Source organism: Neodiprion lecontei, chromosome 3 (genome assembly GCF_021901455.1).
Source record: "Neodiprion lecontei isolate iyNeoLeco1 chromosome 3, iyNeoLeco1.1, whole genome shotgun sequence".
NCBI classification, from domain to species: domain Eukaryota; kingdom Metazoa; phylum Arthropoda; class Insecta; order Hymenoptera; family Diprionidae; genus Neodiprion; species Neodiprion lecontei.
The window spans coordinates 24,118,914-24,537,164 of record NC_060262.1 but is presented as its reverse complement, the minus strand read 5'-3'; the positions used below and the strand labels follow the sequence as shown (position 1 = coordinate 24,537,164).

Sequence of the window (418,251 nt, the reverse complement as noted above, 5' to 3'; positions counted from 1 at the left end):
TTCAATTTTCAACAGTCTTTACTCTAATGTTAGTGTAACTTGCATGGTTTGACGTAGCGAAATATTCAATTGAGTTTAACGTCAAATTGATACATTTATTACAGGTACGAGTAAAACTGATTAGTACCATACGATCCTCGTCTTGTACGAGGATGAGACGTATTCTACTTAACCGAACGGAGTAATTATAATTACTCGTTCTTAGGAATTGTGTTTTATCCGGTGCACCCGCGTCGTGTATGAGATATTTGCTTCAATAACGGTGACCTCATCACCCTGAGAGGTGAGCCAGAAGCTACGGTTAAATGAAACTAGATTTTTACCCGTACAACGTGTACGTAATGACTGCATAAAATTCTTTCAAACTTGTTATTAAACCAGGCTGCGGACTTTTAGTCGTTGAAAATTTTTTCCCTGATAGTTAAACGTCCAATACCAAAGCTGCTCGTTCAATTCCCGCGACAGGAAAAAGCGAGAAGAAACCAAGACTCCACGCTAGTCGTCAGCGTCTCTGTGAGTCGTTGGCTCATAGAACGGAATGAGGGTCGGATTTGTTATTGCTGGTTTGATTATCGCGGTGCTTATCGATAATTTGTTTTTCACCCAGAACCCTTGGCCGAATGCCTTGGGTGATACTGTCTTGCACAGTTTGACGAGCTAAGATCGGACGGAAGATAAACATTTGGAAGTTTCTTCATGCTACAGAAGTTTCTTCAACCTGTTTAGCAACAGTCTCCCATATTTTTATTTACCTTGTTCCAAGATTCTTGAAGGTCGAAATCAGTTTGTCAGCTTAAAGTAAGTGCGATTCAATTTACTGTTACGCATCAAATAACGTATCACCGTCAATTCACGAAAGTCTTCAGAATTCAATGTGCCGTGAATTCACCTTCGTCGTCTCGTTCTCAGACTGTTTCCATCCGATATTTATCTACTTGGACAATGACGCGTGTTTGTCTCGTCGGCAACGTAATAATTCCAGGGAAGAGAGATGGATTCGGTCGGCTCGGGCACCCTTGTTCCCTCAGAGTCCCTTTCTTTTTCCGAACTCTCCAGAAAACGGGACAGTTGTTAATTTTCAATTTTTTGCTTCCCGTTCTCAAATCCTTCGAAGAGAGGTACCGAAGGTCGTTTTCGGATGGGATTTAGCCGTCGCTGCGTATAGGGAAAGAAAAAGAGATAAGCGGTGAAAAAAAAAGAAAGGAAACGTCGGCGAAATCGATCACGTTACAGTCAACATGATCCGTTCTCGAAAATATTGAAATCCCAATATTAAACGTTGAGCTTGTATTTCGCCATTTGGGAATACCTTCGGGGTTTCAATTCGGAGCCCTTCAAATGCAGGAGTGTTTTTCTGCCCCGTCATGTTTGATCTCCTCGTCCCGCCAATTCGATTGCAATGTATTTCGAAGTCCCAGAAGCAAGCGTCAGGTCCAACCCCTCTTAGCTCGTCGTATTCGAAGTGGAGTTACGTCGCCCAATGATAATCGTAGAAAAGAAACGACACCGCGAACATAGGTGTACGCGACTACTACACGCAGTGGCGAGACGTTAAAGATATGGAGGGTAGAGGTAAGGAGGACTGTCTCCATGTGTATAAAGTGTCCGTAAAGTACAGGCAAATTAAGATGGCGTTGCAGCAGCAAAAGTTCCACAAAGCGCCAATCAGATTCGTCCCGATTGAACTCTGATTGTTAAGCGCCAATCAGATTGGTACCCTTATTGCTTATCAGCACCGTTGTGGTGACTTGTTGAACCACTATTTGCTGCTTTTGGCGGACACTTTTTCAGTTGAAAACGCATATGAGATACATCTCCTTACCTCTACCCTCCATAGTTGAAGAGGGATGTAAGACAAGGCGAAGGCGAGGCGGATGCCGAGGCATCAGCGAGCGATCTTCGACGCAGACAGGCATTCCGTGGCAACTTTATTCGTAAAACAGTCGTTTATTATCCCGTTCGGCGAGTCAGTGGCTGTCTGGAGATGTCTATCTCGGGAAAGCATTGGCCTTCTCACCCTGCACGCCGCAGACCTGTCCAATATTACGTCTCGAATCCATCACCTCGAAGCGTACCCACACCGACTTGTCGTCGCAAAAGCCTCGATAAATTCGGAATCGCCTGTTGTCGTTCTTCTTTCCCCCAAACATGGCGAGTCTGGTCTCGCGATGCTTCTCACTTATTCACTCGAGATTGAGATTTACAAAATTCAACCAAATCGGAGAAATGTGATGTGTAACAAGACAACCCGGAAACCGCAGCAGAGTCGGGTTATAATACTCGGGGTTAGATTTGATGAGGAAAGTTCGTTCAGCGAAGATACTCACTGGTTACAGTTTCATCCAGAGACTGAAATGAGCTACGAGGTAAAATCTCTCAAATTAAAATAATACAAGGGATTATTGTGCGATAATTAATATGCAATAGGAATAAGCACCAATTATCATCCTATCAAACTGTCTTATATTCGGACAATGTTTTTTCTTGGTTTACTGGTACAAGGTCTAATAAAACTTTGTTTTTACTGAATTAAAACTGCTCCTAAAGTATCATAGGATTTTTAGCTTACGTCCAAAAAATGCCTTATTTCATACTTTCCTCTACAAATAACTTACAGTGAAGTACACTCCCTCCATTTTCTTCATGGAATTTTCCAAAATACTCGTTTAATACGGTTTGGTAGTTGGACTTGTTTCGTTTCAATGTGAATATGATAACGCATTTGTTTACGCAGACCTTATTTCTGCAAAAATTTCAAGTCATTGCAGAGAAATTTAAAAAATTTACCTGTGAGATTTAAATTTAAGGGTAGTTCTTACTCTTGGAACTGCCGAATCAAGACATTACAAAAAATACGTCTAATGTTTTTTACGTACTAAAACATATCACGGAATGAAAAAAAATCAGGTACGTCTCGAGTACTTTTCTTGTTAGATTTGCGTTGAAATTTTTATGCTTCGAGAGAATTTTTTGTGCGACCAAAACTGATGTTCAGACATTGTTTCAACGACAAGAAAGTTAAACTAAAAAAAAAAAACAATGTGTTTCTCCAATTTGAAACGGTCTACCGCACTTTGTATAAACTTGCGGCGAACATCGTGTATATTTGTCTGGTAATGATCCTCTTCCGAGTTTACTCTGAGTATTTTTAAAATTTCATAGACTATTGCAGGGTAGTTTTTCTCGACTCTGCTCGACGGTCAACTCGATCTTCGGTCCTTGCGTTGCGGGAACGGAGCGTCTCCTCTGCCTCTTATTTACACGCTCTTCACTTGACAGCCTCATACGAATTTTAGGAAGACACGGACGGTGGTCTGAGCGCCGGTTCATCCCTCGCACTTATTCGCGAGCGGCGCGGCTCTCTGCCGCTGCCTTATTTATATACAAGGAGGGAAGCTGGAAGCCGCCGTGTGGCTGGCAGAGCAAACAGGCCCGTGAAGAGGCGGGCCCTGGTAATAACGGATGGGGTAATAATTGAAATTAGGGGCCATCGAGTCGGGAGGCAGAACGGCCTGGAGACGCGGCCAATAACTAGCCCGGTAATTAAGCGCGGCGATAATTTCACTCTGATTAACTTTGCGTCAACCGTCGGTTCGTCCGCAATGCAATCGGGAATATTTCCGCCTAACGCTGCAAAACCCCTTGTTTGATCGGGCGATTATTTAGGGGAAGAGACTTCGTGCCTCTGCGGGGGTGCAAATTGTACCGCAAAAGGGAAGCCGAACCGCTGCTTCTTATTCTTCTTCTTCATTACGTATTCCGATTCGTGAAATAATTCACAAGCAGCTGAATTTCGCCGGTTATTAGCCGCGTGATTGCGAGTTTCACGAGAGAGATTCAGAAGCTGAACAAGACGTTGGATTTCAAAGATGATGGTAAAAATTTGTGGTCTACCGACTCCCGATGAGACAGGGTGATCGGGGATTTAATCCGGGAGTGAACTGGTACGTGGAAAAAATAATCTCTTATCAGAATTTGGAATGTAGATTAAGATTAGAGGAGGAGACTGTCGGGGTGGCGAAACGAGTAATCTGAGGAATTTAAAAATGAGATCAACTTGATTGGAATTGCGGGAAGAAATAAATCTGAGGCGAATTAATAACGAGTGAGTTAATCAAAGGTGAAAGAGGGTGCGAATCCAAATGGCTGGGGAACCCGGGGGTCGAGGGTGGAGTTCTACGGGACTTGGCCGAACGCCGTGTCGAAGCGACGATTCGTTGAGATGAAGAGGATGATTCAAGATCCTCGGGAGTGGGTCGGGAGAGAACAAGCGGACGTCGATTACACGCGAAATTGGAAATCAAGTATTCAATTCCCTATTGAGCAAATTTGTACTGAGACAAAGTATTTCGTCGAGCTAAGGAAAGTCCTTTTGTTATTGGAGTTACTCGATTTTCAGTCAGTTCTGGTCATGGGAACTTGAGGAATTATTCAAGACGCTATACCGGGAAATTTAGGGCCTATACGTATGCGATTGGACGACTGAAAAGTGCGTCAATTTTAAGAATTTATATACTCAGAACCAATTATTTAATTTGTTTGACATGTTTCACGGTGCCCGCGATATCTCGGAAAAAACTACTGATTTAGTTCGAATTTGCAGACGATGTTTTTGAATAGTTTATTCCCTCTGTCAAAATCCCACTTTTGTGTGAGTAATTTTCATAGCTTTGCGTAATTTAAAGAAAGAGGGTGATAAATTTTCAACGAAAAATCGAATCAATTAAACTTCAGACGGTCGTCATTCGTTTCATGATTAATCTATAATCACTCTATTTTATCTCTCTAATCTTCTGGAGAAGTTTTGACCTTTTCTTATTGAATCAGAATCTTTTTTCCAATTTCTATCAGAACTATTCTCCCTAAATTCGAAGGTTCGACCTACTATTTATGTATTCTAAAACGTTGAATAGATATGAATGAAAAAGTTAGAGTTGTAGGTAAATCCGACAACACGGATAACAACCGAGCTTAATTTTAGGCGGATGGATTCCGATCGTTGATTCTTGTCAAAGGTCATTTCACCTTCACGGCGGACGATATACTAAATAGGTCGACGACTGGATGAACAATATCTCATCGGTCTGAGGTAAAAATATCAGCAAACAGTTCCTCAAACAAAATTTTCTCGAGAAAAAGACTGAATTTCGTCAGGCGTTGTAGACGTGTATAAATGTACTTTGTTGTTTGTTTTTTCGATTTTCCAGTCTCCTTGAGGGTCCAGCCTCCAATATTTTATGTAAGATTGAATTTTTTTCTGAGGCAGAAAAATCTGTTCGAACTGTGTCAAGTGCACGGTTGGAAATCGACGTGGGTGAAACCGAGTTGATGACCTTATTAAAGTCCTGCTCTTGTTTGCCACTGATTGACCGGCGCCACTAGAGAGAGAGAGAGAGAGAGAGAAAGAGAGAGAGAGAGAGAGAAAGAGAGAGAGAGAGAGGAGAGAGAGAATGACTGGTATATCGACAAGTGAAAATGACGGCAAATTACGCTCAGTCACGTAATCATCCGTATAATCCGTACGCGCTATCAGGATAATTATGTTCCCCTACCAAAATTATGGAAAATAATTTGTCTACGTGGGCAGGTATAACTAACAGTGGTAGGCTGATCATATCATAATCATGATATTATCACTGGGTGAATGCGTCGATGCATTAACGATTTTGCGTTATTGCATATTGAATATTGATCAATCTCTTTTTCTAATTATTCAAGATATCAAAATAGCGTATAATATTTGCAAAATTGATTGAGCATCAAAATAAGCTACAAAATAACAGTTATACTAACGAATTAACGTCTACGATTTAACGAATGAACAAGCAAGTAAATAATATTCATATCAAATAACAAACTTTGAGTAGCCACAACAAGCAATCTAAAAATATGTTATCATAATTATTCGTAGTAATTTTTATATTATCACTGATATCACGAATAATAGTAAATGTTGTTTATTTTCAGAAATAATTTCAAGAACGAGTTTCCGTTCGTTGGGTTTTCGCGATATCCTAACAGTTGCGTTGAATCGTTTGAGGCTATATTACCACGAAAGACAATATTGAATAATTGAAAATAACTTCACCCGTAACTTTGTCTAGTCATATTATAGAACTCTATTATCTCTTTAAAATTAAAATACGACTTTCAAAACCGAAGAGCCGTACTCTTCAGAGCAGTTTGAACTGATGGGCTACAAATTAATATAGCAAAATTAAAACATACTTAGGATACACTGATTTTTTTTGTCTCATCTTCAAAACTCAAACTTTAATACGAATAACTTAGGCATGAGCTGCAATTATTTCTTAGCAACTGACTCAAACCATGACGTGGCTGATTTATTTTAGAAGTAAAGATTCACTATCCGATATAGCATTGCAAGGTATCGGGTTTCGACGCACTAACTGAAAGCTAGACAAGAATTTATAACGTTATTCGGATAAAAAATTGTAGGGGTAAATTTTTCTGAGTATCCATGAATCGGTTGCTTGTCTTGATTTTCCACCGTATGTACACATTTCGTAAATCCGTGCCTTGCCGTTACCAAGAGAAATTGTTCCCGATCATACGAGAAACGGTATCTCGTTTATACTTGCTCAAATAGGAAAAAGAGGGGGATTTTATGGGCAGAGATTCTTTTTCGGGATCCTCGTAGTATTTTCTCAGTCAAAGCTGGGAAGTACGCGTATCGAATTTGGCGAAGGGTCGTTTGGCTGGCAGGTGTTAAGAGGAATGTAATTACGTGTCTAATGGGCAGAGGTGGAGTAAAGAGGATTGAGGTTAACCAGCGCGCATCCCATCCGGACGTGTCAGACTTAAGCCCACTCGCCTTCAGGAGAGAACTAAAATAGCTCAAGACGAGCCATTCCCGTCAGTTTTTTCCACCTCGGCCGGGAAGAATCGACAAGGGAATCGCAGGGTGCGCTGGGATACTAGAAATCGGAGAATAAACATCGGAGTAAGAGCGAAACTTGGCAAAGAAAGCTGCGGAGGGCAAAGTCTACGTTTGGCTAACGAGATTCAGGTTCGATTTTTGTTTGACAAACGGCTTAAATACGGACGACGGAGTCCCTTCAAAAATATATCAACAGCCCCCTTTCGTCCCGACCCGCAGGCTGTAGTTGCTTTCGCTGTGGCAAACGATATACGAACTTTTTAAACTTCCTCGGAAACTCGGGAAAAAGTTTTAAGGGGATCCTCTACACCTACACCCGACGTTACATGTACCTACCTACCTTTCGGTAATTCTCGAGCCGAAGGAAGGAAGGCTTCGCCGAAACAAACACGCAAGATGAATATTTATAATATACATAACGAATAAATGATTTGTACACCTGGTATAAAATTTATCGCCAGTGGTTAGTTCGCGGTCTCTTTAAAACGTCTCTTGGGAACACAACGCATAAATCACTCTCCGGGTAATTTCTTATTCCTAAGCTCCTACAATCATCCTACTTTCTCCGTTCCCCCTCTCCCGCACAACTCTCCCACTTTCCATCTCTTACTCGCACTCTTATCCTCGTATCTCCTGCATTCAGGATCAAATTATTTCGAACCAATGACGATTTCACAGCTCATTCGTGTCTTAACCGTGAACAAATTTCGTCAAGCTGCCCAACCGATGGACATCTATTCAAGAGTATGTGCATTGTCAACTTCCATATCCCAGACTCGAATGCCAAAAAAATTATACAATGACATAGATTTTATTTTTTATAGTTATTCAAAAATGGTATCAAAGTATGTAACATATAAATATTGAAACATTAAAACTGTTTCTTTGGTTTACTGCATTCATTCAGTGAAATAAGGCCTCAACACCAATTATTTATGGCTGCACCAAACTCAAATCGTCGCAGTAGTTACAAGAAAACATAGTACGATTTAATACAATCAAAAAGAATAATAACGCATGTTAGACCTTCTAGTTACGGCTACATGTCTCGTTTTTATTTGTGCTCAGAATTATTAAGCCGGGAGAAATTAGGGTTTGAGAAGAAAATTTAATATCGATCTTGTCGTACCGTTTTAGAAAACTTTCAAGTAATTCCCGCGTTTACGGTCAAAAATTGCGACAGTTTTCATCGATCTATGAATGTTATATTTCTCAATTTACGCGGATTCTTCTGCGAAACCGATCAGCCGAAAAAAGCTTAATTTTGTATTGCTAGATATTCCACATAAATTTTAAACAAAATAAATTTTCTACATAAATCATTCTTTGCAACGACATTTATCCAATATCAATTATAAAACCCGTTTCACCCTTTTTAATCCCTCCCCTTCCAAAAGACAATTCTAACACACATTTTTCCAGTATCCGCAGTTGTCATAACGCCACACGAACGCGGTCGACGATTTGTATACAGCGAGAGCAATCAGCGGCCACAGCTTTCGCATTTCTTATCATCCGTAAAATAACGGTATGGCAGAAAATCAGGTGAAAGGTATAAGAACTGGGTGGCGTTGGGTTGTAATCCGAGTTTTGTCCAGGGATACGAGGATAAGAACTCGTCATTTGTATGAAGGCTCCGCGGTGCGGAGGCTCGGGGGGGTTGGGTAATGTGAGATAATAGATCGTGAGTGAGAGAGAGAGAGAGAGAGAGAGAGAGAGAGAGAGAGAGAGAGAGAGAGAGAGAGGCACCGAGGGGAACAATATATTAAAGCAGTGTTCGTCGCATTATAATATTGTAAGGCTCAATTAAGCGAGAAATCCGCATAAAGGGTGTATCCGGCATATTCTAATGCTCCGTTTTCGGGGTAATTTATCGCTGGGTATTGTGCCTCCTCGAACACCCTGAATGGACGGAGCCCCTGGAACTCGAACCGTTTTCTCCGCAGGCAGTTACGTCCGCGGAACGGCGAAGTGAGCGGCAAAGCGGTGGCGGCTGATGCCCACGTTGCATATTGTTTCCTATTCAACTGTTTTACAGCCCCGAGTCGGGGATGCAATCCTCCTCACTCTTCCGCCCTCGTCACTCATCCCCGTCCGCTGATTCCCTCGTTATCTCCCTCTCCACTTTCTCTTCTCATCCCCGCGCCCCGTCCGATCCTTATTACTCCGGCCCCAGGCTTCATGCTCGCTTCCTTCATCCAGTTGGTATTTTCGTCTCCTTGGGCTGTTTTATTAAACGCAGGCTTCACGTTTCCGCTTCCTCTTTACTCTCCTTGCTTCCCTGCCCGAACCCACTGTCTCTCCGTTTTATTAATCGAGCCTCTCTACCCCTGATCAATAAACGTCATTCCAGCCGCGAAGCATCTACTTTCAGGTATCCCGACTTGCCTTGCATTTCAAGTACGCGGGGCGTGGTTTTATGCTTTTGGATTGCGAGAATCTACGCAGTTCATTTCCACCCGGGATGATCAATGGAAAATACCATTTTCGGGATAACGACCACCGCTAAAATCGAGTCGGTTGACAAAATCAATGGATAACTAATACCTGTTCTAACTCATGAAAAATACAGTGATCGGCTTATTTCACCGTCTGCTATGGATCGATGTACCGAGCTTCGAGTATCCCGTATATTGGTCGAGAGCTTGCAGGGATTAATCACTCTTGAAGTCCGGTGGACACAAGTGATGTATAATTTGAGTCCGACGAAATCCTCAAAGTCCTTGAAAACTTACTAACAAGGAAATATTCTCACATTTCCTACCCGGGTTTACCTGGAAATTGAGATTTTCAAGAGTTACAGATTTTTGAAGTCATTATTTTTATAAATTTTACCCGCTTGATCGCTTGAACGGCTGCACGGATTAAAATGATGTCAAGTCGAAAATTGTTCATACTGAAAATCTTGAAGCTAATTTAACCTAAACAGAAACAATAATTACCATTTTTCGAATGGAAACTTGTGTATTATTTTTCTAATTTTTTTGTGAGAACGATTTTCAGTCCGTCGAACAACGATCATTGTTAATTTAACCTGCGACACAGTAACTTCCTATGCTATGTTTATTCCATCAAATACTGATATCGCAATGATCGAAATAATACTAATATACTTTTTAGAGTTTGATCAAAAATATAAAAAATCGCGAACCAAATTCAAAAGGGTTAGGGTTAGACCCTGGCCGAATGGACGTGGAATGCCCTATATTTCAACGCATTATCTCACACGGCATGCATACGAGTAGGTACTTGCGTACGTGTGTATGTTTTCTCGGGCGATGAATCGAGGAAATTGAATTGCGAGAGAAAATTTGATTGCAAGGTAGTAAAAGGTTACGCCGTAAGCTCAATATGTGAATCTACACGTCAGCGTTTGTTTTGCGTGGGGTTTATTGTTGTTATTTACAAGTCAGGAACAGGATCATAAAGAGCGCATCCTGGCGTCAGATTTATACCTCGGGCATAATGCTTACAATCTCTCCTCCCTTGGAGAGTGATTTTCGAATCAAGGGTAACCCCTTCTCGCATACGAGATCGTGCATCGATGTTTGAATGAGGCGTCGAGTGGTACGGTATTAAAACCGCATCTGTTCGCACCAGGAACGCGATCCTTTTCCCCCTCAATTAACGCCGAGCAAACGAACATTACCGATCGCTACTGCCCAATTAAAATTGACGACTGGCCAAGGTTTTAGAGATAAAACGAATACCTCTCGCCCGCAAACCGAATCATATGGAAATTTTTTTAAATAATATTACCCGGATGAAAGAGAAATTCTTACCTCTTCGAAACGGTGAATATGAAGAATAATTTTGACAATTAGGCAGAAGGTTTGGTGATTTATTCTATTCGAATGGGCAACGGTAAATTATAATTAAATGAAAACGTGTGAATCATCATCATTTTGTAAGCGGAAGTCAAGTGAATACGAAAAAATTGTGTCATATATCGATCGAATAATTGTTTTTTCCCAAATTTCGTTTGAATCGATTTGACCGTTTGATTACCATTCAGGACACACATAATCGTAAGCAGTAAACGTTCCAAAAATTTCGTGACGTCGGTAGCAAATACTTGATGTGCCTACCGCTGAATTTTCGGCTAAATTGTTGGATCCATTCATCCGTGATTTAGGCTAGAGCAAATGAATATTGAAAAGTGTTTAATCTTTCGCACATTCAATAACTGGAAGTGGTGAGAAGTTTGAAGATTCAATAGTATGCAGGTTCAACATTTTCTGCGCAAGAAATGCTAGAAAGCAGTTGTGCTAGTGATAAAACGTGTTTCCGGCCGAAGAAAATACACATATGTATTTTTTATTCGAAGCGATGTTTTTCCCGATGGCAAGTACAACATAGGCACTCAATTTCGGGATCCCGCCTAAAAAAATAATCATCGGGGTCAGTGATACCCACCGGGCAATGTCAGGATTCCGGGCGAATTTCTCGAATCGAAATTAAAGCTCGGTCATATCGTTCAGGATCGCCGTCGAACCCACAGGCACTCAACCAATTTATTTTTTCCTTGCAGCTTCCGCCGGCGTTCCAAATCCCCGCCCTCGGTTGAGGGCAAAACAAATCAGTGACAGACGCTGCTCTGACTTACGGCTGCCTAATCATGCCCACGTTGCCATGACGTGCTTGCGTCGGGATACCTTGAGCGTGGGAGGACGAAGGGGATGAAAACGAAAAGTGGGTGCTTTTCATATTGGACTTTTTAGAATTTTGACTTGGCGGTTGCCCAAGGGCTAAGGGTTGAGATAAATACGGAGCGTGCTTTGGGGCAGTTTCTTATTTATTTATTTGGATTCGATCTGGGGGGTATCACGGTAAAGTTTCGGAAAATTCTAAAATAAAAACTACCCTAGTAAACACTCTATCGATACTATGCCACGCTAACATCGACCTTCATCTATTTATAAGGAAGGTATTCCAGGTCGATTTCTCCGATTTTATTTCTTTTGTAATATGTTACAGTAAATTAAAAACTAAGCGACACGTACTTTTTTATCTGCTTTTATACAGTTTAAGGGGGGGGGGGGGGGGGGGGGGGGTGAAACCACTCTCCAAAGTAAGGCACGCCAAAGAGTGACTTAGCAGTTTGACGCACAATCATACATAGTATTAGAGTTCGAAACCAAAGTTTGGATGTTCGGATGTTCGGATGTTCAGAAAGTGACGTCACCCAAAATTTTTTTTCTCTTGACGTCATCGATCTATAGTAATCGTCGACGACGAAAATCCCTCAGTCTGGAAACTACCGCGCTGTTGAGCGGACGTATAAAACTCGCGCTCCGTAGATTTCGAGTACCGGGTTCGCTACTTCCTGGATCTTGCGCTCCGGGTCCGCTTCCTGGTGCAACTCGGGTTCCAGGACAAGCACTCCGTGGTTCCTGCGCTCCAGGTACGCTACCTAGTGAAATTCGACTTTCAGGACAAGCGCTCCGTAGTTTCTGCGCTCAAGGTTTTGATTCAGGCTCAGATTCGGGTTGCGTCACATGCACAAAGACAGTGTTCATTCTGTATACTGTAAAGCAAATAGCAGAATTTTTTGGGGAGTAATCGTGCCCCAGTCTCCCCATCGACTATTTCATCTTGGAAAACACTGACAACGAGTAAGCGAGCGCACGAGCACAAAAACCAGTTACACTAGGCATCCAACCCCGAGCGAGCTTTAGCGAGCGAGTGTTTTAGAACTAGTAACATATTATTTAACCAATCAAGCTGGAAAAGTTTTCTCCTTATGATAAATGAAAAATGTACTTTTCTCAATGGAAAGGAAAAAAAGAAAATGATAAATCATCCCTTGTCATTCCTTACTTTAGTGCGTGGTTTCACCGGCCTTAAAGTGTTGATTATCAGATAAAAATTAGGTGTCACTTAGTCTTTAGTCTAATATAACATATCAGAAGCGAAATGAAATCGGAGAAATCAACCTGGTACATCTTCCTTGTTAGACGCAGAACCTGGGCAGATACTGCGTGACGCTTGACTCTGGCTCGTCTGCCTTGAAGAAGGAGAGACACCAAAGCGGTACGTGAGACTAATTACGCTGGGTTGGAGGTACAATTCGAGTTGCCATTCGCTTGTTTGGGACGCCGACTCCTGTGTTCAACCGGTAATTGTTGGTTCCTGCGTACTTGTCGATAATTGGTTGCGGACGGGGCTGAAATTTTCAGGAATAAACACGGCCTCGCCATCCGCGTTGCCCGGCTTGCCTATTATTTCAATGCCTGAGGGTTGGTACCTACGCAGGTTCGCAGAAATAGTGAATAGACCCCTATGTGAAAGTTGACCGCGCGTAAGCTTCCCGGAATACCCCGATGGCTTTTACCCTGAATTGTTTTTATCTTCTGTTAGGTGCAACGTGTGTGGAGTTACTAACTCAGTTTGCCGATAATACAACGTTCACCGAATCACGAATAAGCCGAAGGATTGTTCACTCTGGAAGTGACTCGAGAAATCTTTTAGAGGTAATTGAATGTCGGCAGAAAGTTATTCGGAAAGGAAGCTTTTTGATATATCCTTTAATTATTAAACGTAATATATTTTGGTTTTGAATACGTTTCTTTCGAGCTTATAGCCGTTCCCAAAATGCCACTTAGAAATCTTTGATCACTGTTGTGTGAATTTAGTAGGACTCTGTAGTAATTATGCTCAGGATTTAATAAAGTAGGACATTTGTAGTCAAAGTAGGGAGTCATTGGTAGTAGAAATATTTTCTTACGATTTTCAAATCAATCGCCTCCCAAGACGGCATGTTCCTTCGAACTTGAACTTCTTTTTTAGAATTAAACCGAGCGACTGGACAGTTCATTAAACGATGAATGTCTCGTACGTTTGCAGAACATGTTTCCCACCCTGATGCGGCACGTCATACTAGAAATGGTAGGTGACCAATAATATTAGAACGACGAATCGTTACATTTGTTCAAAAATATTTCTGGACACGTTACAACGTAACAAATTTCGCTGAGTGATCACGTAAGGCTCAGGGCGACAAAAAGAGGTGTCACTTCGGGTTGTCCGAAAGCATTTACTCCGTTTTAGAGTTTGATATTTGACATCTTTCCAATAAACACGAGGGGATTGAATTTGCGTTTATTCGACCAAAATGGAAGATACAAAAGTGATGTCAGCGGGGAAATCGAACGTGTTGTCATCGACCGTTTTTTTGTTTTCGTTTTTTTTTTCTCTCAGTATTACATGAGTTGCTTTTGCAATTCGATCGAACATTACGCGTATTGATTCTGTATAAAAAACTTTTTATCGAATGTAATGATAGGGGTTCAGAGAATGCAAACTGGTGTCTTATTCCACACGCTTAGCAAAGACGTGAAGTGTTTTTTATAATAGAGCCAACAATGTGAACTGAAAGAAGGCAGAAAACTCATTGACCTAAATAAAGCGTGTTTAATAAACATTTTTCATTGTATCGTTCAAAACATCAGAAAACATGTACCCGATTGATAGAAATAACTTGTTTTTTTTTTAAAGTGTTACAATTTTTGCCCGTTATTTTCCTCGATGAATCTAATTTTCAAAGTGTTACCTTTGACAATCTGTAACATTCGTTGAATGATTCGATAGTTTACAGGGTTTGATATTTCAAGCACTTTTGAAGAAACTTTCGTCTGCATGTTTCGTTCTGGCAATTAACGAGGAAAATTGACGAGAGCACTGAAAAAAAAAATTTACCTTTTCTAGCCATAATTGTTATTGTTCCAGCAATATTGTATTTGGAAATACTGCAGTGGGTCTGGGAACAGTGTGGCCCAAGCGTGTGCCCCGTACTGATTGGCTTCGCCATTTTTAGGAAAACGATCCCGCGAATTTCAAAATATTAGGTAAATTACTTACCAGCTTCAGAACGGTTTAGGTTGTAATAGTTGAAACTCACTAGGAAACTCGCAGAAGAAATTTAGTTTTTTAGTCAAGTATTTCATTTCAATTAATTTATTTCTGAACGATATTTATTCAATGTCACTGTGTCGACTATTTTACAATATTTTCTATAATTGCGATTTATACAAAAACAAGTTTGTATACACGTAAAGGATGGTATATTTGTGGTTTACATTTTTTATCATAATTTTACACAACTTTATTTCTATACATTTATCTACAGTTTACTGTACATAGTCTCCTGAAATTTTGAAATGAAATTCACACTGTGTATACATGTTATCCAATGTTTATGACGTATTTAATACAATTTTACACGTAAGTACATAAAAATAAGGCTCTTGATTGATATTAAAAAAGTTTATAGAGAAACATTCGCACGCAGATGGTTTCATATGGCGTTGACTAGAGATTATAAAGACGGATACCCCTGGATAAATTTTTGTGACCAATTTTTGTCGGGCAAGTGGGCCCAGGTGGGCTTGGGAGCGTAAGAGGGTTCTGCTCTATCGACTCTACGTAATAAATTTCTTCCAAAATTTGTGGCAAAACAGTGATTTAATTGAAGAATAGGTACCCCAAAGAAGAATGTATACATACAGCACTAATAATAATAGATCAGATGTGATAATGATGCAGAGGCCTAAAAGTATATACGTATATGCGGTCCATGTACGATATTAATATATATGATCCAATTACGATTAATACGTGATGCATACTATAAATTTTGTAATTTTCCAGGAGACAAACTAGATTATCTACAATAATACGGCTATAATACGAAGATAGGAGAATTATTCATTTCCAAATGGGATTCTATTCGACACGCGTTCGATGTATTCCATAACATTAATATTCATAAATATTCCAAAAACTTTTCATTTGCTCTCTCGATCTTGAACTTTCGTAGGCATAGAATCGTAACGCTGTTTTAGCTAGTCGCAAGTAGAGTATCTACGTTGGGTAGCGACGCAGAATTGTTTTCGAAAAGTGTTTAGATGGAAAAAAATTCAGAGTAACTGCAATACATAACGGATGCGCTAATTCTGAACGAGATGAAATGGATGCTTCGTATATGAGACAGTATTTAACACTGCGTAGTGATTTAAAGACCTAGAAAGGTGATAGGGAGAGAAAGAACGACGCTTCTCAACACTTCGAGTGTATTTTAACACACATTTGAAAGATACGAGCGAAATTTTTCATCATCCAACTGTCGCAGAACGGCAGCTTTATTAGCCGACCCGTTCACTGAAGAATACATCTTCAGTCAACGGCTGACCATCGAAGGGCCTGGCCGCTTGAGTCTGGAATCGGCAGGAGAGATGAAGTGTGTATTTCTTGTATGAAGTGTGAAAGCTAAAATCATTATACATCATATCATATCATCATACATCATACATCATACATCATCATACATAGTATGAAAGGTCGAAACCAAATTTTGGATGTCGGATGTTCAGAAAGTGACGTCACCAATTCAAAATCAGCTAGCCGAATTCCTCAGTCGGGAAACAACCGCGCAGTAGAGCGGACGGATGAGAGTCGCGCTCCGCAAATTTCGAGTACCGGGTTCTCAACCTCCCGGATCCCGCGCTTCGGGTCCGCTACGCGGTGAAACTCGACTTCCAGGATAAGCGCTCCGTGGTTCCTCGTTCATGTTTACAATAAATTATTTCAATTCGTTTTTCGCGCAACCCCAAATTCGGTAGCTGTCAGTCCGCTAATAAAATTTCTCGACTTCCAGGATAAGCGCTCCGTGGTTCCTGGTTCATGTTTACAATAAATTATTTCAATTCGTCTTTCGCGCAAGCCCAAATTCAGTAGCTGTCAGTACGGTAATAAAATTTCTATAACTTTACAATCTTCTCATAATCTTTTTGGTAAAATATGTCGATAAAAAAATTATATCAAACCTTACACATTATTTTTGATTTGTTCTCACGCTGAAAATATTTATTAGTATTCGAGGTATAACTCGAGGTGGTTGGCGGTTTTCGTTGGAGGTAGTTAGGGGTGGTTGCGGGTAATCTCGGTGATTCAGGACGAGGAGGACGAGGATTTGTGCTGGGTGAGTGAAACACTTTTATAATATTTGATGGCAATTGTAATTATATTTCATCTGAAATATTACAAACTTGTCACGTTTACAATAAATTATTTCAATTCATTTTTCGTGCAAGCACATATTCAGTAGCTATGAATAATCTTATACAATTTATTATATTATTAATTAATTATTTAATCAATTACTCAATTATATTAATCCTTACACAATATTTTCGATGTGTTCTTATACTGAAAATATTTATTACTATTCAAGGTATAACCTGAGGTGGTTGAAGGTGGTCGGAGGTGGACGAGGAGGAGGACGAGGAGGACGAGGATTTGTGCTGGGTGAGTAAAACACTTTTATAATATTTGATGGCAATTGTAATTATATTTCATCTGAAATATTACAAACTTGTCACGTTTACAATAAATTATTTCAATTCATTTTTCGTGCAAGCACATATTCAGTAGCTATGAATAATCTTATACAATTTATTATATTATTAATTAATTATTTAATCAATTACTCAATTATATTAATCCTTACACAATATTTTCGATGTGTTCTTATACTGAAAATATTTATTACTATTCAAGGTATAACCTGAGGTGGTTGAAGGTGGTCGGAGGTGGACGAGGAGGAGGACGAGGAGGACGAGGATTTGTGCTGGGTGAGTAAAACACTTTTATAATATTTGATGGCAATTGTAATTATATTTCATCTGAAATATTACAAACTTGTCACGTTTACAATGAATTATTTCAATTCATTCTTCGCGCAAGCACAAATTCAGTAGCTATAAATGCGCTAGTGAAATTTATTCTACTAATAATTAATTGATTAATTATATTGATTCTTACACAATATTTTTGATGTGTTCTTATACTGAAAATCTTTATTATTATGGCAGGTATAACCGTGGTGGTTATCGGTGGTTGTTGGGGGTGATTGGCGGTGGAAGGAAGACAAGGAGATGAAGGTGGACGAGGATTTGTGCTCGGTGAGTAAAACAATTTTATAATATTTCATGGCAATTGTAATTATATTTCATCTAATCTTTTTCAAACTTGTCATCTTTACAATAAATTATTTCAATTCATTCTTCGCGCAAGCACAAATTCAGTAGCTATAAATGCGCTAGTGAAATTTATTCTACTAATAATTAATTGATTAATTATATTGATTCTCACACAATATTTTTGATGTGTTCTTATACTGAAAATCTTTATTATTATGGCAGGTATAACCGTGGTGGTTATCGGTGGTTGTTGGGGGTGATTGGCGGTGGAAGGAAGACAAGGAGATGAAGGTGGACGAGGATTTGTGCTCGGTGAGTAAAACAATTTTATAATATTTCATGGCAATTGTAATTATATTTCATCTAATCTTTTTCAAACTTGTCATCTTTACAATAAATTATTTCAATTCATTCTTCGCGCAAGCACAAATTCAGTAGCTATAAATGCGCTAGTGAAATTTATTCTACTAATAATTAATTGATTAATTATATTGATTCTCACACAATATTTTTGATGTGTTCTTATACTGAAAATCTTTATTATTATGGCAGGTATAACCGTGGTGGTTATCGGTGGTTGTTGGGGGTGATTGGCGGTGGAAGGAAGACAAGGAGATGAAGGTGGACGAGGATTTGTGCTCGGTGAGTAAAACACTTTTATAATATTTCATGGCAATTGTAATTATATTTCATCTAAAATATTACAAACTCGTCACGTTTACAATAAATTATTTCAATTCATTTTCCGTGCAAGCACATATTCAGTAGCTATGAATAATTTTATACAATTTATTACATTATTCATTAATTAATTGATATTCTTATAATATATATTTAATGGCAATTGAAATTATATTTCATCTGAAATATTACAAACTTGTCACGTTTACAATAAATTATTTCAATTCATTTTTCGTGCAAGCACATATTCAGTAGCTATGAATAATCTTGTACAATTTATTATATTATCAATTAATTGATTAATTACATCAATCTTACGCAATATTTTTGATGTGTTCCTATACTAAAAATATTTATTACATTCCAGGTATTACCCGAGGTGGTCGGAGGTGGACGAGGAGGAGGACGAGCTGGACGAGGAGGAGGACGAGGTGGACGAGGAGGAGGTGGGGTGGGTCATGGGCGAGGCGCGGAGAGGGGGGGAGGGGCGGAGGGGCAGGGAAGGGGGAGAGGTGGGCGGGGAGGGGGAAGGGAAGGTAAGGGAAGGGAAGGGAAGGGACGGAGGGAGGGAGTGGAATGGGGTGGGTGGGCGGGCGAGGGGGTGTTCTGCTCTATTAACTCTAACGGGCTCGCATCGACATCCGTCCTCCACTCTCTCCCTCCCGCCCGCCCGCCCTCCCTCCCGCCCTCCCACCCGCCCCCCCTCCCTCCCGCCCCCCCCACCCTCCCCCCCCCACTCCCCGTAACCCTCCCCTCCCTCCCCTCCCTCCCCGCCCCTTCCCATCCCGTACCTTCCCCCACCCCGCCCACCTCTCCCCCTTTCCTGCCCCTCCCCCTCCCCTCCTCCAAGGAGAGGAGAGGTCCTCTCCCACGACCCACCCCGCCCGTACCTCGTACCTACGCCTCCTTGGCGTACCTTTTTCAAAATCCATTTCATTTCATTTCTTTAATTTCTTCAATGCACAGATATTATTTCATTAAAATCTCATATTCTAATAACGGCGAGTTCCACGTGGCAAAAGTCACGTAGAGACCAACAATGATCCCTAGTATTAGATTCCAAATTGTTTCTTATGACTGGTACCAAGAACTGAGATAGGAGACTGCTGAGCTAGTAACAGCGGAGCTCAGCCTAATAATACCTCTCTTTTTAAGGCAAAATTATCATTGATATTTAGCATAAACTATTCATCCATTGTGAACTAAATTAAAATAGATTACTTATCAGGATGTATGAATGAATGTGTGAATATTGTATGTAAATATCTCTTGTTCATATTTTTAATATGTCACCGACGAGATTGAGAATCGTCGGAACACCGTCAAAGAGCGTGGAGTAGCGCTGACCATATAGATTCGAGCACCAGGGGGTCGCCTTCGCACCTCATTGGCTAATTACCGTTGTAACTTATTACAACTGCAGCTCCTTGGACCCTCAGGCCCAAGAAGCCGCGTCTTTCTTCTGTTAAGTCGCGAGGTGCGTGAACGTCAACCCGTATTAGCCCATCTTGAGCAATAGTAGCGTTCGGAAAATCTTAGTTTTGACCGGCCTAAAGCCTCTTGCTAATCCGACAAATTCGAGCAATCATATTATCCTGTGATTTGAAGACTCACTATCTTCTACGTTCCATCTTTCCTGTTCTTTACTAAATCTATTTATTTCGAAAATAGACATTTTTATGATATTCGGTTTCCATAAAAAATAACCAAGTTCTGCCCAGATTCAATCCGGATCTGGTAATGTTAAGTGTTTATAATAATAACCAGTTACATTATCATCTTGAAATAATAATCGTTAGAATCACATTTCAATATATATCAAAACCGCGAGTGAATCAAGGTGACATTTTCAACCATAGCTTTCGATAGTAGAGTATGATTCTAAATTTACAAAGACTAAGTGCTCAACGTTAACAACGTTCGGACTCATCAACCCTTCCGATCTCGAGGTGAGGCCCTGATCCGGAAATTCTGCTGACGCAGACCGACACGATCCGACGGCTCTCAATCACGCCGTATTACATCTAAAGATAAGCCAATCCGAGTGCTAATCATCAACATTGAACGAATTCTAATGTCTTCACCTGTCTAATCAAAATTCACTAGCATAATATCTAGTCAAAGGTAAGACTAGAGTTGGTGGCTAGCTTTACTACCCCAATTGAGTCATACGTATTGTTTCCAAGATTTAACCAACAAGAAATAACAACTGGAAATATAATTAATTTAAGATAATCTACAAAGAGAGATACAATACAATAATCACGACCAGCTAGTTATAAGTATCGTTCAGGATAGATGTTCTTGGTATCTAATAATAATAACATTATAATAGAATAACACACGATTTGCTCAAATAGGCAAACGGTCAAATTTAGCGATTCTGCAGCTTCTCTGCATTTGAATATAAATTCGTCCGTCGGTGTTCATTGTTATATAAATTCAAACACTTCATAAATTGTTACGTCATTATCAACACTCATTGTTACCACACATTTTAATTACCATATCGTACCAAATATACTTTATCTTTTACCAGTTGAATCACGTCGAACCATTTATTTTGAACGACAACCTTTTCCCATTTTTATTACTATGAATTCGCCTCAATCATTTCAACAAACGTCACAGACCTGTACAGGACTATACCAACACGATCCTACAAATTACCGGCTTATCGAAAGGTAGGTCTTTCTTAGATTTGATTTTTGTTCATTGTGGCTACGTGGAAGCTTGATTATTCAATTAATCATTAACTACCACCGCTGAGTACATTCTCACCCCCACGTAACAAATGGTAAGGGGTTGGACTTACTTTTTCTTCATTTTTCGAGCCCAAAATTTTTGGTCTCAGATTCGATTTGAATGACCCTTACCTGACTGATTGGACACTTAGGAACTTCGAAAACGCAGCAGAACGAGCGTAGGACTAAGAGGAGAGAAACGGCGAGCAAAAAAGCACCTGCTGAAAAATGTCGAAATTTCAGGTTCTCGTTTTTTGGCTGTAACTTGTGATGCGTCGATCGCAGCGTATTGGGACTGCGCCCAATCGATTTGCCTCGCAAAATTACGTCGGAATAGTGCACGAAAGTATCAATTCCAGCACTTTTCAAAATCGCGAAAATTTTTGCAAAAAATGCACAGGGGTTAGCCTTACTTTTTCTTCATTTTTTGAGCGAAAAATTTTTTGTTTCGGATTCGATTCAAATGACCCGTACCTGACTTAGTGGATCCTCAGGAACTCAGAAAACGCAGCGAAAACAGCGTAATGATTTAAAGACCTAGAAAGGTGATAGGGAGAGAAAGAACGACGCTTCTTAACACTTCGAGTGTATTTTAACACACATTTGAAAGATACGAGCGAAATTTTTCATCATCCAACTGTCGCAGAACGGCAGCGTTATTAGCCGACCCGTTCACTGAAGAATACATCTTCAGTCAACGGCTGACCATCGAAGGGCCTGGCCGCTTGAGTCTGGAATCGGCAGGAGAGATGAGGTGTGTATTTCTTGTATGAAATGCGAAAGCTAAAATCATTATACATCATATCATATATACATATACATCATACATCATACATCGTACATCATACATCATACATCATCATACATAGTATCAAAGTTCGAAACCATAGTTTGGATGTCGGACGTTCAGAAAGTGACGTCACCAATTCAAAATCAGCTAGCCGGATTCCTCAGTCGGGAAACAACCGCGCAGTAGAGCGGACGGATGAGAGTCGCGCTCCGCAAATTTCGAGTACCGGGTTCTCAACCTCCCGGATCCCGCGCTTCGGGTCCGCTACGTATTTCGAGTACCGGGTTCTCAACCTTCCGGATCCCGCGCTTCGGGTCCGCTACGCGGTGAAACTCGACTTCCAGGATAAGCGCTCCGTGGTTCCTGGTTCATGTTTACAATCAATTATTTCAATTCGTTTTTCGCGCAACCCAAAATTCGGTAGCTGTCAGTCCGCTAATAAAATTTCTCGACTTCCAGGATAAGCGCTCCGTGGTTCCTGGTTCATGTTTACAATAAATTATTTCAATTCGTTTTTCGCGCAACCCAAAATTCGGTAGCTGTCAGTCCGCTAATAAAATTTCTCGACTTCCAGGATAAGCGCTCCGTGGTTCCTGGTTCATGTTTACAATAAATTATTTCAATTCGTTTTTCGCGCAACCCCAAATTCGGTAGCTGTCAGTCCGCTAATAAAATTTCTCGACTTCCAGGATAAGCGCTCCGTGGTTCCTGGTTGATGTTTACAATAAATTATTTCAATTCGTTTTTCGCGCAACCCAAAATTCGGTAGCTGTCAGTCCGCTAATAAAATTTCTCGACTTCCAGGATAAGCGCTCCGTGGTTCCTGGTTCATGTTTACAATAAATTATTTCAATTCGTTTTTCGCGCAACCCAAAATTCGGTAGCTGTCAGTCCGCTAATAAAATTTCTCGACTTCCAGGATAAGCGCTCCGTGGTTCCTGGTTCATGTTTACAATAAATTATTTCAATTCGTTTTTCGCGCAACCTAAAATTCGGTAGCTGTCAGTCCGCTAATAAAATTTCTCGACTTCCAGGATAAGCGCTCCGTGGTTCCTGGTTCATGTTTACAATAAATTATTTCAATTCGTTTTTCGCGCAACCCAAAATTCGGTAGCTGTCAGTCCGCTAATAAAATTTCTCGACTTCCAGGATAAGCGCTCCGTGGCTCCTCGTTCATGTTTACAATAAATTATTTCAATTCGTCTTTCGCGCAAGCCCAAATTCAGTAGCTGTCAGTACGGTAATAAAATTTCTATAACTTTACAATCTTCTTATAATCTTTTTGGTAAAATATGTCGATAAAAAAATTATGTTAAACCTTACACATTATTTTTGATTTGTTCTCATGCTGAAAATATTTATTAGTATTCGAGGTATAACTCGTGGTGGTTGGCGGTGGTCGTTGGGGGTGGTTAGGGGTGGTTGCGGGTAATCGAGGTGATTCAGGAAGGCGGACGAGGATTTGTGCTCGGTGAGTAAAACACTTTTATAATATTTGATGGCAATTATAATTATATTTTATTTAAAATATTTCAAACTAGTCATGTTTACATTGAATTATTTCAATTCATTTTTCGCGCAAGCACATATTCAGCAGCTATGAATAAGCTTATACAATTTATTATATTATTAATTAATTAATTAATCAATTACTCAATTATATTAATCCTTACACAATGTTTTCGATGTGTTCTTATACTGAAAATATTTATTACTATTCAAGGTATAACCTGAGGTGGTTGGAGGTGGTCGGAGGTGGACGAGGAGGAGGACGAGGAGGCCGAGGATTTGTGCTGGGTGAGTAAAACACTTTTATAATATTTGATGGCAATTGTAATTATATTTCATCCGAAATATTACAAACGTGTCACGTTTACAATAAATTATTTCAATTCATTTTTCGTGCGAGCACATATTCAGTAGCTATAAATAATCTTATACAATTTATTATATTATTAAATAATTAATTAATATTCTTGTAATATTTGATGGCAATTGTAATTATATTTCATCTGAAATATTACAAACTTGTCACGTTTACAATAAATTATTTCAATTCATTTTTCGTGCAAGCACATATTCAGTAGCTATGAATAATCTTGTACAATTCATTATATTATTAATTAATTGATTAATTACATTAATCCTTACACAATATTTTTGATGTCTTCCTATACTAAAAATATTCATTACTATTTCAGGTATTACCCGAGGTGGTCGGAGGTGGACGCGGAGGAGGACCAGGTGGACGAGGAGGAGGACGAGGTGGACGAGGAGGAGGCGGGGTGGGTCGTGGGAGAGGACCTCTCCTCTCCTCAGAGGCGGGGAGGGGGAGGGGGAGGGGCAGGGAAGGGGGAGAGGTGGGCGGGGTGGGAAGGGATGGGAAGGGAAGGGAAGGGAAGGGAAGGGGGGGTGGCGGGGAGGGTGGCGGGGTGGGAGGGTGGCGGGGTGGGAGGGGGGTGGTGGGGAGGGGGGGGAGGGAGGGAGGGAGGCGGGAGGGAGGGAGGGAGGGAGGGAGGGAGGGAGGGAGGGAGGGCGGGCGGGAGGGAGGGAGAGAGTGGAGGACGGATGTCGATGCGAGCCCGTTAGAGTTAATAGAGCAGTACACCCCCCCCCCCCTCCCGCACCCGCCCTCCCTCCCTCCCTCCCGCCCCGCCCTCCCTCCCTCCCTCCCTCCCTCCCTTCCTCCCTCCCTCCCACCACCCCTCCCCCTCCCCCTCTCCCCGCCACCCTCCCCACCCCTTCCCTTCCCTTCCCTTCCCTTCCCCCTCCCCGCCTACCTCTCCCCCTTCCCTGCCCCTCCCCCTCCCCTCCTCTGAGGAGAGGAGAGGTCCTCTCCCACGACCCACCCCGCCTCCTCCTCGTCCACCTCGTCCTCCTCCTCGTCCACCTGGTCTTCCTCCTCGTCCACCTCCGACCACCTCGGGTAATACCTGAAATAGTAATGAATATTTTTAGTATAGGAAAACATCAAAAATATTGTGTAAGGATTAATGTAATTAATCAATTAATTAATAATATAATGAATTGTACAAGATTATTCATAGCTACTGAATATGTGCTTGCACGAAAAATGAATTGAAATAATTTATTGTAAACGTGACAAGTTTGTAATATTTCAGATGAAATATAATTACAATTGCCATCAAATATTACAAGAATATTAATTAATTATTTAATAATATAATAAATTGTATAAGATTATTTATAGCTACTGAATATGTGCTCGCACGAAAAATGAATTGAAATAATTTATTGTAAACGTGACAAGTTTGTAATATTTCAGATGAAATATAATTACAATTGCCATCAAATATTATAAGAAAATTAATTAATTAATTAATAATGTAATAAATTGTATAAGATTATTCATAGCTACTGAATATGTGCTTGCAGGAAAAATGAATTGAAATAATTTATTGTAAACGTGACACGTTTGTAATATTTCGGATGAAATATAATTACAATTGCCATCAAATATTATGAAAGTGTTTTACTCACCCAGCACAAATCCTCGGCCTCCTCGTCCTCCTCCTCGTCCACCTCCGACCACCTCCAACCACCTCAGGTTATACCTTGAATAGTAATAAATATTTTCAGTATAAGAACACATCGAAAACATTGTGTAAGGATTAATATAATTGAGTAATTGATTAATTAATCAATTAATAATATAATAAATTGTATAAGCTTATTCATAGCTGCTGAATATGTGCTTGCGCGAAAAATGAATTGAAATAATTCAATGTAAACATGACTAGTTTGAAATATTTTAAATAAAATATAATTATAATTGCCATCAAATATTATAAAAGTGTTTTACTCACCGAGCACAAATCCTCGTCCGCCTTCCTGAATCACCTCGATTACCCGCAACCACCCCTAACCACCCCCAACGACCACCGCCAACCACCACGAGTTATACCTCGAATACTAATAAATATTTTCAGCATGAGAACAAATCAAAAATAATGTGTAAGGTTTAACATAATTTTTTTATCGACATATTTTACCAAAAAGATTATAAGAAGATTGTAAAGTTATAGAAATTTTATTACCGTACTGACAGCTACTGAATTTGGGCTTGCGCGAAAGACGAATTGAAATAATTTATTGTAAACATGAACCAGGAACCACGGAGCGCTTATCCTGGAAGTCGAGAAATTTTATTAGCGGACTGACAGCTACCGAATTTTGGGTTGCGCGAAAAACGAATTGAAATAATTTATTGTAAACATGAACCAGGAACCACGGAGCGCTTATCCTGGAAGTCGAGAAATTTTATTAGCGGACTGACAGCTACCGAATTTTGGGTTGCGCGAAAAACGAATTGAAATAATTTATTGTAAACATGAACCAGGAACCACGGAGCGCTTATCCTGGAAGTCGAGAAATTTTATTAGCGGACTGACAGCTACCGAATTTTGGGTTGCGCGAAAAACGAATTGAAATAATTTATTGTAAACATCAACCAGGAACCACGGAGCGCTTATCCTGGAAGTCGAGAAATTTTATTAGCGGACTGACAGCTACCGAATTTTGGGTTGCGCGAAAAACGAATTGAAATAATTTATTGTAAACATGAACCAGGAACCACGGAGCGCTTATCCTGGAAGTCGAGAAATTTTATTAGCGGACTGACAGCTACCGAATTTTGGGTTGCGCGAAAAACGAATTGAAATAATTTATTGTAAACATGAACCAGGAACCACGGAGCGCTTATCCTGGAAGTCGAGAAATTTTATTAGCGGACTGACAGCTACCGAATTTTGGGTTGCGCGAAAAACGAATTGAAATAATTTATTGTAAACATCAACCAGGAACCACGGAGCGCTTATCCTGGAAGTCGAGAAATTTTATTAGCGGACTGACAGCTACCGAATTTTGGGTTGCGCGAAAAACGAATTGAAATAATTTATTGTAAACATGAACCAGGAACCACGGAGCGCTTATCCTGGAAGTCGAGAAATTTTATTAGCGGACTGACAGCTACCGAATTTTGGGTTGCGCGAAAAACGAATTGAAATAATTTATTGTAAACATGAACCAGGAACCACGGAGCGCTTATCCTGGAAGTCGAGAAATTTTATTAGCGGACTGACAGCTACCGAATTTTGGGTTGCGCGAAAAACGAATTGAAATAATTTATTGTAAACATCAACCAGGAACCACGGAGCGCTTATCCTGGAAGTCGAGAAATTTTATTAGCGGACTGACAGCTACCGAATTTTGGGTTGCGCGAAAAACGAATTGAAATAATTTATTGTAAACATCAACCAGGAACCACGGAGCGCTTATCCTGGAAGTCGAGTTTCACCGCGTAGCGGACCCGAAGCGCGGGATCCGGGAGGTTGAGAACCCGGTACTCGAAATTTGCGGAGCGCGACTCTCATACGTCCGCTCTACTGCGCGGTTGTTTCCCGACTGAGGAATTCGGCTAGCTGATTTTGAATTGGTGACGTCACTTTCTGAACGTCCGACATCCAAACTATGGTTTCGAACTTTGATACTATGTATGATGATGTATGATGTATGATGTATGATGTATGATGTATGATGTATGATGTATGATGTATGATGTATGATGATATGATATGATGTATAATGATTTTAGCTTTCACACTTCATACAAGAAATACACACTTCATCTCTCCTGCCGATTCCAGACTCAAGCGGCCAGGCCCTTCGATGGTCAGCCGTTGACTGAAGATGTATTCTTCAGTGAACGGGTCGGCTAATAAAGCTGCCGTTCTGCGACAGTTGGATGATGAAAAATTTCGCTCGTATCTTTCAAATGTGTGTTAAAATACACTCGAAGTGTTGAGAAGCGTCGTTCTTTCTCTCCCTATCACCTTTCTAGGTCTTTAAATCACTACGCAGTGTTAAATACCGTCTCATATACGAAGCATCCATTTCATCTCGTTCAGAATTAGCGCATCCGTTATGTGTTGCAGTTACTCTGAATTTTTTTCCATCCGAATACTTTTCGAAAAACAATTCCGCTCCTCCACCCAACGCAGATGCTTCACTTGCGACCAGCTAAAAAGCGTTTCGATTCTATGCCTATGAAAATTCAAGATCGAGAGAGCAAATGAAAAGTTGTTGGAATAATTATGAATACTGATGTTATGGAATACATCGAGCGCGCGTCGAATAGAATCCCATTTCGAAATGAATAATTCTTCTCTTTTCATATCATAGCCAATCTAGTAATATAGGTAAATAGGATGGTTGGAAATGGCAGGAGGTGGTCGGCGCTGGCAGAAGGTGATAGGGGGTGGTCGAATGTGGCCATTGATGGTCGGAGGCGGCAGGGGGAGGTAGGAGGTGTTCGAAAATGGTAGGACATTTCGAAAGTTAAAGTCGACGATGATCCGGTGCATCAATTTTATCGTTACAGATTTTCTTTTCCCATGAGCCATAGAGCATTCAACAACGATAATGCAGTCCTTAAAATTCATCATTCATCCCTGTCTGGAAAGCTAATTCGCAAGGCGTGGTATTCTATTCTATTTGCATTATTAGAAAAATACCCGTACTCTACATACACTGTTTCTAATCTTTTGCTACATTTGGTTGAATCCCCATGCTTCTACAGCACGAATAGTCGGAAATGTTTTTGATTATCCATAATAAAATAAAAGAAGTAACAAAGCTTAAATTTATTGTCAAAGCTCTAATGAATACATCAAACTGCGGTCGAATCAATCCATTTATTATTTGCACATGACCTCTGTATATTTGATAAATTATTCCTAAATACATTGAAACATATGTATTTATAATGAAATATCATGCAATGGGCTGTGTAAACTATAAACTCTAATTTCTATCGAATAGCTGCTTTCATGTCAACAGGGCTTTGAGACTCAGTTCCGTTCGTCCTCCTCCTCGTCCACCTCCGACCACCTCCAACAATCGCCAACCACCTCGAACAACCACCGATAACCACCTCGGGTTGTACCTGGAATAGCGATAAATATTTTCAGTATGAGAACACATCAAAAACATTACGTAAGGATTCATATAATCACAGGTTTTGTTTTTTGGCTGTTACTTTTGATGCGTCGATCGCAGCGTGTTAGGACTGCGCCCGATCGATCTCTCTCGCAAAATTACGTCGGAATAGTGCATGAATGAATCCATTTCAGTATTATTCAAAATCGCGAAAATTTTTTCCAAAAATGCAAAGGGGTCAGCCCTACCATTGGATGAAGAATATAAAGACCGTTGCTCTTATGGGCTCTGATGTGATAATCGAAAATTGCTCCGTGAGATGTTCCAACGGTACAGTTGAGAACTCGTTGCAGAACATCAGAGAATTTCCGATTTCGACATGATGCTGGCTGCATTCATCTTCTGAGTAACACAGTCTTCGCAATGGTAAGCCCGAGCCAGTACTTGGTCTGAGTGTACTTACCGACTTGTCGGCGATACAAGAAATTCATAATGAGAATAAATATCTTTCAAAATTCGTCCGAAAACAGTGATTCAATTAAAGTATAGGTACCCGAGAGAAGAATGTATACATAGATCACGAATAAAAATGGATTAGATGTAATATTGATGCAGAGACCAAAAAGTATAAATGTATATGCGGTTCACGTACGACATTGATATATATGATTCATTTATGATTAATACGTGATGCATACTATAAGTCTTATAATTTTCTAGGAAACATACTAGATTATCTACTATAATCGGCTATATTATGACAATAAAAGAATTGTTGTCACAATAATGGTATTATTGTAAATCCCGAACTATTTTATTCAGTGTGATTGAAATACGACATCCTCACAAGATCTAATTCTTCTAGAAGTTTAGATGTTTGAACGAGTGTTGATGTTTGTCGGAGTTTGGGCAAGATACTTTTGTGACTATGAAAAAGAAATATATTGATCTGAACCGAATTTTTATCCAGCAAATTCGTCATTAAATACGAAAATAAATTTTTTTCATCAAGCAAACAAAATTCAACTGACATAAATTATCTGTCGTGCGCAGAGATATTCTAAAGCGCTAAATTGCTAACGGATTTCTACGATCAATGACTATTTCCGGTGAAGATCAGTTCGACGGCCAATAAATAATTGAGAAGACAATCGCGAAATGATTGTTCGATAAAGAAAGCATTTTTCTGTGCGATTAACCGTGAACAAATAACAAAAATTGAATTAACTACGTTCACGTATCAAATTGCGAAGAACTCAACAACCCACAAACTGAAGTACACCTAAAATGCAACGTCACGAACCCGTGTTCTGATCACGGAGCAGAATTCTGACAACGGGCCGTGATAAGAACGCAAGTCGACGAATATTAATTCGAATTTATTGCAATATACTGCGAGCTGGACTCAAACACGTCTGCGTGAGGCGATAACCGTTGACCCGAATCGCATTTCGTTTCCAGGGTTTCGTAGCGAATGGCGATACACAGCGATCTAGTCACTTTGCGAATAACTTCGGGGCAAAGGCACTTTGTAGTGACCCTCGGCTTTCAACCGTCCTGCGAGGTGATAACGGCGGCGAAAAGCTAGCGGATATCACAGATTGTTTCCATTTTAATCGCGACGCCTACTCGGGGCTCTTTGAAGGTGTCCTAGGCGCCGAGATAGAAATTGTATTTCGCACGTAACTGGCGGTGACCCTCTGGAAACATAGAAAGCTCTGCCAGCAGGGCACGCTGGCTATTGAAGTCACTTTCATGTAACGCGAGCCTGTTTTACGCGTTTTTCCATGCGTATTTTCCGTGCACAAAGTACCCGTTTCCTCACGACTCACGTTGCAAACTTACGCACAGTCCGAAAAGATCGAGTTTGCCTCTTTGTTACACAATTTACTATTCTTTTCGAAGTGACATGAGCAGAGTATGCAATATATTATGACAGGGGCGCTGTTACAGTTATACAAGGCGTAGTGTATAAGGTATTCTATTAGCTTTTGTAAATATTGCGTACAACGGGCGTGCAACTCCATGCTCTGGGCCTCTTGGTCCCTCAACAATTTATTTTTCAATTTTGCCAGCGCCGACGTAAGCCTAATAACGGCGCCGTCTCCCTCTTGGGCGCAACCTGCTTTGCCCTTCTTCTTCTGCCGTTGGTCCGTTCTTACCTTCGTTTATCTGTCCGTTCCTTTTTCGCCGGCCCCCTCTGCCGCGTTTTCTTCACAATTTGTGTACCATATGTTTACACTTCGTGAGTGGTTGCGGCAGAAACGGGTGGTTGGAACCATGAACCATATGGGACACCAGCTACACAAAAAGCGTAGTGTTGTTTTCACACACTTTCTTTTCTGGACCTGATTCTAGATTTGTACTTTTCTACCCCGATTTCTTACCATTGCGTGGTCGCTCTGGAATGTTAGTTCAAATACACGATTGAATGATTCCTGACTTGGAGCTGAACATGTCAGTGGTATACAGTGTTTATGTTACGAAATTCGAAAGGGATTTCAAAGATAAAGTGGAAATTGACGTGAGTGGATTTATCTAACCGAATCTAATGTCAATTAGAAATTGAATGTCAAATTGAATGTCGACTTGCTGTGTATTGTAAAAAGTGAACTGTGAACTACGAACTATTGTTTCAGGATGAATGGGACGTACAGTTGATTTGAAAATTGAAGAAAACGAAAGCGTAACCAAACACAGGTTTAAAGTGTGCATTTAAATCTCATCAAATTGAACACTGTAGTGGAATAAACTAACCAGATACTAGTATCAATAACGTCAGGAAAATCATATTATTTTACTATTTTTCACCGATAAATCCATATAGGTCATTCGATTTTGATGAACGTTTGCTTATTTGATCTGAACATAAATATACTGCAAATCTTTTGATGCAGATCTTTTTTCGAGCTCATCACTTGGTATATAAGATCTGATATTTACAATCGTTATATTTGACAGATCATGAGCTTCAAAATCTACGAATATATTATAGGGGCCCAAAATCTAATTAGTACGAGATCTATCTGGAGAACTACATCAGAAATAAAATAAGCTGTTAACAAGAACCGGACAAGCAACGTAGATTTTTCGAAAAGCTGGTAAAGCTTTCGTGATAATTCGTAAAAATTCCTTCGAACACTTTGTCGACCTGACTGTAGGTCTTAAAAATCCTTAACATTCAGAAATCACCGAGCTTTGATAAAAAAAAAAAAAAAACCCCATGTTTTCATTCTAATCGAGTTTGTTGTAAGGAAGAAAATTGAATTAGGCTCTGAAAATTCTATTTCTTCAAACACATAATTCACGGATTCGACTTCCAGTGATTGGATGAAGGGAAATCTGAGCGAGGAGGAAATAAAAAAGGTGTATTCTTAACACAGCAATCAGGAGTGATAAAAGAAGGAAAGGTCTAATGAAAGAAAGTGAAATTATGAAGGGTCCGCGTAAAAAAGACAATATCGCCCAATTCCCCGTAGCTGTCTCCACCTAGCGCGAGCGCGATCTCATCCGCCCACGTCTCGCATCCAACGGGGTAAACACCAAAATTTCCCGAACGCCACTGGCTGTTTTACTGCCCGAGGCGCAGTCTGTTCGGAAATTGCTCGTAGCCGTGGCTGAACCTGGTTGAACCGAGCTCAAACCTCGCACGCAGCTCGAGATGACAAAGGGTTCATTTTATTTGTCTTTCTCGGTGTTTGTCGTCGGGCTGAAGGGGCGACTTCACCTCGCCACCAACTATCCCCCTTGCCGTCTCCCTTTCTTGGTAAACATATACATGCATGTGTATACACGTACATATATTCATATACGATGAGAGGTATATACACATATACATATACATATATTATGAGAAATTGTCCTCTGGCTATTCTGTAGGACATCTAATGTTCTACGAAAATATACCTCTTGTAAAATTTTCGCAAATCTAATATTTATCACGTTATTAGCGAAAAAATGAAGACCGTTCCTCGCTGATAACGTGATAAATATTACATTCACGTTATAAATTTTAAAACAGATCTTTTTCGTAGAGTATTAAATTTTCTACAGAATAACCGGAGCAAATTTTTTTATGATACACAGTTTTACAGTGATAAACAGTTTTTTTTTTTTTTAAATTTTAATTGCATGCATTTTTCCGTGTAAAAATACGACTGCTCGGCGGGCGGTGTCAAAGTTATCGAAAAAATTCAGAGATTCAGCTAGATTTGTTTCTATATATATTAATTAATTTTTCAGGAATTTCCACATGACCAAAATAATAACCACCCTAATATATATATATATACATATATATATATATATATATAAATATATACAGGGTGTATCAGTATTCAGGGACCGCCGGGCACTCGGGGATTCTTTGCAAAAAAGTAAGAATAAAATTACTCTTGATGATTTTTGTTTTGCAAGGACTTCGTGAGCGCCCGGCGGTCCCCGAATACTGATACACCCTGTATATACATATTACGCGTATGTATACATGTACACACTTGAACACTCGAGGGTAGAAAAGACGAGGGGGAGAGACTCCTGACTTGGCCTGAGCCAGTTGTGACGACTGGCTGCTCCCAGGCGAAACTCCGAGGCCTTAGCTGTACTGTGTGCAAATAAACAGTTGCCAAATTAAACCTAGAACCAGACTCGAGGAGTCGCGCCATGGCGAGAAGAGGGTGCTTCTGTGTAGCTTTTCTGGGCGGTAAGCCAGCGAGAGGATAAAAGTAATACGTTTACCTATACATGGTGTGGCTTTGCTGTGTGTGGGGGTGAATTTCACGCGTGTGTTTGCACGTGCTGCGGCCGGGAGGTTTGGGAGAAATTAAAAAGCGAAAAAAGGAGCAAAAAATAACAACACCGGAACCCCTGAATTAAGCAGGGGAATGGATGTGTTACGGGAACAAACGAAAATTAACTTAAAAAAAAGACCGAGAGACTCTAGAGAGAGCGAGAGCGAGAGAGAGGAGGTTTGGAGGATAGAAAAAAAAAGAAGAAAAATACCTCCGGCAATGTTGCGTCGAAATTTTCTGCGGTTTACGCAGACCTGTCCGTGTTCTTCTCTTCATAAAAATAATACTTTCTCTGCGGGATAAATCCTTGACGATGATTACGTGTCACCAGAATTTCATTTTTTTTAAATAAATACACCTTTTTGTCACATTCTGAATTGCAGGTACTTTACTCTGTCTTTATACATCCAATCACTTGCAGCTTTGAGAAAATATACAAATTTAAACGATTCCCTACATCATTTCCAGGACAGTTACTCCGACTGTAATACGTATTGAAAATACGAAGGACGAAACTTTACATCTCAGCACATGATTTTGGTACGTCATTAGTTCAATTCCAGCATAGTGACGAATTTGTTGTCACGTAAAAGAGTACTGATCCAATGAATGGGTTGCCGCTGTTGCGATTCTGACACAGATTACTGATATATGCTCTGATACAACAAGGTCATTGCAGTTAGTGACTCAAACCGATTTCATTGACCTCAATCAATTACAGAATTATTCGAATATTGAAATTGCATGGCACTGCTGACCCAAGCTATTCATTGTAAACACTGACAACGTGTTGCACTACTGACCCATGTAAAGTGTGCAGTATCTAATTGAACGCTAGCAATGGAAATATGGTACACTGCTCATCTCAACCCCGGGTTGCACTCGATGCACTAAGCAATTGTTTCTGATACGGATTGTTTCACTCGGGTGATTGCAATTTCTGGCAATTATGGATGCTGTCATGCGGTCAACTAACACGACGTTCACTGTACGTGAGCAATATCGACTACGCATCTTACTTCTCGAATCGTCGACCGACCGACTCTGTAGCTGGCTCCATACTGACTGTAAAATTTGGGTAATTGTGAAGTATGAAATTTTCAGACAGAGGGCGTCGCAGTTTCAAATTCAAAATTTTCGACTGCTGACTTGGAATGACTACCGCCGCTGTCTGATACAGTGCCAATGCGTAGGTACGATTACAGATCCAAGAGCAACTGCGAACAATGATTTATACCATTGAAGATCAGACGTAATGAATGAGTATTCCTTTTTTACAGTTGAATCAGTCAGTAACACTTCTTCTCTGCTGCACTATATCTTACTCACTTACCCTGACAGAAGACCTACCAGCTTTTCTCACTTCTTGTTCTACGTGTAAGACAAGTTTTCAGACAAAAAAATGTACCGAGTATTCCAAAATTCAGTCCAAGGCTTGCCTAGAGTAGGATAATGGTTCTGAAGTGCGTAATTGAATGGATTAAAAGTTACACTGGTAGATACAGAATCTTACGAAAATGGCTAAAAATAGTACTGTGTCCATACTGTGAATTCATCCATCACGTTAGACAATCAAATTCACGTAAAATCACATTGACCTGTGTAATTTTCGAATTGGATATGTTAACTTCTCTGTAAGGTTTTGAATCATAATTCGGTATTTTTTCAGTACAACAATGCTTGAAAAATCACTGCATTCGTATACCGTGTACCCACGTCTACTCTTGTATAACACCGAACCTTATATTTAACAAATCTTGTACCGATCTTGCGTCTGCTTTGGAATGGTTTTCCAAGTGTAGTTGAACATGCGATTAATTGCCAGTATTCAAGACCAGACATCGCAACTATTTATGGGTTCTGAAAGCCTCAAGCTATAGACTCCATTCCTGACCCTCCTCTCAGTATACTAAAAACAAGTTCAGAGAATCCTTATTGTCTATGCTATCTTTGTACTTTTTTGCATGAAGAACTGTTTCCACATTTGGTGGGATAGCCCGTACAATAATTGTACTGTATCTCACGTTGTTCACTCGATGCTTTGTACACCTGGACATGAATAAATTTGTTTTCTATTAGTACCCGTTAACAGCCACTGAATCTTTTGGAATCGCAGAATAATGAAGGCAATATCAACTACCCTACTGTACAAAGATAAAAAAAAGTGCTTACGTAGTGCACGGTATTACCGACGATGGATACTCGTACCGAAGGTCGTCGCTCCAGATGAAACCCACATTTCTGTGGTCGACTGAAGACGTATAAAGACTGCTAGCCTATTGCAGCTTTCCGTGATAGTATTACCATCACGTGTAACCAGATGGATAATGCAGTATCGGATATTACTATGACCATGATGTGACCACCGATTGAAATTTTCACGTATCACCGTACAGATGCCGTATTCTCTCCACAACTGTAGAAATTCATATGGGGCAATTCGTTTCAGCCAAATTCAACAATGTTAATTTAACCGCATCTCAGTTACATCGAAAAAAATAATGTTATTTGATATGTTTAATGAATACGTGCACAACATAAATATACGCGATTGAATGTTAGGAAACAGTTCTTGATATAAATAATTGGAAAATAGTCCAAGGAGTTATTTAAAGCCAGTGCATTTTTAGCTGCGACTTTAAACTGAGATTTTTTCACATGAAAATGATATTCCAAAATATTTGCAGCTCCAAGTTGACTTTGTAGAAAACTTTGAAAAAATAAATCGAGCATCTTAGAAATGCTACTATCGACTGTAAAAGATTTGATTTATTCAGGTAAATATAAACGATACACGTTCATGTATCTTATTGACATTTGGTTTTCCGTTTCATAATTTCGGCGTACATATTTATTGCGCAAGATTTCCTCAACTTTTCGATTTCACAATGACGACGGTATGTTATCAACGTTTTGCACGCAATATTTGTTAGTTATGAAGAACTTTTACCGGCGTGGCCTGTAGCTTGGTTGATAATACGCGAAACTGATAATACCCCCAAATCAGCCCAAACTGTTACGAAAAATAAACCAGGGATGTGGGTCTTTATATTCTTTGTGGTCGATAGAAGCGAACTTCGACCCACTGGAAGGTCTCCATGGTCGAACGGGCTTGCTATCTGCTGAGAAAAGCTCTACCCTCGGTACTGCAGATTGTTACCACCATCTGAAATTACGAAGCAAAATTGACTATCGCGTACTATTTGTCGGTATAGTGCAAATTCCGCGGAATGCTTATATTGATACCGAGAAATACTTGCGTGTTGGTTTTGATTGAAATCGTATCGTTTAAATGATGCTGCTTATTTGCAGATAGTGCAATTCAGTTGAATCGACCAAATCTTGACACCCTTTCAGGTGTGTGGGAATACCGTACCAGTGGAAATTTTGAAAGGATTTGTCACGTAACACGTTTCAAAATCACTCTGAAGAATTTTAAAGTTCGATACTAACTGCGTCGGCTCCAAAGATGACGATTAACCCTTGGATTCCTGATTAAGCTTGGCACAAACAATAAAGCGTCCAAGTACAAACTTGTAAGCTGGAAATTTTATTACAGAAACATTACGAGCTATGATCACGGCGTATTCTCTTCGTGAGGAAATCCATGCTATACGTTGAATTTTTGGACACTCAACACCCTTTTATACGAACACAATACTTCCGTTCAACATGCTTCCGGGTGATCGATTGCATCTGAAACGCGCATTTCGTACAGGTGATACAATCTTCGTACTCGCTTTATCAGTCTTAATAATAACACCCTTTCGATCCTAGTTTCGATAAGTTATCCTAGTTATCAGGCCTCGTCCGGAAATGGAGAGTTATTGACGAACTGCCTGGAAGTGGTACCCACAGATACTCAACACCGTTGCAAATCTTGTTGGCCGGGTGCCCGTGTATGACAGGCTTTCTATAGTTAATCACCGATGCTTGTCACACGTCAATACAGGGGTCGTGGTTCCCGTCTCGTGAACTGTAGGATCCACGTGTAACACGATGGATTAGCGATCAAAGACTGATAATCTGGTTGAAAAGATCAAGACCGAAGGTCTGTAAAATCAATCGAAATAGATTTCAGGTCTCAATGATTAGAGTACCTCGCATTGTTTCGCGTATCGACTCGGATTAGCGGTTGCACATATCGCTGCTTGTGCATTAGCGTGGAACAATGGGTCTGATTGAAGCGTGGTTTGACGGGTCGGTAAGTGCTGAAAGTATTCAACACAGCTCAGATAACAAACGCACTTCCGGATTGCTTGTAACATTCGCGGGGATATTGGGAGATTAAAAACTGTCCAAACGAACGACGCGTTGCGTATACAGGGAATATACAACTGGATATGAATTATGTACATTTCTCCTCACTTTGTAAATGATGGATCGTCCCCCAGTCGGTGATTCAATATAAATGTAATAACCCGAGATCCTACATGTGCAAGCTATAGATGCCAATAAGTAAACAAACCGCGGTGGCTCGAAATGGAATCGAAATCGAGTCATAAATTGTCGATGTAACCAGGTGAAAATGTGGAGAAAGCGAAGATACATCGCTCGATCAGATCGACTTCTCTGCGAGTGTGTTGGGTGCGGAGGACGGTGGGCAGCCCCAATTCGACACAGATAAGCTGCCCACCCGAAGGGACTCGATTCCCTTTTCCTATTTTACCCCAGGCGGCCAGGGTATGACGGTTATGTAATTTTTCAACCAACACGTAATCCGGCTTCTATCTCGAGATCGTACTTATTCCAGAATCAAAATGGTCTTACGGATTATGCTCATGAATCAATTGTGAAAGTGGCGAAACGCGTAGTCCACAATGAAATTTGGATATAACATTTTTCGATTGTATACTGCTTTTAAAGTTTCCAGCACTGATCGAAATTCATTTTAATAATTACCATCCAATCCAATAATTTCGTAATTGTACTAATTAAATGAAGAGATTAACAATAACTTCGATCAGGATCGAAAACACGTGTAATATTAAGTTACACACGTTTTTTTATTTTTTTCAATTTTTAACTGTCATTTTGAATATTATCGTTTCAGGTGTACGCTGATTTTGAATTTTAAACTCGCAAGTAACGTAAACATATTCTGTTCAAAAGTTCATCGAAGAATTATTTTACACCGTGATTGAACAGAATTATTAACAAGCAGTTATTAGAATAAAACAAAAATGAAAGAAACATGTGATACGCGATCTCATTTTTGGTGTCCGTCACAATTTTATTATTAATGAGATTTAACGCTAATGTATTTCCAGTTCCTCCTATCAGGTACAACCACTGTTAAACATTCGAAGATTGTCCGATTTTACTACCTACAAAAGTCATTGTTCAAACTCGACTCGTAAATTATAGCAATATTGCATACAATTATTGGTCGCTCAACAAAGTTATTATATATACAGATTCTGTAGTGAAAACATTTTGTCAGCAGTTGAATTGATAAGTGAAATAGAGGCTTGCACGACGTGGTATTGAAAATATTCCCCCACATTCCTTACACATGGCTACTTCGTGCATGATTTTTTAATTTCTGCAGCTGCGTGAGAAGTCACTCAGATGGAATTCGGCCATAAAGCAAGGAAGAAAACGGAGAGTTATTCCGTATGGTTCGATTTATATCCAGGCCTAAAGCCATTGCATTATTGCATATTTGATGTCATTACCGAGCGTATGGGGCATGCCTGGAGAGATCAAAAGCATCGCGTAACGATGCCTTCAAACGCTTCGGAAGAGCATTATCTTGTTACATCCGGAATTCGGGTTATGCTTCTCGACTTGTTCCCGATAAGGCTTTCTCTGCATGGCTTGCCTTGAAATATTAGAATCGCGTGATCTCGACTGAAAGGAAATCCGCGTTCCCGTGCAAGTTTACGGCCCTGTTTGAATATAACGTGAGTTGTACGTACGGGTCCTTCTCTTGAGGCGAAACATTAATTTTTGTCTCCCATCATCGGCCCGGCATAAATTCTGACCGAGAAACGTAAATTGGCAAGATTTTTCTCTGCGCCTATATAATTTGCCTATGGGAAAGGCGCAATTGACGAACCATTTGAATTTTCCAAATTCACAAATTTCAATTTCTGTAATATTTTATTTCGTATTAATAAGATACATGTATAATTATGCTTGACAAATGATTACACAGACGTTCGATTATCCTTGGTGTATATTACAGTGCTTCTGGGTGGTAAATATGTACAAATATATCCGAATATAATATGTGTACAAGTTTTATTTATTTTTTTTCGAGTCTAACATCGATTGATTCCTATTCTTATTTATGTTTATTTATTTTTTCAATTTTACTATTAGTTTATTTTTTCTTCCATATGTATATATATATATACGATTATTATACACGTAGTTCGCAGTACACGGGGTGTGAATTTTAGATTCTCCGAGTCTCTGCACATATTGTTTTACCGGAGAAATGAGCTCACACCAAATTTCGACTCCCTTTCACTCCGCAACTTGTATAGTCGGCTGCACGTTTATCTGTTTTTCATTTAAATAATCGTCGATGCGTGGAGAAGGAGTAAGGAAAAATTGACAACATCTTTTCTTTCACCGCTGTCTGATGTATTGCATTCAATTCTCTACCCCAGTTAAGAACAAGGAGTTATACCTGGGTACGTCCATCGTTTATGGAGAAGTAAATATTCAAATGTCGCGCGAAATTCAATCAAATAATTATTCAATTAGGACTTTCAATCGATCAGGGTGAAGCTGCGGTGCCCATTTGCAATTAGATAGGAAAGTAAATTGGACGATGTATTCACGAGCTCTTCGCATTATTCAATCAAAAGAAGTATTTCATTCTGTGAATAAATCACCGAAGATTCAACCGAATAACTTCTGGTTTTGTATCCCTTTGGTTCACTCAATTTTATTACTCTGGCAATAATGAATGTCAAATTCTTGGGATCGGTGCAATTATTGGATAAGCGGAATTCCCCAAATCCTTTGAATTCTCTCGTTAACTGTGGTACCAAAAATCATTGAGGATTTAACGATATGTCACAGACAGCCACCCTATTTTACCTCCCTTAACATGAAAGTAATTACGTGACTGAAAATTCAATCTGTTTTTTTGATAAGCCTGTATAGCATCGTGTACCCATACACACTCTGTGATTATATAGACTGTGATTGAACGCGAGTTTGAACGTCAAAGTTTTGTACATAAGAAATAAATCTTCATGTCTTACGATCGAATCGACTATTTTCGTAGACATTAACTGAACTCAAGAAGACATATCGAGGAAACTACGTACTTTTCATGGAAATGGGAAATTTGATAATCTAATAATAATAAATTGATAATCATGTGATCAATCTTTTTAGAATCAAGTATTTTCCACTCTATTTGAAACAATTGTATTTTATATATTCCCAGATAATATTATGACTTGAATTTTAAATTTGATTCATTACAGAAAATGATTCTTAAAAACTTTAGGATTACACAGATTCCACGATTATCGTAGTGGTATAAAAAATTAAACTGTCGTACAAATTATCATTGTCATCATTCGATTGTGATCAAGTTTGTCTGAATTATTGATACAATTTTCCGTTATTACATTTGATAGAATACGTTCACAATCTTAAATGGAAAATTCTGTACTGAATTGTAACAGATGCAATTAGGCAGTGTTTGAAATAAATTATAATTTGATTGCATATTTGAAGAGGAAATACAAGATCTTAGAATGATCTTTATAATATAAGTATAAAGTTGCCAAACTCCTGTCCATACGAGTCAGAGACACAATTTAAAGAAATTCATATAGTTTTTTTCATAAGCTAACAATTGTTTCAAGTAACCTGAAATCTGAATGCAGACATTTATAACCAGTATTATAGTTGAAACAAATTTTTCCACTGGTTACAATTCACTGTAAGACATAATAAATCAATCAATTTTTGAACAGTTACGTTATCGTTCTTGCATTGCGTTAAAAATCAGACAAATAAGATTACTATTTTCCTACCACTGATGTCTCAAAATATGTTGAATAAGATCGATCAAAAATGGTTACAATTCACGATGAGAAAAAATTTCCTTCTAGATTGCTCAAATGAAATAAACTTCGATTGGCATGAAATAATTAACGTGGTACTGATAGGTGATCGATTTGATTGTCAGCTCGGCAGTGCTCGTAAAAATTGTAACACTATACAGATTGCTGTTCGATGTAAATGGGATCACGTTTTCCAATGAAACAGTTGTGCAGAATAAAATTTAAAATCCTATTGTCCATTTCCTTGTAGAGTGACCGAAAACAATCGACGCAAATTCGGGAGAAGACATGGAGAACGTTTTCGTAGACTGCGGGTGTAATTTTGGTGGGTGAAAAATGTCGCTGTACGGCAACGCGAAGCTGTCGAGCTTTTCTGGGCCCTCAGTTTGACTAACATGAAAAATAAGTCCCCCAGCGATGCAAGAGTTTTATTGGAATTTTTTACGTAAAATTGCCGAATAAACTTTCCAACTGACCGAAAAGTCTTGAGTCAGCGACTTCGTTATATTTCCCCCGGGATTCGCAACACGGCGAACGGGAAACCAGGAGACCAGAGAATCCTGAACAGGAAAGATTAAACAAAATTGACCACGCATTTTTCTCACCCAAGTAGAGAAAGATGAAAGTATATTACAATTTCGTCTTATTACATTTTTCGCGTGCTATTAATCGCATTTCGAACTCACAACTGTCTCGTGAAAAAATTCGTGAAAGTTTTTGATCACGAACTGTCGGCATTTTATTGTTCATCGTTCGCCTCTCAACGATACCTTCAAGTCGGTATAAATTTTTCGAGGTCAAGCCAATAGAAATTCAGACCACTGTATGTATATTCATAAATGCATTTGCATCCGGTGACACGAAACAGAAGGAACTAATTTATTATTGTTGAATTGAAATAATTCGCTTACGGTTTTTTTAACGACCGTTACTAACCGAAGATTAGAGATTGCAGCTATATAGATCTCAACGAACGATGTGTGGCTAATCGCAGCGATAGCTGCAAAATCTGTAGGATTTCCGGACCTGTGACAGGCGGCCGCCGATAGATTTTCAATTACATTTATCTATTTTCGAACGAGTTGAGTATGCAGATATTTACGACAGCCAAGGCGAGATATAATTATGTGAGAGCTGTTCAGAATATTTTATGTAGTGAAAATAATCAGCTCAGGCTATTCTATTTTTCCGCGGTCAAGTTTTGTCTCTTTGGTAAAACACTTGCGGAGTTTTTCTTTCATTTTTACAGTGTATAATAATATCGCGAACACTTTGTCCGTGCAACGTGTAATCGAATATTAATCGTATTATTTACAATATTTTACAAATTAATTTACTCCCGACCGCCCCACATTGTTTTCCAAATAATCATTAATCGATCGGTTGATTTACTCGTAGATCAGACAATTAATTATCATATTATCAATTGTCCATCTATGCGGGTAAATTTTTTCCCAATCGCAGGGAAAGAGAGAATTTTCTTTTTCTCATTATTCTCCCGCAGTTTTTATACACACACATTTACTCATCGCAGTCGAAGTGAAGATAAAATAAAAGAGAGTGTAAAATACTTTCACTTCTTCCTCTGCGTCTTATACCTTACATGATATGTTAAGAAACAAAATTTATTCGCTGTTCCTATATTTATGGTATAATTCATTATATAAATTTGCCTATCCTACAGTTTATTAATGTATTATGTGTATATTCCGTCATTTAAAATACGAATATTAGACAATGTGGATAGTCCTTCTAAACGCAACATTCTTCTTCTTATCCATATAATCATATCTTATTCCTATAACCTCATTATTCATACTGTTCTTGAGCACAAGATTTACATTAACCTCTATCGTTTGAGTACTATTTTACAGGCAAGAATGTCTGCACGTTATTTGGTTTCACTGAAAAACAGACAATTATTTGAAGGAGTAAGAAAAGATATATTAAAAGCCGATAGAAAATTACGAGTAAGTTATCAATCGCGTGCCAGCAGATTTTCACTTTACATCACTTTACATATTGAAGATAACTGGACGGTTTTTATTTTTCACAATCTGCATCAAGGGTTCGAAACTGTTATCAGACGTAGCATTTCGTCCAATGTTTCCTTATTTGCTTAACGAAACGAACAACGAAAAGATTTAACTGTTAATTGCTTGTATCACAGCTTTTTATAATTAAAAACTAAACAGTTTCGCTGTATAATTGATTCGTGATGGGCTTTATTGAGATAAATTATTATCAGACTAGGATTAACTTGTTTTACGTGACACAACTGCTGGCACAAATTACAGCGATTGCAATTTATATGTAAGATTACTTTGCAAATGAAAAATCACGTCGTCACGAAATGCCAAGTGCTTAATTAGCTTTCGTTCCGTATGATCAGCTCCAACAACGATCCGGTAAAATGAGACGAACTGAAGCAAACGCAGCATATCGATGCGAAGAGATTTCATAACAATAGTATAGTAATAATAATGACGACAGTAATAAATAACTGTGAGAAACGTTGGAGTGATTTTTAAATCTGACGGATTGTACAGATGTAGGTATTACAATTGTAATGCATGTCATAGGTATGAGTTTGAAATAGTATAGACAGTCGAAATCCAAGCCCCGTAACCTTGCTGGGGGGTTAAAATATCCGCCCTGCGTCACCCTTTACATTTCCGTGTTTTCTTCGGCCTCTTCGTCGACTTCCGGAAGGGTGTAAACAGCCGAAATAGGAATTAATTGTTCCTCCTTCTTCAGCCCCGGCTGACAGTCCCTTGTGACGTCGACCTGGTTGTAAGAGTCCTTCAAAATGTTCATCTCGTTCTCATGGGCGAATATGCTCGTCGGTGTGTCGCCGCAGAGAGTCTCCTCGGTGACGTTTCTGTGACAGATTGTACTGGCCGGAAATTGTCACGAGGTGAGGGAAAACGGGTCGGTTGCCAGTTCGTCCACGCTCTGAGACGCTTTGACAGGTTCCTGTTTCTCGATGTGATGATTCAGCCGATGCACGATCTCGTCGTGGAGGATGTTGAAGCACATCGCCGTCAGCGCCATTCCCGACATTATGTAACACGAGCAAAACCAAACTGTCACGTTTCGGGAATCGGCTGGGTTGTAGCGTGGGTAGGAACCTGGTACCATGTCTCCGAAGCCGATTGTGCTCAGGGTCATGAAGCAGAAGTAACAAGCGTCTGGAAACAAGGAAAGATTCATGCGTCAATTACTTGCTTACTATATTCGTCAAGGTTCTTATTGGTATACACTGTCGTTACTATTGGTCATCGTGAACTTAAACAACCGTACGAAAAATTGTTTACCATTACTGTGGTATCGATTCTTTTAATTTTGACTCAATCCCCTTCTGGTAAGTAGACTGTACAAAATATGGTCTCAACATTGGCCGGTATGCACTCTTGTAGACTAATTTTTTAGGACAATTCGGAAATTTAGCATCAGATGTTGTAAGACTGACTTCAGATTGTCTTACAATAACATCAGAAATTATTAGAATTGCATTGAATAATATCAGATTGACATCAAATACTCTGAGATTGATATCCGACAGTATTAAACTGTCAGATAACGTACAACTGACACCAGGTAGTCTTAGGTTGACATCAGATGGTGTTATATACAAGCTTCAGCTGTTATGGAAAGCTTAGTCTTCTTGAAAGTCGTCTGTAAGAACACTGTGACAAATAAGATTCGAAAGTTCCGTCTAAGTTTATACTATCGGTATACAGCTCAAGTAGAAGAGTTTGACGCTGTGAAATCTAATTTATCAAACATCGTGAATTCTGCCACCTTCTTCGTCTCTGAGTGAGCGTGGAAATGAATCACTACACCTACGCACAGTGTGTGCCATGTACGTCCCCTAACTTCACGAAATTTTTCATAGGTATTTATCAATCCGCTTTGTAGGATTTGACAGAGAACATATGGGACTCCGAAACGAGCACTTTTTTCTTCTTAATCCGAAAGTCAATCCTCGTGCCTTACAAATGACTCGAGAAAGCTTTTCTGCAATACAGGGTGAAAATCTTAGACATTTTTCATCCGGCATATGGAACAAAAGGAAAATCAAATTATACAAATGGAACTTGATCTTATTCCAGGTAAATCTTCTCTAAATGGAAGAAAATTAAGTGATCTGCAATGTAACTGTAAAATTAGTTCACGGAAAAGTTACCACCTTTATGACAACGAATGCTTCGGGACTGAGATTTTTTTGATACAAACAAAATCTAGCTTCTTAGCCAGTTGGCGAGTTCCAGAGTTGTTAAACACGAATACTAGATCAAAATTACGATATGATAATATTAACAAAAAGAAATTCGTTTGATTTTATAAACTCCATGGAGGATAGGGAAATATATTACAGGCCACCTGCGTGTTCAATCAGCTAGTTTGAACAGCTTAATTTTTGCAATAGATTCGTATTCAGTAACTTCAGATCTAGTTTTTCATCAAAATTGAACGCCTAAAACTTGATATCGGTTCATCGTTCAGCGACCCAAAAACCCCTTACAAACCTAATTTCGCGTTGTTCCGTCATGTGGTTGCGAAGATGCACGGCTCCCAAGTGATACTCAATACTTTCCGTCTCAAATGGTCACTTAGACCTCGTTTCTGTATCTAACCACCTCAACTTTATGTCATTCGGTAACTCATTATTACCTATGAAAGTCCATCCTTCCAGTTTATGCAGAGCTAAGCCTCCAGCAATGATGTAACACAGCATTGCTCCCAGGCAGATACTGATAGGGGCCAGGATGGTGACATTCGGCCTGTCTCCTGAGCCCAGGCTGGAAATTTCGTCCTTCGGGCTGGTCTTGACCTCGACGGCACTGGAAAAGGCAGACGCATTCGCCCTCACGTAAAACGGTTCCTGAAGTTGGAGTTGTTGCTGCTGCTGGGCGAGCTCCTCTTGTTGGCGCTTCTTTCTCATGCGTCTCTCTTTCTCCTGATCGACGAACAAACGCCTTGTGTTAATAGCAGGGGTCTGATGATACGTACTTAAAAATGGCACAGCTGATGAGATGAACAAATCAAGTAGCGAGAGGATCGATGAAAAGATCGGAATGATCGTACCTGCATTCTCCTTTCGTCGTAGCAGCAGTAGCCGCAGTTGGAGCAGAGGCAGCAGCAAAGTGCCCTGGTGAACACGCCACGGGCACACCTGGACAAGAGTCCCCCGGCGCTTGATAGATAGACGAGGGTCAAGGGGATTCCCAGAGTGGCGTAACCCATCGTTGCCGCCTTGCCCCAAGTCGACCGAGGCGCGATGCTTCCGTATCCTGATGATAAAAAATTACTCGGTTATGTTCAACTTTGACGATCAATTAGGGAGTGCTGCATTCATCTGTCAATTCACTGCTCGATACCATTATTGCATCTTCCGTCTCTCCATTGTTCAGTAAGATTTAAGTCTAGGTAGTATTTGGAGGGCAGATTAATACGGTGGAGGAAGTGATGTGAGCATGATGGTTTTCTAATTTGGAAACGTTTACAGCGAGAAAATAGATTGGACATCATTCTTCGATATGAAATGAAATACGGGCTAGATTGGCATCCTTGGTCCTGAAAACTGAACAAAATTTGATGTTTGAGTTCAGTGTGTCAAGTATGCTCGTAGATGTACTATTCTACCTCATGTACAATTCGATCTTGAACGTACGAGCATCGTCATTTCACGGCATCAAACGTTTATTAGCGTGGAGAATAATGCTGACCAAACACCACCACTTTAAGAGTAATTTATTCTCTAATTGATATTGTTTTCTTAATTGCTTGCGACATGTGGCACGCTATCTTCAATGACTTATAACTAATCTCCATTCTGTCAATGTTTTTTCCTTTAGCCTGTTGCAGAGGAGCAGATAAATACCTTAGTATATTCGCCATCGGATAATTGAATCAGAAAGCTGGGCTTGTTGCATTTTCATCAAGTTCGTGCTCGCCGAAACGATGAAAAATACCTTGCCAATTGTAAAATAGTAAAACGCTTATCAGTATAATCGAAATTGAATTGTAATTGAATGTCAGCTGTAGCATAACAAGTGCGACGTGATTTGTTGGGATCAAATTGCTCTCAACACGGATGGATAAATCACGGAACCCGGGTTTATGGGAATTCAATTCACTTGATCAGAAAGCCAATTATGGGTCATTCTGCATGTAACTAACAGTCACGCAATACATCAATGCTAGCTGCAAATCACCTTCAATTAATCAATGTTAGTATCTACGGCTGCAGCTAATCTCTTCCTATTCTCGAACTTGGTACCGGCTCACCCTGTATAGATATTATACCAAATGATGTTGAAAATTGGTGTTTTCCTGAAACCTCACTGTCTTAAGCGTTTCCTAGTGAATATTTTAATTAGTTCCACAACTGGCATGGAAGCATTCAGAGCAAAATTTTCCACCCAATTTACAATCCGATGATTGATTATCCAATTATGCCACTTACTTTCAAAAAGAAGTTTAAGTGATAAGAAAAAGTATAAAAAATTTGTTGCTACTCAATATCGAACGTGTTTTCCAATTAAACTTCTCTAGATCATCGAACAATTGTCAGTCAACAATTTGCGTGAATTGACAATAACTGAAATCATGATTGCAAACTTCGATCATTCTAAACAGGTTAATTCATTCTAAATTGGTTAAGCGACACTATGTGGATAGTTAAAATTTCTGTTAATCAGAAAATTTCGTCGGTTCACTGACGAGGCATCTTAAACTCCGTGTCAATGGAGCCTTTTGACTGCTGCTTTCGAATAAGCGACCATGCGGATAATTCGGAGAGCATTAAACTCGGTGTGACGCCTATTCAAAGGTGCGATTCCTGAATCGTACACGGTACTGTTAGGCACATGTGCATTGGGCGGGACTATCGAGTAGTAAAACTTAATTATTGGTTGGCAGTAACACGGCTATGCCGAGGCAGTTATCATCCGTCCTGCTCGTATACGTCGCTATTCAATTCTCAACATGTGATCCCGAGCCATTTAATGCCTAGGCTCCGGTGATTACCGACTCCTATAAAATCCAAGAGATGCTCGCTTATCGCCTCAGTCTGCGCTGGCGAATCTGCCTCCGCAGACTTGACTTGGTCACTCGAGGCGGCCACAGACGAACTGTTGTGCGAATCTGATCAACATCTGGCAGACATGTTCACCTACCGAACACCGTATTCTGGACTGGCCACGGTCCTGGCGATTTCTCTCATATTTATCAACAGCTCTTTTGCATCATTTTCGACTGCGTCTAATGGCCATTCGGTAAACGCGACCGTGAGTATCATCGATTAATTTGAGAATCAATTATGTCGTTACAGTGAGTTGTTGAAATCGAAGTGACTTACAGATGTGCGCACATCCGGTGGCTGCGAAGTTTTGTCGTTCCGCAATTCGAACTTGTGTCAGATCCTTAGATTGAGATTTGAAATAATTTTTGTTTCGCTTCGTGATTCGGTTACCCCGGATTTCAACTATTTACTGGATGAACAATGCTTTCCATGGCTCTTGATTATTTGGTAGTAATGTATGTCTCTCGACAATGAAACTTGACGGACTAGTACGTGTGAAAACTATATAGCAATCCTACAAATCTGCGTAGAGTTTGGACCACGAACTATTCAAGCTACCATCGATTACGTTTGTCGATTATCTGTAACCTGATGAAATTTTACGGTTTCTGCGGCACGTAGCAATTACTGTTTGAATTACCTCCGGTGATGATAAGTAGTTGCGAATTTCTGTCAGCTTGCAATGCAGTTTCGAGTCAATTGTCAATAAGTTTTTCACTGATCCTGGTATGCGGCACTGACTGTATAAAAGAACGAAAATAATGAAGAAAAGAAAGATACGAATTATGAGTTGATATTTCAGGTTCCTCTGAGATCATCCCACAAGTTGCCAAGTCTGACATTCCGCGGAATTGAAGGAAGTGAAAATGCCAGACACTTGACTATGAGAAGGCAGGCATTTCCTAATCAGAGAAGAAATCAACAAGTGCTCAATGGCACAAAATACGTTTCGCGACAAATGCCATTTTCCACCCGTCGAACAGATAATTACAAGGTGAAGCATGCGACAAACATAAACAATGAGCAGGCCAACAATGTGAACGCTTACAGTTACGTTGAGACCTCAATTACCCATCTAGATAACACGGGTTATCAAACACCTGGAATCTATAACCAACTGGTCCAGCCTTCATCTTCCATGGCCAACCTTGAGATAAAATTGTACGGCAGCGTTTTATTCCGAATCAACATGAACAGAGTATTTGGTCACATATTGGCAGTCGAAAAGAATCTACTAACAGTTAACCAGCACGCGTCGTTGGATCTGATTATGAAAACCTTGGCACTGAAGCAGGCTTACGTATTCGACGTTTTGAAAATTTTCAAGCAATTACAGCGCAGCGACAGAAAGGCTCAATTCAGAATGGTATTGGTGGCCTTGGCGTATAATGTATCGCCGTATGTTTACTGTGCTTGCAAATATTGGGTGGATGAAATCGACGGTGATCGAGTCGACATCTATCAGCTTACCGCTGGCATTAAGGAGCCTTCCATATTTTTGGCGGGTATAGAAGCGAGCGTTATTGAAACCTGCGCTTCTACGGACGCCATTGTAGAGCAGAATCCGTTCGGCAAAATGTCAGTGGATGTCAAACAGTCGCTCGGTCCGATATTCGTAAGTATTTTTCACAAACTGAAGACTCGCGAAGTGACATTGTCGCAGAGGATATTTGGGGCGATTCTGATGAATCTGCCACTGGGTTATTTGGATCCTGCCCTCGAAGAATACGTCGAATACATTTGGATCGCAGCGCAACAGAATTCGATTCAACATTGGAACGACGTTGCATCCAAAGTTCAATATGACAGCCCAGTCGAACTCGTACTTTCGGTCACCAAGTACTTGTTGCGCCACGGCGATACGTCAAGTGATCTTAAACGGCCTCTCAGATACTTGTTACTACATTTGAGGAGAGCCTCAACCACCTACCCGGAAGAATACTCCGCGGATATGCAAGTACTTTTCAACAATGACGGAGATTTGAGAAAACTTTTTTGGATGATTCAGGATGATGTGATCATTCCCGAACTGATCGAGCTGAGAGACCTCCTGATTGAATATACGAAGAACGTAAACATTTCCAATATGGTAGAGGGAATGAGCAAACACATTTATCGCAAACCTGTCGACTTGCTAATCGCTATCTTGGTGAGAATACAAGGACGAATTCAGAGAGAAGACATCAAGGACTTGATTACGAAGTTACTGTCAATTTTGACTGTTGAAAAAGAACTTTATCCGCTGTCGTTAACCGTACCAGCAAATGTTGACTTACTTATACTCCTCAATTTCCTATACGTACCGAACAACAGCCCCGAGATTTCTGCTCTGGGTAAAAAAATCCAAGATTATCTGGAACAAAATTTGGAACTTTTGGAGGATCTGTCTCGGCTCATTTCCAAGGTGGATAAAACGATGTGTCATCGTCCGGTACAATGCCTGGTGTATGTTCTTGTTGAGATCATTCACCCTAGTACGGTGCAGCGGCTTCGAGTACCTTCCACCTTGATATTGATGATCAAAAAGCTGCTGTTTGTAATCAGGGATACAGTTAGCAGCGACAACGAGAACAATGTCTATGACGTGTTGTCATTCGAAGTGTTTATAATTATACATATCCTGACTGGTGTTGACCTTGAATGGAACAGTGAGGAACCTGACCTCGAGAAACTAGGAATAAGTATCCCACCCGATTACGTAGACGAGTCAGAGAATTTTACGCAGCAGATTATACCATCTATTAGACCGCCAATCGAATTGGAGCTACCAGATTTTGGTCCAAAACCAGAATTTGATCCACATCCAGATTTTAGTCCAAAACCAGATTTTGATCCACATCCAGATTTTAGTCCAAAACCAGATTTTGATCCACATCCAGATTCTAGTCCAAAACCAGATTTTGATCCACATCCAGATACTGGTCCAAATCCAGATTTTGACCCATATCCAGATTCTGGTCCAAAACCAGATTTTGATCCAACGCTGAAACCTTTTGATGCAACGGACGAGTTGCCTGAAGAGCTTGCACACGTACCGATTCTTCCGCCGAACATCGACTTCGAAACACCGTTCTGCGTGATCTTTCCGAAAGGTGACGCACCGCCTTACATATCGCCCAACGAACCCAGTGACAAAAATGATACGGGAATTGTCCTAGAGTTTCCTCCGATAACCGTTCTTCTACAAAATTTCGATCCAAATACAAATTTCCACCCCAACGAGCTACCAGAAGTACCGAACATATCCAAGCCTCTGCAGCTTATGTTCGGAATCAATTACGTCAAGGCAATTTTAGGAAAAGTCGACAAGGCAAAGTACCCGACTGTGATATCGCTGTTGTATGATTTACTGAACCACGCATTGACCGACTGGAAGGTGATGACGAATCCAAAATTGGTTTCAACCATTAAGGCATATCTGAAAGCTATAGATTACCTTAGCGCCACGGCATTGTTAACCATTGTCGTAAAGTATCGAAAAATAACGTCAGATGTACTTTACATTACTTTCAATCCCGAAAATCCCAAGGACAATAACGTGGATTCTAGACCACCGCAGAAAACGCCGACTGGGTTTATGGTGCTTCCAGTTTACCATCCCAAATATTTGCTGCAGCACGTGGATCCAGTTGATCCCTATGGCACACTGATACCGAAATTTGAGAAAGGCGAAGATAATCCGATTGAGGAGCTGATAAATGATGGTTCGCTTCAAGAAATTTTGGGTCCCCAGTTCAATCCTCTTTCAAGTCCCAACAAGGCTACTCTGTTAGTGGTAGTTTTGCATAAACTGATAGAATCGAATCGCGTGAAGTTTAAGCCTCGGCTGTTAAAAAAACTGACTGCATATTTACTGAGTATCAAAACCGTGGCAATGTTTACGAAGATGTCAGATGATTACACTTATCATCTAGTCGAATTGCAACCGGATCCAGGAATCAACTGGCAGCCGGAGACAATCAGCCTAATTGTGGCTCTTCCACCAGGTCGTAATCAGGATGAACTTAACAAGTTGTGGATCATCAAAGCGTTTTTGGCGATACCGAATTTAATCGATCTCCTGGAAATTGGTACAGTACCATATTCAATCACTCGCGGTGAGCTATTGAAGATGATATTTAAAGCCGCAATTTGGGGCAACAAAATAAGTTTGGACGACGAGACTTTGGACGCACTTAAATACTACGAAAATAAAATCATGACGAATGGTTTCGGCGCGTTGCCAGTCGGTTGGGTCTGGATGGAAATGATCATCATCAGCGAGGAAATTCCTCTTGGAGAAATAATCGAGGCATTATTAGATTACAACAATTTGCCTTTCGACGTACCCCATGCTTATAATGATGTAATTAAATACTTGCTTGAGAATCCATATCTTCTTCAAAGTGACGATGATTTTGCTTTCGAACAATATCATACGAAAGGATCGTTTCTTAAAGGGTTGTTCACACACTTCTTGCGTGTGCCCGACTTGGACCCTAATTTCAAATCACAAGTGAGAAGATTAATTCCGTACATAAAGCAGACCGGTCCTGGATCAGAACGGATGAATTACGCCACGAATGATAGGTAACCAATTAGAACATCGATGGAAATTGATGTTCTGCAATGTTTTTAAACTGTTATCAAAGCCCTGTAGTGGTTAAGAAAAATACAATGTTTTGTACGATCGGCTGCTCATTGTACCTTTTGCACTGTAATAAAAATTGCGATTCAATTGATACGAGTATTTAGCTATAATATATACCGTATGATTTACCTCAATAAAAATTCTTTCACGATTCTAATTTTCATTTTGAAATTTATGAAACAAATTATCGATCATTAATCTATTCGAGATTACTAGAAAAATTCTTTAATCGCTCGTAAATTTGGTAAGCTTTTACAAGCTGTGCATTTATTACCATTGATATTTCGCCATTTTACAAAGTAGCGAGTGTTTTTTATTTGAATTGACGATTCAGGTTTTGTTTGGTTGACACTTACGACAATATTTTATCTCGCTTCATTCACCGCTCAGTTCGACGTTACTAGTATTATGTGGCTACGAACGCCACGAAATTATCGTTATTTGTAAAATTAATATTATTACTATCTGATATGTTAATTATCCAGTTAATCTGAAATTTAATGATTTTTTTCATGCGATCATAGAGACAGCGAAAATTAAATAAACGGATTGGATTTTTCTTCATCCAAGGTCAGCAGAAAATGAGAACAAAGTGAAAAGTCTTGAGCTTTGTACCTGCGTAAAAATAAAGTGTACAGATCCTCACAATTCTAACCGTTCTCCAAATCCATGTTGTTCAAGTTTTCAACAGTAGAGGTAAAAGTTATGGCCTTGAGCAATTACCATTAATATCTTCAGTTAGCGCGGTGCAAACTTTTAACGTTCCTTACTAGCTGCTCTAATCGTTAGCCTCGAAAGTTAAGAGTATAGCGGCCGTAAGCGGAAAAACTCTTTCACTTCAATCGCAAGCTCAAGAACGGAAAACTGATGATGTGAAAGCGTACGCGCTTCGCTGTTAGACTGCAAGATCTGAATATGAATTTGATCGCTGTGTTTACTAACGGTTTCAAGCTTCTCGTGTAATATTTCGTTTAATTGTTGGCTCTGCATATTAGTTTCCAAACTCGCTGTATGTGTCAGGCCCCATTTATGTGAGCGTGGATATTTCGCAGTAGATAGTCAGGGTGCACTTTGTCGCAGACACTTTCCACCAACTTCGGAGACTTGCACAATGCCAGCCACTCAGGTTAGAAACTCCATTCGCTAACTAGAGAGAGAGCGAGGAGAATAGGGCAAGCAGGATTAACTACAAGCTTATAGCCGTGGAGGTGAGAGTACGAGTTATGCTTTCACACAAATCGGATAGGATTAAACACGCATCACGTGTACACAGATTCTTTTCTAAATTCTTAAAACAATGGTTGCAATTTGATTCGAACTAATCGAAACATTCACCACGGCTAATCATTGGAATTTGATGTCATTTTGACCGCAGTTTGCAGGTCAGCATTTTCTCGATTGGCTTTGCTTACTTTTATACAGACTATTTATATATTAACCGTCGTGTCAAACTGTGGAAAATTATCACATCCGGGTCAGTTTAGAACAGCATACGAAGAGTTAAAGCGCAATGTAAATTATCCGAGTAACGAAAGCAAACTGCTGCCTGCAGTATTTAAAAAGCGGAAAAATAAGTTGAGCAAACTTTTGCGTATAATCAGCTTCGTCTGCGGTTGAAATAAATGCGGAAATGAAAATAGCGGTACGTAGGTTCGTCGAGCTGATTTCTGGTACGGTGGGATGGGAGGGTGGTTGAAACTACAAAGCCGGAAGATAAACATTGGCCAGTTATTCCCTGGTGTACGGTTCAGTTGCCGTGAAAAGAGGCAATGAAAAGAAATAGCGAGATGCCGACATTATTCGCGGCGGGTGACCACGGTCCATGTGCATTTCAGTGCGGAGGAAATCTTGCGGAAAACGAGGAAAAATTATCCGGAAAGCATCGTTAGCGTTCCTCAAGGAAACGCGATGCGCAGCGTGCTTGCACTATTCGGCAAGTGTAACGATACGAGGCTGCAGTAATCGTGAAACGGTGTTAGGCAGGCTTGAAAATAATAGAAATCGACAGTGGAAATGCAGAGCAAACAATTGCGGCGACGAGAATTGCGACAGACGCGCCGATGGCAATCAGGAAAGTGCTGCGCTTTTGTGTATATACGGTGCAGATGCCGTCCCGAGGCTGAAGAGCTTGCGGAGTGCCGGAGTTCTCGAACCTGGCTCAGGTCAAACGGAGAATTTCTAATTTCGGAGAAGCTCCGTGCCATGTGCGGAGGACTTGAACTTACTACACTCACACGCGCCGATCGTTTATCGATTTTGGCTGATCTGCAGCAGGGAAAGAATCGCTGCCGTTCATGATTAATATACGCAAACGTAGGAATGTTGTGTACCTAGTAGTGAGATCCGCTCGCTAGAAGAACACTTCGGAGATAATTAAACCTGGAGGTACTGGGCTGAAAGATTGCTTTGATAATGCTGGACCGTTTGTATAACCTGCAGGCACCTAATGAAAACGGCGGAATTATATTTTTAATAAATATAGATGATCCAATTACGGCACACGGCATGCATAAAATTATTCTACTGATTCAATAAAGCGCTGCAAGCAGTCGTAAGCCTAGCTTTGATCATCTCCCCTGCTGCATCTCTCCAGGCAGTAAACATCAAGGGCGCGCTTATTAGCCTCTCTGCGATTATTGTTCTGAGTTGCGATGCCGTATCATCCACCGCATGGATCTTTGAAATAGGGCTAGATTAATACGGAATATGAAAAGCAATCCATCGACTTCAAAATTCCATACTGTGTACACTGATAGAAATTTTTATTTCCGATTACCGCTCGGTCCTTAACTATTTTCATTTTTTACCACAATCGGAAAATATAGTTATAGGTACAAAATGAAAATTAATTTTCTAGCTGTTACCGGAAAGTCTAGTAATCCGTTACTATTTTTTTTCATTATCATCACTGTTACTATACTTTCTTGTAACTGTTGCGAAAATTTAATGCTTGTGCAACAATAAATTGACGTTAAGCCTTATTTAACTAAACAAGCAGAGTAAACCGAAGAAACTGATTTTGCGTTGCAATTACTAAAAAGGATCGACAATAGCGCAAAATGGTTATGCGTACCTCGTTTTCGTACTCCAACAATATTTAAACAGTTTTCTTTTAACGATACCCTTTTATTACATTTTTCTAGTTACTATAACAAATGAAATTCTTCTCAGTGTAATAATGAATACAGTGAGATATAATAATCGCGAGGTGTATGACTCGTCGTAAAGTTGAAGTATAACGATGCGCCCAGAGGCGATACGAGCAGACTCGAACGTTCAAACAACGCTCGGTTCAAGAAAGTATGCGAGCATGACCTGCAGGTATGTAGATTGTGTAAGATTCAGTTGCAGAATTTCTCGGCGGGAGTTTTGAAGCGTAAGTACGTTCTGTGGAAATAATATTCATGGGGAATTCCATGCAAGCTCAACCAACGTCTGACCCTCACCATTTCTGATATTATTTGAAAATTTTTCTGCAATTGTCCCCACTCTGAAACAGTACCCTGAATTTTTTCAGATCCTTTATTCAACTGCTCAATTATTTGCAAAAATATTTAAAACGATCTTGAAAAGGACCTTCTTTAAAATTCTCAAAAAATTCGAATCGCTGAAAAACTTTTGAAGAATATGAAAAATGGTGAGGGTCAGACGTTGGTTGGGTTTGCATGGAATTCCCCGTATAATAATGCATATACGTTAGTTTCTTTGGAAGCGAAACAGTTCTCTTGAACCACGATGATCACCTACATGTCAACTGTGGATATTATACGTCGCACGCCTTACCTGTTATGGGTTCGTGGTTCACTCTGATGAAAAACCGTCGGTTGGACGCAATTCTGAAGTTTCAATTTTTGTTCATAAATAATGAGTGAATTACGCGGTCACGTAAAGTGCCATGGACTCAGGGACCAAAAGAGCGATCGATCGGAAGCGGAGCGATTTAATATTTATTCCTGGGGGATGAGGGATCAAAGATTCCTCCCTAAAATTATCTAATTTTCGTCGCTGCTGCGTGGTTGTACATCATCAATCGGGCGCCCAGAACCTGGTTGAAAACTTAATTAATTAATTTTCGTTCCAATGTGTTCCAATTTCATCCTGCAGAGCAGCTTCGCCTATCCGGAAAAAATCTCGTTTCCGGCTTAATGCAGCGAAGGGAGGAAAATCTGTCGGAGCGTGAATCTTTCTGATGATCAGAAGGTATAACCATCTGCGTTAGCATTCCTGATATTCCTCGGGGACTTTGAAGGGTGATGAAAATTTACGGAAGAAATAGACTCGAGGGTAACGTAAAGGCGCGTGTTACTTGATAAAAAAATATTTCCCAGAATACTGTACAAAAGGAACCGCCGACCCTCGCAAACCTGTAAAGATCAATTCAAATACCTTCCGTATTTCCTCGCTATTTCGTGTTTTCCAGGCATGCAATAGTGATGATTTACTCTCCCTTCCCCCGATGTTCCAACCCTTCCTCAGACTCCGTTTCCTTCTCAATTTGTGCAGAAGACTTTCGAATGTTACCGTCGTTTGTACACTTCCAGTGAAATCATGTTGGACAGGAATTTCCATTTTTTTGCACTACCTCATGATTGGCAGAACCCATTCAATTCCAAATATCACACAACATCGACTTTCTTCAATTCGAAACCTCCTCAAATAAGCGTCCAATATTTCTCCTCACCTTCGGTGGCTTGAAAAATAGTAGATTTTATACCAAGGAGGCAAAGTGGATCTTTTTACTCAGTCTGAAAACTCGAAGAGCGTAGAACACAGGGTAATCGATGAGGGTGCGGGATACTTTCAATTAACGACGAGTGGCAGAAAATAGAGCCAAGCGAAGCATCCTGAGTCTTCAGAGCTGAGTCGTTAATGCTTCGTCAACCCTTATAATGCAGGCTTATCCTTGGCAGGCCTAACCAAACTTACAGCTGCCCTCCACTACGTATCCGAGATTCAGGATTTGGTATAGCCGAACATCCAGGTTCTATCCCGGCGGTCCTACATCCAACTATCAACAAGCCGCGGGAAAGAACCGGATTACCCCTTCGTGTAGGGCTGAGAGTTTCCCCGCGAAGGAATCAGCAGCGTGGGACGCAACCGGAAGAGCAGACGGTGATGATATTGGGCGTCGGGAATTTAGTTGGTAAAATTAAGAAATTTAGATACACGAGTTTGTGGTTTCATCGCGCTTAACGCTAAGAATAATGCTTGTCGTTATATGGCACGCATTTTTATCTCATTCATATATATATATATATATATATATTATATATGTAAATATGCTTGAACCCTTTTTCATTGTGGTCTTGAAGTGCAGTATTAAGGATGCATGGGACGTACGGTCAGATTAAAAACGTGTTGAAACAAAACCGGGATAAAAGACTGATTTATAAAATGTCACTCACGTTAAACTAGTTATATGTATCTAAAACTGTTCAAATATGCATGCAAAATTTTAAATCTCGAATTTCAAATGTAAAAACTTCAGGGAAACAATATTGCTGTATTACTTCCCACGGAAAATCCCACATTGCTTGTACAATTTTGACAGGAAATAGCTTTAATATAGAGGTTAGTTCGTAATAATATACTTATTGCTAAGTCACAAATCTATCATCTGTAAATTATGTTCATTTTTTACATGTTTGATGTTATTTACTGACTGACGAGCTTAATAAAAAATCTGTCTCAGACTATTAATATTATGATATTTATTTATGAATAAAATAAGCTTTATTGTTTATAAAAACATTTGAATTTAAAATCTCGCACATAAACATTGCTCTCTAGATCATAGATTACTTTTTACTGATATTTTGAGTTCACGATGTTCAATTACACTTTTTGAAACTCAACTTTGTCATGTTTTTGTTTCGAAACATATTTTACAGCTGATTCTGCGTCTCATACATCCTTCAAGAAAAGTTAAAGCGGATGAATCATTTTTGTAATCCATAATTCATTGAAATTATATTACAGTCGTGGTTACTGCAAAAGTACGGATGAATTTGAAGATATTGAAAATTTTCTAAAGTTTTGATGTCGGTCGTTTTCATTCGAGTTTTAACGTGTTCCAGGGGGAATTGAACATAAATCTTGGACAGTTCTGATTCACTGAAGCATAAATTAAGACAAGAATAGAATACTACCTAATATAAAAACGGTGAAGGATGACTGAAGGAGGTGAGAGATAACGCAACTCAGGAATCTTTCGTTTCGAACCCGCGTGAAAAACATATTGCGAATCTATGAAGTCGGCGCGTAAAAAGATGGCGCGACACGGGTGAAATTTGTCGAGTGGAGCATTATCGCCGCGTATCCAAAGTGATTTATAGCGAAGGGGGAGAGAAAATCGCGGGGGTCGTGCGATTACAGCGTTGTTTTGATCGAGAGGCATGAACCGTGATCTGTTTGCAAAGTCAACTTAGTTGCATTTCAGCTCACGGCTAGCGATCAAGCTGAAAGTGGGCATCTAGTTTGGTTCATTGTCAACGAAACGTTGGAAATTCTGGACGTGAAAGAATAAGTATTGCTCCAATCGACGTCCGTCGATCAGTGAAGATTTATCGAACGGGCTTTTGTTCGCCAAAAATCAATGCAGGTGACACAGTTCGCATCCTAATTCGCAGCTCAACTAGTGTTTTTTTGCCCTAGGTTGAAAAACAAGACGGGATTTCACTTACGATTAGCAAAAACGAGAACTTGAGCACCGTAAAATTTGCTGTTCAGTTTGTGTCCTGGTTTTTGATGTCTTGTGAAGGGTGATCAGAAAAGGCGTGCTCACAGAGACACCAAAATCATCAACGTGTCATCAATCATGACTTGTCGTTTCTGAAGAATTTAATCACGCTTTTTTATTATGTTTTTTTATTTTACTCATTCTTAGTAACACGCGCACTTGTCATAATACAGATACTCATAGATAAAATGAGAAAATTTTGCAATGGCAACGATTTCCATTGCAGCTTATGGGGTTCTACAAATATTGATAACGTACCATAATCTGTCAAACCAGGATGCTTTATTTCTGGTAAAAATCATGGGGTCGAATTTGAATTTGAAATTCAGAAATGCAAACTATTCGACTAGTTGGATTCACTGTTTTGAATTGCAACTTCAATCGCGTAATCAGTTCTCAAAAACCCCGATGGTACTGAATCGAGTAAGCGAATTTCTGATATTTCACCATTTTGGTTTCGCATTTTTTCTAAAAAATTCCCACCCTCGAGCGAACACGGCATGCTTTGTTGACCAGAATAATGCCTTGCGAAGTCAAATTGGATTAGCGGAGTCGCGGAAAATTCACGTCACGTAGATCGGTTCCTTAATTCCCCCTTTTCAATGACAACGTTCACCATACGTAGGTACGATCCGGCTGATCGGTTGTTCAGATTGCGGGTTCTAAAGGGACTATTTTCCGAGCGTGCACTGCGACCCGATGGGCCCTAAAGATTCGTTTCCGGTGTCGCGAAAGCTGTTCTTATTTTTATTTTTTCCCCCAATGCAGCGAGGCTCCATTCGTATCTACAGTTGAAGTGTGTCAGTTTCTACGTTTTTTTTTTCTTTCTTTCTCTGTTATTCAGCACGTCGAGAATACAGAAACCGACTGATCAGCGATTCGCAACACGGGTGGAAATATGAAACGACGAAGCCCGCGTGTTTGACGAATTAGTATCGAGTTGAAAACGGGATGAAAAATAGAAGGATGGAAACAGGAGGAGGAGAAAAAGTTGTGGGCGTAAAAAAATAAGCCTCTTTTTCTGCGGGTTTTGCGAATCTACATTATAGATAGATATATATTCGGTACTGGCGTGCGAGCGAAAAATGATGCGGAAAATTCGCGGTGAAAGCGTCGATTCGGAATACGAGATATGCACTGTCAGAATGAAAGCCTTCCTGTTTGCACCGCACAGATCGTGAACCGCGTGTAGATATAATATAACATAGGTTATACCCGAGAGATTCCTTTCTCGCTTCTGTGACAATTTGTCCAGAGCTGAGAGTAAATCGCGCGACTAACTCTTTGTCCTCGGTGGAGGCGCGAGAGGTAAAAAATCGCCGTGTTTTATGGAGCAGACGAAGCGTGGTTAGTCCAAGTGTCTTAGAAAGGAAAAAGAAAAGGAACTAGAAAAATAAAAATAACCAAAAAAAAAAAAAAACAAACCATAAGGATAAGGAAGAGGACACGGAGTGGTGTAAGGCTACAGGTCCTGAAGGTAAAGCGAAGGTATGAGAAATAAGGTGAGGAGGAGGTGAAACCTGATGTATGAGACACCCGGTGCTGTTGCTGCTTCCTTGTCGTCAGCGAAATGCTCCCATAAAGTACATCCGGATCGCAGTAGCTTACTTTGAGCACCTTCTGAGGCGCTTCTATTTTACATCCTGGTCGAGCTTCCGAAGCAGCCGTGTAAAACGATCACCCACTGGATCGGGAAAAGGGGATCGAGGCAAGTTGTCACGTGGTGAATTACTCGTAAAACGGAATAGCCAAAAGGTTATGGCGTGTACTTGGTTGTTGATCAACTGTACGCCGGTAGCTTCATAGAGTTTAAAGAAAAACGTTGAGGTTTTCCTACAAAATTCTCGAGCCTTCACCGCGAGTATTGAAATGTCCGTAAATTGCATTCAAAATTAATTTTTTCTCAGCGTTTCGTGCAGCGTTCCTGACAGTCATGATTGCCCGTAAAATGTTACGTGGTATACCGAACTTGTTTTTAATAGAAACATCTATGCCTCATTTTTTGTAAGGAGCCTCTGAATCTTTGATTTTTCCTTTACTTATGACCCTTTTTCTTTTTCTGATTTTCTTTTTTTCTTATGAAAACTCGCATCCGCATTCAGCGACCAAAACTGCAAGCCGACACTTGAAACTTTCTATTAGAATCTATAACTTTTCCTGAAAAGCTCAAAAATCTTCAGACTATTGCTTGGCTAGATTTTATTCTCGCTCAAAGAAGCTTCTCTCTATTATACTTGTCTTTTCCAAGAACCATAATATTTAAACGATTCTGACGCCAATCCCCGAGACTATTATTTCTCCGACCAGAACTTCCAGCCTTCAACTCAATTAATCCTGATATTTTAAACCAATAGTCCATTCCATTAACGCAACCAGTCACCAGAAGTTAACGATTTCCTACTTCTACTCAAAATCTCACTGCCGCCAGCAAACAAAATTTTACTCTGTTTTCAAGTCGGTCTCGTAAAAAGAACTCAACTCAAAACACGAACATCCAAACAAACAACAAGCAACAAACTTTCTTCAACATCAAGATTACAACAGTTTACAATTAAATCTAATTATTTTTCACATCTATTCGAACACATTTAAACGTTAATAATACTGTCGTGAATACATGAAAGCATTGTTCAGTCTTTAATATTTTTTCATTTTGCCTCGATAAATGTGTTGTATTTAGTTTCAAGTGTTATTAAAATGCATCGAGTCTTGTTAATACTAACCAACAGTGCAAAATCAAAACTTACCAACTTATTTTAACCTTTCGCAACATGTAGAACGCTCTGTTCCAACGAAATTTCCGGACTCTTTGATTCATTATCAGAAGTAAATTCCGGGATTTTCCTCGAAGTTCCCTTGAAAGCATTTTGAAAAATCTGTTAGTTGGAACTTCGTAGATTTATTCAGAAGGAAGGAAGAAGGAAGCAGAAAGCTTCAACGAAATTTCGCCAGTAATAAGGATTGCTCGGGAAGATCCAATATTCTTCAAGGCAAATCAGAGATTGGATAACTTTTTTGTGTAACGAAGAAATAAAAAAAAAAAAAATCCAGAGTTTTCCTGAAAGTCTCTCAAGTTATTTCTTGTCTTGTGTTGGATTTCTTCAAACAGCGTTACACCTTCTAATTATCTTCCAGAAAGTTTGGAAATTGTGACATCACAGTGATTCAACTGACCGTGTCATTGAATTTTCAAATTTAACTTATTTGAACAAATTGAAAAAAAATGTGGAGTTGAGTCTACAACTATTCTATACACAAAAGTAACCAAACGGACCTCAAACGGTTTTTAGTTGCATAACAACTATTTTGAATTAAGCAAACTAGAATTTTCGTTCATTTGATAAGTTGATAATTTTTTTCAATGTACGCACTGATACCTCGTCATCTCCACGATGCGATTTTATGACGTCCCGATGTTAACGAAGGTTTCTAAAAAACGGGATACCGAAATTTTTCACACTCATCCTTTGAATCCGAAGTTCTGTTAATTTCAAATTCTTCACGGATCCCGAAGACTCGTTTATAGAATGAGAAGTACTGAAATTTTTACCGAGATCAATACCATTCTCAAATCGTCGCAGATGCAGACTATGCGTAAAAATGGAAAAGAAAAGAGCTTAGGTGTAACACACGACAAGTCGAAGAGGCGTTGAAGCGCCGGAATGAAATATCCGCGAGTAAGAATAATGGCGGCAACCGGTAAGAGAACAATTAAAAATCCCCGGGTGAAATATATTATACGCCTTATACATGTATATACCGTAGGAACAAACGGGGTGGAATGTTTACCGATGCCGGGAATACGTACGGCCAAGTCGCCCGTCTTGAACTTGTTTGCCCTCGGCGCTCGAGAGAAGCACCTATTAGTAGTAATTACAGGTGCAATAAGTCTCTGCCCGATGCCCTCACCTTGGAGGACTGCAGGTTAGCTCCACCCCTCGAAACCGGAGAGTGATATAGAACCGACTCCGAATTAAACTCCCTCCTCCGCCAAATGAGACTCGAGTAACGGGAGAACGGAGTCGTGCAAAAAGTCGCGTGTTATTGCTCCTCCTGCGGTAATCACGTTGGTATACTATTTCATCTATTTCGTCTATTTTCCCGAGGATGCAACGCCGTGTGTGTGGAAAAGGTGCGGAGACTGATACTCGTACCTGGAAGTTTTCACACCAACGAAATTCAGGCAAAGAAATATACCGTTCTTGGACAAAAATACATTCGTGTGAAGCACGGAACGTACCAGCCGGAAGAGAGATTACGAACACGCAATATCGTGTACCGATTTTTACTGTCTATCAGCTGTCGGACATTTTGTATTCAAAGAAAATTCAAAGACGTAGTTCAGATTTCAAGAAGAAAAATTCTTATTCGTTATTAGCTAATTCTTCGGAGTCTCGGTAAAACCTGTAAGAGTACTTCGTTCTCATATCGATTCACTTTCGACGCAAGAAAAAAGGATAGGTAGCTGGTTCGCCGATTTTTACGTTCAACCAAAGCCGATTATCAAAGAAAAACAGAAAAACGAGAGATGAGAAGAAACATCCACGATCCTTTTCACGGGATAAAGCAGCCGTCTTTGGTCCTGCAGGGAGATCTTAGGAGGCGGTTTACGATTTCAAGGGAACTCGAAAAGTTAAAGGGGAGAGAAAGATAAGGCGAATAGTATAAATTCGGAGAGAGCTGGTGTTATTTCACTCCGGTATTACATCTCGACTGTTCGAAATAATGCGTAATGATCTGCCGGTCGGAATTGCCTGGAAGCTTTAAAAAAAATTAAATTTCTCGAAAACGTTTCGACGATAATACGTGATTTTTATAAAAGTGTAGCTAGTTCCTGCAGACCAAAGGTCGAATCGCGAGTTTCTTTGCCCCGTCGAAGGTGGGTGAAAAATCTTTTGGGGATTTGTGTGATTTGGCGTGCCGGAGCAGGGGAAATTTTCTACCCTCAACATAATTAACACGACCGTCAAGAGCGCCTCGTTCCACTCCCTGCCAGACGCAGCCATCCAATTGTCTTCATGAAATAATAAAACCAACCTCCCCCGCACGCCTCCGTTCCGCTTTCCTAATTTCACAATCCTCATTACACGAGGCTCCTCACGGACCCCGCTGCCTTTTGGGTTGTTAGATTAAATATTGACGACGGTATTCGACATCGCTTATTGCGGATGGTCCCATTCGGCGATTTCAATTAGGCGAAGATCTTTCCCGGAAATAAGAACATCCCTCTTGTCCTTAACGTCACCATTAGAAGCACTGATTTCACGATGAGACAGCTCTTAGATTTGAGTTGGAAATGCTACGCATACCCCGCGCATGAGGATGCCATAGCCCATAACAACAACGACAACAACAACAACAAAATAATTACCAGCGATCAACCTTGTTTTTTCTGAATATTTTTATAATGAATTTATATTGCGTGGCGTCTCGTTTCTTTTAAAAGCCCTCCTTTCAATTCGGCTGTGGGTCAATTATAAGATCTGATTGGAAAACCGTCAAGTTCATAATATTCTGCCTGGATTGTTATTTGATCATTTCTTTGCTCCCAGATTCGGCATTGTGTGTCTTACAATACACGTATAATGAGAATAGTACATCAGATCTGGCAAAGAACCATTAATCGCGTAAGTCCACCCTCTGCGGAACAAACGAACGATCAAGGCACATTCGTCCTGGTAAACGCGCAATTTTTTTTATGCCAAGCATCTGTAATTCTTACGTTGCGAGCATCTGGCTTTTGAGTATAACGTATATGAATTTCGAAAATAACGCAAAAGCCGTTTTTATAGTGTCAAAAGCTTCTGGTTTCAGCGTTAATTGATAGTGAAATTTAGTTTCCAATCAATAATAGAATTATAAACGTTCCTAAATTGAATTAAAACTATGGCTGAATTTACATCTTGTGCTAATGACAGGAAACATAATACGATTTCATAAAGTTTGAAGAGGCATTCGTTGTTCAACCTTTTTACAAAGAAGGCTTTGGCTCTCTATACCTTGTTGAAATTAGCCCAGAAAGCTCACGGGGACGTTTGTTCGTACTTGCAGAAGTGCCGTTTCAAAATGTTATACACCACAGCGGATGAAAACAATGATAAAAAGCGTTTCAGGCACACGTTTGAAAAAAGTTCATATCGAGTTTTCTCAACCCTATTTTCCACCGTCAGACCAGGTTAAAAAGAGAAATTAAGAAGAAACTGAAAAAAGGAAACGCCGCAGAAGGGAAGAATAAGAAAAATACACCGAATTAGTTATTCAATGGCGAGCAGGTTGCCTTACACACGTTGAAAACACCGTGCTCAAGAAGGGTTTGATTATTCATAATTTTGCAACGAACCGCAGAATTCCGAGAAGCAATGAGATTCGCAGATTGCAGAGCCCTTCGCCCCGATCGAAAGAAATTGCTTGCCAGGAGCTGGTAAAGCAATCAGGACAATTACAGATTGAGCTTTTGAGTGGGCTGGGGATTGTGGACAGTAGAGCTTAATGCGTTTTAATCCCCTTTTTCTCGCCGATCCGTGTACAAGCTCATGATCGTCCCTGGCCGACTGAAAGTACCCTCGGCGGCGCCTTTGTGTGCTTTCGATTTTTCATCGATGAGTATTGATGCCGGGGTAAAGAGCGCATTGTGCGAGGGCCGCGTTACTCAGGGGGGAAGCGCGAACAAAGGTGCGTGTGCTTTATGGGGGAGGAACGTTCGCACGTATGCAGATCCCCATGTGTGTGCAGGCATTGGTGCACATATTAATATTACCTTATACCTGAAAGCTGTCATCGCTTTGGCAAACTTCGCTTTGGTTCTATCGATCTACTCAAAAGTTTCGCCTAGCGTTGGTCCTGTGAGAGAGAAAGAGGAAAAAGAAAGAGAGAGAGAGAGAGGGAGATAGCTCACGTCGTTATATGGGTGTACCCAAACTTCCACTTAAGTACTTGGAACACCGGATTTTCAGTCGAATCATTCTTACGTGACAAGATATACGTTACGTTACATCACAGCATTTTCAGCTGCAATTCATCGTCGATAACAGTTTTTTGGACTAATTTTATCTCGCACAGTATTTGTGATTTTTAAGGTTCAATACTTGCGACATTTGTGATGCATGTAATTTATTGTAAATCATAACAATTTCAATTTTTTGTTTGAAATGATGAAAAATTTTCAACACAAACGCGAATAGTTTAGGCGAAGTCTGTCGGAGCCATCGTTTCTTTGATATTTTTTCCCTTTGATTTTTTTTTTTATTGGAAATGTAGTGCAAGTCAAGAAATTTTCGATATCGTTGAATCATTTTATAATCCTTTTATAGATGGTTGTTTTTCCAAAAGTTCGAGTTTTGAGCTTTGAAGATTTTATACGACGTTAACAAGTTACAGGCCAATCGAAAATACTCTTCGCAGCGAAAATCGTCCAAATTGAGAATCTTATATCGTCAAAACGGTGCAAGATCGTTCTAACAATAACAAAATGTAATAAAAAATTAGAAAAATAAACGGATGTAAAAGACCCGCCTAAGACATAGAACTTAACATAATCGAAAACTCTTCACATCACTTTGCACAGTTCTTCTATTTATTCTTGAAGCTCCGAATTTAATCTTGCGTCATCGATAAATTTCTGCCAATGTAATAAGTGAAAATTAGAAATCCACCCCAGGGATCGTGTAGATAGGTTATACTTACCCACAATTTTTTTACTTCTTCTCTCAGACTTGCAACGTATTATACACTGACGTAATTCTTTACTCGTATAGCATGTGCCTGTGCCTGTTGTACATATTTGGCTACGCAGACGAGAAATAGCTCCAGGCTTCGGCATTATTGCTGTTTACACAGATACTATATTTCGTCTAGACCAGTGCTTACAGGCTGCCGCGGTAAAAAGCTGCCGAGAGTGTTGTTGCTCGTTTGGTTGAATAATTAGGCATTAAAGCGTCGCAGTTTTGCTCATGCAAAGTTAAATGGATACCGATATTATCCTCTCTGCATGCTGGCCGAAATAAAGTTACGCCGTAATTTCGTCGCCACGGCATGGCATCGCCCGAAATTCATGAATGAAAAAAATAAAAAATACTTGCGGTAAATGAAAACTAAATATAACTATACACGTCAATTTAATTGGAGTATTTGAAATCATCGAATGGTTGTGTTGAGTACATGAAAATCAAATCCGACAGGGAATCCGTTTGCACGGGGCTTTTAACTCTTTTCAAAAACTTATTTGTAATGATTTGTAACGAACGTGACTGTAATCTTGCCGATAGGTTTGATCAATAGAAAAAACACTGTCAGTCAATTTCAGACTCGCGTATGCTTTACATGTATATTAGGTAAAACTAATTTGTAAGATAATGGTTGCAGAGTTGAAGTAAAGGTAAATGAAAATAGAAAGCGGTGAAAATTCCTGAAACTTGTCCGGACCGGAGTCAAATTTTTATTTAATATCGTTGTTTTAATAATTTGAATCAGACTTTCAATCGACATGAATGAAAAATGGATCAAAATTCATGAAATTGTAGAGTAGGTACATATAAACTTTATACACATAATAAAAGTGGTAAATTTTTTTACATTTCTTAAGCTAAATACTAAGAGAAATAATCATCTCGACATTTCTGCCCTGATTGCCTTTAATACATTCTGAATTTTAAAATTATTCTATAATAGTCAAATATTATCTCTGTTCCGGACAAGAATAATCAATTTATATAGATGTGAAGAAATGGACGCAATGAGATGTAATTCTGGATATTTTAATTTCTGTAAATTGTAATAATCGGTACTTGAAAAACATCATCGACAACTCTCATTGGCTCGCACAGTTCCGATTAATCATGGCACGTTTCATGCACTGGTTTTGGAAACAGGGGACGTGAAACGATGTTTTTTTTTTACCCTTTTGCTCATTAAAGGTGTAACTCACGACGCTTAGGGTTATGGAATTTAACGGTTGCGTGTACCTATAACAATAAAATATGACTATAAAACGCGGAATAGCGGCGATGATCACGTTCATTGTTATTTCGTTATTTCGTTGTTTCCCTCTTAATAATCCTGACGGCGACATTTTCAGCTAACGTGGATTATTTAGTGCGTTGATTGGATAGCCAGGACAGATCCGCTCGGGCTTTAGCTTCAACAACATGCAGCCAATTAATTGCAAGCATTGAAAATGGTTACCTGAACGTAGCTGCGGGTACAAGTTGTTTCATGAATCCAAAAAAACGAATTCGTTAAAACGGTCGTAGCGTTACTTTTTTCATTTTATTTTACTTTATTCATTTTATAACTCGCCAGTCTCTGATAAGGCTCGTGGCGAAGGATTACAGCTATGCAATGGGTTAGGTTAAATTGGTGAGAAAAAGGTGTGTCATTTCCATATATTTTCGTTACTTCTGTGCGTATAGGCTGAGTTAAATCGAGTTGAGTTTCCCGTTCGAATCAATGAACACTGCGATTCGTATGCCGTATTATAAGAATATAAAATAATGTCGGTCAAAGTTCCGCATTGGCGCTTTTTAAATGGCTGTTAGAGTTGGCGCCATCAACGGAAAACAGTAAAAGGTATTAAAAACAAATATCCTCTCTAATGATAGTAAACGAGTTTGGATAAGCGTTATGCCACAAATGAAACTGCTGCAGATATTTCGCGTTACATGTTTCTGTATCAAAATTCAATTGCACGTTACGCGTGCTGATTAAAAGCGAATTTAAGCTACGCATATTACACGCATATATTTCTGGATAAATGACGCGCACGCGTTACATGCGCATGCAAATATCTTGCAGGATAATGTCACCCGTCGCACTACGGCATTGTAGAGTTGAAAGCCTGAAGTGCTGCTATTTCACTTCAAGGTGACAGGATAGTATCCTTTAGCCATTTTAAGATTCTGAAATTTACGGGGCGATAAAGCTGCAGCCTCTTTTCTGTCGACCGTGGTTTCGAAGATAGATAGAAAGAAAGAAGGAAATAGTCATCATCGTAGAAAGTGATAAAAAATATAAAAAAGAGAAAGAATAGAAATAAATAAAAATTGAAAAAAAAAAACAGCAATAACAATAACGGCCAGAGACAACAAGGTTCGGTTATTGCTACTTCGTTGCAGATAGCTGACTTCACTCGGATACTGTAGGTATTATATTTTTCTTGCAAAAACGATGAAGGATCGCGTGATCCTGTGGCCAATATTCCGTCGCAGAGATTTCGTTGGACACAAGTTATTTTGTCTTATTCAGTTATACAATATATTTTTCTGCCCCCCACCGGTAAGATCTTTTGTCAATTTACGGAAAGAAAATAATTCTTCCGGAAGAATATCTCTTGGATCCAATTTTAACCTTCGAAGGGCCGGTCTGGCTCTTTTAGGAGTCAGCAGATAACTCGGAAACTCCAACGGACGTGTTGACTATTTATATACATAAATCATTCCTCTAAAAAATATCAAATATCAAATATCAAAAGAAAAACGCCGGTCCTTTAAAGGCTAAAAGATAGCTCGCGAAACTCGAAGTTATTCCATTTGCATGACCTGGGGAATATGTCATTTTTTTCAAATTTTTGTCATTCACCACACTTAGGGATATATTGTCTTGATCCTAGAAGCATTTTTTAGAGGATTAAATGCTGTGCGAAAACGTCGTTTTGCCAAAACGGTTTAAAAGTTATAAATCGATTGACTCGAAATTGATTTGACGTAAGAATTCACCTATTGATGGTTTTAGTGGTTAAACTATTGATTCTACAACAAAAAATCGAATGACAAATTTGTAGGCGATTTAAATCCTTGCAAAAAAAGTTTGTGATTTTAACGGTTCGCAAGTCATATGTTTTTATGTAAAAATTCACATGGAACTTTTGTTTAGAAAATTTATTTTTTCACGTCATTGTACCATTTATAAATGAACGATTGTCACGTCCAATTAGGTGATATATTTTACAGGGATCTATGAATCGCTTCGTTGCTGACGAACGTGATTAAAGTAATAAATATTCGCAAGCTCCACTTCAAAGCACACGTTCAAGCATCTCCAGAGCACGTGTTTACTACGGGAGGTGAAATGTATCGAACCACAAGCTGCAAGCAAATATACTCTTCTTCTAATATAATGATATTCGACTCAGCAATGCGCTGTGTGTTTCTGATACCATTTCATATATCATCGAGTTCTACCCAGAGTTTTATGGCTTGGCAATGATGCGCGTCGATACAAATTCCGGATCTTCGAATAAACAGCGTTACCTCACCGAAACCATCACTGCAAACTGCGGAAATTCAGCGTTCCGACGATTCTGATTAATCCATAAAAAAACTATTGTTTTATACGAAATTTTGAACAATTATGATGTCAAACTTTCTCGTGGAAATTACATTTTTATTTAACTCATATTGGCTACAAATGGAACGTTGAATAGACTGCATAACAGAAAATTTTATCTACATGATTGAAATTATTTTACGTCTGTTGATATATTTTGGTATCACGGAATTGATCGTTACGAAGAAAAAATAAAAAATTGAATTCGGTTGAGATCTTGAGATATTCACACTAAAAAATGGGAACAGCTCTCAAGAATTAAGGTCAAATAGTTAGATTATCAAGAGAAAAGTGAAGTTTTTTAGCTGGTACAATTAATTAATTTTTTTTTTTTTAATTCAACGAAAACTATTTGAAGTAACGTTTGTTGCGATTTTCAATTATTATAAGTTTGCTTTGGGGTTTCTCTGATCGAGTGTTATGTTTTCTCACAAGTTGGTTTTATTCGTCAGCGGAGAGATTCAAGCTTTATTTTCAGCATAAGTTGAGCTCACTCGATTCAAAGTACTGAAAACTCTCGATTTTTTCACTTTGAAGTTCGAATATCTAAAAATGTTCCTGACCAGGCTCAACCGTGGAAAAAAATTTCCCATCCCGCCGAGGCAAATTGAAAAATGATTTTGCAGCTCAGTTTACCGCGTTCCAGACGTTAACGCTGTTTCGATCGTCCGAATACTCATTGGGGAATTGAAAAAACGAGAAGGAGGATCGATTTTAATCTGTGGACAGACCGGCGTCAGGATCTGTAATGGGATATTCTGACGGCAAGGCGTAAACGTGACTCAAAAGAAAAAGCTCATGAAAATACTTGAGGGGGTTTAAGAATCTGATCGTAAGAAGACTTATAAAGTTATATTACCGTGATCACAACAGCTATTTCTAAGGAGTGTAGACGCTTCGAGCAGGGCCGGGGAACGTGGAAGGACGACGCTATTTTCAATTTTCTCTAATGGTTCGGAATTATATTCAGACCCCGCGGGAATATCCCTTATTTGACCCACGCATTTTTCAACCGGCTATTCCCAACGTGCTCTGGATCCCATCTGTTTGTTATTACTCGTAAAAAGGAAAGGCAATTCCTTCGCATTCCAATTAGTCTTCTAAACTGTCCCAAGTTTACAATATTGATATTTTGCAATAGTTAAAAAATTTACAATAACCAAAACTATATGAAATGTTTGAACAGTAAAGTTTTAAAATTCAGTTGTATAACCGCCCAAGATATTGCTTAATAACTTTTGACCGACTGCATAGAATGTTGAAAGCTCGTTGCAGTTCGAACGCGAGTTTTATTTAAATTTCTGAATATATTGTATTGTATATATTCCTGCTTTCGTCAAGTTTGATTATTTTTAATCATTTGTGAGTTTTTACCGCCACTCAACATGTTTTTCATCGTGTCAGTAAATGTGACCAAATTACATCTCGGAGAGATATTTATTGCTTATATTTGCATAACCTTGACAATATTCATTGATTTTACACGTTTCGAGCAAAATACCGATATTGCAAAAATGAAGTATGTTATATGTTCCAAAAGTTTAGTGTAGCGCACATTGAATAACATTCTAAGATTTCCGAACCTCACCTTTCTGTAAGAAGAAATAGAGAACGTCAATTATAACGGATGACTTCACCTGATCACCGTTGGGTACACAAGCATCCTTTATCCGCGCAGCCGAAGCCAAGTCTTGTTTGTTTTTTACCAGGGAGCTTTGAAACTTCGCCTCGATGGCAAAGTAACAGGTTGTGGATGGATGGCGCAGGAGCCCAGCATGCAGGGTGATAGATAAGCATTTTACGCTTCTTTTTATAAAAGCTTAAGTTGAGAAAATTGATTTGTTTGTAGAAGAAAGAAATCGTTGAAGATATTGACATTGGCTCTACGTGGCGATTTATATATATATATATATAAACGTCATTACGAGTAGTTATTTTTATTTTTTGAAAAATTATTAGCACCCCTTTTGTCAAAAACGTAAATCTACTGCGATGACGCTTAGGCGAAGGAATACGCATTTTATAACGGCGCATAGTGACACTAAACGCTTTCAATTTGAGCATCGGTTTGCGGATAAGGGTTCTTGAACTCGAATCCACACCAAATAACAATCGAATTTAAAACTTCCATTTTTCAAATCTGTATTTCGAGAGACTGAATTCCCGATTGTAAATAGCAGATTCATGGGGTCGTGGTTTGCTTGTGAAGCTGTCGAACGAATTTCCTCGTTCCTCTTTGTCAGTTGCCAAATAAGAGGGGGTGAAGAGCCATCAGCTTTTTGGAGTATATTTTAAGTGCTGATCAACGGGGACTCGAAAGCTCGACTGAAAGTTGTGGTTTTAAGGGTCGCTTTTTGGGGTGACCTGAGGCTGCGTCAAGCTTCGTGTTTCCCTTTCAACGGTAATGCTGCACCTTTGTGCCGGGGATTTTTCTTCGCTCTTGAAACAAATTCCTGCATTTTATTTTCCCTAAAAACGTGAGTAGTCGGTGTACTTGCCAAACGCGCCCAGTTTTGAAACTATCTTTGATTGGAACTCTCAGTAATTTTATCAATGATTTATCAAGCACCTGAACTTCCGGAAGAAGATCTTGCGAGGACTTCCTGATTTGATCATTTGCGATATTTCCTCATTGAGTCGACTCAACGAAACAGAGAAACATAAAATTTTGAAGAAAATGCTCAAAATGTCATTCCACGGACAGTGATAAAATGTTGAGGAAACTTCCGAAATCCGCGAACTTGTTACGACTTGGTAAACGGCCAAACCATTAAAACCCGGTTCCAATTCAATGCTCCGAATGTTTATCAAGGTTGTATACGATGCGTTTCTTTCTAAGCTATTGTTAACGTTGAAAAAAAAAACTGTTGAAAAGCTTGCAGTAAGTTCTTCGTGAAGTGAGATGCTCTCGAGGTCCTGAATAGTAACCGGAAATGCGATAAGCGGGAGAGAAGAAATATGAATATCGAAATGAAAAACAACGCGGAAGCAGAGCTCTTTTTAAAACGTTGATGAGAGACGGGGTTTCACTTGGCATGGAAATCTGGACAATGGAATCTCATTTTTACACGGCGCTGAAAGACAAAGGGCTGCGTGTCAGAACGCGGTTCCTTTCTTCTTATCACAACGATTACTTCTGTTATTGCCATTTTGACGACTGGAGTCTCATTTCCCGTTTACCTTCTAATATCGAGTCACTCGATTTTGGACTGAAATCGGTTGTGACGAACGGAAATTTGGCTTCAAATATTTCAAACTACCAAACTATAATCACAATGGCCACAATGGTCACAAATTCGTAACAGAATTCGATACGTAAGCGACATTATTATGAAACTTATAATACCGCCTGGTGAAATTAGGATTTACAGGTTGCCTGAAATTATTTTTTTGATCTAACCCGCGTTTTTTACGGTAGTGGTTGCTCGTATTTAAATATTACCTACAGTGTATTTTGGCGTTACAATTGCACCATGGCGGCTGAGGTCCGCCTGAAATATTGCCCGATGCCTCCGGCATTTTAAGGCATTTCATTATCCGAGTGATGCTCTTGGGTTCAGAAATCCCTCGGCGATGATATCGATTATCACTTAAGACTATAGGAGTACTATAACTAATTGCTCGCGCTCCGTTAACCCGGGGATTAAACTCCGATAAAATGTGCACGACTCGTTAGTCCTTTTGGTCTTGTTTCACCGAATCGAAAAAGATGGCGCCGAATCCAGCTGTGTCTCGTACATTCTTTCCGTACGTGGACATTTTGTATCTTACGACATGACGAAATTGTTTTCGATCAGGCGAGCGCAGCTAAACATGCATCATGCATATCTGCAATAGCCTACAATACCGATCGGCAAGAGACGAGTATTCACTTTTTATTATGAATCTTGAACAGCCAATCTACATTTATATTAAAAATGTATCAAAGTAGACGGATCGTTTTAGGAACGGATTACCTGTTGTGAAATTGCTACGTTGGGTCATCGTAGTTACGAAGGACGCGGAGACAGGCTAAACGATATCCGGGTAGTTTACCGGTCACAATTACTTCTAAATTGCTTCGTAATAAGCTTCTCCGAGTCGTTTCGAAACACAGACTTGTACGTCCGCATTTTTAACAGATTTTCATATTCGGGGTAAACTTTTATATTTACGATCGAATGAAATTATCATCGCACGGAGAAAAGTTACGTTTGGTTTCTATTGAAATGAATGTTCAAATTTATTTATGTATTTATATTTATTTATTTATTTGTCCACTTTTATATCATTCGAGTAGTTATGTAGCTTAAACTTCAAGGACTAAAATGTTAATTTTCAAGCTTTAATTCGAACAATGAAAAGCAGAGATAAGGACAAAATCAAATATTGAAAGAATGTCAGTTATTCGGATGTTTACCTTTTTTCCTCGATCACTTGACTACGTCTTTGACGATTCTGAAGCAGGGGGAAGTTTCCATCGTAAAAAGAAGTTAGGGACAAAGAAGAGAACCTTTAGAAGATATTTTCGACAAACGTTACCTTCTGTGACATAAAAGAGCATCACAGCGTTCGGAAATTCGGAAACAGCGAGTAGAGAGCTTGGTAATAAAAATATCTGGTGGAAAACCGAGGTTTTTATCCGTGCTCTTATGGCTGATAATTGTGATAATTTGTTAGGTCAGATTTTCTCCAGATTTAGGAGGATACTTGCATTGATATTAACGGCGACTACGGAACGAATTATGGTAGAAGCTGAAGTGTGTAGGGCTCCAATTTGCCGGAGGTATGCTAATTTGCAATTTTACATTTTATTTCGCAATATCAAATGAACGGAGAAGGAAATTTGCTTTACCGAAGCAGAAGCGCATCTGGCAGTCAAAGTTTGTACACTCAAACATTTAATCTGTACCGAATTTTCAAACGGTGAATTATAAGTTTTCGCAAAAGTAAATACAACTGCCACATCGTCCGTTCATATTCCGGTAGTAATTAAAAAAATCCAACTCTATAAAGTCAGGTTGTTTCGCTTTGCAGCCGGTAGTCGAATTTCAGCTTGGAACGGAAGTTGAGTTGGAAAATTGTAAGTTATAATCAAACAACAAGTCGGAAACTTTAAAGCAACGTGGAAGTAAATGATATTGTTTTCTGTTTTTTCCTGTAAAAATTTAAAATACGTGGCAAAATTTTTCGGATCGTTATCGCCGTTGGGGAGTTCAGAGATTCAAAAAGGACTGTATCAGCTGAGGAGATTCTTTAAATATTTCACTTTTTAGCGAGAGATCAGAAGCCGTAGATCAAAAGAGTAAACGGCGAAAAATTTACCCGTCTACGTGATCGTCTTGTCTCGTTAGCATCGCATCGAGTGAAAAAGTTTCCAAGATTTTCTCTCGGAAAATTGACGTGTACACCAGAAACCGTTTGCCAAGGTGCATAAAAAATTCACAACCTGGATAACAGAATCAAAAAGTTCGTTTTTCGCCGGCCCTTCAAGGTTTCTCCACGAATTAATAAGCGCTGTTAATGAGTGTTACGGAATATCGTTACCACTCCGAGAAGTCGAGAGTGAAAGGTGGAGGGGTCCGCGTCGAGTTTACTCTCTCAAGTTATAATTTGAATTCACGAAATATTGAAAAATTTCCCAATACTCGAGCACCAAAGAGCGACAGTGGGGCGAAATTGTGAGGCATAAAAGGGAAGAAAAAAACGCGTCGAGGGCACTTTTCCGGACAGTATCAACAGTCAGCACGTGCCGTTCGGATTTCGATTCGGATTCGGATTCGGATATTCAAAATACCGGATGTATCGTATCGAAGCGTACCTACTCAAGCACAATACCAGCAAAGGGAAACGATGATAGAAGGTTGAAATGCCGCACAGAGAATCGCGATGCATTATTCATAATTGAGCGCATGAGTTAGGAAAGCTTTGCTTGATACTCTGTATTTCACAGTCACCATATAATGTCAGAATTAATTTGAACGCGTAATTGTGAGAAACTGACATATCTGTTTTACAATCTTACGACGAACAGTTTGAGATTTTACCGAGTTCTCAATTGAACCTGAATTTATATCCTCTTCCTCATTTTCGAGGTCGTATAATTTATATAATCCAGGATAAAGAGTATTATATAGCTATATGTATAGAGATTTGCATCAAATCAATTCAGCAACTAGTTAAGTCCGTTTTTCCCGCTTGATGGTTCGATTATCCAATTCATGGGCGCCTGAATTATAAATTCAGAACTGGCAAAAAGCACTCGTCAAGTTCTATCTGATCACCACCATCGATATTCATAAATTGTTCGTTCCGTTATAATATAATTGTGGATAAAGTACCGCCACTCCATTCCGACAGAAATGACGGTTCGATGGTTCGGACGCGATGAATCCGTGAAAAATGTGCCAAAAATGTTTGATCACGGAAAATTACACTCGTAATACACAGTGTTTTGTCGTTAGTTGAATTATAAATTTTTTTTTTATCTTACATGCATAAGTATTGACAGAAAAATATTTTTAAACATTTCATTACATCGGAATATCTGGATACACGACAAAGTATACAACATTTCACATTATTATTGACGTTTCGTTACGTAAAAGTATCATATCTAGCATAAGTAACGATTACCGTAGATGACTAGACGACATACCTTAACATCTGTATACATTTTACACAACATCGACAGTACGTAGACTGTTTACTTTGAATTAATTGATGCTTAAAATTTGCTATGAAGTACGCATATCGAGAAAAATGGTAATCGAAAATGCTCGTAGATTTTTGTTGGACGTCAAAACGAGATAATCCATCATATATACATAACGAAAAAGCAAAACTTATCGAAAAGTTGTCAGAATAATTAGGGAAAAAAAAAGACAATTAAATGTCTAAAAAAGACAGATTTCAATAAGAAAATGGATGTTTCTTTTTTTCTACAGGCATATTTTAAACAATCTCACGCCAGGTTATGAAAATAAAAGTATTTTCCAAGCTCGGCAGTAAAAAAAAATTCTCCTCGATCCTTGTCGATCAGATCTCTATGTAAAAGCTATTTAATCGCTACGCTAATTCCCTTTTAAAGGTGAAATAAAGAATGTAAAAAAAACAAATTTTGGGTCAAGGCTGTACGAGCCAACAACAGGAGTGTCAGGAGCCGAACGGCGATCCGCGATGTCCGGGATGTTTTGTGCGTGTAGAACGACGAGCGGACAGGTCGGTTTGTCCATTGTCGAGCTAAAGTGTCATAAATGTAATGAACACGAGCGATATCTATCTTTGTCCCCGGTGGGCCTCGTGGGCGTCGAGAGGTTGACCACAACCAGTCGTACAAGAAACGCTGAATCTGATAAAAACGGCATATTGTCCGAAAATTGCCAGATATAATTCAGGGCGTCCCTGCCGGCCGTCCCAATCCGCAAGAGTCGACAAAAAGCTCCCTGCGTAAAAAAGCTCCTCTCCTGAACGTTCTAATTTTTCCTTCCTCCTTTCGCAGCGTCCGCGAACTAAGTATACGGGCATATCTCTAAAGCTCCGGGAAAACACCGTGGCAATTTATACGTTGCGTCGAGGCGGTCAGTTCGCGAAGCTGACTGTAAGGCTGAATAATGGTGGATGGCGTAAGTGTTATAAGTAAGTTTGAAAATAACGTGCTATTTTTTTCACCTTAAACGGTGAAAATCGAAATTTCATTCTGTCCGAACTCTTATGAAAATCAAATATCTTTTTCCCCCCGTAATGAACGGTCAGTGAAACGAATATTTATAGGTTTGCTTAGCGCTGAGTTGACTGTTATTCTTCTGAGAAATCTATACGAAGAAAGCTGGGATCCGAATTTTTTCGTGTCCTAATTGTCAAGGGAAGATTTATTCAGACTTCCGTTACGATGTTCCAGTGCTTCTAACGAATTTCGCGTGTTGTTTTATACATGCATATGTTATACCAAAATGCTTGCCGAAGTCGCGTAGCCACGTATAATCCAAAGTTGGTTCACCTGGATCGTTTCACAACGTCAGGATGCAAACATTATGGATTCGAGTCAGCGATTAACAGAGTTGCTTGCGCTTTGTAGCCATGATCAAGACTGGCTATTTGTAGACGGTGTGTAAGGTACGTAGAATGCGTTTCCGCTTCTGAATATTCATGCCGTTTACGCCGAACACCGAGACATTGTTATGCTAAGATCCTGCCGAGCTTTCCGTTAGCATATTTTGAAAATATTTTCGGCATATTTCATCCGGGATGGTTCTGGTCCCCGATTTGCATCGGTAGGCTCAATTACTTTGCTATAATTACGTTACTCCGTTTTACTCAGCTGCAGCTTAGAATTGGCGCTTCGTTTTTGTTTATGGCAAATGAAAGCACAGCTGGCTGGCAGTCGTCTCGAAGCGAAATTTCGCGCGTTTCGTTATCAGGCGTCGCTAAATTCCAGCAGGGTCTGGGACTTGAAATTCGACGTGCGTCACTCGAGTGTATAATTTATTTACCCGGCTTCTTTTATCGCGTGAAACGCTGAAACTTTCGCCAAGTCTCGAAGTTTGAATATCTCGAGGACGAACATTTCGTAGTCCCATTTCTTTCCATCCACATGTTGATGACATTTTGAAAGCCGATCGAGCGCCGCGGATGAGCGTAGTTTTGACAAGGGAAGTCTTGTTTTTCCTTGGGAATAACTTAACATAATCTTGTAAGCCTCGAGGCTCGATAAACTTGGAAGTTTATCGGTCGCGATACCGCAGTTTCACGTATATCACAGGTTATCAAAAAAGAATTTTTATCCCGTTTATATTTGAATAAATAAATTTTTATTCCATCCATCAAGTAATAACCAAAATTATCGTTTATTACTTACAAAGTTTGCTTTCGCCTTTTCTATGTTGATAATTAATCACCGGTCGACACAAATTTTGAGTCTGGGTTCTAAATGCCAAATCTTGATTTCTTCCACGTAACTAAACTAAAGAAAAAGTAACTAAGCTGAATGGAAGAAATAAAAATTTGACATCTAGAACCCAGACTTAAGATTTGTGTTGATCACAGTTTTCAACGCGTCTGGTAATCTTTTCAGAATTTACATAGCCGTACAACAATTACCCAGAAATTAAGTCTGTTATAATGTTACAATTATCTTCAGAATTCTAATCGCTCTACGCTGCAGAATTTAGTCTCGCAATGTTTCCTCGCGCACAGATGGTGCTTTTCTGCACATCGGATCCTATCCATTACCCGGCTTGTGTGACAATAAGTATAGTAATGAAGAAATACAAGCGGAGAATGAAAAGGGCGGAATTGACGTTAAATTTTCAAGTTTTATTGAACATCCGGATGAATCTCGTTTCACCGCGGTGGCAACATCTGTTGCTGAATTTTTAAATCGTTCGGGGCATTTCCATTATTCTGCACGGTGTGCGCGACGCTTTTATGTAGCTACAGATCGATTAAAAAACGGGTATCGCGAATCATATGACTACATAATTTACTCAGTTTCAATATTTGTATATTATTTCGTATTTGTGTTAATCAGAGTGTTCAAATCTCAATGATACTACAGATTGTTATTTTATATCATTTGAATCTGTCACGATATTAGACAAAAATCAGAGAATAGAACATGGTCAGGATCAAATAACTTAAAATTGCCACGGAATATCCTATACTTCTACTTCATGTAATATTATACGAATTAGAAAGTCGGAACCAAGGAGTATTTTCGTTTCGCGTGTTATTTTCATAACGATTCTTCAATTCGACGTTTATTGTTAGTCGATTTGAAAATATGTTGAGATTCGAACGGAGTAAAATTGACATAAAATGTACCATAGACGATGCTCATACATGTTTATGAAATATTTGCATAATAATGTCCACTAATTTCTTTGCATATTAAAATCAATGCTCACTGATTTCTCACAGTCGCAGATTTTCTTTCAAACAATTGTTCCTGCGACGAAATAAATATACTGAAACTGTAGTATAATTTCGCGTGTAATTTCAAATACCAAACTTCACGGTCCCTAAGCGAGGGTTTAGAATTGAGATAAAGATCTGTGTTTCGACTGAGATTTTTATTTGTTCATTTGGCTCCAATCTGGGAGGCGGGCAAGTCAAAATTCAAAAAAGTCCAAACCAAAAACCACCCCAGTATGAATCAATGTCTGACGGGTGTACGTGGAATAGCCACAAAGGTTGAAGCCCGAGACATTTCATAAGTTTTTCGATATCAGATGCAACGCCGGGTATTTACGGCTACAGAAATACAAGTGCACAGCTACAGGCACAGAAAACGTACGTCGAGAAGTATATCCGGCGATAATAATGCGAGGCACGTCTCGACAACGGCCTCGCATAGATATCACAAGCTGTAATTACCTGTCCGATACAAAATTGATGTAAAACGAAAGCGATTCGTGGCTGGCCATTGCGGTTACCTTCTTGGTCAAAATCCGACGTCGAAGTAGCGAAACCCAGTGTATGGTAGAACCTGCCTCTTACCTCTGGCAATACAAATGAGATATGAGAAGCTGTAGAAGAAGCATGTGAGCTACGACGTTTATGAAAATATGCAAACAAACAAACGTTACTTGGCTATACACGCTGGGTGAGAGTAAGAAATACAGAAGCACATTATGAATGCGATCGATGATCTACCAATTTTCGGACAAAATTTCAAGTTTGGAGTTTTAATCTAGCTGCAATTTAGATGTGCTATTTATTCAGTGTACACTGAAATATGTAACACATTGATCATTTTTATCATACTTTCGAAGTGATCCTTTGGCCATCAATTTTTAGTGTTTCTGTGAAACTTTTTTTGTGTAATCATAGTCCTTCTGAATCCTTTTGAATACGAAATTGGTTTGAAGGCAGATCCTCGTGAACTGTAAAAGTATGTTTTTGACATTTTCAGTCCTATACATGCAAAGGCCCAAAAAATGAATCGCCTAAATTTCTTTGCTTTATGAAAAAATCAATATTTTGCAGTGAAGTATCTCATCAAATTTTCAGACTGAGTTCAGAAGTGGGATCGTAATTGAATCTCGAATTTCCTGGATATATTCTATATTTGTGATATCGATTTAACCTCTCGAGTGCAGACTTATTTCAGGATCCATTTGACAGTAGAATACACGTTCGAGTGGTTCGAATTTGTACCGCAATGCACTTGAACGGTTAATCGTGATCCCAATTTCAACTCATCCTTAATATTTCAAAATATTCTACAAGACAGATATTTACTTATACAATATTTTTTTGGATCTTTGCATACACAGGACTTGAAATTCGAGGATCAATAATGTTCAATCCGTAAATGTGATAGAATTGAACATGTCTCTCGTAAATGGTGAGATCTATATTTCTCAGAATTTAAAGAACTTCCACCGTTTTACGTGTATCGAAACTCAACCCAATTTGCAACCAGATTGAAATCTTGACCCTAAAAATCTGATCTAAACTTACATATTTTGGTGACACTGTCTTCCATTTTTGTCAACGTTTTTTAGATTTTGCCTATCAACACGTTCAATGTTACGAAGTTGTCGAAATCCAAGACATAGAGTGTTCTTAAAAAATAAAAAAATTAAATACAAATTTCTTCACTACTTTCCAAGCAATCACCAGAATAATTTTCATACCCTACCATGCTAGAAAAGAACTCAATCCGCTGATGCGCTAGGTTGAATGGTGTCGAGATTAAAGCGGCGAGCGCCACGTCAAAGGCTTAGCTGGACTAGAACCAACGTAAGCATGAGAATGAATTATGGCTTCGAGCCATACATGCATTATGGAGTCCGGTAGTCCGCACACAGAGTCCTGAATTACACTGTAACTCCATCTACATACATACATATACCATCTGAAACACAGGGGATGTATGTAGTTATATAGGTACGTGAGCAAGGAGCGTGTGGACGTACAACCGCATAGTTCTGCGGGTAAACCGAGACAGAGGAACCATTTCCAGAGCGGATGGAAGAACGGGACTCGCGTCAATGGGAGCCAATTGTTTCCTCCGCTATCTTCCGACCAGAATTCCACCCTTTTAGCATGCATTTAAATCGTCATCAAGGATAAAAACGATAAACGTACCCACGCGTCCGAGGGAGTTGCGTCAACGTGTAACTCACGACTCGGTTTCTCCTGAAAAGACAGGCTTTGGTCACTCATGAGCTTTCACTCGGCCCCCAATAGCCACTTCACCTGCCGCCCGAGGTATTAAGTGCATTTGTCAACATCGCGTTAAGGAATGGCTCTTCGTCCTTTCAACTAAATTCATGGTTCGCTGGACCAAAGCCGGCCTGTTCAAACGGACGAAAGCTCAAGCTCGAACGCTATCTTACTCACGACATACTGAACAGCCAAAAAAATATCGGATGACCAGTCGATTTTGCTACGGAAGCAAACTCTTCCGTAGAATATGCGGGACGGGTAAGCGGGTTAAATTACGGCTGTCACTACGGACGCAAAGTTCGTTTGAATGGAGATATCAGTTTCGGATAATCCTAGTGGTATTTTGTACCGACTATGAACCATGCAAGTGGTTCGGCTAATCATTTTCGATTTGGTTACGTGTCGTAAGAATTATGAATTGTCGAAGTTCAGATTGACCATTTCGTCGAATGTCTTTAGTTCGAATAATTAAATTTCCCAGTGGTTAGTAATTAAAAAATGAGTCAAAACCTGTGGAGTATTCGAAACAAGTCATTTCGAATGGTCGAACTTTCACAGCATATGCATGTAAAGGCTGGTAACCTTTGGAGTTTTGACCACTTAGAATTTCGTGCATTCGGAGTTTCCGCCTTGTTTACTTATCAATTTGGTTGAAATTCCTGTACAGATTTTCGACTTCTCTGAATTTCAAATTTCGGAATGACCACCTGCTATCCGAGAGTTTTACCATTCGAAATAACGACTCGCGATGTGACGGTCAGTCTGACTATTGAAAATTCAAAACTGAATATCGGAAATCCGTAACGAGCGATGAATCGCCACGATAGGTATTGAAAATTATTATCATACGTAATTCAAACCGCTAGGATTCACCACGGTACGTGAACATAGCCAACCTCGGAGTTTTACGTTATAAAAACCGTCTCTCGGTTGAAACGTGAATATCTCTCACCCGGATCTGTGACAGTCCCCGCAGATGATGCTAAGCATTTTTTCACCACGGTCGTCAGACCTACATATTCCCGGGGGTTCTTGCAGATTAAACGACCGTTCAACCCCTGAAATATCTGTGTAGTTGCTTGAACGTAATTTATACGCGTGTGTGAATAAATGTATACGCCTCGCGTTAGGGTGGCGTGAAAATTTTTGTATCTCCTCAGATTCCTCCGCCTCTCCCCAAGAGCGAAACGACCGTAACCTTGCGCGGCGATGTAATCCAATATATCTGAGACCAGCGATCAGCGACAAAAAAATGATTGCGACTGGTACGCGACATGATCCTTCGGCAGGCCTTCGCGATGATTCAGATATCTCGGCTATGCCTCTCTTTCGCTTTCGATCCTTTTCACCGGCACTATCTTTTGCGAAGGAGTTATGGACCGCTTGCCAAAACTCTGGATCCGCCACCGCCTTCGAGGTATACAGTGACGATACAGTCGGCGGTGGAGAAGAATTTTATAACCACCCGATACCGATACCCGCTTAGAAATTACACTTGGAATACGAAGCGAGGAGATCCGTCTAACGACTATCTGGCTCAAAGATAAGCTTTTTGCAGCCAGACCCGACTTCGTAATCGGCTCAAAAAAAAAAAAAAAAGAAATAAAAAAAAAGTAAGGGAAAGACACAATCCAGAAGTTGGAAAGATACAGCCAGCCGGTGACCTTCGGTATTGTTGAACAATGGAAAAGACTATTTCGTCTACGCGCGAACAGACGCTGTAATCTTCGTTTGCACAAAGTAGGTACTCCTCGGCTACTTCGTATGAGTGTATATTATTTGCAGAGATGGTATCAAACCGGTGAGAATCACCAAGAACTTCGCTTCTCCTTCTTCTGCTTCTTCTTCTTTTGATTTGTTTCTTCGAGACCAGCTTCTGGCATTTACGACAGATAAGACAACCGCAACTCGTGTGTCCGACCTTATTTCAAAGGACAATGCGACATTGAAATCCTTAGCTGAGAATCTACTTCGAAACTTTGAAGAAAACCCCAATATAACGAACACAGCAAGTTGCACACCAAGTTCTTCTCAGAATGGTCTTTTTATTTGATATTTTGAAAAAGCGACATCGATATATTCCATCGTGAGAACGAACAAGCAAGTTGGGTCCACGACTATCAAGTTTTACTCTAAACAAAAAAGTTGCGCGGTAAGACGAGCCGATTTCCACCAAAAAAACATGGCAGACTCTTCGTCCGAGAGAAAGAGACTCGCGTTTCGGCGTTTAATCAGATGTTATGTAATAATGAGAATCCAGTTGCACTACCATATCATCTAAACGTCGCAACTCTTCAACTTTACAGACTTTCCTCCCACACCCAAGGCGAATGAAAATCTGATCTGACAGAAATGGTGAGACTAGAAGTCACGATCGATTGTTGCATGAACAAGCCAGCGTGGAAAAATCTACGTAGTGAACGACAGCTTGTGAACAACCCCAGGTTTCGACGGTTGATGGTTCGGTGAAGATAAAATCGGCGCGGCCTTTCAATTCATCCATTGTCTCATGAATATGCACACGAGCCCAAATGTCGAAAACCTCGACACGCGTAAATAACTCGCGGATTCGCGAGTCACTGATATATTATATTCCGCGTTACGAGGAGCAAGGCGGATGATGGATCCCTCCTCTGTTTATTAACCTGCGCCAGCGATATAAAGATTGATATAGGAGGCTTTTCTTCTCGGACCCGGGACTTTATCGACGCTTAACTGAGTGAGATTGCCGAATGAAACCGCGCCGCGCGGAAGCCAGGTAAGGGACCGGGGTGAAAATTATCGTTCATACCCAAACAGCGAGGGTGTCTATAGCCTCCGTGAATGAAGATATACCAGCGCGAAACCGGCACTGCGCGCCGAAGGTTTCGACCCCCTTTAAAGCTCCCGATGTTCTTTTGCTCCCTTCATTTCACCCCGGCTCAGCTGCGCGCTTTCGCGTGTTTCTATCCATTTTCGTAAACGTTCCAAGTACGTCCGGCCAATATCTCTCCAGTCTAGCTCCCCTTCTCGCGGAACAGAGGAAGCTTGAATAAGCGTTAATCGACGCGCCAGTCGACCGATCCTTCGTTCGTTCCCCCAGTTACACCATCCTTGTTGTCCCGGAATTCTCAAGCCGCGTTATTCGCGGCCTGATGACCCTTTTCGGATTCGCGCCAACTTCTTTTTTCCAACTGGAACTTTTGCTACGGGTTTTATCCCCTTTTGAAACGTTGCGACTTGGTCATACCGATTATTATTTAATGGTTGAAATATGGCCGTATGCCCTCTGGACGAAGAGGCTAGGAAAAGAAGAAAAATCCACTTGAGAATCTCCAGCGACGTTATTTGCACCGACGATAGCGATTACGAATGAAACAGCGTCCTGTTTTGAAGCTTGTATCGTTCGAATTTGCTCAAATTCATTTTTATTACATAGTAGATGAAATTGTTGAACTCAAATTGACTGTATCATTGGCGTGAATAACATCGCTGAATGACGAAGGAAGCAGAAAAAAAAGTGAAAAAATCGTATCAATCGGATGACTGAAAAAACCTAATAATGTGGAATATTTCGGCAATTATTAACGCGAACCCAAGTGTGAATTGCATAAACCTATGAATTGGCATTGCGTCAGCTTTGAAAATTTTACCTTTTTAAAATTTAAGTCCCATTGCCGAGGTCTCATTCAGAACGTATCCAAGATACATGACTGTGAGTAACGCAGAAAATGGATTGAAATTCAGAAGGATAAAATGACTGCGAGTAGAAGAAATAAGAAATAAAAATAGCAATTTAAGGGTGGATGGACAGGAGATGCTGGGGCGACGATGAGGATTAGGGTGGCAGCAGAGATGGCTGGTGACGTGCCGCAATTCCCGACAAGACAGTCGTGATTCGAATCCGGAGGAAAAGAAAAACAGCTGAGAGACCCTTCACCGCTCCGATCTCCTCGAAAAATTCTGTTGGCTCTCCGCCTCCGCGTCTTATATACCATGCAGCTCTGCGTATATCTATATACTCATTGAGGGTCGGTCGTCCCAATGCTCTTCTCTTTATCTTTCCAAGTTTTTTTTCTTCGCGACTGAAGTCGAGGCGAGAGTGATATATGTTTTCTACTTGCCTCACCTTCGTATTGAATTCACGGACAGGTGCTAATCGAATTGGGTTAGAAATTTCCCAAGCTTGCTAAGATTACATCCTGGCACCAAGGGAATTGGATTGATTTTACGATCTCACGGAGGAAATTTGGCGCGAAGTGCATGCGCGTGTATGCCGAGGACTCGGAAATGAAGGGAAAGGAAACAGGGAGAAGGGCAGGAATCAGCGGTCTTTAGATTTCCAACAATCTTGGTGACGTCGGGAAGTATCGTAAGATTCAATATGGTAGATCAAAAAGAAAAAAATTGAAAAATGTAAATCGCAGTCAGTTTCCGCTTGATGCTGGGGTGACCGAACGGCGTGTAATATAATTTATCTATTTTTTCTGGCTGCGCCCGTTTCAGAGCGAGTCTTTTCAAAGATCCTGTATTACGATCATTTCGCTTCGACCAACAATACGTTATATGATTTTTTCATAACTTTGAATGCTTGAAGTATAATTTCCGGAATGATTTTTCGCCGAGATGCTGCGACACATAACTGTTTTTAACAGCAGAAAATTCAATGACTACCAGCATTTCCTTGAGATACGAAGATTTCTTTAAAAATACGTAAGTCGAAAACATTAAAATTACAAACAGAACGGTTGGAAATTTATAGATTTTACTCTTCGATGGCTGATTTTATTCAGAAAAGTATTTTACTAAAATTTACTTAAATACCATTCTTATCAAGCTGAAATCGTGAGACATTTAATTTTACAACAAAACATAAAATCCGTTACGTTAAGTGACGTTGCAGAAAATTATAGTCTTCGGAATAGAACGAGGTATCGTATAGCGAAATGTAACGAATCTACCTGATTTTTAACAATTCCGCAATAATTTGCAACGAAGTATTGATACCCAACAATAAGCTTCTGTTTAAAGTCCCCGCATGTTCGGTTTTCGAATTTGTTAAGAGATTTTGTAGCTCAGGAATATAACAATTTGATAAATTATACTTAACGTACGACCTTGTTCCGTAATAAATTGAATAACAAGTATCTAAATTCCAACTAATCAACCTCCTCCAACGACTCGGAATCGATCAGCTGAAAAGCTTTGCAGTTCTTGCAAGCTTGAACCGGCTGAAAAAAACGTTTCAGAAATTCTCAATTCTCGAGCCTGAACCCCGTATCGAGACGTCCTCGTTAATCTTTCCCTGATGTTACTTCCACACGATGTACCATGTTGGAATCACTCGGAGCATGAAACGTGAAAAACCAAATATATGTACGATACGTGAAACGCTGGTTTCGACGGTAAAATATCGGCATAACGTTGTTTACAAATAGTTGCAGCGCAGCCTTCTATTCTCATTCCGCTAACGGAACCCGCCGTGTGATCTTCGGATGAAAATTTCTTTCGCCGAATCTAAGGACAGCGAAAACTTCGCATTTTCTGTTTTCTGCCGCGCGTCTTACGTTGCAGGGGGATAGATTTTAATCAGGTGGATATAAGAGTCCCCTAAACTAAGACGACCCCAAAGTCCCGCCTTCTTAATGGATTGCCACACGACGCTGCGTCCTGCTTGACTCGACACCATTTTCGTACCGAAATTTAGACCGAGAAAAATTTCATTTCTTATAGTAACTAGAAAAGTTCAGTAAAACAGGCATCGTTGAAAAAAATGTTTGAATATTGTTGGTATTACGAAAAACAAGGTACGCGTTACCATTTTGCGCTATTGTCGATCCTTTTTTGGTTATTACAACGCAAAATCATTTTCTTCGGTTTACTCGACTTTTTTAGTTAAACAAGGCTTTAACATCAATTTATCGTTGCACAAGCATTAAATTTTCGCAACAGTTACAAGAAAATATGGTAACAGTGATCGTAATGAGAAAGAAAAGTAACGGATACCAGACTTTCTGGTAACAGCTAGAAAACTAATTTTCATTTTGTACTTAAAACTATATTTTTTGATTGTGGTAAAACATGAAAATAGTTGAGGACCGAGCGTTAACCGGAACTAAAAATTTTACTCAGTATACCTCGAGATTGCGCGATTCTTGGCACGGCTGCAAGATTGGAACAGTTTTAACCAAGAATATAGCAATTGTATATTAGTGTGAAATAAACTGTTTTTTTTCTTCTCATTTTTCACCGAATTTCTGACATCCCTTACTGGCACGCTCATTTCGAACGGTGTTTTCTACTCATTAGTGGAAATGTCAGGCAGAAATTCATGCAATTAGTGCTGAGTGCAACGTCTGCTGTAACGAAATTGCAGCTGTAACGATTCAGCTTGAAACTTAAGTAATGGTGCAACTTCGTCTGCAGGCTAAAATACGGGTCTGTTAATAATTATCCGTAATAATATAATATGTGTTGTAGGTATTTATAATTCTTGTTCTGAGAGTTGCGACTTTGCGCTGCGTTGAAAAACTTCTTTACCCCGTTTTTCCACATTGGATTTCTGTAGTGGAATGAATACGCACACACATATAAATATATATGTATGTATTTATTCATGTTTGTAGGGAGAAGAAACGATCCGTTATTTGTAACGTCGTGACTATTACTCTGCAGAACCTGACCCAACTTCGAAGGAACGTTGTGCTTGGGAAGTCGGAGATTTTGCCGTCGGATTAAAAGTTGATAAATTATAATGCCATAAAGTGTATTCAGCCGGGCTAGACGTTCTCCGCCTGGCGTTCTGGCACGATAACTTTTTTCTTCTCCCCTTTCCCTTGTTCATTGGATTTTCTTCATCGGAATAACAAGTGTATATAATATAAGGAAAGTTTAATGCAGCGCACAAATATCGACTTTCATCAAGCGATAAGCGGTATGAAAACAGATTACAGTACATGTCCTCAACTTGCGCATCCGGTAATTTGAACCTTGGTTGTTTGTACTTTAAACGCACGTTTTCAAGCGTGAGAACTCGTTTATTATCCTTCATTCGTTGGATCAACCCCCCATTCCAGGTATCGCGATATTCAATCGCAGTTGAATTTGTTCCTTGAAAACGTTGTTGCGTACAATATCCTGTGTAGCCGAAAAAAAAAATGGATATACAAATTAAAAAAGGAAAAGAAAAATTTGTGAAAAACAAGCGGGAAAAGTGTTGTTTTTCATTTTTGGTGTTTGTCCAACTTTAGTTTACCGGTCATTTGACGTTTTGTGTGCACGGAACACATCGCAGCGGGAAGGCAAATAGCCAAATATTCACGCGCCCTCTGACCGGGCAGAGAGATAATATATGTAAATTCGAATGTTCGTCTTTTACGTGTAGCGTGAAAAGCATCGCATGTAGGTACATACAACATACGCGTATAACACACGTAGCCGGGTACGCGTGAACATCATCCCATGCCAGAAAGTTGTTCCACCCATGGCTGAAGTATTGCAGAAATTCGAAACTTTTATTACAATACCAGAAGCACACAAAGGAGAGAAGGGCACAATGCTTGCGGCGATAACGCGCTTCTATCAAACCTGGTGGTAAAAGCGTGGCGACGACGCCAACTTTCGAACGGAGACAGCCTGCAGCGATTGATGATAATAATCGCTGATAGTCGCAAGCCGAGCTTAGTTCGACAGCAAGTACGAGGCTTGCCCGAACATTTTGGAAAATTTTCATAACTCGTGTAATATTTGTGGGTAATTACGGTATTCGGATTTTTATCTTTCACAACGAAGAGACAAATTCACGCATTAGTTTGGACGAAAATTTTATAGCGACTAATTTGCGTTGGTTGGAACGTCGTAGCTTATTTACAGCGTATAAAACATTCGTGTTATACCGAGAGTTTGGCTTTAACTTCCACTTGGGTTGATCCCTTCAAAAAGTGTTGAAGCTTTACCTTTAATGTAATTACCCCCAAGTATATCGTATACTCAAAACAAACGGAAATTTTCAGCCGTTTCGTGATAAGGCTTGATAGTGCTATTATAGGCGCGCTTTTACACGAGAGAATTTCATCAAAATTTTAACTTCATAATACGATATGAGACTGTGTTTGTTATCACATGCATAAAAAAGTAATATCTAAATAAGTATTGCCGTTGGGTAATTGCAGAAATTATACTATAAGGACTAAATTTGCAGTGGCAAATAAAAATTGAATTTCTGAAAAGTGTAATTCAATGTATATGTTAATTTTGCTCAAGTTGAGCAAAGGAAAAAAAATTAACCGCTATGTGGAAACCGACTAATAATCATCTTTTCAACAATTTTGGGCGAGCTATATTAAATTTAGGTAAACATCACATGCATCGATGAAATTCCGTTTAGTCGGATTATTTTGTGAGAAAAAAGTTATGCTGCTATAAGCGATGTGTAAGAATGTAATCACCATTTTATACGTCTGACGTGTTTTGTATTTTGTGTTTTCTACGCTGTTACACGTTGCAATTTTCTTGCGAAGAAAAGTACCTAACATGTAATTGCCTAACAAGAAATTACTAGCGAGCTCGGCAGAGCCAATAAGTGAAATTTTTTGTAACCAGGTTATTTTCTGGCTTCCATATCGTTTCAGGGTCGAATACACTGCAGTAAAAAAAATATATATATATATATATACAGACCTGCATATATATATATATAATAAAATGCTTCCAAGTACCACGCGCCATATACGATACTAAATTGGCAGCTCTCGAATCAAGTGCAGGTCTGTTTCAAGTGAAACCAGGCTGCGTTTCATAGCGTAGAGATCAATTAAAAAAGCTTTTTAATTTTGTTCAGATTCATTCAAACAGAGCTGATGTAATAAAAGTATAAGAGATTTTCCCTAGTTGACTACAAACAGACTGAAATGTCCAAAGCAGCTTTTGTACCGTGATATTTTTCTACTTCGACGAACTGCTAAAAACAAGGTTAATACTTTTCGTAATCAACCGGGGTAAAAGATTACGTGGGCAAAGAGAAAGCAAAAAAAAAAAAAAATTCAGGGAAAAAGTTAAGTGCCTTTTCGTTGACGAGACGAAAATGTAGCGACTTTCACCGAATTCTGTATACACAGACTGACCAAATTTTCCATTGATAAAATCCCTACTTTTTTCACTGGAAACCAAAATCTAGCTCGATTCTATATACTTATACTGTATGGGTGGTGGAAGGAGATACAATTGTGTAATTCAATGCTCACAAGAGAAGAACCTTATTCCAGAAATATTGAAATAAAATTTTGTATTAATAATTAACGAGCTTTAAAACCCTCGCTTGCTAAAGCCTGCTCGGGGTCGGATGCCTAGTGTAACTAGTTTTTGTGCTCGTGCGCTCGCTTACTAGTTGTCAGTGTTTTACCATATGACATAGTTGTAGGGGAGACTGGGGCACGATGACTCCCCAAAAAATTCTGGTATTTACTTCACAGTATACAGAATAAACACTGTCTTTGTGCATGAGACGCAAACCGAATCTGTCCGTAAGATTTTTCCTATATAATGTTACAAGTCACGTTTACACGTGCATGTAAGTATGACGTATTGTGATTTTGTGACAATAAATTTCGTCAAAAAATACCACAGAACAATCAGCGAAGTGCTAACAGATTTGAAACACTACGCACAGCAATTTTAGCTCTAATTGAACGACGTTATTGTCATTTATTCCTACGTGTACTATGCCAACTACTCACCGATTGTAATTTGTTGATCCTAGTCGTTCGGTTTTTTTTCGGAATCAAAATGTTATCCGAAGAATGCATATTGGTTTGATAGTACGAGACATGACATTTTCAATAATCAAACTTGTAAACTTGAAAATTAGTCGTGAAAGTCAAAAGTCACCAGGTCAAGGACCTGGACAGCCAGAACTACGGAGCGCTTGTCCCTGAAGTCGAATTTCACCAGGTAGCGGATCTGGAGCGCAGGAACCACGGAGCCCTTGTCCTGGAAGTCGAATTGCACCAGGAAGCGGGCCGGAAGCGGAGGATTCAGGAGATAGAGAAACCGGCACTCGAAATCTGCGGCGCGCGATTCTCATCCGTCCGTTCTGCCGCGCGGTTGTTTCCAGACTGAGGAATTCGGCTAACTGATATTCGTCGTCGACGATTACTATAGATCGATTTTACTATAGTCACTTTCTGAACATCCGAACATCCAAACTTTGGTTTCGAACTTTAATACTATGTATGATGTATGATATGATGTACGATGTATATGATGTATGATGTATGATGATTGGTAGTCATAAGAAATCATTTAATATTACGGAAAGCTGGAACTTACAATAAAACACCTGTTGAAGAAACAAACTTCTCAATGCATAAGTGGATTCATTTTTTCATAGTGTTTCTTTGGATTACTGCCGATTCCTTCGATAAATTGTAATCTTGAGAAATTATATGAAATCACTTAGCCAAAGGTGAAATTTGCTTGCCAAGTAATATCCCGTAACCACTCTAAAATGAAAGCACCTAATCATGAAATATTGCAATCAAGCGTTGCTAGTTTTTTCCGGAATTGATGGCCCCTCGTATTTTGTTAATTCTGTCCATTCACCGCGCGATGTTTCGATTTGGTTGTGTAATCAAGTTCGTGTAATACCGGTATATGAAACATGCAAAATCAATATGTCGTCGATTAATTCCGAGCGCAAATAAGGCCCGACATTAGCGAATAATGACCTCACGGATCGTCGCTAAATTATTGTCACTCTACACGGGCAGTAAATAAAAAGCTCACGAGTTAGGAGGAGGACAATACTAACCAGATCTGGACAGCACACGATCAATCTAAAATTAGTTCCATTGTTCCCCTCGGTTATTGCATGAATAAATTGAAATCTACTTAACGAAGTTCACGCCCTTACTTTGTTGTTTAGCGAAAAAAATTACACTTTATAATAGAAAAGTTGAGTGAAGGTTTAATATTCAGATTCAACGAATAAAAAATATATGACAGAAAATCATTTATGTATTGAAAGCACAAGCACCAGTGAGTAAATGATGCGTGTATTTAGAGTGGACTTTTTTCGACATCCCAAATAGGCAATTAATTTGCAATTCAAGGCTTGGATCTTGAAGCAGTTTTATTTCACAACGCGAACAATATAGCGTGAAAAAAAAAAAAAAAAAATAGTAGCAGCCCGAGCTTCAAAGAATTCATAAATCTCAGAATTTTTCACAAATTTTTCTACAGTTTGGTAAACGAGTTTTCGTTCTCACTTCATTTTGCTTCACTGTTACTCATTTTAAATACAATTCAGTCCGACATCCTCCACTCGAGTGTTTAAATTAAATTTTCTTACGTATAACCGTTTCTTTCTCACACATTTCGTCACTTGGAATTTTTTCTCGCACGACAATTTTTCCTGACATATTTTATTACAACATCTAAGAAACTCAACTGAACGATTGAGGACTAGAAATTCGATTAAAAGCTAAGCTCGTATATCCACCAAGTTAGATTACTTCATCATGTTTAATGTAACGTTTGTTCGCGAATCGATGAAGTAAATTTCAGAAAAGAACGGAAAGGTATTTCAAGATTCATAGCAAGGCTGTATTAATATTCTCTAAGATATTAGGGAAGATTTCGGTCGATTAAACTTTATTGTAGTAAGGCTAAGCCAAATTTGTTTTGCCAGACAGACATTGGACTCGGAATTCCGGGCACTTTGATGTCGTTTTTACAAAAACCGTATAATTTTTCACCGTGGATGTATTTCAGGGTAGAAACATGACGGCTGGGAAGTATAACGGAAAGTTTTGATGGTCGTGACCGCTGTTGCGCTGTCGCAACATGAGTCGGTTCACCTAATGGGAGGAGAAGAAAGTGGCCATTAACAAGTTGGGAGTATCGGGCCGGCGATACTTGCGTATTTGCGCGCCCGGCATCCCCTCTGAAAAATCGCTGACCATACTTTCGTGAATTTTTCAAATATACATCTCATGATAATCCACGCTGGAATTTTCCCATCCCTCTCGCCCTTAACGTTTCGCATCCGTCTTCCCTCGGGGAGAAACTTTCCGCGTTCCATAAGCGTAAGACTTTTGTCAACTTGACAAGCTCTGCAGGCTGAACTAATGTTGCGAGAAATCGGCGTGTGCGGGATGATAATTAATGCCGGAAGCAGAACTGAGGCAATTCCACCGAATCGAGATTCCCTCTTGCGTTGCCTTCGGCCGTCGAACCTAACAAGGCAAACAACCGGCTGCACTGTACGACTGAAACGCATGTACCGCTGGTTTAACCCCTGTTTCTGTGTACTGTTACGTAGCCTGCCATCAATTAATTCATCATAAATTTACACGGACTGTCCGATGTTTAATTAATAGAACCGTAATTCCGTCGCGGAAACTGATTACTGTTGAACTTCAGATATCAATTTTTTTCCTCTCAAGTATTATGAATCCTGGAGGTTGTCGAACTTTGCTGTTTGAGCATAGAAAACCATATTTTACATGATCAAGTCATAGGCACTAGGAAAATTTTTTAGCAAAACCCGTTTTATGCTTCTTTTTTTTTTGGCTAAGTTAACTACGAAACTAATGCTATATTTTTTATATATTCTTCTCAGAGTCTAATAAATCGACGATATTTACTGTATTGATTTTTCATCTCATATATTCACAGTACATTCCAACGAAAATGGCACGTTTTGTAAAGACAAGAGTATTTCATAAAGTTAAATTGGATTAACGGTGTGCCTTCAACCTCATGACAATCAACCGGTTTTGCTGAAATATGCACCCCGCGATCCGTGATGTTTGATGTTTTAAACAGTAAACACAAACTATGAATTTTTCGAAACCGTCAGAATTTACAGTGGTTAGTAAAGAATTACTGCTGCACTCCGTCTCACATGAGCTAGAAGAGTTCTCAAGAATTTGTTGAGGTTCCAGAAACTGGAACCACGATGTAAAACTACTACAGACACTGACATGACCATGGTTATGCCAGCACGATGTTTCATGGCGGATTTCTTTCCAGAGTATATTTATAAGTAACGCAGCTGGCTGTTGGTATAGTACAAATTCTTAACTCACCGATCGTAGTCAGCACCGTAAGAGAATACAGGAATGCTTTTGCGAAATTCCATTCGTAGTCAGGCACCCTTCGCTCTGTGACGCCGTCATGTTTGTGCGCCGGAGCTGAAGAACCGGCGCTTTGGGAGGCCATCATGTCTTCCATTATCCTTTTCACAAGCTGATCCTGGAACCTTGCGATCTCTTGTGCTGCTAGTCGCGTCCAGTTTTCACGGTACAGGATGTTCAGGTTCTCCGTAATGTCCCACATGTTTTCCACCGTTCTCGAACGCGCCTCGTGACTGACCTGAAAACACACGGGAGGTGTAAACGAGGTGCATAAACTGTTTGTGTAAAAGAGAATTTGGAAAAGCTCGACCTTTTCACTCAATGTTACGATCAATTGCACGTTTAATCATCTGGTGAATGTTGTATTAGCAAAAGAAATAAATAAAAAGGATTTGCGATGTTGTGAAAACAATCTCGAGCTTGCACTGTACAGAGTATAAGAACCAGATTCTTGGGATTCATTTACGAAACATTGTACCCTGGTTTCGGCTCCGACACCTTCGCTGGGTTGGGTTGTTTTCGAACCCCAGTACTCAATTTGTCGTTCTATATTTATCCGCTGGATCGTCGTAAAGGAGATTTAGCACCGATCCAACGGATTTGGCAACCCCTTTTCTCCTTGAACTCGTCGACAATAGACACTAAAGTCTCTTCTCAAGCTTTGCCATTACGATTGAAAGACTCTCCTCGACAATCGTCGTACTCGACCACAATAGGCGGAACAAGATAGGACTGATCGTACGAAAATAGAGTCCAATAAGGAAATGGGTCTAGACGTAATCTCGTGTCCTTGATGAATTGATTTAGGCGTATTGTTATTTGAGATGTAAGGATCTTGTGCAGAGTGACAGGTGGAAAAACTGCTTTTTCTATGTTAATTATTTTCAATGTTGAACACGCGTCTCACGTCCTTCGATAAGGAATTTTCATTTCTCAAATTCACAGGGATACGCGAAATTAAGTGTCGTGCCGACGGCTTTACGGATTTAAAGTGCTGTTGAAAAACCCTATATCGGGCCAGTTAATTCAACTGAAATCCTTGTGACTTAAGCTGAGCGTAATCAAGATACACCGAATGATTTATAGGTCCGCTGGAATCCGCGGCGTCCACGTGCTTTAGCAGCGCGTTGAAGTTCACATCGGATTCCAGCGCAAGTTGATTGCTCAATTCAAGCTAATTTTAACGAAAATAACAAGCACTGAAGTGCGAGAAAGTTGATATGAGAATGAAAAATGATCAGTAGGACAAAAATCATTTTTTAACAAGAATGAACCCAAAATCTCCGCTTTTAACATGCATGCTTTTAGCATGGTGCTGTATTGCCCAAAAAAAGGAATTCTTTCTCTTGAAAACTTGATAGTTTATACCGAATTTCAAGCTCTGGTAGAATCCGATGGAATGTAACGTTTTTTTTTTTTAAGGGGACAAATTAAATACGACGAAAATCACTCGGTCTACACATTTCACCGCAAGTGCCTAAAAATTCTAACCACATTCAAAGCCTTTCCTGAGGTAATAAATACTTGTAACCCAAGTGCACGTGAAAAAACAGTCATCCGACTACAATAGAGAATTTCACGATGTGCGAGGTGCCCGAAATGTGACGAAGCGATAGATTCCAAGTATTCGTAAAAAAGTGAGATAACCAAGGAAAAGTGACTGACCTGCTTGAACCACACAGTGGTGTTTCGTCTCATGGGTTGGTTGTTGTTGGCGATAGTCGTGGCCAATGTTCGTTGGTGCAGACTTTCGCTGCCGCCCTCAATGGCGAGGAAAATGAAGCTGCCGAGAAGCGTGTAGGCGACGAGAAGTGCGCATATTCCAAGATTAATGACAAATCCCTTGAGAAATGAATGATGACTAGCCTTGTCCGGCACACCGCCAAAGCATAGACACTTTATCGGCCTCTGTTGGGATTGCGGAAGTTCGGCTTCCCTTTTTAACGACGAAGTGTTTCCGTTATTGGCAGCCTTGAACCCCTCGTACGCCCGGTAATGTCGGCTTGTATCTTTTTCCATTTTTATCAACCTCCGCTCTCACATTTGTCCCAAATGCTCCGCCGCCAGCCGACTGACGCAGATATTCCGCCTCCCTTTAACGTCTAGCATTTATCGCGGAGTAACTCTAATCTCTAGCCGCTTTTCTCTGACTCCGCGACACCGTTGCAATAAATTCCGCCATTTTCCACGTAAAATTGTTCGCGGAAAGCCGCTCTCTCCTCCGGCGAGATTGCAGACCACGGCATGTTTACCTTCCCACCAAATTTCGTAACCGCGATCATTCCTCGCTGTTCTCCAATCGCGCCCAGCAAGTATACGTTGTCGATACCTCCTCGGATGCACTCGAGATATTTTATGCCTGGTACCCGTTTATCTCCATCCGCCGAGGGTGTCGAGAGTCCAATTTTCCTTTACGGCCAATTTCACATCGCCCCGAATACAGGGTGGAATACAGGGGTGATTAGTATGGGCTGAGGCGAGCCAGTAATTTGCTTATATCTTCCTAAACCCTAAAATTGGTTCCCGCCTTGGGCCAGTGGTTCTTTTTTTTTACCCACTTTCCGGCCCTCTTCAAGAGTATCTAAGAAAGGCGGTCGGCACTCAGCGTCTTCCTGCTTCCGGCGCTCGGTGGTGTTCCAGTCTGTAAAAAAAAAAGAAGAGGAAAATGTAATTATTTTTAAGCAGGTTTACTTTCAATTATTTTTAATTCTTCACCCTCAAAAGCAGCGTTTCGCGTGTAACGTTAAATCGATACTACCTACTGCAGATATGCCCGCGTAACTACGTTCACAAACAAGAATCGTAATTGCGAGGGCTCTTTTTCTTTCGATAAACGAGACCAGTGTTGAGTTCCACGACGTGTCAGAAACTGGGTTACTATTTCCGATGCGTTAATTAATATTTGGAGGGTAGAAGTTGATCAACTGATCGCGTGCTCAACGGTAGCTTCGAAAGCAATAATTGCTTATCTTCTGGATCACTCGCCAGAGTCCATAGCTACTATTTCGGTGCCAATATTCCCGGGTTCGTTCAACCTTCCGTTAGCCAAAATTACGCTTTTGAAGGGCCGGCAATAATCATCTCGCTGCCCGATACGCTTCAATGCAATGCGGTGGTGTAATGAACTTTTTTTTTTTAATTTCACGTGGTCAACGCAGTTGTATCCAGTTCCTACATCTATTGGTTTTTCTATACATTTCTTTCACCACTCGTGTCGTGGCAATTTTTTTATAGTTATTCCAGCTGACACATTTCTCCGCTAAAATTTTAATACCATGCCAAATTTTTGTCATTTCTGAAGCAAGCGTTTAATCTCTGGCCAACTTCAATGGGGCCGGAAATCCTCAGTCGCAAGCAATTTTCGTTTTGTAAATATCCTCCGGGATACTTTGTGATAACCTAATGATTGTGTTGGCCACGAAGGATGGAATATATGATAAATTTTCGAAACTTCGACAAAGCGTTTCGTACCGCTAGTTTAGTTTTTCGTATTTATATGACGTATAAAAATCAACGGGGCAAACATAGGCGTTGGATTCTTTGTGCCAAATTATATGTATATTTCTGATTCATTACCTTAATTGATAGTTGTGATCCTCAAACATTCCGTTACTCTATATTGCCCTCGACACTGAACAAAGTGCAGGCTTTCCGCATTTGTGAAAATAAAAATATCCCAGTTGTAACGATTCTACGCCCCTCTGGGAACATTTTCTCGGATTAGTGTAAACCCGAAAATTATCCAACACTGAATGTCCGGTAAATATTTGCGCTCGAATTACATGAAATAGATTTTATTCAGGCGAGTGCAAAGGCGTAAGTCGAACGAGCAGGTAAATACAGATTTCAAATTGTGTCGACACATGGAAAATCGAATAAATATTTTTCTGCAAATACATGACACACTCGATAACAATTGGAATGAATTTCAAAAGCAGATTGTGTAAAGTGGAGAGTTTCATCGTCATTTTTTTAGTCATTTTTCACCTTCAGAGAATAGTATACATCGATAAAACGTAACTTTCTTAATACGAAAAACGTGTTTTTTCATCCAAACATTAATATGAATGAAAAAATGACTGAACCATTTCAAATATCGACTGTCGAACGGTCGCTGAAATTGAGGTCAGTTAATTAGAACTAGATTCATCTGTTCAAAGGTTGAAATTCACCGATAGACACGAAAACCAGCGAGTGAAATTTGTGAGCTTCGCCGCGAGCTTTCAGATTCCGGGAATTGCGATCATGCATGGTATGAAAACATAATTTCTTCCCGGCAGGGTGCGCTAGAATAATATGTCGTTAATTTTTCGAAATCACCAATTTTTCGAATTTACATTCTTTCAATAATATCACCGCATGAAAACTGTATACGTCCTTATCTGGGGTGCCTACACGAATTGGTGTTTTCTTTTCTTTTTTTTTTGTTTATTTTATTTCATTTTGTTTATGTTTTTCAGCGTGCCTGGAGATCGGGTTGTGCTTGACGCAGTTCACAGGTAGGTGAAGACTACTGCATGGGAAATAAACAGTGCAGGAGGAAAGAAAAATGCAATTGTTATTCCCAACGGGATAGTTGCATACTAGTATAAACAGGATGAAACATGCAAGTGGAGCTTCAGCTCTCCACGAATTTCAACTGAATTTATTTCCCGGCTCGCGACGATCGCAAAGCTTCATTTTACTTCTGTTGTTGTTTTTGCTGAAAAATTCACCCCTCGTAATCTCGTATTCTAATTCGCGCTCCACTCACTTCCACTTTAAGACCCTGACGAAGGTTCGAGTGGCTGCTCGCTACCCGCGTATGATGGACAAACAACGGAGTGTCCTCGGTGATTTCGTTTTTAGAATTTAAATTTCAGGCACAGTCTGCAACCAACGTTGCGTCGAGTTTCGAGAAATCGTTTGGTCAACCGAGTCGAGATGAATCAATGATTCGAAAGGTTTTCAGTCTGCACACAGGTTTATTTTGTCGAACATGTTTATTCAGTTCATGCAGCTAAAATAAATATATTTTTCTGAATTCGTTTGAAACAAAATGATTTTAGTTAAATATCAACTTATTGAATACTTCACGTGTCCTAAATGGGAAAGTTTTTCTTCCATATAATCGAAATTTACTTTAACCCAGTAAATTTTTTTTTTCGAGCAAGTAAATTTCCTCGTAAGCTTGTATTCAAATTTATCTTTCATTCCTGAGTATGGTCAATGATTGGTTGAAGAGTTACTAGGAGTTAGCAAATAGTGACAATGAGACATATGGTTAAAGTATATAACCTGAATTGCATAAATCCAGACGGATTTACCCTAACTCAGCAAAAAATTTCAATAACTTTTTCGAATTAGTTTGTCCAACAGCATGTTGCAGTATAAAAATATTTGGGTTACGCAAACATTCTGGGTTCAACTCCGTGTGAAAACTGTTCTGGAGTATAAGAAAATTAAAAATGATATCAAACATGGTGTCGGCTGATTGCAAGGTGAAGTAATAATTTCTTTGATTCGCGTAAGTCTTCTTCCTCTTCTAAGCAAAGCAAAAAATGTTGAAAATCTTTAACGTATATTTGTTCGACTGTGTAGCAATGCTAAAATTTGTTCGATTCAACCAAACGTCGTTTGAATAGATTGAACTTTCCTCTTGAGTGCACTGTTGAATTGCCTGCGTAAAATTTCTCGAAAATAACCGGATATACATCCCCTCTACGCATGATATCCCTCCCCCGAACGCCGCGACGCGATGTCAAAACATACGCATCATTCGAGCCAAGTTCCGCGGAGGCATCGTTCCATTTTTATTCGAACGCAGATCGAACAACTTTTTGGAATAGGGGCCGCCACCTGTCGCCCATAAATGCATAGCGTATGAGATGAGATCTCGTTTTACTCGTCAACCTCGCAGCCTCGCCGAGTGGATCAGCCACTCGAGTCGGCAGGGTTGCAGGCCGATTTCAAATCCGTATACATACAATCCGAATGATGTTTGAATTAGAATTTCGAAGACGTCATGCGCAGAGTGTCGCCAGAGTTCCGTTCGAAGTAGCCTAAGACTTTTCGCCGAAGGGGATGTGCGAGGGAAATCGATTAAGCGAACGAAGGGCTTCGAGACGGGGACCTTTTCTTTCTCATCTCGCTTCCTCCCCCCCCCATTCTGCCAACTTTTTTTCACCACACTGACCAGAAGTTGTTCGCGACTCGTATTGAGAAACTGGGGCAACCTAGACCGCAACAAACATCCCTCCAGTCCTCTTTCCTCGTTCCTCTTCGGCTCTTTTCCGTCCCTCCGGTCCCTTGTTCCACTCCTCTGTGTGCTTTTCTTTTTGTCTCTATCGCTCCGCTCGCTGGTCTCTGAAATGAACCTCAAACTGTGACTCGAGGGTGTGGGGTGGATATTCTTCCGTGGTGCGCAGACTGTATTAGCGAGATGTAAAACGAGGTAAAACGAATGAATTCGACTCTGAATGCGAATGTGAATGATAATAATAACCGTAATTAAACCTTCTGCCTCTTTCTGCCCACCTCTTCCTGAAGCTTCAACAGACGGTTGGACATTTTCCGAAATTATGTGTAATCCTCGGTGTATTACAGGACTTGGCTTACGTTATTATACCAGCTGTCTTTGAAATTATACTTTCGTCGTGCAGGCTTACCTACCCCTGTAAAACTGTCACAGTGGGATAATTATTAAAAGCTGTTTTTACTAGGCAAACGAGATGAATTCTGCCGAGATCCTCGGCTACTGGATTTCTTTCACCGTTTTCCCTTGTCTTTTTTCATTTGATCAAGCAAATTCTCTTGCATCAAAATTTTTACGAGTCGACTTGCGAATTTCCCAACATTTTTCTTTTCACTTCCACACACATTTTCTAGACGATTTTTTGCAAGAAAAAAAATACTTAATAATTCTCTCAAGCATGTTTCAATGTTCTTTCATCGCTTGTTGGTACATTTGCGATCTCTACTGTTCCTCGTCATAATTATCCTGATAAGCTTCGCAAACAATCGCAACTTCATAAAAAATTTACGTTGTAATGAACAATGAAGTCACGTTTGACGGTAAAATTTTGGATGACGCATTCGTAGAATGACAGGAGATAGCTAACGGAACAAACTCCCATAAGACTCAAACGGTCACTGCAGTCGTTCAGACGGATAATTAAATAGGAAATTCCTTGCATATCGGGTATAATTTGTAGAGAGCTAGCTGTTGAACAGAGGGGTGATAGAGAGAGAGAGAACGAGAGAAAGAGAGAGAGAGAGGGAGAGAGAGAAAGAGAGAGAGAGAGAGAGAGAGAGACAGATGAGGTCGAGGGGTGAAATCGGGGGTGCGCGCCCTCCCTCCCTCCCTTACTCACCTCGACCCAGCCATCGCTTCTAATAGTTATGTTACGTTACCGGTAACAAATCGAATTGCCCAAGCAGTTGAGATTCGAGTTAATTTTCGGCTAAACTGTGGCTGGGAAGTATTTCCTCCGCTGTGCGGGTATTTCGCATCTGTGTGCTGGCTGGCTGGCTGGCTGCCTGGGTGGATGGAACTACCGAAACAAATAATAGGCGATACATTCGCCACAGCTGTTCAACTAACTTCGCAGCTTTCTCTCTCTCTCTCTCTCTCTCTTTCTTTCTCTCTCTCTCTTTCTCTCTCTCTCTCTCTCTCTCTCTTTCTTTCTCTCTCTCTCTTTCTCTCTCTCTCTCTCTCTTTCCTTCTCTCCTTATGTGCTTGACGGCGTTTGCCGAACGAGTAGAGCTCAAAGCCTACGGCAAAATAATTCTCGCCTGCTTTGCTGCGCTCAAATGTGCGCACGCGTGTTTCTTCTGTGTATCCGTCTATTTACTCCACCCGTTTACCCATGTGCAGACGTGTATATTATACATAGACTTGTCGTATTCCTCGGCGCTAAGGACGATGATAAGATCAAGGGGGAGAGAATCTCTTCCACCTCGTCCTCCCCCAACATACACCCCGTGTGTTGAACAGGATTTTCTAGGCTCGTACGAGGTACCACAATGCCCCAAGAACCGTAAGTCACTCGTTTTGACTCCCTATCTTTTGAAATTAAAACCATTTAGCGGGTTATCTTCTTCACAGTCTTCCGCTGTGTTTCAATCTACGATTCATTGACTTTGTACTCGGTTCATCGATGCGCACGGTTTACGCAGTTACCAATTTTTTCACGCTACTTTTGACACCTTGTATCTGTGTTTTCCTTCTTTTTTTTTTTCAACTATCATTTCGCGATGCCTACTGCATTTGGAAATAAAAAATCCCAGGAGTCCATATTGAGAAAAGGCAATGCAACAACTTTGAAACCACTCAATTTCAAATTGGAGTATAATTTTGTTCCGAGTAGAACTTTTGGTGAAAAATATATAGTGTTTTTGGTTTTGGTCTGATACTTAACTGATTGTAAGAGATCTGTGCAGTATACTTTTTACATTGTACACGAAAATTTCACGAAAGAATGGTAATTGATCTGCAAATTCAAAATATACACTCTGTGAGCACAGAAGTCAATTTGAGAATGAAGAATATTGACGAAAGGAACGTTTTGTACTTTTTGTTTCGAGACTTGATTGGCATCCCGTTCAATTTCAGAGTAACATATGAGTGTTGAAAACACGACGAGATATTGAGGGAGGGAAAAAAATGACTCCGTAATAAATTCGTCAGGTGCTCTAAATTTCCGAGTCGTGGTTTTATATGCAGAGGAAAAACATGTGTGAATATTTTTACAGAATGGGTGCTTAATCAGATGTGCGTGGTTTGGAATAAATCGCATGCATTGTTAGTTCACGTGGAAAATGCGAACGAAAAAAAAATAAACAGTGTAAAACGATGCTAAATTCCGTCGGGGAGAAATATTTCGCCTACTTGGACGATTTTTGAAAATTTAAAAAAGAAACTTTGCGAAATTATTGATTTTTATCTACTAAAATCGAACAAATTTATTAGCCTCTTAATCATTTGGCACTGATTTGAAATGAAGTATCGACATCAGATTTTATGTTTCGAATTTGAGTTTAATCGATATTTCAATTTTTGTATGTTTTAGAAAGATGTTTTACTAAAAAAAAAAAGCTTTTCTAACGCGATCAATGATTCATTTGATTCAATAATCAGATAATTCAGGGGTTTGAATCCCCGAAATATTCACGTATCTCGAATGAAAGATTTTCAATTTTGGCGTTGGGTAAAATGGGCTTGGCTTGGTAGATTTTTCTAGCCCACGCCGAGAAAAGGAGATTAAAGAAGAAGCGTCAGGATGACCGTGGGTTTTATTCTCTGTGGGGTTGTATCTCGGAGTTTCACTTTTCAATAAATTACGCGACCCTTTCTGGCGAAATGGGAACGTTCGTTGACTTGTGGCATTAGACAGTTTGTTTAGCTCGGAGAAAAGGTGAAATTTGTTGAGTATCCCCTAAATCTGGTCCCCCTCGACCAACGCCAGCCACAGACTGCGATCTTTCCCTCGCTTTCTTCCTCTTCTCACATTTCTTTACTTTTCCACCCCGCTTCAACGATCCGCTTGTTCCGATCCGTGTATATTCACAGCTGCGTGAGTACTTTGAAATTTTTTTCTATTCCCGTAAACATAAAAAAATGTGATAATTAAAACGAGTGGAATCGTCGCAGAGAAATTGAACTATCCAAGAAAATACCATTTCTGAAGTAAAGCAGTTTCAGTCATTTTCCCCATATCTTTGAACATCGCAAGACATAACATGTATCACAGAGCGAAATGGTTATTAAGTAAATAACAATGATTTCTATTGCTCGATTCCGATTAAATAAAAAGAAAAATTGGAAAGCAAGCTCGATTTGCGTACTTTTGAAGATAGAAAAACTGCAGTCGAATTGAATAATTGGTTGTCGAGCTACAAATTTTTCAAATTCATCCACTTTTCAAGCCGTCTTCTCGCATGCGTACCTCCTTGAAATACCGAAAGGGTGGAACTGTGCGTACATACAAGTTCAGACGTGCCCAATTAGCGAATACTTCCAAAGTCAAGAGGCAAGACGAAGCTACGCAGACGGAGTCCGCGAGTGATCTTCCGACTTATTGCCCTGCGTTGTAATTTACAGAAGTCAACCAGCTGGGGATTCCTGCTTCCTCCAACACATTACAGCAGCCTTCCTCTTCCCGTCTGTCTTGGAGTTTTTTTCTTCTTTCGCGTAGATTTGAGAGGCTTGTCTCCCCCTAGTTCGACGTCTCTTTCTCTTTTCCTCCTTCCCCGTTTTTTTCCCCATTTTTTCTCGGTGTCTGCCACTCACTCTAATTCGCGAAATTGGATGAAGTATCACGAATCTCTCGAATAACTTTTCAACTAATCAACCAGTCGCTTTGTCAGAGCTTTGTGGCGCTTAAGAGATACGCAATCACTGTTCAGAATTACTATAATTACGAATCCCGTAGTAATTACAACTTGTCTAACGAGGTAATCAGGGGAACCTGAAACTTTATACCGGCTAGCAAAATTTTGGAATATGTGCCCTCCCAAGCACATCTACGTTTAATTCGGTATCAATTACCCTGAGTATGAATGGCGTTTTACTCGATGCAGGAATCGCAAAACTATGGTCGGTAATTTCAGGCTATGAAAAATCATCCAGACGATAGGAAAACTCATCATGTAATTCCTCCTTACTGACGGAGTAGCATTTTTAAATCCAGTCAGCGTTAAAAAATACCTCAAGCGGACAAAGCCGTGTCCTCGTTCTACTTCTCGGAGGGCACAGCTAATACTCTTTCTTCAGTTAGCAGTCGACCCTCGGAAAACTTTTTGCCCGTATACCGACGGGGCTATAAAGTAATTTGTGAAAAACGTCTCCGCCGAGAGGGAAATGTTGTTTGGCTAATGGAAAATTTCTGGTGCTCGAAATTGAGTCCATTCGTTTATGGTTACTTGAGAAAACTCCTCATAACTCCCACCCTCGAACCCACCGCGTGAGATTTAAACGATAATGGACAATGCCACGGAGCTGGATTAAATCGTGACTGGTCGAGCACCTAATGTCGGAAGTATAATTCGACCATATTTTGCCTCTCGAACGCCGCGAAAGTCTTTGGGAGTCTTGCGCTCCGACACTCTCTAAACGGCTACAGTTTTTGCGAAGCGACGTAACAAATCTAGAACGAAAGCTCACCGCTTACGGTTGTGATGCCGGAGGATCAATGGCTCGGATTTCCGATCGGTTTTGCGTACTGGCGCATAAATAAACAGGCAAGTGTTTTCCAAAAGAGCCTTTGCAGCCACCTTCGACGGCGCCCACTCCGTTCTACTTGCGGATCTTACCGCATCCACATTATCGGCTTGCGAATACGGTACACAGTGGGTATTAGATACATATTGCGGATTTTACTCGGTGGTGAACTGTGATTGATCGTCATCAATACCGAGTTACAAAAGCAAACTTGAGTTACGAGTTCACCGGGCTTGAGAGACAAAGATTATCCACATTCCGTTGAACCCAAACCGAGTAATATTTACCAACATTTGGGTGTTAGAAATGGGTCATTGCTTGGGGGAAAACCATGAACCAACAGTATTGTTGGCGTATCTAGGTGAAGGATCGATGGGTGATGAGAAAAATAAAAACTCATATAAAAAATCTACGGTAATATTACTTCTACCAATAATGGTGAACAAAACTAAAACGACGTTGGTAGATAAGAGTTCGAAATATTAGTAAGTTACAAAATTACAAGCTGCGAGTAGATTTACCACCGAAATTAGCTACCTCATTGTGGAGGATTCGAAATGAGAAACTTTCCGTCAAGTTTTCACGAATATATTAGTTTTCCAATAGTACGTTGTCAATTTACAAATGCTCAAGCCTTGAATACCCTTTCGTTGAATTAAGACCAACTCATATCACGTCAAAACACTTTCTCCAAGAATGAACCAGTGTACCACCAAAAAATAATTGATCCATTCTCAGTCGTGAATATTTCTGTATTATCACGAGGCTACGATTCATTTGGTGGTTGAGTTAATGATATTCGCCCACACGAGCGTGAGTGCAAAGTATCCTAATGCGGTATAGTATCCAATTTGTCTGGTCAAGTTTGACGTCTATTGCCATCCAGACGTAATAAACTGATGAATTGTTCTCTAACAACACGTTTCAACCCCTGCAGCAGGGTGAAACACACGGCTTGGGGTAACACCTACGCTTTTCACCTGTGGTAATGGCGCAGAACAATGTTTCACGCAGTATTGCTGGAACGACAAGATTTGGGATATAAATAAAAGCTGCGATGTAATTACGCGTTGATGAGGCGCTGTGTGTATACCACCCCCTCCCCCATCTTCATTTGCTAATGCCTTCCACCCTGCGCACAACCGCGAGGTATACCTCCGGGATCTTGTTCACGTTCTGGAATGTCACTCAGGAGTTTCATTCGGGGTAAAATACCTGGGCTCCGTTGCCTTGGCCGAGGTTATCAGCCGGAGGGTGATGATACTTCCTGTTGAATATGTGCTTCGTCGAGGAGGCCCCTCACCGTCCGCAACAACAATTAACAACCAACTATAACTGCAGCTACAACCACCCCGGAACGCTTCGTGAACGAAACCGAGAGAGAAAGATTTTTCAACCCTGAACCTTGAGTGTAATTCACGCATTTAAAAGGTTTGAACCAGCCGGATGAAGAAAAAAGTTCAGTTTTATAACTTCGCGTTTCTATGTTTTCAGAAAAAAAAAAGAAAAAAAAGTTCTTGTAAGCACCCCGAAAATGAAAAGTCGAGTTTTTACTAGTTCTCGACGTTTCAACGTACAGAGAATCATCTCGGATCATTTTCGGATGGAGGCCTGTGTGTATGTATGTATTTATATATGGGTCTCAATCGACGCGGCTTTCCGAAACTTAGAACTGATTAAATTTTGGTTTTGCTCGGTCGAGTACTTTTTGAATTATATGCAAAATCCAAAATAGCGAATACAATATGGTAGAAAAAATCTAAAACTATTTGGATTTTGGTAGAAATTAGTAGGCAGAGGTTGTTGGGTCACCGACGACGAATCCAAGGTTAGATTTCCCAAATTTGAAACGGTGGATCTATTAAGGGGATAGAAAATTTTTGAAATCAACGTATTTTCATATAATACATCTGGTATCTGAGGACTTTCAAACCGTTAATCACAAGTCTAAATTTTTTTTTCGAAATTCGAATTGGATATGAATATTTTTTTCTGCGCACTTTGAATCTGCAGTGCGAGTACGGGAAGTTCGAGGGCTGGCTTACGGTTAGCCTAAAGCCGCTTGTTCGTGACAAGCATCACCGGATGGTCGTATTCCAAGTCCTCGGTAGCTCAGATTGGTTCGATTACAGATATTCCAATTATCGTAGAAATGCAATATCATATAATCCGAGTTACTCTGGTCGTGCCTGAAAATGGGACACCAAACACATCGTTACGCTTGATGAAATAATTTGAAAATTTTCTAGGAAACTGTGTTCGCGGAAAATTGTATATAATATATTGAACGGGGCTGTCGAAAGTTGAGCTTTCGTTATACTCGGTTGTTGACAGCTGAGCGATTTTGCTCAACTCGATTGTCACCGCGTGGCATACATTATAGGTACACAGAACCAACGACACGTACTCTGACAGTAAAACGTATAGTGTAGTTCGATAACAAATTGCCAGCATCAGCAAAGCAGCGAAGTTACATGGCGTGTTTGATGGGTATGGAAAATTTTCCGGTGAATAGCGATTAATCAGAGTCTCTATAAATGCGTCAGGCCGTTAATCTGCGATTTCGTCCAACGATGATTATCGCACAATCGTTGAGCGCGTTTCACGCACCGCAGCCTTTATGCGGGACCAAAAGTTTGCGCCCGAGCTGTCGCGAGCTGACTTGACAATTTTAATTACAACTCTGATTAATTATTAGATAAAGGTTAATAGTATTATCGACTCGAGGGGAACTGACGTCGATATTAAAGGGGATCATTCCAAGAAAGCCGAAGCGACGTTGCGAGTCATGCCGACAAAGGGACTCGCCGATTTTGACAAAAAATTATTTAGACACTCTTGAGCCAAAATAGAGACACACGTGTTTCAGTGCTTTATCAAATGCGCATTTGCAGGCAAGAAAATTTTTTTTTCCCAAACTTATTTTCAAAACGATCTGGAAAAAATCTCATCTTTCAGAGAATTTTCCCTCAAAACATATTGGTTGTTTTTTCAACTCCTTGAACAACAACATTTCGTCTACTTCTATCATGTGGAAATCGATATTGGACAGAGTTACCTGAATAACAATAATATTCCATTTTCATTTCGAGTTACATTACTATGAAATGAAAATTTCTCAGTATATAGGTCAAGTTTTGTAGCTTGTAGTCATATTTCATTGAATAGCTAGGTTACCTTGGATGTAGAATATTTGAAAAACATCAGGTATATAAAAAAGAAAATACCAGAATTGTCTGAAAAATTTTCAGGAAAATGGCGTCTTTTTTACTACGATATATTGACAATAAACAAGATTTCAAAATTTTTTTCCTCTCCCGGAAATGTCCAATCAGTAAAACGCCTAAACACCAGTTTCATTATTTTGGCCCACGAATGTGCCAACATTTTTTTTGTTGAAATCGTACGACAAAGATGTTGAAGTGGCATGATCTCTCCTTGTGAGAAATACTGATTACTGTGGGAGTAAAGCATGGAATTTTCTCACTGCACCAGGTGTTCGTGAAGAAAAATACCTCTGGTTATAACTCTATGAAACAAGAGCGCTGTGCAATCGTACTGAACAATTCTCTCTAATCGACGTTGTTCCTTGAAGTAATTCAACGCTATTTCAGATCGAGAGAGGAAACACTGCTTTCGTATATAAAGCTCACAGCTTGGAGCCGGTATTGTGCAAAACCTACAAAGTCTGTTCGTAGAGAGGATGGCTCTACTGTCTATAGATGTGTGGGTAAGACTATTAGACGGACCGGTGAACTAGGAGCATGCTTCGGAGAGCGGAAGTTTCCTCAAAGTTTCCTCAGTCGGGTTGCAGGAATTTAGTGCGTTCATATGCAAAGCTTCTTAGCGAATAGTATTACATCATTATATTGTAATTTCGTTATACTCTCTATGGTCAGGTTGAACTTTCGAACTTGCCAATTGTCGGCCAACTTCTTTCCGCGCATGTGCAAAGTTGGAGAGCCGGAGTCCGACCGTTAATTGAGGTCACTCGAAAATCCGAGTCGAGTTTTTACTACCAGACTTTTTTCTCCGAATTACGTGAAAATCATAACCTCTCGAGGTTCACCCGAATCGATCGACCCTCGAATCAATAATCCCTCCAGTCATCCCTCGTATACTGCGGATAATTGTCTACTCGTTTGAGATTTGAACCGAGATAACTAACGATTATTCTTCAAGCACTCATTAGACCCACGTATACAGCTCAGTGATCATCTAGATCCGTTCCTTTATTGCGCCGGGAGTATTTTGAACGACTCTTCTTCGATTCCAAATCCTCGGATTTTGATCAACAGCTTGGCAATTTCTTACTTGGATTTGGCACGTTCATTTCATCGCATTCCTCGCTGCATCGTGCAATTTTATTAAACGTAAGACGTCACGAATCGCGAGTGCTCGTCAGTCTCACCGAAATCGAACCTCCTTCACAGAATGTTCAAAGTGTTTAAGCTCGGGTGTTTTTTTGTCCGGTTCTCATGTTGTTGTGCTCGTATTACTCGCTGAGAACAAAATCACTCGAAACCACCAAAAATAAAGAAGTGAAAATACTCCTACGCAATATGTAATCATAAGGCACAAATGTAATTATGGACGAATATCTGTTGTGCTGTATTTGCACAAATCTGTTAATATTTACTTTGGATATAACTGTTCGTATAAAATTTTCTGCTGATTTCTGGAGATCTATGTGATAAACGAAACGATCGCAAAGACATTCAAATCGGATATGAAATGCCAAGCTTAAAGATATTTTCCCATTCCGATCATAAAACTTTTTCCCAAATTGTTGATATCTCAGCTTGTGTCATGTTAAATTGTTCAAAATCCGTTGTTTCCTCCGTGTTCCTTATCACTGGCGTAAACAACATTCCTGAAAATTTTATAAACGGTTTTTGTCTGTGATTCAAGCTTCTGAAATCCAGATTCCTCCTCAATTCACCGATGAATGAGGTTTTTCGGGAACGGTTTCCAGCTTCTCTCAACTCCAGTGTTGTTTCCTCAGCTGTTGATATCTGCAAGGCACTCCCCAGGTCCACGGAACTTTCAGTTTCCAAACCAGCCTTTCCCAGCAGGCATGACGAACCACTCATTGTCAGACTGCTACCTCGGAACAAAGTCTCGATTGACACTTGAAAGAGGCATTGAATTCGTTGATTTATGGAGGCGTGACGCCAGTATTCGAACCCTGAATGCGTCGCTTAGCTCGATGCACCACGTCGGTCAACCGAATCGGAAGACAAATCTTCGGGTAGAAAAGGATTCCTGTAAGAGTACGTGTATATTTTTACGGCCAAAGCGTAGTCCTAATATTTTATTAAGACGGGTCAGAACACCAGGATTCAGCTCTCTTGAGAATTATCGTATACAGTAATACGCCAAAGTTACGCCTTGGGTCGTTCCGGCATTGACTGCGTAAGTCGAAGAAACGTAAGTCGGGGTACACGTTTTATACGACTGTATAATGTACATACATAGCGGGACAATCTCTCGAATCTTGAAAACCAACTATGGACTATGACGTAACTGCGAATTGGTGTAACTCGTGGAATATTTAACTCCGGCCAAACATTGGCTCGAGTCGCTTGCGAGCAGCGACAATAATTGATAATGAAGATCTTTGTGACCGGTCGCGAGGATGCGGACAAGTATGAAGTTTCTGACGCGGTCACGTTTCGCTGCTGAAATAACTGTATTAAGATGAATTATTTCAGAGTTTTTTCATGAAGAAGTAAGCGGAACGGTTCCTCGCTGAATGCGATATACGACTCTGATCTATAGGAGGAGGAGGAAATTCCGGCACACGAGAGGTGAATTTGCCCGGAATTAGATGTATGCGACACGTGGACCGGGAAATGTTGAGGATTTTGTTTCGGATGAATTTCAGTAAAATTCATTTCACCTGCGATTGATCGGATCGACGTCATGAATTTATATTGAAACGTTTTAAAACTTGTAAGACGTTGAAGGAAAGTTCTTCGCAGGTGCAAAAATTTGATATTCCAATACCATTAGACGTGGCACCTAATACGCCAGATTTATAAGTATTTGTTCTGTATAAAGTTGTGAAATTTTTCAAAAGTAATGTAATCGATTGACGCCAGCGATTATCTCATACATCTTTGCGGAGTTTAAATTGCGCGAAAAAATCACGTAGTGTTTCTAAAGCTTTTCTTCGCAGGATTTATGAATTTTTTTCATTCGATTTGCACCGACTTAGTCAGCGGTGGTACGTTAAGCCGAATCGTTATCATTGAATAACTGACCAAAACGAATTTATACATCGTTGTAACAGCATGCAAGACGAAAGCGATCGGTAGATCGAAATGTCGACGATTTCAGTAACCTACCAGCGGCAATTTCCATAAATCTTCTTTTCAAAGCAGCTTTCATGCCCACATATCAAGTTGGCTCGAACGGAACAAGGTTGAAACGTGACATTTTTGTACCAGTCAATTTTTCTCCCCCTTTACCGCGAGGAACTCAAGGCGAAAGTGCAGGCGAATGTGTGCCCTTCGATATTGACGCGGAAAACCCGAAGCAGCATAACGGAGGTCATGAAAGCGCCTTACCCTCATTCATCCTACGCAACACGCCTCTGCGGACCGTCAAATGCGTCAAGTAGAATCGCTAAAATGTCCCTCAAGGCTCAGGTGTGGTTGTGTCGACATCGCCCCGACTGGACCCACGAATGTGACAAGAGATCCGAATTTCCAATTTCGATTCTAAAGTTGACCACTCGAAGCCTCACGCTCTCGTTTCGATGCTGATGGAGTTGAAACCGTCGAGTTTACGGTAATAACACGCGGTTACGGCTTGGCTGGGGATCACAGTTGGATGGGAAGCATCTTAAACCAAGAGTTTTCTGTGAAGTTTGCCACTCAACGCCAGTAGATGAGCAAAAAGATCCGACTCTCAAAAATATTAATGATTATATGTTTCTGGTTGAATGTGACTCGTTTCGTTTTCGACGGATCTGAAACTCTGACTTGTCGATTACGAAATACGCATTGATTAAAGTTATGAAAAAGCTCACCAAATCACCGAATAAATATTTCAATCGTTGAAACAAATGTTTTTCCATTCATGCCATAAATGGAACTCATTTAATCACGTATAATTATGTTTTCGTGGAAAAGGTATACTTTCTTTTAATTAATTTCTCACAGGCTTCGACCGAAATAAATTTTGTCACTATTTAAAGAACACAGTTGGTCTTTTTTTTTTATTTTGGAAGATTTTTTTTTATTAATTGTCGCTACATTAATGAATTATCGTTTGTTCGTTGTGATAAAATATTTTTTGATATTTTGGAATAAATTCGACAAAATGAATTCTTCGGTATGTAAGTAACCCGTATTTCGAAATATAATACAATTCAATAAAGCAGATGTTCAAATCGAAATTCTGTCGATATTATGGTTGAACGTAATGACATTCGCAAAATTTGACGTAGAATTGACTGTTTGACATTTTGACCGTTGGAATAACACATACTATACAAATTTCAAGTTGATCCCAAAAGTGTGTGAATTTCAGTACATCATTATCAACGTAGAAGGGATTCCATGTATGTACAAAACATGATCTGTAAAGGATGTTTTGAAAGCAATCTCAATAGTTTTACTTGAAATCGTATGATTTGATTTTTGTTTTAAATTCAATTGACTCAAACATACTCGTATACGTAAAAAATTTCACATCCAAGTCAATATTCCAGTAAGTAATAATATTGTGCATGAATTTTTTTTCACAAAGCAGTATACACAATGGAAGAACATAAAGGGGCTTCATTTACCGTCTACTACGCAATGTGCTCGATAACAATGCTTGTCTCAAATACATAGTACGGCGATTAATGAATATACAAGACTGTAATATTTCCATCCCAAAAAATCCGGGGAGAAGCAAACGGAGTGCTGAAGTGTTCGCTTCAAGGTTTGCTGCGATGTCGCGATTCGTGTGTGAGTCTTCATTCTCGTTATTTTTTCTTACTATCGCCGAGGCATGGAAGAGAAATCCCAGCTTTTTACGATTGTGCTTTAAGTAAAGTAATCCGACGTAGAATCTAGAACGAATTATGTTTTATAAGAAAAAAAAAAAAAGGAAAAAAAAAATAAAAAATCGTGAATAAAGCATGGAATTTCATTCTCGTCTTTCAACTTTTCTTCTATTTTTTCTTCTTTCATCATCGTAACGCCGACAAATCTCGCTACCAGGAATAAAAATTAAAATAGAAATAAGAAGAAAAAAAAAAGACACCCGCTACGCTCTGATAAATGTCGAGAATTTTTCTTTCGAGAAGCTGTTCTGATATTGTTTGAGGGATGTATTCTGATACCGACCCGTAACCGAAATCAAGGAGCAACCGTTACTCCATAGTAACGCGATGGGGGGATGATGGCTATACATATAATGCGCTGTATTTCACGGCAGCGGGGTAAAGACTAATGGCCGGTACTTTGGGATTGGAGAAGAAGAGTCGGCGTGGTAAGAGTCGGTATTTGTTATCTGCGATCACGGTTCCCGTCTTCCAGTGCCTTTATGATCGCCTGGTTATCGCTGTGCGAAACATTTGCAATAATTTCATTTATACGTCAACTTTTATCTACATAGTTTCATTTCGCAGTCTATAGTTCTATAGGCGTGTTGTAGACCTCCAAAATTTTTCCAAACTCCAAAGTATGTAATCCTACTGCTCATTTTACCTACACACTTTTCAAATTTCCCGCCTCTGGGCATGCGCGGTAAGTCGATTTGAGGAGTTGGAAGAATTTTGGTCACCTAGAACCCATCAAGCCTATCTATTGTTGAGGTTTCTGACCTTTCGCCAAAACTGCAAGGATCAAAGTTATTGGCCATTTATCGCCAAGCTTCGCGAAAGAACTTCCGACGTGCGGATCATCGTAAATAATATCCCCCGTATCTCTTAGAATGGCATAATATCAGTTACTGATAAGAGGGTGTGGCGGCACTCGATGAAAACGCGCTCTCCATTATCCGCGATATCTTGGCACGATTGATTTATTGCGTCAGACTTTTGAAGAATTGAAACCTAGTTTATGAGTATTCGATGAAACTACATTTAATAACCCGGACTAAAATTACGATCTTTCGGCGATTTTGATTTCTTCTAGTTATAGTTTTCTAGTTATATAATATGAACGTATCAAGATGCAAATAATCTGCAAGTTTCAGATCTCTATCTTTCACCATTTGGACTAGAAACACGTTAATTTCTAAAAGGAATCCGTTTTTGGTTGGACATTTAGGTACTTTGAAAAAATACGTTATTTGACAAAAGTCGTGTTTGTTTCAATATTTTTTAAAATCAATTCCGTTCCACGTGCTAAAACGGTTTTCATGGTCAGAAAGATCAGAATCTCACCCATTTGAAATACCTTGGATGATTTGTTTTTTCCACGTTAAGGGTACGACAAAAATTCGAATGTGAAAATCAATCTTTGCGCAATAACGTGACACAGAATAAGCTCGCAAGAAATAACGGGGCTGTAAATTAAATTGCATCGCTTCGGCTATATCTCTTTACCACACCTGCGTGATCAATATTTATTTGCTAGTTATAATAAGCTGACGTGAAAGTGAAATATCGAGAATAAGACCCGAGAGAATGTGAATTAGAGGAGATTGGAAATACGCGCTTGGTAACAGTTTCCAATTACAGGAATTCATATTTCACATATTTTCACATGCGGAAATTGACACATCGGTACACGACTTATTGCAATTTATTTTGCGTACAGTATATTAGAATAAGCAAAAATTTCAAACATTTATCTGACTGTTCGTAATTTCGCAGTATCAACGAAGCGCGATGGAAGAAAAAAGAAGCTTTGTTAATTTCTGAAAATTATCGATATCTCCATAAGATATCGACTTGTCTAATTAGTTTGAATTAAGTTCACTGCGGTGAGTAGCGTTGCATTTTTCGATCCCCGCAGCATCACACGCTTCGTTACCCCGAATTCGAACTTTCTACATAAATCCTGATAATTATTGTCTGTTCATCGTTGTATAATCCAGATATAGGTATATTTGCCAAAGCATACATCACCCTTCGATTTTTCCCCGCCTTGCCCACCACTTCCCGTAAAAGTTACGTAAAACATAATAAATAAAAAGATAATAGGCTTTCAGCCAACTCTTGCCAAATGGGCCGGACAAGGATGGTTTTTCCAACGGTTATGTTTTCCTCCTCTGCAAAATCGTTCATACTCAATTCTCAAAATACGCATTACGAAAGCTCGGTTTTATTTCGGATTTTCTGAACGTATGTTTGTCCATCTATAAATGACCAATGGAGCGTATATGAATTATCGGTATAACAATTTCTATCATCGATGTGAATTGAATTTCTTTTACGTATCAATCTATTCTCCAGAATTTCATCATCGACGTTCCAGAAGCGGCGATCATTTTTCACATCGACCTATCAATTACCAAATCAGAATGAACAATTTACGGGATCTGGCTGCACTTTATACCAGAATTACAGTGGCTGTAAATGGAAGTTGGTATGGAACCGACGGTAAGAAGTGTAACTTGATGTCACAGTCGCAATAAACACTCCATAGCGTTGAATTTGCATATAAGCCATGAGGCAACGAGTAGGCAAAAGCTTATAGTTCCGTCTGCGTATATCTCACGGGAATTATGCGGGAATAACCACCGTTGCAAATGAACGGAGAAGGCATCATGCGTGAAAATTTAATTTAGCGTAGTAATCTGATTGCTTTTGGTTATCATACATCATACCATAGAAAATCTTCGTCTGTTTTCACAAGCGATTGAATTACGTTCCGACTCGTTGTCCCGATGCGTATGTTTAGAATAATTACCGTGAACCGAAAGGAATCGATTCAATTTTTAATAGACCAACAGTTCTCGCGTTTTGGTTTCCGAAGATCGCATACCGTATAATTTTTATAATTTTTAAAATCATCAGGATCTAAATTTTTCAATTTATACAACGAATCGATAATACATACTCGTATATCTCGTCAGCCAGAAGAAGATGAAAATTCGTACAAATGAAATTACTGAGTTACATATTTACTTTACTGTGGTTTATACAAATATGCAATTTTCAAGATATTAATTCACGGTAGAGATTCCAGCAGGTATGAGATGAATGTTACAGGAAAATATACCGATAAAAGTTATAATTGCCTGTGTGGATCAAGGGTAGGATGAATCCGAATTACCAGCATGAATTCCTGTGGTACATCAAAGTTCATTTCCCAGTTAGTTCGAAATCTACAAGAGCAATAACGTACGTTCTAAACCGCAACAAAAGATGCGACCAGTAAAGCTTTCAAGCTCAAAGACCCCCTACCATTGTTGCGTAATTACCGGTTGATTAAGTTGAGAATTGAATTGTAATTTGATCTCTCTTCCATAGTCCTGCATAACAACTCGATCTTTCTTAATTAATACACCGGTAATTAAGAATTTTCTTCGCGTTATTTAGGCTCAACGTTTATACATGTTAATGGCGGTAATCTTGTTTTCGGACTACTTGCAAATGCGTTATTACAATATCTTAATAATTGTGTGATTAAGAATTAAGAAGCGAGTGATAACTTGTTCGGAATTGCAAAGCCCTAATTACCACTTCCGAAAATAATCGCGTTCAGGTAAACCGCGGAAAAAACGCAGGATCGAGGAATTGAAATTCACTCGGCAAGTTCAATTTCCGGCAAAGTCTCGGATGACGCCGGGTGGTCGTTGTAAGTACGGTATAATTGAATTGAGCACTTGATTGGAGGCACCGAAAGCACCAACAACTCAGCGAGATCGTGCAGCAGGGCAGCCTGCATGCGGGTTCAGGAACTTGGTTACACTTACGGGGTGAAATCCGGCAAAAAGCAGGGAGTAAGAAGCGAGAGGCTTTTGCGTGCTGGCAAGAAATTTCAATTTACAACAGAGCTTAATCGACGTTGCAGGGATCCGTATTAGGAAACCATTGACCCGAAACACCCGATAACCGCAGTGTAATTTCAGATAGCAACTATAATATGACTTTCCGACCAAAGTCCTGGCACAGGTTTAATACTATATTATTCTTATTCTTATTATTACAATTGGAAAATTCTAAGTTAAAACGAGCCACAAGGTACATTATACATACATACTAGACTTACTGCCACGAAGCTGTCGGACTTGTGTAACGATAATTACTCCCGACAAGGAAAGTAAACTCTTGTAATCAATTTAAGACCATCGTGGCCCTGCGATCCGGGGGTCAATAATTGAATCCTGCGGTCTGAGCTTTTCTCTTAACCCCGTCGGGTCAGTGGAGCCGGTTAACAGGAGGGCGAGAATAGTGCGAGATGAGAAGAAACAAAGAAATGAAAGCAGGAAACAAAAAAAGGAGATAAAAGTTAGATTAAGAGAAAAAAACAAACCAAGAAATAAAGGAAAATGTGGAACCGAGGGTTCCACCCTGTTTCGCTCTTGGCCGGTGGAAAGTGGTAAGTATTATACGCACTTTTGTGTTGTTTTTTGTTTTTTTTTTTTCTCCAACGGTAGCGGAAAGGGAAATGCGAAACAGTTTGCCTGCTGGTAAGAGATAAAGTTATTGCAAATTAAGGTCAGTCATATCTGAGCTTTATTACGTCTTGAAAGCCACGTGCCTCACACGTATAAACGTACAGCGTGTTTTCTGCCGATGAGTTTTCTTGCTACTAAATTTACCGCATTCAGCTGCAGATGATTGAAATGATTTGCAAATTAGCTGTAACGATTATTCGCAAATTCATCGTGCAAAGCATCATTAGTATGAATAGAGTTGAAAATGCTGATGTTGGCTCGACTGCGGTTTGTGGCGCATTGCTGCGTTGGGAAAAGGAATTTTGGCAACTGTTGGCAATTATTCACCGTGCAGGGGCTTGCAGTAGTTCGTAACAACGAATTTCACGGCACGGGGGTGGATCAAAGTTCCCAATATCCGAAGTTCGGATTTAGCATTTTAGCGAGATTGGTCACGGTTGAAAAAATTAAACCACCAAAGTGGTTGAAATTTGCTCGAACTCTACTTCATATTTTCAAAAGTTCTCGGACGGAATTAGTGATTGTTTCAATATTAAATACAAATTTTTCACCGATATATGCGCGGAAGCAAATAAACTCGCTGGACCAGAAAATTTTAATGTCAATGTAGAGATGGCAAGACAATTTGTTGTAACGATTATAATTTTCCAAGCTTGATTAATGGGTTTGCTACATTGAAAATCAAGCCTCTTGACTGTGCTTGAAAAATCTGTGCTAATGCAATGAAAATTGATGTCTCCACATCAGCACTAAATATTTCTGATTCTTCGAATTATTTGGTTTCTCGCGAGATTTGACGTAATGATCAGTCTGAATTATGGAATGGATTGAACGGACCGTTGAAGCAGGCGATCAACGACTAATCTATGGATTGATGAACGATCCCTTGGACCGAACATCGCCTATAGGAATTACGAGGTGCAGCCAAGTGCTAAAGTTTTGCGTTTTTTGAATTAATGAACGAATTTATTACATATTTCAATTTTAACAGTGCTGAGAAGGCGAGAAGACGGAAAGAAAATTATCCTGGACGACAAAGCGATAATAGACCTGAACTGTGTAGTGAAAGAGACGGAGGATGTGAGCAAATCGCTTCTTTCAACTCTTGCGACCGCAATATGAAAAAATAGTAAAAAATGGAAAATGTACGGTGAAGATACCGTGGGGTCATTTTAACCTCGGTGTGTTGCAGCATAACGCTTAATCGCCATCAGTAAAAATTTGAATACCCACATCGGTCGGTGGGTTGTACATTTCCGGCGCCTGTTGTAAATTGATTTCGATACATCGATGAACACGCGGCTATTCCATAGCGCCTTTTTATGGATCGTGATAAAGTTCGAAATGGCTCGTGAAGAACGATCTCGAATCTCAGGGGGTTGTATAATCTTGCTCCTGGAGTTTCAGCTATTACTTGAACGATACCCGGGACGCGATGTGGGCGTGACGCGGCGCCGCGACTAGATTGCGAATCAGAATGGCAACGACTGTCTCTGTAGCGGGCCGTTTGAGGCAAACACAGCGCCAATTCTCACCGAGTTTCTGGGGAACGTAATGCCGACATCAGACTCCGCGACGCGAATTTGTTGAGCCGGGACCCTCTCTCTCTTTCTCTCCCTCCCTCTCGATCCCCGCACTCCGTTACGAGTGTCCAGCCAACCCTGTTACATAAATCCCGATTGAGGTCCAGGCCAGGAGTTGAAGCTCCGAGTGTAAATCGAAATATCCTGTATAATGTCTACGCGTTGCGTAAACACACCAAAGTATGAAAGAACTTCTGTGTATTCTGTTTGACAACCGGTGAAAAATTTCCCCTTGAAAATCAGAACAATAATCTAGAATTCATTTATCTGTATCGATATTTTTTTTGGAAAATATCTCCAACCTTAATATCTGTTATACGAAATGATTCATTCTTCTTTTCTTCTTCATTTATTGTAACGCATTGCAAAACATTAGAGACAATTTTTTGAAGTGCTAATTAAGCCGCTTAAGAGTTGAAAATTGGCCCTAAGTTTCACTTCGAAAAATCATGTAAAGATGATTATTATTTACAATTAAGAGACGATAAGTTGCCTAGAGTTTCTATCCGCAGAGGTTGCATCCTTTATTTTCGGGGGGGGGGGGGGATTTAACTACGGTGGTGGCTTTGACTCCGTAACCTGCCGAATTAGCACGATAAAAAAATATTTATCCGGTTTTTTATGTACCATGCAACATATCATGGAATGAAGAAAATCGGTAAGGTTCACGTTTGGTACTTTACTTTTGAGTTGAAATGACAGTAAGTAACCTAGCAGCTGAAAATTGGACGTAACGCGGTATACTTGAAATGGAAAATCGCAATGATGATAACAACGTTGATAATAAAGTCGGGAAACGAGTCCTGAGGGCAATTTGTTCCTCCTCCGCGAAGAAAATGAATGCCCAGATAATTCAGAATAATAACTTTTCCCACTCACAGGCTGAGTAGGATGTTTTTTTTTTTTTGCAACGATCTCGAAGCGTCTCGTGATGATATTCACTCGACAAGGTCTCAGCTAACCTAGGTTTTCAGGCTGTATAACCGAGTCGCAAAATCAGAGCCTTTCATACTACTGAGATCGTCGCTTAGAACGGGCGAGGTTTCCCGCCGGGCGAAACTGGTTTGCTCAAACTAATGAGCTTCCATCGATTTACGGAATGCCGTTATTGAGGGGATATAATATACGAGTAGACCGCTAAAAAGGGGTGAATTTCGGGAATTTAAACATCGATAATTGATCGTTTAATTCGACTGGAGTTTGCTTTATTTAAAAAGACGTGAACAAAGCTTGGTCCACATATTTTTGAATAAAGCAAACTCCAATCGAATTAAACGATCAATTTTTGCTCACATCTTTTTTTATTGGAATCAATTAATCGGAAACAATTTTATTCGCAACAAAGTTCACCATTTTCTACGAAATGTTTTACGGTATCCATGAAAGCTCAAAAATGGATGGCATCGGTTTGATTGAAAATTGGAGAGAAGATTTTTGTATAGCTTACCCTTTGCCACGATTTAAATTTCCTTTTTAACAAAGTGGCGATTGTTTGAAACTAAAATTTAATTTTGTTCACTCCAAACGTACGATTTTTTCTTTACATCGTTTCTGAGATATTGTAGGCACCGCTAAACATCTCACCGAGTAAAATTGTGGACGTTACTCACGATGAAAGTGCTTCGAATGAATTGATTCTGACAAAGAATGAAAAAAATCTGATCGAATCGCATAATTCGGTTACTTTTGAGATATTTATGTTACGTAATTTTATGACGAAAAGCGATGGAACGGCGACAATTCTGCGGAAACGTCACACAAGCTACCTTCACTCACAACTCGCAACATCATAGATACAATTTCATTTTCCATTGACACGGCTGGGTAACTTTGCCAAATTGACAGGCAAACTTCCCAACGAAGTTTCGGACTTGAACTAGCGATCACGGTTAGCGGGTGTCCACCCAAAGTTTCCCCTTCTGCACGGGGATATGATGTTCGTCAGGCTTTCAGCCTCTCATACCTCCGCATCCTGCATTATTCCTGCTACACTTTCGCAACTGAAACCATCAACACGTTGCGGTACGTCGTGAACAGGTTTCCCCAAGCACCTGCATCGTGTTGGTACTATGTTCTCCTTTTCCTACGAAGCATTTCACCTCTTGAAAGCCGATGGTAGTTTCTTTAAAAGGAAAATTCTTAGTCGTAAAATAACAAATAAATCTCTAATACGAGAATGGAAAATACTTGATACTGAGATTTTAACAAGATTTACTAGAATAAAAAAACTGAACGATAGTGATTACTTTAACAGGATATTGAGTTGTGAATGCTGTACGCAAATACATATCGCTGGAACTGTTCCTATCGGCAGGTGATTTATTGATTCAAACTTTTTCTTTGTTGCAAAGTGAATTATATCAATTAAGATTAATTTTTCTTGATGATAATTGAATGAAAGCTTCTAACCACCTGCAATATTACATGCTGTAAAAGGATTGTTGCAAAAAGCGAAGAACATTGTTGGACGATCGTTGATACTGGGCCGCGAAACTGATTTAACAATTTAATTTAACAGAATGTATTAAAAGCGTTGACAAAAAGAAACGATAAAAACATCGAGCACTCAATAATATCGAATCAACTGTAACCACGCCGAAACTAATGCGATGAGTGATCGTAATGAGTCGTAATTTTGTTGCCTAAATTTTGATATGCCTCAATCGTTGTTTTTTCCTTTTGAAACTTTACATCAACTCATTCGTCCACTTTTCATGTGGATCTGTTATCCCCAAATCGTTGACGCGATGTTAATATCGATCATTCGGTAATTTATGTTTCCTGATTGGTCAACGGGTTCCGTCGTCGTTTCGTCGTCGAATGCTTTTCGCTCCGTGATCCATTAGTTATGGGGATAATGCACCATTAATCTTTGGGGCGATGCATCGACGTATGTACGTTCTGGCATTTTAACGAATCACTTGAGCTTTGCGGCTCAGATCGGCAGCTCGCGGTTTTGGAATTACGGGATCAAGTTATGCGGGAAGATTATTTCACCGGAAAAGTCGGTTTGTGTAAATCTCAGCCTCGCTGCTTGGGCAAGTAATTGAATATCTCCCGCGATTCATACGGCGGTGATATCGAATATGCTGTCAGTAAAATTGTTATAAAAATCAAGCGTGCTATTTCCTTTCGACTGTTTAACTCCGTTTCTTCTTCTTCTTCCTCTTCTTTTCAACCAGCTTCGGGGAAGACGCTACCACCAGCCGGGAAATATGACCGACCAAAGTTATGGCGAGGAAGGAAGGAATAAGGTCCAAATTCAGCGGAACCAGCCTCACTCCATTCCGGGCCGAGCTGGTAAGACGGGTCGTGGTGCGCTTCCAGTAATATAGGAGACAGGGAATACGTAGTTGGTAATAAGGATGGTACGGCTGGATCCGTTACTTCTAATATCATAAGACGAAATCTCCTGAATCGTGACCCGGCACGTTATCTCCTCCATTATCTATTTCCACCGCTCGCCACTGGGTGTGTGTGTCACGAAAATTCCTCTTTTATTGCAGGGTCTTCAACCTTGGATATCCCGGGAGCTTTTTCTGCCTCCTTTTTTCACTATGTTTTCACTGTACCCAAGTTTGCGAGAAATTTCACGTGCAATTTGGTTTCAAGTGGATCTTTCAATTCGCGTTTTCGAAATCTACGGCTTCCTATTTTTATTTGTTATCGTAAAAAAGGTCGCTAAAAATGAACAAATTTTTCTCAAGCTTGTAAACTACTCTATATCATCATTTAAATATTTTCACTTTACCTTTACGACATGGTGATAGCCCAAACATCAAAAAAATTCATAATTATGATCAGAAATCTCCATGAATTTACCTAGAAATTGGTACATCTTCTCTTTTTGAACTCATTATAATTCACTATCATTTATCATAGCGTATACATGTTTATGAAACGTTGTACTTGATTTTCAAATTGTCTTTTCACCAATTGCAAAACAGCTTACCTTTTTTGTTCATCCAGCTAGTTTTGCTGGCCAACTTTCACTGTTTATTATCCTATATGCAATTTCCATCTGCTATGGTCGAAAATTAATTATACGGCACCTTTCGTGCAGAAAATTGTCCAGAAACGTACCACAGACGTTTGACATTTCGTTTATTTTAACTTCAACGGGAAAGTAGGGAGCATATTTCACGATGATATTTCACGAGATAATAGAGTCGTAGCAGATGCTCGTAATATATTACGAATGGTCTTTCATTTCGAAAACCTATTTCGTTCTAACTGCTTTCTGGGACACGCTTTCCAAGGGTTTTCACGACCCGTTTCAAATCTTCGCGTTTTTTTCTTTCTCCTTTTCATAACATCAAGCATCGGTTCGATCAACCGATCCTAAGAGCTCGACAATAAATGATATGTGCATACCTCCGGTTACTGGATTAAGACCGTCACCTTCCGGGGAGTTTGAAACTTTGTTGACCTGATTGTTGTTCCGAATTCCGTGGCTAGCCGGGCGTTGAGGCGCAAGAAAGAGGATAAAACTTTTTAACAGATTCATTCGGTGAACTTATATTTCTAAGGTAAATATCATCAGAGAATCAAGCGTAAAGACTCCCCGGTACATGGAAGTTCTTTTAAACAAAAGGCATTCGTTTAAAAAATTCAAACGATAACAAGCGTCGCCTCTCGGCAACATTTTAATTGAATTTTAATTTTAAATGTGTAAGCCAAGTTTGCAAGAGGGGAGACTTTTCCACCGAAAGGTGAACTTCGGCTTGTCACCATGCATAGTCAAACACCTCGACTCAACGTGATTCGCAATTTACAGTTTATGATTTACAAAGTAAAGCGTTTTTATAGTCACGCCGCTTAGTGCATCCGAAGCCAGATTCTCTCGGACATAAAAGACGCGGAGTTTGGTTACCAAAATCCCTGAGGAACGTTTCAGATTACGGCGATAATATTGTTTTATAGTCTAATAAACACCTTTCCTAAAATTATGATAATCAATTTTTAGATCGTACACGTAGATATCCCATCCGGAATAAAAATTCCGTACGCTCTTTTCAAGCAGCGATACTCTTTATCGGTCTACTTTGGAATTCAGAAGTCCTGCAGATGTTCTACAACGCGGACTAGCGAGAGAATAAACATAATTTAAATAAAACTTCTCCGCTTGCAGCTCCGCATTGTTAAGCTTGTTTCGTAAGTTTTTAGAATGCAGATGCTGACGTCGGTTTGTTGGTACTCTTTTATGCCTCCATTCTTATGGTTGTTTTTTTCTTTTTCTTCTCTTTTCCCCCTAACGAAGAAGCGTGTTCTCTTTTTCACATCCCTCCACAATTTACCTTCCATTTTCCTCCCCGGTACCGTGTAATTAAATTGAAAACATACCACCCCACAGCTCCGTGCGTTCTTTCCAGTCGAGTACATACTATGTATGTACAATATACATGTATGTGCGAGCATATGAAGCAGTTTCAACTAGCAGTACGCACTTCGCAAGAGCTTCCTGTCGTACGAAACATCGATAGAGATACTATTATCGGTTACATCGTCTACAGTGTTCCGATAGTAGCGAAAATTATTTCTTTCTTTACCGACATTTCCGACTGTGAAATACTCACACGATGAGCAAAATTTTTATATCATTACCACCGTTTCAATGTTCTGAAAAAGAATTCAAATACGTGACGTCAAGATTTTCCCAGAAAAATATACAAGGAAACAGCATAGTGTACCAATTAGGGATGAATAGTTGGCATCAAAGTATGAATCAGGACAAATTAGAAGAAGATCAAAAAAAAAAAAAAGTTCGAAAAATTACCAGCATTATGTTATTCGCGGTAGTTGGACTGAGATTTTGTCTCATTTCTTTTTATTATTATTATTGACGCGAATAACATTTCTCTTTTACCAACTTTCGATTCATTCTCCGACTGTGGGTTCTATTTATCTTTAATGTAGATGTTCGCATTTTTCGCGATTAAGTAAAATGCTTGCGGATCTCGCACGAGGTGAAATTACCCTCTCGAGTATGTATATCGTATTTCTAAAAACGTGTCAGCACGATGATGACTCCGTGTAATGTACGGTTATCCGCATAGTCTAGGTTCGTTCCAGTGCTTGTCCGTTTTCTTCTAGCTTTCGTTCCCTTTCTTATTTCCAATCTAATTTAAAGTTACAGTATTAAAGAATGAGCTCGCGTTTCCCGCTTCATGCAGCCGAGTTTCCTTGTTTCCGCTTCCGCGTGCAGCGTTTCTTGTTTGCTGCCTTCGCCGTACCTCGCGGAATATCCGCCACCCGTACACACGGCAAAGAAAGAAGCTGGTGAGACGAATGGACACGAAACCTTCGTACTTGTACTTACACTCGCCGCTCTTGCTCAACGCGAAGCGAGGGCCTCCTTCTTCTTTTTCTACGTTTCGAAACTGCGCCCCGACGATATTTTTCCCTCCCTATTTCCTAACTGAGTAAGAAACGCGAACTCCTCTCGACTTCCGGTTACTCTGATCCCAGCCAATGCCAACGTGAAGATCGAACAGGAACGACTCTTACAGGTTCGCTCAGGGAAACCGTTTCGCAAATAACTTACGGTTTGCCAAAATTTGCAAGGTTTCCGAAAATCTTCTGGAAGATTGTTGATCTGTGAATAATTAAATTGTTTCCTGCACAGATTTCTGATTGTCTTGGGGAAATGTTTAATCAAGCTGACAATGATTCGTGTGTTTACTAATTGAATTAGTTTGTGACGATGGTTTGGGGCTGAAAGTTATTAACGAAATTTCAAAATCGTACGTATGCGCCGGGGTCGTACAATCTGTGCCAACCTGTGTGCCAGAAGACTTTTCAAAGATATTAATTATTCAGCGCACAAACGGTAAACTCGGAGCTTGAGGGTAACTAAAAAAAAAAAAAAGAAGTAAGAAAAAATTAATAAATAATCCCAAGCATCTTATTTGGCGTATAAGAAGTGTACAGATTATTCTCTCTTTTTCTTTTTCCTGGTCGAAACTTTTCAACAAAATGCAAAAACTTAGCCGAGTTCCTGACTTCCAATATCGCGTGCGGGTGAAATTAAAATTTCGCTGCGTTATCGGGCGCGCTTATCCCACGTGACTTCACTTTCGGGAATTCTTTTTTTTTTTTTTATAATTCAAGCCCCCTGAGCCAGCTATGAGAAAAAAAAGTCGCGAGATGATTCTCTTAGGATGGATCAAACGACGGCCCCTCGGCATCCACCGCAACCCTTTTCCCCATTCTCTTGTATCTGGCTTAGGGTTCGTATTACATACAGTAGTTCCGTAAGGGTTCATTCCCTCGAAATATTCCCCGAGCTCGTGAGCTCCCCGCGACTGCGTGGGTGTATATAAATATACATGTGTGCCGGTAAGTACGACATTGGGCCCGCATCAGGGCTCGGCAGACTAGAAACGCCATCCGGATTATCTTCACTGATTTAATTTATTACCGGAATATCACCAGCTGATATACTTTACCTTGAGTTATGCCGCTTAAGTTCGCAAAGGAGCGCGCACGCCTTCTGTAAGATGAAGTAATTCAGCCTCTGATCCTCGCTGCAAGCTCAATTAGCGGTCGACTTATGGCTCTGACGTTCATCTAATCAGTCAGTATTGACGGTTAAGGCACGCACTGAAATTCCTGTCGTTTACGTGAATATACGATTGTTTCTCAATCTCGCTTTTTATTTTGTTCTCCGATACAATGCCTGGTTAACGAACTCGCAAAGAAATCAGACACCCGAGATATACCAGATCGATTTTTTTTCAATCTGCGATACGTTACGATGTAGTAAATCAAAAAAGGTTACGTACATGTTTTTTTTTTACGTACCAATTCTGACGTTTAAGCGGTGAAAATCACTCTTACAGTTCAACCATAAAAAAAGATCCATCTGTTGATAGTAACTAATGCTCAATTGGTTTCACCACACAGTTTTACGTTACCATCGAGGAAACGTAAAATATCGGTTTTTCATTTCATTCATTTTCAACCACCAAAAAAATGGCGAATGTGGCTCATTAATTTGATCCCTCACCCTACAATTCATTCAAAAATTATATCATTTGCTGAAACCTTCTCAGCCTTTGAATTTTCACGAAAACTGTACACGAATCACGCAACCTAATCAGCTCACTTTTTAGTTTCCAAATTGAATATCTCTTTATACTGTTCGATGTCCCAGTATTTTGTATATACAGTTTAAAATCCCCATGGAACTATTACCATTTAATATATAGTCTACCGAAAGAGTAGTTTCTTCCATTAATCCGATGTTGAAATCAGAATTCCGATACTTTTTCATTGCATTATTTGGTCAGTAATTCAATGATCATTTTTAATTTGTTTTGCTCTCGACGAATTCGCGACGAAGTCACCCAAACCAGTAAATTGTCAACTTTGCAGAGAAAATGAAAAAGTTATTTCGTCAGCGCGAGTAGTTCCTCTTCAACGAAGTCCGCGGTACCGTATTTCAGCCAGTTTGTTTAATTTTCAAAGTTGAAGAGTGACGTAAGTAAAAGCTGTTGTCAGCCGAGTCATTCTACCACCCTAACAGAATATTACAATTTTTCTCCGTGACCATCAGGCACATTTAGCCACCGCTTCAACTCGTAACCCACTTCAGGACTCACCAACTTTTCTCGCGACCCCTTCCGTTTCTTGTCATGTGTACAACTCTGCGGGGCTGAATTATTTCGAAGCAATCGGGGATCGACAGGGGTAAAGAATTTAATTACCCAACGGGATTTTACGGTGCACCGAAGCTCGAATTCCCTCTCTCTATATTAAACCGCGATCCCACGAAGCGCATCCCTTCTGGGATACCAACTACAGAAAAGAACCTAGAATTCTTGAACGGATGCTGGTGGATACCGGCGCCGGCGCATCGCGCTTGCCAATGTTAACTAACGGGTGCTAATTAGGTGTAATCAAGTATGCAACGTGTGTTCCCGCCGTTAAATTACTGCTACAAAACGACCGGGGGTTGGTCCGAAAGCGCGGTCTGAATGGAGACGCGTTTTCCACTCGGTGGTATGCGAGTTATACGAGCTTAAAGAGCTCGTTGTACATCTGGTCCGTTTTATTCCAGCGTCGCGAGTGGAAGTTGATCGCTCTTATTTTCGCTCTAAACGATTCCCAGCGAGCGTTTCGTCGATGGTTTTTGCGTCAATCGTACAAACGTTACGATACGGGACAGGTTTGTTTAATCGCTTCACTACCCCGAAGTGTTTTGCTTTAATTTCTTTCGCTGCAGCAGGAAATTGTGTAAGCTTCGTTTCATAACGAATTGCCACTTCGCCAGGCGAATCGGTTTCAACGGCAGTAAAAATAACAGTTGCGTTTATGGCCTCGGTGCAATAACGTTATGGTGATTCGAATGAAAAATACCGCTGTATCGTTCAGTGAAGACACAGCAGGCACTGCATACTTAAACGCTTGCCCGCTTCTCCGGTAATTGGTAAACAGTTTATACGCGCAGCTCCTCAAAGACTCGAGTAAGTATAACGTGGCAGGGAATTCAGGTGGAATATCGTCCAAGTTTACACGGAGCCGACGAAACTTTCCAGACGGCAAAGGAAACTGAGCCAATCCGTAGGAATCTCAATCTCTGCCCCGGGAATGGATTGAGTGAATTTTGCCATTTTTTATTCGTTGAAAATTTTTACGTTCACATATTTTTTCAGAGCAAATGTACTAATAACTTGATCAAAGTCGATATATTTCAGTACTTCAGACTTGATATTAAGCAGTACCAACGGCGCTAGGGGATCCGACAACGAATTCCAAAAATTAATAAAGGTAGTTCAAAATAGATTGGTTTGCTAAACAAAACTTATAACGCATCAGTGATATTTTTCAAAAAAACATTTCCGTTGTAATTATTTCTTCATACCAACAGACCGATTTAACTCGCTTATGAGTTTCAACAATCCTTGGCAGGGGTTTTTTTTTTTTTGTTGTTTAAAAATGAAAAAATTCATCGTAATCACTGGCATGATTTTTGTCTTTCGAAATTCCCACATCTGAAAAATGCAACACAGCTTACCCAAATATATTAGACATTGAAAAGATGAATCAGATCACAGCAGGGCGAACTCTATGATGCCTCTAAATCCACCCCTGATTGAGAGGCTGCGCCAATGCATTTTTTATTCATTGTAATTTTAGTTTTCAGTCAGTCGCACCCTACAACTTGTAACTGTCCCCAATTTTATAATAAACTAAGTATTTCTGTTCAGAAAAAAATCCGCTAATGTTCGTACGATCATATTTCTGTACGTGCGTCGTAACTCACCTACTCCCAGGTGGCATACTTGTCGAAGTGTCGTTAACCATTTGGTTAATTGGGGCCGACATTATGTCGACAGACATAGAATTTATCCAATTAAAAGTTAGCAGAAAATCGGCAAGACGGTGACTGTTGTCGATAAGCCAAAAGTCAAAACCGGGCCTGTCGTTATACGTCGACGAACGTCCTCTACAAATCTCGAGATCGAGGCAACGTCAAAACCAAAATTGGACATCCTATAGATCTCGCCGTTGCGATTATAATGAGAAAAAAATAAATGTGATAATTTTCGAAATTTCAAAGTTTCACTTGACCGTTTTTATATGGCTACAAGTCAATTTACAGTCGACTTGTACACTATTAATTGTCAATTGATAATTAGTGGCAATTTCTAGATCGCTCTTTATTATAGCTGACATTTAGTCGACTACTGGCTTTAAATATGACGTTTCTTACAGTCTCCAGTTAGATGGCTTCATTTCTGGCCGACAATAAGTCAGATACACTCGGCTAGTAAGATGTTGCAACATGCGTTGATCACATTGTGAGTTGTCCTTTAACTTAACTCAATCGGAAGACGAGGATCTCTGATTGTAACGTCCCGTGTGACGAATTGGTAACAGGAAAAACGTAGCGAAGTCGAGAAATTCGTTCAGAACGAAACGCTAACAATAGCTTCGACATGGTAAAATGAGTATTTAAGAACAATCAATGAAGAGAGAACGTATAGTTAACTTACTCCCTGCGGGCAAGATGAAATGTCAGTACCACTAATAATTTATGTTATGTGCGAATTGGACTATACAAAGAGCCAGAACCAAGCAGGGAAACACACGTTCCGTTACGATGAGCGGATATATTTAACCGAAGAAAGAACCGAACTCTTTTTTTTTTGTCGTTAATAAATTACATAAATTCGCATGTCGATAACATTTACAATGTATTACCTGAGCCTTGATTGTCGCATCATTATTCTCAATTATCACAGGTCAAACTTCCGCTTTATTGAACTTTCCAATTACCACAGCCTAGTGCAATTGCATAGCGACGTAACTGGAAGAATACCACGGAGGTGCAAGTATTTTTAACACGCGTATCGTTATTCCAGACTATTATGTATTCATGGAATTACCACAATGCTATGGTAGTCATTTCTCATCGTTCTCTACTGCATATTCCAATTTCATGAACATGAACTCGATTGGAAACAATACGATGTGGCAGCCACGTATGGAAAAAAATATTTCAACCCTCCATATCAGTGGCGTCAATTTTATTCAATTTTGGTCAAACTTAATTATTTTTAAAAGAATGTAAATTCGAAAAATTGTTGATTTCGAAAAATCAACGACGGAGCCAGGAATCGAACCTTAATTATTTTTACTTGGTTTTCTAAAGAATTGAATTGCTGAGTCACAAAATTTGAAATCTTGTTAGGCAGCTCTATTATTCACCTCTACTAGTGTTTGTTATTAAAGTCAAGTTCTTCTGTCACATTCGATTGCTAAACACTGAAGTCACGTGAAGTATAATTGTGATATTGATTTACTTGATCAAGGATGCTCAAAGCTGGTGGTAGCATTGCGAAACAGCATGCGGCGGTGTGTCGTTATTGTGAATTGAATTATCATAGTGAGCTGATTTGATTTTTAGCATACCTTGCATTACTTGAATTATCTCTAATATTCCTAAATTTGACACGCATTATTGTTCAAACCTGTGCATGTACAATAATCATGAAAATTATTTGGTCAGCCGTCAAGTAATGAGTTCGCTATGTGATAAACCAATTGCATTTAGATAGCTCGAATGTTGGCTTGACAATGTATCTCATGCGTAATAATCAAGTATTGGACTTTTCCTAATTTAAGACAAAGCCAAGTGTCTATGAATTTTCCCGGCTGATTATTACACTATTAAAAATGTAGTCGACCCTGAAATGAATAGCGTTGCAAATTTCGTTTCTATTTCCATTCATTCAATGAGGAACAGAATAAACAATACTGTATTGTACACTGCTAAGTAGATTTATTATTCCCGTGAATTCATGTGCGACAATTCATTAATCTTGGTAGGGGAAACCGGTGATATAAAAAGAGGGCTGTCTACTGTTGGAACACCATTGCTTCGAGGTTTTTGGGACGGTCTCGACGGAAGTACTATTTACTCTACAGAAGCGCAGCAATATGCCTAACAAAAGTGGAAGCAACGGTTGCAGCAAGGGATTACCGTTTCCAAAACCAGGTGACGAGGTAGTGATTTCTGGGATTGCCGGGAGATTCCCGGAGTCACATAACGTAGCGCATTTCCGAGAGAACCTTTTCAATAAGGTAGACCTTATTACCGATGACGATCGTCGTTGGAAATTGGGTAAAGCATTATTCATATCTGTTTATGTAAGAAGATGTAATGTAGTTCGGTACGAACAATTTCGAAGTATTTAATAGAGTTCATCACATTTGATTCCGTTTTCAAACCTTTTTTTAGTATTCCATTCGAGTCCCTGCGATTGAATTTACTCTTATTTGCAGAAAATTCAGATATTCCTAAGAGAACTGGAAAGGTAAACGATATTGACAGGTTCGACGCACAATTTTTCGGCATAAACTTCAAGGAAGCTCACACGATGGATCCTATGGCTAGAATGCTGTTGGAACACACTTACGAAGCTATCATTGACGCTGGAGTCAATCCAGTGCAACTTCGTGGAACTAGGACTGGTGTCTTTGTAGGAACTTGTTGTAGCGAATCTGAAAATGATTGGATGTATACAACATTGCAGGTCAGAATAATAGAAACTTGTAGTATACTTGATAGAATTACCTATAACTTCACCGAAAGACTTACGCGGGTTAAGGTAGACAAATTTGCACTCTCTCGTTATCGATGCGTATTCATGGAACTTTGAAAGTGATCTCGAGAAACCATCAAAAACAAATTCATCGACCAATTCACGCGCATGAACCCCTATACGGCTAAACTTGTTCCATTAAAACTGCTGTAATGTATTTCGGTGTATTCTTGTTCATAGCATTCCCGTATTGCATAACTTGTTTCCTTGACCTATCACTTGTGCTTTAGACATCAACTCTCATTGATGTTGTTGCAAGTATATTCGAGGTGAATCTGTTTCTATTATGGGTTATTGCAATGCCAGGAATGCAAGTGATCGATTCACCAATGTGCGATAGTTTATCACCCGTCTCTATCGGTTATTGAGAGTGCGACTAATTAAACTATTAATAGTTGCCTCTTTTACTTATACCAACCGATCGAACCAGCGAGTTGTGAGGTTACCTTCAGCCTTCAATTGTTCGTGTCCTTTCTTCTCTGAATATATAGAAAAAAAACCATTGGCGTTTGATTGAACGCTGTATTAACTATGGCTTATGTAATAATAACACAGCTCTACGAAATAAATACTTTTTTATGTTGCTCTGATTTTTTCTGTGAATCCTGGTGTTTGAGAACGTAAAACTTACGAATATAATTATGATTATATTAGATTGGCTCTGGTTTTTATGTTATTGTAGTATTGTATTCGAGATGACTCAATGTTTAAAGGCGAATTTCTCTTGAACGGTTAAAGTTCTATATCAGTAGTTTTTTATAGATAGTGAAATTTCCTATAAGAATCTGTTGATACAGATAGTTTATTAGATGTACGTTTAGATGGTTTATACGTCAGACGTTTATGAGATACATTTTTTCCTAAACTTTTTTACCTGTTATTTAAATGAAAAATGGAAAAAAATCAATATTAAAAGCTCGTATTTGGCTGAGATATTCTATTTAAGATGCTCTACCGAAAGTTTGATGCGTGTTTAAGAGAAATTTTTTTATTTTTTTTTCGGAACACCCCAATACCCCCCCTTTCGAAGAAACTTGTCGTACCCTCTTTTTCATGGCGAGAACAACAAAGTATTATATTTCTCATATTTTTTATACTTCTGTCCGAATAAAGTAAGCATAACTGAGGTTATTGATAGTATTTTTTTGATAAACTTTAGATATTAAAAAAAAGAAATCGAATTTTTCACATAAACATTGCTTTTTTGAGTCATATTTGAAAATGCCGATAGAATAAATACCTAGAGCCAATTTCGAAAAACTACGCTTACTCCTAAGGTCGTTGACATCGAATCTTTCTAAGACGACTCAAATATCAAGAGCAACAAAACCACTGTTGGCCAGTGTAAGCAATGTGCACCGAAAAAAAACTTCAATAATTGCACAGGTGAACGGATGGAGTGCAGTCGGCTGCTGCAAGGCTATGATGGCTAGCCGAATGTCTCAATGGTTGGGATGTACAGGACCCAGCTACTCTATGGACACAGCATGTAGTTCCAGTTTGTTCGCAATGGATCATGCGTACAGGGCAATTAGGACCGGTGAATGTGAAGCAGCCATCGTTGCAGGGTGCAACCTATGTCTCCATCCATACGTGTCAAGCCAATTCTTTCAGCTCGGTATGAAAAGTTGTCTCAAAAGATTAAAACAAATAAGCAGTTTGTTCACAAATGTAAACAAGTGTCATCTTACGATATTGAAATGAGAAATTCATTCAAAGATGAAGAGACTCGACAAGCCCAATTGACTCTGATTTTGCGAGCACAGGAATTCTCTAGGCCTGAACGTTGAATTTAACACCAATATCGTTCGTCGTTTCTCAACGAATGTTGTATTACAAAATTTCATGTCAAATTCCTTGACTGAATATGTGTGGCGACATCAACGATAGTAGACTTACGATGAGAATATCGTCTTTCCGGAGTACGGACACGATTCGACCTGTTGAAGTGTTCTCTTGAGCTGAGAAATGTAGCCTTTGATGTCTAAATCAATCTTATGGGGCTTTAGTCCATTTGTCCAATGCATTTCAAATTGTAGCTATCTTCAACAATTTATCGATACTTGACTATTTTTCCGACATTCGATTTTGAAAGTTGCCCTCACCAGTTTCAGTCATTCAAATGGCATCGGTTGCCCAAAATAATACACATCTACAAGTTAAACACTATAATCATCGTACGTCATCTGAAGGAATATCTGTTACAGAATTTTCAATTCTCACGTGCTCATGTCAACAAGTCACACACACAAATCTTAAATGTGCTTCACGCGACGAATTTCAAATATATATAGAACTTTCAAGATGTGAATATAAACTTTTTCAAAACGATTAATTCATTTTGTGGAGAAAGTGTTGATTCTTCGTGATTATTTACGGCTTCCTGACCGCTGAACTTCATGACTGACTCTAATTTCTTACAGGCATCGGCTAGATTTGCAGCAGCTTGGTGGTCTTTGATACTTGAAAAGAATTAAAAATTAGTTGAGGCAAATAAGTAGATGTTGCGTGACTGATCTGTAAGAAAAGACTGTGAATACGTTACTTGAACAGTTAGATGAGTGAAATGCGGTAGGAAGGAATGCAGTGCAAGGGGTTTTTTCCGTTAAAATATATTTTCAAGATTGTTACGCGTCGTGATTACATCGTTTCGCGTGTAGATGTGTATTATTTTTGGCTACCGGTTATATTTATTGTTAGATGACTGATACTAGTAAGTGCAACTCCGAGAAGCAAATTTTGGAAGAATAGTAAAAAAACGCCAACACGGTTAGAATTTCGAATCCACAGATAGAATAAGGGCCCATGAGATGGAATTAGACGTCTGGGCTGCATGTCTTAGCTCAGGAAAATATTTCCAAAAGTTTGAACTATTACCGTGCTCCGCAGAAGTATGACACTTTCTTTGTTTGTACACCTCGATGAATCTTTCTTCACTGTGAACAGCTCCGGAGGTTCGATAAATTAAAACTTGATAATCATTGCCCAAGTACACGTCGATCGAAAATTCACATTTTATCGACACTTCCATTGTGAATATCCAATATTCGCATCTTCCCAGTGATAAAATCTCAATTTATGTAATTCCAATTTCACTCTATCAGGTGTACTCTCTTCCGACGGACGCTGCAAGTCATTTGACAATGAAGCGAATGGCTACGCCCGCAGCGAAGCCGTGTCTGTTATCTATCTCCAGAAATCGAAGGATGCAAAACGTATTTATGCGCATGTCGTGTACACCAAAACCAATTGTGATGGTTTCAAAGAAGAGGGCATCACGTTCCCGTCAAACAAGATGCAACGCACATTACTTGAACAATTTTATGACGCGTGCGGAGTTCCACCGTCGAGTTTGGCTTTCGTAGAAGCACACGGGACCGGAACCCCAGTTGGTGACCCTGTGGAACTCGATGCTATCGACAAAGTATTTTGCCCTGGTCGAACTACTCCACTACGAGTTGGTACAATCAAGTCAAATATTGGACATACCGAACCAGCAAGTGGTCTTTGTTCTGTAGCCAAGGTATGTCCCACATAGCACAAAACTTAAAGTCATCAAATACACGTTCACAAGATTACCATTAACCATTGACATATTTTTACCTCGAAAAGATATCTTCAGGTCCAAAAAATATCTTCATGTTCTGAAGATGTTTTCATGACTTTGAGGCATGAAAAAACGATGGACTCAAAAAAGTACGATATCATTTCGACGACTTTCACTTTTATGTCATATGGGGTGGTGCCCATGGTCGCTTATAATAATGAAATTTATATCATATAACTCTGCGCTTTAAGGGGCCCTTCAAATATCACGTCACGCTGTTTCGGCCATTTTACCATTTTACCCTCCCCCCCCCTCCCGCAACGTAATGTGCATCACTTTATTCTCGCGGCTACCCACCCATCTTAATACACACACACACGCGTCTATCCGAAAATGGTCGGGGGTGATTTTCCTGATCTTGAAACTTTGAGATCTAATGAAAACTCAACACTCTTCGTTTTCGGGGTGATTACAACAACTTCCTATTTTCTCTGAAAACAGAGAAAGGCCAAGTTAAAAATGTCCATACAATAAAATGCTTGAGACGAAGAAGTGTTTGAGACAAGGAAGGGTTCATACAAGGAAATGGAAGATGAAAAAGTCGGGTACGAATAAATGACGTACGATGAAATGTCCGGTAACCGAATGGCCGACAATCTTGCGGCATCTCTAAAAATGCTGAAGAGTTTTCCCTTACGATTCGTCCTTTTTATTTAGTTTCACACCTTTAAACATAAAACAGCATTATGATTGAGCATACTAACCGTTGAAATATTTTAATCATAGGTTGTGATTGCGATGGAGAGTGGATACATTCCGCCAAATATAAATTATAATCGTCCACGTGAAGGAATCGAGGCTTTGGAAACTGGTCGCATTCAAGTTGTCACTGAACCAACGCCGTGGGAAGGCGGTTACGTTGGCATAAACTCTTTCGGCTTTGGGGGTGGTAACGCACACGTGCTTCTGAAGTCGAATACGAAAGAGAAGATCAGAAATGGCTCACCTGACGACGATATGCCCAGACTTGTTGTCGTATCCGGGCGAACAGTGGAAGCTGTGAATACTTTGTTGGACGACGTACGTGTTATATTTTTGCACCGATCGCATCTTATTAGCTCATGTACATGTACCAGCATACACAATGATACTGATTCAAGCAGTTAAACTTCACGTACTAGACTTTCGTATTTGTGACTCAATTGAGACTCCTCCGACGAAAGTCGGAAATGGGGGGGATTTCACGGGAGCGGTAAAAAATTGAATAGGCTCAATTTAAATTTTTTCAAATTTTTTCGAAATCCCATTGTTATCCAAGATGGATACTTGAATTATTCTGCATAACATAGAAATTCATGTGAAAAATACTTTCATCGTAAAAACTACATACATCGTCTTCATTTCCGACCAGCATCCCCATGGTAGAAAACACTACGTAACGCACTCTTAACGCTTCTCATAATCGAGGATAATCAATTTTCTCGCAATCAGTAAGTTGTATCACGCCATTAAATGTGAGAAAATCTAATGATAACAGCTCGAGAGTAGACCAGTAGATGTGGAATACGTCGGACTCTTTCATAATATACACGCTAGAGAAATTCCCGGCCATCCATACCGTGGATACACGATATTTCCTCCCCGGGGCGTATTGCGGAAGAACGTGAGAGATGTGCAATATTATTCGGGTGGAAAACTGTCGACAACGCTGATTTTTAATGGATTTGGATCTCAGTGGATCAAAATCGGTGAGTTTTAAATGCTAAACCTTGGACTAATCCGTGGATAATAAGTATGGCTTTGGCCTAGCCTCATAGAGTGACTCACTACCCAAGCTGCCGAGTAGCATAGCGCTATTTAAGAATTCAGGTATCCTTGGATAGAAAATACAGAGTACGGTATGAAATTGATACAAAAACAAAAGAAATAAGATTAAAATTTGTTATTTTATACTAGTATAATGTATACGTTACAAAGTGGTTTTCTGTGTCTGCTATCGAAATCTACATATCATTAAAATAAGCGAGTTGCACTCACAGAATTGATTGCCTTAGCACCAATGCTTGTATCAACGTTAGTTTTTACTATCGCAACGCAGAATAAGTACGCGGACTAATTCAACTTTGCCCGTTGAACAGGTCAAAGCCTGTTGCAAATCCCGGTATTTGCGAAGGCTCTACAAAAGTGCAACGTTGTTCTGAAATCTTACGGTGTAGACATTCTTGATATTTTCATCAACGAAGATCCGAAAACCGTCAACAACATTACAAACTCGCTTGTTGGTAACGTTGCAATACAGGTAGAGTGTTTCACGGTAACCTTAAATGTTATAAAATTAGAAATGACATCGATGTTTTAGTCGAATAATACTGTTTTCATGGAGTCGATAAGATAATGCAGATCTAATGAATCATGGTAATAAATACACATATTTATTCATTTGCAGATTGGTTTAGTTGATGTATTGTCATCCTTAGGGATTACACCGGATTACGTTATTGGGTATTCAGATGGAATGTTGGGCTGTGCGTACGCCGATGGTTGTTTGACTGCAGAACAGGCAGTTCTGGTGGCACACTTCAAAGAAAATGTACTCACAAAAGGAGGAGAATGGCTCGAATCTTCAGCAAACGATGTTTGTAATCATGAAGATTTGACGCTTTTGCCGAAGCCGAATTCTGAAGTCATTAACGACGTTGTTACGGAGAATTCTTCAATTGGCAAGCAAGAGAAATCTCGGAAAAATTTGAAAACGAAGGTAAATCATAAGTAACGAGACGATTCAAAGAAGCCCTGAATCGGAGATTGAACATCACATTCTCTCTAAAGATATTACGGCAATAGGTATAACAATTATCGGGAATACAATTATGTTTATAGGATAGCGATGAACTTGCTAGGAATGAGACCTACACCAGCATCATCAATCACAGTGAAAATACCGTAGCAGCAGATCCGAAATTACTAGCTTACTTGCGACAAGTCATTCCGGATCCAAAACCACGTAGCCATAAGTGGATACAAAAAAGCGAGCGTAAGAACAGTTTGGATCAGCTTTTTTCAGCTGAATATTACATAAAGAATTTACTTAACCCAGTTGCATTCGAAACTGCATCGTACCTAATACCGAAAAATGCAATAACTATTACAATGGCACCTGATAATCGGCTACCAATGAACGGAGCCAATATTACTTTGACCAAAGATGAAATTGAAAACTACCTGGAATTCTTACTTGTCGCCATTGGAAAAATGTACGAAGTTGGTTTGACTCCACAGTTGAGCAAGTTATACCCCGACGTTCAATATCCAGTCAGCCGTGGGACTACGATGATTTCTCCGTTGATACGTTGGGACCATACCGATGACTGGTACGTCTTGGATTATCGTAACATTGAGAAACTTACAGCTGGAGAGAGAATCGTTCGTATAGATGTCACTGACGATGAGTTTGACGCGATGCCAGGGCATGTAATTGATGGAAGAAACTTGGTACCTGCAACTTGTTACTTGATAATTATGTGGCGAACTTTGGCAAGGATACAACGCCAAGAACATTATGACTCTTCGGTGGTATTTGAAAACGTGAAATTTCACCGGGCTACTGCTATTCCAAAAAAAGGCAATCTTGAGCTTCAACTTTCGATTCACAAGGGTGAGAATCACTGATGGTTCGCATTAATATTCCATGCTAACATAGTACGACGAATCTTTGGAACACGAACTGATACGTAATAACCTAAATGAATCTTCGTCTTAGGCTCAGGTAGGTTTGAAATCGTCGATGGTGATACTTCTGTCGTGACGGGTTTCGTTCGTACCGTTTCAAACGCAGCTCAAGAATGCATCAGGCGCGAGTTGCTACCCGGGAAAAACGAAGATCTCGTCTTGAGAAGTAAAGATATCTACAAAGAGTTGCGTCTTCGGGGATATCAGTATGCCGGATTGTTCCGTGGCTTAAAAGGGGCATCGCTCGGAGGGACCAAAGGTCTTATAGCATGGGACTCAAATTGGATAACCTTCATCGATAACATGCTACAAACAAAAATTCTTGGAATTGACACTCGAGGCTTATTCGTTCCCACGGGTATTCGGAAGCTGGTCATTGACACAAAGTTGCATTTTGATCAGCGACGATCAATGCCCGATGGCGAAAAAGGTAAGGATGATAATCCTCGTTAAGAATATCTCACGTTCAACGTAAGCAAAAGAAAATAAATCAGAATTTGAACTCAGTGTTTCCAATTTTTTTATATTTTTTTTCAAACATTCTGTAGAATCAATGAATTCCTCTGGTGATTTCGTCTTTTCTTTCTTTGACTGTCGATACGAGTCTTACAAGTTATACGAATTTGGAACATACGAATTACGTGCAAAAATTGGAAACGAGCCTGCTTTCAAATGATATTGTCTTCGGTCGCCTGTATCCTACAGATTTGATCAAATAATAGTTTCAAAACTTCTGAGAGATACTTCTCAAATATGCTTATGAAATTTTCCGATATTGAAAAATTCCAATTGTCATAAACAACTATATTATTTATTTAGTGTATAAAAGGTGTGTTTCATTCAACGACTCGAGTTCGAAAAATTAATTTTCATGAACATCTCTCACCTTAATTTCAATAAAATAATTTCACAAACGGCCCTCGTTTAGTATTCTCTTATTCTGAGAGCTCTACGATTATATGCATTTTCTTCGTGTTACAGTTTTTTGAGAACTGCCAGTCACGAAATACAGAACATTCGTACAAGAGTGATGTAAAATGGGTCGATCGGTTTTTCCTCCAAGAACTCAATTTAAAAAATATTAGTTTACTCAAATCAAGATAGTGGCTCGCTGCAAATATTTTTTCATGTTAGTAACGTATTGGTATTTGATTTAATCGATCACCGTAACTTGTTTGTGACAACTCTGAAATAGAGTCCCAATATATGTCGAAAAAATCGGCAACAGTACTGAAGGATAATATGACAATCACAAAATATGATAAAATGGAATTCGATGACGTCCGAAGGAGGTTGGATTAATCGGGAGTCCGCCTTCATGATCTGACGTATTGCTGACGCCATCGAATCCATTGAACGTCTTCAAAAGTTTTAATCGATTGGGTATTCGTATTATCATTGCAGTCTTCCCGGTAGAGGTTTACGAAGGTTTGGACGTTATCGTCGCGGGAGGAGTAGAAATACGTGGCTTGAAGGCTAGAGCCATTTCCCGAAGAAAACCGAATGGAGAACCGGTTCTTGAGAATTACAAGTTTGTCGCGCATCGCGATAAAGCTGACACCGAACTACAAGTGGTGACCAGCATTGCTACGCAGATAGCGCTTGAGAATCATTCCACTCTAAAAATAAAAACCATAGAGATATTCGGCGAAGCGGGAAATTTGTTATCTGAAACTTTAATATCTCCTCTTATTCAGAACGTTTTGAATAACTTGCCATTATTACAAGCGGATGTAAATATCATTGCCCCACTCGAAAAAATTGCGGTTGATACAATACCCGCAGGTATTACAATTTTGGAACTGAAAAAATTGTCCACCGAATCAGATGCCCTTCTAGTTGTTACTCATGGACTGCTTTGCAATAAGAATATCACAGTGTTGAAAGAGGTCCAAGCGGTTATGAAACGGACAGGTTTCATACTTGCCAGAGAGCCACTGGATGCGAATATTGATAGTCTTCGAAGTGACTTGAGTGAAAACTTTGATGTCATTCTTGAGAAATCTACGTCAACCGAATTACTACTTCTTCTACGTAGCAAACAACAACTGTCTACACTGACTACCGTGGTAAGAGTCAACAACGATGAATTCACATGGATCGAGAGTCTGCAAGCTGCTTTGAAGGAGGAGAAAGATAAAGTTGTTCATAACGGAAATCGAGTACTTCTTGTAAGTGAAGGAGATTACGAAAGTGGACTCATAGGATTGGTTAACTGCCTGCGGAGAGAACCAGGCGGTAAAGTTGTACAAGGACTGTTGATTCAAGATTCAAAAGCTCCAACGTTCTCTTTGGAAAACCCGTTATACGCCGAACAGTTGGAATTGGGTTTGGCGTTGAATGTTCTACGTCCCGGAAGAGTGTGGGGGTCCTATCGGTTTTTACCACTGAAACCGTTGGCTCCCGAACCAGTCTACCATACTAGACTGAGTCAGGGTACACCTGGTGATTTAAGCTCTGTTCAATGGTTCAAAGGTATGATTCAGCCCAAGGACCAGAACAAGGACATCATCCAAGTGCATTATTCCTCGATAAACTTTCGAGATATTATGCTACTCACTGGAAAACTAGCACCGGAGGTTATCACTAAAAAAAGACTGGTACAAGGTCACGCGTATGGGTTCGAATTCTCCGGAAGAGATGTAAATGGTCGCGCCGTTATGGGGATGATTGAGGCCGGAGCTTTTACGAATCTATGTTTTGGTGAGAAATATCTTACTTGGCCGATACCGGAGTGCTGGACTCTAGAAGATGCAGCTACGATTCCAGTTGTTTATGGAACAGCATACTTGGCGCTCACGTGGACCGGTAAAATGAAAAAAGGAGACAAAGTTTTGATTCATGCTGGAAGCGGAGGCGTAGGGCAGGCAGCTATAACTTTAGCACTTCACGAAGGCTGTGAAGTTTTTACAACGGTTGGCACACCACAGAAACAAGAATTCATTAAAAAACAATTCCCACAAATCGATGACGATCATATCGGAAATTCTCGAGATACGAGTTTCGAGCAACTGATTCTTCGGAAAACGCAAGGACAAGGAGTGGACATCGTACTAAATTCTTTGGCAGAGGAAAAGTTGCAGGCATCGGTTCGTTGTTTAGCAACTGGTGGACGATTTCTGGAGATCGGGAAATTCGATCTCGCCGCTGACAATCCTCTGGGCATGGAAGCCTTTTTGAAGGGCATCAGTTTTCATGCAATCATGTTGGATAATTTATTTACTGGCTCTCCGGAAGTGAGAAAAGTACAATGGAAAATGCTGACCGAAGGTATACAGAGTGGTGCTGTCAAACCACTCGTTCGGACTGTATTTCCAATGGACCAGGCTGAAGCTGCTTTCAGATACATGGCAGGCGGGAAGCACATTGGAAAGGTTTGATATTTTTGTCGTATCATATTACATCAGTGCTTAAATCAACGTAAGAGATGATCGATTTCGGCCTACAATAACCCATGGCTTTTCAAAAACAACATGATATTACGACGACGTACATGTACCGTAGTATTTCCTTTTGGGGTGCCGAAAACGTTCTTCAACTTCCGACTACCACGAGTGTTAATTGTGTTCCTGCGTTACATGAAAAATCCCACAAGCGTAAGCTGCAAGTATTTTGAATTTTTTCATCAGTATTAGAGCCGTTCTAATCATGGATATAGGGATGTAGGGATATAGGATCGTTTGCTCTTGTTCGCGTCACTATAAAATTCAAATTCGATGACTCGATGGTGTATCTACGTATGGCAATGCTTCAATCGAATTTTTCAAACATTGTCATCAAGAAGTGAGTACAATAACTTCTTCCGAATCGATACAAGGAAATGAATTGCTTCGGCTTATCTTTTAAAACAAAACTTATCGCGTTTCGATTTCTTTATTCTTCGTTCACACTGATTCCAACCCTCCTGCTATTTCATAAAAAATTGAAAGTACCGTATTGCAAACTCTTGATTGTTCTTTGACAATGACATTTAAAGGGTTAACTCCTTCAATCAAACAAGCATCGCAGGAAATCTTTTGAGTGTTTGGTGCCGCCAAAGGCAAATAAGTCTGTAGATCGGCATAAAATTACTAGCTATCTAAAATCATGTGAGATATCATTCCAGAATATGGAACTAAGTCTGAGCACGTGTTAATCTTCGGTGTTATCACAATACTCAACATGAATTTAGTAGCTATGTGATGCATGTATCAATCCGATTTCTTTTACTTTAGAAGTAAAATTAAAAATTCGTAATTATTCTTGGAACACTTTGTTCTTGTGACCAATAGAGAAGTATTTTGAAGTTGATCGGGATATAATTATAGATTAAATTGAATCTTCGCGCTCGCCTACGACTCATAATGCAAACTTACGTTAGGCGTAAAAAGACCTATTTTGACTTCTTGATGCACAACAGACTATTGCAATCTCAGCACAAAAAAAAAAGTCAATTTGTCGATTGCTTTTATATTCCGGATTTTGATTTCTCTAGAGGTTAACTATTCAACCTGCTCTTTTAGGTCATTATCAAAATTCGTGACGAAGATGCAGGATGTCAGTGTCTTATGCCTCTCGCATTACCCCGTTATTACTGTTCAGAGGATGGCAGTTATCTCATTCTTGGTGGCCTGGGCGGTTTTGGTCTTGAGCTGGCCGATTGGCTCGTACTTCGCGGAGCGAAAAAATTGGTTCTCACATCCCGTAAAGGAGTTATTTCTGGATATCAACGTTTGAGAATTAATATTTGGCAAAGTTACGGAGTGAAGGTTATCGTCACAGTAGGAAAAGATGCCTGGACGCGAGAGGGATGCCAGGCTATTCTAAGAGAAGCAGCGTCACTTGGACCAGTTCACGCAATTTTCAACTTGGCTGTTGTATTAAAGGATGCCCTCTTCGAAAACCAAACTAAAGAATCATTCGTAGAGTCTTTCAAGGTCAAGGCCTGGACGACGAAGCAGATGGATAAATTATCGAAAACGCTGTGCCCGCAACTCAGGCAATTCGTGGTATTTTCATCGGTATCTTGTGGCAGAGGTAATGTGGGACAAACTAACTACGGAATGGCCAATTCCATCATGGAAAGAATATGCGAAAATCGAGTAGCAGAAAAGTTGCCTGGCTTAGCCATACAATGGGGAGCCATAGGCGATGTCGGACTTGTTGCTGAAATGCAGGAAGATAACAAAGAAATTGTTATCGGTGGTACCCTGCAGCAAAAAATACTCTCGTGTCTGCAAGAACTCGATGCTTTTCTGAATCAAGACTCTCCAGTAGTGTCGAGTATGGTAGTTGCTGAGAAAAGGTCCCGTGGCGCCAGAACGAATATTGTCGAGACAGTCGTGGCTTTAATGGGTATGACATTTATTTATCCTATTTTCAATAGGCTGATAATGATTCGGTTATTGAAATCCAATTATGCGGAGAAATTTGCGATCCAAATTTATTCACAGGACTCAAAGACCTTAAAACGGTTAGTCTGCAAACACCGTTGTCAGAACTTGGAATGGATTCGATGACGGCAGTTGACATCAAACATACGTTGGAACGTGAATTTGAAGTATTTCTGACAGCAGCGGACATTCGTAGTCTTAATTTTGCAAAGTTGCAGGAAATGTCAGCAAAACAGACGAAAGAAAGTGAAAATGAGAAAGAGCTGGAGCTTAATACTGATGAAAACTTGACGGGCATGAAACTGCTTCTAAGAGTTCTGGGCACTAATTATCAATTGGACAGAAATGTTTGTGTCCCTTTATCGACACAGGCAAAGAATGGAAGACCAGAAATATTGATAATACCTGGAATCGAAGGAACACACTCTATATTACAGCCTTTGATCGGTAAATTGAAATCACAAACAACATGTTTGCAGCTTGGGATAGCTTCTTCGAAGTTCAGTTCAATTGAGAACTTGGTTGACTATCTGATCCCAGTAAGTGGTTTTTGTTCCACCAATGTTCAGTGCAGTGTATTCGAAGAGGTTCCACCGTCTACCAATAATCTTTCAAAACTTGCAGCATGTCGAAGCCAGGTACGAAGGATGTCGCGACTTTGCGATCGCTGGGTATTCCTTTGGATCTATGGTCGCGATTGAGCTTGCAAGACGCTTGGAGTCCAAAGGTTTTAGCGGTCGACTAGTGTTGATAGATGGTTCACCTGATTACATAAAGGCTCTGTGCCGCGAACACATCATCGTTGACGACGACGCGCAGATGCAATCTCTGTTATTACTGGGATTCATGGATGCGGTTGACCCATCGAAGAGGACAGAGGTAACGGCTTGACCCATAAATATTGCACAGGAATTCATCATTTTCAACTGCAGAGTTGTCGTTCTATGTTGTATGACAATTGTAATAATGACGAATACCTTATATTGTGATTTCGAGAGTTTCGTCTTTCTTCTGTTCTATCATTAAAAATAATTTCGTAAAATTATGTATTTCAAGATAATTGTATTTTTTCTGTTTGAAGCTGGCCCTAGAGTTAAAAGAGTGTTCCACCTGGGAGGAGAAGTTGACAGTCTTTACCAACAATGTACCTGCGGATAGAAATTTGAATTTCTCTATAGAAGACCAACAAGCCATGTGTTCATCATTTTACAATCGAGTCAAAGCTGTCCTGAGTTATAACTTTCCTGTAACGTCACGCCTCAACACACCGATAACCTTAATCAAACCAACGATTCAAGCCGTACGCACAATGTCAGAAGACTACGGTCTGGGATTGGTGAGAGTCAATTTAATAATCGCACTGTCGCACGAGTGTGAATCTTGACAACTGTAACAATATGTGGGCTACCATACACGATCTCTAATATATTTCAACACGCTATTGGAATAATGGCATAAGAACGTTTATAAATCTGACCAATATCGTATTTGCAGATCACTTGCAAGAAGGTAGAAATATGCTACGCGAAAGGCAACCATATCTCGATGTTGGACGATGACATTTGTGCAGCAGCCATCGATGGAAAATTTCTCGAAGATATCGAAATATGCAAGTCAAATGGAACATTACCCTAGAATTGAGAACCCTGAACACGCATATACATTCTCCTACAAGGAGAGAACCAGTGTCGCATCCTCGATTACTGTTACCCCTAAATACTGAATAAATGGATTGATATATACTTTGTTGTTAGCTGTACTTTTGAAAAAACTCACTTGTCGGACCACCGCATGTAAGAACAAACCTTTCGAAGCGAATCGGGAGAAATTAACCTGTATTACCGTCGCTTGTAGAAATGAACTTGTAGAACTGTTCACTTGTAGGATGACCCACGTAGGACCGATACTCTCGTTTCCACAAACAGTGCGATTGCGTAAGGGTGGGGGTCGACGTCCCGAAAGACCAACAAGTCGACTGATTGAAAACCCAAAGCTGTCAAGGTACGAATTTGAAAGTAACGAATGATCAGTATACCGAAATTGAGATTTTCGATAAATCAGCCAGTAGAATAACTGTTTTTGCCTAAAGTTCATTCAACCGAATGCTCTTTTATCCGAAAAAGTATTTTCAGAACAGTCTGCATTTCGAATGAACAAAGCACGAAATGTGAAGATATAGAAAAATAATAATTCCGAAATTGTAAATTGATAGCGGCTAATACTTCGAACACCCAAAAAACTAAAATAATTATCTGTCAAAACTCAAAGTTGAAAAGGTGTAAAATTCTGATCCAAAAAATAGTTTACCGAAATACATTAGACATTGAAAAGATGAATCAGATCACAACAGGGCGAACTCTATGATGCCTCTAAATCCACCCCTGATTGAGAGGCTGCGCCAATGCATTTTTTATTCATTGTAATTTTAGTTTTCAGTCAGTCGCACCCTACAACTTGTAACTGTCCCCAATTTTATAATAAACTAAGTATTTCTGTTCAGAAAAAAAATCCGCTAATGTTCGTACGATCATATTTCTGTACGTGCGTCGTAACTCACCTACTCCCAGGTGGCATACTTGTCGAAGTGTCGTTAACCATTTGGTTAATTGGGGCCGACATTATGTCGACAGATATAGAATTTATCCAATTAAAAGTTAGCAGAAAATCGGCAAGACGGTGACTGTTGTCGATAAGCCAAAAGTCAAAACCGGGCCTGTCGTTATACGTCGACGAACGTCCTCTACAAATCTCGAGATCGAGGCAACGTCAAAACCAAAATTGGACATCCTATAGATCTCGCCGTTGCGATTATAATGAGAAAAAAATAAATGTGATAATTTTCGAAATTTCAAAGTTTCACTTGACCGTTTTTATATGGCTACAAGTCAATTTACAGTCGACTTGTACACTATTAATTGTCAATTGATAATTAGTGGCAATTTCTAGATCGCTCTTTATTATAGCTGACATTTAGTCGACTACTGGCTTTAAATATGACGTTTCTTACAGTCTCCAGTTAGATGGCTTCATTTCTGGCCGACAATAAGTCAGATACACTCGGCTAGTAAGATGTTGCAATATGCGTTGATCACATTGTGAGATGTCCTTTAACTTAATTCAAGCGGAAGACGAGGATCTCTGATTATAACGTCCCGTGTGACGAATTGGTAACAGGAAAAACGTAGCGAAGTCGAGAAATTCGTTCAGAACGAAACGCTAACAATAGCTTCGACATGGTAAAATGAGTATTGAAAAACAATCAATGAAGAGAGAACGTATAGTTAACTTACTCCCTGCGGGCAAGATGAAATGTCAGTACCAGTAATAATTTATATTATGTGCGGATTGGATTATACAAAGAGCCAGAACCAAGCAGGGAAACACACGTTCCGTTACAATGAGCGGATATATTTAACCGAAGAAAGAACCGAGCTCTTTTTTTTTGTCGCTAATAAATTACATAAATTCGCATGTCGATAACATTTACAACGTATTACCTGAGCCTTAATTGTCGCATCATTATTCTCAATTATCACAGGTCAAACTTCCGTTTTATTGAACTTTCCAATTACCACAGCCTAGTGCAATTGCATAGCGACGTAACTGGAAGAATACCACGGAGGTGCAAGTATTTTTAACACGCGTATCGTTATTCCAGACTATTATGTATTCATGGAATTACCACAATGCTATGGTAGTCATTTCTCATCGTTCTCTACTGCATATTCCAATTTCATGAACATGAACTCAATTGGAAACAATACGATGTGGCAGCCACGTATGGAAAAAAATATTTCAACCCTTCATATCAGTCGCGTCAATTTTATTCAATTTTGTTCAAATTTAATTATTTTTAAAAGAATGTAAATTCGAAAAATTGTTGATTTCGAAAAATTAACGACGGAGCCAGGAATCGAACCTTAATTATTTTTACTTGGTTTTCTAAAGAATTGAATTGCTGAGTCACAAAATTTGAAATCTTGTTAGGCAGCTCTATTATTCACCTCTACTAGTGTTTGTTATTAGAGTCAAGTTCTTCTGTCACATTCGATTGCTAAACACTGAAGTCACGTGAAGTATAATTGTGATATTGATTTACTTGATCAAGGATGCTCAAAGCTGGTGGTAGCATTGCGAAACAGCATGCGACGGTGTGTCGTTATTGTGAATTGAATTATCATAGTGAACTGATTTGATTTTTAGCATACCTTGCATTACTTGAATTATCTCGAATATTCCTAAATTTGACACGCATTATTGTTCAAACCTGTGCATGTACAATAATCATGAAAATTATTTGGTCGGCCGTCAAGTAATGAGTTCGCTATGTGATAAACCAATTGCATTTAGATAGCTCGAATGTTGGCTTGACAATGTATCTCATGCGTAATGATCAAGTATTGGACCGTTCCTAATTTAAGACAAGGCCAAGTGTCTATGAATTTTCCCGGCTAATTATTACACCATTAAAAATGTAGTCGACCCTGCAATGAATAGCGTTGCAAATTTCGTTTCTATTTTCATTCAGTTAATGAGGAACAGAATAAACAATACTGTATTGTATACTGCTAAGTAGATTTATTATTACCGTGAATTTATGTACCACAATTCATTAATCTTGGTAGGGGAAACCGGTGATATAAAAAGAGGGCTGTCTACTGTTGGAACACCGTTGCTTCGAGGTTTTTGGGACAGTCTCGACGGAAGTACTATTTACTCTACAGAAGCGCAGCAATATGCCTAACGAAAGTGGAAGCAACGATTGCAGCAAGGGATTGCCGTTTCCAAAACCGGGTGACGAAGTAGTGATTTCTGGGATTGCCGGGAGATTCCCGGAGTCACATAACGTAGCGCATTTCCGAGAGAACCTTTTCAATAAGGTAGACCTTATTACCGATGACGATCGTCGTTGGAAATCGGGTAAAGCATTATTCATATCTGTTTATGTAAGAAGATATAATGTAGTTCGGTACGAACAATTTCGAAGTATTTAATAGAGTTCATCACATTTAATCCATTTTCAAACCTTTTTTCAGTATTCCATTCGAGTCCCTGCGATTGAATTTACTCTTATTTGCAGAAAATTCAGATATTCCTCAGAGAACTGGAAAGGTAAACGATATTGACAGGTTCGATGCACAATTTTTCGGTATAAACTTCAAGGAAGCTCACACGATGGATCCTATGGCTAGAATGCTGTTGGAACACACTTACGAAGCTATCATTGACGCTGGAATTAATCCAGTGGAACTTCGTGGAACTAGGACTGGCGTCTTTCTCGGCACTTGCTACAGCGAATCTGAACAAGATTGGATGTTCACAACATTGCAGGTCAGTATAATAGAAAGTTGTAGTATACTTGATAGAATTACCTATAACTTCACCGAAAGACTTACGCGGGTTAAGATAGACAAATTTGCACTGTCTCGTTATCGATGCGTATTCATGGAACTGTGAAAGTGATCTCGAGAAACCATCAAACACAAATTCATCGACCGATTCATGCGCATTTTTTTGATAAACTTTAGATATTAAAAAAAGTAATCGAATTTTTCACCCAAAAATTGCTTTTTGGAGTCATATATGAAAATGTCGATAAAATAAATAACTAGAGCCAATTTCGAAAAACTACGCTTACTCCTAAGGTCGTTGACATCGAATCTTTCTAAGACGACTCAAATATCAAGAGCAACAAAACCACTGTTGGCCAGTGTAAGCAATGTGCACCGAAAAAAAACTTCAATAATTGCACAGGTGAACGGATGGAGTGCAGTCGGCTGCTGCAAGGCTATGATGGCTAGCCGAATGTCTCAATGGTTGGGATGTACAGGACCCAGCTACTCTATGGACACAGCATGTAGTTCCAGTTTGTTCGCAATGGATCATGCGTACAGGGCAATTAGGACCGGTGAATGTGAAGCAGCCATCGTTGCAGGGTGCAACCTATGTCTCCATCCATATGTGTCATGCCAATTCTTTCATCTCGGTATGAAAAGTTGTCTCAAAAAATTAAAACAAATAAGCAGTTTGTTCACAAATGTAAATGAGTGTCACCTTACGATATTAAAATGAGAAATTCATTCAAAGATGAAGAGACTTGACAAGCCCAATTGACTCTGATTCTGCGAGCACAGGAATTCTCTAGGCCTGAACGTTGAATTTAACACCAATATCGTTCGTCGTTTCTCAACGAATGTTGCATTACGAAATTTCATGTCAAATTCCTTGACTGAATATCTGTGGCGACATCTACGATAGTAGACTTACGATGAGAATATCGTCTCTCCGGAGTACGGACATGATTCGACCTGTTGAAGTGTTTTCTTGGGCTGAGAAATGCAGCCCTTGATGTCTAAATCAATCTTATGGGGCTTTAGTCCATTTGTCCAATGCATTTTAAATTGTAGCCGTCTTCAACAATTTATCGATACCTCACCGAGAAGGAAATTTTGGAAGAATAGTGAAAAAAAACGCCAATACGGTTAGAATTTCGAATCCACAGATAGAATAAGGGCCCATGAGATGGAATTAGACGTCTGGGTTGCATGTCTTAGCTCAGGAAAATATTTCCAAAAGTTTGAACTATTACCGTGCTCCGCAGAAGTATGACACTTTCTTTGTTTGTACACCTCGATAAATCTTTCTTTACTGTGAACAGCACCGGAGGTTCGATAAATTAAAACTTGATAATCATTGCCCAAGTACACGTCGATCGAAAATTCACATTTTATCGACACTTCCATTGTGAATATCCAATATTCGCATCTTCCCAGTGATAAAATCTCAATTTATGTAATTCCAATTTCACTCTATCAGGTGTACTCTCTTCCGACGGACGCTGCAAGTCATTTGACAATGAAGCGAATGGCTACGCCCGCAGCGAAGCCGTGTCTGTTATCTATCTCCAGAAATCGAAGGATGCAAAACGTATTTATGCGCATGTCGTGTACACCAAAACCAATTGTGATGGTTTCAAAGAAGAGGGCATCACGTTCCCGTCAAACAAGATGCAACGCACATTACTTGAACAATTTTATGACGCGTGCGGAGTTCCACCGTCGAGTTTGGCTTTCGTAGAAGCACACGGGACCGGAACCCCAGTTGGTGACCCTGTGGAACTCGATGCTATCGACAAAGTATTTTGCCCTGGTCGAACTACTCCACTACGAGTTGGTACAATCAAGTCAAATATTGGACATACCGAACCAGCAAGTGGTCTTTGTTCTGTAGCCAAGGTATGTCCCACATAGCACAAAACTTAAAGTCATCAAATACACGTTCACAAGATTACCATTAACCATTGACATATTTTTACCTCGAAAAGATATCTTCAGGTCCAAAAAATATCTTCATGTTCTGAAGATGTTTTCATGACTTTGAGGCATGAAAAAACGATGGACTCAAAAAAGTACGATATCATTTCGACGACTTTCACTTTTATGTCATATGGGGTGGTGCCCATGGTCGCTTATAATAATGAAATTTATATCATATAACTCTGCGCTTTAAGGGGCCCTTCAAATATCACGTCACGCTGTTTCGGCCATTTTACCATTTTACCCTCCCCCCCCCCCCTCCCACAACGTAATGTGCATCACTTTATTCTCGCGGCTACCCACCCATCTTAATACACACACACACGCGTCTATCCGAAAATGGTCGGGGGTGATTTTCCTGATCTTGAAACTTTGAGATCTAATGAAAACTCAACACTCTTCGTTTTCGGGGTGATTACAACAACTTCCTATTTTCTCTGAAAACAGAGAAAGGCCAAGTTAAAAATGTCCATACAATAAACTGCTTGAGACGAAGAAGTGTTTGAGACAAGGAAGGGTTCATACAAGGAAATGGAAGATGAAAAAGTCGGGTACGAATAAATGACGTACGATGAAATGTCCGGTAACCGAATGGCCGACAATCTTGCGGCATCTCTAAAAATGCTGAAGAGTTTTCCCTTACGATTCGTCCTTTTTATTTAGTTTCACACCTTTAAACATAAAACAGCATTATGATTGAGCATACTAACCGTTGAAATATTTTAATCATAGGTTGTGATTGCGATGGAGAGTGGATACATTCCGCCAAATATAAATTATAATCGTCCACGTGAAGGAATCGAGGCTTTGGAAACTGGTCGCATTCAAGTTGTCACTGAACCAACGCCGTGGGAAGGCGGTTACGTTGGCATAAACTCTTTCGGCTTTGGGGGTGGTAACGCACACGTGCTTCTGAAGTCGAATACGAAAGAGAAGATCAGAAATGGCTCACCTGACGACGATATGCCCAGACTTGTTGTCGTATCCGGGCGAACAGTGGAAGCTGTGAATACTTTGTTGGACGACGTACGTGTTATATTTTTGCACCGATCGCATCTTATTAGCTCATGTACATGTACCAGCATACACAATGATACTGATTCAAGCAGTTAAACTTCACGTACTAGACTTTCGTATTTGTGACTCAATTGAGACTCCTCCGACGAAAGTCGGAAATGGGGGGGATTTCACGGGAGCGGTAAAAAATTGAATAGGCTCAATTTAAATTTTTTCAAATTTTTTCGAAATCCCATTGTTATCCAAGATGGATACTTGAATTATTCTGCATAACATAGAAATTCATGTGAAAAATACTTTCATCGTAAAAACTACATACATCGTCTTCATTTCCGACCAGCATCCCCATGGTAGAAAACACTACGTAACGCACTCTTAACGCTTCTCATAATCGAGGATAATCAATTTTCTCGCAATCAGTAAGTTGTATCACGCCATTAAATGTGAGAAAATCTAATGATAACAGCTCGAGAGTAGACCAGTAGATGTGGAATACGTCGGACTCTTTCATAATATACACGCTAGAGAAATTCCCGGCCATCCATACCGTGGATACACGATATTTCCTCCCCGGGGCGTATTGCGGAAGAACGTGAGAGATGTGCAATATTATTCGGGTGGAAAACTGTCGACAACGCTGATTTTTAATGGATTTGGATCTCAGTGGATCAAAATCGGTGAGTTTTAAATGCTAAACCTTGGACTAATCCGTGGATAATAAGTATGGCTTTGGCCTAGCCTCATAGAGTGACTCACTACCCAAGCTGCCGAGTAGCATAGCGCTATTTAAGAATTCAGGTATCCTTGGATAGAAAATACAGAGTACGGTATGAAATTGATACAAAAACAAAAGAAATAAGATTAAAATTTGTTATTTTATACTAGTATAATGTATACGTTACAAAGTGGTTTTCTGTGTCTGCTATCGAAATCTACATATCATTAAAATAAGCGAGTTGCACTCACAGAATTGATTGCCTTAGCACCAATGCTTGTATCAACGTTAGTTTTTACTATCGCAACGCAGAATAAGTACGCGGACTAATTCAACTTTGCCCGTTGAACAGGTCAAAGCCTGTTGCAAATCCCGGTATTTGCGAAGGCTCTACAAAAGTGCAACATTGTTCTGAAATCTTACGGTGTGGACATTCTTGATATTTTCATCAACGAAGATCCGAAAACCGTCAACAACATTACAAACTCGCTTGTTGGTAACGTTGCAATACAGGTAGAGTGTTTCACGGTAACCTTAAATGTTATAAAATTAGAAATGACATCGATGTTTTAGTCGAATAATACTGTTTTCATGGAGTCGATAAGATAATGCAGATCTAATGAATCATGGTAATAAATACACATATTTATTCATTTGCAGATTGGTTTAGTTGATGTATTGTCATCCTTAGGGATTACACCGGATTACGTTATTGGGTATTCAGATGGAATGTTGGGCTGTGCGTACGCCGATGGTTGTTTGACTGCAGAACAGGCAGTTCTGGTGGCACACTTCAAAGAAAATGTACTCACAAAAGGAGGAGAATGGCTCGAATCTTCAGCAAACGATGTTTGTAATCATGAAGATTTGACGCTTTTGCCGAAGCCGAATTCTGAAGTCATTAACGACGTTGTTACGGAGAATTCTTCAATTGGCAAGCAAGAGAAATCTCGGAAAAATTTGACAACGAAGGTAAATCATAAGTAACAAGACGATTCAAAAAAGCCCTGAATCGGAATTTGAACATCACATTCTCTCTAAAGATATTACGGCAATAGGTATAACAATTATCGGGAATACAATTATGTTTATAGGATAGCGATGAACTTGCTAGGAATGAGACCTACACCAGCATCATCAATCACAGTGAAAATACCGTAGCAGCAGATCCGAAATTACTAGCTTACTTGCGACAAGTCATTCCGGATCCAAAACCGCGTAGCCATAAGTGGATACAAAAAAGCGAGCGTGAGAATAGTTTGGATCAGCTTTTTTCGGCTGAATATTGCATAAAGAATTTACTTAACCCAGTTGCATTCGAAACTGCATCATACCTAACACCGAAAAATGCGATAACTATCACAATGGCACCTGATAATCGGCTACCAATGAACGGAGCCAATATTACTTTGACCAAAGATGGGACTGAAAACTACCTGGAATTCTTACTTGTCGCCATTGGAAAAATGTACGAAGTTGGTTTGACTCCACAGTTGAGCAAGTTATACCCCGACGTTCAATATCCAGTCAGCCGTGGGACTACGATGATTTCTCCGTTGATACGTTGGGACCATACCGATGACTGGTACGTCTTGGATTATCGTAACATTGAGAAACTTGTAGCTGGAGAGAGAGTCGTTCGTATAGATGTCACTGACGATGAGTTTGACGCGATGCCAGGGCATGTAATTGATGGAAAAAATTTGGTACCTGCAACTTGTTACTTGATAATTATGTGGCGAACTTTGGCAAGGATACAACGCCAAGGATATTATGACTCTTCGGTGGTATTTGAAAACGTGAAATTTCACCGGGCTACTGCTATTCCAAAAAAAGGCAATCTTGAGCTTCAATTTTCGATTCACAAGGGTGAGAATCACTGATGGTTCGCATTAATATTCCATGCTAACATAGTACGACGAATCTTTGGAACACGAACTTGTACTTAATAACCTAAATGATTCTTCGTCTTAGGCTCAGGTAGGTTTGAAATCGTCGATGGTGATACTTCTGTCGTGACGGGTTTCGTTCGTACCGTTTCAAACGCAGCTCAAGAATGCATCAGGCGCGAGTTGCTACCCAGAAAAAACGAAGATCTCGTCCTGAGAAGTAAAGATATCTACAAAGAGTTACGTCTTCGGGGATATCAGTATGCCGGATTGTTTCGTGGCTTGAAAGAGGCATCGCTCAAAGGAACCAAAGGTCTTATAGCATGGGAGAAGAATTGGATAACCTTCATCGATAACATGCTGCAAGCAAAAATTCTTGGAATTGACACTCGAGGCTTATTCGTTCCCACGGGTATTCGGAAGCTGGTCATTGACACAAAGTTGCATGCTGATCAGCGACGATCAATGCCCGATGGCGAAAAAGGTAAGGATGATAATCCTCGTTAAGAATATCTCACGTTCAACGTAAGCAAAAGAAAATAAATCAGAATTTGAACTCAGTGTTTCCAATTTTTTTATATTTTTTTTCAAACATTCTGTAGAATCAATGAATCCCTCTGGTGATTTCGTCTTTTCTTTCTTTGACTGTCGATACAAGTCTTACAAGTTATACGAATTTGGAACTTACGAATTACGTGCAAAAATTGGAAACGAGCCTTCTTTCAAATGATAGTATCTTCGGTCGCTTGTATCCTACAGATTTGATCAAATAATAGTTTCATAACTTCTGAGAGATACTTCTCAAATATGCTTATGAAATTTTCCGATATTGAAAAATTCCAATTGTTATAAACAACTATATTATTTATTTAGTGTATAATAGGTGTGTTTTATTCAACGACTCAAGTTCGAAAAATTAATTTTCATGAACATCTCTCACCTTAATTTCAATAAAATAATTTCACAAAAGGCCCTCGTTTAGTATTCTCTTATTCTGAGAGCTCTACGATTATATGCATTTTCTTCGTGTTACAGTTTTTTGAGTATTGCCAGTCACGAAATACAGAACATTCGTACAAGAGTGATGTAAAAATGGGTCCAAGAACTCAATTTAAAAGATATTAGTTTACTCAAATCAAGATATTGGCTCGCCGCAAACATTTTTTCATGTTAGTAACGTATCGGTATTTGATTTAATCGATCACCGTAACTTGTTTGTGACAACTCTGAAATAGAGTCCCAATATATGTCGAAAAAAATCGGCAACAGTACTAAAGCATAATATGACAATCACAAAATATGATAAAATGGAATTCGATGACGTCCGAAGGAGGTTGGATTAAGCGGGAGTCCGCCTTTATGATCTGACGTATTGCTGACGCCATCGAATCCATTGAACGTCTCCAAAAGTTCTAATCGATTGGGTATTCGTATTATCATTGCAGTCTTCCCGGTAGAGGTTTACGAAGGTATGGACGTTATCGTCGCGGGAGGAGTAGAAATACGTGGCCTGAAGGCTAGAGCCATTTCCCGAAGAAAACCGAATGGAGAACCGGTTCTTGAGAATTACAAGTTTGTCGCGCATCGCGATAAAGCTGACACCGAACTACAAGTGGTGACCAGCATTGCTACGCAGATAGCGCTTGAGAATCATTCCACTCTAAAAATAAAAACCATAGAGATATTCGGCGAAGCGGAAAATTTGTTATCTGAAACTTTAATATCTCCTCTTATCCAGAACGTTTTGAATAACTTGCCATTATTACAAGCGGATGTAAATATCATTGCCCCACTCGAAAAAATTGCGGTTGATACAATACCCGCAGGTATTACAATTTTGGAACTGAAAAAATTGTCCACCGAATCAGATGCCCTTCTAGTTGTTACCCATGGACTGCTTTGCAATAAGAATATCACAGTGTTGAAAGAGGTCCAAGCGGTTATGAAACAGACAGGTTTCATACTTGCCAGAGAGCCACTGGATGCGAATATTGATAGTCTTCGAAGTGACTTGAGTGAAAACTTTGATGTCATTCTTGAGAAATCTACGTCAACCGAATTACTACTTTTACTACGTAGCAAACAACAACTGTCTCCACTGACTACCGTGGTAAGAGTCAACAACGATGAATTCACATGGATCGAGAGTCTGCAAGCTGCTTTGAAGGAGGAGAAAGATAAAGTTGTTCATAACGGAAATCGAGTACTTCTTGTAAGTGAAGGAGATTACGAAAGTGGACTCATAGGATTGGTTAACTGCCTGCGGAGAGAACCAGGCGGTAAAGTTGTACAAGGACTGTTGATTCAAGATTCAAAAGCTCCAACGTTCTCTTTGGAAAACCCGTTATACGCCGAACAGTTGGAATTGGGTTTGGCGTTGAATGTTCTACGTCCCGGAAGAGTGTGGGGGTCCTATCGGTTTTTACCACTGAAACCGTTGGCTCCCGAACCAGTCTACCATACTAGACTGAGTCAGGGTACACCTGGTGATTTAAGCTCTGTTCAATGGTTCAAAGGTATGATTCAGCCCAAGGACCAGAACAAGGACATCATCCAAGTGCATTATTCCTCGATAAACTTTCGAGATATTATGCTACTCACTGGAAAACTAGCACCGGAGGTTATCACTAAAAAAAGACTGGTACAAGGTCACGCGTATGGGTTCGAATTCTCCGGAAGAGATGTAAATGGTCGCGCCGTTATGGGGATGATTGAGGCCGGAGCTTTTACGAATCTATGTTTTGGTGAGAAATATCTTACTTGGCCGATACCGGAGTGCTGGACTCTAGAAGATGCAGCTACGATTCCAGTTGTTTATGGAACAGCATACTTGGCGCTCACGTGGACCGGTAAAATGAAAAAAGGAGACAAAGTTTTGATTCATGCTGGAAGCGGAGGCGTAGGGCAGGCAGCTATAACTTTAGCACTTCACGAAGGCTGTGAAGTTTTTACAACGGTTGGCACACCACAGAAACGAGAATTCATTAAAAAACAATTCCCACAAATCGATGACGATCATATCGGAAATTCTCGAGATACGAGTTTCGAGCAACTGATTCTTCGGAAAACGCAAGGACAAGGAGTGGACATCGTACTAAATTCTTTGGCAGAGGAAAAGTTGCAGGCATCGGTTCGTTGTTTAGCAACTGGTGGACGATTTCTGGAGATAGGGAAATTCGATCTCGCCGCTGACAATCCTCTGGGCATGGAAGCCTTTTTGAAGAGCATCAGTTTTCATGCAATCCTGTTGGATAATTTAATTATTGGCTTTCCGGAAGTGAAAAAATTACTATGGAAAATGCTGGCCGAAGGTATACAGAGTGGTGCTGTCAAACCACTCGTTCGGACTGTATTTCCAATGGACCAGGCTGAAGCTGCTTTCAGATACATGGCAGGCGGGAAGCACATTGGAAAGGTTTGATATTTTTGTCGTATCATATTACATCAGTGCTTAAATCAACGTAAGAGATGATCGATTTCGGCCTACAATAACCCATGGCTTTTCAAAAACAACATGATATTACGACGACGTACATGTACCGTAGTATTTCCTTTTGGGGTGCCGAAAACGTTCTTCAACTTCCGACTACCACGAGTGTTAATTGTGTTCCTGCGTTACATGAAAAATCCCACAAGCGTAAGCTGCAAGTATTTTGAATTTTTTCATCAGTATTAGAGCCGTTCTAATCATGGATATAGGGATGTAGGGATATAGGATCGTTTGCTCTTGTTCGCGTCACTATAAAATTCAAATTCGATGACTCGATGATGTATCTACGTATGGCAATGCTTCAATCGAATTTTCCAAACATTGTCATCAAGAAGTGAGTACAATAACTTCTTCCGAATCGATACAAGGAAATGAATTGCTTCGGCTTATCTTTTAAAACAAAACTTATCGCGTTTCGATTTCTTTATTCTTCGTTCACACTGATTCCAACCCTCCTGCTATTTCATAAAAAATTGAAAGTACCGTATTGCAAACTCTTGATTGTTCTTTGACAATGACATTTAAAGGGTTAACTCCTTCAATCAAACAAGCATCGCAGGAAATCTTTTGAGTGTTTGGTGCCGCCAAAGGCAAATAAGTCTGTAGATCGGCATAAAATTACTAGCTATCTAAAATCATGTGAGATATCATTCCAGAATATGGAACTAAGTCTGAGCACGTGTTAATCTTCGGTGTTATTACAATACTCAACATAAATTTAGTAGCTATGTGATGCATGTATCAATCCGATTTCTTTTACTTTAGAAGTAAAATTAAAAAATCGTAATTATTTTCGAAAGACTTTGTTCTTGTGATTAATAGAGAAATATTTTGAAGTTGATCGGGAGATAATTATAGATTAAATTAAACCTTCTCGCTCGCCTACGACTCATAATGCAAACTTACGTTAGGCGTAAAAAGACTTATTTTGCCTTCTTGATGCACAACAGACTGTTGCAATCTCGGTACAAAAACAAAAAAAAAAAAAATCAATTTATCGATTGCTTTTATATTCCCGATTTTGATTTCTCTAGAGGTTAACTATTCAACCTGCTCTTTTAGGTCATCATCAAAATTCGTGACCAAGATGCAGGATGTCAGTGTCTTATGCCTTTCGCATTACCCCGTTATTACTGTTCAGAGGATGGCAGTTATCTCATTCTTGGTGGCCTGGGCGGTTTTGGTCTTGAGCTGGCCGATTGGCTCGTACTTCGCGGAGCGAAAAAATTGGTTCTCACATCCCGTAAAGGAGTCATTTCTGGATATCAACGTTTGAGAATTAATATTTGGCAAAGTTACGGAGTGAAGGTCATCGTCACAGTAGGAAAAGATGCCTGGACGCGAGAGGGATGCGAGGCTATTCTAAGAGAAGCAGCGTCACTTGGACCAGTTCACGCAATTTTCAACTTGGCTGTTGTACTAAAGGATGCCCTCTTCGAAAACCAAACTGAGGAATCATTCGTAGAGTCTTTCAAGGTCAAGGCCTGGACGACGAAGCAGATGGATAAATTATCGAGAACGCTGTGCCCGCAACTCAGGCAATTCGTGGTATTTTCATCGGTATCTTGTGGCAGAGGTAATGTGGGACAAACTAACTACGGAATGGCCAATTCCATCATGGAAAGAATATGCGAAAATCGAGTAGCAGAAAAGTTGCCTGGCTTAGCCATACAATGGGGAGCCATAGGCGATGTCGGACTTGTTGCTGAAATGCAGGAAGATAACAAAGAAATTGTTATCGGTGGTACCCTGCAACAAAAAATACTCTCGTGTCTGCAAGAACTCGATGCTTTTCTGAATCAAGACTCTCCAGTAGTGTCGAGTATGGTAGTTGCTGAGAAAAGGTCCCGTGGCGCCAGAACGAATATTGTCGAGACAGTCGTGGCTTTAATGGGTATGACATTTATTTATCCTGTTTTTGATAGGCTGATAAAGATTCGGTTATTGAAATCCAATTATGCGGAGAAATTTGTGATCCAAATTTATTCACAGGACTCAAAGACCTCAAAACGATTAGTCTGCAAACACCGTTGTCAGAACTTGGAATGGATTCAATGACGGCAATTGAAATCAAACAGACGTTGGAACGTGAATTTGAAGTATTTCTGACAGCAGCGGACATTCGTAGTCTTAATTTTGCAAAGTTGCAGGAAATGTCAGCAAAACAGACGAAAGAAAGTGAAAATGAGAAAGAGCTGGAGCTTAATACTGATGAAAACTTGACGGGCATGAAACTGCTTCTAAGAGTTCTGGGCACTAATTATCAATTGGACAGAAATGTTTGTGTCCCTTTATCGACACAGGCAAAGAATGGAAGACCAGAAATATTGATAATACCTGGAATCGAAGGAACACACTCTATATTACAGCCTTTGATCGGTAAATTGAAATCACAAACAACATGTTTGCAGCTTGGAATAGCTTCTTCGAAGTTCAGTTCAATTGAGAACTTGGTTGACTATCTGATCCCAGTAAGTGGTTTTTGTTCCACCAATGTTCAGTGCAGTGTATTCGAAGAGGTTCCACCGTCTACCAATAATCTTTCAAAACTTGCAGCATGTCGAAGCCAGGTACGAAGGATGTCGCGACTTTGCGATCGCTGGGTATTCCTTTGGATCTATGGTCGCGATTGAGCTTGCAAGACGCTTGGAGTCCAAAGGTTTTAGCGGTCGACTAGTGTTGATAGATGGTTCACCTGATTACATAAAGGCTCTGTGCAGCGAACACATCATCGTTGACGACGACGCGCAGATGCAATCTCTGTTATTACTGGGATTCATGGATGCGGTTGACCCATCGAAGAGGACAGAGGTAACGGCTTGACCCATAAATATTGCACAGGAATTCATCATTTTCAACTGCAGAGTTGTCGTTCTATGTTGTATGACAATTGTAATAATGACGAATACCTTATATTGTGATTTCGAGAGTTTCGTCTTTCTTCTGTTCTATCATTAAAAATAATTTCGTAAAATTATGTATTTCAAGATAATTGTATTTTTTCTGTTTGAAGCTGGCCCTAGAGTTAAAAGAGTGTTCCACCTGGGAGGAGAAGTTGACAGTCTTTACCAACAATGTACCTGCGGATAGAAATTTGAATTTCTCTATAGAAGACCAACAAGCCATGTGTTCATCATTTTACAATCGAGTCAAAGCTGTCCTGAGTTATAACTTTCCTGTAACGTCACGCCTCAACACACCGATAACCTTAATCAAACCAACGATTCAAGCCGTACGCACAATATCAGAAGACTACGGTCTGGGATTGGTGAGAGTCAATTCAATAATCGCACTGTCGCACGAGTGTGAATCTTGACAACTGTAACAATATGTGGGCTACCATACACGATCTCTAATATATTTCAACACGCTATTGAAATAATGGCATAAGAACGTTTATAAATCTGACCAATATCGTATTTGCAGATCACTTGCAAGAAAGTAGAAATATGCTACGCGAAAGGCAACCATGTCTCGATGTTGGACGATGACATTTGTGCAGCAGCCATCGATGGAAAATTTCTCGAAGATATCGAAATATGCAAGTCAAATGGAACATTACCCTAGGATTGAGAACCCTGGACACGCATATACATTCTCCTACAAGGAGAGAACCAGTGTCGCATCCTCGATTACTGTTACCCCTAAATACTGAATAAATGGATTGATATATACTTTGTTGTTACCTGTACTTTTGAAAAAACTCACTTGTCGGACCACCGCATGTAAGAACAAACCTTTCGAAGCGAATCGGGAGAAATTAACCTGTATTACCGTCGCTTGTAGAAATGAACTTGTAGAACTGTTCACTTGTAGGATGACCCATGTAGGACCGATACTTTCTCGTTTCTACAAACAGTGCGATTGCGTATGGGTGGGGGTCGAAGTCCCGAAAGACCAACAAGTCGACTGATTGAAAACCCAAAGCTGTCAAGGTACGAATTTGAAAGTAACGAATGATCAGTATACCGAAATTGAGATTTTCGATAAATCAGCCAGTAGAATAACTGTATTTGCCTAAAGTTCATTCAACCGAATGCTCTTTTATCCGAAAAAGTATTTTCAGAACAGTCTACATTTCGAATGAACAAAGCACGGAATGTGAAGATGTAGAAAAATAATAATTCCGAAATTGTAAATTGAGAGCGGCTAATACTTCGAACACCCAAAAAACTAAAATAATTATCTGTCAAAACTCAAAGTTGAAAAGGTGTAAAATTCTGTTCCAAAAAATAGATAAGAACCAGAATTCCGGAACGACGAGATACCGAAAGGCCGAAATATCGAATGTCCTGAAAACTTTAACTGTCGGTAATTTGACTTTTGAGATTTCTCCCTGTCATTGAAAACACGTGGAATGAAATTCTTCAATAAGATTGAACCATACATGCTTTCAATGTACATTTTTTGTTTTTCCTTTGTAGTTTTAGTTAATTTTGTCTTTGTTTTCATGCAGATTATTAAACAGTGTTCGTTCTGAGGAGGGCTCCCACTGGACTTGAAAGGTTAACAAATTCGTTACGTTCAATCGTAACTTTCATACCCAAAAAATCAAACTATTTCTCTCATATTGTTGGAATGGCTGATTGGTGTAAGAGCGTACGATTATATGTAACACCGAATGCCAAAATATAAAAATGAAATGTGCATTATTGAGTTTTGTAAGCAATGAAGTACAAAAAAGTCAATTTTTTTTCGACTTCACTGTCAAATTCACGGGACAATGGCAAAATTAATGAAACTGAACTTTTCCTCGGCGATAATTCTTCTTTCTGGACAGGACTTGACTCGTTTTTGAAGGATACGGTAATCTTCAGAGAGTCGCTCCCGAACATGATGTAACGAAGTCGATCTCTTCGTTTTCGGTACGATCGTGGATCGTCGAAGAGATGTTCCGTCGATTCAATCCTATGAATGTTACGAGGATGAACGAGTGGAAGGCAGCCAATGGCTATAGAAAAGGTCCTGAGTCATGGCTTTCTTTCCGAATAAAACCCAAAACAAACGACTGGTGAAGAATATTTTTATTTCCTCGTTATTCAAGGAGAATGCGCGATTATTTAGGTGCGACGGAAAAGGAAACGTGGCGGAGGTAGAAAAGTTTCTCGAACTTGATGACACAGACAAATTGGCTGTTACAAGTAAGTTTGTTTGGCTACATATCCCCAGGCTCAACTTCGCTTCACATTTTCCTTACGGTGCTTTGATGCACATCTAATTTCTGACCGTGCAATACAGTCTTGGCACGATGCACTTCCCAGCTGCATCTAGGTAATACTCGAATGCAGGAAGCGGTCGCTCGGCTTACACTCAGTTTGTTATGGACCATTCGAACCAGCTCGTCAAGCTGCAACACCTGCTCGCCCGATTATCCGAGGAGATGTGGCGGGTTGTCAGTTTTATCGGCGAGTCATTTATCTCTGCTTTCGGACATTGTTTGAACCGTGGTATATAGCGTAGAAAGGGGTGAAGGTGTTATTTCAAGGCCTCATCAACGCGATCCAATTACACACAATGGCACTTCATGTATGCATGTAACAAAGTTTGATAGAACCCTCTGTAAATATTTAACTTGTGGTTTTCAACCTCTCTAACCTACCACGTGATGCATCTACAACAGGTCGGGGCCCGGCAGATTAACGTCTTAATATAGGCACCCTTTTGCGATCTGTCCTAAACCCGCTTTCACACTCCAACTTTGGCACACGGGACGAGAGCTCGGGTGGTAAAGCCTAATGAAATGTCTGCCCTTGACCGCGGAACCGGGAGAAAATCCGGGCGTTTCTTACTGTCCCTGCTAGCGCTAATACCTTGCGATTTTCTCTTCGTGTTCCCTTTATTCAGACCAGAACGCTAATTTTCTAGCAATCCAGTTCTCTCCTACTACCCGCGGATGGTTAACGAGAAGAGACTGACTTATCATCATTCGACGAAACGTCCATCTGTCTTGTAATTAAACAGATTTAATTATTCCAAAATACATGTGAACACACTAGTGGGGAGAGTTAGTAACTATGAAGTGAAACGCGATTTGTTTCGTGAAAACGACCCGAAGTATGGAAGTAGCAAAAAAAGCTCTGGAGTTTAGTATACCAACGAGATGACACGGCCCTTCGAGAAACTCGGAGCAATGTTATCACCGGAGTATAGCAGCCTTCTAAACAATAACTTTCACTTCATTGCCCGAGTACTGCAGAATAAAATGTATATGCCTTTCGAAGTCTACGCAATAATTGAAATTTAATATCAGAAGATTGTTTGAAAGAAAAATTTTCGACGATCCGCATGAGATGATTTATGGGTTTGGGTTGGGTCGATTACTTCACAAACTGGAGGATATGTTCCAGGATTCCGTTTCTTTCTTTTAAGCACATCGTTCCCGGTTATTAAATATTCCATATTTCAAAGGTGGATTAAAACTGTATTGAAAAAATACGAAAAAAACGTCATATCATTAAAAGGTCACTTTGCGAGTTCTGATCAAAAGACTATATGATATTTCTGTTTGTCGATGCGAGCGGCCTTTATCAATGCGTTTCCTTAGAAGATGGAAAAGGGTTGAAAGTTTGATCACTTCGTGCAGTCTGCATGCGAAAGACCAGCCAATTGTTCGAATTGATGGATAAAAGTTCACACAAGGTCATTGACTCGAGTGAATAATACATGTAAATCTAGTAACGTGGCTTAATTGTAAAATGTGAAACTGGTACAAATATGAATGGTGTCCTAATACATTGGCATAAAAGGATAATGACGATGCTAGAGCGTGATTTTTACTCACCAAAATGATAGGTGGCGCAGGCTCCTCAGTCACAGTATTTCTTTTTTCGCTAAACTTCTTTCGCGACGCTACCTGTAACATGAAATTTATTCATTGAAGGTGTCGGAAAACTTGAACGAATCTGTTGTCAGAGAGCACATCCGATGTTAATTCGACATGAATTTCAGTACATGCAGTTTTCGGTAAGAGCTTCGAAAAGTTTCAAATCATTAAAAGGATACAGCGAGTGTAGTACATAAGTATATATTCCTCGCTTTTAAAGAAATAATTTCGGTTCGGTAGCCATGCCCCAGGTGTCATGTTCTCCTTATTATTCAATCAAAGAATTCAATACCATTGCGAGGATGGATCATTTTCCACGGGTCCGATACAGGCTATTTCGCTCGATTATTATTGCGCGGTAACCTGCAGGGACGAAGAACGAATCGTATCAATCACCCGCTGTCCCTGCTCGCGTTTTCTCTGCAAATTACGAAGAGTCTTCTCTTGTTAAGAAAAGTTGGGAATCAATTACACGTCGGTTATATTTCCGATTATTGTCCCGCTTCACAGGGTTGGGTTGCAATTGATTGCATAACGACCCGTTATACTGACACAGCATGCACCTGACGGTTCTTACTGATAATGAGATACAAGCATGTGGCGAACTGCAATGCACTTTTGGAATAATGGCGTACTCATCCCTCGGTTCTTGGCTGTTTGCTGAATTACGACGCGAACTTGTTCGCAAACAAGTAAGACGATGCTTGAATCGTCTCCCTTGTGAAACGGCACCGATGGCGCTTGTGTGGCGAAGTAACTATACTACGAACAGTAACGTTGACATGTACTGGTATACGGCGATTGAAAGAGGTGGCAGGCTGGAAGGTACATTATATTTGCTCGCAAACCGTGAATTTTTACAAAGGAATTTTGAGTACCTCGTTTGAAAGCAAGGAGGAGAGCCGAGAATATTTCCATCGAAGTGTAGCGGCTCGTGTCTGACACAATGGAAAAATCAAACCGTCTAGTCTGACGGTTTTCCAATGAAATCATCTCTACTAGATGCTTCTTTCAGATGTAGCAGTTCACCGATAGTTGATCTTTTGTGAGAAATACATGCGCAGATTTTTCTGTTGGCTAGTCGCAGGTGATTCATGCCGTCGTGATGAAATGTGAACTTTCAACGAGAGCGTAAGATCCTGTTGAAGATAAGCTCTTCGCAATTGCTAAACGAGATCTGAGTTTCCTTTAAGTTTTTACTAATAATTGGATAAATTCTCCAATAAGAAAATGATAACGAGACGATGATGCTAATCACATATTTAAAAACTTACGTTTCTCGGGAGATAGATTTCTATAAATCTACGTCAGTCTGATAGCTCGTTGAAATTTTGACTACACCGATTATCGGACGATATTTACTGTAAACACCGTACGGAATATTTTTTAAAACAAACAACTATAGTATCTTAGTATGAAATAGTACATCTTGTGAGTTTTGGTAACTAGAGAGAAAATATGGAGTAGACGAATAGCTTGGGTTTGTCAATGCGCAGATACATGTACTGAAAAACGATAGAGGTTAAAATCTGTCCGGAGGAAATAATGTGTAGAGGAGGACCGAATCGAATCGATTCTTTGCCGATGTCTGTTGTGAGTTATTCGAGACCCTCGTTTCTTTTATTACATTTGCATCTCCGGCCAAGGTGTCTACTGACATAGTCGGAAGGACGATATATAGTGCCAATACGAAGTGGCAAGGATCGAGAGAGGGAAGGACACCGCGGGGGAAGTCCGAAGGGACTTCTCGGCAAATATCTAAAGTTATTTTGCGGAATCGGAAGTTTTCCCTCAAGACCGTTGGGCTCACTTCAGTTTCAGCTCCACGGGCATAACTCTCTTGGAATGGCGAATTTGTTGTCTGCCTCTACGGCACGTTATGCAATAAGTCGTGCAGCAACTAAAAGCGCGCGCGCGATAAGTTCACCGCTGTAACTCCGTGGTAAAGTTTTTTTTACATTCACAAGTTGCGTCGAGATAAGGGTTCATCAAACGGATAAAATAAGGAAAAATTTATGCCACAGTTAAATTGAATGTCAGTAGATCGTATGTCTGTCAGAGTGGTCTGAATAAACTTGGAAATTCCTTCAAGATATCCTATGTGAAGGAAATTTTCGGGAAAATTACGATGCGAGAAAATAACCGTGGGCATGATAACTGCTGACCGATTTTTACCGCCTCTAGAATGTAATCCCGTTCGGCGAAGTAATGGCTGGGATTTCTCGGATCCCTTTGTATCGAGGTATTTGGATTTGGTTCAGGTATGTAAACGATCGCAGACGAGGAGTTATGGCTTCGATTACGAGTGATCGGAATCCTCACGCCTGAAGCTTTGATTTGATAAGTTACGGCGGTACGTTTGGGGAGGGAATCGTATTGAGTGAAGTAAGTGCGCCGGTCAGTCGAAGCTTGGAGTTCCAAGTGTTTGAATAGCTTGAATATAAAGAAGATTCGTTCAACGCAGCCGCGAAGGTCTATCGACGTTACACAGCCCCGAGGAGCTGTTATCTCTAAGTTTTATCGTTAATTTTTTCTCCCCTCCATCACGTTCGCAGGCTTTTCGCTCCGACGCGTAATTCCCTTTGGAAGATCACCGAAAATAGAATGGTTTTCGGGGAAGAGATGACGCGTTGCAATGTCACCAGGAATTGCTGACAGTGAAATCGATGATTTCGATTAAACGTAGCAACGTGCACGAGAATCTCTAGCTTGGCCAATTATTTTTACGATTAATGTCGCTCTGATCCAGAATACAAGACCGAAGCTTAGCTGTGTGCAAACAAAATCGCGGACACTTGAACAGCAGCGGTACTTCGTTCCGAGAAAATTACGTTGAGTGAGAAAATAGAAAACTAGTGAAAACGCCAGAAGGAAGCCCTACGTAATCCACTTACTGTACTAGATCCTCCGTTTCGCCTGACATGTTCACGCCTTTATCTTATCAACAATCTTTTGCAGCAGCCACCTGCTGTAGTGGAAAACGAAGACAATCCAACGCTGCGATGTCTCGGCTTGGTGCTCCTTTAGAAAGTACAAAGGTAGCATGATCTCATGAGGATTATTCCGTGGGATGAAGATTTCAACGATTTCGATTTAATTCTGGAGACACGCTTGTCTCGGGTACGAAACGACTAAAAGTGGAACAAAACTTGTCAAGAGATTTTATAATAAACTGTAATGAAGATCAAATAGAAGAATACAACCAGCAGATTAGCTGAAGTGTCTGACGACCACCGCATTGAGATAATGCTGATAGTGGTGACACCATGGATTATGGAAGTTCAAGAACTTGACGTCTTATTGTAAGTTGTAGATCCCAGCATTCCGTTGTCAATTGTCACTGCAGGACTGTACTCGTGACCGTGAGCTGAATCCAACTGTATACACTTTTTTGTGCAACGTAATGAAAGATACTCCCGAGTCAATTTCAGGAAAGGACGAGTAAGAATTCAAAGTTTGCATTGAAACGTCGTTATGGTGTCTACAAAGTTTCTCACAATGACGGTTCGACTGAGTGCTTTCGGTAGATCGGCACAATCTCGTGAAATATTGATTCGAATTGAAATATTTCCATTGTTGGTACATTATGCAATTTTCTATGGCAAGGGAAGCCAAATCTTTATCCACCACAAATATTCGGAGCGACATCTCAAACTGAATATCTACATGAACTTGAACGTCATACTGTAATCATGCATCGGGAGAATACTTTTCTCATAATGCTCGAAACGCCACATTGCGCAAACAATCGTCGAGCATAAGAGATTATACAGCGAATATATAGAAAGGGATGTGGAAACGGTTGAATTTCCAAGTCCCAGTACTGCGAGAAACCTGCTAACTCGACCATTAAATTTCTATACATACCAAACTGCATAGCCAGTGCAGAGTTATGAAAGCTTTGGTAGGGAAAACACATCTTTTAATGACGTAACTATATATCTCTTTTTTCATCAGTGTGCACCACACGCGTAACAGATGTATACACGTCATTATCCTGTCGCTCATGAAGCTTAGATAAATGAGTATTGCGGTTTTCAAGATTACACCGACTACTATGCCGTCGAAATTTATTGGGAGCGAATGAACAATGGAATTTTCCACGACCCCAGTCACCAAGGTTTCACTTCAATAGGTCAGTGGGCTCAAATTATTGCTCAAAGTGAATCTGTCAATAAAATGATGCTGTCGAATTCAGCCATGTTTCGCATGTGCTTCGAAGAGCAGAGATCGTAGCGAGCAGTGAACTGTTTGTAGCCGACCTCAACGAGGATCGAGCCATTCAGTTGACATCTACACGAGAAAACAAAATTTGTCGATTAGCCTTTTTAGTTGGTCAAACTACACTGTATTTGACTAAAAAATTATGTAGGTATGTTTCTTAAATAGCTTTATGGCGGCTGGAATTCACTCCCAATAATGTTTTTAGATGACTGTAAAGCAACTTGATCAAACTATGGGGTTACGTCTAGTATGGTACCCTCTGGTGATCCAACGGAAAAACAGTGTTTTCATTATACGTTAGATAAGCTACAGTGCCATAATCAATGAAGAAAATTGCTTCCGTAAGGTTTGTTCCCATCATCTCTGTACTTATTGACAAACAATTTTCGGAAAGATCTATACAGGATACGGGGGACCAAACCTTATCTGTGTTGAGTTAAAGGGATGCTGGGGTGCCAGGGTGAAATAGCCCAGTGAGAGTGAGTGGCGGCTGTTGGTTTGGAAGGCTGAAGGAGCTTCTTTAGCTCAGAGGCTAGAGAATGGGATCTTTGAAGTTACGTAGGCAAGGAAGGTGCCTCCGAAGTCTTCCAGATGGGAACGGCGATACTCAATTATCAAGGCTCTTGCCACTTTGCCAGGCAGATAACGAAATCAGTGCTAAAGTTAAAACCGGAATTAGCCTGTTCACCGGTTAGCCAAGGAAAGCGTGATATCCAGAAGCGGTGCGGAAGAAAATTGAAGACATACTCTATCTTAGTATTCTGTGGAGACAGCCTGACTTAGCTTCGTTGATATAATTTATAGCGAGGGTGCAGCAATTGAATTTTCCCCGCTTGGAAATGCAGCGCAGACACCACCCAGATCCCATCAATGGGGACAGAAATAGCTTGAATAAGATATGGACTCCATTTTACCTTAGATAGTCAACCGGTTAAGTATCTACTTAGAGCTTCGGTTTAAGGAGGAGCCCCACGGCTCTGCTTAGGCATCAAGCCGTAGCAGACTTTAACGCTTACTCAACCATTTTAAATCCTCGAATAGACAAGCACCCATTTACGTATCTAGCCTTGGCTCTGCCCCCGGGTTCACCCTGGCTCTAGTCTGTCGGCAATCACCGCCCGGCCTGCTTTTCAAACGTATCGTCCCTCCTAATCACCTGCACCGGCGACTGGTTTTGTGTTCCTTGTTCGATTCAGCGTAGTTCTTTGATTTTAAAGTATGCAGATGGGTCAGTCAGACTATTGATTGGTCGAAAGAATTATGCAGTGTATGCTTGTAGATGCGTTTACATGAGTCAAGAAGATGGTGCAACTAGAATATCTGTAAAGCAGGCTTATTTATACCTTGTCTGAAGAAAAAATGGAAAAAAAAAACAGTTAAAATACAGATCACCGAATACTGTGATACATTTTCTGATAAAAAATTGATTCTGCACATTAGGATGAGGAAAAGTAGGAACGTTACAAATGAAGGTTCAGACTTTTTGATAATCATTCTCATTTTTCATACGAATCTTCGGGTAACGTGAGACATTAAACATGATGCAATAGAAATATGAGACTCGATGAATTCGACGTGGCAAAAAATTAATCGTTAAATAACATTGATTCGATGCAATTTACTGAAAATGCTTGCACCGCTTCGCCAGCAATTCGTTGTATTGGACAGCAACATTTGTTTGGAACACATGATTTTGTGAGATCAACATTTGGTACTTGTTATTGATTTTAATCGGGAACACTTACGTAAAAATTGATAAGTTTCTTATCTAAAATAGGTATGAATGACTGCATGCTTGAAAAATTAAACTGCGTTCAGTCCCGAAAGTTTATCGTAATTTCTTACTGAAGCAGAATATCGCAAGCTCGGATTGTGCCACAAATAAATCTAAAAGTTCCGTTGAGAGGCCACGTTTAACGTTTCGCCAATTAGCGAGCCCAGCGAAGAGACCCAGAGTGCGCGAGGAGCGGCGTAATCTGATCCTGGGAACGATGATTAGACTTTTTAATTTTTGTTTTAATATTTATTTTTTAATACCCCGCCGCGCCGTTCAAAGAACTGGGGATATCGTATTCCGTATATTACGGTGGAAGAATAAGCCGTTTGGAGAATTATCAGAAGAATTTTGGAGCGGAGATAAATTTCAGAATGAAACGGCAAAGGCAGCGATACAAGGAAAAGTATGGGAAAAGGAAAGAAAAAAGACCAATCCTCCTTCGTGGAGCGAGTGCTTGGCTATACTTATCAATACAGCTACAACCTCTTCCAGGCTTGGTCTTAGCCTCTCGCCGATCGATCGACTTATCTCTTTCATCATTGCAACTTCCTAAGCCTCATCCCCTACCAACGCCACGCCAGTTTCGCCCACGTAACTACCTGTAATTCATTGCTCAAAATGAGCGTTTGCGTTATGTATTTATTTGCGAAAGTTTAGCAAGGAGTTCCAGATATTATCTTGAAGTCATGTTTCGCTAAAGCAGCCTTCGATTTTGCATTTCTAGTGGACTCGATTTTTCCCTTAGTTTTTAAAAAATGCAGAATCAGCCGTAAGTGACACTTCATACTCGAACTTTTCAACAACTATGGTCCAACGATGCAAAAGTTGATTCGAACTTACCGATCCATTCGCTTGAAAAGGACGCTGGCAGATGAGAATATAACTTCGTCACCTTACACACGTATTTCGACACATCTAACCGTTAACAATACTGTCGTGAATCCGTAAAAACATTAAATATTCAATGTTTTATACTTGCTGATCCAGTTTCAGTGAATTTGTTGTATACACATTTTCAAGTTTCATTCAAACATTTCACGTTCCGTTACTAACCATCAGTACACGATTACTGAAACGATGAACCGAATTGAACTGATAACATAGACGTTGTTCGCGTGCGACATCAGCATCTTTTATAAATATTAGTTTGTTTTTTTTTTGATTTTCATTCCGACGTACACCTCTAGGTCACTTCCAGCTGACCTTTCAGCTGAATGCATCAAATTTAGTCTACGGTTAGTATGCGCGCTTGACTTTTCATGCGGATGAACCTTATCCGAGACGAGCTGAAAACAAGCTTTACAATGCCGTTGGACCCGAGTTATATCATTTCGGCGCTGGGTTTATTCGGGGGAGTATTTTATTAGCTGACGGTGAAGTGAAATGGGGCCGGTAGGAAGAAATACTGCAAGTAACTTCCAATCGAATTAAATTTATTATCGTTTCCGATTTAGGCACCAACCCTACAATGTGGATAACCCATACGTACGATCGTTCTGTCCGGGAAACGGGATACCAAAGGAACTTTATTGGGAGAACGCAGGTCTGAACTTACAATTAGTTTCATGTGTGGCCTGCCGGCGAACCAGGGAGTGCCTTTGAATTACTCGTCTGTTTGCGGTCTGCATGGGCCGTGGTTGCGTCGGGTCGTTCGTCGAACCATCTGACAAGCGAAGAGCCCTGCAAGTGGCAGAAAGACGAGGTAGAGAAATCGCTACCGAAATCTGATGCTTGATACGATACCGGAGTACGTGACATCGTTTTCCCTACGTAAGGACTATTGTGCTGAAAAACTTAGGTAGTTTTTATACAAGTTAAAGTTTCTGATCCGCGCGTAGGTACGTCAGAATAAACCTCTAAGAAAAAAAGATAGTTCAAATAGATGAGCGTCATTCCTTACGAAAAGCTAATTGGTGAACGTGAAATGCATAAAAGTATACGTGAATGAACACCAATGTATGGTAATAGTTTCACCAACTGATTGATTTTCCATATTTATTCTTTGTTCGCCAATGATCGTTAGTAGCTTTAAAAATCTGCGCATGATTGCTCATGTACCGTTGCTGTTGTTCGCTGATTGTCAGTTTATCGGGCGATAAATCATTACTATTGTTAATCAAAGTGGTACTCATCAACGATCACCTGAATAGCATCGGCCACAGCTGTGATCATCGGAAATAGTACCCTCAATAGGTAAGCCCGTAAAACTATGAACAGTCGCTTGACAACCATTGAAAGGAAAGTAATAATATTGATTACGTAATTATCACCAAATAATTGTTTTAGTAGCGTAAGTTTGAAACTGTAAATTTGAACACTCGGCACGCATGCGTCTGCTTCACCGAGTTTCCTTTGCTTTCGTCTTTCACACGGTCAATAAAGGAGATTCGTCACCAGAAAACGTCGTTGAAGATAAAGTAAGGATTCGTGTATCGACAAAGTCCTGGCCAGATGTGCTCTGGGTGAAATGACCAACTCTACCATTGCACAGCCGAATGAGAAGAGAGAGAATTCTGAAAGAACCAGACGGAGCGAATGATGTGCATTAGCTTTGGCCGGTGCAGTATAACTGCCTAGAGGCGATATACACGTATGTACAAATGTATAGCTATATGTAAAGTGAAGCGAAATATTGTATTTCACTCTGCGCTGACCATACAGAATGGGTTCGAAGGGGATGTCCATCATTTATTCCCGTCACGTTACTCTCGCGAAAAAAAAGGAAAAAAGGAAAACACGGCTTCTGTAATCCTCCGCGATCTCTCTCTCTCTCTCTCTCTCTCTTTCTCTTTATATATATATATACGTATGTACAGCATTCTGGATCTAGTGACGGTATGGTATGTATGTAGGTACATACATATCTACACTGTACGGAAGTAGGAGAAATCTGGACAAGTCAGTGAGGTAGCTAAAGCCAGCCAGCTATCCGGCTGAGTCAAGCGAAGTCGGGTGCGGCATATCGATTTTATTCAACTCTCGAGTTTCAAACTGAGCGAAACCATCGGGCAATTGAAGCATTCGACTTTTTCATAAAGTCCGATAATCGGCAGTTGACGCCAACGTCACTGGTAAATTGTACAACTGTGCTTGACACGTTTTGACTCGAGTGAAGCGACCATCGCAGGGATAAAACTTGTCCCTCCTTTCTCTGAGAATCGAGGGGTGCTTCTGACAATAGACTATGGTTGAAGCTATTTTTACGGCAGTAGAACAGTAACGAAACTAGTCACCACCGCTCTCTCTCGTCATGAACGTGCAATGACACGAACAAACGTTGACAATCTACTTCGTCGAATTCTTTTTTCCCTGTGGACAGAGAACGGAAATAATTTACGTGTACCCCGATAAGCGAACCCTTATTCATTACACAAAAATATCACTACCACATCATATTCGCGTTCGTTTCAAGGTAGGAAAAAAATGTACGCGGTAGCAATATACGTTGTTATCGTCTCTGGGCCGTACTGCGAAAACAATATCGTTCGTCGTCAGCAACTTCAAAGGTAAAAATCGACTGTAAGAAGAATGATGCGAAGTCCGATAAAGCGCCAGTTCATCTAGTGCGGTTTCAATTTTTGAATGAAAATGTAACGAAGCACCGACAAGGAAACGAATGTAGGAGAAGAACCGTTGGCCGGTATAACTACCGACGACGATCCAATCTGCGGAACGCAGGAACTATAAATCTTGAAAAAACTCAACTGGCACACCAGACATTGTGATAAAAAGTGGAGCGCAGGTATTTGCATCGTCGAAGCATAGATTGGAAGTAAAAGTATTGAAAGACCTGAGAGAAGGAGAGAACGTTAAGATGCATCTTCTCGTTGTTACTACACTGAAGAGAAACTCGTTTTTAACTTGGTAATTCTGAGACACCAAGTCTTACGTTACGCGTCAGTTTCTTTCGGAGGATTCCCACGAGAAAGAAGAAGCCGGGCGTATACATTTGCCTCGCAAAAAATTATAGCGAGGGTCGCAAAATGGAAATATGAGTATATTTTCATATGTTACTTATTCCTTTCTTTTCATTTGCCATTCATTTGGCGATTCAAACTTTTCCGACAATGGATCCCCAGCGTACCGACGATTCTTGACAGAATGATGCATGAAGAAAAAAGTACGTCATGTTACTGAGACTTTATTCCTCAAACCCACGCTGAGTAGCAACTCACAATCAGTGCCACATTTTCCTCTTGAATTTGAAATGTCTTGTCTACTGCAAAATGCTGGAGTTAAAACTTTTCGTCGTACAAATATCGCTTAATATCCATGCAAATATTTGTATTTTGTGACGAGACGTCTTCGGAAAATACATTTATGCTTCAGTTACGATAATGTGACCCGCAATATCTCGCAAGAGGATACAGAGTCCTTATTGTTACCTCCAAACATATGTAGATGCACGTATGGGGGTGCGCACGAGGGCCGATGAGAGGGTGTTGCGTTTATGCGCACTACGTAATAACTTCCGATGATAGCCGTGCGTTGAATACCCACGGTCGCTTAATATTCCGAAAGCAGAATGTGGGATGGAAGCTGATTCTTGAACTGCACGGCATTAACGAAGCGGAGCCATGAATGCAGAGGAGTGAAATTGGTTCGAGAAACATATCCGGAATATATGAAAGCGTCGAATATTGGAAAAACAATCGCCAGGAGTTGATTTCACTGATCAACACGTTTCGTAGCACGCCTTTTAAGTCACAGAATGTTTAATATTACGAGAGCATTCACGCGTTTTCCTGATTATTTATTACTTTTTATCATGAAAATTGTCTTCGTCTATGCAAATACTGACCTTTTTCTTATTAGTTGTGTGTAGCACTTTCTAAATAATCTCTTAACCTGTTTTTCAACGCAATGTTTTTACACGATCAAAACAGAATATTAATCGATCTTGTTTCACTTTTACATGATCATCCACAATCCACCGTTGAAATAATCAGCGCTATAATAAAAATATGTTAAATTTATTTTCACGATCATCAACATGTTATGTATGTAGATCTGCTTACGCGTTTAGCACCAATTTAGCAGTTACTTTTTTATCGGCCCGAAGTAAATTAGGATGCCAACATCTCGTTTCGCATGGATGAAATAATGGAGTAATCCACGTCTCTAATTTTTGATCTATCGAGTTTATGTTTTGTAACATTTTTAGTATTCTTATTCCCGATAGTGACATAAAATTCTGAAATTTCTCCACAAAATTATCTCTCGAATAAGAATCAAACATTCAAAATTCATTATCAAGTTTGCCTACTGCTACCGGCACTTCGTGAATTCTTAGTATACGCTAAGTAAAATTTATAAATAAATTAATCAAAGAGTACAAACTGTAGAAAATCTCCACATACTGTAGCAAAATGCCAACGATAGAATCGCCCACGAAGTGCGCAGCTGGTGTCAAAAAATTACCATTTACTTTTTAACATAGGATACGACAGGCATTTCAATATTTAACGTATAATAATAATATTAAAATTTAAGGACAATATTCCTTGAGATTTTCTCACACTGTAGCTCTCTTTGCAATATCGATTTATTCCGATCGAGGCTGATTTCGTCAATCTCTTCAGTAGGTCTTGCGATTAATTCTCTTAAATATACAAGCCTTGCAACTAAGCAAACCTTTCGTCAAGTAATCCAAAATGATATTTACAGCAGGCAAGTTAATCACCTTGTAAGTCCAATTTCAAATATATTTCGATGCCGAAGCTTAACAGAAAAGTGAAACTTGGGACAGCCAACGTTGATCGAAACATCGACATCTGAAAAGATCAGTTTAGTGAATTTATTCGTAAGCCAGAAATCTTCAACTAACTTTTTCGACATTCACTACTTCGCCGACTATCCAGAGAGATACGGAGAAATGTGAACGGGCATAAACCGCGGGAAACCGAATATCGTTTCCCAATACGACGAAGTGTTCATCGGAGCTATGGACTAGATTCTAGACGCTTATCTTTGATAGCGGTACAGCGGAAGCTTCTCCCTCGAGTCACGAGTGTTTTCCATTCCCGAGTTGATAACTCTTATCCAGAGGTCCCTCGGGCTTTTTCGGGACATCCACTTTATTCCAAGTTGATTGGGTCACGCCTTGTACTTATGCTTCGCAGAAATAAAATATCTCACGCTTCGGTCCTTTGTTATAATCTTTGCGCTGGTATTCTGTAAGTTTCTGCATCGACTTGCTATAATTAGAATGGTTAATGAACGTGGACGATGATAATTTCAGGAGTTATTTTTGTACTGTTTCATATGCTGAGACGCAATCTTCTGGGAAGTTTCAACAAAGAAGCACAAGAATCATTTACGCCAAACTTATTTAAATCTGACTTGAGTTGAAACTGGCGCTGGTGTGAAAATCAAGGAATCAAAGGAAAAAAACCAGCTCAGTTAATCACGCAAATGAATCGGGTTTGGTGGGTCGGTTAATGTGGCAATTAAAACCACCCCTGACTGGAGTCATTCAAGGCAAGTAGCTGGGTTCGAGAATTCCGGGGTTCCTCAAGCTGAAAGCAGAACTTTCAGGAAAAGGTTACGGCGAGTTGAAGCCACAGTTGAAAGATATGATCTGCTATTGAAACTGTTTCAGCTTACTCAGCTTTTCGTTTGTATTCACTGGAGAGTCACTACTACGAAGTGAGGCTATACACACACCAATGCTCGTATACCGATGGATACCCCAGTCAGCCTTTCGTGGATTGTAAATGAATTGCCAGCAGGCGGACAGAACGGAATTAAAAGCGATGGGACCGACCGAGCGATTCGGTTCGCTGACTCGATTTTCTAATGCTGAGCTGCTCGGGTGCAATGTCATTATTTTCAAGGTATGATAAAACACTCTAAAGCAGCGGGTATGGTTTGAAATTGGGATAAAAGAAAGTTGTTTTCGGTGAATTCGACGAGCTGCAGCTCCGTGCATATTACTTAGGATGTTTGTTCGAAGTATCCTATACACGTGAATCTCTGCACGTGCATGTGTGTGTGTGTTCAGGTGAGAGAGTAAAGTAAAACTTCGATCACGAAACTTTTTAATGGCAACGGAAAATTGAAGTAGACGATCTTTTCCTCTCCTCAAGTAGGTACGTATTCGCCGACTGAACTCAAAGAAATACACTTATCAAGTTGCGCCGTATAAACACTAGAATAAACACTCATGCCAAGTAACGCGGAGCGTGAGGATCGGTTATCAACGTCCATCGCAATACGGCGAGGAAAGCATTGGTTGAGATTATATTCGAACGGAGACCAACGAGTCTTGGAAACTATGACCCAATAGCGACTATCCGAAGCACGCGTTCTACGTCTCCGCTGAAAATCTGCTCTTCCACCTTACTCCGTTGCGTTATCGTTCTCCGTATCGGACCATCCTAAGGACCGCTCCCCATCGTTCTCTCTACAATCTGAAACTTGTCCACCTTATCGTTAGGCGTATAATGGTTCAGGATTACCGCGCAAGGGATGCTCAAGTATTATATCATCTGCGGGATACCTCGAGTACGACCCAAGCGAGTCTGGCCCTGAGGAATGATGCCTTTATATGACCAGCTTGTACCGTGACGATACAAATTGACGCGAAGTGATAGAAGAGAACGGATTTCCGCAAGTGGCGTATTCGAGATGTCATCACAAACCAATTAATGAGTTTTCGAAACACCCTCGATTGATCTCCCCGCCTCTCTCTCTCTCTCTCTCTCTCTCTCTCTCTCTCTCTCTCTCTCTCTCTCTATCCCTATCTCTCAGAATTGCATAATTGACTTGAATGAGTACAGTTTAAACAAAGTGAATAGATTCCACAGGCATTGGTATGCAGTATCTACGGTATACACCGCAGGATCTGCATAGCTTTAACGAATACCTCGAGCTTCGAGCTTTTGCGGTTCCTCTGCGGGTCTCCGTGCAAATGTGCAGGGTGGCTGTAAATAGCAGCGTTGGAGTGTATAGAAGAAGGGATTTCTCAGAGTTGTAAAAAGTGAACCGATTTTGGCTGCAAATAGTGGTGGTGTTGTTAAACTCAAGTTGCCCATCTGTCTATAGCTTAAGATATAATAAATGTAACTCTGTAACTAACAAGATCAATTTCGTCACTCAACTTATTGTTGGTATCAATCAACGCCAAGTCGGTTATTTTATGCACCCTTATTTGCGTATCGAGTTTGACCACGTTTTGAACGCGCCGTCCATTAGAGTGTGACCTTCTTCTATACGCTCCATAATACCAGCCATCGACGGTTGACTGAAAGTGTTCGCATCGAGGGATGAATGTACTTTTATTAGGTTCTTTCCGCAGTCTCCGAGGGACCTGCGCCAGAGGCGTGCATAGATAATAATATGAGGAAATCCTTATCCTCGTCCCTTTCTCTTCATCTGTTTACTCCCCTCCTGAACACGGGTTAATCTTGTTGAACATTTCTCTTGTAAGCTTGTTTGGTAAGAAGACGAAAGATCCACGGTTTAAGAGTGATTTGTATTTACAGATCGAACCCTGCCCGACAGGCCTTTTGCATGCCAATTCTTTCCTATGGTCAAAAGCAGGCCGTACAGCAGGCACGACCAATATCCTTGGCCCCTCGGCCAAGGCTACGATCCGACAGTTCCCATTAAAAAGAAATTGATTCTCTTTCCGAGATAATCTGCACTCCGACCTTTCAACCCCTCGTATCGACTGTCGATTAATCTTTCTTTTTCGTCCGCGCAGTGCGAGAACAAAAGAAAGTATCAAAGAAGAACGGTTCGTTAGGTTATTTTAATTGCGAGACGCGTAAGCATGTAACGCCAGATTACCAAACGACCGGTTTTGCTAAGACTGAAAAGAAAATTGGATATCGGATCACGAGAAGGACGCCCAGCTACCTCGCAACTCACGGCACGGAAACATGGTTCTCGGGTTTCTTATACTCGACGTTAATCGGCGAGCAACAACGAACCATACTCAGCTGGTGAAGCCTGCAAGGCTGACAATGAGTTATCTCGGCCTAGCGATCTTTTAGACCGTACCGTCGTGAAATTACTTCCTATTTAGAGTGCAAACACGGAGATACGATGCGACTGTCATTCCCGCGTTACTCTACCCGGTCAATTCGACCCTTGCCGCACCTGGGAATATGTTTACGATCCCCAAGGTGTTCCTGATTGCGATGATTAAAATTTCACCCTACTCTTCTCGACGAGCCAACCTCCCCGCTATCCTCCCATGCCTCAATTATTCCCTTCCCTTCCCTTACGGCATGGCCTAGGTACACCCCAATAACCGTGACCACGCTTGCCTCTATATTACCTCGAATATCTGCATGGGAGTGCTTGCGTACTGTCGACCCGGCTTCACCGCCGTGTGCAAACGGTGCTCCTTACTGGTTCGACCTGCTTTTAATGGACCTTCCTAGCCGAGGTGACAGCCCGAAGGATAGTAAGGAGAACACACAGAGAGAGGCGGTTGGCTTGGGGCGTTCGAGAAAGTTCTATATACTCAAGTGTGTACACAGTGGGTACAACGTCGCTGTGCTGGTAGCAATCGCTGATTTTACAAATCCTAACTTTCATCTCTAGTATGCACCTCAGGAGGTTTGATGAATCAGCAAATAACGGGATTTTTAACTTTTCGCTCTGCTGAAAAGAAAAGTCATTATGTAATCATTCCCAGAATCGAAAGTTCAGTTTTCACTGGATCTCCACGTTACTAGGTTTGGAAAATTATCTGAGATCAATTTAACCCGGATTCTCGGATGTCCTTTTTATTCGACGATATCTCGAGAATAAATAAACGAACTATGACGATGTTGGAGTCAATATCAATGAACCAAGCTATTTCTGAGTCAGTAGCGAAAATTTAAGCTCTTTTTTTTTTGTTTGTCCCATGATAACTCAAAACAGATGAGCCAATTTAAATATAGTTTAGTTTTTCACACTCAATTTAAAAATTATTAGATTTCGACGATAGTCCTTGTTCTGAAGCTTGATGAGCGCTTTCCAATCTACGGCTAGTTGGCCAACTGAAAAACGAAAAACGGGAAATCGCAGGCGGATACTTTTCTGAGACTTTCCTTTGCCGGTGAAAGGAATGAAGTATAAATGGGCACCAGAGGTGCGGTGGCCGTTAGAAACAATTGTCTGCCGGTGTAGTTAGGAAAGCGACGCCTTTGGAATTGGTTTTTAAACGTCTTCTTTCTCTGCCGTATCTACTTGAGCCTGGGTGCCGTCGCGTCGTGGGGTTTTTTATTTGAACGCTGTACTTCGTGCGCGGTACTTTTTATTTCCCTGAAACTTTCCTTTTCAATGAAAGCTCACTGATATGGGTCCACGTCAAAGTCACGAATGGTTAAAGTCCCGAACAATACGAATTCTATCTATATACACGGTATACAGATATTAGGGTGTTGTAGAAAAAAATGATTTGCGTTTTTCCGAAATGGCGCCTCCTAAAAACTTTGGTAGATCAAAAGAAAGAAAGAGCGTTCTACGTTATGTGAAATATCGTACTCATTTGAAATTTCACTTTTCCTAACATTTTTGTTTAATGTAAGAAGAAATACGTTATAGTTCTTCAATTATTATTTCTTTACTGAAATTTGTATGCAAACTAAACATCACGATCTGTAACATGACGATATATCAAACGGGAATCTTATTTTACGACATTAAACGATTATATTAAATTATAACTATTTTATGACATTGAATAAGTAATGAAAAAAAAATCGCCTGATACACTTCTTTTAAACATCAACTGGTGACTTAATGTTAGAAGCATGGGTTTTATTTACGACATAAATTGATATTATGATTGATGCAAGCAATAAAAAAGTTGTGTAGTTCACTATTTTTCATAAATTAAAAGGAACAAACGTAAAAAAGTGAAACACTAAATTGCAGACGATCTTCCACATAGCGTACAACGCTTAATTTTTCCAGAGTATTTCATTTAATCTAAGAAATCTTTTCAAGGGGTGTCACGTTGGAAAATCGCAAATTGAATTTTTTTGAACAACCCTGATGTATATTATACGTAAATATAATTTTTATAGGTTCGGGACTTGAACCATCGGTGACTTTGATGTCGACCCCCATCAAAACGTGACGTTGTTCTGCACGTTAAGAACGAATTTATCAGTTTCGATAAACAAACGCAGTTCTTAGTTCAAGCAAAAGACTAACTGAGATTGTCATATGCATTGTAATTTGTCACTGATGAAAAAGAAAACACCACTGTGAATAGAGAGCTTCGTACGAAGCTTGCAGTACCAACGTGCACTGGAGATGGAGAAGTAGAAACGTTTCTGGGCTCAGTGCTAAAACCGTGTTTCAGTGCAGATGAGGTATGATATCGCGGGAGCTTGTCAAAATGGATCCAACACGGTGATTGGGTGACTTGTTGGCTGTCGGAGTCTCGGAGATAGGCAAGCTGGATGTAATCAAGTTGCACCGGTATAAATTTCACCTCGATATGCGTGTGGAAAACGAAATAACGGAATGAAACCAACCTGATTCTCGCAAATACAGGCAATTGTTGCCGGTAGTTAATCTCGCGAGTAAAACCCTCGGTCATAAATTCACACCGTTCCAGATTATCGCAGCAATTTGTTAGCGCCAGGGCACTTGCTTCGATCGCAATGGGGGTCCGTGACTCGTCTGCAAATAATTACCGCAAACGACGTGTGACAATGCAGATTGCAGTATCTTGATGACTATTTTCTGTTGCTTTGCTTTAATGCTTCATAAAATCTGTATTTTGGTATGTCGTTCAGTGATCGTTAGATTTGTCCGACGGAATCCATTAGCTATAGCTGTCTCGTTTGGAGCTGAAGCTAATCGACGAGCTTGGTAATTAGTTCCAACTGTTACGCATAACGTGCCGGCGTTACAGTAATTAATGAATTTTCTCAGAGATAGAAAAGTCGCAATGGTCTCGCGATAAATCTGTTAAGATCATTGGTGTCGGTGGCTAATTAAAAGGAGGTAACAGACGTCATCGGTTTCTCTTTCGTGAAAAGGGCAATGTTCAACTCCTCGATGAATTGGCGCCCTGCGACAGCTGGTTAAAAATTACGAGTCATGAACGACATCGACATCAACAACCATAATGATCGTTAATGAGGTACTGGAAAGGTGTTGCTCGGACTGGAAAAGAGGTATAACGGTTCGTTAAAGGGCATGGTAAATTTGTTCGGAACAGAGGAAATGCGATCAATTTCATCCGGGTCTCCTTCTTTCTCGCCAATCCAAACTCAAAGACTTTTGCTTAACGGAGTTTCATTACATACGGATACATTTTATCAAGAACGAGGCACTGCTTGGATTCAAGGATCCCGCAGCAGCGCCGATCGCACCCATCCCCTCATTAGGAGCCTATTCTACTTTGTTGCCAAGAAGCGCCAGGAAGATAAGTTTCAGCTCGCATCTTCGAGAGCGAAGAGTCCTCTTTCGTATCTCTAGATCCAGCCAGGAGCTTTGGCACGTTTGTGAGCTTCCAGGTACTCCGAGTACAAGGATTATACCCACGCCTCTATAAGGATTTCGATCGTCTGAACTTTCAAAGAGACCAGCATGAATTTTTTGAAACTCTCGGAGTTTTCAATTGTTAGGAAAAAATCGATATTTGCGACCTATGATAATACGCATCCACAATATAGTGGTTCCTTCAACCTAACGATTTAATGTTTCACGGTCCATGACAGTCCACAAATTCACAGCTTTGCGAGGATGATTACTGGACTAAGAAATATCGAACCCTTTTGCACTTCGTGCCGCGAGGCAACAGGTTAACTGCGGCGTTTGACCAGGATATAACTTATTCCGGTCAAGGGTCAACAACCCTGACGTTTGCAGTTGTAGAAATTGTGCGGAGAGTAGCGATAATGGCGCTGTTGCATAATTTGTCTCGCTTGACTTATTGCTTCATTGCAGCCTTTGTATCGCTAAGCTTCGTTACTCTTGCGGTTTTCTGTTTTCTCTACAACTTCCCACCCACGCGGTAAAAGTGCTCGCGATATCGAAGTTGGAATACTTGAATTTTCAAAATTACTCGACAATATGTGTATTTAGCATATTATTTCCTGGTAAACCATACCGGCTTGTGGAGTCTCCCAGTTGAAATTTTTTTCAAATCGTAAGGTCCCTCAAATCGATACGAGCTATGTAATAATATGCTTTGAATTCGAGTATGAGTTGATATTCGTTAATGAAGATGGAAAAAAGAAGAGAAAACGCGAATTTCTCCGGAAATTTATCAAAGGCGTCCAATTATCCGACCTTTCCATGACGCCGATATCGACACGTAACTACCACGGTACAAAATGAATTTCTGAACACAGTAGGGTGAGCGCACTGAAAATTGATGACCAATTAATATTACAGTCTTTCAACTCAGCCCATTATATTATTCTACATCATGGTTTGGAAATGATTTGAATAAAAAATCTGAACACCTGTGTGAACTCTAGCGTATAACCTGAGGAGATTGAACACCAATAATCCCTGCACCTCGCGAATATAGGACATCCCAAAATCATTCCATCCCTATTACGGCTGGTTGTAGTCAAATAGAACTCAGCCTCGGTTCAAAGCTTTGATGTTATTGATCATTGACTCACGCAGTCACACGCAGCGTTACGATTAATTTCGTGCATGATGAGAAGCTGGAGGAATATCTAGATGTGCTTTACCTAAACCAGATCTGCGAGGTCTTTGGGTTTCGCTAAAAAAGTTACCGCGATCTAGAAATCTCGTTCGAGTCATGTTGGCCACTCTGCGGCGGATTAAGCAGTCGTTAAATCTTGTACGTAGCGGCCTGGAACTTGGTTCCGCGATGTTTCATGTGCAAGAAAAGAAAAGTTGATAAATATCAGGACAAAGTTTCTCTAAGTAAATAAGTAAGCCGGGACACCAAGAGTGGCCTGTCGCACAGTTTACAGGGGGAAATATCATTTTGAATGGATGCCAGTACTAAAAGCTTATAAATGTGTTGTGGAGAAGTTGGTCAAAGTTACCCTCGCCCGCCAGTGCAAACTGCCGTTGCCTTTTATTACAAATTTGGCTAAATCCGAAAATAAACGCTCGACACGTTTCGTAGGAAGAATGCCGGGAAAACTTTGCTGCACCCTTAGCCCTCGTAAACCTTTCTTTTGTGTGTTTTGCAAAACTCGTGGCCCCGTTTTTTCCTCTCCTTCCCTTTTTTTTCTCGCTATCTCTTTTCAAAACTCGTCAGAACTCTCTACGTTCTGTTGTACCTTTTCTTGGGCAGCTCAGTAAGCATTTTACCTCGCCTCCTCTGAACCCAAATCAACGGTCTAAGGGTCGCCAGCTCGGCCAACGCACTGCCGCTTTGCATGCTGTTACACTAATCAAGCTCCTCGCCCTTTTATAATAATGCAAACTTCTACCGTTTCTCGTACTCCACGATTTTCAATTCCGTCCACGCTTAACCTGCGGTTAGAAGCGTAGTCGGGAGTTACTTCTGACAAGAGGAGCTCTCCCAACAGGATAGGCTGATTGGAACAAAAAAATGTGGACACACTTTTGGGCCAAAATCCTCAACGGTCTATCCTAAGCAACCCAGAAGCGTTGAGTTATATAATACGTCCTGTCTGGTGTCTCAAATTGTCGATTGCTGTTGCCTCTAAATACTAGATAAATGGATCGATAAATCGTTAATGTTACGTTTTATATATCTACAAAGTTCCAAATAACGTTTTGTATTTCGTTGGAAACCGTTCTTATATCTTTACATCAAAGTTTTATGCTCATAGATCTTTGTAATCTCCTTTTCCGCTTCCGGGAAACTCTGCTATTTTCTTTTTTCAGTAGTTTACTTATTTTCTAACCTTAGGATATAATAATCTCAAACAGGATTACATTCGCATGTACACTGAAGAGGATTTGCAGCGTAATAAAACCATGTATCAAACGGTATTTACTTTGGTTAGGATGCCGCAATGATAAAATAAGTTAGTTTGTATGTATACGAAAGATAAACGAGGAATCCTTACTTGCACCCGTGGGAGGACGCTGTGAGCAAATCACAAAACTAGCTCCAAGAGGAACGTTTTGTTCCACTAGAATCAGTCACTTCATAAAGATCCTTCTGCTGAGTCACTTCAAAGGAATCCTTCTACCAGAGCAGTTTAAAAAAAATCTACTTGCGCAACAGTTAATCATCCCTACGAGACAATTTCAATAATTATTTAAAATCTTCTTACAAGAGAAGTTCTGAGTCTTGACCTCTTAGTGAAGCATTTCCTAATTCGAAACTCAAAGTGCGCGAATGAAATAATTTCATATCGTTAATTATCAACTTTGTCTTTGTCAATCGATGCATTTCAAAATAACAACGTTTGACTTTTATCTGTAAACATATATTCTGAATTAACTTTTGTTACCGTGTTCTAATTCATTTATTTTGAAAGAATCTCTTTTCTTTGTATTTAATCTGAAATTCGAGTCAAATTAATTGAAAAGCCCTTAATTATCGTGCATTATTTCAACGCCATTCTATCAGAAAAGACTTTATCAAGCAGTTGAGTATGCATCTATTCACCGTCGAGCACGCAGAGCCGCTCACAGCCCGAATCATCAAGATCAACGAAAGGTAAGTGCCACCTCTTTATTAAAAAAGCTCGTTTCCTCTCAATACGAGCTTAATCCAGATAGAAAAATTCAGCGTTCATTTCAGGTGAGACGTGCCTAGGAATTTCGTCTTAGTACGAGCATTGTATTATTTTGGCGACTTTGTTCACCCGCAAACAACCAATGCTCAAACCCAATCCGTCCCACTGGACTACTTATTACCATGTAACCCATCACGAGCTTTGTCAGACATTTTGGAGAGGTCCTTGATGTCAGTATCTGATTCGGATTACGCAAGTAACACAATACCCTCGCATCGGTCTCTGTTGCCACCATTCATCGCGTCGTACGAACATGTTCAATTCGTCTCAGGCCATGTTATCCGATTACTAAGAAGTTTACTGTGTCGCATATCGATCGCTATTGCGCGGCGTACAGAGGCAGTATCGGTAAAGAATTAACTTCTAACTCTACCTCAGATCAACGACAACATCATCAGAAATCCTCTCACAATCAGCGATATTTACTTGCCGAACCATCAAAGAAACAAGTTGGAAAAGTCGCTTGTTGGTCTCAGGTGCCAAACTTGAGAAGTTTATTCTCAAGTAAGAGGGCAGTCTGGTTTACTTCGAGATTGAACTTTTCTGTCTCTCCTCTCTCATTGTATGCCAGCTTTCATCGACTTCCAGATACATGTATTTTACTCCATACTTTTCCGTACTACTGGATGATATTTCGGTGGCATTCATATTTCAGATCACTCATATACACTCCGATTGAAAATGTTACAACGGATAGTACAACCTCGAACTTGACCGTTCGTTCTCATCTAAGTCAAAACTCAACACTACCCGTCTCATCCAGTATCGGAGTAAAAATTCCATTTCATTTCGTTCCGCTCTAATGGTACCTTTTTCTTTCAGGTGAGTATAATAGTTGCATGGATATTACATTAAGTTTTACCTTCGCGAATGCGCTGTGTTCAATACGTTACCTATACTTGAGTGATTTCTTTCGAAAGGTTTAATAAATCAATACCAATAAAATACTCTCTACCCCTCCACTTTTTTCCACAATGCGAGCATCCATGCAGGACAAAACTGTTACCGTTGCCACAAGGGAAATAAATCTCACACATCGGGACGCGCAGCGGGTAACACAATAACGTGATTAAATTGACATCAATTTTTCTCTCGCGCCAAAGCCTGTATTATATACATATATTAGACCTTGTAAAGCATCGAACAATAATTGGCGACAGCGTACTTCGATAAATCAATGAAATTTAAATGGAAATGTTCTCGGGTCCGCCCGGCTTGCCTGTACATAATATAAGCGCACACAACGGATGATCAAGGACTGAAATTATTCTCAAGATTACTATTATATAGGTATACGCCGTTTCGAGGTATGGCGATTACAGATAAGATACCTTGCTCCGTTCCATGCATCATCGGAGATAATTATGGGCGATAAACTTGGAGTGATATACAGGCGCGGTAATGCCTAATGCAAATAATAAAGCGATAGGGCAATAATCAATGGCGGTCTGGTACTATGTTTTGTCTTTGCATGATTGGCTATTAGCTCGCCAGGCTGCTACAAGATCCTATCTAAACGAGCGTTATCGGAGTCAGTCATTGGGATATAATGATTTATTCGCAGGTCATGCATAACTTACAATTCAATCAATAATATCGTGATCAAATAGCACATGATTTTTACTTTCGGATGGCTGTTTGTTTAACCCAAGATTCGCAGAAATTGTAATTAGAACTCTCAATTTTACACATTTTTAATGGTAATGGACCGAATATTAGCCGAGTAGCGATTAATTACCTGATCAGAACGAAGCGATAGGAAAGATAAATTTATCTATCTCAGTTCATCAGACGAAATTATTCAGCAAATGTTTTGTAAGAATTGGATCTACGGCAGTGAATGTTATTTACTCATTTCGATGACGTTATCCTGCGAACCAATATCGACTGACTAAAGATCGAATGGGTTGTCTCGCCTTAGAGTTTGTTTCAGATATTCGAATTAATGTTCCACTGGGATTCATCTTACAATGATCTCCATAGTAAAAAAATTTTACTAAAACTAAAACGTCACGGATTCTACTGAAACTTTATGTATCTTCGCCTGAAATGATGATTTTCATTATGTTTTCTTAAAGTTTCGATGGCAGGTATTCATAGATTCAAGTATAAACGGATGTATTACTATTTCAGAACCATGATAAAGTGCAAGCCATGAATTTCGGAGAACCGGACATCTTCTAAATCGAGAAAAGGAAGCAGGGAGCTGCTTGGAACCGTACATCAGAAGCTCTACATTTTGGGACAAAGAAGTACCCCTAGAAGTTTCAGCATAATCGGTGAACCGAAGGTCTGAAACTCTCCGTGTAAGATCAAATACTTCATCACATTATTGAGCTTTCAAATTTATACAAAAGTTTGTACAGTCAAGTTCAAGAGGGGCTTATTCGGACAGATTTTTATAAAATCGGGTGTCCGTGTGTAATTTCTCACGCCATCAATTACTATTCCTGTACGTGAAACGTGAAATATACAAAGTAAAAGTGCGAGATCGTCGTTTCCTCAACCGTCAACGCTGCGACGTAACATCGAGGCATTTAGAATTAATTGGAGATCCAGATAAAGAGGCAGTCGGAGGGCTCGTCACGTCCATCTCTTCGAGTTTCATCGGCGCCACTAGCATAGTCAAGAGGGCTTCAAGAAGAAGCTTGAGTTGTGTTTAGCGCCTGTGTTACTCGTGACACCCCGTAGGCTGTAATTAACCTAATTAATGAAGGCCACGCTCGTGAACGTGCTGCGAGGACGTTTGCTCGGTTCCGTACACGTATAGTTACTGTACATAGGTAGTTCTTATTCTTAAACCCGTATACTCCACGAAATAATCAACCCAGCCCCAACGAAGACGGTAAAAATTATACGAATATTAAGCAACTAATTAATTGAGCGGACAAATTTAATTAGTGACAATCTCTTAGTCTGCGACATTTTAACAGCACGCATTATACGGCAGATTTTTCGCTGCTGCGTACGTACGTAAACATTTTTTTTTTTGTAACTTCTCTTTTAATATTCATTAGGGTGAATGGACTTGCTAAGAAGACTCCGGTCGAGTTTCACCCAAGATCAAATCAGCCAAGTGCTTCTCGCCCAACGTATGGAATCATATTTTTGCGACGCGATAAATTCTATTTTCTTGCAACAATCGGAAGCTGCCTGCGTAGTCAACGGAATTCGACACAAATTCTCAGGATTCGTGAAGTAAAGCTTTTAAATATGAATGAATTCATTCGGTGTTCGAATAATATCCATACCTTTTTTTTTCTATTATACTGGCTATTCAGACCTCTGAATTTCAAGGTAATTGATTTGGTTGAGCTCTTTACAGATACGTACAGTCCACTGTAAAGTTACGAAACAAGATAAAAAATTTGAATGAACGTATCTGGGCCCAATTTTGCAGGATTTGATCGAGGTGGAATTTTATTTATTTTGTTTTGGTTCATTAAATTTAAACCTTCACGTAAAAAACATTCATATCAGAGATTTGTAACAAAGAATTTATTGACTGATAAAGCTGCCACAAGCATAAAAGCTGTCTGATAGTTAATGGCAGATAAACTTCGAGTGAATCCTAATTATACGGCATGTAATCTATGGTTTAAGTCCTATTAAATTGGTGGTCGTTATTTTGTTAATCTGTGCACTGAAGGGAGAATTTATCAGATTCCAGTGAATATTAACTACACGGTAATAGAAAATTTATTACCTATATTATAGGCAACGGAGACATATTTACTACTTGGTAATAAATCAATATACTACAGCCATTATGTATCGATTTATGAATGACCTGTTCAAATTGATGTTCTCGAAATATGTTTTTCAGACTTATGACGATCAATTTTGCTTGAGAAAATTGTTTAAAAACCTCTGCTTCGTTTTTATATAGTTTCGTTTTCTTCTTACGTAACGGAATAGTCAGTTCAACAAAAATTCAGATTTAAATCAATTTCATTGCCCGTGAAAAGTTCTATTGCACGTTGCGAAAAATATTATATTGAATACGAAACGCAGTTGCAGTATCGTGAGTTCAAAACCGCGTCGATTTCGCGGCTGAAACTTTAGCACACGTTAAAATTTTAGCATTCACGTCAAGTACGCCCAACATTTCCGTACCGATAATGGAGTCAATAACCGAGGCAACTGCGAGGAAGGCGGTGCATTTGGATGCACGCGATTGCTGAAGTATTTTTTTATTTTTCAAATGTTCGAAGAAGTTCCGGTCAGGCTACAAAAGCGGCGAAACGACGGACGTGGTCGTCCTCAAGTATCCACTTCGGCAATTCTGGCTTGAGTGGGAGTTGGTTCTCCCTGGTCTGCGGCTGAGTGGTCCGCGCGCCATCAAAGAGTCAAACGTCAAAGTGAAGGTCAGCCGCCCCGCCGCAAAAAAAACTCGACCAAAAGTCATCCCGGAATTTCTCGGTCGCAAAGCTTTCGTCATATTTCCCCCTAAATCGTACCCCACGAAAATCACCAAGTTCATCCAAATCGACTAAGAATCGACCAGTAGTAGGACCAACGAAATTAGTAAACATTTAATAAACGTAACGTCTCTTAGCCTAACGAATAATGTGTTTAGAGAATTGCTAAGCGACCTTTAAGATTTCCGTATAATGATCTGTAAAAGTAAACTGGAAGAGTGATGTTTCAGGAAGCTGCGACGAGTGGATGTCTAAATACTCTTGATGTCGTTTAATCCTCTATCACGCGTTAATAATAGAGCTAAATTTTCGTTCGGCTCTCCGCTCGATTGAATGCTGAATGATATATACGGGCCGTGATTTGATACGGGATGTTTCTTGAGCAGAAATCTTGGACGTCAGAAAACAGGCGAAACTGGATATTTTTGTCTCCGTACCTCGACCTCACCTAATAAATATTCATACGTGAACCTCAATCAACAAATTAGCGAGTCCGTCGCAGAGTCCCGCGGCTCAACGAGAATTACTCTCGGCATTCGTTCTCATCTCGGTGAAACTTTGTCTCCGGTCGTTAATGACGTACTTTTTTTTCATCTCACCGTCGAGCTTCCATTGTTTTCATCCGTCTCTCGGAGATTTGCGATATATCTTGAAGTTTGAAAACCCTCCTTGATCATCCTTGTGTTGAAAACATCAGAGTCTCGTTAACCATTCGGTCCTCATGATCCCTGTGAAATCGATTTCAGCTGACCCTGAAGAAGGACACAACACCCTGCAGATATTAATTTAAAATTATCGTCCATGATCACACCGAATTATTTCTGGATCGAATGTTACGTCACACAACTTTGGCTGATGCACTCGAAATCGTGCAATCGGAAGAGACGAGCTGAGATGCATCAGAGGCTGCTCTGTCGATGGGCCGGCTATTTCCTCCAGCCACTATCCGTTATCCGTGCCGAGTTTGGAGCTGAGGCCGGTATTGATGGCTGATGATTTTTCATGGTATCTTCTGTCACCGAAAAGTCTGGTCGAAGTGATGCCTTAAATCGGTCTCACAATCAGTTCGTTGAATAATTTTTAGATACATTCGTAAGTTCGAAGCAAGAGCTTATCCTACTATATTTGAATTCACGTTCTTTCACAGGGTCAAGTTACTTTGATTAACTGTCGGTATTTTTTTGAAATCAGTAATTTATTCATATTCCGATTAACTGTCAGTCTTCTTCTTTTTAGTTTTAGGGTAATTCTTGGCTTAATAACACGATGTAATTATCGAACATAGACGCAATATTGATGAGTGCTTGGTGCTTTTAGGCACCATCGTGAAGTGAGGTTCTTGTTGTATACAATTTGCTACCGCGAAGAACGTCGCTTCAAAGAATACGAATTCTCGTGGATTTGGAAACACGATTCTTCACTTACACAAACGTTTTCTACCACTTTCTACATGCGTGTGTACGAAGAAAATATTGTATCTTGAATTCCGGGCGAATGGCTTTATCGATCTGGCTGAAGGCGGGGTGAGAGATCCAGTATTGGGCGGAGAGGATTCGTGAAACTTTCCAAGCATCGCTCGTTCGCTTCCGGTTACAGAATGGTAAATGCAATCATTCGGTCGCACTTATCGCAATTAGCTTCGTTTCGTTTACCCGATTCGTTAAAGGTATCCGAGGCCGGCTAAAGACGGAAATAAAGATACTGTACTTTGAGTCTCGGTGTCTGGTGGAGCAGGGAAAAGATCTGCTGATTAGAAGAAAAATTTGATTTCCGCTTTCTTTGAGCGATGTACTTGAAGTAATAAGATACATAAAAGTGGAAATTTTGCGCCTGATGAATTTGAACAGTCTTTCCTTCAATGGAGTAATGAAGATTCTTCGGAAGTAATAAAAGGGCGAGCCAGTCAAAGAACTAAGCTTCGAGATTCGAAGGTGGAAGAAGGTAAACGGGTCAAGGCCATCGCGTTTCTTCTCTTGCGGTACTTACATTCAGAAAAGACAAGCCTTTCACCTCGCGCATTGCCAACTAACTACCCTTTTGCTCAGCTGCAACCTTTCGCTTAACTATGACTACCATACTTTTCTCAGCTGTACCTACTGGAGCATCGCTGGGTCTTAAATTGCGAGGAATAAGGAAGAAAAGAAAAAAAATGTTGGTAACATAAATATCGCGACGTACCACCAACATGCTTCAGCAAACTGCTGCACCATGCAGGCCGCTTGCCGCGCATACGGCTCTTATTAATTACGACCTGGATGGTTTAGGTTAAGCTTAACTATTACGGCATGCGCGTTGCGAGTTCTATACTCACGGGTATGTAAATCACTCGAGACTCCTCGCTGCGGTCAGATAAATCTTTCAATTTATAACGGCAGTTTACCGTGAACGAGCAATCCTCCTCTCGTAGTTGCAAAGCCGGCTTTTCATCGTTTCGTCAACTGGGTAGGCTTGGAGGTTTCAGCGCTTCTTCGATCCATCAAACGGTCGGCTTGTGATTAATCGCCGAAACAGCCCGAATTTTCCTCATCTCGATCCCCCTGGTTACCAATTTTTCAATGCCAGCGATCAATTAACGTCTTCGCTAGGCTTGAGGCGAGCTGATTCCGACCCCAGAAACTCGTCTCCTTTGCTCCGACGGTCAGCCCGAGTACTTCCGTAGTTCGAGGTCTCGCGTTAAGGGGGCAAAGGGACCACCTTTCCACCCGACTGCCGCGAGCCCTGAGTGACTAGTGAAGAAGACGACCCCTTTACACCTCGGGACCCTTGATCCCTCGGACCCTCGAGCTACGTGACGACGACGCGACGCCTCGTCCCAACAATCGGTACTTTGTTCCGCCGAAACCATCCGTCAACCATTGCACTTCCACTCTGATCTCGAATTCCCAACCCCGCAGTTGCAGGAAGGGAGAAAAGTTCGAAGAACAAAGACTGCACGTGAGAGGCACGCGTCTCCCGGCGAAGGACCAGACTGTCCTGGTTCGAGGGTCGACTTGCAGCCCTCCAAGGACAACCGGCGGCCATTGTTTGCCGGTAAAGAGAGGGTCCCTCTACTTGTTTATTGTGCACCTACGTCTGGGCCGCAGATGCGGGTAATTGATCGCATGGATCTGTCTATTTGCGGACACGACCGCTTTGTTTGACTCATGAACCTACCCTGTCTCGGGGATCGGGATGAGCGAAGGTTGTCGCGTCGCGTAGCCTGCATCGTCTTTCAACCGACTATAATTTACAACCAAACGTTTTCGACCCATTTGCCAACGTCACCTGGGCCCTCCGTGATATTATGCCTCCTTCTGGTCAATGTCCTTTCCTCTAAGGATCCCCTGCTCCGTTCTTTCTCGCACTGTCATTGCATACTTTAAATCTATGTTGTCTAGGCTCGCTCAATTTTGAATATCGGGTAAGTAGAAAAAATGCATTTTTTCAGTGTTGAATTATCAGTAGAGCTGATTTCCAAGTAGTTCGAAAAAGCCACAAATAGCCACACTTTAATCATTATCGGACAAAAACATCTGGACACCCTGCTTCTGAAGCCTACTCGTATACTCGTATCTCGAAAACTGCTGATTTTTGGAACTTGGTCCATGAGAAATTTTGATCGGGAGGATATGTACTATAATATACTGAAAATTCAACCAATTCGACTGGGAGCCAATTTCCATGAGGAGTCCTTTGTTTCTTGTTACTCGCCAATTAGAAATATTCAACTCAACACGTTTTAAAATAGTTAAGCGGAATACGAAGGACTTGTGATTCATTAGAGCATATTATATGATGTATCAAACGGGTGAGATTGAAGTTTCAAATTTGAAAATTTCCAAAAGCACCTTCCAAATTATTTGGTGCTAAAACTTGAAGAAATCAAACCTTTACGAAACAACAAAGTTTCGAATGGTCGGAAACCCGACGGCACAAGGTTCCAAAATGCAAGATTTCAAAAATTCAAGAGACGATACAGTAAAGTTCCCAAGAGTAAGGTTCTTATTCTTAAATTTTCTCGATTTAGCACTTTCGGGACTTTGACTTGTCGGAGTTATGCCCTTACGGCATTTTGCCCTTTCGGAACTTTACACTTTCGGACCTTTGAGCGTCGAGTTTGAGACCATTCAAAACTTTGATGCTTCGTCAAAGTTTGATTTCTTTATTTAAATTTCATTACCAAAAAGTCCGGAATTAGGCACTTTCAGAACTTTCCAAATTTGGAATTTCGATCCCGCCCCGTATCAGAACATTTCGTTATTTTAATACCTTAAAAATGCAAACTAGTCGAAATTTTGATTTGTTGAAAATTGGAACCGATTATAATTTCGGAAATTTAAAATGACGAGATTCGGTCGTCATGATTAAACTGAGTTATATAGGTGTCACCTGCAACTCGAATTTCGCGTGTAGCCTGCATGCACAACAGAGTACGTATAACGTATTCACGCATATACCGGGTTCACCCGCTGCGTCACGTCCGGGAACATTTTTACGGGCACGTTTGTGTTTTATCTCGGGCATCATTCAGTCTGCTCCGCGACCCGACACTCGTTCGTTTAGTTTTCCGGCGAGTCGTGGCGGTGCTAATTGCATTGTCATGTCGCGATAAGGTGAGCTTTTCTAAATTATTATTGTAGGCGAAGCCGCAGGTGTTACACGTATAGATACATCAGCGGTGAAAAATCGACCCTCGGTTCTACGAACCGCGGGCGATTTTGGCTCTTCGAAAATTCGTCCATTAGAAAGAGCGAGAAAGACATTTGAGTGAGAGTCTGAGACACATAAACATGTCATATTTCCCTGGTGGAAATATACGCTGTAACTCTTTTTATAATAAGTAGGGGAAATTGTTTTTACCACGCGTATAATTATATATATATATATATATATATAACGCGTGTTGGCTTCCAAGTTCCTCTGAGAAAATGCGAAGTAGGTATAATAAGAATAAGGCGGTGACGTACGACGCGCCCTGGAAGATAAGCAGGTCTTCGCCCCTGCGGGAAGAATTTCCAGGGAATACCCCTGGGAAAACTCCAGTGAAAATTTGCAGGTAGACAAATTTCTAGTTGCGAATACTATGCAACGCAAAGTCCTAGGTACGAAGTGAAAATGAGTTTTGTAGCTGTAGTGAAAAAAAGAAAACTAGTAACATTGAATCTTTTTTCAATCTGGTCACTGCTGCTTTATTGTTTATTGAGTGTTACCTTGGAAAAAAAATTGCTCTGCAACATTTTATTTTAAAGATTTGAGATGAGAATGAGAATTTTTTTTTTTTACTTATTAGTATCTTTAAATATTAAGATTCACAATATTGAACTGATATTGATTTTAATTACAATATAACGGTACAGAATTGACTATTGAGAGAAAAAAGTATTTCTTTCTGGGGTACGAAATAGTTTTTCAACAAAATAAAATATCATAGAGTAAACTTGAACGGTTTTTCACCGTTTCAAAGTGATTATGAGATGAAATATCGACAACGAAGCTCTAGTTTATAATCTCAGTTTCTTCTTTCGCGTTTCTAAAGCAAACGCCGTAACTTAAGAATATAATAATTTTATGTTCACTTGCGCGACCATTTCATAATACAAAATGAGGAAAAGGGTATCGATATTTAACTGAAATAAGGTAGTATTCTAAATAAACATATATAATGTTTAAGCAGCCAGAAAATGCACTGTTATTAATCAAATACTTCGAATAGTTACTTGTGCCGCATTGTCATGCAAACCAACGATATCCAAACGGTTATTGCAACGATCCCCATTTTCCCAGAACTTTTCAGTAGCTGTGAAGATTGAAAATTTCCTCTACGCTTCAGCCAGAACCACAATTTATTCTATATCACGCCCTATTTTGTTACGGCGTTGGGCAAAGTAACATATTATTACAAAATAATAAGTGCTCAAGCGAGACTCGTCTCGGTTACACCTTCTTCAATTACCTACACCCTGCTTCCGGTGTAGTGGATACCATTACATAGCCGGCTACTAACCGTGGAGATTTGCTCAATTAATTAAACGCCAATGGCGCCGAATGCCGTTTCCAAGTAGCATAGTAGAACCACGTTAATTGCCTGCATCTCAAACCGCGATATCGAGGGCCGCAGGTCGCGTTAGAGGATCAAGGCCTTCGCCAAGCCACCGATGCACTCAAGGAAATGTGTTACGTTCGCTATGTTTGAGCTGAAAATTTCAGTTTGACTACCTTCGGGCAATTACAGTGATAATCAATCGAATTTAATTAATATCGGAAAGTAATACAACTGTGTTTAAGTACACTGTTAAGAATTTTTGCACGTAAATTTCTACGCTGTATTGGAAATTTTATTCGAATACTTACGGAACAGTGAATTCACCAAACGTTCACTGTTGTTTCAATTTGCAAGTACAATAAATTTACTACACGATTTAATAAATTCAAATTACTTTTGTTTGTGTTTTTCTTATAATCTTTAGTAAGGTCAAACATTTTCACATTAAATTTGAGGCAAATGCGTAGTAATTCACGTAGCTGCAAAGAATTAAAAAATTTGCAGCCTCGTTTCGTAATTTGACAACGACTCTTTTGTACAGTAAATGTGTAATAAATTCACAGTGATTTTTAACAGTGTACAATTTATCACACTTTTGTAACGTAGATGAAAAAATTGACCAAGTGTGTATAAACTGGAATAAGCCATTCTGTAAATAGTCATACATTTCGAAATATTGATCCCAGCTGAGACTGAAAAACAAAAAACAAATAAATGACTGGAGATAAAAAGGAGAGAAAAAAAGAAAGAACAAATAAAATAAAAAATTAGGTTTGCTCCACCTGAAATTCTCGTGTGCGCAATTGCCTGGACATGTTACCGTACCGAGGTTATTGCGCTGTAGAATGAAGCACTAAACATAAAGTGCGGTTTGCAGGACGTAGCCGGGAGATACAAGGTAGATGCTGCCAGCTGGATGCACCGACTTTGTTTTTTATCCTTTACTCCGCTCGTTCTTTTCCTCTCTCTTCAATGCTACGCAGTCGTTCTTTCTTTTCTCTGCTGTTGTGTGCCGTGCCGGCAAATTTTATATCCAAAGTTGAGTCCTGAGGGAGTAGACGGAAGCAATAAGAATCTGAAGAGAGCTACACCTCAGCCTGAAGGAGATGACGGCAGTTCTTCAGAACTTTGTTTCGACGCAGTTCTTGGATCACGACCCCAACCGCTGACCAACTTGTTTCGGATTTTATTTATTTTTATTTGTTTTTATTTATTTTTATTTGTTCTTATTTATTTTTATTTGATTTGCTTGCACCCGTCTCCGTTTTGCGCGTATGAGAGAAATTTCCAAAGTCGTCTAATGTCGTGTCAAATCAATATTTTTAACCGCTCGGCGTCTTTTTAATTAGATCTGAGGATATACTGGCTGTACATTATCAACCAAACGTGAGTCCCGTTGATAATATTGAACACTTTGTGATAAGATAAAAAATAATAATAAAAAATTAAAATGTTGCCTTCTTAACTTTTTTGAATCATTAAAAATCAAGCTTGAGTGGCCCCTTCAAATTTAGTTGGTAAAGCTAATAAACCCAAATAAATGGTAAAATCATATTCGTCATTTATCAATATTGGACCAATATTCTGTAATATACAATAAAAAATTATATGAAAATACTATGCGATGTGTAATTACCACTGAAAATGATTCAACAATCAAGCCTTTCGAATAACAGCTTTATTAATTATAATTACAGCTTTGAAAGCCAGGATATTCCATCCTTTTTTCCCTTCGAGAACTTTAACACTTTTATAATATTATTCAGCTGACGTATATTCTTAAACGGCTGGCGGTCGTTTCGATTTCGCGCTGCTTAATAGTTGGCATTATATCGTTAAAAGAGAAATAAAAAAGCTGCGATTATACGGCGAGAAAATTCAAGACAAAGAAGGAATACATTGTGTCGTGAGAAAAGATGGGTGGAGGATCAGAAATTTGAATTCGTCAGAGAACGTGGTTGCGGCTTATGGAAATTTTAACGAAAAGTTTCTTCGAGCGGATAATTGACCAGGAACAATTTTATATTTCTTTATTAAATAGACGGACGCATCTTATTTCAAATCCTGAATAAAGCGAGTTAACCTTCTAGTTTTTATGAGAAATTAAAATTGTAATCATTCAAAAAAATGTCGCAAATTTAGTCAGTCTACGTACGAAAGATATCATAAAACCGCATACGAAGACATAATTATTATCTTTAATGATAGCGTTCGGTACTCGGAATTACAACACATTACTGAATGTGTTATCCCCAGGGTGATAAATTTTCGTCGTCGACGAAAAGCTTGTTATTGTATGTAGAAAAAAAAATGTGCTCAATTGCTGGAAAAGTTTAAGCTCACTGAAAACTCGTCACGTATAGCTGTTAGCGGTATACACTGAGAAAAGTTTCATTTTTTATAGTAACTAGAAAAATTCAGTAAAACAGGTATCGTAAGAAAAACTGTTTGAATATTGTTGGAATTACGAAGAACGAGGTAGCCGTAACCATTTTGCGCTATTGTCGATCCTTTTATGGTAATTGGCTACGCAAAATCAGTCGGTTCGGTTTACTCTACTTTTTTAGTTAAACAAGGCTTTAACATCAATTTATTGTTGCACAAGCATTGAATTTTCGCAACAGTTACAAGAAAATGTAGCAACAGTGATCGTAATGAGAAAGAATAGTAACCGATACTAGACTTTCTGGTAACAACTGCAGAACCAATTTTCATATTGTACCTACAACTATATTTTCCGTCGTGGTAAAAAAATAAAAAATTGTTAAGAGCTGAGCGGTAACCGTAACTAAAAATCTCTCTCAATGCATATAACAGAATTGCCAAGGTTAAGATATTACTGTGTCCAATGGGTGAGGATCCCGCAATCCTACCTCGTAACGAATAATGGATCCGGTGGATAGACAGCCGCCTCCTTCCGGTGGAATATTCAAACCTTCGGTAGATGGCTTTTTGGAAAATGGAAGAAATTCAACATAGGTACAGCTAATTTATTAGAAGCATTTGTTTGCGGGTGAAGCGAAGCGGCAGGCGAGACTGAGAGGGTAGAGCGGGGGGAACGGATAAGGTTATCTAAATCGTTCACCGCACCATTATCCATTATCCATCTCGCCTGGGGGAATTCACGCCTCTCGGATGATCGAGTTGCGGCGTTAGGCGCCCCCCGCGAGATCAGCATTTGTCAATTTCATCGGACCCCCTGCCATCCCGTTGTTGAACCCCGCAAGTACGTCGAATCGTTACAACCGAGATGCTCGTGGGGTGAAATTCCATTCCGAATAAAATCAGGAGTCAAAGCTCCCTATTATCGCAGTACCTGTATAACTGGATTCCAGTGTCTCTGAACGTGGAAGAAGAGAACCAGTCGAATGAACGAAAAAGCTTGCAGCTTTTCTATGAACGATCGCATTCCTAGTCGTCGGTAGGTCAGTTCGGTCCGTATAGCGTTCAAATAGAAGAGACTGGTGAAAATTGTCGGACGAGAAAAATTTCTAAGTGGTGAGCGATACGGAGAACGAAACGGAAACACGCGAGAAAAACATTTCAAACAATCGGGTGAATTGATTTCTATAGAGTTATACGTAAATTAGTATCGATGAATTGTAAAAAATTGAAAACGAAAGCTTTCGAACCAAATTTTACGGAAATTTTGAAAATTTAAAATTTTTTATCAGTTTGGAATGACTTTGGTCTATACTTTGGTAATCGGAAGTAGATGGATATTCGAAAAAATTCTTATACGTAACCGGAAATGAAGAAAGGTTCAAATATTTAAAAAAAGAAACGGTCGAAGTATTTCTCTACAATTTTAGATGCACGAAGTAATTATTGGAAAACTCAAAAATTTGCCATTCGGCAACCGGAAACGGTAGAAGCTTGGACTGTGTCATGAATCATCCCAGTCCAATATTTGATTCTTCAACCAACATTCATCAAAACAGATAAAGCCCCGATTTCGTGTACTAAATATATATCATCACATAAAATCGGTAAGTTCAAACTACCTTCAATTCATTCATCGAGAGGAAGTTCATGCTGTAGAAAAATGACGATGAAAGAGGAAGAGGATGATTATAGAATTAAATGATGCGACCGAATAGTGAATAACATATTCCTAAAAAATAAACAAAATATTATCATCGTACCGTATTCGACGTCGCGTTAAGAGCCCTCAAAAATTCACTGGTCGAAAAATAAAGGCCTCGAAACTTTCTCGCCCTGATGTTCCGGAGCAATTAAAACTGTAATTGGAGTGGTACCTGCCAATGATTAATACTTCATGGCTTCGGTTATTATTATTTAATGTTTTTCCAGCGTTCCGTTTTTTTCCGTTAACCCAGTTAAATCAGAGCTGTGGGTTCCAGGCTGCGTGTTAAATTACACGAATTTTTCACCACGTGTTGCCTACCTCACACACACACACACACACACAGACTGTGGCTCGCCGACTTCCCCACGAATACACTCTATAAGGGCTGCTTCACCTACTTTTGCCGGTGCAATGATTTTGAGAGTGCTTTCGCACATATGAAACATTCTTTCATGATGGAAAAAGATACAAAACGAAAGTTTCACCTCAATAGACAATGGCAGCCGCTATGATATTACCTGCAGGCTTGCGTGCAAAAAACCAAAGTCAGCTCATATAACTCTTCGAGTTCACATTTTTTGTACCGACAGGTGCTCGGTGAAACAGCACTTTTCATCAGGCGTATGTGAAAATAACCTCCATGTATTTTAAAATGATGTTACGTCCGCGTTTTGTAACCTGTGACTTGCCACTTTGGACATCGTTTTTATCGCACAATTTTAAACAAAATGAATCTCTTCATCGTCTAGCGAAATCAATGCGAACACTTGAAAACTGTCAAAAATTTTCAATGGTATACGAACTTTGAGGCAGTTTGCTAGTCGGTAGTGTTTCAGCCTTAATCTCTCGATTCAACAAAAAAAAAAAACAAAAAATGGACGACCAATTTTCAGGTTCCAATCTACCCTGATATGCACTCACATGTGCAACTTTGAAATTGAACACATATCCGCAGAAATATGAGTATTACAACATCACAGCCACTGAAAACACCAGTTGGAATAAAAATTAAAGCTTGATAAGTTTTAACGCCGTTGCGGGTAAGACGTTATATTCTTTTTCCAACTCGTGTAACTCAATCAAAGAAACTCCGTCCAAGGACTGTCTCTCGGCTCTCTCACTCGACCCCTTTCGCCATGGTGCAAGCTGTGATATTATCTGGTTTCAGAGGCCAAGTGAAAGCTTGTCGCGTTGCGAGTTGAGCCGCTCCTCAAAGTCTGGAACTGGTTAACCATTTACCTTTGAGATCTTGCAGCTTAGATAAACAAGAAGCAGCGGTGAAACATGGCACACATCTTCCTCGCCGAGGTCGTCTCATTGACAGTCTAGTAAATTCCGGGTGTTCCATTAGCGCAGATTTTTCTCCCTCACCCTTCAGCCATCAACAGCGAGCCACCCAAGCAGAGCGTATAATGGGAATCGTCGAGGATTGTTGACACGGTGAGAATCGAAGGAACCGCCGCGGAAATCGGCAATACATCTTGTAGACAATTTGCGGAAGCCGCGAGGTCGTCAACAGTCATAAATCTCACTCCTGCTAAGATTTTCCGGTAGGTTGGAAAAAAGTTCGTCTTTCTCTCCCGTTTCTTAACCCCTGTTGTAGCATCTTGCCACTTTTTATGAGGTGATGGTACTGCTGCTGCCGGTTAAAGGCTGCCAAATTAAGAAAGTTCGGTGACCAAAACTCGATACTTCATATTCCTTTTGTCACAAGATAGTCGTGCGTTGAATGTGTATCCAATTGTTTAATTCGTAAGCGGCGGAGATCCCGTTAAGAATGTAAACATATGAAATTCTGGGTTTATGAACAAGAGTTTAGACATCGACGATTTATTACGAATTTCATTGAAATAGTTGAAAATCTGGTACAAGATTCGTTCTATTGTATTCTAAGATGGATTATTTTATACAGAAGACTATTTTCTCCTATAATGAAACCGACTTTATTATGTAAGGACATACTAAGGCTGGATATGATTGCGAAAAACGTACTGAAGAAAGTAAATACGTTGTTAACATTAGAGTTTTCATTTTTGTACCCGATAACACTCGACTGATCGGTATCGAATGATGAACAACATGATAAAGTCTTGAAATGTGTAGACTCGTCGAGAATTCTGTCACCTGGTGAAGGTGTTTTTATTTAAACAATTACAGGCATTTTTCAACGTTTAAACCATAAATTAATGACAGAATTGTAAGTACCATTGAGCAACGTGACCGGTGACTATTAGTAATACTAACAGTAAATCAAAGTAAACTTGCAAATCAGTCGAAAAAGGTTGAGCATCCCCCTTTTAACGAATGTTGAACGAGCTACTTCTAATATCCTGTATACAAAGCAAGAAAAGCATCCAAAGGATATAAAAACACGACGCGTCCTGTGCGGTTAAAATTCAGAAGCACAATTTACGACCGCTATCCATAATCTAGCGCCCTCGTGTCCCGGGTACATGAAGCGAACAGCGGGATGCCGAGAGGCCAGTTAGGGGCTTCTAATGGGTCGGGTCGAATGGAGGCAGCGCTCGCGTTATGGGATACTATCCATACGATGCCTACAGTGCGTCTGCGGCGTTATCAATGGCTGATCGCCTCCGCCACTCGGTCAAGACGTAGTGCGTGATGGAGAGAGTGCAGAAAAGCGCGAACGGCGCGGGTGAGGGGTGAGGGGTGAGGGTGGAACGGAAGGGCGTGATAAAGAGAAAGTGAAAGAGGAAGTCGGGAGGTGAAGGTCCGTGAGCCAGCCACCCAGGAGAGCAGAGATTCTTCGTCCCGGTGAAATATTGATCTCCTACCAGAGTAATGGATTCCGGAGTCAAATTTATGAACGTTCAGGCCTGCCACTTTTCCGTTCGTTCTACGCTCTGCTCTCTATTATTAGTGCATCGATGCACGAAAATAAAAGGGTACCGACCGAGCTCCATTCAAAGCTACCTTCACTCTCGTTGCTTGGGAGTCGAAAGCTCTAAGACCCTCGGTTTATTGTTCGCTTGTTTTTCATCGATAGAAGGTCTGATGAGAAACGTCGCGATTGATCGCGTAATGCATGCTGCTGTTGGAATTAATTGATCGAGGTGCAAACTGTCAACCGTAGAATAGATGAACTCGTCATTGCGTTTTCTGGTTGATAAAAGTCGTATGAAATCGACATTCCTTCCATAAAACTCTTCGACGATTGGTTTAAACGAAGTTGACAACCGACTGATCGACTATCTTTGAGCGACCGTGAAAATGATTCATGGTTTTTTTTATCTACCGATGAAATACTTCCCTCAGGATTAACAAATGTTAGTTTACTCTACCAAATTTGAAACTTATCGAAATTAAAAATTATTTCCAGTTGAACGAATTCGACCTATTTTAACAGTCTTTAATATTCATTGAGATTGTTGAGAAAACCGTAAATTCATGTAAATTAATCAAAAATTAAGCCTCGAATAGGGTTGTGAAAATATAAGAAAAGACAAAGTGATACCCACACTTCTTAACTTCGGTACCCAATTTTTTTAGACTCTGTATTGAATTCGGGTGAAATCGGAGTACAAGGGGTTGAGGTGAAGGTTAAAGAAACATGTGTTCCCACGTAAATTATTAACTCGTCAAGCGTTTGATCGATCTGCATCAAATTTTTATATACCACTTGTGCTTCTTGAGGCGCCCCGGTTTTTGTTCAAGTCGTGATGTAAGATAAAAAGTGTGCGTTGAAACGGTAACAGCTCTAGTTTTAAATTTTATTTAGGTGTCTGCGGGTGACCATTTTCAAACATCACATTTTACGATTCCATCGCCCTTGAATCTAAAAAATTTCTGCAAAATACGAAAGAAATCGAATATACGAAAAAAAGTTGTTACATTATCTAAGAAATGTATCAGCTGAGATTTCGAACATTGTACACCAGACCGACTATGAATAAACCCCCGAGAGACGGAATGAGGTGAAAAATAAAAATCAAAGAAAACGATTCATCGCATTGATAAAATCATTTTCTGCAATAGTATTGAAACACTTTTTTTTCTTGTATCGTATTAGCATCGTTGAATATTTAATTTTACAACATTGCACTGACATTGATGATGAACGAGTGGCAATATTCAATTTTCGTCTTAAAAAAATGAAATCTAATTGAGTGCAGAATATCGGGGGGTGAAATCGAAAGAACCTAATAGATTTTGAAGAATTTCGAAGAGTTTTAGAATAAAGTATCGATATCTATAAGCTTTTGTTCACGGTTCCTGAATTTTTGATATTTGAAATTTTAAATAAATCTTCATAGCTTACAAGCATACTATAATTCAATAAATTCTCAATACAATTCATCTCTATCACATAGTAGGAATATTAATTTATTCGTTTTACCGTCATTGCCGCAAATAATATTGCTCCAGTTTTTCCGAACAAATTTTTCCTCTTTACCTAACTTTTCACTTACGATTAGACGGTCTAACCAATTCATTCTTGAGTAAGTGTTGGAGGTTTTTTTTTTTTTTCTGTTCGCGAAGCTGTCCAAACGTGAGGCGAAGTGTAAGGTGAGAGTAAAATTTATACGCAGGAATAACCGAGCGCGTGATAACTAAAACAAGCCGGGAAAATTAGCAAGCGTTACGTATGCATGCATGCACTTAAGCATTAAATTATAACAGTTAATTAGAAGGTATGATAACAACGGCGATCCGACCTTGGCTGCTGGAAACGCATATCGTCCGAGCAATAAGCAGCAGCAATTGGCGCAGAAATTTTCCGAGTCAAATATTTATCGGCAGATCCTTTCGCTCGTTCGAGAAGGACACGAGGGCCGCAGGAATTACTTGTTTTCGCCGATTACTGCTCCCCCGAGTCCCGACATCAAGTCACTGGATCCGACACCACTATTTCCAAGGGTTGTAAAAAGGACCTGCAATTCGCGAAATCCGGGATTCCCAAATTTTTTCCGCCAGCTATTCGTGGGGATTTTTTTTCTCCCCCCTCCCCGAGCAAAGACGATCCATACACACTTCGTCTCATTCGTGAAGCACGTGGCGTCGCCACCGCGGTTTTCCTTCAAAGTTTTTTTTCCTTCATACGTTTTTTCACCCCTTCCTCGTTTTCCTTTGAATACAAAGGCGAGGAATATTTTATCGACTATACGGTCGAAAAAACTAAAAAAAAAAACGTCTGTATGAGGAAAAATAAACTAAACAGAAAGAAAAGAAACGTTCGCGCGATTTCAATCGACGTGGTTTTTTCCGGTGCCCTGCCTACTTTCCCCTCTACATTTTCACGGAAAAGCTCTTTATTATACGAACGTAGAAAAAGGAAACAAAGAAATAAGCACCGGAAAATAGTCACGTGTTGTAAATCAAATGGTTTCTGTAACGTGAACAACGTCTCAAAAGCTGCAAAGGTAACTGCCAGCAAGTGAAAGTTTACCGTCGGGCCGAAACCCTTAGCTTTAGAAAATGGTCACTTCTGGAACAAAAAAGAGTGAATATCCATTTTGGAGCTTAATATACGCACGTCACCGTCAGACGATATAACCTCTAAAGTCGTCGTCGCTAATAAAAACCAGTCTGGCCACCTTTCTTCGCGGGATAAAATAACCTTGGGAAGGGAAAAATATGATGTTTGTCGCTATGAGACTTACAACCCCTTGATCAAATTGCGGGGAACTTTCGTCTATCGCCAAACTCTGGATTTTTCCATTTCAACTGAATAATGGCACATAGTAGACAGACTCGTTGGTCGTTTATTCTTGAAATCGTAATACGCGAACCGCGGTCTTGACGACTCGATTAAAAATCTGTGACTCCGGTCATACTAAAGCAGAAAACCATTGTTCAGGCTATTAAAAATTTACGTCCGTGCCGAAATAGTCTTTTCACTCGCAAGCCGCCTTTTCGCGTCCCGAAGCAATAATAAATCCAAATAATAAAAAGAATTTGTATCACTTCAATCTTTCACGGTATTACGATGCTTTCACCGCCATGTTTCAACTTGAGGAGAAATTCTCTTTCCCCTAGCAGCCAGAAAAGAGCGCGGCGCCTAGAAATCTCTCCCATTCTCGGATTACGTTGAAAGAACGCAGACGGTCCTGCGGACACGTTCCGAGTGCTTATTACTGTTCTACCCGTTGAGTGGAGCCATTTTTTTCTTCAAAACTATCACCAAGCTTTTTATTTAACAAATAGACGCGATTGATCGATATTTATTTTCACCGTTGTTTTCTCGAATTTCACTGTATACGGATCCAGAGTATACAATAATATGAGAAAGATGGAAAATCAATTTCTCTGAGATATCGGGTCCTGATGTAACTGTACCTTGTTTTTCATCGTCTGAACCACTCTTATTTTTGATGCTTCGGACGTTTCGTATATTTTGCCAGATGGTAACACGAGTCGTAAGGATATACTGCCATTTTTTTTCAGGGATGTTCCAGTCGACACTTTTTTTCTACGTTCGACGTTCGTATATTCTCTAACTGAATTATGCTTGGCACGGTAAAAGCTTAATTACAAACAAATTCTATCTCTATCCATTTTTGTTTTTTGCAATCTAGTTCCTAGTGTGACTGTAGTTGCTATTTTATGTACGATGTTTTAACTCTTTTCAACTGAAAATTGAACTTAAGTTAGCTTGAAATTTACTAATTTCAGTGATTTTAAATTCAATAAAATTATCAACTCGTAGTATCATCACTTTACGTATGAGTACGTATTTCTTTGTATGAGTTTTTCTCGAAATGTTTTTGTACATCGTTATACCAGCTTCGTTAATTCATTTTAAAACAATAGAAACTGCCATGTCAACAAATTGAGAATATTCAGTCAAGGGAGCAATTGGTTACAACAATCTGAAAACTTTTGCTGAAAACAGGCCAAAAATCATAAGTAAAAATATGAGCTCGACTGCGGACTCAAAAAGAAAACGGAGTAAATCAGTATTTCTCTCAACCGATTCGTTTGTCCAGCTAAGAGTTTTAAGATAAATCGATTTTGAAACGAATGCGGTGCAATCTATGAAATGCAAGGTTAAGGAATCGGTATACATAAAATCCAAAATTTCGTTTCTTCAATTTCCCAACACAAATCAATTCAAAAAATTATTCTATAAATCCCATCGCGATATATCGTGCAGGAGTTTTATGACAGTTCGGGTTGTCGCTAATTTTATACTTGCATGTGTAATTATTCGATACTTAAATTTGGAAACTGCTGCAGTTGCAGTTCGAACTGAGCTACAGCTGTACAGTATCCGTTGCAGCCGGTTCGATGTTTCGTCTCTTCCCGAAACAATTCGCTCTCGTTTTGAGTAATAGTGTATGGAGGCACATTAATCTACACTTTACGCCCATCGCTGGATGAGCCTCGTGTAATCGTAGCAGCAACAAAGATTTCTCTCAGGCACTCGAGCCACCGATACATTTATCTCGATTTTTTTCCGTTTTTTTCTCCCACTTTTTTCCTTTTTTCGCACCTCTTCAGCCCGCCTATAGCTCATTCTTGTCGATCAAAGAGAAATTAATCTTGGCTCCTCTGTACGTATATAATACATATATACATATACATACATATACATATATATATATATATATATATATATATATGTACTCACGCACCTGGATAGGCACGAAGGAAATAATTGGTTAGCCTTCCAGGCTACGGAAATTTTCACTTTGAAAAGAAAATTCAATAACGTTCGCGTCTCATCGTTTACATACGTATATTGATGAATACATTATCACGATCGCCGCAGAAGCTTTTAGTTAAGGATAATACATTCCTTTTATTAGTACCTATCCGTAGGCATGCAAGATTCATTACTTATCTCCCCTAATTTTGACTTTGTACTTCAAAATGAGATAGAATCTTGTACATGTTGGTATGTCCGATGATCCAGTGGTACAGAATTTCGTTTCAAGACGGTTGAATTAAAAATTGGGGGGAAAAAAATGCAACACTCGGATCAAATGTTGTAAAAAACCACGTTTAAAAAACCACTAGCAATGTCATTCGCGTTAAATAAAAGCGGATACGAGGAAAATAACATCCATACTTATGTAATGGAAATGAATTCAAGCAAGTTCGGATAATGCAAGCTAAAAAATATCAACAATTCAAGAAGAAGTCTTGTTACTCGAGCGTTTAAGATTCTGAAACTCTCATGATTTTCATCCGATTGTGAAGTTCCTGTGCTAACTTTGTTCGCCATTGAATCTTTAAAGATCGCCTGAAAATTTTTCCGCAAAAAACTGTTTCCAGATCGAATGATAATTTTTCTTTGTGGTAATCTAGTCAGTGAGCAAAATAGACCAAAAACATTGAAATTGGATAAAAAAACACAAGAGTTCTCTCATTCAAATTCATTTCTATTACATGGTAGAAATTTTCTTTCATCTGCGTTGCACTATCATAATCAGGGCGAATAATAATATTTTTGTAGACTTTTCGAACAGCTTTCCGTCAAACTCTTAAGTTCAATTGCGATTAACTTGTAATCAGATTTAGCGAATAGTTCGTACAACCATTATAATAATCATAAAATGAAAAATCAAAAGACTTGATACGGGATTTTTGCGCTTCTGACAGTTTCGGAGTAAAGATAAAAAGTAGACGCAGTCTGGGAAGTATTTTTCGTAGCTTCAACTATTTGTCTGAAATTTTTGCATTCATCTTCTCATCTCTCCTCCAAAGCTTTGAAAGTACATTTGAGAGATAGCCTTTCGTGCCGGTGCAGCATTCGTTGAAAGCAGAGCTTGATCCCAGATAAGCTTAATCGAGACTCGTTTGCTGGCGCTGCAGCCGTGATCCACGTCAAGGTCTATTTTACGGAGAGCCCTTTCGGTCCTTTCGATTTTTCACCATCCCCTCATTTCTCGGGGTAAATGCGATGAAACGCGATTCTATAATCAAGTCTCCTGTGCGGTAGACAGGAAAGGATGAAAACGCCGCACCGCCGATCCATCGCGGCCGTAAACAACCCTTATAACGAAACTAATGTAAATGAAGTATGACCCGACAAACGGTGGAGAAGATATTCCGAGTACAGTAGCAGTTTCTCCCTCCCGGATTATATAACCGAGTGAATATTACGCAAACATCTATGCTAAGCACACAACTAAATCCTCGGGCTACAACCACCCGGGGAGTATAAACCATCGCCCACTCTCTCTCTCTCTCTCTCTCTCTCTCGCTTTCTGCACTTGTCGCAACTACGTCACTTTCCTTGTCTCCTTATTCTCGTGATTGATTGCTCGTGAAAAATAAATAGAAAAAAAAATACCAGGAGCGAAAATATTGTATGGCAAACATGCGGTTTTATACTGGTCATGAGCCACCCTCGAACTTCCCGTTCTCACGCTGCAGGTTCCAAATTTATAGACGAGAAAAAAAAAAAATATATCCAATGCGAATTTCGAACTACAAATTCAGATTCGTGATTAACGGTTTTAAAGCCTTCTGATACCATATTACGTGAAAATATGACGATTTTTTTATTTTGAACCACTATAATGGATCCAACACTACAAATTTTGGAAGCCTGACCTTAGATTCGTTATCCAAAAAACTTCCGACTGCAAATTTCTACTTAAATCGGAGTATTGTTAGATTTTCTTTCCACCATATTGCATCGCCATTTTGGATTTCCCAATTTGACTTCAGATTCGTGATCGACGACTGAAAAAACTTGACGGTAAAAATTTTCATTTAAATCCATTCGTCCATTCTCAAGATATGTATTCATTTATATTTGATTTCTTGGAATTTTGTTATGTATAATAATTTAAAAAGTACTGAACCGATCAAAGCCAAAATCTGATTATCTCCAACCCTAGACCTTGAAAGGTCGAGATCTAGTGAAAACCGAACTTTTCATTTTCCCCTTGGTTACAATAACTTTCTTTTTTTCTCTGAAAACAGAGAAGCGAGAAGTTAAAAAAATTGTAGAATATACAGAGAAATGTTTGAATGGCAAAGAAATTTCTTGGCAGGTTGTGGCCACGTTGCTGCTTGTGTGTTTCGGCAAGGAGCAAGTCATGTTGTCTAATCGCGAGAGACGAAGAGATTGATCAACTTCCGACAAATTAATTTAAGTGTAGGCCTGTCGATTATATAATATCAAATTAGCCATATTTTGAAATAAGTATAACGTAAAAGTGGGATTTCTTCTATTCCCACGATTTATTATTTTTTTTATCGTTTCGTCATTTCGCGAAGGTTGCGAATTGAGTTTAGTGCCAATTTCAGCAGGTGCAGGCGTAGATATACAGAACCGACTGCAGTACCGCGGTAGAAAAATATTCCAGAAATCACGTACGAACTGATTTTCGCAGCTGTTGACGACCGGCGGCTATACGTCTACAAGACAGAAAAAAATTATAGCGTATCACATATACACGCATTATTTTTTCTTCTTATATTGCGTACCTCAAAATCCAAGACATCCCCAAATTCTTATATTTGACAGCTGTCGTGCATATATTGCGTAGATATGAAACGCAAAAGTAGAATTGAAAAACCTTTCCAGCTGTGATGGAGGTTCGCATCGTACAAAAATAGAATAAATACTCCCAACAGTTTTTTCTAACCGTGGTTGTTTTATAACAAAAGATTGCTTTTACCAGCTAAAGCAGCCATCCTTTCAAAGTGAGAAATGTAATTAACAGCGTAAATTGCAAGGTGAGGACACGATAGCAACCCAATTAAGGTCCTCGCAAGGGTCACAAGGCTGGAACGAAATCTGAAGCTAAGGTCGAGGTGACTGACGATAAGCTGAGAGTATTTGGCGTGTAATGAGGTACCGTGAAATGCAGTAAAAAGGAACAACGCGATCCGTATTACAAGTTCGTTGAAATCTGGGTCGGCCCTTCGATTGTTGGATATAATGATTCTCGTCCCGTCAAGGGTGAATTTTTCACTCCGAGTTGTAAGAAATGAAATATTCTCCATGCATGTGTTGGTTAAAAACTTTAATCCGAGTTGACTATCGCCGGGCTTAATTTCTACTTTCAAGATTTCATCCAGTGATTCGTAATTTTTTGCGTCATCACGAATACGGCATGCTTAATTCTTCTTCCGTTAGTTTTCTTCACCACGGGTTAACTCGAAACTTTGGCGCACCGTTTAACGCTGAACGAGTTAAAGCTGATGTGTAATGGGGGCATTGTTCAGTGTTGACTCAATGTTACTAAGGCAGGTCTTTAGCTCTGCCGGTGCAAAAGGTGACCTAGATCTTCAACAATGGCCGTACTCGAGTAACTCCATCCTTATCTGGCCCACGACTTGACTTGCAATTTATTTTCCGCGACTGCATTTGTCCTGAATAAAATCTTCGTCTCGTTACCTGCCGTACAGGTAAAAAATCCGACTTGTTACTTCTTCAGGAATTACATTTACCCTAATGACAAACAATTGCGCGCGATAAATAACTAAGGCGCAATAACTCCGAAGGGTCGCAATTCTCGCAGTCAAACGTCAAGCACTGCTCGAGAACAGCTTGTCGTCTAATATTTTGAAAGCATCGTCCGAAGTAATTATAACCACCTCCCTTACGGTACTTAAGAAGCTCCGCTTTCTGCAGAAATAACGTTACAAGGCCGCTCTGTATTCCGACTATTCGGCTTTTCACCATGTTAACTGAGGCGCCACGTTAACTTTGATATTAACAGCAAGTAGTGCGGGACGCAGGATCATCTTAAGATTCGGCACTAAGCTACTTAGGAACTGCGTAATCTTACGGAATTTTGGGCAACCAAAAGGGGCGGAATATTTCACAAGAACCTCCGAAACACGGCTATTAAAACCGTGACCTTGCTGTACAGAGAATCAAAAGAAGCTTTTCCATCACCGAAACATACTGGATGGTTTTTTTTTTTTAATTTAAGCTATGAGTAACGAACTGCTATAGGTATCAAAGACGTCGAAAAATTTTTTTCGGATCAGAAGTAATTTCACTTGCCATTTTCATTTTTGAACGTGGTTATAAAGATGTAATCCATGAAACATTAAGTGCCTGAAAAGACATCCACATTCTGTATTTGAGAGGTATATTTTTATGGTACGTCAAGCTATATTAATATGTGAGAAATTTTAATACTTGTGTGTAAATAGTAATAATTAGGTATCCGGTTTGTCCTCAAATGATTCAGCACTTCGACATTTTTCTCGTACGATAATTTGCCCCGCTATTTTCTATCCGAGTTACCTCGAACGACTTCAACTCGACTACCAAGAACTTGGAATGCGATTATTGGACCAGACCTGTTGGAAAAAGGCTAAGCTTTTCTTTGATCCGACTAGTTTGTCAAAATGATAATTCCTTATCTGCAGATACATCGAGATCACATTAATAACTGCAGTGAGTAGATAAGGTGGCAAAGGAGAGTGTGCGAGAAGGTGAAGAATGTTCAACTGATAGCCTACATGTGAAAAAATTTCTGGTAATATACGAGGGGCAATAATTTCAGGAGAAATCTCCTACGCGAACAATATTCGATAGTGCAGGTCTCTCTTGGGGCAGCCTGAGAAATATCGCTAAATTATTAGCCCCGAGTTGTGCCACGGGGAACCAGACAAGCTTCGAGCCGAAGCAGAGGCAAAAGCTGAGGGTGGAAAAGGGGCGTGGGGAGTTGGAAAAAGGGGGCGAAACGGGAAATCGGAAGGAGGAAGAGAGGGAAGGGTTGATGTAGAAATAAAACATGAGCAGTGGAAGCCCCCTTGATATCTATAGCCTCATCAGCAATGTAAAGTGGCCAATGGAGAGACCTGCGGGCCTCTTTTCAAAGGTAGAAAACTCGCCGTTTTCCGTGTCGTGAATATAGCTTCACCAGGGCGCGTGATGTGTCCACACGTGAATACGCGAGGAGTTGACACTTCGTTGAGAAGGCGTGTAATCTATTTTTTGCGTGTGTGCGAATCGGAGGAGAAAAATGGCGCGCCTTTCACTCCTCTCTCTCTCTCTCTCTCTCTCTCTTTCTATCTGTACAGTGATTTTTCCGGCTCGTTAACTTACCAGCTGGTGAGATTTTGTAAAACAAATAAGAAAGGCACCCGGCCGGGCACGAAACTTTCATTGTTTGCAATTTTGGGAAACTCTTAGCCAAGATTTAATTGCCTCGATTCAAATGTCCGAGCAACTCGCTTCGACAGACTTGAAATGACTTTTTCGCGTCAATGGCTATTGATTGTTCGTGAGAATTCGGCCAATTTGTTGAATGGCTGTATCGGGATGAAGGAATTCAATTTTGCGATAAAGTACATTTCGCTGCACATTATTTAGATATGAATAATCGGTTTGAATGAAATTCAACCGGAGTAATGCGGCTATAGTGCCTCTGCAAATACGCTGATGTAAAAGGACGTGACCATACTGTATCATCTGCGAGCGCACTGCTCGAAATGCAAATAAAACGAAGCGGGGAAACTTGTCCGTGTAAAAAACCATGCGTGAATAAAATATGGTCCGCATTTTAAACGGAATAACCGTGGGGTTATAATTTTTCTCCCAGCTGCAGGTATAAACTAGGGTACGAATTGTTCTTGTTAGTCGAGTAAATCAACATTGGATTATGCGAATCCCCTGATACTTGGAATAATTAATGCGTGTTATATAGACGAGAAAATAATTCCTCTCCCGCCTGTACGCGAGGCACCCTTTTCCCATCGCCTCGCATCTCCAACCAAAGTAGAATAATATAAGCTTCGGTCGACCTATATTGGATAATTGAAATTGAGAACCCGAACCCTGGATGGATAATCAGAATATCCAACAACTGGCTTCGTATCACACAAAGAATTAGTATCGAAAATTGATTTAAAGTTGCTTTGTAAATTAAGGCAGACGTTGACAAAACTTTCATAAATATTTTATTTGAATTGAGTATATGCATTGCATATTTCTAAACTCCTTTTGTAGTTTGTTCTCCGGAAGAAAATTAATCTGTCAACGATTTTAACATAGTTAGAAAATAATTACACAAGAGGGTGGATTTTGATTCATTGCCTATTGTCAAATCAATTTCATTTAATGCATCCGCTAGATTGTCGGTACTTTTTATTAATTTGATTTCGAGATCTTAAAGCCATTTGGAACGAAGCCTAAACATCGAAGCATTTCTTTACATATCGACTGTCTTCTGTGTTTATATTTTTAAATGTAATGATATTTGGAGCCTAAGAATATAATAATTAGTGTCTTGTAATGATATTGATAGAAAGTATCCACTTTTTCGAAACTTTGTAAATCGACGAAAAATGCTAATCAGATTTGGACCACAGCACACGATTGCCAGTGACTCCTCGTCAATTAATTTACGAACATTTCAATGACGAATGCTCTGACGGAATTTGACAATGCGTATAAAACGAACGAAGAGCTAGAGGCGGGAGGAAAACGAAAAAGAAAAAGCGGTTGAACGGTATATACAATAAGAATGAGAGCCTGAAGTATCGTGCCAATTACAAAACGTTAATTATCGACATTCCGGTGAAAGCTTATATTCCCTCTATAATTCCACTCTCCGCCACTTTCCAACGCCTGACTGAATAGGCGAGGGGTCGATTCTCTTCGTTCTCTCTGCCAAGGCCCACCCTTGTCCTCACGGCCCATCGCTTCCATTAGCGCAAAATTAAAAATCTCCCAGAAACAGCTCTTAGGTCGAAATGAACGCGTTCCACCTTCTGCCCCGTCGCTTTCGACTGTCCACTCGTTTCGAAGAGCCTTGCTTCGCTGCCTTGCGATTTTTCCAATCTTTATCGCGAACAGGATGAAAGCTCGGCTTCCAGATAGGTAGTAACTACAACCATGTATAGGTAACTGCGATGTGAAACTGGAAACGAATGCAAATCTGACTCGCCGAATCGATTAATCAGCCAGCTTTGGTCGACATTATCGATCGTTAGTTTTTGCGATCTTTCCAAATGGCGCGAATCTGTCACTGCACAAAGGATTATCCAGAATCTCAGACTTCCGAGAGCGAACAGCCTGCAAAGATCTCAACTTATCAGTCAAGACCTCGATAATTCAGGGATTATACTCTCTGCGCTAATCCTTGGAACTTTACTATCAAACTACGAACAGTTTACAACGACTTGCGGCAGCTATCCTGACACAATTTCGAGCTTACATTACTTCATTGATCCCCACGGTGCGTGAGCAGCTACGTTCGCAGGATCGCGAGCCACCCTTCGACCCTTCTATCTCGCAGTAAACGCCTCCGAAGAACGACGACGATTGTGCGGTCGTTGAATCAAAAATCCATCGCATCGGACCCGAAATAGTTCGGTTTAAAATATCACGTAACATAAGAATACCGCAAACTGTAAAATAGATCGAAAAGCCCGACGGAAAGCGACGATGTAGGTTCTAAACACCGTCCAAAGTTTCACCACCTGTAAAGCATGCTGGGATTAAGCTTGCACAGAAATCGATCGCCGCTTTGATCAAATATTCATTCCGTTATCAAAAGGGTCCTGGTGCTTCTGGAGGCCGAACGTGTCTCGTTATGGTTCCTCTAGGAATCGGGTGTGTCAGCCAAAAGGATCGTAGAACAAGCCCGGAAAGCTAGCGGGGTGAACGTGAAGTGCATACAAAGTTTCACTCAGCTTATCGCTGGCGAGACGCAGCGTCGAGTCGCGCCGACAGAAACGGAAAGCCTCGAAAGCTCGGTGATATTCCAGGGCGTTGCTGCTCGACCGCGACTACTTACCTCCACTCCGGTCCTCGGATTAACTACGGGGATCGGGACAGCTTTAAGTCTAGATTATGAAAGGATCTCTCGGCTATTATTTCACGCCAAAGCGACGCTGAAACACGCCGGATCCGAGTCTTCGCCTTGGCTGCTGCCGCTTCGATCGAAAGGGTTGAGGATCGAAAAATGCCAGTTATCGAGAAGCGTCGCGCTTAATTCGTACGTAGGTACGTCGAAGGGTAAATACGAATATTAAATACGAGCGAAGAATTTCCCTGCGTTTCCTGAGAAGCCGGCGCAAGAAAATGTAACTCGTGTCTATCGGAGGAAAATACACTTTCCAATGGTGAAAGAATTATCTGAATCGGTTTAGTGGTTTCTGAGATCATTGATCGCAAACCTACGCGTACCGTCTCTTTTCAAGAGTAGTGTAGATATAGACGAATCCGAAACTTAAGAGTAAAAAATAACGCGATGGTCGTTATCCTACAGCTTTCAGACAAATAGTCAATCTTTTGCGATTCAATTTTTTTACGTTGATGTTAAACCGATTTTCAAAACGGTGACTCGCGTGAAATCACGGAAACGTACAATACGATCGGTTTTGATAGAATTTGAGAATCATCAAGTTCGAACACATTCAAAATTCTAACTTTTGATTTCAACCAATAATTAATTGATTTTTGATCAACGTGATTAGTTTAATCAATAGAAAATTTCATTCGTTCCTGATCAAGGAAGATTGATCGTACTCAATGCACTGTCCAAATATCAAAAGAAATCCCAAATGACTTGTGTTTATCACAATGATAAAAAATAAAGAAATGTCAAAATTCAGCTAACTTTTTTTTTTGTATAACAGATTTTTTTTGACACAGTAGCGGCGATACATTATATCTAGAATTGCTCACTCGCGGAGAAAATCTGGATGAAATTTAGATTTTCGCATAATGAATGGGAATAATTTATTGTAAATCTCTTCATTTCAGGGTTGTGTTTTCTGCTGATTGAACCCAACTGCTAAGACTATTAGCCCAGGCAGCACAATGCGAGTAATAATCGTAATGACAAAGGCATTAATGGTGAGGACTGAAATTGGATCGAAGTGGTTAGCGGAAAGCTCGAACCCCACGTCCTGCATCCGATACGCACAAATCCCTGCAATGGTTCAAACATCACGTGATCCTGTGCAAATGGATGCCGGCGGACTCCGCCTTGGCGTATCCGAGGAATTTCTGATATCCTTTACCCGAAAGTTTAGCAAATTTACCGAATAATTTCACGCGCGGTTTGTCGCGTGGTAACTCAATTTCATGTAAAGATATTTTGTCATTAGTCTGACTTGCGTGGGTTTGGACTACGTGAGTGATTTGAGGATCTGAAATTAATCAAAATTGTGACAAATTTTGGGACTCGATATTGTTGGATCTGTTAAGCCATGACTAATTCATATTTTCAACTGTAATACGATTTATAATTTCTATAATTTTGTAAATAGATATAATTGATTTTTATGAGCAATATTTCTGTTCGAAACTAGATCGTAAAATAATATGGGAAATGGCATAAATTACATCGTTCCAGGAACCTGTAGAGGACTGGAAATTGTGCTTTTATTCTTGAAAACAACTTTTCGATAAACTCAAATATTGAAACGAACCTGGGGTAAAGTTAATGTGCAAGTTTCGTGTCAATATTTATGAAATTATAATAGCTCCGAAGCTAAACTTGTACGTGTAACTTATAAGTTATAAACTTTAAACTTCGAATCCACGAGTTTATAGCCAGATAGATTGTCCCGATTTGAAATCCATATCGACCGAGCGGATTCTTTATACACATCGTGAAAGTTTGAATTTTATTTTGAATTGCGAACAGTGGAAAACATTAGAGTTCAGCAATTTACAAAGGGTCCTGCAATCATTGAATATTTGACACGAAAATGATAACTTCAGCAATTCCGTCAAAGATATTTTTTCACCTACCCTCAATCGTGATAATTTCGTTCTATACCGGTGAGTTTATTTAGAACGTATATACGATTGGACGGCTGAAAAAATGGCGAATATCGGGAATCCATAAATTTACAACCAATCATTCGATTCTCTTGGGGTTCGTTTAATTTAAAAAAATATAGATAAAGCTTCATTCACATATTTCTATTTTTTATTACCTAGAATGGTGATATGGGCGGAATAACGGATTCGATCGAAAATCTGAACCTTTACAATTTTGGTATTCTAGTACCCGAGACACAGATTTTCAGAAAAATATCAGAAATGGCGCGATGGAAAAATCTGAAATTTACAAGACTGGATTCAAATGATAGGAATATAAAACTACGATTTCCCATTGTCTTTTTATTAATTTTTTTTTTAACGTATGCTTCCCTCAAAAAAGATTCGTAGCATTTTGACACGGCTGATACGATGGTTATTAAACACTTTTTACGAATCACTGTATAAAACAAGTAAAATAATGCGATAAAAAACAATTTCATGAAAAATAGAAAAAAAAATTATTGTAAAAAAAGAGGGTAGCAGCGACAAAACATTTTAATCTTACATGACGGCACTTTCGAAAATTAAACTAATTTTTAAAGTGATAAAAAGTACGGCTAAAAATACCGTTTTTATGGTTTGTTTTTAATAGGAACCATTGTTATTGACAACGTGTGTTCAAGATATTTGAAAAACGACTTAGTCTGCGTGGTTTTGAATAAAAAAAAAAAAAAAAAAAAAAAAAAAGGAACGAATCGAATGATTGATAATCTAGATATGTGCAAATTCCTAAAATTTACCCACGCTTCCAGCCGTCTACTCGCAGATGATAAAAAATGTAATTGAATAAAAACATGAGGTCTGTTATCTACTCGAGATTGTCAATTGCTGGGATTCGTTGATACAGGAGTATCAAATATCGTATAAGAATCGTTAGTTCCGAGATATCAACGACGTTCTCGAGTAATTCTCTTCAAAAGTAGGAATTCAGACGGCTACCACTCGGCGTGCGGGGGTATAGAGAAGAAAAGATATTGGACCCATCCGTCCCAGGATGGATCTCCGATCTCTGCTACGACGGTGCTTCACCAGATCAGCTTTATGCCGCATCACTTGGGCTGCGTCTGGTTCGACCGAGGAGAGTCCGAAACGATATCAAGGGATTTGGCGTATTTTCCGATACAGCTACTGCTTTATCCGGAAAGTATGGCCAGTCTTATGCTCCGAATACTCTATAAGGCGAAACAAAGTTCAGGGAAACTTTGATGCGATACGATGTCGGAAACTATATATTGCTGTACCAAGATTCGGCTCAAGTTGGTACGGAAAATCAACCTTGGAAGAGCGGCTTACTTCAATGCGTAGAAGCTACGTTAATACGCGGTGTAAAAGCCGTCAACCGTTTTCAGACTTTCCTTTTTTTTTTGTCGTAACTTCGTACAACAATTTCGTGACAATGATTGGATGAAGCAATATCCCAATTTTGCATAACGGAAGTAGCGATTCTTGTCGGAAATGTTATCGATACGTTCGAAAACAGTTGTAATTGATTGATCAAGTTAGAATTCCACAAATCAAAAACAGGTAGTAAGTCAACTTGAGACTTTTGATAGAAAAAAAAAGACGACGCATCGCATAATTTGAGAATTGCCACACTGAGAAAAATTTTTAGTTCCGGTTACCGCTCAGTCCTTAACTATTTTCGTTTCTTACCACAATCGAAAAATATAGTTCTAGGTGCAAAATAAAAATTAGTTTTGTTCCTGTTACCAGAAAGTCTGGTATCCGTTACTATTCTTTCTCATTACGATCACTGTTGCTATATTTTCTTGTAACTGTTGCGAAAATTTAATCCTTGTGCAACAATAAATTGATGTTAAAGCCTTGTTTAACTAAAAAAGTAGAGTAAACCGAACTGACTGATTTTGCGTAGCCAATTACCAAAAAAGGATCGACAATAGCGCAAAATGGTTACGTGTACCTCGTTTTTCGTAATTCCAACAATATTCGAACAGTTTTTTTAACGATACCTCTTGTTTAATTTTTCTAGTTACTATAACAAGTGAAATTTTTCTCAGTGCAGCAGTTTTAATGGTTGAGTAGATGCTATGACATCTATAAAACACAATTTTTTGTTGAATTTATACACCTGAGTTCCTGATGTATGAACGATTAGTTTTCAACCGTATTATCTGAGAAAGCCGGTAAATTTTTGATTCCAGAAGTATGCACAAAATTTTCGCGTTAAATTTTTGAGCGGTTGAATACATGCACTCTCGTTCCTTCAAGCGGAACGTTTTCATCGGTTAACTTTGTGGAAACGCCTTGTATATTCGTAGGTAGTGACGAAACGAGGTATCGTCGGGCTGCACAACGTATGAATTATTACAAACCGCGGGATTCTGACGGCATGAGACGTCAGTAATTACATGCGGCGCTCGTAAATTAATAACGGGATGGTTTCACCCTCGAAAAGGAAATACGGGGCGGGGATTTCGGTGGCGGAAAAAGGATACGGAACCGGGTCCAAAGGTGGAACAACGAGACTGGTTAGCCAAATTTCGAAACATTTTATTGATTTCATTACGCGACAGTTGTTACAACTCGATGAGTGTTTATCTGATAATTATATTCGCGAGCAACGAAAATTTATTTAAAAGTAAAACAAATACTGAATACTAGAATCATACGCAAAAGCTCAGATACCGGTGCATCGTTTCAAATCACTTTAAAATATTTAAGGATTTAGTTCCTTCGATTATATTCTATGACTCATTTTACATAAAAAAAAAAGTATTCTGTACTAGCTCACTGAAACGGATTATCTTTTTTTCCAGTCGTCAGTTAAATATCTGCATTTGCTAATCGTTATTAACATTAGTGGAATGTTTTAGAATTCAACGTGTAACGATACTGCACATGATCAATAAAATATTTCCGCAATTTCTCTGCAAAAAGTTCAAGGAGTCTCAAATTATAGTACACTTGTAATCGCGCGAATGCATTTGATAATTGAGATCAGCCGTCGTATCGTAAAAAGAGAAATCTATTGATGTCCCCACTGGATATAACTATTTGTGAAAATTTTTTACACGCAATTTTTGGAGAGCCCTACACGATGAATAAAATAAAGCAAAAGCATTATCCATCACCGAATCCAAAAGACTTGCAGAATTCATTCATTGCCAACGTTCTAATTACGAAACGTTTTCTCAAATTCTTAACATCTCGTATTGGAGCTTTCGTTAATGTTTTTTTCTTTTGATTCAAACTGTCCGGCCGATTCAGCCCCTGTATTTGGGCTTGAACAAAGAGGACTAAAGAGCGCTAAAGTAGAGGTAAAATAATTCGGCAAATCTCTTCGCGATGTTTTTCAATTTAACCTTCAACTCCACCCTCTGCGGCCCATTGTTTGAACAATTAAGTTGGGCCTGATTCCTCTGGGCCGCCCAGCGACGCGAAACAACTCACGATCAGTGACCGTGGCTTTAATATAATTTCCATTCATAACGACATAATCCCCTCTCACCTCAGAAGCGCTCTCGGACGTACGCAACGCCAAATTACCGCCGCGACCCTTAAAATTAATGTGCCTCTCTTCAACGTTACTGCTGACGTCGACGCTTCACATCCGGATTTGTAAACGTCACGCTTCTACAAGAGGCGGGGTTGAAATTCCGAACTTGAAAAGTTCTGAATGTGCGGAATCCCGGATTTTTTTTTTTTTTTGTGGAAAAACTGGAAGTAAAGAAATCAAATTTTGACGATACGTCAAAGTTTCGAATGGTCCGAAACTCGGTGCTCAAAGTTCGGAAATTCAAAAATTCCAAAAGGGAAAAATTCTGTAAGGCCAAGATGCCGAAGGGGCATAACTGCGACGCATCGAAATTCCTAAAGTGCGAAAATGAGAAAATTTAAAAATCAGAATCATCGAAATCACGAATGATCGAAGATTTTCAGTTCTGTGAATTTCTGGCTTGGTCCGATTTCACCACTTTGATCTTCCTTTGTTTTGAATTTTCAATATTTTTACGTTCGGATCCTGATAAATAATGAAAATACAGTTTCAGACCTTGCAATAACCGCAACTGGATATTTTTCGCTACCCTGTTCTCATAGTTTTCGAATCACACCGTCGAAGCAGCAGCAATAATTTCGTGAATATCTTTCTCTTCCGGGACATTAAATCGGCAAAATTATCCACTGTAAAGATTTTTTTCCCCTCATAAAAAGACTTTTTTAAATCCCCGCACATTCATTTCATCAGGTCATGGCGGCAAAAATGGCACGAATTCATTTAGGTACTTTGGAAAAATATGCATTGAGCCAGGTTACGCGATTACTTTGTGAAAATGGTAATTTCTTACAGACCAAGAACAGGATTACAACTGTCAAAACTTATTTGGAGTACATTTTGCTTCATTATTATTGAATGAAACCGAATCATTCTGCTGTAAAATAGTAATTTATATATCAATTATGAAAAACCAATAAGCTAAAATAAATTATGGACGCCGGAGTTTTTGTTTATTTTTTTTTTATTTTTTTAATTTTCAAACAATTTTGGCTAGCTCATCGAACAACAATGAATTTACTCATGAGAACGAGAAGTAAAATAAGCGATTGCACGTATAAATTTGCACGTAGATTGAAAGAGTCGATGTTAATTTAGCGAAGGGACAAGCCAACGGTAAGAAATCTGTAGGAGCTGCTTTTTCCGGATAAAATTTTTACGCGAGTTAGAATCGAAGTAAAACCGATACATTCCTACCGGTACTAATAAATTTTCGAGCAATTTATACGAATTACAGATTCCCATTAACGCGTAACGCCTCCGCGTTCCTCAGTTTCATAAATCAAGCTCCCGATCAAGCCGTCCCTTTTTCATTCGCTTATTTGTTTGTTTTCATGCTGTTGTTTTGTCCTCTGTTTCTTCTTTTTTTTTCCAAATTCGTTTTCTTACTGTTTTCAGTTTCAGATACACGGTTTTATTGATATTCGTAGAATCTCGATAGACTTTTTGGCTTATTTCCATCTGACAACTATGAATAACGACACCAGCAGCGAGAAAATCAAACAAGATTCTTGATTTATTAACGGTGGCGCTCAAGCCCCGTACGACTTCTGTCCAACACTCGACAGTGTCCGAGTCTGTATAAATTGAACGCTCACATCCGTTCAATTTCGCGGATTTTTCACCGTAATGTAAATACGCAGCACCTAAACGACGAAAATTTTTATTGAAACATAAAAATTGTCGTTATTTCATAACTGTCCGTATCTCACTATAGTACTTAAACTGTCAAAAGTGTGCAAATTCTTCTCGAATAACGTCAACAACTCGTGACATGAAATTTTCAGCATTAGTTGCGAGTTTTGATCTGGTTATAATTTTGATTGTGTCGGAATAAACGTTTTCCATGCTACAATAAATTTCACGCTCATTTTCAACGGTACGGGAAAAAAGTTCTCCTGGATTTGTTTGAAATGACAAAACATCATTTCAATGTAAAACTATGACGTATATAAATTTACTTGGCGGAGAGTAAGAAACTTTGATTGATTTATTGAATTGAAATAATTTAATAAATAAATTGATGAATTTTACTTTCACAGAAGCAAATTTTCCAACATAGGTTCGTATTGCGACGCTTTTATTCGTTGCTAGTTCCACTCTGTATCATAGAATTCATGTAGATACACATTTCTGTTAATTTTTTCGTTCCAGGTATGATTCGTACCGTAGGATTCGCTCCATTTCGTGCGGCTTTGCGGGTACATTAATATATGAGGGTGCCGGTAAATAAATATGGTCGGTAACGCCTGTAATTGTATAATAATACGGAGCAACTATAGTACAAACAAGATCAAATAAGCAGAACATGAGGTATCCGGCAACCCGTTGAAAATTGCTTTTCTCAATTACACTTGGGGCTCTCGGACTGACCTTTGAAGTACGTGGCGTCAGAAATGGCCGAGTTAAACTGTAGGCTGGGACGCATTCACACCGATCCAATTCCCCATGAAAATACGAATATCCCCGAGGCCTCGTATTTTCGCGGAGGGTTTTACATCGCCGATGAAAATGCAGAGTCGGTCCGTGACCGCAGAAACGAATATCAGGGGCGAAAGAATTTGTGCAGGTGATGCGGCAGTTTCATTGCAAAAAAAAAAAAAAAAAATGTAGATAAAGTGAAGTAGTTGAAAATATTTAGGAGATATTTTCTCGTTGTAGTTGAAAATTATAATTGCAAAGATCGTGAGCAGTTGCATTTTTGCTATTTTATAATGTATGATAAATATACTTCAGCATGGGTGACGTCACACAATATATTTTTTTTTAACCTGTTGGGTATACTTGAACTTTGTTTTAAATGAAGAAAGAAAAAATTCGTACGAATTGTTTTTTCCTTGAGTACTGAAGTATGAAGTGAAATGAAGTCAAAAAAGTTAATTCTTCATTGCTTGATCTCAAATCGATCGTCGTTGTTGACATTATTATGAGATTGTTGTTATTCGTGGAGTATTCGTCAAATTATTATACATTTTTAAGCTATGAAAATCTCTTTGAAAATACAAAAATTAGAAATATTGGAGTTACCGAATAAAGGCTTAGATATTAATGCTTCATTTTCAATCGCTTCAAGGAGGTTAAAAATTTAGTAATGTGTCAACTAGTTGATACAAGTATCTGTTATTTTGGTGAATTTTAATGTGAGAGTGTTCAGACATTAACAGCCAACAATTTATGTACGAAATTCGGGAATGTTGAGGTTTGCGTTAAACATAACTAGAAAACCGTAAATCGCAAAACAAAATATCGGGCACTGAGAGTTTCTGTTGGAAGTAAATTCTCAAGTTCTAATATGCAAGAAACGTGGAAACAATTATTTCCAGAAGCTGTCATACAACGCGCAATGTCGCGCTGATCTTGAAGGTCGTTTCCACTTAACGGAAAATATGACCTGGTTTCCGGATTCTGATGGGGGTTGACAGGGGCCTGGAAATGCGAAATAATATCACCGGTGTGAAAGAGTTGAAAAAAAAAGTAAAAAAACAAACCATTCATTCCGATATGTATTCACGAAAACAATCTTCAGTGACAAGGGTTCGTTCCAATGAAGCCTCGCGATTCTCTTTTTTCGGGAATTCAACGACTGTCGATAACGTTCAAGTTACAGGTCCGTTTCGTTCCACGTAAGAACTGAAGGATTTTACAGTTGGAAATTTTATAGTTAAAAAAAAACTAACCATTTTATGTCAAGATAATAAGCTACAGCCATTAAAGGTTAAATCAACTTGAGATCCAACAATTACTTTCACAAATCGAATTAGAATGCTAATTATTATATCACCATAAATTAAGGAAACGTACGTGACAACTTGTGACGGTGATTCGCCTCAAAGGGCAGTTCCAAAAATCAAGAGAAACTAAGAATATAGTATATCATTTCATTCTTCAAGAATTCGAGATCCGAAAGAAAGAAACGATTGATTCATATTTTCCATTGAATCGTGAATATCAATGCCAATCAATTGATGGACTGAGATATAACGCATGACGTTATTTGTGGATTGAAATAATCTAAAGTCCAAGGTGTTCCAAAAATCATAATATTCAAATATTTCGAAACCACTTATTGTGCGGATTTTCGCTCGCTTTCATTGTCTGAGACAATATATATTATTACATGTAACAGGTGTTTAGGCGTAATGTGTGAGTGTCGACTCAAACCGAGTCTTACATCACTGGAGCTTAACGTTGAATCGGATGGGTCTCTTCTTCACTCCTTATATTTCCACCAGGGAGTTGTATAATTTGAAATTTTTCCAAGAAGAACGGTACCGTAAATCAAAGAAATAAGTTTTCCCTGCAGCAGGCGAAGGAATGCGAAAGAGATTTCTCATTTCGCGAAAAAATAACGCAATTATTGCGAGAAACTTTCGCCCTCGATGAGACGTCAAGGTCTCAAGGTATTCGCGAAAATTGTAACCTGATTCGAACTTCCTAATCGAAACATGCCGAAGGAGTGTAGGAATTGTGCCGGAAGTCCAAGTTACGCGCGTGCGTTAAGAAATATGTGCGGTACACAATATTGATTCTGTGATTCGCCATAACACGCGAGTATCGAATCTGCGATTAGAATTGAGTTTAGACATTTCCTGAAATCGCTGAAGCTCAAATGTTAATTTAACTCTTACGGTGTTAACGCCTCTTGTGTATTATAAGGCTGTTGTCGCATCGGGATCGCTGGAGACCCGACGTCAATAATAATCATTGGATAGGAACTGAGATATCGATTTAAATAACTTGGAAAAATTCCGCGATACTCTTTAACTGTATTTCAAGACAAATTACTTTTAGCAAAGTGAAATTTTGAATATGCGAATAAAATATATAAGACAACAAAATGCCGGAAAATGGATGAATTTTAAATAATTTGAAGTATTCATTGAGTGTGTAATACGCAGGGTACAGATATATGAGAAAAAAATATGGAGATACTGCGAGTGAACTTGAATTTTTGGAATAAGAAGGAATTAACGATCTTTACGATATTTCATTATTTATCTTGAGGCAAATCAAATTGTTTTGGATGATGTTCGTACGGAATTTACGATGAAGATGCCGTGTGATCATCTTGACCACGGTATTCAGCGTAAGGATTAAAAGATGTGACAAAAGCTACTCTATCCGACATCGGAATGCAATAAGTACGCGAAAAAAGTCTGAGGCGCACAAACGAGCCTAAAAATGCAGCAGGACGTCAGAGCAGAAAAGTTCCGAAAGCTCCAAAGTCCAAATTTTTTGGAAGTGAAACTTATAAAGAAATCAAACTTTTACAAAACATCGAAGTTTCGAATGATCCTGAAGCCTAAGCTCAAAGTTCCGAAAGGGCAAAAGGCCGAAAGGGCATAACTTTGACAAGTCAAAAGTTTCAAAAGTACGAAAATTTGAAAATTTTAAAATCTGAAACACCGAAATTCCAAATAATCGAAGATTTTCATTTCTGTGAATTTCTGACTCAATGAAATTTCACCACTTTCATCTTTCTTTGTTTTGAATTTTCGATATTTTCACTTTCGGAATCCTGGTCATTCTGATTTTCATTTTTTCTAATTTCTCACACCCACTCGTTGAGCCAACTAAGCTGTCTGAGTACATTTTATTTTTCGGAATTTTCCTCTATCGGAACTTTGCTGTATCGTAACTTGAATTTTCGGAATATTGCATTTCTGAGATTTGAGCAGCCAGGTTTCCAATCATTCGAAACTTTGTTGTTTTCTAAAAGTTTGATTCAAGTTCCGCCACCAAATGATCCGAAATTAGGCGCTTTCGGAGCTTTTCAAATTCGGAACCTTAACCCCGCCCCATTTTATCGTCAATTCGTGCACCAGGTCGGGATTTCTTTGCTCTAGTCCCGATTCAAATTGGAATCGTCGGCTATCTGCAGTGCCGGTCCGAGATCTGTGTTTCCGCGGATTGCATAATAGACAAGACAAGAACATCGGTAATAAAGGAAAAACAATAAAGGTTTCTTTACCTTAGCTGGCTTATGCGAGGGTCTCGTACTTAGTCCCATTACACTGCTTTCGGGCACATGTTCACACACTTGAAATATAATTACGAAAACACCACGTCGCGGCTACAAACACTTCTCAACTACTCTTCGGATATACACTTAAAATTAGAAGGAAGGTCTCCCAAGCAAATTTCTCTGATCTTGATTTACTTCATATATGATGCAATGCACCGAAACAAAGCGACACGTATTTTTTGATTTGTGAAAAACGGTTTAAAGAGCTGCAAAATAAAAAAAAATAACAGAACCCCAAAGACGGGTACCCAATAAGATGACTTTTTGATGCGCTAGATGTATTCGAATTCATCGTTTTCACCCCCTTAAAGTGTTTTATGACCGATAAGAACTGTTCTTCACCTCGTTTTCGATCCACTGCAACATCTATAAGCTGGATAAAAATCGGAGAGATCGATCTGGGATACCTTCCTTGTTGAATTTTTCTCCTGCGAGAGGTCACCGCGTTCACAACGTAACACCGAACTAATCGCCGCGGCGTCGCAGTTTAGACTGATAGGAAACCGGGAATACTCGACCCTTAATCTCGACAACACCGTGCGAATTGCGTAACGCTCAAGTTCCGATTTCTGACTGACTTCTCAGGTGTCTCTCGGCCTCGACAGAGGTGGCTTGCTTGCCCCTCCCCCCCTCCCCCGCCCCCCTCCCCCCCTCCCCGCTGCCCCCTCCTCAACACTTTCTCGTCCCAAGGGTACGTAAGCTCTAATTTCCCTACGCGCTTTTCACGTCACACATACGTTAGTTTCACTCTTCGTCACATCTGCCGTAAACAGACAACAGTTTTCAATTATTTGCGAGATTATACGCACTGAGAGAAATTTTTAGTTCCGGTTATCGCTCAGTCTTTGATTATTTTAATTTTTCACCACAATCGAAAAATATAGTTCTAGGTGCAAAATGAAAATTAGTTTTGTAGCTGTTACCAGAAAGTCTGGTATCCGTTACTATTCTTTCTCATTACGATCACTGTTGCTATATTTTCCTGTAACTGTTGCGAAAATTTAATGCTTGTGCAACAATAAATTCATGTTAAAGCCTTATTTAACTAAAACAGTAGAGTAAACCGAACACACTGATTTTGCGTCGCAATTACCAAAAAAGGATCGACAATAGCGCAAAATGGTTACGCGTACCTCGTTTTTCGTAATCCCAACAATATTCGAACAGTTTTTTTTAACGATACCACTGTTTTAATTTTTCTAGTTACTGTAACAAATGAAATTTTTCTCAGCGCAGCAGTTGGAATGGTTGAGTAGATGCTATGATATCTTTGGAACAGAATTTTTTTTTTAGTATATCCGAAATATTTTACTCCGTTTTCAGTAAAGGCGGGCAAACTAATAAAACATGATATAAAGTCTCCTCTGAGAGAATACAACAGGCGCTATAAAAATTTTCGTATTTATTGAACGACAATCGGCTCTTGTTAATAACAATTATCGTATTTGTTGTCCCTATTAGGCGTACATGTCCATAGGTATCTGATGGTGAGTGTTATCAAAACATATCAGGCTCTTAGGTTTGAAGGTTAACCGAGAGTACAATTCGAGACTTGATGACATGTTTATGCGCTCAGCATCGTAAACAGTACACGCCTCTTTATACATTCGTATACCTGTTGCTTTGGCCGTAGAGAAATTAGTGTTATTTCCCGGATAAAATGCAACATTATGGTTTTCAAGTACAGTCTGAATTTATAACATCCAGTCATGTTCACTCAAGCTTCGTGAAACTTGGAAAGATTGAGCAGACATGTCATGTTACGTGAGTTGAATTTTTTCGTGAGAATCTTGTTCAACTAGAAAAAAATATTAAAAATCGAATTTTCGAACGAGCAAAGTTCCGTCGTTGATAAATTCGGAAAACTCAAAATTTCACTGCTCTATTTTTATTGCATCAGAAAATCGTATCGCTGGTAGATTTTTTTTTTTATTCTGGCAAGAATTATTAACTTCACTGATCAGCCTGTGTTTTATGTTACTATATTGTGATCGTATGCAATCTTGCATATTCCCGAAATCTCAGAGCTGCTGCTGCAATGTGAAACGACAAATCGGATTAACGACGAAATTAAATAATTTTTGCTCGGAAAGCCGAAAACCAGGAGAGACGGCTAACTGAAATAAAAAGCACGCCTGAATTCTGAATAAAAGTAAACGATACCCGCTGTACTCGATGGAGATGTGATTAGGCAATTAGGGAGATGATAACGACTGTTAACAGAACCCCCGGAACAAAATTCACCCTCGCGACTCTCACCATCCATGTTTATATCTGTTTCAGAGTCTGTAATCTGAAATAAGCGTTTCAACCCCCAATTACATCGTGTTACGTGGTGAGAAAACATTTGCCCTGTGAAAGGAAGAAACGTCACCTCGATGCAGTGTAAATTTAATTCCTTCTCACATTTTGATCAAATACCGTTATTTGTTTCAGCAGTTAAAGTAACAGTAATTATTTTATCGTTGTTATATAATGTGACGATATTACACGATTTTAAAAGTGCCCGCGAAACTTTGCGTAAAACAGCCACCCATATTCAGATATGAACACTCTACGGAAAAACGCCAAGCCAATAGATCTTCAACTCCTTGTGGAAATCACCTAAACATAGTAAATAACATTTCGTCAAATTTTAACACATCGTCATCACCAGTTGATCTTTTTATTGAATAATACCGAGTGGTTGAATAATGAAGAATAAAACGAAGTGACGTAGTCGACATAATCGCAAGTTTTAAAACATTTCACATCGCTGAGTCAGCACGTAGCCAACATCAAAAAACGTAGTTGACCTCATCTGAAAATTGTCAATATCACCGATCAATGACGGAGCTGCTGCTAAAGATAAAACAAATATATGAGTGATTTTTAATTTATTTATAACCTTTTAAACTATTCTCGTTATTATCAAAGACACTTTTATATTCCGACGCGTGATAATTCCTCGACCTGCAAAATTTTAATTATGATTATGTGATACTCATTTAACTATAATAGACTCAAATTCTTAACCTTCCCCGTATTTACACGTGTCTCTATCTCGTTTGCTAACATCTCTATATATAAAAATAAAAACAAATATTTATAATAAATTTTACATAAATAATATACGATCCGACGAGAGTCGAATGCTGAATCCTCAAGCTGCTGATCAAGAGCCTTGTTGTTCAGCTGCAGTAATTATCCGGTCAAATCAATTCGAGTCAGAGGTGAGGTAACAACGGTAATGAATTTTCGAGTGAAGTAACCTCTGTGTTAACAGCCCTCTCGCCTCGTGTGCACTTAAACGAAATTGTTGCTTGCAGTCTGAGCAGCACTTAGTCAATCGATCCCTGCTGGCAACATTTAAGCGACTCGTAGTGTTTCAATGACCGTTTATTTTTTTTTTTTTTCAAGACAATAAATGGCTTGTATACCGAGTAAAGAACATTTTTATGGACTGGGCGTTGGTCAGTCGGTTCATTGTGGAGGATTTTCTACGTGAACAGATCCGTTTGATCAGCCGTCTGGTTAGTTTTAGGTTTCCGGTAGGTACCCAATTATCCTAGTTTCATTCAATTAACGGAGAATCAAAAGTGGGAAAATAACAATTAATCATTGTTTATGCTACGGTTACGAGATCGAACAGAGCATTAACCAGTTAATAATTCAATGAGCTCAGCGTTCGCTGGTATTTCGCATTTCATTTTGAAATTTACAGCCGCAATCAATCATTAGCGCCATAAACGAACCGATTTCAAACTAGATGAAACGAGTATATTAAAGCACGTAACAACGTCGTAATTTAATAAATCTGGTCAGGAATATGCGCAAGTGTGAGAGGCAATTTCGACGATTCTGTTCAGCTATTCTAGTTTAAGCTGCGAATCAATGATTGCATTATACTGTCAACTACTTTGATTATAATTATTTTTTTTTTTTGTCCCAAGTTCGAATTCAAATTTGAAACGACCATCATTTTAAAGAAGAACAAATAAGACTTGAGAAGAAAATGTATTGTAGAAAAGATGAGATAAACTATTCAAGAATACTGTTTCAACATTTGAAGCGAATCGATTGAACCGTGCAAAACATGTTACTCAGCTAAACCGTTGAATTAAAAAAATGTCTCTCGTTTTTCAAGGCATTCGATGCTTTACCGGTACAGGATTACGGTACCGAAATTAATGACCGTGAGTTGGTAATCCTTTTCAAGGGCATTGGAAACAAAATGTAAAACTGCCTCCTTTCTCAAATCAAGGAAGGAATTCCTTTCGTGCAAGCCTCGCTGTTTACCCTTCAGTGCCGACTGATTAACGCGAATTTAAAAATTCCCTTCTGTCAGTTCGTGCAGAGTTATTCCGGGGTGTTGAAAGTCTCGTAAATTTTTACCCAACGAGTAACGCGCTCAGCGATGTACGCGGCTTTGTTGTACGTTTGGACTGTTTGGTTCGAATAAATTACAATGCCAGATGCCCCAGAGACAACCCTTGAACAAAACAAAACGCAACAAAAATTAAAAAAAAAAAAACCGAAAAATAAAAAAAGAAGCACGGGTGGATAATAACTGAGACTGAATGAGAAACGCGATGGCCGGAAATGTGTATCTGTTACGTTATTTATTAACGCGGTGAGGGAAGCTACGAATTTTCAAACTTCGCACTTCACCTCTGCAGAGATCGTGTTTATCCAAAAGTACGAAGAAGCTAATTTTGCTGTCTATTTGTGAGATCGTCTAATTTCGAAATTACACAAAGTATAGGTTCCGAGCTCTTTGCAGAGCGGAAAGTGACTCGGAAAAGTTGAGCCAAGGGGTCAACTTTGTTTTCGATTACACTTGCTTATACCTGTACAGAAGGAGGATAATTTTGGACCCCGTGATATATATTCATATATATATAATATATATATATATATAGCCTGAAAGACTCTTTCAGCAATCCCAGAGCACTCGGATATCTCACTAATTGAACTTTAGGGAAACAGAAATAAATGAAGTAAAAATGGGGAAAATATATTGAACGAAATATTCTCGTCTTGAATAATGGATCGCATCGCGACGTCTCAGCTATTCCTCCGGGTGGGTATCCTTTGAGACGAGTGGGTAGGTTTTTTTTTTCTTTTTCTTTTTACAGCTATTACCGAGATATTTATTGATGAAAAATGCTTAAGAAGAAAATTCAAAGCCTCAAAGAATACGTCCGCTTTCCTTTGCTCCGAGCTGCTTTTCATCACCACGGTAATTTCGTATCCGAAATATTCGTTTCGCATAGCTGCTGACTCTCAAACACTGGACGAAGACTCGCTCACCTAAACCATGCAAAAACCAAGCCTTTTTTCAACGCTAACCGACTTCCTGGCCCTTTATGATATATCGATGCAGAACCTAGCTCGAGAGTTCAAAAAGTATTGCGTTACTTCGAGCTGCTAACATTTTTTTTACCCGCCGCTAATCGCTTGTATCTCAAAACTCGTTATTCAAGGTAGACACCTACGCCATGGAGTCTGAAGTACACGCATACGTGCACGCTTCCTCAAAGCCTGAGAAAATGATGAAACACCCTGAACGGGAAATTTCGAGAAGATTCTCTCGTGAGTTTCACGTAGAGGTGGCTCAAAGTGCTTCTGAACTTCACGAGGCGGGTACGTCGTTATTCAATTTGTATTTTCACTTCGAAATTTCTACCAAGTTGGTCTGCAAGTCGATAAAAAGTTTATCTGTCACTTTTGCCTTTATTATTTCTAGCCACCATTATCTTGATGCAATTACACAGATTTTGTTTGCGCCATTGCCGGACAAGAAAAATTCCTGTGAAACTACCAATATCGATACGTGTCTTCACACACTTGTATCGAAACCCAATCAATGTTATCAATACCCTGGATCTATGTTGACCTATTATCAGGAGGTGTGTTTTGCGATGTTGGAGAACCGATGTTCAAATTACTGTAACCGTAAAAACTCGTAGTTCGTGTTGTTTGACGTCGCGGGATCAGAAACTCACATTTCAGGTATGAAAAATTATGCCCACGATCAGTCCACTGTTCGCAAAGGTTCTTGGATAATTTGAAATTCTCAGTACCGTACTAAGAATATTTGGGTCAACTTTGATACACTTGAACAATTTGTAGTAAATCCAAGATCTTTACGTACGAATTTACTTTTAACATCACGCCTTTTTTGTGACGCAGAGTGCGACTAAGCAGACTTAATAAACTGTACCTTTCCATTCAACACACTCAAAAAAAAAAAAAAACCCCAAAATTAAACAGAGATTTGCCATTTTATAATTTCCTACCTACGATATATCTCAAGGAACAAAACACTCGAAGTCAAATGTTCAAGTGCGCCCAAAATCAATGACATTTAAAACTGTCAGTTTATAGAAACATCGAGCATCTTAAAAATAATTTATGATCAGGTGGAACATTTTCGGTTCTACGAGCCTGTCACTGTTCGAATTTTGGGATAGGATTCTATGCCTTATCCAGATGAGCCGGGGAAAGTCCTGAATGCAAAGAATAACTAATTTCGGAGCCAAACTCTGCAGATCCGACCGGGAAGACCTGCCGGAACTTTAGGGTTTCTGATATAGCGCAATGGTAATGAAATATCACGCGTGAATAAGGCAGAGCGTGAATTGGGTGGGTGTTCGGCGGAAACGGACCCTGGCCAAGGGTCACTTCTCGGGGTTGTGCAAACTCACCCTGCCCCACCTATACAGGATTCCTAGATCGTTTATTTGACCGTCAATGATTGAGATCACTTATACCAGAAATAATTTTACTTGTTACATTTACTAGAAAATTCTTAAACAACGGTTATCGCTACATTGACAATTCAAGGTTTAAATATCGTCGAATTTACAAGAAAATGATCTACAAGTAAACATTTATCATATTGATCGTACTTTTCGATACTAAGTTGTTGAATCTGTTTGTTCAGTTTACTTGCTGCATCTTTTTAAATAAATAAGTCATTAACGTCAATTTAATGTCGCGAAGAAATGAAATTACAGCAATATATGTAGTTACAAATTTGAAAAACTGTAGTACTAGTAACGATTGTCAAAGATAATATTTACTGGTACTGGATTTTATGGTTACGGCTTTACAAGTAATTTTCATTTTGTACCCATAACTGTATCTTTCCGTTATGGTAAAATACGAAAACAATTAATGGCTCCGCAGTAACGGGAACTAGAAATTTCTCTGGTTGATACAAATGCAGCCATCCTTCTTCTTGTTATTGTTGCACGAGGTCTCACCCTGTTAATAAGAAATTATCCACCGCACTTAATTATTCGAGGCTGACCTTCCCCGATTAATATTTCGTCTGCAAGCTTGCGTGTGGCGGTTGTGAATGACGCGAAATAGAACGCTTTGCGTTCTACGATTTCATTTCTCTACGGGTTTTCACGAAAAAATATGATATAGATCTGCGCAAAAGTCCTGGTGGCCTGTTTCCATAAATCTATCCCCGGACCATCTGCGGCAGCTTCGCTCTTTCATTTTCTCATCGGCTACGCGCAGCCAACATTCCTTTGAATGTACTTACCGATTGTAATTCGCATGTCCCGTTTGTTCTCCTTCGCTAAATTGAACCGCGTTACCAATTAGCACGATTCACTTTCATCCGACGATGGCGAAAAATGGTTTATTTATTCGAGAGACGAAACAAAAGCGAGTTTCGCATGATATCTGAGAACCAAAACAAACGGCGAAACAAATTCGTTGCAAAAATGTTACGCTGTTAATTAGAATTTGCAACGAAGCTTACGTATCCAGATATTTCAAAAAACGAGATTCGATCCTTGCAGGATGTAATTTATTTTTTTTATTTCTCTCTCACGGTATTTCCAATTACATAAATTTCAAATAATTTTCAAACATCGAACCACGCCGATCGTCTCTGCGTTATTCCGTGTTTCCACACGTCGTCTCGATTCACCGAGTTGACAGAGGGGTGAAATCAACTCGGCCTTCGCACGAGAAGAAATGAACAAAATTACGCATTTATATGTATATGCAGCGGTGATCTGGAAAATGAATTATTTTCGTCTGGTGGTAATAAAGAATATTTTTTCCCTGCTCTATGACGACGAAAAATTTCACGTCACGGTTAAGCCGACCGGTGAGTTGTGATTTATGCAGTACGTGTTTACAGGGGACCGTATATCGTGCGGAGAGTATGAGCTCAGTTCATTTGACATTCAAATAGAACGTCACTGTAATATCGGTTCGCTGTGGCTTTTTCAAACTCGGTACAGAGTCGCCCCATTTTCCCACTGTTATTTTTACATAGGTTCATTCGAGCGTCGGTAGACCGCCGGTTTGTTTTTTCGCAAACTTTATTACGACATGATTACGTTTTCGCGTCGACAACAAAGCAGCTCCGTTTTGTATCCGACAAAGAAAACATCGAGTCACGTGAAATTTGCGTTCGAATTTAAGGTGTGCGGCATATTTTTAAGAAACTTCGTTGGCGGGACGACAAAGTCACGTGGATGCGTATAATAAAAACGGCTGTGGAAAGGAGAATTCTCGCGGCTAGTCGCCGAGACGCTTTTCGCCGGGAATTCAAAGGTATAAAAAGATCCTCTAGGTTTTCTTTATAACAACCAGGGCAGGAAAAGCACCGGTGTTTAATTTATAATGAGGCCCTCGCATGCAAGGGTTTTCAACCTTACAGAATTCATGGAATAATCTCAAGCTTTGAGGTAAATTGTTTTATCCAAGACGCTGCAGCACGTGCGTAGGCACGAATTGTCACCGACCGCAAACATTTTGATTGGTAATGAAAATTGGTTCGAACTCTAAGCAAAATTTCATTTGATCACAGCTACCGAAAAATCTAGTAAAATGAGTGCGTCGTTACAATAACGGATTAAATATTGCCGGTATTTTCACGAAAAATTGCGATACGAGTAACTATTTGGTCTGCAGTTGTCAAAACAAAATTTACTAATTTTTTGGCAAGATTAAACATGTTTTTTTTTTTTATGCAAATAAATTTTTTCAGGCAAATAATACGTCGAAATAAAATTATTTGCGCACCAAAATCAAACTATCGCAATAGTTACAAAACTTATTTACATTTTTAGTACTCAAAATAAGATTTTGGGTTACGGTAAAAAATTAAAAAAGTTATTATCGAGACTGTTATATAAGAATGATCGCAACAAGAAATTTCTCGCGGTGGGACTTGGCGCAGAATTATAGCAATTTTATTTCAAATACTGGAATTTGAAGAACAGTTTGAGTTAGGCAAAAATGAAGCTCAACATCTGCGCGATAAGGGCTCCGCAAAGATACGCGGTTACGAAACCGTCGCAGCGTTTTCCAGTGAAAATATGACCGTGTGACACAGACGCGAGTCTCGTTTGTCCGACTTGGAATTTCTTATTGTGCGATGCTGTTTACATCCGATCCGTTTCACGTACAGTGGCCGAAGAGCATCCAAAACCTTTGCCTTTTGGTGCTTCGGTTCAATTTTGCTTTGCTGCGGTCTAAATGGTCGTTTGTATCGTGTATCCCAAAAAAATTCCAGATAATACGTCCCTTGGGTCTTGAACGGAAATGGATAGGAAACGGAAAGATATTTCATCGAAAGAGAGACTCTGTTACGAGATTTTCAACTGTAAATACGCACTCCACCATCACTTTCAGTCTTCGGCACTCACACTTGGCACTTCCAATACTAGGAAATATGTAATTTGAATTCTACCAATCTTGGAGTGGTTCCTAAACGTTTGAAAATGTTCGAAATATTGCTGATTTCCAAGTGATTTTTAACTAATTCCTCAAGTAAACGGCCCCTCGATGCTGGTATTTGATCCTACGTTTGGTCGTTCGTATTTACAAAACTAGCTGTCCATGCGCACGTTACACCAAATCCGATTCGGTCGGAGCTTTTGGTGTCTAAAATATAGAAAGAATGTTTTAACGTTCAAGATAGACAGAAAAATAGATTACGTAAAACGGAGCACTGTACGCTTAATACATGCTCATACTGAAAGTTATGACTCGAAGAATACATGAATCCATGAATAGTGTTTGAGTAATTATTTGCCAAACTTATGGCATGCATTGTGTAGGACAAAAGTTTCCAACCCATGCAATGATAAATGAATAAATAGAAATTGAAGGACTAACAGGGCTGAATGTGATACTTTGCTTGGCAATCGGTGAGTAAGTCGAGGTACATATGTGTATCTGAAAGCTGATGGGAACATTACCTACGACTATACGATCCCTCGTTAATTTTAGATACCGTCTTCCAAACAGCACTCTCATCACCGGGTTAAATTTCACAACCATGCCAAACGACAGTCAGACAGTGAAACACATTCGTCACACGATGTACGTATCTGACTACGTTATCATCGATATCATACCAGAATGGTCATATTCTGTACATTCAACATGTTATTCTAAGCTGATGTCAATGAGGCTAAACACTTCGTTAAAACTGAAGTGCGAGGAAGCTGTTGAATTTTCCACACTCACACTTACGAATTGAAATACAACTTCAATGGTATAATTTACAACCTAAAATCATTCAAGCGGAGAAAAATTTCACTTAGGTATAATTCGAGTAGTTTGTAACGTAAAATATCCTGTATCTGATGATTTCCTGTTGCCTTGTTCTGTTCTGAACAATAAATACTCGAGTCGTGTTTATCGTCAATCGAAGATTCGATAATATTTAGTGATCGACTGTATTGAAACCTATGATTAACAACTGTTCTTAATAATCATTGCTAGCCATTTAGTCTGCCATCTGAGTATTATTACTGAAAATGGCGAGCGTAGTTATATGGCTATCAAAAGCCACCATTACCATAAATGGATAGGTTTAATGGGCTACAAATATCGAATGACCAACAGCAGTCGAGAAGTCACTTGTAAACAACGTTATCGTTGCCACGAGTATCCATTAACAGACGAATGGTCGAGGTTAATCGATAATGTTATACTGCAATTGACAAAATCAATTAGGTAATATAAAGTTATTATCAATACTAATCATTCACTCGCCGCTATTGATAATTACTAGCCACTTTAATAAATGGCACCGCTGTAATGAATTAATATCTATTCGTACACTGTTATGCAGAATTTTGACTAGTTGAATGTCAGTGGATGATGAGAATACGGCATGATAAATCCTGTGCAATTGAAATAGTAAAACATCGAATGCGAGGTTAAAAATTATTCTTCCCTCCTCATTGATTGCTGGATCCAATTCTGTATTAAGTCGTCAGAAGTATTTCGTTCGACAAAAGTATTTTGTTGAATTAAGTAAGCATTTTGCTGGCTGCATTTGACCATAGCGTTTAGTTGAATGAAACGAAGACGACGCAAGTAATCCTTTTACTCCGTGTGGTGAGTTTTCGCCAATGAGCGAGAGGGAATAAGTGGTGCGAACATGATTACCCGTAGACTTTCCAAAATGTTACCAATCTATTTACGTTGCAGAAGGCAACGAAGGTGCAATTTTTATTTCAAAACTATTGAAAGTGCACTTTTAATGACTAATTTTCGTTCTAAAACAGAAAATCGAAACGTTTTGTAAGGCTTATGACTGTTTTATTTGGTATATATTTTTGTCTCACGTTTGGATAATTTATTCATATAATTTAAAGACCGACACGCTCTTGCGGTTGACGCCAACTTTGCGCGGAGATGACATTGGACGCATGTGCTGCACTCAGCTGCCGTGCGATTCGCGTGAAACGTAAAATATAACACGTTCGATAGACGACGCCTGCAGCCAATTGATTGCCCAATAAAACGCCTTCCTCTTCGACGGTGCAGTACGTACAGAAGACATATTCTATAAACGAGAATTTCATGGATAACAGGCACTTACATCGTTTACCAGCTAATATCAATCTCTCCTGATAAAACGTAGCGACTATTCAGGCGCTAAATTTACCCAAGGTGCTCAAATTCGCATGGTTAGCCGATGTAGCATCCGCTTTATCATGTTGTGTAGTTAAATTCTTTGCGAAATCAGGAAACCCGTGACATCCTGAAAAAGTAATTGACTGTATAGAGTGAGATTTGGGCATAACAATAAGAAACGGCGAAACTTGGCAGGTTAAGCTTCCAACTGCGTGCTACATGCGTAATTTTGTCAAATTTTCATGCAGATTGGTCAAACTCGGTATGGAAGTTACGTGGGTGATGTGAATTATCTTAGATTGAGCAAGGCTCAATAATTAATTGTTAGGGTGATTTGGAAAAGCCAGGCCAATTCTTATAGTTGACCGATTGATGAGTGATGACTGCTAGAGTCACCGTGATAACCTGATTTCAATTCGATTAACATTTCATCCCCCGTTTCGAGTAAGTTACCCTGTCTAGCAGATGAAAATATTTCCGTGGTAGGATTGAACCGACCAATGAATCTCAATTATTTTACGCATATGCGGTAATCGGTCACTTGGTGTGTTCAGTTTCACTGTTTCCTCTCGGTATGACTGAAAGTTTTATGGAACATCGGCACGCTAACGAAGGATTATCTTCGAGGTTTTCACGGAGTACGAGGAATAGTTCACTGCAATATATGTGTAATACACCTCGAGCTGCACTTTGTCACCGCATAAGTGTCATTTCCACGAGACGGTATAATCTCGTATCTACCTGTATACTTTGAATATGAAGAAGAAAATGTGCAGCAAGAAGGTACAGCAAGGATGCCCAGGGGCCGGGGGGATAGTTAAGACTTAACCCTTGACTGTAAGTTTATGAAGGGACGTTTAGCAGGGTGGGATGCTGGCTCGGCAAGGCAACGGGATGGAGGAAAGGAAGGGAGAGGCGTAAGCTTATGTAAGCCACCGGTGAAATTATGAGAGAGATAATGCTCGCGTACTAGAGATGTTTTCTACGAAGATATTCTTGGAATGCGGCTCGTATTTTGAACTAATTTCATGAGCGAGATAGCCTGCACAGCTCCCGCTGCGACAGGTTGAAATTCCTTATTTTTCTCCCTTTCTATCTCTCTCTCTCTCTCTCTCTCTCGCCCCCTCTTTCTTCAGTTTTATTTACGATGAAAAGAATTTTCCTCCGACTTCTCAGGAGGTTCAACGAACCGTTCTCGCCGTCTTGGCTTGTACCGCAGCGTGCGATCCTAGAGTTCAATTTAATTAATTTTTTGTCTCGATACTGGATATGTGATCACGAACGTGAGAGACTGAAGATGGTTGTGGAAAAAGCTCGATCCACTCATCGCTAAATTAATGACGATTCGCCAATTGGAAGCAGCTTAACGGGCTACGGTCATTCGGTTGACATCAAATTGAACGATCTGTTGTGCAGCAATACAGAAAGCTTCACATGTGAAACGATGCCGCGAAACGTTGTAGATGGTCAAGAAAAAGGCGAGGAAAGTAAGAAGAACGACCGTCTCTTGATACGAGTTCCTTTAAAGTAACGAGACCAGCTGAACCGTGCGGAAAAGAAGGTCGAGCTGGAAATTTGATGGGTAAAAAAAGAGGTTCAACCGAGGTACGTGTGGGCGGGAGAGGAATCTGTCTTTCTCTTTCTCTCTCTCTCTCCCTCTCTCTCTCTCTCTCTCCCGTGACTCATATGACACTACGCACTACGCTATCCCCTGCGGTTCAGTCAAGTGAATAACCTCAAAACTCATTTTTTATAGATGTCCCATCTTGTCCGGGGATCGTGATGTAATATTTACATGCTCTCTGAGTGAGGGATAGGCGTGATACTTGATAAATATTCTCACCTACTAACGCCGGGGTCTTGTCGCATCCCTAAATTTGCCACCGTGTCAAACACCCGAGTCCAATACCCTACTTTTTGTTGAAACGAGTGAGAACGGGATTGACCTGTCATTCCTTAAAAGTTTCCATCTACCGGAGACCTCATCCTGTGCTTGCGTTTCCAACTAGCTCGGTATGTTTTTAGCCATGTTGGACAAATCAGCTAGCCGTAAAATATGACGTTGCCAACAAAACGTGCCAGGTCATTACCGTGTCGGATTTCCCGCTTTACTACCCGCGAAATCTATCTGTCATTCGGTTTCGCATCTGCGATGGAAATCTCGACGCGTAATGACTTTCTTGCCTTGACGGCAAAATTCTATAACGTCGTCATTCCACTACACGATCTATTTCTAATCGATTAAAAGCCGGCTTACCCTGACGACCAATCTTAACGCGATTACTTGGACCACTTGTAGCTGCGTTATGGCCCCGATATAAATCACGCGACAGCCTCAATCGAAGTCTGTAGAACGTCCTCGATCGGAGGATCCGAAGATTGGGAATGGTGCTTGAAGCTTCTCTGTGTCGCATTGACGGGACGTCATACGCAGCTGGTGCTTGTGACGGAACTACCAACGATCGTATCCTTAGAATCTCGTCTACTTATTTCATACGTTTCCCCGTTCTCGGCACGGTGGTTCCAGATCCTGAAGAGTACCGAGCAATTTTTGAATATCCTTGAGAACGCTTTTATGGTGGAAATTAGCATGCCCCGTAATATATTTGGAAAAAGTGAAAAAGGGCCGTGTGAGTAGTGAAACATGTTTCCCGGAAACGAGAGATTTTTATTTTATTTTCGAAGCCACGTTTTTCACGGTTGAAAATACAACAGGCACTTTGCTTCGCGAGATCCTGCCTAAGAAGCACCCGTCACTCTGAAACTTGTAAAATCTCCCGCTTGCGCACAATGAGTACCTACGCCTGGAATCGGAATAAGCATTCAAATCCGCGGACTACGGGAAATATGAAATTCTATAAATATTCCCGGTTCTTATTTTTCAACTTCGTGGAAAAATTACGCGCGGGTTTGCATACAAGTAACGGTTATACGCTCACCTGGAGTCTCCACGACGTTGGTAGCAACTGATACAACACAATTGTAGAAAGAAATTGCTTTCGCCCCGACGTATATTTTCCACTCCTAGCTTACTCTAGTCTACATCCTCTCGACCTACAGATCCTCTCGAGAACGACTAGTTCCCAATATCCTTGCACGAGTGACTTTTGAATCGCAGGACTGTCGCCGATGGTAGCTTTTGAAGAGAGTAAAGTGACGGGAAGTTGAACCCCGCGTCTGTCTGCTGCAAGCATACTTCTTACCGCGAGCTTTCCGCGCGATGACTTTTGACAAGATTCACTTGTATCCATGCGCTTCACACGTCGAGTGTAAGTCGAGGAAAAATTTCAGACGGCGAACCGAAGATCACGGGAAATCGTAATAAACGTGGTTGGAAATGAACGATTAAAAGGGAGCAACGAACTTCCCGAATCTTGAAAACGGATGAACCACGGTGTGTCTGGAAATTAAGGTGAAGGTTCAAACGTCGGTGATCGAAGCGAAAGCTAGATGAGAAGGTTTGTTCACCTCGTGAAATGGAGGAAAGGCCAGCCCCGCCTACATTCTTTTGACATGGGTTCCAACGCTGACATCGATTGGCTTTAATGGTCCTTCAGAAGTGATTATTTCAAATTTTCATACGCCGCTGCGAAACATTGACCGTAATACGTAACGCCACGCCATTGATTTGCAAACATAAAAGCCGGTGACGTTATTCCGCGTCGTTCTGCACCGAAGCGCGGTAATTTCGAGTTCTCTTTTCGTCTGTCGATTCGGTTATTGATTGTCACTGACACGAGAGAAAAAAAAACAATATTCCAGAGTGGAACTCATACTTGGGGGGAAAACGCACGTGCAGTAGGGAGTTTTAAAATTTTAAATCATCACTCCGTGTCCATGTCACTTTTGTCCCTTCAAGGGAACATTCGGAGGGGTATTGTATGCATTGGTATTGATACGCCGGCGCACATCATATTTTTGCAAACTCGCAAATACTGCTCCTGCGAAATCCTCTTCTGTTCACGGGGATGCAGATGAGTTTAACTTTGACAAATAATGATTCACCGAGCACCGTAATATCTCTTTTAATTACAGCTTGCCGATCGACGGGAACTAACACTGGCTGCGATTGAAATGTGCCCGTGGCATTTTTACAACTAAATGACTCGATTCTTGTTCTATTAAAAGTCAATAATTATAGTCTGATCTCAATGTCAGGGTCGCTGAATACTCTGAAAAAAAAAATCCTGTGTAATATGAACACAATACAAAGATTTTGTCTTCTTACGAAAGTGCAACGCCAATTCCGTATAAAACAAGTTCGAATCAAAATATCACCTGCTTGTACATCTAACTGAGGCTTATTTTTTCAGAGAACTATAAACTCTAACGCTGTAGTAATGAGGTTTCATTCGCACATCACTGCTTTCCTCTCTCGCGATGCTGAAAAACTTGACACTTTTGGAACCGAATATCTACCCTTATTTGAAACTCACTTCAAGCTTGCTTGACATGAAGCTCTAGTATCTCGTAAAACACGAGAAGTTTTATTTCATTTTTCACCAAAAATTTACCGAACGAGGCAGTGCAATGCCGGCAGAGTTTAGAAAGGAACGTCCTGGGAGAGATAGGAGACGCCTTGATTTCAGAGAGAAGAGAAAATTCTCCATTTATCGGGAGAATGATAAATCGATTGACTGGTTGGATGAATCGGTTCTATAAAAGCTTTTTTCAATGAGCTTCTGAGAGCCTCTTTCACACATTCATGGCCAATGCCAGAGAGGCATTAATTTTGACCGAAAATCGAGGTCACGTGAGCGGACGATAAATTTCAGAACTGGGGCTCGGTGGCTTCCTATCATTGGAATAGATACACGGCGCCAATGTAGGACTCGCGATTCAAGGAGCATCCAAGCCACGATTAACCGGCGTATTGTAATTAATGGGACAAGACCAAGTTGCGTTTTTATCAATTATCTAATTCCGAAACACATTCTAACGCGGAAAAACGTGGCACGTTTCACTTAAAGCTCCGCACATCGGCCTCCTTCTTCAAAAGTGAATGCAAAACCCACATGAATATTCAATTAATTTAATCCAACGGTGACGCTTGAGCTGGCTGATATTAGCTCGGTGCCTATGCGGCGAGGGTTGCAACAACAGTTCGTAATTTCTGAGCAAGGTTATCGGCATGTTACCTCTTTAGCAGCTACGGGTGACTCAGATCGACGAGCTTGCACACTCCCCGCAGGTTGTACACGGCTAAAATAATTTGAGCAGTAATTAAAACGGTTCGTATCGACAACATTGCGGATAACCGTATGATACTCCCAATCAACTGTGGCTAATTGTAAGCCGGCCAATCAAGCTCGGAGTGAAATTTCATCCAGCGCACTACGAGCTTCCGTTAAAATTCCGATAATATTGGCTCATTTTAGTTAGAATAGTTGAATTTCAATGCGCACGGCGGAGATGAGCGATATGCGGCGTAAGAGTCAATTTCTAACGGCAGTGTATCCGGCGAAATTCCCTAACTGTGAGAAAATTTCATCGTGGCTCTCGCAAAAGCCTTGTGGGAGGGTTGTCAACGAAAGTTCTCCCGCCCCCCGGTGCTTATTTTCACACCCGAAGTACCAGGAAAGCATAAAGGATAAAAGATAAAGGCTAAAGGATAAAGAGCAAGAGATAAAGGGCAAGGGATAAGGGGTTGAGAAGGTAAAGTGTAAAGTATAAATTTGCGGAGGGTTAAAGGTAGCTGGGAATGAATTCTGGCAAAGTTGAAGGCCGCGTTGAAGGGCTGAGTACGAAATGAAACAGGCGGAAAAAATCAGCTGTCCTGAAAGGATCAGTCCCGAAACTTCCCACCCCGTTACCTTTATTTGGAAAAAGTAACAATTTTAGGCAAAAAAAAAAGAAAAAAAAACAACTCAGACGCAATTTTGCCAATTTGAATGTACCAAATTTACCATTCAAATTCGTTTTGCACTTACAGCTGTTGACAGGAATAAAAAATTACACCTTCGAATAAGCTAGTATGGATTTCCTGTACGAAACGTTTCGAGACGGAACTTTTTACCGAGGGTGAAAGTGTTTCGTCTAAAGGACGTTTCGCCACATCTGCAACAGTTGATTCAATCAGCATCGGTTTAACGGCAGCCTCCGAAAGTAGCTGAACCCCTACGGGAATCGGAACCCGTTCCCGATTCGGTGCTCGTTCCTGCTCCTCGGAGTTCCTTGCACTACACGCCATTCATCCCCGTATATTCTATTTCAATTTTCAACCGTTCCGTTCGCAAGCGACTCGATAAAGCTGCTGCTCCTCTCCCGTATTGGGTTATGAGGAGACATTCACGGTTTTGTACGCTTTTAGATCCCATTCCAGGGGCATATCTATAGATATACATATACATTCACGTGTTCGGAAACGTGAAAATAAATAAAAGAAAATAGAAATGGAAAATCGCGCGAAGTGTTGGCGAAAAATTTCATCTTTCGAATTTTTCCCTACAACCGATGTTTCGACGAAAACGGAACATGTTTGCTTGAAATATTTGAAACTCGATGTGTTCATACTGCTGAGTGACGTACGAAACATGAAATGAAAAAAATGTTCTGTTGTTTCAATGTTTATACGCAAAAAAGAAATTTTTAAATGCAGGGTTCGTAAGTTTTTTAGAATCTGAAATTCCCTGACTTTTCCAGGTATTTTAGCCTGAAGGTAGCATTTTTCTAGTAAAGTAGTAACCTTTTAAAAAATACGTTGCTGATTAATGACAATTTTTTCACGCTCTGATACTAATATCTTTAATATTGCCTAGTAACCATCTTACTGTCTAATCATCAATTACAAACAACAGCCTGCGATTTTCTACAAGAAAAAAACGAAAGAAGGTTTGGTATTGAGTAATATATATGTATAGAATTTGTGAAATGGTGCGACGAAACAAAATTTCAAGTGTAATTTCTCAAGATCAATAGAACTCTGTACAATAACGAGTTTATTTCTTCGACAGATTAAAAATTCCAGTCTTATTTTCGATACTTCCCAACTTTTCCATGCTGTAGTAAATTCCCTGAGTTTTCTAGGTTTTCCAGGTTTTCCCTGAAATGCAAATGCAGTACGGAGTTTTAGAGGGTCTTCAGCATGTTCTGGATTTATTTTTACGGTACCAGCGTTAGTGGCTAATTAAAATAGAATGTTATCATATCCGCATAATGTGCTTTCCTACTTTTCACTTTCCCAAAGACATTTAAGAGAAATTGGGGAGGGTTAACAACAGTTGCGAATGACGGATCCCGGAAAGGGTCGGTAACAAAAAAAGGCTGAGCGAACTGCCGTTTGCGTTAGTCGAGAGCGTTGAGGAGCCAGCGGAAACTGTAACAGGGTAGACGGCGGAGAATGAGCAAATTTCGTTGACCCTCGCCGTACCTTCCCGAAGTAAAAAGGGACGTGGAATTTTAAATGATGAAACTCCATTACACCGACACGCTTTAATTTTGCATTGCTGTTCCTAGGGCGAGCTCTGCAGGCATGTTTCACGAGGTGCGTGCGGGCTCTTTTATGTCCGGCACTATTTCTCAACTGCCACAAAAAAGACTTTTGCACTCAAAATTTGTTTCCGGAAACAAACAATTCGCTGAACCAGAAAATTCAACTCTTGATATATACACCCCGAAAGAATTTTTTTGCAACAGCTAGACTTTCGTAAGTAAACATTTCCTGCTGGGGTGAAGATTTTTGCTTTCTCTTTAGTGACGTAAAAATTTTTCGATTCGGCGAAATATTTTCACCGTGTCGGAAACGATTTTTGATACCGTAGTTTGAGAAATATTTCCATCAGCCTGAAACATCGAAACGATTATCAACAACTTTCCGAAGAATATTATTTGAAAAAAGTGATCAAATTTTGTCAAGCGGTATTCTTAATTCAGTAAACGAGATGATATTCTTGACAATTTTTACCGCCCTCCAACTTTTCTCCGGATTCAAGACGTTCGCGTTTCAATCCACCACTATTAATTGGATTAAAACAGCTTGTCGAAAAGTTCAACGAATTCCTTTCTGTACCCTGTGGTATTATACATCGTTCAAAGTTTTGAAGTATAAGTTTTAATCGTTGGAGAAGAAAGTGAATGAATTCCAACAAAAAATTACAAAGTTGAGGTAACGAATGCACAAAATTCTTCAGGAAACTGGCACAAGTCAGTCGTGAGTTTTGCCACATAAGAAGAATAGAGAATTACGTTTTATACAATACCAAAAGTACACAGCACGCAAAAGTAAGTTGCTGAGATTCGATTGTTCCAGCGTTTAATCAACCCAAAGAGTGTATAATTAATTTAATTTTCCGGTCTGTGGATAATTGTATTCAATAACAATAACGTATTTCTTTTTCAATCGTAAGTTCGAGTCCTCTTATATAATCAGGCAGAAATAATCTGTTGACTTAATCAGATATGCTGATCAAATATGACGAAATTTTTTTTTCTCTGTTAAAAAACGTCATCCGATTCAACGAAAGAGTTAAACTTGTAAAAAATTTAACACTAAAATTATCTGATCCAGCGAATCATTTTTTCCGAGCATATTAAAAATCCAGCTTTAGTTGCCTATCTGCTCGAGTTGATTGCCGAATTTTACAAAAAGCTCAGAGCTCGTTCAGTTTTCAAATTTCTTTCGATCTGGTTTGTTTCAGTTACACTTTGCAGGCCTTTGCTTCACGATCCTTGATTCACAACCCTGATACTCTACGTTCCAGTGCAAAATCCAGAATCTTCTCGAGGTTTACGTTACTTGCGGTAAAGCAAATCCCGGGTCAAGTCGGTTAATTTCGAAGGTAAAACAATGCTGTTGATACAAACGTCAGATTTGTCCGATACAATTGTAGTTTGAGCGGAGTTCACATTATCCATCCCTGTACTAATATCATTATCCCTTTAGCCCCCAGAGTCCTTTGTCCCTCCACAATCCGTTCTCGGGTTTCATTCCCGATTCCTCGTCTGAGAGCGGGGTTTAAGTTCCCCATTTAAAAAGTTATGAAAGTGCTTAAATTTTAATCGTTTGGCGACGAAACTTGAAGTAAAGAAATCAAACTAATAGGATACAACAATGTTCCGAATGTTCGGAAACCCGACGGCTCCAAGTTCCAAGATGCAAAATTCCGAAAAATAGAGTTTCGATAAAATTAAATTCCATGAGTCAAAATATATCCACACAGCGTAGTTTGCTCCACGAGTGGGTGTAAGAAATAAAAAAAACTGAAAATCGGAATGATCAAAATTCCGAACGTAAAATATCGAAAATCCAAAACAACGAAAGCTCCAAGTGATGAATTTTCACCAAGCTAGAAATTCACGGAACTGAAAATCTTCGATCATTCAAAATTTAGATGCGTCAGATTTTTAGGTTTTCTCATTTTCGCACTGTCGGAACTTTAACTTGTCGGAGTTATACCCTTCCGGCACTTTGTCCTTACGGAACTTTGCCCTTTCGGAAGTTTGAGCGTCGGATTTCGGTCCATTCGAAACTTTGATGTTTCGTCAAAGTTTGATTTCTTTACCTCAAGTTTCGCCAGCAAATATTCGGAATTTGGCGCTTTCGGAACTTTTCAAATTCGGAATTTCAACCCCACCCCCTCGTCTGCGGATTCCTAGAATTTCAGGAACACATCGACACACACGAGTTCGTTCCCTCCGGTATCCGAGTATCGGGGGTCGGCAGGTAGGCAGAAGATCGGGTAGAACCGAACGGTCGGTTCATCGATTGGTGATCTCCGAAAGGCGGCCGGAAATTGTAACAATCGCGACCCCTTTCAGCCCGCAGGAAGTCATATAGTCATACATTTTGGGGGCTTGAATTATTCCGTCGACTGGAAGAGCCCGCCGCGTTGCAGGCCAACGGTGAATAACGCGGCTGCAGAAGCCGTATCGAAAAATGGTGGAGGAGATTTTTGCTGACGAATGGGGCGAACTTTCATACTTTTCGATACCGTTCTGACTGCCAATTCAGACGCGGCTCACACACGCGCTCGATGAATACGTGACTTCGAGTCATTGGCAGAGCTCCAGTGCAGTTTTATCGAGCGGATATAACGCGGCAAAACGGCCGATGGTGTAACGTTCGTTGTTTCGGATATAATCAGCCGGAAATTAGCGCAATAAAGGTGGATTTGCAGATTCCATATCACGCGAGGAAACCGACCAAATATACGTACCCACGCCCGTGGACAAACGTTGGGGGCTAAACTCCGATGAGGTAGAACCGTAGACTGGCGAAGGTTTAGATTGAGCCCGCTAGCTTTTCGAATTATTGACCCAATACCGGGCCGCACGTCCATCCTCGTGCTTAACCCGCGCATCCATACCCTTCGTTCGGGATTTAATAGATTTAGGGTATTCGGAGGCAGTGTCATGTTTATTTACCGAGTAGGATCTACGGCGCATGACGTGAAACCAGCAACCGCTTTGATTGACGAAAAGTTACAGTTGAGAACCGTCATGAAGAACGGAAGAAACGATTTGTGGTGCATTCGAATCATCGTTTGGCTGTATAAGTGATTGGGGTTGTACTCTTGGCTGTTTCAATGGTCGTAATCTTGAGAAAAACATTCGAAATGGTCACTGTGACAGGCGTTCACGTATAACTGGTGGTGTTATCATCGATGAACATATTTGAATAGTGCTTTTCCGAAGGCGCCGACTATGGTGAACAAAAGTTTCTCCTTCCAAATTATGGAATTGACCTGTGCTCGTGATCGGTTGAAAATATCAAGTTTTTAATGAGGGAGGTCATTAAACCGTGAAAGAAGTCCTGGGACATAGCTGTGAAGTCACTTAAAGTCACTTGAATTTACGTGAGGTCTTTTGAAGGCAGGCGTACGCCAAAGTTCAGCAATATTTACTCCCGCAGTAGTCAAAAAAGACGACAACAATCAAAATATGGGTAAAGATTTGTAGATGAATAAAATTGAAATGTTGAAGGACAATAAGAAGGACTTACGTATCTCACGTTTCTCGTGCACGGCCCGGAGATTGAAAATCTGAAAAAAGGTGAAAAATTTTCTTGTTAAAAAAGCACTCAGAATCAGTGAAGCAAGAGCAATATTCGTGAATCCGTGTTGAATTCCGTATTCTCGACCGGCGTGCACCCGTAGAGTTGAATCGCCTTGGGGCGTGATAAATACTTATTCCTAATCCAGAGTGAAAAAAAATATGATCACCGGATCTGCGAAGGTGCGAGAATAGCGAAATAGTATATTGTGTAAAAAGAAGGCAAACTCGGTCTTTTCAGGCTGAGCGGAAGTTTGCAATATGAGTCGTGGGTGAACACGCGTACGAGATGAAGGTGAATGTTGCAAATCCGCGAGGCGAAAAGACCGCTGCCTCCTTTTTGCACACGATTCTTTATACGACAAGAGTACGTTACGCGTTTTTTCACGAAGCACAAAATTGAGGTCAGGGTCGTGTAACGTCACATTTGTTAGCGACAGCGCATGCGCGCAGTACTAAAAAGACTACTTTTCACTCCTAGGACTTGAAAGTGGTATTTTCAGTACTCCGCGCATGCGCATTCGCAGACTCACTCGAACTTCATAGAAAACACGAATGGCGAAACGTATAAAGCTTTCTCCTGTATATAAATTTATTTTTTCTCTATTCCATTTATCCCATGCGACGATTTATAGGTTCCTTGCAATTCAGGGAAAAAACTTGATCGAGCAGCTTATATCGGGGCTTGTTGTAAGCCGCATCCGATTCTCGTCGTACGTATTATACCTGAGACTCATTTCTTATCTCAATTAATCCATCCGTGAGATGTACAAGGTGGTATAATAAATGTGCGAAAAACGTACAAGTGGATCCCTAAAATCTTCACGGTGTAACCAGAATTCCGAGTTACTCTTTCAGCGCAGACCCGTGAGGAAAATACAATGCTGAGTAGAGGCGTGTCCAAATTACTCTCAATTACGACTCCACTCGGGAATGTCTAACAATTTTATGCGGCGAAAACAACTTAAACAAAATGTGGAAAGATCAATTATCGTCGAGCGGTTCCGGGCTTTTCAAACATTAATTTCTTCCACAATTTCTGAAATCTTTGACTCAAGAACCGATTCTTCAACTCCGATCGCCCTTTCAATGTCGCTTGTAAATTGAATCGTGAATACCAAATGAATTGCATTCCAAGTCAACGGTTCGGTTCCTTCGGCATTGTTCCTTTGAGACGAACTGCAATTAATATAGAATAAAATTGAATAAAAAAAGTATGAGAGGCTAGAATATGAATAACTCGATCAATATAAAATGAATTTATCTGAAATAAATCCTGATCATAATGTTTTCAGGGGATTGTACACTGTCTAGTTTTAGATGTAATGTGCAAAAACGCATTGACCCGACAAATCCATTGATTCACATCAAATATTTTCATCCAGCTGTATTATAATTTCAGAAATCAAGTGACATAGAATATATTCTCAAAGAAAATGATCTGTCGGGTAAACGATATTACTGAGATAAAATTAAGAAAGCGTTTCACGAACGTTACTCCGCAGAAAAAAAGTGCTGGTATTTATACTCGCTGTTAGCAGAATTGAGTCGGTTTGAATACCGGTTTGAATTCCCCTGTATTCCGTTAAAAATGTTTTATACAACTCTAAGGGTAAAAAACTTTTTACGTACGTGAATACTGGGTAGCATTGAGGATTTTGTCGAGCCAAAGGGCATGTAATTTTCATGACGGAAATATTCGTTTTACATAACATAAGTTTGGCTTACGTGTCTTTTTTTGGCCGCGTTCCCTACGTAAAGTAACCGTTTTTGCGAGAGTACAAAAAACAAGTATTTTTACGTCCTAGGATTAAAAAGTACTCTTCTTTGTACTTGGATTGATAAAAAAAATTGCAAATTAACATTTATTTTTGTAACATAAGTATCGTGGGTACCATGGAGGTAAAAAAGGTTTTTTTCACTACGCAGATTTGCAATATCCACATAAGTAAAGAGATCTATATTTCTTGTATACCGTGAGTCGAATCATATCAAAGGTCAGCGAATGTATTCGCCGCGTGATGACATAAATAACCATCGATTCAAATTACAGCTACAGTAATTTTGGCTGTCGGAATATCGTAACGCTGAAGTTGCAAATACAATAATAAAATTCACCTCAAGGAAACAAAATAAAAAACAACAATTTTCTCTCGTTTGGGACTTGCATGTTAATTCTACTTTCAAAATTACTTCTGCTTGGATTTTTTTCCTTTTTTTTTTTGTTCGTTAATTTTTATCTTGATAAAAATTGCGGGTGATTGTTCGCCGCGAATTCGACATTCAATTATAATAACCAACAGACTGTATCAAACTTTTAAATACGAACTAGTGATCTCGATGTAGACGAAAATCACCCATTGATCCGTTTATCGCTTGGCACGTTGTTCGAATACTGCTGGCAATTTTTCCACCGAATATTGTCGATAACGCTGAATCACTGGCGATGGACGATGTGCACTGAATTGTTTTTTTGTTATTCTCTCTTCCTTCCGGTTTGTTTCAGTTTTCAGTTTTCATTTTTTTTCACCAATGCAGGATGTTATTCGCTATGCAGCGTATTGAAATTTAAAACGAGTTGCGACACCGTTGTGTGGCGCATTTCGTTATTTTCGCCCGTGTTAAACGTGTTGTTAAACCTGCAGCGGCGTGGAAAGATCCGGTTGAAAAAAAAAGTGCAATGAAAATTTCAATCAGAAAAAGAGGTCACGTAATAGGACGGGCAGATTTCGATTGCAAATTTTCAACACACTCTTGGGCTAAAATAGAGAAGTTTTATTTTTCTGAAAATCTTCTCAAAACATTTCCTAGTGATTATCGAAGGAAGCATCACTGAATGAATGAATTTTATTTCAGGTCAAAATAAGGATGCTTAACGCTTGAACACGAGTCTCCTTATATTCGTGTGTGACTGGGTTGAATTTTTTTTTTTTTTGTCTCAATCAGCCAGTCCTAGTGAGCGACTTCTTCCAGCTGTCGGGAAATATTTACGAACGGAAATTTATTATCGAAAACAGCTCGTCATCTCTCTGCACGACGGGTAGAATATGGAATTACAAGCATTCAAGTGACGGGCATCGGACGATCAACGTTTACACAAAAAATGCTACGTAGGTTCGGAGGGATTATAGTACGGGACAGCATAAAACGAACGTCAAATATCGATACCAGTATCAATCGACGTCACTGCCCAAAAAGGACTGCCCGTCACGGTAATAACTTTTCCCCGTGGCCGTTGAGGTCAGGGATAATGGAACGGAGCGAGCCCTTCTGACATTCCTTCGCATGTTTGGGAACGATCCCTGCCCCGCGTTCATCGGCTGTCGAGACTTGATGACTTTTTTCGTCGAGAATCTGTCCGGATTTTGGGCGGCTTTGCGATCTGTTGTACCGGAATGAACAGGCGTGGGAAGTTTCGCGAAGCGAGCGGCCACCCTGTCGGCTCTTTCCAGGTCATCCCCCGACGGCAGAAAGTAGTGGCCGCGAAATCTCTCGAGAATCCCGTACTCGACGCCTCGTTTCAGTGCAGCTTTCACCTGATCATTTTTCAATTATTGAACCGTCGTAGGACCCGTTAAGGACGGACGCCGGTGAAAGTTTGACGTTGTTTGCGAAATAACTAAAAAAGATGCGATCGAATACTCCTTCTAAAAAAATTTAACTTAGGGTAGTATGTTTAATGTAAATATTTTTTCAAATACCCACGATTATGAACAAGAAATGTTATTTTCCGACCAAAAAATTGTTAAAATAATTTTATATAAAACTCTTAGGACTAAAAATCTAGCCACTAGCTCGAATTGATAGACAAGTTTTAAAGATTGTGTCAAAATTTCAAGTCAATCGGATAAAAATTAACCGAGGAATCTACGCCACCGGTTTGAGAACGTGGTCGTTCGCTACTTATGTCTGCCATGCCGTCATCTTGTTATTAATTTCAGTGAAAAAAAAATCTAAAATATTCTTGAAACTATAAATAACAAAGCCTTCAACCTCAAACTGCTTCAAGTGTTTTCATTTTATTTGAAAAGAAATCCTTGAATTAGGTATGATTTTAGACCATCCAAATTGTACCTCCACCCCTCACTCATGTACTTGTGATAGAAAATTTTCAGCGCATCGCTTCCAAAAATTCCTTGCGCATACACTTTCATCGCAGAAGATTGAAATTTTTTTCGGAACACATACTACCATAATCTAGATTTTGCTGGAGGGAATTTCTATTCACATCTTTTCCAGTAATTTCAAAAACGAAAAACTCGATATCATCAAAATTTCACCGAAGTCCCTCCCTCAGTTAATTTCATTCACCGGGCTTTTCGCCACTCGAGACAAGAAAAGCCGACGGTCTCACACGCCGAGTCGCATACTTTCAAATGCAATATTGACCCTCAAAGCGCTTGGGAAACATAATAATTTCTGTTACTTTTGAGCTCCCCTAGGCTGCGTGCCGATCGTTTCGATTCACGGCCCCAGAAGCGTCGATTTTAAGCCCGTGACCGATCGGTTCTACGATATTATAAGAAACGAAATTTATCGAGTGGATGAAAAGCGGTGAATGAAAAAAAAAAAATCACCTTCGCGACACGAAAACTGAGCGAACAGGAATTCTTACTTGAGGTTTTATGCGACCCTGGGGTAAATCCGAGGCGAGTGTTATGTAGTCAACGATTTTACCAGAAGTCGAGCCTCTCGTCTCCCGGAGATTTTGAATCGCTGCGATGACGAGTGCCGCGATTTTGATCGGCCTCGTTGGCTTCGCTTTCTTTGGATTTGTCTTTTGCCTCGTCATTTTTCGTCCTGTCTAACCAGATCGATCAGGTTCCAGTGTCGATCATCAGCCCCGCCCAAAGCGCGTCGTTAAATTTTACTTTCCTGGTCTATCAGAGGTGCGACCATTCAACCGAACACCGTAATTTATCATCCGTCATGGCTGGCTGTTTGCAGATGGTGACAGTTTCTTGTTCGCGTTGGCATGCCGTTGACTTTTTCTTCCCTGCCACAAATCACTCGCGGCCAACTCGACGATGAACAATTTTTAAATTTCGGTCTATCGGGGAGAAAATTGAGACACGTTGGAGTAAATTCGACGTCCCTGCAGTGTGATGTTCTACGTAGGTATGTGAAAAACCTGATCCCTGGTTTTACACGGAACGTTAGGAAATCTTCAACTTCAACCGATGTTCAATTCGTGCGATTTAACCCGCTCCCTGCACTGCATGCAGTAAAAGTTTCTTCCTAGATAAGTATCCGGCGAGTTTTACGTTGGATTACGTTGGACGGGACGGATAGTTTCCTATTTGACTATTCAACCGTGGAGTTTGTGCGATAAAGAAAAAAATAAAGGAATGCAAAAAAATAAGTAAATAAAAATAAAAAAATTGCTGCAAAGACAACGCTGCTCAGGATTATCGTCGAGTGAATCGATACGGAGTGTATTATAAACGATTCCCTTTACACTTCTCTGTAGTAATTCACTTCCTTCCTGATTTTAAGAAACGATACGACCGTCTAGTCTGTCTCTTTGAGACCCCAAACGGTCCGTCGCCGTTCGCCACCTACAAGTAGAAGGATATTGCATTCCTCTGATGGGATGCTGTACGGACACAGTAGCCATGGCGACAGACCGTGGCTGCATCGCCTGTAATTGCGCGATATTTTCATATCACTGGTGCACTGGCCTGAAATCATGTCATATGAATCTCGAGAGCCTTTGATCTACGTTCTATGTAAACGTCCTTCGAGACATATAAAATTAAACGCGGCATATCAGCTTATTTTGCAAGTATGAAACTTTTTCATCCAAAGATCACACTTTTTCACCACCAATATACAATATTGAAATGACAATAACGTCGAACATTCGATATTTCGCTACCCAGTTATCGATTTTTCAAACTGGTAACAGAGCTCATGCAAAACATTTTTCTCCATGCTGTAATGGATTAAGATATTATATTAGGGTGTCCCGAGAGTAGAAAGATTTTGATTCTTCATGCTTCTAACCCTCAAAACTTGAGGTTTGTCAGAAAAAAAAACATCCTTTCTAATTATAACAGCCAATTAACGTCTATGATGAACTTTTTCGAAGAAAGAATTTGAGACCATGGAGATTGTGTTTTAAATTAAGAGGAACAAAATTTAATTCATTTTTTTTTTTTTAACATTATTACTTTTATAACAAAATATAAGGTCCTGTTACACCCGCACAAAATTTCGGAACAAGCAAGAAATTTAAGGGTCAAGGCCTTATCGAGTTGACATGGAATGTCTCGTATATTTTTACATTGATAATCACTCGATGCTGTCGGTACGAGTTTTCACGTTTTACCCAGCTTCGTAAACGGCATATTGTAGTTTCATAGCATTTAACGGCTACGTTATGTATAATGGCTCTTTTGTGCGGATTTCTATCGCAGTTCATTAGTTCCATAAATGTAGGTAGAGAATTTTATTTTTCAAGCGTGGAAAACACCTTCCATACCTCTAAATCCTGTTGTAAATTTTTCTCTTCGAATTGTGCTACACAATATTTGCACTGTAATTGGAAAATAAAATCCATGACATGCGGAAGGAAAATGGATATTCCACCGCTGACGCGGAAAGCCCCGTAAGTCTACCTCGAACCTTTTCTATATTAGATATTCAAACAGGAACACCTTCAACCTCTGCAGATACATGCGAGTTAATACGACTTGATTTTCAAAGAGTCCTGAATTTCTTTGCATGTCATTTTTGAAAAATTGAAAAAGGTTTCAAAGACTTAATTATTTTGCTTACATATTTTTCGCAAAATTACGTTAACGACAAAAATGATTTCTTCTGAAAAAATAATACCAGTATGATATGGGAGATTCTTTCTAAACTGGGCCGATTTTTACAAAGTGTTTCTAGAAATTTTCAAATATTTCTCATATCATAATGCTACCTAAGAGAATTTTTCATCGATTGTTTTACATTTTTTGCACCAACCATTTCGTACGTTTTTTAAACACCGTGAGTTTATAAAAAAAATATGACAATATTTGAGCCATTTTTGGCAAAAAAATGGTACAACAGTTAATTTCCTTTCACAAATATTGATTTTGTCAAATAACAGCTTTGCATTCTTTCTAAATTTTGTTCAGTGAAATGTCACTTTTTTGTAGTGAAAAAAAGAAAATTTGCGATGCTCTCTAATTCTTTGGAGAAAAAGTTCTACATTTTCTGGACAGAAGTGAGAATTCACTAAAGAAAATTTAAAGAGGCTCCCTAATTTTTTGAATATTCCTTCTAAATGTTTTGTGGTAAAATCTCACTCTCACCGAATTAAAAGAGTTATCTATCGTCATCAAAATCATACCAGATTTTCCTTGAATCATTAAAAAATGTCGATAACATTTATGAACCCATCAGCTTTCCATGGTTCAGGGATAAAACAACAAAACGAATTCGTAATCTCTTGAACAAGTAATTAACCCTACAAATTGTACGAAGACATACAAGTTATGATATCTTTTCATTGTCAATTACACGAGTTTGAGTAGGAAGCTGAATTACAAGTGAAGTTCAAAAGGCATTAGCCAGTATGGCTGATTGCGAACACACGGCAAGCTAGTTTCAGAAGCCGAGTGTATGACTTCTATAGTCGACTCACATACTCGCGGGTTTGTTAATATCATACGATGGAAATGAATCAAATTATTCAAGAACTTCCGCGTTTACGAACCTCAAAGTGATGCTTGCGCGCACGTTCGTATGTGACGCAGTAAGCCTCTGAGTTATGGGACGCGCTACGATCCCACTATAAATTTCAGATGCAAATAATCCAACTCACTCATTTCGCTCTCTTCCGGTTGCGGGAAATGACGTTGCAGAAAACATTGCGAGCGATCCTTGACTACCTTTTTTCTCGCGATAACCGAAAAATACAGTTCTGGATAATAATTGAAAATGAACGAGTTTGTTTCACTGTACCATAATTTCTTGTAACTATTGAGACAATTTGACGTTATCGAAGCAATAAACCGATGTTACGTCTTCGTCATCTGAAACATGTACTTAAAACTAAAGGAACAGATTTAGTATGGCAATAACCAGAAAATATCGTACTAACCGTAAGAATCACATTAAACAATTTATTTGTGCCACATTTTCATTCGATTTCAACAATATTTTAACTATTATTGCAAGGATTCAAATTTTTAACAGAATTTTCTACCAACTTTGACGAAATGAAATTGTTCTGAGTGCAATATTACGACTGAATTTATGCACAAGGTACGTGCACTTTTACTGCACCGTATCGCAGTCGCGACGATATGGGTGGCACCGCGAAAAACAAACCCTCAAAATATAGCGCAATAACAAGCTGCACTCAATCCACAGCTCACTCACGTCTCGCGAGTATCTTTTATCCATCCGCATTCTCTCGTAGTTCGCGTAAATAAATTCACGCGAAGACCGCAAAAGGAAGTTTTTCTCTGCTAAAGCAATTTATTTTCTCACGCAAAATTGTTCCTCAGCTTTTAAATGCAATGTTTTTTGGGGCGTGATTGAAATTGCGAATTTAAAAAGTTCCCCAGGCGCTTAATTCCGAACTATTACTCGCGGAACTTGAAGTAAATTCGAAACTTTGATGTTTCGTCAAAGTTTCATTTCTTTACTTTAACTTTCGCCACTAAAGAATTTGGAATTTGGCGCTTTCGGAACTTTTCAAATTCGAAATTCCAACCCCGCCCTTGTTTTTTTTTTTTATATATCATACGGTTTTATAATTTATTTTTCTATACGATTTAGAATCCTCATAAAACACACAACGCGAGCCTTGTTTATGCTGATGTGTCAGAAATGTGTTCTTTATTCAGCATAAATCCACCGAGATTTATTAAAACCATTAAAACCTCTATCGAAATTAGAATTTCAATTTATTCTCTCTAAATTATTTGGTTGGTGACTTGGTTCAAAGTTTGGCAAATAGAAAGATATCAAATCCTTAGTTTTCAATCAACGAAATTACCACACGTTCTACTTTCGATGATTCAGTGACGGTGCCACCTCAAGCGCCCGTCGTAGTAAAATTTTTCCCTGTTGCTAGGGGCAGCGAAATGGTCAGCCTAGCATCGTTCCTCCTATTCCCTCTGGGGCTGTAAACTCCGAACCAGATTCTGTCGAGATACACGAGGGAATGGTGAAAGGAAATAGATTCAAATTTCTCCGTGAATGTACGTATATTGTGTATACATTGCGATTACCATTTCATGAAGAAGACCGAGCTTTCGAATATAAATATAATACATTCGTTGAAAAACCGCGTTATGCCGTTTTCAGTAAGCTCTAAACTTACAAAAGAACGAAGCTCTACATATCCTCCGGAATAGCTGGTGACTAGAGGTTTAATCGTGCGTGGAGAAGAGAAGTAAAATCGGTGCACCAGCTTCCAATAACGGGAGTATACGTATAACACACATACTTCTTTTGACATTCATTTTCACCCGGTTCGCTTAAAGCACGACTAACAATAAGTGCTTCAGCGAGCAGAAAATTTAGCAGGTCTCTTTGCAAAATTCTCCATATTCGGAAGGACCCGTAATTCCGTAACGTTCTGCCGTCCGTCGAAAAAAAAAAAAAAAAAAATTGCCCGACTCTCGGATCAGAGCTTTAGGTACTTTCTTCGACCGTCTAGCTTCTGAATTTCGGCTGGCGTGAAAGGAGAAAAAAACGAAGACGGAGAAAAGTGAAAAAAACCTCAACGTTTTTCGTCGTTCCTCTTCGTTGCACTTTGGATCCATGGGCACCGTGGGGTTCTACCCTCTGCATATATACGGGATAACCCCGCAGTCGAATTGCGTGACACCTATTGCCAATTCTTTCCCATTGTCACGTTTCACGCACGTCTTTTGAATGGAATTTCACGCCGATCAGCCTTTAGATCTTTCTCGGCAATGTTATTAGGAACTTTAATATCCACTCTGCTTGATGTGGATTCTGAACATTCAGAGAATTTAGTCTATAAACAAACCTCAATACGGTTTTTGACAAAAATAGGAACATTGAAATCATCGCGCATTGTGATTCCAAGAAACGATTCTATTTCCCGAAGGCCGCAAATTCGAGCATTTCAAAATTCTTGAAGACAAGTTCTTACCGGTTCATGTAGGTGTTGCTTTCCATTAATACTTGACGAGTCGTTATATTAAAATCTGTACATCTGATTATAATTTAAACAATCGCTTCAATGTTCATGTTACTGATTTCCAAAATTTTTCGAAGAATGTAACTTTAAACCTATTTATTACGGGTTTCATGTGTGTTGAAAATTTTTAGAGGATTCAGCTAATTTCCAAAGATTTCACAGGATTCTAAATAATTTCGAAAGATTTTATAGTGCTTCAGGAGTTTTATCTAATTTCAAAGAAACCACGAAATCTCAGATAATCTTACGAGGTTTCAGAACATTTTACCCGTTTTCTACGGATCCCACAATATATCATATTTCATAAAGTTCAGATGATTAATTTACTAGAGATTTCACTTGTTTCTGAAAAATCTGACGGAATCCAACGTAATATTCAAAAACTTCAGGAACATTCAAGGTATTCAAAAGATTTGAAATAATTTCACGAGGTTTATAACATTTAATCGTATATCTGAAGAGTAGTAAATTGGTCACTTCAAGCCCTGTTCGTCACCTGCTCAACAATCCGTTTAAATTATACAAGTATAAGCAGCAGCAAAGCTAAGTCCGCTGTTGTTGTCGAAATCGAGGGTAGACAGTGAGGTGAAGGGTGCAGGAAGAAACATGCATTGCGACGGACGGAATGAAATCCGGGGTAGTCGACCCGAGGATAAAGATGCCTTATAAAGTCGGAAAGTACATAGCAAGACCCGCGGGGATCGTAAACCCGGGATAGGGACCCGAGCTTATCTACAGCTCGAATTGATAACGTCAAATTCGATCCCATAATGTATGTGCAAACGGAGACAAGCCGAGCTTAGCCGCCCTAGGTCGAAGCCGTGAAAGGGCTAGCCTAAGCCCATTAATGGCGCAACCCGTGGCAGAACTTCCTATTGCGAATGGAGAAAGCGTGGCTTGCATCTTCCAGCACGTATCGGTTACTGCGTTAGGATGTTTGGCTTGGGGATCGGATGGAACGTTAAAAGTTGTCTCGTGGCTTAACTTTCGGGGCGCCCAAATTTGAACGGATATGAACAAGGTGTAAATTGAACTTGATTAGAAGGACCAGCCGGGATAACGCGGATTAAACCGAACGTAATAACGGACAAGAGCGCTTCACTTGCAGTTATAATCTCGTATATCATCCAGGGTTACGGTGGTTGCGACTATTCGCTCCGAACCCATTAATCACAGCCATATTGCACCCGAGACTTGCCCGTGTATAGTTGGATGTATCGTACATACACAGGCCTCCGATTCCATGCTATATGTATACCCATTTGTACGATAGAACCGTGTCGCAATCAATATTTGCGGAATCAAACCAGTGCCAAGTAGGTAAGTTTATGACACAATTAGAAAATGCGGGTCAAGAATCATTCATCCGACCATACTCGTCGCCGCATCTTTTCCTTACGTGAACTGTAACTATACAACGTGCGTCATAGCTGGAAAAGTAAGGAATATGAAAAAGCACCATCTTTTTATCGTCCATAAGATTTTGACGGTAAGGTATGCCTTGTAACGTTGGAAACTGCGATGCGTCTACTATGATGTTGCATCGGAATGCCAACAATTTCCACAACCTTTCCTGACGACGTAGATGCTTCGTGCTGCATTCTGAGCAGCATGCCTCGTGTCTTACTTCGTAACGTCACCCGGAACTCTTTGCGCAGCGACAAACTAGGGTTCTGTAAAAGTCCTTATCGTTAAAGTCATTCTTTGTTGGACCATCTGCGATTACATAAAAGTGCGACTATAAGATGAATTTTCTTTGAGTACCGTAGAATAAACTTGATTTATATTATAAAACTCGTTCGTCTAGTGTGATTTTACACTTGTAAAAAAAACTTGAGGTCATGTAACATCATTACAATTACGATTATTACTTCATCTTGTGCAAAGTTTTGCAGATATGCTCGGTATAGTGTTTTGATTTGATGTCGCAGACTTGATGGATAGTGATCGAAGTTGGCGAGCATCGTTTGACGAGTCGTAAACTAAAGTTAACAAATCATCACGACGACAAGTCTGAGAAAACTTTGTTCCAGGTAACGTTAAGTAGTCGTGACTACACTGAAAATTGTAGGATGCCGAAGAGTTGGTGAATGATGTGGTACTCGTGATGAATGTGACGACAAGGACGCAGAGGAAATTCTGCGAGGAAGCTTATTCATTCTTTTGTTTTCACGTACTTGTCGATGAAAGACCGAACCCCCCCGCAGAAAAGCGGCGAGCAACGTTGATGAGCTCAACTCCAGAGGGTTGGCCACGTTTACTCTTCGCGATTGAGCTCGCGAGCTCCTTTACCCAAGTTGAGATTCTCCTATTCGTTTAGACCTAATGGCTCTCGTCAACGATGATAAAATCTCAAGACACTCCAATGTTACGCCCCGATACACACAGGAGAGAATCAGACCTCATCTTCTTGCCGTTCCTTTACTCTTTCGGTCGACCTTTTCCCCGTAGGTCGGCACCATTAACCCCGAGAGAGTGTACATGTATATACATGTACTTGAAACGACTGAGTATCAGTAAGTACTTACCCTCGTTCCTTCTGTATCAATTCTGTCCAATTTGCAATTATATTCATCGGCTTTCTCTCGAAATTCAAGATACACCTACATAAATAATAAGCCAAGTAGCGCGCTTGTCGAGACGAAGACCATCGTTTGACTAATTAAATACAGATGAAAGATTTCGACTGACAAGGAAAGTAACGCAAGTTGATCTGTCCGATTGGATTTCTTTTTTAACATGTTATAGTAGACTGAAAACTAAGCGACACGTATCTCGTTTATCCGCTATTAAACATTTTAAGGGAGTGCCTGAACTGTTCGCCTGAAAACTGATAATGACAGTCAATACTTTAAAACAAGAAAAAAAAAACTACAGTTTATGCATGACCTAATCACCAAAATCAAGTAATCATCGGAATTTTAATGTTCAGTTTGACTATTTTTTGACAATGGAAAAATCGACTTACAGTAAAATTGCAAACTGTTGGCTATAAATTGAAAACCTAGCGAACACTAGTGAACGTCTCTATATTCGGTTAATTTGCTTGATTTTCTTCCGGCAAGAAATCAAATACGAGTCGACTGCATGTTATAATTACTTGGAAACCGTTTCAGGTCTCCGATCAAATCAGAGTTAGAGGGTTGCAAGCAGAAAATTCGACAGTAGCGACACTAGTTTATCGGTGATAATAACCATACACATCATCGATTCACATCTTCAACTGTTCCTCACTTCTATGATTCGGTTTTTTCTCGAGTCAGGATTTTGGAACCTCTATTCCCAGTCACTTAGCTTCTTCAGCAATTGATCAACGCACTCGGCGGTGATTCGACTTCAATAAACGCGTTTGATTCTGTAACTACCGCGCGATTATCTCTCGGCGAATATCCCAAGATGGAGTAAGGAGAATACTACGAAGGTGGCAATGCGCGTCAGACCTTTGCAGAGATAAACCGAGTTATCGAAACTATTTTTGTACGGTTGAACGTCTCCCTGGTTCTCGCGTTACCGTATCCACCTGCTTTCGGATTCCAAGAATGGATTCGCTGTTTCTGAGTACGGAGAAGCGGGCACGCTGCCAGGCCAAGCCGGGGCGTGAAAACTTCGTTCCATCACAAAGTCCTTCGGCCCCATCCCTTAACCGTCCATTCGGCTTGAACGTGAGCCAGAACAGCAGCGCTCCGTTGCACCGGTAGAACGTCACCAAACGCGACCGGCTTATCCACCCCTTCAATCGCACACCGTGGAGGGCAAACACTGCGGACCGGAGTCTTTCCGATGTAGAATAAGCTCACCGGGAATACATTTGCAAGTGTATACAAGCAGGGAGCCTCTGACCAAACACTCCGGTACGTGCATGCATCTGCGGAGGCGTAGAAGACCGGGGCTGCAGGTCGCCTGTGTTTTAGTAGACACTGTGTATCGGGGCTTCGACGCCCCTCGGCCATCAGACATTATCGTTAAATTCAAAAACCGCGAATTGTTATCTGCAACGGCACAGCTGGTTCGACGGTTAAATTTCCTGATCAAGCGTAGATTCTGGCCGATACTCGTAGCCATTTAGAGTGCGAAGATTATACTTTGCGTGATGTATGGAAATTATCAGGCAGTGGTTGGTATTTTGAAGAAAAAAAAAAAAAAAAAAACGAGAAACAAAATTGTCAATTTCGTTCTGCTTTCACCAATAAATTCTATCGGCCGATCGATCTGCTGCGTATTACGTCGACAGAGAATTACCACGAAGTTTAACTTACGCGTGCGCTTAAAGCGGTAAAATTTTTTTTTTTCATCGAGAGCTTATGTCACGCGGATTGTCCGTCCGATGCGAAAGTTTTAACTCTTTGGTACTTTGAACGTTACGAGGAATTCAATTTGCAGCTCTTAATTTGTATTACTCCACCCCGACCAGGATACGCAGTTATTCATCCAGACTAAGCCACCGAGCATTTCCCAGTCAGGCTCGAGGAAACCCTTTTTCCGGTTTGAATTCGGCAAGTACCGGCACGTATTCAGCGGTTTCTCGTTTCAAACGATTACGAACAACTCATGACAACACGAGGGTCATACAATTGTTTCCGAAGTTCAATAAGAACAGACGGTATGTTAATTTAGTTCCAACTTATTTGCTCATCTCATAAAAACTCGTATAAACAATTGCTCAATATTTGAATTAATTTCGAGTAACGCGGGAAAAAAATAGTGGCACTGAATGTTACATCGAAGAAAAAGAAATGGATGGCGCAAAAAATTGCATCGAAATGAAGAAAGATCCGTACACCGACTGTTACTTGTCTAAAAGTTTTTTGCTTTCTCTCTCTCTCTCTCTCTCTGTCTTTCCAGAAAACGGTAAACGAAAAAGTTGGACACTCGCACACATGCGAGCACCATCTGGGAGCAATATGCTTTTATGATAGTGAGAAAATACTGTAGTCCGTGGTACTCGGCGCAAAGTAGAAAAGGACGAGGCAGCCGAAAGTGTGGAGAAGTGCTAAATAAGGCCCGGCAAAGTTTTATTGAATTTTAGTGAGTTATGGCCCGGTAAACAATCACTACCGTACAGATCTCGGGGGGAAACTGAAAGGGGGCAGCTCGATATCCTTTAAATCGAACGAAGAAACGGGCGCACCTGAATTCGCCGTGCGTAGAATCAATCGGACCTTATAAAGTTGGACTAATTATAAGACAAATTTTGAATACGTAATTAATTCTCCGATGACGGCTCGCCTCGTTTGACCATCCTCGACTACAATTCCAAGCGAATCAATCCATTATCAGTTCTCCGCATGCTGCTTGACGCAATCAATACTTTGGTATAATTTGTACAAATATCTGCAGAGGACTGGTATTTAAGCGTTTATCATTTGGATCAAAGCGAGGATGTCTGCCAAAGATTTATACCCTGTAAATTAGAACCTCTTGGGTTGTCCCTCGGGCTGTTTATAATGCGGTGCAGCAGGTACAGTTGGGACCTAGTATACATCAAAGCCCTACTTTTCGTGTAAACAACCTCACGTACAGTCGAGTAGTTCCGCAACGATGCGCCGGATATCCTAGGTTCGCAAATTTTCGAGTGACTACGAGTAGGTAGGTAAATTCGCATGAATTTTCGCCAATCGCAAGTTGATCAGCTTACCGTTCGTCCTTCAAGTCCGGCAATGCGAGGAGTTTAAACGGCGCATTCGAAGCGGATATCCTCCAGTCACGAATTTATTCGAGTAGGTACCTGATCCTTGGCGAGTGAGTATACTGCAGCACTTCAATTCAGCCCCTTGTTTCTGCACTGTACATGTATAATGGAACGTGCAGAAGGCCTCAAGACAAACATAGAGAGAGAGAGAGAGAGAGAGAGAGAGAGAGAGAGAGAGAGAGAGAGAGAGACAGAGATTGTGTTGTTCGTTTCATTCAAAGTAGTTGATGTGATAAGTTCATCGGTTCGCATTTGTGTCCGCGGCTTGAAGTACTTGTGTCTACAAACTTCGCCGGCGTCTGTATACGCGGTACGAAGATAGTTAAGGGTGTTTGTTTAGGGTGGACGTTGACGAACGGATGGGCTTAATTAATCTAGGCGCGGGCCTCGACTTCGCCGTGTAATGCTCGCCAATCTGCAGAAGCGACCATTTTGGAAATTGACTGTATCGGAAACTCGAGGACAATCCAAGCTGGCCCTCGAAGGTTCGCCGACCGGCGTTGGATCCGTGATTAGGATTATTTGCGGTTGACTAGCGAGGACCGTGTCCAACGCCTCCGAAAATCGATGGGCCCTTCGCTGACCGAGAGAGGACAAAGTGAACTGAAATTGTCGCGGACCTCCCTCAGGGATAATACTCTAGCGGTCGCCGCATCGATTTCGCCAAGGTCAATTCAAAATCGAGATTGACACAACCTACTACAGATTCGCCGGTCATTAACGGCATTCCTCCGTGGATGGTAATTAGCAGATGTTACCCGGGAAGGGGTTTAATTACGCAATCAACCATTAGCGGCTTACTTCGCTCGAGTCAGTCAGGTTCACTGATGGTAATTGGTATCGAGCACCATTGATTCAATCCCCTCGCACGCATACAAGCCATATAATTGCTGTTCTGTTACTTTGTTTTTCCGTTCGTTTGTTTGTTTTTTCTCTCTCTCTCTCTCTCTCTCTCTCTCTCTCTTTTTAATAATAAATTTCACTGTCACCCTATTTTTTCACTGGTGTAAAGTAAACGCAATAATATTTTTTTTCAATTTTCATTGCTTTTTTTAGGTATCGGATATCGAGGTCACGACTCAATTAAGCTCACAGCGGACGTAATTTGCGTCGATAAACAGTCGCAAAACTTTTTTTTTTTTTTTCTTCATTTACTTTATAACTCTTGACAGACTGTCGATATTCATCTGATAAGCCTGCAAACAAAATTCATCATGACTTCTCAATATTCTTTCTTCATTTAGCTTATTATTCTATGCGCTTTATTAAAGAAATGATTGTAACTTTGTTTCAATGAAATGTGAACCGGAACTCTTTTCTATCGAGCCTAGGTATCTGTCGAAAAAATTCCATGTCCTATAACCGTGAATTTTACAGTTCGATGAAGTAGCATAGGATCTAAATTATACCATTGATTTGAAATAACGCTGGAGTGGCGTGAATAAAACGATGTCATTTGAAATTGCGTCGTGGAGAGAGAGAGAGAGAGTCGAAGCTGATATGCATGTAGGTCAGGGGCTGATCGTCGAATATCTATACGGTAAAAGGACTCGGTCTTGGGTTCCCGCGACAAACGGGAGTCGAAACGGATGAAAAGAGTTGAAAAATGAGGGTGAGCATTTCCCGGTCCGTTGATAAGCTCTTAAATACGAAAGAGGCGTCAAACTCCGTCAACCCTACCGTGAACGACCCTTATTTCTCCACAGCTTTGAATCCACACGTTTGGTAGCCCGACGCACAGCATGTCATTATGCCTTTCACACGCACACTCGCACAAAAACACAAAAAGATAAACGCACATGTGCTAATGGTCTCTCTGTTAGCGTTCGCGCTGCACAACAAAAGTTGATGAGGGTGAATACATTTGCGAGATAAGACTTTCCTCAGATGCACTCTTTGCCGAAGGTTCAGTTGTACTCTTTATCGCCATGATGATTCGAAACTCGTAACGCGTAATCGCGAAGCGGATCGCTCGTTGTGTTAACCATCGCAAAAATATCACGAATGTGCCAAGTTCTTGGCCGTGGTTGAAAAACAATAAAACCGTTTTGCCATCGGTCCCATTTGGAAACGTCTCATTGGCGGTCTCAGCCAGCCGAGGGGTTAACTTTAGCGGAATTCAACAGGGGCTCGAATATGGGTCCCTTTACGACCATGACGGGAAAGATATCCACAACGCCCAGCAGAATCCGCAACTGTCGATTGCTTTCGCGTTTACATATGGCTCGTTCGCACGTTCCCGCGTTGTTGCCCATCGCTCCCGTGACATGCATTGTTATGCTTCATAGATATTTACGAGGCACTTTCACCTGGCCGGAAACTACATTTTGCCCATATTTCGAGAGAATCTTGTCCTGCAACGAATACATGGAAACTGTACTGCAGCAAATTTCGTCCTGAAGGGTAGCTCGATATTCCACTTCCGACACCGAATGTCGCGTCGCGGCCTTTTATTATTATCGAAAAATGAACGGCAGAATGCTAGACACTGGCAATGTAGCATTGATAAAATTGGACATTGTCTCTTGGTTCATTTCGAATTTAGTCAGATACTATCAAAGTGGAAATTAATTCGTAAATTTGATACATCTATTTTTGGAACGCTAGCTTTATTCTTCAATAATGGTAATTTCTCCCTGTTGATTTTCCTTTTTCCGGAATTACAAGACAAACGAAAAAATTCAAGAACGGGAAACAGTTTCAGGAAAGAAGCCTGGAAGAACTGAAAAACTGATTTCTGTTTCAGCTAATATTACTATTTATATAATATTATTATTTTAGATGTATGGTGGTAAAAATTTACGTACATGAAACAGAGACTTAAACGATTCTGTTATTTTCTCATAACTTTCCGACAGAGTATGATTCGAGGAGATTTCAATTTTCTGGTGATTATTATGTCAATACACGGAAATCATACAGCAGAGGCGGATACAAGAATCCAAAAACTACGACAAAGTCACCTTGGTGCTTGCCTAATTTTCGTGATCATTGATGCTGAAAGTAAAGGAATGAATTGGAAATGTTGAAAACCCTCTACATTTTAGGAGGGTAGGGTAAAATCTTCAACGAATTGTTAAACCTCCGCGTATGGTCCAAACTACGGAAGAATTTCACTACAGAAGACCGATTGATTCGCTAGGATTAAAAAATATAGAGAACTTGATGCGGCAGAATTTTTTATATTCTTGAAATCTTTCCCATCGCAGATTTGACCAAGCTTTCTCGATGAGTTTCACCCCTGAAACATCCCGATCGATAAACTTGAATGTCGCCATAAACAATGTAACCTATTATTTTTTTTTCTTAATTATCGCAGAGTAATAAGAAGGTCATAAAACGTGAATTAAGAGAACTTGAGGTTTGAAAAAAAATACAGACTGCAATTTTCTGAAGGATCCTATTATTATCAAGTTTTCGAAATATAATCAACGGTCCTATTCTGCAAGCGAAATCGAGAAAATATTCGAAGCCGAGGCATTGCGTTTATATGCTCTTCGGTATTTCAATCGTGCTCGTAAAGTATAATATTTCAATGAGTGCGCACGATGTCACTTCCATCGAAAATAAAAGTCAGAGGCAAAATGTGCTTTGATGTATGTATAACGGACGTTAAACGCCCTGCGATTATAATTAAAATTCTACCGTTACCTTGCGTCAATAAAATTATTACAGACTGTCATTAAATATGAATAATTCAGAATATGATTTATATTAATACCTTCGCTCAAAAACAGGCAACAAACATTACGAAAGTAATTAATTTACAATTGGATGAATAGCTGCGAAATTCAATCAATTGCAGCACCGAGTGTGTATTTATCAAATGCTCCGGTACCTAATGTGTAAAGTGAGAAATAGTTTCGTGAAATTACTCGCTCTCTGTGATAACGAAGGTGAGAAAACCACTGGAAAAGTGACGAATTGCCTGTACGCTACATTTAATATTAAACATTTATGCATGAATTTTATCCTTTTTACCTCATTTTCTCTTTATCGCTTTTTAGAGTTTACTGTAACTAATTTATATTTCACATAAAAATATTCCCCTCAAAATTTCCTCGCTTAAAGTTCGGCAAAGAGACCGATATAGGTGGCTGAACCCGATCAATGTGCTTATTTAAATTATTTTCTACATCCAATATTCTCACAAATTTTAGTCACACGTGAAATTTCTTCGGTAGACTGAACGGCGAGCAATTCATCAGTGAGGTTGGTGTACGCAAAAACTACGACAGCCAGTCTCGGCTATCAATCTTATTCAAGGTATGTCTGCCACGAAATTGAACTCCTCATTAATACCAGTCATGAATATTTTTCCTATTTTATTTAATATTTAGAGGGTGAAATTTTAGAATTTAACGGCAATTACTAGACCGACGGTAATTGTTGGAAAAAACTACGACTCAAACGAATTTTTTTTGCGTATATCTTAGACGTACCGTAGTTAATGTTCCATCGTAACTACATGCATAATATGAATATAGAAAACCTGAAATTCCACACATTTTGGAGAGATAATAATCGCTTGATAACTTTGTAACCACTACGCAACGTTTTTAAGCACCAACCCTGAAACGCTGTATCGATAACCCTTTGAGGATGTGTTTTGTTGTTTTCACCCGTTGCAAGCTTACCGGACGAAAAATCACAGAATCTCACTCGTAAAGAACGAGGTTACGACCTGACGGATATAAGTAGAAGCTTTCTCGTTCCCCAACGTGTTCTCGATTGCTTTTAGAGTTCAGTGACTCTTGTTAACGACCGTGGGACTCGACGGATTGCCTCTAATTGTGGCAAATCTGATCGAAAAGCCTCAGAAATCGAACGTACCGAACTCACAGCTGGGTCACGTCGACAATTAGGATCACCACCTACATGAGAACAAGGGTGTACGTGGGAATGATAGGTACTTCGATTCGATGCAAATTGAATCCTCTGTAAAAGCCGGAAGAGTATCGCCCCCCGGAAATGAAGCCAGAATTCAACATTGCCGGTGATTTTTTTCAGAAGAAATGTTTCAGAAACAGGGATTGATTATTCCACGAGCTTGAACCAGTCAACGTCCCGACTCCCCTTCGATTGCTGTTAGACTCAACGTTCACCTCCACAAAGCAATTCGCCAAACGAATCCGAAACGGAGCTGATAATAATTGCAACAAACACCGGAGTTACTTGTCTTTCGCGAATCACTTGATATCAAAGGTTTGAAACAGTCTCAAGATCGACGAGTATCTCATATTCCCATAAATAATTCGAACGTCGGCGTCGGGACAAAGGACAGATTTCAAACAGCCTCTGACGAACGTATAATCTTTTGTTTGTCTAAAAACGCTTTTGGGAGAAATGTGCAATCTTATTTTGCGCAAGTGTCAGTCTGTAGTCGGATATTGAAAAGGAGATCATTCACGCCTCTCGACTCCCGTCAAAAGTCAATGGGCTCCTCAAAGTCTCGACAGTAGTGAAGATAATCACAGAATGCAATCAACTGATTGACCTAAAAGAGAACATGAGGAATGTGATTTATTAAAGGTAGAATATGACACAGAATTCGTTGAATCAAAAAGAAATTCAACGACTGGTATGAATATTTGTGTCGTTGAGGTAACTGGGAATAATCACGAAGTATTTTAAAACTGAACACTTTACCCTATATATATATATCTTATCGTAGTACCATTACCATCGGATTCTCATCAGTATCGAGTTCGATTCTTCGCCACCTGCGTTTATTTGGGTTCTACCCATCATATATTTACAGATTGGTTCGGAAACCATTTCCTGTCATTCTCGGGCTTCTCTGTGTTAGAATATTCCATCGACCGAAAGTGTGTCAAATCTACTTGAACATCAAGAGAACGAATTCAATTCATTGATATTTATTTCGAATGTTTACAGTACGATTTCTGCAACATAATGTGATTTACATTTGCTTCAAGTTTACCAATTATTTTCCAATGTTACCCCTGATCTACGATTTCATTAATACATTCGATAGAATCTCAGGAAATCTCATCAAATCCCTAAACATCATCAAGAACGTTGGTAAACCTTTTGAAGTCAATAAAAATCATTCATCCAACTGGATCAACGAAAGCTCATGATAAGACAGAATTCAATCGAAGCCATTCGCAGATTCCAATGATTTCAGGCCATTTGAGTTCCTTAAGCACTAAGTCTTGAAATAAAGCTTCAAAAATCCTTGGACTCTGCAGTCACTGTTCCTTTTTCGGGAGCGTTTCGGTTCCAGTATGAAAACTCATCGTGCTTTCTTCCGATCAAATGAGAAACGACCTGGGTAAGGGTGGTTGTTCGCTGTTCTATGTCACATTGTACTCCCTGGGTATTGAGGGTCTTGCGTGGCTTGGCGTGGCCCAGAACGATCTTGTAACACGCCACGCCCGAGCCTCTGAAGAATTCAACAAGCCAAATACACTTTTCCGTCTCGGCTCGTTCCTTTTACTCCGGCATTTTCAAGTTACGGCTCGAGGGCATGCATGCTTTGGATCATAACGCGGCCATTCACTATCAGGGGGCGGTAAAATGAAGTTTTTAATGCTCGCTGATGGGAGATTGCGCGTTAATCTCACGACAAATGACCACTTAATTCCATGCCATTCATAACCCCGTTATCGCGATAGCTCGTGCACCTAATATCTACCTGCTGCTCAATGGTGCGTTGTACCCGGCGTCCAGGAGTTTCGGACCACGAGCAAGACCTAACCATTGATCGCACCGAGTTCCAAGTTCGTCTTTCATTTCCGTAGACATTTTCATTACAGCGGACCGCGTATCCATTTATATATATATATATATATAAATATAGCGGTAGATTGTGGAGATCGTTTCATCTTATATGGATATAATACCTTCGAATGTGTAAAGATGATAAAACGGGGGAGACTGATGTATAAGGGAAGAATGGTGGAAACAAATGAAAGGGGACCGACAAAATTGTAAGCGATAATCTTGCGATCCAATCGATTCGATCAGAATATACTTCCCCAGCTTATGCAAAGCTCAAGGCTTCTGCAATTATCATCGAATTTGTTTATTTTTCGGTGCGCTTTTTAGCCACGGCGAAACGGCAAGTTTTTTTTTTTTTTATATATAAAGTAATGGTACATGGTAATAGTTTCATAGTTTTAGAATGCACCGCTTCTTATGTAGACTGCACGATTCGTTGGAGGAATATATGTACAAAGTTTCAAAGTGGTATATCTTCTTTGAACAACTGTGGTGTGTCTCGGAGTAACTTTTTTTACGACGCAATTTTATTTCTACAACAATGATAATAATAAGAATATAGCTGTTTTATCGCCCATTTAGGGTAAGCACAAAGCTCAGCCGCAGCTGTTTCGTAGGCTGACCAAAACAGGAAAACCTACACGCATAAAAAATAAAGTAGATAAGAATATGACAAGACCGAGCTTCGAACAACCGCGAGGCCCGGTTATTTACAAAGCTGACGAATATCTGAGAAAAATGCAATTGAGTCTAAAGCCATGTCGAAGTGCGAAAGTGTCAAATGCAAAAAATAAAGAACAGAAAACAAATCGTCGGAAGAGAAAACAAACCAACGAATTACTGAGAAAAATCGATCAAGTTTCCCGCGAGAAGTGTAAAAGAGTGGGAGAAATGAGAGGGGAAATAAATTTTTGTAAAGTCATTGTCAACAAGAGTTTCCGAGAACAAGACCCCCAACCTCACGTTTGCCCTTTCCCTCCGAGTAGACGACTGGAAAAGTGGGTGATTCTTGGGAATTTAAATCTCGACAACCAAATAATCAATTCGATCGGAATTCGTTTTATTCAAAATTTTATTGATCGAGCTTTAATGATATATTATTTTACGCTAGAATCAATTGATATTTTATACCTCATATTTTCCTCACTTCTTTATTCCTTTTTCGTTTTTTATTCATACAAAATGGCGACAATTTGAATTTGAAACTCGATTTGTCTTCCGAATTTTATGACTTTTTCAATTTAATTAACGAAAAGATGTGACAGTAAAAAATTGGAATCGTGGTGAAGAGGAGAAAGCATCTAAGAGTACATCGTTCCAAATTCAAATAGATCGGTTTAACCATTCTTAAAGTATCATCGGCATCGCAAAACATCTCACCAAGCGAATTGGTCGACATTAAATTCAGTGCAAAGTCTCTCTGTTGATTAATTGGGATGAAAATGAAGTTATATAATATCGAGCTTAGCCGATTAATAAAAAGATAGAAGTGAAATTACAAACTATGACATGCTATGTATCTCGGATTTCGGCTGTCGTTGCTCTTCGTGTTTCTAAGGTGTTTCAAGGACTTTTACCACGATTCGATGATGCGACTTGGCACGAGATATGATAAGAGACGAGCTCGGCGAAGCCTTGCCGGACGAGTGGAAAGAGAAACACTCGGTACGGCAATAAGAACGTACAATGGATTATACCTGAGACGTATCGATCTATGCGTGGAATAGTCTATCCTGTAGAATATCATAACGTGGTTGTACTTGCCAAGGTTCGAAGCCGGAGTTACATCGCCTGTTTTTTTTTAATTAGTTTCTCGTTTCGTTCGTTCTGTATTTATACAATTATAATTTTATAATGTCTTTCTAGCGACATTATTAAGCGATCTATTTCGCAATTTGACTAATTCACAGTCTGCAACAATATTATACCGATGTACGAATCACACCAAAGTAAGAGACCTTATGCATTAAATCGCATTCCTTTGATTATACCGCCTTTGAGACATCTTTGCTTCAATACAATTCAATCTTATTCTACGAATTGTGTTATCTGGACCTTTGCTACAAAATATAACATACCGCAAAATCCGGATCACACCTTACACGTTCAAACAAATTTGAGGCTCAACGTCTCGATACTTGGAAAATTTCGGAATCCACCCCTTCCGGGTCCTGCCTGACTCGGGGGTCCTTCGAGCAAACATTTCGGTACCCAAGTCGATAAAATTGGCTATATCAGTGTTGAACAGTTACCATCGCCCATCACCTCCACCCGCCTTAGTTATCCTCTTGCTATCCCGGCAACCTCTCGTTTGTCTTGTCAAACCCCTCGTCATCCGCCCTCTACCAAGCTTCCATGTCCTCTTCTTGCCGCTGTTTGGATACGGTAAAAGCCTTGGAGCAAGATTTTAATAACAGCACAGACGATGGCAATCCCGATGAGACGTATTGATGAGGTATCAGAACGAACAGATGTCCCTGAACAGCTATTGTTTCCAGTTTTCTCCAGTTTTCTGAGTTAACGAGTCGGATGCCGTTGCGTATACGAACAGGTGACAAACTATCTCGAACGCATTTCACGGTAGAACTTGTAAACGCTATTAGCTGATTCGTTTAATTGGATGATTTTAAACGAGTTACTTTCCAGGTGTATAAAACGCCACTCACCCTTGTTTCAAACTTCCTTGATTGGAATTTATGATTGATTTCAAGCTGCGCCGCAGTTCAAAGACGCCTCAATTCACGCTGTCAGACAAGAAGAGACTGACGCTGAGGATGAAAGGAGAACCAAAACTTACATACCTATCCCAAAATAACTTTACTTCTATTCTGATTTTAACATAATTTTAACAAGTGTCCTACAGAGCTGAAACCGTCTCGAGTTGTTGATTACTCAGAATTTTTATGTTTTGGTAAAAAATTAATACTGTCATGTTAATTACTGTTACTGCAACAAATGTACCGTTAGAAGCAGGCAATACCGGTTGTCGTATTTCATTATGCACGCACATAATTGCATGCGCATAATTGGACGGCATTTTATTTCAGCCGCTAATCTCGGTGTGATACAAGCTTGCATTATGAAGGGGTGAAACAGAGGAAACGGCTGGGTCAAGCAATGATGTCACTTGCGGGGTCACCGGGTGCATTTTCAAGCGCACATTCCCCTCGAGCCATGAAGACAAGAGATACTTCGCGTCACTTGGTCGGTCTTAAACCACGACTACTCTCGCCACCACTAAGCACCTTTAATTATAACCCAGAGTAGTCCCTATTAGCCCCGACAAGAAGAGATAAAATTAAACTCGGACTCAAGTTGCTTCAGTGCTTGGACAATAATTATAATGTTTAATTTGCAGAGTTCAAGTTATATCGCGAGATTTCCATTTAATATTGCGAACTATTTACTACCTGTACCAACACTTAGTTCTGTTGCAAGCGTAGAAAAGAATGAGTCCGTTTCATCCTGATGCAGAAGATAAATAAAATACGTCAGCAGAAAATGTCCGTGTCATGAGAACGTGAAAAAAGCATACTGCTACAAACATACTGGTCCAGTCATATTTAACACCTACAAGGTGGAATAGAATTCAGTTTAGATAAAATATACCTGTCATTTACGAGCTGCAACGCTTTTGAAGAAGTTTTAAAAGATTGGAAAGCACATGACCGGTTAACGTCGCTCAACCCACCGTGCGAAAAATTGGTGTTTTTCTTTTTCATGCAAAGCCGTACATGCGACTGACCTCAGTTCGAACAGACTCAGCAAGAATACGTTTAAAATGTGGAAAGATCTCTTGGTGGAAAATTATTTCAGGTTGGTGTAACGCTCGAGTGAGAAAGCGGTTTTAATGAAAAAATGTTACAAGCTCGACATTTCCGTGTAAGTGCTGCATACAGTGGTTTGAAAATGCGTACATACTTCGATGCGAGGGAAATCTGGTTCACGGTTGAGGAACTGATTGAAATATTTGACATGCGTGACGTTCCGCGCCAAGATGAAGCTAAAGAAACAGTTTTCCTGATTTCTGAAGCTGGGACGGAAACGAGAGTCACGAAATAACCGTGTGAACGTAATCGGAACGTTGCCGATGAAGGCCGAGAGCTAGGTGCAGAGCTTGAAACACGTGAAACCAACGCTAGAATGTCAATTCGGTTTCACACACCTGATTGCACCCTCAAACACAGGAAAGAAGGGAGCCGAAGAATAAAGATAGAAAACAACTCGTAGTATAAAGTATAGTCCGAGCGAGCGTGAGGAAAACACGGAGGACGACTTGCTTCCGGCCTATTGGGTAAATCTACTCCAAGAACCGAAAGAACGAGATGTGAAGCAGGAATTTCGGTTCGAGAAAAACACCCGTGACAATCTTACATCCGTTCCCTTTTTCGTAATGTTCGGAATCTGTGTTATATACCGTATACAATGAGTCGGAGGTAATTCAAAGTCAGAAGAAAAAGGAACGCGCTTTGTACGTACACGTACCTACATGTATAGGTTCGTAAATAATCGTGAAAAGTCTCGGTGACAAGGAGGAAATGCTTTGAAATTTTAAGCAGAGTAGAATTACTCGTTGAAAAGGTCGGTTTGTAGGGTGGCATAAGAGAGCCGTTTCGTTTCCAGAGCCCCATTTGCAGAAATACCTTACCGTATACAATACGCATGACGGAATGAAAATAATTTTCCTCCGGAGAGAATCACCGCCACAGCAGGAAGCCGAGAATAATGTAGGTATGAAGAATACACGTGTAGATGCGCGGGGAAGACGAAACGAAATTGGTGGTGGAAGTGGAAAGCTCTTGGTGTTTTCTCGCCGGCTGTTTTTCTTACTCCCGGAGCTCCCGCAGACACTGACGTGGGGATCGTCTCTCATCGCGTCCCACGGAACTGAATGGACTAGAAAACCGGCTGATGACTTAATCAACGAAGGGTGCGGCAAGACAATCGCCAAGATGCGTCGTCGCGTTGAAATTGCATGAACCGTAGTGCCGGTGGACGGACGGATATCTTCTTGTTTGCGCTCGTTTTGAGCAACCCTTTTTTCCGATCGATCCATATAAACTCCCCAGCTCGGTACACGCCAACACAACTCGCGTCACGACCCTTCGCACTGGCTTCGGATAAGCTCCATGAATATCGCAATACAAATTCTGGGGAGAATTAGCTGCAGCTCAGCACGTCGACAGTGTTGACTATTTCATTACCTACTGTCGGGCGTGAAAGGAGTTGATTACTCCAATTCCCATGCGACATGACAGCATCGTACGTGTCGGTTAATTCGCATCCAAGTTTGGAACAGGAACCGAATTATGGACGAGTTCTTCGACAAACTTCGAAGAATGGTCAATAAAGAATTGGCTCTAAGTCTACAACTTTCCACGGTAACTGTCGCGATGCACTCTAACGGATATAGGTAAACGACCTATGAGGTCGTTGATGCAGAATTAATGCACCTTTTCTGATCACTGTACCATTTGCTTCTATAATTAACTTGATTTCTGATCTCGTCAAATCGTCGATATTCGTGAGCAAAATTTGACTTTGAGCAAGTTTTGGTCCAAGAGTTGTTGATACTAGGTACACCTTGTTGTTTGAAAATTAGTATTTGTGTAGATCTTGAAATATTTCAGTACACTTGTGTCTATGACTTCAAATTACACGCGATAAAATATAATTACAACTGCTACGCTAATTGTAAGGTTACCAAAACCGATAGATTTGTTGCGTGGTATACCCTGCTTATTTCAATTATAATAATTATGCCTCATTTTTGTTGATGTTAGATTCATCAATGGTTTGTAATTCTCATTTCACGTGCCAAGTCTAGCTTCTAGACATAAAACAAAAAGCTGTAAATCATTTCGCATGTATCGTTTCATTTCGACCGTACTTTTTACGTGACATTGGGTGAACATTGTCCGCAGTTCGTGATCCGTGCCTCCAAACCCTTTTACCTTTATTTACGACCCTTCTCCTTTTCTTTCAAGAGTCTTTAGTTAAGACTTTTTACGAACTGAAAACTAGCATCCACATTCAGTGACGGAATGTTCAAGCTAACCATCGAAAATTTTTATTAGAGCTTATGACTTTTATTAACACCTACAAAAATCTTGGGTCTTTCAACTTAAAAACATCATTCAATCTTTATTATTTTTTCATTCATTCTCTATCCATTTGTTGGACTTAGAGCTAAGCGTTATTAAAATACATCAATTATAGTCAATACCAAATATCAGTACCCAATCATTACAACAATCAAACCATTTAATCTTGTCGCGCAAAAGCGTTGTCCGCGTATGACGCTGCAACGTCTCTTCGACCGTTAAAAAGTAATAATCTCGAGGCTCATGCCAAGTGCACTCATCTCGAAGGTTTGAAATCCTGACATCATTGATATGACAGCATGATCAGAATCAAAGCCTTCCAATCTGTCGGTAGCGATGACCCTCGTCAAGATCATCACGCTGCGTTTGAAACCAGGAGTAAGGAAAGGGAATTTTCAACGAGGGCGAATGCGTGGAACTATCAATCAAACGCCAGCGGGCTGTCCGTTGGCAATATCGATGTATTCTCGTTATTTAACGGCGTGAAAGGTTTGCCGCGTGATTAAATTTGAATTGACAAAAGTGGCGCCATTCGCGGTGAAAAGTTGCAGCAGAGTTAGAAGCCCGCAAGCTCACCGCTTAAGGGTTACGGTGCAAATCGGTCGTGACAAGAGTTGGCAGACGTCACGGTGCGATTGATTTCAATTGCTTGTGACACCTGAGCTTCTGCTGAGAAAGCTGCGGCCAGGCTGACGCCACATACGGGGCTATATTGCTTCGCAAATATTGAATTCCTTGCAGCTGCGTACACACAGCGATCGACTAGCTATTTTTTAAACCACCTGCTGCCGTATCGGTGAGTCAACAATAAGTTGTTTTCTTCAAGACGAGAACAGTGTCGGCTGGTGCTTGAAATTCAAAATATAGAAATAGGATAAAAGCTTTCGGATTAGTTGTATAAATTCATCGTCTTCGTGGTTCGAATCCTTGACCTTTTCGTGGTGTGACCAGATCATCAGGAGTTGAGATTTAAGTGAGGATGTGAACATTATATCAATGTCATTATATTATGTCAATGTAATAATACGAGAAAAACGTAACGCCGGGCGTAGCAGCGCAACGATAAAAGTGGCGATTACATTTTTTCTTCCGTCGGACGGTATTCGTTCCATAAGCATGACACAGCGGCAAGACACGAGTAGTAGTATCGTTCGATTCTACGATCGTCATAACGAGAGGTACTAGAAAGTGCTTCGTCTCATAAAATCAGCGCAACCTAAGAAAAGATACACTTTATCCTCTGATTGTGAACGTTACCTTCGTGTTTACGAGCCAGTTTTTTCCGCTGTTTTTCACATCGCAAGAGATTGGAAATCAGTGGAAACTATCGCAACAATTTTAGTCGCTTTTCAAGCCCTAAATTATCGCTATTTCAATTCATTTGGACATCAATTTTTTTCCGAAAATCATTTCACGTGTTCGGATAAAAATAAAATGACGCTTCGTGATGCCCGAGTAAGATTACCGGTAACTTGAATGTGGAGAAATAGTGGATTATGAAAAGAAAAAATTGACGAAATTAGATTTTGCACAACCAGATGACGTACAAGGTCTGGTAATACATTCGTTCACCGAATGAAAGAAGGAAAATGTGAAACCGCATGCGTATGTCTGACCTTTCTTTGCTGGACGAAAAGTACAATTCCATACATTTCCGTCCCTAGATTTCTCGAGGATTTTCTTGGGACACATTCGGGCTTACGCGCATTATCCCTACATCCCATCCGCTAAATTATTCAATTCATTCGTACGAACCTAACTTCCATCGTTTTCGTTGTCCTTCGGCCCTCTTTGCGTCCCCTTCGCATCGTACCTCGTTTTGTTCTCCTAAACGAAAACATTCTACTACGTGGACACCGGACACAAGATAAGTACAGAATTTAGAGACCCATTATATATGGGACATTCCAGACCATTACAATTTGGCCATGCGCTCCGCAATTTTCACTTTCATTTTCACGTTTGTGCGTCGTAGGGCATCGCAGAAAAACAAGATTTACAAAGTTTCGTAATGGATGAAGTAAAAATAAAGTTTCCAGTAATTGTAATATAATTGTTTGATGAAATCTGCGCAGTAAATTTTAAACAAAATTTTTCAGTCTGGTGCAAAAGCGAGCGTGCATTTAATTTGGAAATTTGAATAAAACACGAAAAGGAAATTTTTCTTCTCCTGCTAACTGTTTTTTGACTCTCCGACTTTTTAAATCTAATTCCTTGGGTTGCCTATTTTTGAATTTTGTTCTTTTTGGAAAGATCTTTCTGCGTAAATTTCATAGAATGCGCTTACGGCAAACAGTAATATCGTTCATCGAGCTATTATTAGAAAACTAATTTTTGTCGAATTTATAATTCTGCAAAAAGTGTTTTGTGAAACCTTACAACATTATACAATCAAACAAAAATTAAATTAATGACTCTTTTCATTCGAGGATCCTTTTCGTCTCTCATTCAATTATCTCCGATGCATATAGCTAGTAAAAAAAAATTGAACTCGCTTTGCAATTTTACATAATTGAAGACGTGTAAAACTGTTTGAGGTTGAAAACTGAGAAACAACTGATCATCTGCAATTTGGCGAGCGTTTGAATACAATTTTCGTTATTCAGGTGAGTTGATAAACAGGATCAAAAGTGGCAAATGCTGTTACAATTCAAGACGAACTCGATGTGTTCGCGAGTGAAAATTTAACCACATTGTCATTATACGGTGAAGAGATAACGATTTACCATAACGACGAGAGTTGCGCATCTCTCATGCAATTATTATCGTATTTGTTAATTAATTCTCGTGCGGAATATTTGTTCGGTTAGCAGATGAGATTGATTCGGCACGTTAATTATATTCGAAAATAATTCCCTGTGCCAGACAGACTTGTCACACTTTGTTAGTAATTAATTTGTCGGGATTTCTACCCGCAGCCCGAGTACACGTGTAGTTTCCTTCTATATTCCGTTGGCGCAAGTTACCCTTCAAGTTTCGAGATACCGTCTCCTAGTTGTGCTAATTACTAGTATAACCACTCAATTATACATCCTTTCCTGACCCATCAAAGTGTTTCCTGCCGAAACGACTATCTCGTTCACAAGACTCAAGGTGCACTGCTTAAACATTGGAAAAATAAATGTACTGACACTAGTGAAATAAAATTTTTGCGGAACACTTTTCTGTGAAGCGTGCGCAGATTGCCCCGTTTTCCATCAGTTCGGTAAGCCAGCGTTGGCGCATGCGCACAATTCAAACGATGCATTTTAAACGCTAGGACTTTTCTTTGCGCGCGCGCGCACTTCCGAATTACTCAAACTTACGCACTGTGTAATTGAACGTAAGTTACCTAACCCTAATTTTACGCGTTGTCAGTTATACTTACCGTGCTTCTCAAATCAAACTTTCCTTCAGAGATGATGGAATAAATAGCGATTGCAGCACTTTAACAAACTTCACACTCATCTGAAATTGCTTATTTTCCAAACTCGTAATACCATATACTATTAGTTCACGATTTTTATCATTGGGTTTGATTTCATTGTTACACACAACAGCGTAGTATTCGACAAAAATTATTCTCCAAACGTACGAATTTTCGTGTTTAACGCGATGGTTTAGTACGGCCTCGTAAGTACATCTTATAATATAATTATCCGGCACTTAATAACCCGCCTACGGCATACTCCGAGTCTATCTTAAGACAGTTTGAATGAAGCAGAGCGCAGATAAAGTTTTTTAATTAAAATCCATCTTCTGATCTCAATTTATCTTTGCCTTTGCCGTCTTTCCATTCTGCACCGTCCAATTCTTTCCAGCTGCCGTGGCTTTCCATTCTAACGTCAAACTCATTTAGGCAACCGACTTTTATATACAATCATCATTTTCACAGCTGCAATTAATATTCGTTAGGCGAGATCGCGTTTCATCCGATATAATACCCATCACTGTCCGTTAAACCCGCGGCGGAAACCCTTCTCCAAACAAACATTCGTCATCCAGAGCTTAATGTTTTTACCTACGGTTTCTTCGCGTACCGAAGACTCAACATTTTCTTCAACCGTGTCTGACGATAGATATCGACATTTTTCCGCATAACGTAACGAGTATCAGGCTCTTCGGTCCTGCGTGCCGGAATATTCTGTTTTTACATTTATCGTGCAGTTTAAAATAATTTCCGAAGAAAAGGCTAGGCTGACAAATGGGAATTTCCAAACATTTGGAAAGGAGAAAAGACCCAGGCCAGGTGAGTCTGACTCTGCTTTCTTGGACAGGCATTCGCACCGCATTTGGCAAGACAATAACGGCATTTCGGCGCGATGTACCTTGGATGTAGTCTGTACACCAGTGTTTGTCAGTCTTATTAATACGCCCCTGGGACACTTATTTTAAACTGTAAAAAAAATTTAATCAAACATAATGTGCCAGCAGGTCGACTTTATGTTTGTGTTATTTGTTACATTTCTCTTAGTAAATATGACAAAAATTATTGTAGTTTTGACATTTAAATTGTCACGTCAACATTTAATTTGTACTTTATACTTTTTTTTTTCACTTAGTAGTACATTAAAAAATGTTCAAATCCACCCAAAAACTTGAGCGAACCTGCTGGGACATTTTTTTTCTAACCGTGCAGGGTACGAACACACGCGGAAATAGTAAACTGTCTGGGGATCCATCTGCCTGTTCCAAAATACGATTACTGTGATATTGGCGACAATGTTTGGTGACTGCGGCGACTAACAATAAGAATGTTAATAAAAAGTGAATACAAAAGACAAGAAAACAATGATAATAATCGAGGAAAACAAAAGGATAAAGTTATTTGCGGTAGAGTCTGTACGGTTAGTCGCTTCTGTCGAGCAACAGAGCAGACGTCGTCTTTGAGAGAAAGAGAGAGCCGAGTTCAAAAACATGTTTGCTTACATTATGTAAAAACAATTTCAACCGATTTGCGCTCGTCTGAGTCAAACGGAATCGCGTAAAGTGTTTAGAGGCGCGCTTCTCCGTGCTGCTGAGCTTTCGAGGACGAGCGGAACCGTTGACGGTACACGAACGCGGAGCTTAAAAAGAAAGGCGAAAACAAATGTAGAGGGACCACTGTCGAGGCGAGCGACGAAGATTGAGAGTGGCGATAGGGTTGCAGGGATTCGGGTTTGGGTGCGACCCGAACTGAATCTTGAGCTTTCGTTCGGCCGTTTCTACTTCCGCGAGTTTTATTGCTAGTACAATTTAAAGTGCGACTTTTGAACTTTTCGTTCCTACCTACGTAGGACTTTCTCTCTCTCTCTCTCTCTCTCTCTCTCTCCCTCTCTCTCTCTCTCTCTTTGCTGACTTGATTTTATTACCGGGGAACAAGGGTGAGCCGTTACTGCGTCACAAAAAAAAATAACCATAAAAACCAACAGATTTCACCTCTTTCTTATTATACCCTCCATTTGTTACCTACGTAAATTCGTACCATCGCATTCACGCTTGCAAACAGATCCTTAAACGAAGACCTGCTAAATGAAAGCTGTCGGAAAGTAGATTCATACTCATTAACCTGCAGGCAACCTGGCAACTGAATTACGGTTACAACTGGCTAAATTATACAGATTGAATTCAGCACGTGGAAATCGTCTCGATATTTATTTCTGTTGGTATACCTCGTGCAAAAAAGAATAAAGCTTTAATGGGAAATTAATTATTCAAGTAATGCATGTATTGATGTTTTTGATTTGAGAAATTCATTTCAAAGTCGATCACGAGGTCGTAGAATTCGCCACCTCTCTTAATCGTTGCGTATTCATCTTTGAAATTATTTCTTCTGGAGTCAGAGCACGTAATTAGATAAATACCTGAAAAAATCCCGAAGCTCAATAGACTGCTGGAAACATGTGCAAGCAGCTCGGCTTTTCTCTCCTCTTCTTAATTCATCCGGTACAACGTTATTCGCCCGATACGTCAGTGTGTTCTGCAAGACTCCTCCACAGTCAGCCGAAACGAGCAAAATGATAACAATGATATTAACAAGTATGTACGGAGTCTGCTTACTTTGCCGTATCTCTGAACAAACACTGTTTTCCACTTTGGTACAACGGGGCTCGGAGAAACCGTGTCTTGCACTTCGAACAATTAATTTTCGGCTTACTTTCCCCCCCGAGTTATATTTTTCTTCGCGTGATCGATACGATCATCTTTTAGAACATACTGCGAGAGGATGGATATTTTGCTTCGACGACTCCTCTTTACGCTTCGATTTACTGCTCCATTGTATCCGTATTGGTATGCACTGGAGGCCGGTTGGAACTCAAAGAATTAGGTATTTAAAATTTTTGCTCGTAACTTCATCCCGATGATTTTAATTTTCACGTACCCGAGAAACCTTCAGCGAGAACGGAGTGCGCGCAGTAGAAAACCACGAAACCGTAATGATTTGTCATTATTTCCCCTCCGTTCAAATAGAAGGTCGTGTCGAGGAGTTGACACAGTGGATTCCGAGTCAACAGTGAAGCTGATTGACCCGGTTTAACGGGATCTACTCGATTTTTCGATAATTGTTCACCCGGATTACGCTGACTGCTGCATTTTCACATCAGTGCTGAGTACGCTTTGCAGCATAGTAAAAAAAGAGAGTAAAATTTCACTCGGTCGGTAAAGTCTGACTGTATCGTCCTCCCGAGACGGAGTTAGCCGCTCAAAGAATTAGGAGGAAGTTGATTAATTGGGCATCAGTTAAAGGGAAGTCGATGTAGTTTGATGGGCAGTCTGCAGTAATCAAACCCAAAGGGCTCTCTTTAGTTTTTTAGTAAAAGCAATCTCTGTGAGTGCGTGTGAGGAGTGAAACGTTGAAAACTTTGCGGAAGCCTTTGGCTGCTGAAGATGCGTGACAACCTGGCTTCATTGATCTGAACTTCGCACTAGGCACGAATTCGGCGAATGAAGTACGAATCACGGACTTTTCGGGACGAGTAACAACTGGGTAAAAACTCCGAGGAACACTCGTTTCAATAATTATTGTAGACTCGACGAGGAGCGCGAGAGAAATTCACGGTCTGGTTCACCTGCAAGTAAGTTACCTGCTTAAGAATTTAAGGAGGCGCCTTGTTACCCCGCGTAACCGAGGGTGAAAAGAGGTGCTCGCTTTGTCTCCCGCGGGTTGAAGCCACCGGCAGCTTGTCGGAAGTGTCGCGGCGATGATTACGCGGACAGTGTCAACCGCAGTCTCTACCTCCGACGAGGAACTACAATGATCGTGTGTTTTCAGCCCCTGTTTGTCGCCGCGGGCGCCGACGGCACCCCAGAGAAAACCTCGTCGCCCTTTCGCGCTCCCGTTTTCACGATTCCTGTCACCCGATTTCTGTGACGAGAAATGTCAGGGTCGTGGAATTCGAAAGATCGAGATATAATCGGAATATGGAAACCACGATATCGAATTTTCAAACACGCGATTTCCCCCTATTTCATCGAGTCCTGCAATTTGTAAAGTCGAAGTGTCGAAAAACCAAAATTTGGAATTGTCAGAATTTACTGTTCCGCGGTTTGTAGAGTAGAATCTTGCGTTTTTAAAAATTTCATATTGCTATCCCTCCAGTCTCTAATCCTTCTGCATTTTCACCCTCAACTGGATTCGAAAATGTTTTTGATTACACACGCGCCGGAGATTAAATTGCGAAAGAAAATCGCAAGGATTGATATCTCATGGTATCTGATTTTAGATAGGCCACCGAATTGCCATTTCACACGCGTTGAATTTCTTACCCTCGAAATTCTTATCGACGCATTAACTTTCCTCCCTATCCTTTTCGCGTTTTAACCCACATGGTGGGTAAAAGCATTGAATCCTCGAGTGACAGTTTCATGCTGCTTCGAATATTTCTCAGCCGATTCGTGTTTTTAGTTACATGAAGAGCAATAATGGTGGAGATCTTTGATAAAAACTTCCTCCATCCCGTCCCGATAACATATTGCAAGGAACTTTAAAACTTGAATTGAAATTTCACGGAATCGTGAACGCGGATCAGCTGCTACACATAGCAAAATTTCCAGTTGCGTTTACCATGCATACCTGGACTATGTTTAATTTTTTAACCGTAACTAAAAAACATCCTTCTCTGTAAGTAAAAAATGAATTTTAGAAGTAATATAGTATTAATAACTAGATAATCAAACTGAATTGCTACTTGTACGACATTTTCTTGTAACTCCAATACTATTTTAATTGTTTTTCTAAAGATACTACAAGAATTTTCTATAAACCGTAGCAAATTAAATTTTTCCTAGCGTACCTTAATCGCTATTCGCGAAAAAAATTAAGAGTTTTGTGATTGCTATTTCTTAACTGGCTCGTAGAAGCTCAATAAATACACAACATAGTCAAATTTTTTTGTTTTTATTTTTCAGTGAAAATTCTTATAAAACACCGTTCGACACTTTCTGCAACAGTCAATATAAAAAGTAAACACAAAATTTAACGTCAACCTTCGTTTGGCGTTACTTTCAACGCATCAAATCTGTTACTATGAGATTTTGAACTCTGAATAGTTGAACAAATTATTTTCACCTGTATATTTCCGGACTTGACGTGGGTCCGAGATTTGAAATTTTTTATTGCACTGCCTAAGGGGCAAGAGCCGAGACTGATCTAATCTTACTCCACCCAACCTAAGCCAACGCAAGTTAACGTCGCACCGACTTGACCTACGCTTAACTCTGTGCTAAGCTATCGGCTGAGATTGCCTAAGCCGAGCTGAGACCGAACGTGTTCCGGTTTTGCAGGGAGAAGGTTAATTGCTAACGCATTTCCATATTTTCGAGCATCCCTGTATTCTGAGCAGCGTTTAGGTAACCGAAAAAGACGATTACGGAACACTGCAAGAAAATCTGAGGGCTTGCAATTTTTAATTAAACTCTCTTCAGGCAAATCCCGACCTTGGGAACATTTCAAAGCACGAATTAATTGCGGAATTTGCACGTGTCTCTTGCATATGCGCTCGGCTTGAATTACCTACACGTGAAAAAAATGTTCGCTCTTTGTCTCTGCGACCTCTGGAATTTTTTTCGTGAAATTTGAACAATCTTACCCTTTACTCGCGATTTAAAGTACGCAGAAAGCGTAAATGTCGAATCTGCGGCAACTCGCGTGTCCAAATATGTGATTGTTGTAATTTTGCAAGCTCTTGCACTCAAACTGCTTATCGACATCTACATGAATGGTATTTTTTTCGACAGAGCCTATATTAAAATACTGAGTGCAAACCATTTTCGAACATTTTGTGCATTAGGACGTACTTTACGGAATATCGAATTCACATCGAGAGGGATTTAATTTCTGCTTGCCCAGGCATGGGCTTTTCATTGATCAAAAATTTGCAACACAACAGCCGGGTAATTAAATAAAACTTTGTTAATTACTCAGCGAACGTGTCAATCGAGCTGAGAGCACAATTAACAATCGCGACAGTGTGACGGGGCGGTAATGAAATAGCGATAATTTCAGATGTATTCGAAAATAAATTGAAATCCGACCATCGAACGCGAAAGTACGAAGATTTAATGAAAAACGGGAACTTTTGGAAAATCTATACAACTACACAAATACCAAATAACTGAAACATATAATTCTGAGTCCAAAATAAAAATGAGTCTTGTACCTGTAACTAGAAAATCTAGTATTCTTTTCGATCGCGATAATTCGGTTGTACCTTCTTGTAACTAATAGCGATTACTCAATGTTGGTGCGACGGTAAATTTTATTGAAAAATCCCAGTAAAATATACAGATTCAACGTTGCGATGACCAAAAAATGTAGTACTGATAATTTGCATTAGATTCGACGGTTACCTGTACCCGTTAAATTTTTCTGTACTTCCAACAATATTCAAACTGTTATCGTGACGATACCTATTTTAGTGGAAAAGTTATCGTAATTAACACAATATGCGAAATTTTATTCAGTGCGGAGGACTTTTCAAAGAAATATGCACACCGCGATAATCAGTTTTAAAAACCGAGTTTGAATTACAATTTGAAAGGAGTTGGAAAGATCGATACGCGATTAATCTTACATCTGCCAAGGCAGGCTCGATCGGCGTTAACCAGCGGATAAATTCGGTGTTTTTAATTAAAGGTTCGTACAGGTTACACGGGAGCCAATCAAATTAACTAACGCGGGATGGTTTTTATTCCCTTTCCCGGGGACGACGTGATTAGAATATTCATCAGTTATACGCGGGGGATGTTCGCATTCCTTCCCTGGGTGAGAAACGGTGGATTTCGACGATTGGTCGGCGGGCGGAGAGCGAGAAAAACAGACGACGGAAGCAAAGTGGAAGACCTGAAACCCGGAGAATGGTCGAGACAAGAAACGAGAAAATTAAACAAACTTATCACACCCGGTGGGAACTATTTGCAAATTAGCGGGGGATGCACGCTTCTCTTTTCTTTCGCCAAATTTCAACCTATTTCCCGAAATGTACAGTTCGACCTTCTTCGTGTCTACGATGTGCCAATCCGACATTTTATTTCTAAAACGAACTTTTTTGTCACTCGATAACGAGTACGTCTCTCTAAACTTTTTACTGACAAAGGTTTATCACTTAAACTTCTCAGACTGATCGGTTATTATTTCGAAATCCCGTTTTTCTACTTGTTATTAATATTTTTCTGCCAGTTGAATTTTGGGCAAGAAAGTTGCTGGCTCTGCCGATCGAAGGCTAAGGATTTATCTCGCCGAAAATTATTGTTAAAACTTTTTTCAAAAACTTGTAATTGCAGGAAGAGCTTGGATGTGAAAGTACGAATATTGCCTGCGATTTGGTTTACAATTAGCTATAAATTGGAGACTAAACGATCGCTCTGAGATTTGTTGGAGTTCGACCCAGCATAGATCCAAGATGTTGAACGAGGAAAAACCCGTGGATGAATAATTACTTTCTTCTTATTATTATTATGGAAGAAAACTCATCGCGGGCATATTTATAGACGTACGTACATTCTTGGATGACAAATGTGTTTTTGTGAGTTCGGTGAAATTCGAAAACTCTCAGACAATCCGGCATTTTATATTGAAATCCCTGCAAGCATACACGAGCCTTCTATTTCGCGTTTCTGTACGTACGAATCTGTGAATTTTCAGGGTAACGCTAAATATTGATCGTGTTTGGGTGTGTGCGTTGCTTGTAGTGTGGTGCTAAAATCTGCATATTATACCTCCTGCCTATATAAAAACCGAAGAAAGAAAGGTGGAAAAAAATACGAGGCGTGAAAAAAAACCGAAAGAAAAGAAAGAACGAACGGAAAGCGCATTTATTTTTAAGATTTATTATTCCTGTGCTTCTCAACGGCCTTCGTTCGCTCCCTCCGATTTTCTCTCCAAGAGCAAGACTTTGACGAACTATCGCCGTTTATTTTCAGAAATTTCCCCAGCTACAAGCTGTCTGAAATTAATTACTGCCACTCTGTCATGTCGCTGAGAACTATAATATTGAGGCAAAAATCTCCAGTTGCGTTTAAACTTCTGGAAAAAAACGAGACGAAAATTCAAATTCTCAATCACTTAAACGGCATTACTGAAGTCAGCCTAAAAAACCGAGTTTTCCATCAAAAGAATTCATTTATCTTTCGCATATGCATAAATGCTTGGATTGCAAATTGTAGAGGAACAAGATTTTACAATTCTTTAGACTTTTATCGACACGCGGATGCAAATTTTACCTGACAAATGTCACAAAACCGTCTGTTAATGAAGAATTGATGAATAATTTTCTGGTAACAATTTCCTCCTATACGAATGAGCCATTTTACATCAATTTTCAAACTACCTTCCTAAAAATTATCTCAAAATTTTTCAGTGACTTTATAACATACTGAATGTAATCTATGTCGACCCTTGTCAACATTTTTCTGTAACCTATAGTTACTTGAAAATTATACGAAATGGAACTCGCTTTAATATTAAATAAAATGAGCTAATCAGCTTGATTTTGATGTCTGAGAGAAGTTTGCTGTTCTATAAAGATGACCTTTGAAATTATTATATTGGAATTACAGTTTGAATAGTCATGGTTAAATTTTCTAAAAGGCTTGTTTTTGTGTTTCCAATAATTCGCTGTGAAGGAAAGATGGATAACTTTCTCGTAAATAGTGAAGAGCACCAAGAATACGTAAGTGGCAATTGTTTATAACAAACTGCAAAATACGCCACATTATCGAACTCAAATCATCTATCGCGTTTTATATAATATCCTTTACGGTTTCGGTTACCGTTTATGGCAACTGTGATGACCGTATTAATCACCCTAAATTTATGCCATTGCAAAAACAAAACCTTCGGTGCTTATCCTCTCCGTACTGAGAACGATTTCATTCGTTAAAATACTAGTAAATTCGATATCATAGCAATAAAATATTATTAGAATCAAAAAAATGTGGTAGTAAGTATGATTATAATTGTCAATACTACATTTTCTTTATATCGCAATATTAAATCTGTTCGTTGAATTTGCTATAAGTTCTTTAAATGAAATAAGACGTCACCGTCAATGTAATGTTCAACCCACATCAAATTATTATCAAATCAACTTGTTGAAAATAATGTAATAGGAGCAACCATGATCTAAAAAAATAATAGCAAAACGTAACGAATTTCTACTGAAAGTTAAAAAACACACTTCGATTTTTTACCCAGAACTTTATTTTCCGGCTATGGTAAAAAATTCAAACTCTAAAGTACCGTGCAGTAACCACAACTGGAAATTCCTCAGGGTACGCCATACGGGCTGAACGTATAATATTTCGGGTTGTTTTTGATGAAAATACTGGGAAATACTCGATGCGAGAACGTGCCGCAGAACCGGCCGATTCTGTTTGCAAAAGCGGATCGGATAATTTTCGACAGAATTTTCAATATAACCCGGATACTTCAATTTCAATGGGTCGAAATCGAATGCCTTCGAGTGTCACTCAAGTCGGTATTGATATGGGATTAAGTCCCGCTGTATCTCTAACGATAAAACGAAGCAGGCCGGTGGGTTACATACATTTTACATATGTAAATGTTCCCCGCTCTTCTCTAAGCTCTCACATGTCATCCCCAGCTTCATATATTTGAACTTTCGAAATTCACGGGGATGAAAGTTGGCGCCCCCATCGCCTCACCATAAACGAACGCGAAGCTCCAACAAGGAGTGTAAATATTTATTCCCCCTCTCCCTTCGTGCACGAGGAATTAGCCCCGGAATCGCCGTTTTTTGAAGGGGATTCTACGCATTCTTTGTCGCGTACGATGCTGTTAGTGCTTCGCCGTACTCCCTTCGAGAATTCACGATCCGGGGCGAGGCGTCGTTACCCAACGAAATTAATTTCGATAGACGGCTATCCCTTGATCCACCCTCCCTAAAGCTGCTCGTCAGATAACAACCGCAAACCTTCGATGAAACGATATCGTGCTTGGGTTGTGGTCCAAGTGCCGGATATCATTTCGGTTAATTGACCTACTACGTGACCATGAAATGTGCCATATTTAGGGTTGGTGAAATCACGATTCGAGTTTGAAGATGAATGCAGCCATGCGGATTGCTGAATATTTAAGATTGTATTTCATGGATACACTGAAAAGGAAAGACGAGAAAATATTGTTGAACTTCAGAAATGTTCTTGGGATACACCGGAATGTTTTTCCCACCCGGGAATTATGACTAATGGAAAGTCAGAAATATTTTGGATTCAAGGTAATTATACGAAAGAGTATCGACCAGATCCGAGATCGTGAGGTTCGGATGTTGGTGGAAATAGATGAAATTGGTTTCCGGACTCTCGAAGGCGCCTCGAATAACAGGCCTCGCGGGATCGCGCCAATACCTGGCCGACCCTCGAGGTTTGATAATTTTCGCGGTCACGCACACTTTGATGCAACGCAATTAGACCTTGTCGTGTTTGCTACTTGAGGTCGCAGTTTGATCGGGATAACTTTCGAGGAAAATTATTCGAAGTGATCGAGGATTTCTTACGGTGAAAAAGTGTTGAGAGCAGCCCTCGGTCTTTCCGGTAACTCTGATCGTAAAAAATTGCTTCCTGAAACACTTAAAGTTCTTCAAGTTCTCAAAGTCGTCGTGAGGTCGCACCTTTCCTATACACTCAAGACTCAGCGTGCCAGAAAATTGTAGTTCAAACCTTAGAATCAATTCCATTTCTTTGACATAGATATAGAAAGGCGCAGGTGCCGGAACATCTTTCATCGTACCTCAGAGGAAAATGAAGTATGCAAAGTATTAACCAAGTAGTATCGATCTATTTATTGTTAGTGAAGATACCATAGACTTCCGAGATCATTTTATGACAAATTTTGGTGAGTGTAAATCGATCGAAGGCATAGTTGGTGTTTGAAAATATTCTAGGATCAGAAGTGTACAGTTGATTATTACAGGTAAATCAATTTTTCTATGAGTTCTAAAATTTCAGAAACCTATGAAACTGTGAATTTTGCTAGTGATCCTGCATTATCAACTATTAGACAGATTAATTCAACAAATTTTTATTCTCACGCCTAGTTTGTGATTGGAGTGAAAATCTGACAGTAGATAAACGTGGTTGATGCACACTGAGCCCTTGTATTAAAATGGAAAAACACCGAATTCCTTTTTAGATAAGACACTCGCCCATATTCTCCACTATAACATTGAAGTATAGTAAATGGAATCATAGAAGTAACCTTGAGAGATTTTATCGCCAAAGTTTGAAATGACTCTCAGCCTCTGCTCGAAAATAAGTCGCGAATCTCTTTAGATTTACGCTGCGCACTATGCGGATGCTTGAAGCTGTGCATAAAAAATTCTCAATATAACACATGTGTATGCGACTCGGTGAAAAAGATGTTAAGACTGTAGTTTACAGTGAAAATTTGTATTCACATACCGAAGTAGCAAGCTACGTCGAGAGGCGAATGGTAATGCCAGCATCATTTTTCGAAAATAACTCATGCCCTCGCTTATATCGGTTATAATACTGGCAGCGCAACCTTTTCTGATGCGATTTGAAACCATCCCTCGATCGAAAGGGGCCGAACAACTTGGAGAGGGCTCCACCCGAGAATATCTACGTGAAATAATGAATATTGGATGGCTGAGTAAGTGGCGAATTTCGATCCCGCCTTCGCAGGACCTTACTTGTTCATGGTAAGCGTCGTCCTTCGACACGGACGTCTACCGTTTCCAATTTTCATCGCATTTCCTTTCTGCGCCTCATGATCAAAGCAAAAAGCAGGAATGAATTTTTGATGCTGAAATTCGGGTAACTCGAGGGAAGACAAGCCCAAAACGCATGAAGAACTTTCTCAGTGTCTACTATACTGCACGACGTTCATCGGGACCCAAGTCCTCGTCGAGCCTACGGCGTAAACGCACGCGTGTCCCGTAATTGGAAACCGTAATTGTTTCAGTTAAACCAGCGTTGTTCTATCTCGAGTATGAAATTAGGTAGGTAGGTCCACCGCTGAATCTTGAGGGGATTTACAGCGTGCGATGTACCGGAAAATCCCACAGCGGGTTTCAACTCCGGCACATAATCTAGTACACGGAAACTTTTGGATCGAGAGTCTTGGCCCCTGGCGTGAGAGTGTAATTGCTGCCACTACTTGGAGAAACTCACCGTTTCACGACGTGCAGTTCGTGTTTAAAGAGTACTTTTAACATTGACTCGCCAATTGCGGTTCGCAATTATTTCAATACCGTCAATATTGGCTGCGCAATACTTTGTCACCGCACAATTCACCGATCACATTGTGGCTACACCCTTGGGAACTGACGAAAATGACGAATCTATAGAAAGAGAATAAGATTTGACTCACCATTAGCGCGTTACAGAATCGTATGGAAATCTCCGAACTCTCCAATCACTAATTTACACATGAGTTTCGCACTTGAAAATACATCACACAGTGTCCTTCCTTCACCTGACGCGATGGCTTCAGGTATTTACACCTGACCCACTTGACTGATGTTTATCACGAATCCGTATATCCTTATGCTGGAATCGATTCTATTCCTCGTCCTCGGTGCCAACTTTTACCCTTGGCGTATCAACACGCCGGCAATGAACAACAACGGAGCATGATTCTGTCGGGAATATCAATTTCAATCGAAATCGTGTACCGCGCACCGATAATTCACGAATTTCTCTTCCAAAGAGTCATAGCGGCGAGCCTCGAGCAACAGATTCAGTTACGGTGTTCCAATTAATACCGAACTGATTTACCGTTGGATTCAATTAACGGTGTTCATAGATTCGAGTCCCTATTTTCCCACGACCACACTGACATTCCGTTCCCACCCTTTCGCGTAAACGATTCACGACCTACACAAGCGGCACCGATTCGCGCACTGTATCACTATTTGAAACCACGCTGATCACTGCAGACTGTTCGGTTTAAACACCCCCTTCAGCAATGCCGCTTAATTACGCGTCGTAACTTGAACGGTCAACTTGTGTCGCGCGACCTTCGAACGTATTATTTCAACCGAATCACCGAAGTATGCTCCGACAGTCGTTTCGTTTTAATTCCAACTCGTAATCGCGTGTAAATGCCTCTGATTCAACGGCAGCCACATCCACAGAGTAATCGGCGATTGTTTACCGGTTTGTTTTCGTCAACTCACTAACTTCGGCGAACGACATTCCACGCATTGGATATTCAGGAAATACCAACTTTATACTCGAATTCCATAAAACTTTTTACTCATCCGAACCCCGAAATTTCGTGTCTTGCAATAACGATGCTGACCAAAAAAAAATTCCCGAACCTCTCGTAGAGGGAGAAAATATCAACGGTACTCGCTTCTCGAACTTGCACGTGTAGAGTGTAACCCGGCACGAAGTCACCCTTACGAGAACCGAAGGTAATTCGAGACGACGGCACGCGGATTCGCGATCTGACGCGCTTCTCGGGCGCCGTTTGCCGAATAGAGAAAGCTCGACTTGAACTCCGCACGCTCCGCCCCCCAGGCGACGAGCTTTCCCGGGGGCGAGCGAACGACCCCGAAGCTTCGCCGACCGCAGAGATCGATTGATGCCCGTGTTACAATAGAATTATTAATCGAAATGTTTGATCGGAATCATATCGTCATGCCCGTCTTCGCGTGGGAAAATTTCTCGAGTGTTCGCATGCCTGAGAGTTTGCGTCGTAAGGCTAGAAGATTTATACGAACTAGTGCGCCTTCGAATCGTCGAAATATATCGCAGGATCGGAATGTAGTAACTTTTTGCTACTTCAAGTGGACATTGATGAAGTAACAATTTCTAGAGATGAATTCTGGAAAGAACCTATCAAAATATTCTCAAGCAATCAAAAAAAGTTTTTGCCATAACATTCAGACGCGAATTTCTGCAGCGACGGAGAAACGGTGAAAAAAAGTGGTCTGTTTGGCTGATCCTGACGGGCCAGCCTAAAAACTTCCCGAGCGATGTATTTCGAGCTGATTGACGAAATACTGATTTAAATCAGTTCTAATCTGAGAAAACCGACTTCGATTAAGACCAAAATCAATGAAATCCGGTCCGCCATTCTCAAAATGTCATTTTTAATTCTTGTTTAATGTTGTTCTTCGAATAAATTGAACACTGTTCGACCGATCGTTTCCAAAATCTGATCGGTTATAGCCTCAGTATCTCCGTCCGAGCTATATCCAAGGTATATTCTCTATCTGACAATGAGACGAGTTGGAATTGGGACACAGAACAGCGGGAACAGCCTTACGGTACCTTTCATGTATTCGCAAGAGTTTTGGGATCCGTCGGACCTTTTGATATCAAAATCTCATTCCGAAACAGTAGTTTATGTCATTGTTCACCCAAAATCGTGAGATCTGAGACACAAAATCGGACCTTTAACTCTTTATACGTATGTTTTAATGAACTTTACAGATCCAGCAAAACAATATTCAAGTACGTACAGGTACATACAAGTAAAATAAGTACACGTAATAAAACTGATTATTTTATGCATAATTCGCTTAGTCAACAATCGCAACAGTGTCTTTTTAATACCGTAAGCTTTTACTAACGAATTAAAGTTGTTTGATTGTGTTATTTCCCACAGTTGGAAACAGTGATAAATATCGATACTTTTATGCTGTTACACATATTTAACTTTATTCTGACGAGTTTTCAATCATTTCCATGAGTCATTGTCTCGATATTCCACAAAGGTTTCGAGTGGTATTTTTTCGGAAAATAAACGACATTCACTTGGCTATAACCCAAGTTTAACAAATGCTGAAGAGAAAATAAAACTTATCGCAAGTCACGCTATACATAAGATTGAAAACCTTGTAACGCTTTGCGGGATCATATTGGGAAAGTTGAAAGATCGATTAAGTTCTGGATCTACAAGAACAGTATGAGAATACGTAAAGCGCAAAAGGAGATAAGAACTACAGAATTCAGTTTGGCCATACTTACCCTCGTAGAAAAGTTTACGAGATGATTTCAATCTCCATCCTCCGCGTTCTTATTGTTGGATTCAATTCGACAAAGTAGAGAATTACGCCCCCGTACCGTTCGTCACGTCGAGGATATACGTGCATACATACAGCTACCTGCATCCATGAATGTATTTACATACATTCTATATACCGAGAAAAGTTCACTCCTGAATTGGCAGAAGATTTTTTTTTTTGATTTATTTTTGTTCCTATGTTTGTTTAACAAAAGCTCACGGTTGTGCGCTGTGCCCGTTTTTCGCACGGTTAGCTGATTCGCAAGGCTTTGGCTACGGCTGCAGCTCAAACCTTTGATCTTTGCAATCAACGTATTGTATGTACTCACGTATATACCTCTTTGAATTACCGAACCCTGCTAGGAAAGATTTGAGTACACGTGAATGCGTCTCTCCGGTAACCATCGCTTCAATTAACGACGACTCCGAAGATAATTATTTAATTCTTGCCGCGCATATCAAATATGAATCTTTCATTTCACTCTAAAAAAAAGTGAAAATTCACCATCCTTCAAGGGAGAAATTTTCGCGCAGCCGCCTTTTCTCCGACTTTTCTACAAATCCATCGACAAGATTACGTTGACGTTGTCTTATCTCGCTGGAGAAAGGCAAACGGAAAGCTTTTGAACTTTAACGTCTCTTGCATAACTTTCATTGATAAAATTTCTCGAACGAAAGGTTGGAAATATCCCCGTTAATCGTAACAAGTAGGGGATGCTGCTGAACCTGTTCGGACCCTGGATTCCACACCGGCGTAAAATTCTATTTCACATAATCGCTGGAAACGGTCCTCGGAGAGACGCTCGGTCTTAAATAATTAAACACCGAAGAACGGGGGGTATTTTACACGCGTTCTCCTGCAGGTATCAGGGTACTAGTGAGGATCCCTTGCCACTCCCATACTATAGTGTAAATATTTGAGGAGTACTAACCTCTGGTAGCGAAACAGCGTCTGCAGTCCTGATGAGGGTAGTCTCACGGCCGCATGTATAACCAGCATTCCGAACCCTTTCGAAAACTGCGTCTATATCTGCTTTCGGCACTTTGGTGAAATTCAAGCTCATGACGGTATCCAGGTGAAAAACTTGTAAGGCTGCGTAACGCGAGCAGATAAGGGATGAATTTTTCTCATCCCGGCATTTCTCCCCATCCATCTCTCTCCTGCCCCCATGAATGCAGCCAATTTGTTCCGGGGCTCGACCCTTATCAACTAACTCCTTTGCCCAGGCATTCGCAAAAGTATGTAATTAGCAAAGCATTTATTGCTATCTCCAATTTCGTGAATTGACTAGCCCGCATTCCAGGGTCACGAACTTCGCTCGATTTTGTACATTTTTAACCAACGAGAGAGACGCTGCTGATCTGCTCGCATAATACTTGACTATTCGATGAAAGGTTTCATTTTCTCGGACTGTCTATGACGACGATATTACCGAAGCATTCTGATAATCATATCAGCTTGTCTGTCATCAGTTATTGATCGCACATGATCTTCATACTTATGGAAGTTATATATCCGACTTACACATATTCACTCAAAGGTGATCAAATCCAACTGCACTTTGTACGTAACGTTCAAAAGTACGTCCAATGATCGTGAATCGTGGTTATTGCTTGCGGGTTGGCGTGTTTCAGGTAAACCAATCCAGTCGTGCGTTAATTTTGTCCAAATACTCAAATTATCCGCATAACAAACAAAATATGCCACGGTATAGTTTTATAGATTATACGGAAGGTGAAGATGACATCGTTGACGGTACGAAAATAGAATGGTGAGGGTGGCCGTGAGTCGAGACAGCACGTAAATATGAAAGAGAAGGGTGACCCAGCACATATCGTTCCGGAAGCACGTGACAATTAATTTAATGTTTGTTTAACTGCATGTACACGAATGCGTAAAGAAAGTTGTACATGCAAATTGTCGTTAACGAGTAAAATTAAGTACTTCGCGCATGAGAGAACGATAGTTTTCTTCAATCAACCGCTAATTATAATCGCTTGCCGAATATCTGTGAGATAACTGAACTGCATATTTACGAGCACATGCATTAAATTAATTTCTACTCACGGCATGTACGAAATAACGTAATGAAATTATTTCGAATTCATTGTCCGTATGTTTAATTATAAATCCATCAAGTTTCCCCAAGTTTCCTTTTCTCACATAAAGTAAAGGGCTATGACCTGTAATACCCGAGTTTTGTACCGCACCGACAGCGTGTTGCTGCGAATTTGATCATTTATTTACAAAGTAGGAATACAAATGTGAAAGATCACGCTGATTAGTAGATAGTACGATAAATGTTGGGTACTCTTATCATTACTCTAAAACGTCACGGGTGTTATGTAATTGATCTATAAGCCACTCGAACGTCGAATCGCACGTTAAGTGTCGAAATTGTAGTATTCTTCAAAAGAGGACAAACTATCCGACGGCCAAACATCCAAATCAGCATGGTCTTCGGTTAAAAGTTCTAGGCTTGAAACGGTCCCGTCTTCGTATAACTTGAAATCCTCGGCAAATGAATCATCGCCAGTGTCATCATCACCGTCACTACCGAGAGGAATAACAGTCAATACTTCGATCTGACTACTGCTTTCCGACTTATTGTGATCATCTTTAACCGATTCATTGTTCTTCGAAGACGAGTGATCAGCTGGTGCCTGAGTATCATTTTTCGTAGATGAAACCGTGCCATTTTGTGACACTTTGTCATTTTCTGAAAGAAATTTATTCCGATTCTAATATATTGCTCATGTGTAAAATTAGTCGAAGTTCTTTACATGTGTACGTAATATGTATCGGCGATGAATTGCTAAAATATCATCGTCATGTGAAGAAGGCTCGCATTCTCACCTGCAATCATGGGGGCACTTTCTGAAAGTTTGCTCTTCTCTGACGTAGAATTCTTTTTCTCTACTGCTTCAGTCTTATTGTCCGTGCCCTGTTTGGCTGGAAGCGTACTGGAGTTTTTAATTACTTCTGGAGCTTCAGTGAAATGCGAGGTTCCCGATCCTTCTCCGATTGGGTTGGTATAAAAGTCTTGGATCGCCTCAATGTACTCTTCCAGCGGAATCACCGGTTCCGCGTGCACATCTTTAGCGTGTTCTTCTACAGGCAGAAGGATCTCTTCGCCGAGTATTATCACCACCAACTTTTCATGAGGACCGTTTTTCGCATTGTGTTCATCGTGCGATGCAGTTTTGTCAGATTCGTGAATCGTTGTGACTTCTTTTTTTCCAGAATCTTCCTGTACTGTGCCATGGCTGACGTCTTTATCGTTTACATGTTCGCTCTGCGAACTTTTTTGCTGCGTAGAAGAATCACTCAACGCTTCGATGAACTCTTCGTTCGAATCATCATCGGGCATTGTTATTGTCTCATCTTGCAGACCCGACACAACTCTCAGGCCTACCAAGCACTGCAGTATCAATAAACTCTTCATCCTATGGATTCACAATAAATACCCAGATAAATCAATCATCATTGTCGCGACCTGCAATCTTAATGAGGACAAGCAGGATCTGTAGCATTACATGGATATGCGTGAAAACGTTGGTTTTCGGTGCAACATGTCAACGTTTAAATACTACTGCACCGAATACATTTAAAACTAGCAGCTTGCATACGGAACAAGTCCAACTGCCTATTCACGGTGAAGTGAGCAATTTGTGTGACACTTGTGTCAAATTTTACAAACTCCCAATGTAGGTAAATTTTCGAACGATGTTATGTCATTTTTAAACAAAAAATTCAGAGCAGCGTTGAAGCATAGAATAATTTTTGTAGTGTTACTGGATTATACCAGTAGATATATCAATTTTGACTTCCTAACTCTTCACTGCTTCACTTTTTTTAACGAATACCGAATTTCGATTTCAAACATGATCCAAATATGAACCGTTGTTGAGTGACGCGTGCTTACCCACTTGATAAGTTAGCAGACTCACTCGTGGTAGGCCTTCTTTCACTCGAACTAGACTATCCCCGTACTGTGTTTAACCGCTTGAACCTGTTCAACTAGATGCCAGTCCAAGTACAGGCTCTGTTCTGTACTTGATATTCACGACGAATGTTAAAACAATATTTTATCCAACTTCAACGGAATGCAATTTCCATTTCCAACAGTAACTCGCCGTTAGTTCAGCAGTTACTTCATCGTACATTCGCAGCCGAATCAAGGTCTTTCGGAACAGTGGCATGTCATGCGAAAAAACAAATATTAAAATTATGTCATCCTGACCCCTAACTACATTATTCAAACTCTTTTAGCAACTGTTCACAGATATCGGTTTGACTCACCTGAGACACGACGAACTTTTCCCTGGAATTGATATCAAGTTACTGTTAAAATTTATAATACTTTAATTCGATCACTAAACACGAATCACATATAAATTGCATACTTTACTTGCTTTCGTGAAAAGGTTCCTTCTTTTTTCTTTTTTTATTATTACTTTGTATTTCGTTGTTTTAGTGTTGTTGAAAAACGTAGGAGAATGGTTTTATGCGAAAAATCGTACACGTATTTGAGCGACTTCACTTGCTACAGTACTGGTTACATCTTCTATGTACGCCAGCTGTGTGATGTCTAATATACACGACGCGGAGTTCCACGTGACTTGTCCATCGCAAATTGAATAAATACAGCCTCGTATTTCTCTTTCTCTTAACAATATCATTCTGAGCATTGTTTTTTCGATGATGGCATGTCGGAGCTCAATTATTTGTTCAGCCTGTTTTCGTTGACGATTCAAGATAGACCATTGTCTTTGAGCAGATGAAAATCGCCCGAAAACAATTTGCAATGAGCCAAAATAACGAATATATACGTGTCTTGTACACGGCCGTTTTCACTAACTTTTACCCAGCCATCTGTCATAAAAAATAATATGTTTTTTTACTATTCTGAAATATTATACTACGTGATAAATGGGGATAATCTGTAAAATATCAGCTGGCCTTTACGTTCATTGATGGCAGTTTGTACCTTGTTTTATGATTTTCTAGACCTCCGGTTGTAGACTTGTAAAAAAAATATATAAAACGTTCAATGCCAAAAAATATCTATTCTTTCACTAGGATAGTTATCACCTCTGGGAAATTTGATTTTTGACGAAAAACCGGGCAGTTTCAGATTCCACAGAGCGGAAATTGATTTTTATTTTTAAAAGCTATTACTTATATGGAATCAGTCTTACTTTGACTTTGACGTAAATTTCGAAAAAAAACACTACTTAACAATAAACGCAAAAAACAAATTGACCAAATTCATTTGATTATCGTCCTTTTCGTACTCTACTTTACACACTCAAATTATACTAAAAGATACATGTGAAATGTCAAGGGTAAAGTAAAAATGTATTTTCGTTCAATGGTACCTGAAATTTCACAGTTTTACCACGAAAAAGAAAACTTTTCAAACACCTTTAGAAAAATGCGCAAGTTTTCACGTTTGTGCTCGTTTTTTACCCATCTGACCACCGCTAGGTTTCAAGAATAATCTAAAAAAGTAGTCTGCAAATCAATCGTAGAAATATGAAACCATTTTTTTTTTCTTTGCAAAGCTTTTAGGCTACTAAAGTTGAAATTGTGTACATCGTAGTTTTTTCAATACGTGCAATGAAATGTGAAAATAGCAGATGAATTGGAAGTCTAGTCAAAGATTGCTAGATGAAGAATGGTGGACCGAGTGGTAAGCCGTTCGAATTGGAACCTTGATGCGTGATGATTTTGCGATCACGCGTATAAAAGATCTAACATCAAGTTCACTTCAATTCGATAAGAGTATCCGAAGCTTTGCTATTTCAAGGCTTAATGCATCACAGAAAGATGGCCGGCGCTGGAAGTACGATAGTAAACGTTGAAAGTTTGGCGTTGAACAGCTTAGAGGGAGTTGAAGAAGATAGAACATGAAACACGAAGGGGCATAATCAAGTTGGCTATCGCGTACGAATCGTATGCAAAACTGCACAGCAGGCTGCATTCTCCCTCCACCTTGCGCCACATGTTCTCTGCGAGATATCTATAAAACATAAGCATTATTATACTTTCTAATGTGGTTGCAAGACAGCTGCAGTGGCCCGCTGCATATCCGGTAAGTCAAAGCCACCGTTCTCGGTTATGCCTAGATTACATAATCGATGATTATGTCTTTTCAATACTGCGCTTATAAGCCCAAAATTTAGCTAACTTATATTTTATTTCAACTTTCGCATTAGTGATACCTCTGAACCTTGAGTGTAATGTTTTCTTTGCAGAAATGGCACTGATAATTGCCAAACAACACAGTGTGTTTTTGTTCCAAATGCAGGAGAGAGGGAGAGAGAGAGAGAGAGAGAGAGAGAGAGAGAGAGAAACCCTTGAAGAGAGTTGGATCGCAGTCCAGTTATTTGAAAAAAAAATCACTTGTGCCAGCGCCCGGGGCTGAAGGCCCTTAAAACATTTTCATGCTCGGGGTGAATTTAATCGACGAAGACTTCCAAGGAGACGGAAAAAACCTTGTATTTAGACAGGGTATATTTTCCGTACAAACGACCCTTGTAGGTGCTTCGAAGGTGTGGTCAAAGCGTGCGTCTAGCCTCTGCTGGTATGGGCAGAGCGATTAGGGTATGAGGGGGTCACCGCAATACCGGTAGACCAATTTGCATTTGTAATTACGAACGGAGAAGGTGATACAGTGTCTGACCTCGCCGTAGAGACATCGACCATCTATTAACCCTCCAGGCTCCGCGAAGCCTCGTATGACCCGGCAACGGATCCTCCCGCCCTCTGTCGTGCTAAAGCCAGCCGAACTTCTCGAACCGTCAGACACTATATACACGTTATGTATTACATATGTGTACATACATCTCAGGGAAACGGAATTCCGTCATGGACGAAAGCACGCCGATCGCCTCTGCGATGACGGTGAAAGGACTGCGGTTCGTTCTCTTTATGAACGACACAGACTCCAACCGAATGACACACGTATCTTTTTCTACAAAGAATTTCTTACTTCTGTAACATGTAATTGCTCGTATCGTGCCCAATATTTCATCCGTTATCGCCTCCTAATCCCAAGTCTCAGATTTTTTCATGCTAAATCGGACACACTTGCAAAGTTACAGTCCATTGAGATCCACACCGTATTTTTCTTACAATCAAAGTGCAGAACTAGATACGTGATTCTGTAGTGAATTTTGGCTCGTATTATCGTCTATCAATTACCACTGCCTGTACAATTTGTATGCTTCTGGATGTTAAGCCTGGCAGTCTTCTCAACTTACACGTCACGTACGTCATCGATTTCTTTTGGCATTGCACCTATCGTTCAGTTTCTCATCGTGTGTGAATGCGGTTGGCTCGAAATATAATTGGCTAAAAAATAAGTCTTGAATTCGCGGAGATACCGAGCTTTTGTACGCAAAGGGCATAACGCGAGAACACAAAGGACGAAGAGCTCTTACGAAGGCTCTAAGCAACGCAATTTCAACGGTCAGGCAGACATCCGGGGACTAATGTTGCGTCAAATTGGTACTCCGCGTGTGGCCTTTGAGTACCTATACGGTATGTCGCCTCCTCCCTCTTCTGAATTTGGTGTCCTGATGTGTAACGAATAAGAGTAAAACAGAGAAACCAATTCGACCTCTTCTCGCGTACTACTCGACGGCCATTTATTCATGAAGTATTCTCAACTTTATTGTAAAATCTTCAATCATCCAGAAGTAATTCGGGGAAATTAATTTAGGTCTCGTAGGTATCGTAGCGGTTCACATCAATAGTGATGCAAAAATGGTTTCGGATTCAACTCATCTACCACGTGGCAAAATTTTTCACAATCTTGAATAAATATCATAACTGTATGGGGTATCTTATCTGGCAGCCTTCTTAGGACTCTTTTAGGACTAAATTTTAACCGACCTAACGTATCTTGTCTAGCTCACGAAGCGAACTGGAATTATTTAGTTGATAATTGATTTCCCGCTTCTCAGTCTTTACAACGTGCAATACGTACCGGAGATTTCACAATTCTGTGAAATAATGCTAAACGTAATAATAATAGACTTGATAATTTATTTCATCGTTCATTATATACCTTGGCATATAATCTCAACTTGAAGGAGTGTTTTGTTCCTTTGAATGGACGGTGATAATTATTTTTGCCCTTTGCTAACTCGACTCTTCGATACAGTGAAGGGGTGGTTGACAAGATCCAGATTGAAATCTCAATTGTATTAACTTCCTTATTCTTGGACAATTTGAATTTCTCCTACGCTATCTCTTTTGTCAGAATTGGTTGCATTGATGCTAATAATCTGGAAGTCCTAGGATAGAAGAATATAGAAACACATAATCCTCGTGACTCAAAAATTGACTGTAAGACTGCTCGACTGTAAGGAACAATAGAACGCTAGATCGTTCTGTACAGCAGAGGTTGATTCAACGAACGATAACCAAACAATAGTCACTTATTATCTTCGCAATACAGCTACGGGAAAAACTTTCTTAGAATTCTTAGTGCGAGAAATGCCATAAAAGACACGTGTTCCGCAAAGTCCACTAAGAGTCCAGCGAAGTGAACGCAGCCATTTCGACCACCCTTGACCTTACTAACGGCGGTGGGCTGCAGCAAACGCCTTCATTAATTAACTAAGTGGCCCCAGTGCGCCATAATTAAATGTTACAGTTTTAAACGAGTCCTCTCTAAATGAGGGTTCCTGATATCGTTCCTCGGAGTTGATCCTTTTTGCCTCTTATACGAAGAAACGAATTACACTGCAGCGTGAAGTAACGTTCTTGAGGTCATACCTACTTGCGAGCAAATATCTCATTCGTTGAAATTCCTACCCACTTTCTGTTACAATCGCTCAAAATTTGCAAAAAATTAATTCACCTGGTTTCAAATCGTTCAGACATCACTCGAAATCGTTAAAAATACTTGAAATCGCTTTAAATTGCTTGAGGGGGGTGCCAAGGTAAGAGCAGTGAAAAATGATCATTTTATTTAATATCTTATTTTGACTGGACTAATGAACGGAACACAGTGAACTAAAACGAATTTGAAAACTGCGAATTTCTGCTTTAAAACACAGAAAAGTTTTTCAGGTTACACCGGTCAGCACAAATTTTCAGCCTGGGTTGTAGATATTCAACCTGTTGAACATCTTTTCGCTGATCAGATTGTCAAATATTTGCAGCTTCTACTTAACTATAACTCTGAAATAATAACGTAACCTTTTACACTTCATCTTCAAGTTCCTGACATTGAAACTTCAACGTAGATGAAACTATACACACCACAGGCCTCGTGCTTTAAGCCAAGGAAACGACCCTACAAGTTTGAGCAGTATCCATGATCCAGAGGTCTGATACTCTCCTTGTTAGTACGTGTAATACGACATATTATAACCAAGGCTACAGTATTTCATATGGTACTTCGAAATAAGATCTATCAATTAACTGCTGAGTTCAAAGGTGTAAATCTACCGGTAATTATACAGAGGTCGATCGTTATTCAATATCTCGCCCCCTAAGTTTAGCTATAAATATCACGCGGCTTAGTTTACCGGCCTGAATATTGATTTTGAATGAATATTAATATTGCGCCCCCGTGCGCGATAATCAAGTTACAATGTATTTTGGTATAAAATTTCTTTTTCTCCAATCACAATGCGGTATCACTATTTTGGCACATTGAGTTTCGAGTTGGTATATTTTTTTTCGTTGACTGTTATCAAACTCGTCTGTCGTTTTGGGCTCCAGCTCTGGCTTTGACGTTTATAAAATATTTGGAAATTGATGCACGGTTGTAAAAGATATTAGGAAGACACGGATTTGCCACAGAAAATTTTAACGTAAGAACGACCGACATAAATTATACATTTGGAGCTGGGATATTGTTCTTCGTTGAAAGAATGTAAGTTTTTTTATCCTACCGACGTTCAAGCCACGCTGCAGTATTGACGAGAAAAATCGAGTCGGACTTTTCTTCCGTGTACGGTCGAGAAAATTGTGGTCTGGCAGCAGGAGTTTAAAAGAATCCGGAAGAAAACTTGGTGTAAAATCAAATCTCCTCAAAAGTTAATATTCTTTGAAGCAATCTTCGCCTCGCAAAGAACAGCGTGCTTCTAGGAAGATTTCCCCATTGTAAACACAACTCCGCGATACCTTACATACCGAAATCGCTTCCGCCTGCAAGGCGGGAGCGAAAAAATGAGGAGTAAAGAACGAAAATTTAAGGGCTGAAAGTTTATCTTTTCGTAGATGCTGCGGTGCACGAAGTAGTGACAAAGTGGAGAGAAATCTTTATGCTACCAGAGATAAAAAACATATAAATGAAATTATTTGATTTGGTAAAATGACTCATTTTTAACTTACCTTATCTGATTCTAAGGAAGCTTTTCTTGTGACTGCAAAGGAATGAAATATAATTTATCGACATCAGAAACATTGCATGAAATGAAAGGCTTGTTACACTGTTTGCTTGAACAGAATAAATTCATCTGTCAATGAATAATGCACGCGACCTTGCAGTGTTAATAAATTTTTTTTGTACTCAATGTATCTTACATGCCAAAAATCATGCTAAAGGCTCTTTTCATTGATCAATTATTCGAAATCAGGTTACCGCTGAACGGAAATCGGAAATTTCACGCAAAAGCTCGACGAAAACACTGCAAAACAGTGATACAACAAATCTAATGCCGACAAACACGACCCAATTAATGATCGATCGATGTTTCGGTTCATTAGGAGGATACATCGGCACGAGTTCAATGACCCGAACCGAGGGCAAACTGATTGTGAATTAATTGAAACTTGATAGTCGCTGCAACGTCGAAGCGCCGATAATGTTTAAATGAAAACTGCGCCGAGGCATCCATGTAACAAAGTGTGACGGGAATATGAACATGAATATGTAGATGACGTTCGGGCTATTCGCCGAGGCTGGAGGCCCAACTTATGGTAAACACGTGCAACTTAGCCGCTTAATAACGTCTCTGTATACACGCTGTTATGTCGTTTCAGGGGCGTTTCTCAAGGCGGGTGTATTATTCATCCTGCATCCTTACTCGGAGGAAAATCTACCTTACGTATGACGTATGTATTCAAGTCAAAATGAGCCATTCAAGTTCAACTTTTTCTGGATCAGCCACACGGAGAGAAGAAAAAGAGCAAATTGTACTCGGAACTGAAAGAAAAGACGGAGCCATTAAGGTTTTTGAAGAAAAAGAAATACCCGTTACAATTATATTTCTTAGAAGCGGGGTTGGAGTTCCGAATTTGAAAAGTTCCGAGAGCGCCTAATTGCGAATTATTTGGTGGCGAAACTTGAAGTAAAGAAATCAGACTTTTATGAAACTACAAAGTTTCGAACTGTCGGAAAGCCGACGGCTCAATGTTCCGACATGCAAGATTCTACAAATTCAAGTTACTGTAGAGCAAAGTTCCAAAAATTAATATATACTCACACAGCGTAGTTTAGTCAACGAGCGGATGTAAAAAATCAGAACAACCAGGATGCCGAAAATAAAAATATGGAAAATCGAAGGCAAAGAGAGATCAAAGTGGTGAAATTTCACCAAGCCAGAATTTCGCAAAACTGAAAATCTTCGATCATTCGAAATTTTGATTTCGCAGATTTCTAAATTTTCTCATTTTCGGAACTTTGAGCGTCGCGTTTTGGACTATTAGAAACTTTGATGTTACATCAAAGTAAGATTTCTTTACTTCAATTTTCACCACCAAAAAATTTCAGAATTTCGAAATTTCAACCCCGACCCATTTTTTACTAATAACGTAACAGGTTTTATTTTTCACAGAATGGTTTTCACCGTTTCCAGAGTAAATTCTCCATTTTATAAAGTATATCTTACCAAAAAAAAACCTGATGTGTCCATCTTTTCCTGTAGTCTTAACTATAATCTGCTCTTTTATTCTTTATATACCGTGTAAGGATCTTGATTAATGCGAAGAATAGAAGTGGCGAGTGAGCAAAAGCAATAATTCCACCCAAGTTCAACCTCTAAAAATGCGGCAAAACCGTAACAAATAAATATCTCCTCACGTTCGGCACGGATAATGCGAAGAACAAATTTTTGTCGAACAACTCCGCAGCGTACATACAAACACAATTTAGTCCCGATTCAGTTTGAATTTGAATTGAATCAAACACTCGACTATAACCGACACGTTACAAACTAGCAACGAACAAGCAAACGGACAAAACTGATAGTTTTTCTCACTGTGGTACGATAAATTCATTTTCGGAAAGCTGTTTAATCCAAAATAACCTTGACGACATACGTTATCCGCGAGGTCTTAATCGCCGTCATAATCAGGTATACGTAGGCCTCGTAATCTTGCATAATCCTTGTTGTCTCTTGAAATCTCATCCAGTCCTTGGAATCTCTGAACTACATTATAAACCGTTGTAATCTTTCTGTAAAAAAAAAAATTTGTAACACTTTAATATTATTCACGTTTCGAATCACCTGTAATCCTTGTAACCCCTTGCAATCATTTTTTATCTCTGTATATTCTTCATCTTATCTTTGTAATCCTTGCCATTCCTCGTGATTTTCTTGTAAATTTTTTTTTTATACATCGCGTTATGATTTTGTCATCCTCGCAATATTTGCGATCTTTATACTCACTCGAAATCTTTGCAATCCTCTGGTGATATCTGTACAGTGCTTCTTCTTTCAATATCGTTAATCAACTTGTAATCTACATAATCGTAATCGGTGTACGCTATTTTCACAAAACAATTAACCTCACGATTACCCCTCGCCATTCTTGCATTGAAATAGCCGTTCAATTGCTATCCTAGAATGCGTAAAACCCAATGATGGCTGATTTCATTTTGACCAAACATAAACAACGGCAATTCATCGATCTGGAGAGCGGGGATAGCGATATACTTTTAAGGATGAACAACACTTTAGAGAAAACTGGAGTATGAAATACAAACAAAACGATAGAAATAATAAATCAATCAGACCTTGAAAGCGTGTAGTACAGTGGACAGGTACACTTTCAACACGTATTGGTGCATCGATTTTAAAACTTGACGGGAGGCGCTTTTTTTTCTACCCAAGAGATATTAGAGCTCGTTTGTGCAACATTTTTCATGTCGTAATATTTCATTAGTATAGACCAACTCGTACCAGCGGATTAAGGATGGGCCCCATCATCTTGATCAGAAGTGAGAAAAAGAGAAAACCGTGCGAAAAATCTCCAGGAATGCTTTCTTTCATAATAATAGTAAATACAATCCAACATTCATAGAATGAAATCGAAGTAAATCGCAACACAAACTATAAGGTATCATCAATTTGAGAAAAGTTTTACAATTAAGGGGGGAGCCTGCTTTAGAGGCTTCACAAAATCGATTTTTTCAAGAATTTTTTTGGGAAGGAAAGAAATATCCGATTGAAACGAAACTTTCAGGTTTTATTGTTATATATTTCAGCAGTCTTTTTAAATTTTTTCATTAAGATACATGTCATATTATGCCTGGTACAAGCATTTCACCGAGGCGTCTCGAGTGTGCATTTGTCGTGCGGCGGGAAAGGTCGCAATATCCATCTGAAACAAAGAACCCAAAAAAATTTTTACTTCTCAATAGTATACCTTCTAGTTAAACCAAGAAAATTCAACAAAAAGTGAAAAATTCAACAATTTTTCGCAAATTAAAAAAAAATTCATTTTTTTTGATTAAAAAATTTACTTTAGATTGTTTAAAAAGTGGGTTAATCTTAACTTTCTTAAGGTTTTTTAGGTTCAACTAGAACAGAATTTAATCTCGAGTACAATGCAATTTGTCTCGTTTCGATAGGACGTTTAGTTTTTTCCCTATCTTTCCCGCCAATTAGGAAAAATCGTAAAAATGAAAAACCGAGAAATCGTGCGTCAAAGTTTTCGTATATAAAAAATCGTAACTTTCTTGAACTTACCGCATTAATATGCTAATCAGCGATTCCTGGTCCATAGAGTTGCCCTTCAGACTCTTCAAGAAACTGGTTCAAAACTTCAAAAAACTGGTTCAGACTCTTCAAAAAACTGGTTGAAAACTTCAAAACACCGCTCGTATACCTGCTCGACGCTTGCTCACTATTTCTTCTGTAACTCCGAAAATATTTCGAATTTGCGTCTGAAATTTTAGGGACACATTCTTGGATAGTTTGGGAAGACATTTATGCAAAAAAAAAAAATAGATTTTTTTAAGCCTCTAAAGCAGGCTCCCCCCTTAAGACGTTCAGAGTGGTCAGACTCTGGTGTATTTGGTCCGATTCTAATGACTTTAAGCTTATTTTGTTTACTGCAAATACCTTCGGCGGTAAATTGAAAAATTTACAAACAATTTAGAAACAGTTATCTTCGCCGAGCACTTTTCAAAAAAATCATCCGATCTATCTCAATACCAAAGACTACCATTGTAACATGTTTATAATATCGGATTTTGAATTTGAATATATTCAGTTAAAGTATTAAAAATTGAAATATCAGGAGCACATCTTAATGGTTAAAAAATGCATCAGCTTGTTTCTTGGAAACGATCAGGCCTGGGCAATACATGTATAACAATACCTATAAGTGGTACAGTTGCGCAAATAGACGTACCTATTTGAATACTGCTATTAATGAACTAGTCTTGACCTGTATACTCAGAGATGAATCAAGTCTGATAACCGGTGCTAAAATTAAGCGGTATATTAACTGTAGGTAATAGTCCTCTAAGGCTGGGCTATAAAAATTTTACCAAGGCCTACCTTCAGAAAAAAATGACAGATAAGAAGGTTTCAATGTGCCTAATTTATATCTGCTTTCCATTTTTACCTGTCACGTATTATATATTACATTATATGATTTTTTCTTTTATTGTGCAAAATTCAGAATTTGTTGCGTTTCGTTTTTGCGTTTACACTAATTTTATCTATTTAAATAGTATCTGTACGTACAAAACCAGTTCAAACTGACAGAAAAAGAAAGAAAGACATCGCCTAACGTTGTTTTCACACCGATGCATGCCCTTGCGCATTTCTCGTTCTGACTTCATGTCGCCAAGTCTGAAAAGGAAGAAAACTACAAAGTAACTAGAATTATACCCGCAGATAGACTTCCGGACAATTTTAATGCTTAAAGTTATCAACTTTATAACTTTTCTTATAAATATTGTTGCTATCGTCAATCTTTGATTATAATTTGTTGGAAAAAATATCGTTTTGTTAAAAAAAACATTAGCGTCAAATCTATGTTCATTATACGTAATAATAAGGAAACAAAAGTTAATTTTTTTATAGACCTGTATTATTGAGGTGTGTCAAAAAAACAAAAGAATACACGAGTCATTCTTGGCCAAGTCGGGAGTGCTCAGAGTTTTGAGTTTTAAATTTCACTGTAGGGACATTTTTCTCTCGTTAGTATTTTCCAGTCAAAGCATTTCAAGTATCTTCTTTTTGCGCTCATCGAATTTGTCTATTCCATTAACATGCTATGAAATTTTTATGTAACTGGCGGCTTGCCCGTAAAAAATACTTGGCGGGCACAAAATGTTTATTTATATTCCAAACTATTAAAGGAAATATATTTACGAGCCTCTGACATTGATGGTAATAAGAAATTTTTGAATGCGGACAGAAAAATTGAGGCTCCCTAAAATGTGTTACTGTTTTATTTCAGCGATTTTTTTTTTACTTTGAACTTAATCGAAAACCAACAGGTTAACTCTGGTCTAAGATAAGGCCGGTTTTTTTTTGATTTATTATAAAGTCTTCGATGAATTCAAAAGCACAATAACTACGAAAATCAATGAGTAACTAAGTTAAATTTGAACTTATAGTCACTTTTTGATTTTCATTTGGAAAATCCTTCGAATTTAGAGCACCTGTTAACGAAGGAAGGTGGTATTTTTTTTCCTAAGTGTTTAAGGAAAACGAACGTTTACAAAGTTGGCGTGGAACACTTATAATGGAATTATCCCATCTGACGTAAAATCACTGTATTATCACGTGCTCCTTGTGCGAGCATCAAATATTATTGGGAAGAATAACGATAATGAGTCGGAGCCTTAGCTCCGACTGACGACGAGAGAGAGGGATCAAGTCCAATCAGACTTTCTTGTATACAAGTCGATAACGATTTAAAATCATTAATAACTTACACTTTGACATTACGTTTTCATTTAAGAGTAACAGACGGTGATGGCTTAAGTTAATTCCAAAGAATATTCCGTGTTCCGGTGAAAGATGTACGATAAACAGTAGACAAAGACAACATTGATACATAGGCAGTTTTGACTTGCGAATAAAAATAATAGCAAAATAAGAAAATAGCAAAAACAATCAACGTTTCACATGAAGTAAAGTACAAAACGAAGTTGAAATAAACTCGAAATTCTTGCGACCAAGGAAAAATATAATGATCACTAATAATACGGTTTGTGCTGAAACCTTTAGAGGTGTTTATTTAACCAAAAACGCAGGGCTTCTGGCGTGCAGTTCCATTCATTATGTTGAAAGAGTTAGTGATTTGTTACATAAATAACTCTTTAAGAATAATATGCAGGTTCGTCGCAGAAAAGAGGGGAGAGGCAGCTTGTCTGTCGGACTAAACATGTTTTTTCACATATTTTGCGGTGAGTGTCTAGGGCAGAGTACGTAGGAGACTGACTAGTTGCAATTTAGCTGTTCCCATGTGCAGTTAGCAGTGCAATAAACAACCTATTGACTCGGTGTGGGAACCAAGGCAGTTAGGTAAGGATAACAAGAGGACGCAGGGTGTAGGATATGGGGAAAAATGTGGGAACAGAGTTGAGGCAAAGTACGAAGCGAAGAAACAAATTTAACGACTAGTCGAAAATTCGATTTTTGAAATAATCGAGTTATTACTCATCACTCTAATCGTAAGCTGTACTTGAAAAGTAACAATTTAAACAACCAAATTTTGTATCGAAACTTACGGATTTCCAGAAACCTGCTTTTCTCTAAACTTCATTTATTCTTCAAGTATTGCGATGAAGAAGATAAAAAACTTGCGCACCCATTTTAAACTGCACTGTGGTTTTGTAGAATATTTACAATAAATCAATGCCAAGGATAACGACTAAATAATGATTGTATTGAATTACATCGTGAAACTTGTTTTTAATTATGGTCGTCTCGAAGTCGGTTTTGCTATAAGACAACTGTGAGGATTAGAGTGAAAACAATAATCGAGTATTAACCGGGTCACTTATGTCAAAGAATATTTACAAAAAATCAAAGCCTGCAAAAGTGCACTGTAGTAACAAACAATATTTACAAAAAATCAATTCCTATTCCAATGACTGACTAATCACGGTATTAATCCGAGTTGCGTCGTGAGGCTTGATTTTAATTCTCGCCGTGTCGAAACCGGTTTTGCCATCAGATAAGTTTGAAGATTAGGAAAAAAACAGTGATCGAGTATTCACGAGCTTACGTATATCCAAGATCGATAGAGAATGTTGCACACTGTGGATCAGTTTCGTATGAAATCGCCCAGAAAAGTCGAGAAAATTCGAATGATTTGAAAAAGACGCATCATTCTTTAATGAATTTTAAAAAATCTCAACGTTTTCATGTTTCCACAAAAAAATTTCCCTTGCATATACGGTTACTGGAATTTTTTTTTCGCAAAATCCCGATTTTACAGATTATCCAAATGGTCTTGACGTAACAAGTACTATAAATTTTGAACGAATGAACGGATGTTGAAGAATAGTTTTACATTATGTGCGTACTTTTTCCCATGTCTCAAGTTGTTCAACAACATGTCAAATCAAGCCAAGAACTGATAGCAAAATTTTTAATCAAATAGTTCTTACAAAGTACCGACAGTATCGAAGTTCAGTATTTCATTCCAACATTGAGAGTATCACTAGCGGCCAAGGTCTTTAATTCGCGGTAGTAAAAAATCTGTTATTAATTCAAGACGAAGAAAGGCACGATTTAATTTAAAAGTAAATACAATTTTAAACATTAATGAGGACCTGGTTATGTAAATAAATCCGTAAAACAATATTATAGATTCTGATAATTGCCATGCCATCCTGGTAATATAAACAGACAGTTCATGGAGACTGAAATAGTCATTCGATGTCCGCAAACGATTACAAATAAAAAGTCTTTCAGAATCTTGTTTCTACCATCAAAAATTTTATGAATTCTTTTTCATTGTAGCTACGTTTCTTCAATTGAATCACGCCTCTCTTCACAGGCATCTACTTGTTAATAATATATGACTCCACTTTTTCCGCAATCAATAATTAATTTTTTAGAAAGACTTCTGAATGCGCGACAAGTTTTTGTTGACAATTGCTATTTTTCTGTAATCAGACATAAGCAGCTCGAGAACAACGAAATTCATCGTATTTAAAGGTTTACTTCACCTGTAAAAGAGCTTGTTCTTCAATAAAGCTCACCCGGTAAGACGATTCTTATTGTGTAATGTTTAAAAAGGAATTGGCGAAACAATCTTGCTTTCACTTTTTCGCTTGATTTTACGTCATGTTCATTAGGTTGGGCAATTTTCGATCGGTCAAACACTACAACTTAAAATCTTCTTAAATTCGTTGGAAATATGCAGATTTTGGAGGAAAAATTACTAGCATCTATCCATTTGCTCAAAAATCATAGTAGTTGTGAAAAAAAGTACAATTGGGTGGAAAATATGTAAAATCAATTTTATAAAACAAAGAAAGAAAGAAATTATTACCAACAACAGTATACATAAACAAAAAGTCTTGAATGTAAGGAATAAAAAATTGATTATCCTAACTTGGAACGTTTCGGTCTGACCTTCATCAAAGATTCAATGTATAAAACCGGTTTATTTAGTAACTTCACGACTGACCTTAATCCTCCAAATGACCGGTATCGCATAGTATATTCTACTTTTTGCTTATGATTCGATCACCGCAAATTGACGATGCAATTCCTTCAGACTTTAATCGTCCTTTTTCTTCTCCCATAACGCTGGTCGACAAAAATTCACTTTTTGTGTGTTACGTGAAAACTTTTAACTGATTATGTTAGAAACAAGGTTTAGTATAATAGATTTGTTAAATGAATATTGAAGATACGAATAGTTTTATTGCAATATGATTTTTTTAGTTTTTCCGTAACTACAGTTTTTATGAACAAAAATTAGGTTATAGTGTTACAGTACACTGGTCATTAAAGTGTTGTAACAAGGAAGGTGCTTACTAATTTTTAAATACCTATCTACCCTCATTATAAAATCATATTTATTTTCATTCGATCAACTCTAGTTTTGTGTTACAGCTACTACTAGTAAGATTGAATGTTTATCGTTTTGACTTACCTTTTCTTGTTACTTATTGCAACTAACTAATTGGTATTTATATAGAATAGCAAAAAAAAAAAAAAAACACCTTAATCAATCTTGCTGGTAGTAGTTGTAATACAAAAACTAGCCCCGACCATAGCCTCTACCACAATCTTCGTTGTATTTGATGAGTTATCGAATCTTGAAGCGAAGATTATTTTGCCGACCTCGTTTTTCATTGTTGTAGTAAAAAATTTATTGTTCACTTCAAAGGATGTGTAAATTGTCAAGGAAGAAATATGACGAATAATTGTAATTAGTTTGTTCCTTTGAGAAAAATTTTATTCAATAACGTCATTTACTTAAACTGTGACTATGATGGCTTGTTTAGAACAAACGAAATATTCCACTTGAAGCAAACATCCAAGAACACATTCACCCTATTGAATCCCGAAATTTCTGAACTGCTGAAAATGGCGTTGAAGATGGAATCATGCAGTATCGAAGAACTGTGTCCTGCCTCGGAGGGAGGTGAAAAACTATTACTTGAGCTGCGACACAGACTTGAAGAGTGGCTTAAGTTTCAACCGCATCTTCCTCAAGGTAAACTAATATGTGATCATATCATTAGGCGAAAGAAAAATGTTTCTGTGATGTTGAAAATATTTATAAGATATTTCTCCGAAAACTAGATACTGTACATTTTGAAGACAGATTTCTTTCTACTATTCAGAAGCTATGCAAATTATTTTTTGTTGCAATTATTTCCTTGTCAAAGAATTATGGGTGACAGAAGAATAGGATATGCTGTTCATTTACAGAAAAATTTTAACCTTTTAAAAACTTGTTTTCTTTTTCACGTTTCTAGAAATATATCCAAAAATAAACTTGAAATTTCGACGTTTCAAGCCATTTACCGTAAAAAAAAACACTATGAGTCACATTTTTTTTCAAAGGCGATAAATGCTGAGAATCTATAGACAAAAATTTGGTGGATAAATGAATCAACGTGTCACTTGGAATAGATCAGACCGAAGGGATGAAATTTACGACATGTTCACATAAGTGATCCTGACAGGACGTGAAAATTGTTATTGAATTGAATGTTTTCTGCTTGATTGCTTAGTTATAAATGCGTGTTATATTTTAATAATATTATAAACATTGTTAATAATAATTGTTGACATTGGATTTCGAAGGTAAAACGAACCTGAGTTCCCCGAGAAAATTTTTTGTTAAAATACAAGGAATAGTCGGTTTACTATATGTAGTGGCTCAAACATTTTCACATATAATAACACTGGATATTTGAGAATTTTGTCAGATTTTTCCAAGCTAATTAATTATCTGCAATATTTTTCTCGAAATATTCATGAGTCAAAAGTTCAGCGACACGAATCCACCTTTCAAAATCAAAAAAATCGTATTTCGTACATCATCATTCTTACAAAACAATTAATAATCTCCTAGTCGTTGACAGCATTCTCTCAAAATTGATAGGAGTAGAGATTTTAATGATGTATTAACAATAAAATATTGTCATTTTTCTTGAAGATATTCCCAAGCAAATTCTGGAGTATTTCGTCCTCGGTTCGAAGATGAGCTTAGAACAAGCCAAGCAGAAACTGGACATGTTCTACACCCTGAAGAAGCTGGTACCGGAGGTACTTACAAACCGAGATCCGCGTGGTTCTGGCCTGACACGCTTCCACAAAATGATGTAGGAACCAAAACAATTAATTTTTCAAGTAAAAGCATAGCTGTATATGTATAAGGAATTTCATGCGAGCCCAACCAACGCCTGACCTTCGCCATTTCCGATTTTGTTTCAAACTTCTGCAATTCTCTCAACTCTAAAACAGTGCCCTGAATTGCTGAATTATTTATATATATATATCTAAAGTGATTTTTCAAAGAATCTTCTTCGAAATTCACAAGAAATTCTCAGAAGTTGTGTCACCAACTAATTAAAATAAAGCCTTTGGGAAAAAAAAAAAAGAAATACTAAAATTTATGTTCACGTTCACGTTAATACGGAGGAAGAAATCTGTAGTTAAAATCAAGAAATAAAAATATTTTTGTCGCGGTACCTATAGACAGAGATTTGAGTTGAATTAGGTGGGAGGTGCGTAAGAGTAACGGACCCAGTATCGTCACTCAAAAGTTTCTTGGATTAGCGACTGGAGTCGGGCGCTACAATCGGGCAGAAACGAGGCGAGGTGGGGGTAGCGGCCTGGTTTTCAAATTTTCAGTCGAGCTCTAGACACGGTGACGACCAGAAGTGCTCGAGAAAGTTAATCGGCATCCAAACGATAGCCATACAAGGGGGGAGTCCGTCAATTTGAAGTTGAATACGAGAACGAGCGGATTCATATCAGAGGCGCCTCGTTCTTTGCGACATGGACACCGAGGTGTTCGTGTGACCACTTAAGAATCCCGGCTTCTGATTATGAGCAGATTGCACTTATCGAATCGACCATTGTGCCGGATTGTCGTCATCGTTGAATGAAAGCAAGAAATCTGTAACTCAAAATTCTAAACCCTTTTCGTTTAATCGAGAATCGCCAATGCACAATTCATGTATGTTATTTATAATGTGGATGGGTTTCTTCGTCAAAAATAAATTGTACTCTTTTGTTTCAGGCGTACCGTCTATCTTCCAAAATTGACACCAGAAAAGTACAGAGTCTGCATTTTTCAACCCTTCGTTGACGACTATACCGACTTTAACTCCAGTGATGATGCTAAGTACGTAATTTGGCGAGACGAATTGACGATTTGAAATTCAAATCTTACACCAAGTATTTTTGTCACATGCGTCAGTAGTTTTTACGGAGTCGATTAGATTTTTTTCTAAAATTAAATGACGAGGTCTACCGCTCTTTCAAATTTCTTCAACATTCTTCGGCAAACTACAAGCTAACTCGCCAACGCGTTACGTCGACAGGTATGCTCTGATGATCGAAGAAATACTGATGCTGGACATCGAAGCCCGCAGTCTTGGAAGCATTTACGTATACGATCAATCAAAGATAACCTTTGCTTTGGTCTCTAAATATACTCCGGCATTGGTAAAAAAATTTGAAATAATTGCAACGGCAAGTATTCCCAACATTAAGTTCTAAGCGTTCCAAATGCTTTACGGCATTGCGCCACTTCGATACAATCAGCTACTGGAATTCATCCTCAGGCTCTCGCGAGATCAAATCAACTAAGTCATCTTTATTCTTTCACCTTCAGAAAGCTTACGCAAAAAAGATTAAAGGGATTCATTTGATCAACGCGGCACCCCTGACAGACACTCTGGTCGCCCTGGGTAAGAAAGCTTTGAAGCCAAAACTCGCTGCAAGGGTATGTAAACATAAAAGCTGAACGTGTTTTCTATATGCTGTTTTACAAAACTTATCATTTTATATAATTGAAGAGATTCGTGGTGAAAAGATACGAAGTAAAATACTTTTAGTGCCGACTCTTCAGTATTATTGGACTTTAAAATTGTTCAACGTATTAGATGAATTCGGTCAAACTAACCTGCACGAATTTGCATCCACAGATTACCGTTCACCAAAAAGGAAGCTACGAATCATTGTATCAGGTAATACCGAAGTCGATTCTACCCAAAGATTATGGTGGTGATGAACTATCCATAGAACGTCTCGATGGTGAGTTTGAAAGTGAAATTAAACTTTTCGCACACTCATCTCTTCGAATTTCTGTCGAAATATACAACTGCAACACATGAAATATTAATCAAATTGAACAAATCGAAATCGCTGTAATGTGTGAGGCATGATATGCGAAAGGCGTAATTTATAAAAATTTCTTTTTTTATTGTAACGCAGAATTGTGGAGGCAGAAAGTTGACGAGAAACGTGACTGGTTCCTAGATCAGGATAAGATCGTGGTTGACGAAAAACTTCGTCCTGGGCCACCAATGAATGCCGACGAACTTTTCGGCTTCTCCGGATCTTTTCGGAAGCTGGACGTCGACTAGGAATAAACAGCTTTTTAATTATGAAATATTATGCACTGTGTTCCCTGAATGAACTCGAAACATTTTCCGGTATCATGTCGTCCTAGGTCGTTGCAGCGTAGTGGAAACCAGACAACTTGCTGCTCTTCAAAGTGTGATAGGAAATAAATTTATCACGAATGAATCATGTATCAAGAATAACAAAAATACCGGATTATAATTTGTTCTTAAATCGATAAAATTGAATTGTTTGAAAAATTCTCATAAAAAAAAAAGTATCGCATTCACAGAAAGGGAGCGTCCATAAATTACGTTATCGAATTTTAAGGGTTTTTGACCCTTGGAATCGCCTATTGCCTAAAAAATAGATGACCAAAATTATTTCTCGTGTGTCAAAACTTCTGCTTATAATTGCCAATTACTTTCTCTAGCGATATTTTACTCAATAGTGACGAGCGATTATTTGTACAAAATTGAAGAATATTATTAAAACTGTCCGAATTAATTTCGTCCTTTGTACATAGAAACGTCAAGCCTTGTCGATCGTCAGCAAACCTCCGACTTTTTTCTTTTTTGGTGCATTCGTTGACTTTTTTTTAGCTGGTATCACATGACGTGACCAAACCAAGTTCGCTCGAACAGGTTCTCAGATTTCCCAGAATGAAGGTGAGACATCGCTGACCTTCAATCATATGTTGCCACGATTGTTTTCAATTACAGATGCAATGGATTTGAAATCCACGATATCCGAAGCATCGATGTTAAATCAGAACTAAGCAGTATAGTAGAATTTGAGTTTATTTAAGACGACGTTTGTCACAGAGTAAAAAATTGTGAACATAAAATTTACCACTCCCTCCGATGCTGGCATCAAAAATAGAGCTTCCCATTTGAATAATCAAAGTTTAAGTCAGAATGGAAACCTTGGAAATGAGGTTCAAGCTCAAATCAAAGGTCACCATTGAATCCTTTGTCAAAAGTTAGCCAAGATTTGGACTTGGTAATTTTTTTTTCGCTGAACTCCGCAAGATTTCTAGGGGCTTCCATACTTCTACCTCACTCTATATAATTGGGATGTAATAGAACGTTATGTAACAGTATAAAGTGAGTTTTGCTAGACGCGGAACGATCCTATGCATATACGGTATGTAACGCTGTAACTTATTTCTCAAGGACCAATCACTTTAGATATTATGTGCATCTTCAGTATTTCAATAAACTGGAGACTTTTTTTCCATTTGGTTGGCGGGACTAATCGAAAAAAAATTATATTACACCTATGAATATCATTTTCGTTAATTAAGCTGACAGCCAGCATACGTTGTAGACGATAATTATACATTGAATACAATTTTGAAAAAAAATGATACTTGAGTGCCAGACGTATAAAAAAGTTTTACTGCTTATAAACGTTGCAGGAAAAAAATCAACTGTCCAATTGATTAACAATCAATCGAAAAATTTTACTAATCCGAGAACGCATGAAACAACAAGCTTTACCTTGTATACTGATGTCGGATTTCCACTCGGTGTTTTTTTTTTTTTTTTTTTTTTATATACTGTTTTTATTTTCGTTCACCTATTTTCTTTTCTCAAGCTAACAGAAAAGAGGAAAAGAGACTAAAATCATTGGAATCTGGTTAACCATTTTCGAGATATCGTAACTGTTATTTCTTTCTGCCGTTTTAAATTTTGTCGGCTCCAAGTGGAAAAAGGCCGCGCAAATTGAAACCTAAATTATTCAAATCCGTGAACCGATATCGAACATATATTATCATTTTTATTTATTCTCATATGTATTTATTCTAATAAGTTAAAAATTACTGAACTGGTCGGACGAAACATCTTATTGGTATTAAGTGACGCAAAACCCCATCGATCGGGGCCAGGATCGTTAGAATCCCGACATATCGGCGGCCTAAATAATTGCAGACTTATAATAAAAAATAAAAGAGGTTCAACAATACGTAGCAACGGATAAATATACGTTCCGTGCAGAATATTTCATCTTATAAATAATTGGTCACGTCTCACACGTAAGTTTGCACATTTCTAATTCTTCTCGCAACCATTCGAAATACGCGTTCACTTAGCAGGTGACTTGAAATCGCTTTACAAGTTTGTATCAAAATCTTTAATACCGATCGATTACGGCTACGGTTACGATTACGTCAGGCGAGTGTATTTCACTTTGACAAAAACAACTGACTCGTTATTTTCATTAAACCCCTGACGGACATTTAATACAAACCACAATTTAAAGCCCGATGTACAATGGGCCGTGTACTCGTACGCATTACACTGTACAAGATACGTGTTTACAGCGATGAGCGTAACCATGACACGTTCATTCTTTCGATATTTATTGTATACAGGTTCCATTGTTATAAACCACGTTTTCATCAATGCTTCACGGAACATGTTTCTAACAAGAACGCTCTGATGCTTCTGGACAGTCATTGTTCCTTGAAATTTATAAACTGTGAATGTACCTAAAAAATGTTGAATAAATTTTTCCATAACACACAGTCACGTGGCAAGGAGAAATGGAAAACTGGCGTGACTGGTTCCTGGAGCAGAATGCGGTCCAGCCATCGATGATAATAGCCTTTTGGGATTTTTGGCATCCTTCCGAAAACTGGACATCGAGTAAGCACGTTTAATTCAGTGTGAATGGATAAATACGATTCAGAAACAATTAATGTATTTATTAAATGTACAAATTTAGACTGAAAATGACCATTCGGATATCACGAGTTTAATTACAATGAATAAATTATCAGATGTGCGAAAGTTCAATTAAAAGTTTAGAATTACCGTTCAAATATTGAATATACACTGAGAAAAATTTCATTTTTTATAGTAACTAGAAAAATTCAGTAATGCAGGCATCGTTGAAAAAACTGTTTGAATATTGTTGGAATTACGAAAAACGAGGTACGCGCAACCATTTTGCGCTATTGTCGATCCGTTTTTGGTAATTGCAACGCAAAATCAGTTCGTTCGTTTTACTCTACTTTTTTAGTTGAACAAGGCTTTTAACATCAATTTATTGTTACGCAAGCATGAAATTTTCTCAACGGTTACAGGAAAATATATAGCAACAGTGATCGTAATGAGAAAGAATAGTAACGGATACTAGACTTTTTCGGTAACAACTACGAAACTAATTTTTATTTTGTACCTAGAACTACATTTTTTTATTTTGGTTAAAAAATGAAAATAGTCAAGGACTGAGCGATAAGCGGAATTAAAAATTTCTCTCAGCTTACCTAAATAGCGGAAAGAAAAGAAGAGAAACAGAGAATCGTTCGGATACTCACTGCTTCACTGATTCTATACGCCAACGATTCGTTCTTGTACTCCTAATGTCGTACACACATATCCATCCACCCTCGTGTTCATTGTTCGTGATAGCTTATGGCTATCGATTTCTACAACATTCGCCAATTGCGCCTGACGTGATGTTACTCTGACACGAGGCAAATATCACTCGGAGGTCGTTCTCTGTTTGAATGAAACACGCGTACGGATTCCCTGATATACATGTCACTGTATTTCCGTACACCGAAACTAGATTGGGAGAAACGAGGCTCTTGCCTCAAGCGACGTAAGATCCAGGACGCAACGTTTCGAGACGAGAAATTAATACATCAATACCTGAAAGGCTCCTCTATTCAAACTTTTAACCAACTTGACTAATCAAGCAGACAGAGAGCGGTAAAACGACGATGATGACAAGATCGTCATTCAATGATGAAAATGTTTACCTGTGCTGTATCCACATGTTGAGTTCGACGAAGAGACTCGTACTCGATTGCAACGCGAGCTTTAATCTAAATTCGATGAATTCCAAGAATGATTTCTTCGATCATCGAGTAATGAGAGATCCAAGCACGCGGTAAACCTACACGAACAGCGTCCAACCGGCATGAATCCTTCGATGATCGCGTATTTTATGCGACCGCAGTCACGAGATTCGACATTACCGTTATTTCCCTCACTTAATAAAACATTTTTACGATTTCTCGCTCTACTTATTCCTTCGTCCCGGTGCCACGCTGACTGTTCGCACAAACTCTATAAACGCCCCCATTTATTGCACTGGACACACGAACGCACTCACAATCAAATATATAAGCTCAGCTCATGCTCGCGTTGGAAAAGCAGCAATCATAGTTCGCGGCGAAGTATCTTTTTCCTAATGATGGAAGTTTTATCGCGCTTTCGACTTGCCGGTTATTCTGGAATTGTTTGCGGACATTGAATCGGGACATATCTCTAATAATAATAATAATAATAATATTATATAATGAAAAATAATATTCGCATTATTGAAACGAATAATTATGGCACCGCAAAAATGTCTGTCTAGACACGCAACTTGTTCAAAACAACCTAAAACTTCACTTATCAACGAACGATAGACGGTAAAAACCGTCACATCAATCACATCGTCACACCTTGTTTTGGGTCTTAGATTGTCATTCGTCTGATAAGATAAAACTAGATTTTGGGCAAGTATATTTTTGCGTCTTCTAAGTCTGAATAAATTTATAACAGCATTTAGTTTCCAAATTTAGTAAATTTTTAGTCAATAAATAAAGATAGAAACATATATTTATACTTTAAAGCACGAAATTTTTTATTCAGCTACACTTTTGTACAGTAAATGTCTAGTAAATTTCCGAACATTTTCAATGTACAGAATCTATAAAATGGGTCCTGGAGAAATAAAAACCAGATTCCAAATAAAACGTATCTTTGTAATGGTCCAGGACAAAAGGATCACAGATGCTGTATAAATTTGGAATTTAGGTATTTAAAGAACGAAAACAAAAATGAAAATTCAGACGACTGGCTTATTTATATTTGAAAAGAAGTTTCACGCATCGAAACCAGGTTCCGTGAGTATAAATCGGTGATCGCAGCGTCACGAGCCGGTATAACAAGCTCTTCAAATAAAACCTGAACCGCAAAAGAACGGAGTCGGATGTCGGTCAGAGTGGCCGCGATGGTGTTTCAGAGAGAAGCAGAATTCAACCGGTACCAAGAGACGTAGTAGGCCATCATCGCTGGTGCGAAAGCGATGTAACAGAACCTCGATAGTGGGACTAAATTTCAAAAGTTCAACTAAGACTCCGATTTAGTGCAACGCGAAGATTGCGTCTCGAGCAGAAGCTGCTTCTATCGCATTGGCATTCCTCGTATTCTTCTTCTCGGCCGTTATCAAGCAAAAATGTCGCTGACTCTCGAAGTCTGTAACATGGACGAATTGTGCGTCGCGATGGGGGGAAGTGAAACATTGTTGCTCGATTATTGTGACAAACTTCAAGACTGGTTGAAATTGCAACCGCATCTTCCTCACGGTAAGCCTGACATAAGTAACGCTTCGTCTTACATTTCTTTACGTCAGTTTCGATTAACGTTACCTGATTTGTTCCGAGCCAATTAATAACAACGTGTCAAAAAATGAGGTGTGTTTATTTCGTGATGCGTGTGTCCAAGACGATAAGCAGTCTCGTTGTGTCAACTTCATTTTTTTTTTTTTGTTTGTCAGGTTCAATTAACTCCATTTTCATTCGCACGTTTATGTACGCATCTTCGGAACCTGTTCTGGGCTCGGTGATTTAGTTCTATCGAGTGCGTGATTGCTGATCTTCGTGATACTGAATATTTTTTATTTTACTTTTTTAATTTTCTTCATCTTTGTTGATGTAGAAAAAGTATTGGTTTCGGTAAAAAATCACTTTTTCTAATTTCAACGAATCTTTACGTTTTTGAACCTCTGAAATCCGAAAAACAGATTTTCAGAAAAATATCGGTTTGGATGTCGATTTTTCCGTCTGTCCGACAAACTCCCGGGACAATCTTGAAAACGGCTCGATAAAAAAATCTAAAAGCGGATTTTACAACAAAATAATGGTCATGAAAAATTTCCATGATCCGTTTAATTTGAACTTCCGGTTCTACCGGAAATAAATCGTTTTTAAATGTTCCAGCGGTAAGCATATACATATACTTTTCTTCTTTACTACTTTTCTAAATAAACGATTATGTTTTTTTCAGTTTATGTATTTATTTATTTATTTATTTATAAATTTTTAGGTTACTAAACAATTTTTTTCACAATTCTTTTTCAAAACTTTTCCATTTGGCTGCCAAGTCCTGTCAGTGTCAAATTTTTTACACCACCGTTTTCAAGATCATCGCGTAAGTTTGTCGGACGGACCGACCGACTCTTTCTTTTTCATTGCGATAAAAAGTATCGCGGATAATTTGTTTCTTCGGCTTTCTTTTGTTAATATAACTGCGACAGCTGAGTGATTGTGGACGGAACTATGCAAATTTATACTTCAGTAATGTCAAATACAATTACAAATAGTCGTAGTATAAGGTGAAAGCTAAACTGGCCCGTTATGTAAACGACGCTAAATGGCTAGCTTGTTTGCTTGCAGTTTATTGAATTTGATTGTCCGCGGTAAGCTTCGAATTTGATTATAGCGGTAAAAAAATCGAATACCGTGTTTGACGACTCATCGACAAGTGGGCCAATCGTTATTCTCGCTTTATAATTATTCGTAATCAAATCTTGTGAACCTCCAGAACTAATGACGAATACAGCTGATTTTCTCTTATAAAGAAAATTTCAAAGAATAATCGTAGTTCGCTATGTAAAATTTTCTTATATGAAATCCAAACTTGTAGACGGAGGTTTTATAGATCCGAGTTTGTAGATTCGGAGCAAGAGAATGATTTATAAAATACGAGTGTCATATTGTTAAAAGAAAAAAAAAAAAAAAAAAACCAATCAATCACACGCGCACAAAGACAGATTTGTCAGCTTGTTGGGTGATTAATGCCCGTGACAGATATTTTACATCGCTATTCGCGAATTACAATTGATACGAAAATAAGCATATCGAATCCATTAAAAAAGTACGCGTAGCACATTTATTATTAACCATTCGATTTTTCTGTAATATATTTCTCTCGAGAGGTTCGAGTCTCGCAAGATTCTAAACGGTACCTGACAAGTGTGTCATGTACTTTCCCCGTAGCTGAACTGAATTACCGCTCCTCGTAGAGAAAAAAAAATTTTATAAGCAACGCAGCGGAACTTGCCTGTACGTTATGTCACGCTTCAGAAGACACGCGTCGATTATTACCTTTTTTCTCAGGTCTCTACTAGACTTGTAATATTCTTATTATTGATCACTAACTCTGATAAACGGCGATCTAGGAAGATCTCGCACTGGCCGTTGCATGCCCGTCAATTAGCACACACGTGGTAATTAATGCAAATAACGGCGTTTAAAACTGGCACACTAACAAATAAGCAAGCGATTATTCCGGGTGCACTTTGCTTTGTACGACGGTATATTCCGAGCACAGTGGCTTGGAGTTCATAGAGAACTAAATGAGACTTGCATCGAACAGCATTGCAATAGTATTTCTCAACGTGTATCAACTGACTTTGATATTCTCTGTAACGGTTGAAATTTCTCGTGCGATAGCTGAACAAACGTTAAGCCATAATAATTGTCATTTTACCTGACTTAAATATACAGCGCATAAAGTTTCTGCACGGATTCCACATTTGCAGTCGGATGATTCGGTCTCCCAGAATTGTTCGGTCGACAGTTGTTGCCTAATTAGTTCCTACTCGATGTTTGGTAAGCTGATTGACAAGCGGTTAGACTCGCGATGAATTAATGGTCACGAATGTTTTCGAACTCGGAATACATGCGGACCAAAGTTGTCTTCTTCGATCGCCACTTGAAATTGTTTCTAGTGAAGCTTCGTTATTGAGACACTGCTATTTGCCTCTCACAGATACGCCGAGGAAGCAACTGGAATGGCTTATTCTGGGCAGCAAGATGAGCCTGGAGAGAGCAAAGCAGAAACTGGACATGTATTACACGATCCGACGCCTGGTGCCGGAGCTATTCATGAACAGAGATCCACGAGATTCTGGTCTAACCGACTTGCACGATGTAACGTGAGTAGATCAACGTACGAGGTGATGAGAATGAACGATCCTTGGAAAGTGACGCTTCGTGATTTGGATTTAGAAGGAAATTATCGCTTGTTGCAGGCGGTACGTGATTCTGCCGAAACTGACCCCTGAGAACTGCAGAACTTGCATTCTTCAACCCACCGTTAATGATGTTAATAAATTTGATCCCTGGCTGCTTCACAAGTACGTAATTCTGCCGGGACATTGAGAATCGTTGACTTGAAGTCAACTCGTAATGAAGCGTCGTGATACAAATTAAAGCTTGCAATTACTCGTATTTCTATCGACAAGGAAGTACGAAGTGCAGTTAGAGTGACGAATTAATATGCAAAGCGCAATTGAGCCCCTCCGTGCAACAACAACTTAACTCGAATCAAGTTGCTGCTGCTTATACACATGCGTAATTACAATCCGCGATCCTACATAGACAAGTACGTTAGGTTTCGGTATGATAAAAACGTTTTTTTACATTTTTCGAATATTTTTCCACTAGTATACGTACATTGTTTGCGAATCGAACGACGTGAAACCAAGAATTTCAGAACCGAAGAAAAAGGACGTGTTCTCACAATTTATTCCTTTACAATTTGTTAATATATAAAATAGAGAGTGGTTTAAAAATGTACTGAAACCTTATGAAACAAGCTTATCCGATCAGCTGTCAAATGCATAGTCAAATAGATCGGTTAGCATACAAATAAAATATGTTGATCAGAAAAAAGGTGTACAATTTTTTTGCACCATATCCCTTCTTTTATGCAAAAAAATAAAAAAAATACAATGTATGCAAAGACAACTCAATTCATGCTTATTATTCTACATAATTTAACTAATTGACATAATAAAAATTATGATGTTACGGGCGGTGTTGTGATAACAAAGGTTGGGACAATTGTGTCAAATCAAAAAAAAAAGATTGATGTTTTCATTAAAACACCTGAACATCGGTTAGCAAATAGTTTATTCATGTTCAGCGTCCAAAACTTGACTCGAGTCAAGTTATTGTTGCACGCAGGGGCTGAATTAATATTTTATTGAAATGAAGTTAATCTGCGAATCACAGCAATCCGCAGAGCTTGAAAGTGATGAAAGGATTGCAAAACACTGGTCGACTTGACTCAAGTGCTTTTGTGCTTCCAACAGATACATGTTCATGGTCGGCGATATCCGGATGGTTGAAGATCGCAGTGTCGGTGACATATTCGTCTACGATCTTGCGATGATAAGTCTGGGTCACGTCATGAAGCTCACCCCCACCCTTCTCAAAAAGTGTGAAGTAGCAGCTTCGGTAAGTCAGTTAGTAGCGGACAGTGATTTTCAAAAGTACGTAGACCTTCGAACGAAAATGTCATCCGCCCATTTATTTTGCTCCCGTTGTAGTAACTCGCTGATTAGTGATTCTTCTTTGATCTATCTCAATCACAGGAAGCCTACGCGACAAGGATAAGAGGCATTCACTTCATCAACGCTCCCCCTTTCGTCGATCGCATTGTTACCATGGTCAAGTCCGTGCTGAAACCTAAGCTCGCTGCTAGGGTAGGTATATGGAGACAATACGATGTAAAGCCCACGAATTGGGTTTCAATTGCAGGACAAAGTGCGTCCAACAGTAATTCCGATCAGAAAAGACCTTTTTTCTTTTTTCTGAAATATGAAAGGACGAAGTCTCATAGCCACGCAGCAAGTTCGAATAATATTTTCACCTTAGATACCTACGAAGAATTTTTATCGTGCTGAATCACACTCAACAGGCATATCAGATCTATTCATGTCCTTGTGGAATTACAGATGCACGTTCACGCTGTTGGCGATTTGGAATCATTCCATCGGTTGGTACCTAAATCAATACTACCCAAGGATTACGGTGGAAGCTACTCAACTATGAAAGAGATATCTGGCAAGTATAATTTCATCTTTCAATGAGATTTCCTCCACTCGAATTGAGGCAGTAACAATTTAACATCGATCGAATATCTGATGCCGGTTTCAAAATTCGAGTCCCAAAGGCAAGGTGAAGCTAATCCGAATATTACGTGATACAGATTTGTTGCGTAAGAAAGTGGACGATTGGCGGGACTGGTTTTTGGAGCAAGAAAAGGTTTTCGCGGACGAACGACTGCGCCCTGGTCCAGCTTTCGACGAGAACGACCTCTTCGGGTTTTCCGGATCATTTAGGAAGTTGGCTGTTGATTAGTGTAAGCTCATTGTTGTGTCGTATTTACCTTGATTCACACCTGCATAAATACCAAATGCTTGGCAGGTATTAGGTTACTTAAACTAGACGAAAAAAACAAATAATCCAATTTAAATATTACAGTGAACCATCGATCTCGAGAACATCCGGCGAGAAAAATACTGAGATACACGTTGTTAGTGGAAATTGTGGATACATGAAGAAACTGTGCCTCTTCTTTTGAAGTAGTTAAAGATTACTAGTGGAATTTTGGGATGGACTACGGCCACTTGTTAAAATTGTAGGCACGCTGCGTCAAGCAATGCATTGCAGGGGATCTGAACGTCGATCTTGCATCGGTTCAGAGTCCACGTTAACGTGGCTGTAGCGTGAAAGAGACGTTATACCGCAGAAATCGTACTTAAATATTCCACTTACATGTTCATTCCACTAGTAAGCATGTAAGTGATTCTGGCACAGCACAAAATTCTCTCGAATTTCCATGAAAATAGTCCTCTGCATTTTCATGCCCACGTGAATCTGATTTTGAATTGTTTAACTTAAAAGACATGTCATTATTAGCTGACTCGTGAAATTTCTAAAATAATTTTTTGACAAAAAGCGTCGAGATTCGAAGAAAATTCAACCTCATTTTCTTCGTAACCAAAGTAATACAACGTGACTTGTGCTTATCGTCTCAAAATTCATATTGTGATCAAAGATAATATCAACTCTTTACTCCTCATACTGGAATAAGATCGACTGATTTATTGTTCATCTGTCAAGCTTGCGAAAAGCACATGGAGTGCGTCTCATGGGTAGAGGAACATACTTCCTCATTGCTGTTCCCATTTTGCAGTGGATGGTTGTGTTGTATATTAATGGCGAAATCAGTTTTGACGCCCAAACTCGCTGCAATAATTTGTACTTAATAGCCATAAGTGATAAGTTAAGCCTGTTAAGATGTGGGGATGATAAAATTTAGGTCATGAAACCACGAAGCAATTTTGGACGAAGGGGTAACTTTAAAACAGACCCGCTTTTTCACGAATTTTCATATAAATATACCCTCACTGACTTGTCACACTTTCTTTTGTGGGTCACTAATAAATCGCGATCAACGCATATTAATTTATCTTACATTGCATCACTGGATTTTTATTTTCATCCTTTAGGAAATTATTAATCACTGTATCGCCTAATTGTGTTCCAAATCCGCTTTGATCGAGGGTTGGGATGGCAACTATCAAACCAAGTTTTTTTTTTCTTATCAATGAAACTTCTCCTTCTGATCCAAGATTTGACAGTATTTCTTCAACTGCTACTCCTTAGCCTCGCTTGTCGTAATATCGACTGTCATTTGTCCGCGTTACACGTGCGGATGGGTGAAATTTGATTCATGTTAGAAACTTCACACTTCCCGGAAATTGGCCACTTTCCGCACTAGTCATATAATAGTCATTGCAGACATAACGCATACAGTAAATTCTATTTCTGAGTATATTTAACCCCACACGTGTAGTCTATCACTGATTTTTCTCACAATCACGGACGAAGGTATACGATCTTAAGTTCGGCAAACGAAGCACGCCGATCACGAAGCCAAGCGTCAAAGAAAATATGACATAAAAAACCGCATGGTGGGTATAACTAGATTTCATAGCAATACATTTGAGCAAACGGCACTAGGATTACATTATTTCTCAAGGGTGACCGGATCATTTGCATTTGTTAGCATTTGTTTATCGATATTATTATACTTTTATTTCTATGAGATGGTAAAACGATGTAAACACAGATTTGACGACGCCCATGAATTCGGATAATGTGCAGGACTTGGTAACTAAAAACAAATCAATACCAATTAGTTTTGCAAGATGTTGAATTGGAGAGAATGCGATTCAAGGTGAAATCGTTTGATTTCGACCCTACGTGTCTATCAGCTGCCGCTGTTGAAATCAGAAGTTATCGATTCGATTCCACTTTTAGCTGTTGCTTGACAACAACTAATTTGAAAGACCTACCAGACGAAACTCGACGGAATCAATCGGCCCAATGTTTCCTTCCTCGCGAATTACTTGGTCATCATGATCAAACCAATTTCGAAGCCACGACATCCTGCAGGGTTATACTTCGTACGGATCCATGCCGAAAATATCCTGCTATCATCAAACCAAATAATCGGTGGAATCACTCGAGTTAAGATAACGATCAAACTTGGGTTATAAGTAGACGAAACTTTTCAATGCCTCATCACACTTTTCATTTAGTTGAAAAATAAAAGTTTCGAACATCGGAAATTTGTCCACGTTCACCTGGCAAGTAGTTTCCGATCAGTTTATCACTTTGTTTCCGAACCCATACTTTGGAAAGATAAAGATTGTCATTATATCGAGGGCTAAGCACCAAAAAAGGGATAAAAAAAAAGTTTTCTTCACTTTTGTTGTATTCACCATTAAGATGGTAAGATTGCACGTTACGCTGCTTTCGTCTATAGCCTTCGACATGTACGATATGCAACAACGTAGTACCAAACGACTGAATAGTTTCCTTTCAGTCTATGTCACCAACTGATTAAAATAAATATTAATTCAACCAAAAAGAAAACTTTTATGTTAACATTAATACCAAAAAGAAAAGGAACAATGCTTAGTTAAATCCGAAAGGAGAGACATTTCAGTTATTATACTTATAAATAAAAATTCGAATTAAATTACGCGATTCAAGTACGTGAGGTTAGAACATCCTTATCTTCTATCATCAGTTTCATAAATTCGCAACTAGAGCCAGGCGCTACAATCGGACAGAACCGACGCAAGTGGGGTTAGCGGGTCTGTTTTAAGGATCAGCCATTCGAGTGCTCGACATGGTAGAGTCCGGAAGTACTCGAGAGAATTGAGTTGATATCAGTTTCACAAATAGAATCTGCAGGAGGGGAGAGTCCGTCAATTTTGAGTTGAATACGAGCAGGCATAGATAAATATTAGAAGCGCCTGGTTCTCTAAGACGTGGATAGTGAGGTGTTCGTGTGACCGCGTTGGGATCCCAGTGTCTGATTACGAGAAATTTAGGGTGGTCATTATTCGGGGTGTGGACTAACTTTTTTTCCGTGCCGCCAGCCACCCCGTGAAATGACTCGAAATGATTCAAAATCAATTCACTAATTTTTTCAAATTTTTATTTCAGGTCCTTATGCTAGCCCACGAGGCTTTTGTTTGGCCATAAAAATGACATGAGATTTTTATAAGTTTCTTAGACTTAATTTTTTTCTACAGCAATTTTCATGAAAAAAATCTGAATCAAACGGGAATTTATCAAGTATGATTAGTTCTTTTCAAGGTTATTTTTTCTTTTTAAAAATCGCGTGCCGGGTATACTATACTTAAGATGCGATATTCAGAATTTTCGAACTGAAATCCATTGGAAGTAAATGGAAGATAAAGTGACCGGAAAGATAAAGATATCCTCGAATCACATAGGAACTCCTGAAAAATCAATTCACTGATCAATTGTAAAGCAACTCCGTGCAATGCCGATTAGCTCATAAGAGAGGGCAAAGCGAGACCGAGAAGGATATCAAACAAGAGCTAAGAATAATATACATTACCACCTTTTTCGCGTCTTCATACGATAATCGCAATGATCATTTGTGAACTTTTGAACGCAATTGCGAACAACGCGGCCAATTTAAGCTGAAGCCCTCAGAAAAGGTTATCTCACTGAGGGGTTCTTGCCAGGCTTCATACGTTTAAGCAATCACTCAATAAACCAATTATTGCCACCGCGCATAAGAATAATCGATTGTGATTCACGAAGAAATCAGCATTTCTCTTTGAAACAGGTGTAAGTCAGAATAAAGTAAAAAATTTGCAGCAATATACCACCGTAAGAGATGATTTATTATTATTCAAAACAAACCTCGTAATGAGCCTACTAAAGCCCTGAAAGACGACGTCCTTTCTTACATCTGGTTTCAATGCTGACAAGGTATAAATCGATACGAAATACAATCGAAAACAGTAAAAAATACGCCTTAACGATTCAGATATTCGTAGCAAGTATTTGACGGTGCTAATGCCAAAAGGGGCGTATAATTTTTTTTTCATCATTGCCAATCGTTCCGTAGACTTATTTTCAAGCTGACTATTGAACACAAATATACGTCCTTTTGGCTTTAAGCTTAGATCTTTTTGTTTCAATGTTTAGATCTCAAATAAGTCTACAAATCGATTGGCAATGAGAAAAAAAAAATTATACGCCCTTTTGGAATCAGCAACGTGATTTGTTTTCGACGGTCAAAGAATGTATGAAATGCAAAAAATTTCTGTTTGCTATTCAATAAGAATATTGTAAAGTGACGTAAGATTTGTGGCGATGGGCTGTCTCAGGAAGCCGTGATCACCGCTCAATGAAACCCCAGGAAACAAGTTTGGATTCCAGCGACCGGAATGTCAGAAAAAAGCAAACAACTCAAAAAGTAACGATTATAGTTCAATCTACTCGAAGCAGATACGAGAGAAGGAAAGGGCAAAGATGAAAAGACCGATCTTATCTCCAAGCAGCATGGAATTACGTCATTTACAACGAAAGCTGGGCAACAGACCTTGACAGACGATCCCACTAAAAGCGGATTTGTTTTGCAAATACCACAGTAGATTATCGACTTGCCTCCGAATAGGTGCGGGTTGTTGAAAAAATTTCCAGCCACAGGTATCTTCTTCTGTGATTCTACTGTTTGCATATCGCTATTACAGTGATGCCGCAGTTGAGTTTTGAGCAGTGCAACATCGAAGAGATATGTGCCTCTGTGGGAGGAAGTAAGAAGCTGCTGGATGAACTTCGAGGAAAATTAAGGGAGTGGTTAAAACTGCAGCCGCATCTTCCTCATGGTAAGTGCAAAATTCTTTGAATATCATAGCGTTCTACAAATACACGCGAATATTAGTGTTTCGATAGCCGTTTCAGCTATCTGCAACTCGCTTCGAATCTATCGGATTACTCGCATTCTACCGGCTCGTTTACTTCGTCTCGTAATAATTGAAAATAATTGAATTGGAAATTGTACGAATTATCACGATGGGCTGCACTATTGCTACAATATTCTCACGCAGACCCGTTCTTTGAAATCAGCTAATGTTCTTTGGGTAGTCTTCTTTCTCAGAACCACCTCGGTTAAACCAATCTAAGACGCATGGTGAATTTAAAAAAAATATTCATCGGAAATCTTTGGAAGCTGAAAGATTCCAGCATTTTTTAAACTTTTCCAACGCGTATTACATACACTCTATGAATATGTGTTCGGCAAATTCCACATTTTCTTCTCACGTTGCCTTATCGTGAAAATTTCCAATGTTATCGTAAATTTAATAAATTATTGTACTGCGAAATTCTACTAGCCGTATGTTTACTTTTTTATCACCCGTGATACTGAATAGGACGAATAGGTATTGGTTTCGGTCGAAAAATGACTTCTCTTAATTTCAATGATTATTTACGTTTTGAGTATCTAGTACCCGGAAAACAGAGTCCAAAGAATATGTCGGTCTGTCTGTTCCGAGAAATTTCCGCAATGGAAACGGAATCGGACAAATAAGAGAATCCAAAATTTACAGAACTTTTTGCAGTCAAATGATGAGCGTGAGAAGTTTTCGTCTAGCGTGTTTTTTTTTTTATATATATACATGCTTCTAACGGAAAGAATTGAAAATTTTTGACGAACTATCGCGATGATCTGGGAAACAGCTTCATAAAAAAAATTTAAAATATACTCAACTGCATATTCAAATTGTGGACATAAAAAATTGCCGTGTACCATTTGCTTTGTACGTATGCGTCTATCGAACAAAACTTGAAAAGCTTGGATAACTCCGACACAGTTCACACGACGTTTATAGGAAGTTACATAAAAATCATTGTGGATCGAATAGAATAATGCAACATTGTAAAAATTGAAAAATATTCCAATCACGCTTAATGTAACTTTCAATAATCGAATGACCATGTAAAATGATGAAGATACCGCGAAAAATATGATCTTTATGGCTCTTATTTTAATTGGATGTGACTCACTATTCCGAAATTCGACGCCCTTGAACTTAAGTTTTTTTTAAATATCTAGAATGCAAAGGTATTATCGAAATTTTATAGAGTCGTATAATATTCGTTGTAAATGTGAATTTACATCTCTAGAGGTTTACAAATTACAAATTACGGATTGTCATATTTACAATTTACTATTCGCTATAAAGTTTTATAGGTGTTGAAAAAAATCTTGATCTATTTCTTCGGCCTCAAGGTGCTTCAACAGTGAGTTGTAGTCTCGCAGTAGAATTAATATTTCAATATTACATGCAATGCCATACTCGATGTTTACTTCGACCAGGACGCAGGCAGATTCATAAAATTAATGTTATCAATGGTTTAATGAAAATAACGCTAGTTCAGCATGTATAACAAGATGACCTATAAACCTAAACTATCCCGATAAACATTGTCCCCTCAAATTTGTCAACCACATAGCTGGCCCTAAATTCGGTTTTTCCAAATTTCTTTGGTACGGTTCGTTTGTGACATTCCGACACTTTACCGTCTATTGTTATATCATAACTCCAACTCCCGAAACTCCTACTCCTCGACTTATTGTTAGGGTCCCTCCTTAAACAATTTTCAACAATCAATGGACTAACACATTCCCACCGTTAGAAAATTGCAAATCTCACCCAGAGGTTTATTAAAAAAATCCTAGAGAGTTAGTTAGAAATCGATTGTCTTGTATAACAGATAGTCCAGTCGAGATAGACATAAAAATAGCCTTAAATGGAAATAATTAGGGGGAGACCACCCCCATAAAGTTTAAAAAAAAAAATCGCTCCTCCCAATTATTTCCATTTGAATGTCTATCTCGACTGGACTAAGACACAGCACCACTAGAAAGCATTACTTACAATTTCACCATTGTAATATATAAAAGAAAATTGTGCATCATAGTTACGTGCAATTTCTGTCACGATTATTTCAACTAGTTTAAGGCCATCACGTCACCCTTACAAATCCCTCGATACTATTTATCAACATTTTCTCGATTCACAGTCTTAACACGTATGCTTTATTATTTATTTATAAATTGTGCATGCATTAGTAGAATAATAATATGGAAAACACGTTTATTCAACAGCAGCAAAAGTGATGACTTTTCACGTGAAATGTACCTTGGGTGGTTTAATTAATAAGGGTACGGCCGTTGAATTAATAGTGCAAACGTCAAGTAGGCAAATCAGTTGAACGACATCTGAAATTTTGAGTCAAAACTTAGAATACGAGTTCCGAAAGAAAGAACGTTTCAGGTTTTCACGTAAAAAAATCTTGTCCAATGCAATGGTATATAAGAATGTACCAAGGCGAAACCATACCTATTTCCTGTTTGTTTCAGATGCCGAAGACGAAAGATTGGACTGGTTTCTTCTGTGTACTAAATTGAGCTTGGAGCTAGCAAAGCAAAAACTGGATGCTTATTATACAATAAGAAGGTTTATACCTGAATTTTTCAGGAACAGAGATCCATGCGCACCGGGCATGAATAATTTACACGACGTAATGTAAGTTGGGAACGAGTTGACAATCTGACTGTCTGAAGTACACGAAATTACGATGCTCGATGATGTTTCACAGTTTTGTATTTGAACACAATTTTTTTTCTGCTACAGGCAATTCGTGCTTCTTCCGAAATCGAATGCTGGAAACGACAGAACTTGCATTGTACGATTTATTTCGGATGATGCAAATATATTTCGCGTTGAGGAGGTATGCAGGTACGTAATTAACGACAAGTTCAGTACGACTATCCACGATTAAGATTTGAACTTGAAAATTTTTACGCCACTACCCAAAAATACCGGCTGCAGAGCCATTCTGTAAACTAGTGATAAAAAATATTTCGAAAGAAATGCGACGATAAAATTTACTTGACTTGGTAAGAAGCCTAACTAATCCTGTTACTTGTTCTGAACAGGTACTTATTTATGATAAATGAAATTCAGATGGTCGAGGGCCACAACAGCGGATATCATTTGATACTCGATTTGTCGATGATGAGCGCAGGGCAGCTCGTGGGAATGACACCAAGTTTCATAAAAAAATGTGATGTTTCAGCCTCGGTACGCCAACTTAGAATAAGATTAACTGTATATTTTTTATTGCAAGTTCTGATCATTTTTAAGCAGTGTCAAATGTCAAAATTAATACTCACACTATAGGCGCAAGAAGTAAATCGATGATGAAAAAATATTCAATCGAATGAATAAATCTTTATAACACGATTGAACAAAATCATTATCGTGCAAGATTGCCATTTTATAAAATGAATGCAAAAAATATGTCGTCTTGTTCCATCACTTTTCTGACGCGTTGCATACGGCACTGTGCATTTCGAGATAATGACATTCATTTATAAGTACGTCTTTCATTTGTTTTAATTATACCAGGCTCACGCAATAAGGCTGAAAGGAATCCACATCCTCAATGCTTTTTCTCTCGTGAATTCTGTGGTCACAATGGTCAAATCAATTCTGAAGCCCAAGCTCGCTAAAAGGGTGCGTACATTTATATCTTTATGCTGAATTTGGCATTTTCACCGTAAACTGATTGTGATTGTGTCGAGATAACAAGAGGAAAATATCCGGTTCGTGAGCACACTCCATAAACAAGTCTCGATGACTTGCCCGTAACCAATTGCGAATGTTCGCGAAACGTCTGGAAGCTAAATTTTGCAATTGAACGTGGGAATTGGCTCGAACAGATATCATTAACTGCAAGCCAGCAACCTAATATCGGTGGGATGTCCATTTTTAGATTAGTGGCAATCGGATATAATTTGCAACCCTGCCTACATGAAATATGCAATATCTATTGTACTTACCGTTAATATAACATGTGTATTACAGATTCACTGGATGTCTTCGTGTTATCTAGGATTTCAATCACATGCAGTTTTAGGCGAAACAAATTCAATTTAGCAAACATAATACTTTCTTGCCTGGTGTCCAAACCATACACGTTAAACGCAGATTGATTCATGCAGTCTAGTATAATTTCAGATTCACGTTCACGCTAATGGAAATTTCGAAAAATTCCATCAGTTTGTACCCAAATCCGTACTACCCAAGGAATACGGTGGCACTTATTCGAACATGGATGACCTTGATGGTATGTCACCTTCTCATTGCAGGGTTTCTTAATTATACACTTTTTAAATTCACAGCTTTACTCTGGAAGCAAAAACTTTTCACGGGTTATGAATAAGTGTGCGTTTGTAACAAAAAAAAAACAACAGAAAATGCTACACATGACACTTGAATTTTTAAGATTCTTATCTTATTTTTAATGAATTCTCACATAATAAACGCTGACATACTGAAAAGAAACATGAATTTCGAAGTTCAACAAGTTGTAGCTTCTTTTCTGTTCTAAAAAACAAGCTGGTTCAGATTGGCAACCCATGACGTTTAAAGAAATCATTGTTGAATTCGTTGCAAAGAAAAGTCGAGCTGTTACAAATCCCTTTCTTTATTTTGCTACAGTCTTATTGCGCAAGAAACTGGAGTCCTGGCGAGATTGGTATTTGGAACAAGACAATGTTCTGGTAGACGAAAGCCTCCGCCCTGGACCAGTCGTCAACGGAGACAGTCCCTTTGGATTTTCTGGAAGTTTTCGAAAGTTGGATGTTGACTAATAAAGTTGAATAATGAAGATCATCTGCTGTTATATCGTACATGAGGTATTCAGCACGAAGGTTACATGTAACCCTTACCATCTTCAATTAGTAAGGCGAAACGTACCTTTTCATTTCGCGATTTACTATCTTGTGTCCGTTCGCAGAATAATTAAATGAATAATGTAGAAGATTTCGAAAAACTAATAAGAATTTTGGTGAGAATTTCAGAGGCTTTTCAAAAACAGGCTTTCATTCTGTTTCAAACCTTCTGGGTGGAAAAATGCATTTTTGAAGAAAATGGACGTCTCGTCACCTTGCAGTCATATTCACTAAATTATTTTCTATGGAACAATAATTTTGATTCTCCGTAAAACCCGGCTCGATTTTGTGATGGGTACAGTTAAAAATGGCGGTACGTAAAAATTTGTCCAGTCTGCACAATTTCGTGATCATTTTGTAACGATCGGCGTAAAATTTTCCGTTCCGTTTTAACTCACGATCAACCAGAAAGTCCCTGGAACTGAGTAATTATAAGGCTGATTCTAATGACTTCAGGTGTGTAATGCATAGGAATAGTACTACATGTACCCTGCTAGCAGATTTATGATAGTTTTATAGATAAAATTTGATAAAGAATAAAAATTTGGAAAATATTGGAATATTGGGACATTTCGAGTCCTAAATCATTTTTCATGATTAATATGCTCGTCTCAAAAGTATTAAGATCCAGCGTCTGTAAAAATGTTAGCAGTAAACTAAGATGACCTGTGACTGACTAGTAATTTTGTACACCGGACTGGAGTTTTGAAAAAAGATTATGAAAGACTATTTAGCTGTACAGAATAATTTTCGTATTCTTGTCACGGTTGCTTAAGGTATTACAGGATGTATATTCACAACTAAAAGTTAGTCTCGGTGAGAATATTGAACACTTCGCGATGAGGTAAAAATTTGAGAAAATCAATCATAATCAAGTTGATAATATAGTTCGTTTTCAATAATAACAATGCCATAGTCAACTTGACCTTTGCCGTATATGTTTATAAATATTCGCTTGACCAACAAAGGCTGTTGGTAATAAAGGACCAGGTATTCCTCAGTATACTCATAGGTGTCATTCTACGTGCCAAGTGACAATACCAATAATTTGATGAAAGGTTTTATACCTATTAATAGCATTACAGAATAATTGAACTTTGAAAATCTCTTATGTTAAAAAATTTGAATGCGAAACTGAAGTTTGTTTAATTGTTATTTACAATAAGTGTTTGATAAAATAAGTAATTTTTCTTGAAATCCGAAACGACGTTCTGATTTCTACAAAAGCAAGCTTCATCTAAGATGATTTAACTATACATTCAGCATCTGTACTTTGTAACGGAGTAATACTAGAGAGTTCGGTCATTTGATTATCATAATATCTTGCTGTTGAAAGATTCATCGAAATGAAAAAATAAACAAATTTTGTACTTACGCAATCAGAGGTCTTGGCTTTTAAAACAGGACCTGCAAAATAATCATGAGGTTCCGTGGCGGAATCAGCATTGCGCGAGATATTAAATCTATCACCGTGCTCCATAGACTAACAAGTTCAAAAGTTCAATGTATTTGGTGCCCAAAAATTCGTCTTTCCATGTTCCTTAATTTCTAATATGTTTTTGAGTACCGAGTTGTCATGGAATATTGTACATTCCTGTGGGAAGAGGTTGTGAAAAATTCTTAACGTAACTTCAGGATATACTTAGGGAGTGGTTAAAATTGCAGCCACATCTTCTCAGTTTTCTGAAAACAAAGTATACTGCAGATTCTGGCAATTTGCAGAACTGATTCCAAATCACTTTGAATCAGCCGGATTATTTTTGTTACGATACCTCGCTTAGGTACTCACTCTGATATTGAATAAAAATAAGTTAACCGTATACGGCATATCGCCGTTTCAATCAGCTCAGTTACCACCAACTCCATTCTTCTAATTCAACTATTTTATGTGCATCCTATTGTCGTCGATACAATCGCGTCAAATAAATCCACAGATGAGCATTATATTTAAAATAAATCGTTTGTCGAGAATATCTGTATCCCAAAAAATAATTTGTTGCCTTTCTATATTTCTCAGATTACGTCGTGCAAACTATTGCATCTATACACTTCTGAAATTTGTATCTGTTAATGCTGAAATTGGTATCCGTTAATGGTCCAAACGACTTTCATAACAAGTCGCAAAGTATATGCTGCTACATGTAGAGAGTCGTAAGTCCAACTTATAGAATATTTGCGTGCTCCAATCGAACTGAGCGCAACATTGAAAAGTTATAACTGGTTAAGTCATCGGTGTTTCAACTTTCGTTCTTTTTGTAAATATCAAGGTAAACCTGCATTTAAATAAGATTCTGATGTAAAAAGCTACCTGATTCGATCTCACTTCCGCAAAAGCAAATGAGCCACCGTAAACCCGAAATGTCAATGTCTCATTTCGCATCAACAGTTGCCTGGTCGGTGATTATTCTCGTCTACGCTACAGTGCCGAATTTCTTATACTGCTTTGAGAAGATTTCGCTCTTCGAAACTTATGGGATCTTTCTAAATATTAATGCACCGAGTTGGAAAAATGATTGTGCAAAAAATTATTGGTTCATTAATTGCCGTTGAATTACAGTGATCCAATCATTCATCTTTAAGATCAAATATATCACTAATCAAAAAAGCCCTTAAAAATGGTTATCTCACTCAAGGGTTCATCATCGATAAATGAACCAGTCGAATATTGATTGAGCACATAAGGATAACCAATTATAAGTCAAGAAAGAATCAATATTCCGTTTTGGGATAGGTTTACGCCTGAGTAAAGTAATAAAATTTGCAACAATGACCCACCATGAGAAATGATTTATCATTATTCGAGGCAAGCCCCGTTCAACTGCGTTCACTTACACAAAAGTCCTCAGTTCGATTTTTATAAACCTTGCTCTGACGGTCAATCGCTAAAAGAATTTAATTACTACTACGTAACGAATTGTTGTTCTTTCAATCAGTGCGATGCCCACAGACCAAGGCCTCGCTGAGGATTTCACACCCTAAACCCCCACCGGGGTCTGCAACCCTGGACCCCCTCCTTCATCCCAGCTCCAGCCAAACCACATCCGTCTGCTGATTGTTTACATTTTTCAGAATGAATTTCGTCGTTATTAACCTACGTTCTCAATTTAACGCCCAATATTGCGAAAGATATATCGAGTCCCTATTTCCAAGTCAACAATGTGGTCAGAGTTGAGCCGTAAATAAAGTCCTGTATGTAACACAGGAATAAAAGTCGACTGTTCCCTTGTTACATAATGTACTATTTCTGGCACCAAGCCAACACCTCGAGTAAAAATGATAAATCAATTCTGGTTGTACCGATTGCATTGGTGTTGAGTAGAAAAGGAATGCTTTCAACACCCTCACTTGGTGAGTCGTTGACAGTAGATTAGAGTAAAATTTCCGTCGCAATAAACAATCTTTCGAAGCTTCGTACTCTTCTGTATTGCACTTCTTATGCCTGCGTGTAGCAAAGCCTATTCCGTTCCGGGATAAAACTGATAAAGAACGGCTAAAATTCTAAACATTTCTGTCAGACATTGAATGACAGTAGTGCAAAATTACGTAAGATATGCAAAGATTATCTTTAGTAGGAAGTGGCGTTCAATGGTCACCGCAACCACAGGAAACAGGATTGGATTCCAACGAGCGAAATATCAAAGAAACTCCAATAGCAACAATCACAGTCCGACAGGCTCCAAGGCGTGACGGCGAAAGAGCAATCTTCCCCTTTACCACCACAAAATATCCCATGAATATTCATAATCTCCGACATGATCCCCACGCATTAGGAAATGTGTGTTATTGAATCTTGGTGATCGGTCAATTATGTAAACGTATTTTTAGTTAACGTTTCGGCCTGGATATGGGCCCTCCTCAGAACGATTTATTTATTTAAGTGAGATTGAAGAACGTCACACTGCTCTAACAAAACATATGATCAATAAACAACATACTTTTAGCTACGACAATACAAACATCCTCTGTGAAGAACCTAATTATTATAAAAGACTATTACTAGAAATGTGCAATATTGTAGGACACACCAATTCCGTTAATCTTAGACGAGATGTTGAATATTTAAGTAATATTTACAAACCGCTAATCTCCGCCCACACAACACATATTGTTTAACCTTAACTAGACACATAAAATTATTGTCCCCATAGCACAGTTTTTCTACATAATTTTTTCACATAATATTTTTCTGTTTTTCTGTATAATTGTTTATATTAGGTTCACCTTCACTCTGGATCATATTTGTTTGTCCCATCAGTCTTTATTCACCAGTTGACCCAATCGGTTCAACCGAAAATAATTTTTGTTAGACATGGAGAACATAGTCATAAAGATCCCAGCTCCACTTCTTGGACATTGTGCAAACTAATTTTACTGCTAAAAAGACCTTCTTTAAATCCTTTTAATACAATGACATATAGACTGTGAAGATACATAATTTTTTAATCTTTTTAATTAATGATTTCCAACTTGTAACTCCTACATGTTAAACAACCAGAAGAGTGACAATGACTACCGTTACTCAAAGAACATTGTCTCCACAAATTGTAAATTATGAATTCGACTGCATCTTAGTCCGCTTACTATATTAAAAAAAAAGGTAAATAACACTCTAAGCCTATCTTTTTTTCAATTAATCAAAATGTACTCACTAACCAATAATATATAATAGCCCTAAGAGTATTACATCTACAATATTTAATGTCTGATTGTACTTCTATTATAAAAAATTTTTGTTGTTCTTGACAGTTAAATAAATAAATCGTTCTGAGGAGGGCCCATATCCGGGCCGAAACGTTAACTAAAAATACGTTTACATAATTGACCGATCACCAAAATTCAATAACAGATTATATACGAGGTCGAGAATTCCTACTCATCATTAGGAAATGTGGTAACGTGAATCTCATTCAACGTATAATCACGTGATTAGAAACAAAAATGGCTCACGGACCTTGATAAACGGACCTGTGTTCGAGAACTCACAGTGGACTATTGACTTGCCTCCGAGTAAGAACGATTCGTTGACAAATTTTGGAAGCCACGACTGCTGACTTCTGTGACTCCGTCGTTTGTATATCGGTATTGCAGTGATGTCGTTGTTGAATTTCGAAAAATGTAGCGTTGAAGAGTTGTGTTCCTTTGTGGGAGGAAGTAAGCAATTACTGGATGAACTTCGAGAAAAATTGAGGGAGTGGTTAAAACTGCAGCCGCATCTTCCTCAGGGTAAGTGCAAAGTTTTATACACTTCATGGCGGTCTATGAGTACACGTGAATATTCGTGTTTCAACAGTTTGTTCAGCTAGCTGTAAATCGCTTTGAATTCATCCGATTGTTCTCATTATAATACTCCACTTACTTCGTCACGTGATGATTTAAAATAATCGCAATGGAAATTATACAATAGCTACGTAATGCGAATAGTAATGCAATGAAACACAATTTTATGAAAAGGAAAGAGACTCACTACCCTGAAATCAGATGACTTGGAGCTTGAATTTTTCAAATAATATAAAAAATCTGATCTCGTGAGATCTCGTCGATGCTTTGAAGTCAGGGAATGGAGGAAAGAGTGAGAATTGATATAAGAAAGGTTTACGATTGAATGTATCGATTCTTTTTTTTTTTTTGGAATAGTGAGGAATTTAAATGTGTAGTTGAACGAAGTAGATTGTTTGAATGTTGGAAGTGGAATTTGTGGTTTGTTATTTGAAGGTTGGAATGAAAGTTGACTTCATTGGAAATGGTTTGAAAGTATTCTTGACGAGAGATGGATTAGAAGGGAATTGCTTACTTTTGTAAAAGGTGCAAGAATCCAGAATAATGGGGAATAGAATTGGCGAAGTAAAAGCGATAACGAATGGCGATACTTTGATGGAAATCAGCAGATGGACGACAGCGTGAAGACTATAACGTTACTACATGGAGTGTGGAAGATTTAGCAAGTAGGTGGTCGCAGAAAATGAGGAAGACGTATGGCAGTTTTACACCGGACGTAACAGGAAGAAAAAAGTGTTGAGAAAATTATTAACGATAAATTATAACTTGTATTTGAAGTTCTTTAAGCCACTGATAAAAAAACGCCGCTTCATAGTTTGTATGATTCCGTCGGTGTAGATCGATGGATCTGAAAAATTCAAAAAGCTTTTTGTTTGATATTTCACATGATGCATTTTTTATGAACCATGAAAGAGCGAAATTTCTGATGAAAATGGTTCTTCAACCTTCAAAATGTCATAAAATGTTTATTTTTTGAAAGTTGAAAGTTTTTGCTCGACGAGTACTGTAAAAAAATTAGGACTATAAACGGCTTGTATATGTACAGCAAAACTACTAACTTTTTAATTAAATGAAATGTTTTTTGTGTCGGTCGATGGAAGGCCGAAATTCTTCAATCTTTTTCTACGTCTATTTATTTAAACTGTTAAAACTCGCAAACCTGTTTCGCGCAACCAAAGAGCCTAACATTATATCCACGCGTCCACGAAATAACTATTGCAGTTAACCTTGAAACGACCATGAACTTCTACAATTCTAATGGAAGGATGATGGGTATTTTGAAAACAGTTCGATTCAGTCACACAATATGTATATTATAATTTCAATGCGATTTTCAGAGGTTACACTGCTAGATTGATGGTGAATTGAGTGATTAATAAATATTAGTTTAACTAAAGAAACAGTGATTTTAACGAGAGTCTAAGTTTATAATAAATGAACTCCCGGAGCCTAAGATCCTTGCAGAGAAATTTGGCTTGAGGGTAGGAGACGGAAGTGAGTAAAAAGCATCGTTTTGAGATTTCCGATTGGAGGAAATGCTACGAATTTTAGAATTGGTGGACAAGTGAAGAGGTATGGCATAGACAGTGGCAAAGGGTCAGGTAATTTTCAAACATTAAACTCTACGCGACCTTTTCGTGACGACGCTGTTCAGGCTGGTTACCGTCCACATCTGTCGACCGACTAAATGTTATAAAACGGGAAAAACCGGAATTGAAGAAACACAGAGATTCGATGTTTTCTGACATACCCTGATTGGTCACGAAAATTTATAAAAATTCGTTGTTGTCAACGCTGATTTGAGCTCCTGTAATTCACAGAAGTTATAACTTACGAATAACTTACAAAGAAATGCTCACGTTGAAGCAATTCGGCCATGTGTCGTTAGAATTTTGAAGTCCGTTAATAGTTGGGAGTAGTTGCAAAGAACCTGATGATTCAGACTGGCTTATTCGGCCCAATCTGCGTAGTAAATTGAAGATACCGGATCTGTTTCTTGTTTGTTCCAGGTGCCGAAGACGAAAGATTGGAGTGGTTTCTTCTCGGTAGTAAGTTGAGCTTGGAGCTAGCAAAGCAGAAGCTGGATACTTACTACACGATAAGAGGGCTCATACCGGAATTCTTCGCGGACAGAGATCCCATTTCACGTCCCTTAACTCGTGTACACGACATAATGTAAGTTGAGAAGCAATGGATAACTTCAAAGCGTAGAATGCGACGTCCAATCTTGTTTTACATCTCCACACTCGGATGATACTGTTTTCTTCTACAGGCAAATCGTGATTCTTCCCAAACTAACACCTGAGAAGTACAGAACTTACATTCTTCGGGTCATTTCAGGTGATACGAGCATTGCCAGTATTCAAGATTTGTACAAGTACGTATTCAACAGAAAATACAGTTATACTCAATTGAGTTGTGAATTTAATCTGACAAATGCCGATTTCGAAAATTTCTCCAGTTGCATCAAAAAATATTGGATACAAGTGAGAAAATAAACTGGCCCAAAAAGGCGAATTCTAGAACTTCTATCTATTTCCATTGTTTCCAAATACCAGAATTTAATTCGAAAGACTTTTAGATTTGTAACAACAGCTGCAATAAGCTCAACCATATTTGCGCAAAGTCTATTAAGCTGTAAACTTAGGAAAACCATTCCCATCAAGTCTAAAATCATCAAGGCTATCAAACCTGTTCGTTCTGACCAGGTATGTCTTTATGGGAAGTGAAATGCGAATGATCGAGGACCGCAGTAACGGCGATAATCTAATATACGATTTTTCGATGATGAGCTTGGGTCAGCTTATGACAGTGACGCCTACATTTTTAAAAAAATGTGAAGTGACAGCTTCGGTAAGTCAGTTTTGAATGAAGTCCTCTATTATATGTACACATATTTTTGATACGGCAGAAGAAGGTATCCTAGTGATTTAGGAATGATATTTTCATTAAAAATATCTTGAACCCAATTTCCCAATTCAGAAATTTCCGGCAATTCTAACCTCACTTTCGAATACAAGTTAAATTGATGAGAGTAGACCGTGGCTTTTGTCATAAGGTAATCATACGCGGACAGGGAGACAGCGGGCTTTCGTGAAAATTGAAAAGAAATGTTCACACGATGTTGAGACCGTTGACTGGGCAGAGAGCTTTGGTCCCTTTGTAAAAATTTGAATTATTTTTGAATGTATCAAAACTAATGATACTTATCTGAACAATTGTTGAATAGAGTTTTCATCCTGCAACGATGATTATGGATTTCGATGTTGTTTCAAGCTTTTCGTATTGACCCAAATTACCCACTTTATGTTACTTCGCTTTCCTTTCTCAATTCTTTCCAACGACTTCGCTTCCCAAGAAGGACATTGGTGCTCTGCGAGTTGTTCACGACAACAATTAATCAGGATGTCACCGTCTATGAAAATCCTTTCGTACGATTTGTAACGTCTGAATACTCAATTTTTATACAAGCTGTACAAGCTTAAGCTTTTTTCTTCGACAATAATGTATGTAACTTTCAACAAACTCAATACCGTGTACTGCAAACAAAATCATTCACAACCCATTAGCTAGTGGTTTTGGCACGTTCACAAGGATCAACGGTTGCATTAAGGCAGTAGATGATTGACGTAAACAAAACAAATGATCCTGGTTCACTTTCAATACTTTTTTTAACATTTATGTGCGCACCCAGCTTTTACCACATCAATGCGCACCCAGAGTACCGGGGTGTTCATCTCTCGTTTTTATTATTTTTTCAGTACGAACGTGAGTGGGGAACTGTCCAAAATCGATTGACTTCATCTAATGAATATAAATTAATAGTATTCGATAGGCGATAGGTAACCGAATAGTATTCGGTTGGCGGATGTTCAAAATGTCAGTGGCAATTGTAGTTCCGTGGAATGAGTTTGCTTTAGTTTTTTTTTTTTTTATTATTATTACCAACCTGTGTTATCTGATTAAAACATTTGTCAGTATTAAAACTTACTTCCAGTTGACTAAATCATTTTTCATCAATAAATGCTCCCCACCGTTACATGTCATCAACCCCCCATATTTTTATAATTCAAAAAATTATTCTTGATGCTTATATACGGAAATAGCTTCTAGATAAGTTGAATCGAGAAGATCAGGAAACTCAGATCGGAGAAAAAATATTTCCAAAAATTAGTTATAAAAATGTGAAGTGGTGGGCTTACGGGTACCTGGGTGCGCATAGAAAGGTTAACGCAGCACATGACATTGTACGTTCTACCAGAGAAACCTTCACTAATTCCTCTTAAATCGATTCCAATTACAAAAGGCTCACGCGCTGAAACTGAAGGGCATTCACATCCTGAACACTTCCCCCTTCGTCGGTAGGATGGTTACAATGGCCAAATCAGTTCTGAAACCGAAACTCGCCTCAAGGGTATGTACATGTGTGCTGAAATATTTTCATTCATTCATTTTTGAACTTAAATTTAATTCAAAATAAGTACCCAAGTGGTCCGGAACAACCTAGTAATGTTTCAACCGTAACGCAACGTTAGCGTTTCAACCCATGCCGTATAGTTGGAACTTTCAACTCAGTGCTAATAAAATCTTCGTACTTAGTGAGTGAGTGAACTACGTTATTTGCAGCATTCGTTAGAGTCATACGATCTTGCACAATTACAGATTCACGTTCATCCGGGTGGGAATTTTGAGTCGCTTCACCAGTTTGTTCCCAAATCCATTCTTCCAGAGGAATACGGAGGCACTAGTGGAACCATGGCCGAACTCAGTGGCAAGTATCGTACTAATTACAGGGCCTCTGACCCTTTACATTGAGTCGAAGCAGCTATGAGTGAAGAACTAATTTATACTACGCGACTTTTGAAGATATGTTTGGATCTCATAGAAAATGGGCTTTGTGACAACCGGATATTTTCCTTTTTCAAGAGATGCGTTTTGTGATCATTAATTTCAGCTTACGACCTTTATACGACGTAGACTCGAAAACTGAGACAAAATTTTGTCTTGAACTTGGAAGAATCGATCGGTTCTCTTCCAACAGACGACCGAGTTTACTTTGGCGACACGTGACATTTTAACGATACTTTGTAAGATTTCTTACAGGGAATGATTAAATTGGAAATGAATTTGAGACCTCTTCCTGCAACAGCCGCCTTACGCAAGATAGTGAACGGGAACCGGGATTGGTTTTTGGAACAAGAGAAGGTTTTGGTGAACGAACGTCTCCGCCCAGGTCCAGCCGTGAATGGAGACAGCCTCTTCGGATTTTCTGGATCTTTCCGGAAGCTCGATGTCGACTGAAGACCATCTGCTGTTATATAATATATACCGCATGCCTCGCAGCTGTGGTTTTTGAGTTTGAAGTAAAAAAATAAAGTATCCACTCAAGGATCAACATTTTAGCAACTGACGACTGACTGTGTAGTCAAGTTATTATGTAAAAAGCTCGATCATTCCTTATTTACGCAGTATAAATAGTTCACCATGTGGTAATTGCAAGTCAGAAAGAAATTTGAACGAGCTTTTCTTTTATACACCGAGGTGTAGGTAGATTTATCAATATATATTCAAACCGAACCTTATTCAAGCGCAATTTCCACCACAAAAAATATCCTTCTTCAATCGAAATGTACGCGTATAAGGATTTTAGTCAAGAATAAAAATACCGATCAATTTCAGCAGAAAAAAAAATTTCCTGCCCAAGATTTTGTCTGGCGAAAAATCGTATAAACCTCTATTTTTTATGCTTTGACCGAATACGCTCTATTGAGCCACTTTACGTACACTTGTTTTCATTCTTAGTCTGATTTCTCTCAATTCTAATGCTAAGAAATGAACAGAATAACAAGGAAGTTCGATGACGGATCGCCATCGTAACGTAAAATCATGGAAGTGTTTCCATCAAGGCACAGTTAATCATCCATCATCACATTGACATTGTTGAACTGCAGAAGTCACACCATTAATAATTCCTTAGTGAGCTCGGTAAGACTCCGAAAGACCACTGCCTTTTGTACATCTTGTTTCAATGCTAATAAGGGATAAATCGATACAAAACACAATGCGAAACAGAACGAAATACCCCGTAATGATACAAAGATTCGCAGCAAAAATGTGTTTCCGACAGTCAAGGAATGTATGAAACTCTAAAAATTTCTGTCTGCCATTCGACGACAATAGTGTGAAGTGACATAAGATTTGAAGGAATGATTTTTCGCAGGAAACAGCGATCACCGGTTACTCCAAACCCAAAAAACAGGATTCGATTCAAACGACCGACATGTCAGAGAAAGTCAAAAGGCAACGGTTTTACTCAAATCGGCTCTATGGAAAGAGGGATGGGGGAAGGGGGGGGGGGGGGGGAGTAGAAACGGGCAGAGGGGGAAACAGCGATCATCCGTTCTCCCACAACAAAAACTCCCCATCAACATTCTGTATCTGCAACACAGTCCACACGTTATGACAGCTATGTTCGCCATATATGTGGACGAAGCTACGTGTGTGAGTGAGCCATAATGTGCGACGAATAGTCACTCTGCGGAAAGACGCCGACCCGAATAGTCTTCCGATGGAATATTCCGCAGCAGTCACAATTCCAGTCTTGTCTTAACTTCAATACCTATTTCAATTATTCACAACACGAATTTCACCAAATAAGTCCATCTGTGTGGTCTTCGCTACTGTTATTACAAATTTAACGTGTGCAGTCTACGAAACCTGTCGGTACATCAATACTGAGATAAGGTAATATGTTTTAAGAAACAATTTTAGCCTGTCGGCATATCACTCGATATAAAATTTAAGAGACAAGAAAAAACGGCGCAATAAACAATAGAAAAGAGAAAGGACTCAATTCAGGTATGATACGTAAATTTAGAGCCAAAGTAAGTATACATCTGCTTGTGCAATTACAAGGTTTGTATTTTATACAATTTTAACCAAATCTTGATTCGAAGAACATAATCACTGATAAACTACTCTATGCAATCTAAATTTAGAGGCTTACGTGTAAGTTACTCTTCTTGTTTGGTATTTGTCCTTAAAAATTGCTTGTTAGATAATCTTAATATTGTAACAAATGAGCAAATCTGTTACAACGTATTGAGAACTACGGGGACACGTCATCCGAAACGAGAACTAGACGGCCGAAAAGAGAACTTGACAGGCAGTCCCACTAAAAGCAGATATATCTCTCATTGTTGACTTGCTTGCGAGGAGGGTGAGCTGGAAAATCTCTCCAGCCACAGTTTTCCACTGCGATCCTGCTGTTCGTACATCGCTGTTAGTGACGATGTCATTGGATTCTGAAGAATGTGACATCGAAGAGATGTCCGTCTCTCTGGCAGGAAGTAAAAAAATTACTCGGCGAGCTCCTGGCTAAATTGAGGGAGTGGTTAAAACCGCAGCCACATCTTCCTCAGGGTGAGTATAAAGTTTTTTTTTACATTTCAATGTATTCTGGATAGAAAATGTCTATGTTTTCACGATCGAGCTGTTACAGCATAGCTCGAAATCGTAATATATGTGTCAAATTCATCTCATTACAATACCTTATTTACATCGCCTTGTCAAAATTCAAAACGATTGGATTGGAGTTCGGATACGAGGCGACGTAATCGTCACCATTATCACGCGCATTGTTCACGTAAGTAATTTAGAAAGATTTCGATGATCCGAAGACCTAACACATGAACCGTGCACAATATTCTTACAACATTAGCAACCGTTGTTTTCCGGCTGAGACGTTTGATGATCAAGATCTACAACAAGACTTTCAATAATATTGCTATTTTTAGAAAGAATAATTACTTTCCATTATAAAGGATGTGTAAAAAGTCAATGTTTACCTACGTAACAAAATACCGTGAGTTATGTTTGTAGATACCGAATGTTTATGATTGACTCCTTCATTTTGAATATATTTGTGTAAAACCGGATCCCTCAAAATTTTTTCAACCGGCGGCTCTGGCACGACACCTACGATAAATTGTAATCCCTAGGGAGATATTCCTAAAACTAATATTGAGTAGCACAGAATAAATTGCATAGCTTTGAGTGATGTAATTAAATAAGTGACGACCAATTTGTCAGACTATACGCTCACAAAATCGACCGCTAGAAGCTCAACTTCAGGTGCTTTGACTTTGACGAATAATGTCATTTTGATTACAAATTGTCTGATTCAGTCTCAATCCAAGCAATATAAAAAACCATTATCCGCTTTTAATAGCCTGTAGTGAATATCCAGAAGAATAGAAGAATAAACGAGTCCTCTCTAATTAAAGAACGTTGTCCGATTAATCGCAAGAAGACAGAACCACTCAAAAAGCACCGCTTCTACGTGAATATCTATCTGCAGAGTTCGTTTTCACCGTAAAATTATTCGGATAGGTTTAGAATTATTAGTCCGGAAACTGCATTCAAGTGATTTGTGAATTCATAAACGCTAGACTAAGTTAGGCTTCATTTTCTGTAGAAACTATTTCTGTACAAGTAATGTCCTTTCAATTTTGTAGAAATTCTACAGGTACCATAAATTATAAAGAGACATTTGATAGCGAAGTTTAAAAAAAAAATCGCAGGGTCGAAAAAAGCTCTGTACATAAAAAAAGATAATTATTTGGCTCTAGATGGGCGTAGGATTCACCTGAATGGTGATCAATCATTACTAAAATTATTCGGACGTCACTCTTGGGTTCTGATTTATATAATAACAGTTTTTGCCAGTATATTATTCGTATCTCAAATTTCTGTTTTTGTTCTGATTGTATGGTGCCTCTGGATAATCACACACTAGTCTATGGTGCCTCCTGTACTTTCAATTAATTTCCTTGAAAACTAAAAAACACTGGCAAATTGCCACAAAAAATTATTCAAGTGAATTCACTTATCTCAACTAAACTGTCATCCATGAAAGCAGAATTATAATTTTACGACTTGCCGTTATAATATTAGAATGCTCGTTTATTGCACCGTCAAATTATTGTCGGGGTGCGATTTTTTTCTATGTTTTTTATTAAATATAATTGACACTTTAGTCAACGGAAATGACCTGTCTTTCAATTTTACATTCCAATCATTTTTAACCAAGTCAGAGCATGCCAAACCTTTTTAACACGAAAATGTGACATTGAACGACACTCGTAACGAACCGAGTTCATTTTGATTTCTGCATTCTCATTAATTTCAACGAAACTTCTACGAAATTCACGTAGTTGGGATATTCTCGAGAGGCGAGCCGAGTGCAATATGTTGAAAAATATCTCTACCCACAATCGTCTCCGCCTTTATATTTTCCGTCAGTAGAAATCGTAGCAATGTCATTAATATTGGAGTCGTATGACATGGAAAAGTTGTGTGTCTCCTTAAGATGAAGCAATGCCGCAAACTCTTCTTCGACTGAACCGGCTCATGTACGAATAACTTCCGACCATCTCTTGACTTCGAGCGGTGATTTGCCAAAGAAGATCCGATGTCGTATGAAGAATGATTGTAACTAACGTTACTTATTTTTCAAAAATATATAGATAAACAAGCCGGTACAGCCGTTACGCATTGCATTATAAGAAGACCGGCTTGGAATGAATTATGAACGTAAGATTTTCACACGCATTACGGTACAAGAAGCAGTCATATCCTAGAACTCTTAATAAACGAGTAACACAAAGTAGAAAGACAAGTTGACAAGATTTACGACGGAGTTTCAGCGCAATTTTGCAGTTATTCGAGGTTAGAGATAAAACGCATAGACACATTTTGATGAACGGATTTTTTCACCTACGATTGTACCTGCCGTTTTTTTAAAAAATAGTACACATGACAAAGACGATTTCAGAAACAAGACGAGGGATTCAAGGATCTCAATCACACTGCGTGCTGTAGTAGAATCGAGAATTAAACACAGAAAGTTGAACCCGGCTTGCATATGAAATTTTGAATAATCAAGAAAACTGTTTCGTAAGCAAATTGAAGAATTGAAATATGAGTTTCAATTATGGGTTAAAACCGTGTGAGAAATAAGTGATCATTTGATTTGCGAAATCGGTAATTATTGTCAGGTGTTTCTAATCAAAGAAAGAGGAGATGAGAGATCTATACATCCTTGTTTTGAATAGCAAGTAACTTGGTTGTCGTTTTAATAAATGGATAAGTGATATTCAAAAACAAATTTCATACGATAACAGAATATCACTGTTGGATTATAAAACAATTGCATTTCTCTTCAGAAAAGTATAAAATTTCGTATTTCGTGTACTACCAAGGTTTAAAATTAGCGATTCATCCTAATAAATCTCTTCATTATTCAAAGTCGCACTGTTCCATGCAGTATATTTGTAACAATGGAATCGGATATAAAACATGAAGATCTCGTGAAATTCGACGAAATAAATTGCGGTGAAACAATTCAAAACGTAAAGAGACAACCGAATAAATCAGTTGGATATGATTAGTGGATAGGTAGGTGTACATAAATTACCCGCACAATAAAGATATTATACTAAGCGATCTTACCACAAATGCAATTCTGGACGCATCGTGATGTCGACGGATTCTAATTACACGAAGAAGACTAGTATTTGAAATGCTTGATGCATTTCATAGAAGGGATGTTTATTGACGAATTAACGATATTGATCACGAATTTAAGTTAACGGTGTAACAATATTTGAGTCGCAATTATTTCACTCGTGATATACAACAAGTAAAAAAAAAAAAAACACTTTGAATTCTAAAATATCATTCTCTAAGAGATTATTATGTATGCATTTCTTGGACGAGCCTGGATAAAAAGTTTTTCCCTCGAGTGGTTGAATCAAGAATCCATGAATTTGCCATGAAGATTTTGATAAGTCTCAAATTGTCCATTTCCGACGTTGAAAATATTGCTACGTACATGTAATACCGGGGAACATGTTTCTTTTTACATTCTTTCCTGCACGAAACGTTTGTCGCGTCATTTTGTCGACTCCTATAGCCTCTGGCATTATAAATGCGCTGAACCATGAAACAATCAAAACAGTTTCAATCTGCGCAATGCTCGAAAGCGGAAGGTAAGGTGAATCAAACTGATTGTGACCGGCACTGTGTTGTCACCTTTAAGGGGGAGGTACAGCTTGGACGGTCTAAAATCAGACCTACATTTAGGATTTTTTTGTTTAAGAGAAAATGAAAACACTAAGTAAAATTTAAGTTTGGGGGCTTTGTTATTATTATTAAAAAATTTTAAACTGTTCTTGAAACTATAAATAATAAATTCCTCAAACTAAAATTGCTCCAAGTGATTTCATTTTCTTTTAAAAAACACTCCTAAAAGTAAGTATGATTTTAGACTGTCCAGGCTGTGCCCCCACCCCCACCCCCCCCCCCTCCCTCCCTCCTGCCCTCCTTAACTTCCGGTATGTGGAATAAATTCTTTCCAGTTAAGCATCAATCTGAGCATTAAGCTCTTCTCGATTAGTTTCTGATGCGATTGAAATTCTGAGTGAACAGCAAATAAAAAAAGCAAAAAAAAAAAGAAATGATCGCTTCTACGCATTCAAATGCTCAGAACGTTTTCATATAATTCAATCTGAGTTTGTCACATAAGTAAATAATACATACCTAGTAATGGAAAGTAAAAAATAATTATCACACGCACCGATAAAAGACGATTAATCGTATTCAATGAATCGGGCCATTCGAAAAACAAATGTTCTGCTATTTTAGGAGGGTTGCTGAGAATATATCTTCAATTTTATCCGAACGTTTTCATTGAAGAGAGAAATACCGTAGTTAAAAATGCTGTTCTGCTTTTGTAGTATCTGGTATATGAACTATTTAAATTTGAATGAGCGAAAATTCAATGATTCCCAGCTATAAGTATACCGCTGAAAAAATCAGCGCCGACGATTCGGTGACTTTCCATTGATATTTCACTGATTTCAAGCGTACACGGAGAGAAAAATCTGAGAAAAATTACCCTGCTGTTACTAATCGTGATGTAAAAGACACTTAATGCAGTTTTTATTGATGCATGTTACAAAAATTATGAGTTTTTATGAATAAAATAACTACCTTGCTTAGAAACTATGTGTTTCGGCAGCACAAAATTTAAAATGTGACGACGCATTTTTCTGATGCAGCATGGTAAAAACTCCATTAGGTGTCTTTTACATCACGATTATAGTAACAGCAGAGTAATTTTTCTCAGATTTTTCTCTCCGTGTATATACACTGGTTTTTCCAGTGGTATACTTATAGCTGGGAACTGAGAAAGAAGAATTAATCTCCGAATATGTCGTACTCGATGAGAACACACGAATAAATGCGACCGAATTCCAATATTTGATGGTCGAGATACTTGGAAAAATCGGATAGAAGAGAAGGAACCGTTGAGAACATCGCTCGACTACCAATATCGATTGGTTCGAGAAAATATACGAGGCGAGCCAATTTATATAACAATACGAATCACGATTGTTGTCTTCGTTTTTCGATCCTTTTTCGCGGAAAGACGATACAGGCTGTTTCTCAATATAGAATCAATCATAAGACCAAAATTACGTACGAAAATATTATTGAGTCTGTAAAAACTGACCGAGATGAACTTGAAACAGAATTCACCTGCTACACCTGGAGAAATGAAAAACATCCGAAAAACGGCGGCTACAATTTGCTTCGTTTTGCACCGTTGCCAATTTTTTGTTTGCACCTTTTGGTGAAACTTCGAACTCACAATGAGTTTGGATTGCCAGTTGTAAAAGGTGAGCCTGAATCACACGCAATTGTGTGAGATGCACTGCTCGTGCGGCGCTGCAAATAAATAGGTGAGAGATTTTTCTGCAATGTTGACATCTCGTAATACGTACTAACAATAAGATGTGAAAATCCTGCAAGTTTCAGAACTCTAGCCCTCCCGGTCCAAAATTAATTACGTTCGTCAGTTTGTTAACTTTGAACGCATTGATTGTCACATTCGAATTTTTATCGCCTCCTTATGATGGCAGAAAAACATGCCCCGAGATTTTTTTGATGTAGAAAGGTCTAAGTTTCCTTGCCATAGCGTAAAAAATAGTATTTTTTATAAAAATCAGTTTTTTCTATATTCCCCAACTTTTAAAATAACTTCATCTTATTAACATTTGTAGAACTGTACTTCGCTAAAAGTGTAAATGGAATACAAATGTTTCGCCGAGTCGGAAAAATGTTATACTTCATAAAAATCAAGTGTACCTACCGCCATAATTCCATTGCGGGCACCTTCAAAAAAACGAAAAATTTTTTGCACAAGGAACTGCAAGCTTTTAGGTAAAAATCTCTTTCATGTAAAAGTTGGGTAACAGCGAAAAAGCAGTAATTTGTGAAACATACTATTTTTTATGTTTCCTGATGATCTAGCCCGAAATGATTTCCTTGATAAGAAAGATCAGAATTTTCTAGATCGAGAACACGTTGTATGATATTTTTTCTCGCGATAAGAGTAGGATAGAAATTCGAATGTGAAAATCAATCTGTTCAAAATTAACAAATTGATCAACAGGTTTCTCTTAGACAGTACAAGCTGGAGTTCTGAAACTTGCATGATTTTCACATCTTAGTAGATACTGAAAGACGTAGAAAATTGCAAGGAAATCGAAGCTTTTGCAAAAAGATCGCGTTTCCACCGGGTGAATATGATCCACGACTGCTTCTCACTTCACGTCTCACGCGAGCAAAGAGAAACGACATCGCATTTTGTTATAACCAAGATTCGTTCAACGCTTTTCCCGTGAGTTGTAATTCTTTTTTCAATGCAAAAGTTTGCTCATACTAATACAGACTGTTCCATTTTCTTCGTTTTATCATGTAAATTAGATACTCCTATCTCTCGATATAAAATTTCCAATAATAAGCACTTCTTCTCCTCCTCCGTTCGCGATCCAATAAAGCTTCTCGCTCCAGCGATCATATTCGTAACCAATTTTTAGTACTGCCTCCTTCAATCAGTCTCATCTTAGTTCTCGCGATCCGAGTCCTTCTATCTCTTATCATATTCTTCGCCCGCCTCCTACGTAATCGAATTCGATCCTCGTAACGAAGAGACTGGATATACCTGCCTTACTTCGGTGCGAATCCCGCAAACCCTTCGGTTTGTCAATGCGCAATGATATTTGACTCGAAAATCTTTGCCACGTTTAACGTTTCTCTTAATGCCACGGAAGTCGTGATACCAAAACATAAAAAAAAGTATTCACTCGACCATCAAACTAGAATTTCGTGATGGGCGGTCTCATCCAATCTCGACGAATCTTGCCCCGTCCAACTGTGACTAAAGTCGAGCAAATGCTTTCGTGTCAAATCCGGAATGATTTCGAAGCAAGGAACGATAAATCGTAGTGCTGAGTATCTAACGGTACGAGCTAGATTTCTGATTTCGCTCGATCTCCGTTGTGCATGCAACGTCGTTTCCTCTGATCAACCCTCGACTCTCTTTCAAACAAATCGTGAAAACAGCCCGCGGCTCCGCCTCACTTACTTCATAGAAGAATCGACATTCCGAAGCAAAGATTCTTTCACGGGTGTGGAAATTTTCATGGCTGTATCTAGAAGCGCTATAACCTGCCCGTTTTGAACAAACAACTGCGATATATCGTATTTCCAATATACCGCGAGTAGCATTCGGGAAAATGCTGGTATAAAAGAGGGGAAATTCTTAGGTCAAGAATCCACGTTCCACGCCGTAACCGAGCGTTTATTTACAACGCGGCAACACACGTGCGGAAATCTTGCATTGGAACAATATCGCCACTGGAAAACCAACACACATCCGATATGAAATTATTGGCGACTCAATGTTTCGCTATTGTATTATTGCTGCTTTGCCAATAATCGAATTTCCTCATTCGTGTAAATCCAAATGAAAATTGGGAAAAGGTTGAAAGATAGTTTCCGTAAATATTCACACAAGAAATTAGTTTGAGATTAGAATGTTCCCTGAATCAGCAGGTGATCCACTTGATACATATACTAACAATTTCTTTAATTAGTGAAATCAGAGATTCCCAGGTTACGCTCTTATTCAAACCACTCTCCAAATTGTACTTCATCTCATGGTCCAAATCCTGCAGAGAGCTTGAGCTAATCGTTAGTATGAAGCCGACCTTTCTCTCCCGATATTTCCGCACGTCCCAAAACTCGCAGTCACGTACCGAATTCACGTGCCCGAAATTTCTACCATTATACGAATCTTCAGAGAATTAACCTGCAGCATTAACCATGAATCTGATATGACAAGGTTGATCTTTGACGATTTGAAATGCTCCTACGTACCGGAAATACTTTCGTAGTTACTTCAATTATGTAACGAAATAGCGTAAATTAACGGAACAAAGAGTTTATTACACTCGTGTAATTGCCGTGCGTAAATGGAAAACGAATCATACTTCAGTTAAATTACGTCACAATTATCACTGAATAATTGTTCTCCCTCGTTCCGAAGCCTCGCGTCAGCACCGAACTGCAAACGATGTTGAATATTACGGTACGGCCGAATTGAAACTGAGCGAATTGTCCATCCCGTCATCCGACTAGAAAGTAGAATGTGGGAAAGAGGAAGCTAGTCCATTCTGTTCACTCGTCCGTACGGGTCGCCAATTTGAGTCTACTAAGCGTGAAAAAGCTTTTCACCTAATGGCGCGTGTGTTTTTTCGTTATTTTTCAATGTTTACGTCTCGTCGCCGTAGCACTGCAAGCGTTTGAAAGCTTTCAAGCGGAATGACTAAACGCCGTGTGAAACGTAAGCAGCAAAACAGTTACCATTCTCTGTGACAAATATTATTTATCCAGTTTTCCGTTATGACAAAGAAGAACCCCTCAGACCGTGGAAAACATTTCCAATAATCCGAGAGTTGTAAGTTCTTACCAGTTTGAGAAGAAGGAAAAACTGCAGAAAAACTTTTGATCGATTATTTCCCATAAAGTAGGGTAGATGTACCGATTTTTGGTCATCTTACTACGAGACGGAAATCCGCTGAAGTCCTAAAGTCAGGTGTTCGTCAAGTCACTTGAAGTTATGAAGCCAACTAAAATTACGTGAAGTCACTTCAAGTCGTGTGAATTCACCCGAAGGCGTTAACTCACTCAAGTGAAGTCGAGCCAAGTCACGTAAATTTGTCTGAACTCACCTATTAGGTTACGTAAATTCACTTAAAGTCGTAAAGTCTTTTCGAGTCCTTAATCAAGCGCACACTCAACTTTGGGAGTAGTACCTCCTCGTCTTAGTATTGTGGCCATATTCGTCACATGTAGTCGAAGATTAAGACCAGAAATGGTACTAATAGTGCTTTGATTTACCCAAACACCATATTTTGAACAGTAAGGTGTATCGAGTGTTAAAAATTTTTGTCTAAAACTTGCCCAAAGTTAGATTTTAGTGACGAACTGAGCTAATTGCATCAACTCTAGATACCCGATAACCTGTAATAAAATAAACTGCAAATTGTTATCTATAGCTTGTAACGTCTGATTCCCCGTAAAGTCATCAATCGAAGAGTCACGTTACGTGTAAGATATACCGAGAGGGAACGGTGAAACTTAGCAGATTTAGTGACCGACTGTGGATGTAGAAGATAATTTAACTCTGTTAATCGACGAGATCGTGCAGCGTCAATATTTTCCTCTGCAAGCCAGGGCATCCAAATGGTACATGAGACGTAAAACTCGCCTACGTCAAGTGATGAATTCAAATTATGTCGTTACGATGATTCGTAGCTATCGCAGCAGTAATCCGTTATCGATAAAATTTCACGAAGCCTTTCCATGTCTCTGTATAAACTATTTCAAATATACTTAATCTAAAAAAAACTCTGATCAAACACGTAACCTCCACAAGCCGCGTTTGGCAGCTGCATAAAAATTCGGAAAAGCTCGCGCATGCGCAGTCGAACGTTCAATCTGCTACGTTTCAACGTTTCCTCTTGATGCGTAACTCCACTACAAGAGCACCCGGTACTTGGCACACTTTTCCTCTGCGGTCACGTGGTGACAAGTTTCGAACTAGGACATTATCCCGAATGTGAGTCGAGAAAAATCGAAAGCTCCGCGTGCTTTTTCGGCACTTGAAAATAACTGGATGGCGATAAAATAAGGCGCTGCATGGCCTTCGATATTACCGCGGCAGAGAAGCGATGCTGTATGATGAAGGGCCACCGGGTGTGGGCGAATGGGAAAGGGTGGAGGGAAAGGTTCGGAATAGTAGGTGTTGTGGGGTTCCCCCGGGACTGAGTGAGGTCAGAGACGGGATAATAGGGATAATAAATGGCCGGGAGCTACTCAGCCAGCGGCGGTACAAGCCGCAGGAAAACTAACTTGCGCCGGTGTCAGAATCCGAAAGTCACACGGGGTCCAACTTGCTTGCTTCACTTTCGGAATTTAATTTCTTCAAAAGACTCGGTCGGCGCTGTAATCGGGGGTTCTTGTTCGCCAACTTTCCACCCTGAAGAATAATTTATGATTCCGCTCGGATGGTATCGTTTAACGTTCACCGGGTGCACGTGACCCCGGCGTTTCTTCGGAGATGAGTTAATATCTGAGGGACGCACTTCCCACGGTCTGAAAGCGAGGGAGGAAGTTGTTCGTCGGGAGAATATCTCCACTCAGTGTACCCTGAGCCTCTTCTATGCACCTAGACACTCGCTCAGTCACGGTGTAGTTGTTTTGCCTGCTTGCACAACGGGAACCGAGTTGAATACAAATTCCACAGTGGAACGGTGAGGGTCCCTGCAACATTCTCCCCGCAAGTTTCAGCGGCGATATAATTTCGTTAAAATCTATTACGTACACCGCCGAGAATCGCGATACACGCGGTGTCGTTACACACACCAATTACGCCTGATCCCAACTTTACACTCCGTGTGTACAACGAAACCAGACACACACGGACCAGGGCTGTATGCCAATTTCCCGAATGAACTCCCCGATATTACTTGGCACGTGCTTCACCTTATACCGTCCGGACCCTGCACTCGCGCAAGATATCCACGTCCCTCGAACCTCTGCTCAACTCAGATAATCCAGTGTGCTTAAGTTAATTGAAGCCGAAATTATTTCCCAACTTTGTAAACGTCTTCTCGGAGATTTCTTCGATACGTTATACCTACCGGCCAACCGTTTTATCACACGGTTCAATTCGACGACAACGACGAACAATTTGCAACACGCCCGGGCAAGCGCGGATCCAACTCCACGTGAAAACGCAACCGCATTTAAACGATTTCTCATAAATAAACCGTTTCGACCTTGCGTGATTCGTATTAAACATTTTTCAACATCGACGTTATTTGGGGCAGTAAATTGCAAGGGTCAGTTAATATCGCGGTCTCCCAATCCTACGAGGAACGTATGGGATCGATCAGCGACTGATTTCTGACTTGGCGTATGTTACCGTATCGACTTACATCAAGGGACACGACGATCAATTAAAACTTGGTATGCTACTTTCTTTAGTCTGAAAAACGAACTGAAACGCAGGAATTGTTCTTTTCGGTAAATCCGTCGTCAGACGCTTTCCAAGCTCGCCGTAATACCTCCGAAGGCGTATTGAGTAACAACAGCCGTTCGGGTGGAAATCGTTAATTAGCAATTACTGGTGCAGTACACAAGATGCGCCATCGATTTGCCGCGGGGCATTCCACCCTTCGACAGGGATGAACTAATTAAGCGTGAGGACTTACCACCTAACGTAGACACAGCAATGCAACCTCTGCTCTCCTGTGACATCTGATACGATCAGCAATTCGGATCGGACCTGCATCGCCGGTACCTTGTAATCAAGTAATTGACTACGCAGCAATTTGCCAGTTTTGAAAAGAATTGTTCACTTTATTGCGACGATTCAAACGTTTGTCAAACGTTACAGACTGCGGATATCTCGATGTGGAATTCAACGTTTTGATGCAAGTTACAGCCGAGCTATTCTAGACTGCAAAACACAGAAGAAATTGGGATGCAGAGAAAAAATTGTTAACCACTTATCGTTATACCGTGCAGACAGATGGGCTAACCGACGGCGATGGGGTTCGTGATCCGGCAAAAAGAAGTTAATGACGTAATTTGGGGGCGCCCAGCCCTGCTTCCAGCAGTGCAACTAATTTATATTTCTAACAGCACTGTCCTTTTTGCCGCCCCGTTCAGTCCCCAGAGTTTTATCCCGCTCCGTCGTCGCGCTTTCGCCGTGTCGAGCTAACGAATCTTTCTTTTAAATTTCTCTTCCCTGTTACGGTGTCTACCGCAGGCAAAGTATATTTACAAAGAAATTCGGCGCTGAGGTTGCGAAAAATTCACCATGTTCCTTTTTAATCCCCTTGAAAATTCGACGGACTAGCGCTTCTTCGCGCTTACCTCTCTGTCTTTGACAGCCGTTCTAACTTTCGAGTTTCGTACTTGATCCGTTCCGATTTCTCGGTAAAACACCTTCAAGTTTCGCCAGAACCGTTTACAGTGTCAGACCAGTTTGCGCGATCGAGTTCGAACCAGTTTCTACCGTCGTAACCAAAACTCCTTCTGTGGCCTCGAAAATACGTTCGCGATGGTCGTGCCTCGCTTCGAAAGGGGGGAATATCGCAGACGTGGAACACTCCCTTGAAAAGGGTTCGGGCAGGTCGCTCCTCGTAAACGCGTGCGTTGCCCCTTCGCAGAAAGTGTATATCCATGTCCTATCAGCCGGGATATGGGATGCTGCTATACTTCAGCCCTACGGGATCAGAGAATAATCTATTATACGCCCGCCGTCACATTGCGATAGAATATTTCCCGGCGTTAGTCCTCCAGTAGTGTGTGCCTCCCGAAATTCACTTCCCAAAAATGTCGTCCAATTCTAAGAAAGGGAATAAAAAGTAGAGGAACGTTGAAAAAGGGATCAAGAGCGGATCGCGTTGTGTGAAAATAATTATAAAGGGTCAGTTTTTTCTTTCGTTCAAAAATGGGAAATGCTAAGTATTGCAATCGTACCGTCAGAATAAAGTTCATAATCTGAAAAATAGACACGGTACTCGGTTTCGCTCGGGATCCACTACAGATGAATTAACTGGATAAGACGCGGATTTGAGAGTCATATGGTAAAACAGATAGGTGTCTTATTTCAGGAAATTTGGGGCCCTCAACATTGAACCATTCGCAAATGTATTTTCAGAACCTAATTTGAGGAAATAAAATAAAAACGATCATCGTATCTCAGATATCTTAGCTCCTCCTTGTACCGCGTTGAATACCAGTAATAATTGCCATTTGTTAAGACAGAAAGAATGTCGAAACGATACCTCCTGGTTGAAGGCTTATAGGTAAAACTGAAAGGAGCGATACCGCCAGCAGCTCCGCTTCGAAATCCTGCGGTGGTTGTGTAGAGAGATCGCCGAGGTGCTCTGAGCTGGAAAACGAAGATGCATTGGATGCTTCTCAACCACGGTGGTGAGATCTAATTATTTAGGTGTACTTTTTACGGAAATTTCCCTCCTTTTCCTCTCCTCGACGGCAGTCTAGCCGGGAAATCTCGCGAGAGGATACGCCCATTTAAATTAGCACGGTTCGCTTCTTTGGTGCCCTGGCTATCTCTCGAATGTTATTTCTCGCGCAAATTCTTAATCTCATTCCTTCTTGCTTTAGCTCACTTTGTTGCGATGTCAGTCCTCCCAAATGGATGAAAATGTAATTGCCACAATCAAGGTTCGGCATTAGTTTACCACATTTTTATCGCGTCAGTGGGTGGGAGTCCGCTCTACACCGATGAATAGAGGCTATTCCGTTCTCCTGTCACGCAGTGATAACAATTATACATCGAACATGTATCCAGAAAAAATATCAAAGAAATTCGTGGCGTTGGTAAGAAGGAGGATGTGGTATTTTGAGGAAAGCACGAGGGAAGTAACGCTTGTGGGTTTTGACTTTAAATATAGGATCTGTAAATGGGAGCAACATATTTTCTCGGAATATCATTTTAGCCCCGATATATATTTGCATATATCAGGTTGGGCATGCAAATACCTTGATACGTTGCCAGCCATGCTTTCGGCGAATCCTCACGCCCACGGTTTCAGAAATTTACTGTTTTAGAGTGCATAAGCAGAGGAAAAAATCAATATAAGGCAATTAAGATCGAATACTCGGCTGCGATAGATGGTTGTAAAACAATAGCCTTGTTTTCCGTGTAGTGGATATAAAATCAGGGTTGAATAATCGCGCATTCCGGGGAAGTGGGATTTTTACCTTAAAACCTGCGCACTCTAGGCAAGAGACGTTCACGGTCTTCGAATCCGTAACCCGCACGTCCAGACACTTGAGGCAGGAGGAAAACCAGCGCCAGGAGTTTGCACATAATTCAGTTTTACGAGGAACAGCTCGCAGGTATTATTTATATATATAAGAGTTCGCGGAGCTTTTGTGCGGAATCCGAGAACTGAATCCTGCGCTATTTATTATTATCGACGTTGTCGTTGTTGCTATACCAATGTTACTCAGCCACGCTGACTCCAGTCCTTGTATAGGTACCCGGGGATATAGGTTATTGCCAGATTGTTTATTGCCCAAGTTTTTCCTCATTTCTCTCTAAACATATTGTTCGAACCTTCGACTGGGCGCACGCCAGCCTCCAAAAAATCGGGTCACGGATCAAGCTCAGCCGGAAAGAGCAGAATCAAATAACGGGGCGTCATTCAAGTGATAGGTTTCACAGGTTTTACCGGATTTGAAAAGTGTCCAATATATTCCTCTCCGAACATTTATATACAGTAGAGACAGAGAAACGATTCGTTGACTTCGCCAAATAAGGACATCCAATATGGCTAAGGAAACGTTTCCTGTTTTTTTTCTCTTTTAAAGAAATGTCATTTCATTCCACAAAAAAGCGGTCATTAATTTTGGCTATTAAGTAAAACCATGGTTACGTAAACGAACAGATATTGAACATTTAGTAAAAACGATTTTTTTCAATTTCAGTCAACTCAGCGGCCAACGTCGATCCCACTATCGCGCGGATTCGAAATCACTTGCTTCTGATTGACGAGGTAATCCAGTCTCCCCTGCAGGCGGACCGATAAGCCAGTGAAAATGCAGCGAAAATAATGGAGTGATAAAAATCGCAGTCGATCAGGCAATAGACCAGCTTGGATCGGGTCAGACGATGTTCTAATAGCCTTATAAATTACAAGCCATATGGCAATTTAAGCATACTTAACTCGTGGACTTTGGTACGTGGGTGCAATGCATCGGTCTATGCATTATGGAGCTAGCGTACAGATTTTGTTCGTCTAATAGCACCGGTCCTATTATTCTCAGCGCTACTTATACGAGTCAATCAGCCATGGTAATTTATGCGAAACGAGAGTAATCGCTGTGTTAGCGTAGTTAGGAATATCTGGATAAACGTTGATCGCGAGCCACGCGTGCGGAAAGTAATTCAACCGGTACTCGCTGGACGATGACAAACCTTGTTAATGTTTCTACGAGACAGTTTTACTATCACGATAGGCTCAGATATCAATGCTTTATTTTAAATCGCTTCAAAATTTTTCAAAACCTAGTCAATTTGTTAGATTTTAATCTACTATGCCTCATTTTATTCACAAGACCATTGTCCAAGCCTTCGTTTACAATCCTCATATTTTCCACTTTCAGTATTTATCAACGCATCTTCGTACAAGCTTACGAATACCTATAAAGCTTCGATGAATACCCAACGTACGACTATCCCGTGATAAAACTAACAAAAATCATTGACTTTTGGCCAAGCAACTTCCTTAATTGTAGTTACATCCTTAGATTGTCATCCCTGGATTACATTACTCATGGTGAAAACACCGTTGCAACTTCATCCCCATCAAAATATAGGAATAACGCGAAGACGCGAAAATAGACTTATTCCAGCCAACATACAGAATGGAACGTTAAGGTGGTCAGGGGGGGGGGGGGGGGAGAGGGGGCTGCGAGCTGCCTCGGGCCGGTAACACGGATCATCAGTCAAATCATAACACTCGTGGAATAACAACGTGTTTCCGAGTCAAGTATCGTGAGGTGACAGAATAGTGTATTTAAGAAAGTGTTAGTGAGTGTGACGAAATAGCAAGAGAGACGTGCCACAGTGGATTACGATGGATTAAGGTGTTCAACCAATTCCCGAACGATCATCACTGAATATATGTACCTGTGAGTCGCATTTTATTTCATTCTCTATTCCGCTCGCTAATCTTACCCTTGAGATTGTCATTCGCAATTAGTTCGCTTTGCTGTGATTCAATCGGCGGAGACACGATTCTCGGGCCACCAGTTGGAACTAGTCGGCGCGGCGGTTTTCTAGTTTGGTTCGGGGCTAGGTGATAATAAAAAGCTCGACTTAGCGCGCAACATGGAAGGTAAGAAAGGTGAGAGGAAGCTTTGTGCCAGAGAGCCGTGACGCTTTGGATGCCTTCGAGCATTTGCCTCCTCGATCGTGGATGAGGTGTTGCGTTACAATGGATAACACGCGAAGACACGGTTTGTACAAAGGTTGAGGTGAAGTGCATTGGCCCGCGATCTGCCGGCCTAGCTCGATGGATTTTCGCATCACGTGAAAACCGCGAAATGCATAAAATGGCTGCGGTACCAAGACCGCCGCGCTGTGGCGTCTGGCCAAGAATTGTTTGAGCTCGGAACGAGAACGTCGGCCAAGGAGAACCGTCGAAAGTCTCCGCTACTCGTAAATCCGGCACGCCGCATTTCCGAAATGGCTTCCAACGCGCTCTGTCGATTCTAATGCCCGTTACCGAAGGTTAGACGCGATTTGAAATCGCACCTACTTCCAGGCTAGTTCGAGACGTTAGCCGTACACCGCATGTCCAATCAAGCACACATGCTCCTTGAAATAACGGAAACCTCATCGTAAGTTCGCATTGCGCTTCTCATACCGCTCAAGGTTTAATATCTTTGAGAGTGGCTACCGCAGTTATACGTTTAAGTCTACAACTCGATGCACCTGAGATCGGTCTAGTCTAGTCACATGATTTTGGTAATATATCTCGGGTTTGTGGGGTCTGAAAATGTCACTGCGGTATATATAAGTGAACAGCAAGGAAGACGCGGGTCTGCGCTCGAGTCGAGCACGCAGTTATCTTAATAAACTCAAGCCGACTCAAGAATATATCTATCCGTGTTCTTGAATTAATTCTGTCTTGAGTAGACTTATACCTATGCTTGCACGGCATCCTTCGCACGAAGATATACCGAGGTGCGCTCAAAATGTCTCATCTTGCTTAAGCTAGCTGCCGTGTGCGCGATGCTCGAGACCCGGATACGATATCTCTATTTTCGCGACACTGCTATGAGTTCGAAATTACAAAAGACATTTAAAAATTGATGGGAAACATTGAGCGTTTGAAAAATGAAAATTCAATCCGTGTAATTGTTGCTTGTACAACTTGTATTTTCCAACGTACATTGTCCACTGAATGACAAAATAAGTTGAACACAAGAGTATTCGCAAACACACACCTACTTCTTTCATACTTCAAAATCATGAAGAGCCCGTGAAAGGCTGTCTCGGATAAAATACACCACATTTTTCGTACCCCAAAATTCGACACCCTGGTAAAAAGACCGATGTGAAAGTCTGAAGGCGCATTAATCGGTGAAAATTAATCGACTCATTCGGTATAGTTTATCATTCCTCAACGCGAAGCCAAACACCCCCTTCGATCAAGTATGGCTCTATAGGTTAAAGCCTGCGTTCCCCGCGAGTAACGTATACCAACAAAATGATTTATGGTTTGCTCCGTCAGATTGGAATCTCTCTATGTATATTGAACGCACACTCAAGTTCCGAATAGCGGTCGGCTGATAATAGCTGCGCGGATAAAACTTCCGCGTCACAGGTTGAGGTTATAGATTGGATTAGACGGGGGACATTAATGAAGTTTATTGTCTAATTTATAAGGGTCTAAGTGCCCGATTTGCATCCTGAACGATCCGTTTTTTACCCCACAATCTCTGCCTACCAACTTGGCATGCCAAGGTCGCTCCTTTGATAGTTAGCTAAGATTAATTTGCATGACATTAAAAGCAAAGTACACTCAAACCCCGGCTATTCTCTTTCCTCGCTTATACTTCGACAAAGGGGTTAAGCTCTGTCTTCCAGGAGAATGCTAAAAAATTTTGGCAAAGTTTTGGTGAATCTGTACCCACGAAGAAACGATCGGGAATCGTGTAAATTTTTTCCAGAAATATAGATTCCTCAGAATGGTGAAAGCTCCATTCGTCACGTGACTTGATGATAAAATTCTTTTAAGGATACCGCGTCGGTTGCCATTTCGAAAGAAAGTCGGGTACGAGTAACCGAGCAAAAAGGCCAGATCACGTATTTCGTCTCTTCAGAAAAAACCTTCTCACTCTTCGAGGCCTCGGAGCTCCCATTGACAACCTAGCTAGTGACCTAAACCTCAGCCACTACTCGTTCGCGTCGGTCTCTCACGCATCTGTCTCCCTGCACTATCCATGTCCAAAATGATAGGTCCAGACGGGTAAACGAGATGTGGTAGGTGAAGTCAGTTGAAATGATGAATTTGTTGAAACCCTGAAGTCAGGCGTAGACTAAACTTCAGGAGTGATTTCCCCCTAGGGTAGATGCTTCCGTAAAGAAATGCACCGCGCCACAGTTCTCCATCTTGCGTTGAAACTCAGCTTGAAGTGTAGTCGGGGTAGGTGGTACGAGAGCCCGGATACCCTGGGAGCTGTGCACTCTGTCACGAAACTCGGGAGAAAATAACCAACAAGAATGAAATGGTGGCTTTCAGTGGTCCAATAGAAGCCAATAAGGCACATAGGAGTCGAGATCGACAAGGAAACGATTGCCCGTAAACTCTAAACCCTCGACCGCTACTCATTCGCTTCAGATCCGTGGTCATTCACACCTCGTTGCTCACCGAGAGCTTAGAGAGAGAGAGAGAGACCAAGGCCACGTGTGTAAGCTCCAAGACGAGCGGAATTTCTCGCGAATATCGTAGTTCTAATGGCTACTGGCTTTTCTACGTTCAGACCGGGAAATTGTGAACCTTGTGCTGAAAATTGTAATCCAGCATGCAGTAACGGTTCTCAAATTACCAAATACACATAGGACTCGATAAGAGTGCAATGGTCCGGTATCAACAGCGATTCGGGAGCGACAAGCAAGCTTTTAAGAGATCGTTGCAGCCTGCAGTTAGAGAGCACTGTCAGGCCACAACTTGATCAAAAAATCTTCGTGAAGAGCCGCTAGAAAAAAATGTTCTCGATCGAAACGGACAAACAGAAATAGTTGACGTAGAAGTTATTGGAATTCATCAAAAGACGGTATATTCTTAATTCGGACATTGTGTGAATCCCATTAGATTCGAATCGTGATATAACCCATTGTCACTTCCACATTTCTCTCATTTTACCATATCAAAATTTGGGAGTCAGTCGAGCGCCAATTTGGTGATCATCGCACCGAGGCGAGGCGTTTAGGTATAGCCAAATTATTGAATTCTATTTGAACACTTGATTCCACTGGTTGGTTGGAAAACTTTGATGGAACTTGAGTCTCGAGCGACTAACGAAAGGAGCGCCAGTCACTCGCGCATCGCTGATCAAGTGCCTTCAGTTTCCAATATATGTATGTGAGTCGCGTTCGTCTCGGAAAATGGAGCACCTCTTCCTCTCCAACTGATTGGAAAACTACGAATTGCTTTCTGCGGCTTTGGACTAGTCACTGATTGAAACTTGAAATATAACGTCACCCGCAATTAAGCGATCAGGTGAGCGCATGCGCTATAGGTTAAATACCGTTCCTTCAGATTTACTGCGTAAAATTGCACTGCCAAATGTTTTCAAATACAGAATTCCAAATCTGCAATGTACTGTTTTAGAAAGTTAAGCCCTTGATAGTAGATTGGAAGCGTTTGCGATTTGAAATGAGTGAATTATTTACAGGGTGAAAAAATAATTGAAATGACAATCATTAATCGTAATGCAACATTTATGCGCTTCTGAAATAGCTGCTGATCGAGAGGCTAGACGAACAATTCCGCATAGTTGGCCTTTCGACGACTTTCAATAATTTGATATATACAACGGGAACTCGAGGCTGCAAGGCGTTTCAAGTTTCACATAATGTAGGCATGAGCTGACGAAGTTTCGATTAAATCGAAAGTTGTTTGCGAAAGTGTCAGCCTGGGTGTGTAAACGGTCGTTATAAATTCACTTTTACGATGAATTAAAGTACTTTGCGTTATCTCTTAGACGCCGAGCTCCACCTTGTCGTAGCACCTCGGATACGCGCAACTTGCTTTGGTATTCGCGTGATATATCTCAAGTTTAAAGCCTCAGACAGGTAAACAATGACTCCACCACCCCTGAATCATATCAGGGGACCGATAAAGAAAGTATAGTGAGCGAAGGCGGCGTTCCTTTACACCCACGCGATCCTGGTCTGCCAATATTCTCCATATCTCTCCGAATACATATCACGTATAAATACATCCGCAATGTGCACAGTCTAGAATGAATTCAACGTGCGGGTTTGAGCGGGAAAATTTCACGACGCGAACTCTTCAACACCGAATCGTCGAGCGAGCAATAGAATACGCTCTGTATGTGTAGGTCGAAAAGCTCTCTATGCATCGCCCCTTATTATTCTATCCATCCATTCAATTTTACGCGTAGAACTTGTTATTATCCCATCCACCTCAGCTGCGGCACTTGCCGATCCCGCTTTCGTTCCATTTTACGTTTCAATTTCCCTCGAAAGGTTCGCTGAAAAGTCATCGCATAGTTCTGCAGAAATCATCGCGGAAAAAATTAAACGCCTCAACGAAAGCAAGGTTATCGATAAAATTGGTGTCGGATCGAGGGGAAATTATATTACAGAGTAGTTGCCGGAAGACGGGCAGGAAGGGGAGCAAAGAGTAACGTTTCTGCGGAGCAGAGTTGAGGGGTGAAGTTTGCAACTTTTAATTGGCAGACAACGGCGGCCCCCGTCGCCCCTCTATAATAATCATAATCACTCTTTGTTTTATAAATTAACTCAAACCTGCAGCTACCGCGTGGTTCAATCTACTATGTATGTATGTATACTACATATACATATATACCCTGTCCACCAACGGATCTCAGGGTGCCTCGGTGCTACGTTCACTTCAATTAACCGGTAATGGATTAACTGCTTATCTTCTCTCAGTTCGCAGTCTGCTTTCGCACCTTTTCGCTATCCCAAAGGTACCAGGAGCCACTCGAAAGCGAGAAAAGTCTTCTACTGATCAGACAATTAATTCCCTTCCCGACCCTGTCGTGGGATCGCACGTTTCTGCAAGGTACGCGAATGTATAATGAAATAATGAAATACTCTGTAAGAGTTCGGTGATTCGGTCAAATGATAACTGTGGTTGTCGTTGTTTTTTTTTTCGCTCTTTTCTGTTTTTCTTTCACGGTTATTTGTAACGTAGAATTTTTCGCACACATATAGGAATGAACGTTACAATCCCGCTGCCGTATCGCTTCGCATGCATAACTTTATTTTCTTCAGTTCGGAAAGGTATTTGAAATTCATTTCGCAGCTTCCGAGTAACTTTTCACGGCTCTTACACTAGAAGCGAGGCAATGCCGCAAGAGAACGGGAGCTTTTCGTATTTTATCAACTTCCCCGCAAAAGTACCTTCGCTGGCTAGACATTTCTCCGTTTTCGAATGCCTCCGACTCTCACCCTCTCTCCCTCTCTCTTTCGCCTCTCCCCCCCCCCCCCCTCGCTCTCTCTCTCTCTCTCTCTCTCTCGCTCTTTCTTCGTCGAAATTGTTCGGCACCTGATTCAAACCTCTTACTCTCTCGCTTGCCGTCTGCTCAGTCTTGCGGTCATTTCGTTTCAAGCTCCTGTGGTCAGACTTATTTTCTTCCGTTTCCCCCTCTGCACCCCGGGGTGATGAGATCAAAGCGCAAGAGTTTTCCAACTGGAAATATATAAGAAATAAAGCGTTTGGAAAAATACTTTCGCAACGGCTGCTTCCCGCTGCTACACGCCACGGGAGATTGGCGTAAATTTTTCATCCGCCCCTTTTGTTCGCTCCGTAATCGTTCCTGTCCATCCAGATATCCTGCTTCGTGTTCCCGAGTTTTATAGCTTTTTTTTTGTTTTTTATTTTTTTTTATTTTTCTGTTTACGGAAAACTTTACTCCCTAGCTGCAAAATACATCGTTCTTTTGAATAGACCATTGCATCAACAGACATCCATAATACATGTACCACGTATGTGGAACTTCCGTCCATCCAAAAGTTTTACTTACCTAGTGGCACTGAGCGATTTGAAATTTTTTTTGATAAATACTAGCAAAAAATGTGTGAAACTTTCGATTGATCGCAGTTTTTATTTTTTTTTTCTCAACTCTTCGTACTTGAAATCTGACTATTGGTACTGATTTATCATTATACACATTGAATAAGTTCTCGCTACAGAGTTTATTCAGGGACAAAATGGTATACCGAATTTCGAGGTGTCACTTGCAGGTCATGAATTACGGAAAATGAATTCAGAAAGCTAGTGCGCAGACAGGTATAATAAACGTTTGTGTACCAGTATTCATTACTATATCAACGTATTGTTGCCTCGCAGCATTCATTTTCAGGTGAAATATAATTTCCAATTCAAATGCATTCAAATATTTGCATCGTATTGAGTCTGCAGCCTTTCCGACGCGACGGGGTTTCTAATTACACTAAGAAACTATCCCCTTTAAGCAAGTGGCCTTTATTGTCACAGGCTTAAAAACAAGAATGGATTCAAAGCCCGATGAGAGGCAAGAAGCATGGTTCAATTACAACGAACGCAAAATCTTGAAGAACTTTCAGTGAAAGAAAATAATCGATAATTGATAATTAACAAACAAAAAATTAACTCCGTGCAAGGCAGAAGTGAATCATCAGTGCATGGTATTGCAGAACGATCGGTTTTAATGCACCGCGCGCTTTTCTCGTTGATTTCGTGAAAAATTGCAAGTACAACTCACACAAAAAACTTAAAAAGTGGTTACAGCCCTGCGTCTAAATTATACATGTCGTTGTATCATCGGTGACCGTGATATCTAAAAGAAAACCATCCTCGAGAAAGCCTCAAGTCTACTAATGTTTGCTTATATCATCCTTCATTTTTTTATTTTTATTTTTATTTTCTTTTTTTTGTTTTTTATCCTGCTATTTTCGAAAGGAAATGACAGAAGGGGTGATAAAGTCCTCGCGACCTTTGGCGGCTTATGTGGGATGAACACGAATTGATCCCATCACCTCGTAGTGTCTAGACGACGAAAAAGCTCGGCTGTAGACAGGCAAAGCTGGTAAAGCCGCATTCGATAGAGCTTTGTTGTACTGACTTCCGATTTATCCGAAATCCACATATTCCGGGTTTTCGATACACTTTGACGACTGGTAGTGGGGATCCATAGAAAAATGTTTACTTACCGGCGCACACTCGAATTACCCCCGCCAAGTAGAACACCGACTTGCAACACCTTACCTAAATTTACCTAAAAGCATAGGATCAGCGTTAGTCTAAATTCAAGGTGTCACAGTAACTTCGTATATATTCGTACACGCAGTATATTCGTATGAACACGGATCCTGTGATCACCTTCGTAACTATCTGATATTCTATAATAGCAGCCGGCATTTACAGCCAACACGACAGAGTTCAGTAAAATGTAGCGACCATGTGCATATTTATGATATTTGAGAGTCGATAACTGTGGCCTTGTTACGTATTCATTACCATTTATTACATCATGTTATCAGTGAGTTATGCAACTTCACGTTTTATTTTCATCGTATCCACGTAGGATATTTTACGTGAACTGGGGTCACTTTTTTCCTACGATTAGAATACTCAAAGAGGGAAAAATTTATTCGCTACACGCAAAGCCTCGTGCTTGTTGAATATGCTGCACCGGACCGCGTTGTATAAATGTTTATACATTGGTCGAAAATTCAATTCTTCCTCGTCTATCAATTTATCTAGCAAGCCAGAAAAATGAACGCATCAAGTATTCCTGAATGAACAAAAAATCCCCCCTTTCACGCCAAGCTGGCCTGTCTGCATCCATCTATGTGATAAGAGAGCACAAGATGGGTAATATAAGGCGTCGTATTATTCCAGACGCGTGTCTGTCATAAAAGCCAATTGTTTCAATTCCATGCTCGGGCAACTGGAGGTCGAAGCTTCACCGGTATGGGTGCCAGACGTCGGTGTGCACATCCCCTAGACACACACCTACGTATGTCACGGGTCGTTTGAACGCAAAAATTCTGGCACTTCTGGTTTTTTGAGCAAAAGTGATCCCTTAGGCCCAAGTATTGAGAATTTTTTCAATTTGAAATCGGAGAACGAGCTATTCCAATTTTCGCGAAAAATTTTGAAAATTGAATGATCTTTTGAAGAAAATTCTTTCCCTGGCAGAGAGTTAATAAGTTTTTAGATGTAAAATTAATCTAGGGCAGTGAAAAACATCAGAAAACTGGCATTAGAAACGCTTCTAATAAAAGTACAGGCTGCTTTTCAATTTTCTACTCATCGATGCCAGTTTTCTCATGTTTTTCACCGTCCTAGATTAATTTTACATGAAAACCTCTCCGCTGGGAAAAGAATTTTCTTGAAAAGACCATTCGGTTTTCAAAATTTGACGCGCAAATTCGAACAGCTCGTTGTCTGATTTCAAAAAGAATTTTTTCTCGATATTCAGACCTGAGGGGACACTTGCAGAAAAAAAATGAGAAGCACCACAACCTTCGGGTTAGTCCGCGTTCAAACGACCCGTGCATGTAAGAATCGAGCTTCGTAGATTCAAATTTTTTTCACCTAAATGCCAATCATCGCAAAACCATTGCACAGGGCCACCTTACGTTCGAACATTTGGCACAATTCTATACAATTTTCATATCGATAACGAAAAGCCATTACAATGGGAACGAGAAAGAAGTTGAAGCGATTCCGTATTAACTCGTTTTAAAGAAGATCGCTTGGTGGAACTTGGGACCTCATTTATTTCGATAAAATGAGTACATGAAAGATCGATCAGACCCATACAGCGAACGAGGTTGGACGTGTGTTAGGCGGTCAAAGGTAAATGCCCTGGAAGTAACCCTTAACCTTCTACCGACTCTTTTCGGAAGTTCATTTTCTCCCCGCCGTGCTTCTTCACCCCCGATACACGACTATCTCCCCATCTTCCTCCACCCGGCATCCTGGCATCAGGATCTCCTCACACGGGTCAGACACACCTCCCATCACTCGGTTGACTGCACCTTACTATTTCCAATCTGCACTAACTAATACCCCGGAACGATACAAGTCTGAATTCTGATTCCTAAAACTACAATCTTCCCGATATTTTATCGCCCCGTTTCCTCGTGGAATTCGTACACTAGGGATACACGCTACGCCACAAAAAATATATGCGTACAAGCTGGTTATCCTTTCCCGGAGGAATTCTGAGGAAGCTCGAGAATGCAATCTCACCGACGAAATTCTAGCGTTAGTCGACAGATCAAAATGAAATTAGGTGAATAGTTTGGTGTACCGTGAATACTTACTACTCCGGTCAGCTTGACAGTGACCTTTGGCCTGTCTACTCGAAAGCCGAGGATCGCTGTTCACTTGACGCCTCGAGCTTCGTTTTACCCTTGCAACGTAACTAGGGTAGGAAAATATATCCGGAATGATTGTACCATCCGTTGGTTGTGCGAACCTCTTCGGAGTATATTTCTCGAGATAAGACGGTTGAGGCTTGCAGTTCGTGTTCTACTTTCGGATGATCTCGCGGGCAGTTAAATCCCATGCAAGAAAAAACCTTGGAAGATGCAATCGGAAGTAAACAGGAAAGTTTGCATTACGATACGCAGACGAGGTTCGATTATCATCCCTTATAGTCAAGGGGCAGCGCGGTTGCTTGACGTAAGATTTTCCATCCCCCGGTGAATTTGCATTTAGATTCGCAATCTTGTCTCCGCGCTGTCGCATCTCCCATCCGTTCCCTTCCACCTTTTCTCCACGTCCCTCGACGCCGCGCGTTCCCCGCAGACCGAGTTCGATGTGCGGTGAAGGCGCCTGAGCTTAATACACCGGGAAATCGTCAAGTCGACAAGGTATTTTATGAAGCCGCAAAAGCGTCGAGGCCGTAACGCGACATTGACTACCTATCGAGCCACCCGTTCGTCCGCCTCTTATTCGCCACCGGACCGGAGAACGTCCGAGGAGTTAATTGTTTCCAGAATTCATCACTTCGGGCAATTTCCAAAGTCAGTTGAAACGGTTTCAAACTTTCCGCGCGGACGGAACCACTTTATCCGAAAGCCAGCCGGGAGCGGTGGGTCCTCCGTACGCATCCTTTGATCCTTAAGTCGATCCCCCGTCGAGATATGCAATTCCGATACACAAAGTACTCAGTAAGGCGTGATATGGACACACCGATCCTACGCACGATTGCATTTCCCTACGGCTGCCGCCTCCCGTAACTTCCTCCGATATTTTATTTCATTTCGCTCCATTTTTCCCCTCTTTCACCCGCTTTTTCCTGTAATTTTTTTTTTTTCTAATTTCTCTCTCATCCAACGTGAAAGGACTTTACTCCGAATGAATTTGCTTCAAGTAGGTTCAAGGAGGTTAAGAGAGGTTAAAAATGACTCTGACTACCCTTCAAATTCGACGGATCAGACCCAAAGCTCCTTACCTCGGTCTGCTGACGGTACAAAATTTTCTTCCATCTAAAACGACACACACTGAGAAAAACCCTCAGCGCGCAGTTGATATAGGCACGGATTTCTTCTCCCGTTTACTCCAGATATGCGCTGCTTCGTTAATCTACCGATTCGTATTATCTCTTCGGCTGCGAGGAAGAGCAGTGAAACTCACATGTCGTAATATTTTGCGAATTAAGATTTTTACTCGTGTAACTTCGATGCCCGAGGTCTCGGATAAATTGTCAGAAACCAATTAACGAATATCCAAACTGCAAGATCACATCACGCGAAGGATGAACAATACATTCACAGTAGACAGACGTTACTACGAATCACCTAAGCATGAAAGAATTCTTCAAGCAGCCGCTTCTTAAAATTCTTGCGAAAATTAGGAGCATTTTTTCATCATACGTGAACCATGATAGCAATCACCTCTGGCAATGTTGCTCGTTTGTGATACGGAAGAGTTTATCATGTCACCATTTCATATTCAACGTCAATAACGCCACTGAATTAACCGATTACCGTGTAAGCGCACATTCGAGAAAGTTTCAAACGTGCATCGTTCGGACATATTTCACTTTCGCAAAACGGGAATTTCCAGTTCACGGGTCACCGGTATTGGAGTTGAAATGCGAAGTACGAAAATATGGGTGGGGGTGAAAATTCACAAGATATCGTGGAAACGCGTGGGAATATTTTATAAACTTCCTCGTCCTTGAAAATCGCTAGCAATAAGCATGAATTCGTCCCTCAGAAGCCCCGCATTAAGGAGCGCCGGGTGAATGCCTGATATATTATTACAAGTGTGTGGCTTCACCCCATTGGAATACAAATATATCCAGTCGGTGCTAAATTTCACCGTTGAAAGGAAAGGTTTTCTCGTAGTAGGCATAAATACGCGTTACGTAGGTTGCTTATTGGTGTACAGTTTGAAAACCGTTTGCAAAATCTCTGGTGCCCGGAACAATACGGGCCTCCATCTGTAATCGGGATCTCCTATCTATTCAATTATTTACGAGCAACCACGATTTATCGAACTCTTATACCGGCCAACGTCGAGAATCCCCAGAGACCGATCAAATTCTATCGGCCTTCGTTTCGACCTAGTGGAATCGTTCCATTCCACACGTACGTTCTAACCAAAAGTCTTGTTTTCTACGCGTATAAGATTATTGAAAGGAAAGGCCGACGACGTTAATTATTGAGTACGATGGAGTACGTCGAACTTTTTTGCTCTAGCATCCTTTAAGTCTATGGAAGGGATCCAAATAACCGCTACTCACAGTTCAATCCTAAGTTGATTGGTTTCCAATTACTTGGAAAAGACTTTTCTAACAAATAAAATTGGAAGCAGAATTGAAACTGGTTTCTTGTTTAATCTAATTTTGTGATTAACTAGTTTTAATTGAGCTGTGCGCTTTGAGATACATCAAGCTTACAGTCGTGCCAGAAAAATGTTGATAGAAATAGGTTAAAATGATGGTTTGAGAATGGAAATGGACATCAATCGAGTCGATCGCTAGTTAACATAAAAAAAAAACTGGTTATAATTTTCCTTTCTTCGATCAACAATTAAATTGTGCCGGTTTTTAATGCCAAAAACGTATTGTTTATTTCAATGGTTTCAAACTTATTTCCACTATGAACGTATTCTAACACATCATTATTCCATTAATTCTAACCTACCATCATTTCCCACAAACAGAATATTTTTGCGATTGACTAACGATAAGAATTCAAGAGTAAATTTAATCTTGGGCGATTTGTAGAGAATTTAATTACTATAATTCATTCATATAATTTGTTAAGATTGAAATAAGTTTTGGGTGTGAAAAAAATCTTGAATAATATAATCGCTTTCAACTTAGTAACAATCCGTCGTTTTCGACGGAATTTTTGTAGGTCAAAATTATTTTCCTACATCAATAAACTACCGTTACAATTCTTTTCATCTTGATTGACTCAGGACACAGCTTGTGACCGCATTTTCAGTCCTTTCCCCCGTCACTTCACTATACATCCTTAAAACTGGCGCAAAAAATGTTTTTTGGAGGAATATCCAAAGCACTAGTACATGAAAAATGCATCGATCGTGTCCAGGAATAAAAGTGGAAAAAAAGTTTCCCGAACCGTTTCAATCTGAATCCACCTCAAGATAGCGATCAAATAAGATGAAACAGCCGATCCGTCGATCGCCCCGAATAAATAGTGCATCAATCGGCGGCGGTTCTCTGTGCACCTCAGGCGTAAGAACCCTTCCAATTAATGTAAATATTTAATTAAGCATTCCCTGTAGAGAGGTTGGCGCCGTTAACCCGGCTCACGCCATACCTCGAGTCAAGATACATCGCTACCACCAACAATTATTTTACGAAGGGCGAGGGGCGGAGGGGTACATCCTCGGCTCTTTGAATTAATCGAGGCGAACTATGCCGCGCTCGACGTCTGCATACCTATCCAGTCGCTTGCCAGCAGTGGTCTCGGTGTATTCTTGCACCGACCAAAGCTCGGCTGCTTCCTCTTCCTCGTCCCAATTTTCCCCGACGTTCCCCCCAACCGGCGTGGCCAGGTTCAAATATCTCTAATGATCAACCCTCGACCAATCTCACCCCCACGCCTTGGCGTCCCGCTTCACCGCGCCGGGCTTGAAGACCGGGTTACCTTAGGAATTGAAATCATATCTCGGTACTTCTGCAGGGCGAAAATCGTGGCGGAGCCTGAGGCACGTACGAAAGTGCTTTCGCTGCTGAGTGAAATTTTCAGTTTCATTGACTTGGTTAAATGAATTTGAAATTAGAACCCTGCAGATTCGCTCGTTTCACGAGCGGCTCTATTCTGCACGCTATAAAATGACAGTAATGACAACGTTCAGTTGCGCTATCTGAGTGTATTTTAAAACAGCAGCTCCAAGACATATGTACATGGAATTCGGAATCGTGCACGTCCATTGTTGGAACCAAACTTACTTGTCCGTACTACTTTTCCGGGTTTATATCCTGCACACTCGCTTCGCTCGTGGGAACGACTTTCGACCTTCCGCCACCTAGCGGACGAACCCGAACCGAGGCAAACCCGCCACTGATTGCCCTGAAGCATTCCTACGCCATTGACAATTGGTCCCATTTTCTATTTCTCGACTTGTCTCATGTGGTAACTCTAGTTTGTATCCTCCATGACACTTTAGAGATAGTACAGAAGCTCCTAATAATACTTTACGATAATTGCTCCAGCAGTTTTTGAGATCGTCAACAATAAACAAGCCGACGATCTCTCCCTTTATCTTTGTTATTTTAGTACAAAAGTATAGGTGGCGTAGATTGTGAAGATTATCTGCACAAGAACCGACGGTCATCGAAATCGACCCTTCACGTCGGATTTCCTACCGTAACAGCCCTTGATCTAGGGGAGAGACTATTTCCACGGTGACCTTCGATTCATCGGGTCTGCTATTTTCCCGGTGAGACGCAGGATGCAACGGCGACAGACTTGTCTACGTAATTGCCCATACGCAATGGGAATTCGACGATAACGTCAATTAATGGAAATACCCTTCGGGTGACAGAATCATCGAGAGATTTGTTGGCCGTCAACATTATGCCACGACCCTGCACCGGCTGTCGAGAATATGTCATGCCACCTACCGTTATATCGGAGCGAACATTTGGTGCTTAGACGAAACTTTGCAGACGCAAAACAACAAATCGCCTTTGGAACGACCCATTTTCACGTTAGTCGAACAAATTGCCTCGAGGCAGTGAAACTAATTGGTGAAAATGTCGAAAATATGTATTGTACGCTTTGTATAGAAAAATATGAAAACGATTAACACGAGGATTTTCGTTGTTTGAAAATGTTGATCGTAAATCGTTTAACGATTCTGTCGCACCGTTTCATTCGGAGATGATCAAGCTGTCAAATTATCAATTCGTTCGACTCCGCGCACCATTTTTTGAGACAGTGCAGATTGAATATTGATACCACTCCAATCAGAGTTTAAATATTAACGACACACGCGTCAGTCATAGACGGATAAATTAAATTCTACTCCAACACGATCCTGAAAATAGAGCAAAACACGCCCGTACACACAAATGGCAATAAATTATCACCGTTAATCATATTATGTTTATAATCTGAAATGCGATTGATTGTACAGCGGATCATGCTTGCGTATGTACGCACGTACCGTTGAAAAGCTTTGGCTTATACGGCGTTCAAAACATTTACCGGACGAACCGATATGCGTTTAACACGGAACTCGTCGAGTCGAGTAATGGATTTCGAAAAGCGAAACATTGGACGAGAACTCATTTAGTTACATCGAATTTCGGAATATATAATATAAACTGTTTTTCCACTTCAGAGAATCTTTCAATTTTAAAGGGAAACTACCCTAAGACTTTCTCGCAAGAGTAAGTCAAGTTATGTGATACAAAACTAGTGAAACACAAAATGAGAACGCCTTGAAAACTTCATACTACTAAACGGATTAGCGAATCTTAACCAAAATTGTTCTTCGTCGAAAGTTTTTATCATAGTTTCAGACTTGCCGCCTGAAACGTTTAAACCAATATCTGGGAACTTATTGAATACAATCAGTCCAAACAGTTAGGAAAATGCTTTTCTCGTGAAACTTTACCGATAGGGCAAAATTCGTGTCCATTTCGCGGGAGTTTCATCGACGCGTCCCTTTAAGTCGGGAAAGCCACAACACATTAGCTATCGATGAATATTACATAACGAATGATCCTCCTTCAAAAGCAATTAGTCAGAGGAGATACGTTCGCCATTAGAAGTTGCGCAACTAATCCCGCGGTGCGTCACGTCATGCGAAGTAAATACCAGGAACGAGGATTGGATTTGTACACGTATGGAATGCGCATGTGAGCGTGTAATTCAGAGGTTGAGGTTACGAGAAATGCAACAATTATAATAATTAATCGGTGACTCGCTGAGCTATCTCATTACACGCGCCATTATTTCGACGAATGCTTAATCACTGTGCAATGCGGGATACCGTTCGAGGTTCGGTAACGCGGTTCGCTCACGCGTTGAATATTATTGACCGGAGATCGAGTAAACGGAGAGGAAACGGCGACAAATTGCTAGACGCGTAGATTGTTAGATTTGCCGAATCAATCGCCAAACTAACGGCGAGTTCGCGTTGAGATTATGTACAGCAGGCAGCTACACTCCGAACTCTCGAACCTGGGAAATCGAGTTAGAGCACGTAACCAGTTGTCACCACGAATTTTCCCGAACAGCTGCGGATGTGCTCAGATTTCAGCGGTGACCCGAAATATTCCCTAGTTTCACGCATATACGAGTATATACTTGAATCTGTGTTCGAGGCAAAATTCGGATTGACTAGACGGATTAATTGTGTACAATCTTGAATTCGAATTAAGGCTCAAATTGCCGAAGGGTCTAAATTCAGGTTAATCGTGCACGAAAATCGTGTGGAAAATAAAGTTTGGAATATTGGATCCTGTGGAAGTTTTGTTTTTTTTTTAATTCAAACTGGTGAGGTTCGCAGATATATCATATTTTTGCTCATTCAATATTTTGGTCCGCCAGTTTCAATCTCACGGCACGACATTGTTCCATCACGGTTTCGATTGTAAATGGAAATGTATTTTTGAAGAAAATATTTGCGGATAGTCTGCTTTCGGCGAGCGTGAAGAAATAGATTTCCTGCCTGGTTATGCTGCGGATGTAGATACGGATGGGTATAACATGCGTATCTAAATAGGTAATATATCGTATGCATGGAAACAAGGTCCTTTTATCTTCGTACATTCTTACGTGATACGCGTGCCTCGGAAAAGCAGCCCGCCTTATCTCTTGTTGCAAAATTTTACAACCCTGCGGGGAAAGCGAATGATACGCGATATTTCACAAATTCACCTGCCTTGCAGAATATTCATGAAATTATTTTCAAGTTTTCGTTATGACCGCGAAAATTCACGGAAAATTAATATGAATATATAAATAAGGGTGAAAAATTGTTCAACGATTATTGTAAAATCAGGGATCGTAGACTCCGATAAATCGTTTTTTCAGTCAATTGAAATAATAAAACGGTTGATCGAAAGTCATAACTAACCGATTTAAACCTACGAGTTATACAATCAATGATTTGTTCTTCTTTCCTGAACCAAATGTGGAATAAATGACAGCTGGATTTATGATCAAAAGTTGTATTCACAAGATATCGAAATTCGTTTTTTACGCCTCACGCAAAAGCGAAACAACTGCCGGTGGGAGAAAAAGCTGAAGCGATGGCTAATCCGCGGCCCCTCCATCGAATTATTTTTCAACTGTACATAGACTTCTCAACGTCAGTTTTCGTTTAGGTACACACGAGGAATAACGATATGACAAGACAGTGCACTCGCATCGTTTGTGCTGCTGGAGCATGTCGTAATTCAATTTGCATCAAAGTACACAGTAGCACATATACGGAAAGCGACTGAATAAGTGAAAAAGCGAAAATAGCAGGAGGCGCGCGGAGGCTCGCTACAAATCCTCATCGCGATTTCCGGTTCAAGTTTCCAATTCCGTGTGTTCCCCAGTATTTACACAGTGAAATAAACGTCGCTGTACGAATGCACTTGTTTTCAGCAAGGCGAGCATGATGATTGATGTTTATTGAATTTTTTATACGCCTCCCCCGCTCGATTATCACTTTCCAATTTGATCAATCTTCATCCAATGGTCGAAAATTGTCCCATAAAAGGGGATAAATCGTTCCTTCCAAGTACCGTAAAATCCGGCACCGAGCCCCGAAGTTAAAAACGAGTATTCGAACTTCCGTTCAAGATCAACTGCGGGACGCAGAGGCTGATATATTGCCTTTTTCACGCGCAACAGGAGCCTTTTCATCCTTTTCCACGGCTCTGCAAATAGTTAAATCGAGTACAGACGTGTAGAGATGCAGGGGGATGTCCTCACCCCGGCAGAACGGCGGTGGGTTTCGTGTTTACACCGTGCATCCACCCGGAGGGTTCAATAGATGAAGTTGGCGCTGCACAAAGTGAGAGAACGAACGTGACCATTGGTCTGCACAAGCGCACTTCGTATTCAAATCTAGCACAGTGAGATTGCCTTTTTCGCGATAAAACAAAAGGTGAGTGAAGAGGATACGAAAGAAGATACGAAGAGAAGTCGTTGAACTCTGTGAGAGTGTACGGCAATCAGCGGAAATCGGTCTTGATTGAGCTGGGAATCGCGTTACAGAGTTCTAATTGGCGTTCGATCGCGTAAGACTGATCCCGAGAGAAACGCCGATTCTTAATTTCTGCGTCTTCCTGCCCGCTGATACAATTACTTTATGCAAGTAACCTCTCGAGGCGAATCCTTAAGCAATGATTATTGCCCACTTTAATATAATAATAGAAGCTAGACTTTCAACCGCTGTGTTCTTTGCATCGCTAACTGATTTCCCATGCATGGTAGGTGCCACGTTTGAAGCAATAGCATTTTTGTTTTTTTTACCGGGATCTCAAGTTCAGGTGACGAAAAAAAACAAAAGAAAATCTACTAACTGGGAAAAAAGTGTCGATCGATAAACGACGAAACGTATCATGTAACAATTATTTATATTGTGCGAAGAAATTCCTTGGCTGGTTTATCTAAAACATTATAATCGGATCGAGAATACCAGAGTTTGATGATTTTGATAATTGTGAATATAAAATATTTTCTCAAATTACTGATATCGCAGCTGGCGACTTTTGAGTTTCCGCAGACTCATTTCCATCGCGTGGTAAAGATGTTGTTTCAGTCGTGTTCACCACCATCATGGGTGGATTCGTGTATTTTACCGGTTATGGAAGCTTATGGGGCTTATATAACCAGCAGGATGTCGAGGCGGCGCCGAAGCCCTAAGAAAGCTTCCTTCAAACAACATCGGTCTGCACTGGATGCAAAGGGTAGCAATGTGGCGTGTATGTGCCCATGTGCGTTCCACGCAAGTATGAGCGTTTGAAATACTGCATAACCATCCGGGAGCGTATGGTGGAGTATTTTTCTTCCCCAGCTGTTGTGTACGGGAATCGCTATCCCGTGCAGCCAGACGGGTGAGCACTCAAGATTCGGCTCGAAATGTTGAGTAAATCATTATTCTCTGTCACGGAAAGACTAAACGAACAGAATTAATGGCTTTGTACATCGCAGCGATTTTTTCAGACCAAATTCACCCACATCGCACAGGAAAAAAAAGAATTCGCTGGACAAGAAAATTTTATGGTTGATACAGTCACGGATTTGGCCTATCGGAACAAAAAATTTTCACTGCTACAACAAGGATTTTGCAAACATGGACATAGCCGAGTGGAGTTCCAATATAGCAGATCCGTTAGTTAAATTCACAAAATTCTTCTTACCGCAAGAAAAAAATTCTTTCCGTTGCGCTATATTAACACTAAAATTTGCCGGTCCAGCGAGTTGTTTCTTTTGACGCATGGCGTCCTAAAGAGAAACTTATGACTAGAGAGTAACTCAAAATCGGAAAGGATACTAAGCTTGTTTAAAAGAAGTGAAAATATTGAACCTGCACATTAATGAAAAACATTTCATTTAGACCGTGGCAAATACTGATGATTAGACTGTTTAAATTAAATGGCATTTAATGTAATTGAATTTTATTCAAAATTTGTTGACCACATTCAACATTCAGCAGCATCCTGCATCGGTACTGAGCAGATTGTATCACGGCATACTTGTTCTAAGCAAGATTGTCTCAATTCGATTATTTCTTTTACCTTTCAAGTGTAAACCGCAGTGCGTTGTGACTCCGCAGTTCCTTCTTTCATCCTCTCTTTCACTTTCTTTAATTCCGCAGGAGGGCTCAGCCACCCTCCGCCCCTATAACAGCTTACCTGAGTTATGATTTCATTTCCAATATCTCAGAAATTGCCCCGCGTAATTGAAATCGTACAATCGTGATTTCAGTATGAACTCCGCGTTGTGTAGCTCGGCGTGTCAAGGCTGTCATCCAGGATAACCGAGATTTGAATCGAACCCCTGGCTCAGTGGGCGTGACCGATTGCATACGATAACCTGCAGACATAGAGGTATAAAAATAGACTAAACTCCTGTGCAAAGATCAGCGTCGTAATGAATTTTTCAACGCATTTGCGGAAGCTCCACTCGGTGCAACCATTCATTTTTTTTTTCTCTCTCTTTCTCTCTCTATCTCTCTCTCTCTATTCCCTCTCAACTTTAGTAAGAAAAACGATTACGATTAACTATGCAACCAACTTTTAATAAACTTGGAAATTAATTCAACATCATCTTTCCTCTTACACGTTGGGAGCTTGTTAAAATTTTACTATGTTCATTTCTCAGCAGTTTAATGAGCTATATTAATGACACCAGTCCAGCTCCTTTACTTAATAGATCCAACGCAATTCTCAGAGACGTTACCCGATGAAACTCGAGGAAAAATTAAGCCTGTAATTTCCGCGGGCAGTAATGTTCCATAAAGTGTTCAATTTCTCCGCGACAAATCCATAGGATGTAAATATGACAGAATTGTTGCAATAAAATATGATTAATCGGTCACAACGTGCAAACGCGTGTTAAATTCAAATAATATGAATTGTTTTAATCGAGGATGAGAATTAAAAACTACTGCATTTGCCATTGTTACAACAAAAAATAAAAATAACAAATACTCACAGAACATTTGCCTTGGCACATGCATTACACGCTTTCTGAAGAAATATATAGGCGGATATTTTTTCTTTAAACGACACCTGCACCCTGTTTCAATTCTCCGTTGCCTACTTGGGCCGATCAAAACCCCCGTATAACGGGCATTATTATTACAGGCGATATTCCCATCTACGCGGTGTCACTTTACGAGCCATATTCCCCATTAAAATCACCATTTATCTCCGCAGCCCCTTTCTTCCCTCTATCAGGGCCGCCATTAAGTGTATGAAGATTTTTATTGGGTTCGATAAAATTGCGCAATGTCGATGGTACATCGACTAAGCGTAGATATTTTATGAAAGACGTGCCGTGTCATAAACGAGAAATTTCAATTCACTTGAGACTAATCTTTATGACCCTAAACGAGAATCAATTTCACTTACAATCGCACTGAATCATACATTGTTCAAAGTTAGTTGTCAAAAACGTAAAAAGTGAAGCGAGTTCCGCTAAGAGAGTAAATTGTCCAAGACCATCGTCTTTGAATTTGAAGTACATTTACATTAACATGTACGTTAAAATTATCATCGTTTGCAGTGCTTTTGATTGATTGATTCTGGCGAAGAAATTTCTCAACAAAGCTCGATCTGCGTGCTTTGGAATAAAATAAATCTCAAGCGATTTGAATGATTGGTTGTCGATATGTAAATTCCGAAAATTCAACCACTTTTTCAGCCGTAAACTCCTGGTCAATTTTAAACTTCACATAATTGAACGAATCTCAGTACTCGTTGACTAAGAATGAAACAAGATGATTTCAACGATGATTGAGAAACCGAAGTCGTTGCAACCGAATTCCGAACGAAGCAAAGACATCATGCTCGACTAGACATACAACACGGCGGATAACAAAGATGAAAATTGTTGTAACGTCACGGTGACAGGAGCCTCGTATTAACGTTACGTTATACGTATTTCGTAACGGAGGGAAACGTAACGTCGTACCAGAAACACGAAACAGGTTGAGTCCTGGTGCGTCCCGTGGGATGCCTTTCTCCCTTACGGAAGCTTAGGCTGACATCAGGGCCTCTATTACCGAAACCCTAAACAGCAACTACCGCAAAATACGCCTTGACACATTAAACCGAGAGAAGAAATATGGCTAGCAAAGTCTTAGTAGGGTTTCGCCGTCTTAGTATGACCGGAATATTTCTTGCTACCAATTACGTCCTCTAATGACATTCCGCGCAACGCATCGATGCCAGGTCCGAGCTTATGCGTTATCATATTTAACGAAAAAGAAGAACAGCGAAAGCTGATTCCGTTTCAAATGACTTGAAAAAACATGGACCGAGATTCGAATAGCTTGGCGATTAAACGTACCATCGTATGAAAAGGATCAGCGACCGAAAATCTATACTATCGATTAATTTTATTTGTACCTGAAAGTCGTAGATTGTTTATTTCTCAAATTATATTGATCATCAGCCACGATGATCTCTTCAATAATGAAAGACATAAAAAATAATAGAAACTAAACTAAGCTTTGATGTCGATGTTTCATTCGTCGAACATATGTTAGAGACAAAATAAATTATTTACAGTAGAAGATAAGCTACACAATGGTAAGGAAATTGTAAGTTTGTGAAAAATTCATAGCTCTTTCCAAATCGCTTAACCGCAAATGAGAATTACACGAAATATGACAAATTTTCAACGACCATTCGGGATAATGTTGTGAAAAAAACGGTAGTACAGAATGTCTGAAAATCGAGAGTGAACTTCGTAGAATTTTTTTCACACAATACCTACCTAATAACTCTGAAAATTACATACCGAAGAACTAAGCGAACGAATGGTAAAATGAAAAATTATGCAAATTGATTTGTTCAAAATCAGCTAATAAGAGTATTAATTCCGGTAACGGTTAATTAAACAAGGAATGTGCAAAAAAAAAAGGGATTTGGTTAATCTTTCGACACGTCGAACCTAAAAATCAGCTATCACGTCCTTTTCTTCCGAGTTATGCGGCCACGTCTCGGGTTTGCACGGCCGATTGAACTAACGCCGGAGAATCACCGTGGAAATCGCGCGACAGTGACCTGTCACCAATCCGACAAGTTAGCTCACCACCGTATAACAAACTTTAACCCTATATCCTGGTTGCCGAAACTCAGGGACAAAGTGGTATAGGTATAGGTATAGGTATAGGTATAATGGGTGGACTGTTTCAAGCGGCGTGCTTGTTCATCGAGAAGACAATATGGCACTGCTATACCGAAGAGACAGGTTCCCGACATAGTTCACCGAGCTGGTTACCACGACCTACAATCGCCCACTCACAATCGAAAGGGTGGCTACAACGTGCCTTTGGGAATATTCCACAACAGACCAGCTGGTGCAAGAACCGTGTCAGCGATTTCCTGCGATTCTAATTCGAGGTAAGATCCTGGTGTCCGTCATTGACGTGAGATTCTCAGCAACTCTTCGTGGAAAGCAATTTTTCTTTCAGCTTCTAGAAGGTTTCTGCCAGGTTACGTCAACCGCGAGCTTTTATTCGTAGGTAAGGGGGTGTTTTTTGGACAATGGGATACTTCGTCGAAATAAGGTCTAAGACTGTAAGGATTGATGCTTCCTTAATCAAAAGTTAGAAAGAGGTGAAAACGAAAAAGCGTTTAAAAATACGAGGATGAATCCACATCCTAACGCGGTTGTAGAAACGAATTTTAGCAAATTTCAATAACATGAGCTACAAGACATCGGTAGAAAAAGTTTTATTTATAATTCGGACGTTCCAAATGATTTAAATTCTGGTGTTTTTGATCGAATTACAATGATTCTGGGCTTGTGTCGTTTATCACACAGATCTTCAGAGATCACCTGGAATTATTTTTTCGCAAATAGTCACACATGTTCAAAATCGATGATGATATATTTTTATGACTATGGTACAATTATAAATATACGACAAACGATTTGCAGACAATTTGTCGAGATATGGTCAGCAATCAAAATGAGGTCAAAACACTCAGAATTGCATAAAATATAACAAAGTCTGATCATTTTGAACGTTCCAATAATTAAACCTTTTTTTAGATCGCTATTTTATCGACTTGCGTCATCCAAATTTGCTCAGATTCATTTCTACTCGAGATTTTTAAAACGTTTTCTTCTCTGTTCCTAACTTTCGATTCAGCCAACGAGGCTAATCCATCCTTAAGGGGGTATTCTAGTGTAGAAATTTGAAAAAATCGATTTTTTTTTTTTATATTTTCAAAGCTTAACCTTTTAAGAATGTGTCCTTGAAAGGACAAGTCAAAATTTCAATTATTTTCAGAGATATAGCTATTTTAGTGACACGTCTTCAATACTGGCTCGGCTGGAACGAATACTTTAAACGCGTTTTTCTCAAAACTACATTTTTCAAAACGGTTGACATGATTTCTCAAGTTCTATTGAACCGATTTACTTGAAATTTGGTGAGAATCTTCTCAATACATGTCTCTATCGCACGAACCATTATTATAACGAAATAATAATTTTTACTATTTTTAAAAAATTCAGAAACGTCCAAAAAAGTCAAAAAAAACGTATTATTTTTTTCGGACAGCCGTAATTTGGCAATAAAAAATTTTTTTTCGACTTTTTTTTGGTTAGTACGATAGCTGCATTTATGTAGATTAATAATCTTTTTTTTTTTTTTTCTGATGACCACAAGGGTAGAAATCGTGGCGACGAGGATACTGCCTTTTGTTTTCCCCTTCCACTTCAAGGACGCATAATTCCATGAAAATTTATTTTTTTGTTTTTAAATTCATTTTGTGTGCTCTTAATATATAAATAAATAAATGATAAAAAAATGGATAATAAAAATATCAATAGCTTTTATTTTATTCACCGTCAAAAAATGCTCGAAATTCGGGCCTCTAGACTAGAATACCCCCTTAAGCAGCCTACGTAAATCTCCTGAACAGACATGCACGTACTCGTCACAGATTAGAATTATCAATCCGCACCTCGATCTGTACACAGAATTCACCGTGGTGAGAAATTACGCGAAATAATTCTACGCAAGGCATTCAAGCATACCTGCAGCTATTTGATTCTGATTCATAGCCACAGGAAAGGTCCACTTGGGATTTAACGGGTGAAACGCAAGTGACCTTATGAGCAGACCATTATACTTTGCTTCCCCATTGTTTCCAGACCCAAGGCTTGCGCTGATAGTAGCCTATCTCCATTGTTAAGATATTTGACTGTGCATTACACCGAATATCATCGGGACGTGCCGGAATTTCTATCCGGGCATTAATTTGATACGGAATCGGGGTCGGTGTAACAGGTTTTAAGGAAGTTGATGGCAGATTGTAAAACAACTGAAACTATGGGATAAATTTGCGTGACGGCTGTCGACAAAAACAATTTTCTTATCCCGTTACTGGTATTCTTCCGTTCGTTCTCACTCATTCTATTTACTTACAAATATTTTCCCGAGTAAAGTACCATTCTGAGATTTTTCTCTTCACCGTTGGAAAGCTGCTCGTGTCAAATTATCTGCATGTGCTGAAAGGTCGTGGGCGAACAATTAATTTTACGGGAAATACCCGGATTTATAAGCGGTAGAAAACATACGTTCATCGTAGTTTAAATCGTTTATCGAGCAAAAAAATGTACGCTGGTCAAATTAATCTGCCTGATCGAAATAATGAATTAAATTGAATGAATCAGAACTAGAAAATAGAAAATAAATTGTTCCGAATAAGAATCGGTATTGATGTATGAAAATTCGAGTTGATGTCTTAAATATTTTCGAATGGACGAAATTTCATAAAGGGTGGGGAAAAAATGTAATAATATAATTTGTGAATTTTTGAACTTTTTAATAATTTTGGTTTACAATAATGTCGCCTAATCCACATTTCCATCATGACGTCATTTACAGCCAATTAGGAATCACTGCTTCACCAGAAGTCCGATAAATATATTGTCACTTCCGCGTCCCGTTGAATTACTCGCTTCTGAGCAACCATATTTACTTTTGTCACAGAAAACTGAAACTGACATTGTCCGATAACATTGCCGCTGGGAGAACGTATATCACGGGGTCTTGAATTACCAAATCGTTAACGATAATCACAGAATTCAAGGGTTCGAAAACTGACGTGGTCAATAAAGTTTTTCCTGTATAAACCTGTGACCCAGATCCCATTTGCAATGCCATTCGGACTAGGGTTGACAGTATCGCTGCTGCTACCAGGCCGTAGACTATACCCGGTAACACGCAGTAAAGTTTTTCCGTTTACGTGACAGAAATTTTATTACGTTTGCACGCTAGAGGAGAGCAGGAAGAAAAAATCCCTACGATCAGGGATTGAATATTAAGAAGTTAGCCCAGGGTTGTGCTACCGATGCTACCCTCGCCATTTTCCCCCACGGAAAAAAAAATATAACTCATGGTAACGCGATAGACCGTGAAAATCCATTCACATTATTTGGTAGCTAGGGTTGGAGGTTACCATTCGTGCCAAGGCTGTTGGCATGCGATTGAAATCCGACCAATTGTTACTGGAAAGTACTGGAGTCATAAAAAAAAAGCTTAAATATCGATGCTTCGTTTCAAATCGTGCTGAATAGCGGACATTTTTACAGATTCGTTAGATTTCATTCTACGATGACTCGTTTTGTTTAGAAGACTATTATAAGACTATTTTCTTCAAATTTAACGAAAGACTTTTTTTCGTAGTATTCTCATTGTTAAATTGTCTAATTTTATGACATTTCACGAGGATCGATTGTTATCAGCAAATGACAATGTTGAATTGACGGCTTGAGAGAAAAATCAGTTTCAGTAACTTCGGAGGAAATAATTTTCGAAGTAAAGGGAGCCATTGGAGATTGAATTCGAACGAATCCACTAAGCTTTTAATTATTTTCAAGAGATATGAAATGAAACATCGACATCTAAGAATAAGTCGATTTTTTAAATTCCAATATTTTCTGTATTTCTAACTCCAAAGAAATATTCGTAACCGAAGAATAAGTTAATTTGATAAATACTCTCGATATAAGACTATTTCATGATAAAGTTAACGAACGTTACCGATTTTCAACCAACCAGCCTTCTTAATTAGATGAAATCGCGTAGATACTACAAGCATGTAATCTTGTATCCCGGTTTCCCTCTGTGAGCTTCTAACGAACCTCTGATCCTCGGTACAATTGCACCACTATTCCTTGATTTCGTAATAAGCCCATAATTCAGTTGCCAAATACTCCAAGAGCTTCGTCTTCGACTCTCTAATTTGTCTTGATTCAGCGGCAGATTATGCATATTACCAACGAGAAGAGCTTTCTGTTCCAGGTACAGAACACAGCTGAAGTTCAAGGCAAGCTTCTCGCCCATCGTACAACGTCGATATTTCATCGGAAAATCGAGCTGACTCCGCGGTAACTGAAATGCTATTTTACCTCTTAACTATACGTGGAAATTGATTTCACCTGAGTTGGAGGAAAATGTAAGTAACGTAACTGAGATACGTTAAGTTGATCTTTTCACCCGCACGATTTGCCTTTTAGCTCTCGTAACTGCGATCGTCTTATTCTACAAAATGACAAAATAGAGCAGTAATCCATGTTAATTACGAAAACGGAACCCCAGGATAAAGCCACTCGAATCGGAATTAATGAAATTCCTTCACCCCTATAAGACTCCTGGGAGAAGCTTTATAAAAAAATTCCCCTGATCACTATTCCCATTCCATTTGAAATATTTAAATTCTAACCCCCACTAGAGAGGATTACCCGGAATATTATTCTTCAATTTGGATTAAACTTTTATGAAAATTGTGCGTTGAACCGTGAAATTTTCATTTTCATATAAATCAGAGAGTATGTACATATATATATATAATATATATATATTTATCTACACATAGACTTACTTATAGACGTGAAATAAGGTCAGAACTATTTCACACGAGAAGAGTATTTCAATTCCAGGTAATGAACTCTACCGTGGCAACCAAATTGCTGACAACGTCGATCAAAATCCGTGCATCCTATATATCATGAAACGAATCTACAGTCCGTCCATTAACAAGGAAAAGTAATTTATTTTCATGCTAGTATTTCTCACCCAGGGTAGATAAAGATAAGAAAAAAAAAAATCTTTGCACTTTCATTCATCTAAAATTAAATTGGTTAAAAGAAAAGTTCCGGATCCGCAACCGCTGTACATCGTAAATTACTCGAGTTCGAAGAGATACCTTTTTAGGTTACTCTGAAGGTATTCGATACTTTTGGACGGTATCTTTGCCGAAACTGTTGCTCTGGAATATACTGCTACTGAATTATCGCGATTCGCATTAAAATAACCGGACGTGTAAAGTTGAGGATCTTTGCGACGAGTATTTTTTTTTTTTAGCGTTGCACCGTTCGTCGGAATTGGTGCGGTATGAAATTCAGTGACCACAACACCGATCGTCGGAAGGCGTCTTTCGTCATAGTACGATGAACCCCCGAGTCATTCAATTGGGCTTATAAATTAGATTTTATTTTCCCCCCTTTCGCCGCGTTGTTCACCCTCTCATCGTCACCGGCGCGCCGTGACCTCATCTCAAGAAGTATCCTCTCTTTCGGCGAGAGCAGGACCTCTTTCCTTTCAAGAGAGAATCTTCGGAGGGCTTTATTCTACTTTATTTTAAGAAGATTCTATACCGCCGCGCATACTTTTGCCATTCGCAAAAGCCCCGAGCTAGCTCGATTTTTTTTTTTACAATCCATCACGTGCAAAAAGGTGGTAGGTAGATATTAGATATTATATAAGCTACGAGGACAAATGATCAAAGTACGAGTTTCGGCAAAGCAAGAATAATCTCGTACACCATACGTAGGGTTCAAAGGAACCAAAGAGAATAAAGGCATAATAGCAAATTTCTCCTCGAAACTTTGCCGGGATTCAAATACCCGACTGTACAGCAAAATCGATCATTCCCTTACGTTTTCAGTCAAAATCATAATCGAGAGACTTCCTTCCCGAATATCATCTCGCACTCTAACTTTATCGGTACTTCAACCTTTGCACTATTCGACTTCATCTAGGTAATATATTCTTCACCGTAAAATCGAGGACAAAGTCTAAGTGGCACGAGTATTAACGGTTGGTTTTCAACTTGCGCTTTGATGAAAAATTCACCATTTTTTCGTTTGAACTCGAGTTCTTCTTTAATTTTTCTATTCCTTCAGCTCTTCGTAACGCTTTGGTATTGTTCCTTGTGTAAATTTCCAATGCCCGAGGGTAGCAGAGATCTGAAGTGAGCGTTTATTTTTAAAAGTTGTTTAAAAATTGTTCCACTTCGGCTGTATTTTTTTCTATTTCACAAAGCCTTGGCAAAAAGGTTCTACTTACGATCCGGTGATAGGTACGCGATAAATACCGGATAACAGCCAAACGTCCATACTGCAAGTGCTACAACGAAGCATGCCTCCTTTGTTTCATAAAACGTCAAATTTTCCTGCCTTGCTTACGTTTATTACTTTCATTGTTCATAAGATGCAAGATCTCTGTAAGGGTTGCCAGCCTCGTCTTGCGGTGTGACTTTTAATAATTCCCACCTCAGAGGGTAAAAACAAGTCCCGTACCTCAGACTCGACAGATGAAGATACGAATTGTCTTACAAGCACGTCAAATCTCGAGAGTTTATTATACTCGTCAAAGAAATATACCTACCACAGCTGTGCGTGTCTGCACAGTTTTTTTTATTTTATTGTTTTTTTTTTTTTACGTTTTTTCGGAGGGTAGAAGAGGGGTTGTGTAATCTATAATTTCCTTTCTTTCCTCCTCTGCCTGACTAAATTTAATAAAGAGTTCGGCGTATTCGGTTAGAATTTAAAACGCTCTCCCGCCAAGAGAGAAAAATGAAAAAGCAAAGAAAAATGGACCACGACCCATTTTCTATCACTGTCTGGCGAATTGCGGATTCCAAAACATCGCTTGGCTGATGTCTGCATGTTTTTCATAATTCATGCAATCCCGGACAGAATCCGTCACGATATTATAATAAGTGCGTGTAGTTCGAGATTCACGGTTTAACGTTAAAGGGGTTTTATATTTCAACAACCAACTATTCAAGCGGATTGGTATTTGTGCTCGAAAATATGTAGATTGAGCTTCATTGAATAGGAAGCATTGCGTTTGGCATGTTTTTCGTCACCCACGATATCTAAAAAATTACTAAATAGATTGACTTGAATTTTGGACATTTTGAATAATTGGTTCTCGAGATATATAAATTTCCGAAATTCACTAACTTTTTCAACCGTCTATTTGTAGTTACCCCCTCGGGTGGAGGTTTACAGTGGGTCGGGTCAAGGCAATCGTGCAAATGAGAATTTCTGGACTGTAAGTTGCCACGCAAAACACAGCTCAATATGCGAGACAAATAGGCTGTTGTTGGCACCGATGCCGAGTGCGCTGGAATGGAAGCGTTATAATCAACCGAACGAATATTTATCATAAATGAAAGAAAACGAGCCGGAAAAACAGTTTTTGAGCGGTACTTTTCATCGCCTCGAAAACGACGAAGTGGAAAATCTGAAGCCGATAAGACTTGGCAGCCAAATGAAAAAGTTTTAAACGAAAAATTAGAAACAAAATTAATGAATTTTAATAAATGAAACAACTACTTTTCTCATATCACCAAATGTGAGAAAAAGGAAAAACGTCGCCTGGATAATCTTGAACCCCGGTAATTTTCACCGAGATTTCAGTAAGAGTTGGAATATTCAACACGAAATTACTACTCGAGAAGCTCGCTTCCCCTTGTTGCGCTATATAATTGAGATTATACGTATTTGTAATGCTCAGACCAATCGGATCTACCCTTCAATTCCTCAGGTTTACCAAAGCGGCTTTAATTGACAAAGGGAAAATTATTTCCAGGGCTGTCGAATGTTACTCTCTACTCTCGGAGAGAATTCACTGGAAACAAAAGTTGCTCACGTTATATAATCTATACCGTTTTAATCCCATTGTCGCGAAGTCAATCACACGTTAATTAAGTCTAATCGTATCTGAAGTCATTTCTGTCCGAACTGCGAAACATTTCAACGGGAAACGAGAAAAAAACAAATTATAAGCAACACGGGCTGAGTTGTAAGAAGTTCGTTATTTCGTGTAAACTAACTGTAAGTGTGCAAGATGAAAATTTTCAGCCATTGTAAATTTTTTAAAACACCTCTGGAATTGTTTCATCAAAACACTTGAGACATTAGCGTCAAATTCACTTTTCAATATCATACGTAACCAAATTTATAAGTGTCAAATGAAAAACGCGTCACCGTGTTCTTCGAAAATATTTTTTTGTAGAGTACTCTATTAAATTGAAAAAGCGAAAGCAATCAATGAAATACAGACATATTAATAAAATTTACTGAATTGCAATGCTCAATAGAAGTGGTCCAGATTAATTGACGTAATACAAGTGGCTGGGGGAATAATTTTCATTAACGTTGAAAACTAACGATTGTATCGGAATTGGAGGTTTGTAATTATTTTATTTCAATAAACGCATTATTTTTCACACCCAAGTGAATTTTCAGCACTGCATTACATATCTGAATAAAATTGAATTCCGATTATACAAAACTCCAATTAAATTTCGCAATTCATCTGGCTCGCCATTATTGAAAAACAGGCAGAATACGCGCGTTCGTTGTTGCAATAAGCGACTGGGGAACGATGTTAAATTTTAATCGTTAAATTATAACACCTCAGCTAACGACAAAGGCCTATTGTGCATCATCCCACAGGCCTTCCGACCGATAAAAAACACTCGAAATTGATTTCACATTCCTTGCGAAATCGCTCAGGTATATATGAACTCACACAGTCAGCGAATCTCTCTCCGCTTTGCGGTGAGTATCGCAATCCAATCTACTTCTCAATTTCTCTTTTTATATTCTTGCCTGCGCGAAGGGTAGAAGATATTCCTTCGTCGAGCAAATTGTCTCTCACAGGCTTGATGAGAAACATCAATCTTTGACGATGAAATACTTTTGATTGATTAATGAAATTATCGAGCGGTAATTTCGAAAAACTGTTAATCTCAACGATCGACAAATCCATGTGATGTGACGGAGGAACGAATGGAAAAGGTGTGAGAAAAACGAAAAAAAATACTGTGATTCGTCTCCGAAATGAGATCGGTCAGCCAAATTATTCCACACCTTTTCTGCCAATACATAGTTACTACATCGGTAGATACACACCACTCCAAATCAATTTTGAACAAACGTGAGAGAGAAATTTACTTCGCTGCATTCGCGACTACTTTTGAAGATCAAGGATCTCCAAGAAATCAGTACGCGATAGTGGAAATCAATGAAAATCACGTGATAAGATTAGAGATATAATTCTATAGAAATCGTTCTAAAACAATGTCAGTGAATCGGAATCATTCGTTCGATTTCCAAGCGAATGGTCCCTTGATCGGACCACTAACTTCAAACTATAGCCGAAACATTGGTTCGTCGATTACTTACCAATAATCGTTCGCAAAAACTTTCGGCATAGTTCTAGCGACAGGTTGCAATGTCGCAATAGATCGGCCGATGAAAGATGGTTAATCAGAACTTTTAGTTTCACCTCGGGAGATATCGGGCAAATTATTTTCTGCAGTAACAGGTATCTCCGGACCGAGAAGAGCCTGCGAGATAGAGAAATCGAGAACCGACGCGACGGTGTATCCAGGTTTAATTAAGCAACGCTCAAGATATTCGCAAATTTACGAAGACTTATGACCCCTTCTTCCCCAGAAAGGAAGACTTTTCGAATTAGGTCTTAACGTTTGGTTAGGTAATTTAAAATTTAGATTGAGGTTACTTATCTTTGCTTATCGTACCGGCATGGAATAATTACCTTGCTGGCTTGAAGATAGCAGTACAGAGGTGTAAAGGGTTACTGCCGAAAGAAAGGCAGGCGCTTTTTCATTTTCTCTTGTATTTTCATTTTTATTATCGAGGTTTTCTTGATTCTTTTTTTTTTTTTTTAATTTTTTATTGGGGGGGGGGGGAGGCTTTACAGACGAAAGCTTATCGCCCCTGCGAATTTTTCTCATCTCAATTTAGGAAGCATCCGCGCGAAGATCTCGCTCGATTTGGATAGGAAGACCAATACTTGTGTACCAACGTTCGAAAACAACACTTCCGATATATGACGTGGCTATATTCAACGGCAGAATTGTTGCTTATTTCATCAGGGGGAGGCAAAACGCGTTTCGTACACAGCTTGCGAACAGGGTACCATGAAATCAAACGCGTTAACAGATTACATCGGTGTACCTAATCCATTTCACAGATAAACGATGGTCGTAAACATGAGAAAATCAACATTCAACGAAGAGTAATTTTAGCTCTCCTTTGAAATCCTTCGACAGTTTTCGCTTTCCGCCTTTTTAGTGATCTGTTCAAGCGATGCCTATGCCTACATACCCATTAGGGATATTTATCTTGTATACTCGATTTCAAATATCAACACGTTACATTCCTTAAAGCGTAAATTTTTATCACCATCCGATACCATCAAACGTTCAGGATATGCGCAAATAAAATTTCATATAATTCATATTGCAGAAGCCGCAATTAATGATGTACCAAACGTACAGTCCAGTCGAAAAGCTAATATCATGTAACGGAGGTTTGAAATTGTGACCGAATTTCAACGAGTTGAATTTAGTTGAAACAATATTCCCTTAGAACAATTTGAAAACGGTTAAATTTCAGTTGGAATAGCATATTGACTTTGACTTTGAAGACAATGACTTTGAAGAGATTCCAGTATTATGTCACTGCTACAATGAAAAAAGCGAATCGTTTGAAGGATTTTAATGAACTAGGGCTCATTTTGCTCGTGAACGAATTCTCTAGAAACAAAAAATGGAATCTTTTCTAAATAGCTTCTCTAAAGTGGTTAATAGTGAACCAATTTCTTGCAATCTTCCAGGCTACTAATTTCATCTGCAGTAAAATAAATACGAGGATATAAGTGATTAAATACGTTTATTTAAGACCCATCAAAAAAGGCAACGGCAATGCTGGTAAAGCTGGTAAAGCAGTAGATCGATCGAAAAGTTTAAAAAAAAAACATGCACTCATACTCAGACTCCAGTTAAAACACGCCCAACGATAACGGTTCTGAAGTATAAAAAAAGAAAAAAGCTTGCTGATTACTGGACTCGAAATTACATAAATGACTCTAGATTCTTGAAGTTAAATTGCAGCAAAGCTTATTCCAGAAGTGTTCTTGCACATTTACCAGCACTAAATCTGTTTGTTTAGTTAATGAAATTTTTTGAGTAACACAAGACTTCGTCATCAATTACTTGACCACAACAAAAAAAGAGTAGCAACACACTTTAGATTTTTTGTTTACAGCTACAAAATTGATTTTCATTTTTTACCCAAGCCCACATCTTTTTGTTAGGGTAAAAAGTAAAGATTGTTAAGAACTGTCTAATAGTAACTGCAACTATACAGTTAGCCCACGTGCTTAATTTTTGACAAATACTTTCACCACACCTGATACATTGACAAAGATAATCCACATCAATGAGGGATTGGTAAGGATTTAATATGATAATCTAGGAAGTCCTAGCCGCATAGTAGGAATTCCAGATTTGAGTCTAGAGCGCAGCAGAGACCCCTCGGGATGGGAAACCGGACGATGAAGGGTCTTGAAAGGTACACTATTAGTTGGGCAAACAGCGCGGCTATAGGTTGTTTGCACCAGGCCCTCGGAACTCGACTGGAAGGGACACTTGTACATAATCATACCCGGTACACGTATCTCGAGATGAGCTCCATTCTGAAGATCGAATTGCCATCAGTGGCGAAATGGGTGTGGCACTGAGAAATCGGGAATAAGGAAGTTGTTTTTATACACCCTTCGCCGCGTTCACTGAGAAAAATTTCATTGTTATAGTAACTATACTAATTCAGTAAAACAGGTATCGTTGAAAAAACTGTTTGAATATTGTTGGAATTACGAAAAACGAGGTACGCGTAACCATTTTGTTCGGTTTACTCTACTTTTTTAGTTAAACAAGGCTTTAACGTCAATTTATCGTTGCACAAGCATTAAATTTTCGCAACAGTTACAAGAAAATATAGTAACAGTGCACGGAGAGAAAAATCTGAGAAAAATTACCCTGCTGTTACTATAATCGTGATGTAAAAGACACCAAATGCAGTTTTTACCGCGCTGCATCAGAAAAATGCGTCGTCACATTTTAAATTTTGTGCCGCCGAAATACATAGTTTCCAAGCAAGGTAGTAATTTTTTTCACAAAAACCCATAATTTTTGTAACATGCATCAATAGAAACTGCATTAGGTGTCTTTTACATCACGACTAGTAACAGCAGGGTAATTTTTCTCAGATTTTTCTCTCCGTGTGATCACAGTGAGAAAGAATAGTAACGGATACCAGACTTTCTGGTAACAGCTAGTTTTAGCAGCAAACTAATTTTCACTTTGTACCTAGAACTGTATTTTTCGATTATGGTAAAAAATGAAAATAGTTGAGGACTGAGCGGTAACCGGAACTAAAAATTTCTCTCAGTGTTGCTGTTCAAGAGTAACTTCCCGGCAACTTATCGCATACCTTTCGTACGGACATGACTGGCAAAGACGGTTTCATCGGAGATTTTCAATTTTCCAAAAGAGTACAAAAATTCCCTTCGTATCACCTCCATTCCAGCGTTTCACGTGTGTAACACGTTACGGGGAAAGCTACTTTATCGCATGCCTAGCTGCTTCGCGTACCTCAAGTTATAACCTATACGCATACCAACGTATACGGACAGAATTTTCCGCCGCAACTTTACCCCGCTAAACTTTCCCAGTTTCCAAGGCTCCTCAAACTTCGCATGTGTACGTATATACGATATACATGAATGTGTTTGCGTAGCTTGATGTGAAGAAACGACGCCTTGCTTCGAGCGAGCTTCTCAGCGCGGTGTTACCAAATAATTATTGTCAGACATTTCGCACCGCAACGCGTGCAAACGCTAAGTCAGACAAACCTACAAGTACCTTATTATGGTGATCCTGATTAACATAGAACCCAATTATCGAGTTTAGCTCTCCAATGGGCTGAAATATTTTCGAAATAAATAAGAAAAATTACAGGGAAAATCTCAGGCTGTTATCCAAGTTCGAAGTTCTATAACCGCAAAAATCTTCGAATTCTCCCATCAGCATAGCAGAGGGTTTTTGATACGTCACGATTGATTTGTCTCATGCCTGAAATCTCTACAATTTTCATTGAATCACTATGTGAAGTAACAAAGTTTACCAAATTTCATATTTTTTCACGTAACGCATCGTCGGCAAAAAAACATTGACCTATGTTATTGAAACGGGAAAATTCGTAGGCTTTCCGGTAAAATTTAAAAATGAAATTGAAGCCTGAGATTGTTTCTACGTTTTTTTTCTAAATTTCTTCAAAGATATATAGCACGTGGGAGCAACGAACTAAACTAAAGTTTCGTGTTGATTTTTCAATGTACCTCACGACCCCGACAAGTGAAACTAAATATACACGAATTTTTCTAAGAGAATGCGCGACCGCAAGTCGTGTAAAACGGCCAATGAATCTGATGAAAAATTTCGCCACGACAGGCTTCGATGCCATAGCAACCAGCCCCGGTTAAACGATTTGGTCAGAAATCTTCTGCGGAATAAAACAGCCAGCCGAACCTCGACTTCAATGGCTCCCTATTGGCCTGCCCTCTTTATTTTACAATAGCACACTTTTAACCTAATTTGGTACCCGATAACGTAGAACGCACACCGTGCAGCTTTTAAAACTCGAAGGGACGCAGTGTTGTACCAATCGTGAAAATTTTGGAGATTCTATAGATACGAGAAATCAAAGTCTATTTATTTTTCCGGCTGAGAAGGTGACCGGATTTCATCTTGGTTTCAAGGTAGTCGGGAAATGAGGATCATCCAATTTCTGTAGGGGTCCAATTGACGTCGGTCTGAATGGGGTGTTGAAATTGGGGGATTATACTGTGATCGAAATCTACAGTAGCTCAGTTTACTTGATGATAGTAAACTTTTCCCTTTGCTGCCGATAGTTTTGTCTACCTCATTCTATATCGAACGATAACGTCAGACGACGATGTAGCTGAACAAGGTTGTTGGGGTTGTTCGAGATGATATAGAACCTGTAAACACCTGTAGTGATTTAGTGTCTTCTATTTCAATACAAAAATAAATTCATTTCACACTATTTATTACATACTTTGAAAGTTAATTTTTTTCATCGTCCAAAGTACTGCCGAAACCGTTGAAATTGGTTTTTTTCGTACACCCGAATGCCAGGACGAGTGTATCGAGTTTAAAGAAAAAAAATTCAATTTTATAAGGAGTAAAAGCTTAGATTTATGACCTAGTGGATTTTTTTTAATCCTTCGCACTAGCACACTGAAAAAATTCACTCGTAAATAAGCACGAGATCATGTTACAGGGTTCAAAGAACACAACGGGTACTTGATTCCGGTTCTACAGAGTCAGCCATTCATTATAAGTTTAACGTAGTTCACTGTGAAATTCAGCATCATGCGAACCAGATGCCAATTACTTCCTTCGTTATAAAAAAAAAACAAAAAAACGGAATACTTGTAGAATACTTGCATAGAACTAACATGATTGTCTTGAAAAGTGTGTCCTTGTTGGTAATTTACGATCATTGTAAATTTTGTCGGTTCTGCCAGTATTACAGGCCGAAGTTTGATTAACATTGTGCAACGTGTGTAGCCGAAAATACGTTTACCAAAGTCTCCCCGTTTCGTGAATACCGTCATTAGCATGTCCGGTAGCAGTTAATAAAGCGGTCTTGCAATTCTTACTGTAATACACATTCGGAACACCTGTCAACCATCAGGGTTAAAACACGCAACGGCGATGTAATCGCGTCACCCTAAATCACCGTTAAATATATCTTTCACTCTTGTAAATATAATACCGTATATATACACGTGCATTCGTAATTAGCACGCCTCCGACAAACTAGGTCAAAACGAGGCAAATAATGCACCCCGCGTTATTAAATACACGTACGTAATGACGGGTAGTTTTCGGATGTTGGTCGACCCTTCGTCGTTGCCCTGCAGATCCCGCGTCCCGTCGGTTAATAAACGAAAGAGTTTCTACGGTCGAATGTGGCCGCCCAGACACCGATCCTAGAGTCCTGAGGGTAAACTGGTACGTTACACGTGCTTGCTTCGTCCCTGGACTGCGGTTCTGTTTCCATTTCCATGAAACTCAGAAATTAAGGTTAACAAGGGGTCGCTACTGGGGACGGGTATTTATTTCCAGCTCAATGGTCGAGCGCGGAGAGGATTGTCACTGAATTCACCGGAACGCCTTTTCCTGCACCTCCAGGTAGATCCCAACGACCCCTGATAGTCCGGGTTGACTGTCAACCTGCTAGGAAATAGTGAAACTTGGCAAATTGGACGTCCGACTGCGCATGCGCAATTAGTCGCCTTTTCACGCAGGCTGACCAACCGAAGCCGATGCTGTCGCACGCAGCTCGTAGAAGCTATGTGATACAGGTTTTTTAAGGTAACGACAAGCGGATCGCTGGTGACGGATAACTGTTACGAGTTATCGTAACAACGTAATTTGAAGCCGCCACTTAACACGGGAGAATTTGACATCTCATGAGCGGTTTCGATTAGGTTGCTACCCTGCCTTGCAGACGAAAATACCTAAATATAATACCGCGGTACGAGCTCACTGACCAATAGAGTCCAATTATTTTGCGCATGCGCAACTGGTCACTCAACCTGCTAAGTTTATTCGTTTCCTCTCGGTACACAGACATTGCCTAAGCCTTGGCTTGACAAGAAAATTCTGGAGACAATGACTTGTTCAGTCATTGTTGGTTTAACGGTAATGACATTTTGCCGTTCGCTGCGCGATTCTTGCGGCTTTATATTTGTTGTTTGTTATTCAAATAAATGGTTTGCTCTTCTTCCCTCAGGATTTAGGCTTCGCGTGCCGGGGTCTGCATGAGGGTGACAAATGAGTGTTTCTCTCGAAGAAGCAGAGGAGGTGGACTTTCCTCGTGAAAGAAGGGCAGCCGGCCCGACGCCGATAGAGATGACACCTGGATTTCGTTAACAAATTATCACATCTGGGAAAAGTTTGTTTTTGTGTGGAATTTTTCCGTCCTTTCTTTCTGCCCAACTTTCTTGTTGACGTTTTTTTTTTTTTTTCCGTTCGGCCGTTTTCTCTTCTCTTTTCTTTATTTTGACGTAACGTGTTTTCCTGCGGCAGAAATGGGGACCGTGACGGTGACCCGGAATGATAGATGAGTCTAATAATGCTCCCCAGAGAAATCACTTTCATTTCGATCTAGAGATTAAAGCAATTTTATATACCCCGGGTAGCTTTTCATCACGGTTAAAAACGAAAGTGCACTGCGAGGCATCCAAGACCTAATATCTACCTAATACGAAAAAACGATGATAAACTGGCAATTCCATTCAACGCGCCCGGAACCTTAAAATACTTCCCGAAAAACTTTGCCTATCGTGATCGCGCTTTCAACTTGTTCTTTATTTCCAGTTTTAATACACTCTCTGCTACTACTTCACAGCCATAACTGACCAAAAAAAAAAGAAAAACGAAGTAGCATTTCAGTAGAGTAATCCGATTTCAAGAGTCTAACTTCAATGGTTAGGTGTCTGGTATTCATTTTCCAAAAACGAGCAACGACGTTTGTTAATCATATGATCAGAACAAAACGATGAAATATAAAAATGTTCAACCTGCCGCTAAAATCTCAACTTCCAAGTTCACAGATCTAAAATTCATCAGTCACAGCATAGAGTGGGTATATCGGGTGTGCGTTTTCACTCAAGTTGAAGGAGTCAGAGCTATCGACTGTCGGACTGTTTTTGCGAATGGTAAAACACTGGCACTTCCGGCAGCAGGCCCGTGAATTCGTACAATAAGGCTTGTATATTCCGGTTTCTCGGAGGATTGTATTTGACGGAATCAGAACCAGTGTGAGCGCCTTTGATTAATGGCATCGAAGGAACCACCCAGTCAAATCCTACCTTTCCCAAACCTTCTCCTCCGCCCCCCTTCGTATCTTTCGCCTGACTTAGACCCATCTTACGCGGCAACTCAGCTTCCGGACTTATACAAACTATTAAACAAACATCTACCATCCTGGAAGAGAGGGAATGGCTCTATAAGTACTCGTGTGTACGCAACCTCACGGATATCGTATACGTGTATATATTCTGATGAATATACGTAGAGGTATATAGATACATAACTTCTCCATCCACGTTCGTATTCTTGGTAAATATTACAACGGGGTAAATGTGAATTTAAATAACAATGTGATACTAATGGTCTATTGGATGCGGACAGGGTTTGAATACAGCCAAAACCTACGTTTTTTTATTCATTTTTTAACCAAATTTTTTTATGTCTCGATGCAACGATAAGCTGTCCCAGAATTCTGACTTGTTGCCGGTTAAAAAAATTATACATGTATAATGAGTTCAGTGCGAGGAGCGGCGTGCAATGATAGTCTGTAATTTTTGTACAATTTTGAAAAACTCGTGCCGACGATTATTCTATTCGACATATTTCCATAGCGAATACCACTGAAAAAATAAATATCTCATCGCATTTCCGTAGAGAAACATAATTCGGAAAATACGTATATTCCTGTATCATCTGCCTCGCACCTTTTTATGCGGCTTTCACAAATTTTATGACTCATAAATGCCGCCACGCGGCGGTGATCGCTGAGCGATTAGAAATATCAGGGTATTAGTAAAACAACGTAACTTTAGCTAGTTAAACTGATTAAAAACACGCAATATAATAAAGTCTGAAAATAAACTGTCGTACTAGGCTCTATAAAATAAATTTTACACTTTTGAATAAAAACCGTAAACCGGTATTATTTTGCTTAACAAATAACGTGGTAACTCACTGCAAGCTCGCATTTTAATTTTCAAAAATTTCCAAATTAGCTGTTTCCGTTGATCTCATTTCCGCAAATCCTGATACCTGATCATATGTACGGTATTTTGTATCATAGAACTCTCGTTCGCACGTTTCAGCTGATTCCGTTTCGATCTGTGAAAGCTTATGGTATTGCCATACCTATGTGCTGCCATAGAAACGGCGTATTTCGAAGTGTCTATACCAACCATAGGTATATCATGGGTATGGAATATTATTCAGGTTTCAACCACAAGAGTATAACACCGAACATATAAAATACAGATGTTTCGTGGAGATACGATTTGTCGAAATAAGCCGAAAGCAACTCGATACCACTGAGATGATTCACGTTAGTAATACGAAATGCAAAACCAAAACCAGATGCCGAATTTCTCACAGGGTAATATTACTGGAAATAACCAAAAAAAAAAAAAAATTCACCGTTCCGGTGTTGCATTCGTAACTTTGTATCCTCACCGTCATGAATTGCTAATTACATATGAACATTCGTGAAATTGCGAATAATATTACTACTAATCGTATAAATTTATGGTCAACAGTTGAAAATTTTTTGCATACTTTGATTTTCTTATTTTTAATATAGATTGAGAACTTAGCCAATCAACCAGGTACAGGAAATTACCACAAAATTAATGCTCAGAAAATCCCGCCAGCGAGTATATTAATTGGCAAATATTTCAAACGCTTAATTGGAGCCAACGCGCTGTACAATTTATCCTTATATATAATATGAAGGCATTAAACTTTGAGGAGTACACATTTTGAAATATATGCAGTTTGCCTGAAGCAAGCGCATGTATTTGAAATTTAACCATCACGAAGCTTAGAATATTTAAAAAAAAAAAGGAATGCCAGAATAGGTATTCAGAAAAAATTGCTGTTAAAATACTATTTTTATTCACTTCAACAATGTTTCTTAGCTATGTAGAATTTCGTATATCGTTATACAAACATAAAGTATAATATTTTTACATTATCTTTGATTAACGACGCGATGAACATTTCCTCAGACCGCGGAGTACGTTCTCAGTTATTTATTATCAAATAAGCTCCACAGCTTGCATACCTTACCATACACGATAATATATCGTGGAAGATGAGATACACGTGAGAATACTTGATTCCTGCTGAATTAAGGATACGAGGTTTCATTCGGAGAGGAATGTATTTGTAGAAAGGAAATCAGAGGCTGGAATTATTCAGAATTAAAACGATAGAATGGACGAAGAAGGCGAGATGAGAGTCTGACAAGTTATCGAGAAAATCAGATATTCTATGTCAATTCAACTGACGTTGAGATTCATTTCGATGTCCCGTCCCTCGCTCCATTCCAACGCTACCCAACTTACAAAAGTTTGGTGACGTCGAAGCCCTCCAGTTTTACCGAATTGAAACTCGGCCCGCGTGTTTCAAAGTCGAATATCATTAAATTCTTTGTAATGTTTAAACGAAGTGCCATCACTCACTGCCGAGTCTTCTCGTGTACGAGATGCGCTGGAAAAACTTTGAACAATGTCCGGTGAGAGGCCACCTTTTCTACGGAGTTCGTTCCTGCGGAAATTCGTTCCGCAGAAGTTCGTTTCAACAAAATAATTTTCAGACCGATTCTATATACGATTCCTACAGGATTCGTGCGCGCCGGTTCGTTCCCATTTCCCGTTTCCCCTGAACTTCATGACGGGTCAAATTTGAGATAAAACTGTAAAGAGCGATGTGTAATTTTTTTAGACTCAGGAAGTGAGAGATTTTTTGTTTGAAAGTAACGCGAATGTTTCAATTCGAGGTTGAGGATCAATTAATGCGGGAGCCAGTGAACTTTTTTTGAAACTTATTTCCACGCGCACTATTTATAGTAGTTTCGGATCAAGCGATAACGGTTTTCAAAAAATCGAAGAGTGAAAATTAAAAACTCATGCTACTTATTTTCGCAAGGATGAAACTTGTTGTACTAATTACTAATACCCTCAAACTTCGTACAAAAGCAGTCTGGCTGGTTTCCGGAGTTGGAAAGACGGTCTGGCAAGTTTTCTTTTACTTATAAAAATCGGGCTTTTTTTCGATGCCCGAAACTTATTTTCGCATAGACGAAACTCGTACTAGTTAGCATCGTGATAAAATTAAGTGAAACAGCAGTCTGTCTCATTTCCAGAGTTGGGAAATGAGTCTGGCGGACGTTCGAAGATCGTTTAAAGAAAAAACGTATGGAACTTACTATCGCATTTTTTAAAATTTGTCAGACGGTTAAATGTGTTGTACAATTATCAAAAAAGCAGGTTGGTCAACATTCGAGGTCACTTAAGCTGAAGTCAGTCAAAATAGAGATATATCCACCCTCAAACGTTCTAGAAAGAGATTCGTTTCCACGTCCGGCAAAAGAAAACGTTACCATTTTTGTTCACTTGACAAATATCAAAAAAAAACCTGCACTTTAAAAGATGTTAAGGATTGACTACGTCGTAATGGAGGTTAAGGTTAAAGAGTCGGTTTAAAATCCAAAGCATCGCCACCAGCAATACCTTTTCTACTTTTTCGGCACACCAAAAGTGATAGTATCGCATACGGTTGAAGTAGTAAGTGAACGAAGCGACCCAGCCAGCTTTTCTTCGGATTTTCGCCTCGTTTCGTACGTACTCGGAATCATCGGGTGCCATTGCTTCAATTTCCAGCTTTGCTGAAAAAACCACACGATATGTTAAGGAATGAATCGGAGTAGTGCTTTTTAAAATTGAGAGGAAATTTCGCGGGCCAAACAAACTGCAGCGAAATCCACGCGATGTAATGTTATTCCTCAACTTAGCATAAATCAGCTTAGCCCGACATAATACCGCGGATTACCGCAGCTGTCGAGAAATAAAAGATACTTAAACAAGTATACTTGGAGGTTGTACAGTTTGTATACTTTTGACCAACAAAAATTTGTCGGATCTACTTATATGATGATAAGAATGAAATTTATCGTTCAGATTATACGTTTTTAAACATACTTGATCCAACTGTATTTCGCATAATTTTTTATCCCCCTCTGTATAATATGAAATACCTTGCGAAATTTTTCACTCCAAAACATATGGTCAAAGAAATACATATAACTCGACTATTATTCTTGAAAATAATAAAAACGGAACATACATTGTATATCACAATTAAGCACCAGTTTTGAAGTACAGAAAATCCTCCACAAGTATATGTAGGATATTTAGCCCACATCCAAAAGATGCCGTATTGCAATATGAGACTTTTTCCTATTCAGATTAACGTACATAAAAATAAACCCATTCCAGCCTCTTCGCAGAATTTCACAAAATATTCGCGCGTACGGTCTCATGTGGGCATAAAAGTGTAGGCAGTAAAAAAATCTTTAAAAATTGTTTGAGGTTTTCTTTTTGACGTTTGAGCAGCCAGAAATCAGGTGTTGGAAAGATGAGGTGTTTTTGTATCTTTTGTAAAAAATGGCAGACCAAGACTG

The 418,251-nt window shown here is 39.6% G+C and overlaps 8 protein-coding genes and 1 long non-coding RNA gene across 20 annotated transcripts; 6 read left to right on the top strand and 3 right to left on the bottom strand.

Annotated features, from left to right (window-relative positions):
- Positions 1 to 39,948: 39,948 nt before the first annotated feature.
- LOC107225916 (TWiK family of potassium channels protein 18-like) lies at positions 39,949 to 301,252 on the bottom strand. Of its 4 annotated transcripts, XM_046733944.1 has the most exons (9): positions 300,163 to 301,252; positions 255,591 to 255,630; positions 176,850 to 176,974; positions 169,252 to 169,323; positions 98,593 to 99,568; positions 96,880 to 97,165; positions 46,973 to 47,178; positions 46,559 to 46,844; positions 39,949 to 45,072 (listed from the first exon to the last, which is right to left on the bottom strand). In XM_046733944.1, the coding sequence occupies exons 5-9, from the start codon at positions 98,944 to 98,946 to the stop codon at positions 44,792 to 44,794; spliced, it is 1,413 nt and encodes a 470-aa protein (XP_046589900.1). In that variant the 5' UTR covers positions 98,947 to 99,568; positions 169,252 to 169,323; positions 176,850 to 176,974; positions 255,591 to 255,630; positions 300,163 to 301,252; the 3' UTR covers positions 39,949 to 44,791. The 4 variants fall into 4 exon arrangements, with proteins under 4 accessions (XP_046589900.1, XP_046589899.1, XP_046589901.1 ...); XM_046733943.1 differs by lacking the exon at positions 176,850 to 176,974; XM_046733945.1 differs by lacking the exons at positions 176,850 to 176,974; positions 255,591 to 255,630; positions 300,163 to 301,252 and adding exons at positions 232,706 to 232,824; positions 233,167 to 233,287.
- Positions 134,696 to 149,698, top strand: LOC107219939 (fatty acid synthase). The gene is made up of 16 exons (XM_046734323.1): positions 134,696 to 134,914; positions 135,076 to 135,326; positions 136,782 to 137,013; positions 138,500 to 138,918; positions 139,729 to 140,022; positions 140,480 to 140,690; positions 141,081 to 141,241; positions 141,389 to 141,700; positions 141,823 to 142,597; positions 142,703 to 143,101; positions 144,076 to 146,045; positions 147,174 to 148,005; positions 148,104 to 148,582; positions 148,668 to 148,922; positions 149,125 to 149,379; positions 149,538 to 149,698. The coding sequence occupies exons 1-16, from the start codon at positions 134,731 to 134,733 to the stop codon at positions 149,676 to 149,678; spliced, it is 7,170 nt and encodes a 2,389-aa protein (XP_046590279.1). The 5' UTR covers positions 134,696 to 134,730; the 3' UTR covers positions 149,679 to 149,698.
- On the top strand, positions 152,780 to 166,084 carry LOC124293456 (fatty acid synthase-like). The gene is made up of 16 exons (XM_046734322.1): positions 152,780 to 152,963; positions 153,124 to 153,374; positions 153,798 to 154,029; positions 154,860 to 155,278; positions 156,092 to 156,385; positions 156,843 to 157,053; positions 157,444 to 157,604; positions 157,752 to 158,063; positions 158,186 to 158,960; positions 159,066 to 159,464; positions 160,426 to 162,395; positions 163,533 to 164,364; positions 164,463 to 164,941; positions 165,027 to 165,281; positions 165,484 to 165,738; positions 165,897 to 166,084. The coding sequence occupies exons 1-16, from the start codon at positions 152,780 to 152,782 to the stop codon at positions 166,035 to 166,037; spliced, it is 7,170 nt and encodes a 2,389-aa protein (XP_046590278.1). The 3' UTR covers positions 166,038 to 166,084.
- Positions 301,253 to 305,006: 3,754 nt separating the features above from the next.
- On the bottom strand, positions 305,007 to 307,308 carry LOC107219940. The gene is made up of 4 exons (XM_046734583.1): positions 307,221 to 307,308; positions 307,112 to 307,133; positions 305,666 to 306,255; positions 305,007 to 305,528 (listed from the first exon to the last, which is right to left on the bottom strand). The coding sequence occupies exons 3-4, from the start codon at positions 306,252 to 306,254 to the stop codon at positions 305,194 to 305,196; spliced, it is 924 nt and encodes a 307-aa protein (XP_046590539.1). The 5' UTR covers position 306,255; positions 307,112 to 307,133; positions 307,221 to 307,308; the 3' UTR covers positions 305,007 to 305,193.
- An 8,917-nt stretch (positions 307,309 to 316,225) lies between these two features.
- LOC124293250 lies at positions 316,226 to 320,120 on the bottom strand. Of its 2 annotated transcripts, none has more exons than XR_006903164.1 (4): positions 319,755 to 320,120; positions 317,755 to 317,862; positions 316,750 to 316,946; positions 316,226 to 316,381 (listed from the first exon to the last, which is right to left on the bottom strand). It is a non-coding gene; the product is annotated as an uncharacterized LOC124293250 (long non-coding RNA). The 2 variants fall into 2 exon arrangements; XR_006903165.1 differs by lacking the exon at positions 319,755 to 320,120 and adding an exon at positions 318,957 to 319,285.
- LOC107219938 (retinol-binding protein pinta) lies at positions 319,414 to 326,580 on the top strand. 2 transcript variants are annotated; one of them, XM_046733444.1, is made up of 9 exons: positions 319,442 to 319,548; positions 321,151 to 321,239; positions 322,494 to 322,705; positions 323,657 to 323,822; positions 324,746 to 324,850; positions 325,050 to 325,200; positions 325,343 to 325,453; positions 325,656 to 325,764; positions 325,945 to 326,580. In XM_046733444.1, the coding sequence occupies exons 3-9, from the start codon at positions 322,576 to 322,578 to the stop codon at positions 326,094 to 326,096; spliced, it is 924 nt and encodes a 307-aa protein (XP_046589400.1). In that variant the 5' UTR covers positions 319,442 to 319,548; positions 321,151 to 321,239; positions 322,494 to 322,575; the 3' UTR covers positions 326,097 to 326,580. The 2 variants fall into 2 exon arrangements, with proteins under 2 accessions (XP_046589401.1, XP_046589400.1); XM_046733445.1 differs by lacking the exon at positions 321,151 to 321,239 and having other exon boundaries at positions 319,414 to 319,548.
- Positions 326,581 to 326,726: 146 nt separating this feature from the next.
- Positions 326,727 to 337,408, top strand: LOC107219937 (alpha-tocopherol transfer protein-like). Of its 6 annotated transcripts, none has more exons than XM_046733446.1 (8): positions 326,727 to 328,724; positions 333,912 to 334,077; positions 334,174 to 334,278; positions 335,239 to 335,383; positions 335,521 to 335,631; positions 335,884 to 335,992; positions 336,138 to 336,290; positions 336,413 to 337,408. In XM_046733446.1, exons 1-7 carry the CDS (start codon positions 328,622 to 328,624, stop codon positions 336,287 to 336,289), a joined length of 891 nt encoding a protein of 296 aa, XP_046589402.1. In that variant the 5' UTR covers positions 326,727 to 328,621; the 3' UTR covers position 336,290; positions 336,413 to 337,408. The 6 variants fall into 6 exon arrangements, with proteins under 6 accessions (XP_046589402.1, XP_046589406.1, XP_015513792.1 ...); XM_046733450.1 differs by having other exon boundaries at positions 328,594 to 328,724; positions 334,151 to 334,278; XM_015658306.2 differs by lacking the exon at positions 326,727 to 328,724 and adding an exon at positions 331,069 to 331,444.
- A 3,203-nt stretch (positions 337,409 to 340,611) lies between these two features.
- On the top strand, positions 340,612 to 349,442 carry LOC107219934 (retinol-binding protein pinta). 2 transcript variants are annotated; one of them, XM_046733451.1, is made up of 8 exons: positions 340,612 to 340,946; positions 341,023 to 341,157; positions 343,698 to 343,863; positions 343,972 to 344,076; positions 344,277 to 344,421; positions 344,749 to 344,856; positions 345,361 to 345,469; positions 345,844 to 349,442. In XM_046733451.1, the coding sequence occupies exons 2-8, from the start codon at positions 341,025 to 341,027 to the stop codon at positions 345,993 to 345,995; spliced, it is 918 nt and encodes a 305-aa protein (XP_046589407.1). In that variant the 5' UTR covers positions 340,612 to 340,946; positions 341,023 to 341,024; the 3' UTR covers positions 345,996 to 349,442. The 2 variants fall into 2 exon arrangements, with proteins under 2 accessions (XP_046589407.1, XP_015513789.2); XM_015658303.2 differs by having other exon boundaries at positions 340,612 to 341,157; positions 345,844 to 346,040; positions 346,206 to 349,442.
- A 1,610-nt stretch (positions 349,443 to 351,052) lies between these two features.
- LOC107219936 (alpha-tocopherol transfer protein) lies at positions 351,053 to 357,052 on the top strand. Its single transcript, XM_015658305.2, has 7 exons — positions 351,053 to 351,299; positions 353,363 to 353,528; positions 353,626 to 353,730; positions 354,062 to 354,206; positions 355,660 to 355,767; positions 356,016 to 356,124; positions 356,503 to 357,052. The coding sequence occupies exons 1-7, from the start codon at positions 351,167 to 351,169 to the stop codon at positions 356,652 to 356,654; spliced, it is 918 nt and encodes a 305-aa protein (XP_015513791.1). The 5' UTR covers positions 351,053 to 351,166; the 3' UTR covers positions 356,655 to 357,052.
- The last annotated feature ends 61,199 nt before the right edge of the window (positions 357,053 to 418,251 follow it).

What these genes read in the sequence shown, in the direction of transcription:
- LOC107219937 (XM_015658306.2), top strand. Translation starts at nt 331,315, where the DNA reads ATGTCGCTGACTCTCGAAGTCTGTAACATGGACGAATTGTGCGTCGCG. An exon ending in GCAACCGCATCTTCCTCACG is followed by an intron (nt 331,445 to 333,911) that starts GTAAGCCTGACA and finishes TGCCTCTCACAG; the next exon opens with ATACGCCGAGGAAGCAACTG. An exon ending in ACCGACTTGCACGATGTAAC is followed by an intron (nt 334,078 to 334,173) that starts GTGAGTAGATCA and finishes CGCTTGTTGCAG; the next exon opens with GCGGTACGTGATTCTGCCGA.
- LOC124293456 (XM_046734322.1), top strand. Translation starts at nt 152,780, where the DNA reads ATGCCTAACGAAAGTGGAAGCAACGATTGCAGCAAGGGATTGCCGTTT. An exon ending in CGATCGTCGTTGGAAATCGG is followed by an intron (nt 152,964 to 153,123) that starts GTAAAGCATTAT and finishes TCTTATTTGCAG; the next exon opens with AAAATTCAGATATTCCTCAG. An exon ending in GGAAAAATTTGACAACGAAG is followed by an intron (nt 158,064 to 158,185) that starts GTAAATCATAAG and finishes TTATGTTTATAG; the next exon opens with GATAGCGATGAACTTGCTAG.
- LOC107219936 (XM_015658305.2), top strand. Translation starts at nt 351,167, where the DNA reads ATGTCGTTGTTGAATTTCGAAAAATGTAGCGTTGAAGAGTTGTGTTCC. An exon ending in AGTATTCAAGATTTGTACAA is followed by an intron (nt 353,731 to 354,061) that starts GTACGTATTCAA and finishes CGTTCTGACCAG; the next exon opens with GTATGTCTTTATGGGAAGTG. An exon ending in AACCGAAACTCGCCTCAAGG is followed by an intron (nt 355,768 to 356,015) that starts GTATGTACATGT and finishes GCACAATTACAG; the next exon opens with ATTCACGTTCATCCGGGTGG.
- LOC107219940 (XM_046734583.1), bottom strand. Translation starts at nt 306,254, where the DNA reads ATGAAGAGTTTATTGATACTGCAGTGCTTGGTAGGCCTGAGAGTTGTG. An exon ending in AAGTGCCCCCATGATTGCAG is followed by an intron (nt 305,529 to 305,665) that starts GTGAGAATGCGA and finishes AATTTCTTTCAG; the next exon opens with AAAATGACAAAGTGTCACAA.
- LOC107219939 (XM_046734323.1), top strand. Translation starts at nt 134,731, where the DNA reads ATGCCTAACAAAAGTGGAAGCAACGGTTGCAGCAAGGGATTACCGTTT. An exon ending in GGAAAAATTTGAAAACGAAG is followed by an intron (nt 141,701 to 141,822) that starts GTAAATCATAAG and finishes TTATGTTTATAG; the next exon opens with GATAGCGATGAACTTGCTAG. An exon ending in AAGACTACGGTCTGGGATTG is followed by an intron (nt 149,380 to 149,537) that starts GTGAGAGTCAAT and finishes TCGTATTTGCAG; the next exon opens with ATCACTTGCAAGAAGGTAGA.
- LOC107225916 (XM_046733944.1), bottom strand. Translation starts at nt 98,946, where the DNA reads ATGGAAAAAGATACAAGCCGACATTACCGGGCGTACGAGGGGTTCAAG. An exon ending in ACGACGAAAGGAGAATGCAG is followed by an intron (nt 46,845 to 46,972) that starts GTACGATCATTC and finishes TTCGTCGATCAG; the next exon opens with GAGAAAGAGAGACGCATGAG. An exon ending in GGAAGGATGGACTTTCATAG is followed by an intron (nt 45,073 to 46,558) that starts GTAATAATGAGT and finishes CCTTGTTTCCAG; the next exon opens with ACGCTTGTTACTTCTGCTTC.
- LOC107219934 (XM_046733451.1), top strand. Translation starts at nt 341,025, where the DNA reads ATGCCGCAGTTGAGTTTTGAGCAGTGCAACATCGAAGAGATATGTGCC. An exon ending in GCAGCCGCATCTTCCTCATG is followed by an intron (nt 341,158 to 343,697) that starts GTAAGTGCAAAA and finishes TGTTTGTTTCAG; the next exon opens with ATGCCGAAGACGAAAGATTG. An exon ending in AGCCCAAGCTCGCTAAAAGG is followed by an intron (nt 344,857 to 345,360) that starts GTGCGTACATTT and finishes GTATAATTTCAG; the next exon opens with ATTCACGTTCACGCTAATGG.
- LOC107219938 (XM_046733445.1), top strand. Translation starts at nt 322,576, where the DNA reads ATGGCGTTGAAGATGGAATCATGCAGTATCGAAGAACTGTGTCCTGCC. An exon ending in AATTTGAAATAATTGCAACG is followed by an intron (nt 325,201 to 325,342) that starts GCAAGTATTCCC and finishes TTTCACCTTCAG; the next exon opens with AAAGCTTACGCAAAAAAGAT. An exon ending in AGCCAAAACTCGCTGCAAGG is followed by an intron (nt 325,454 to 325,655) that starts GTATGTAAACAT and finishes TTGCATCCACAG; the next exon opens with ATTACCGTTCACCAAAAAGG.